Source organism: Brienomyrus brachyistius, chromosome 15 (assembly GCF_023856365.1).
Source record: "Brienomyrus brachyistius isolate T26 chromosome 15, BBRACH_0.4, whole genome shotgun sequence".
Classification (NCBI taxonomy): Eukaryota; Metazoa; Chordata; class Actinopteri; order Osteoglossiformes; family Mormyridae; genus Brienomyrus; species Brienomyrus brachyistius.
The window spans coordinates 13309771-13881456 of NC_064547.1; the positions used below are offsets into that span (position 1 = coordinate 13309771).

General features: G+C 41.4%; 7 protein-coding genes and 2 long non-coding RNA genes across 11 annotated transcripts; 2 read left to right on the plus strand and 7 right to left on the minus strand.

Annotated features, from left to right (window-relative positions):
* Nucleotides 1–4990: 4990 nt before the first annotated feature.
* LOC125709326 (polycystic kidney disease 1 like 1) lies at nt 4991–36281 on the plus strand. The gene is made up of 54 exons (XM_048977640.1): nt 4991–5321; nt 5665–6026; nt 6561–6782; nt 6871–6990; nt 7097–7265; nt 7547–7786; nt 8162–8294; nt 8456–8659; nt 8928–9109; nt 9589–9792; nt 9920–10083; nt 10168–10578; nt 10971–11141; nt 11567–11668; nt 11915–11980; nt 12111–12284; nt 12472–12549; nt 13230–13372; nt 13612–13732; nt 13897–14020; nt 14102–14294; nt 14632–14688; nt 14877–15095; nt 15513–15767; nt 15950–16063; nt 16704–16855; nt 17049–17149; nt 17289–17481; nt 18159–18242; nt 18334–18541; nt 19188–19294; nt 19473–19689; nt 20481–20654; nt 21920–22039; nt 22222–22291; nt 22397–22500; nt 22776–22938; nt 23818–23953; nt 24414–24498; nt 24753–24941; nt 26094–26212; nt 26325–26435; nt 26727–26850; nt 27490–27573; nt 28517–28641; nt 29700–29934; nt 30508–30612; nt 31098–31238; nt 31612–31746; nt 31879–32109; nt 32340–32504; nt 33429–33596; nt 34246–34355; nt 34589–36281. The coding sequence occupies exons 1-54, from the start codon at nt 5074–5076 to the stop codon at nt 34824–34826; spliced, it is 8670 nt and encodes a 2889-aa protein (XP_048833597.1). The 5' UTR covers nt 4991–5073; the 3' UTR covers nt 34827–36281.
* Nucleotides 36282–37629: 1348 nt separating this feature from the next.
* ezh2 (enhancer of zeste 2 polycomb repressive complex 2 subunit) lies at nt 37630–53656 on the plus strand. Of its 3 annotated transcripts, none has more exons than XM_048977166.1 (20): nt 37630–37854; nt 44877–45000; nt 45199–45327; nt 46309–46428; nt 46751–46871; nt 46993–47166; nt 47273–47369; nt 47960–48123; nt 49070–49167; nt 49851–50085; nt 50179–50348; nt 50703–50797; nt 50950–50990; nt 51349–51474; nt 51566–51744; nt 51835–51930; nt 52125–52206; nt 52293–52373; nt 52455–52539; nt 52694–53656. In XM_048977166.1, exons 2-20 carry the CDS (start codon nt 44884–44886, stop codon nt 52752–52754), a joined length of 2271 nt encoding a protein of 756 aa, XP_048833123.1. In that variant the 5' UTR covers nt 37630–37854; nt 44877–44883; the 3' UTR covers nt 52755–53656. The 3 variants fall into 3 exon arrangements, with proteins under 3 accessions (XP_048833123.1, XP_048833122.1, XP_048833124.1); XM_048977165.1 differs by lacking the exon at nt 37630–37854 and adding an exon at nt 39876–40232; XM_048977167.1 differs by lacking the exon at nt 37630–37854 and adding an exon at nt 39876–39922.
* Nucleotides 53657–53882: 226 nt separating this feature from the next.
* cul1b (cullin 1b) lies at nt 53883–70563 on the minus strand. The gene is made up of 21 exons (XM_048977164.1): nt 70346–70563; nt 66489–66666; nt 65305–65472; nt 65146–65196; nt 64673–64763; nt 64285–64448; nt 63876–64038; nt 63664–63794; nt 61620–61727; nt 61400–61506; nt 60561–60609; nt 60278–60409; nt 58996–59113; nt 58499–58575; nt 57751–57882; nt 56743–56835; nt 56522–56569; nt 55481–55563; nt 55293–55398; nt 54825–54938; nt 53883–54617 (listed from the first exon to the last, which is right to left on the minus strand). Exons 1-21 carry the CDS (start codon nt 70483–70485, stop codon nt 54537–54539), a joined length of 2334 nt encoding a protein of 777 aa, XP_048833121.1. The 5' UTR covers nt 70486–70563; the 3' UTR covers nt 53883–54536.
* Nucleotides 70564–82691: 12128 nt separating this feature from the next.
* cntnap2a (contactin associated protein 2a) lies at nt 82692–404738 on the minus strand. The gene is made up of 24 exons (XM_048977149.1): nt 404349–404738; nt 284410–284520; nt 273735–273928; nt 250952–251099; nt 245045–245248; nt 244569–244753; nt 241882–242025; nt 237449–237707; nt 223454–223603; nt 210206–210368; nt 201145–201251; nt 197759–197878; nt 194587–194787; nt 145505–145661; nt 141911–142038; nt 123268–123438; nt 114135–114353; nt 109647–109883; nt 107765–107992; nt 105562–105695; nt 102518–102611; nt 87333–87563; nt 84656–84730; nt 82692–84540 (listed from the first exon to the last, which is right to left on the minus strand). The coding sequence occupies exons 1-24, from the start codon at nt 404434–404436 to the stop codon at nt 84341–84343; spliced, it is 3948 nt and encodes a 1315-aa protein (XP_048833106.1). The 5' UTR covers nt 404437–404738; the 3' UTR covers nt 82692–84340.
* An 812-nt stretch (nt 404739–405550) lies between these two features.
* LOC125709101 (uncharacterized) lies at nt 405551–448897 on the minus strand. The gene is made up of 3 exons (XR_007382612.1): nt 448723–448897; nt 447448–447595; nt 405551–405666 (listed from the first exon to the last, which is right to left on the minus strand). It is a non-coding gene; the product is annotated as an uncharacterized LOC125709101 (long non-coding RNA).
* A 71669-nt stretch (nt 448898–520566) lies between these two features.
* Nucleotides 520567–522336, minus strand: sec61g (SEC61 translocon subunit gamma). Its single transcript, XM_048977180.1, has 4 exons — nt 522185–522336; nt 521537–521650; nt 521348–521450; nt 520567–520709 (listed from the first exon to the last, which is right to left on the minus strand). Exons 2-4 carry the CDS (start codon nt 521628–521630, stop codon nt 520700–520702), a joined length of 207 nt encoding a protein of 68 aa, XP_048833137.1. The 5' UTR covers nt 521631–521650; nt 522185–522336; the 3' UTR covers nt 520567–520699.
* A 1065-nt stretch (nt 522337–523401) lies between these two features.
* Nucleotides 523402–530566, minus strand: zgc:112332 (uncharacterized protein LOC553712 homolog). The gene is made up of 7 exons (XM_048977170.1): nt 530429–530566; nt 529921–530036; nt 528647–528802; nt 528338–528442; nt 527719–527928; nt 527224–527416; nt 523402–526359 (listed from the first exon to the last, which is right to left on the minus strand). Exons 1-7 carry the CDS (start codon nt 530440–530442, stop codon nt 526257–526259), a joined length of 897 nt encoding a protein of 298 aa, XP_048833127.1. The 5' UTR covers nt 530443–530566; the 3' UTR covers nt 523402–526256.
* Nucleotides 530567–548635: 18069 nt separating this feature from the next.
* tnfrsf11a (tumor necrosis factor receptor superfamily, member 11a, NFKB activator) lies at nt 548636–565168 on the minus strand. Its single transcript, XM_048977168.1, has 10 exons — nt 564790–565168; nt 558656–558731; nt 557630–557755; nt 556953–557099; nt 556469–556556; nt 555465–555541; nt 555021–555128; nt 554867–554916; nt 553578–554220; nt 548636–549557 (listed from the first exon to the last, which is right to left on the minus strand). The coding sequence occupies exons 1-10, from the start codon at nt 564862–564864 to the stop codon at nt 549235–549237; spliced, it is 1713 nt and encodes a 570-aa protein (XP_048833125.1). The 5' UTR covers nt 564865–565168; the 3' UTR covers nt 548636–549234.
* A 2409-nt stretch (nt 565169–567577) lies between these two features.
* LOC125709100 (uncharacterized) lies at nt 567578–568513 on the minus strand. The gene is made up of 3 exons (XR_007382611.1): nt 568498–568513; nt 568265–568407; nt 567578–567873 (listed from the first exon to the last, which is right to left on the minus strand). It is a non-coding gene; the product is annotated as an uncharacterized LOC125709100 (long non-coding RNA).
* Between the last annotated feature and the right edge of the window lie 3173 nt (nt 568514–571686).

The window sequence follows — 571686 nt, forward strand, 5'->3', positions numbered from 1 at the left end:
TGTTCCTGAGTGGACATTTAATGAGGCTGGAATGTATCACATAGGTACGTTGTCATAAACAATGTTATGAGTATAAAACAAAGGTGGATTGCTCCCAGAGATGCAAATATTGAATGACAATGAAAACACATGGAGAACTTGAATGTTTTCAACCCCTATATGGAGTAATGCTTAATCTCAATGGCATTCTGTCCTCCAGAGGTCAAGGCCCATAATGAAATATCCATGGACATCGCCAGCATACTTATTACTGCCTTCCCACCCAGACTAGAAGCACTGGAGGTGGAGCTGTTGCAGGAGCCCAAGGCCATACCTTCCTGTGTCCCCTTTCCAGTCCAGGAGACCCAGGTCTTGGGGAGAGTCTTCCTGGGAGACACCTCCACATTCAGAGCCTTTGTAGCCATGGGGGATTGTCTGGACTTCCTGTGGCACTTCAGTGATGATGGGCTTTTCTTGCCAGCAGGGCCTGATTACGTCCCTCAGTCTGACTGCCGGAGCAGCACCATGGTAAGAAAGTAGAGCCGACATACTGCGAATTCTCGATATCTGCAATCGACACTCTGCCAACCCATTTTGTTTTTGTCACGTCCCACAGAGGCACACATTTGGAAATGAAGGGATTCACACAGTTTCTGTGAATGTCTCTAACATCTATAGCTGGGCTCTGAAAATAACTCGCATTGTGAGTATGCATATTAAAAACTGACAGTTAAATATGCAGTTCATATTACTGTGTTATAGCATTCCACCCACCATCCGTCACTTGTCGTTTCATATAAAACCCATTAAAGCAATAGAAAATAATTCTAGTCGTAAGGATGCAGATACCTTCGAGTCCTTGGATTCTATAATCTGTGCCACACTATTTCATTCGCACTAATTAACATCAGCATGGTTGACATTGATGTCTCACCCTGCGTAGGTTGTTGTCCGCCGTTTTCTGTCCAACCTGGTACTGGGAAACCTGAGTAGGTACTCACTGGCCATCACTCAGAATGTGTCCCTGGAGCTGCAGCTTCTTACCACCATGCAACAGGACCTCTCACTCAATGTGACATTTGAGCCTGGTGTCACCCACTGTCACCCGTTGGACGTGAGCTCCTCCTCCATGAGCATCTCCAGCGAGCTACAGCTGCTCCACACCTATGACCCATCTAGCTGTCAGCTGCATGTCCATCTGCAGTATGGCTACAGGACAGTGGGGCTCTTTCCTGTATCTGTTTCTGTCCTCTCCCCCTTTGCTGGGCAGCATGCAACTCTACCTCGCCCTGTAGAGGTATATGAACCCATCGCAAACCTGGGACCAGCTCCATGTTGGCCCTTTGTAATTGCTTCCAAGGTGAGCACCACATTTAGGGTCACCAGCCAAGTTGACCGCACTGGATCTGCTGTGCAGTGGACTGTGTCCAGGGGCAACACTACTCTTCTAAATCAGACCACTGTGGACTGGTTCCTCGTCTTCTCCCTGCTAGATGCTGGTCGATACATTTTGAGCATCAAGGTCTTCAACCCAATAAGCACTGGCTCTTTCAAGATGCCGTTGCTGGTCCAAGATGTAATTTCTGAGCTGATCCTTCTCCCCCTCAGCCCACAATATGTGGAGACTGGCTCCACCATTTTGGCAAAAGCCTCTGTGTCAGCTGGAACGAACATTACTTACCTCTGGAAGTTTGGCGCAAACTCAAGCCTCTCAAAAAGCTCAGAGATAGTCACCCATGTGTTCCACCAAGTGGGTGTGTACACAGTGACCGTGACAGCAGAGAACCATGTCAGCCAAGTTCATAGTGAGCACGTGGTGTTTATTGTTCAAGATCCAGTTGGAGACATTGCTCTGTATGCACCTAGAATCACTACAGTGCAGCAGGGAACTGCAGTATCATTCACTGTCATGGGAGGAACCAACATGACTGTTACTGTATTTGCCAACAACACCCTTGTCTACAAGAGTAACAGATGTGTGGTCGGAGCAGAGGTGGTAGTGGCCTTGTATCTTGAACAGACAGGACCTGCTCGGATTACAGTCGAAGCCAGCAATCTTGTTTCCTACAAAAACACAACGGTTTTTGTGCTGGTAATACCAAGACTGCATACAGTTACAATAGAATGGACACAGACTCCAGTGGTTGGAAAGTCTGTCATTTTGTTTGCTAAGATTAATGGTAAGTTACATGCAAATCTGCAGCATTGCATTGTAATAAGTAACTTCCAGAAGTTGATCGTTCAGGTGCAGAAAGTAAAAATCCAGACCAAGATTTTGTTTCAACCAGGCCGTTGAGCACTCTGTGACTGTGACTCTTTATACTCAACTAGTTGGTTGAAACCAAACCTTGGTCCGGATTTTTACTTTCTTCACCTGAACTATCTACCTCTGGAAATTTCTTAAATGGAATCCTAAATTTAAGGTTGGTAGAATGTGTTGATCCAGGCCAGGGGGCAAGGCTTGTGTGATATTCTCTTATCAAAAGGGGCAAATTTGCCTGTTGGATGGGGGGAGGAGCTGTGATGGGCACAAGGTAGGTGCCTTTCCACCCCCCACCTACTCTTCTGCTGTCTGAAGGCCATTCAAGGAAATGATTGATATATATTTTAAAAATCTGGGGAAACTGCAGCTTTCAACTGCCTACATGTTGAAAACATTGAATCTGTCATGTATGCTGTGGTGCTCTTCAATGCAGTTATGCTCAAAGGAAGTTTCTACTCTGTTGCAGGTAATATCTCATCATGTACAAATTACCGCTACACCTGGCTGTTTCCACAAGGCCACACGGTTCATACTGGCAGTCCAGTTGTGTCACTGAGTTGTGACAAGCCTGGTCCTCACTTGGTCAACGTGACTGTGACAGACCGTGCTTCCTCTTTATCTGCTGGAGTGCTATTGAATATGATGGTGCACAGTGCTGCCCCCTCTCTGGCTCATCTTGCAATTGCAGTTGTAGGGATGCCAGTTCAATTTTCAATCAAGGTAGAAACGGTTGTTCGTCGCGACTCATTAGTCTCCATCACTGTTACAATTTTTCATTTTTTTGTTGTGAATTTTTGTCATATGTTGAAAATGCACATTCTGTATTTTCTCTGTTGCTGTTCAGGTGTATTGTAAAACATATTGCAGTATCCAGAATTTTAATAACGGTTGACAAAACAGTTGGCATGAATTTAAAATGGTAAGTTTGTGATTTTTTTCCAGAATGTTCCTCCTGGTGTCCGGCTGCACGTGGACTTTGGAGATGGCGACAAAACTATCCTGGAAATTAATTTTGAGTATGTAACCGGTGACCCATGCACCATATGAACAAAGCTACCTTGGATATTGTAGATGACACTCCCAGGTTCAGATGAAAGAGACACCCACTGGGTGATAAAGGCCCAACTTAACCTTCTGCTTACATATGTATATATAATGCCGTTGTTGATTTAGCTGTCTCCTGAAGGTTGGAGGGGAGATCTGAGGGTGTCTTTTGAAGATACCATGTAAATGCTGGCAGAGTTAATAAAGAACTCTGTGACCGAGGCCCACTTCTTTGTACTTATTTTATGGTTCCATTATTTTCCTGCAGAAGGTGGGTTTTGAGTGTGTATTACAGAAGTTTAGATCAGGCCCACTGGGGGAAATGCCATTTTTAAGCAGCACTTCTCTAAAAACCAGAAATCTTGCTGCTTTATGCCGTCTTCCTTGGATTTGTCGCTGGATGTGTCGCCACTGCAAATTTTCTCTTTCTGACTTCATGGGTGTGACGTGCGTTTCAGGTTCAGCCATCGATATGAACCGGCTGGCATCTATCACATCCGAGTGACTGCAGACAGCCGTGAAATACTGGCTTCACTTATAGATGTTCAGGAGCCTGTGAAAGATCTTGATCTAGTGGGTCCAGACACCTTTACCTTGCCTGTCAGGTTTGTGCAGCAATTTATTAAGCTGAACAGTGCTCTCCAAAAACATGTAATCTGATTGGTCATCATCCTGTAGGAACAGTTCTCCTTGAGGCCATTTATTTCTGTCCTCATACAGAGTGTCCCCTTACCCTGCATCCTGTCATGAATGGGATGGCCTCTAGCCCTTAGCCCGGTACTCAGTGGTGGTTCTAGATCATTTCAAGTGGGGGGGGGGGGCAGACTGGGGCCAGTTGTTCTGTAAGGGGGGCCAGATGCATTTCACTTTAATGTCCTCTGAGTGTGACTTACACAAGATTGCCAGCATTAAGAAGCAAAAGACAATTTTGAAGAGTTTTTAGACCACATATATAAATGTAAATGATAATAATAGTAATAATAATACATTTATTTCAGACCCTAGTAGCATACGTATTTGGGGGGGGGGGCACAAGGGGGGCATCCATGTTGTCATGGGGGCACTGGCCCCCCTATAAATGTCCCTTCTGAACTTGATAAGCAGCTAGAAGATGGATGGATGGATGGACATTTACTAACCCTGCTGTTAAACTGCAGCCCATCGAACGACTCTCTAATTACCTGGATTGCAAAGGTGTCTCAAGGGTCAAGCTGCCTGTACAGGTGGAGAGCCACCGGTGGGAAGAAGAACGTCTACCTCTTTGGAACGGATCAGGTCTGTATTTTAATTTATTCAGTATCAAGTGTAACAAGATGGCATGAGCTTATTTTGAAATCAAAGTTTTGTACACACCTCAAAGAAACATCTCAAACTAAAACTCAGTAACTTCCAAGAATGAGGAAGTCAAATTCAATTAAATTTTATTTATATATGATGGTCTGGTGTGCGAACCCACTCTCCTCTTTATTCTGTTCCAGTTAACTACAGTGCTGAGTGAGCCCGCTCAGCTCAGGGTTGAGGTGTCTGTGACCAATGAGATTAGTGGACTGACAGCAAACATCTCCACGCATGTCATGTACCCTATTATGAGTGTGTTCCTGAGTGTCACCCCAGCCGTCCTGGGCCAGCTCAGCCATGTGACGTTGAAGGTGGCACCGCAGCATGACTGTGACCTCGCGCTGGATTTTGGAGATGGGACGAAGCTTCAGACCTCCTCGCGCTTGCACCCGCCCCAGACAGACTGCTCCCAAGGCCGGCCCTGTTCCTCCGTCTTCTTCTTCTCCCACATGTATGAAAGTGTGGGCGTGTTTGGCCTTTCTGCCACTGTGTCCAGTGCTCTCGCCGTTGTCATGGAGACAGCGGGGGCAGCTGTGGGAGAACCCACGGGGGGCGTCCAGCTGGTCTTGACCTCGCCTGCTGTGATCCGTCTGTCTGACTTCATCAACGCCTCTGCCTCGGTGCAGATGGGCAGGCTAGTGCTCTTCCAGTGGCAAATCCTTCTCCCAGACCATAGCAGATACCTCCACGAAGATAGGTAAGATACTTCAATGTAATGGCAGTTATCCTTGCTTGCATGGTAGTTTCTTATCATAACTGCGTTAATGCACATAAAATAAGTAATAATTTGCGCTGCTATTACAAGAAATTGCGGCACATATCCCTTTATACAATGAATGTGTACTTGTGTACCAGTTGCACGCACACCTCCTCCCCCTCCTCCTTCTGTAGTTTGCTTGTCTCGTGCCTGTGCCTTTCCTGCAGGCTTACCCAGGTCCCCACTTGTCCAAAGACATTCACGTTGAGTAACTGAGAGACAGCAATTCACCTCAGTGCCTGACAGCCTTGGTCTTTTTCCTTTCTCTCACTTTCGTTCACAGAAACACGACCCACAGCTCTCTGATGTACCGGACCCGAATTCCTGGGACTCACAATGTTTCGGTGCTGATCTCCAATCCAACAAATGACAGCTCAATGCTCAGGGACCTGTCAATTAAGGTGCGAGGTCCAATCGGTGCAGTCCTTTCCCAGCCCCCCCTCGGCACAGACCACGTCACGCTGCACCCTCGACCTGACGGCTCCTATGCCACGCAAGCCCTCCCTTTCAAAGCTTGTACATCTGCTGAGGATGCCAACTTCACCTTTGGTTTTGGAGACGGCTCTTCACCGATGTGGGTTCAGGGACGGGCCAGAAGACTCCAGCTAGGCTCTGTAGCCACTGGCCACCACCGGTTTACCAGAGGTAAGAACTTTGCCTGGTCTAAAGATTCAAACAAGGTCTACACTTTAATTCAGTATTTCAATACCTTCCACGTGATCTATTTTTAGGTACATTTGTAGCTTTCCCTTAAGACAGATGGACCTCTAGAGATGTTAATTCCTGAGGAATCTACAAATGTTGTATGCAGAGTAATTCTGACAGACATCTATAGCATAGACATTCGCAGTCAATTGCAACACCTTCTGCTATGAGGACCTCATCCCCCCCCAGCCTCAATCTGCAAAAAACTATAAAGGCCACCCCTCATTCATTAAAAAATACCATTGTGACTCTGTAACCCCCCCCCCCCCCCCCCCATATTATTTTCCTCATACAGGTAGCTCACACTGTAAAAAAGGTTGATAAGCACAAGGATAGTACATTTATACATATTGACACATTATGTAAATTTGTGTTCTGTAAATAAAACCATCATAACATCAGGTTGGCGAAGTCCATGCTGGATCATAGCAGTGCAGTTTGTGCCAAATACATGATATTTCTTGTCTTTTATAGAAGGCACCTTCTTTATTACAATAACTGCCTCCAACGAGTTCTACAACGCCACCAGTGTGCTACCGTTCCACGTGGAGAAGATGCCGGAAAACCTGCAGCTTATTACAAACTCCACCGTGGTCTACAGGAATGAAGCGGCTTTGTTTAATGCGCGTCTAGCGGCTGGCACAAATGTGAGATACGTTTGGAATATGGGTGATCAGACTACATATGTGGACAAAGGTAAGTTACAGATGGTAAATGCTGTACTGAAGCCTTTTGGCTTGATCATGTGATCCGATGGTGAAAATGGCTTTGCTTGTGTATCAAGGGCCGGTCGTCTCACACCAGTTTCCAGCAGTGGGTGTTTACAATGTCATTGTGTTTGCTCTGAACCGAGTGGGAAGTATGAACGCCAGCACCAGCGTCGCTGTGCTCGACCAGATGCAGCGTACGTACCGGGCCACACTCTGTCACATCTCTCCATTTCACTGCTCATGCCAAAACTGTCCTGCATGCATTCCTTTACCTGCCTCCCCGTTCTGCTCGTGTTTTAGCTGTCAGGATCTACACCGAGAAACAAGCATATTCCACTGAAGCAGAGATCACCTTTCTGGCCGTGACCAAGGATACCGGCCCACTGGAGTTTTTGTGGCATTTTGGGGACAGGTCAACTGTGAGAATGACCTACAGAACTGTCACCAAGAGATACCGCTTCCCAGAAAGGTGTGGCCTCAGTGGAGTGAGAAACTGCTCAACCCCGCTTTGGCTCGATATAATGTATTTAGTTTTAATTCAAAATCTGTTGTTTTGAATGAATCTTTTACATTTGTTATATGTTTGCAAACTGGCCAACGTGCTTCTCTAAAAGAAGTGGAAGATCATTGGAAAATAAAGATTGGAGGTCCAAGCTGATGAATATAGTTCTAAAAGTTTTAAAGCAGTACTTATCTGCCTACTGTGTTCTTTTTTAATGAATAGTAATGATATGAACTTTGACCCTCCAGATACAATGTCACTGTCACTGCATCGAATGGACAGAACTCCGTCACCTCTGGCACCTATCCCATAATAATCCAGAGAAAGATCCGTCCCAACCGGCTGTTGTTCAGCACCTCGGTTCTTGTGAACACCAGCGTGAACTTTGACTGCAGGATCAGTGGAGGAACAAACGTCAGCTATGACTGGACCTTCGGAGATGGTACTTACAAAGTTGGAAACAGCACCGAGCAGCATGTTTTCCACAGGTAGGGTTTGCTATCTGCTCCTTTCTGCACATAATGTTACCTTTTAACAAAGACTTTCGGGGCTCAATAACGGCAAATGGCTCAGCAGGTTAGACTTCTGTGCTTGCGATCAGAAGGTTTTTGACTGGCATCCCATGCTTGACAGAGTAGCCATGTCCCTGCTGTGCCCTTCAGCGAGATCTTTAAGTCAAAAAATGCAGTGTTGGATGGACAACTGATCCTGCATTCAGACCCCAGACTTAGCCATCACCTCTATATATATGTGTATGCCTTTAAAAAGGAGAGAAATACACGATATGTAAAAGAACACATTCGGATGTACCTGTACTTGTAAAAATGACAAGTAAAGTTCCTTTTTATTTTGTTTAACTATAGAACGGGTGAATTCACAGTGGAAGTGAAGATGTCAAATCTGGTCAGCTCTGCCTCCTTGACGCAGCAGATATTTGTGGTCCGTCAGCCCTGCCAGCCTCCTCCAGTAAAAAACATGGGTCCCCTTAAAATTCAGGTATCACTAGCCTCTTTAGCACACGCAGAACACATGGTACCAAGGCATGAACAGAGCTGCTGCTGAGTTTTGAGGTGCTATACTTGAGGTCCAGGGCAGTTGGCTCTGTGAGCTTCAGCTTGTCACATTTGTTTAAGTTCCTTCTTCAACCCCTTGTGCAGGTCCAGCGGCACCAGACCACTAAACTTGGAGTGACCTATGAGTCAGATATAGCTTGCGATATCTCACAGGGCCTCCTGTACAGCTGGGCTTTGTACCAATCCGGCGGGCTGCCTGTGGACCTTCATCCAATCGAGATCCACCGGCAGGGCATTGAGCTGCCTGGCCATTTCCTGAATTATGGCCTTTATAAAGCCATAAGCAAAGTAAGAATGTACTGAGAAATGAACATAGCTTGAGTTCATGTCCAGCTGGCATATCTTTTAATATAGTCTGCCCAATTTTGTATTTTCCTTTGAACGTAAGGGATTAAAGTTTCTTTTAACTACTAGTGTAATTATCGTAATAGTGCAAATGTAACGGAATTCAGCAGTGGTCCAGCCCAGTAGTAATATAACGAAATGTGAAATCGGCAATCCCTCTTCTCTGTTTCACTGTCAGGGCACTAAGTTTTGTTTTTCTTGTGCCATGCAGGTCCAAATTGTTGGCAGTGTCGTTTACAGCAACTACAGCGTCTACGTTGAGGTGATACGCAGCCCTCCTATTAGCATAATCGAGGGAGGTACAAACATCTTCCTCAGCAACCATAATGGTACAATTCTGACCTTGAGCGGACGCAGATCACATGACCCTGATTACCCACTGAACACCCTCAGGTAAGGAAAATGCTTAAAGCCTATGAACATATTACACCATTGTAGGTTTTGGGTGGTCTGACATACACTCTCAAAAATTTGTACCTTTGCTTGTCACTGAGGATATACCCGTGTAATTGAACCTTTTAAGGTACAGAAATGGACTACTGTATGGAACATCCCGAAGGTACAAACAGCATTAATACAATAAGCATTAATACAGTATTAATACAAACACTATCAATGGTACAGAAATGTTCTACAGAGTCCATTTATGTACCTTAAAATGTACAATTACCTAAAGATAAGGGTGCAATTGGCAGACCCTTGAGGGTACAGCCCCAGTGACAAGCAAAGGTACAAATTTTTGCCCTCTTTTTTGAGAGTGTATGTGGACCTTGAGGGCAACGGCAGATGACAAACTTAAGTTTTGGGTTAAACTTGCTGAACTGGCAACGTTATGAAGTTAAAGGTTTTGTGTATTCCAACTTCTTCTGCAGCTACCAGTGGGACTGTAAGCCAGCCACTACCATCGCGAGCCCCTGCTTTGAAGAATATGTTCCTCTGTCTGGTCCTGTGGTCACATTCCCAACTAATCTTCTGAAGTCTAGTTTCGACCAGTTCAAATTCACCCTCACAGTGTGGAGTGGAGAGATGTCGTCCACTTCAGAGCTGTTTGTTACTGTCACGGCTAATCTAAGACGGTGGGAGCTGGCATACTTTCTGCTTGTTTCACGTCTGTGGTCTGAGTATTGATACCATATTTGTTTTTGGTTGCTTGGAGTTTTAGTGTTTTAAGTGTATTTAAGCTGAGACTTGTGTCTTCCACAGGAGAGTACACGTGTACTGTGACCATTGCCAGGGCAGCTTAGTGAATTGGAATGAGCCGTTCTCCATCAAAGCTCAGTGTGAAAACTGCGGCATGTCTCCCCGGGACATCTCCTACACTTGGAAACTTTACCTGGTAAATCCTTCCAGTAAAGTCGTTGTTGAAGGTAAGCATGTAAAGCAGTCAACAGAAGGACAGCTGCAATGCTTATGGCGGTCATGTACCTTACTGAGATCTTGGTTTTCCTTAGTTCCTTTCTGCAGTGCTGTGGATATCAGTGAGCTCTCCAGCTTGACTAAAGGTGGGACTGCATCCCCCTTGATGTTACCTGAAGGTTCCGGTCTCACAACGGCTTCTCACACTCCACTTCCTTCTGCTCTGCTTACCTCACCATCCACCCCATTGGTTTCAAACACTCCTGATGCCACATATTTGGCAAAAAATCTCACGGAGTCTCAGATCCACCCAATCAGCATCACCTCCTCAGACAGCATGGGAGACCCCACAGTCCCTGCTCCTCCCAGCACAGCTGTCCTCCCCCATTCTTCTTCCTCCCCCCTGCCCTTTTCCGAAGGGAATCAGACAGCTGTTGGTCACAGCCAATGGTGGAGAGCCATGGAGGGAAGCTCTGACGACCCATCTCATCCTGAATCCCCATCAGGTAATTGAGCAAATAGCAGCGCTTGTTGCTTAACAGGTAGATCCTTGTGCTAATGACACAAAGGTTGTGGGTTTGAGTCCCTGGAAGTATACACAAATTGCTACCCTTCCCTCTTCTATTAGTCACTTTGGATAAAAGAAATATCAGATAAGTGTGTGAATGTTAACAGAATTATTCTATAATAAAATCAGTTGACTTTTAACTCATCACTAGACAGATCACATAATGATTGTGTGATAATATACAGTACTACTACTATCTGTTATATTTTTTCTTTGAGTTCTCCATTAAATGTATCAGCATTTAGTTGAAAAAATTGTTTCTGATACTGTAATATTTTCATAAACGTTTCTAAGTGGAATTGCTGCTGTCCTTCATTCATCATCCTGTAGATTTTGAATTCTTCCCTCCATCGCCTGGCAACTACAGCATTCCCATACCTCCCGATTACATCCCAGGGTTCCCAGTGTCTGAGGAAGGGAGTGTGGCTTACGATGACCCATTCAGCGGCAGTGACTTTGGCTTCCCTCCTTTCTTTGAAAGTAGCTACCCTAGACAGCCAGGTATCTGAGGACTAGTTACATTTTTTACATGACTTTAATCCTAATAGAAAGAAAAATAAGGTAGATTGTTTGTTTTAAAATCAAGTTGCCATCTTTTAAAGTTTGATATAGGGCAGTGTCCCAACCTAGTCCTCAGAGACCCACAGACAGTCCACATTTTTGCTCCCTCCCAGCTCCCTGCCTAACAGTCCACATTTTGTAAAAACAACGACTGTCTGTGGGCCCCCTAGGACTCCAGGTTTGATAACATGGAAGGTTGAAACTGTTTGTTGAGCCCTGCCTTTTTATTTGCTAAATTTGTATGAGAGCATCATGAGTCAGTCTATATCACATGCTGTGGACGTTGAAACCAGATGACACTTAACTAATATAAGTTAAAAGATCCATGAGTTTGAATACAACTGTTTTTCCTCTTTGTTGTCCAGGACCCCCCCATCCTGATGTTGATACTGATATTGGAGTTAGTGAAACATCTTCAGGAGATGGCAAAACGTCTGTCAGTCAGATGCCAAATTTCAACCGCTCCTGTAATTATTCTTCCAAATCTTAAATTGCTTAATTATTTGCCTTACAGCAGCTGTTGAATACAATACATGGTGTGTAATTATATCTGAGAGAAACAAAAGGCCATCACCACTATTGTACTGGTAGTGGATTGGATATGGTCTCATAACTAGCAGGTTGCTGGTTCAAGTCCCTGTAGGAATGTTTGTGCAAAACAACTGAATGTCTTTCTTTTAAACTTTTGTCATTGTGTTTCCGATACTTTATAGATTATGAAAGTTATTTCAGGAACATTGAGGAGGGTATCTGGGAAAACTATGGGGACCGTCATATAGGTACGTCTAAAGACTTTTGTTTTATACAAGGTCGCTTGCTGCCTGTCCATGTTTAATTTCAAGCTATATTTGCTTTGCAGTTTCAGTTTGAAGGATTCTGATATTGCCTCTGCACAATGAACTGTTTCAGAAATTGGGTCAAGCATTGCCAGCAAGGATAGGGATGTAGTCCTGGAATCCAATGGCCATGAAGGAGACAACTTGATGGACTCCAGAAGATACCCCATTGCAGCTGTAAAGACCCTCTTGGATCTTGAGAGGCAACAGCTTGATTCAGTGGAGTTTGAATCATGCACTTTCACAGGTGATACCCCATGAGCAATTGAGATACGTCCATCACATGACCACATGTTCTTGTAGAAAACTCTCCTGACAGCAGTTAACAATGTTCAATAACAAATATTTAACAGTTTTCACACTGGCTGTATGTATACAGTATGTGTTTCAGTGTGTTTATTCAAATTTTATGTTTTATCTTTTTTCATATCCAGGCATTTCTTCTTCTGTCATCACATTTAAACCTTTTATGTTAAAGGCAAAGAGTCTTTATATGCTGGAGGTATCTGCAAGTAAGTCCTATATGGTGGCATTATCATTGAAATATATAGCAGTGTCAGTTGTGGGAAGGGTTCTGCTAATCCACTAGCTGCTAATTAGTGAAGCTAACTTTTTTGTTAGCGGATTAGCATTTCTGCTAACTTTGACACCCATTAGTGGACCAATTAGCTTCTGCTAAATTTAGTTCTGCTAACTGGAAATCTGCTAACATTTTTATGCAGGTAAAATGAATAAGTTTGCAAACCACACAATCATACATATTTGTTCCTGTCTGTTGTTAGTGTCTGTATCAGGAAGCTTGATTTTTGCTTAACCTGATAACTTGTCAGATTTAAAGTACCATTTTTTCTATAAAAGTAAGAAGTACATTCAAATCTAATTATCTTAAAAAAGTGACATATCCTTTAAAACTGACTCAAGACAGATTTGAATATAGCATTGCCAGTAACAGTGCAGTACTATAACAATAACTGAGTAAATGTACAACTCTGGAATAAATCTACTTACATATAGTTATGAAGTACTTGTGCTTTATTATTTTTGGTTTTTACTGTCTCAATTAACTTTGTGCTCTCAAAGTTCAAGAGGACCAACCATTATCATCGCTGCAAGTTTCTTTTGTCGTTTCACGGCACACATTTGCAGTTGCTTAGTGCATGAGAGTCATCCACTTCTCCGTCTTTTCTTCCAGACTCACGACACAGACCCCTGGGCAAGACACAATTCTTCTTCTCTACCAATGACATCCCCCACGGAATGACATGCCAGGTACAGCCCAGCCGAGGCTATGAGATCCGCACAGAATTCAGCGTCTTCTGTACCTCAGGAAAAGCGGTGAGTGTTCTCATTCCACATCCATTCACTGTGCTTCTGGAATAATTTGCAAAAGGGTTCGCTATAGCAAAGGCCGCAGCCTGCAGGTCATGCAGGATTGCTTAGTGTGCTGTGGTGTGTCAGCAATCACCACTGAATTCTAAATTCTAATTCTAATCTGCTAAATGGGCACTTACCCACCTTTATTGTTTCATGACCTTGCTCTATGGTTGGCTTGATGCCTACCCCCTGCCCTTCAGGATCTCCTTTATAAGTACAGCTACAGTGCTGGCAGATATCCAAAGAGGACTCTCTACCATGGCAAAAACTTCCAGCACTACTTCAACCTTCCACCCGGAGAGCCAGAAAACGACTATAAAGGTAACGAGGCGGAAAATGGTCTTCACATTCATTAGGCAATGAAAAGCCTTTTGATTGCTTATTAAAAGGTAACAAGTCAAGAAACAGCTGTTAAATAACCTTTGGTTTTTTATGCTTTTTGAAAGCCAAAACCATAAAATTTACCACACGTGTGTCTCTCACAGTTACAATATATATCGAAGTATGGAATGAGTTTGGAGCTGCAGCCAGGCCATGCCCAGTGAGCGTTGAAGTTCTACCGAGCTTCCAGAAGAATCTATCGCCTTTCTACCATCCAGACCTGGAACTGTAAGACTCCGCCCAGTTTCTGTAGATTTCACTTGTCAGCCTGGTGGGGTTATCACACATTTTTCTGCTGATCTTTTTTAGCTATTCAGATGGTCTGAGGAACCTCACCAAGTTGACTCGCATGGGCAACGGCATGTTAGTCCGAAACTATGTCGTCTTACTGACTGATGTGCTGAATCGCCTGAGTCAAGGCATGTCATCCAACAGAGAGCTGCAAACCACCATCCGTGGTGCCCTCATATCTGCTATCTGTGAGCTACACATCCAGAACCAGGTACCGATCATACCATTCAAATCAAATGCTCAAACACTTATGGATCTTACAACAAAATTCTAGTTACTGGGTATGTTTTATCATTTTCCATCAAAATATGAAGTTTTTTTTCTGCTCCTACTTTATCTAATGATTAGGATATTGTGATTCATAATTTCAGCCCTGTTGTATAATCCTTCCTGGAAGTTCTCAGGTACTAATTAAATCCTGTATGAGGCACCGAAAGAGTCTGTTATCTGTGACTGACTTTTTGACATTGACTCCTCATGATGTGATAAAACCCATGAATGTTAAAAAAAAATGTGTGTATTACAAATTTTCTCCTGTTGCCTTTCAGGCAGAAATGATAGATAGCATCCACATACTGAAAGATATTCTGAGTGTTGCCAGCCAAGTAAGTCCTTTCTTTACATATGAATGAGCATTATCCAGGAAAAGTACAGCATTACTGTAATTTAATTCTGTTAGTCTTACCACAGGCATATTGAATGTTTAACCGTTGTCCATAGAGAAAGCATACACTAAATGATTTAAGTTTTTAAATAGGTTATTGCTGTTTTCTGTGTGCTTTTGTGACTTGAGGTGACTGTCGAAAATGCCAGACTCGTGATGAGGTTCGTTCAGAGCTTATCGACCCAGTTCTGTGAGCCCGCTATGCCAGTCACGTACCTCCTGGAAGAGGTAGCAGTCCACTCGCTGGTGTCCTTGTTGTCTTGCGTTCTGAAGACCTCTGCTAACTTCTCAGAGGATGCCATCTATTTGACGCTGGATGGCATTCGCACAGCCCGTGACCTGCTGCTGGTGAGAATAGCACACCTGCCCACATGAGGCTTGGAATACGTAGAATCAGCAGTGCATTCTGGATACTCTTGTTATAGCAGATACAAGCCAAAAGTCAAACAGTCGTGTGTGTGTGTGTGTGTGTGTATATGTATATATATATCCGAGAACAGATTTTTTTTCGCTTAAACTCTCCCTACAAATGTTCCTGATCAGTACTGTATTTTCCGTATTGATGGTTTTTATCTCATAGTTTTAAGTTTTATTTGTTACATACATAAATGTACTCCTGTTCAGTGAAATGCTTCATTAATTCTGTTGTGTTGGTTGAGAATCGAACCCCAGTTAACTGTGTGGAAGGCAGCAATGCTAACCACTACCCCACTAACAATTTGCTAAGCCCATTGTCAATTAGTTTGCTTCCTTATCTATTTGTAGAAGTATGTCCTATTCAGCAAAGTGTCACAGCACACGTTAAGCACCAGATGGATGGAGCTGAGGACACAGCGGCATGGAAGGTTCCAGAACACGGTCATTAGCGTCAGACTGACCAAGCTGTACCTTCCCAACACGTTGGATACAGATGTCAATAGGCGTATTGCACTTAGTTCTGACCAAAGCAGGGGTTGTGTCATCAGTCAGCTGATGTTCTTCAACTCGAACCCGTACTTTTGGGGTACAGCTCCTATACAGGTGGGATGCCAAATGTTTTTCTACGATGATTTTAATTTATTTTGCTTCACGGTCCCCACAAGTGGATGAGTCAAAATATATGGCTGGGGTATAATATGGCCTCAGAGTCAGCTCTCATAGTAAGAATTTTGGTCGAATGTGAGGACAGACACCTGCTGGATACAAATGCCGATTTGTTGCAGATAAATGGGGACGTTGTGGATCTGACTTTGTACAACTGCACCACAAGGAGAGAGGTCAAAGTGCGCTCCCTTTCGGCACCAGTCAACATCGAGTTTCAGAAAGCAGACCAAAGAGTACGTCACGTGCCGAGCCGATCTGCCTGGGAAACACAGAACATTTAATGGATCTTTATTGATCCCCATAGAGAAAAAATCCTCTGTTCAGTATCACAGTAAGAATTACAACAAAGTATAACGAAAGAGACAATAAATACATAAAGAGAAATCAGTAACAAACATAAAAGTAAAAAATTAATGAATGAATACACATAGTGCAAAAATGCTGCTAATAGCACATGATTTCTGCAGCTTTATTTAATTTTATTTTAGGAAACGCACCCTCACGCCAAGTGTTTTTTTCCCCTAGCTTTGTTCTATAAAAAAGCAGGTTAAGGATCTATGTTTGCTAACAAAGGGCTGCTAATTTAAAGCCTGGTGACACCCAAGGGTTGCACCCATGAGCGAGCGAGAGAGGCTCATATCCTAGATTCAGAGAGAATATCTAGCTAAAAAAAAGGAGGTCAGGTGCTATAGCTTCGCACAGCAGTCTGCCGAATCACCGAAATACCAAAATAGATACTTTTAGAAATGGCTTATTCAACAAGCTCCACTTCATTTAGAATTTAAGTCTACAATCATTTATCATTCTTGTCGTATGTTGGCCTCCGCAGTCATCAGACATGTCCTAAACCCCCACCACTCCCACCCCCAACAGCAGACCGCTGATTTAGAATTTTCTTTGCAACGCACTCAAATGAACATCCACCAGTTTAACATTACAGCGGAGACCCTGCAGGAGGCAGTAGAGATCACCGTGAAGCTGACCAGGCCAGCTAACCAGACATTTCCAATCCTGCTTCTCCTCAGGTGGGTGAGATTCCTGAAATGGCTTATAAGGCAAAATGCCTAAAATCCTTCTATTTAGAAACTCCTATTTTCATACTTGGATATGGGAAAATTGTCAGCGCATGAAGCTGGGACTCATGAACGGCAAAACAACAGCGGAACCCGGGTCATGTGACCGATATGTGACAGACTGCATTTCTCCTTGTTTGTGCAGGATGCTTGAGAAGCCAACTCCAACCTTATATAAGGTTAAGAAAGTTTTCCACTGGGAAGAAGACACCGTTCACTTTTTCCTGCCACCCTCTAGTCTCAGTGGTTTGTTTCTCTTTTATTTTACAGTATTATGTTTCTTTAATGAAATCTTATTTTTGGAGGTTGAGTAGGCACTTCATGTGGTCTGTATTAATATAACTGCGAGTATTTAATATATGCATCTACATTCATGTTTGTGCAGATCCAGGCAGCGCTTATTTGGCTCTGCTCAATGCAAACTACAACCAGACTCCCAGGAATAAATATATAGCCAGTGCTGTGAACTACTCCCTGAGCATAGGATCTATACAGTGCCTCTCCTGGGATGGAGTCAGGATGTGGAAAAGGGAGGGATGCACTCCTCTACAGGGAGATTCCAGCCGGTTCAATTGCAGGTACCTCTGAACAAACTGGACAGTTGAGGTGAAGAAGGTTTCCAGTGTCAACAAAGGAGGTTAATTTAGGTGCATGTGACTGAGCATCAGACATTAATCATGGCATGGAAAACCTGGCAGTGGACAAGAAGATGTTCAGAAAATATTAACCTCTTTCGAGAAGCTTCCTAGAGCAGTATTTCCCAATCCCATCCTTGGAGACGCACAGACAGTCCACATTTTTGCTCCCTCTCAGTCTGTCTGGCAGGGAGCTCGGAGGGAGCAAAAACATGGACAGACTGTGGGTCCCTGAGGACTGGATTGGGAGACACTGTTCTAGAGGGGGAGCAGGTTTAGTTTTAGTTTGCTCTGTGCATGAGATCAGAACTACTGGAAGGTGATTGTTCTGTGTCCTGTACCAAAGAATATGTTAGTTGTATATTAAGAGAAACTACTTATATAGGTGCATTATACAGTAAAATGCATAAAGCAAATAACTGGGGATAACAGTAAAAACCATGAATAAATAAAGGTAGATAATTTCCGATTATTAAAAAGCTACCAAGAGATTTCTGGCCCAATGACAAACACACTATTAACTATCTTTACAACAAGAACAATTTGAAAGGGTCTTAAATTCACCAAAAATGTGATGCTTTTGTGTTTTACATACCAAATGTGAAATTGTTGCCTTGTAGCTGCAGTCACCTGGCACCGTTTGCCGCCACATACCGCAAGATGCTGAGCCGTCAGGAATTTACCGATGTGGATCAGTTTGTAAGGTGGGTGAAGGCGTCTTTCAAGCTTGGAGCCCAGCATCACTTCATAATGGCATCCCCAGTAACCATGGCGATCCACCCCTGCCTTCTGCAGCCTACCCGATAACCTGACCCTCTGCAGTGTGATGGCTGTCTTGCTGACCACCTACGTTCTGGCAGCAGTCATCTGTAAGTGGGCTGATGTCCACGGTGAGGAGAACCAGGGCCCAGTCCAGCTGCAGGAGAACATTCCATCAGACAAGCAGCTGTATGCTGTGATAGTCGATACTGGCTTCCGATCCAGGCCCGTTATGACAGCTAAGGTTGGTCATCTGAAACGTCAGCCGCAGTCATGCACATTCGGCCTCATAAAATATCTTAAGTGGATAAACAAGCACAGTTGATCCAGTATTCACATAACCTTGAGTCCTATTGGATTAACTAATCTGGGTTCAGAGGTGGAAAATCCAGACCCAGATTTTTGACAAACCACTTCAGTACTCTGTGACTGTGGCTCTTTATAGTCAATTAAAATTGCAAAGTTTTTTTCTATGACAGCAAAAATATTTTAGCGAAACTTTAACCCCCGCGTTACAATATCCGTACAGAATTGAAAGTAAGAACGAGCCTTTTTTTAATATAGCTGACTAGCGATGTAAGAATTGGATGTGCATAACATGCGATGTTTGTATTAATATTGCACATCACCAGACCATGTATACTGCAGCCATTTTCCAAATTCAGTACAAAAAAACCCCACCTCGTGCTGTGAAGTCATTCGGCACCGACGCAAGTTTTTATGCCTGTGCAAAACGAACAACTTGAAGTACCAAAAGTTTGGTACCTGGTGCAGTGGAAAAACACCCTTAATCACATGGCATGTGAACGGCAGGTCACTGTGAAATGATGAGACTGTTAGCCAGTATGAAGATGGCATGATTTGGCTGCATGTATTAACCCACTCCACAGGTTTATGTTGTCCTGCATGGTGAGAATGGCATCTCCCAGACCAGGGAGCTCCACAGCCCTGGAAGGCTCCTGTTCACCCGTAACTCCAGGCACACATTCATATTGAGGTGCTCTATCATCTTGTCCAAACATCTCACTACCGCCTCTTTTTCAACTGTGGTTTAGGCCACTTAGACTTTCTGTGACTGATGGATTTGCTCTAAGAGAGCCGACTTCCCATGTAACTTTGAGCTGTTGCTTGAACTAATGAAGATATATCTCCATGTCAATCCTTGTGTCCCTCAGCATCCCTGAGAGCCTGGGCCCCATCTGGAAGGTCCACTTGTGGCATGACTGCGGGGGCCCCTCCCCCAGTTGGTACGTCAGCCATGTGATCGTGAGGAACCTGCTGGGGGGCGACAGCTGGTTCTTTCCTGGAGAGTGCTGGTTGGCCGTGGATGAGGGCGATGGGCGGGTGGAGAGAGAGCTGAGAGCCCTGATTGGAGGACTGGGATTCAGAAAGGTGGGTGTCGACTGTTTACATGTGAGCATGAAACTGCCCAGCAGCTAGGATGAAGGACAAGAACCTGGAAGCAGAAGTATCCCAGTTGCTGACTCAGGAGGACCCTGTAGTTTTCTCTATGAAACAAACCACTCCAGGAAAACATCCATCTACATCAGTGGCAAGTCTGATCCTAGGCAATGTGTCACCCCAGGCAAGCATCACTGTCAGTGCCCCCCCATCCAGGGCAAAGTGACATTGGCTGGAAAGTCGGCTCCCCCTCAGAATTCGGCACCCTAGGCAGTACGCAGGTGTCGCCTATAGGATTGACCAACTTTGATCAATGCTCACCAATGCTTTCTTCGCTAGCTACTAGTTGGAGGCCAATGAATAGATCCCATAACTTATTAGAAATGTGTCTTTAAACTATTATTTTATTTTTCTTTTTTATTTTGCTAACACACATGTACATACATTAGGGCACTACAAAGAATTTCACTTTCCATGATCTTGCACTATCCAAATTGCATTACTGTTGTCACAGGTCGACAACTTTTACATTGGCTTCTTCTACCCCCCAAATACACTCAGGTTGATATTATCAAATATAATATCAAACACATCGCACCCCAGATTATTTACTTTGCAGAAGCAGCTTTCACAGTAAATAAGGTCAGAGACCCGCTTGATGGATGACAGTATGAACTCACCAGCAGCTGTGGAAACACGACGTAGCTACAGGGAATCCCCCCGCGAATGAGGTACAGCTTCACAGAGAGCCTGAGCGTCACCTGCCCACGTCTGCCTCTCAGCTCCTGTACTGCAAGCTGACAGAGTATCTGGAGGACTTCCACTGCTGGACGTCGGTGTGCAGCCGCCCTCCGCACAGCCTCTTCACCCGCACACAGCGCCTTGCCGTTTGCCTGCTGCTGGCGCTGGGCTACGCCTGCGCCAACGCCGTCCTCGTGTCCCTGCAGAGCGGCCAGGTGGGGCAGGCATGCACCTTTCATTTTCCCTTCTTTACAAACGCCGGAATGCTGCTTTTCGCACACACGCACTCATACACACACACACACATACAGTTGAAAGCGAAGCTTGGAGTCTAAGCACAGGGTCATGACATTTATCCCACACCCCTGGAACATTTTGGGGGGGATTAACGGCTATTGCTCAGGGCCCCAATGGAGGTGTGACTATCCCGCTAAGCCACACAGCGCCCCCTGGGGGATCACCTCTCACTCATTTTCCCACTGTGTTGCTTTTCATTTTCTCTCTGACATTTTGTTCACTTTGGTGCAATATCTGTAAGCTGTGTTGAAGATGCTTTTTATAATGAAGTCATATAGACTTCAACTAGACCCAACTGCTAAATGTAACATTAAATAAGGGCTTTGCAAGGACCATTTCATGCATTTATTAAACTTAAAAACCTTTTGATTATGATTTTGGTATATGTTGGCAAAATACCATTGTCACGGGTGATCGCGGGCAGAGCAGCGACCGTGTGGGCAAGCGGGGAATCAGGAAGCAAGCAGGCAGGATTCGGGGCAAACGGGGATTTATTAACAGGAATCGGGGAAGGAGACATCAGACACTGACTAACATCAATGACGGACAAAGGACTCGGGTAAGACACAGACTGAAATACACAGGACTGATTGAAAATAAGCAGACACAGCTGGGTACAATACGGGAAACACACGTGGGTAAGCAGGGGGCGTGGCACACAGGAGGAGCCGACGAGCAGGGCATGACAACCATAGTAAAGTGTGCCATTTTATCCGGGAGAGATCTCTATGTTATTCTACTGAAATATTGTAATACTCGAAGTAGTGAGTATTATAATGCTCACAGTATTCTCACAAAGAGAATACACAGTCAGTGGCCAGTTTGTCAGGAACACCTGCTCATTAGTGCAAATAGCCTGCTATTCCCAAAAGCTAATCATGTGTCCGCAACTGAATGCATACAGCAGGCAAACAGGATCAAGAGGTTCAGCTACTCTTTGACTACAAATTATTATGGTTGAGACACCTAATCTAAATGATTGTCAGTGTGGTGTGATTGTTCCAGTGGTAGTTCCAGCTTCTTAAACGGCCAACCTCCTTGGATGTGCCTGCAGAGTGGCTTCTGAACAGTTTCTGGAGGCAACAGGCGGCCCTACTCAGTACTAACCAGGTTTACTTGATAAAAGGGCTGCTTAATGCATGTAGGCATATACTGTATGTAATGATACGATTCTGTACCACAGCACAGAGCTGAACTGGGACTCCTCCATACATTTGCTGCATCCCTAACAATGGGAGTGTTCAGTACGCTGATGGTGCTGCCTGTGGGGTTGCTGCTGTCCCTGTTATTCCGTCTCAGTAAGGTTAGTGCATCATACTCATCCATTATATCCATGGCACTAAACATCCTTTTGTTTTGTTGCTGAGAAAACAAGTACTTGTTTTCAAAGAACAAGTACTTTATCGGAACTGTCTTCTAATGTATTCTCCATAATATAGAGCCAAATATGGAAAATTTTGTTGTTGTCTTGTATGTTTTACACAGGAAACAAGCCGCAAGGAGACTTCCGTGGTGAAGCACAAATGTAGACCACTCAGTGTTTACTCGGTGGAAGGTAGTTATTGGTCAATGTATAGTAATAGCTGCGTATACTGATTTTCAATATTTCAACATTGTCACTGGAGTTGGTTACTGTTTTGATGACACCTGCTGTGTTTAGCGCATAGTGATGACCTCCTAGAAGATGCCGGAACTGATGACTCATGTCTGTCCTTGCACCACCATCAGCAGTGTGCACGAGTCATGCAAAGAAATAAATATGCAGTAAGTTAGATATAGTCCAGACTTCAGTGATGTCCAAATGAAGCTTCATGAGCCATTTGCTGTATTTTTGCTGTACTCTCCTCTCTGTTCATAAAAGGGCTCAAAGCATGTTCCATAGTAAACCAAGAGCACCATCTAGTGGGGTAAAAAATACAACTAATGGTTCATGAAGCTTTGTTTGTCCATCACTACCAGACTTAACTTTTAAGCAGTGTTTAATGCTTGCACCCTAAAAGTAAATTACGAAACTAAGCAGCTGGCCTGTTTCTCCGCAGCATGGAGTACAGGATTTCCAGTTGCCTGGCCTGATGCCACTTCCTTGTGGTAAAAAGAGGTCTGAGTTTAGATTTGATCAGAGGAGCCAAAGTGATCACATCAGAATGCTGAAAGATGATGTCAAATGGAGAAGATGTGAAGACCGACCTAAGAGTTCTACAGGTACCTATGAAGACTTGTTTTTATTCCTTGGAGACCTACGTTGCCCATATATAATTTTTCTGGTGATGGCCAAATCAATGCTTGAACCATTGGCTGTATTTTCTGATATTACTAGATGGTGCTCTCTGTACAAACAAGAGCTCAAAGCATGTCCCAAAGTAATCCAAGAGCAGCATCTAGTGTGGTCAGAAAATACATAAAACACAATGGTACACATGCTCTGGCAGTATGTGGGGGGCCCTCTAGTGGCACACAAAGGTATCAGTGTATTACAGTGTCGGTTATAATGGTGGTAAATTGGAAGGGTATGACTGCTATGATAGCTTTATCTGTCACCCCCACTCCCCTTGCCAACCTTTCCACTGGTACATGGGGAGCTTGATATGTTCTTAGATGGTCCTCAAAAGAACCAATGACATGTTGAATATTATATTGGCTAAAGTAGACTAGACTGTATGTGGGGCAGTAAAAAAATGGAAAATGAATGTCAAACTAAAGTGACAGTAAATTTTTTGTTTATTGCAATTCATGTTTATGTGTTGATATAATTGAATAAAAGGGGGGGGGGCATTGTGGTATGGTGGGTAGCATTTTCATTTTATACTTTTAGTTAAAAATGAAAGTGGAAGTAAAATAGGAAACTAAATGATTGATTATAATTTATGTTGTAAAATGTACATTTTACAGTAGTGTGTGTGTGGGTTTCACATGTTCTTCATGTGGTACCCGTATTTCCTCTTGCTGGGCTCCAGAGTAACTGTGATGCTTTATGGAACATTTGGTCGGAGTGTAGGTGGATGATTATTATAATCAATCAAGTGTGCACTGTGTGATGTAAACCGATCGCTTTACCTGAAGCCCCCGCTCATGTTCCCACAGCTTATGTTCTCGGAGAACCAGACTCTGGGGGCAGCAGCATCTCAGTGGCGCCCCCTTGCTGTTACTACCTCGCCTGGGCCTTGTGCTTGTCTCTGTGTTTAGTCTGCATGATTACCACTCTAGCCCTGGGAATAAAGTAAGGAAACATGCTTATTTGTGGTCTTTACTGCTGTTTGGCAGATGTTTTAATCCGATGCAGCCCAGCCTTGCCTTACGTTTCTTGGCTGCCACTTTAACCCAAAGTGATTTCTGCGGTTTCAAATTTACATGCAATTTCTTGGCTGGTACCACTGGTGCCACAAGAGATTTTGGGCCTTATTACAGCATATTGGACCCCCAACCGAGCGCGCTCCAGATTTTGTAGGGGTTGTTCTGACTTCCGCTTCTTTAAGGCTCCCCTGCTGGAACTTATACAAAATATGGCTTAAATATTTTTACCCATTTTCATATCTGAGATTTTTTACTGAAGAAATTTTAATTAAAAACTTTGTCCAGAATACTCATTTATGCCATGACAGGTTGCCATTGTTATGACAGTCACTGTTATTCTGACCAGTTCGCAGTCAGGTGACGCTGTGTTTCACCTCCCCCTCCAGGTTCAGCCCGGAGAACAGCTTCCTGTGGGCCCACGCGCTCTGCTCCTCCGTTCTCGTCTGTGCCTGTGTTCTCCAGCCACTCCTGGTATTTCTGCCATGGCCTCAAATCGAATTACCTTAATTTGTCCAATTTGAATGAAGTACAACAAAACTGCAGCGTTTCCACAAAACTACAGAGTTTTTATGAATAGTATGAATTGCCAGATGACACCAGATGCCTTTCTGTTTACTTTGTGGCTCGTGTTTACAGGATGTAAACTCCAAACGTCTTTCATATTTGTAATTACTCGTCCTGTGATTACAGTAATCTTTATGATAGTTGAACTCTGTTTGCCTTAGATACTCATCAGTGCCGCAGTGGTGGCCTTAAGGTATAGGGGGCGCTGCTTCCCCCACAGCTGCCCTCAAGAGGCCAAGGCAGTGGCAGGGATGCTCCATGGCTGGCACCAGAATGGAGGCATCCCCTCAGATAGCTGCCTGTTTGGCCTCTGTTGTCACCATCAGGATGGAGCTACTCACTTTGACAGGGTAATGTTAACCAGCCCTTCCCCATAGTGTCAGTGATCTTCCATACTTGGGTGGACTTTGAATTAGAGAAGATACCAGCAGGTAAGCGCATTGACTGGAGAAAAGTGTGAAAACTAGCCCCAAACACTTCAAATGCAGCTTTTCATGCCTTAGTCCATTAATGTCCCATTTAAACATTTTTTTTTCATGAAAAGAAAAAGGCTGAAAAAAGAAGAAATATTCTATGTCGTATCATTATTACTTTCAAAAATCACACTGAAAGTCAAGTCAACAGTTTGGCCAAAAATATTGGTCAATTTCTCCCTTAGTTTTCCACAGAAACCTACAAAAATCCTACAATCAATGGTGGACCCCACTCCCTGGGTCAGGAGGGACCCCAACAGACATATCTCAAAAACTACTGCAATTTTTTTGTCTCTATTTGTCATCAATCATTCGGACTTATTAAATCTAACATGGTCTAATGTTCAGTTATTGCTTGCCGGTACCTAATTTGAGTACGGATCCTACACAGTGCTAAATTTGTGCTGGTTCAGAGCAGTCTGTAGTCTGACACCTCAACCTCAACACCCACTATACTTAAAATTAATTTGAGTCAAAACTTTGAAATAAATACAAATTGAACTAAAGAAATGTATATTTATATCATTGATTGTGTTGTATAGTTTTTTTTACATACATCCGCCCAAATTTGTATATTTCACTTATCTGGCTTTTGATCTGAAAGTGAAAAATGGAACCATGCGTGGGCAGAAAAATACAAGTACTTTCTGGACACTGAAATATTGTACTCATCTCATAGGGTATTAAGTAAGTACTACTTACAGTTTGACGTAAGTAACAGATGTTGATAGAAATGTTCATAGGCAATACAAATTGCATTGTGACTCATTTAAGTAATTAATAGCACATTATAGTTGTTAAAGACTTGTTTGTGTGTGAGACGTCCTTCAAAGTCGGTGTGCAGTGGCTTCCCACTTAACGGTGGTCGCAGTAGGTCTCTGTGCTCTTCAGGAGCTCCGGGAGTTCGCTAATTAAGCACCGGTCCTACAGCATGAGCGCCAAGAAGGTTTCCACTAGAAGTGGAAAAAAGTGTCCTGCCTGCAACCGTTTGATTGGTTGTTGCCCTGATCGGGGCCCGTGTGACCCCAGGTGCTGACAGCCCGTCGCAGAGTCCGGCATCTGCGCCTGGCACGGCCACCCACTCCAGCAGAGCTGAGACGCGCGCGGAATCGGATCCGCAAGCAGACGCTCCTCCACAAGGCCTTCAGGTGTCGCCCTACATGTCACTCTGCTCTCGCGATGCATGTCGTCCTTTCTAAACATCACTCCCTTCTGGGTGATTCCCGTGAGCAGAAACTAAAATCATTTTACCATCCACAGGGAGGTTGTGTTGTACGTGGTCACCTTTTCCCTAGCCTTGTTCATGACTTATGGGAAACCTTGTAGCCACCATTACCAGCTAAACCAAGCCGTCAGAACTGCATTCACGAAGTAAGTCAACACACCACTGACTTTCTGGTTAAAATGTAAATGCAGTCAGGTTCAGTTTTATGCCTCAGTCTGCACTGGTGCTCAGTAGGTATGTGTGAAAAGGAGGGTCTGGGGAGCCTGAGCCCCAGCCTGTTTTGCCAAAACTATTTAATGTGAACTGAGTGCCCCCATTTTAAATGTTGGGCACCACCCTCTCACAAAGTCTCTGCACAGCCCTGGTACACAGAAAAGATCAACTGTGGTGTTTTCACTTCTGCGAAAAGAAAAAGATTGTGTGTGTTGAAAATTCAGAAGTGCACGAAACCCCTTTCAAGAAATACGGACACATGAAGACTGGTGGAATTGGAGTATGACAGCCTTATTGGATGGGCTGTACTGGGACACATGGCATAATAACATCTCAACAAAAATACAGGTAAGTACTGCCGTTATTGTCAGGTGTGTTTACATGAATGGACGTGTCCTTTTTTTTTTTGCTTTGTATGTTAATTTATGTTCTATGTATCTTGCTGCTGAATACACTAGAATTTCCCCAAGGATCACTAAAGTAATCTGATCTATATGCAAAAATATGCAATAAAAGTCTTAGGCAGTCAAAGGAAATGTTTAAAGCTATTTATCTGGATTGTAAGTATATATTTGCTCAAAACAAAAAACACAATTTAACATCAGAACATATGCAAATTAAGAATAACCAAAAAATTCCTGATATCTTGTTGGATGGCTAGATTCAGTTCCCAAACCTCACCTCAGGGGCACCTCCTGAATTAAATGTCACCACCAGCTTATTGATTTATATTAAATCGGTCACTGAGGTGTTTGGATGGTTGCTGCACATACGGGGGTGACCTTAGGAGAGGTTTTGAAATGGTTAACACACTTTTTCAGACAATATTGTGAAAATCGTGTACATCATTTTCTGATTGGCTAAGACTTATGCATAGTACTGTAAATGATTATTGGTTCGTTTTGGTTGACCTGTGTGCTGGTGCGGTTTTTGCACATATCTGTGTGGTTTATTCTCCCAGGATTCATGCTGTAATTTGTTTGTCAGGCCGGTGCAGTCTACGGGACGTGCATTCTCATTGGACAGCCGGTCCTTGAAAAAAAGGAGGTCGCAGACCAGTCAGCGTGCAGGGTAAGCTCATGAAAAACCTTGAAAAACCTCTTCTTCTTGCGGTCCTTTTTTACTTGCACAGGCAGCTAAATATCCAGATTCCCTAGCAGTATCATTCACTGCCAACAGATGGCGATAGTGATTCATGAACTCACTGGAAAAGGTACATTTCAATGTTACAGGTAGCAGGGTCAAACCTCCAAGCAATACTTAGAATTACAGTTACGTTTTCATGCCTCACCAAGTTTAAATGACTATGATAAACATTAACACAGATACGAAGGATACAGCTGCACCAGACAACTGCAGATTTCAACTTAATTATTATTTATTGCTGAGATTTCAAACTCAGCCTGATATTTCAAACTGTGGCTAAATGTGGGTGGGTGGGCTGTTTTTGAAGCTTTTAAGTTTATTTAGTTAATAAAATGTGCTCTCTGATTATCGTCCTTGAATTTCGTTGTCATTTTTAATTATCCAAAGTTAAAGAATGGTTTTCATGAGTACTTCCCACCAACAATTAAAGGTTGACACCCCAGAATTAGCCTGAATTACTACCTCCTTGCCTGGACTTCATGGGGAAACACAAGTCAGCAGCATCACAAGAAATCTTTCCTTTATTCAGTGTCTTTGATGTATTGAGTAAAGAGATCCCACATTTAACTGAGATTGTTCTAGTAACATTATTGAATTATTGGTCGGAGCTCATACTGGATTAAAGACCTTTCAATTGTCCTAAGTGCTTTAATTAGAATTTAACCAGACATTAAAAGTCAATGGGACTTCTAAGAAAGTAGACAAAATAATCATTTAAAGCATTTATGATACTCCAGCCAGAAAAGTAGGTTGTTTTTTTTTTGTTAAAATTTACTTGGGAGTTTATGGTGATGATGGCTAAAAGGTACGGGGAACAGAAGAAGGGTGGTCTCTGATCTACTGCCCACAGACATCCATCTCTGCACAGGGCCTGGTTCCTGAGGTCCAGGGCCGGTCAGAGTCTTTCTCCCAGCCTCTCCTCACTCGGAGTGACCAACGATGTGGGAGCAGTAGCAAGGAAGGAGGAAGCCAAGTCACCCTGGGTCGTACGAGGTCAGCCCAACTCTTTACTGACCAGTAAACACTCCACTTACAATAAACTCCACATGCACAATCAATTATGTCCGTGTAACGGTTCATGGAATTGCAGTTCTCAGTAACAAATCACAAGAGTATTGCCACTCTGCAACAAACAGACCAATCAGTTCAGCGAAAATTCACTGTTTTATTACCGTTATGGGAACAAAGAGCCCTGTGAACGATTATAAATGCTGCTAAAAATAGAATTGTTCTACTGTATTTTGTGATGGAGGTCTAAATGACCTTCTAAATTCAACTTCAACAAGTTTTGTGCGTTAGGGTTGTTTATCTCCACCGGAAAGCTTAACTGAAATTTCCTGTGTTTCCATTCTATTCCGGTGGGACATGACGCCATAAATGTGATGTATATCTATGCACGCCGGAGTTTCTCCATCTTTGTATTACAGCATCAATGTCGTCAGATAAATCTGAAAAGAAAAACAAACACAGCCAACTAGCAATTGTGTTCTGAAGGGCAGGAAGAAATCATTTTTAAAGCATTTTTTTTTTCATATGCAATTCCTAATAAGCCTGCTGTTACGTTGGTTGACTCTGAAGGAAATGGCACTTGTACGATTTTGGGCCCCTGTAAAAATTGGAAGATAGGGGATCTACATTAAATAAACCCAGGAACTACTTTAATTCAATTTTTATTTGTTACAGTCACACACTGTGCTGTGTAGTGAAATAATTTTCCATCTGCTTGCTGGATTGTGCTTGAGGAAATAGGCAATACAAAGTTAAAACAGAATAGTATAAAAAGATAAGAATAAAATAACAGAAATGAGAACGATAAAATGACTGCAAACTAGACAAAAATATAGAGCAGTATATTCGTACTCAGAAAAGTTGTGCGATGACAGTGGGTTGGTAAAAGTGAGTAGAAGTGAAATTAGCTACGACACTCCTTGTCCAGAGTGTGAACAGCCTGGGAGTAGAGGATTTCCCTCAATCTCTCAGTTCTGACTTTCAGGTGGCTTTCAGCGTGGCCCTCTGTGGTTAAGCATGTGTGTCGGATGTACATGGTACAGGTCTGCAGTGTCAGGCAGTCTGCAGTCGCTGCGGCCCAGGGACTGGCTGAACCAACGAACGCGAGAGGTGACCATCCGCTTCGCCCTCTTCAGCCCCCCCACTGGACTGTTCACTGGCGTGTCCCTGCGGGCCGAGCAGCCCGTCCCGGGGGTCCTGTTGCCGTCCATGTCTGTTTACTCTGCGCAGGTGCATCGGACCGCTGGTGCCGTTGACTACGCTGTCATGGCGTGTGAGGTGAGCAAAGGACACAAAACATGGCTTAGAAGGAAGTTATTCACACAAGGAGACACCGGTGACCACACTGTTTACTCATTTATCAGATCTAAAAAAAAATAAAAAATAGCACAGTACAAACACACTGCTGTGAAGGAGTCAGCCAATCACAAGACATGAACATAAAGGACTTACAATAAATATACAGATCAATAAATGGTTAAGTAAAAAAATAAATCCAAGCTATGGAATTATGTAATCCCTTCTTTAATATTTACAATACTCAAAAACAGGGAGTTAGCATGTGCTGTATGTGCTGTCTTGCATAGATATCATTGTCATAATTATTATTCTCACTGATAAACATTATTAAAACACATGATGCACTGGAAGGCCTGTTTTTTTGAGTGTGACACTGTGGCAAACTACATTGGCCTGATAAAGCAGGGTTCCCTGATTGTGGTTCTAGAGGGCAGGAATCCTTATTCAGCTGTTTACCAGGTTTAGTAGGTGTGGCACTTCAGAACCGCAATTTGAGAACCCTGCTATACAGGATCTCTCACGTCTCATCGCTTTCTATCCCTTGTTACACAGTTCTTCTTCCTGCTTCTCACGTCCCTTCAGCTGTGCGTCCAAGCATGGGCCAAGATTCAGACAGGGCTTGCGTCGTACTGGAAGGAGGCCTGGAATTGGCTGGAGGTGAGAGGGACCTCTGTAAAGCGATTATCCCAGCAAAATCCCATTTGACATTCATTTTGTTGTGCATTTTTGTCTTATTTTGAATCCAGCTGTCAGATGCAGGTCTTTTATTAAACTGTGTGGCTTAGAAACAAGGCAATTATGTAAGGTGTTGAACAAGGGCGTCATTAGGCCTATTTCAGGGGGGCCTGGCTTAAGTCATAAATAGTTTTCCATCAGCCCCCCCCCACCCCAGAAAAGACTCAGCCCCCCCTATCCATTATATTCCCCTGATGTCAAGCAGTCCATGTTTATGTGGAACCATCTTGTGTGATATATAAATTGCTTCCAAAATATGTTGTTTATACATTAGCTATGGAGAATTTTCTCCTTGAGATTTGTATAAAAGGAAAGACGATTAATCAAGTGTGCCTGTATGTATGTATATAAACTAGAGCTTATTCAGGCACAATGGGAAAAGTAACCAGTATCATGTCTTTACCTAGGTCACCATCATCATCGCCAGTGTTGTTTACTATGCAAACCTCATGTACGGCAGCCTTCTGGCTGCAGAGACTGCAGACCTCCTACAGAGAGAGAACTGCAAGGCTTTTGTGGATCTTACTCTTCTCTCCTCCTGTGAACAGGTATGCATCTTGTATAGCAGAAGAACATGGTGCTATGTCTGCATGAGTTTCCTGATGCCGTCCAGAAACGTGGTTAGATGACTTGGCGTTGCTAAATTGCCAATGCTGTATAACTGCGTGTGTTGAGCTGTGTCCTACGGCAGACTGGCATCCCATGCAGGGCTCCTGCCTGCTTCCTGGGATGGGCTCCAGGTGCTCTACAGGCCTGCAGTAGATTAGAGGATGGATGGACGGGGAGTAGATTATATTCAAAACAATCAAGGCACATGGAGTGAAGTATTTTTACTATATGCATTGAATAGATGGCCAAAAGCGGTTGTTGACGTCATCTATAAAGCTGAATGCTGCTGGCTTTTTTCTGCTCCGTCTTCAGCTGACCAGAAGCCTCCAGGCCGTGATCGTCTTCCTGCTCCTGGTGAAGAGCGTCTCCATGCTGCCTGCCAGCAGAGCGGTGGCCCTGTTCGTGACGACTCTCCGGCTGTCAGCTGGCACCCTCTTCTCCCCTCTGGTGATGAAATACCTCCTTGCTGCCAGGGGCAGCTAAGGCTTTGGGCGTGCCTTACTCTCCTGGGTCGCTGTTATGTTGCGCTCCCGGTCCTGAAGTTTCCATGGCACTAACTTGTCCCTGCCACGCTTGCAGCTGGCCGGAGCCATCCTCATCGCGGCCTTCGGCTGCCTGGGTAACCTGCTCTTGGTTTCCACTTGGGGGTCCTTCACTGCTGTGACTGGCTTCTTTAACACCCCCCTCGGTCACCGCATGGGCATCAGTCTGCCAGATGAGCTGCCCACGTTGGACCCCCCCCATGCTGCTTCCCTCCTGTTCTACCGCAGTACTTTCTTCTGTGTCATGTTCATCGTCTGGATAACGCTGGTAAGGAAAACCAGCACCATGAATCTCCAAGCTTCCGTCGAGCTGAACTATGATCGTACCATCTGCTCTACAACGAAGCTTAATTATTTCTGCTTTCTGATATTATTCAACATATGCTTCATATTTCTGCTCTTTCTGATATTATTCAACACATGCTTTCATGCTGTATTTAGTAAAAGACAACTCAAGTACTTTGTACATGCTTAAAACTTTTTTTATCATTATTAAAGATAATTGGAGTTCTCAGATCCTTTGAAAAGGCTGCAAAGAAGTTCTCCTCAAGAGCAAAAGATGCAATACCCTTTCCTGAGATGGCAGCCTATATTTGGGACAGAGTTCTCATGTTCGCTGGTAGACACAAGCAAAGGAGTAGAGATAACAGCGCCCAGCAGAGGGTAAGCAGTGTTGTATTACACTGACAACTAAACAGAAGTCAACATTTAGTCATTTACTTCTGACTAACCATTTAGAATAATATCCCCATGCTCAATTCACTCAAAGCTGACACGTGAATTTTGGGTCCTTCCTTAGAAGAACAGAACATCTGGCTTAATTTACCTTGCACAAATGCAATATTTAACTCAAGGGTACCTCAATCAAAACAGACAAAGAAGTTTCTCCCACGAAATGTAACCCTAAATTTCAGCATGTGAGTGATGTATCTGACACTTCATGTCCGAAATATAGAATTTCTTAAGCTTCTCCCATATCTATCGAATTTTCAAGGCCTGTACAGGAGTCACCCTGCAGCTGCAGTTAGGATTTGCATAAATTCTCAGAAAATGTCGATTTGTTTGGGATAAACACTCAGGCTACTTTATTAAGTACGCCTGCGCATTAATCCCAATAAGCTACTAAGCAGTGAATCAAGTGGTTGCAACACAATACAAAAAGCAAGCAGACAGGATTGAGGGTTACTGTTACTGTTCAATAAAATGTCAGAATGAAAGTGATTTTGAATGTGTTGAACTTTTGTTGGTGATACACGTGGTGCTTCCAGCATCTGAGTAACAGCCACCCTCTTGGGATTTTCACACACTACAGCAGCTAGAGTTTACAGGGGATGCTGCGATAAACAAAGACGATTTTCAGTTCTGAGGGGTGTAAACACCTTAAGGCGAGAGATCACGGGGAAATGGCCAGACTCATAAAATCTAACAGGAAGACTCTACGTGCAAAAATGTCATGGATCTAACAGAGCTTCCTGCACTTTGTTTGATGCTTGTGTCAAAGTATTTCAGCTGTATTTTCAGGTAGGAAATAGGGGATCCTATGGGCTTCTGGGTAGCTATGTCTAGCAAATTTTTGTTTGTGTTTAGAATTTTCACCTGGAGGAGTTTGAAGACCTGCTGGAGGAGCTGCTACTTCGACTGGATGCCTTCACATGTGACCTGCCACAGGTACAACCCAACAACGAATGGACGTTGGGGGAAAATGAGAGACTTCCCACACCACAGGCTTACTACCCCCACCACCTGGAAAGTGAGGTAGGGAGTGTGGACCTTCTCTTTCCTAGTTTTATACCTTTTATAGCCTTCAGATATTTTCAAAACCTCAATCTATTGATGAATGCGTTCTCTTGCTATTCTTATTTCATATACAGACACTCCTCACTTAACAACAAAGCAAATTGGTTGATAAGCGTGGAGCCACCCCTTACCGATAGTTCAAGCTCACTGTACTTGTAATGCGTTTGTGTCAGGCATCTTTAGATGTTGTTTTAATGTTATCTTTGCACCATTTATAACATTTTTAGTATATTTATAAATGTTTATACGGTAGTGTACTGCATGTTGCAATAAACAGAATAGAGGAAATAAGCTCTAATATACATTACCTATGTTTGCATACTGTAAATACAGGTAATTGGAGATTGCGAATGCTAGTGTAGTGAATACTGAGCAACTGTGGAAGCAATATTGAGACTAAGAAGGGTGATGTGAGATGAGATGCTTGATGATGAGAGGCCGCAATGCCATTTCCACGGCCAAAGTTCTCGTACAGTGTACAATATCGACTGGTCTGAGAGCTGGTCATTTAACAGGTACTTTAAGTGAGGAGTGTATGTATTTCTACAAAGTAAAATTTAACATGAACATGTAGTTTGTATTAACTTTAATAACGGTTTTAATGTAGCATGGACTTTCCAGTAAAGCCTGTCTTTGGGAGATTCCATCCAGATCATCTGTTAGCATAGACAACTGGCTGCTGTCATCCAAAAACGTGCCTGATCCGTACAACCACAGGTACAGTTTCAGCTGCGTTGTGGGATACATTTCATCAGTGTTTTTTGAAGATTAATATGCATTTATAGTAAATGTATGGAATATATATCTCATGAGCTTTTTAATATTAAACTGCAATTAAATGTATGCATTAAATATTTAAAATAACTGTTTCTGGCCTATGACCATTATGTATTAGACTAGGTGAGTAAATGTATTACTTTCGACCATAATAATTTGTTTAATCTATTTAGATCAAAGCTCACTTGCGAGACATTGCAGCCAAGCCAGAAGATGATCCTGACAGGAGACTTTGTTTCTGCTAATGGAGACCCTGCCTGTCCCCAGAATACCTCCCATGTTCTTGGGGACAAGTTGTTCCCAGAGCCAAGTTGCTCCTTCCAGCCACATAAGACAATCCCACCGTTCATCTGGGAATCGGAAACTGTGTGTCACTCAGATGCCTACAAGGAATATCAGTGCAGCTCCTGATGAGAAACCAGACAGGGACCAGGCCGGGAGGAGGGATCCTGGTCCACAGCAGGAAGACTGGCTGTCCTGTATGAATCTCCCTCCCGTGAGCCCGGCAATCAGCACTGGGGGTACAGTACAAACGTGGGGAGGAAGAAAAAACTAAAATCTGGGTCATTTTATTGACCTACAGAACAGTCTTGGCTTATCAGAAGCATTAAGACAGTGCTGGAGAACTTAATTTGATAACTGGTAGTCTGCTCTTCCTAGGGATTGTTACAGTTTACTCCTATTTGTAAAAGCATTCATTGCTATAGTGAGCACATCAAATACATGCAAAGTCAATAAAAGCAGGAAAATTTCCATATTAATTAAATATTTCAAACAATTATTTGACCTTGACAAAAATCTATCACTACGAGCTCTTAAAGTGAGGCTTATTTTATGTTATAATAAAGCCATTATAGACAAAATCTACACAATTTCTAATGGAATCCACAAATTCCAGTGTAAATGAAAGACGGTGGTTCGAGTCTCCGCCTGGGCCACATGTGTGTGGAGTTTGCATGTTCTCCCCATGTCGTCGTGGGGTTTCCTCCGGGTACTCCGGTTTCCCCCCACAGTCCAAAAACATGCTGAGTCTAATTGGAGTTGCTAAATTGCCCGTTGGTGTGCATGTGTGAGTGAATGGTGTGTGAGTGTGCCCTGCGATGGGCTGGCCCCCCATCCTGGGTTGTTTCCTGCCTCGTGCCCATAGCTTCCGGAATAGGCTCCGGACCCCCCATGACCCAGTAGGATAAGTGGTTTGGAAAATGGATGGATGTTTCCATTAATGGTCTGTGCAGAAATTTGAGGTCGTTGAGGATGCTGTTAAATGTATTATATTTTTATATAATTGACATGCAGGCCAAATGACCAGCACAGCAACCTTGAAGAGTTTTACAGTGCCAAGTACCCAAAATATGCAGTCTGCTTGGACTGAGATGAAGTCAGATATCAAGGTAAAATAATTCAATACCACCAAAGAAATTCAAAAACTAAAAGGGATTTGCTTTAGATCAGTGACCATGAATGGGGAAGAAATTCCTGAAAACAAAGATGGTTAGATGGATAGATCTAAAGGCTGATTTATACTGCTGATTTAACAAAGAATTTACGCCGAGCCTCCCAAGGAATATAACTGGAAGCGTCAGGCCACCGCTTCTATGCACATGTGAATCAGTCTTCGTTTTGTGGGTCATATTAAATTAACATGGATGGGCTACATTTGCAGTTTCTTCCGGGTTCGCTGGTTTCCCTCCTCAGTCAAAAAACACACTGAGGTTAACTGGAGTTACCAAAATGGCCATAGATGTGCCTGTGTGAGTGATTGGTGTGTGTGTGTGTGTGACCTGTGAGGGGTTGTTCACTGCCTTGCGCCCGTAGCCTCCGGGATAGGCTTCACCCGTAATCCCCGCCCCCCCCAACGACCCCGAATATTACAAGCGGTTCCGGAAAATGGTTGGTTGACTACATTTGATTAAATTATATTCAGTGTTCCACATAAGTGTTTTTCCGCCCAGTTATTTTGTGAAATTTGTTGGGCAGTAAATCTCTATCTACTTTAGAACTGCTATTGATGATTTAGAATTAAAATAAATTCATAAATAATAAACCATGATTTTATTCTCGAATTACAACTTTGTTCTTCAAAGTTACAACTTTATTGTCGAGGTTTTATGTTGTTATTAATAGTGGCCCGGAAATCCATCGCACGTGGAAGAATAAAATGATCTAAGATATAAATATTCCGAAATGCAATTATCAAAGTGTACAGCTATTTTTTTCACATTTTTTAAGGCCAACTATTCTGTAAAGGTGACAAAGAAACCGATGTTTACGTTCTTCAGCTAATTAAAGGTCAATAATGCAAGAGACACTGCCTAAAGCTGATATTAAATAAACATGATTTCTAAATACCCGCGACCCAGTAGGATAAGCGGTTTGGAAAATGGATGGATGGATGGATGATTTCTAAATACCCGCGACCCAGTAGGATACGCGGTTTGGAAAATGGATGGATGGATGGATGGATTTCTAAATATGTTTGATATAAGGATCGCAATTTATTTGTCACATTGTCCTATTTGATCAAAGCAGGAATTACTAAGAAATGGGAAGATATACTACACATAAATTCACTTTCCCTTCATTTCTTGTAATTCATAATTATCAGGTGATTTAGTAACTATACATTTTAGACGATTTACCTACACTACACCATACAGCTTACGAAAAATATTCACCTTGAATTAATGAATCACACTGCCTGCCACAAACCTTTATTCACACAGGTCGTCAGGAACTGCATTTATTTGAATTAGCGTATATGCAACCTGGACACTGAAATCATAGTAAGCAAAAGGCCGGTCAAAGCCAGTAGTGAACGAGGGGAGAGAAGAAACGAGGATTTCTGTAACTGACTGTAGCAATCAATTGTGAATGCTCACTACCTTCGGACCGACCGAAAACAACATGGCCCGCTGATATATATAACTCCCTTAGATAAACAGCTTGTTCCCTCCATGGGTAGCCAAGTATTATTTGGTATAAAGCTAGAACATTTCAGCACTTACACTCCGACTTACCCGATTATCACCTTTAAAGCAGTTTTATTGTGATAATGTTATTTATTTTTCGTCGCTAATACTAAAGTTAGCGCATTCGCGGAGCGAGATGCATTATGGGAACTGCTCGTGATTTCGCTGTGCCGGTGTTGATAACCAGCGTGGCACTTGACAATAAAACCACAAAAGGACAGTTTGTCGTACTGGCATTTAAAAATGTTTGAAATATAACAAGTATAGGAAGATTTTTTTAATTTTCATAAAAGCAGTCGTCTTTTCCCCCACATAGCATTGGTAGTTGCTAAGATTTCAAACGGTTGGATGGATTAAAAGACTAGTCAAATTGTGTAGTGAGTGGGAAAGGGGAAACAAACAGGGAGTTAAGTTAACTGACTGAGAAATATCAATTGCATAAACCCACTACAATCGGACCAGCCAGAAAAGTAAGCATCATTCATATGTATATATAACCCCATAAGTGTCTTATATTGTTTATTTACGGTGTATAATAATACAATGAAGTAAAACCAACAATATTTTTGTCTTCGTGGGAATTTAAAAAACCTCGGAATTAACAGAGCTTCTCATAACGGTTTTTGGAAAATAATGCTACTATATTTTATATCAAATATGTTTACTAGTGCATGACGGGATATCACAAATACAGCCAATCGCAGGATGTCGATTTAACAATGCAAACATTCTTTTGTCAAACGGTTACAAAAGAAACAGAAACAAAGCAATGATTAGACGAATTCAGTATTTCAATAAATAATCGTTTATTCTGCATACACTAAATTGGGTTATCAAAATAAATCACAGCGTTAAAGCAATTGATTACATAATCAAATGTAATTCGGAACAATATTGTAGGTAATACTTATGAAGATAAAAGTCCAGTACAGCGATCATCGACACAAAGCCTATAATTTAACGTTTTCGTTTATTAATCATAACTTGTAAGTGCAATACTACCAGTTACCACTAAGTGGCTCTAGTTACACATTCGTAACGTTTTTTTAAGAAAATCGAGTACATTTCTAAAGTAATAGTAAAACTTATTTTTTTTCGGAAAATTCAGACGAAATTGCTAATACATTTGGTATTACATAAAATAAACACGGCTGAATCCAGCTTTTTCTTTCTTTATTAAAAAACTGCAATTCTGTCTTCTATTATATTTCCGTAACAAGTATAGTAATAGATTTTTGAAGGTGTTTTCACATTAAACAACGCAAATGATGTACAGTAACACGTAAACATATTATTAAACGAATTCATTAAGTGGGCTTTTTCAACCACGGTAAATTATTTAACAATAAACTATTTTTAAGTACATTAAAACCTAAAATACACATTCCAAGGGGAACATTTGTAATATTAAGAAATATTGGAATTTTATTAGCGTTTTATGGAATCAGGATGTTTATCAGCGGCATTTTTTATGAGCATGATCGGAAGCGGGTTGCAATTTCCGCGTGTATCTACATGTTAATTGCTATTTTAATTATTTTGTGTTTTAGATCGTCGATCATGTCATTTTTAACATTACGTTAAATTCCATATTTATATTTTACCGTGATTTCAAAACTTAAGACGCAAAATGAACGAACAAAAACAGACAGTGAGTACCATATGGCATTTGACATACAGTACGCAGGTTCAAGTCCTAGGGCCCACCTGCTGTTTTCATGGCCAATGCATAGTATTCAAAACCAGCCCGTGACAGCAAGCGTGTACGTAGATTGGACTGTCGGCTATTTTCGTATGTAATGACTTTCATATTTCACTGATAAAGTTAAGATAATAGATTAAGGAATAACAGCCATATTTCATCATGTTTGTCAATGAACCAAGTTGTTCAAAAATCTAAAACTTTGTGAGCTGTATGACAGAGTGAACTATTACATCGTAGCTATTTAACAACCACTTCGATTATATCAGTCGTTTGCGTTTCGAAAACCTGTGGATTAGACAGACACCTTCATTTCAGCAAGGTCACATCGTGACAAGCAAAATTTGATGTATCTCTGACTCAGACTGTACGATATTCACCGTTAACGAAGGACACGGAGTACCTGCTTCTAGTCAAATATTACACATACTGGCGAATTCACATAGCATCGGGTAACTTAGTCATTGCTGCCCTGCATTTACATCAATATCTTACCTGGAATAGGTACTATTCAAATAAACGTGAACAACTAATTCGCGGAAATGGCAAGTAGGCACATTCTCTTACGCCTGTTACTTCTATTATCTAAAGTCACATCAAATAGGAACAAAGACAAAATTCTCCACATGTCTCCACTCCGGGGCGCACAGCGCGCAGTTGCGTATGATTGGATAACTCGGAAACGGACCCAAACCAATTATACATCGTGACACTGAGACACGGGAATTCCGAGCTCTGTGATTGGACGATGTGTTTGGCGCTCGTTAGGGCTGCAGTCTCCCCCCACTAAGTGCAAGGCGGATATTGAGTGAGGAAGAGGGTAGAGAGCGAGTCAAGTGAGTAGTCGGAGCGGAAATGTTCAGCTCGGGTGCCGCTTAAAGCGACACGAACAGCGGCTTAATCTGGAGATTTAGGACTTCTGTGGAAGAAAACACGAAATATATATAATTGTCCGCTCATTTAAAAAGTAGCGGCGATAGTAGAAGCGCCCTTGCGGTGCCATTACCAGTTTGCCGGTATCGCAGTTGAGGGACGCTCGGGACATCGACAGTAGTCTGCCGCCCTCCCCTGCTCGCCCTAAACTGTCGGTTGGGTGTTGGTGCCGCTTTGGTCCAGTTGATGTGGACTGGAGGTTCTCCATCACAGGTAGGGAATTCCGCCTCCTCAGTTGGCGCGTCCCGCTTCTGTTGAAATATTCGAAGTTGTTTCAGTGCGACTTGTTAGCCTGGTCACCTGGAAGGTTAATTGTTAGTTAACACGGATTTACCTGGCAAGATAGCCACCTGTAGGGGGCTGTTTTTTTTTCTTCCTTAAATTCCGTTCACTTTCGTGTAGTTATCCACTGGTGATAATCTGGCTTCAGGAACTGCTACTGACTGACTTGATCTAGTCATCTTTTCGTTTTTAATCGAATGCCGAGACACGTGTTCTGATGGTTTAATATTTCCAACTTTTGTACAACTTAATTGCTCAGTATTTGTCGGGGGCTGTATTTTCGCGGAAATGTTGAAAATTGTCTCAGTGAATTCGTCTCAATTTATAAGAAATTGTAAGTTAAAATTGTGTGGCTGTTACATTGTCGGAATCGGCTCAATTACCCGGTATTTGGCTAGTCATTTTTTTTAATCTTCCGACAGGACTGTGTCTGCAACTGTCACGTCTCTATGCCAGTTAAACGACAGCTCATTTATAAGTTAATTAAGGGGATTAAAAAATAAAGTTAAAATATAGTTTGAATAATGATTTCAGGATTCGGCGGATTAACACGTTTAACATTAAAACGGACCATTCCGCATTATTGACAGTTTTGTTCGATAAAGTTTGTGATTCTGTTCTTGTACTAACCGTACATGTGTACAATATCCTTAACTACATATGCTTGAAGTTGGTAAATTGCAATTTGTACATGAATCAAACTGGAAGTATTTGAAATATCTGCTTTCTATATTTTCCCGTGTATAAATTGAGCCTAAATCGCCATACGTATACGACTACGTATATGACGACATTTGTCATATATGAAAGTCTTTGCCGACTCAATTTGAAGACTTTTTCACTGTATTTTGCAACAACAATACTTTGAATTCCAGTGCATGTTTCTTCGACGACATGGCACCTTTAAGTTTTCTGTTGCTCCGTTTTTGAAGAATTTTCCAGTGAGTTGTAACTGCTTTATTTTATACAATTTATATTTTGCTGAAAATTAACTTTTATGTGTACTCATTAACCGTAAGAACCAACTAATGGAAAATATTTTTGACACATGACAAAAGAACAACTCAAATTGTGTTCAGAATTTCAACCTTGTTGCACTTGCACTCTAAATCACATTTAATATTGTTTTCAAATAAATATTCAATTAGTTTAGGATACGAATGATTTTGGATACATTGTTTGCAGATAATAAAGGAATATTTAAATGTATTTCCTTCATGTCCGAAATGCTTTTTTCATTTTCAAATGGTACGTGTATGCTGAGCCGCTTTGTGGGACATGACTCTGATTAATCCCAGGACATCATCCAAGAACCCAAATATAAAATCTATACTACTAGATAACCAAAACAAATAAGCTGCTAAGTGCTAATTAGATCTGTCAGTATGTGGTATACAATTAAATTTAAAGGCAGTAATCTTTCCAGGGTAGATGCTTCCATTGTATGCTGCAATGAACATTATTTCCAGTAACATGTATTGCTGGTCTTTTAGCTGGCTGCTGGTCTTGAGAGCCATCTTTTCCCTGCTCTTGACATGCTTGCTTAGCTTGCTGAAATCCTGCAGTGGAAAAGCTCATGGCTGTTTCAGAACTTTGGCTTCTTGCAAAAAGTAATTTTTGCAGTGTAATGGGTGGTGATTTTTCTTTGTCTGTTAAAATCTGCTGGAGTTGCTTTGCTCTTTTGATGGTTGTAAACTATTTATATTTAAAGAAGCTTATTTGCAAAAGTCTGCAAAAATCTTTTCAATAATAAAAAGTAGTTTTAATAATTTCTGATTCTCAATATTTACCTCTCCTGCAATCACACTCTGTATTTATTTATTTATTTGTATTTCTGGGCCTCCCACTCCATATTGTGGTTCCATGACCTGCCTGAGAGTAGTTCCGGTATAAAAGCTGTGAAGGAATGTAATGATGCTCATTAAGTAGAAATGTCCTTTGAATTGCTGCAGAGTAATAAGCGTTTCACTGGAAAAGTAAAGATCTGATAACCTGAAGAAGGTCTTCTGCTAGCCAGTCGGATCAGATGCTCCACATTTTGTCCTCTGCATATCACAAGCTGCTAGGTCAGTGTCCTTGTCTGCATGCCATGCAAATATCTTTGCAAGAAACTTCAAAACGGGCAGATTGCATTTCGTAATGATGTTTACACCTCTAGTTTTTTAAAGTGTATTAATGATTATGGCTTCGTCTGCGGTGGCATCTGGCATTAGATTTGTGCAGACAGTTAATTGGTGGGTTTTGCTAGAGATGTGAGTACACATTTTCTGAATACTTTTTCCAGCTGCTCCAAAACACCAGCATTCTTTCATATTCGTGTTAAAGTATGTTGTTTGCAAAATGCACAAATGTATGGCATGGTGCAATGGTTATAACTGTTGCCAGGGTTTAAGTCTCTGTCATGACTCCATGTGTGGAGTTTGCTGGTTCTACCCATGTCATTGTTTGGTTTCCTCCAGGTTCTCTCTTTTTCCCCCCTCACAGTCCAAAAACAGGTTAATTGGAGTTACCAAATTGCCCGTAGGTATGCAGGACCTCCCGCAACCCTGAATAGGACAAGAGATGGGTGAATGGATGGGGTTACAGGAAATAGTGTGTGTGTGTGTGTGTGTGTGTGTGTGTGTGTGTGTGTGTGTGTGTGTGTGTGTGTGTGTGTGTGTGTGTTTAGTACTAATCACACCAAGCCAAGTTGCATCACATGGACTGGTCACCTGACCTAAACCCATTAGAGATGGTTTTGGAGGAGTTTGACCAGAGAGTGAAGGAAATGCGGCCAAAGTGTGCTCAGCATATATGTGGGACCTCCTTCAGGACAGCTGGAAAACCATTCCAGAAGGCTGCCCCATGAAATTGGTTTAGCGGAGACAGTAAGGTCAGCCAGTCCCTAGAGATGCAGTAAAACCTCGTATTGTGAGTATAATTTGTTCCGGAAACGTGCTTGTAATCTAAAGCACTCGTATATCGAAGCAAATTTTCCCATTAGAAATAATGGAAACTCAGATGATTCGTTCCACAACTCATAAATATTCATATAAAAATGATTAATACAAAATATAAAGCAAAAATACATAAAACAAATTAAGCTGCACTTTACCTTTGAAAAGAATCGTGGTTGATGTGAGGGAGATGAGAGAGAAGAGAAGAGCAGGGTTATTTTGTATAATGACATTCACTATAACGGAATCACTGCTATTTGTTGGTTCACTGAAATCTTTTTGTTTTGTTTTTGTGCGACTAACAAGGAACCTATCCAACGACAGCTGCTTTTGCCTTGCGGAAATGTGGACATTGCATTGTTAAACAGATTCATCGCTCGCACTGCTATGCCCTTATTTGGGTGGTGCTTCTCTACTAAATTTTGACTATATGAGAGATGGCACGCTGACTGAAACCAAGCATGGGAAACGATTACCCACAATCCCACAGACAGACAGAGATAGAGAGACAGAGAGAGAGAAGAACCATCGGCTCAGTTGTGATTATGCGACGTTCAGCATATACATAATACTCGTATTGCAAGTCCTTGCTTGTTTATCAAGTTAAAATTTATTTAAAAATTTTTCTCGTCTTTTAAAACACTCGCAAATCAAGTTACTTGCAATCCGAGGTTATACTATATTGTGCATAGGGGTCTTGCTCATAGTGGGATCACTCTGCTGACTGTGGGATCTGAACCTCCAGTCTTCTGAGTTTCATCCCCACAGTGTTGCCCCCCTTAACAAATTTTTATAATGCATTTTACACACACACACACACACACACACACACATATATATATATATATATATATATATATATATATATATATATATATATATATATATATTGATCTTTTATTAAATGCAGAGTTTTTGTGGTCAGGATTTACAAGAATGGCCTTCTTTAGGTCTGCTCAAGTCAATGTTTGTTGTATGTTGACTGAACAGAATCCTGTGATTACTGTTGTGTAGTGTACCTCAAAAGCTCTTGATATTCAATTAGAGCCTACCATCTAATGTTGTGTGTCTTTTTAGAAGGAGACACTTGTGATTTTATCCAAAACATTAATGGACAAACTATCTTAAATATTTAAAAGGAAAAAATGAAAATCCTCTTTGGTATTTTAATTGTACATTGAAGTGCTTATCTTTTGATACATTAAGTAGTGAACTTCTATTGGTTTGGTTTTAAGAAATTTGCCACTACAAATCTCTAGTGTTTGTTGGAAATCTCAAGTGTTTGTCAACTCATTATCATAGAGGTTCCTGTGTGACTTGCAAGTGAGCTAATTGTTTAAAAAGTCCAGGAATTCGTAATACAGTAATAGTAATAATGATTTATGATTGTGGTGAATTATGAATAAATGCATAAAAGCAGTAGAAGTAGCACTTTTTTGTGCCAGCTGTCTTTAATAGCTCTTTAAAATCTCTGGGATTTTATTCTCGTTACTCAAGAGCTTTAAAACAGAAAATCAAGAAAATGCAGCCTCAGATGGTGTTTCTTTGTGCTTGTCTAGTAGTTTCCTGCTTCATCCACAGTCAGTCTTTTGTTTTTCTTTGAGTGCTTTTGTTTTTCATTTACTCCCCCGGCCCGCAGGTTGACCATGGGCTTGACTGGTAAGCGATCAGAGAAAGGCCCCGTGTGCTGGAGAAAGCGAGTCAAGTCTGTGTACATGAGGCTCCGCCAGCTCAAGAGGTTCCGCAGAGCCGATGAGATCAAGGTGGGTCAGCTGGTCAGGTCCCAGAATCTGCTTTTGGATACCTGCTGCCAGTGGGCTTCACTCTAGTCTTTGTTTTACTTACAGTTTTGATATTTTTGCTACTGCTCCTTCCGACTGGGATTTTACTGCCAAATAACGGGTTGAATAAATGTTGACCAGATAGGCTTGACACCCTTTATCCCCCCCATCCCTCTACAGAGCATGTTTAACTCCAATAGGCAGAAGATCCTGCAGCGCACCGATATCCTAAACCAGGAGTGGAAGACACGCCGGATACAGCCAGTGCGCATCATGACGTCCGTGAGCTCCCTCCGTGGGACCAGAGAGGTCAGCACTCGCATTCTCAGGAACCTTGGCATTCCCTGGCCCCGCCCATCAGCCTGGCCAAACCTTAACTAAATGCCAATATAATCATTTCTTATTTAAATATTGATCTTCCTGCTAGAAGGAGTTTTTCCTTGCCACTGTCGCCTCTGGCTTGCTTGGTGGGGTTCTGGCCAGTTAAATGTAAAGTGATTGTCACAAATGACTGTTAAAAGCACTATATAAATAAAATTGAATTGAATTGAATGAAGTAGCATTGATAAGCATTCTTTCACTCACATTTTATGAACTAAGCATATAATGATGATTATTGTCCATCATGTTTATAGCCAAATGGTGTATGACTCTGTTAGGTCTACATGTACTGAAATGCATTTTTTATTGCCATAAACCTGTACCTTTTAAGACTGCTTTTGGAATTTCTACGAACTTCTATGTCAGCTGAAAATACGGTATTAAATGCTCCCTTTGCATTAATATGAAATAGTGGCCCACATGCCTTAATGCCTTAAAGAAATCAAACACTCTAGTGCTTCTTGCTATAGTATTTGCAGGTCTGCAGCATAGTTTTTAACTTGCTGTTTGATCCATGTGCTGTTGGCTACTAAACCAGTTATCTTGTTTATGTGCTTTGGTGAGAACAGTTTGTGGAGTATTGACACCTGTGACCACAATATATGGGCTATTTTCCTGGGAGTCAGAGGATAAGATTCTTTGTGCGAGAAATCTCACACTTTTGCACAGAAAGTTCAGATAAAAAATATATATCTTGCAGAAGTAGGCTTTGACTTTTTGATGTGGAGTCTATTGAGCTTTTAACTCTGATGTAATTGCACGTCGTATTTTATGTGTGTGTTTTATGCTTTGAAAATGTAGTGCTTTCATAATCGCTCGCATGATTGATTACCATTAAGTTCCATGACAATGTTCACGTGCTTCCATATTACAAAATGGTAAAGGCACGTGTTCCCTTTGGGTGTGCAGTGTACCGTGGACAGCGGCTTTTCAGAGTTCTCCAGACAAGTTATACCCCTCAAGACTCTCAATGCAGTGGCGTCCATACCTGTGATGTATTCCTGGTCCCCTCTTCAGCACAATTTCATGGTAACGAGAACAATTGTCTCACGCTTTTCGATATTCCTTTGCATTTGATTTTGCATTAAGAATTGGGTTTATAGTCTGTGACCGAGGTTTGAAGTGTTTTAGTTCTTAGCTTTAGAGAAGTTGAAAACTAAGTCTAGTGTCTTTTAAGTGTATTTAAGGCTTGATTAATCCCTTTCAGAAATTTACTGCAAATTTGTGCTTAAATTATTGCATGTTACAATGGGAAAATGTAAAAACCTGCTCCATTTAGTGATTTATAGAATTATAGCTTTTTATAAATTATTATAGAAAACTCGATGAAGCTGGCAAATGGTTTCTGCAGGTTGAGGACGAGACTGTTTTGCATAACATTCCCTACATGGGGGACGAAGTCCTAGACCAGGATGGCACCTTCATTGAAGAGCTTATTAAAAACTATGATGGCAAAGTCCATGGAGATCGAGGTGAGGATCTCTGACACAATGAGGCATCTTACTGTCACATGACCTTAAAACATCTTAAGCTCTTGGGGGTTGAAATAATACTGTGAATTTTTCCCTCCCTCACCCTTGGTTGGTGGTAAAGAATGTGGTTTCATCAATGATGAGATATTTGTAGAGCTGGTCACTGCTCTCAATCAGCATAGTGACAATGAGGATGAAGAGGAAGACCAGCATGAGTACAAACTGGAGAAGATGGACCTTAGTGAAGGCAAGGATGAGGATGATCCCAGAAAGGGCCAGCTGAACAGCTCGGATGGTATGTCTTTTGCTGCATGTGTAATCTTGATGTTTTTTCAGCTGTTTTCTCAGTTGGAACTTTCAGGCTTCTGTGTCAGCTTTTGTATTTCTCTATTCTTTGACAGGCACTGAATGTTCTAAAAAATTCCCTTCCGATAAGATATTTGAAGCCATCTCTTCCGTGTTTCCAGACAAGGGATCACCAGAGGAACTCAAAGAGAAGTAAATAATTTTGACGGATGGATGTTTTTCGATATTCCATCCATCCATTTTCCAAACCGCTCATCCTACTGGGTCGCGTGGGGTCCGGAGCCTATCCCGGAAGCAATGGGCACGAGGCAGGGAACAACCCAGGATGGGGGACCAGCCAATCGCAGGGCACACTCACACACCATGCGCACCTACAGGCAATTTAGCAACTCCAATTAGCCTCAGCATGTCTTTGGACTGTGGGCGTGAAACCGGAGTACCTGGAGGAAGCCCCACGATGACATGCAAACTCCACACACGTGTCACCCAGGCGGAGACTCGAACCCGGGTCCCAGAGGTGTGAGGCAACAGTGCTAACCACTGCACCACCATGCCGCCCCATTTTTTCAATATTTGATCATTTGCGATTTCTTACCATCAGCTTCCCCATCTGTAAATAGGGCTGTTAATAAGGGTGTGTAACTAATGAGATAGGCATTACAGATTTTGGTGAGCTCATAGTTTACATTTGTTGCTATAGTTTTCTCCTCTGTTTTCAGCTCTACAGTTGGTTACGTGATCAGCATTAGTTGTGACGTTTTGTGTGACGTTTTATCGCACAGGTACAAGGAGCTGACGGAGCAACAGCTTCCTGGGACGCTGCCCCCGGAGTGCACCCCCAACATCGACGGGCCCAACGCCCGCTCTGTACAGCGGGAGGAGAGCCTGCACTCCTTCCACACCCTCTTCTGCCGACGCTGTTTCAAGTACGACTGCTTCTTGCACCGTGAGTCCTGGCCTCGCGTTGCCTCGTGTTCACGTTTACTCATCTGTGACGATCCCTTTTTGTCCAGGCTTACAGGTTCTCTGTGCGTTTACATGCATCGTTATACAGTGAGAGTGGGCATGAACATACAAATGAGCATCGACTTATGTGAAATCTTGCTCCTGACAGTAATATTCAGGCATCATAATCGTGTGCTAGTAACTTGAGGGAATCACAGGTACAGTAATAAACATCACTTAATTTTTTTTCCCGCCATTTGCACAAGTACGAGTACAGGAACACTGGAGTTTAGTTTTTGTATAGCCCATCTTCTCTCCTTTGAGACATACACACATAGGCAGTTGAGAGCAAAGCTTAGGTTTGGAGAACAGGGTCGGGCTGGTTGTCTGGCATCCCCTGGGCATATCAGGCAGGTAAAGGCCTTGCTCAAACCGGCGACCTTCCGATTACAGGCACAAAGGCCTAACCCTCTGAGGCACACAATCTTTACTGACACTCCTTGTAAATGAATATGCAAGGAACAGAAATTTTCAGGCTTGAACTATATCTGCACTTCTGTTGTAATGCATTTAATAGAGCTTTACCAAGAGCGGCAGTTTAAGGAAGCTAGCAGTGGATGTTGTACAGAAGTGAATGGGAGAGTGCCAGAAAAAATTTAGAAGACAGCAATGGAAAGTAAATATACTCCTGTGATGGTGTTGGGGGCACCTCTGGGGTGTAAAGCCAGCTGGCTTTGCAGCCCCACTCCCTCCCTCCCTCCCTCAGCATCTTATCATACCTTATTGAATGTCTTTTTTTACAGGATACTGCTTATTAGTCTTGGACAATGTTATGGTTTTTTCAGAGAAGCTAGTAGCAGTTAGGGAACTGGGGCCAAACACTGAAATGTTGTGGATTGCAGGAAGTCGCAAGCCATCTAAATCACTGCTGCTGCTTGTCTGTCTAGCTTTCCATGCAACTCCAAACACATACAAGTGTAAGAACACAGAGAACTTGACAGACAGCAAACCCTGTGGCCACAACTGCTACATGTACCTCATACAGGTAAGTATTTCATATATGCAGTAATGTGGATATCAAAGGCGTGTTCTAACGTTAGCTTGTACAGACATGTACAGGCAAGATTTCTCTTGTATCACCTATGTAAGCTGGTGGTCAGTGACTTTCTGACAATTAAGGTCATTAGGTTGAATAATTGCTATATGTGTTTCAAAAGTGCTGTCATGGAGGCTTATCAGAACAGCCCCGCCTACAGCTATAAAACATGCAATAGAACTTCAGCAGTTCTTTAATTACTTTCATTTTTCAGATACTCCTAAGAGTGCGGTTTTGGTTTCCTTGTGTGTGTGTGGTATTTTGGCCTGTAAACCGGCTAAAACTTTGAAGATGTGAGTATATTCATGTGCTGATTCTGATAGCGGAGTCCGCAAATAGCTTAGCCATAAATGCCATTGCGGTGTTCACCGTAAAGGAAGAAAGCGGGGGAAAAGGTGAAAATAAGTGTCTTCATAATGGGGACTTAAGGGTTTCTTTAATAGAGACAAGCACACAAGTCGATTGTTGTAGCTTAGCCAGGCACCTAACCCGCAGAAGCGATTTGCAGACTTCACGTGCCTTTGAGTCTGAAAGATGTTATGGCTTCAGAGACTGAAATGGTGCCACGAAAACATAGATAACGAGGAGCGTGAAGCCTGGCTTCCAGCCCCCTGACGCTCGGGCCGTTGCAGGACAGTACGATGCGAGAGTGCCCGGCCAGCCTGGTGCCAGATAGGGCCAAGACGCCGTCCAAGCGTGCAGGGGGGCGCCGGCGGGGCAGGGTTGCCAACAGCAGCAATGGCAGCCGGCCCAGTACCCCCACCGTTAGTGCAGAGACCAAAGACACGGACAGCGACCACGAGGCTGGCAATGGTGACGTCAATGACAAGGACGAGGAGGACAAGGACGAGACCACTAACTCCTCGGGTAAGTGGACCAGCCCGAAGGAGCCAGCTGGTTCCAGCACCATGAAGGAGCAACTTTCTGAGACTGAGTGCCTGTTTCTCCCTGGGGTGCCAGAGGCCAACTCCTGCTTGCAGACTCCCGTGAAGCTGAAGGTGAACTCTGAGCCAGCGGAGCCCAAGGAGTGGAGTGGCGCCGAGGCCTCCCTATTCAGGGTGCTCATCGGCACCTACTACGACAACTTCTGTGCCATCGCCAAGCTCATCGGCTCCAAGACCTGCAGACAGGTGGGCCGCTGGGCAACACAGGCCAGCAGATGGTGCTTTGAAGTCTGCTTCGCGTGGTAGAAGGCCTTTATCCAGCTCAATATTATTATTATTATTATTTTATTTTATTTTTTTTAAAGATATGGTTGCTACCCTCCAACTAATCATAAAAGGTTAACCAGTTTAAAGGGGGCTAATAGTCTTCAGCTTTAAGTTGGGTTATGGGTCATAAACATTTCATGCATGTTGTCTTGCATATTGTGTTATCTTTGTTTTCAATAAAACTCTTCAATGCTTTGTGTTAAGGCTATACAGTGCGTTTAGATCTTCTTTAGCATAAGGTCTTGGGTGCATCTTCCTGCTCATACCTTTCAGGTGTATGAATTCAGGGTCAAAGAGTCCAGTATCATTGCACGTGCTCCCATAGATGATGTGGACACTCCACCCAGGAAGAAGAAAAGAAAACACAGGCAAGACTCATTCTTTCTAATATTGTGGGTCTTTAATTTTTTTTCACTGGGGAGACTGAGAAGCCAGTCACTGTGTTCCAATTAGATTCCATCTGTTTCTTTGAATAAGCACAGTGATGTACATTTCCTCTTTCTTGTATGTGGTGGCGTAGGTTGTGGGCCACGTATTGTAGGAAAATCCAGCTGAAGAAAGGTTTGCAGATTTTTTTTTTAACCCCCAAAATATCTGTTTAATATTTATTTTACTTTGTGCGTGTTGCACAGAACTGGCATTGCTAAAGTGAAACTGCACAGGGGAATGGTAAAAGTAGCTTTGGGGTTTGCAGTAAGACAGCCCACCCTGGGTGAAAAATGCCCCCACACCACCATTGTAATACCCTGTATGTAATATTGGGGATCAGCATAATTTCTTTCAGAAAAATGTAATCATGTTGCTGGGGGAGGGACACTAAAAATCAGGGAATGTGTAATATTGTTGAAATATTCATATATATGTAATATTATTGAGCAGTGTGATTAAACAGACAATCCCCCCCCCCCCCCCCCACAAGATGGTTCCTCAAACCATGTGTATAACTACCAGCCTTGCGACCATCCTCGCCGGCCGTGTGACAGCTCGTGCCCCTGTGTCACTTCGCAGAACTTCTGTGAGAAGTTCTGCCAGTGCAGCTCAGAGTGTGAGTATGCGGCCGGCCTTCCAAGACCCACCCTGAGTAAGGTGTAACCTTAAGGGTATGTCAGCTACTCTGCAATTGCCTGACACCACAGGTCAGAACCGCTTCCCAGGTTGCCGCTGCAAGGCGCAGTGCAACACCAAGCAGTGCCCCTGCTACCTGGCCGTCCGCGAATGCGACCCCGACCTGTGCCTCACCTGCGGTGCTGCTGAGCACTGGGACAGTAAGAATGTCTCCTGCAAGAACTGCAGCATTCAGAGGGGTGCCAAAAAGGTCTGTCTCTAATTTATCATCGGCCTGATTTTGTGTTGAAACACCCTATGGGCTTCTGGGAATTGACATCATTCCACCCCACTCCACCAGCACTTGCTGATGGCCCCGTCTGACGTGGCTGGCTGGGGCATTTTCATCAAGGAACCAGTGCAGAAGAACGAGTTCATCTCTGAGTACTGTGGAGAGGTCAGTTGGTGTCTGTGATTGGAGAGGAGGCTCCCAAAAGCAATTTTCTGGTGACAAGGATAGCACTAGATGCCTTCAAGTACTTACCGGTTCAGTATGTGTGTGATAGTCCTTGAACGCTTGCAGGAGGCAAATGTGTGGCAACATACTTGATTCTGCATTTCCTGACTGTCAAATTTGTGTGGAACATGCAGATAATCTCCCAGGATGAGGCTGACCGCCGAGGAAAGGTGTACGACAAGTATATGTGCAGCTTCTTGTTCAATCTTAACAATGGTAACCGTCCCATTCACATCCCTGCCCATCCCCAGTAGCTACTGGTCTCCTCAGAGTGACACCACGCTCCTTCACTCCCTTTTCAGACTTCGTCGTGGATGCAACGCGGAAAGGCAACAAAATCAGGTTTGCCAATCATTCCGTGAATCCCAACTGCTATGCAAAAGGTAAGGTGATTTATAATTATGAGTGAAGTCAGGGTTAGCACTCCAGTGTTTAACAACAGGAATCCCTCCTCTTTACTGCAGTCATGATGGTCAACGGCGATCACAGAATAGGCATATTTGCCAAGAGAGCCATGCATACTGGCGAGGAGCTGTTCTTTGATTACAGGTAAGCAGAGTTTCTCTAGTGCTTAAAAATAGCAGTGGAATATTAATCTGTAGAATGTTATTGGTGGAGAACAGAATGTGGGGTGTGTGATTTTAATATCAAAGTACGCAAGTACGTAAAGCTGCCTTTCCGATGTCCTTTACTACCCTTTAAGGTACAGTCAAGCCGACGCCCTGAAGTATGTGGGTATCGAGAGAGAGATGGAGATACCCTGAGACCAGCTACCTCCTCCAAAACACCTTTATTCTTCAGGAAGATTTGAAAGTCTCATGCATTCCTTTCATTTTTGATACCAGATTTTAAATACCCACAAGATAACTTGGTGGTTTATAATGGAAAACGTTGGAAACAGTATTCGGTTTAATCTGTTGTTCCTTGTGGTTTGCAGTAATGCAAATAATTCTGAAGTTTGTGTTAGGTGTAGAACATGTTTGACAGCCACTGCTACTGAGATGCATTTTAAATAAAATTGGTATAGATTGCTACTTAACATACCCAAGTGGCAGACTTAACTAAGCAAGGTGCTGGACACTGTTGATCGTCAGGGTGTGATATATTTCATAAGTCAAAGCTAGATTATGTATTGTATTGAGTGCTTAAGCACAATTTGCTGTATCACTTATGCCACAAAGTATTGGGTGTTTGTTGCGTGTGAACTTAACAGGTTTGAATGTCTAACTTCGGAAGAACAAAGGGTAATGGATAAATTCCTACATGAGAATATTTCCTGTCATGCTGAAATTTAGAGCAATCTAGCATTGCACTGGAAAATTAGGACTGCAGGGTAAAATAGTCTATTTGTGTTGCTGTTTGTGTATAAAAGCCAAAGAAATTGAACAAATGTTTAGATCATAATATACAAAACAAATCCCTATTTATTTTTTGTGGTTTATATAAAGTAGCTCTAAATGAAATACTACCTGACTAACCAATGAAATCATGTCAAAGCAACAATCTGCAGTTTCTACACTTGAAGATTTGCTAGAACGTGCTTTTAAGGGTCATGAAACTTTAGATTCTTCCAAATTGAACTATTCACCCGTTACCTCTGATTATATGGTGCTTTAGTTCAATGTTTACATGAAAATGTAATAAAATTGTGCTAAAGGTTTTGCTACTTACATTCCTTATTTCATGTGACATTGTAAAAAGTTGACGATTGTAACAATCCAAAGGAAAATATACCAAATACTCACCAAGATTTAATTACCACTGCTGGCAAAGTACATGTCTGCAGGCTTCATATCTAGGGCGAATGCTGCCATCTGCTGGGTGATCACCATATTCTGGATCAGCTATGCTGCTAGAAAAGTACTTCCAAGAAAATAGACTTTTACAAGGTATACAAGAAACCTTTAATTTTTATTTATCACACTTAAAAAATGAATCACACTATACAAATGATATTCTCGTAGCAGGTGCCGATTACACAGTACTAAGGGCCCATTCCGACACTTACGCTCTCTCAAAGTGCTGCCCGAATTGCATTCATAAATTAGTTTTTAAAATGTATTTTTCAATTACAACCACTGCCAATAGCAGCAGCCTTTTCATATCCGGTTCCGATTTCTTTTGCTTAAATGCAGATAGGCGGTAGCATGCAGCCCCACACTTTTGGGGGATCTTGATTTTGTCATGTTTATTTTGCTAGGTATGGGGCAGGGGGTAGGGGAGGGGGGAGAGCACGTCCATATTTACATGTCGCAACGTGTCTTTCGATCCTGAGCAGTTTGGATGTAAATGCAGGACAGGGGCTAGAAGACAACCCAGCCTCAGTTTTAAAGGGACATCCAAAACTGTAGCTACTCTGCCACCAACAAGTCAACTTGAGAGATCGAGAATGTCACCTTGTCAGTTCCAGGTTCTGCTTGCACATTCCTGACAACATTGACTAAAAGTCAAGAGGAATGACCTTGTAATTTTTCATAGACTCTGAAGAAAAGAATTTAAAAAAAAAATTTTAAAAAGAAAAGTGTAGAGGGGAAACGGGATAACATCTAAGCCAAATAACTGTACGTATCCTTCTCTCCATCGACACGTTCGAGGTACTCCTTCTCTATCAGGATGTCGATGCATTTCTGAAACCACAACCACAAAACTATTACTACAAAACCCAGAGAAATATGGTGACCTGCCATTATCTGTGTAAGTACAGTAAAGCATCACGCCTGAAAGCATTCTCTATTTAGACAGGCTATACAAAACGGATCAGAAGTGCTTTCTTTTCATAATATTACACTGGATTCATCAGCTAGGCTGTGGCTGAATAGGTGAGAGAGACTGACCTTAATGACGGGGACCCTGGGTTTAAAGCGCGAGGACAGCTGGTTCAGGACCTCCGCCAGCAGCTGCTGATGCTTCAGCACCTTTCTCATCTTCATGATTCTGACGATAGCAGCCTGCAAGTGTACGAGCAGACGGCACTCGTGAAGGGGATTGGAAGATGGTGGATGCTTACAGTCAAGTTACATGCACATTTGCAAGCTGTCCACACAGATGCAGAGGCATGAAAGCGAGAAGTGGATCAGTGCAGATTTGCTGCTGCTATGTATGCATGTCTATACTGAATATATAGCAATATCTGATAAATTTGGGAACCTGGTTCTAATAAGTATTCAAACTTTCATATTCAATATATATTTTTCTTAATTTATGTTCTACGTCATCTGCGAATGTATGCACCAATACTGCCAAAACACATTTCTAGTACAGTCAGGTGTATCTAGCTATTAAATTCTGATTTTGATTCTGACCTGTATGAGAAGCTTCCTGTCCTCTTCAATGTTCTTGTGGGTCGTCTCTTGCTCCTGCTTCTGCTCAGTCTTCATGGGCACGTTGATGTTGACTCGCAGCTTCTTACTGCACACAGGAGCAGAAACACCATTCTTGACCTTGTTCGGCAAAAACGCGCATGGACATAAGAAAGTGCAGAACATCTTACTTCTTGTATCCGAGAAACAGTTTTATTAAGGTGTCGGGCTTGAAGTCGACCTCGTCAACGTTGGCATTCTCATCTTCTAGAACCTGAACATCAACATAAAAGTAGTTATACACAACCGTAAGGAAATCCAATGCTTTGTACCAAATCCACAGCATTAGGAATACTACAGAATGATAGCAAACCACAAGGTATTTCCATTGTGGTATTAAAAACGGGTGCTGGGCAGCTGCTCGTTTGTTTCCTGAATAATGTATTATTTTGGTTTTGCTGATACAGCAAGTTAGACACAATGCATGGTGTCCTGGACGCCATCTTGAACGGAGTGGAGACAAGCCAGATGGGCTACACCCTTGGTGTTGAGCTGAGGAACCTGCCTGGAGCCTCCGAAAGCCCTCGAGCACTAGATTTCCAACACAACAATGATCTCCATCTCCATCAATGATCTCCACATACTCAATGTGTTCCATTGTCATCATACTTGAGCAAGTTCCTAAATCAGGGATCTGACAAAACAGCTGTGCGGAATAGCTGGAAGACCCTCAATTAAAGGGGGTACATGAAAGAGGAAAGAATGAGGGGAAATATGGTGAATATTTAACCTGCCTGATACTTTGAGACCTGCTTGGCGTGAGCGGCGTCCTTCCCTCACTAGAATGAACGCATAGGAGGTATAAAGCCCCTTGTTCCTGCCTCCAAGACTCAACACATCGTGGGAGATGAACACATTCTCTGTGCCCTTTAATCACAGAGGTACGACGTACTTCTGTTGTTCCCAGCAAGATAAGCCTGAACTCTACTTTCAACCCAACTTATCAAAGAAACTTTTTTCCGCCCGATTCAATTACCAAAGGAACTCTTAGCTGGTGGAAAAAAAACATCCATCAAATCAATGTCAGCCAGAGGAGGCTCATAATCAATGGATGAGGCTAATTATTAAAAAGAGGCCTTGATGTTTTCATACGTACTGTACAAAAGTACTAGACAAAATGTATATATATATATATATATTCACTTATCTGAAGATAAGTGTAATGCACTTACCAATAATTTTGACTTCAACAAAATCTGCAGAACCTGCACTAATATATCCTGGAAAATGAAAAGAAAAGAAAAAAAAAAGTTTTAAAATGTAGATAAATAATGGCAGTTGTAAAAAAGCATGTTTGGAAACACACCAATGTGAGATAAGGGCATAATCTCCCCTGTCATGGGTTCAGTAACAGCCTGCCCCCCCTGAGGGTGGCCGAGGTACAGGGCCTTACCGTTTTGATCTGCGTGCTGTCAGCCAGCTGCTGCACGGTGTACATGTCCTCTGTGTTGTACTGCAGTAGGATGGCCATCTGGAAAGTGGATGCCTGGATGGGGGATGCACTGCACATCACTAATTTGGCAACCCAGCCCAAGCGGGGTGACAGATAGCCACCAGAGGGCAATGTTCACTCACATCCCCAGCATTCGTCATTTAACACGGACTGTAATCAGTTCCAAAGGATTCCGCCCATATAAACATTCGTCATCTAAGCACCAATCCCAGTGATGGGAGCCAGAGCCTCTGCCAGGCAGCTACGGTACAGCCTGGATGGGATGGCAGGCCATTGCAGGAGCTGCACACATGTAGGCTCACATATACTTATCTTTGTGGGGACTCCCCAATTAATTTCTGTGGCATAATTATGACAACCGTAATCTCTACCCAGCCCTAACCTTAACCATAAGCAACCTTTTTAGTTTTTTGATTGTAGTCACCGATTTTTACAAAATTGAGTTTCCCTTGTGGACACCCAAAAATGGTCAACATAATGTCAAAACAACAGGTTTATAATCACGCTGTTGATCGGTCTCACACACACACACACACACACACACACACACACACACACACACACACACACACACACACACACACACACACACACACACACACACACACACACACACACACACACACACACACACACACACACACACAAAGCTATTTATAAATACCCCAACTTTCATTAGCGGGATAGCAGTAGAAAAATCACGGGATGAAAAATATGCAGACTGCCCATGCATTGAGCAAAGGTGGACTACATTCCTGGGGGGTGTAAAGGAAAATACTACCCAGTGAGCCACTGTGCCACACCCATACAAATATTACAGCACATAAAGCTGGAATCATCTCAAAACTATTGCTGTGCTTAAATGTGATAACCAAAACAAACTGCCATTTGTGAGAAGGCTGCACGCGAGAATTTGTGAAGCTTAGCAGACAGAAGATAAAGGTAGACCTGTAGCGTGTATCGGTTCTTGAAGCAGTTGGTGACCAGCTCCCCTTTGGACAAGTGGTAAAGCCAGGTCAGCTTGCGGCCGCTGTGTCTGCTGGCGTAGAAGGACGTGAATCTTTGGTAACTCCGCTCCAGCTGTGGGGAAACAAAGCGAATGACGTGAAGTCACAAAGTGCCACACCAGCGTGTCCATCCATCCATCCATTTTCCAAACCGCTTATCCTACTGGGTCGCGGGGGGTCCGGAGCCTATCCCGGAAGCAATGGGCACGAGGCCGGGAACAACCCAGGATGGGGGGCCAGCCCATCGCAGGGCACACACACACCATTCACTCACACATACACACCTATGGGGAATTTAGCAACTCCAATTAGCCTGAGCATGTTTTTGGACTGTGGGGGGAAACCGGAGTACCCGGAGGAAACCCCACGACGACATGGGGAGAACATGCAAACTCCACACACATGTAACCCAGGCGGAGACTCGAACCCGGGTCCCAGAGGTGTGAGGCAACAGTGCTAACCACTGCACCACCATGCCGCCCCCACCAGCGTGTCATCCCAGCAAATCCAAGAACACAGCTGACGTAACATGAGCTCAAGGACAACGAGGCAACACTGGTTCAAATACTTGTGTTAGTTAACCAGGCTGTGGCTTTACGGGTGCTTATACTATGTTGGAGTTTCTCCTGGATGACCCAGTAAATAACTAAAGGACGAGGTCATACATAAAAAGAAACGGGGTCTCTTACCTCGGACGGCAGGGCAAATGTGCAGGATTGCTGGAAGGGCCAGGAACCGGAGCTGAGGACCTGGATGCTGAAGTCCACTGCAACACACAGGCCACGTCTGTCACTAAACAGATGGTGGAGAAGCTGGCGTCCACGAAGATGCAGGTTCTACATTACACATGACGTAATGTGTATTCTTCATGTCGGGTTAACGCTCGTTCGGATTGGTTAAACTGGAAAATCATTTCCATGTTTAGGAATGCTACTCCTGACCATCGACCAGCCAGACTTGCTGTACAGGCTGACATCACAGGCTGGTGAATGCGCATCTAAAAGCCTGGCACAGGTGAGGTATCTTCTGCCTGAAGCATGAGCCAATCAGGAGGTATCGCACCTCTCACAAAAATATAACCCACTTTCGGAAGAGGCATGCAGCAGGAAAGTGAGCGAGGCTAATGATCCTGGAGATGTTAATGACCCACGTCAGTATGTCAGGGAGCGGGTGGAGAGGCTCTTACAGTCCAGCGGTTCTGAGTTGGAGAGATGCTTCTTGAACTGCTCGTTGAGGTCTTTGCTCACCCCGATGTCCTGGAACATGCGCTGCAGTTTAGAGGTGTATTCGAAGCCACATGCTTGCTGGAGAGAGACACAGAATGGGGAACAAATTAGTGTAACGTTATTTTCATCCACTATAAAGCAATATTTGAAAATATAAAATAAACCTTATCCAGACAAATTTACTTTACAAATTCAATTTATTTGCTTGTTAACCCCCCATTTTATTGTCCATTTGCTACATTTTCCAGGTGGCTCTGCCCCAAACACACAACTCCCAAACTAATAGTGCGTTCCAATTGCCATCGGAACTCGGTTTCCAAGTACTGAAGCCGGAAATTATGACATGCGCTTTCCCGTTTTCGGAGATCCGAGAAATATCTCGCACAGCAGATCCTGAGTTCAGAATCCAAGATGGCTGCACGCCTTATCAACAGAAAGTTGTCGTTTTATACTGTTTAAGCACTACTTCTCATTTGTGGCTCATTAAATTAGTTGCACACACTATACCGTCTAACTTATCTGAGGATGTGTTGCTACAGAGTTTTATACGTAATGCACCGCGCGTAATGTGTTAACTGATATTGCTAACAATGGCTAATGATTAACTGGGCTAGAACAGATTATTTGTTGGATTCAAGGTAGTTCGGGCTAATTTTAATTGAATGAAGATCAAAGCCATTTAAATCTGACAAATTGTCCGGCTAAGAAAAAAATCTTGCTGTTTGATATGGATTCCTGGTATTGCTAATTGGGTTTCTGACTTCTTGTACTGGAGCGCGTTTAATTTGTATGTGACGTCATTCCAAGTTCCGACCTCCGAGGTAAATGGAACGCAGCATAACTCCATGCAAAAGGCCACACCTTTGCGGACACACACAATGACAGCAACTCGCACCTTCCCAGCCCCAGGGCTACCACCTAACACTCTGGGAGCACAATCCCATTCAAGAAATTCCACCTGTAGGTAGCCTGCTATCAGTAGATGTCACTGTAGAGCAATGAGAAGTAGAGGAATCTCAAGCCATCTCAGTCATCCAGTGAAGGTGACCCAGCCTGGATTTGAGGGCACCCTTCACCACAGAGAAGACTAAACTCAGATCACTGCATGATTCACCTTCGGAGCTCTGCAGCTCTAACTTCCAGTAAAACTCAGAACTGGAAGCTGCTCAGAGACATACAGGAACTGGCCCTAAACCTGCTTCCTGAAGCCAAAAACAGTGGAACGTGAAGAGGAAGCCCAACCTTCAGCTTTGAGATCATGCTGGCCTCCGCGTCGTCACTGGCACTGTTCTGATGGACCAATCGCTTCGCCAGCATCTTAGCGTAGAACTTCTGAAACACATCTTTGTCCTCAATGTACTTGAAGACCACCATCTGGAAGAGGAAGACATTTGTTAAGAGAAAGGATGTAAAAATATTACATAGATGGTAACTAAAGTAAGACCCAGAAGGGATGGATGTCAGAGTCGGCACCAAGCATGAAAATGAAAAGAACATTTATCAGTTACTGAAGGACCACACTTACCACTTGGTTCAGAGTGTCTTCCAGTTCTGCTTCCTCTGGGTTCTTTGAACTGAGTGGGAGACAGATGAAAAACAATAAATAATACCAGCAACCTAGAGTGTCACACCTAAATGAATCCAAACACACACACAACAGCTACTGATACCCAGGACACACACTTAGCCAGCAGTTATAGTCTTAATATAAAACTGGTACATCACACACAGGTACTCTAGTCCAGTTACTGGCTGCATTCTAAGGAAGAACAATAAAAATATTTATGGAAAAGAAAAATGTGTATTACAGGTTGTGCATATAAACTTAGATAACGAAGATTATCCTTCTCTTCAGAGCACTTTTCGGCAAGGTGCTTTCACAAATGTGCAATAAATTAGCATCGGCAATCCAAGTTCCAATGATGAACTAAGCAAATAAAGAGGTCATTAAGGGTCAGAGTCTCAGAAGACAGGGAGTAAATATGAAGGCGCAGAACAGAGTGCTTTGTTCTTCTAGGAGTCACCTGCCATTACACATGTCTTCTATTCCACCACTAGCTCTCCTGATTTAATTAATAAAGGGTTTGATGAGCAGATGACTGGCTTGATTAGGAGATTACTTGAGTCAGTGTGCTGATGGTGGAATATACGGAACGGCTCAGACTCCTAGAGCAGTGTTTCTCAATCCGGTCCTCTGGGACCCACAGTCCCTCCTACCAGTTCCCTCCCAGTCCACATTTCTGGTCTGGGAAGGAACAAAAACTGGGAATCTCTGCGAGTCCCCAAGGGCCAGACTGGGACACATTGTTCTAGAGGATAAGGACTGAGAATAAGAGATTCGTGCAACCAAAGTGGGGTTCGTACCTCTTTTTCAGTAGAGAGTCACAGTATCTGGCCAGGAGCTCTGGTGATTTACTTGAAGATTGAGCCATCTTGGTGATTGCATTGTTGTTGATGAATCGGCCACAAGCCTGTAGAGGGGGAAAAAATTAATTAAAAATGCACCGTGCCTTAGCCAAACTAAGCCTATTCAAACAGAACAGTAATAAGCTATACCACCCAGATTAAATCCTTACAAACTTACCTTGTCTAACGCCGCCACAAAGCCGGCATCGTTGTTGAAGGCCGACATTACTAGTGCATTGTACTTTTTATGTACGTCTAAGATGGTCTGGACGTACATTTTAGGATCCTGCAAAACAAAAAAGGAGTTGAACACATGAGATTGAGTTCCCGGTGACAAGAATAAGTCTTGCTAAAACTGCAAAGGTAAATATCATGGAACCAGTATAGCGGAAGCTTCATGAAAGCTTCAAAAAGTTGCCTGGGAAGAAAAGGAATGATAGTCACAGAAGAAACTAAGTGAGCTGCTACTGGAACCTCAGGCTGCAACAGTCATACTCTAACTGTATGCTGCACTGTGGTCACAGAGGAATGTTATTCCACACCACTGCATATGGATGGTATCACAATAAAGCCCACTTGACTTGACATCAGTGATGTAGAAATATGCCATCCAGGGGACTATATTATAATAAAAATACTGTGTTTACACTCGACATTCAACGAGGTGAGGAAGACTGGAAAGGATCCGGGAGTCCTTCCAAATAACGAAAGAAACAAAAAAAAACAAAACGGTGAGCTGGCACGTCGATGCAGATGGGGAACTCGTGGGCCAGAGAGAAACAATAATCGTTTCTGTCTTCCACAGAACCGGCTAACCCAAACTGACGAGAGGAGGGACCTTCTTGCAGTCTACCTCCAGGAAAATCACATGTGGCCGGGCCCAGTGAGACGGGCCCGTGTGTTATTTTAATTAGGTTTCTGGGAGCAGTCTCGGGAGATGGACCAGCCTGTACAGCCAAGCCTTCATTGAACCAAGGAACTGTGATTACTCGAGAGTAATTAAACCATTGTGCCGAAATCAGCGCAAATGACTAAACAAGAGCGGATCCACGTTCAGCCAGACGTGCCAAATGGAAGCTGGATCATCCCTCATAAAATCTAGCTATTCCATTACCCACGTCAAGGCAGGTTTTGAAGACAAGGGAGCCAGGTAGCACTCATCAATGCCTGTGTTTGGACACCTTCCCTACAATGATCCCCTTTTCACAGAGACTTAGCTCGAGCCAAAACACAGCCCAACACGCTCATCCCTCGCCGAGAATGAATGATTTCTTCTATGCTATTTAAACCAGGGCAGCACCCGAGATGAACTTGGCCTGACGTGAGGGAAACATTTCCATAACACAATACGGCTCAGGGCAAGTGGCCAGGGAGCGGGCCATGGTCACGGCAGAGTGCATTCTTTAAAAGTGCTTGAATGCTTCATTCCTCTGAAGCTGAACTGGAAGGTGATTGAGCTGGTTTTACAAAGCACTATGAATAAAGTGGACCCATAAAGAATGGTCTAACATTAACCAGAACAAATCCATGTCTTGTCTGTGCATGCAGCCCAGGCCCTCAACTGCCCCTAGAAAACCCCTCTCTGACCGCAAAGGACACAACATAAGCCTTACAAAAATCACAAAACCTCACTGATAGAGCAAGAGGGTAAAAAGGCTGGTTATGCAAAACATGCTTTGATCTCTTACACCAATCTGGCCTAATAAAATGAGTAAAATACTATGAATGGGATACGACTTCATTTTCTACATTAAAACACAGTCTCTTCACCATCTGCAATGGCCTTCCAAAGGCAACGGCCAACATCAATCAACTGAAACTGCTGACATCTTAAAAATGGACACTAAAAGGTTAATGTCACAAGAAACTGCAAAGCTTGACTAAAATATGAACCCAGAGAGATCCAGTTGCCAGGCAACACTGGCTAAATATTGCCATTTCTTTTTGAACAAAGTGTGGGGATAAGTACAATCGTTCAAACTCTGTACAACAAAACAGGACTGAGCAGTTCGGTTTAGACTCGTATCAGATCTCAGTTGGGACTTTTCAAAGTCAGAAAGCTTAAAAAGCTGAAATGTTATTAACTTTGTTTTTATAGTGAATATTCCTGTTTAAAATATTTCTAATCACAATGGTGAAAAGTACAGCAGGACAATGCAGCAGATTCTCTGTCAAACACATATGGCTCATCTACTAAATTCCAACTTTCACCACCAACTTACATTGAGAGCAGCTTCTCCACACTTCTCGATGGCAGCCAGCCCCTGGTTGTGGATGTGTGTCTCAAGCAGCTTCTTCAGCTCCCCCAAACCATCCGTGATCCGGGACACAAGGTTATACATCCGGCCCAGATCTGCAGGGATCGCACAAGGGAGCCCATGACGAGACATGTGGGCCAGCCAGTAGCCGTGAGGTCAGAGGGCCCGGCGCTCACCTTCGTTCTTGTCGGCATCCAGCAGGTTCTGGAACTCCGTGTGGAAGATCTCCAGGTGCTTCTCGATTAGCACCTGCTCACACTTGCGTGCCAGCTCGTCCTGCGTGCTCTCATGGAGGTAGACCTGAACTCTTCGCTGTTCTTCCAGAAGCCGTGCCTCTGCCTGAGTAGGAGCCCAAAATTAACATGTTAAGGAAGTTCTCACGCCTAAGCCTCCTTGCTCATGACTCCTTCTGCAAACTCAGATGCATGTGAAATTGCTTCATAGGGCCACCATGACGATGGCCGACAGACTTCCTAAAGAACACCTGGACCTATTTCTTTACCCAACCAACAAGGAGCATTTTGCTACTACCTTAGCATGTCAGCACCTTAAATTGAAACACAAGCAGTGTCATTATCAACTCACCTTTTTCATGTATTCAGTAACAGGATTTTGCTGCAAGAACTCTGTGCTTTCCCTTGTGTAGAAACGCTCTGTGTCTGCCAAGAACTGAGTCTCAAAGTGCTCTTTGTACACAGATAATGTGGGTCCTTTAGCAAAGGCATCATCTTCATTCAGGCCCAGTTCAACTGGAAGAAGTGAAAACATGCGGTCAGTCTTCCCGTTCAAAAATCAATAATGCTTTGTAGCATCCTACTATCAAGAGACCTACCGCTTGCTAACAAACTGAAGCTAATGTCAGGAGGTGGTCATTCTTTCCCCCCTTATCTGTATTAGTGCGTATCCCACAGAACACATTGCAGCGGAGGACGAAAACAGGTCACTATTGGATTCTAATAGTGCGTCCACTTACCGTACGACTGGACAACACCACTGATTAACCTGGTATTGATTGTTTCCCCATTGCGTTCCTTTTCGATCAGCTTCAAAACTGCATTTGTCACCTGCGGGAGAGGAGTCGGGGGCGTGAGATGACGACTGGATGTGGCCGCATGTTCGACAATACCGCTCAGCTGACTACTACTTATCAGCAGAACAACTGAAAAAACTGGCCCTTGGGTACTTAGTTTGTGAACTGGAGTTTCACAGGAGACTCGAACAGCAAGATATGAAAAGCAGCAGTAACTACTGAGGCACTATGTTACTGGTCAGGTTCAAACTGACTGTGGTAAAGAGACCATAAATGTGATAGAGAGAGTAACATAATGGCTAAACACCTGAGATCTTGGACCGTCTACTGCTACCATCAATGACATAATAATGTTACCTTTCTTACACAACACCAAACCAAGCAGGAAACAGTCGCAGTATACAATATATACTCACTTGTTTATTTAAAGGTTTAAACAAGCACTCTCTCCATGTAACCAAGGCCAGCTGGAAAGTGGAGGAGAGAAAAAATATATATATTCAGACGCCAGTAACCATTTATGGTAAAAGGTAGATATACATTTCTTCGGACGGATTGTGACACTGATCTCCTACCGAATAGATTTCGTAAATGCCTTTGCGCCCTTCGTCGCATTCGCGGCGGACCCAGTGTCGATTGAGGTAGGCACAGATACCATTTAACACCTTGCTGGAGAACCGATAGTCCTCCCACTGCTGTGTATAGAACTTCAGCACACTCTCATCCATCAGGTCTTCCCCATCCTTAGAGAGAAAAGTGCACCATTAAACTTGAGAAAGTGACGTCTGCTGATGCAGCGAGAAAGGCGCGAGTAAATGCTTGCTTGTACAAATGGAAGTTGACCTCAGGACTGGCTGACGGATTTCCTCCTACAGTTTTATAGTCCTTGGGGTTCCTGCCACTCATGCCCCTTGGCCAAACTGTAAGCGACAGGCATACTGAGGTGGGCCTCTGCCTGTCAATCACGAGGCACATTCCCTCACTGCCCTCTGCGCAAACATGTTACCCAGTAGTGTTATAAAAGAAGATATCATTAGAGGTCTATATTGAATCAATTCAAAAATATATTTTGCCAAACAGTTCCTTGCCTATTTTTCTTAAAATAGCAAAAATTCATTGTCAAGTGAGCGTCTTCCACTATTTCCATTGCACCAAAAATAAGATGAATGACAAATAAATAAAATGATCATGACCATTTAGAGCATACCCAAAAAATCCAAATTACCAGTTTTATACAGAAATCAAGCAGAGAATTTAAGGGCGAGCTAGACCATTCTTAGGCCAATCTTAAAGTGTGGAAAAAATAAAGATTGCGTTGATTTAAAGTAAAAACACAACAAATCAATACGGCTGTGTTTCACTGAACAACAAAAATGACATCCTGGAAGAACAAGGACAAAAGTACCCGGGATTGGCCATCAGAGAGCAATATCAACACACGGCTCTGGGGCAGTATCAGTCAGAGCATAACTGTCTGACTCCAAAAGTGAGACGTCAGCCAGTGAACTGGAATTCCTTCCACGTTGCACAACTACTGCATGAAAGCATTTCGCAATAAGCTGCGGGTGAGACGCAAGCAAAACACATCCTGTTATAAGGCTCAAATCAGGTTGAGTCAGAAGCATGAGAAAGTTCAAACTGCAGGGCCGAAACACCAAGGACAGAGATGGGGGGCAAAGAGAACCAAAACCACCAGGACATACGACAGGAGCCTGCAGTTACAAGATCTCTGACAAAGCCATTAGGAGGGAGAGATTACCTTGAGAAGGTTTGTCAAGTAGTTCTTCAGGAATTCCTTCAGCCGTTTGTACAGCTCCAGCCCAACGAACTGGGCCCCCCCAGGTGTCGGCGCCTTCTTGGAAGGTTTAGAGGGGGGCACACCGGCTCCCCGGGCCTGGTTGGACTGGTGCACGCTTGTACAGTAGTTATAGACATGTCTAACCCATTGGTTAAGGAAGAAAATGAAAAGCAGAATACTAATCTGGAATTCACGTTTTGGGTACAGCACTCATCTTTTAGCAACCCGAGTCAGTGACCGTTGGCAAGTACAACAGGTAAAAAAAAAATAATAAAAAAATCATTTCCTGAGCAATGCTCACGTGTACGACCAAAAGCCTGACAATGCACACCAGAAAGAGAGGTCTTGGAAGTAGAAAATGCTGTTCAATGTTCACTTCATTTAGGATATAAGATGCCGAGTATGGAAGGCTGAAATTGTATGCAGTGGCTTAACAAGCTGGTAGGTCTTGGTCACTAAATGAGGAGTGGCTGAATATGCCTTATATAAATCACCAAACTGATGTTTAAAGATTGTAGGAATAACAACAACGAACTGGTGGGCAGAGGTAGAATTAGAAGATCTCTCAATATCTATGGAGTTTTTACCTTCGCTATACACACACACCTTTCATACCTATTTAATATTACCACACCAGTGGGGCAGCGCAGCATGGTAAATTTTAGGTGTCCAGGACCTGCAAGTCACTGATACAAGAAGACCAAAAACAAGACAGGAGAGAGGGAAAAAAAATGTCTTCTGAATCAGTGACTTAAGGTCACCTAGTCAGCTCAAAACCAGCTTTACTACCAGTTGCGGTTTTTGAAAACACAGAATGATGCGAGAAAATCCCAGAGACATCTACACAATATTGGCTTGTTTTAACAGAACCACCTGTGTCAGACACACACTCCCCATGAGGGTGATCTTCACAGACCAGTACCACCATAAACAATCCTGAGTGGGCTTCAAAAGCCTGAGACTGAAAGCACTGCCAGCTCAAAGGAAGAATGTGGGAACGCTTCCTGCAGCTGTACGATCCATCTTGTAATTATAAACGAGGCTGCAATTACAACCCCCACATGAAATATAAACCCAGTCCAGGGGCAGAAGTCAGGCGGTGCAATGGACAAAATTACAGTGAGGATAGCCACTGGGAATGCAATCAGACAAAGAGCGCAACAGGCTGGCAAAACAGCGAGGCCTACAAACACAGGCCTAGATTTAAATTAAACACACAATAATGAAACAGCGGTTTGTTTAGCGTCTATATGATGCCGAGTGCGAAATGAATCAGTTTCACTCAGAGGTTCAATTACCCCAAAACAAAACGACTGACATGGGAACCATGAAAAATTTTAGTCAAAATGGCATGTAGGCTGCCTCATAACTCTGAATATCTGAAAAGGTATATTCCCCAATCACAAAGAATTTACATATATTAACAACAAAAAAAATTGATTAAAAGCTGTTCCCAAGAGCATCGGTGACTCCACCGATAACTGGAACATCCGAAGACAACGTGGCACAAAAAGTCGATAGCCAAGTTCAGTCCTTAGAGGTTAGGATCTATGCTGAATGTTAGAGGCCAACTTAAGTCCATATTGAGCAACATTCCACTTCTGACACTATCTGATCTTTGAAACAAGAATCTGGGGTCTTGGTCTTAATACAGTCAAGTTCTATAAACTACCCCATTTGAATGTACTGAATGTTTGCCTCCTGCATTGAATGTAGAAGAAATCCTTGATACTCAAGCTGTCTGATGAAAAGGAGGGAAGAAAACAAAACATTCTGTAACACGCCACTGATGTCCAAACCATTTAGACTATTCAACAAATCCCACTGTATTCACTGGGAAAAGGGACAGCCTGCTGTCTCCATCAAAAACTGCTTCTAGGAAAGCACCCTGAGTTGAAGGCTGTTATGATGTTGTAAACTTACCAGAGGATCAGACTAGAAGGGAAGCGGCAGTGAGGAAAACGCTTCCCAAATACCGAGTCGCAGTGTAAAGGAGGGTACAGTGTCTGCTTTCACCTAGAAATCACGACAGAGGGTTGTGGATAAAGCACTTGTTCATAGATGGAGAGCAACATGCAGTTAGGCTCAGATTCAACATTGGAAAGTGGTAGCACCAGCAAGAGCACACTGTGCTAGCTTTTAAGTAACAAATCAAGTTTCAATCTCATCTGCCGTCAAAGACCGACACGCCACTGATGTTCAAACCATTTAGACCATTCAACAAATCCCACTGTATTCACTGGGAAAAGGGACAGCCTGCTGTCTCCATCACAAACTGCTTCTAGGAAAGCACCCTGAGTTGAAGGCTGTTATGATGTTGTAAATTTACCAGAGGATCAGACTAGAAGTTTCAAAAGAAAATCTGTCAACCGCAGGCTATTAAAACATCGTACATGCAAATCCCAGAAAAGTGCCTTCCATAATACGAACAGAACAATCGATGCATCGTTCTGCAATGAATTCAAACCTATTCTAGACTCACATTGACAACTTATGACCAGATTCAGCTTGATCCAACACAGACATAAAGGTCATAATAGAAATTAGCATGGGAATTCTGCCATCTTCCACAAAGTCCCCTAGTGCAGCGTTTCTCAAACTTATTTGTCCTGGGGCCAGTTATGTCAGGCTTTGGGGCTGCAGGGCCCCGCATAATCGACCGGCCCCAGCCCCGATGATACATATCCGCATAGATAGATAGATAGATAATATTACTATTATTATTATTATACCTGACCTGATCTGACTGAATTTTGATTGGTGCAGAAACGAAGCTCCGCGGACCAGTAGGAATCCCATCACGGGGGATTATGCACAGACATACATCCATAGTTTGAGAAACGTTACCCTAGTGGCTAAAATGCAGCTGTGCTTTGCTAATGCCCTTAAATCCATGCAGGATTCACAATACGCACCTCTCCTCAAAGCTGGGTGCTGCTGCGGCAATGACTCCAACATGCTGTCATTTTTAGATCTATAAACTTCTCGCTAGACTAGTGATTAGCACAGGTTACACATGAATATGTAGCTCAGGGACAAAAGCCACACTGCTCCAGATCGATTAACAACAGATACATGGATGCCATGTGAGTAATGCCAGCACAAATCTCTAAATGCTCTAACAAAATTATTGATTATAATGTGAAGCCAGCATAAGTAAGGAAAGCCGGACATAAGATATTACTCTTTACTCCAACGGGAGCAATGACCCTCAAATCAGCAGTGGGGGGGGGGGGGTTATCACTGACAGTGAATGCCTGGAAAAGCAGGGACCTATTGTAATTCATGTTCACTTTATACCTGCACTGCTGAAAGTTCATAAAACTCAAAACTCTGACAGCTTAAACAATACATCATGCTGTCTTCCGTCTGTGACCTTAAGTGGCATCACTCTGCACCAATGGGGTATACAAGTAAAACGAAGAAGCTGTAATCGGACTGTCCAGTGTATCCATCTGCTCAGCTTCAGAATCAGCTATCAGCCATGAAAAAAAACAACAATTTTATGCAGCTGAGTACCTCAAGAGATTTCCCTAAAATGTGTGTTCACACTTGGCAAAATCTGACAGCCAACAGGCACTTCCTCATTTCATATCAGCCAGCCCTTACATTTTACTACAGATGCATGCGTTTGCTCCATCACAGGTAAAAAAGCTCGCAAAAAACATGTGTCCTCTAAAAACAGACCCTGGTTGTTCTTCAAAGCTGAAGCTAAAAGATGCAAGTAACTAATTCATGACTAGGGAACAGTTGGAGACTTGCACAGGGAATAGCTCACAGACATCAGACCCTCAAACGCACAGCTCTCAACAGGATACGTGTAAAGTTCCATGTATCGTGACTTGGCCATGCTCTGTCTGGTGTACACCTGCTGTATGCCTTTGCGGAGGTCATCCCAGATCTGGTCCAGCCCAATCTGTTTCAGTCCGTGTGGATTTTGGTTCCTGCTGGACGACATTGTCTCTTGGCTGGCGAAAGAACTTCCTTTATATATATATATATATATATATATATCTATATCTATATATATGTATATATATATATATATATATTCCCTTTAAAAAAAAAAAAGGGAAAAAAACAAAAAAACGAAACAAGATAAGAACTACTCCTCCATGAGAGAATTCCAAGGCCAAGATCCAAAAATGGGAAAAAAAAATGACCCGGCTTCCAAATGCCGGTTAGTTCACGTCAGGAGTTCCACCTCTGGCAGCCACTCCGGGACCAACCTCACCAAAAGACCTGGGGAAGAGAGAGAGAGAGAGAGAGAGAAAGAAAATGGGGGGGGGGGACACATATTAGTTTTCGCGTGATTTCCTGACAAAGAGGCCACTACCTTGAATAAACAAACAAAAGTTAAGTTCTGGATTTTTTCGAGGGGCGGAGGCTAGTGGCTTATTTCTTCATTGATGAATGTCCCGGGCATTGCAGGACATACCAAAACTAAGACATCAACGACTCTGGAATGTTGTGATACCAGAGAAACATCTGTATGGAGAACCAAAGCCCTCTGCGGAGATGGTATTTGTGTAAAATACCCACACTGCCTGACACGCACAACTGCACTCTCACACGTGTGTTTATCATGTTGCGGATATGCTGCAGATGAGCACAGAAAGTTGCACCAGATGTTCCTCCAGGCTGCCCAGTTGCATGGTCATTATATACGCTACTGCAGCCTATGGCATTCGGAAAACGCAGGGCAGTCAGCCCTCTGAATCTGCAGGTTCCCCATCCGCGGATTCAACCAAATGTGGAGTAAAAATAGAGGGGAAAAAATCCCAAAGAGCAAACCTTGAACTTGCCAACAAGATAGCACTATGCTGAATCCACACGAATGAAGTGAGAATTTTCTATATTGTCTATGCACAACAATGCTTGCATCAGTTCTGAACATGTATAGTATAATTATTTACATGTCATTTACATTGCAACAGGTATTATCTAGAGATTATTTCAAGTACACAAGAGGCTGTGGGTAGGTTATTTGCAAATATGCCATTTTGGTATGGGGGGTGGGGGGGGGTTTGGCGGATCCTGGATCCAATCCCCCATGGATTCCAAGGAACATCTGTATGTGTGCAATTTTTTACAGAATAGAGTTAGAATGCACAACTTGGACAATAAAACAACATGATCTAAGAAATAAAAGCCTGAATATGTCTGGAGTCAGAAGTGGAAAGTGCAGGTCCAGAAAGTACAAATCTAGACCAAGATTTTGTTTCAACCAACCAGTTCAGTACTCTGTGAAAGGGACTCTTTACACTCAACTGGTTGGCTGAAACAAACTCATGGTCTGGATTTGTACTGGATGTAATGCTTTAATAGGCATTTTTGACTGTTAGCAATACATTGTGGAAAATCGACTGGGGTTTCTCAGACAGACTTGGAACGAATGATGATTTTTCTCCATAAGAAATAAGGGAAACCACTTCCCAATGCTCAAGTCTGTGCCATGTGAACAGTTTCTAGGAACCAGCTACCTTCTGAAAACAATCCCATCAGTCTTTTGTTCCTGTAATTAACTATAAAAAGTAAAAATATCCAACTGGAGAAATACACCAGCGGTTACATTACGTGATAAAAGCCTATATTTTGACGCCAAATGAGAGCATATAGACCAGAAGCAGCGTGATGCATCCACACTGGGTGCTGGTTCATATTTATGAGACCCAGCAGCTGCTCAAACATGAATCTTAGCTTATGCACAGACATACATGCTACAAGGAGACTCATCACTGAAGGATTCATGGTAACTAATCCTTAAATGGATGTGAGCCATATCACTTCTGCCAAAATAAAAACATGCATGTTTAAAGCACCGCTATGGATATTTAGAAATGTATGCATGTTGGACAGATCGATACCAGTCTCATGCCAGACGTACCATCAGACTTAGTGGCTTGGCTGGCTCACCATGTCTCTCCATAATATTGCAGCCAGATAAAACCCAAACAGAAAATGGGCAGACAGAACAAACAGAGCCCCCCCCCCCCCCCCCCCCCCAGCTGCCGGCACAGTGACAGAGCAGACCTGACTAGAGAGAGTGCATCCGAGATCTCTGCCCAGTCCCTGAAATCCAGCACAAGAAACGGTCATTTCGCCCACAAACTCCCCATGCTCATTTGCATGCCCAGGCATGGGGTACTCAGGGTTGATCTGGGTCACACAGCCCCCACTGGGCTAATTGAACTCTCTCCCCTTGGAGGAAGTACTTAGGGAGGCCTAGGGGCTGAGGCGCTTATCCGTATACAGCTGACACTGTGCACTACACCCAGCCAGTACAGCTAACACCTCTTGACCTCCTCCTCTCTTCTCCCAAACCTCCAACTGCATCATCAGTGCCTAAAAAAAAATCATGCTCATTTCTTTTTAGAAATGGTCATTAAATTCCCCTCCTGGAATTTAAATCGTTTACTTTCTGGTGACTTTCCTAAGCACTTCATTTTTATAAGGCTAAATTTAAATCGCCTCTGCGACAAACTGGTATTCCGTCCAGGGTATACCTCGGCCTTATGCCCTGTGCTGCCTGGGATAGGATCCAGGGCATCCAAAACCCTGTCCAGGATAAGCAGTCGGAAGAAGGCTAGCTGGGAACCCATTTCCGACAGAATTACTGCACTCTCTCTGGGTAATGATGCTTGGGTTCTAAGGCTACACTGCAAATAGATACACTCAGTGCAACGGAACTAAAAGTAGCCTGGACACTGCACCCTGAATGGGAAAAGGTAAAACCAACGGGCAGACAAAAAGTGGCTTCACAACAAGAAGACATCCCATAGGGGAAGAACAAAGAGGACACACCTAAGCAGAGTGCTTGATGGTCAGCAGTCACAGTCCACCAGGTGGCCTTAAAATCAGCCGGTATGGAAATCTAACAGCTGTCAACAGTGAGCATTATGAAAAGAATCTCAAAATTCTTCAAAATTGGTGAGTCATAGCTGCACCCTAACCAACTAAAATTAAACCTAGTAAATTTACACATCTATTTACGTAGTCTTTTTTCCAAGCCATATACAAATGAGGTAGATCACAATCATACAGCTATTAAGAAGCCAACTACACAAAGGTGTGAATAAAATGTGTGTATTCCCAGAGTATATGATTTTTCTAAGAAAATCTGGCATGTGAATATGCAAGGTTAAACGCTGACGATTAAGGGCACAAAGCAGCCACATTTCAGTCTCATCTTTTTTTCCCCATTATCAAATTTCTGTGCGTGGTTTAAGAAAAATACTGCAATTATGATAGCTTGTCAAATACTGGGTATCAACAGAAACCCAAAAAATAAAAGAGATAGTCTGTTCATATTCAGCCCCAGCTGTACCTTGATAGATGTAACACTATATTTCTGTAGCACAGGTACCACCTTTCAGCAGGCGCAGGGGGCTCCGACTACGTTACCATGGAAACAGACCTGAGAATAGGTGCGGAATCCAGCGGGTTATCTTTCCTTCCAAAGGAGGCCGCTACCTGATCTAGATAAGACCACAGATTTGTTAGGGCTGGGTGGGGCGATCTCAGAAAAGGATGTGACCGAACAATCATAAGGCACAGATATACAAAGGAAGATGTTCTCTAAATTTAAACAGGTCTTCAGTTTAAAGACCACCAACCAGCTGTCAGATATCAGGACAATGGCAGAGAGAGAGACTGAAGGCCAAGTCCAGATAACGAGTGACACAGATGTCCAGAAAGCCAGGACTTTGGGAAAACAGCAATGTTTCTGGGTAAAATCCAAAGCAATACCCACCAGGTGAACACCCATAAGGCACACAAAACCTGGACTTAGATTTCATGTCCAAAAGGATTCAACAGAATCTCTTTCTAATAAAAAGTTGCATACAACTTCTTAAGCATCACAGTGATACTATACAGTAGCATGTGTAAGACTGAAAGGCAAACGATTACAAGATCCTCTGAAGCATCGATTACAATGAAGAAAGGAGAAAGAAATTGAAAATCTTCCTGGTTCCTTGCAGCAAACTACATTTGTACAGACTGTAACGTCAGAGTGTCATGCAGCTGATGTGACACAGCCAGTAACATGCCATAAGAGTTAATTATAAACACAAGAAAACACCATAGCAAAGTGACTTAAAGCCTACAGGGGAATGAAAAACACACAGGGCCCAACAAGTTCAACCAAAATCAGCAGTTATCAACATCAAATGGAAACAGAAAGGTAACTTTTTTATTTTACCTTAAAAAACAGAAATCATACAGTAACTATTAAGCCAACCTGACAAGTCCTCACTAAACCACTCATGGGAAGCTGCCTAAATCTTATGTCACACCGGCTCATTTCAGAACACGTTAGGTTCAGGTTAGACTGCTTGGCACCCAATCCTGGATTTTTCCGTGCCTAGGGTCCGTAGCTTCTGGGATAGCTTCTGGGGGCACCTACGACCCTGAATACAGCAAGTGGACAGAGAAAAATGTAGGTCCGGAAGAATTTTTAGGATTTATTTTTATTAATAATAAATAATAATGATAAATAAAAACAGACCTTCAGTTATCCAATTCCTATCTGTTTAAACAAAAGCTCCCAAAAGCAAACAACACGTGTTGATGAAAGGATCATCTAATATAACTATGCACTGCTGATACTCATTCATGGGATTATTAGATATGGGAGGAATGATTCAGAAATACAGTCTAATTCGTATTTTTTTTTTACACTGATACCTGCCACCCAACCCCAAAAAAAAAGTTTAAATACATTAAACATAGGAGTTTGCCTGACTTGTGGAACAAAAGCAGACAACCAGGATTTACTTCTCCATGTTTCCTTGAGTGCTCTTTATTTCTAAGACATTTAAAAGCCACACATACACTGTAAATTCTGTAAGACAAAACATTAATTTGCAAGATTTTTAACCACATCAAATGTCAGATAAGATCAAAACTGAATTAAAACACAGACAAATTTGTCACAAGTGTTGTAGGACTTTAAATTTGTCTTACAAAAGAGGAACTGATAAATGTTGTACGCAATTGAGGTACCAGGCAGGGTACAGAACGCAGATACCTCCAAACACCAGACCTGTGTATACCACCTACATATTAAAATAAGTCTCTTTTTCTCTCTTGCTGTATTTAGTCTGACATACACGTAAAAGTTTTCATGATTTCTCATGAAACTTATCTTCCTGCCACCTTTTATGCAACAATCACACCAGCACATTAAACCGATTCATTAATTGAAAAAAAAAAACCCAAGAGGGTGACACAGTAAATAAACATTTAAACCATTCATCGTTTAATCCAGTCCAAATCCATTAATGTGCAGCGGGAATCTGGTAGCAGCCATCGGGCTCTTAGTGATCTTATAGACCGGCGCACAGCCATGGGTGTCGGCGTTCCTGGATCATGGCTGGCGGGGCAGGATCAGCCTGCCTGGTTACCTTAGATCAACGTTTCGGTACCAGGTCGTATGCATTAAAGAAATCAATAACAGCAGCTCAAAATAAGACCAGAGCTACCCTCCACTCATACGTAACGCCTTAAGTAAAGGAACCTGCCTATCGGCCATCTCAACGACGTGAAGCGACGACTGCTGATCGTTCCCCCGACCGACCTCGGCCCCGTAGCTCCAGCACGGCCGTTTCAATCGTCCTTACATGGCCTTCCTTTCTACGCACGCCGGCTGACTCGGGCAGCCAGCGGCCTTCGGGCGGGGGTCGGCCTTGATTTATTATTCCTGCGCCCAGAAATAGAGCACGGTAACGGCTGAAGTAAATATGATATTAAGCGGCAAAACATGCCGGCCCCGGCCGGATAATCGTCCTTCGGAGACAGAAGCAGGCTGGCAGGCCATATTTGTACAGTGACGCGATGGTTATGGCCAGCTCGCGTTATTTTATAAATATTTATTAGTATATTTCGGGGAAACGACGCCGGCGTCGCAGAGCAGAGTCGTGTGGCGCGACAGCCGGCCGCCGTAGTAGTTATACCGGGGAGGCCTCCGGATCCCAAGCAGCCTGGATATGTGGTTATACAGAAAATCACCGCGAACCCGGACAGTTCACACGCCGTCGAAGAGCGACTAGCAAACTAGCTGAAGGCTGAAAGAAGAGTGGCGACGTACGCAGCCCGCTAGCCGGTTAGCTAGCGGCTAGCCGCCCGCGGCTTAGGCGCAAATAAAAGGGCCCTCGGTTCACTCACCATCGTCAAGCTGCTTGCTTTGCCCTTCAGCCTGATCGTGGAAATCGAGAACTCAGAATCGTGTGTAGGCCGTATTTCGCCTCTGGTTCCCTGGCTGCATTAACACTTTGGCTCTAACAGAACAAAATGCTTTTTCTTTCCGTCCCTCGGCCGTGAGCAACGCGCCGTACCCGGTCGCCCCAATCGCAGCTGCGGTGTAGAAAAAAATAATGTCGCCCTAACGGTGTTCAAGGAAAAAATTGTCCCCCGAACACAAGAGCTGAAGACACATAGTTCCGGATATGCAATTCCAGCATGGACCCCAAGTCGTACTTTCTTCACTTCATGAGACATTCACCGCTTACATTTTTGTAATAATGCTTCCTGGAGCTGCATTTGATCAGCCTGCGATGTATTCCACTTCGAGTCTATAGCTCCCAATGGATCCGCATTGACACCCAAGCGTAATCTGACTGTATCCTTGATTTTTGAAAAATGGATTTAGCTGCAACACTACTATTTTTGCTTTAGTAGTCTGCAAAGTATCACAAATCCACGGCATTGCAGCTTACAATATAAAAATAAATTAAAACGTACTAGCTTTCGTCAGCATTGTTTTTAGAGAATACTGGAGAACAGTTTTTTTTTCCTGAATGATAGAAATGCATATGAACATGAATAATAAAATTAAATGCTATCGATTCCCTATACAAACAATATAAAATGTATGGCTTGAGAAATTATACGGTGTATCAGTTGCCCAACTAACTACTTAATTTGTTACTTTTTCTTGTTCCTTACGCATGTACTAGCTAATGATCTCTCTCTCTCTCTCTCTCTCTCTCTCTATATATATATATATATATATATATATATATATATATATATTAAGTATAATGAAATTTATTTTCCAGCATATGTAGTCCTAAGTGTTTCCAAATATGAAATACGACGCCCCGTAAGAAAAAGAAAGGCTTCACGACAGTTTACTAGACGTTGTGAAAATGTATTACTCAGTGATTAATTTCAATGACATTCACACGTGGAAATGAAATATATTTTAATATATTGGCCAATAATATATGCCACATATTTTTGAATGTAAAGCAGAATGTTAAATCAAAATTTGGATGATTCTGTAAGTTAACTAGTTCATACAAGCACAAAAATATGCCATCGTTTCTTTAGTTCTTCAACTATAATGGATTGTTAAACACTATTATGACATTATGGGTCCAAGGATATCACTGAATTCCCAAAAACAACTGTCATAGACTTCACAGCAAAAGGAAGAAAAATATGAGGACACCAAGCGGACACATGAATAAAGATGACGAAACAGGAGGAACAAAAACATCAGAGGGAACAATCGCTACAACTAGCAACGTCATGAGCACAGCGTTTTGTATCCAAGATTCATAAATTCAGCAAAACCACAAAGGTATGGACCATCATCGTATTGAGTAATATAAAGTACTTTAAATAACAGTAAGAAGGGAGACTGGACATTACGCCATATTTACTTGTATATAAGTGAAATTCTAAAAATAAATAAATAAATACGCAATTTCCTAATGAAATCCAGTAACTTTTAAGAAGTGAAGGAAACGTCGGATGCACTTCTGCTTGAGTGCTTACCACATGTATCAAAAACAGGAATACGTATATTTGGATAACTAGTTCAAAATAACCATGCATTACGCACACCCTTATCAGAATAAAGAAATGATAACATTATGCAGAAAAGGAGAATAACACAAAGAGAGCATATTCAAATATGACAAGAAGATATAAGTGTTATGTCGCCATCTTGTGGTTCGGGATACAACTAAAATATTATAGAGAACAAAGAAGAGTTAAATGCGTGTGAACTCATACACTTAATCGTAAATAGCTAAAAACGGCATAAGCACATTAAAGTCATATTAAAAATATTAGAGTAATTTAATACAGGGGATCATGTCAATACACTACATATAATGGACTTCTACTGTATCACAGTCATCGGTCATGATTTTTTTCCTTGGCAGAAAAGGAATTTCAAACTTATACTCCAGGACTATGTTCTGAATACTTTAATCGATATAATATCAGATGAACACCTTTACCGTAAGTAGTGTTTTATTAATTGTGTTTTATTATCTTGTGAAATATGAGCATTCTTGTCTTTGTATTGTAGGCTACACTTTTTCTATTTTATAATTATTCTTGACGAACCGTGATGTGTGCTGTATTAAAAAGAGGTGACAAGTAATTTATGGTAAGGCTCTTTTAATGTTATTACTTAAGACGATACCACGTACATTACATACTTCGGGTAAGGCTCGACAGATTATGTAAGCTCCTTAAGAATATAAAATCAGTTGAAATTACAAACGTCAGTCATATTTTTTCCTCTTTTGATCGTCGACGTTTTCAACAAGTTTCAGCATTTTCCCTGTTTATTTTCTTTCAAAGAACTAAGACATCGGTTAAATATTCCAAGATATTTCATTTAAAAATACGTATAAAGGATTTATAAATTTTCTTCCTAGCTACTTATCCATACTTATATATATATATATATATATATATATATATATATATATATATATATATATATATATATATATATATATATATATATATATATATATATAAACACATACACTTTGTGCAGTTTCTGGGCACGATGTGATGATGTCATGAATACAGTCTATCAAAAATAATGACATAAATTTACTGAAAACATGATTCAGATACGTCTGCCAAGTGTATATTGTACGAAAGTTAAAAAATAATTTCTAAAGATGTATGAGCTCCACAATTATCTGCAGTACAATATGTACAATTTCACATATAGTGCTCATGCTGCCAATAAAAGCAAAAAACAAAATACACAACTGGAATAAAGTCTTAGCACGAAAGTTAGAAAGACAAAACGTGTAGATAATATACTTCACATATTTATTGAAACCCCAACATTATTTATCCTGTTATTCAATTCAGTTCACAGTTTAAGTGTAAGCTGTACTATATCTATCAGGCAAATCCAGTAATTTCATTATTTGAAAGGTTTTCCCTTTTTTCGAACTTTCATATTTACCCTTTCTTGAATATGCTTTTTTACCGTGTTTCCAAAGGATTGTAAGGTACGAGGGACTAAGTCACACGAACTGATCTCTGCTGTTGAAGCGGTTGCAGTAATGTGACGTAGTCGGTCAAACAGCAACGGATGTCGCGCTTTCTCCAGCTGATCGTCGCCATATGGGTAATGGCTGGGATATTCTGTACCCAAGCAACTACGGTGCAAGGCCGTAGTTATCATATATATTGGGGGGACATTGTAACCACATCTGACTATTGGGAGGACGTGTCTCCCCCGATATATATTATAATTACGGCTTGATTACAAACAAACAAGCAAATAATGCATATCATCATAATGTCACAACAATAAATCAAGATAAAGTTATGGGACAGATCACACCCTGAAGCAAGCATATAATGATAAAGTAAAATAAAGAAAAAACACACAGAGAACAAAGGATTCGTCTTTCACGGGTCTTATCCACTTGGAAATCATTCGCCAACATAAACTGGAGGATAGATCATCTGTAAAATATGTCCTTAAAATATATGTACATAGTAAAACAAGATCTCCTACCGGAAATACTATTCTATAAAATAATTATGTATTTTTCGCCTTTTAAAACAAATCTTTTCAACGCTATAATGACGGGCATGTCATAATCAAAAATAATTGCTGCATTCTATAGAGTTCTAGCACTAAACAAATAATTTAAAAACAAACTACAGACGAGAACAAATACCACACTATATAAAATATATAAAAATATGACGTTCGACATAACAATTTTCCGGTAGATTAAAAAAAAGAAAGAAAAAAAACACCCTAAGAAATATCCTCTTATTTAATGCCTAGTGAAAATACATGTGTATTTCTTTAAATAAACATTTAAAAACTGGAAAATTTTGTTTATCTGGACACGGCCAGTTATCAAACCAGTGTTTAAGTTATGTGGGCTGTTTACCTCACCTACTGCTTTTAAACAGATGCATATTTTTTTCGATATGGACAAGTGCGTATAAGAAATGGATGGACGGTTGTAGTTTATCAATCTTGTGTCAAGTACGTACAGACCATACTCGAGTAAAGACAACGGTTGTATTTCGGTTTAGTATATTCTTGAAACCCTTCAAATAATCCAGCTAAGACCTGGTATAGTGAGAAACCTTAAACCTCTTGTAATACTAATTAATACTATTGACAATGCTACTGATAATACTTTCTATAAAACACATGCATATAATTGCATTTTGACCGAGTTGTAACATAAGCTCTCATGATTGCTCTTTAGAAAAACCAAATATACTCAATCGAGATTTTTTGTCAATGTTATTTATTTCTTAATTAAGTGCTTTAGTTGACAGTCGTTATGTCTTATATGTCATGGTCATTCCACATGTGCTTCACAGAAAATAATACCAGTCTAAACATAATTGTTTAATAATTGTTTTCTGTGTTCTGGAATGTGAGTTACACTCCTGTATTTGGGGACAACAGTGACCTGACTAGTATTACGACTGTGGCCTGTAGCTGCAGTTTCAGTCGTCACCCCATTCCTTAGTGGCCTCGAAGCTAAAAGAGAATGCAAATGTAAGTTTAATGAAGGAACACATAGATGACTGATTTCAAAATCCCTTATTCCCCCACTGACAAACTGCAGAAACACAATTATTATCATTCAACAGGGATATGTTTCCTAAGAGCATAGTTGCTAAAAATGGTAACAATTTACTTAGTTGGAATCATGCAACTGAGTGGATCCAACTATGCAAGTTACTAAAGGGAGCTTTTGGGACACACACCCCAGGGTGGTCTGAAAATGTGCTGCTTACGTTTCTGTTTGTGATTAACGTCATATGGCACAGTCACAATGGACACATTTGCTCAGTAAGTGCATAAGAAATGCTCTCGTCCTGATTGCCACCGGAGACCTACAGGACAGGCTAACCGGCAATGACCAGCTGAATGGAACTGGCACTGATTTAAGTAAGTCGTCCGGGATTTCTGAAGCCTTTACTATGGTACCACCTGCAAGGGATCCGCCTGAGCTGGCATAGGTGTGATCCTGCAGTGAGTTCTCTAGTGTCTTAGGAAAGTGCACTTGTGCTGCCTTGAATCAGGGCCGTATTGACGCAGAACTCGTATCCTGTTATGAGATCTTGGTGGAGATTGGCAGGGCTGAGCAGCTGGAGTGACATCCTGAACTGGTCATAACTAAACCATTGGATGGGGGTGGGGATGTACATCAGGGTACCAGGGTACCACATCTGCTGTGGTACCAGGTGGTACTCCTGATGCAGAAGGTCTGTGTGTGGGTGTGTGATATCAAATGGCAGGCATGCCTCTGCCGCCGTGAGAGTTTTACTTACACAGAATTGTTCTGAGGGTAGAACGAAAAATGATTGCTTCAGAAAGATAATCAATCAGATTGTAACGGAGGTGGGGCCAAGTATATGTAGGAGGCGGGACTAAGACATCTGATTGGTTGGACCCACCTCCTCTACAATGTGATTAGTTATCTCCTTGAACCAATCTTATTTCATTCTGTCCTCAGAAAATGCTTTCTGTAAATAAAACACCCATGAGCTGCCTCTACCAGGGCAGAGAAAAGAACAGACACACACAGCTCAGCCAGTGCATTCTAGAAAGAAAAGGGAAGCTGTGCCCCCATTTTACCCATATAAACCTAGGGGGGTTCAGCGCTTGTGGGAGTTTCAGAGAAATAACCAATCATATTGTAAAGGAGGTGAGTGAAAACAATTAGGGGAGACCTCTGATTGGTTGGTCTTGCCTCCTCTAGTTACTTGGATGCACCTTCTGTTCAATCTGATTGGTTATCTCTTTGAACCAATCATTTTTCCTTCTGCCTTCAGATGATTTTGGTTTAGTAAAATTCCCATGCTCGTTGCAGTGTGAATGGCGCATTGTCCACCAAACAAGAACACTAGATGAAAACATTTATTGACTGCTAATGATACGTGCTGCAATAGTCATTTTGCCTTGCTATCCCATGCTACCATGCCCATCCATTGCAATTGACTTGAAAACACATCCACTTTTCAATAGCACAGGTCCATGAGCACTGAGAGCTTTGAGGGTGTTCCCGGGAATGACAGGGAAATATGCGGGTGGGGATGGACCTCCTTACAGGTATGGCATGCAAGACAGGATGGGTTTGTAGTGTCACAGTGATGCTAATTAATATCCACATTTTACTCAAGTTTTGGTAAATTCTGGAACTGGAACTTTGGAATGGCAAATATTTCATGTACCTCTTAGACGGCTAAGTTAATTTAGATGATGGAATAAAATAAAACAATAATGTGAGGCCTCTAAGCTCAATTTCTCTCCAATCTTCACTTGTACAGCGTCTGCTGAGATATATTACACCAGTTTTGTCTACAACATTCTTACTGTCAGAACTTGAGGTTCTGGCCAAATTCAAGGAGATCTAGATTTTCAGGTATGGAGCCACTCGTTTATCCAACAACAAGAGAAATAACTAGGGTGGTAAAATTCATGCAGATGGTCCACAGACACAATGAAACTGAGTATAACGCAAATGTGTAAAGTAAATATAGGCAGACAATACAAAGAAACACTTCTTTGAATAAATAAAAATTGAACTTGTCAAATTCTGATAGATCGGTATCAGAAGGGAGAACATTTCCATTAATAAATGACTCTCACATGTCCTATATAAAACACTGGGCCCTTTTTGTCTTTAACTTCTCTGAACCCCTTATACTTGTATGGTGTTAAACCACAGAAAGGTCTAAGTGGCTGAATTCCAAAGCAGGGTGGATTATGCCAATTAAACCTGCTAGGTACTGAACTTGTCCACTTTCTTGGTTCATGTGTGACTGTGGAACTTGGTACACAGTTTCTCTAGTTGTGTAAACATCGCAAAAAGTCTAAAGAACGACACTTTCACATAAATAAAAAAACATCTTAAAAAACTATTTTTGGCAAATAAAAAGTGCACCATCTATAGGAAAAGGATTTTTCTCCGAAGACAGAATCAGTGATGTTTGCTGGATGAACCTAATGACAGTTCAACACCACCTTGAACCAAGCAACCATATTTACCTTTCAGAACTGACCAGTATCTATACGAATAAAATGTAGTCCTGTATGTGCTATAAATCTCTATTTTCCACATGTATCATTTGCAAAATAAAAATATTCAGCATCTCCCTGCTGGAAAACCTCTTACTGTACTGTTCTCTGTACTGAAAACTCACTCGGAAGCTTCTGGAAGAAAGCAAATGTGCGATGTGTATCTAAGATGCTTAGGTGTGAAATGAATAATAGAGCACTGCAGATCCATCCGGTGGCGACTGGATGTGCTTACAATGTGACACGAATACTGATATGACACCTCAGACTCCCAAACACGCCGTAAAATTAAAGATAGGCCGGCCACAATACAAAGTCGCTCAATAGGGAAAACTCAGCATTCCTCAAATTTTCCGCTCGTCCCAATCTTCAGAAGCTGATTGGAAAGTGTGCAGAGTTTTTGAAGCCCACCCCTGCCCCCCCGGCCTATGTACACGTTCTTCTCTCTCTCTCTCTCTCTCTCTCTCTCATTGTCCTCTTAGATGAACCACTCCTTCTTGCTCTCGTCTATGGTCTCCGTGAAAGTGGGGTCATGGCCCATGATGGCGGCATCGGCGTTGTCCGCGGTCTCTGCCCCCTTCGCCTCATTGGTGTGGTAGGTGCCTTTGTGACGGAACATGTAGCGGATCAGGAACACCAGCGTGCAGAGGATTGTGAAGATCACCACGGCGATGACACCTGCACGGGAGGGAGGATGGAATCAAGTCATTTGTCTTCATCGGACAACGTATCAGATGATATTGCTGTTCAGTCACCAGATAAAACTGGACATTCGATACAGAATTAAACCCACCTCCAATTATTGCAGAATTCCTGTTCACTCCATCGGGAATAACCCGTTCCTCATTGAATGGGAAGTCAGCACCAGCTGAAAAGAAAAACATATTTCTGTTTTTTTTCAAACAATTTTCTCTCAAAAATGATATTCTAAGTCATTCTGAATACCATGTAATTTTCTCACTCAGGAAATTTCAACCAAGCTGTCACCTGACTTACAGCTTCAGACCTGTGAATAGAAAGTCCGCTTTATGTCTCACAGAAGGAGCATATCAGGATGTAATGGTGAGTCACAAACACTGACTTCCTGTCTACAAATCCTCGGCTAGCGTCAGTCCTGTGGTCACATAGATGCCATTGCTTTATAGGTAGTCAAAAGCATTACGGACTAAAATCAACACAGAGCCTGCGCTACACTGAGTTGTGCGATTATCAGAAAACCTGACTGAACAACCTCCGCAGGCTTAACCCATGAAAGAACATAACAAGGCAATTAGTTATTGTGTTCCCTCTATTTATTTTAAGAACCAAGCCTGTCCAGACTGCAGAAATTCACATCTGATTAGCAGCGAAAGAAATCACTGCCAGACGGTCTGTGGGGAGTATGTCATGGGTGGAGTGGGTGGGGGGTGAATCAGAGTGGCATTCTGGGTATTCAGCAATGCAGAGAAAGCGAGGGATGGGCAGTGATGGAGAACCAGGCTTTAATCTCTCTGCCGTCTGACATTCCAAAGCCAACCCAAACCAGAGGGGGGGCTGTGGGGTATGACAGCCCTCTGTGGCTTTTTAGCAGTGTTTGGATGAAACGGAGTGCGGTCGTTCCTTTAACCGTGGCGGGAAAGGAATGCAGCCTTAACAGAGACTTGGGTATCATCCAGACCCTGCTGTGGCTCAGTCACATGAGAGCCACAAGAAATGGGTGTGGCTTTAAAGTATATCTGTCAGCGGAACGCGGCTTACATGGCCAGTCACATGAGAGCCACAAGAAATGGGTGTGGCTTTAAAGTATATCTGTCAGCGGAACGCGGCTTACATGGCCAGTCATATGCCATGTGTTTATTTAAGTGTCACTTGTCACTAGCTGGCTGAACCATGGGGAGGAAAACAGAGCATGTCTGTGCATCACGCCTCCTAATTAAGTATCACAATACTGTAATTACCCTCACGTGCTATGGAAATGTCCAGCGAGAACACATCTGGTGTGAAATGTCATCCTAACACCTCTTGGGCGGAGTATAACCTTCAGGGCTGCAGGGCGACGCTTTTAACATTCGTCTCTTTACGGAAACATGCATCACATCCCACAAGAACTTAAAAATGTCAGCAAGGAGCTACGGGCTGCCCGTGACTAAGGCGAACTGACTTAAGTAGACCTGTGCAAAAAAATATCCAAGATACATCCAGTTTACAGAAACGCTAATGTATGAAGGTGACATTTTGCCATAACATTTGTTGAATGTTATGGTAAATCCGACTTACGTTAAATTTGACTTACGTAATGGTTTGTGGAACAGGTTGCTTATGTCAGTCAAGGACTGCCTGTATATGAAGCAGTGAATGAGCAGGTGTGAGTCTGCACCCGGTCCACTTAGTGCCAGGGCTGCGGGCTCTCCAGGCCAAGAGCAGGAGGAGAACACAAGCGAGCTCTCCAGCACGCTCCCGCCGCCAGCTCTTATGAAGCGCTAACGCTCCCATGGGTAAGATGCTGGCCTTGACCCAAGCTCACAGAGTCAAGCACAGGCCAGGACTGCACTAATCCGCCACACCGACCTGTCACCCACAACCCAGGTGACTGCAGGGCATCCGCTTCATAAATCTTGTGCCAGCAACAGTGCATTCGAAGGCTTGTGGAACACAGAGCGCAAAAAACAAAAAACTTCGCACAAGCAGTAGGAAAAAAACATATAACCACAATCGGACCCCTACAGAAAGAGAGAGAGATTTAGGAACTGTGCTTAGCCATGTTGAATTACGAATGAGTACCTGGGTTCTAACTGCAATGCAAACAGCGCATAACACAATAAAGCTAATAATGTGTTGCTATAAACTGCGACATCAACAGGGAGACAGAAGGCTACAAATCTTCTGTCTTAGGCAAATGCTTCACTGTGCAGCTCATATCGATCAATAGGACTGCAGCAGACTTCTAAGGGGAACATTGCCGGCTAAGCAAAGGAAACTAGGTACTGCAGAGATGCTATTAATAATCCACCCGTCACCGTCATAAGGGCCAGACAAGCTTCAGCCTCACAAATTAAGACAGAAAAAATGATGAACGTATGTTTGATTGATTTAACTCAGTTGAGCGTGTAACAGTCAGAGATGTAGAGTGGTTTGGGTTGGGTAGCATTTTTCAAACAATCAATGACAAGGGACGGTAGCGTGCAGGTCACGCGGTGCACCAAAGCTGTGACATTTGCACAACAAAATGCTTTTCAGACAGCAAAATTACTCTGGATACTCTGAGGTAAAGATACCAGCCCCTACCCACAGTCCACAGCTGAAGATGGAGCTACTATCAGCCCAAATGGCGTTTAGAACAACCAAAATATCCAAATGGCTGAAAAGTGGAATTTCAACACAAACAACAACCTTGTTTATATACCACAACTTGTGCTGTTAGATAATGAATCAGAAAACTCCTACCTGAATGAATGAGAATGAATGAATGAATGAATGAATGAGACTCCTACCTGAGTCCAGGCGCCAGGGGTCTGTGGCGGCAGACATTGGTGGGATGGTGAGAGGGGAGGCCCCGCAGTTAGATTCCACCAGCTTCCCTTGAACGGAGACGGGGGCGGTAATTCGTGACCTCAGGGCAGCTTTCAGGGGGGCAATGTCGTTGAACTGCACCCGTGAAAAACAGCCCACAAAGCCTGGCGTGTTATACCTCTCGATCAGAACGGGGTCGATGTGACCAGTTTCTGCAAGGGGGGAGGGCAAGACAAGCGAGGTAAGCCAAATCGAAAATCCAACAGGGTAGGTCAACTAGCCCAAACACATCGGCTGTCGACCGAACCACGTCTTCGCGATCTGCACCAACGGAATGGACTTGGGTGAAATGAGGAAACTGATGCGACTGGCCTACTGATGTATCACTTACCATGTGGTGCCAATTCATAATCTCTTACCATCAGATTGTCCTCAATTGATCTATACGCATTTCATATTAGTTTTCTGTGGCCCTGCCCCTGACAGGAATCCAATTACACCACCATAAGGGACTGGCTGCTTCATGGGCATATGTAACTTGTGTAGATGTTACCTCAAAAGGTCTAAAGCCCTGGAAAAGGCTCCAACATTAGCATGTGAATGACCTATTGTCTGTTGACAGGAAAACACTTCTGCGCATTGCAAATTGCATCTTGTCTGGCTGTCGTATTATAATCTACTTGAGGGAAAAAGACAAAAGGGGCGCATGAGCTGCATCTCATTTTCAGGCTTTTAGCATATATACTTCTGTTGAAGACAAAATGTGAATAATTATCATTCTCCCTCACAAGCAGACAGGGAGACAGCAAGGACTGCACTGATCTTCCAACCCCTTATCCTGTCCCAGGCAGCATCTGGGATGGGATGGGATGCCAGTCCATTGCAAGGCGCATGCACACACACACACACACACACACACACACACACACACACACACACGCACATGTGGGGTATACCTATCCTTATGGGGCCCACTCATTCACTTCTATGGGAAAAATGCTAATGCTAACTATGACAACCTTAACCTGACAACTATACCCACCCTGCCCTAACCATAACCATAAGTAACCAAGCAAAATACAAGAGTTTTTGCATTTTTAGTTTTTTGATAGCAGTCACTGATTTTTATAAAATAAAGTTTTCCCTTATGGGGACCAGGAAACCGGTCCCCATAAGGGAAAAAAAAACGGATATTTATCATGTTATGGGGACATTGTGTCCCCATAAGGATAGGTATACCCGCTCACACACACACACACTCTCACACACACACACACACACACATTTGTATTCAATCCCAACAATGACGACCTCAACCCCTACCCATCCTTAACCTTAACCATAACTAACCAAACAAAATGCAAGCCTTTTGGCATTTTTTTTGATTGCAGTCATGGATTTATAAAAATGAGTTCCCTCTTGTGAGGACTGAAAAAATGGTTAGAACAATGTCAAAATAACAGGTTTTTATCACAGTGTGGGGACATTTGCACATAACCCCCCCCCCACACACACACACACACACACTTTAGGCTTAACTAGCAGCAGTCTTTGGATTCTACATGCAAACCCTCATGACGCAGTGAGAATTCCATACACACAGAGCCGAGGTACAGGGGGTGCGAGACTACGGCCCCCCCTCCTGCCACCATGCCACCAGTCTAATTCATCATTTCCTTTTTTTGTCTCATCCATTCCTAGTTTCGTATGTGACTTTTCCCCTTTTCCTCCGTTTCCCAGGTCAGACCAGTCCAATAATATTTCTCAGCCTTGTCGACTTGCAGATCAGCAACACCAGCCCATGTACGCATTGCATCTGCACTAGTATTTTCAGTTCTCTCTGCCATTGGTGCCAAATATGATTCATTCACATGAATGAGACAATATATCCTTTTTCCTGATTGATGGGGGGGGGGGTCCCATCAATAGCATTTTTTGAGCTGGGGGGGGGGGAATGCAATGTGTATTGAAATACAAGACAAATCACATATTTTCGTGGATCGATACATGAATGCATTTTATTTTTCAATACAGGGCAGCCCTGTTATAAAACCTTGGCGTTCTGTGGCCCAGCGGGAACATTAGGGGTTGGGAAGCCCTAATATAGAGGATGCTGATTTAATCAGACTTCATTGTCACCCACATGACACCTGTGGTCATACGGGTCACTGAAAACGCTGAATGGGCTTGGCTTGTGGTTGCTCAGTAAGAGATGGATGAGACACATCGATTAAGTTCCCTGGCTGGTGGGCCTCAAAAGAATTCTCTTTGTAGTGTTCCCTGATTGGTGGTTTTCAATTTCAGTTGAGTTCCCTTTATAGCATCGCCCGACTGATCATTCAGTTTCACTGTTGTTCTTTTCAATTACACAATGGTGTATTGCATTTTGTTAAGGCAAAGTCTGTTAACCATGCCAGGTCGACTAGAGAACAGTTCTGGTCAGCTTGTGAGACTGTAGGTTAGAACCAGACCTTTCACTCAAAATTCAACTATAAAACAGGGTTCTGGGTTTCAGGAATAAATGATCCTTCCTTAGTTTCTTATATAAAATTTTCTCACTTGGTTTTAAATAATCACTCCCAATTGGAAACATAAACGAATCCAAGTTTCCAAGATGGCATCCATCACACTCTGGAATCATTACACAATTGCAGTGAAGAGGTTATGTATGAACACCTGAGAAATAAATCAGTGCTCCGGACCTGATTCTCAGCACTGGCACACATTTCCATTCTAAATCAACCCAAGCAATTCATTATAAAACGCTGACCACATGGACAGCAGAGAAACCGCTCCCAGTGCAAAGTGATTGAATCTGCTGTGGTGCACTCTGATATACACCAAGTTTGACACAGCGCTTTCCTTTAATTCTGATATGATTATAATATTTATAAACCCCCCTATAGATACCCCAGTCGTGAAACAACGGGAACCTTTGGTCTGCATTTCTGGTCCTAATTTATGGAGAAGTGCTAATTATTTTTTTTTTACCCTGGGGACTGTTGATTATGCAGAAGTCTGCTGATTCAAAGTGGGGGGGTCCCCGACCCACAAGCCTGTCTGAACTCTAAATTCGCAAATTCTAATCAGAACTGTTGTGGGGGAAAAAAACACATTTTAAACCTTGAGGAAGCCAGCAGCATTCATTTTTAATTTTGCTGGTGTGTGGAATACATTAATTCAGATTAAAACAAATTGGACATCTGGGGTCTTCGTCCATCCCCCCCACAGGTGCAAAACGCTGGCTGATTAATTGTTCGACGGCCCTGATGTATGCACTGGCTGAATGGGGGGACACACTAGAGGGGAGGTGAAGGTGATATAGGGGTGGGTGGAGGTCGTCGGGGGGTTGGGGAGAGATTAAAAGGGGTTACCATGGAAACAAATAGATGCTTATCATGCCGGAGAGTGACAAACCCTCAAGAATGGACAAGTGTGAAAATGAGAACTTCAGGCAAAGCATTAAACTGGCATTTCGCGACTCTTGTGCATGAAGCGTAGCTAGTAGCCTTGTTAGTAACATGGAACCTATTCTGCTGCCATTTAGGCATGCGAAACGAAGCCTGGGTCATGTTTCCGTTTGTCGGGGGACGTCTTCTCTTTTTGTATAACTGCATGATGGTTCTGAATGGTAATGAACACCAGCAACCCTTATAATGGCCGTCAGGCAAGCGGTGGCAAGACTAACGGAGGAACCCTACCGAGCTGCCAGCGGAGACTCTGTCAGGGAGTGACCTGTGCCCCTTTCCCTGTAAGGAATGGCACGTTTGGTCAGCGTCCCCCTGGGGAAGATTGTCATTTCTGACCCCCGGGTAGAACCCTCTGCCGCCTACTTTCTCCCCAGCATCACCGCGCCTACCCGGGGCATGGAGGCAGCCAAGTGGCAGTGCGGGACAGGATTCGGGAAGAGCCAGTGAGAGGCAGAAGGGCAAGCTGAGAGGGCGCGCACAAGTTAACGCCTGGCGCACACTGTTCGCCACGTCTGCGGGCACCACACTGAATCCTGATTGGACGTTAGATGTGCTTTAAAAACCCAGGAGGAGCTATAATCTATTACAAAAGTGAGAGAAGATGTGGAAGCCTTGCACAAATTCCTGCGGCACACACGCTCCCCAGCCCCCCCCCCGCCCCCATTCACACATCCACAAACCCCCTTTACTGCAGAAAACGATGGCTGCCGTTACCTCTCCGTGCGACTCCTCATTCAGCTCCGTTCTCCCCCTCTCTGCCTGCTCTCCTTGTCTTCCCGCGGCTCGTTGACGCTGCCTGATGCGACTGCCCCGTGCCTCCCGTTAGCTCTGCCTCCGCCTGAATGCTCTCCGCCTCAGAATGCAGCGTGCACGTCCGCTACAGCCCCGCCTCCTGGGAAAGCCTGGATCCCGGATGCGGATCGGGAGCGGGCTCACGTCGAGCCAGCCAAACCCCTGCTAGCAGCTCGGTGTAATGCATAGCTATGCGGCCCAAGTGGCTTCCAGCAGAACCAAACAGCCTGAACAAATTTTGTTTTTATCCTGCACTAATACCAAAAATAAAATGCAGATCTTGTCATTCTCAGAAATGTCAGTCATTGATGAACAGTAGCTACACTAAATAGTAAACAGGATATTTGGTGATATTTTTGATTATCCTTCATTATTTATATGATTACTCGCATTAATTCTGCGCTGCCAAGCTCTGGCCTTTCACGGTATAACTCCTGATCCCCGCTGCAGTCAGGCTGATATCATGTGACCACTGGCTTGTTATATGACCTTTAACTGAAAGTAAATCTCCCTTTGTGGCTGCCTAGTCGGGCATTTTAGAACAGGGTGATCGGAGTCATCAAGGCAGGATGACGGGACACGCAGTCACGCTGTGCGGCCCCCACCCTGATGCTGGGGGGCACAGATTCCAGAAGCTTCAGAGTGACCTGTATTTTCATCACAGCTTCTGATCTCTTTAATAAACCCCATGATGCTTATATTTAAATTCTGCATGATTTATTCAACGGGTACGAGTCATGATTCTGAACAATCGCTGTACTCAGAAAACCCTCGTTAATGACGCGTGATTTCTGACCTATCCATTAATGCTGACTGACATTTATGAATATTATAAACGTGATTTTCTTAAACCTGCCTGTATACATGTTCTTCAACACATGCAGGATTATCATTGTGGGGACTTCCCATGGACTCTCACTTTCACAATTCCTAAAAAGAGCTCCACAAATTAGTAAAATATACAAGATTTGCTGACAAAAAAAAAAGAATCGGGCACGTTTAGTTCAGCATTTAAAAAATGGCATTTTGCCAAATAGTCTTCAGTGCTTCCTATCCTTGTTTTTATTCCTGCTTCCCTTCCTATCTTCTTTATTCATTTTGGGAGAAGTATTCCCAATAGATTCGGAAAATGTCACATGCTGCTGTATGACAGCCTGAGGGGAGCCTCATACACTGGATAAGGGGCGGGGCTATGCAAATTAGTCTGGACCACAATGATATCACTCTACAAAGATCAATGGTGGCTCATTTGTCCATCCAATCACATTTAAAGGTGTGCCAGTCACGGGGAAAGGTACCCTAACACACTTATATGTTCAGTAGATCAGTGATGTTATGAGAGCCTAAAGGGGAGCGTCATACACTGGATAAGGGGCGGGGCTATGTAAATTAATCTGGACCACGACACTACGACACAAAGATCGTTGGCAGCTCATTTGTCCATCCAATCACATTTAAAGGTGTGCTAGTCATGGGGAAAGGTATCCTAACATTCTTACATGTTCAGTTGATCAATGATGTTATTTTAAAACACAGTTTATTAATGTATTCTGTAGATGATTTTCAGCTTATTTTATTTGTTGACACACAATATTTACTTAAATTAAGTGCTCCCCATCTGTGCCCGACCTAGTATGAAAAAGCATAAGTATTCACTTTTCATAGTCCCTGTTGAAAACAGTGATCTCAAGGTAAGATTTAAATGACTTTAATTCCGCCGGGATTCCTATGACACCTTAGAGGAAAATCCAGGCGATGAATGCCGACGGTGGAGGAACGGTCAGCTAAATTCCACCCATGATTTAAGACCAGGGGGGTCTGCCGGCCCCAATATAGAGGTGGGAACGGAAGGCTTTCATCGGGCAAGGTGCTCGGATCTTTCAGATGACAGGTGAAGATGAATTGCATGGCAGCTGAACATATGGGAAGCGGCTTCTAAACATTAAAACACATATGTGACCCGTGCTGGCAAAACGAGCTGGAATGAGGAATTTTTCAAAATGGAGTCATTATTATTTTTAGATTTTTAAAACCTTCAAAATGGTGTATGGTTTGTTGGAATCGGACAAAAAATGACCGAGTTGCATCCGTTAGAATTTGTTTACATCAACATGGCTTTATAAAATCGAGTTCTATTGGTTCAGAGTGATGTCATTGGAAATTCTATGCAAATTTTTAGAAAGTAGGCGACCCTCGCTTCACGGTGATACCAAACAATCGGTGGGGGGAGTCCCAGTCATGCCGCGAGTTAGTGGAGAAAAACACAAATTTTTTTCTAAGAAAATTTAAGATAAAGGACTAATTTCTGAAGACAAAGAAAATTGGGATCGATAGATGATGACTTAATGGACTCATTTTTTGGAAAATCTCAATTTCGACGAAAATTTACTTCTTTTTAAACATTTTTGACTCTAGCTCATAATTAGCTTGTGCGAATTCCGACTCATTTTGCCAGCACAGGTCACATATGTGTCTGTGCGACGGAATCTTATTGTAGTGTTAGCAACAGCAAAGGTGAGGACCCTTAAGAGTGGAGAGGTTCTGCATAAATTATAAGTGTTGCTGAATATAGCACGCTTATTTAAGCATTGCCCCTTGCAGTACAATGTCACAGCACTTTATTAACACTGAAATGGGCACCGTTAGTGACAATGTCAATTAATCTGCAGCACAAGGTATTCCTGAGATATCAGAAATATACTCATCATCATCAGTCAGGGTATTACGTTTGCGGTAGACTACACACAGATTTTTTATTGAAAACTTCAGCTATTCAGCCTTTAATTAGGGTGCCGACATGAACAAATCTAGTATTTTTAACACATGACAAATGCAGCTCACTCAGCAGTGTGAAAAGCAGGCCGCGTAAGTGGGGAGCCGGCAGCTTAAATGTTCGCAGAGTACTTTATTATATCGCAGATGATCACAAAGGCCTCACGACCGCCTCGCGGTCTTTGTGGCACGTGCAGATATGACCCACTGTGGAAAATCCACCTGGCTCAGCAGAGACTCTCCCCCTTCTCTTTCCATCAGGTTGCTTTGACACATTTGTATTTATTTTCATATGACAGTTAAATGGATACGTGGGGCACCCTGCAGACCACGGGGAACTGCACAGGCATTTCCTGTTCTTAACCAAGCTGCGTTAGCGGCACGGCTTTGCGAAAGATGCACGGAGTGATAGAGAATGACAGACAGACTCAGCTGGGTGAAATGCATCAGCTCGGTCCAAGAGCGCCGCTGTGCATTGCTGATGTGTCTTTCCTTGGAACGGTGCCTGGTAGATTTTCTTACAGCGAGGTTAAAAGGTGTTCTATATTCTGCTGTACAATTCAAAGATATTTCTCGGTTTACTTTGAAATGGATTTCTTTCCTCTCTGCGGCACACGGTTTCAGATGGATATGGGGGAGACGGCCAGGCTTTGCATGTCTAAGCGCTCGTGCTGTTAAAGATGTGTATCTTGATGCCTTCCAGATGGTGGTCATCTATAGGTTATGTGGTTATCTGCCCTGATCTCTCCCCCAAAATAACAGGTGATACCCACACAGCTGTGCTGGTTTGTCCATCGACAATTTTTTTTTTTGTGCTTCTGTTTAAAATTCTCAGCTTTAGTTAGTTGAAGGTGAAAATCAATTTAAGGAAGACCCAGTGCCTCCGAATTTGAGGCTTTGTTCATGTCTGCTGGCTCTGCTTCTGCGAGGTCACTGCCTTTGTTCACCCCTCACTGCATGCCATGATTTCACTGGATAACAGATACTGAATACTGATATAATTACACAATAGTGCCAATTAATATAATGTGCATAACTAATAGTACCCAACATGTAAATAATTATTGAATTTCATTATTTAATTTTTGGAATTGCTTTCATGTATTAATACATAGTTTCCCTATAACATCATGCAATTACATGTTGTTTCCCTATAAGAGCATAACCATATCCGTCCACACATCCTTCTTCCATAACTACCCATTCAGTAGAGGGCACCGGAAAACTCCAGCTTAACCCTGGAAGCCTAGGGTATGACGTAGAGGAACAAGCTGGACATCTTGGAAACGAATAACATGAGTATGTAAATTGATTCATTGGAAATGATAAAAATGTAGGTTCAGCAAACAGCTTCAGAGCAATAGTGTTAGAGAGACTTCAAAGCTGTGAGGTAGCTGAACTCTGAGAGATTTATTTCTGGAAATGGTGAGACGATACAACAATGGAATCAAACACAAGCCCTGGGCGACCATCTATGCAGCGGGAGCACTGCCAGCGGTGCAGAATGATCTCTGTGTCCTTTACACACTGCAGTACATGACAGGTGTCCTGATTTTCCTAGCATTAGAGGAAATTTACAAATTCAGGCTGGCTGTCCAACCCCGCTCAGGTGACAGTAACGGGGCTCGCTGGTGAGCGCCAAATGCAGATCAGCAGGACCGACATGCCACAGGTCGATTTAATTACCAAGAGTGCTTTCCTGCAATTTACGCAATTCATGCGTTTTACCCACAATCGAACTGTCAGAGCCCCCGCTGCCCTCCCCCATTACCGTTTCATTTGCTCATCAAGCCAAGCTGCCTCTGGTAACCGGTGCTGTGGTGCCAGACCCCAGGACGTTATTCTTAAAATGCTTTAAAATTCCCTTGAATGAAGCCCAGGCGTTATTAAAAAATGATTTTCCAGCACCTGGTAGGCTCTCCCTCGGATGGTACTTATGTTCTCATTTATGGAAACAAGTTGACCTTGGAATTTTCACCCTTATTTGACAGCATCTGGTAGGTGTTGTGCGAGTATGAGAACGTGACCTGCAGTATTAATGGCGATTTGCAGAGCTGGTATTGGGTGAGTGACAGGACAGCCCATTCCTTTTGACTTGGGCTCACTGTGTACTTCTGGGATGACAGTTCCACCTTACCCCCCCCCCCCCCACAGAGGTCTGTGGAGTAACAACACAGTTGTTTCCAAGCTGACAGAAACCCTTAGTTCTCAGGAGAATTTGAGCCTGTTTGCCACTCCTGCTTTCATCTCTGCTACAGAGGCAGGCTGACATCGTGCCCCGGGGTATCATATTTAGGACCAAACGGCTCTTTGGCATGGACGTGGCAAGCTAAAAATGCCAGGAGCGAGCTCCATCCAACCGCTCGTCTTCTCATGGCTCACCTACTCAATCGGTAAGCTGGTCCCTATCGTATTCTAATTTATTCATGTCTCTCATTCGAAATCATCGGTCAACCACGCCAAAAGTACCTGTAAGAAGAACAGTTACGGATTCACAGTTACGAAGAGGCTTAATTTACTGTATTCTAATCCATCTTTTGAAATGCAAATATTGGGAAGCCTGGCTCACTGAATCACTGAAATAGAAAATTACAGACAATCTAAATTAGAGGCACCAATACAATCAACCACATGGAGATACGACCTACGAATGTGTGTTTTTTTCAAGAGAAATTCAGCAGACAAAAAACTTTGGTGGGTCATAAGTGAATCCATCCGCGCATAACAGCCAGGTGGCGACAACAAAGAAACTCGACGCAAGGGTTCTCTCTATTAGCATGGGGAAGGCAGAGCAGGCGATGCCGGTTACGGAGTGGATGCACAATCAGTAGGGCCTGCTCTTCGAGACGATCTTAAACATGTGGGTAACTCGGTGCTCGCCTCCAGTAGTGCTCCTGTCGGCGAGTCACCGAATGTGCTTCTTGTTTCACACTGCTCCAAAGCGCTCCCACTAGTCTTACACCTCTTCTTCTCAAACATGCTTGGCTCCTGCGTTGTCACGAGCTTCCACCCACTGTCAGAATTCCAGTGACATCACTTGTTATTTATGATGGCAATAAGGAGAACTAATCTCGGACTTGTCAGAAACATTGCCAGCGAATATCTGTTACGGATACAGTGCAACTACTATACTGTAAGAGATATAACTGACTAAACGCAGAGATGCGAGACACAAACCCAATGACAGATTGAGCACTGATGAGTCAACCTAAATGAAGCCACTATTCTGTGGGGCATTTTCTAGACAAGAAGATTTATTAATTAGAGTCAAATTAAGGACATTTCTATCCATGTTAATGACTCTTCTGTTTTCCCTTCACTTTCTCTCTCATTTTTCAAATATCTTCTTCTTAAAACGGCTCACTATTGACAGCAATTTTTGATATCATCTTACAGGCAGGCTGGCAACCTCTGCATATTCCGTCACAGACTTCGCCCTCATCTCTATGCATGAATTCATGCTGGATTACTCACAAATTTCATAAACACCAAGCAAACGTCAGCCCCCCGTGCTCAGCGCCTGTAAGGCACTGTTCCCGCTTCTCGCTTATCAAACATGCTTCATTGCCGCTCCTTTATTCCCACACCGCGTGCTGCAGAGGGACAGGCCGCTGCCACAGCCTACAGCAGTGTGTTCCTTCACCATGGTAACGCAAAGTCAAAGGTGCTCATAGGCGCCGCCGTCGCTTAACGGGGAGAAGCGGATCGAAGGTTCTCCCGTCTGTACAGAAACGATCGCTGGGCAAAAGATACCCTGCTGAGGTGGTTAAAGGCTTCGTTGATCATTGTGGAACATCACTGGACTGCATATTCACTACTCTCAGTCACACATTACCTTTGGCTTAAAGATCTAAGCTTTGTTCAACACAAAAACAGCATTTAATGAGAAGATGCCTGTTTTAAAGCTGCCAGAACCTTTGAGAAGTTGCATAATGGCAACACAAATTTAGCAGTGTCTTGACACATGTCATAAAATGAGGCTTAAAAGCTTTCTCTGAGACAGGGGTCTACATTCCTATTTTTATTTTTGTTCAGTAGCGGGTAGCAGACAGACTGTCAGTATTTTCTGATTGACCAAATGCTAAGGTCCATAACACTCTCAGCGTTGCCAGATTGGGTGAATCTGCTGCATCCGTTTCTTTGGGAGTCTGGGCGTCAACTAAGTGTAGAGGTGACCCACAATGTTGAGAGTTTTATGGCATGCCCTAATATCCACACCACCTATGCGCACAACAAGTAAAGGACATATAATATTTTCTTCTATATATTTCTTTTAAAAGTAAGTTTTTTATGCTACCCAAAACAGGCAGCTATTTAATCTGTCGCCCAGAAGAGGTAGCTATTTCATTTCTCATCAGAGAATTTCTCAGCCGACCATATTCTCTGTCATTCATAAATTTGCCTTTGACCTCATTTCTTTCCGGATAAATTTACCATCATTTATGATAAAACCACAGGCTATATGTGATACAGATTCACAGTAGAAATTGAAATTGATTTCATTTTAATCGATGGCCTGCAGATTTTTTTCTGAGCCTTGATTTTAGATAGAAACTGATGATTGAAAAACAAAAGTATACAATCATGTTCGTATTTTATTTCCCTGTCATTAATAAGGAAAGAGATTACATTACTTAACAGCATGGCGGCTTTAAATAATATCCTGGGAAATGACAGGCAGGGAAAGCAAACTTACATTGGTTAACTTATTCAGTAACTGGTAATAAGCAGCATTTATGGTGTGACACTGATGTGACGTCTTGTGCAAGGGAATGCAAATTGGCGGCGATTATTAGCGAATAAAAGGTCTCCTCCTTATCAGTAGTTATTCTGTAAATCACCAGTGATCAGAGAGAAGAAAAAAACTGGGTGAGAGACAAACCATTTCTGACTTCAAAGGCCTTTCCGGTGACAGGCAGGATTATGGTGAAGGGACAGCAGAGGGTGATGAGGAAATTGTCCCAGGCCACTTGTCCATCGTTCAGAAATGAGGTTTAGCAGATTTCGCAGCGGACTGCACCAGGCAGCACTAGCCTAAGTCCGTGTGGCACCCTGGGCCTGCTTCACTGCTGACGCCCCCTGTCCGAGGCAGAGTGAAATCGGCTCGCTAAGTCGCCGCCCCCCCCGGAAGATGACGCCCTAGCTGGCCGCCTAACTGAGACCTGTGGCAGGTCTACAAATCAACTGCTGAAACGCTGTTTAGTTTCAGACAAAGGAAGTGAAGGGAGGCGAGTAACATGCATAAAAAGCCATTAACAATCACAATGAGGACATGACTGTACACACCAATGTACCACAGGAATTGTTTACAGATTTCCCAAATGGGCTGCCATAGCCTCGATGACAAATCCAGGGTCTGGCCAATAACTTCACTCTTTGAGTGACGTCCTCTGGAGCACAGTAGGTGTGAAGGGGCCTGTTTTATTCATGCCACCCTGTTTCCAGACTTTAATCATTAATATGTTACTGCACATACTGATATCCTGAACAAGGGATTCCTTTTTAACTCTGACAGTTATGACTCACTGAGCATCAGGTGACCAAAAAAAAAAAAAACAGGACATAAAACAAAGACTCCTGCTGATGAAAGATCATGAAGGAATGTAGGAGGAAACCTGAGAGATGCCAAGGGCTCCTCCATGCAGTGTGGAGGCAAAGGAGAGCTACTCTTTGGCAGACAGGAAGTGATGTCGTGGCTGGAGTGGGCGTGACTACACAGAATCCATCAACTGTATCACCACAGATCAGCCTCGTAAATGCCATTCTCAGGCTTACACCACCTCGTAAAATTGAACGAATAAAAATCAGTCATATATCTGTCAATCGCTGCATGTGTCTGAAATAAAGGGTGCACCCATTTGCATGTTACCACTTTAGGTTCTGTGGGCCGTCCCAGGCTTCCCAGGATGCAGCTGGAAATGTTGCATGCAAGACCCAGACTGGGAGTCGCTTCTCCAACGTCAAATCTAATGAACTTGAGAGGAGCTAAAATAGCACCTGTTTTCTCTCGGTAATCTCTGGAAAAAAAAAACATTTGTAAAGAACCATCACCTCCCGTTATGAGCTGGAATGGTTACAGGGAAACCACGGCCGCCCCAGTGAAGCTGGTAGCTGCAGCAATGATTCTGTGGCTGTTTTGATTATTGGTCTCAGGACGTGTGGTGAAGGTCATGATTCTAACACTGCATCTCTAATAAATCTCAACGCCACCGACAGTTTGGCGGCTGGCTGGTGCAGTCGCTTAGATCTAGCTCAGCACCACAGATGCCCTGAGCTCCAACCCACACGATGAGGCAAGTTATCAAGCCAATAGACTTTCATCCTCATGGTGGACAGTCACCTTTGCTGCTTTATGACTTTCTTGAGGGGCTGATGGTGACGTGATCTTGCCCAGCTGTGTCTGATTATTTTCGCCCAGTCTTGCCTATTTCAGTCCACGTCTTGCCCTGGTTTTTGTCCGTCATTGATGTTAGTTGATGTTACCTCGCTGTTTCCCTGACCTTCCCTTCAATAAATCCCCGTTTTCCCCGTGTTCCGCCTGCGTGCCTCATCCTTCCTGCCCAGCCTGCTCATCCCCTTAACCTCTGACCCGCACCCCGACATTAACATCATAAAATAACCTCACCAGCTAATCGTTTCACTTGCGTTGCTGCTTATTCAGTGTGAAATATGTGTTCCTCCAGCACATGCTAACGTTTAGAGACCTTTGGTCTGTGTCTTACATTAAAGCGTATTGAGAAGTTGATCATGTGCATATTATTGAAAGAAAGGTGCAAGGTGGGAAATTGTCCCTTCTGAAAAAAGCCCAACACCCTAGACCAGCGATTCCCTATCCGGTCCTCGGGTACCCACAGACAGTCCATGTCTTTGCTCCCTCCTCCCTCCCTAGCAAAACATGTGGACTGTCTGGCAGCGAGCCAAGAAGGAGCAAAAACGTGAACCGTCTGTGAGTCCCCATGAACCGGATTGGGAAACACTGCCATAGACAGTCGGCATGTCCCAGCACCCACTGCCCCCTGAACCACTGGGAATTTCCTCCCATTGACAGCACCCCTGCTGGGAATCCCTCAGGCCATGTGGCAGATGTAGGTTGTGTTCTTTAATCATCTATGTAGCGCTCTGTATTAGTTTTACCTATTTTATTGCTAACAGGCAACATTTATGATAGGTGAAACCTCTTTCATTGCAAAATAAAGATACCATCTCTCATTCACATGCACAGCAGATGATGAGTGTTGATTGAAAACAAAACCACACTTTGGTACATCCAAGTGTGCTCAGCTCAGATTAGTCCAGTTGTTCCACTGTTCAGAGACTGGTGTTATAATGTTAACCCTGAGAAAATCGTTTCTGAACTGCTAGCCACGCAGGAATCATCTGGACAAAATCAGATCAAAGTAATGCAATAAAGCACGGAGGTGAGCTGCTGGTGGACCTCTGACACTCGATCGATACAAAACTAAATACAAGGACACTCAGTCCTTACAAGGATCACTGACAATTCCTTACAGGACTATGCACTGCCATCTTGTTGTTGACGCAATCACAACATAGCACTAATTACTCTCCATGTTGTGAGTGTGAAGACCTGGCTCTTCATGAACACCAACAGACCCACAGACAATGGAGATTAGAGGGTGGATTGGTGTGAGTTTTTTAACCAGGACTCTGGATATATTGTGCAAGTTATCTGAGCAATGTGTAGTGCTACATCATTGATCTCAGGCTCTCCTTTCTCTGAAATACACAGCATTATAAAACTCATTTTACAATGAATATAATTGGTTACAGATGTGTAGGCTGGCAGTAGATTGTTAAATGATTCTGGATAAAGAAATCCAGTTCTTTAATCACTACACCCCCTCCTGCTCATTTGTGCTCATAACAGCTAAACAGATGTCAGCAACACGGCATGTTTCAGCTCCGCACTGCAGATTCTTTGCAACAATAACCAGCCAATAAAACGAACAACACAATTTTCCCATCAAGGAAGCAGAAATTACCCCTACTAAATATTCATCTTTTTACACAGCACACCATGATTTGTTTTAATCAGTATCCGCTAGCTAATGCAATTATCCACCGTGACAGCTGTTGTCAACATCTTAAATAAATAAATAAGGCGCACTCACCGAAAACTTTGCCAAGGAAGAGAGTCTTGGCGAGGTTAAACTGCGTGTCTGACGCGTCAGGGAGGCGGTAGCTGACTGGAGGGTAATGGTCCACCTGTGAGGAAGAGTTCCACATCATCTCCGACCTCCACACATGTGGGGACACACTGTATCTTAGTCTGCTTCCCATCTGGTCAGAACGGAACTGGTCACAGCTGAAGGCTTTATCTGGACCTGGATCCAGATCTTATCTGGATGCGGCACAAGATGATGGTGATACCACAGTGTCATCAGAGTGGAGCATCGCACCAGAAGACCGTCACCTGACCTTGTAGCAGAAACATAACATCATATACACACTCTGTGGCTAGTTTAATCGGTACCCCTGCTTGTTAACACAAACAGCCTGCTCCTCCAAACAGCTACCGTTTGGCTGCATATGAATACAAAGGGCACGAAGATAGAGGCTCCGTTACAGTTTAGCTAAGCATTATAGTGGCTAAGATGTGTGATCCAAGCGATTTTGAGTGTGGTGTGTTTATTGGGGCCTGACGTGGTGGATCCAGCATCTTAGAGAGATTTGCCCTCCCGGGATTTTCATAGAACAGTGTGAGAGAGAATAAACAAAGAGGAAAGGCCGCATGCAGAGTTTATTATAATAGTGGTGTACACAAAAGCTCCTCTCAATAAACAGTGCAAAAACCCTCGAAGTAGTTAGTGGGTAGTAACAGATACTTTACTAGGGGTACCTAATAAAGTGGTCACTGAGTGTATATTATATAAAATGGACATTCAATGGAAGAAATAACTAATAATAGCATTACAAGTAAAAATAAAAAGAATCTGTTTGTAAGGCTGCCCCATACAGAAATAGATGAGTGGATTGGAATGAAACTGACTGACAGAAAGAAGTAATGGCTATCCATCACTCACAGGTCTATAGCACAAAAATTGCGTAACCCTGAAAGGTTAATGTTTCCACATACATGGTACTTTGGTGCCACCTTGTGGCTGTATCGCATTCCTACAATGCAATAAAACAATTTAAATGTTAAACATAAAAAAACGGAGAAAATGGGACTTCATACAGTCATCTGCAAAGCCCTATTTTACAGGAATCATAAATCAGGTGGTAAAAATCCATGGCAAAAGGATGGCAATCGAGAGTAACATTTTTTTAAAACTCATAAATAAAGATTTACTTAATCTGATCAATCACGGATGGGATTTTGGCGAAGCTGGAGTTTCACCATACCAGAATGTAACAGGACAACACGACGACTCTTTCATATCCTGGCAACATTAATGCGCTGAAAAATTCAAGACACGTTACTCATTTCACCAAAGTTTCAAGCAGCAATTTCCTACTACATTTCTAAGCACGGCTGTGTAAGAATCTTCCTCCAGGCCTTCTCACAACCCGGCTACCCACTACCTTGTGATTTCATCACATTTGTCGGTTCCATCTACTACTAATCAGTCCAGTCTGCTCAATTTAATGGCTCCCCTTTGAATCGACTTGGGTACATCACCAGGAGCTGCACCCAGCCTCCACCCTACAACCTGATTCACCCCATCTGCCCCCCCAACCAAAAAGCACTCTCCTGAGTGAAGGAGTGAATTTGATTCCACTGCTCCATCTCCGAGGAACAATACAAGCCAGGTCTGGAGAATAATGTGAGGCGATTAAAGGGCTTTCAGCTTGCTTACCTTCATCCAGGGAGAGAAATTGGCCACCTCACCAATAAAAGCCCTTAACTGCACCCCCAGCCTCCGTTTGGGTATACACCGTGCATGACACCCTCGTGGAAATTAATCAGTCCAGCACAGCAATGAAGTGAGGAAATGCCGAAATGAGTGCTGGACAGAAGCATCAAGAGAAGGCCCATAGAAGAGCATTGTCAGCCAGAGGCTGCATACACAGTAATAATTAACAAGTAATAAACAAAGCAAGTATGGTCTAGAGACATGTCCAGAACAAATGCTGTAAAAGCCTTTTCCAAAAAGAGTGTCCTTTCACCTTCATTCAGTCTGCCTCTGCTTCTTTGTAATGCTGTGTATTTCAGCACCATGAAATGAGTTTTGCGTAGGGGGGGAGGGGGGGGTAGCTAAGAGTTTAATTCAGGTGTGGGGGCATGGATTCAGAATGCACACAGCAAGCGTCACGCTGGTGTGGAAATGGGCTGGGGGGGGGGGGTTATGTTACCTACAGAGGGTCCTCAAAAGATTGCCGTCACGGTTTTAAATCATTGTGCTGCCAGAGTGCCCCCGAGCACATGGCCAGACTATGGATGCTTTCATGTAGGGGGGGGGGCGGGATCAAAGCAGGATCAAAAGGACATGCAGGAGAAGGGATGTTCAGACAGGTGGGCAGGACCCTCGGCATAAAAGCTCAGCTTCACCCAGGCTATTATATAGATCTATTTATCAGACACTTTTGTCCAAAGTGAGGTACAGATACGAAAGGCTTGGAATCAGACAGCAGGGTGAGCCGGCATCAGCACCCCAAGCAGTTTGGGTTAAGGGCCTTTTTTCAAGAGCCATGAATACTCTGTCAGAAACAAAATATGAACCTATGAACCAGACACAGATTCCTAACCCAATGAGTTACGTATATAAGACACAAGGCCTTAGCTTTGCAAAGTGGAGCAAGCAGTAGGCGTATGTGGAAGCCATCGGAATGAAGGAGCAAAGACCCAAGAAGCAGAAGGAAAAGCATGAGACAGGGAGGGCTCTCTAGGTAAGGAGGAACACATACAGAACATTCACATTTATCTTTATGGAATTTGGAAGACGCCCTTAGTCAGAGCCACTTACATGAATGCTTTGAAGTCTGCATCAGTGAATGCTGTATATTCTGATACTGGTTCCATAGAACCCGGGCTAAGAATGCCAGCAGTCTAATACAGAAGAAATGCAAACATCTATATACCCGGCAAGGTGAAAAAAAAACAGAAAGGAATGATGGACAAGCTCTCCTCCAGCACTGAGGCTTTGATGTTTGAAGATGGACCGGCAGTCCCACAGAGCGGCCTCCTGCCACTGTAGGGCGCCCAACCGCTTACCTGCAGCTGGATGCTTCTCCCCACCCTCGAGATGTTGACGGTGTGGGGCTGCCCATTGGCTAGGTTGCGCTGGTCCACATCGATGGTGAACGGCTCCCTCAGGCTGCCCAAGTCGTAACGGATCTCAAGAGTCCCTGTCGGGTAGGGATTGGAGGGGGCAGAATGTCAGTGGACACCCAGGTAACTTGAGCGCAGAATCTCCACTGTGATTGAGATACATTCAGATAGCATATTCTTTTAAAATCCTCAGAAGTTTAGTAGAGTGATGGGGAATCTTGTAAAAGCATTAATTTATTAGCAAATGTTACCTAAGGCGTGTTTGCTTTGCAGACTGATTATTTTTTTTTGGTCCAAAAGTTCTCCGTTACACATAATTGTCAAATAATTGCAACATCTAATGTTGGTTAATTATGCCATCAGTAGTTTTTCTTCCCTATCATCCATATTTGTTTCTGTAGTATTTACTTTTCAAAATATATCTGGTACTCTGTTTCTCCATTACCACCTGTCCAAAGCAGGGTGTTCTCACCCTGGATCCCAGTCCAGCACAGGGCACATATTCACCTTATGGCAGTGGTTCTCAATACTGTTCCTGGCTCCCCCCTTGTATTCATGTATTCATTCCAGCCTGACCTCAATCAGACTCACATTGTCCTTAATAGGATAATAATCCATCCATCCATCCATCCATTGTTCAAACCACTTATCCTACTGGGTCGCTGGGGGTCTGGAGCCTATCCCGGAAACAATGGGCACGAGGCAGGGAACAACCCAGGATGGGGGGCCAGCCCATCGCAGGGCACACTCACACACCAGTCACACCTATGGGCAATTTAGCAACTCCAATTAGCCTCAACATGTTTTTGGACTGTGGGGGGAAACTGGAGTACCCGGAGGAAACCCCATGACGACATGGGGAGAACATGTGACTCAGGCGGAGACTCAAACCAATTCATAATAATGAATTGAAAGCAGTGAGGGTTGCCTTGTGGGAAATTTAGACATGACAGTTCCCCTAAGTCCATACAGAAAGGGGGGCTGCTAATCAATGGCGCGAGACTGCAAATGCAACCCCCTGATTCACTGCGTTATCTGCAATACATCCTTCCATCTTTTATTTCACAACAATGACTACCAAGGTAGCTCACAATACATGAAGTTCCATGTCATGGGAGAAGTCCAATGTAAATGAAAAGCTATTATCCTCAGGAGTAAAAAAAAATATCAATTTGAGGAAAGCAGAAAAAGGTAACTTCATTTCTGAATGATAATGGACGTGTCTTTTATCCGTGAGCAAACCTGAAAAAAAAACTAATTAACATGGAAAAATAACAATTGCAACCTCTGCAAAGCAAATTAACACAGAATTACAAAAGGCACCAAGTGATTCTTGGTGAATAATTTATATTGTCATGACAGCTCTGAAACCATTGTCTGGTTATAACGTTTTTAAGGATAACGTAATAAAGAAATGATTAAATTTCTATATAGTATCCACTAGTGCCAGCCCATAACAGTTTTTCATATACAACAGGGGGCTATAGAAATGATAGAACAGTGTTTCCCAACCTATTTCCTGCCACAGCACACCTTCCATAAGGCAGCATCATGGAGCATCTATAGAATGTAGCAGTACGGATTTTGAATTATTGATATGTTAACCAAATTATTATGTATCGAACGAGCAGTCGCTCAGGGAGTCCCGAATGAGGCACAATACCTGCATCGCGAGGGAACGTCATTTACGGCACTATGGTCATGTGGTTCGATTCCCTGAAGGTGACCTGGCTTGCAGGATCGTCATTGCTGAGGAACCGAGTGGCAGGACAAGGCCAAGGGGATGCCCGTTTAACACCGGGCTGTGGTAGATGGATGGCCATTTCCGGAGGGTGGGACTAAACCATGTGTCTGCTTGGGGGGTCGCAAGTCGGGATGTTGAGGTGTTTCATCGTGTGGTGGGTGCAGCAACGTGCTGCACCACTGCATGCTCCCTAACGTGCGCTGACCAGATCTGACCTGACCTAACCAAACTACCATGCTTATAGCCTCTCTTCTACATGACTAGCTATCTACAAAACTCTGAATTTGTCTCCCCGGTAAGGATTTGGTGGAGAGGAGGGCCACAATTGTCATTTAAACTTTTAAACATAAACAGGCTTCATTTATGGGGCAGGAAGTGCTGAGAAAATCAGCCCCATCTCACCATTGTGACGCAGCACCACAGCCATGTAGTCTTGCATCCTGGAGCTGATGTAGACGAGTATGCTGGGGGCACTGGAAGTGCTGAAGCTGAAGGAGAGATCCTCTCGTGTCCAGTTGGTCTCTGTGGCCATATTCTGAGATAGACCCATCAAGTCCTTGGATGAGGCGGTGGTGTCAGAGTCCAAACTATACTTGATTAGGGTTCCTGCCTCGAAGAAACCACCAATATCTGTAACCAAGGAAACAGTGGAGTGAGAACAGGTTTGACCCCCCCTACTCCCCAATGTTTTTCTGTAGGTCTAAGTGTCAATGTGCACATTAAGAAATCATTTTAGCTCATTGTATGTGTATGGGACCTAAAATGGGATCATTAGACCATTAGATCTAAATTAAATGAGATCATTTTTAAAATTAAACCAAGCAGAAGCACCGTTGTACATCAAGGATTCCAATTCTCCTTAGAAATGGACTCTGTTGGTCCACAGCAAGTCGCTCTTTAATCCTTGTCTCTTGATGAATAAGTGACAGTAGTACATATACTTAGGCCAAGTCAGGCTAACGTGGAACGAAATTAAAATGAAATGAAATAGCCAGCAAAATAAATCAGATGAAAAATTAAAACCTTTTTTTTATGCAGTCAAACAGCTAAATAACTTCAGTATTAATTAGTCCTGGCGTTACATTTGATTTGGTTTGCTGACCAAGTTACACAGACAAAACAAAGGCTTATTTTTCTGGGGGGAAACTGACTGTGAGGGAGCACCGTCACTTACTGAGTTGTACAACATGACAGGGTGACAGAAGGTAGGAGTTATTTACAAGGGTAATTACTCCCGGTGTGTTCGAAGAGGGGTAAAACAGGAGGCTACCAAGCTGGGCTAATGATGAAAAATTGACCTGGGGCCGTGGGGCTGCCAGATGACCTGTGTCATTAATGTTTCTAAAGCTCTGAAACGGGCTGCCATCCCATGCTGGATGCGCCCTGACTCTGGCCCCATGCTATCTAGGATTAGCTCTAGGCTAGCATGACCCTGTACCAGATAATACAGCTCACTCTCAAACATGTCCAATATCGAACATGCTTTCTTCTTACAAATTTGTTTTTAGAGTCTGACTGCACAGTTAATCTGCGTATTATAAGCTGATCAATTTGTTATGGTAGTTGTCTGTGCCTGTGTGTGTGTTTATGTATTTTTTGTGACTACCAAACATCTGTGAATCGTCCTCATCTGCAGGTTCTGCAATGTAACCTTGAAAATTTCCGAGGTCTTACTGTGTGTGTGTGTGTGCGTGTTTATATATATATATATATATGTATGTATATATATGGTGTGTGTCAGTGGCCCAGACTGCTGTGTTTCAAAATCTACTGTTTAAAACAAATACAGCAAGTTTTATCCATCTATCCAGTCACTTATCGATCCATCCCACAATTCCACATTATGTTCAATTTAGAGACACTAATTAAGCTAACCAACGCTAACTAATTAAGCTAACCAGTTTCGGACTTTGGTAGGAAAGTGGAGGCCAGTAGCCTGTACTACGAAGCGGGTTACTGGCTTATCGGGGTAACTTGTCAGATTTAAGGTACCACAGTTTAAATGGACTTCATATTCGTTCACTTACATTTTGCCAAGACTACCTTAAATCCAACAAGTTACTCCGATAAACCAGTACCCCCACTTCACAGTCCAAGCCACAGGAGGAAATCAATATGACAGAGGGGAGAACATGCAAACTCCACACCCGCAGACTGGAGGTGGGATTTGAACCCCCCAGTGGTGGAGGTGTGAGGCACCAGTGTCATCCACTCAAGGAGTCGCTCGGCTACGATACTGTGCGACATCACGATTGAGAATGCCAGCCGTAGGATCACTGCCCACCTTTAGTGCAGAAGGGCCCGTCATAGGCCGTGGAGGTGCAGTCGCACGCATAGCCGTTGTACTTCTCCACACACTTGCCGCCGTTCTGGCAGTAGATCCCGTAGCTGGTGCAGTGGCCAGAGCAGCCGGGCTTCACCCCGGGTGTGACCCTGGCCCTCTCTTCCAGGTCGAGCGTCACTCCGTTCATCTTCAGCGAGCGGATGCAACCGAGGAAGCCGCGCTGACCACCGGCGGCACCTTGGGGATGTTTCAGAGAGCATCAAGCAGAGGACAGAGAGTAAAAACGCAGCACGAGATCTGAAAGTACTGTGAGAAAGTGCAGCACTGCAATACCCTTGAGATACTAAAATATTACTCAATGATATGGAAACATGTAATAGAAACATAGTGCACCTGTAGTAAAGATCTAATACATGTACCTGAGAGCTTAAGCTACACTTAACAGATAGCATCATAATGTAGCCGAATGCTAACAGCCGAAGGCGGCCATACATTTAAAAAGGCAATAATTGTACTGAAGTGAATGTAATTGGACTCCATAACACAGCTCTTGGATCAGATTAAGAGGTGGGAAACTGTAAACGGGGCACTGGATGGGTCAGTAATACAGGATAAGGTAAATAACCATAACCTATATTACTGATGAGAGAGATTACACAGCTCCTTCCACTCAGCCTATACATCAGCTTGAATAGAGTCCCGTTTTGAAATATAGCCCTCTGCTGTGTTCTGTAATTATACCTGTAGAAGCCCTCCAATTTCACGATGATGCGGAGAGCAGTAATATATCTTTGTAACAGACTTTAAACACCCTTACAGTGTTTCAAAGTGCAAATAAAATGCAGAAATGAACATGACAAGGAAGGCGGGGGAAAAATGTCTCACATGCAGGAATAATAAGAAATGCTTCAAGTTTCCATTTATGGATGAGAAGAGGAAAAGAACAACTAATGTTAAATTAAAATGCAGGGTAAAAGCCCGATAGGAGACGCATACTGTATGAGAAGCAGTGTTCTTAGGAACAGCGTTAACATTTTACACTTCAGTTTAGTTTGATCACAGAGTCTGTGCAATGGGCTCCATTGTGTAGCCACTGTGACAATGATCCCTTTGGCTGTTAAACGAAACGAAATCAACTCTGGAGATGGTTTATGTTGCCGGAGACGTGTTTCATTAACGGTAAACAGGACGTTGAAAGCTGTGAAGGGCCTGCCATTAGTGTGGGGATATTCGGCACCCGTGAATGCGAAATGCTGCTAAAAGTAACCCCCCCCCCATAATTCACTGCGCAAAGGTAAAGTGGGTGTGTCCCAGCTAGACTATAGGAGCGGCATTCCCTGACTCAAGGGCGGGAACAGCTGGTGATGATCAGACCATGCCATTCGACAGCGCTTTACTTGTACCCTTCAAAGGACGTGATCTACCAAGGCATATTCCCTGAATTTGGACACAGCTACTGTCTGTCCCATGATTACTATGTTTTAATTCAGTGCTTCCCAATCCGGTACGCAGGGACCCACAGATGGTCCACATTTTTGCTCCCTCCCAGCTTTTGGTAAAAGCATTGACTGTCTATGGGTCCCCACAAGACTAGACTGGGTTTAGACTAGTTAAACAGAAATCTGTGAAAAATACATTAACAAAGTATGTGAAATAACAGAAATGCAAGCCAATAAATATGGGTATAAATCTCAGACAAATTGTTTATAGTGCAAACATTTCAGACTTCATCATTTTGCTCAGTGTGTCCCTGGGTCAACAAGGGAGGGGCATTCATTTTACTTATTTAACCAATCACTGTCTTCATCGAATGACATCACCTCATTTTCAAACTCAAGGCTTCCAGAAATCCAACAAGCAGCTGTTGTGGCTTAGCAGGTTAAGCCTCTGTCCTTGTCTTTTCTTGTTATTAATATTATTATTATCAGAGATGATAGTTGATAACCCGCGACCCAGTAGGATAAGCGGTTTGGAAAATGGATGGATGGATGATAGTTGATAAGTGATAATTCAGGTCCAGAAAGTACAAATCCAGACCAAGATTTTGTTTCAACCAACCAGTTGAGTTCTCTGTGACTGACTCTTTATACTCAACTGGTTGATAAAAACAAAATCTTGGTCTGGATTTGTACTTTCTGGACCTGAACCATCCACTTCTGATTATTAGTATTATCATGAAATAAAGACTCACCCTGACATTGCATTTGCAGGTAAGCACATTCCTATGTTTTTGTCTGTGTTTATCATATCCCTTAACAATAGGCATATACCATAAAACAGTTACTTTACAAAAAATGTAAGCCCTGCTGTTTAACAGAAAACACTGGTTATAATTAATGCAGTGATGTCATACGATCCCGCGACCCAGTAGGATAAGCGGTTTGGAAAATGGATGGATGGATGTCATATGATGATGACTGTGATTGGTTAAAGTGAAACACACGTCCCTTCCTCTCTCAGGGACACATCAAACTCAGTGAAATCAGGACGTGCTAAGCATTTCTACTAAATAGACAAATGTGCTAACAGTTTGAATGTGAATATAAAATAAAACAAAAATAACAGCCTAGCGATAAGGTAACATAAATGACGCTAAAAAACACAACAAATACAAAAATCAAGGACAGAAGAGGAAGGGCTGGACCTAAAAGACTTTATCTCTTACTGTATATGCAAATATGTTTCCCCTCAAGGGGTTAACAAAGAATTCTACACAGAGCACAGGCTTGAGTTTCCCATGTGATCGCTAATGATGTAAAACATTTGCTAGGGATTAGGATCAATAATGTTTCATTTAAAGGCAAATCTCACTGGTCTGGGTTTTACTGGTAATGCTGGCAGTTTCATTCCAGGGATATTGTACGGGGACAAAAGATTAAATTGCATTTTTGTTCTTTTTGAGCTCAGAATCTTCGTCGATGAGACATTTTTGTGTAAATAACAAAATTTTACAAAAAACAGAAAATGGTCATTTTGCATTATATTTTCATGGAACGGTGATCCAATTACTTTTCTATCATACGCTTTGATGTGGCCTGTTTCTACAGTACACATGTTTTGAAAGACGATGAATGATGAAAGGGGATGATATTTCCTCTAGATGTGAAACGTGTCAGTTAAACGTCAGTTAAACTCAGTACCGAATTTAACTTTTTTAATATTCATTCTTTTAAAACAAAGAAATGATACTTTAGACAAAGAAGATAACAAGGATATTTCTACAAAGAGGATTTCACTGAATCTTCCCATTGTTGATGGATTTAAATTAATTTATTTAATATAATGAACTGGTACATGACTCACCTAAATGAAAATGTACAACCATTATTTTAGCTAGATAATTTCTGCACAAGCTAGACGAATTGTTAATACCTTCAAAGTCCCAATGAAATGAACAGTACAGACTCAGACAATTGATCACACATAATACACAGAAATGCTGTGGTTACTGTTATACTGTATCTCATCCTCATTATCTTTGCATGAACATACATAAATATCACCATATTGCATGCTATAGTGCTTATATCTCCCTGTTGAACCAATAAAATATTCGCTGTGAACACAACCTAACAACGCAATTGTTTTTCCCGTTCAAACAGCCTTTAATTTCAGATCTAGGGAGTTTGCCTAATGATAAATAAAGCTACAACCACAATAAATGCTAATTACAATTAATATAAATTGCAGTTGTATTAATTGCAATTGTAATTGCAATTGATATTTATTACTGTGGCAGTAGTCAGTTGATAATGCTTATAATAGTCTTAAACAAGCTTGATTTTCAATATTCAACTTCCACTGATTCACACCTCTGCACTGCCACTGGCAGACAGCAATTATTTTCCAGAGCTCTAACTTTGAGGCAAGGAATGCTGTAGGGTTATGGACCTCCTGGGCCCAGACAGCCACTGGCAGAGATTCCCAAGCCTACTCAGAGCCTACGAGTATCCTGCAGTCAATGAATCTTTCAAGATCTGACTGATGCGCCCCCACTCTCACTGCTGAAATCACACACTTAGTGCCATAAAATTAGTGCTTGCTTCGTTGGATCACGTACAGCATTTTTTATGTTTACTGATTCTCGATTGCTCACATTGCCCACAACGCGCAATTGCCTATCTTTGAGGGCACCAGTGGTCCTAATGCTCGTGAATCAATCAATTTTCGTTCTGCCCTTAGAACACTTTTGTTTAAGTAAAACTCCCATGAGTGTTCTTAGAAGCCTTAAACACAACAATGATTTCAAACAAGCGTTATGGTTATGGAAAAACTTGTTGGTTTTGAAAGAGTCTTCTCAGTGAATCAACCAGTCTCCATCCCTGCACCGATTTGTTTCAGACTGCTTTCAGCCCCAGACCTTGACCTTGTTCGAGAAAACAGATTACACCCAGTGGGTGTAAGTTTATTCTTATTCTGAAAGCTGGCAGTACGGAGCCACATGACTTCTGGTGGCGTGTGTGTGCGCAGTTCTGGGGGCAGACTTACCCACGTAGAGCTGGCTGTAGAGCTCCAAGCGGGTGTGTCCCTGAGGCGGTGCCAGACGCACCTCCCTGTACTGCTGGTCCAGCTGCAACACAGCCTCCTTCACATTGCGCTCGGCGCTGACCCGGTGCCACTGGTCATCATTGAGGGGGGTGGGTGACTGGACATTCAGCTCCACCGGCCCATTGCCCACATCGAAGGAGAAGGACACCATATTATGGGCTGGGGGGGGGGGGGGGGGGGGGAGGGGGGTGGTTGAATAGACAGTTGGCCGTTACTTTGCAAGACTTCTTCAACACGCAGTAAACTATTATACTGTTTATCATGTAATTAACATTATGCAGTCATTTAAGGCTATGTACATCGTGTGCAAATTTGATGTGATTTGCAATTTCAAAAGGCATAATATGGCCGATGTCATTCAAATTATCACTATAATCCCACTTATACCACTGTTTCCCAGTCTGGTCCCAAGGGACCCACAGATGGTCCAAGTTTGTGCTCCCTCCTAGCCCCTTTCCAGACAGTCCACATTTTTGCTCCCTCGCAGCTCTACCCGAGGACTGGATTGGGAAACACTGTATTATACAATAAAGCTGGGATTCACAACCAAGCACGTGCAGCGGGCTGCCTGAGCACCTATCCACTTTGCCCGAACTGTTTCATATGATGTTGTGCCTGTGCCTGAGTTCTTAGTGTCCCTGAACACCTGACCCAGTATGTGCTCAGTATTCCACCAGGCCACTGAACACTGGGGGATTTGAGGAGGACTTGGTTATAATGCAAAATTTATCTACACATTTTATATATTTACAATCTCTCACATTTGTGCCTGAAAATAAACAGAAACAATTAAATGTAATAAATCGGCGGCTGATATAAGACATCTACGCGAGGTCAATTTTAGATCTGCACATCTACGACTACGACCTGTTTGCGATCTTACCACGGTGTTTTTTGCCTAGTACATGTTACCTGGCTTAGACGTCTTGCCAAGTAGCAAACGACTTGAGTATCACATCGTTTAGACATAACTTGTGTACATCGGGCATACATATGTGTGCTATCAGTGTAGTATATAGAGGACAGCCAAAGGGTGTTTCTCAATATGTGTACTTGACCGCATTTGTGTTCTAGTGTGTTCATTTTACGGTATCTTCCATTGCCCAAGAGCGGTGCCAATACTCAAGAACCGAAGTACGGAGGATGATGAACATCCCTGGATGTTGCGCTTACCCTGCCCCAAATATCAAGGATACATTGACTCCATCCTTGCCAAGCAAGACTAATGCTATGACTCATTGTGCCCCAAGGTCGTTCTTGGGAGGCAAGTTAGCAAGACTGGTCTTGCCAAGACCACAAGTATGATCTTTTGCGTTTTTGGCATTGTGAAACACCCCTAGTCCTTACTCTCGTGTTTGTCTGATGGTCTATGTTCACTTGTAATTGACCCACACCTGCCCCTCATCTAGCCTTGTCACTTATGTATACAAGTGCCTGCAATAGGCTTGATCTTTTGTCGGTCATTGTTGTTTGTTTCCTGTTAGTGCTGTGCATTTGCATGATTTGATTAGTTCCTGTCTGTGTTTTAGACCACTCCCTTTGTTTCTGGGTTATTTCTCAGTTCAGTTTATCACAAAATTCCCCATTGTCGCCAAGCCACACTGGGATCAACATTCAGTACAGCCAATCAATCGTGAGGTACAAGGAGTGACTCATTAATCCCATAGTTGTCCCCTTGATAAAGCACCGGCTTTTTTCTGTGCCTATTGTTAAAGCGTGACTGAAAACGGACTATAAGAAGACTATTTTTCATTTTAAAGTAAAAAAAAAAATCACAATCGTCGACAAGGTGTTCATTTATATTAAAATTAGTATATGCTATTGTATGCTATGGGGGCGGCATGGTGGTGCAGTGGTTAGCACTGGTGCCTCACACCTCTGAGACCAGAGTTTAAGTCTCTGCCATGACTCCATATGTGTGGAGTCTGCATGTTCTCCCCACGTCGTCTGGGTACTCCGGTTTCCCCGCACAGTCCAAAAAGACGCTGAGGTTAACTGGAGTTACCAAAATGCCCATAGGTGTGAATGGTGTGTGAATGTGTCCCGTGATGGGTTGGTGTCCCATCCTGGGTTATTCCCTGCCTAGCATCCATAGCCTCCAACATAGGCTCTGGACCCCTGTGACCTTGAATAGGACAAGCAGTTACAGAACATGGATGGATGGATATTATATGTTAAAGTATTTAAGGTGAAATATACATGGCTTAGAAACCCATTCTGTGACAGTTTAATGGCGGTATATAGCCAAGCATCTACTACTTCTAATAATGGAGCTATGTGTTCAACTTTTATTAGGTTTTAAATTAAGGTTAAATCACAGTTAAGATGATAGAGGAATTCCCCCAAGATACGTCAAACAATTGCTTATTGAAACAGTAGGTAGTGTTTGATACTTACTGTAAAATATGGAAAACAGCCGATGCTTAAAAAATGAAATAAAATTAAACAATATTTGCAGTTGTCGTTCACAATGTGGGCTATTAAAATTTCAATATAGCAAGCTGCTAACCGGTAATGAGTCATAGATTTAATATTTACCTTTATCTATGGCGCTGCATTAGACATTTCCCCACGGAGTGGATGTTCACTGCAGGTTAGGGGAATCTGACTTTTAGGAATAAACTGCAAAACTGATATTTGTTTTGCTGCTAGTCTCCCATTGAAAAACTTTTTCTCTAAGCTTGTAATGAACATTCACAGCGTTGCTGACTTTGGTCAGCTGGCTGGCGTGAGATTTTCAATTAGAGACAAGTCTGCACTCACATTTACACCTACAGTATGCACTGTAACAGCTTTGCAAACTACACCAACACTTTTAATGTAGCTAATTTTAGGTTTATAATGAAATAACATAGATTTAATGTATGATTTCTTGCGTGAGAGTCTGAAAACGTGAATATCTCACCAGATGTGTGAGAGTCAAACACAATCATGGCTCTTCTAGCTCAGCGATACAGGTGATGGTATTATATCATGAAGGCCATTCACACACACAGTAGTGACAAAGATATCTGAGGTGGTCCCAGCAGTCACTGTACCACCTGCTCTAACGGATGCAGACTGTAGGAATATTGATTTCAAGGAGGCAGTTGAGGTACAACTGGGGGGTTTGCTTGGGTGTATTCATGGTAATACCGCGCATTTGACAACTGCAGGGTGTTGGTGGTAAAATTTTGCAACTGGGCCTAGAAGGTGCTGGTAAAGTTTGCTGAGCTGGTGAGGGGGGGTAAAACGTCTTGCTGGCTAATTTTACCTCTGCTGCATAGCAACAGATGTCAGAGACCTTGCGTATCATTTGCGGGTTTCAGAGAGCTGCTGCTGGATGACAGCAAGACACTCAGGTCAACGGGTTCCACCTGTGGTCTCCCACTGACCCAGTAGGTACGAAGAATTTTGGGTGGGGTGTAAAAGATGAGTGTTGGCTTCTCGGCCTGCTGATCCTTGTAATTATTTTTGCTTTACCTGACCGCTGTTGCTTACAGTTCTAGTAAATTTTACATAAACCCTTTAAGCTGCGATGCGCATCCTGTGAATACTTCCACGCCCAGGGGCACTCTGGGAAGCCTGAACTAAAAGGTAGGGTTAGATGGTCTGTCTTCAGCATGCGTGAAATGAGCATAGCCCTTCAGTAAATGAGAGGCAGGCCTGCAAATATCAAGTAAATAAATAAAACTCAGAAATACTGCTGGAACCAAATGGCACAGTGAGATTTTCAGTGTCAAAACAACAGGGGAAAAAAACTACATGGAATGATCAGATCAAAGCATTACAATCACAGATCAACGTGTTGTTTAATGAGGAATGTGGCTATTTTTGACCAATGAAAAATAATTTTTTTAGTTTCAAACTGTGAGTTTCAGTTAAGCAAAAGTTTTTACTTTAATCTGTCACCCAACTGAATAACTGCTGTGGTGACGTAGATACAAAAGAAGCATCCATTGCTTGTTATTTCACCATCAGTCCATTCACGGCACTTGTGAGTTCTCAAAATTAGATACGTAGATTAGACAGACAATTAAAATAAAAAGAAACTTCTGATTATTTCCATTATCAACAACATTTTTACATTAGCAATATTTGGTGCTATAAAATATAAATACAGTCAAACCTTGGATTGTGAGTAACTTGGTTTGTGAGTGTTTTGCAAGACGAGCAAAAGTTTTTAAGAAATTTTAACTGCATCACCGAGCGAGATCTTGCAATACGAGATGTTTCTTCTCTCTGTCTCACCGCAGGATTGTGGGTAATCGTTTTAATGTGAAAATTCACTTTGATATACCAGTGCTTTGGATTACGAGCACGTTTCCGGAATGAATTATGCTCGCAATCCGAGGTTTTACTGTATTATAGGTGACTTTCCATGTCTTGGAATTTAATGAGATTTGCGCACCAGTTGCATCCCAGGCTGAAGGAATGAACAGCTGTGTCTGGCACGGTGAGTGACTATGACCCACAGGCGAGTTTATCGCTCACTGAACCGACAGCCGTAAGGAAACTGCAGCTGTCCGTTGGGTTAAAAGGCTAAATAAAGATGATAATGAGGAAATGACTTGCGTGGAGTGGGGGGTTGGGGGACTGGTCGCTGACTGGCGTACCCTCCATGGTAGAGTGAGGCGGGGGGGGGGTTGATTTTGGCATTTTTTCTGAAGAGGTGCAATAGTTTCTGAGTAAGCTGAACGAGAGTAAATGCGTCTGAGCGGACCCACCTGCAAATCGGAATGAGGTGATTTTACTACCTGTGCCAGCAGATGCGTGCTTCAGTCAACCGAGTCAAAGCAACAAATGCAAAACGCAAATGGGAGGCACGTAACGGAAATAATCAGTGGCCTCCCATTAAGGGGACCTAGTGCACGCTGAAGAAACTGGTTACTTATCTGCTACTGAATAACCTGCACCCCGGTATCACTTTTGCAGTAAATAACTGCATGCACGACCGGCCGGGAATATCATCGGTTATGCTAAACGAGGGAACAATAGCTCTCCATAAATCAGAGCACAATTACAATACACATCAGTTATTCATAAAAAACAGAGGTGTTTGTTTTTCTGCGTCGTGAACCAAGATGAATTAGTCGCATGTTGCCTTGTTTTTCTTATGTGTAGGTGAAAACAAAACAGCTCGATTGTCTCACCTAAACACAAGCTGCTTAGGTTATGTAACGTCAAAGGGCCTCCTGACATCCGGGAACCAACTGCACACAAACGCCCATGGAAGTGAGTCTTTGGATGGTGAGGGTGGGTGTTACCCCCTTTGGGGCCCCAAAGGAAGATGGAGATATCTTCACTGCATATACAGCAGGGGGCATGTGTAGGGACACCCTCCCAAACCTGACGAAAGGTATGACAGGTGGACGAGGACAAACTAAAGGTGGCCAACGAGTCAGATCGTTCAACCAAGTTGGTCAAGTCAGCTGAATCTCTTTTCTTTAAATTGACGCGTGAGCAACTAAGCTAATTGACTAGGCTTTCCTTGCTTAAAAAGACTCCTCTTCCAGTCCTTCTGTGAATTTTGTATGCAGTTGACTGATGTACAATGTTCCCGTGAGAAGAGAATGTGTGGACAGGAAAGTCAGATTAAAGTAGTATTGGAAAGCATCCAAGTCTAAAAAAAGCCACTTTAAACACGATTTAATAAATAATTAAAAAAAAAATTAAGCTCACACGTGTCTGAGAACGTGGCATAAATATTTAACACCACCTTGATCTCGCCTTAAAAGACACCTCCCTGGTGAACGGCAGTGAAAGAATCAGAGCGCCCATGTGTGTGGGGGGGGGGGTGCAAAGAGAGTTTGACAGGTGCCCTGCCTCCTGTTACTCCATCATCTGCCAAAAACACCTCAGCGGCGGTGTCCAGCTGCGTGTCACCAAAAGAGGGCGCCAGAGCTATTTCAGTGACTGGGCTGAGAAAAAAGGCAAAGTGAATGAACAAAAGAAATTTGTATTTATTTTCCATGCAGGAGGACTAGTAATCAATAAAAGAGCTTAATTGCACAATAAAAACCCCTTTGACGTTAATTAATGGCATTGTTTTAAATCCTCACAAATAGTACAACTTCTGTAATCTTTCTGTCAGCTAAGACCAATATGTACAAATTTGCCACTAAAACCAAGTGATGTAACAGAAAAGTAAAAGTAATTTAAAATACATAATACAAGTCCGCTTTGAAAATGCACTTTAAGCTGCTGCATGTTTGAGCATCAGCTGACTGGATAAAATGTAACTGTAGACTAAAGACCTCACATAATTCAGAGTATTTCTTAATCAGACCTGTGAACATTCCAGAAACGTGTAAGTATATTACACCATAAACACCACAAATATTTAAACAGGTGAATCAAGCAGAGCACATGTGCAATATTACCTATTTTTATCAATATCTGTTTATTTACTTTCGCAGTGCAATATATACTTTACCGATTGTCGTATTCACCCACCCATTTATTACCATCTCTACGTTAAACTTTTTCATTTTTATACAGAATTTGCTGTACTGTATGTGGTGCTGTGTGTTGTCAGTTTTTGTTATTTTTGTGGTTGTGTACGGAGCAGTTGGAAATCACAAACAATTTCCACCGGGATATTAAAAGATTTATGATACTAATACTACAAATGTCAATGTATTTTGATAATTCTCCAAATAAATAGTGTGGCTAATAATTAAACGTTTAATGGGTAACGTTTTTGCTGTGGCAGATAAACTGGCAACAGGTGAAATTTATCTCTGAGCATCGTCACACCATAAACTCCAACTTAACCTCCCCGGATTTGATTTCACGTGCTAACACCGGGAAGAAGAAGCTGAAACGAACAGAAAAGATTAGGGGGTCCTGTGGAAATTGTTCAAAGATAAAGGGGGGAGGGGCGTCTCCAGAAAGATGGAGAGGCTCAATTTCACAATGTATGCCGGCAGCCGCACGCTCGCCACTGCCCTGAATTCATCCTTAATCTCATAGACGCCTAAGGCCAGCAGGGGATTATTCATCTTTTCAGGAAGGATTTATACAGGAAGTAAATATGTGACTTTAACAAAAGGCTTGAGACTGTGCATGCGAGCGGCACTCGAGGCTCCCGTGCTACTCAACTTCACCGACCTCTGCCCCATGGCTCTGTGCCGCTCGTGGAAAATACATTTTGGCATCAATGTGCCACTCTGCGGCAAGAAGGCACTGTAGCTCGGCGTCTGGGGGAGAATCCGGTCAGAAACACCCCCTTTGATCACCCCATGCTGAACTACTTTAGTGACATACTTCCTAGTGCTAACAGAAAAAAACACTAAAAACTATTAATAAGGGTCTTTTTTTTTTGATCGTACATCACAATCTGTAAAAAAGTAACTTTCGGTCCTCACAAACGTACAAAAAAAAAAGACCTGCTAATGCATAAAAGTCTTCCCAAAAAAGAGGGAAATTCTGTGTGTTCACTTTTACCAAATTTTTTTGCATTTTGATGAGCAGGCTTCCATCAGTTATGAGTATGGAAATACGGCACATCAGTCTTCGGTGTCGGTAGCTGTCACGGCAGTTGCCGGGAAACACGGAACCCCGGGAAGCACAGTGAGCTGGGGTGGCATGGTGAGCGGTGGCTGCACCGCAACAGCGGCATTTGAATCTGGATTTTGCTGGGGGGGATGGAAAACCGCCCCCCCCCGTGCAGGGTCCTAAGCCCACACATAGCCAGCTGTACAGTCAGCAGATGAGTGATGCAGGGAAACTCCATCTCCCATTTTCGGTTCTTGGTGCTAACGGTGTTTGACTAATGGGCCACCGTCGATGGTGGCAGAGAGAATAGCCCACCTGCTTTTCCGCTCCAGTATCCCAACTCATCATTGCTATCAAAACAGGACCCACGTGCTCGAGGGAGTAAAAAGGGCGTGGATACCCTGGCAGATTCGGGGGGGGGGGGGGGGGCAGCACTTAACAAGGACCCTTGAATATGTAAAACTATGTGTAAAAATGGGCGGTGGGGCCCAAGGCAACATTTTGTCAGGGGGCCCAGAAATTCTAGGTACCCCCCAGCACGTTCTTTCTATAGACCAGTCACGGGGCACATAGTAGGCTGTAGAAATAATGAGGTTTTTCTTCTGTGGGATTATGCCCTAATTGAAATCCTGGAAACGTGGATCTGCCCTCAATGTTTGCTGGAGATCTGCGGTGGGAATGGCTAAGGAGGACCTCTAACAGGGAAGGGAAGACGCCTGATGAATGGTGTGGACATACTCTGTGCTCTTTCCCACACCTTGTGCCATATTGGGTGACCCTCTTACATGCGACGCTTATCAGTGGCTCTGGAAGACTGAGAACAAATTGTGCTGGGTAACGGAAAACGGGAACCCCGAGTACCATCCTGCATGTTTTCCTGCATGAGTACTTCTGACGCCAGGCTTTTAAAACCTAGCGACACGATCGCGCAGGCTCTGTGCCATTTAAAAAGAACAGACGGTTGTGTTTTCCACAAAGGGTTTAACAAAAGTATTTTTCTCTCTCTTGGGATTATCCTTTGTGCTGTAAACAGTCTGCGAGAAATCGACTCCGGTGTTCAGGGTGAGGGGAGCTGTGAGAGCGAGATATTTTGACAGCAGCCTCTTTGAATTCTGCAGAGTAGATGATCTGGCAATTTAAAGGTTCATTTATGTTGTCTCTCTTATAATCCTCCCTCCCTCCAAAAAAACAAAAGCTGATTGGAGTAAATAAACATTTATAAGTTATTATAGAGTCTGTTTTCAGTCTATATTTGTTTTCATTGACAATCTGCATTCAGAACAATCAATGCTACAATCCAGTGGAGGGACTTGTAATCACCGCATCAAATGGATGCTAAAATTGTGACAAAGTGCCCAAATGGGAGAACTGTTAACACGTGGCATGCCCCCCCCCATACAGGAGGTGCGTAATTACCCAGTGATTCAATTCAATGAAGTTTATTTATTCAGCAGGCATTTTCATCCAAAGTGACATACAGTTGAGACAGCAGGGTCAAGGAGCAATTGGGTGTTAAGGGTCTTGCTCAGAGAGCAAAGACTGAAATCATTCTGTCAACTCTGGGATGTGAACCAGCAACGTTCTGACTACTTACACTTCAGCTCGAGGCGGATGAAGTCGGTGTTGCCCAGGTTCTCCAAGAAGACACCGTATGGAGCAGAGGTCTTGAAGTAGAATGAGATGTCAGCACTGGTCTCTCCTTGGAAGGTGGAGAAGTGTAGGTAGGAGGATGGAGTGTTGAACGACGCTGCATTCCAGTAACTGCCTGCAAGACAAACACATACCCGTGTGCTATGATTCGTTTGTTTCCCCTATTCCACTATTCCCGCCGCCTTGTTAACACCCACCTGATAAATAGCTAAATAAACCTGACAATAGGAAGTCCGGGCTTTCACATGCATCCAGGGGTGATTCTAGGATTTTTTGCCAAAGTGAGGTGCATAACAGGGACCATAATTCATACAGAGGGGCCAACCTTATCATTAGCCAATGACATGTTTTGAATCAGTGAGTGACAGGTGAAGTGGCACTATTTGGGCCAATCAGCTTTCAGCAATAGCCAGCGCTCCTGTGGCCCTGCACTTGCACATGCTCTTGCACGCCTTAGTAGATTTGCTAAAGACTCCTGTTAAAAAAGCTATTAAACAAAGCAAGTTTAATTCTTCCTCCTGTCTGGTTGAGTTAGTGCCTGTGCCGCATCAGTCTGAGGGAGATGCGCTTTTTGCTTTCTGGGTCTCCTTTCCAGAAGCCTCACTCAGACCTACTCAGACAGACCCCGCCAGATTCATCAGGTTGCTGTCTAGCCTCAATTACAGCTGTCCAGACTGCTACCAGGGCAAAAGGTAAATTATGAATCTGTCTCCGGAGTTCACGTTCCACGAGAAAGCCAGGAGGCAAACAGAAGAAGCCGTGACCCAGGCTTTGGCCATCCTATTAGAAATTGAGTTACATCTGTGCTTCCTGTTGTAAATGAAAAAGGCTTTAAATTAGGTGAGAGGATCGTCAAGCCAAACAACGCAAATGAGGGGAGGAAGGCCAACAACAAGCCGGAAAGGGCAGGGCAAGGACTGACAGGTAATTTGGGCGGCATCTCCTTCTTCATTCTAATAGTCTGGATTCCTGGCTCTCTGCACTGTACTACTGACAAGAGGCACAATCCCCTTTAAATGCTACAGAGAAAATCATGTAAGTATTTTTCCATGCTAAGGAGAACATTCACAAAAGCCACTGAACTGGCCCAAATTCGGATATAATTCTGACTACTGTAAATGAAGCATTTTTCACGTGGTGTTCACAAGGTGAACCTGAAGCGCTTAAAATGAACTAAAGTACTTAAAGCGTATCTTTGTAAGTAGATAAAATATTGAACTAGGATACATAAATCATTCTGAACTTCTAAGCTAATTAGCAACTGAATGCATGTAAAGTGCATCACCAATTAAGGGTAAAAAGGCAACAAAATACTACCACTACTACTATTAATAATAATAATAATAATAATAATAATAATAATAATAATAGTACAATTTGCATAACTTAGTGAGTAACACACAAATGTAGAATATTTCAATGTGCAAAATCTTTTGACTGGCAGTGTATATTTTTGCTGTACACTCGCCTATGGAGTCTGAGTAGTGAAAGGATCTTCCACTTGGATGTGGTACTGGATGATGCTCATATCCACTCACCGATTTGGCATCTTCCAAGAATGCGCGAATATGCTTGAAGGATGATCTAGTGAAGAGCGAAACGTATGGTTCTGTGGAGATTGTAATGATTTTTACAGTTTGGTTAATGGGCGGGTGATGATGTCACTACGATGTCAGGCCTGCATTCTTCGTATCTCCGCCAATCTGTACCGGATCATTTCTCATCGGCCCTCATCTTGGGAATAAGCTGAACCATTAGCTATGGAAACAGGCAATATACAGTAGTATTTTGGCCAGGAGGCAGGTACCCTAAGCATATCAGTGGCGGGCTGAGATCAGTTAGCGGGACTCCTAGGATCGCTACATTGAGTTGGGCTCTCTACCGCTACCTAAACAAGGGTTGCTTTTCAGGAAAATCTGCAGTGATTTGGTTTCCACCTGCAAGGCTGCCACATGGGGTGCTAGACGGATGTATTGCTTCCACAAATTTCAGTCGTGACGAGAGTGATTGCCCACCAAACAGCTACAGAGACACCATCCATATTCCCAGTAGGCCAACTCTCCACAGCGCGGCTTTTACGATTGCTGCATCATTTATATGTGACACTGATTTTACACCACGGAACCAGGTACAACTGCGGGACAAGATTCAAGCCCGGACCTCCAGAAACGTGCATCCAAGGTGGGGGAGATGCTGTCATTGTCATAGTAGAAATTTGGGATGAATGAGCTTTGTCACCACTGTGCCCTAAAATGGGTCTACACAACAAATGAGAACATTTTTCTAGATATACTATCAGGAATACTATCAGGAATACTACCAGGTGTGGCTCCGTGTCATGCAGACGAGACGAGGTGAGATCCTGAAGCCCATGAGGAAGACAGCCTGGCTTATCAAGGAGACCCAGGCACTGCTCCACACTGATTATCTTTCCCACACTGGGGTAGAACTGTGTGCACTGCATCTGGTCACAAACTGTGTACGTTCCCCACTGTGACTCTATTGTGAGCTGATTATGCGGTACCCTTATTTTTGGAGGCAAGCCTCATTTTTTTGGAGGATGAGAATGATATCCCAGTAGGCTTATGTTTTTCCTTTTAAATTAACGAGCTTGGAATGGGATGCAAATTTATAAACAGACCTGAACCAAGTTCATTCGGATGTACATGGTAAGCAAGGAACTGCATGAGGAAACCTGCATAAGTAGCTGAACAACCAGTGATCCTGAAACTTTTTGCTATTGACCAAATTCATTAATCAGAGACATAATTGGAAGGCACTCAGATGAAATAAGGAATACCAGCATAATAAAATAACACCAGTGGCTGGCAGAGCGGATCCACGTTTGGGTCCTTGAACATGATCCGTATCCCAACTTGCTCCAGGGACTCTGACCCTGATCTCTTATCCTCAAAACATCTGCTATATACATAAACAAACATAAAGGTGCCAAGCACTAAAGACTGGTGCTATTCTCCTGATGTTCTGCACACACCAGCATCTCCCGACAGCTTTTCTTAAACAGTAGAACCTAGAAACACAGATATGGTTTTGATACCTGTCTTGAAGAGAGGAATATTACTATGGTTCGAGGTGCAATATGTGTGCACCACGTGACCTATATGAGCGCTCTACAGGAAAACGTAAAAAAAATAATAAAATTTAAGCGTTTGTTACTCTAACATGAAACTGGAAACTGTTGCATCCTCTGTAAGGTATAACCAGAACCACCAGAGGGAGCCAGTAAGCAGCCAGCAGCAGTCATCTGCTTCCAGCTCTAAGCAGACCTGCTGATTATTACCTACTAATTAGGCAGGTGTCTAAGATGTCTAGATTTCACAGGATGCCCTGAGTCATCATAGTCAGTCAAAGGAATGTTAGGCCACAGTGAGCATTTTGTGCAGATTAACGCTGCTAGCTACTCGTAGTGTTTCTCTCTGTTGGATCTTGGACTCTTGTGGACTTATTAAACTGATTTTTTAAATAATTATTATTCTTAATTGAAGGACTCTTTCCACTTAAGGGACTGACCTGGGGTTGTCTGTTTGTATTTACCTTGTGGAGCATTTTGAGCTCTCTATTAAAGTCTGTGAGTTTCTTCAGCACCGTTTCCGCATGTGTGCTCTGAATACCCTTGTTTCAGACACGTGCCCACAGAGTTAAGAAAACAAAAAACAAACTGAAGGCACACAGTGAATTAAAGCCATTCGAGAATAATGAATGAGACTACGAAGCATAACCCCACTGATTTCCTGTCCTTTCAAAGATTGACTGCTCCTGTTAAATAGCAGCAACCAAGCTTCATTAACTGGGGTTAGATTTCTGCATTGGGGCAAGTGGTCCACAAAGATAACTAGCTTGCGATAAAATAGATGCTTGTGCAAATATGTGCAGAAGCCTCACGATATTCCCTCTAATCTGCCTTAGTAAATGGAGTCTGTAAGCTATGTAATTAATTTCAACAGATATCTGCTAAGGATCAAAATGATTAATTCTTAGATAATAGGTAACTTTGTTCACTCTCGTGAGTGCTGTTTTTTTTTTAAACCTTAATTTAAATGCTCATGGGTGGTGTTACTTAAAAAATAAATCATTTAATTAGGAAAAAAACTTACTGGCTTGTTGAATCTGTTATGAAGGATCCTGATGCATCCAAGCGTAAAGCATAAATAATGCACCAGGAGATGCTGAACAAATAGGGCAGATTGTTTTAAATGCTACCTGTCTTTTTATGTAATTAACCAAGGGCTCTTCTGAAAATCCACACATTCACTCAAATATGAAGAAAGTGTAAAAATAACGCTGTTAGCACCCTGTCCATCTGCTAATCAAAAAAAGAAGAAGCACAAACTCATTAACATTATCCTTGTTGATGACATTAATAGAACTTTCACATCTTTCAATGTGAAAGCGAGATGAATCGTAGTACAATACACCTCCAGATACATCTTTCCCCAAATACTGATAAAAGGTGTCAAAGGTCTAAAGTGTCTCTTGTCTTTATCATTAACAGCTGTGAAAATTCACGCACATTTTTGTTTCAGTCTATTTATACATGCAATTTATATGTACAATGTCAGTGGGAAGAAGGCACAGGTAACCTTGCAATTAACATCCATTCTTTCATCTTTAACCCATTTTTCGTGATTAGGGTTACGCAATGCAATTAATGTGGAAAATCGTCTATGGAAACTTTAACATGGCAAGTGTGAAAAGACAGGATACGTGTATGGGCACACACACACACACACACACGCACACACACACACACACACGCACGCACGCACGCACACACACTAGCACACACACACATGCACACACATGCACACACACACACACATGCACACACACACATGCACACACACACACACACATGCACACACACACGCACACACACACACACACATGCACACACACGCACGCACACACACTAGCACACACACACACACACATGCACACACACACACACATGCACACACACACACACATGCACACACGTACAGATGCAAATACGGAGGAACATGAAAGTAATATTTCAAAAAGAGTCCAAAATCCATAATAGCAGGTGTCAGCTATATGTAGCAGGGCCAATTTCACAGACGCCACAAGCTAAGTCTTTTCTCCTGGAATATCAGTCATCTCCACACACCGGAGTGAAAGACTCGGGCCCATGCAGTCACCCCCTCTAAACGCCCTGGGTGTATCACTGTGTAAAATTACATAACTGCCAAGATAACGGAATAAATACATCAAACAAAAATAACCTAATAAATGACATATATAAGCATGAGACGGATGCCAAAAAGAGGAAAAGGTTAATTACTAAGGGATAAATATTAAGGTATAAATACTAAGAGTTAAATATTAAGGGATAAATACTAAGGGTTAAATACTAAGAGATAAGTACTAAGGTATAAATACTAAGGGTTAAATACTAATGGATAAATACTAAGGGTTAAATACTAAGGGATAAATACTAAGGGTTAAATATTAAGGGATAAATACTAATGAACGAAATAGCAAAATCAGCACAAGAGAATCGCACAGTGTCAAATTTATGTGTTTAGGGATATGTCTGACGTTCAGGTCACTAAACCGTAAATCTCCACTAAAGTCAGACCAAAACCACCGAGGTTATGGTAAATCCACAGAGTGGACCAATTCAGACAGTTTCTATACTCATATCTGATTTTAATTTCCAATAATATCTCAGTTCAGCTAAAAGCTGCACCGCAATTGCTGTCCAAGACGTCAACATATCAAGTAATTTCCTACTCTCATAAATACAATGAAATAAAATAAGTCTATCTTTGTCTAATGTTTTTCTCTCTGTAGCATTACTATGTTTCACATATCTCCTTAACGCTGGTAGGAAATAATGATTATTACCACAGAAATGAGGACACAAAATAGCAGTTCAAACACAAAAGTGTTCGCATTGCTTGAATTTTACCATAGATGCTATACCATTAACTATAGTTTCTATTAGTGATAAATAATTCTAGGTCACACAAAGTTTTCTCCCTTTGTCTCCTGTGCTTTTACGGATAACTTGTGTACAAATTAAAAGGTGTTCTAAATTCCTTTTCTGAAAAACAATTTCATTAAATGACCAATACTGTACCCCAGACCAGAAGCGTGAATGACAACATTTACTGATTTTTATAGATGATAATTATCTTTGTGCAGTAATAAATATTAAGGCCAACCACAATAATCAAGAAAACAAATTACTATTATTATCACCCTCATCCATAACAATATTACCTATAATTATTGTTGATTATTCATATAAAACTGGGAAATGCACTTTAGTACAAATAACATGTAATCCAGTATGTTTTTGTCAAAAGATGTCATTGAAATTATGTACAGTACAGTTCTGCCATCTCAAGACGGCTGGTTTATCGCACTTCTGTTGACACTTGAGTACTTCCTCTGAAATGTCTTTCAAAGATGAAAAAATAAAGAAAAAGAAAAAACTATCGCCGCAGAATTCTGAGAAACTGCTGCCATCTTTCTAAAAGGCAGCTTCCCCACCATTTTCAGTTCCCAGCAGGCTGCGAGACAGGTCGTTCCATTAAAATGCTCGCAGATGTGATTCCAGATGCTCTTATGCTTGCTTCTTGAGCACTGGCAAACATAAATACCACTTTCCATTGCCCATCCTAAAAAAAGAAGCTCAAGGTACAAGAAAACCGCTCTTCACTGGCTCTAAAAATGTACTTGTGGCCAAGTCAGATAAACAAACAGTTACATAATTCGCAGTTAGACAGGGAAAGGTGGGGCGACCGTCCAATCAGGGATAGCAGGTCAGGTGACTCCCCTTGTTCGACTCTGGTAAGTTTTCTCCCCATTCCCAGCAAGCACTGTTCATAACAATGCATGCTGTTCTTGTTTGTTCCCCCAAGCTCAGACTTGAGTCTTGATTCTGTTTGACCAAAACAAGTGTCTGAGGAGACAACTTTGTTTGTGTGTGTATGTGTTTGTGTGTGTGTGTGTGTGTGTGTGTTTGCGATTTTCTATGCTTGTTTTTGTCTGTCTCCCAGACTCCCTGAAAAATAAAAAACCCACACAACCCACCATGTTTATCTCTTGAGTTCATAACTGTGCGGGGCTTATGAATCCCCAATAAAGCCTGTTCCCACTCTCATTTGACCATTCCTTAAAAACAAATAAAATTACGGGTGTATTGTTAAACTTATTTTATGGCTAATAAAATAAGCAGAGCTAGATACTGCACCTCAAAAATGTTCCAAGTATGACCCGCAACTCAGATCTTGCCATATTTAGAAACAACTGAACTCAAACCAGAGGGTTTCCATTCTCACTGAACGGGGCACCGGTAGGTATTGGGGTGGCGATCAATTGCCATGGAAACGCAATAGACCACCCAAGCCCAGCACTGAGCCGCCGCTGTGTGTCCTGCCAGCTCACACCATTTATGTTTAGTCTAATGATCAAACCACCGCTCATCACTTCATCACATAATGAGCTCATTGCTTTTTCGTGCTGTTTACTTCTTCCTGGTGTGTCTATCACAAGTAATGCAAGCATTTGTGCATGTCATTTGTGTATATTACGCTAGACAATTAGCTAGGGAAAAAACTAAGGTCATTTTTAAGTAACTTTACAATGTCCATGTACAATTGTGGTACATTGCCACGAACCTACCATAAGTGGAAAATATTGTTAAGTCAAATATGACTATGATATGATACATAAATAGGCAAATGACTACTGTAAATAACTAAATAACAAAAGCTTAAAAATTATTAAATGCATACAAGTTTATTTGATTAAACACGGATAAGAAACACTGTACTATGCATTGTTAGACACTATATGAAATGTTTACGCTCGTGATTGATATAGAAATTGAAACGTGGCTGTGTGGATTCTGCCATCACTCCGCATTAGTAGGAAATATCGTACGGCATATTGCTAGATTTGGAACAGATTAAAATTCAAAGTTTAGTAATGAATGTACATCGTCGTAAAGTCAAAAGTTGAACCATCGTAAAGCGAGGAACATCTGGAAAGGCCCTGCTGGAATTAACAGCTTCCCAAACGACAAATTTTGATAAAGAGATTTTTGAGGAACACCCAAACTTTGACATATATGTACAGTACACACTATATTTCTCAGTAAGGTAGTAGAGATTAATACCCATAAATTAGTTTCCATTATTTCCCAAAGCCAATCCAAAACCAAGGTTACTTACCAAAGCTGGTGTTTCTCTCAATTATGAAGGAGTTATTCTGACATGACCTTAAGTTAAAGCCAAAGGACAAGTCAAATAAATTCCTCAGGAAGGAGATTGAAAAATTCCATTTTCCAGACTTGCATTCAATCAAACACCGCATGTATCCGTTGCATGAGTACATCTTGTTTAAATTTTACCTAGTAGCAGTCTTAAAAATAATGATTGAACTTCAAAATGCACGTTTCTCTTTCCGGGGCCAGCAGATGATGTAGTAATTAAGAATTCTGGTTTAAATCCCGGGAACAGCATTCCAAAAGTATCCAGAATAATACCAGCGATAAGCTAAACGACTTCCCGAAATAAGTATGTAACAAGTGAATGAAATATGTCCAACAGGAATAACTGGACATTTTCATGCCTGGACAATTAGTCTAGATCAGTGTTTCCCAATCCAGTCCTCGGGGACCTACAGTCGGTCCATGTTTTTGCTCCCCCCGAGTTCCCTGGCAGTAAGGGCGTAACTTTGGTTGGAACATTTGGGGTGCTGAGGTCTCCACTCATTACGGGGGAAACATTATTATCGGGGGGGGGGAATGTATTACCTGGGTTTGATTTATTGTAATTCCCACCCATGCCTGGCAGACAGTCCACGAGGGAGGGAGCAAAAACATGGTTTAGGCTATAAGGCAGCATATTTACATTATATTGATGAGTATAGACAATGATTTATTGTGTTATTCTCCCACTGAGGCTTTTGTATATCTCTTTTAACAGGGTGTACTGTGTGACCACTCTGAGCTAAATCACAATACAAGATTAAGCACTTGCTTTGCAGCACTCAGAAAACCAACATAATAATTCTGATCTATGTTACCAGTGTAAATCTGAGATGAAACATTTTAGACATTCCTTACAGAACAAAACCTTCCCAGTGGAGCCAGTCTTTTCTGAACACATGAATTGTCCAAAAGCAGTTATAGCCTTGGCTTGTTGTCGATGACATTCCACTCCAACCGGTAACATTTGTTCATTCACCCTCCTATATCCTCATTTTCTTTGTCCAGAACAAGGTGGGGGGGGGGGGGGTCAACAACTATACCTCATCAAAGTTCAGTGCCTCTAATGTTCCCAAAAAGGTTATTTTAGTTTTCTTTTGTGAGTACAGATTTGATATCTCTTCTATTCATTTTAGTATTAGCTTACTTCATGGTAGGTCACACACTGTTAAAGAAAGTGTCGCTTCTATACCTTAACAGATATATTTCCAGGATTCTGCTCTAAAAAATAAACAGCGCCCCCTTTCCAGATTCAAGATTTTATGTTATGTGCACAGTTAGACTGGCTATACTGGTATGACTTGAAATGACATTAAAATTTGGTTTGATCCTGCAACTGTACAAAAAGAGTATAGAAAAATAAAGGATAAAGTAATTACTGAAGAAAAAAGGAGGGGGTAGTAGTCTAAAAAGGCTAAACAGAATATAAATTGTATTCAAAAGTAATGTTTGAGATGCAAATGGAATTATATATACAATGGGTATTGTTGGTAGTGTGTAAGTGGCCGTATGCACAGACATGGATGTCAACAATGAACAATTATTTGACAAGTTGCACATAGGCAAGAAAATGAATGATGCGGAAAGTTTGTAACTGCACACAACTTTACAAGATACAGAATTTTCCCGAACGCTGCCCTCTGGAAGAGAAAAACGTAAAAATTAAATCTAATGTCATGAATGGTATTGTCACAAGGAGTCCGCTGTGTGGACTGTTGTGAATGCCTTACTGTGCTGGGAGACAGGGCAAGGGGCAGGCTTTAATATGCAAATGAGGAGCAATGAGCTGGTGGGAAATAGGGAGTTCGTGTGGGGGAGCTAAACGTGCGGAAAGCTGCCGCTTTGCTGAGGGCACAAGCTGATGTTTGATGTCTTAGATGTAAAACTTTCAATAAATCCTATGAGCGGAAGGTCTGACGTCTTGAGTTCCTAGTCATGTGGTTCCACCCATTCCTAAGATATTGTATTTTTGTCTGCTATTAAAGAAATAACTATTTTAGCATTCTTTATTTCTGAAGACTTCGTTTAGTTTCTGCTTCGATTAAGAAACCTCTTTTTGAATTGATTTTATTTTTAATTAGTAAGAATAACCTTGGAACCAATATTTTGAATGAAGCAGCGCTGTGCACAGCTGCTGCACCTGTCACAGCAGTGTGATGTATTTTGTTCTGACTAAATTAGACATGCTGACAAGGATTTTCATCTCAGTGTGATGTTAGATGTCTAAACAGATTAAAGTAACCTTGATATCAGGGACTTGATATTAGAGGCACTAACAACTTGCATGACATGTTTCACTATCATTCCTCAGACAAAATGTGTTCATGTTCCCCTCAATTAAATTTTTATGCCAAGAAGCTGCAAGTTCAGCAGTTTCTGTTTCAAGTAATTCTTTGACTTGCTTTTAGGACGCCTTGAAGTAGCTGTCAGATATGCAGGAATATGTACCAACTTGAATTTATTGATGTGCCCTCTGTAGAACAGGGACGTCGTCGACTTTTATGGAGATGGGTGTTCTACAAACAGGAAGCGCACTGAATAATAATCCACCCCCCACCCCCCACCCCACTCCTGGCCAAGAGCAAATACCTGTCCTAGATCACTCAGTGTGCAGCTGTCACCAGCTGGTCCTGATGACAAGCCCCCTACACTCATCACCAAGGCAGAGACTCTGGGTCGACCTCCAGCCTCCCAAAGCTTAACAACGTCATGTATAATGATGTCTAAAAGATTCACACCCCAAGGTCACACCCAGAAAAAAATGACTCCCCTGTTAATCAGACCGCTGCGCCATAAAACAGTCCCTACTTTGCGTATATCTGCGTATTTATTTGTGAAGCAGTCAGTGGCCTATCATGGTGGCTAATCTTTATTTTCCAAAGTGCTGATTTACGGATCAAACAGCATCAATTACGTTCAATCAAATGAAACCAAAGTAACATCCTTGGGAGCAATTTATCTCGTGGCTTACAGTTGCTCTCTAATTAAACTTTGGAAGTTCATAATAACAGAAGAAAATAGACTTGGGACAATTTCAAGTTTGTATCCAACAGAATGCAATGCTATGTTATTATGTGACATTGACTCCCTTTGTGTAACACATCTGAACATTCATCACCTGAATCCCTCAATGAAAAGCTTACTGCAGTGTACAGGAAAATGGCGTCCTAGCAGTGCAGTGCAATTGATCTGAGTGCAGTAACATTAACTGAGATGTTGGTAACTTGGTCGTTCTCCTTGGTTGAACTGACTCAGAAAGTACAGTTAAATGTTAAGTGTAATCCCAATAATAAAAAGCTGTAGGGGCTTTAAATCTGTGTAATATATCTGGGAGTAAATTCGGTGTGTTTCGATTTTATTTGATCACCCGATGCCAATCTGCCTAATCCTTAGTCCCGCCTCCTTATGGGTAATGTTAGGTCAGTTTGAGAAATCGTTCATTCATTTTCCATACTCACTTGTCCAATTCAATTCAATTCAATTCAATTCAATTTATTTTTATATAGCGCCTTTCACAATAGTCGTCCCAAGGCGCTTTACATGGGTGTGTTGTGATACATTCCTACATCATTTACACAGAATAATTCAGAAGCAGGGAGTATGGTAGACAAACAAGAAAGAAAGAAAGAAAGAAAGAAAGAAAGAAAGAGAGCCAGATGACAATGGAGGAGAAGAACCAAAAACTTGCAAATAGGGAGAAAAAAACCTTTGGTGGTCCAGGGTCAACTGGCTGCCCAACCCCCCCACCCCCAAGGCATACTAACATTATGGAAAAGAAAGAACAGGCTTACATTAAAAAAAACAGCATGGAAATGCAGGATTGCAGAGCTTATCCCGGAAACAGCAGGCTCAAGGCAGAGAGTAACTCAAACAAACATACACACCATTCGCACCTATAGACAATCTGGCAACTCCAATTCACCTTAACGTGCTTTCAGGGAATCGAACCCAGGTCTCTAGAGGTGCGAGCTGACCACACTGACCACAGCACAGGAATCAAACCAGACCAGTTTTTAACAGGCCCATTGTTTCCACCAGATGGGAAGGACACATGGAATCGCGGAACGGCAGGAGCATCAGAGAAACCGCCGGCAGTGGTGGGTGTTTGAAAAAGCACAGAATGGATATTTACATTAGCTTGTTCTTCAATCTTCACTATTTCAATTTGCCACTGTGGTACCTGGAGTGTGTGACGGAAAGCTGAGTGCTACTGAATGCTTTATTCCGCACACGGCCGCCGCAAAGTCACGCTCCGCAGATCGTGTTTGCCGTCTGCCGTCTTCATGTCTTATCTGTGCAGACCAGTCCTGCTGACCGTGTCAAAACAGGTAACATTATATTAAAATATCGTACCACGTAAGTCACCCCGGAGATCTTTATAGGTAAAACACACTGTAAAATACCATTTAATAAACACATACTATTTATGCTGCCTTACATGCTTGTAAACAGTGCATAGTGGAAAGGAAAAACAACTGCTACTGAATTTAATCACTCATTTACAGCTAAGATGTAATATAACTAAATGGTTTGCATACCTACATATATTCCATCCATCCATCCATCCATCCATCCATCCATCCATCCATCCATCCATCCATCCATCCATCCATCCAAGCTCCAGGCACTTATCTTGGTCAGGCTTATGGGAATAGACTACACCTGATTAGTAATTGCAAACTGGCTGTGTTCAGTGTGTTTCTCCGTCACCAGAGAGTGCTCTTCAGCCTGTCTGTCCTTTAAACAGGATCAAACATGGCTATTCATCTTTTTCCAACCACTGGCCAGAAAGACCTTTGTGGAAAGTCAAGGGAGAAATTAGGCTGTCATCCGTAATTATGTCATTAATATGACATCTGCGTGATGTAATCCAGAAAATGAATTACATTTCTCTGGGGCCCAAACACCTATAAAATGTTCAAACTGCATTAATAGTCCAAAAAAACAATATACGTTTTTTCGGTGATGGTAAAAGATAAAATATCCTGAAAAGATTAAACACTCTCTGCAGCTTTTAGACTGTTAATGATGCCCAGTAACAGTGTTCGGTTTAGCTTTCCAGTATAAGTCTTTGTCAATTCTGGAATGTTTGTTTCTGTTAGTCTAGGAAATTAACCGGAATAAAGTACATGTGAGGGACCAGCAAGCAGACATAGGGGCACAGAACTGGTTACCTACCCAAACTTTACTTGGATTTACTTGAAAATCCAAAAATCATCAAAATACAAAAGAATATCCTACAAAGGAAAATCCTGAGCCCAATAAAATGAGGTCAACCAAACAGAATGAAACCAAAATTAAAGCATAACATAACCCCACTTACACTGAACATACCTGACCTCCCAAATAACACACTGGGGGAACATACAGTATATACTGGGTGATCAGTCCAGCAACACACACACTACCGTAACATTTACACCTACATGCCAATAAATCCATAACCTCCATAATATACTCAGCCCATCAAATTATACAAACAATTTTATAAAGAAAAACTAAATGAAAAATGTTAACTAAAATATAATAAACAATTATGCCAAAACCCAACTCTCCAACCCCCTACTGTGGGCTCCCGTTGGTACCGCCAATGGGAATTTAAAGGGAACCATGATAATCTAGACTGAAAAAAATGCATGCACAGATTTCAGCTTTTACACTCCTCCAGGTAACTACAACATTGTGTGGCCGTCTCAGGCCATCACAGTACACCATACATAATTACATTAGATGTGTATTTTCTGCAGTTCTTCTTATAAAACCAAACAGAATATGCTGAACGCTAATTTTATACTTTGTGATAACAGCGGGTATGTTTTTTATGAATCATATAGACTGGACAGGTAACAAATTCTTAGGCAAAGATAAGGAGTAAATACCGTTCTGACCTGCTCCCAAAATGAACTGAGATTCCACTCTCTGTTTTTCAAAATAAGGACACTGCAGTTGTGTGGCTATTGCTTGGCTTCTGAAGCAGCAGGCAAAGATAAACGAATAAAAAGCAGCTTGCATTTGCTATTCCATCTGTGGTATCTTCCCTGCAGGCAACACATTCCTCAACAATAAGCACTTTTGGAAGCTGCTACTCGACTGTCTTAAATTACAAAATGTTGTAAATTAATATGTTTTTTTCCCATAAGTTCACCAAAATCTTGCAAATAAAAGTCGCTGGAATACAGATAATGTGCATTTGCAACTCCTGAAGAAGGATAATAGGTTACAATTGAATCAGCATCTGGGAGAGCAAGCAGATGGAGGAGGCATTAACCTATTTTGCCGGCAGGGGGAGACAGAGGGGAGGATGAAATCCTATTATAAGGCAGGAGGCCCACACGGCTCTGACCTGCAACAGCACTAAAGCCGGCCAAATTGATGTCATCAGCCACTACACTTCTTGTCTCTGGAGAATTTTCACGACCCGCCCTTTGAGTAGTAATTTGTTGGGTTTTCCCAAAATTCCTGCCAAGGGAGCAGTTTTTGTAAATGATCAGCTGGGGAAATGATAATTTCTCCTTAACTCCGCTACACACACTTAGGGTCTTCACAGCCAGTTAATAAAGGATTTCATCTGGCAAAATACAACTAGAGAACATAGAAAGTGAGAAAAAGTGTGGGAGAAAAACCTCTTGATATGCAGACTTGTGAAGAAAAGCAACTATTGTAGCTTTCTCCTACAACTTTTACCATCTATTGCTATTTGTTTCTCTATATTCACATTTTATGATTTTTTTATTCCTTGGTGGATTACTTAATCATAGGAAAAATAAGAAATTAATCAATAGCATGAATCTTAAAGCGATGGATCTTAAGCCCCATTGTAGTAACTTGTGGTTTTTTCCACATCAATGGTGTAGTTTTTGGCACAAATCTCTTTGTCGACTTAAATTACAAATATTCAGTTCAGTTATTCCACTAAAGCAGCTCGAATTTCTCTTGCAGAAACTGTGAAAACCATTCCAGTTTTATAAATAGCTATTTGACAAAAAGCTCACCACTAAATCAAGCGACATCACAAAAACGATACACATCGGACAAGATGACAGCCACACCCTTGGCTGCGTCCTCATTTATAATTTCCTCCCTCTGGTAACTTGTAGTACATGCCCGGTATTTTATGTTTCCTTACTGTTTATCGGGATATTTATCTCTATTAATTTACCCTATGGCATCTGTATCGAAGTGCCAAAAAGCATCTGAATCCCTGTGGTTCAATCTGTCTGTCTGTCTGTCTGTAATAATTGATACTTTATTGATCCCTGTGGGGAAATTGTCTTTACGCCTCCTTCAACTTGCTCTTTGTAGAGTAAGCTGTCCATGAAGGGCAGCCACCTGTGGCAGCACCCAGGGAGCTGGGGGTTAAGGGCTTCGCTCAAAGACCCGCAGGCTGAGGCTGGGTTTGAACTGGCGACCTTGTGACTTCTATCTGCCTGTTTTAAATTAATGCAATTATACTCTGGGTATTAGCGCCTTTAAAATATGCAAGAAAAACAACAATAAATAAAGAGGTAATTAAAAAATGGTAATAATTGTTTCTACTTTTCCAGTGCAGATTCTGCCAAATGGGTTTTAAACTGTTCTGTCATGATAATATCTAGCCAAAACAACTTGGAGCTATGGGTTCTAAGAGAAGAGATTATCCCACTAAGCTTCTGAGTTTTAAACCAGCTATTAATACCCTCCATCCCATCCATCCATCCATTTTCCAAACCGCTTATCCTACTGGGTTGCGGGGGGTCCGGAGCCTATCCCGGAAGCAATGGGCACGAGGCAGGGAACAACCCAGGATGGGGGGCCAGCCCATCGCAGGGCACACTCACACACCAGTCACTCACACATGCAAACCTACGGGCAATTTGGCAACTCCAATTAGCCTCAGCATGTTTTTGGACTGTGGGGGGAAACCGGAGTACCCGGAGGAAACCACACGAGGACATGGGGAGAACATGCAAACTCCACACACATGTGACCCAGGTGGAGACTCGAACCTGGGTCCCCTCCATCCCACCTCCTTTGCTTATCATGTTGTAAATGGGGAATGGGGGGCAACCACACCCCAACGGTGAAATCATGTAGCTACGAGCCAATGCCAAAAGCACACAAAACACACAAGTCCTCAGTAAATGTAGCTACTGTATGCTATTTACCATTTTCAATTGTGATGCAAATGTTCACTACAAAACCAGACTTCCACCTTACCCCTTGCCAGCCTTTGCGGGGTTTTGCTTAATTCTGAAACATGCTGATTTAAACTTGAGAAAGAGCAGCTGAGCTAAATTAAAGTGGGAAACAACAATAATATGTGCTAAGTGATGGGTGAACAACAGCTCTAATTTAAAGCAACAAAAGAAACCAGGAGTCACAAAAGAAGGTTTTAAGTCTAATCTTAATTAATCAAAGCACCACTGAAATGGCTCGAGCATGGAGGGTCAACATTACCCCTCTAATACAAACTATCTGCCATAATTTAATTAACTCATTCCAAAGTTTGCCTGTAAATGTCGAGTCACAGCTCTCTGAGCAGGGGCTCCCAGCGTTGCTGTTCCTTTAAGAGTGCACGGGTGCCTTGCATTTGCAGTTCTGCTTCACAGGGTAGCGTTCCGGTGTAAAACGTGATGTACGGCTGAGAGCACTATCAGGCAAAAGGTTGCAACATGCATATCAAGTTAGACTTAAAAGTGAAAATCCTGCTTTATATATCAGATGACTAGGCAAGGGAGTAAAACGCGGCTGTTCAAACATATGTTGCTGTTGCAGTAGATTTACATAAATCCTGTGCTTTACTTACATCATAATATTTTATTCATTTGTACTAATCCAGTTAACCATGTTAGGATGTTTTGCCTATTCTTTGAATATAATTTATCCGGCTGATGGTGTAAGTTTTCCGGTACGGGCTGGGAAATGAAACACCCCATTTCCAGGACATTCCACATCCCCCTGAAGTTCCGGGACTCTCCCACAAATTGCCAGCAGGTCTCTGACACCCGTGAATGATGCACAATCTCCCAGAAATCTGTTGATCTGCTATTCAGTGGTGGTAAAATTAGCCAGCGAGTCATTTTACTGCCACCGCTCTGCCTCACTGTCAGGGTCGGTGCCCGTCCGGCCCTGTCCCATATGCATTTTCCCCATTCGGCCTGCCGCCCCCACTGGCCACCCCGTTGTGTTCCCCTAGTGTGTTTACCTACTACTCAGGCTGTCACGGGCTCAATGGATGGAGTGTGTGGCTCAAAGGGAGATATACCTTCTGCCATGAGTTTGAGGCTGGTCTAAGGCCTCAGCTTTGTTTAATACTATTTTTATTTTATCCCCTGGTGTCTAGTAATGTTAATATGTCTTTGTTTTTGTGTCTGTGTTTTATCGTTACCCTGCCTGGGCCTTATTAAGTTCTGTTTTACTTGTGTTCCTTGATCTCTCCTAGTATTGATAGCCCTCAGTGTTTGTTCTCAATTCCTAGTCTCTAGTGCCTGTTAATTGTAATTTACCCCACATGTGATTTGATGGTTCTCACCTGTCCTGCATTGTGTCTTGTTAGTAGTGTATTTAAGTGCCTGTTCTTGTTCTTTTCCTCCAAGGTTTATTGTGGCTGTTTCCTTGTGTTGTTTATGATCATTAGCTGTAGTTATCCCTGTTAGTTATTGTAGCTTCCATTGTTCCTACCTGCCTTTACTATTTTGTTCCTGGTGTTGCTCCCTGTTTCTGTTTTACCAGTTTCATTTTGACCCCTCATGGTCCCTTTGTTTACTGATTGTCCCTCTGTGTCTTTTTCGTCAATAAAACTCTGTTTTGTGGGAGCTGCAACGTGGATCGCATCTCCCTCATCATGGCCGCCATAACATCCACTCAGCACTCGGCTTGGGTGGTAACCAATTCCATCATACCATTGAAATCAATATGCCTCAACAAAAGGTGTATAAGGTGAGATGTCTGCATTGCTGACATGGTAACGTAAGAATCAGAGACGGCCCTTTAAAGAAAACAAGTTCAAAACTGAAAGAAACTTGCAAACTCAAACAGCAACGACAAAAAGACTTGAAACTGCACCTCGCAAAACCCGTGAAGAGCGGCCATCACCAGCGAAGCCCACCTCACCCTCCAAAGCAGCCTCTGTAATCCATCAGGCTGACCTGTTTATCCCCAATAATCTGTATCCCTCCTTTTAAGGCTAGCTGGCTCCCCTGAGAGGCTCCAGTTTTGGATCATCACAGGAACTCAGCCCCTTGCCATTGCTCTGCGTCCCGCTGGTCACAGCGTAAGCATACATTCAATAGGGTTTTTCTGCCAGCAAACCACAACTTGAGACACAATAAAATATTGAACTCACTGTCTCCTTGACAACGTAAAGGACCAACAGTTAGCTTTGCCTCAGAGCCTGGTCGGTTTGTATCGCCGATGGCCACCTGGTTGACTGGTAAATGCTCTTTATACACCAGGAGTCCAGAATCTTCTCTCCTACAGGAAAATAGGAAAATAATAAACAGACATGATGAACAGATATGACATATCACTATGTAATAATCTGAATTGCAACCTCGGGTTATTTTTAAACAGTACTGGGTAGATCTGACTTCTTTGCTCTACTGTCACTCTTAAAATGTTAAATGTTTCAGCACTTCAAAAAACCCAAGCATGTATCAGACTATGCACCTATGCAACTCCTAAGTCATCTTAAAAATCCACAAAGTGCATCACAAAGTACAGAAATATGGCCTCTGTGTCTGCTCCAATGCGTCAAAGGCCCAAGATCTTATACTACGATTGAAATGCAGATACATTTTTCAACTGACTGTATCTAGCAAGCCAGTGGAATTTCTTAAAACCTTAATTCATCCTTTGTTATGCCTACACATAGGTTATTAAAAACCTTTTGCTTAATCTACCTCCTCACCTGATTTAATACTACTTTAATCAGAACTGTGCATATTGGCCACGCTACAGTTAAAATGTTTCTATGAGTTGCTGAGTTATTAAACTTCAATACAGAAAATACATCATAAATGCATTGTGTCCTGAACACTCTAAATAAACCTTGCTGAGAGTCAGAAGCCTTCCATCTGAAGCTAAGCAGGTTTGGGCCAGGCCAGTGCTTGGATGGGAAACTAGAAAATCTGGGTTGCTGCTGGAAGAGATGTTGGTGTGGCCAACAGGGGAGCCTATACTGGGGTCTGTGTGGATCCCAGTGCACTGATGGGGACACTGGCCAACAAGGGAGCCTATCCTGGGCTCTGTGTGGATCTCAGTGCAGTGATGGGGACACTGGCCAACAGAGGAGCCCACCCTGTGGTCGATGTGAATCAATCCCAGTGCAGACAGGGACACTGTGCTGTCCTTTGGATGCAGACCTTCTGAGGTCACATGGTTCCCCTGCGAAAATACAGGGGTGGTACCCTGATATCCTGGCTAAAATTGCCCACTGTGGCCCTTTTAAATCTGGCCTCCAAATCATCCCCTATATACAATTGGTGAATTCTCTCCCGCCCCTTCACCACCTTGGCTACTGTGTGGTGGGTGTACTGCTGCAAAATGGCTGCCGTCGCATCATCCAGGTGGGGGCTGCACAGTTCCGGTGGTTAAAGCAGCCCCCGTTGGTTTGGTAAAACGCTATATGAATGTTACTTTCATTCTTTCAACTTGCTGATAGCAGGGAGTAAAATAAGAACATTGCAAATGAAAAATCATCTATCAATTTATTTGCTGAATATATCTTCTCGGAATATGGCATTTATAAAACAAGGGTAAGGGGGAAAACAGTGCAGTGTTTGATTTACAAACTATGGACGGAGTAAATTGCTACTTCGCCACCCTAGGAATTGATAGGCTATATAAACAAGGTTTATGCAGAGTGTCCAGGGCACAACACAATTATCATGTATTTTCTGTATTGAGTGAGACAAATAATGTAATATACCCAATTTAACGAGGCAGAAGGCTGTGGACCCAAAACTGCATTTCCATTTAAATGTCAACTTCAGAAAGTTCTTCTTTATGTTCTATCATTTTTTATGCGCAAGTTTCTCCTAGATAAAAAAAAAACTATTTCTGAATAACACGCTAAATTACTGAGAGTTCAAGCTCTCCTTCAAATCAAACCACTTTTTTGTCTCATCCCTGGACACTTGCTAAGAGCAAGTGAGGTGTGTGAGTCCCACAGCAGCAGCGACAAAGTCGTGCCTATATACAGGATTGTCGTGATATTTTGTCGTGAAATTTATAAATTATTTATTAACTGACCAATACTTCACTCAGATTCTAGTGCCTCAGAGTTACAGCATTGCTTAAGCTGGGTCCATGCTATCACAGCTGAATTAATGCAGGACAACAAAAATTAACAGTGTTACACCGAAAACAGATACTTGATTCATATATTTGATTCTAAGATGCAGCAGTCATTTCCGCTGAAAAAAAATCTCAAATACAATGTATTTTTAATGTCCATTTAACAGGTCAGAGCAAGGTTATAAAACAAAAACTCTCAGTGCTTTATATCTATTAAACACAACGTTTGAGCCTGCATGCGCTTTATGGGGAGCACATTTGCACGACGTAAACTTTAATGGAAAACATGACATGAATTTTAATGCGACCGTTAAAACATTTGTCCATCTGCGCTGACAATAAACACTGACCGCCTGAGGGTCAATAATGACATGGATATTCCGGCAGTTCACGCAAACCTCTCCATTGGCCAGAATTACTGAGAACAGAACAAGAATCCAATAAAATCAATCAATAAATTAATTCTCTTAAATGTATTCCTAAAGGATAGTTTAAGAGCTGGTTATTATGCCCATGACTGGCATGCTGAATGGGAAAAAATATCCAGTAACTCAACACTGGTTGCTGTTGACTGGTTATCGTTATCCTGGAATGACAATTCAGTGCCTTTGGCTCAGCCCAGATTTATGAATGTTAAAATACGATGTTTATCCCCTAGACATCATTTCTAGTGAATTGTCAAGACTTGTCATTCTGGAATGTGCTATAGCCCAATACAACACATTACATCTTCTGTCGCAAGCTTCATGTGAGGCCTGATATGTACTTAATGCCCCTATCCTCTTTGTTTTTTTTATTATTTCCTATTTATAAGGACTGCATGTCACTTTGCATTTATTTGAATGAAGAAGAACAATAAATATTTCATCAGGTAAAAAAACTAACAGAAAAAATAACTGAGCAGAGGAATGGAAAAATGATTGTGGTTTGAATCTCCCAGCCAATGGTTTCTTCACACACACTAAGAGGCATTTTCGCAGACTGTCACAGCTGGTTAAAAATGCAGACCTTGGGTAAACTGTTGCGAACTCTTTGTGGGATTCATTTGCCTTTTTACTGGATAGTTTTATTTTGAAGGTAATAAATAAACAGGGACAGAATTCATTGTTCTGGCTCCTCCAGCTATAGTTAGCTATTACGAGCAGGACTTTACTAGCTGTGGTTTGCAGAAGACCCATCATACTTTAACGCATCCGGACATAAAGTTTGACATTGCATTGCGCTGGAGACCTCTGATGGAGGACCTTGAGGGCTTCCCGCTACATCTCCTCCAAGGGCAACAATGCATCGAACTCCAATAAAGCAAGGGGTTCTCGTGCCACTGTGTGCAATGCATCTGCTGAAAAGTGCCATTATCCTGCTTTGGGGTAATAGGACATTTTCGTAAAACTGTCATGCCCGAATGGCTTCCTCAGAAGAAAATCCTCTGTGGCACTTTTCACAAATCAGTCACCCCTGAATGCGCGGCAAAGCCTTTGTAAGTGGACATGTTTTGTTTGCGTGTGGTGAGCTTTGTCATATATCAGCTTGATGACAACGATTCGAGACACTTCCTGCTTGTGGTGTGAACTCCTGGAAGGTGATCTGAGAACAGCAGGTGTGGTTTGTATGTAAGCCTGTCCCTTCAGGGGCAGATACTCACCACTGCTTCTGGTCTGCGTCGCAGTTGCAGAAGTACTTGGGGTCGGTGCAGTTGCGCTCGATCCCGCAGACACACTTCTGGATGCCGGGCCCCGAGCCACCCCAGTAGAAGTGCTTCTCGTTGCCTTTCCCCACCCACCATGTGTATGGCGTCCCCTCTGCAAAACACAGCCCCCGCAGTACCGTCTCAATCCATGTCAACAGGCACTCAATGCCAAGCACTCTGCTCATCTGCCACCTCCTGAACAGACGTGCATACATATCTCCTATGGTGATGATATCAACCGCTACATACAGTACTGTGCGAAAGTCTTAGGCGGTCAAAGAAAATGTTTAAACCTTTTTATCTGGGTAGGAAGTTTGTATTTTCGCCATTAAATGCACGGGTGTTTTGGGTGGTTGCTGCAAATACTGCGGTGACTTCAGGAGGTTTTGAAATGGCCAAGCTGACACGATAATACGCTTATCATAGTTTTAAACCAACATGAAGGTCATTTCAACATCATTTTCTTTGACTATGTAAGACTTTTGCACAGTACTGTAAACAAGACTCACATACAGTAAATATCTATACACATATCTAAATAAACAGTGTTTATTATTAATGCAACCCAAACTAATTTGCATAGTCATTAAGCGAAACATACTTGTGAGGTTGCACGTCCAATTCCTGCAGGGCGACATCTGTTGCACCCAAAACAAGGTATTTAGCAGAAATTACATCTGCTGTGTAAACAGTTTAATCTGTATGAATAAATTCTAAGCAAATAAACAATTGCCAATTATAAAGTCACCAACTTTTGTACTTTCAGTGTCATTGCAAAAGATTAAGCAATATGAAATACATACGAGTCCTACTGCCATAATGAGAACCATAATGTATTATTTATTTAAAATGTGATATTTCTAAAATAAAAAATGGCTGACAGACGCAAAACAATGTGCTATAAATATGAAGTCTGAACCAAAGTGAGGGCTGTATGATTTCTATACAAGACGCAATAATGTCTTGACTTTGTTTGGTAACAGAACAGTATGATGGTTCCTGTGTGATGCAATATTCATACATTAAGCACAGAAAGCAGGTTTCCATATGAATTTAGCCGTATCTCGTCATTTTCAAATAATAATATATCCACCATATCCTTTATACTCTTCCCACTTCAGAAAAAAAATCATATATATATATATATATATATATATATATATATATATATATATATATATATATATATATATATATATATAGACACACACACATACTTTATATAAGGGTTAGACAACCCTGATCCTGGACTGATGGTACCTAGCAGGTTTTCCGACTCCTTTCTTACTCAGGGTTGCCTACTCCTGAAATGTGTGTACAAATATAAAGGATACTTAGGGCAAGAGACACGGGATGGGTTGCCAGTCCTTTACAAGGCAAACACTATTGCATAAAGGCAATTTAGGGACACTCATTCACTTTAGAGTATGTGCTTAGACTATTGGAGGAAACACACACCAGCATAGAAAGGACTTGCAAACTACATGCACAGACCTAAGGGGCGATAACTGGACCCACAACGCTGAAGGCGTAAGGCTACAATGTTATCCACTGAACAGGTCAGTTTCCTTCTTTCCTTTGAGAAAAAGTAGTGAATTTTGGAAGCCCTAAATCCAGCGTTTTACAGTTCATTATAGCTATTCTCTATGAGCTGTGCCATTGTCTCATAGCCACCTATAATCCCCAGGCAAACATAATTACATCTCTCAAGATACACAAAGTTGATCTGCTCATAAGGAAATTTTGCAAATGTACCCTGAAGGGCTTAGCAAAACTGAGGCTGATGGGTATCATCCAGAAGGACAGAGGCTAGGTCTTCAAAGATTTGGGAGCTGGTCTGTTTACAGGTCTGTGGGCTTCTCTGTTCAACTGTGTACCTACAAAACTGTAAAGACAAATATATGGCGTAGCCTTATAACACCCTGAACAGGATGCCAGTCCATCACAGGGCACACAGGCGATTTAGAAACATTAAAGCACCTAAGCACATTTTTGGACTGCAGGAGGAAACCCATGTGAGCATGAGGAGAGCTTCACATGCGGAACAGGGACAGGGGTGGGATTCAAAGCCCCAATCCTCAAACCATGGAGCCATCATCAGGGGTGTTTCTGGGCCCCATTCAAACATTTACTTTGGAGTCTCCCTGTCCCCCTCTCAGACATTTCAAAAACGAAATAAATAGCTAGTGAGTAGAGTCAGAAGATTGCAGATTAGCAAAACAAGCTGCTTCAACATCTCCTAAACAAGAAATGCATTTATTTATTATACAGTGTAGTGACCATTTGTGGCCAACAGGGGCCCTCAGAGGCCCCAAGCAAATTTGTGGTCTGAGTGGCAGTAAACACTGTCGCTGGCCATGGTCCTGCACGCCAGATATATGTACGCTAGTAGCCAAAATTGTGGAAACACTTCCAATTTTTAGAGACTGCAGAACCTTATTCCAGTTACTTATTTAATTGTATATAAACACCACCACCAATATTGTGCAATAATTTTTAAAGTGTAATGACAAAAATGCTAGTTGTTTCCACAATTACTTTAGTGTAGTATGGAAACCTTCTTCTAGTTGTCCAGATATCAGAAACTTCTTGGAGAAAAATGTCATTTTTAATTGTGTTGCTGTTCGTTTTCATATGTTTTTTTGTGTAGATATACTTTTTAAAACTTTTGCAAAGTACTGCATATACATTTTACAGGCTCATCATTTCATGTTTAACACGTATAACTTATCTTAGATTAACACGTGTGCACATATATCCACACACAACACATTCACCCTTGAACAGGATACCATTCTTGGCAAAGAAATTGCCCGCCATTGCCCGAGGCAGACCTTGGGGGACAGCAAAAACATTACTACAAATTTCACTCGGGGACGACCTTACTTGGCCATACAGCAAGAAAAAAGACTCACACGAGATTTACTGGCACTGAGCTGCTGCTGAAGTTATCTGCATCAAGACGATAGCAGGGAACCCGTTACTGGGTGGGCCAATAACGGCGATAGATGGGATATGCCACTTCAAGTCTGAAACATCCTTTATGCGAGCGATTAGAAGAGGCCAAGCCGGCCGACCCAGTGCGCAGCACAGCTGAAATCACAATCATTTTATGGTGGCTCGATACAGGTAGGAAGGAGTGCGGGTGGCGGGCAGTTAGCAAGGCCAACAGGAGCTAGAGGAACTCATGTAACTCTGGTCAAGCACAGTGGGTAACAAACAAGCAAAAAAAAAAAAAAAAAGGCAGTGAATGATATGGAGGGGGCGTAGGGCTGTAAACAGAGTCTGAATATGTCCTGACCGTAGGTAGGTCATTAGCTGGCTGGGGGGAGCCCTATCAGATCGTTAGAGGCTCAGCCAAAGGCTCCTGTGTGCTAGCAAGCCCCCGCAGGGTGAACAGGACATATCCGCCCACCGGCAAGGAAGCAGGAAACGCGGCAGCCGCGCTCCGCGGACTTCAGAAGACGCCACGCATCATTAGGCGGTGCTCTTGCCGCCGACCACGCGTCACCTGCTTACTCCACAGTTAACTCAACGTATAACACACCGATCTACTCCCGGCAAACCCAGGCGCATGCTAAGTAGCTCGAGGGACTTCAGAGAAGAAAGAGCCTCTGTATTTTAAATTATAAACAGATTCCTCTGGGATGCTTGACTTGATCCTCCTTTTGAGATCATTTTAGCGTGAGACAAACATGCCATTGTGCTGCCTGCTAATTTATATTAGTGTCAACAACAAAAAAAACACTATAAATAGAAAATTGAGTTTTCTGCTTAACCTCTTTAGATCTGCTCATAAATTGCCTGTTAGTCATTCAAAGAGAGCAGAACTGAAGCCACCAGACATATTGTATTGCATGCATTTGTTGCATTACAGTCTACTTTCATATTAGTAAGAGAATGAAGTGGTCAAACTAATTACACAAGTATTAATTTCTTCTAAATATAATGGGGGATATGCATACAGAAACTGTTCCGGGATTTAAAGAAATGCTTTTATCTCTTTCACTCTCATTGTTGAGTAAATTTGGTCACACTGTGACCAACATTTGTTTTTATGATTTCTTATTTTTTTATTTTAGATTTAGTAAAATAACAATCTCACTTTGCATATGTCAGCTCTCCCTGGCCAACTGATCCGCTGGGCCCAAACCTTGTTTCCACTCTGTGGAATAGTTTTTCTTTTGAAGTCTCTGTTGTACCATTTCCTTCACACTTTTTATTGCTCTGCTAACCCAGAGAACACATCTTTCAGTATTTATGAAAATTGCCCCACGTGGGTGGAGCAAACGAATGACAGAGCCTAGTGCCATGAACTGTGTGAGGGACAGAGCAGACATGGAGGGAGGGGGTGGCCACGATCTGCTGGGGAAGGAATCACCCTGGGGTGGGGGGTAATCCTCCTGCCACATGTTCAATGGCAGATATTTGGGCTCCATATTTTGGGGCTTGCCTGATGACTTAATTTCCCTGCTTTTTGGAGCTGGAATGGGGCACCAATTGTCAAGCGACCTGCTTCCTGGATTCTGTCCATCTCTGAGGTCTCTCTTGGGGGGGGGGGGGGGGCGACTGGAAGGGGGATGGAGATACAGAGAGAGGGGAGGGCTCATCAGCCGGCCTTAAATTGAGGAGTCAGAGTTTCCTCGACAGATGGATCGCAGTTCCGGTGGAGCTGGGGTGAGGGCCTGGCCGATCGAAACTCATTAACCGGCATTCAAGTCAAGGAGTATCCTTCACTGCCCCCGCTGAACCTCAGTGCCCATTCGAGGGTCCTTTTGAGTCCTTTTAACCAGGTGACCCTTCCCAGTGCACTGAACTTCCCAGTGCATGTGTGACCAGGTAGACTCCCTCAATCTTGGGAAGCAAAGATTCTTCTTTTGAAAATCAAAAAGGATAATACAAAACACTCCCGACAGAAAGGTAGTATTTCTTCCAAATAAGACACATGCAGGGGGACTAAAAAAGTGAGCAGTGGAGAGTCAGAGCAGAACTTGTGACCAGGTCAGCAAGGCACACCCAACACGCCTGCTGACCACACAGTTCAGCAACTTTTAAAACAGTCCTCGCTATAAGGTGTCCCAACGCTTTCCTCAATGAATTCTGCAGGAACGACTCTTGGCAAACCAAAGTCCCGTAACAAGATATGTATTGATCTGCATCCAGGGCAACTTAGTTTGACTTTGCGAACTTCCCTCTGAGGAACTTAAGTGATTTATACGCGAACCATTTAAAACATGCTCCATTTTCTCTCCTTAGCTTGAGAAATTAAATTGGAAGCTCAGTGATGTGCAATGTGGTTGATATGGGATCATTACCCTTCTTTGCCACCTGGATAATAGAGAAATGGACCTCATTATCATGTCTCTATTTCCAACAGCCATTAAAATCTCTTTGGGGATAATACCAAAGGTGGAGATTGCATAGGAAAGGGATCTTTCAAAAAGGTTTTCTGAAATCTATGTTGAACATTCACTGACTAAGAATGCAAAGGTAATCACCATAACTCTGTATTATTATTTTTTTTGTTATTGTTTTACTGCTACTGGCTAAAGTTCATTTGAGGTTCTCAGCTAGAGGTCACATACCTTTCTCATATTGTGCCATGGGAACTCATTTATACTTCGAAACAACAATCAGATGTACAGGAAAGAGACTGGCCTGGTTTTAGTGGTTGCCAGTGATGGAACAGGGATAGGTTTAGCAGAACACAAACTCTTCTGTCTTCCAATACTTATTTGGTAGAGAGTCACAGCGGCGACCAGGAGCCTGCGAGGCATTTTAGAGGCACTTATTCTCCAAGCTGCATATCATCAAAGAAACCCTGCATAACAAGCAAAGAGCTCTCAATGTCCACACCCACGGAGTCTGCGGGTGGGAATTGAACCCACAACCCTGGAGGAGTGAGGGCACCCTGCTACGTCCAACATGATGAGCATATAAAATACAAGTTCTTTTTATGTAAGCAAGAAACAGAAGGACAACATCAGGAGTGGGAGTTGAAAAAAAATATGAATATAAAATGGACTTGTGTGATGGCAACACTTTCACCAGGCTTAGAGACTGTGGTCAGGGCTGCCGGAGGTGAAAAGAGACTCATTTATATCCTTTGGGAAAGAGGGATAGATGAAACTAGTCAACAAAAATAAGCACTACACCTAACCTTCACTTTTGAATTGGCCACGAGACAGAACCCAACCTTCTCAAACTCAAATATGCACCACTTATAAAAAAGAAAGGCATGGGTCTCAGTGGTACATATTTTTACTGCCGGGCGACCTGAAATTCCCCCATCGTGTCATCTGACGTGAATCTCCCCACTTTCTTGGGACTTCAGGTTTTGACATGACCAGGAATCACGACGACCAGCATGCAGAATCATATGTATAAATCCAATGAAAATGCTCATCTCCAAATGGGACTTGGACATGTGCAGGACTGAAAATTAATGCTCGGATGACAGGAATGATGCTACGCTTCTTCTCAAGCCTCCTGGCTACCGTATTATGCTCTGTTTTACCTTCTCTGTGTCATACAAATAGCAGTAAATGACAGACATCTGCCACCTCGGAGATGTCCTTCTGGTGGGACTTCTGATTGCCAGGATATACTTCTCTTCTGTAAAGTTACATACAGAACTGAATGTCATCTACAGTGAGACACTAACGCCTGAAACAATAATCCAATATGAGCAATCTTCAGCTATCCCTATACATGCTGATTTGACGTTAGCATTTCCAAGGACTCTTGAGCGTATTACAATAATCATTTATCCACCCAGCTGTCTGCTGTTGCTCCCTGCTGAGCATCTTCTGAATTTAAATAATAAAAAATCAGGATTAATTAGGCTATCATGAGCTATCGTTTTGAAGAGAAATAATAAATCCTTATTGTGCGGTTTTAAACTGCATCCATATTTCATGTAATTCATAATGGTAATGCTGTCAATGACATGCCATTGTTCATCTATAATAAAGAGCATGCGAAACCATAATTGCATAGATCATTATTTTGGATCATTTCAATCGCTTCCCAGGCCACAGAAGGCTAATATGATTTTTCTGGGAAGTGGAAGCAATTCTGGCAGGCATAAAGAACAGGCCCATTCCTCCATATGCCATTGATGCTCTGCAATGCGTCTTCTGCCACTGGAACAGAACTTAAATAACCATTCATAATTAAAGAGAGCGGGGCAGTTAGCTGGTGGTAAACACATTAGGAAAATACATCACTCCTGGGTGAAGGTGACTTAACAAAGAGTGTCATTCCTGTTGACAGGAAGAACAGGGCCATTGGTTGAGCCTGTCAGACCATACAGTACATCTTGCATTCTCTGATCAAGTTCAATTAACAAATATATTGTTGCATTCCTCGTCTAGGCAATGGAGAAGAATTTAAGCCTTGGACTAATAATAATAATAATCGATACTTTTATTGATCCCCCTAGGGAAATTGTCTTTACGCCTCCCACAACTTCCTCTTTTTTCATAGAGGAAGTTGTCTGCGAAGGGTTGCCACCCGTAGCGGCACCCAGGGAGCTGGGGGTTAAGGGCCTTGCTCAAGGACCCACAGTCTGAGGCTGAACCTGCGACCTTCTGATTACAGGCACACAGGCTTAGCCCACAGAGCCACACGCTGCTCCCCAACATTCTAGGACGTGAACACTGCAGGAACTCTCTGGGAATTCTCAGATAGTTCTTAATTTCTGATGGTACTTTTGAGGTCTAAAATGCTTTATTATTAAATCATAAAAAGCATGGAAATTTGCTGGTGGAAGCAGAAAAGATATATAAAAGGAATCCCTTGTTATATAAGCCTAATTCATTCCATAAAAACTGCTCCTGAAGTGAAAAAATCCCATATCACAGTTTCTATTAAATGTATCACAGCCGCTGTTAATCCAAGTTAAATCCATAAATGACCATTTAGGACTATAGACAACAAAACATATTTAAAATCATTTAATTTCCCTAGTGTTTATACAGACTCTCACGATGCAGACCTCCTCAAAGATTTCACACCACATAAAAAAAATGGCTTTGAAGTGCTCAAAAATTTTGCCCTTATTTGTCATGTGAAACTGGAACGTATTTAAACTGAAATTAATATGCATAATTGTCCCAGGCAAGCAAGCATAACTGACTGAGAATTCAGAGGAGTGTCAGTGGGCACAATAACCCCTAAAAGCCACAAACATCGACAATATCAGAGGCCTAAACATTAGTACTACTCAGTAAACAAAGTCTTAGAAGCAGCAAGACAAGAGGGTGGACTCTGGGCTGGAAGGTTATAGGCTCAAATCCCATGGTAGCTGGAGCAAAAAAATACATCAATATACAACCATAACAGAACTGACAAAGGTTTCAGGACATACACAACAAAGATAATAAAGAATACTAACAACAAGGCTTTATATTGTTCATACAATAGGAGTGTAGCACCGGTGGGATGCATGTTCCAGCATGCCTTGCGCGCAATTGTAAATAGCCCTTGTATTACTGTTGTGTTGTTAGTGGTTGCATTTCCCTGTTGTCGCACGTGTGCTAGCCCGTATCTTGTGTGGACCCTGTCCGATCCTCTGGTGTATTGAACTTGCGGAAATCTTCCACCATGCGTGCACTACAGTCCAGCATCTGACAACCTTGCGTTTCCACTCTATGTATTGGGTTCGGTGCTCATTGGGTGCCTGTCATATTCCTGCTAAGGACTGCTATTAAAGAGCACATTTTCCAGGCGATGCTTGAGTTATATGAGGTACAATATATGGCAAGTTATGAGCCTTTCAATACGACACAATAGATCCTCCACTAATTAAACATTGTTTCTGTACACAAACTGACAAACATCAGCAATCAGATTAATACTGAATTCTGAAATTTGGTCTGGTAAAAATAAAATAAAATTTAAAAACTCAGAGAGAGTATGACTGAAAACTTTTCCATTAATAATTCAGCATGTTTGTATGGTAATAGCGGTGGAGGTTGAGGTCCAAATCCCGACATCTCGCACTGTGGGATGGAAGTCGCCTGTTATCAAAGGAGAAGGGGGGGGTGAGCCAGAACAAGGGCTTCGCAGCAGCTAAACAAATCTTCTGAAGACTGCTACGAAAGCAAAAGCAAGATACATGCAGTTCAGCTATTCTTGCTTAGCTTTCCAAAGTAGGCCTCTGCTAGGAACCAGCTTTGATACTGCACTGGACTTTCCCCAGAGTGGTAATAAAAACCAAGTAAAATACTGCTTTAATATGCAACTGTAAATGTACATGCTGAAGAATGTGTTATACTTCCAGCTGAAAGATAATACATGGGAGATATTTATAAAATTCAAGAAATTTTACTGTGCCTAATAATTTTAAGAAGGAGAGTGTTTTATGTCAATTAAAAGCTTGATAATTGAAGGTTACACGAAGCTGCAATACAGTGGAGGGCTCAACATAGTGGAGGGCTCTGGTTCTACCAAAATTGCAGATATAATCAGACATTGCTTGACATGATTATATTCATGATGAATACGATGGTCTGTCAGTGATGGATCAAAGGATGCTGGGATGTATTATTGCCCTTGATCTCCACTCTCTCAAATGGTGCCATGTGGAGATGGATTAATGCACTAAATAAGCTTCATATTACACAGAATCATAAGTCACAGGAGTGGAGAGGAAACCGACCCCCCCCTCCCCCCCCAATAAGCGGCAGGTAACTGAATTGCCAGGAGGAGCGATGGGGGTCTCCTGCGGCCCCTCAGCTGGGCAGAAAGGTGCTTCTCAGCACAGGTGCTGTGAACACACAACAGAACAGTGAATCTCTGTCCTCGTTCTATATCTTCTCCAAAATAATTACAGCCAGACTTGAATTGCTGATGCCCAGCAATTGCACAAGTTCTGTCGGCTCCTGGTAATATATAAACATTGTTTGTTGACTTTGGCTAACTGGGGGAGCCAGCCAAAGTCAAAGATATGTTGAGTTCAGACAGTCTACAGTTCCCTGTGTTTTCTATCTAGCAAAGTTAACTTCAGCTGGTAGGTGTAACGTAGCTGAATTTTATCTTATAATTGATTCAGTTTAGAAGCTGAAATGGGATTTATCGGTTGTCAATCATAAGCTGTGTGTGTTTCTGAGAGTCTGTTTGTTTCTGTGTGTATTTGCCTGTTGTTCTGAGAATACAAATGACACATTTCACATTCTTATTCAAGTTAGTTCATTTTTTGACCTCGTAGTTCAATCAACTATTGAGCATTTTAGCTAAAGAACCTCATATTTACAATTTTTGTTTAACTGCTTGATATTATGCCCCATTATTATGGTTCACAATTTTAGCCCCATTGTAATGTCTACCAACCATTGGGCTTTTAGTAAAGGGAAAATTGCTATATATATATAATGTCAAATCAGTCTGAAATTGCTATAAACTTAAGGCTGTGTGTTAACTGTGTTACAGCACAAAATAGCATCTCTTAAGTGAAGAGGGTAATGGAGCAGGGTCTCGTTAAATGTGTGGAGATAGCGATGGAAATAGGTTATCTTTGCTGAAGTGTTGCTCTAATGGCCATGGACTCCATTCTATGGTAAGTGATTTTTTACGTCACATACAGCAGTGTTTCCCAATCCGGTCCTTGGGGACCCACAGCCAGTCCACGTTTTTGCTCCCTCCCAGCTCCCTGCCAGACAGTCCACATTTTTGCTCCGTAGCTGGGAGCGAACACAAATGTGGACTGTCTGTGGGTCCCCACGGACCAGATTGGGAAACACTGACACAGAAGATTAAGACATTATTTATATAATAAATAATATAATATATTATCCTCTGCCATTAAAAACATTTCCCCGGACTTCAAACTGAAACCCACATGTCACATTTGGAGAATGACTTCAATGCATTTTCACATGAAGTCATACCTCTCAAGCAAGCTTTGCAGCACAAGGTCATGAATAAACATGGGTACAATTTTTCCCAGTAATAAGTCAGAGTCTTCAAAGTCAGTCCTTCTTGCCTTATGGAAGCATTTCCATCTCCAGCTGGAACGACCCCACGACCTCTGTTTACGATACATAGAATTTTGCCAAATTTCCCATTGACGGCCGCTGGAGGGGCACATGCAGTACACTTCGGTATCCAAGGGGCAACAAGCAACAGGCTGCACAATATGAAAGGACAGGAAGTACCTCACAGCTCTGGGGAATGATTAATCCCAGGGTGCCGTGTGGAATAGCGAATATTTGGAGGTAATTCCAGCAACAGAATGCAATCTGCATTTTTGAATAGCCTTCCAATACTCCAATTTCATTATGCTTTACCCCAGAAAGAAGGCATGTCCTTTCTGCCACTGGAAATGTAATCCTGTCAACAACCTCTGATGATGTGAAGAACTAGTTTCCCCATTGACTGACAGGGTGCCCTCTTCACTGTAACCCTAAATACTTCTCCAGTAGACGTAAAGGACCTAGGTGATGAAATATGGAGCCACAAGGTGTCATGACACCAATGATGAAGTAGGACTGGCTTACTTTTTGGCAGTTTGTTAATCAGTATTTCCTGCCGTAGTTCATTTGAGGACTATGACTGGCGATACTCTCAGAGGGGAGGCCGAATGTGTTCTTTTAGTCTGTTCATTTACTGACCCCACATAAAAGTGTTTACCCAAGAGGGGCATCGCCTTATTATCTTAACAAGAATGGGTGGCATCTAAGACTATCAAATGCAGTAATTGGTTAACTATTACCAAGGCTTTCATGACTCCCCATGTGTTAATAAGTCTTTAAAGTTATCAAGACCTGTTAGCTTCCATTGCCAGCAGGATGCCAGAATATTACACATTTTGTTTACTACGCCCAACGTAAACGCTCCACTAGGATATAACTGAAAATAAAGTATTTGAATTTAAACAAGGGGCAGCATAGTCGACCAGGGGTTAGCACTGTTGCCTCACACCTCTGGGACCCAGGTTCGAGTCTCCGCCTGGGTTACATGTGTGCGGAGTTTGCATGTTCTCCCCATGGCATCGTGGGGTTTCCTCCAGGTACTCTAGTTTCCCCCCATAGTCCAAAGACATGCTGAGGCTAACTGGAGTTACTAAATTGCCCGTAGGAGTGCATGTGTGCCCTGCGATGGGCTGGCCCCCCATCCTGGGTTGTTCCCTGCCTCTGGGATAGGCTCCGGACCCCCCACGACCCAGCAGGATAAGCGGATTGGAAAATGGAAAGATGGATGGAATTTAAACAAATTGATAACGTCACACATCATTTATAATTGAGTCTAAATATAGCATAAGAATAAAATTAAGCCTAAATTTCTAAAATTAGAATTTTTAAAAAGTTTTTTGTAATTTTAACACAAATTATACTAAGTGTAGGATCACACATGCACATATCACAAAGCTTAAATTCCAGGTGGCCTGAGACAAGGCCTACCCTGGTACGAGAAGGCACACATCGACCTAGGCCCCAAAGGGGGGGTTTGTGACCCCACACACATAGATAACCAGGGAGGCCAGCACTCCAACTTTTATTGCCCAAAGCTTTAACAACCTACAGATAGCAGAGTGGATCCCCAGGGACAGGGGCCCCTCGACTTGGCATACAACCCCATCCCCCGACGTCCTGCCTTACATACCACTCACCCAGCACCCCACAGAAAGTTTCTTTTAAGTTTGGCTTTTGTATATCTGTATATGTATTTACTCTTGACTACTAGTCTTAATATACAGATATGTACAGGTTATGTTCGAATGTGTCTTAACTTTTGGAGATTCTTTTTCTTTGTTTGACAAACCTTCTCCCCCCCCTTTTCTTTGCCACATTCCTCGGCAACCCTTATCTGATCTTTGTATTCTACCATGCCTATCTAAGGGTAAGATGTGCTTATGACATGAGAATATGTCATATAATGTCTGTATAAAGGGTAATATCTGTTGAGGTACAACCTAAACCACCTGTACCATATACTGGTGTGAGTAATAGAACATAACATAATAGCATAATATAAGTAATCATTAATTAATCATCACAGATGGTATTTGGTGTGAACCGCTAGGCTGGTACGGCATGTTTGGTATCAAACCGAAGGAAAATCACTCCAGTTTCCAAATCTGGTCAGTGGTTACCACAAAAGTGGACATATCAAAAGTTACACCAGCCTAATGAAAATCACCATTACCAGAGAAGTCAGTCTGGTCATAAATCCCAAAAAGACTGATACCGACCCCCTTCCGAAGCCCGCCAAATGGATGGTCAGCCATTGGTCCAGGACTCAAATTCCTGGTCACTCCTAATCATGAACCTTATGCTATAAAACATGGCACCTCAGAACAAGGAGAAGAAGAAAAGAAAAAGAGAAGAAAACGGAGAAACAAGCAGCGTTCTTAAAGCCCGTCGGTGAAGACCCAAAGAACTGCAACTCAGCCCAAGCTTCACCAGAAGAAAGAACCGGAGGGACTCCACTCCAACAACCGCTGCAAACACCGCGCCTCCCTGAGAGCCATCACCCATCAGCTCATCAGCCACTGCAACCAACTGCAAAGACCTCCCTCTTTCCTGCATCCAAGTAAACCAACTTCCTTTCCTTTCTAACAACCTAAACTGTCCTATTCACCTGCTATATTACTTTAGGTTTATAATCCTTACAAACTGCTTGCTTTGCAGAACAGTTTTTCCCTTTTTAATCATTTTAAATCTGGTCATTGCATTTTCATGATTACATCGTTTGTGTCTATTCCGTTATTCCATGTTTATTGTTTGTTAGGTGTAATGTCTGTCTTATGTTAGTTGTAGGAATAAATGCATGTCTTTTTACACAACTTCAGCCTCCGTCATTGAGTGCTCACAATAGTCCCTGCCTCTGTGCGATCTGGCTACTACGCTCTGAAACCTCTAAACTCGCCTGAAATATCGCGAGACTCTCTCTCATTGGCCGTGAGGGGAGCTTCGCTACCGATCGTTCACATTACCTGGTGACGCAGCTCGCTGGACGAGCCTACTAACCCAGGTTATTAAGCGATACTGGTTATTAATGAATCCCATTTAAGTCTCACATTAACAGATATCGGGGATTCACAATTGAGTTTGGAGGAGCCGACCATTCGGCATAACAATTGGTTAATAATCAGCATTAAATAATAATTAATTAAAAGTTAATTAATTTCAAAACATATTGGTGGAGATATTAAAATTTACCTGAGCTAATAATTCCTACATAATTGGTGGAGAATGCGGGCACAAGGTTTAAACTTATTGTGAGCACACAATTTAAACTTTTTATGACTGAACGTACAGTTGAATAAGCGCTACAGTGAACTGGTTGGAAAAGTTGAGGATTAATCGCACTCAGGGCAATCTGAAGGCATATAAGCGGGAACATACGGGCTTAAAATAGTTATTTTTATTTCTGTTATTAGTAGTTATATTATTTTGTTTTATTTTTGGTTATTTTATTTTAGTTTATTTCGTTAAAACTGCAGTAAACCTTAACCCTATGTCTGACGAGATTCTCAGATATAGCGCGTTGTTTCCAGGATCGATTCGGACGAGTTTCTCCGTTTCCATATATCCTGGCAGAGATCTCTCTATTAGCGAACAGGAATTCTTGTTACGAGGTTCTAACCTGAATTCTGTTGCGCTTGGACTCCCTGAGATAAGACCGATAGCTTAGCTACCTATCAGGATCTTACTCATATGTGTGTGCCTGCTTTAGACAAAGCAAGTTTAACACCACTTTGCGCTGCGAGCCAAGTGTGTGTGTAATTTGGAAATTGGGAGTCTCCAGTTCTTGAGACCCGCCGTGGTTTCAGCGTCATTTGCGACGAGATATAGTGCACTCACTATTTAGATCCGTCGCCGTAACGCGAGCGCTGTCTCGCTCCAGTAATTGTTTTAAGGGGTTAAACTGCGCAAGGCGCAGAAGGCCGCAAGCGGCATGTGCATGCATTAAACGTGTGTGACACTCATTGATCGTCGGCAACCGCCTAGCTATCTCTTTGGTTACGAGTGCAGTCTGCGAACGCCACTCTAACCACTTAGAGATCAGAGCCCTGAAGGCCTGCCTGACGCCGTTTTTTTTTTGGTCACCAGTGACCCTACCCCTTAGGCTCACTTGCCTGGGACCCCCCACAAAGGGAGCAACGCCCCATTGAGCCTCTAGTGGTCAGTCATAGAACTACCACTCCATTTCGAAATTGCGCTTCTAGTGGTCAGGCATAGAATTACCACTCAATTTTGAAATTGCGCTTCTAGTGGCAAGCCATAGCAGTGCCACTCCATTGAAATTGCACCTCTAGTGGTCAGCCATAGTAGGTTAACATCTGAGTTGGGCCTCTGGTGGTCATCTGCGGTAATACCAACACGCATAATTGGACACACAGGTTCTTGCCTGAAAGCCTTAATCAACTTTTTAATTAACTTGATTACAACACATTAACATCTAATTAGGTTATTGCTGCATAACTAATTGATGTTTTCAATTGAATAAGAATCACAACTCATTGGGTTTGATTTCTGTTTTATCTTTTTGATTTATTTTAGGTCTTATTTCACTTTAGGCTTTTATTCACTCCCTCTCCCCCAACAAGGGTACTTGCATAGAAGTTCAACCATTATTAACAACAGTCAACATACACAATCACATCAGAGAGTCGTTTGGTTCTGATCAGTTGAGCTCTTCCTGTGCTAGGTGCCTACCATTCGCTCTCTGTTGGTTGAGCTTGTCTGTGGCTCTGCTGTCACTGCTTACGATCATACAGTTTGTCAGAACCGAAGGGGAGTTCTCAGCAATTGGACGCCCAAAAGCGTGCCAGCCCGGCTGCACCCACTGACTCATTAAGGGCAAGGCTGACAGGTACCTCAGGCGGTCATTACAACTTTTGAGCAGGACCTCGTCTAGGGTGAGTTCGGAGAACGGCCCTAGCTTGGACTCTCACTAGGGTGGGTGATACCTGAAGGCTATTTTGCCAGCCTTGGTCGAGTCAGGTCTCAGGTAGTGCAGCCGATAAGCTGAGCCCCACCTGGGTTGTCTCAGTTGTGCGTACAGAACACCCCCTTCCAAGTTGACATTGCTGGGGATCGGGGGAGTGGGAGCCGGACTCAGGCCTGCTTGGCTGGGATTGAGCTTGTGGGACGTGCCCTGTTCAGGAGGGACACCTGACAGCGTTCAAACCACTCCACCTGCATCACTAGCTTAACACCACAACAATTCGGATAGGGACAAGTAAAGCAGAACCTGCTAGTGGTCCCCCTTCCGGTCAAAGCGGAGTTGTTCAACAGAGCCCAACCCAGGGGTAATCTGATCTGCAACAGCAAGCTAAGTTTGAATGCAGTCTCATTGCTTTTGAAGCTCTTGCTTCCCACTTTCTATTCCCAACTTCTCCTGTCATCTTCTGACACTGTCAGTAGTCACAGACCGACAATTTCCTGGATAAGGTTTTACCTTTTACCCCTGACTAGGGCATCTCTCAAGCCCTAGAGTGACTCACACTGTTCTAACCTGCAACAACTTCTCCCAGGGAGCAATTTTTGTTTGTTTATTTTGTCGTGGGTAACTATTCCCGTGGTTCACTACACCCTTCCAGTTACCCAGTGACAGGCCCCAGTTCTACTTTATTTTATTTTGTTGGTTTTATTTGTTCACCCAGATTTAGGTGTCAGGTCACCCACCTAGACAACCCCCAGTCTGAGTGTAACAGATTTCTGCGGCCACCCTGCAGTTGACCGAGTCACAATGATCCACATGGAAAGCCCCCTCAACCAGTGGAAAGATTTGGGTACCTGGCCTGATGTTGTGACTTCCGACTTCCTGCCCAGTCATGCCGATCTCATACGGTCCAAAGCAGCTGACCAAATTGAGGACGACATCGCTGAACTAATGGCCATGCCACCCACTCAGAAATGCGGGAGTAAAAGGCTAACCAAAGCACTCGGCTCCCTCGCACACAAACTTCTAGCCAGGTTGAAGACAAATGAAGAGGAAACGTCCTGTCTCCAGCAAAGGGTGCAAGCACTCCAACAGCAGGAGAGAGACACCCAACAACTTCTGGCTGAGACACAGCGAGATGCGGCCCAAGCTCAACATCGCATTGAGAACTTCGAGCAAGAACTCCAACAAAGAAGGTCTCCGTCCCATGAGGAAGAGGATACAGAAGAAGGCAAGATTCCTCAAACAAGCAAAAAGCTACAACAGGCCTTGGAAGAGCTCAGAGCTAAAGCTGACCAGCAAGAACAGCAAGCCAGAGCCACCAAAGAGAACCTCGAAGCCAGACTGGACCAGGCCGAAACACTGTTGGACAGAGCCCACACAGAGCTCAAGAACAAGGATGCTCGGATCCAGACCCTGGAAAACCATCTGGCTGAGGCACAGAGATGCCTGCACAAGCTGAATCACCAGTTAATCAGCTCCCAAGAACAGCTCACCGATGCCAGAATGAAACATCGAGCTGACACAGAAGAGATTGACCGGATGAGACAAGAACTAATACAGGCAAATGAGGTAAAGTCAGAATTTGGAGCCTCCTACAATTCAGTGATGCCACCAACTTCCTCTCCGACAGTGCTGTTTCCCCCAAGGCACTCAGACCGCGTTCAAGGGACTTCTCATCGGGACAAGTTACCTCCTTGCCCATCACCGGACCTTGAGGAACCAAGCGCCTGGAAGGTCTCTCTCAAAGAAGGCACCCCAGATGAAACAGGTGTACTGAAGCGAAACCAACACCGGGTTACCACAAAGGAGCTTGATAAAGTAGCTCGGAATATCGACATGTTTACGCCTAACCCCATGGGGGGCCACGACATTCATACCTACCTCCAAGACATTGACTTCCACCTCCAAAGACTGGACAATGTGACCAATGAGGACAGAGTCTACCTCATCAGGATCACATCCAGCCTGGAGGTCCGCAGCTTCCTGGATCGACAGCCCAGTCGAATCAAGGCCAACTCCAAGCTGCTACACGAAGCACTGATTCAAGAGTTTGCTGATCCTGAGTCGGAACAAGGTATCAGTGTCGCCTTGGATGTCAAACAGAGCAGACAAGAGACTCCCCAAGCCTACTACAATCGCCTTCGTCGGGCATATTTTGGGTCCAAAAATGAGGCAGACATGGAAGAAGATGCAACCTTCAAGGCTCTCTTCCTTCGGAATCTCCACCCAACCTTAAATCACTACCTTGGGCTCATGGCTTGTCCCCACACCATGACAAGTCAACAACTACGAGACCTTGCAATCAAGGCATACCACAAACAAAGAGCAGCAGCCGAGAAAGCAACTAAAGCGACGGCAGTGCTAAATCTTGGCATTACAGACTCCAACCTGGCATTGGAAGGTGGCCACCCTCATCCGCAACCACCAATCCATGACCGAGGTTGGACAGCAGCAAGCCACAGTGAGCGTTACCCTGGTCCGCCTCCACAGCAGTTGAAGACCCGGCCAGACCGGTGGGAGGCACAGCGCTCTCTTAACCAAGGGAAACCAAGACCCACAGAGCCTTGGAATAAGCGGGGAGATCGGCTAGGAAGCCAGTTCTCTAATCCAAGCTCTCCACTAAGTTCCCGACGGAATCAACCGCGGAACTGGAAAGACAGGAGGAAAAGTTATGAACCAGACTCGAAGCCTGGACAAACCACGGAGAAAGATGAGTGGGTTCTACTCCAGTTGCTGCGTGATTTCTTTGCTCAGCATCACCTCAAGGGTCAAGAGGACTTTCGGAATAAAGATTCAAAATGACTAGGACTGAAGCACAAAACACGCAGGACCCCACAATCCTCACCAGAACCCAAACCAGACAATGCCCACAGACTCCCTTGGATGTCAGCCCCAAGCGACACTCAACAGCCACCGGCGTTCCCTACCAGAGATACTGGAACAACTGAAGAAGTCCCACCTCAACTAGAAAGAGCTGCCGACTCAGGTCTGGTAAGAGCACCTGATGTTGCCGTCACCAACACAGAGCTCGATCAAGAGGATGAGCCCCCACCAGCACCTGACAACGCTGTCCTAGTTGTGTGCCGTGGCTCAGAAGAGCACCACCCCTACTGTGGTGATGCAGCACCAATTCCTGGCCAGGCCCTTGTGCCACAGCTCCTGGGAGATCTGGTGGAAAGGGGGGTAGCCAAGAAATTCTACCTCTCCATCACCCTGGAAGATGTTCTCACCCTGGAGGCCCTCATCGACACTGCAGCAGACATCACCCTCATGTCAGCCAGTCTTTTCTGCCAAGTGCAGCACCTAGCCGCCCAGAAGAACAAAACCCTCCAGCCGAGGAAATGCTCTTTGGACGTGCAGGCGTATTCACCAGTGGGCACCAGGATGGATCACATGATACCCCTCAATTGGTCCATTGGTCCCATGAATGTAATGCACCCAGTATACATTTCCCAACTTGAGTCCATTCCTCTCCTCATTGGGAAAGATTTGCTGAACCGGTTCGAGCCGATGTTAGACTTCCAACGTCTGAAAATTTGGGCTCAAGTTATAGAACCACTGCCACTGTGGAAACCTGACGCAGCCACACAGGAATGTCAAACCCTGGCTGTATCCTCAAACCTCACTCCACACCATGGAGAGTACCCAGCTGGAGATCAGAATCGTGACACGAGAGACCCATGCCAGCACCATGACTCCTTCCTGTGTAGGCTGGACCCTACCTCAGGATCCTTCAGCCCCAAGATCAGGAAAGGCATATGGCTCCAAGGCATGGAAGTCACAGATGTGGTAATGACCATGGGGATAGAAAAATTCCCGGTGACAAAAGGGACTGTATGTGACATGGAGCTTGTTGACAACCAACACCTGACAATCCATGCTATAACTGCCCAGCCTGACACAGTACAGTCACCCAGCTGCCACTACTATTCTCGGGAGGGACCAGCAGCACCCGGCATTTTGGACACGCCGACGCCAATAGAACCATCGCAACACCACTACGTTGATGAGAATGTCTCTCAAGACATGATCACCATTTATGTAGATGGATGCGCATTCAAACAAAAGGGGACCCTGAAAGCTAGAGCAAGCATTCTGGGGCTCAACGACGACCTCGTCCCACCACAACAGCTCAAGCTCTGTCCTCACACATCGCAGTATGCGAAGCTGGCAACAATCTTAATCGCCCGGGAGGTGGCCTCCGAACATGGAGTAGAGAACCTGCTGATCTGCAAAGACTCCAGCTATACACGTCTCAGCTTCATGTGCTATCTCCCTCACTGGACACAGAATGGCTTCAAGACATCAGGGAACAAGCCAGTCAAACACCATGACCACACGGATGCACTTGCCAAAGCAGGAGCACTGCACGGTGATTCATGGGAGTTTTGTCCCCTCCCACCCACCCACGCTGTCCAGATCGTCACCCGTAGTCACAGCCGAGCATCTGCCCCACCGCCAACGATTTCACTGTTGGAACTTTCCCCTCAGGTTTCCAACTCTGACATCGTCTCCCTCCAGCCCACTGATTCTGTGCTCAGCACGGTCTGCGATCACCTCCGCAACCCCGCTGCGAACTCGATCTCCACAACTGACCAAGAATCCCTTCCTGACCTCCATCACCTGATGACGGCTTTATCCTCTCTTCATCTTGCCGAGGGCGTACCTCTTCATGTCCCTGATGCCCACACTTCACCACGGCTCGTGGTCCCTCAGGCACAAAGGGGGGTCATGCTACTGTACGCCCACGACGCACCCTGTGCAGGCCACCGCAATGCCAAAACACCCTATGAGGCACTTAGTCAAGTAGCCTACTGGCCTAACATGCAACAGGATGTGACGGAATATGTGAAAGGATGTCTGGTCTGCTGCCAATTCCAACCAAAAGAAGGACAACTTTTCCAGTTCAAATCTCCCCAAAACCCCCAAGAGAGAAGAACAAAGAGGAAGGGAAGGAGAGAAGGTCACAGATAGGGTAGACCAATGTGGTGGGCTTGACTACTGATATCTGGGTGATCTTGATGTTTTTGTTTATCTGTTTGTTTGTTTTGATAACTTCTCATTTTCTTTGGTTGTTGTTTTTGGTAAGGACCTGGGGTGGCTCACGCGTGCCCGGGAAATTACTGAAGAGGATCCGGTTTTGCACTTTTCTTGTCACGTTTGTTTCTTTACAATTGTCCTCTGGCTGAGAATTGTTGCCACTATATCTTTTTCCTGTCCCCTTTGCACAAGGGTGCACCACACTCCAAATCAGTCTTGACTCACCCCCTCACTCCTAATCCGGTCCTTATTTTCTATCCCCTTACCACTAGGATGACGCTGCCCTGCTACTAGCGTTACTCAGCCAGGAGGGGTGAGGCCCCAGTCCAAGAGGGCATCCCCTGGGCCTCCGTCAGGCATTGTCTTCCGGGAACAGCCCGGTCTCTTGATTACTAACTGTTGTACCCACATACAGCGAGTATTCGTCTGACGATGTCGACCGAGCCCATTACCTCCATGAGAGACGCCAAACGAGTGGGACAGGTGTCCGATGGACCCAGGATGCCATGCATCATGCTGCCGTGGACACTACCCACATGCTGGAGCAGTTACCCAACGACCGTGAACCAAGCTGAGTCCAATCGACTGCCCGAGAGGTTCCTGGACGCCTTACTGGGAGCTGCGGCACCCTGTTCGACAGAGGGTTCACCACTCCTTGCTGTCCCAGAAGCCAGGGGCCAGCCCTTGCGCCTCCTCCCTGTCCATCCAGTCACTGTACCACCCAGAGTGCCGAACAACGGGAACTTTCATGTGCCTCGTTGCATGTGGATGATCCTGTTTCAACTTCCGTCGCCTGAATGATGGCAATGCCATCATCAGCCGAAAGGGGGGATATGTAGGATCACACATGCACATATCACAAAGCTTAAATTCCAGGTGGCCTGAGACAAGGCCTACCCTGGTACGAGAAGGCACACATCGACCTAGGCCCCAAAGGGGGGGTTTGTGACCCCACACACATAGATAACCAGGGAGGCCAGCACTCCAACTTTTATTGCCCAAAGCTTTAACAACCTACAGATAGCAGAGTGGATCCCCAGGGACAGGGGCCCCTCGACTTGGCATACAACCCCATCCCCCGACGTCCTGCCTTACATACCACTCACCCAGCACCCCACAGAAAGTTTCTTTTAAGTTTGGCTTTTGTATATCTGTATATGTATTTACTCTTGACTACTAGTCTTAATATACAGATATGTACAGGTTATGTTCGAATGTGTCTTAACTTTTGGAGATTCTTTTTCTTTGTTTGACAAACCTTCTCCCCCCCCTTTTCTTTGCCACATTCCTCGGCAACCCTTATCTGATCTTTGTATTCTACCATGCCTATCTAAGGGTAAGATGTGCTTATGACATGAGAATATGTCATATAATGTCTGTATAAAGGGTAATATCTGTTGAGGTACAACCTAAACCACCTGTACCATATACTGGTGTGAGTAATAGAACATAACATAATAGCATAATATAAGTAATCATTAATTAATCATCACAGATGGTATTTGGTGTGAACCGCTAGGCTGGTACGGCATGTTTGGTATCAAACCGAAGGAAAATCACTCCAGTTTCCAAATCTGGTCAGTGGTTACCACAAAAGTGGACATATCAAAAGTTACACCAGCCTAATGAAAATCACCATTACCAGAGAAGTCAGTCTGGTCATAAATCCCAAAAAGACTGATACCGACCCCCTTCCGAAGCCCGCCAAATGGATGGTCAGCCATTGGTCCAGGACTCAAATTCCTGGTCACTCCTAATCATGAACCTTATGCTATAAAACATGGCACCTCAGAACAAGGAGAAGAAGAAAAGAAAAAGAGAAGAAAACGGAGAAACAAGCAGCGTTCTTAAAGCCCGTCGGTGAAGACCCAAAGAACTGCAACTCAGCCCAAGCTTCACCAGAAGAAAGAACCGGAGGGACTCCACTCCAACAACCGCTGCAAACACCGCGCCTCCCTGAGAGCCATCACCCATCAGCTCATCAGCCACTGCAACCAACTGCAAAGACCTCCCTCTTTCCTGCATCCAAGTAAACCAACTTCCTTTCCTTTCTAACAACCTAAACTGTCCTATTCACCTGCTATATTACTTTAGGTTTATAATCCTTACAAACTGCTTGCTTTGCAGAACAGTTTTTCCCTTTTTAATCATTTTAAATCTGGTCATTGCATTTTCATGATTACATCGTTTGTGTCTATTCCGTTATTCCATGTTTATTGTTTGTTAGGTGTAATGTCTGTCTTATGTTAGTTGTAGGAATAAATGCATGTCTTTTTACACAACTTCAGCCTCCGTCATTGAGTGCTCACAATAGTCCCTGCCTCTGTGCGATCTGGCTACTACGCTCTGAAACCTCTAAACTCGCCTGAAATATCGCGAGACTCTCTCTCATTGGCCGTGAGGGGAGCTTCGCTACCGATCGTTCACATTACCTGGTGACGCAGCTCGCTGGACGAGCCTACTAACCCAGGTTATTAAGCGATACTGGTTATTAATGAATCCCATTTAAGTCTCACATTAACAGATATCGGGGATTCACAATTGAGTTTGGAGGAGCCGACCATTCGGCATAACAATTGGTTAATAATCAGCATTAAATAATAATTAATTAAAAGTTAATTAATTTCAAAACATATTGGTGGAGATATTAAAATTTACCTGAGCTAATAATTCCTACATAAGTAAAAGTTAATTACTTAATCTCAATTATGTGAGCAAAATATCAAGTATTTATCAGGCCTACATCTTAAATTCATGAACATGTAGATTTCTCTAATGCAGGTACAGTATAAAAATTTTGGGAAATTTAAGCAAAAACTATCATCCACAAAAATGTCTTCACCTAATTACTTACACTTCATTGAGCACCAGCCTGGCTGCAACCAGCACCATTATTATGATGAAGACAACAAGCTGCTTTGCTAATTACCAGTTATGGCTTATGGGGTGCATGACTTTACCTAGTTAGCCTGTATCGCTATAAGACCAGAGTTGAAGACCCCTGCTATAAGCTAATAAAATAGTATCATTCAATGTTCTGCGAGCCAGTCCTCGGGGACCCACAGACGGTCCATGTTTTTGCCACCTCCCAACTCCCTGCCAGACAGTCCACATATTTGCCTGCCTCAGTAAAAACGTGGACTGTTTGGGGCTCCCTGAAAACCAGCTTGTGAAACATTAATCCCAATAACTAACTAAGCATGTGTTTGACTGCTAAGTAGTTCATTTTAAAGATTCTATGGCCTAAAAATTTCAAAGGAACAAAGTTGTTGACCTGTAGAAATTGTGGGGAGATTGTTTCTTTATTCTCTTTAGCTGCCTAATACCTGGACATAATTATTACACACACAGTTTAGCAATCTGCTGTAACTGCAACCTTAATTTGTCTCTTGAGGGATTTTTTTCTGCCTGCAAACAGGGCTGTTAGTAACTACTGTAAATGCATATGCCTTTATAATGAAGAAAACCAAAGGCCTGCTGTTGGCAGTGGGGAAGGGAGTTTAATTTCTCTATAGAGGTAAAAAAAGAAAGATTTATTAATCATAACACCCATTGTGACAGTCAACTTCTAAAAATTGGCTGAGTACTTTTTTACCTTCCATAAAAAACTTAAAATGGAACCGACCACTAACACTACAATGTTAAAACTCTCTAGTCATAAAAGTAATTCTTGAAGAGTTTATTTGAAATGCATAAAAGCATCACTTTTCTATCTCCCACTATTCATTCAGTTTGTATGCTCTGATCTATCTATCTATCTATCTATCTATCTATCTATCTATCTATCTATCTATCTATCTATCTATCTATCTATCTATCTATCTATGTCATTGCATCAAACTTCATAGCTTGATCTGTCTTCAAAGATCTACTGATTTGTCTTTTTGATCTGTAAAAAACACCACCTCATCATTCACGTCTGCCGCCTGTCATTTTACCTGAGATCCTCCTGGGTGTGATGTTGAAAATGACGAACAGAACCCTAACAGCCTGCCACCTTATTTGTTCAGTCTATTATTCCGCGGCTGCGATTGCTCCAGGCTTTCACAAGCGTATCCTTTCATGACACTGTTTTAATTAGAATTTTCCTCCTTTTCTTCTGCCTCTTAATTGAGGTTTGACTGAATGTATCTTCAGAAGCACACCTTCTCTTTTCAATGATCCCTTTAAAATTTCCCCCGTCTGACTTTCACTTAACTGGAATTCAAGATTAACATGGTGGTTCAGGGCTGGGGCAAAGTCAGGTGACAAGACCACTCGTGTAGTTTACCAGCTCCTCAATTCTAATCATAAAATAAGGTTGGGTTTTCTCTTGTTCTCAGAGGACAATCCCAGACTTGATGCTCGAAACCACAACTATTCATGACCATTACGTGACAAACTTTCTATTTTATTTTGTGGCTTATTTGTTTCCCCCAAACCAAGAGAGCAACCTATTTTATCCTCCCTTTTTTTAAAGACTGCATCACAATGCATTAAATAATTACATTTAAATATTCAGGTTTATACCAATATTCATTTAATTTAATTAAATTTGGCATGCAGCATTGAGAGTTCTCGTCTTCAGAATATTTTAAGATACATCATTTCCGAACTTATAAAATGAAGCACAGAGAGTTTCTTTTAAAGAACTGAGTAGACCATTATCCACCTAACACAAAAAAACATTCCCACCTTCAAAAAATGAATAATTTCAAACTTATAAGTTAAAAGCTTATGAATACAGACGACTTATGCTTCGTCTGAGCTTTGTCACACCAGGGAAATGTTTTGCAGGGATCAAGAGGATCGTGAGGAGTGACAGGTATTCTTTTCTGGGTGGAAAAACAAGCTCCTTCATTTTGGGTGACATGGACTGTCATCCATAGCTATAAGAGACAAGTAGTATTTATGGAGTAGTACTGGCTACCTGAAGTAATCATTTCACAGTGTAGCAGGGCCGGGTAGGAGAGTCAGCTTTGCATGTTCCTGTAATATTATGTTTTCCACCAGTCACGAACCATTATTTATTTCTATTTTCAGAGGAACAGTCCTGGCACACCAAACAAACAAACAAAAACAGAACAAACAAACAAGTTAAACAAAACAAACAAATCAATAAATGAATTAATCAAGCAAAGAACTTATCCATAAATCCATAAATAATATAATACAAAGGTGCCTGGGACATACTCATTTTAATGTAATGAGCATTTCTTTGACAACACAGCAGCTCAGCTGGCCAGGCACTTCATATGGAAGGACCTCGATCCCAATTCTGCTTAACTAAATCGAATCACCCTGAAGCACTAATGCACATACTGCCAATTGTGCCCCAGAGAAGCAAGGTATCTCGGAGGCTGGCGGTGCCATTTCTAAGTGGCGGCCTTGAGAACGTTGTTCTGATCTCAGCTCTCGCTCTTTCTGGGGTTTTCAAGCTCATCCCCCAGGGTTTTTGTTCATCGTCTCACAAGATTCCAAGACACGCGGCTTAGGTGAGACCGTGACTGTAGCTGAATTTCTGCTTATCTATCTGATGCTTCTATGTGTGCTTAACTACACACCTGTGATCACACTAGGGGTGTGGCTACAGGTGGGCGAGGAGTGGACGCCCAAACAGAACGTTTGCCCAAGAGAGACAGACCAAATTTAATAGCTTAGTGACAACTTTTTTCATTAACTTTTACACACACACACAGACACACACACACACACATTGGTCTAGCTATCTAAATGGGGATGTCCATTCATTTCTATGGGAAACCCTAATCCCAGTCACGGCACTCTTAACCCCTACCCAGTCCTAACCTTCACCATAAGGTAACAAACCAAAATACAAGAGTATTGGCACTTTCACGCTTTTGATCGCATTCACAGATTTTTATAAAAATGAGGTTTTAATCCATATGGGGACCATACCCAGATGCCCAACCCTGGATGACCTTTTTTAATACCACTGGGTCATCTATCTTACGCCCAAAGCTCACCAGGATCGATGGTGTATCTGGGTGGGTACGTCACATCACACTGTTTATATCAACTCCAGCTGTCATAAAAATTACACGGGGTGCCGATGGTGCACGGCATCTAATCACGTGGACACATCAGACAAAGTCATAAATCCACACTCAAACAATCAGCCGATCGCTTGAGACATTCGCCACTATTCAATAGCCAGGCTTCGGCCCACGAATTATAGATCAGTTACGCCCCGAAGCCTCGTCGCTTCGGCCTTTCAGTGTGCTAACTGTCGCTAATGCCGTGTCATCATTATTCACTCCAACATATTTGTTCAAGCAATAAATTGCTTTTCAAAGCTGTAATACAATTTTTACAAAATCCATCGGACGAGACGCGCCTCGGCGCGGCGGTAACACTGCACGCATCAGCAGGGGGACTCTTTTGTACAGTAATAACAGCCTTGGCTAATCAAGTCAATGACATTTGTAAACGTTTTAGCTAAAGTAGGCAGGAAACAGGCAATCTGTATGTTATTTTAATTGGGGATAACGCAGATGAAGGTACAGAGTGTTCCAAGAAGAAACCCATCAAAAATATACAGGTAAATGCACTAAGAGCCTCTGTACTAAATCATACGATACGCAGGATAAACGAATATTTCCAATTCTGTTTGCTTAACACTCAAAAAGCATGAATATTAGCCTAACTTGGCACCCAACTCATCAACTTACAAAGTTAATGTTAGCAAGGAATGGAGATAGTATCTGAAGTGAAGTATGGGGGGAAGTTTTAAAAAGTTTTCTTTCATTTTTTGGGGGGGTGGGGGCTCAACATGCTGAAAACAGTGAAGAACTGTTTATATTTGCCTCCACAAAACGTGTAAAAATAGTACATTACATTGAAATGACTTCTAAGGCAATTTACAACTATATGGATTTTTATAGCAGGATATTGTTGTAGAGAACTTCAGATTAGTTACTATAGTCAAGGGTCTGACAGCAGTGCCCTGAGCCCCAGATTTAGGCCTATAGTCTGTGCCTAATGACATGGCCAAAGTCATTTAAAGCCTGCAATAAAATGAGCACAATAGAAACATCTGTAGTTTTTTGTTATTATAAAAACATAATTTATATAACTGGGTTCAACTGAAGACTAAATTTCCAAAATTCACTGAGCTCACAGTTTTTGTGATTAAGACCGGCAATGTCCTAAAGGTTTCTTCATCAAATGTTATAGTTTTGGGAACCAAAACTCATTTATTCTTCATGTAATGAAGAACTCACTAAATACACAGATATTTTCTCAAAGAGATATTCCTGTTGACTGAACGAGTTTCAGAAATTTTCTCTTCCAATTTTCCAAGAGTTATTTTAGCAGAAAATCTCTGGCAAAAAAACAATACTATTCAGTCAGGGGCACACGTCTTACGAGGACAAAACTTCACAAAGCAATGGGATCAAGGCCTACTTTGAAATACAAAATTAATATCTGTACACATAAATATTTCCCTTCTGCAGTAAAACCTGTTTGAAGGAAACTGCACATTAATATGTAAAGCAGCAAAAGAAAAAACACGTTTAGAATGGAATAAGGGTATTCAGGATACATTTTTATATCTGCCATACATGTTCTATCGTCGTCACCAAATGGTTTCACCTGAATGTTGGACTTCAGGATTTGACTGAAAGTCTTTGGACTTTTCACAAGCTCTCCTTAAAATACTTTTTTTAGATACCGACCATAAAACAAATTATAACAAGAGTACCCTTTTATTCAGATGACTAAGGAAAGTCATTTTTTGTAATCAGTCTCCTAATGCTGAGTTAAATTGCATCAGACAGTCGGTTGCTCTGTTTCCAGTAGGTCGGATGGCCTCTGTGTAACCTGAGAGCAGGGAGTGCCCATGCAGCATAACAGGCTGCCATAATGTGAAGAACCACGACAACGACAACAACCACTGACGGCTTGGTACACAGCTGTTTTCTCCGACAAGCTGTAGTACATGCCCCCCCACCACCACAGCCAAAAGACAGTGCTCACGGATGCATCCTAGTGGCCTGTCACACCCCCAGCAATCCCTCTCTCATCTCCCTCTCATTTGTCTTCCTGGGTGGACTGGCGCCAAGCTGGACTGGCTTCGGGGGGGGGGGGGGGGTAACACGTTGCAGTGCTCTGCCACTACCCCTATGCCACACGGGTTTACGATGTTTTCATTAGTTTTTATAGGGGACGAGTCGTGTCCTGAATTGTATTGGGGACATGGGGAAGCAGATGTGCTGCTCGCATTAATGGCCATAGAAATGCTCCGTTCACCTTGCTTACTGCACACATCTGACATGTTTTCGGAGCAACGACTCTTGGAAGGCCTTTCGGAAAGCTGTCAAGTCCTCTTCTGTAGAGAGATAGCACAGACTCTGTGGGGGTGTCTGAAAGCGTATGTAGGGAGGTTTCAACCCGAGTGTGCCTGCACAAGGAGAAAAAAAGGTTAAGTGGCTCGATTCGGAGGCATTAATCATCTCCAGATGGTTTCATCTGTCCAGCTGCTTTCCTTGTGCTTAATGAGTAGCTATAGGCGATAAGACATTTGACGTGCTAATTTGCAGACCTTCCATCAAAAAAAAAAAAAAACAAAAGAAATAAATAGAGAACATGCATCTTTACGCTTTCCAAACACGGCAAATCTGTAGAAGTCTATGGGTAACATACACACATTCCAACCTATTTTAACTGTAGTATGATGCTCTGTAACATGAACCGATGATCAGAATGCATGAAGTCGCATCCACATTTAACCTTCGGCTTTAGACCTTCTGCTGTTTGTCCATATTTTATAAACAATAAAATGACAGGAAAAAAATATTCTACTCCCTATTGTCTCCTCCTGTGTGCCTGCTCGCTCTCAAGCCCTGGGCTCCCTAACAAGGGTAGAGAGCGAGAGCCGGTCCTAGCCCCAGAGGTCAAGCCGCTCCAGTCCGGAGCTTGTTTCCTGTCCCGGCTCTGGGATAATAGCGACGATGAAGAGGAGGAGCTCGTCCTAATTCCGGGCGTTAATCCGCCTACGGAGGATGAGCTGCCACCCCTCGCACTGCACCAGTACTGCCCCAAGGGACTGAGTAATCGGGGCGGTATCCGCGCAGGTGGAGAGGCGATCCCGCGAGTACCCCGCTTCCCAAGGAGGACAGCGACCGTGCCTCCGCTGCCCGACGGGCCAGTCCCTCCTGTCGAGGTACCACCCTCGCCTCAGGAACGGTTGGCGCATAAGTTCTTCGCCCTCCAGGGCTTATTTTGGAGGGTGATCGGGGACCCAGCCATTCCCGAGGGTCCCGCAGCAACGCTCCTCACCGCAAGGCTCCAGAAAGGATTCGAGTCGTTCACCCCCAGGTCGGGACCGGACGAGCTCGAGCACCTCGCGGAGGACCTGCAGGAGCTACTTCGTCTTAGACGAGCTCCTGACCCCTTGCCGACGCCGCCGCTTCCGCCATCCGTACAACCCCCTTCTCTGCAGCCTGCTACTGAGAAGCAGGCACTTCCTCTATCCGCGGACCCGGCTCCCGAGCAGGCGCAACGACCGACGCCTGCGCAGCCGCCTCCGCTGGCAACTACGGCCCTTGAGCCCGGGCCGCCCCCTGCGCTGCCGTCTGCGCAGCCGCCACCGCTTGCGCAGCCACCCGTGCAGCCAGCGCAGCCCCCAGCTGCAGCAGCTCCTGAGGCGCCCCCTCTCCCTGCTGCAGCAGCTCCCGGGCAGGCGCCCCCACTGCAGCAACCTGCAGCTCCCGGGCAGGCGCCCCCACTGCAGCAACCTGCAGCTCCCGGGCAGGCGCCCCCACTGCAGCAACCTGCAGCTCCCGGGCAGGCGCCCCCACTGCAGCAACCTGCAGCTCCCGGGCAGGCGCCCCCACTGCAGCAAGCTCCTGTCCCTGACCGCGCTCCTGTCCCTGACCGCGCTCCTGTCCCTGACCGCGCTCCTGTCCCTGACCGCGTTCCAGTTCCTGACCGCGCTGCAGCTCCCGGGCAGGCGCCCCCACTGCAGCCGCCTGCTGCAGCTCCCGGGCAGGCGCCCCCACTGCAGCCGCCTGCTGCAGCTCCCGGGCAGGCGCCCCCACTGCAGCCAGCTCCCGTTCCTGACCGCGCTCCAGTTCCTGCAGAGGCGCCCCCTCTGCAGCCGCCTGCTGCAGCTCCCGGGCAGGCGCCCCCACTGCAGCCACCTGCTGCAGCTGCCGGGCAGGCGCCCCCACTGCAGCCACCTCCTGTTCCTGACCGCGCTCCTGTTCCTGACCGCGCTCCTGTCCCTGCAGAGGCGCTCCCACTGCAGCCACCTGCTGCAGCTCCCGGGCAGGCGCCCCCACTGCAGTCACCTGCAGCTCCTGTCAGCGCTCCAGTTCCTGACCGCGCTGCAGCAGCTCCCGAGGCGCCCCCTGTGACAGTTTCTCCCTCGCCCCGGCGAACTCGACCCCAACCTGGGGTCATGTCTGTGTCCCGTAAAGGGAGGGGACACAGACGCAGGGCTGGGGTCCCGCCCGCCCTGCCCCCTGGCTCGCCCTGCCTCGCCTGCGCTGGGGCTCGGTTGGCGCCTGCGGGTCCTGGCCCTCCGGGTCGGCTGTCGCCTGCGGGTCCCTCTCCGGTGCCTCGTCGCCCTGCCTCGCTCCCCTCTCCGGGTCCTGGTCGGTCGCCTGGGGGTTCTCCGACGGCGGCTCCTCGGTCGCCTGCGGGGCCCCTACCTCCGGCCCTCCCCCGGACATCGCCGCCTGCTGCGGCTCCCCCCTCCTCCGGGCCTTCGCCGTGGGCCCCTCCTGCTCCCTCGTCCCCTTCCCTGGTGCTCCCTCCTGCTCCCTCCCTGGCCCCTCCGCGGGTCCCTCGCCCTGTCTCCTCTGCCCCTTCTCGGTCCCCTCCGGCTCCGGCCTCCCGGCCGCCTGCGGCCCCTCCGGCTGCCTCCCGTCGCCCGCTGGGGCTCCCCTTTGTTCCCCCGCCTTCTCTCCCTTCTCTCCTGCCCTGGTCCCTCCTTTGTTTGCTCCTCCTCCTGTCTTTCCTCCTTTCTCCGTTCCTCGTTCCTTTGTTCCTCCCGTCTCTGTTCCTTGTGCCCCGGTGTACCCGCCTTGCACTCCTGGCCCCTTTGTTCCGCCCGTTCCTTCTGTGTCTCCCTTCCTGGTTTGCCTGTCTGCCTTCCCGACCCTCTGTCAGGTTTTGTCTTTTGTCTTGTCCCTCGCTCTGTTTTGTACCTCGGTCCTGTTCCCTGTCCTGCGTTAATTCTGTTCTTGTTTTCCAGGTCCTGTCCTGCCTCGTCCCGTCCGTCGCCCCCTTCCTTGGCGCGCCCGGTGTAGCGCGCCTTTGGGGGGGGTTCTGTCATGCCCGGCTCGTCCGCTCCTCCTGTGTGCCACGCCCCCTAATTACCCACGTGTGATTTCCTGATCCTGCCCAGTCGTGTCTTGTTTCCTGCTGTCTGGTTCCGTGTATTTAAGTCCTGGTCTCCCCAGTTTGCTTTGTCTGTCATTAATGTCAGTTGAAGTCAGTCTGCGTCCAGTGTTCCCGGCTCCCCGAAGCCAGAATAAACCCCCGTTTTCCCGTATACTGTTGCCTGCCAGCTCCTTTCCCGCACGATCGCCGCTCTGCTCGCGATCGCTCACCTCGTCCCGTGACACCTATGTTAAACAGGTCTGCAGTGCTGGCAAAAAAGGTCATTTTAATTAATGATCTATAACGGAGAGGGTCAGGTCATCAGAGTTATTCACATTGCTTCTTTCCACCTCTTCCTTATATTACTAAAATTTATAAGATGAAGCGTTCCATTTTTCTTTCACTCTAAATGACTCGGACCACAGTTTTTGCGACAAATACTTTGGAGTTCTGTGTCTCTTTATAATTCTTTTGTCCCTTTTTTAATTATTATTTTGGATCACCTTTCTGTAATTGGGGAACTCACTGACTCCACAACTAAGAACTAAAACCCCACTCCCAAATAAACCGATATTCCCTACACATGCAAATACAAGCAGTGTGATCATGTGATGGACATAAAGTTACTGAAAAGGATTCCTTTATTTTTAATTTTTTTCATGCATCTGTTAATTCCTGACTTTAAAATGAATATATTACAAATAGCAATATATTATTGCCTCTGAGTAAACTATGTGAGAACAAGGTTGCTTGGCATAGTCAATAGCACAAATCAATACAAACATTAGATAGAAACAGAAACACTGCTGGTGGTAGGATGGATGCCTAGAGAACCCAGTAAGGAAAGATTTCCCATTTAAGCTGGTATGAGAATGTTAGCACATGTTGGCCCTATCTCTTACAAACATTAATCCATCTTCCAACCGCTTATCCAAGTCAGAGTTGCTCGGGGATTCAATCCCGGGCAGCACAGGGTGCAAGACAGGGATTACAACCTGGACAGGGTGTCAGTCCATTAGTCCATTGCAGGGCACATACACCTATTAAAGTCTGTAACTTAACTGCAATAATATCATCTTTAAAGTGTTATTTTTTTGCATTTAACATGGCACAAACATGTCATAATGACATAGTTTTCCATGAGCCCGGTTGCCGCCATAGATGGTGGCAGAGAAAAAAGTCAAATGAACTAACATGTTATACTAATAGACACCAATCATCAGTTCAACAGAGACAGTCCAACGGGGACAGTTTCTCTGATCATGGCAAAGAGCCATAAAAAAACAGCCTCCCGAGAAAATGCTACAAGGGGCTACGAGGCCACGCATGTGGCAGCAACATCGTTGCAAACTGGAAACGCTGCAAGCATTGCTAAGCTCCACCAGCGCCAGAATCGCTGGTATCCAAGCTTTCACTGCAAGTGACAAGGAGCGACAAATCGATCGCATGGATATTCTATAATCATATCACGAGCAAGACGCACACGTCATCTTGTCACTCACTGTAACTCTCAAATGTGTAAATGCATTTCCTCGCAGATGGCTTTATGTATGGCAGGTCATCACAGGTGCAAAAACAGCGACCCAAGAAATCTTAGTGTCAGCAAGTACTAGATGCCAACTAGACACGTAATAGTTAAACTAAATGAAAGCTAAGGTGTATTAGTGTGGATAACTGAGTATATTGCTGGTTTGGCATCACCACCTTCATCTCACCATAGGGATTATTTTCACTGAATTGACTACTGCATAAATATATAAATGTTAAATACAGAAATTACAACTATAAATACAAAGATTAAGAAAAAATTTGTATATACCTGTAAACTGGCCAGGCTATGAGTGTCTTTTATATATTATTTTACTGATACCTGGATTTGGTTACAGAGTATATCTAGATACTATGGGACATTTCTGACATATGATAAAATTCCTTCGAGAGTTTCTTCTATATATTAGTAGGCAAAATTAGTTAAAACATCACAACAGCCAGGCTGGCTACTGAGAAGTAAAAGATGCAAATTTTTATACCCCATTTCAGCATACTTAATGTAATTTGTGCAAAAAGTTAGAAATGTTGTGTAATTCAGTAGTATGCTAATGACATTTACACATAAGACAGATTTGAAACAAGCCCCCTCACATATATCCTGGCAACAACTTCCACTGTAAGCATTTTTTTGGAGCAGTATTTGCTCCCAGAAACAAGCAAATGCTCAAATGAAACCTGTACAAACGGCATGATTAAATCATACCCACATACAGCTAGCTGTTTACTGAAGCAGTTCAGGTTAAGTACCCCGCTCAAGGGTACAACAACTGGGATCCTCCTGGGACTGGAACCAGCAACCTTCCTGCATACCTTCGATGATATGCTGCCTGGTGCTAAATGGTCTTCATTGCCCCCCCCCCCCAGTGTTTTCCTGTAGCAATGTGGGCAGTGCTGGTTGGCAGCCAAAAGCTTGTAGTAGCGCAACATTGTAAAAAGTTGTTTTACCATTTTCTTTCTTTCTTGTACAGAAGGATAAACCCAGCCACAGCAGCTATATTCTGTTTCATTTGGCATTGAAAGTTGGTGTGATTCTGGTGAGCACTGCACTTTATACTTCATCAGAGGACCATTAACACACATTTCCATTGGACACGTACAGTACTTGGACTGGACTCTGAATGGCTGCATTCATACTTTCCGTCCATCCATCCATCCATCCATCCATCCATCCATCCATCCATCACTGTAACTGCTTAATCCAAATTGGGATTGTGGGGGGGACCAGAGTCTAACCCAGGAACAATGGGCGCAGGCAGGAACCAACCCTGGGCAGGCGCCAACTACCACAGGGCACACACATTCACATAGTCACATGCACACTCAGACCATTACAGGGCCAACATAGATTCGCCAGTTACTCTACCGCGCGCACTTTTGGACTGTGGGAGGAAACTGGAGCCCCTGGCGGAAACCCACGCGAACACGGCGAGAGCGTGCAAACTCCACACAGAAAGATCCTACGTCTGGCCCGAGGACCGAACCCAGGACCTTCTTGATGCAGCAGCGCTAACCACTGGACGACCGTGCCGCCTGCATTCATCCTAAACGAAAGTAAAACATATAAAACAGAATAGTGTCCAAAGGGAGGGAGGGGTCTGTGAGTATGTATATGACGCATTATTTGGCCGTTAAAACAGAATAACAAAAATTTCCCCTTTTGTTTTACTCACAGCAAGTAAGACACTCTTAGCATCCCTTACATCACAGCAATAAACACGACATTAGAGTCTGAATACAGCAGACAGGGCATTGTACCAAGGGTCAATGACATGGTGGATTCTGGCGGATCAAACGTTTTACTGCAGACATGGCATTTTAAAAAGTAACCCACGTTTTCTTTTTTTCTCATTCAAAACAGGACACAAGGTGAATCCTGCCACGGTTACGTTTGTATGTTTATGGACAGATTTAAAATACCCTGGCGTGTTAAGAAAACATACGGAGCACAGGAAGGGGCCCCGGCAGTATTAAAAAGCACCTATAGGTGGCGCATTGTCTAATACGCTGACATACTGTAAGATGGCAAAGGAGCACTTATGACAGTACCATAGAGGGCTGCACAGGAATGGGGAAAGAGGCAGTACCACAGATATCCGCAGTAATCCGTTGGGATGGAGGAAAAAAAAATTAAAATATTTCCGCGGTAACAGCGGGAATGGAGATGATCTTCATGGTATTCCTGCGTGGACCGTAATAAAATGAATGGTAACACCGCGGTTCTCCGCCTGGGTTACATGTGTGTGGAGTTTGCATGTTCTCCCCATGTCGTCGTGGGGTTTCCTCCGGGTACTCCGGTTTCCTCCCACAGTCCAAAAACATGCTGAGGCTAACTGGAGTTACTAAATAGCCGTAGGTGTGCATGCGTGGGTGAATGGTGTGTGAGTGTGCCCTCTGATGGGCTGGCCCCCCATCCTGGGTTGTTCCCTGCCTCGTGCCTATTGCTTCTGGGATAGGCTCCGGACCCCCCCCGCGACCCAGTAGAATAAACGGTTTGGAAAACCGGATAGATAGAGTGAGGAGAGCCAACTGAGACCGAGCATATGAAACGATTACCCACAATCCCGCAGCGAGAGAGAGAGAAAAACCATCGGTTTAGTTGTGATAGCGTTACCCTAGGCAGACAAAGCGTACACATAATACTCGTATTGTAAGACCTCGCTCGTTTATCAAGTTAAAATTGATTTTAAAAAATTGCTCATCTTGCAAAACACTCGCAAACCAAGTTACTCGCAATCCAAGGTTTTAATGTACATTATGCAGTATTTTGCGCTTCAAAATATCGTAGCAACACATTAACAGACAGTGGTTGGACAGTACTGTGTGTACGACAGACTTAATGAGTCACAAATAAAACATAAGTGATGGCAAAGAATATAAAACTACAACTTTAACTTCTGTGGATAAAGGGCGCAGCCATCATGAATTCTGAGGTGGGTGTTGTGTAGGTCCCGCCGTCTTCACGAGTCGGAATTTGGACTGCAGGGGGCGCTCCCGTTGAAATTAGGAATTCGGAATTTCTGACTTAGGAGTTCAAATGGAACACAGCATTATCCACAAAGTACCAGTATGTATACTGGTTTTTGGGATAACCTTTAGGTCAGCTGTTCAAACAAGGTTGTGAGAACTCTTCAGTCAATCAGCCTTTTAATTACTAATCTAATTAGGAAGTTGCAATGAAAATCCACATAGACAACAGCCCTTTCTGGATAAGAATGTGTACCCCTGGATTAGATGTTTGTGGTGACATATGGGAATGGGGATACATATCAGACCCATGCAGCTCTCTAGGACTGGCTACATCTGCGACTCTCAGATACTCAAATCACTGATTTAACAGATTGACCTTTTGATGCAATTCTAAGAAAATGATGAAATTCTGCACCATGCTAACATATGCCACGTAATGACTTATTTCTCTACGGACAGGAAGGCCCTGAAATGAGTGGTGGGAACAGCCCAGCATGTCACTGGGAGCAGCTTCACTGCCAGCGAGAATATTTATAGGGAAGGTCTGAAGGATCAGGCAGGAACCCCCTCATGGGCTCTTTACCTCCTACCTGGCTGTTTGGGATCCAGGCCAAAGCATGTAGCTTCAGGAACATGCCGCCAGACGTCTAAATTTCCATGTAATCTGATCATTCTACTTCAGCATCGCAAATAGCCTGCACTGCGCTTGTATGCTTTACTGCATTATAATTAAAATTGTACCATAATTTAATCATACTGCTGCTATGGCAAATTCACATAGCCCCATAAGTGTGGGCATGCAAAAATTTCTTTTATTACCCTCAGTGCTTTTATTTACTGTATAGTTATTTTATTGTCTCTTTCGTTTATTGTCTGTCTCCTTTATTTTGTATGGTTTCATTTTTAATTGCATTGTGGCCACCAAAGCAGCATGTTTTGTAAATCTTATACATCTTAAACACTGATTTCACAATAAAGAGCTATGTTTTTATTATCAAATAATGAGCACATTTACTTCGGAAAAGCTGCAGCGGGGTGATGCAGAAATATTAACCCCAAACTAAAAATTCTTTATCTACAGAATTATGCAAAAGTCAGAAGAGTTGGTGATTTAACTGGATTTCACTGCAATTCACTGGCACACATTTTCAATCAAAATTTTGATTACATGGTTGAAATTTAGGACGTTTAAGGGACCTTTAAAACTGGGACGTTTGGGGTTGAAAAAGGCTCAAAATGGAATAAGTGGAAGAACACAAAATTGATTAATTTCACAGATCAAAATAGCACTAATCTATTGCTTGAGTGTTAATAATTAAATGTCAAGGAATGAAGATTTTTGATGAGCAAAATCAAGTCCGAGGCTCACGGAATATAGATTTTATGTACAATCAGAGCATCAAAAACAAAATGTCAACCTTAAACCAAAAAAACTGACAAAAATACACATTAGTTATTCAGGGTTGCCAACTTTGGTCAGCTGGCTGGTGTGAGATCTTAAATTTGAGATCAGTCTACACACACATTTACACGTATGTCACAATTTTATTACCTTGTAAATAGTCTGTAGGGTTTGCAAACTACCCAACACTTTTGATGTAGCTAATTTTCGGTTCATAATGGAATAATGTGGAATTGCCGTAATATTTCTCACATGAACATGAAAGCCTGACACCATGTCTTACACCAGAGGTGTGACAGTTGACAACCCTGGTTTTTATTGCTATTCTTATTTATCCTGGAGAGAGAAAATAACCATTAAAGATGTATTTGTGTGCATAATTGTATATGTATACATTCTGACACACTTTAAAGTAAACTCAGCACTGGTATTTGTTGGCTACAAGGAAAAAGTATAAAGGCTAAATATAATCAACATCATAAACAGTAATGAAGCGAATTCATGTTATAAAAATAACATTAGATGATTAGAGACAAAACACTTCCATTTATATTACTCAAAGCAACGGTTTTCATAACTGGTAGGAAAATAAGAAATCTGTGCTCACCCAGAAACACGGTGAAAATAATACTTGCATAAAATCTAAAGTCAGGGTAACCACTTACTTATAAAGCCAAAACTGTGCAATATTTTTGCTTCAGTAGTTGAATTTGAATTTACTTATTAGGAAATTGGCTATATCTGTTGTGTTTAGGCAATTAATAAATTCACATCAAAGCCACACCATTTTAATTTAGCTCGCCGGTGGTGTTAAATTCTGCCAACATCTGTTGCGCTTAATTACGAAACAAAGCGAGCCAAAAACTGGACGTAACATGGGAATGGGGGACTCGTGTCCATCGGCGGCAGAGCTGTGCCTCATTCGTAGTGCGGTCACACCGAGGTGGGCCTATGCCAGCAGGCACCTACGCGGGCGGCCATGTTGATAATGAAGCAGCTTGTGTTGTCCTAAACCATCTGGAGCGCACAAGGCGGGCGACGGCATGATGCTCTGGCCGCCCAGCGCAATTAACTGGCGCGGCCTCTTGGATAGCATTTCCATGGTATCACAGCTGGATGTGGGGGCAGGGGGGACTCTTCTTGGGCAAGGTCCATTCAGTCATTGGGGCCAAATTTTAATTTGTTGTCAGGAAAATAGGCTCAACGCTTGTCACAGTTCTCCGTTCCACTTTGCCCCGACGACTGAGGCCCCGGCGATGGTGCCAATGCAGGACGACGGGCGGGCTGAGGAAAGGAATACGGCAGAGAAATGGAGCCGGTCCCAGCCGAGCGAGTGAGTGCAGTAAGTGCATTGTGAACCGTGGAATCTTAAAAAGCAAAGATAAGCACCTCAGAGCGGTGAAACGGTATACCCCTGAGGGGTCTCACTCAAGTCGAGGAAAATGATCATCTACGCCGTGACTTATGCATGGGCCCTGGGCTCGACGACCGGATTACAGGGCTCCCATTTTTCAACGCGTCCGTCACACCCTTTTTTCTCACTTCCTGGAGGGCAGCGGACATGTTTATGAATTACCAGACAGCGGGGCCAGTATCCTTGTCAGCCCGAGTCGGGGTGAAATATCTCTACAGAGCAATTTCTGTCACTGGCCTAATTTCCACTCATTTCATCCTCGCCAACCGGCTGTGCCGACTTTTACCGTGCCAACAACTTCCTGAGATACTGTAAAGGCTTGACACATGACACCGTCAATAAAACATACGACAACATTATTGTGGGTAATGATGCATTTTTATATGCAAAAACCAGGCAGCATATTGTGGCATGTAAATGAATCCAGCTCTGAACTTGGGGATGGCTTATTGTAACTGATCATTAACTCAGAAGTTGAACATGAATATTTTACCGCAACAAATAAAAGAGGGAAAAAACACTGGAAAACAGAATATCCATAATCTAAAAATAATTCGACATGGTTTTTTAATAAGGGTAAACCTCTCATGAAATGGTGCAAAACTGCCAGTATTATTAGTTTTTATTTTTATTTTTTGTATAGAAACTCAATTGCAGAATATAACAAAATTCTTTATAAGGACCCAAGACTACTGTGGCATGAACAGACATTTACGAAGTAAAGAAATTAAAAGTTGCTGAAATACCTCATCTCAGCAAAAAAACAACTTAGAAAATTAAATTCTTAGTTATGAAATTGTTACAAAATGAGACCGCACAGTGGAGTGTATTTTACCGGCCATTACAGTAGGTGCATATTTATCTGGTTTTTAAAAACCTTAGACATTTACCTGTTAGCCGTGCACAGCTGCTGAAAGTGAACCAGGAGGTGTACTGTCAAAACAACCGATCATAGAAGTTATGCCGAGGAGGCAAACTAAAAAGTTAGAAGAGCTATTAAGGCCTGTTTTTAGCAGTTTAATAGTCAAAGGCAACCTGGAAAAGATGGGGACATGTTTTTGCATATTGAAATGGTTAAATGTTCCATCGGGAACCACAGTCTTATCATTCATGATATGCTGCATCCACTGATCTAGGAACAGTGCTTTTACCAAGTTCTTGGTCCATCGCTGTGAAGACTAGCTCATGTTACAGTATGAATCTGACTGCTGGTGTAAACTATTTTCAGAGGTGGAGATTTCAGGTCAAGAGTGTCCAAATCCAGACCAAGCAACCAACCAACCAGTTGAGTATAAAGAGTCACAGTCAAAGAGTACTCAACTGGTTGGTTGAAACAAAATACTGGTCTGGATTTGTACGCTCTGGACCTGAAATCTCCACCTCTGGCTATCAGGTTAAACACGTGACCACAGTCTCATCACAGCGTGTGACAGGACCATAAATTGAAATGATGTTTTATATGCCATTTGCACAAGTACACTGGGAAGCTTCTTTTTATCTTCCCCATCCAGCATTGGGGGTGGGGGGGTATTTAAGGGCCCTTGCTCAACAGAGATGGAACTATTCTTCTCCGGAAGGGACTCAAACACATGACCTTCTAATCACAGGCACCGAGGCCTAACCCACTGAGGCACACATCATAAAAATACACACGGCTCTCCTCAAATATATGACAAAATAATACTCACACTATTGCACCAATCCCTTTTCAGTACTGTCATGGTAAAAATTACTCAAAAACAAAAGTAGCTAGAATGACTATATAGCTGCTAAAAAAGTAAAACTATTTGGTATGGAATGACCTAAAGGGAAATGCACCCATTTACTGCAAATGAGATAATATCATAGAGCAATGTCAGGAGATCAGAAATTATGCCTGAAGACAAACGCTTTTTTAGCATCCAGCGCAGGGAACATTTACTTTGCCCCAAGTCAAGCGGAACACGGTAATGGCTTAAAAGCTGAACACATTATTGGGTGGTCAGGAAGCAATTGAGGTCTCTGCAGCAACATGATTATAAACACAATACATTTAATTACTTTCCTTTTTAAAAACCTTCACGTCTCTGCCCCCAATCTGAAGAGTTACTTCAGTAGGCTTTCTGATATTTCATTCTTCAGTTCATAAAAATGTAGATGCAAATGCACTCACAGTGGAATTGCTGTTAAATTAACTAATGAAGAATGGGTTATCGACACGTCAAACAATCAGCTACTGCAGAGATGGTAATAATTTTTGAATCTCTGCAAAAATATCCGTTTTAATGTATTCTTTTTAAGGAGCCTTGCTTTGTGGTGCTCTGATTGGCATGACAGCGTATTTATACAATGCAGTTCATTTTCATTTTTTCATACAAAGTGTTCTGTTGAACACAGTGGCAAGCGTTAAGGTTTACAAGAAAAAGCAGTTAAAATTTAGGAATTATTCCTGAGGCATGATAAAAAAAACTATTCCCGATTTCATAGAGCACATGTTCATTTTATGTTGAAAAAATGTTATTCCTACTGATGCCATATAACCTTTAAACAAGACATGAAACCACTGGACAAGTTTAAAGTTTCGATGCGGCCACCGAATTTACATCACAGCTTCTGCAATGTAACAGCATGTGGTCCTATATTTCACCTCTTTAAAAGCTTCTTCCTAAAGAAAATGCACCCAAAAAGCAGCTCAAGAAAATGTTTTTCATATGAGACTATGATTGGAAGGACAGGGAAAGTAAGAAGTTCTATCAAGCCCAATTTAAAGTCTCAGACAAAAAAACAACAAGCTTACCCTGTATTCTAAAGTCAAGGTCGTTCTCCTGAATCTCTCAAGCTGACATTGTTAACTATGAAAGGATATGTGCTTTCATCAGAAGTCTTAGTAATAATTTCTGGTAACCACCTTCAAGTGAAGTGAGGTCAGTCTGTAAATGTGTATGCCTCAGGTCTGATAATATGAGCAGAAGGCAGCCTTAGACTCACAACATCTACAGAAATCACTAATAATTTGCAATGAGCCATTTGGAAGGTTATTGAAGCCTAGGGATAAGTCGAAAAGCAACAGCTCTCAAAACCCAGTTCCAACAAAAAGGATCATACAGTTTTTCTTGATTGCTTTGGAGCATTTCTCAAATGACAATTAATATTTGCAAAACAACGAGTGTAATCCCCACAGCATAATGTCACTTCTGCACAGCAGAACATCATGTCTCATTGCTTCACATAAATTTCCAAATGTTTTAGTACATATATGCAAATGGTTTTGTACAATTGGCATCATTTGGCACAATTTTCTGTTGCTTTAGTCTTGTTGGTCAAAATAGATTATGTAGTTTCTCATTGTAATAATATACACCCCAAATTATATATGTATGATCGTCGTGTTAGCCACCACATGCAAAACAGTTAACTAAGCTTTCAAAATGATTTAAAAATATATTCCAGAAATCGCAGTGATACGCCATTGTTGTATTTTTGGCTCCCACGGTACCTGATTTTGTTGCTCTTTTGTTGTTCTTCTATTGCCATTTTGCTGTTTTTGTGTTATACAGTGCTGGGTGACTTTTTTGTTTGCTATTGTACTGTGTCTGGAGATCTGAAGAAGCTACATGCATGCAAGTGCTTTCCTCTTGCCAGTAAACTTTATAAACTTTACAAACCTTGCAATGTTGAAACTGGAGTCTTTGACATCAATAAGTATCAGTTCACTAAACAAAAATGATCAGTCAGTGACAATGAGAAAATAGGAAATGACTATAAGTGTAATTCAGAACTATGGACATCAGGAGCGTACTTACAATGATCTACTGACAATCTATCAAAGTTTTGACAATGCTGACTGTACTTTTCATTGTGGTGGCACTGAGTAATTCATCCATCCATCCATTTTCCAAACCGCTCATCCGACTGGGTTGCGGGGGGTCTGGAGCCTATCCTGTAAGCAATGGGCACGAGGCAGGGAACAATCCAGCACACTCACACACCATTTACTCGCACATGCACACCTACGGGCAATTATCAAGTCCAATTAGCCTCAGCATGTTTTTGGACTGTGGGGGGAAACCGGAGTACCCAGAGGAAACCGCACAATGACATGGGGAGAACATGCAAACTCCACACACATGTGACCCAGGCGGAGACTCGAACCCGGGTCCCAGAGCTGTGAGGCAACAGTGCTAACCACTGCACCACCATGCAGCCCCCTGAGAAATTCATTGGTGGAATTATTTGCTTTCATTGTTTTTCATTGTTACAGGCATCTAAACCACTGTGTTATACTATATGCATGACCTGTTTTGAGAAATACAAACCATATAGCCTTGTGATTGTTAAGCATGTTTCATGAAATGTGCCAAAGCAATCGAGAAAAACCGTAAGAGAACATCATAGGACAGGGCGCCACTCAAAAGACCTGCAGGTTCCGGTTTGTGAGGCTGTTGATGCTAGGAAAGCAGCAATGTACTGCTGATCAGTGAAGTGGCGTGATGCAGTCTGACAGCTTCTCCATCACTTGTGTTCTTGACGAATGCCTGCGTGCACATGCAGTGGCAGCCTAAGGAACGCAACACCCAGCATAGGGTGACATACTTCTGCAGTTCCACGATGTTCTCATTTTTTCTCATGTTCTCGTTTTTTTATACGTGTCCATTTGCTTTATACGGTCAACAGGGAACCATTAACAGCACTGCCTTTCATAAAAACAATGAAGGAAGAATGCAATTGGATATTTAATTAAGGCATATCAATTTAAAATGAGTACTCCCAGTGCTGATTGTCTTTACGTCTTGCTCTACAATCAAACCAATGGCTCTCAAAGTAAATGCTTGTATTAACTCTTTGAAACAGTTATAATTATGGCATGTATAGAGACAGTATATGATCAGCAACAGAATGGGCACAAAATTTATTCCGCAGTTCATACAGCCGTGGAAAAAATTCATTTCTCAATGTACGGGTGTGCGTCTGTGAATAATATTAAATTTTCTGCAAACTGCAGCCTGGTTCTTCCCTGTTTCTCATTAATGAAGGGTTTCTGCCTTGCTTTATCGGACTTCAGTCCTGCTTCTATGGGCCTCTTGCAGACTGTCCTAGCTGTGCACTTCACACCTGCACTTAATGCCTCTCTTTCCTTTTGAAGGTCACTTGATGTCATCCTCCGATTCATGATAAATTATCAGCCATCTCTGGCGTTAGACTGTCGGTTCCGCCCTTTACCTGGCTGGTTTCTGGTCATTCCCAGTGTCTCCTGCTTCACCCTGTTCTTGTGTACTGCTGTCTTAGAGACTTTGAACCAGGAACCTGCCTACGGTTCAGCGTAGCCTTCAGCCAGCAGAACCACAATTAAATGAGGATTTTATATGAGGTGTTTATATCAGTACTTACCCAATTATTATAGTTACAATACCTGCTTTGAAAGAGCCATGGATAAATGGCACAATCTACATGGAGTTAACTTCCTACCTTGTGGTTTAAACAGCACAAGGCAGGTATCCATCTGTATTAGCTGTTCCATTGTATTTCTATTCTATCTGTAGTTGAACTCAACAAGTAGAAGGGAGGCATTTCTGGCACTTTCAAGTGGCATCTTTTCTATATCTGAGAACCTAAAGAAGATCTCCCAAGTGTGTTTGAACAATAAGCGAGGCGAAAACACAAAATGCTGCCTTATCCACAAAGAAACGATTCTCTGTAGAAAAAGGAAAAAGCATTCAATTGTTTCCTGAGGGAAATCCGGGGGGCCGCCACATTGACAGTTCCTCGATTGCGGTGGCTCACATTCGCATGTTAAAAAGGACACTTCCAGGAAAGATTATCATATGTCTAAAGTGATTTCATAGCTGCAATAGATGAGGACCGGAGACAAAGGTTTGCCAAATGTCAGTGTTCGGCACAGGCGGTGGAGACTGTCCCTGGAACAACAGGGCACAAAATGAAATCCAAATGGCAGGCATTTATCATCAGCCGCAGAAGAGAGAAAACTGTCTGACCAATAACACACTGCTTTCACCATACTCACATTCATTGCTAAAAGTTGTGCTAAGCTGCTAAACAAATGTGGAGAAAACTTTTGCTTTTACCAAAACCACCAGCTATCTCTCACCCATCCCATTCCATTCATATAGGTAAACCGAGATTGTTAAGATTTTAATACCATTAGGCAAACACTTGTCGAGCAGAGGAGACCAGGGATGATTGATTAAACGAATCTGGTATCTAAAGTATTTACTCTTTAATCTGTGTATTTCTACTGATACAGGTTTCATAGGAATAAGAGTTGTTGTTTAAGGTAACAGCAAAGGATGGGCTTATAGACGATATTTGCTGTTGAAGTGCGTCAAAAATCTGTTCAACAACTGTCCCCTGTACAAAACAATAATTTAAAGAAATACTTCTAGTAATATTTTTTCAACAAGCTTTATTTCTAATAATAAAATCAAAAAGGTTATCTAGACCAGTCCAGTGATGAGCAAAAAATGTAATGATGTGTTCAGTATTAAATAAAGTCCGTTGTTTATAGATAAAAAGCATCAAATTAAGCTGTAATGAGTACCACTTAAACACTACGATATTTCTTGTAACCTTTGTGAGACCTGATACAAACAGACTGCTACTGTACCACTTAGAGCCCACAGAACAACGGACGAGTTGAGGATCTTGACACCGAACATCTCTCACCCCCTGTAGCACTAGCTAATGGGGGTCGAGGAGACAGAGATCTGCAGAGTAAGCAGCAGGTGTGGAGCAGCAGCTCAAGCAGTGGGGGCAGTATCATGAAATTAGAACAATTACAGGGTGAGTCCTCAATTACTGAACTTAATGCACCTTGGATGCAATTTGGATTTAATGCTTCATTTGGCAGTGGAATTCCAAGCCTTGGTGTAATTCGATGAAATCTGACAGTCAATTTATAAAGCATATTTTTGGAATTAGTTTTTTTTCTTGTCCATTGGCATCATGATTGGATTTGCTCACATATATATAAATATTTTTTTTTGCCAAACACTGAACCCTTAATAGGATACCGAGGTTTGGTGTAGGTGTTGCGTATTGGACTAATAACTTTCTGCTTTTTATATAAATACACATCTATAGGAAATACTTATAAATCAACACTTGCACATTAGCAGTCAGAAGCTACAATATTCTTGTTTTAAAACTATTACCAAGTTATGAAAAACAGAATAATTTCTTTAAGATATTTGGGACAAAAATGGAAAACTATATAAAATAAAATCAATTTTATATAAAGGTAATTCCTTTCAAGAAGAAAATCAAAGTCACATGAAAAATACGTTCATAAGGACAAAGACTAAGGACATCATCGTTTATGCAAAGAAGCTCTCAGACTCTCAACTGTCTGTCTAAAGTATTTCACTGATTTGATCGTTATGAAATATTGACATTATGAGGCGTGAATACTAAACATCAGACTACTTTGCTGTCTAATCTTAATGCAGTTTACAAAATTTACGAGGCCAGGAGCGAACGGTGCTCTGATGTACAAATGGGCTCCCAGTTCATGCCGGGAAAATTCCACAGCACTTCCTATGACATGAATAATTACCGGCTTGTACAGAAAGTCAATAAGAAATTCATGCTGACAACATGAGCCAGACGACTCAGGGCAGATAAATCTCATTATTACCTTCCATGCTAACAGCTTTGTCAATAGAGAGCTTTAAATGATTAAAAACCTTAATTTCAAAGACAAATGAATGTCCTCCACCTAAGAATATGAGCATTAGCAAAGTTATGCTCTATAACACAAAAAATAAATAAGATAAAGACCTGACATATTACAAGGAAAAAAAGAGATGGGAAATTAGGCCTTATTTAAGGTTAGATTTCAGCCTATTACAATGAATATTTTAATAGGTCCTGCTAAATGTTTTAGATATGGGCATTTTATATGTTAATATGTGTGTGTCAAGCCCATTTTCTTTTATATGATAATGTGCATTTCAAACCAACTTGGATATTACCTTCAAAGGCAGTCAAAACTAACTCCACATAGTTCCCATTGCAGTTTACTAGTCTGTGAGGTACATGAGTTCAGATGTAATACAACGTATTACTAAACATTCTCTTCAACAGTTGCAGTAGATTTCTTGACAGCTGAATTTACTGGTACTGGATGAAGTGTTTGGGACATTCATCTCGAAAAGAAACGGCAGAAAGTATGACAAATAATCACTGGCAACACAAGGAAAATATGTTCAAAATGCGATATAACGTATAGGAAAGGAATATAAGTCATTTTATTTCAAGCTTAAATTTAAATATAAAAGTTGAGTTTAATTTCCCACAATTCAGTACTGGATATGCTGTTGAAAAATGGAGAGATGTGTAACTTTATTTTTGTCAGCCTAAGCAAATTCTTTCAAACACAGCATAATGGTGCGCTACATTTCAAGCTATTAATAAATCCATATATTTTTATCGAGTATGACAAAGGTGTGTTCTGCAACCCTAAGGAGTGGAGCGGAAACCTAGGATGAGGGTGTAAGGAGAAGCAGAGTTCCTCAGTGGCCCTCCCCCTGAAGAGGGGAGTAATTGGAGAATAGCACGCTACACTGGCCTGCTGTTGGGGGGGGGGGGGGGGGGGGTGTCCAAAGATGAATGCTCCCAGCGAACCAGCCAAACTGAATATGTGCGACTACCGGAGAAGCAAGGAGAAAGACCCATTTGTTTTATAAGGGTCACTGAATGTGTTTCAGAAAAGCCATCCCATAATTTGTCCTCATTAGAGAATGAACCATCATCACGTTGGGGGAAAAAAACCGGCAAAGTCATGTTAATTACATCAAGGGCACCACTATTTAAAACAGAATTCAGTTTCACCACTGGATTACACAGATACGTTGAACCTTCAGGTAGTTGTACAAGCTGTAAAAAGGGCTATACCAAGTACATAGAAATATGGGGATGGGCAAGTCTGTCACACTGACAGAGACAGGGAGGGCAAGGCGTTTTAATGAAAAAACTTTACTGGAGCCAGTTGAATGCTCTGGGGGAATCCAGAAGAGTAAAAACTCAGGGACAGAACAAGAAAAGTAAATAGAGGACAAATTAACCAATGAAACTTACAGTAAAGCGAAATATTTGGACGCACACACATGACACACATGGACGCTCTCTTGGGGGCACAGTGACGCTCAAGTGCCACATGAATGCGTAACGAAAGCACCTGAAGCTACAATGAAATACATGTTTGTAAGCAGAATGCTACAGTAAATACCTGTCTATGTCTATGCGTACTGTGAGTACGTGATGCACAATTTGCTTAAGTAAAATACTCATAAACGGGACTAAAGAGCACATTTGCTCTACAGTGCCACCTCAGCCCTGGCGTCAAAGTACACGGTTTGCACGGTTGACGCGAGGAGTGTAAAAATTCAGGCGCGAAGGCATGCGCACTGTGGCACGTCCTGAGTGTGAACCAGCCCTTACCTGGCGTGTTGAGCAGGCGTGACATGCGGCAGCTGTATCCCACGTGCTGCTCGCAGTATTCAGCGCTGCCGGTAATGGCGGAGACCTGCTCCATGGAGGCACTGTAGTTCAGCTGCAGGACGGTGCGCCTCTCCCGACTCGAGCCCATCACAGACGTCTGCGGGGGCAGACTGTTTGTCACAGTCGTCCACACCTTGTCCTCTGAAGCGAAAAAAAAAAACGGACACATTCAATCAGGCTGGAGAACGACATGATGAGCAAGCACTCATTCGGACCTGTGGGTTTTGTTCAGACGTAAAAATTTACATAAAATATTTACTCTGCGTGCATATATCCACTCTACGTACAATAAAATCCAAAGTGCCTGTACAAAAACTCGAGTAAATGGTTCTGTTCAACAAATTTGAAATTCTGAGTATAAGAATGATCATCTTGAATAACTACAAGTATTTAATATTAAACTTGAATTAAATTTAAATAGCTAGAAATAAATTTCCCAGGAAAGAATATAGCAAGGGGGATATAAAATGGTAAAAAAAAAAAATTCTTGCGACAGATCCTTTTAAACTTCATAAATTGAAGTTAGTCTTTAAAGACGCATGTGACAATGCAGCAAAGAAAAGGGAATAAAAAATGAAAAATTAACTGAGAATAGTTTGGATTTTAATAACTGAAAATAAATTGAATTAGAGTTAACGTCCATACATGCATGTCACTTACTATATTCCCTGGTGTATCAATCCTTAGAATAATAAAAAAAAGGCTTTGGAACATGTCAATCTTAGAGTAAACCGAAGAACAATGTGAAGAAATACATTTATTTTTACTGTACATTCACAGTAATTTAGGAACATAAAATATCAGAATTACTAAAGGTTAAACTGTAAATATTGTTAAGCCCATAGGTACAGAATACGCTTGAAATGCCCATAATACCACTTCATCAAATAAGGCTGAATGGAAATGCTCCTCAAATTCTCAAAGCCAACCAATCACACCAGAACCACGAGACGCAGACTGTAAACTTAGACCCTGTTATAACGATAACTTCATTAAAGACGTTAAAGTTGAGCTAAAATGAATGACTGGACTACCCACCAATAAATGGTCTTGCAGTATATATATATATATATATATATACTAATGAATTATTACATCAAAATTCAAAATGGCATTTGGAGACCAGATTGAGAGACTCCAGAGAAATCTGATTACATTAGGCAATCTACAGCACTCCAGAAAATGAAACGTGGTCAAGGTACAATATATGCAGCCTTAAAATTTAATTTGAAGTGATATCTATGGCACATTAAAAAAAAATAATAATAAAACTCCTAGCAGTCTGAAACAGTAAGCTGACAGCCGGGCATGTCCACTGAAGCCGGGGGGGCCCAGTGTGGGGCATTTTGATTAATAGACTCCGCCAGCCCCAGGTGGTGGTATTCTGTCTGTCTGTCTGTCTATCTCTCTCTGTCTCTTTCTCTTTTCCCTCTCTCTAACACACACCTCTTCCCTCTCTCTCATTCCTTGAGCCAGGAAGAAATTCCTGGGCTTACTATTGTCCATGCCTAAATGTACACACGCTAGTTTTTGTATATTTGATAAAGAATTACAGCCATGCTAATGTAACCTGCCGTGCCTGTTGTGCTGTGTAGGGGACAGCATGGACCGCAAAGAAAACAGGGCTGCAAGCTAACTGAAGACTTAATATCAGAATACAACATAATCTGCGTCATTCATTTATTTAGCATTTTCACAAAAGCAATACAAAATAGTGTCCTGTTTTATTGGATTTAGCTTCAAAAATTACCTAAAAATACTTTTTTCTATGACTCATGAACTGGACAAAACTACTAAGAGATTTTAATATGAGTGAATTTTTAATGCTGTTTGAAGCTGACACGTTCATTTATGTTTTTGCTTAATGAAAACGTTGGTGAGCTGTTGCAGGGCTTTTGAAGCGCCACTAAAAACCTTTTTCTGAAATTATTGATTTGTCTAGAATAAAAGAACACCTAATCCTTTGTTTTAAAGTTCTCTAAGTGTTCTTTGTAAGTGTTCTCTGATACCCAGGTTGATGGGCGTCATGACAACTGATTCAACTCTTAACGCCATGAACAGATTCCATATGGGTCCAGTTTTCATACTTTAAGCATCAGCTGGATATAGTGAGTTGACACCTGCTATAGAAAGCTCAGAAGGTGTCATCAGATATACTCAGTCCTCCCATATTCTCCTGTTACTCTTCATTGCAGATTTATGCTGTAGTGCCTTTGCGGTATTAAGGCAATACAGAAATACAGAAAAAATGGAATTAAACATTTTTATCAATGAAACAGATATAAAAACTAAACTATTCATTTTGTGTCATTATACCCAATCTGCTAAATTTATTTCGATATCAATGATATTATACCATTTTCCTTTCACGTATTGCATAGACTAGCTCTTTTAAAATGACTTTAATAGCTACTTATTTCCATTCAAAAGACCCATTTTGTGTTTTACAGGCTCATTAAAAATAAACTATGCCAAGTGACTTAAAAATATAAGTGTATATTATGCAAAATGATCCTTAATATTATATTAGTGTTATTGTTACTTTATATCCTTATTTATATAGCTCCTTTCTCTACTGCTCTGCTAATTCCCTTGTGTTGCATCTGTTTTTCCTGGTTTTCATGGGAGAAAGGTGGTGATTTTTGTTTTTTTTATACAGTATTTGCTGGTATTTTTGTTTTTGATATTTGTATATAGGAGAACGCTGGAAACATTATCATGATCAGAACACGATTATATGAATTGGATTTTTAACATACGACTTCATTACCCTTTCTGTTCCAGCTGAGGTACTGTCGAGTCACAAAACAAAAACAATCAGTTCTTCAAGGAAACCGCCGAAAAAGAGACACACCTTCCAGCACAGAGCACTGGACTTTGAAGCCCTTCAAATCCGCGACTCCAGTGTCTTTTAGAATTGCTCGGCATCCACCTTGCAACTCACTGTCAGCACGGGCAAAGGAGTCCTGCATGCCCTGTCTTCATTCCCCATCATCCAATATCTCTGCTAGGCCGGCAAACTGCATCTCATGCTTTGCTTCTGCGCTACCACATCTTATGGCACATCCAGTGAAATTCACATGAAGAAGATGCCAAAAAAAAAGTCCTCTACCTGTCATGTTGCAGTTTACTCTGAAGGGACTGAGGGGCCCACTTCCGTCAGGGTCAATCCAGTAGGTGTCTGAAGTCTTACCCAGGTGCTTGTATGCCTCACATGACTGCTCATAGATTGCTGCACAAAACAACAGAAAATATGTCTTATCGATACAGTCCACAGGCAGCCTCCTGCATTTAAGAAGCAGAGTTAGAATTTAGAGATCAGTGGTCATTGCTGACACACCACAGTGCACAACAACAAAATGCATCCTCTGCATTTAATAATTTTATCCCATATGTGACTTTCGTGACGTAGCAGGGGGCAGCTAATTCAGCGCCCGGGGAGCAGTACCTTGCCCAGGGTACCTCAGTGGTGCCTTGCTGGGCAGGGATTTGAACCTGCAATCTTTCAATTACAAGTGCGCTTCCCTAGCCATTAAGCCAACACTGCCCAAAAAAGTTCAGCTACAGAAAGTAAAAATCAAGACGCTTCAATCCAACAATAAAATGCCACTTTTTTCAGTTTAATGTACTGAACTTTCAGCACATTATTTTTCAGTTTACCGACATCATTCCTGTCATCCATCTGAAATCCATACTTTAAAAGATATTGTAGCTACCTCCCATTTAGTTACATATTGCCCAGTACATGAACATATTCTATATTAACATGTCAGATGTAAATAAAGTCCAGCAATATCTTTATTTATAATAGACAGAATGGTCATAAAGGATTTTTTAAGAAGTTAATTGTGCATTTTATAAGGCCTTGCTTATAAAATGTGTTTCACAAAGATACAGCTTTTCATTAACTCCTAAATATCCAAACGCCCTTATTCATCATACCCTCATAAGCATTTAGCTGCTATGCTACGGCAACAGTCTTCTCTACAATGAATCAATTCATCACTTTCCTCCCAGTGATGCTCTTCATCTTGGCCCCTCCCATTCCGTCCTGGATGACCTCACATCCCATATACTGGACCATTCTTGTTTGCTATCTTTTCAACTGGACAATTGAGGTGTTTTCCCTTCCTCGAACACTGAAGTCGCATGTCACTATTTCCCTCGTGACTGTACCTTTTGCTGTCAGTCACAGCAGGATTGTCCAACACCTTACTTTGATTCTGTCACTCCAAACAAGAGAAGGCTTTGGAGCTACGCATCTTGAGAACAGCTCCACACCCACCTCACAAGCTAGACTGCTCAGCGGTGACTAACTGCTAACACACGCCAGGGCTTAGCAATTCTGAATTGCATACACTATTGCATCTTAAACTAGACGTTCACCTCTCAGGGCTGAACCCAAAAAGTTAAATTAATCGTGTACCACGTAACTGTATAACACAATGGTGTCACTAATTGCAACAGTGTCAGACTAATGTTAATGCTCCCTGTGCTGCCTGGCTGATTTACACCATTGTTTCAATAAGTGTTTAACATTTTTCTCACAATAGCCGTGAATGTTGCTCTAAATGAGTCTGGTAAATATGTAAAATGGAAAATGTAAACGAGAAAGCCCCAATTATCCATGATGGACACTAACAATCTCATTATTATAAAATCAGCTTTCAGATTTCCATTTTGAATTTGTGGTTGCTGCGTGGAAAGGCAAAACGTTATTTCTATATAGCTCAATAAATGTTCCAGAGATGAGTGCAGACACGGGCGACCTCTCCAGCACCTGACTGAGGAGCGGACTGGGATGTTCATTTCATCATAAGAATCCGATATCGCATGTCACATTGTCAATTAATGAGAAAAAAAAGCAACTCCTGTTCTGACTCTCACTGCCACAGAAGCAGGGCAAAAAGCTAACAGCTACAAGCTAACCGGGTCTGATGTTCACGTCAAAAGGCTGATTTACTCTGACAAGCTGCGATAAATGAGAAAATAACATCACGCTTAGAATATTTATTGCGCCAGATATTTATTTCAGGCTGCTGCTGAAATAGCTTCAAAAATGAGAGTTTAACTGTTTAAAACTTATAAAAGTTTATGAATTGCATTAGCCCAAAACAGCTCCACTAGTTCAGAGTTCAAACAAGTATGCAAACTGTTGTTCCATTGTGGGGAGGACTGCCTGTGTGTGTGTGTGTGTGTGTGTGTGTGTGTGTGTGCGCAATTTGCATAAAAATACAATATAGCAATCTTAAGACCCTTGCTAAACGGCTTTACCCTAATGGTAGAGCAGCTACAGTACAGTCAACGTCTTCCGTCCGAGAGGCTGGGGTTTGAGTATAGCTATGGGGTATAGCACGTTTGTTAGAAAGCATTCATTCGTGAACAGAGGGAACAATTTCCTTGACATTCAATTATACCATCATTACAGATGTAGGACTGTGTGCACCACTGTCTTGCCTTTTATTGCACTGCTGTTGTCCTGTCCTCCACCCCCCCCCATACCCTAAAAATGTGGCATAAGAATTTCACTGTCTTCTTTCAAACACACAGCAGTAAGACATGATTCCTTTTTGAAACTAAACAAATAAGAACAAAACATCAAATGCTAGGCAGCATCACTTGTCTGTGCTTAATATACATGTATATTTCAATGTAAAACTAAAAGAGGCACTTTGAAACTGAACACATAATACATATATTACAACTCAAACAATACACAACAAATAATTTGCACTTACAAGTGGTTAAATTGACTAGCGTCTAGCGGGATGCTAATATAACATTGTAAATCCCATTGGTGCACTAGCGCGATTAGCACTTCCGTGTTTATATTACCTTTTTCACAGATCGCGAACCACTTAACAGCTTATCAGGTAAGTATTTAAGGTAAGTAATTATACCATTTTAGATGGTAGACATAGCACTTTAGCTTGAACTGTTGGTCTGTTTATTTTTGGCCAGTGATACTTGAGGGAGTTTTTGACTGAAATGGGATTGTTTGGTTTTTCTGGGTTTTCATGTACGATGTATGAAAAATGGGAGCCGTTGTCAGTCAGTACTTTGGCATTTTTGGTCAAAATTTCCAGTGATCTGAAAAGAGTTTGCTCTGTGTTTTCTGCACTCATCTATTGGTCAGTGTAGTAGACTGATGGAAAAATAAACAAGATTTTGAAGTTTAAGCTTATGTATATTGATTCATTCATCAACCAAACTTAAATTTCTTATTCCTCATGTCAAATATCGAAATATGATGAAAATGTGATTAATTTCGATTAATTACAAAGCTTCTAATTAGATTTTTTTTTTAATTGAGTTCCCTAAAAATACAGGCCAAATCCAGACCTTGCTTTGTTGCAACCAACCAGCTGAGAAGTCTGTGACTGTGACTCAACTGTGACTGTGCTCAACTGCTTGGTTGAAACAAAACCTTGGTCTGGATTTGTACTTTCTGGATCCGAACTTTCCACCTCTGTGTACATGTTAAAGCAGTGCCCTTACAGGTATGGCAGGTGGCTCCAAAGTACCCCGTTCCATCACAGCTACAGCTGAAACTGTCCCAGGTCTGCGTACACCTGCCCCCATGCTCACAGTGGTTTGGCATGCACCTGGAAGAAAGGGGGCAGTGTGGAGAAAAGCAACACAACAGAGAATTCAGGCAAGTTCAACTGCGTGATTCCAAACATGTTGATGACCAACACTCAAAGAAATAATAATGCATTTATATTGAATGTGCTTTTTATACAGATTCTTTCTCCAATTCTTCAGAGCAACCTTTGGGATTTGATGTGATAAGAGTTGTTATTTAGATAAAGGGAACTTACACATATTGGTATATGCAACACACTTTACTGCTTGAGTCCAGCCAAGTTAATGATCAACACTCAAAACAATAATAATGTAGTCATATTCAACACGCTTTTTTCTACAGAATTTTTCTACTGTTCTTTGGCTCAACCTTGGAATTTGATGTGATAAGATTTGTTATTCAGATTGTTCTAAAGAAATATTTAAGTACAGTGAACACATTAAAATTCCTTCCATGGGTAACAGATGCTTATGAATTATCAATTCACACGTTCCCAGTTGCTCGGAAGCAACGCGCCAAAAATATCAGTCTGTCTCTGCTCCCTCTGTTCTACTGACTGTGTCACTGTCACCTAAATTGTCACATAGACCGGCAGCAAAGGGAAAGAAGGCTCTGAAGAGACGTGTGGGACCTTGCAAAGGAGCTTCTTGAAGATGGCCAATAGAGGTACTTCGTACTTCATATACAATAAGCAGATAAGTCAGGGAAGGCAATCACAGCTCATTTGCAGATCATTTGACTCTGAACTCAATTCTCTGTTTGATCACGCCTTGTACTACACCAAAGAAATGCTAATGATCTTGTCTGTTTCTTATCCTCTAAACTACCCATCCTTAGAATTTCCCTTTATGGCACATATCTATTAAAGTTCAACTATTTAATACACTGGGGAAAGCAATGATTTCATGCGGTGGAGCTCGTGTTTCAGTTTTAAGTCTATTATTGGCTTGCATCTGTCTGCTGTCTCCACAATTTTTTCATTAATGAACAACAAAACCTGCGTGGTTAGCTATGCAATAAGACGATTCAGTTGTAGATTGCAGATCATGACAAATGTTGTGTAGTAACACGATACACTACAAACAATACATTATAGTCAGATTTTAAGATGATGTATCGTAAAATAATTATGTTAATTTTATCGAAACATTTTACATATAGTATATATTCATTGAAATGTCCATTTATATAGTTAGTTAGGCTCCCTGTTTGCCTGAAGGTATCTGGCATACTGTTCAATATGTCTGGATGATGGAATTCATTACTTGTTACTTGTTCTGCATAAAAAAAGTCTAAGTTGAAAATTATGAGCTGAATTGCGTCCCTGTGGGGTTGGTCATATTAATGGTTTTTAATAAGGTTTTTTATTTCTTTGTTCAAAAACAGACTATTGATTATATTCTGCAAGCAGTACACATAGACAACCTATTTTGGCTAATGCCAAATGCATATTGTTTTGTTGAGACAAATCTAACAACTGCACTGAATGATACTGTTACACTATTAGAGTATTTTGCTGTCTCTCTCTCTGCCAACATTATTGGCACCCACAAAGATAATTTCTTTGACTCGCATTTCTTCCAGCATGTCACAATGTATTACAGTGAAGGAAAACAATTTGTTTTTTTCTTTTCTTATAAAATATTGGATGGAAACAGAAAATGGGACAAAATAGTTTCCAGTATTCAAATGCTGCTGGTATATTAGGGAAAAAGACAAAATTAAATAAGATACCTGACAAGAATGGGAATTTCAGCAAATTAGGAGCAATGCTGTTTAAATGAATATGCGCAAATATTTATAAACAAAGACCCCGATTGCACTGGAGACCCCTATTGGCCTCCGATTCATTCTCCTTCAGTTTGCTTTTGTTATGAACGCTTATGTGCAGGAAACGCACAATATTTCATTGGTGTGCTGGTCAGAGCTGAGTAACAGAAGGCTAGTGATACAAAGCGATACATCCAGATTCAATATTGTTTTTGTTTCCTTTAATAAAAACCACCTCAGTTCTATCCATCCATCTTCCAGCCACTTATCCAGTGTAAGGTTTCGGGAGCCAGGAGCTCATCCCAGGCAGGATAGAGCACAGGGCCGGGGACACCCTGTATGGGACACCACTATCACAGGACACGAACAAACATATTCTATAGATTTACACACAATTTAAAGACACCAGTGAGCCTAAAGCAGTGTTTCCCAATCAGGTCCTCATGGACCCGCAGCCAGTCCATGCTTTCTCTATCTTTCCCAGCAAAAATGTGGACAGTCTGGCAGGGAACTGGGAGGGAGAAAAAACCAGAACCACCTGCAGATCCCCGAGAACCGGATCGGGAAACACTGGTCTAAAGGCATGTCTTTGGACCACAGGAGCACGACACAGGAAGCACAGAAACTCTAGCCACAGAGAACACAGGTAGCACTGGAAGCAGGAGGCAGCAGTGCAACCCACTGAGCCAGTACGTCATCTCTATGAGTTCACGTTTCCACAATTTACCAGTGGATGTCAAAGACAGCCTTCACTTTTTGTGACTTCCCCAGCTGGCCAGGGTTACTTCACTGGCCATCTGTGCCTGACTGGCAGAGTTACTGTACAAATGTTTATCCGGAAAATTCCCCATCCGTCGTGTCTTTAGGTGCAAAGAACATGTTGGTAGGGCCAGATTTTGAGAAAAACATTTGTCAAATATTAACAACTTCATCTGGAGTAGTCACATTCTGGCTTAAATTGATGACATGCTTACGAAGTTAATTATACACAGTGCCAGTCAAAAGTTTGGAAACAAACTTTATTTGTCTTATTCTCTAATAATAAACATATATACACTATAAAACATTATTAAACATAAATAATAATAATAATAATTTTTATTATTTGTTGGGGGAGGGAGGGGCAGCTCAGTGGGGATGTCAGGACGTTGCTGGTTCCATCACTGGCTGCTTTCCCTTAACTACAGTACTGTGTAAAAGTCTTAGGCAGTCCAAAGAAATGTTTAAGCTGTTTATCTGGGTAGCAAGTGTACTTTGGCTTAGAACAAAGAACACAATTTAACATTAGAACATGTGCAAATTAAGAGTAACACAATAAAAACTAGTAATAATTTCTTCCGTTTTCTAAAAAGTTACTGATATCTATTTGGATGGCTAGATGAACACCGCTTCAGTTCCCAAACTTCTCCTCAGGGGCACCTCAGCCGTTCCGTGATTTTGTTAAATTTCACCAACGGCTCAATTAAATAGTTAAATATATTAGTTTAAAAAGTCAGTGACAGATTGACTAGCTGTATGAGGTGTGCTAGTGGCCAAGTCAAAAAATACATGGCTGCACTGGACGGTCGCTGCAAATACTAGGATGATTTTAGCGGAGGTTCTGAAATGGCTACGCTGACACACTTTGACAGGCATAATATCATAGTTTTACACCAACAGGAGGATAATCTAAACATCATTTTCTTTGTCTGCCGTGCAAGACATCTGCACAATACTATATTTGGTCAAACTCTTCCAAAACCACTATACTATCACTCTCCTATGTAGGCAGCTTGGTGTGTCCAAACTTTTGACTGGAATTGTATATGAAATCATACACAGAATTCTGTGTGTTATATACTGTACAGTATGTGACAGTAAAGCTTGGCATCTGAGCACAGGCTCACTTATCCGGCACCCCTAATTCTTTTAGGAGGCTAAGACCCTTGATCAAAGGCCCATAAGACTATATAATCTGAACCAGCAACCTTCTGATCACAGGTACAAAGGACAAACCTACTGAGGCACACTGGAGAAGTGGTCATGATTAAGATATACCACAATATTTCCATTATATCCATAAAGAACCTTAACATACAGCTTAACATATAACTTAATCTTAACATATAACTTGGTCATGTGTTAATATTGCATATGTTGGTGTATTACCAGTATAAAGAGTAATATTCTGTTATGAGCTCTATATGCAGGAAAGGCAGCTGCAACAGATCCACACACCCAGAGAAGCCTCTATTCGGCTGTCAGACAGTGGGGCACTGCAGTACCGGTGCCCTACCGAGACACGGAGGTGCTCGTCACCCCTCCACACAACCAGAGAACGTGTCTGCATCCCCAGTGAATCGGGCACCACGGAGAAGGAGGACACCTCCGACGGAAATGGGGGGGAGCCGACAGGGAACCCCGGCCCGTTCTGTCTCTTCATACTCCCGTCGCATGGATAATCCGGATAATCGAAAGCGACACGCATATAATGCAACTATTAGGAAAAAATAAAAACGCGTTGACGTTAGCTTAAAAGGATTAGACTTGCAGGGGTGACGGCAATGACGACCCACATCTCTGGGGAGGTGACCATTTACATTTACACACATTTACTTTCATTTGGCGAACTGCTTTCGTCCAAAACAGCATACAAGTGAGGCAAATAGCACATCACAAACATGCATGCCGTCGAGGAGTCGACTAGGCCTAAGCGCAGCTGGGCGGAGCTTCCAATGAATGCCCAGGTGTACGTTTAAGCAGCATTTCAGCATGTATTACACAAGCACAACACCGAGAACATGCAGGGAACACAGACGGACAGCAGAGCCCAGCCGACAGAGCCCCCCCACCTGACAGAGCCCCCCCACCTGACAGAGCCCCCCCACCTGACAGAGCCCCTCCAAAGCCATTTAAGGCAAACGCTAAGCTGAGGTTCCTTGTGATTCCACTCAGGTGCTTCCGCACTGCGGGTCCCCCACTGTGTGTGTGTGTGTGTGTGGGGGGGGGGGTGGGATTTAATCATTTACAGGGGTTAAACAAAAACATTTGTTTACATATTGCAGCAGATGGCAAGGCTAGTTTTCGATTACGCGAGCCGTCATATTTATTTATCATAGCCAAGTGAGAAGTGAAATAAAATAAGTGTAGGTGAGAATTGTATATATCAGGGGGGAAACAAATTAGAAGCATAATTATCAAAATAAATCCACACCTCTAAAAAACTGTTTTTTTTTTCGTTTATAAAAAAAAAAACCCAAATGTTAATGTTCTAATACAACACCTAACTGTTATGGTCCAAGTCACGTTTTTTATATTAAACTCATACACTTGATACTTTTATTGAAAGTGACTTACTGTAGAGAGAAGGGACCTTTGCATTATTAGCACAACAATCTGCTTGTTGAGCCACAAGAGCTCTTTTGAATAAGAGACGGAGCTCAGGTCGCATTTATGACCACAATTTTAGCTGATGCCAGGAATAAAAAAATGACACCAGCCTGCTAATAATGCAATCATGTGTAGAAAGGAAGGATAAAATATAAAAATAGAAAAGTTGAAAAATAGATTTATAGTGGCTGGAGTGAAATACAGTGAGAGACACTATGTTTTCCTACTTAACCACTGAAGGTTAAAAAAATGATCTACCCATAAATAACCTGTTGAAGACCTCATGGTAGATATTGTTTTTAATATGCATTCTCTGTGCATAACATACAAAGGAGTAGGTTGTTTAAAAAAATCACATGATCACATAGATAGATAGATAGATACATAGATACACAGATATATATATATATATATATATATATATATATATATATATAAATACTTTATTGATTCCAAAGGACATTTAGTGATCATGTTTTCATTACATCTGCTCTCATTTAAGTTACTGTGAATGGTGCTGAATGTAGATCCTATATTTAGAAGGGCAGCAATCAGCGGTTTAAGCAGTGGCATTTTTATGCAAATTCATTGTATCTTTAATGCTTTACTGTTACTTTACTGCCTGAGCATGCATGCCTAGTTACACTGTAATGGCCTTTCTTACCACAGTATGACTTTTTGAGTAAATTGGACGAGTGACCTCCGACCAGAAGGGCTTGACATAATTCTCATGGCATTTGTAAAATCAGGGATTGCATTCCGAATCAACAGAGGCGGATAGTTCAGGTCCAGAAAGTAAACACTCAGACCAAGATTTAGTTTCAACCAACCAGTTGAGTATAAAGAGTCACAGTGACAGAGTATTAAACTGGTTGGATGATAAAAAAATCTTAGTTTGGATTTTTACTGTCTGGACCTGACCTGTCCACCTCTACGAATCAACCACTTGCATTGGAAAATATGCATTGAATAAAATATCTAAGGATGAATCCAGTTGCACTGACTGCACAGTGTGACTGACAGAAAGAGACAACCGATTTGTAATTGCCAGATCAGAATCATGTGATCACCATTGATAAAATGGCAGAAGTAAGTGAGTGCACAACTACAGTATTTCATCTGCATTTACTGCATGCAGTATGCCCACTCCAACAGAAATAGACCTCCTTTATTCCTGGCCCTGTAGGGCTACAGATTGCGCAACATATGAAGTGTGCAAACCTTTTAACAGATGAGTGCTTTAGCCACAGTATCTGGAGCTAGCGAGCAGCTAAGTAGTTCAATTATATAAATAAGCAGAATAATTAGTTTAATCAAGTACTTAAGTGGTCAGGTAGAATGAAATTCTGTCCCTCCAGGATCAGGATTAAAGATGCCTCAATTAATGTAGCTATAGTGCAGGGTTCTCTGTGCAAAACTGAAATCTAAAATTACCTCCGTCTGACTTGAAGTGTTGGCTGAAGCTGGAAATCTGCAAAGGTTGCAGTGTCATACAAATCTGCATCCTGGATCACAGAATGACTAGCTTCAATTATACTTTCAGTGTAGGTTCAGTTTCAACATTAGTAAAGACAAAATAAACCCCGGACCCTGAAGCACACGGTACTCCCACAAAATAGGCTGGGACATGTATCTACAATTCACACCCAAATCTATGACCTTGGTTTTAATGTGATCCAAACCCTGCAACTGTTCCTCAAGTGTAACTGTAGCAGCTTTTATACAGTTCATAGATGTTTAGAAACGGTATCCTCAAAGTAGAGCCACACTGTGATCCACAAGTTATACTGAGCAGTTGAAGATACTGTACTTGTGCCTATGACATGTTACTGCTATTGGACTTGCACCCTGTCCTGACTCTACCCCAACTTTTGCTCTATAAATTCCACGGCTGAGTTTAGATCACCGGAAAATCACAGGGCAAACAAAATTTTTTTTAAACTAATGGTTAATGGCGTGCACCACGCCGCAAACAAGACTACACTATGCTGAGAAATGAAGGCGCAGCCTGTTTCCGAGTGACCTACAAGACCTAGATACACCCCTACGGGCATCTTAATAACGTTCTGGCGCGATTCTCTCTGCAGCCCTCCTTTCTGCAGAAGAATGACGCCTATAATGTTTCCTCCAGCAAAGATCTCCTGGTCAGCACTTGGGCATGACATATCTCAGAACGGTCGGCGTTTAGGATGAGGACGTCAGTGGGTCACAAGGGACGCCAGTGAAATCTCTCCTGACACCTGGGCATTTTCTTCCAGATTGAGAAGCCAGAAAGAATATAACTGCCAGTCATGAATTTTAAGAACTGCATCCTTTTGTGGCTCCCACATTGTACTATGTGACACGACACAGTAATTTGAATGGCAGCAGGAATGAAGCCTTTCAGGACGAAGTACCTGATTCACACGGAGCTACTTTCTTTTCCACATTATGCATGAAGCTTATCCTAAATCACCAGTCAGTTTAATGAAATTCCCCTTCTTCCGGGGTCATTTTACCCAGTATACATATAGTACCCTACTACAAATGAAAGTAATTATGGTGCGGTCGAAATCTCTGACGCAAAATAATTGAGCTGAAAGACACGTGATTATCCAGCTGAATAAAAGTAGGTTGTTATCCGATTGCTGACACGAGGAAGTCCTTTTCGCACGTTTCTCTTACCTTATTGGGAATTATGTACAAAAGAGCACGTAGCAAATTAGCGACACCAGTGAGCCATGTCCCAGACGTGAAGTGTGCTTATTACCATTCAAGCAAAACTTCAGTAGACATTAAAATATTGTAAAATGTAATTGAACGCAACAGGACAAATTAACCAGTTATTTAATTACTTAAAGCATCCAATTAGGTTTAATTAAATACAAGCTGTTACATGCCCCCTTTCTTGGTTTTTGTCGAGGATGTAATACTTCTGATGGTATAATCACGGGTGAACGAATTTGTTTTGTTCAAACATGATTCTAAGAGCCGCTGTCTTAAAAGATAACAAAGCAGAGAAATTAGTCTGTTTCTTGACCTAGGATTTAATAATAGCTTCATTTTAAAAAAGAAAAGAAAAGAAAAAAAACTGACAGAATAAGGTCTCCATTCAAGCAATTCAAAGAAAACAGGGAAACGAACCCCTTTTGAATTATTTATGAGACAATGGAGACCCGGCAATATTTGCGAACTGTGCCTGCATTCATTATTTGCTGTTTCCCACTCAATTCAGAGCAGAAGGTGCTTGTTTTTGGATTTCTTCTAAATAGTGCAGTTGTTTAGAGCAGCAATTAATCCCAAAGATTTTGTTGAACCAAAAGCCCCAGCACACCAAGAAACCTTTTATTTGTTTTACCCTTTGTGCGTTGTCCATCAAAGCACGGGGTCAGTGACGGACAACACCAAGCGGGCACGTTTGTGTACCTGAGGCATGACAATTAACCTGCCGTTCGTTTTTTTCACGTCCCAAATTATCTTCTGTGGCGTGATTATGTCCCTCAGGGTTGTGGCATTTTGTGTGCTGACACCGAGGAGAATCACTGAATGAAAAGTGACACAAGTTCCAGGGGAGATTCAGCCGTAACTCCTCTGATTCCTTCCCCCCGGCTGTGTGCCCATGCTAAGCCTACTTTGCTCTAGCTCAGGGGTTCCCGAGGGCCAAATTCCATCAGAAACACAAAACCAAGGTCCGGATTCATTTGTATTTTGGTCCAGATGCAGACTGGAGTCTGCCAGCTGGTGGTCGCTGCTCTAGCCGGATGCCCCATACCTGTTATGTGAACTAGCTCTGTCGGCCAAGTTACTCATTTAACCGGATGTCGGGTTTTCTGTGGAGGAGCTCCGTCGTTCTACCTGTCGATGATGGCGCACATGTCCAGGCTGACATTCTCGAATGCTCCCAGCATGCCTTGTTCGACCGCATGCAGGTCGGCCAGCTGGTCATCCACGTGAATCAGCTGCATGCAGCCCTGGAAGGAGCGCTGAGCTGGAGGCGAGCTGGTCCGCTGAAAGTAACCTGCACAGGGAAGGTAAAGAGAAAAGGTAATAGACTGGCAGACAGACAGACAGACAGACAGGTAGGCAGGCAGGCAAACACAGACAGATAGATAGATAGACATACAGACAGGCATAGATAGACAGATCGATAGACAGAGACACACAGATAGACACACAGATAGGCAGACAAATACAGACAGACAGACAGACAGACAGACAGACAGGTAGGCAGGCAGACAAACACAGACAGACAGATAAATAGATAGACATATAGACAGGCACAGACAGACATGTAGATAGACAGAACGACAGAGACAGACAGAGACACAGATAAGCAGACAAACACAGACAGACAGGCACAGACAGACATGTAGATAGATAGAACAACAGAGACAGACAGAGACACAGATAGGCAGACAAACACAGACAGACAGACAGGTAGACAGACAGACAGACAGACACAGACAGACAGACAGACAGACAGATAGATAGATAGATAGATAGATAGATAGATAGATAGATAGATAGATAGATAGATAGATAGATAGATAGATATTTTGCAGATTACATTATGATGTCAACTTTCAGTAGCTATTTGTCATAAAAAGACAAGTGCTTGAAATTTCATTCTGAATGGTTGGTTTTCCATGTAATTTTTAAAATAACATACCGTGTATTTCATAAATGTCACCCATACACGGCAAGCCATGAATTAACTGACCAGCAGCTCTCTAAATTACAAAGCTCCTTAACAGCACAAATTACACTGTTGCTCTAGCAGAATTAAATAGGGTGACCCTGAAGCCAGAGAACTAGGGCCAAAAACACCACCAAGCCGACATAAATCAAATTACAAGCAGTACAATGAGGGTGAATGTGCCTTTATCTGTTTATTGATGTCTTTCTGTCATATTACTTCGTTGCTCTTGTCGTTCTCGTACGGCTTAGTTATTCACATTCCTTACACCTTCTAGCCTGTTTGTATGAGATGGTTCTGGTTCTGGGATGTTTGAAACCAAACAAAGCACACTTTACTGATCATTGACACAAATACATTGGAATGCTTCTCTTTGATGACCCCATCTTTCTCTCCCTAGCACAGGGTTAGCTAACGCGCATTGCCGCTGGGGGATAAGGGCCTCGCTCAAAGGTCCACGGACATGTGCCTGTTCAGCCAAAAGTGGGGCTTAAACCAACAGTCTTCTGATCACAGGCACAGAGGCTTAGCCTGTTTTGCCACTCACCACCCCCTGGTGGCATTAGTAGTTTTTTTTTTTTACCATGTGTCAAATACCGTTGAACTAATTGGACTAGCTATCCGTTCATCTATAAATCAGTTATTTGTACATTCTGTTTCAATGGCAAACTTCTGTACAAATTTGCACACACTTCCCCACCAATCAGGGGGTAAACTGTATCTTCATGCCTGTCTTAATGTCCTGTCTTAAAATGTCATGTCTATATTTATACACCGCAATATTTATATAGTATTTATTACAGTTTTTCATTTGCACTATGACCGAGAAGAACAACAGGTGAAATATCTGAAGCTGACAATAAAAGATACTTTGAGTAACCATTTACTGGTGAGGACATTGGACAGAGATATTTGAAGGAAAACATTCTAAAAGGAATATGAGAATCAGGTCATTAAATCTGCATACTGACAGTGCAAAGCTAAGGGAGTCGACTGAGGAAGAAAAGCCGGAAATCCATACACCTCTACAGTACAAACTGCTTATTTATTCCTGTTGATGTGCTGCATTTTGCTTGACTTGCTTTTACCGGCACAGACAAGCATGCCGAGCAAATCCGTTTCTTGGCCCAAAAGAGGCTCACTTTCCGAACGAGCCTGAGTTTGTGGTGAAGTGACCTCTCTCTCGCTTTTCTTTCACTTCCTTCAGGACGGCTGCTCCAGTGACCCTCACATGAAGTTCCTCATACTTTCACATCACTGGGCCCTTAGGGTGAGGCCGCCTGAGGTCCAGCCTTAGTTGTTTCTCCAGCATTTCCTTTGCCTTTTTATTTGTAAACTTTCTCTTTTGAGTATCTGCATTGTGAATCACCATATCGAGGGACCTGTCTATTCCCTTTGTCTGCTGCCCCCCAGCTCCTCCTTGCTGCTTCCTGGGTGACCATCCACCCAATTCCATCTCCATACCCATTAGTTCTGCTGGATGACTTAACCATCCTTTCTAATTCTCACTCCTGCCAGCCTCCTGCCCTTGCAGACATTTGACATTGCCCCCCCCCTTCCCCATATCATCCTCCAATATAAAACTCTGGCAAATCTGCAGATGCAAACGTAATCCTCCTGCAACTTTGACCGGTGCCACATTGCATCCCACCTCCCCATCTCTCCCACCTTGGTCTCTTTTTCACTGAAACTCCTGTCCACTTCTTTCCTGGTCCTGTGCTGCCTTCCCGTTCACCTGCTGACCACTGTTCTAACTAATGTGCTGAATCAGCTCCAATGCCCCCCTGTCCTCACTATCAACCTCCCTCGGCTAACTCTGGGCTCTGACTCTGAGATTAGAGCAACCTTCCCACACTTTGGCTTCTCAGCAAAATTCATGCCGGCAGAAGTAAGCAGAAATGGCAAAAATCCAAATGGCAAAGCCACTTGGTAGCCTACCAAAAAGCCTCCTTGACACACTTCATTCATTACCCTCTTACAGTTCTTCCAGAGCAGTCCATTGCTAATAACCCATGCAAATTGTTCTGTACTTTCTCCTCCCTAACTTCTTCATCATCCCCACCCACCTCATCTCACACTGCGGGTGATTTTGTCTCGCAAGTCGATAAAAAGTGTCGGCGGCTAACCATTTCCCAACACCTCCCCCATCTCCAGCTGCGGATCGCTCACAGGTCCCACCACCGCTGACCTCTCCACCTTGAGGCTTTCCATCTTCCTCAAGCTCTCGCCTTCTTCAGCTGTTCTCCTGAAGCTGCCAGAGCGCCTTTTGACCCCATAAGCTACAAGATCCTTTTAATGGCACTAAGCAGGCCATTTAGGATTATGATAATAATTTTTAAATGGCAGACATAATAATGAGTTAATCCAGCAATTACAGAGAGGAAACAGAAAATCTGTGTGGGCTGTTGGTAAATGGTAGACTTTAATCGTTCAGATAACCAAATTAACTTGAGGAGATTTAACTGCTAATCCAGAAGACTACTGGTTAATCAATATACTGTGCCAACAAGTGTTAACCAGTTAAATATCTATTAAATTCACACAATTCATTCTTCGCTGCATGTAAATCCTACATCAATATCAGTGAATGTACATTGTAACAGGATGGTTTATGTACTGTTTTGTAGTGAAATACTCTTTATGTATTTTATATTTTTCTCCATATTTGAGTCACTACCTTTATACAGTAAATAAGTTTATTTGGACAAACACACAGCTCAAAGCTGTTACTATGTTATTCTCAAAACACTGCCTGTTGAAACAGCATTTTCAGCAGTGATGCAACTGTAATTCTGTCTAACATAATTCTGATGGGATGTCAGGGAAAAGGAAATTTGTAGTTACCATAGACAATAGCTAGGAGAGGACCAAATGCCTGTAGTTTGATCACAGATCAAAATTTTGTGATCAAAGTCACAGAGAGCAGAATAAAATGTTTCACTTTAAAACGACTGTCTGTTCCCATCTACCCTGCCGTATTCACACAGAATGATTCTGCGTGTATGGCTGTTTGTGCTAAAAAGCAATTTAAGATTCTCTTAACAGAATGATGCTGTGCTTGTGGGGTGGTCTGCAGGTCAGCGAGCTCGGGCTCTTTTTCTGCGATCGGAAGGTCGCTGGTTCAAATTACGTGCTTGGCGGAATACTCACATTGCTGTCGGACCCTGGAGCAAAATACTTAATGCCCCAGCTGCGTCAGAAAAGCCCTGTACTCAGGGTTGTACTCAGACCACAAAGCTTTGCTCTCACCTGTATATATCCCAAAGGAAAACAATATGCAAAAGGAAGCATTCCAATGTACCTGTGTAAATGGCAAAAAAAGCATCATTCAGTTTGCATCGCTGTAAGAAACAGAGCCTAGGATACTGGTCTGGTCTATTTTAAAGGTAGATCTTCTGGTAGGGAATAAGCGCAGGCTAGAGATGGGGCAGACAGTAAGTTATCGTATCAGCTTACCTATGTCACCTGCCAGCGTTTCCCCAGCCAACTGCAATGTGTCAGTGCATTTTGTGTATTTATTTATTTAGCATGGGGGCCTCAATGAAGACATCTCAGATCATGCACCTCACACAGTCTGCCAAGAAATCTCTGGTTGGATGACACACTTCAGCGACACTTAAAGAGTCACCCTGAGTTCACACATATAGTTACACAGCTGGATCAAAGATAAAAGTACCATGTTTGCCCAGGTAATCACTAGAACATTACAGCAGGTAAGTGATTGCGCAAGGGTGATTACTTAAAAACAATATATATGAAATGTAGGGAGCTACACTGTTACTGTCACTAAATATTCAGGTCTACATATATTAGGGTTGTCATTCCTTATCTCTTTTGTTGTCCATCCACCCAACCAACCAACCATCCATCCATCTATACATCCATCCATCCATCCATTTTCTATACCCTCTTATCATATGCAGAGTCGCGTTGGTTTGGTCCAAAGCCGATACTAGAAGCTATGGGCACAAGGCAGGGAATAACACAGGATAGAATGCCACCCAAACACCATGGCTCGTTTGCCTTAGTCCTAAATTATTTTGTCAATATAAATATAGCATTAATACTGGTAGTGGTGAATTTTCAATTTGAGACCAAAATGTTCATCTAAAAGCCTCATTCTGAATCCATCCATCCATCCATTTCCCAAACCGCTTATCCTATTGGGTCGTGGGGGGTCCGGAGCCTATCCCGGAAGCAATGGGCACGAGGCAGGGAACAACCCAGGAGGGGGGGCCAGCCCATCGCAGGGCACACTCACACACCATTCACTCACACATGCACACCTACGGGCAATTTAGCAACTCCAATTAGCCTCAGCATGTTTTTGGACCGTGGGGGGAAACCGGAGTACCCGGAGGAAACCCCACGACGACATGGGGAGAACATGCAAACTCCGCACACATGTGACCCAGGCGGAGACTCAAACCCGGGTCCCAGAGGTGTGAGGCAACAGTGCTAACCACTGCACCACCATGCCGCCCCTGAAACCAAACATATTAACTAATATTACAATATTCAAAATCATGAGGTTCCTTCAAAACAGATATTATCTAGTTTTATTTCAAGTCTTTAGATGTAACCTCAGATTACGAAGCCTTTAATATGGTATCTCTCACAATTCCGAAGTCTGAGCACCATCTGCATCGCATATGCAACAAGCTCGGCGTTACCGAAGTGCGGAAAAGTTCCTTAAGTCGCACCATCTGTGTGGTCGGCCTCGCTGTACCTGGCCACACGTCTGTCTCCATGAGCTCACTGGGGCCAGAAGGAGACATGGTCCCGGCAGAAGCCGGTGTCCCATCGTGTAGTCCGAGGGGAGCCCGTCTGGTGACGAGTGCATCTGCGCGAGGAGCGGCCAAGTACATGTGTAGAGCAAGGCCAGTGCTGGGAGCTACCTGAGGTGTGAGTGACCGATAAAGTGGGAACGAGGAGCACTGAGATTTATGGCTCCAGACCACGCAGTCCCTGAGAAAACTCTTCCCCTCTCTTTTTATCTGTCATCCCCTTTCTGACAGGATTCTCCTCCCTGGCCGTACGGACGCTCACACGCGCAGAGAGAACGGGCTGCCAGATTAATGACTACTTGCTCTTAATGAATAATTAATAAAAAGCTCATTTCAAGCAATTCTCATGGGAATATTCTTCATCTGGTAAAACGTTTATCTACATCAATTGCAAAAGCACAGTTGGCTAAATATTTTTGTATCCTGTTTATTTTGTATTACGGGTTTGGTGGGTTTAACGTTGAACGTCTTCTTTGTAGTGTTTTTACAGGTGAGTTTAAACACGAAATACTTCTACGGATACTGCATACCTGTCCCTTTGGAGGATCAGGCCAGCCGATGACATTTACCATTCAGCTCATTCACTATTCTAAGAGGAATGTGCTCTGGGTCAGGGAGGCAAAAAAAAATAAAAAATCAAGGAATTAAACCGATGAGGAATCACTGTCCCCGCTATTAGCTAAAGGCCTGCTCTCTAACAATGAATGTGGGGGAAACCTGACTAGAAGGCAAAAGGCCCAGTCGTCTGAGCACCACTCTCGGAGCTAAAAAGGCAGTGCTAAGCCTAGCAAGTGTGTGGCAGGGAGGATGTAATGAACATCAAGATTAATGTAGAAGGGGAATGTGTGGCACCAAGGGGTGGGTCAAAAAAAAGTATAGCGCCAAAGTTAATAAGATGCTGGTTTTGAACACGGGGACCCAATTTGCTACCCTGTATGTGTAAACGAGTGTAACGATTCCAGAGAGTTTTCTGTACTTGTGATTTCATCTGCAGGCTACTTCACTCCACCCAAAATTTACGCTTTTCAAAAGGTAATGGAAAAGTTGGAAGATTCATGACCTACTGGTACACACGATACAGGCTAAGAAATGTTTTTATTATTATTATTATTTAGCTAGCCTAAAATATCAAATATTTCTTGCTGTATACCTCTTGCTTCAAGGCAAAAATAAAATCATGGTGCCTTAGCATGAAAAAAAAAACACAGTCTGATATGTAATTATTGATTTTAAATATCTGGGCAAACCAATAAAGATATAATCCTTAATTGCATTTCTGACCCAGTTTTTGGTGGGATGTAATACTGTTTATTCTAAAAACAGGCAACATATAAACACAACATTTACAGACTACAGTGTGGTGGGTCGTGTCTGATAAAAGCACGCAATTCATGTAGAACACCATAAATGACAGTGGGCAGATACAATGACATTTTTGCTTCTGACATGTCCCATTGGTTTAAGTGCCATATGGGACCAAAAAGGACAATTAATTTCTCTTGCTATTTCAGGCCGTAATTGTTGCTATGTTTTCACGACATCAGCAGCATGTATTAGAATGGAATGACACGCCAAGCGACTGAAAAGCTAATGGAAATGTCAACGAAACGCATTACTACCGAGTCCCCAGCCGTCTCACATTTCACACATGTGTTGCTGTTACGTTATTGACTTTCCGGGTAGAAGGACGCTTAGAGATGTGTCACAAATTCAAGGTGAGATTCACAACCAAACCAAGTTCATGCTTCAGCAGGTCACCATAATGCCTCTCCTAAGATTAAATGCAGGTGACAATACTTATGACAACTGAGCCTTATATTATTATAAATTAGCATCCAGATAACAGAGGGTGATATGAACCTATAGCGCGAATCTTAGTACAGAAATGGAACTCCTCCCTCCACACCATATCAAGGAGCTTCTCCTTCACAAAATTACTATTCTTGGCTTACCACATAACCTGCAGAGACTTATCAGTGGGGATATGGCATTATTAACTCACACATGATCAAAGTAGACACTTATTAAGAATAACAGTAGTAGATACCTCGTTGGCATTTTATAATGGATTGATGATAGAGGGGAAAATTGACCTTAGCAGTGAGAATCCTCGATCTTCTGATGTAGCTCTATTACTATGGATGACTGCATATTGTCTGGGCCAAAAACAGCTTGATATCCACTTGACATCCATTGACTATTGTAACAAAGGGTCACATTTATACATTTTCTGTAAAATCCTGTGCATAATTTAACTCCAAACAGAAATATCAGAAATAGCTAAATGTAACCAAAATAATACTCTGCTGCAATTATTCAAGATACTGCAACAACAACAACAACAATAATAATCCATCCATCCATCCATCCATCCATCCATCCATCCATCATCTTCCGCTTAATCCGGGGTCGGGTTATTATTACAATAATAACAATAATAACAATAATAATAATAATAATAATAATAATAATAATAATAAAATGACATAAATGGAAATAAAATAATCTGAAATGGATAACCTGTTAAGTCTGTTTTCATCAATCTTCCCCCTAAGAAAATGCTTTTTTTCTCCATTACACCCACCCCCCCCCCCCCAATTCGTTGCTACTTCCAATTTTGTTGCTATGCAACTGCTTTAATTGAATGGCAGCAAAAAAAAAAAATAATCAAATTCCCTGCCCACTAAGGGTTACATTGTATAATGACACTGTTTATGCCGTTCCCTCTTTTATTTTTAGGTAATTTCACGCTTTGATTTAATTTCAATTGATTTCCATTGAAACATGGACTGGTGGAGTATCTTTGGGCCTCCAACCCCAATAGCAATTAGCATACAATTTGAAGACAAAGAAGTGGGTGGAGATAAACTGCCATGCAGTTGCTATCATATTAGCAGCATGGCTTGTAAATCAGTGTCACGAACCCACTGCTCTCTGTCTCCGTGCACTCATGCGGCAGAAGTGTCGACCAGCGACAGCCAACCAGACCCTAGACAGTACCTGACCCAGAAACTCAGCTCTCTGGTTTGCTCAGTAGGAAATGCTCTCACCTCTGTCAGAGCTGAGAGTCAATAGAAAAAAGGAAAAAAAAGAAACAGTGGCACATCATGACAGCAGGGTATGGAGGAACACCATTTTATGCCCAGCTCGTAAAACTAGCTTCAGCTTGTATCGTTTTTTCAGCATTTCAGCAGCGTGTCATGGGAGTAGTCTTGCAAAAAAAGTGCAGGCAAGGGCTCTTTCATTCAGCTGTCCTTTTTTCTCCTTTGATACTTTTCCTTTTTTGCAGTGTACTGGAGAAACTGCAGTATTACATGACAAAGATATCCCCACTTGCACATGTGAGCTTTTTTCCTTCTCACATAAAGACTTTCTAGGCTTTTTTTAAGCATCATTTTCTCTGATGATGTTCCTTTTATTTACATTCCAGTGATCCCCCCACCTCTGTGTTTTCTTTCCAAGGACTCATGTCTATATCAGTGACTAGGAAGAGCAATACTAATTACAGTCATCCGTTGACTTACGTCCTATCGAATAACATCCGATTGTATTTAAAATCCATAAGAGCCTTAATTAAATTTACAGAGAGACCTCCAAAGCAGACGTAATGGACTTTAGTGGACATATTTTGCCACATGTGTGGTATGCAACAAGAATCAAAACAAACCAATTGGGTTGTCACTATAGAGGTTTAGTTAAATGTGCGTGATATTGTATCTTATGTTATACAGAATATTTGAGCTCTTGCCAATAATTATCGAGATACATCTAGAGTGAATGTCATCCTCATTTCCAAGACGATGGACACCTGCATATAGATATTTGGTCCAGGGCCTTGAGAATAATACAAATATTCTTTCTTATATTTTTAACTAGTATATTTAACTCCTGCGTATCTGTTACATATTTTGAATCAAAGGCGCTTGTGTGAGTTTTACTTACACAAAAAATGTTCTGAGGGCAGAAGTAAGAGTGATTGATTCAGAGCGATAACAAACCAAACTGTAGAGGAAGTAGGTCCAATGAACTACAGCAGGTGGGACCAACCAATCAGATGTCTTGGTCCCACCTCCTCTAGTTTCTTTGACCCACTTCCTCTACAATCTCATTGGTTATTACTCAGAATCAACCATTCTTCCTTCTGCCCTCAGAACATTTTTTGTATAAGTAAAACTCCATTGAACATCAACGGCAGTTCACTCTTATTAACCTCATGCTATTGCTATTGACTAAGCCACACTGAGGCAAACGTCCCATAGATTAACCAAATTAATAATAATGATAATAATAGTAAGAATGTTCTGTTGTATGAGAGACATTCAGTTGCTGAATCCAATGAACAATGAGAATTTATTACCAGCTAACAAAGTGCAGTTTCATCAGCACACATTCATTCAATAAATTCTTATTTCACGGTGCTTCTTATTGCAGTTGTTCACCTGCACAAGATCTCATAAACATATGGAGGGTGGCAGAGTGACATTATTAAAATAATGACTGTTACACGGAGGTAGGATCTGTTTACTCAAGCATCACAGATTCTCTGGAAAAGGAGCCGGAAAAAACACAGAGGGAGTCATTAATCTTCAAAGGCTTACACTACGCCAGACACAAGTACTCTGTCTTACATTATTTTCATCATATAGATTAATGTGTATATATATATATATATATATATATATATATATATATATAAATATATATATATATATATATATAGTAGCAGTAACAGGAGATATTAATCAGGAAATATCAAGCTGTATAAAGATTTTGCACCCATATTGAAAAAAATGAAATAAAAAGAAGTTTAAGTTTGTAGTCAAAGCATTCTTTACGAGCATGTGTGGTTTTATGCTGTAAATGTGTGATCAAAAGTTAGACCTAAGCTGAACCAATGCGACGTGAGATCAAGATGATCAGCAGCTCAGATGATCACTGAGACCAGTCAAGGTTGTAACGAGCCCCGTTTCTTTAGCCGCTAGAGCAACATACTTTGGCCTTAAAGGTGATTTGTCACTTGTCTCTGTGACCATATCTGGCACTTGCCTGGCAGGGGTCCACATCATTACTGGTCCACATCATTACTGGTCCACATCATTACATCAGATGTGCAGTCACCCATGCCTCCGATCAAACTTCTCATCATGCCAAGCTAATCATGCAGGTTCCACCTGGCAGGGACAGCAAGGCTACCTATTTTTTTTCTAACATTCGTAATAAATCAAATTTGGAACCTGAATGCTGTTCATAGCCTGATCTTTCTCCAAAGGTGCATGTAACATTTTATCAAATTAACGTTGTGAGTAAGATGTAGGTTAGCGCTGGGCAATTCAACATGAGAGTCATAACTAATGTGCTTTGAATCTGGTGAATCATCCTGACAAATAATGCCACCTTACCGGAGACTCACTGCTGCCCGTAAAAGTACATTTGAAAGGGGGCGGAAAGCGGCGGTAAACAAATTAGACGGCCCTTCAAGGACCCCTGTACCTGGATATAAGAGTGATGGAAATCCACTGATTGATAATTATGTTTCTGTACAGCCCATCCATCACGGACAAGGAAGCCTTTTTTTGATCTCATTTTCCGCGTGTCAGCTGCCAACGTGCTGTCGTGGCCGTGGATGGGCTGCAGGCCCGGCTGCTCTCTCCTCCCGTCTAGCTCTTTACAAGATGAGTGAGTCTGATAAAGCTATCAGCCACGCTATCCCTCAGAATTAGCAGGCAGGCAGGCCGATTGTGCCGAGCTGCGGCGGTCTATTAGAAGACAGCTTGAAGTGTATTATGGATGCCTCTTAAGCTGGCCTTTCATTCCGTTACGAATAGAATCTTTTTTTTTCTTTTTTTTTAACAGCACTGCTAATGCAGCTGATTTTCAAGAAGCATCTAGAAGGGTTTCTGTTTATTAACATGGCCATATTTACTTCTGAAAATCGATGACGGATGTTGAAACCCTGCAAAAAACCTCTGACCAGTTTGAGACCATCTCTGCTTTTTTATGCTCCCACACATCACTCTGCAGTATATAAACAAAACTCACAGCATCCCTATAGAGATTCTAGTTTACAATATACTCCCATAATTAGAATTTCTCTCAAATCGCAAGGAAATGAGCACACAGTACTGTGCAGAAGTCTTGGGTAAAGAAAAAGTTTAACACCATTTTGTATCTGCTTAGAAAAAAACCCCCACAATTTAACACTAGAATATATGCAAATGAACAGCAGCACATTAAAGCATAACAAGAATTTCTTCTTTTCACCAAAAAGTTACTGACATCTTGTTGGATGACTAGAACATCACTACAGTTTTCAAGCCTCTCCTCAGGGGCACCTCAGCCATTTCATATATCTGTTAAATTTCACACTAACTCAATTAATTAATTAACTTCATTAAGTAAGTTAATGAGGTATTGATTAGCCATATGAGGTGTGGTAGTGGTCGGATCAAAAAATATAGGGGTGTATTGGATGGTTGCTGCAAAGACCGGGGTGATGTTAGGTGACGGTTGAAAATAGCCAAGCTCACACACTTTGACAAACATATTATCATTTTACATCTACATGAAGACTGTTTAAATATATTTCTCTCTGACTACCTAAGACTTTTGCCTGGTATTGTATATACCTGTATACACCTGTATATAAGCAAATGTGCAGAGATTAAGGGATAAAACAATGAGAGGTGCAGCAATATGAAACTACCTGCACACATTAAAGTGGTTTATCCCACTTATACCATAGCAAATGAACAAAAAATTATAATAAAATAATGCCCTGCCCACTAATAGTATTTTTTTCCAGAAGAAAATTATTTGAGTTAGTGTTCAATAATATTCCAATGTGAGGGGGTAAGGGGCGTGAACTGATTGCAGTGTGTTGCCAAACATAACAAACCACCTCAGGGATGAGAACCTGAGTGCAGCCATGTGGTGGCTGATACCTCAGCACCTCACTAATCCGAATGGACCAATGTTTGTTTTTCCCAGTGGCTGGAGTGCCAATCCTGCCATCAACCCCCAAGTAATTCCCTGTAAGTTGGAGGGCCTCCTTACAGGGCTGGATATAGATTAACGTCATACCCAGGACAAAGCAATTGTAGGTTAAGGGCCTTTCTCAAGGGCCTAACGGAGTAGAATCACTCTGGGCATTCACAGGATTTGAACCAGCAACCTTCCAGACCCCTAGCCTCAGTGCCACCACTCTACCCAGTACTCCAATGTGGTCTTATAAATCTCGTCCCTATAAGGATAGAACGATTAGACAGGATACTCACTGAAATCAACAAGTCCAATAAGTTACCATGGAAACCATCAACAAACAGGCTTTATGTTTTGAACACCAAGGAAAATTATGCTGATAAGAAAGACTGCTTACTTATGAGTAAAATGTCACACGGGCTTTTTTATACTGACGTTTAATAAAACACTAAAATGCATTAATATAGAATTGTTAGTAGGCTGTCACAGCTACCTGTGCAGTAACATGAAAATAATTAACACCCAAGTGACATCTCTGGACCAATAAGAAAATACTGTTTACCAAAAGAAATAACGCATGTCTATTCATTGGGAACATTTGGAAGGAATCAGGCGCAGTACAGAGAAACATTACTTAGGTACCTCCAAAGTAGTAGGAGCCTCCCGTCTTGATTTGAATGGGGGTGTTGGTCCTCACCGCTGAAGCCTCGTCACCGTCAATTGTCAACATGGCAAAGTTCTCCTTGGCCAGGAAGCTAACATCATGCCATTGTCCATCATGCAGTCCTGATCCTGCCGGGGAGTAGCAAAGGAAACCTCAGGCAGGATTCAGATTTTTTACAGGAAATGGAAAAAGAAAGAATTGGACATACTGACCAGTGTAGTACAGAATGAAAGCAGAACTGTTTCATTTTTAAATCGGGAGAAATAAAGTAATTTCTGAAAGCAGATGTTCCCGATGCTGCAGGAGTTGCATCATGTGCATGTTGTCCTGCAGCAGTTAACCTTTAGTCCTTTCCTTAAACATGAAATGAATTTCCTCTCTGGGCATTATTACACATGAACCCCTTGTCTAGCGCTATCTGCTTTCAGAAGCAAAAGGCGCAAGGTTTAGATCATAAGCTCTTTCCGGCAGGCCTCCTATCTGCAGCTTTTCATGCAGATTAATTGGTCGCATTACTGCAAAATCAACATTAATCCATTTCTCCCAAAGCACAGCACTCAAGTAGTTATTTCATGAATATGTTGTACAGCAGAAACCATCAAAAGCTCCTGGCTATAACTTTATTATTTATTTTTTGCAGTTTTTTGCTGATTAGCACTTAAGTTGAAAAGGCAGGATGTTACAAGATGACAGTGCAGATTTCACAAATCACCAGGAGCAGAGTATGACACTTCTCACATGGGTAATATAATAGATCAGAGGTAGTGTAGTGCCAATATTAGTATTTCTCATATGCAATGTGAAAATTATTGAAGTTCACTGTGAAAAAATATCCAAAAAAGAAATGATAAGACTCCCCACCTAATCCTTAGTTCTTTATTATTCATGTGACCCTACATTAGTGCTGGGGGGGGGGGGGTACCTTTAGTGTACTTTCAAGGTTTAAGAGAGATTGAAAACTCCTGGCCTAGACACATGCTCAGCTTCGCAAGGTCGTCTGCTGGTTCTGCACAAAGGGGAGTGTCAGTTGTTGCAATGCTCACTTTCACTCTCTGTAAAAGAAGCAGCACTGGCTGTTATTATGATAGTGTTTCTGAACCGCCCCAAGTTCACCTATAGGAACGACAGTTGTACCTTCTGATTCTGTCCTCTCATCCATAACCTTCAGTACAAAATTAAATAACAGGAACGCAAACTGTCATATATACTGTACATACACACACATACCATTTGTCATGTACTACTGGTTTACAAAAGTCATCCATGAGGTATTGTGCTGGATATGTTACTCAGCAGGGTGTCATAGTTTTTCAGAACATGATTTATGTCTTTCCGATCCACAAATGTGTTGAGAGCTTCCGGCATGTCACTTCTAGTCTGAAGTTCTGTTTTGCTGTTATTTCGTTGCTGTTTATTTATTTATTTGATCCATCAATCTATGCATCCACCCATCCATCCATCTATGCATCCATCGCTCCATCTATGTATCCATCCCTCCATCTATGCATCCACCCATCCATCTAAGCATCCGTCCCTCCATCTATGCATTCACCCATCCATCCAAGTCTAATTTAAATTTGTTTCGACTGTCAAATCTGAGTTTTGTTTGGTGCGCATCACAGTCGTCTGCCAATAATCTGTGCAGTTAAACTATTGCTTGGTTAAGTAAACAATGTTTTATTTCCACTTCATACGACACAATAGTGGAAGTTATTACCTCATTGTAGTCTAATTTCTAATTTCCATATTGCAAAACACAAAGTGACTGACAAAATGCTGATTGGACCAGTGCCAAGTATGGTTTCTGATGAATGACAAACATAATTTGGACACATAATAATAATAATAATAATAATAATAATAATAATAATAAGAAGAAGAAGAAGAAGAAGAAGAAGAAGAAGAAGAAGAAGAAGAAGAAGAAGAAGAAGAAGAAGAAGAAGAAGAAGAAGAAGAATTCACTGGTAAATGCAGAATACAAATGAAGAGGTTAACTAGAGAGTAGTTTGTCGGCTATGACTGTGATGCATTTGAACAAGAGAAAACCTGGATGAATGTGCAGGTCAATAACATAAGAGGAGTCCATGAGAAAGTTATGAGTGAGGAAGGGGTCAGACAAACAAGGCAGCTGACCCGGATTTCTCTGTCAGGCCCGTTCACCTTGCACTCACTAGCATACTCCCAAATTCTCAGTGTATAAACAGCCCATGAAGCATGCAGTCATAGGGTCAGTTATTGCTTCTATGATACTCAATATTTAGTATCAAAGGTGACACGGTAGTTAGTCTCACACTTTCAGTGTTGTGGGTTCAATTCAAGCTGATTCCAGCAAGTTCTTCCTGTGTTTGCATGGTTTTCTTCACACAGACCAAAACGATGCAGTTGGGTCAACTCTCGACTTGTCCATAGTTTGTGTATGTGTAGTTAATGACAGGACTAGGCAAACATACTCGGAAACAACGCGTATTAAATACACAGGACTAATCAACAGCAACAGGAAACAGCTGGTAAACATGGGGATTCCACACGGGGTAGATGTGGGGGCGTGGCACATGGGAGGATCGGGGTATGACACTGTCTGTGTGTGTGCCTGTGTGTATTGGTCATTAGTGAGAGCACTTGAATCTCATGGCTAATGGATCCATTATGAAATCATTTTCGATATCCATGCTCAATAAAGTCCAAGCCTAGAAGAAAGGCAAAACATTTCCCATAATCCTTCAGTTTACACAGAGACATGATTAATACACCGTGTGCAGGAGATTCTGTAAGCTGCACTGTGCAATTCATGACCCCTTATTGCCACACTAACACCAACTCCACTCCACTCACAAAGCTGTATTCCACTCCAAAAGGGAAAAATAAAATAAAGATTACACTTTCCTCCTGGAGACCGACATTGTCCCCTTGTCTAGAAAGTGCTTCACAATGATTATCAAAACAGTTCTACCTACGTCAAACTTGTGGGTTTTATTTCCGCAGTTTGTTCCAGGGTGGACTCAGGGGCCCTAGGCAAGGCTTTACTTGGGAGGCCCCCACTTCCAAGAAAACGGGTGATCATTTCATTGGGCCCTAGGCATAGGTAGTGTGCCCCCTGCCTCTCGTTCGGTGTTTTCTGGAATCGGCTCCAAGTTCACTGGATAAGCAGTTATTGAAGATGGATGGATTTGCACACTGATATAGGCCGCTGATTTGGCTCCTTTAAGCCCGGTTTTAAAATTAAACATAAACTTGCTTGTGCTAGTGTGTGTCATTCAACTAAAAATTCATAAAAACCACACCAATTCGTAGTATTTTTCAAAGTTATACAGACACCTGTGTTTAGATTTTCCTTTTAAAGATTTTATTTATTTTTTATAAATATAGTGTTTGGCTCATTTGAAGCCAAGCATAAAAACCAACTTTGGTTTGTTTCATGTCATAAAGTAAACAATAAATCGAATGAAAGTGTATATTGTACATCAAAATTAGAAAAACATAAATTTTTGCATTTAGATTTTCTTTTTATTATGAAGAGTTGTATATTTTGTGCATGTAAAACATTGTACAATTAGCATTTTTCATATTAAAAAAGGCAAGGTGAATCCCCTTTGCACAAAGTAATGGCTTATTTTCATTCGACATCTCAATTTTCCCCAGGTTTCCATGGCCGTGGCGGGTTTCCTACGGTTTAATCATTAGCATTCAGTTCACAACAGCTTCCTTCTTTCACCTTTCTTCTAGTGAATTGCATGAAACATGTTGTGGAAACCCATAAATATTAACAATTCTAAATGTGAAGGGCCTCTGGACATCTTTTCAGGAAGAGCAAAAAGAAAGGCAAAGTTTTGCTGTCCAGTGTCGAACCCCAGGATATACTGTACATTTTTGTATATATATGCATTACCTTTGGAAAGCAGGGGCTGCTCATTTTGACTTGTTATTACGATCCTTTGCAATAAATATACAAAAGATGTTCCATGTTTCAGCCTGTATCATGAAGCCGGATAACTTGTCAGACATAAGATACCCCAGTAAAAATGAACTTTATGTTTGTTCGATTATTCAGCCCAGACTACCTTAAATCTGACAAGTTATCAAGGTAAACAAGAAATCCTTCTTGGCAGAAGCAAAATATGGATAAATGGATGATAACAATAATAACTGGATGAGCTGGAAAGGAAAATGGATGGATGAATGAATGGATGGAGGAATGGATGGATGGATGGATGGATAACCATAACTAAATATTGCACTACAAACATATATAAATCAGAAGTCAGCCTTGATTCAGTACAATTCTACCAGCATTGACTTCAAAGCAAGGCTCTTTTAGCAGTGGGCTGGATGTTAAGGCGCATTCTAGCACTGTCGCCTCCCACCAAAGATCCCACAGCCTGAGGATCGTGATTAAAGGCCACTGGACGTTCAATCAAACGTCACACAAGGAGGTCCTGCAACAAGAGAAATGGCTCCTGCTTCTCTTTGAATTCGTTCCTGCGCGTGGGAGACACTCCACTTGACTTTGAAACTTTCCAATATTCAACAGCATCTTCTGTGAAAAAGGGCAGAGCATTTCAGGAGTTTTTTTTAATGCATCTTCATATTTTCCAAAGGGAATTGTAAACACTATTTTTATGTTACATTTAACTTCCACTATATATTATAGTTATTTGTTTCCTTGGAAAGTGTATGGGAAGGGACAGTGGCTCTGTGAGTTTGTACTGCAGGCTGACATCTCCTGGGTTGGAGATTTAACTCCTGCCGTGGTTGTATGTGTGGGTGTGTTATTGTGTGTGTGGGTGTGTTATTGTGTGTGTGGCGTTTGCATGTTCCTGTCTTCGCTTAGGCTTTCTCCAGGTACTCCACTTTCCATCCACAGTCCAAAAGCATGTAGTTAGGTGAACTGCTGTAGCTAAATTGCCCTAGATAAGTGATTTTGTGAGTGGTGTGTGAGCAGGTGCCCTGTGATGGACTGGCATCCATTCCAAGGTGTCCCCAGCCAGGTGCCCAGGGATAAGCTTTAGGGTCAAAGCAACCCTGTACTAGCTAAGCATTTACGGCAAATGGACGAACAGCCACCCGGTATATAACGATAGGCAGAGCAAAGCACATAACTTGGAATTTCACACAGCGGGAAATTTCAGAAAATCTCGGCTAGATCAAGGGCACAAAAGAAGTTCTACTCCCAAAACGGGAACTAGCAATTTTTTGGTCACAAAGCCAGTTCTTTAAGTAGAATACCTGGAGCTAGCTCACTGCTGTTCAGAAGAATTATCTCCAGTTTGTTCTTTCCACATTCAGTTTATGCGAGTCACTGACTATAAACGGCTGTCTAAAATAAGAAGCAAATCAGGCCGCATGGAACAGATAATTACACAGATCACTCTGAATTCTCTGTACATCAAATCAATTACATGCATATATACGATTAGTACTCTGGAGGTAAACAATAGCAAGGCATTAAGTTCTGTAAATATTAGCAGTCGTGTAAGCAATACTATGGCTTGGAATTATGCTTTAGTCAAAAGGAAAAAAATATTTTCTTTTTAACAAATGAGCATTAAACATGAAAGTCAGTTGTTTTTAAACAACTGCTGGTTAGTGGAAAGCCTTTGAGGCCCAAACCATGCCAACTGGAGTGTTTTATTATTTATGTCGATTTCCAGTGAATATTTTTGAGGGGTTAAATGTAATCGTTTGTTTTTCCCCAGTACAACAAAAATATGGATCAAACACTGAGTACAAATATATACCTTCGTTCAGCACCTTCTTTTATAGCAAATGAAGAATTACAGGAAAATAGGACAAGTACAGCATTATAATCACTTTTTTATTTCTCTGTTATTATAACGCATTTGTGATACAAAATGGTAGCACAGTGGCTCACTGGGTACACTTCTGGCATAGATCCCACCTCTACTTTGATTGTGTGTAGTTAGCATGTCCTCCATGAGTGATGTGGATGTGTGTAGTTAGCATGTCCTCCATGAGTGATGTGGATGTGTGTAGTTAGCGTGTCCTCCCTGGGTGATGTGGATGTGTGTAGTTAGCGTGTCCTCCCTGGGTGATGTGGATAGTTAGCATGTCCTCCCTGAGTGATGTGGATGTGTGCAGTTAGCGTGTCCTCCCTGAGTGACGTGGATAGTTAGCATGTCCTCCCTGAGTGATGTGGATGTGTGTAGTTAGCATGTCCTCACTGAGCTTCCTCTGGCTGTCCATAGACATGTAGTTATGCTAAATGGTGTCAAGAAATTGCCCAAACGGTAAGATTGCACATGTATCCCCTCTAGGGCAGCGACTCCTTACCAATGAGTCACAAATCTGGTTCATGGCAAGTTCTGAAAGGGTCGGGAGGCAAAATTGGAAATGTAAGCATTTTAAAACCAGCAAGCTCCTATGCTGATCCATGATCAGATTTCCCAGCCCCAGTCCTAGAATTAACTTGTATAAACGGGTCATAGGTGTGCAAATGCTTAACGCAAAACTAGTGAACTTTCATCCAATCCAAGAAGCTAACCCACGGATGCTTAATTTAAAATTCACTGGCACATCAAATCATATTTCTGTGATAGACATTGATTGGCGTAAATTGTAGATTCTCAATCATAGCGTTAATTTACACCTATACTTGATATAGGGTCATGACTGAGCTGGCATGGTAGAAAAAATGGGTCGGCGTGCAAAAAAGGTTGAGAACTACTTTTCTAGGGTATAGCCCAGCCTTATGCCCAGTGCTTTCGGGGATAAGCTCCAAGACCATGACTTAATGATTAGAAGATGAGAAATGAATTAATTAATGTCTAGATAATGGCTATAACTATAAATCTTGTCCAATTCTCTTCAGGCCATATAAAACTGACACAGTAATTCATCGATGAAAACTAAAAAAAACAAGAAACAAATTTGCAATTATCATTTCCTTTATCAACTTCTAAACTACCAGCAAACCAAAAGCTAGAACTAAAAATTTATTTTGTTCTTTATTCTGTCCTTCATATTCATGTTTAAATTCCTGGATATATTTCCATCTTGTACTCTTCATACATAATATCATACTACAGAGCTAGAGTAAATTTAACTGACATCAAATTCGTAACGGACCCAAAAACAACATATTCTAGATTACCCTGAAGCTATATTTGAGCCCACACATGTACTTCCAGATATATCATACATCATTTACAGCACTGGATTAATCTTCTTCTACCCAAATTAAATATACATATATATATAGTTTTGTTTGACTCTTCTGCCGGCCCCTGGAGGATGGGCCCCCCCTTTGGGTCTGGTTCCTCCCAAGGTTTCTTCCTCTTAGGGAGTTTTTCCTTGCCACCGTTGCCTTTGGCTTACTCACTGGGGGGTCTTTACGTGGCAGAAATGTAAAGCGCATTGAGACAATGTAATGTTGTGATAATGCGCTATATAAATAAAATTGCATATATATATTCAAAAATATCAATTAAATAAACAAAATACATATATAAAATATATATATAATATACAAAAACCAAATACGAATTTAACTTCTTTCCTTGACTTAAGGGATACAGTGCCCAGAATTGCGTGGTACAATACATTAAATTTTAAGGTAGAAATGTTGTATTATTAACATATTTCACAATGTCATATTGTTAAGGTCTGATTTGAATTTTTTTTAAACTTTAATTTTAGGCAAATACTTTTCGAGATATTGCTGAAAGATTGTGGTGTGTCATTCTAGCCTAAGCTAAGTCTTAATAATTTCATGAAAATTTGGTGAAACAGGCCCTGTCAACCAAATGAATATGGCTATTGAGTTTGAGATTGAGTTTACCATTGTGCACTGGTGCAAATACAGTGCAAAACCATAAATAATGTGAACTGCAAATGTTATGACTTGGTGACGTAGTGTGTATCATAAATGCCTGGTTCAGGTAGACACTACTACGAATCTGAAACCTTGGTACAATTTCTGCTTTTTAAATCAGACCACTGGAGAGTCTTTTCTGGTACGATTTAATTTCATTCAAATTACAAATGTCAAGAGTTCTGCATTAATGAATTAAGACATTTGACACAAGGACACCTAAGTGCATTATTGCGTGTCGATACTTTATAAAATACCCTGAATGTCACTATAGAGAGGGAAATGCAGACCTCAGCAAGTGAGAGATTTAAGTCCACACCACTTTTGTGACAAGGATCGCAGGCAGCCATTTTCCATTTTTACAATGGCAGTTAAATTCTCTGAGGCGAGGGACCTTCTCATCATACCAAACCGCAGCAGAACAGCAGGGTCTGAAATTCACCTGATGACTCAAGAACAATTTATTTACCTGCTATCCCACCACCCTTCAGGCCTCTCTTTGAAAGAATCATTAAAATAAAACACACCTTAGTTTCCACAGCCTTGTTGCTGGAGTCAAATCGTCTGTTCGTTAAAAATATTTTACATAAGAAGCTTTCTTTTCAGTGTTTTTGTTTTAAAGACAAGTTTTTTATTCCGTAAAACGAAATATGGACTGGTCTGTGATCAGACACCCAAGACAAAAGAAGATTTTTTTGCGTTTCTCTTGGAAAAATGTAAAGGAAAAAACAGTGACATTGTGAAGACGACCAGCAGCAAACCAGCCTTTCATGTCTTTGGCCTGCAGGGCCCAGTACCTTTGCTCTGGCTCAGGAAAGGCTTGCGAGGAGCTTAAGAACTTCAGAGAATTAAATACCCATGTGCTAATGTCCCTTGAGAAGACAGAGTAGGCAGATAAGGACCAGCAGCAGAACTGCAGAATCCCTAGAGCAACATTTCTGCTGGTGGTCAGAACATCCATCCGTTTTCTGTAACCACTTGTCATACTCAGGGGTTCTGGAGCCATTTAGTAACCCCAGGTTACCTCAGCATGTTTTTGGAATGCAGGGGGAAATTAGAGTACCAGGAGAAAACCCCATGATGACATACAGTAGGGAGAACACGCCAACACCACACACAGAGATCCATGGCGGAGAGTCAAACCATGGTCCCAGAGGTGTGAGGCAACAGTGCAAAGCACTGCACCACTGTGCTATCTAAAACATAATGGTATAACAAAATTAGATTGATGACTTTTCCTGCAGCTAAAAATCAGGTTCAAAGATAAAACTGACCCATATGTTTAACTTCGGTTCAGAGGAATAGCAAAGATGCTGAGTGGAAGATATAAAGAAGCAAGCTTGCCTAAAGTTATGTGCTGTACACGTTTCATGCCCAGCCGTTTCTCATCTTAAAGAGCAGCTGTGACCTTGTTTAATTGGAATGCTATACTGCATTTTCTGTGCTGGTGAGACGGAAAAAGCATACATAACATCAAGTGAAATGTAGAATTCTTGCAGTTACAACCGACAGAATTTTTAATGTCCCTTGAATGAAAAGCATAGTCACATTTTTTGAAATGCATAACTGGATATGAAAAAGGCACAGTTATTGTGCTTTTCTTTCTTTTTACGTTTCTAACTTTCTAGTCATGACCTCCTTTTCCCTTTTGGAATTGTCTGACATCCTTGTGAAAGGAGTGTGTGTGACATAAAAACTGAGGTTTCCAGTAAATTTTTGAGAAATTAACTGTCACGGTACCTGAAAATTATCTATGCCAGCACAATTAGAGGGGAAAAAAATTATTTTTACTTATAGGAAGGTACACAATGTAAAGGAATGGATTAGGAAAAGGCGTAAAGAGGATATTCCTCTTGTTTGATAATTAAGCAATACTTTTGGTATTTGGGTAATCGTCATACCTGCAACACATGTGGAGACATAATTTAAAACTGGCAAACTAATCCTTCTTTTAAAATGTTTCTTTTTTTTAACATTCAAAAGCTTTTCTTGAGAATTCTGTGAAAATTTTAACAAAAATATTTAACTAGTCTGCAAGAGTCTCTGGTTATTAAGAAATTAGCATTTCTTTTATGAACTGCCAAAACTGCCAACACGCCAGTGATGGGAAACAAAAATAGCTTTGACTAGAAATCCCATCCGAAGGTATTTCATTAACATATGAAAACATAAGTGGAAAATGGGAAAAAAACATGGCTTATGACAGATGAGAAACCTGTTAAAGTGAGGCACAATTAAAAAGAAACGTATATCATGTTTCAGTCTCACTAGCAGTCTATCAATTTCAGTCAAATGTACCATTTCTACTTTATTGCTGCTCATTAATGCTTGCATTTATGAATATTTTATGGAATACATTTTTTTATGGAAGAAAATATGTTTCTTTTTAATATGTGTTATTACCCCAATGTTAAACTTTGCGTGTAATGTGCAACAGTGTAAGAAATAAATAAACAAGCAAACAAATAAATAAACAAACAAACAAACACGGGCCTATTACGAGAAATATCCTTGCCTGCAGTTATGGCATACCTAAACACTTTCGCTTATTATTATGTCGACCAAAAGGACGGTGGAGCACTGCAACTACCTTCGAGGACTAGATATTTGGGACAGAGCAAATAGGACAAGTCAAACTCATACATACTTGATGGGTTTCACAAATTCCTGGAAAACATTAAGCCATTAACCAATTTATAGGGCTCCTTGAAAGAAGAGCAGCCCCACACATTGGAGAGCACCGATCTCTTCAGCATCTGAGGCAGTGTGACTGCAGCCCCATAAAATGCTTTTTGTGTTTCTTTCCAAATGGTAGTTCAAACATTGCCAATTGTGAGATTGCTCTGAGTCACTAAAGTGCCATTGGGATATTTTGGAGGGATATGTATTTGGAGGGGAAAACCACCAGCAATTTTACCTTGCAGCCCATCAACTTGTGTACGTAATTGAACAGGCGACAGCACTGTGACGTAACTAGTGAAGTTCTTACACCTCAAAGCACTGGCGGATTTAGGTATGGGTGACGTGGCCCGGTCACCCAGGGCGGCTGGGGGTAGGACAATAGGAGCCCTTGTAGAAACATTCTGTTGTGACATTTTGTGACATGTCATGTCAATGATATCGCCTTACCGTGGGGGTCAAGTAACCATGTTGGACTGGGCGCCCTGATTGTAGTTTTTGCACTGGGTAGGCTAGCACTCAGAAGTACGAGATGGGGACGTGGGGTGAGGGTGGGTAAATTTCAGCTCGCCCCACTGGAATATATCAAATAGCTCACCTGTAACTGTGTTGCAGACCAATGCAATTTTTTGTTGCCGAGGGGGGATAGTCCAGAGCGCCATACAACCTATGGTCAATACTGCAACCCAATGTCATTTACTTATATCAAACTGTCCTCTAAAGGAGCACAGCGTGAGCACAAATATTACCATTCATATTTTCATTTTATAAAATTTTGAGTTATTATAAAGACACAAAAACTAAAATCATGAAGAGGTGTTTCTTAAACTTTTCTGTTGAGAATGGAACGATTATTACACTGCTTCTTAACCAGTGACTTTAACCGGGAAACATTTATCATATGCCACTGCAAACATATCACTTACACATGATTTGAGTGATTGAGTTCCAGCATGCCAAATTGCCATGGCAACAGATTTTCTGCTTCTAATTATAACAAATTATTCGCTAGCAAGAAAAAGCAGTATGCAATGTGCAACTAACTTAGAATATGACTTTTTAATTACTTGGTGCCTTTTAAACATTAATTCAAGTTTCGTTTCCTGAAACCCTTGAAGTTATTAGATTAACATTTACATTTATATCATTAAGCACCTGAGGTTTTACTGAGGTTAGTTCCCCCAACCACTAGATAACATATTGCCATGCTAACATATCACTAATGTTTTAAGAGGCTACCAAAGGAAATCAGACAGTGCTATAGTTTCATCCTTAGATAAGCTGATACATTTAAGTTAATAAATATGGGACATACTTTACTTGAGGGGACATGTAAAGTAGTAGTACATGCTTACTTAATGCAACAATTTACCAGTAACTAAGTGTTAGTTGCATACTGATCCTACGTTTGTTCATCATTAATCAATTATTACAGTTCATGTTTTCCATTCAGACACTATATTAGTTAAGTAAATGTGAGGGGCCAAAAATTACTTAATTCATTTACTACTCAAGAACAAATCATGAACTAATATGTTTTCCCATGAAATACATGAAGTGTCACGATTGATTAATGATGAATGAACATGTACTTAAACATTTACATTATTCATGTACCTTCAAGTGTTACCTAAATTTGTGAGATTTCTGAGAATTGAAAGAAAATCTCCTTTATTCCCTCTTCTTGGTGGACCAGCTAAGGTTGAGAAATATGGCTGTGTGCCTTTCAGTGGATGGAGCAATAAAATAATGAAAACGTAAAAGGCGAAGGGATATGGCAATTAAACATGAATCCCCTCAGGAGTCACGCTTAAGTACAGACCATTAGGAAATCCAGGCTCATTTGCGACGTGATCACTATACTTACTGGCTTAAAAGCTCATTCAGTGCAAATGGCGTCCCTGCTGCTTAAAGAGATCATGGCACTTTGACGTTCTCACACGTCAGTCGACGAACGAACAGTCATGGGTGCATATCACCTTTGTGTGATCCTTCATGGAACTTAACAGTCCCTGAAAAGCCAGTATAATTCACTGATGTTTATTTAAATTAACATAAGCTTGGAGGGCTTTAAATTATGCGGGTTTTTTAAGTTATTTTTGACTGAATGGGAGTCTGCCTTATTCTCCACGCTTGCCATTCAGAGCCACTTCACTGCAAGTGCAGCCTATGAGAACTGCTTCTGTAACTGAACTGTAGTCGAAGCCTGTGACCACCCCCCCCAACGATGCAGCGTAAGGCCTGACTGCGAATGAAGATGTGATCGCAGCAACAGCGCAGGTCTAAATCCCGCAAAGAGAAGCACTTCAACACTGAAAGGGAGAGAAAATCTGAAAATAAGCAGTCCCTCACATTTAAAATACTGACTGGATCAGTTTCATGCTGATCTATTTATGTGTCAGGAAAAGCAGAAAATCACGACTGTCCACCACACACCCTTTCCGTAGTCTTGTCATATTTTTCTTGCCATACTAGACCAGAAGCCCGTGTACACAACCGAAGAAGCATGGTGGAAGCATTCTACAGCTCCACTGGAACCAATGATCACACGCCGAATTGGGAATGTCCCATTACTTCAAACAAAAAAATCCTACTATGTTTCATATTCAAATTTTATATAGATCTATGTAAAATTTTATGAGATGGTTTCCTTGCAAGTATAAGAATTATAAATGAACCAGGATGGGTGTCTAGATGGACTGGGTGGATGGAATCAAAGGATAAGACCTATTAACTCTCGCATGTGAAATCATTAGCATGCATTACAGCAATTTATAAATCATATCCATCTCTGTCAAAATTCTGGCTTGACATGAGTTACGAACGTGTCATCTTGGTAAGTGTAAGTCATAGCCACAAATGAAATAAAATGACCAGATTATAAAACATAACAAGGTTCTTAACTGGGCAACGAGCATTCATAGTGGTGTGCTAAAATGTATTTTGCCTACCTTTTGGTCTACCTTCCGACATGAATGCCAAGAAGCATCCCACATGGAGGCAAAAGACACCGTCAGCCTGAAGCGTCTTCGTAGATACAGCAGAATAATAGCTTTAAGGATTCACTGTCTCATTATACCTCAGACACTATCAACACCGTCGAGTTCTGGCTCTCCAGCTACATTAACCGCGCTGCCAAATGTATTATCTAAAATAGCTGGTCTTCATTAAGTTAGTCATTTTTGACTACACATTTTAACTTAATTAGCAGTTGCTTTTGTTCAAAGTGACGTACATTTTGAAAAAGCAGAGTTGGTGGACCTTGGCCATGGGCCCTATGGTGAAATCACTCTGCCAACCCAGGGATTGGAACGAGCGACCTTGCAAGCACAGGGACAGCACCCTAACCCACTGAGGCACATAACTCCCCCCTTAAGAAATGTTCCACATCACGTCACTTCAGTTATTTAAGTTAGACAAGCTGTGACAGCAGTATCAGTGTTAGCGAGCACCACCCAGGCCTCACCTGCCGATATATCAATGCGCGTGCTCTTCCCGCTCGTGACGTCGATGCTGACGCTGACTCTGCCCTCTTTCAGGCCCATCTCCACAGCACCGTCGGCCAGTATGCCAAACAGCAGCAGCCCGCTGGGGTTCCAGGTGCGGAACTGGAGGCTGACAGACACCGTGTCATGGCCGCTTCTCCCTGGGAGCTGCAAGTAGCTGGTGGCGTTGAAGAACACCGGTGACGTGTGGGACTCGATGCAGGAGAAGCTCAGGTTACGCTGTGCAAGCCAAGGAGAGAAACGGGGAATGAATCAGAATCAGGTTTATTGGCCAAGTACTGTTCACACACACAGGGAATTTATTTCTAGTTGTCAAAGGCTCTCATATACCACATATAACACAGGGCTGGATCTACCTTTTCAGGAATCTAAGCAAAACTTTCTCTGGCGGCCACCCTACCAAGAAAGCTGTTGATTATTTCACTTCCTCCACAACGCAGGAAATTCTGGAACCCAGGGCAACTCACTACCGCCAGTTATGTTCCTGCCTTAACAGAAATATTCCAATTTGGTGTATATGGTTTTATTTTTATTTTTTTCCATTTAATCATTCTTCTTTATAAATTATATATCTTGGACACTTTACTTAAGGCCATGTTTTTAGTAATGTATGACATTCATAACAAATAATAATGTATTCACAAAGCATTACAAACATGGCTATAAATATTTATCAAAAGGCATAACACTTTATACCCATGTTTTTATATAAATAAAGGTATCTACTGTATAGTGCATTATAGATGAGAGCTTCATAAAGCATTCAAAATGCATAATACACATGGCTATAATGTGGTATCCCTTTTCATAAATTTTCATAGCCATGATTATAATGCTTTATGAATGTATTATAATGTATTATGAATGTGTTTATAAATTACTAAAATCATGGCCTTAAGTAAAGTGTTACCTATACCTTAATATGTAACATTCCTGGGCCATCTTGCACCGATCAGGCCCCATGCAGATGCTAAATTTGCCTGTGATTAGATCTGACTCAGTATGTACAGTACATATACAGTTAAGTCAAGATGCATACAGGTGAGATACAGTTCATCTAATATGTACAATGTGCATGTGTAGTTCATAAATGCAAAACAAGTGTTGGAGTACGTGTTGGTACAAGGAATGCTGGAGGAAATGCAATATGCACAAATTAATACTACACATTATTTATATCAATGTCATAATGGGGGTAACAGTGGCAATGAGGGGTAACAGGTGGGGTATGTGTGGTTAACAGTGTAAGAAAGCTGGGTCAGCTGTCCGTAAGGGTACCGGTAACTGGGTCAAGAATGACAAAGTCATACAATCATTACAGGGCGTTTTGTTTTTACGCACGGACGGCTTTGTGTCTGAAAAACTGACAAATAAGTAAATAAATAGTGCTTATGCTCCAGCAGGCCTGTTCAAAGGGATCTAGGAATTATCTCAACTTTGACATTTTGGGTGGATTTCTGTTTTTCAGTTTCCCCAAGGAAAAAGCCCTTTTTAAGCAACATCAAAAAAAATACTTTTTATAGCCACAGCAAAAATACTCTTTATAAAACAAACAGATTTTTCTGTAAACCTCCATAAATCTGAGACTATAACAGTGTCCTGTTCAACATACAGTACTTATGCACTATATGTATACTTGTTTTTAGCAATTAATGTGTAGCAATACTATAAATATCTAAAATATTTGTTTGTTTGCTGTAACCTCCATCGAGCTGCTTGACACTTTGGGATTTATAGCCTTCTTATAGCTAAAATCGAAATATATTATCAGTACATTTCATTAATATGGATATATAATTTACCGTCATTAATAATCCCAGACAACTTGTAATTACTTTTAATGAGCACATCTTTGTGTTTTCAGATGAGCGCTAATGCCAGTGTTTTTTTAAAAGTTAATCTTCAAAAACAAAGAGGAAATATTTCCAACCACGCCAGTAAGAGCCGAGCAGTAGAACGCTAATCTTTATCAAGACTAATAGCTACAGTCAAGTGCAATAAAGCGGAAGCTTAGATTCTCAGCAATTAATCACATGCATAATATGTTAGGAATTTTAATCAAAGCTGTTGACTCTGTTCATTTTTTATTATGCTGAATCTTCTCCCATGCTGGAAGCTGGCCAGCTCCACATTACGTTTACTCGGCACTGCAGATTACTTGGATTTTCCAGTACACAGTAACAGGAACAGTGGGGATACATCAGCACTTTTTAGATCAAAACATGTTTTCTAACGAAGCACTGCTCTCATCATGTCATGATTCAGCATGTTTGTAGATGACAACCTTCCAAAAAAGCACAAAATGAGCAATGATGTAATTAATCTGACACAATTCTGAGCCCTTTCCCTGCTGTTTTAGTAGTAATGGAGCGAAGTGCACATTGAGAACATATTCAAAGTTCAACTGAAAGTAAATCGAACTGAGTCAATCCTCCCACATAGATTCGATGATCTGTTAAGTCCTTCAAGTGAAATGGGGGTTTTATGAAAGGTCTTTGAGACTAGATGGCACAGTCTGAACATTAAAACCAAGAAAAACATAAGGAGTATTGGGGGGAGGGACGAATGACGTTCTTCCTTTGCATTGAAGAAACAGTAAAGGCACTCAACCAAGTTTTCTCGCTATACTCTGTGTAAGACGATAACGCGTATGCAAGCTGAAACTCCATCACAATACACATATTAAGCCAAAAGGCCCTTTAGTGGTTCACTACAAACACAACTAACAGCACAATTTATGTGTGTGTATTTTCCACATCTCTACAAAACTATGTATCTATGAATTTTTCAATTCAAACAACTGCAATAAATAAGAAAATAATAATTTACCTCTAATAACTCTATATCTTCTGTTGTACTATTTCAAATACATGTACTTTATATATACACCAGTTCAAATGGATCTGTGATCTCTTCTTGGGATAATCTATTGTTCTGGGATAATCTAGTGTACAGTGGGTTACTGTAAAAACCCAGATCAACCAGTGAGAAATGTAACCCAGGTCAGCAGACATATTCCCACCAGAAACAACATGTAATTATATACATAATAGTTTATATATTACCAAATGTCCCTACAATGTGGGGGGGAGGGGGGGGGACTGTTCTAAACCCAACTGTATAAAAATCTGTGAATGCAATCAAAGAATTAAAAATACCAATAGTTGTTTGCATTTTGTTTTGGTTATTTATGGATATGGTTAGGGCTGGGTAGGTTTACGCTTGTCATAGCTGAGATTCAGATTATGCCCACAGAAATGAATGGATGGTCCGCACAAAAATATAGATACTTTGTGTGTGTGTGTATGTGTGTGTTTGTGTGCTCTTTGTGGGAATGGCATCACATCTAGTGTGTTCCCCTGCCTTGTGCCCATGGCTCTCTACTGGATAAGCAGAATATGGATGTATGGATGGATGGACGGACGGACAGACACACAGTACTACTGAAATACAGGAATATACATTCACAAATACTGTGCCCCATATATGGTATTACAATAATGAGACAAATATCTGAAAGACAAATTTGGGATTGGTTGAGAAACACTACCTGCTGCTCCACCGAGAGATCTCTGCAATGTGATTGATTGAATTTGAATGCACTCGTACCTTCATGAATAATAACTCTCATTTGCCTACACAGCAAGCATGTCAAATTGCCAGAAGAGGGAGTCAATTTGTTTTCTCTTGGTACTTAGACGGGCGGCTACTTTGTCAGAGGTAACAGTCTGGTGGTGCCGGCTGTATTCATTTCAAACTTTGCTGTTTGCTAGGCAGTTGATAGCTTTTAAGTTGCTCTTCTTGGAAGTTTTTGCATCCCAGCCTCCATATATCTTACCACCACCGACATCACTCCATTTTCTTTGAACCTGCTAAGCTATTAATTATTGTCCTATGATGATTAATTGACAGCTGCGTAACGTTAAATCATTTACATTACGTCATTTTCAAAGGATGCCGTAAAACTGACGGAGGCCTGAAGGTTCAATTTAGTGCATTTCGGCAAACTTGAACCCATTTTTACAGAGCGGTTGGATTTTATCTTGAAATAAGAGAATAAATAAACAATATAAATGCTCCACGTAAAATGAGGACTTATTTGTAATAAGCTTAATATGCTCCATCATGTGGAAGTAAATGGCTAACAGCTAATGGCTGGATAAGGAAGGGGTCTCACAAAGTCAATGGCTAACAGCTAATGGCTGGATAAGGAAGGGGTCTCACAAAGTGAACTGCTAACAGCTAGATAAGGAAGGGGTCTCACAAAGTGAACAGCTAATGACTAGATAAGGAAGGGGTCTCACAAAGTCAGTATCTAATGGCTGGATAAGGAAGGTGTCTCATAAAGTGAACAGCAACCTGGCTAATGGTTGAATTGAGGAAAGTGTCTCACAAAACTCGAAGTGTCTAGCTTCTTCCTTCTTGCCAAGTCAGTGATGTTATCACCATTGTAGCTAATGCTCTCCATGCAGCCTCGGAAGTTTTTCCTGCTCCCTGTGCTCGGTTTTCCGGAGGATGGCATGCCACCAAAGCTCAGCTGTGAAGACACAAGAAAAACAGTAATGACATCAATGGCCAGAAAGCAATGAAAGAAACCAAAGACCAAGACAGCACCTAACTCTGTTATGAAAGAACAGCAAAATCCAGCCAGCTGATTAGTCTCATTTGTATCAGGAGTGCTGACGATAAATGTAATTACTGTACAAAGTGATTTTATGAAGTAACAATGACAATAGAAGTGGCTTAACCTGTAAGTTGACACCTTTCATGTCATCATGAAATATATCACAAATATCAAAGGATTATTGAAATTATCCAAGACACCTGCTTTTATTTAGAAAGAACATCTATGGATAGTAGAGTTAAGAACAATGACGTCTGTCGTTGCTGTAATTTTAAAACTGCCGATCATAGAACAGTTATAGAAAATAACAAACATAAACAGGAATTTTCAACATAGGAACGATGATGGTTTCCAAGCCATGAAAAAGCAGTTTTTTTCCAAAGTCTCATCCAGGAAGCATAATGACCCCACGTGTGCCCTCAGGCACTGCTGGTGTTTCTGACAGGGACAAAAATGACTCCGGAGCTCTCAATTTCTCTGTCAAAAAGGCTTGAGCAGACAAAAAAAATATTTGTAGGCTTCTTTCTGAATGCAAGCATCATTCACCTGCACTGTACACAGCTTTTGGCTGTATATACACGCTTCGTTTGGTATGCCTTTGTGTATAAAGCATGAGACTCTATAAAAGACCTCCTGTCGCTTCAAGACGGATGCAGTATGTTGAGTTAGAACAAGCCCCAAAAGGTGCATTATTTATTTTGCTGAATTTCCTGTATTTGGCAAATGCAGTTCAGTACTGTTCTACTCTGCTTTGACTATATATGGGAACAGGCTGCATCCTAAGTTGTATACCTCATCGCCTTTTTTTGGTCTCAGAGGATTTTTCGTGAAATACTTGCAAGAGTCTTATTGGTTGGCGGCACATGCAAATGAGTCTCGCGAAACACATTCGCAGCACTATCGCATGCAACTGCACTATTATACGACACTGCCCTAAGTGTGACACTGAGGAACTTGCGAGATTCCACTAAGTCGGATTAAGACATATGGCGAGTTATGGAACAGAACCATTTTATTTGCATCTAATCACACTTGGTAAAACCTACAGACCCCCATGTCATTCAATAATGGTTTAACCCACAAACTTGAGCACTAATCATGGCCCTGCGTTAATCAGCACATTTCACGGATGCTACGAGAGAAAGAGGCTGCGTGAACACAGAGGCTGAAAGTGGTTTCCAGAATAATAAAGAACACAGATAATTGTGGGCCCTCTTCCATGCAAATCCTTCATGGGGTAATGCACCAGAAGAGGCCTTTTTGGCTGTATTAGTCTTAAAACCATTAATAAATCCGGGCAGCGTGACAGCTTGTAGTTCAGAGGCAGTCGTAATCCGCGGGACGCCGCCAGCAGAGCCAATCGAACGCCAAGGCAGGGGGGTGCAATGAAAGTGAGGCTCGGCACTTCTGAGTTATGGCACTGAGTTCGATGCAGTGTATCAGTCTGCTGCCAGCTGCTCACTTTAGCTCTGTGTCCATAGAGTGCATGTGTGTGTGTGTGTGTGTGTGTGTGTGTGTGTGTGTATGGGGGGGGGCATTGCTTCAACATCTATAATTCCACCGGTGGTGATATAATTAGGGAAAAGTCAGTCAAGCCTAGAATGCTAAGCTGTAGCATGTTCTGTTGTTTGGGGCCTTAGCTGCCAAACACCCAAAGCCCATCTGGGACTTAAACATACAGTACATGCTTTCTTGGCTGCTGTGTCTTAATGATCCCTTTCCTGGATCTTCTCACTGGTGTGTGTGTGTTTATATATATATATATATATATATATATATATATATATATATATATAGCAGGCAGCACAGTGCTCTTCATCTAGGTACAGATTAGATCCTTTTGTTGTTTAAAACCAACTAAAAATTATGCGCATGCAAATTGGGACAATCACGGGAATAAGGCTGACTTTTTTGTGTTTTTCTAAACTTCTATCTAATGAGTATATTGTATAAGCACCCTCTTTGCTTTCTGGTGGCGTGGTCGGAATTGACTCCGGAGCTCCAGCGAGAGCAGGAGGGTAATTACTATGTACTCCTAGTTCATTTTCTCCCATGGAAAATGGGGAGGACAGGTAGAATGGAAGTGGAAGGGGGCCGCTGGTACTCTCCGCGGCACTTTATCAACTGACGGGCTGTCATCGGTCAGTTGATAAAAAAGTGCATTTCCACAGAGAGCAAACAGCCCGACCCCCTGCTTAAAATGCAGCACAGATTCAGCAGATAGCCAAACTGCATACCATATTCTATATAAAAGAATAGCAATTTAGTCAGGAGATTATTACTGTATTTATCCGGTTTTACAGGATAACACACATCATGCATGTCCCGCAAATTTTATGGAGTTATTTTTTTAACCTATAGGTTAAAAATTGGGCCTTATAAATTCTTTTTTAAAGTCAGTTCTCGTGCCTGCTGAGTAAATTGCAAGAACTCCTTCAAGGTTTTTTTTCTTTTACCTCGTAGTCCAGGTCAAGGTAGTCAAACTCTCCATTGGTGCGGAAGTGCTGCGTGTGTCGGTCCAGGGTGAAGTTGACGTTCCGTCTGTAGCGTTCGATGACCACCGAGTGCCAGTGGTGGTCATCCAGTAAGCTTCCACTGGTCACTGATGTGTGGCCCAGTATGGAGCCATATTGATTGCTGCCTATGGTTTGCACAATACATAACATTAAATGACATATTTCAGAATGACTTGACGAGCAAGAACTCAAACACTCATTTACAAGGGAGTGGGAGAGATTTGATTTTGGGGGGACAGAACTTAATTTAAATATAGAAGTCTATTTTTGCAGGGGACAAATTAAGCCAAATTAAAAACTGGGGGGTACACCCCCCCCGGCCCCATCCTCTTTGGTTCCCATGCCTCGGCTCATTTACCCGTCATCAATAAAAGACAGTTAACAGACATCTTAATGAAGGCCCGGTGCTGAGCTACCTAGGTTTATCTGTAGAACCAGCCTAGCTTTCTTCAGCTCCAGGGTGATGTAGTCGCCCTGCTGTCCCTCCCCATGCAGGATCACCCCCTCGCTCTCCGAGGTCTTAAACTTCAAGGTGATGACATCCTTCAAGATCTTCATCTTCTTCATTTTAAAACGATACGAGATCACACCCTGGCCGTCGAAGTTTATCACGTCCGCCCCTAGAAATGGAGAGAGGAGATTAGGATTCAGCATTCCTCACGTGTCAGGCTTGTTTAAAGTGAACGACAAGCTGAACGACCGTCTGCGGTGTTCCTCATTGTTAACAGTGGTTCCAGTTGTCATGCATTGCAGCTGGTTTCCTGTGATAAATCACAGTGTAGCGGGAGGTTATTATAGCAAACCCACACCAGTTAACAAAATCGTCTAGATGGTTGCACAATTGAAGACAAATTTTGAGCCCCCCCCCCCCCCCCCCTCGCTTAAGGGATATATCCTTGTGCTTTGAAATGTAAATGATTTCCGAATGGCTTCAGGATTTCTCTTGTGAACCAGCTTTCTGCTCAGACACAAAATAAGTAGGAAATGGTCATTTATATAGGAGTTAGGACCCAGTAACAAGACCTACTGGTCTTTAATGGGAGCGGCTCATATTATAAATATTACGATTCATAAACAGATTTTCCACCAGGAAGCAATACACTGTTAAGCCAAAATGCCTATTATTGCACAGTGTAAGAAATACGCCACACGCTGGTCTACAGCTGCCAACATGCATTTGGTTTTTGGAGCTTTGCTGTGTCTGAGAGCAAATACGTCACAAGGAATTCTTCAGGGCCCCTGACAGCTTACAGAGACAGACACATTGTACCCTGTAGGTATCGCTATGGCATGTGCCTTCACTTAAACCCTAATTGATTTCTGTCTATCTGTTCTTAATTAAAATGTAAATGATCATGTTAATTTCTCAGTGGGGCGAATGACAACTCGCCAACCATTCCCAACCAGCAAAATTAGCTGCTATATTGAGACACATCTGTTTGTCAGAGCGGGGGTATACAGTACAGTACCAGCAATGGATGCGGAATGTTTACAACAAATACTACATTCAGAAGAAAGTTCAAACACAGAGATAAGACAAGACCCAGACAAGACAATGCACAATCACATAAGATAAGGCGAGACAGATTGTTCTATCGATCCTCGAGGTGGCAGCATGGTGGTTCAGTGGGTAGCGCTCTTGTCTCACCCCCTCAGTGGTAGCAGTTTGGTTGATACCACCACCGTTTGTTTATATACTACAGTTTCTCCCCGTGTCACACAGGTTTACTCTGGGTTCCACCTACAGTCCAAAGACATGTGGTTATGTTAACTAGCATCTTTAAATAAGATTATGAGTGTGCATATGCCCTGTGATGAACCTATATCCAATCTATGGTGTACATCAGTTTTGTGCCCTATGTTGCCATTTGATCTGCTCAAGGTCCCCTACGACCCTGACCAAGATGAGGTGTTTCTCAATACAAAGAAGGCAAAGATCGTACTTTGCTCTTGGCAAGAGCGGTTTTGCTAACTTGCCTCCCAAAAACAAACTGGGGATATAAGAAATCATGGGAGTGATCTTGTTCAGCGAGGATGCAACTCATGCATCCTTGATATTTGGGACATCTGGGAATTTTTACCATCCTCTGCTCTTGTATTTGTAGTATTGGAAATAGTCTTCAGCAATGGAACATGACGTAAAAGAACACAAGAACCATGTATGATAGACCCGACAGACCAAATACCCAAGCAGTTAGAAAATGGATGGATGGTTGGACAATAGCATCCAAAAAAAATACAAAAATAAAAAGAATAGATCTAGTACAATGTGAGTGGTACAAGTGAAATAGAAACATTTTTGTAAACATGGAAGATGCCTAATTTAGTGCAGCTGGAACAATGTACTGTTGGGTCAAAGAAAGTTAGGGAGACGGACCTGTGAAGGAAGGTCTTGTACTGGCTTTCTGCTGAGAAGGTAGGTCTCCTTATTCAGATAAGAATATAGCTTGGACACATTTTGCCTCTCCTATGGCTTTTATGAGAGACGTGACTTTCCTCAAAAGTTTGTTCAGCCTAACAGTGTCCTTGAGCACTCATAAAAACTGCAGCAGTTGGCCGCACACATCGAACCACTCGGCACATTCTTGTAGAGTCTTGTAAAGAATTTCTGTCCTGCTGGTAGCCTCAGACTTCCAGGGTTATGGGGTCTATTACTACCATTGAATTTATGTGCGGAGTCGCTTGTTCTCTGCATGTTCATGTCGTTTCCTAGGTATTCTTCTGTCCTCCCACCGTCCAAAAACATGCACTTACATACAGAATGGCCCCCAGCCTTGCCCACTGTGCTTCTTGTGATAGCCTCCAAGCCCATGATCCTGTCCTCAGTAAGTAGTTATGGGAGATGTATATATGCTTTCAAGAAATGGTAGATTCTGTAGAGCAGGTTAACAGATTGGCCTTTGTGATGTAAAATTTCCCAATGTAAAAGACATTAGAGGTACATAAAACTTTTATACATTAATTGCAAGGCTGTGAAAGGGCATGATCTATCAGTTTTTCATTCATTACTAACAAAGTATTAATTAAATAACCAAATTAATTCATTAAATGATCCATTTTGTTTAATTCATAAAAGTTTTTTTCTATCACAAGATTTCCTTCAACCCAGCTAAAACCCTTTTTTGATATCACCACTGAGACTCAGTTTTGGAATTTAAATCTCAAGTGACCATTTTAACAAATGCATTTAGTAATTGCCAGGCTGTAAAAGCTGTGTTATGTATAGAAATTGGTTCAACTTTTGTAAACAGTTGTTGTGACCACAAATGACTGAATGCTACACTGAATGGCTATAGTAGACAATCGTGAGGCATTGATTTTATGACATTCTAATGTAAATGAAGCATATCTTTTAGTAAGTACGATGACCTAATTCTCCAGTCATTATATGATACTTACATATTATTTCTTATACGGTAATGATTTTCATTAAGAGATTAAAAATGTTAAGTTCGTGCCTGACTGTCATGCCCGGCTCGTATGATCCTCGTGTGTGCCACGCCCCCCTTATTATCCACATCTGCAGTCCATGTCTTGCCTGAGTTCATTGTCTGTCATTTATGTTAGATGTTAGTCTACGTCAGATGTTTCCTGATCCCTGTTACTCAAGAATAAATCCCCAGTTTCCCGTAATTCGCCTTCCTGCCATCCTGCTCCTTGCTCGCTCGCCTGCCAGCGCGATCACCTGCGTAACCAGCGATCGCAAGAGCGAACTCTGACACTGACCCTCCTGTCTCCTTCCTAGCGTGACCCTGACGAGCCACGCTTCTTGCTTGTTGCCCCTCGTTAGTCCTAATACTGTATACAAATATCTATTTGTCTTATTATGCCCAGTCTGGTCACTGACGTCGCTCCTCCTGTCTGCCTGTGTCCTTTCTTGTACCAGTCCTCCCGTTCTGACCTGTTGTGGTCCTGTTTGTTTTCTAGTCCTTGTTCTGTTTTGTTCAGTTTTAGTTTCAATAACCCCCCCCCCCTTTGTTCACCCAAATGCCCACCATTTAGTCCTTCGTCCCACGTACCATAACAAAAAAATTGTTTTGTTTTTTATTAGACCATACTGCTGACATGGTGAAGACAATTATTAGGTGACACAGCGATTAAGGTCACAGGATTAAAATCTAAAGCCATTTAACCTTAGTTGCTCCAGTGAAATTATTTAGCTAGATAACTGGACAAAAAAATTATAAATTGTCTAGGATAGATCTGTCAGCTAAAATGCTATGTTGAAATGCATACACAGCCCAGAAACCTCAGCTAATGTGATTATTGTGACATTTTCATATCTTGCCGCATCAGTCAGTCTGCTCTGTTTGCTTCTCAGAAAACAAATGTTCATAATATGACATATTACAGGCATCTCACTCATCATACAAGGTCTCAGAGTACAACAGCAGGTGGGACCCTGTACCGTGGTTGCCCCCCCACCCCTCATTGTCCTTGAGCCAGCTGTCGACCAGCATTCAACACAAATGGATTAATGGAAAGAATGGAAAATGGGCATGCAGTGACTGAGCCAGTGGGCAAGTGGCTTGGACTGCCCAGGGCACCGATTCCATTCCAATCACGCAGCCTGCAGAGAAGCAATTGGCCTGGTAATATGTGACCACGTGTTGGATCCAAGTGATTGTGGCACATTGCGGTTCAGTCCTCTGCCACCCTTGTCCGCCCCCCTCGGGCAACAGTCCTTCAAGCCTAATCCATTTCCCCAGATCAGCAAGGTTAAGAGGCTACATTCATTCCCATTCCGTGCTTCATCTGGAAGCCAAGAGCTACTTATCTTATTATTTGTTTCTTCTCTCTTTCAATGACCATGTACACAATCATTACTTAGGTTTGCTGCATCCTGAGTATTTCCCTTTAGCCATATTGACAAGCTCCTAGAACAGACTCTCTCCCCATCTCTCCCACACACATATATTACATATATATATATGGAAAAAATGCTGCTTTTTATCTATCCTCACACTGTCCATCTCTATCAATGTCAATGATCAACAGAAGGTAATCAAGATGGAAAGTAGAGCAATTCAGCAGTGCCAAAAGGGAAAATCACACGGATGGAGAGATCAGTTAACATAAACTCAATTCAGTGTCATTTGAAAGTGGGAGAGATATGAAGGACGTCTGCATCTGACCTTTCAGACTGAACTCACAGCCACGTGAACACTAAAGCTTGTGATGGTGGGGGCCCACATTCATTCAGTTTTGATTGCCGCAACATTTTTGCATACTCCTTCAAATGGGCAAATAAGCGTTACAAAAATAAAAATAAAGGAACTTAGCTCTAATTTTTTGGAAGGCAATGTCTAAATTTAACTACATCAAAAACACAAGTAGAGGAATTTTATTTTAAAAAATTGTGCAATATTCTGTGCAATTTTTCTGTGCAAAATTTGGCAAATGGAACATACACTCCGTAATTTGGCTAGCAAGTTAGTTTATTTTACACAGAAAATGATATGGTTATCCAAAAATCACTAAAATGAAGATTAGATGTCACTTTCTAAATCTTAATATTATATTATATTACATTTAAATTTGTCATCAAAATCAGTAATCAAGTGACGGTAATATAATAGGCCTTGGTCTCTCATCATTAAAGTAAATGTTTTCCACTTGATTTAACTAATTCTTAGATACAACTGAAAATGATATATGATTGGTGAAGTATACTTTTACATGAAAAATTATTTTAACTCCAGATGCAGCAATAATCGAATCGTTCAATATGGCCATGGCGCGCTTGGAAGTGAAAAGTGTTGAAATACACATTTACCAAGTATCCTCCACTTACTCCTTCAAAATCGCAATGATCTGATGATGAGGGTTACATTGGAAAATTGTGACAAATGCCCCCATTAGATTAAGTTCTGCAACATTAAAATATACATCATGTACATACAACCGGTTGGCTGCTCATGCAACAAATACATTTTATGATTTACCAAGCAATTAAATATGAATTAATGCTGTATCTTACAAAGCCAGATCCTAGTGCATTTCTGAAAAGAAATTATACTTTATTTGCCCTTTGCTCTAGTTTGCATACAGGTACACAGGAGTTTTTCAATTTTTTCGCAACACGCACGAGAAAGATGTTTATGTTTCTCTGGGGGGGGTTAGGGGCCCTGCTCTAGGGCTCAACAGCAATGCGACTGTTCTGCCGGTGGATGGGATTCTAACTAGTGACCTTTCGATCATAGACACAACCCACTGAGCTACACGAAGCAGACAAGGGCTCAGCAGCACATGTTTACATTCAGGAGTAAATACGATTTTAATTTCCAGGGTGTCTGTAAAATAACGCACATTCTCTTACTTACAATAGGGACAGCCATAGATTTCCATCCTCAGCCCAATGCGGCCCTCTCCACTCCAGTCCAAAGGAATAATTCGCAGGTACCGAGCTACGATGGCATGTTGTAAGTCGTGACGGATCACGCTCTCCGTGTTCGAGTTCCCTGCAAATGCCTGCAGAAGGACACAAGATAACACATCATTTCAGCCTAGGCAGCCGACCTCATTTTACCCTCCTGGTTTTTGTCGACCAGGACATTCACAGTCTAAATGCAGGGCTGTCATATCTTCCCATATAAACATACAAGAAGGATAACAGTGAGAAAAGGAAGGAAAAACATACAGGGATATTTTGCATAATGCTGTGCAGCTTTTAATGAGAATGACAACTATTTCACAATATTATACCTCTTTCTACTCTTGTGGTACACCATAAAATGCGGACATCGGTGGAAATTGCATCGTAGTTGTGCCAGCAATGAAAACAATACTATTAAATGCTTTGATGAATTACTTGAAAATGAATTCCAGCGTAGCTTTGGCATCAACAAAACATACATGTGGATAAAGGGGTGACAACTGATCTTATTTTAGGTAAAGACGTGCTACAAACAAACAAAGAAATCAATAAATATAATAAAAATGACAATAACAATCATGAAATTATTGTAAAATTTCTCGTTATTCTTAACAATCAAATGCAAAAGGAATACACTTATAATTACTGGGACCTGCCTTGTAACTATCTATTTTTCATATAAATGTGCGGACACTACGAAGAAGTCCAGCAAACGCATGCTTTCGCTGGCGCCCAGGTCAGCCGGATTAGCTATCTGGATTAAGCAGGAAGATTAAGCAGCTGTCAGCTTCTCAGCCTGTATAACGTGACGGCCTCCTAATATCTTGAAGACACGGAGACCTTCTCATTCAGCAGAGGGTAGCTCCTGTGGTGGGATATAGTGTGAGGGATTAAAGATAAGATGAGAGGCACCATGAGGCCAAAATATTGTGGATTACTGGAACCCCAGCGAGAAAACCACCTTGGAACTGACTTTATCATACATTCCAAGATTTTCCAATAGGAGCAACCATACAGTTTCACATCTGACTATAACAGTTAGTCTATAATAGTGCAGCATGTGAAAGAAAACTTATGGGAAGTAAAAAATTGCTCAACATCGGGTCGTTTTTTTCTATGAATAATATAAACCTTCATTATGAGCAATTGTTATAAAATATGGTTCAGTTGTTCATTCGAAAAAACAGGCATTTTAAAAGCCTCTACTGAATTTTCTATTGGTCACGAAATATCTGGGAATTGCACATCTCTTCCTTCCTTCCTCGTCATTTAAAGAATGCCACACGGCAGCGCACTGGAGATCTGAGACTGCTTCACCCTCAAGAACTTTGTCTCAGCCCAAAAAACTTGAATCATAAATGACTCAAATAGCAGCTAATTCCCATTCCAGCAAAAACACTAAACAGTCAGCAAGTGTGTAATTAGTTGGCCGTTCATGAAGTTTCCTTCGAGAGCTTAGCCGTCTGGAGTGCGGCTTAATCAAACACCCTCACGATTTATGGCACAAAGGCCAAGAAGAGATAACGGTTTTCTTTCATTAACCGCGGTCCTTGGATTCAGGCATTAAGCCAGCTGTAACTATCACAAACGCTACATTTATTGGCGTCCTACAGTATAATTAATGCTTTGGTGTCTACTTTTGTGACAGGGCTCCAGGGACCAAACAAAATTCTCCTACTTTAATGGCTCAGAGATGTCTACAGTGAACCAAAACATGCAATGCGTCCATACATATGCCAGTGAAACTGCAAAAAGGAATCTATAGAAGTGGAATCAATTTGCAATTCAAACATAATACTTCATAGTTTGGTGTTTATCCCCTCTGAGGCTGTTAAACCATAGAGGGCATAAATTATACTTACAAGCAATAATAATGCACAATACACAAAGCTGTCAAGTCAAACAGACCTTTTCTGTTAATTTTGTTTAAATTGCATATATCAATCAATCCATCTTCAAACCATTATCCTGCTCAGGGTCATGGGGAACTGAGTAAATGGCAGACAGACGTGACATTAGAATACAAATTCATTCAGATATGAGATAATTCAACCATAAATATGCCATAAATTATTGCCGTGGAAGCACATATAATTGATGCAGACTAGCTAGTTATAAATTTTATGGTTCAGTCTAGGATTGAGTCAAATGTATGTTGGGAGAAGACAATAGAACGACAAGATGGGTGGCCATTTTGCAGTGACGCATTTGCAGTGAACTAGAACATTCCAACGAAACAAACAAAACACATTTAACTGCAACGCAGACCCTCTGGTCTATACATAGACAAAAAACCAAAACAAATAAGGCACAAAACCCAGGAGCAACATGAGGTGAAAGGGGAAAGGCATTCACAATCCTACAGTCGAATTATAGCGATAACATGGAAGACGTTAAATCATGAAGACGGCAAGGCAATTTAGAGTCAACATATGTGAAGTCATATTGGATGAAAACAGGACAAAGACAGAACCAACGAAGAAGTACAAGCGGGAGGAGGTACAAAGTTGCTGGGTATTGAATGGTGGGGAGTCTTGTTCCTTGATTTTGCTTTTGCATTGATTTTGCAGAACTTTACTTCACCGTCACATATGGTTAAACCGCCTAGCAGAGGTGACCATTTCAGGCCCAGAAAGTAAAAATCCAATCCAGGATTTTGTTTCATCCACCCAGTTGAGTATACAGAGTCACAGAGTACTCAACTGGTTGATTGAAACAAAATCTTGGTCTATATTTTTACTTCCTGGACCTGAAATGTCCGCCTCTGCTACCTAGACCTTTCCCCACCAGTGGCCTTAAAATGAAAAAGATTTTACCATGTGCACCAGAGTGTAAAACGTATATTCATTATTATAAACTACAGCAAGAAAACACAAACTGTCTCAAGTTTTGTTTGGCACCTGAGATGGCTGAGTTCTTCTCCCTCCAGTATCTCTAGAGAAACCATCAATTCGATCCGCCAATCACTGGGCACCAGCGGGGCTGTGGGTGGAGTCCAAGAGAGACTGGCCTTGCATTTAAGAGACAATTATCCTTCAGCTGAGAGCATTTTCTTGCTCCCCAGTCCCTTGGGGCTATTATTGACAGATGAGGCAAGGCTACCGCTTACGCCTTCTAAGCTAGCTGAGCAGCCCATCATAGTTTGGTAGACCGACATGTAAGCTGCCATTTTAGCAACAACGGCATGACATGATACGGCTTTAGAGCTCCACGGGAATGAGACGAGTCCGTAATTACAGGCTGCTGAACTGCAATTATGAACCGATGATATCCAACGAGAAAGATGACACCATATAAGTGATAGAACCGTATACGACAAAGCAAGGCAGCTTCACAAACCGGAATCTGGAAATGTAACCTAAGGAACCTTTCAACTATCAGGCATTAAGTTTCACTAAAACAAAAAAGTGCAGCATTTTTACCGCCTGGACCTTCTACAACCTTAGTAAAAAATCTGCCTTATGGTTCGATGGAGGAGAAGCTCCAGATCACCCAACTTTTCAGGAGCTGGTTTATCAACCACATCACAGAGACTGGCTGCATAAAATGAAACAAAGAAGACTACATACCAGCAGTCACTCTGGGGATAAGAAGCCAAATTTAAATACAATCAAAGAACAGGAAGCATGACTCATACTGACGGCTAACCATCCAACATGCACTGCATCGTAATCTTCAACTTTATTTAACTATACAGATGCATTCAGGGAGATACTTCTTGTATGCTGTTAGTGAGCTAATCTCAATACAACAAAAAAACACAAAAAACACCATGTTCATTAAACAATTTTTTACATATACATTACATATTTAAGTGGAAGTGAAGGAAATGAAAATTACCAGTCTTCAGGGTGGAATTACCATTAATTCATTTCATATATAGTTTTACTCAAAACTATTGCCTTGAACAGAATGCACATGTATTTTAATGCACAAAAATATTGATATATTACATATGAATAACAGGGGCGACATGGTGGTGCAGTGATTAGCACTGTTGCCTCACACCTCTGGGTCCCAGGTTCGAGTCGCCGCCTGGGTCACATGTGTGTGGAGTTTGCATGTTCTCCCCATGTCGTCGTGGGGTTTCCTCTGGGTACTCCGGTTTTCCCCCACAGTCCAAAAACATGCTGAGGCTAATTGGAGTTGCTAAATTGTCCGTAGGAGTGCATGTAAGAGTGAATGGTGTGTGAGTGTGCCCTGCGATGGGCTGGCCCCCCATCCTGGGTTGTTCCCTGCCTTGTGCCCATTGCTTCCAGGATAGGCTCCGGACCCCCCGCGACCCAGTAGGATAAGCGGTTTGGAAAATGGATGGATGGATGGAGGGATATGAATAACAAGGCCAGTCTGGAAAACATTTATGTTGGAACGTGGCTGTATATCTTTATGATGGAGACAAATAATCATATGTAGACCAACATTTGTCAGTAATATTCCTACTCACCACAACAATGCTTATCAACAGTTTTCCTATTTCATATACTTATATTAATACCGATGCAAATTCTCCAAAGTTCCTGAACATGAGATACACATTCTCTGTTAGAACCAACCAAATGATTAATGACAAGGCATTCTCTGAACATTAATTTATGACAGACTAGCTGTTTAAAAATGCATTGTGTCTGGTGAAAAGAAATCAGGCTGGTTTGCAGTGATATTACTTCAGTTTATTTTTATAAAAATCTTTGCGGTGACAGCAAATGAAAGTTAAATGATATCATTTTAAGGCATTTATTCTTTTAGAAAGCCCGCTGACAAGGCTCATTGCCTTCATTATTTTTAAGAAACTGGTTGAGAGAAAATGACCCAAATATTTTATGCGCCGTCATACAATAGTGATACACATTAAAATATATACATTTATGCGAGAAATTTAGAAAATGGGTGATCCGTATTGACCAGTATTGCCCTAGTATTACTACTATAATAATGTAACATGAAATTAAATCTGTTTTGGCTGTAGTCTATCACAATGACCTTTTACTTTAATTAAATGCCACATGTACAGTAAATGCGTAGGCCTGCATGGCTGTTCTCGTCTTCGCTCGCTCACTCACTCGCTGCTAAATGCGCTCGGACCCCATTAATCCAAACCTTCGCTTTCTGCATGTCTCTCTGCCATCTACTTAATCCTTAACCTTTGTTATGTTTTGATCTCTCTCCCATTTTTCAAAGATCCTTCTCCACTCCCACAAATCCAGTAAGGTAGCACCTTCCCCGTCTCATTTTACACAAATACTGCAAACTCAATGCAAGCAGTAACATTTAATCAAGTTCTCCTATTGTTACCAACAAGAACAACACTAGAACACTTAAAGACTGCATTAGGAGAGTGTCCCTCCGAAAGTCCTTTACTGACACTTTTTTTAACGGAGTAATTAAATAATCCATTAATTATGATTGGCAAGACTTTCTTCCTTCAGCTAACAGTCCATAATAATCCAATTGACCTTTTAAAAAAGCAATAAATGTACTATGCTAAATAATTTATTTTGGCAAGAAAATGAGGCAATATTGCTCTTCATTTATTCATTATTAAATCTAAAAATAACTGACTTCAAGACCTCTAACAATTTGCCTTATAAATATAAAAGTTCTGTGGATATTTATTGAAAGTAACTAACTTATCAGGGATGGCACGGTAGTACAGTGGTAAGCATTGCCGCAAAACATCTTTGGGACCTGGTTTAAATCTCCGCCAGGATTTCATTTGTCTGACATGTTCTACCTGTCTCGTCGTGGGGTTTCCTCCAGGTACTCCAGTTTCCCCTCACAGTCCAAAAACATGCTGAGGCTAATTGCAATTACCAAATTGCCCATAGTTGTGCATGTGTAAGTGTGCCGTTTGATTGGTCAGCACCCTTGCCTTGTGCCCAAAGGTGTGCATGTGTGAGTGTGCCATGTCATTGGTCAGCACCCCTGCCTTGTTCCGATTGGTGTGCCTGTGTGAGTATTCCGTGTGATTCGTCGGCACCCCTGCCTTGTACCCATAGGCTCCAGACTCCCCCAGACCTTGAACAGAACAAAGCAGTTTCAGATGATGGATGGATGGAACTTACTTATCTATTCTGAATTAAACGAATTTGGATTTATCTATGTGATTTTGTTTTGGGCTGTAAAATACAAAATCTACTAAGGTATTCATGCAGAGGAACAGGTACAAGGTCCTGGAATGGCCATCTCAGTCCCCAGACCTGAATATTATTGAAAATCTGTGGTGTTATTTAAAGTGGGCTGTCCATGCTCGGAAACCATCAAACCTGACTGAACTGGCGATGTTTTGTAAGGAAGAATCACCCAAAATACCTTCAACCAGAATCCAGACTCTCACTGGAAGCTATAGGAAGCGTTTAGAGGCTGTTGTTTCTGCGGAAGGAGGACCTACTAAATATTAGTGTAATTTTTATGTTGTGGTGCCCAAATTTATGCACCTGCCTAATTTTGTTTAAATAATTATTGCACACTTTCTCTAAATCCTATAACCTTCATTTCACTTCTCAAATATCACTGTGTTTGTCTGCTATATGATATATTTAACTGAAATTGCTGATTCAAACAACCAGTGATTCATAAAGGAAAAGCATGAAAATTATCAGGGGTGCCCAAACTTTTGCATAACACTGTAGCTTTGATCACTGCAATTGACCAGTCCAAAATAAATTTCTATTCTGCTTGAAATTTCCCAAATCACAGACATCTGATCACGACAGATGTGTTCATAATATATGTTGTGTTTCCATGTTGCTTTAACATGCTATTCGGTTTAAATATACATGCAATGAATATTTATCCTGACAAACATACAGTGCAAAATGTAGGATTCCTTTTAGCTGAACATTCAGATATCACAATAGTATATGGTGAAGATATGTGTAATTTGAATTGCCATAATAATCCTCATTCAATAAAAAAAGTTATAATTTGTATATATGTATATCTATTTTCCTTCTCCATGTTTGAAACTGAGCAATCTTATCCTTGAGATCAGACTTTCATGCAAATGTTTTGAGCAAACGTTTATATGGGAACAGTAAGTGCCCACAATACAAAAACATTCTGAGGTCTGCTGAGATGATACAGTGGATCCTCCTGCATTGAAAGCCACTTGTTACATTTTGCTGAAGGACACAGCCTTTTGACTGACTCCATCTCTCTGTCTCTATCAACAGTCTGACCCACACAACTTTACAAAGCACGTTTGCGATACAAAACACAGTTGAATGTCCTTAGAGAAATTTAAAATTAGCCCACCTGCTACCATGCCAATATAGCTGAAAATGAGCTTGTGTTACACCCCTGTACAAAACAACATTATTGATAGCTACCGACAGAAAAGAATTTGATTGGTTGTTCTGACTTCAGGCACCCCGGGCTTAACAGTGACTTTAGTGATATGAGTGATAAATGAATTCTCAGCATGCACACTAATTTACATAAATGACTGTCAAAGATGCAGTTCTTTGTGTGTGCATGCTTTACATGAGCACGACCAAGACACATCAAGAATATTTGCCATTATTTATTTTCACCCCTAATATTTCATGCAATTGCTTGGTGGAGCTTAGATGGTAAAATTCTAGACTTTACTCAAAGCCATCTAACGTTCATCCTGGTATAAAATATTTGAATGGTTCAATTTAAATAGTTTTTACATTTCTTGAGCATTGGGGTTAACACAGACAGGGCTCTCTGAAAGGGGAACAGAGTGTAATGGGGCACATTATCTGATGAGTATATGTATTTTTTATTTTTTTTTTAAAAAGGATTTATTCTCATGTAATACCCGTGGGCTGATAAGCAGATCCATTGATCATTGAATAATGCAAAATTGGCTGGAGGAATTCCATATTACAAGCAAAATGATCGATACAACATCACCGCAGTTCTAATTTATGTTGGATGGGAAGCACCTGGAGAAAAACGCTGGATAAAGATTTTTTGTCTTGTGCCTCTGTTTCAAGCACAACACCCACAAAGATCACAGGTTAAGCAATCAAGTCCTTTTCTCTTTTCTGCATTATTAATACTTGAAAAGGAGATACATCAAAATATATCAAAAATGCACAGAAAACTAAGCAAAAAATCTCGCTTGAAAGAATAAAGAATGAACTCAAACCATTCATTTCCGGTGACATAAGTATTATTATTGTACAAAACAAGAATGCAAACTTTTAGCCCCTCCAGTTAGAAAATACTATTTCTGCATGAAAAGAATGCATTATGGTGATTAGCACTTTCCTCACAGGTTACCTAACGACTGAGTCCTACTTCACAATGGGAGGTGCGGTAATGCACGCCGTTTTCAGCTGCTGCATAAACATTGTTTAAATATTTATATGGTATCCTTGCACTTTGAATGATGTAGGGGTACAATATTCAAATACTTCATGCATTATTTCTGCTTAACAAGGTATGTAGCTTCAAAAGCAGAAAACTTTTCAGAACGCTAATTCCCCACCGTCCGCTTCCCTTTCAACAAAGATGTTACAACAGGACCACAATGCATGGTATGCCCGAAAAAGAGGCGTTCTTACTGTGAAGTTTTGTTTAAAAAGACGCGCCCGGCAACACGGCACTATTTAGAAATGCGTAACAACCTAAGCCGATCAAACGAGGTGCAAAATGAAAGCTTCATTTTTAATATCACTCACAGCATTCTTGGTCTGAGACTGACCCTTTCTTGTTGAATACGAGTTGAGCATGTTGTTTGTGGTGCTAATGCATCCCTAGTTTTACCTTTAATCTTCTGACATTGATGCAGTCACAGATCCTCCCCGCTTCTTTAAATCCCGCTGCTCGATTCCAACTTCACTGCACTTTTCGGTGAACTCTTTCCGCTCGCAAAAGGAGTTCTTAGTAAGTTCCTAGGTGCCGCCTCATTGAAGATGGAGCTTTTAGCTACACAAAGAGTGCAGCTTGTTGTTTACCCATCGTTCTCTCTGCTGATTAAAAACAGTGAAACTACCTGGGAAGCAAAGTTCGCATAAAGCTGTTTTTTTTTTTAATTGGCTATTGCTCAACACATGGAAAACGAGTATAATAGAGCACGGAAAGGGAACGTGGTGGATGGCTTAATTGCTGGTAGCTGACCAATGAACAGATTGATAAATGCACTGTGAATTGGTGTTCAGTCCCTGATGTGTTAGGCTGCTTTGGGAATACACAGGGAAGGTAAACTGGCACTGAACATTGTGGGAGGGTGATGTCCCCCCCTCCACCCTGACATACACTGACATCCAGGGGGGCAGTTAGAAACTCAGGGCCCTCTGACACAACATCACCCCCCTCACACTTTCAATTAAGGGCCACTGTAAAGTTCTGAGCCCCCTGGATCTGCAAAGCCCAGTGACTCCTGCCCAGTGACTTCTACCAAGCTCACTAAACTCTAAGTGCAAATTATTCTGTACTGACTATACGGGGAGGTTCATAAATAAAGAAAATGAATTTTCAACATGTGTACATTAATACAATGGGATCACTTATGGTATGATTTCCCCTCTGTTTTTACAGGTTGGGGTTGTGAGATCTGATTCGGCTGGGGAGCTGGAAGCCACAGCTGCAGGCTTGATTTGGGAGCCTTTTGTGCTTCTCGGTCAGCGAAATCCAGCTGGTGTTAACTGGACTCACTGAGGGTGAGGGGATTTTATGTAGGGTCAGTTCGGGGAATACAGACGCAGTGCTAGACGACCAATACAGGGAGTAAGGAAAAAAAGTCCTGGTTTGTGGCTCTCACACCTTTTTTCCAGCCTTGACCCCAATTTATGTCCAGTGTTGGTCTTTCGGTTTCATAAACATGCTGTATGTAGCTTTTAATTGGATATTATATTTATATATGAGTTCATCTGGTAACCTGGACTCCATCTGTTAAGGTTTAATTCTGGGTCCTTGGGGGGGGGGTCTTTTATTCATTTGCCATCAGCTTGCCTTCCTGTATAAACAGGTTTGATTTGCGCAATAATAAATCTCTCTTTTAACCCCCTCCCTGCAACATCTGCCGTAAAACAGTTCTGCTCGTGCAGTAAACCTCTAGGCCCTGCTGCAATACAGATCACCTGAATGGCTTTTTAGACGCTTTGCTCATGAAACTTTTACCAATACTGAAAAGGAAAGAAGGAAGGGAAAATGGAAAACATATGGATGAAATAAACAAGAAGAATCTGTACTAAAACTATGTTTTCTTTTTCTCAGTTACGTGGTGGAATTTGCATATTCACCGATCAACCATATCATTAAAAACACTGGCAGGTGAAGTGAATAACACAGATTGTTTTCCACTACAAAGTTATCAGTCAACAGGGCCATTTTATATTCAGCAAGTGAACAGTCAGTTCATGAACTTCTTGTTTTGGGAACCGGAAAAATGGGTTAGTGTTAAGATCTGAGGGACTTTGACAAGAGCCAAATTGTCATGACTAGACGACTGGGTCAGAGCGTCTCCCAAACGGCATGTCTTGTAGGGTTTTCCCAGTACACAGTGGTCAATACCGATCAAAAGTGGTCCAAGAAAGCCCAACCGGTGAACCAGCAATGGGGTCATGAGCACCCAAGGCTCACTGATGCATAAGGGGAGCAAAAGCTAGCCTGCCTGGTCTGATTCTACAGGAGACCTACTGGAGCACAAATATCTGAAAAAGTATATCTGAAATGCTGGTGAATCAACAATGAATCATGAATCGGTTAAAAATGTATGTAAATGTATGACGATTTAAAGCAGCTGATGTGGAAGATGAATTGCTACTTTAGCAGTACTTCACGGTACTTTAACAGAAGAACTGGTGTAATATTACATTTGATTTCACGACGTCACTTTGACATCAGATGTCACTGCGTATTCACGTCGACGTCGTGACAAGCACAGACAAGACAAAAACTGTGTGCCAACATTGTAAAAGACTGATAACATACACAAATAGCACAACGAACATGCTTCAGCATGTCCAACGGCACCACAGTGAGCTCAATTCTCTACCGCCAGAGCGGAGATTAAAAGGGCAAACCACACTAAAAAGCTACACATGCAAGCCATAGTTTATTTGATAACTATAGGTATACATACTGTACATGATGTTTATGAATGATTTCTGAATACTTAATGAATACATTATGAAGGTGTACCGAACGTTTTATGAAAGAAATATAAAAGCATCATAAAACTGCAGTTAATGGAAAGCGTTACCGTTTATTTATTTGAAGATTTTTTTTTTTTTTATTAATTTGATTCGGGATTATTTTTAAACAGTATTTTATTCAATTTCAGTTGCACTGTTAAGAAGAGGACACATTTTGCACAGTTTAGAAAGATATTTATTCAAAAACATTCCTTTATTTTTGTGTGCAGCTCACTCTGTTAAAAAATCATGAGAAAATCGTATCTTGAACTCCGAATCGTGAATCGTGAATTGAGTGTATCGTTATATCCCTAGTCAGAACACACAGTGCATCGCAGCTTGGAGCACATGGGGCTGCATAGCCAGAGACCGACCAGAGTATCTATTCTGACCCCTGCCTATAATGGGCATGTTAGCATCAGAACTGGACCATGGAACAAAGGAAGAAGGTGGCCTGGTCTGATGAGTCCCACCTAACTAAACATTGTTGCAGACCAGTACACCAACAGTACACCAACAGGCATACAGCAACAGTATTCCTCAATAACAGTGCCCTCTTTCAGCAGGATAATGCACCCTGCCACATTGGGAAGATTGTACAGGAACACGTTTGAGGAACATGAAAAACAATTCAAGGTGTTGATTTGGTCTCCAAATTCCCCAGATCTCAATCCAATCGAGCATCTGTGGGATGTGCTGGACAAACAAGTCTGATCCATGGAGGCCCTACCTCACACCTTACAGACTTAAAGGATCTGCTGATAACCACAGGACACCTTCAGAGGTTTTGTGGAGTCCATGCCTAGACGGTTCAGAGTTGTTTTGGTGGCACGAGGGGGACGTGCACGATTTTAAGCACGTGGTTTTAATATTATGGCAGACCAGTGTATGAAAATAGGTTTTATGGTGAAAATGTGTTAATATGGTGCTAATTACACCCACCACTAAACTGTTTACCAGAGACTCATATCAAAACTCCTAGAGCTTTCATCAGTATTTTGAATTCAAAAGAAAACAAACCTTTGACTCAAACTCAAAATACATCTCCACACCAACCTGTTAGCATACACACTATTTACAACTTATGAGAATACTATTAAAGGTCCTTTTCACACATGAATTTAAATAAATCGTCTAGCCAGAATAAAAATTACAATAACATCTAGGATTAATTATCTTTTAACAAAAGAACACAAAGAATATTCTCACTTTCAAATGTCAGTTATGATTAATATATTTTTATTCTGCAGTATTGTCTTGTGCCATGTATAAAGCATTGATCCAAAGCTTTTCCCCAGCTGATTAATCAATTGGTTGAGTAATCACTTTAATGAGGGAAACCATCCTTATGAAGTCATTCGTATTCAGTCTTCATGCACACATAAATTATATATTACACATTGTCATTAAAAAATGTTAATCGTTAGGTCCAACTTGTAAGATGATGTCAGTAGTAATTAATAAGAAGTTAATTATGTTTTATATTCAGACAATGTGATTAAAAAAACCTTTTCTCTAACTAGACCAAAGTTCTTGTCAGAAACAAGCTGCTTGTAATTAACAATGATCATTCAAGAACTGTAGAACCTCTAATAAAAAGTCTATTTATATTTAGTCATAGTTCGTTTGACATACTGATTTGGCCAGCTTTTCGGATGTGATGTTCCAGTGACGTCTTGCATAGGTCTTGCACTAATGCCAACTTGCACTTGTTACTGCTAACAAACTGAAAGCTCAGCCTTGCATCACCTGCATCTCAGCTGTCTTTTTGACACCTTTATGCTTGTAATGTGCTGTCTGGTTCACTAGTACCACACTTTGGACAAACGCATCCGGCAAACAAGTTACAGTAAGATCCCGTTACACTTACAGTGGACTCTATTATAACGGAATATCGTCTATAACGGACGAGGTCCGCTGGTCCCGGCTGTGTGCCTTTACGAACATGCAGAAAAAGCATCAGATATAGCGGACTCGCATATAACGGAATTTTGCTTATAACGGACAAACAATTTGGTCCCCAGGGCCACTTTTGTCTGTAGTTTTGTTCGCTATAACGGACATGCAGGTTCCGCCTACAAGGCGCGTGGCGTGCCGGTGATATTCAGTGCAGATACGTACTCAGAATTATTAATAGTCACGCATCTGCTCAGGTAAAGTTGGAATCCTACATGTACAATATAATAATCTGTACCACAAGTGTGTCTGCTGGGGTGTGGCATGAGTACATGGTGTCCTGTAGTTGTGTTCTGAGCATACAGCAACTCTGAATATAACAGACTTTGGATACATATAACGGACTCTTTTGCCAGGTCCCTTGAAGTCTGCTATAACGGGACTTCAAATGTAAAATTATGCCCAGAACATGTTTTAATTTGTTGAAAACAAAACCATTTTCAAATGCACCAATTATTAAAAATATCTAAAAAAAATACATGATACATTCTGCATATAATTGTGTCTTGTTAATTACATTAATAAGTAGCAATTTTAAAACACGATTTAAGCTTAAAGAAAATGACTGAAATAGGAACAATCACTGTGCTCAATTTAATTATGGATCATTAACTGAAAGCTAAAAATAACAAATCAAAAACTTTGGCAATGTTATGGGAACTGAAGGGTATTGCCAAAACTGGGTATTAAAAAACTCACATCACTATTACTGCCTTCTGAATTCTAAACACAACTTTCTTCATATTATTAAAAAAACACCACCAGCCTGAGAGACTGTAGCTTTATTTCCTTTTTTTGTTCACCAGGTTGACAGGAAGCATGCTGCAATAAGAGAACATTAACAAATAACTGTTGCACTTCCAGCATTGAGATGACTTTAGCGGGTCAGAGCAGGGGTTACGCACGCAGGTCACCAGGGGCGCTGAAATTTGCCAGGGCCTCAGGATTTAATGGATTAACTTTAAATCATTAGAGATCCTCAAACATGGCCTGAAGCAGCTGCAGATACTGCAAAACCCGAGGCATTCCAAGCCTGAAGTTTGACTTCTGCCTTAGGGAAATCCTTCTGTTTCCATGAGACAGTGCCGTACTGTACAACTGAATCCCCAAATAATTAACTTACAAACAATGTTGCAGTACAGATGTCAGAAACTATAAAAACTATTTGACTTCAGGCTAGCTATTTACAGAAACTAAATTACTTGTCTTACACTGCCTAAAGCAAGTTTACTACAGGTTATGCAAGAAACATTGCATATTATATATCTTAATGATTAAGACAAATAATTTACATGTAACTCTGCAGAAACAAAGCATGGGCCATCCTTACAGACCCCCGTCATCCAGAGCACTTATTGGTGAAGTGTCACATTTAATATGACAAGAGCATATAATAAGTTAGCCAGCAACCACAGCTTAAAAAGCAACCACAGCAAACATATTACAATAAATGTAATAAATTGCAAACATTCGAAAAACAAATATATTATTGGGGTGGGGGGAGGGGGTAGATTATAAATATTACAAACTCTACAGCACTTTGGGCACAGTTTTCAATGCAGCAGACCCCCACAAGAAGAGGGTAAAAAACGTGTTGCAGAGAAAGGTTGAGCCATATTAATAAAGGGCACGACAGCTCTTTTTTGTCTAGACCCCAAATATAAGATGGCACCAATTTTTCAGGTGAGTCAACACGGTCATTATTCGACTTATTATTGCACTTCTGTACTTGTGCAAATGGCATATAAGGTCTCAAGACAATCCAGCTGATTTTGGGGTTGCACCGTGGCCATACAGATTCAGGATTGGAGGTTTGACTCCCAACCCTAAATGTGTTTAAGAATGCACATGCTCTCCCCTTGCATTCTGATTGGCTCCCCCAGTCCACAGACCAGCTGTTCAGGTGACTCGGTATTGGCCACAGCGTGTGACTGTGTGCCCTGAGGCAGACGGCCGTCAGACTCACAGTGTCATTCTTTGGCTCACTGTGAACCTATAAAATAAATGATAATTGATGCATGTGAGCATTGCATATAATTTACACCAACCTTTTTTTGCATTGGCAGCTTCAAATTTCAAATTAAGCATCACATGAACACATAAATCTTATGCACACTCAAGGTTTACAGTATATGCACGTAATTCCATATTCATCTATTTAGATTATGTGGATAATTATTGTCAGCGGATAAGAATATGGATAATAACTTTCAGAAGTGTGTCATGTACAGGGTGCACCCCAGCGTTGTGCCCTCTGCTGCCTGGGATAGACTCAACCACCCTAACCCCCCCCCCCCCCCCCCCAATTGACTCTGCCCTGAAGAGGTATTCAGACGTTGGATGAATGTGCTTTCTTTCAGTTAACTGGACTTTTACCTGAAAAATTACCAAAAAAAATAAAGAATAAATAAACTTAAAAAAACTCTGGGGAGCTCAACAATTGGAAGAGTGGCACTGAAAAATGCACAAGAAACATCCATGAAATTTACTGTGGATGAGTCACATCACTCAGCCGAAACAGATCTGTGACCATTCCGACCATTACGAGAAAAAAAAAAAAAATACTGACACTATCCCATCAGTCTGTAGTGATAATAAGCACATCAGCAGTGTCTGAAATGGCTCGTTCTGATTTCAGCGAAGTCATACTGTACAGTACGACATCTTGACTGTTAAGTGCATCCCTGTGACGGCCTAGCAGGCTGATACAGTGTGAATCGCGAGTGATGATGTCATACACACTCTGACCCACGCAACAACTGATGACCCACCTCGTCCTCTGAGGTTATATCTGTGCTGTGTTGCTGTGAATTTTTCATATTTAAGCAAAGGTTATGTTTAAGTCATGCCTTCAGTCATTGCATCCTTAAAAAAGAACAAAACTTAATATTTTGTTCAGCACTAGTTAGAATAACTCGGTGACCTGTCAGTTAATGGTGTCCTTTTGCCAATGACCTTTTGAACCAAAACACTGCTAAGAATAAAGAATAAATGACCTTCTTAAAGTAATTTTTATAATGGATGCTCCCTAGCTCGGTGGATACCTATTGCATAATCAGGTAATAGTTACCTACAGGCACTACCTGTAGCACTGACCTGTTCTCCAAGATCACTGCTGTTTGATTGAATTATTCACAGATATGAAGTATATTCCCCTGGATGATACACATTTTTCTTTTTATATTCCGCTGAAACAAAAGATAATTGTCAAGTATGGCTACCATTAAAAGTCAGATCTTTATCCAAAGTATAAAGTATAATCAAAGTTACGATTTAATTATGCAGCTATAAGACAGGGAAAGTCTTTAGAGGACTGAAACAGAGATGATTTCTGAGATTCTACTCCCACATTAAAACTCTTTTTTTTTTGTTACAGTTCATAGTAAATGGAAAAGGAGCCAATAAGATGCAAAACTTCAAGACTAGTGAGGCAGCCTTTCATTTGCATACACAAAAGATGATTTTTTAAATAGCAAAAACTTTGCATATGCCTCATTGGATTTCATAGAATAACAATTATAATTGAAACTATACAATAAACAATGAGAAAACATGGTCATTGGGAAGATTGGAAAAGGTTAACAAAATGTGTAGCCATACATGTCATGGTCACATTTCGCCGATTTTAACTCAAGTTTCGTGTACTTGTTTTACCAGCTGCAACGATTTTATATATACCAGTAACCCTCATTTAAATAATGTGCAAAAAAATAAGCAGTTAAAAAAATTATATTCCTACTTATAGGAATAGTACTTATAGTACTTTTTTGTCCTTCTAGACAAACAGAATGTTAAGGTCTATGGGGCAGGTTTATACTGTCCACCCATTAGTGCTTATTAAACGGAGGGTCCCACAGGGCACACTGATAAGCACAGCATGAAAATATAATGTTTGGTTCACTGTTTATACAGAATGAATAAAAGTCCATGCAATGTGTCGTTCCAAATTGTAGAGGCTTTGACCTCTAATTGATGCACACGTTAAATTCGATATAAGCCGCTAATGTTCCATGGATTAGAATCTATGGCCAAAAGGCTTCAAGTCCAGCTGGATGTTTTAATAAGAAAAAATATTTATAAAGTATCTACTGACTGGGATTTGTGAAGCATAATGACTGGATAGAAGTGTTTATGGGAGACGCTGGCCTTCGGTCAAGGTGTGGACTGCTTCCCTGTTTCCCACCATCACTGCAATGGGAGATCGGCACTGTGCGACGTGCAGAAGAATGACTAGGAGGCATCTGTCCACATCCAAACAATCAGCAGGTTCCTTGTATGAAATATCCTAACTTACTGACAATTAATTAAAATGCCCTGCTGGAATCTGGACGTTTCCTACACCCTTGGTAACACACAAACTTCTGGTAAACTCTTAGTAAGTACAAAAAAAGCTTTTATGTTTCATTAAAGTTCAAAATTTTATATTTCTACTTCTGCTACAGATACATCTGGCATAGGCTTCTAGCCACTTACACTGGATTGAGAGGACTGTCCTACATAAGCAATAAATGGAATTGGATTTAGATTTTGAATGGGGGAAAACCAGAACAAACTCACATGAAATGGTACATGCAATTGATTTCTATATTAGAAATGAATAAATCATTTCCATCCACAATGACATGGATTGTCCTGTGTTTGACATGTTGCTTAATCCAGTGTTCTGCCATTTTTAACTCATCAAAGGCAGAGCCTTTAGGCATCCTTGTATTTATAAATGAACATCAGAGTGAGAATAACATGTAAGTGTGACGCCCGCTCCGTCCGCTCCTCGTGTGTGCCACGCCCCCTAATTACCCACGTGTGATTTCCTGATCGTGCCCAGTCGTGTCTTGTTTCCTGTTGCCTTGTTTCTTGTATTTAAGTTCCTGTTGTGTACTAATCCAGTGTCTGTCATTGATGTTAGTTGGCGTCTTCTGTTCCCTGCCCCGTCTTTCGGAATAAACCCCTTGTTTGCCCTGATTACGGCGTGTTTGCCCGTTTCTGCCTGCTCGCCCGCACGATCGCCGCTCTGCCCGCGATCGAGTGTGACAGAATGACAGACCAACTCAACAAGGCACAGCAGCAGACCGAGAGCCAACGTCTCGGTCTGCTGCAAGAGGTACACTACTGGCTGAACCAGCCCGACGTTCGGGAGGATCCCGTCGCGCTGAACTTAGCCACTGACAGCTGCGATCTCCTGCTGGCGATGTCCCCATCGGAGGGCGGGCATCGTCTAGGAGAGGTGCGCTCCCACCTCAACCAGCTGGTTCAGCGCCTAACAGCGCGGAGGTTGGGGCTGGACGCACGGTGCGTCCCGGAGGTTGTTCCCCAGCCGTCCGTCCTGTCGGACGTGGAACAGCCTCCCGCGGACACCATGACGAAGAGGAAGAAGAAGAAGAAGAAGAAGCACGCGATCGCCCCTGCAATCGTTTTGGGAGCGTGCGCGCTCATCCCCGCTTCTCTCCTAACCGGGGAATTGGAGGACTCCCCGGCTGACCTCGACGTCATCACCGCAGCTAAGCTGCCTGCGCTGGCAGCTTCCCCAGTCCGGGGAGAGCACCCAGCCGCCGCTGAGCTGCTACCGCCCCTCGAGCGGTACTACTTCCGGCCGGAGCGGCTGGCCAACAAGGGGGCCCGCGCGGTGCGGGACGCTATCCCGCGTGTGCCCCGGGCACTTAAAGGGACCACGTCCGTCTTGCCCGCACGGGACCTACCGGTCCCGCCGCCTGCAGCCCCTGCTCAGCCCGAGCAGCCGCCTCCTGTGCCTGCAGCCCCTGCTCAGCCCGAGCAGCCGCCTCCTGTGCCTGCAGCCCCTGCTCAGCCCGAGCAGCCGCCTCCTGTGCCTGCAGCCCCTGCTCAGCCCGAGCAGCAGCCGCCATTGCCGGCGGACCCCGCTCCCGTGCAGCCGCCATTACCGGCGGACCCCGCTCCCGTGCAGCCGCCTGCGCAGCCGCCTTCGCTGCCTGCGCAGCCGCCTGCGCAGCCGCCTTCGCTGCCTGCACAGCCCCCTTCGCCTGCTGCAGCTCCAGGGCAGGCGCCCCCACTGCAGCCGCCTGCTGCAGCTCCCGGGCAGGCGCCCCCACTGCAGCCGCCTGCTGCAGCTCCCGGGCAGGCGCCCCCACTGCAGCCAGCTCCTGTTCCTGACCGTGCTCCTGTTCCTGCAGAGGCGCCCCCTCTGCAGCCGCCTGCTGCAGCTCCCGGGCAGGCGCCCCCACTGCAGCCACCTGCTGCAGCTCCCGGGCAGGCGCCCCCACTGCAGCCAGCTCCTGTTCCTGACCGTGCTCCTGTTCCTGCAGAGGCGCCCCCACTGCAGCTACCTGCTGCAGCTCCCGGGCAGGCGCCCCCACTGCAGCCAGCTCCTGTTCCTGACCGTGCTCCTGTTCCTGACCGTGCTCCTGTTCCTGACCGTGCTCCTGTTCCTGACCGTGCTCCTGTTCCTGCAGAGGCGCCCCCTCTGCAGCCGCCTGCTGCAGCTCCCGGGCAGGCGCCCCCACTGCAGCCGCCTGCTGCAGCTCCCGGGCAGGCGCCCCCACTGCAGCCGCCTGCTGCAGCTCCCGGGCAGGCGCCCCCACTGCAGCCAGCTCCTGTTCCTGACCGCGCTCCTGGTCCTGCAGAGGCGCCCCCTCTGCAGCCGCCTGCTGCAGCTCCCGGGCAGGCGCCCCCTCTGCAGCCGCCTGCTGCAGCTCCCAGGCAGGCGCCCTCACTGCAGCCAGCTCCTGTTCCTGACCGCGCTCCTGTTCCTGCAGAGGCGCCCCCTCTGCAGCCGCCTGCTGCAGCTCCCGGGCAGGTGCCCCCACTGCAGCCGCCTGCTGCAGCTCCCGGGCAGGCGCCCCCTGACCGCGCTGCAGCAGCTCCCGAGGCGCCCCCTCCGCCTGCTGACCCGGCTCCTGTCCCTGGCCCCGCTCCTGTCCCTGGCCCCGCTCCTGTCCCTGGCCCCGCTCCTGTGACTCCTTCACCCTCACCCCGGCGACATCGACCCCGACCGGGGGTCGGTATGTCTGTGTCCCGCAGAGGGAGGGGACACAGACGTCGGACTGGGGTCCCTCCCGCCCGGCCCCCTGGCTCGCCCTCCCTCGCCTGCGCTCTGGCTCGGCTGGCGCCTGCAGGTCCTGGCCCTCCGGGTCGGCTGTCGCCTACGGGTCCCCCTCCGATGCCTCGTCACCCTGCCTCGCTCCCCCCTCCGGTGCCTGGTCGGTCGCCTGCGGGCTCCCCGACGGCGGCTCCTCGGTTGCCTGCGGGGCCCCTACCTCCGGCCCTCCACCGGACGTCGCCGCCTGCTGCGGCTCCCCCCTCCTCCGGGCCTTCGCCGTGGGCCCCTCCTGCTCCCTCGTCCCCTTCCCCGGTGCTCCCTCCTGCTCCCTCCCTGGCCCCTCCGCGGGTCCCTCGCCCTGCCTCCTCGGCCCCTCCGAGGTCCGCTCCGGCCTCCCGGCCGCCTGCGGCCCCTCCGGCTGCCTCCCGTCGCCCGCAGGGGCTCCCTCGGGCTCCCCTTCCTTCCTCCTCCTTCTCTCCCTTCTTTCCTGTCTCTGTCCCGCCTGTCTTTGTTCCTCCTCCTGCCTTTGTCCCGCCGTCCTCTGTTCCTGGTCCCTTTGTTCTGCCCCGCTCTGTTCCTGGTTTCCCGTCGTTCCCTCCCGTCACTCCCGCTCCTATTGTTCCACCTGTTCCCTCGGTTCCTCCCTTCCTGGTCTGTCTGTCGGCTTTTCCTGTCTTGTGTAGTGTCCTGTCCTGGCTCCTGCCTCTTTGTCAGTTTTGCCTGTCTGTCTTGTTCCCTGTTCCCCGTTGATTTTTTTTTGCCCTTGTCTTTCAGGTTCTGGTTTCCCGGTCTCGTCCCGTCCTTCGCCTCCTCCCGGGCGCGCCCGGTGTAGCGCGCCTTTGGGGGGGGGTTCTGTGACGCCCGCTCCGTCCGCTCCTCGTGTGTGCCACGCCCCCTAATTACCCACGTGTGATTTCCTGATCGTGCCCAGTCGTGTCTTGTTTCCTGTTGCCTTGTTTCTTGTATTTAAGTTCCTGTTGTGTACTAATCCAGTGTCTGTCATTGATGTTAGTTGGCGTCTTCTGTTCCCTGCCCCGTCTTTCGGAATAAACCCCTTGTTTGCCCTGATTACGGCGTGTTTGCCCGTTTCTGCCTGCTCGCCCGCACGATCGCCGCTCTGCCCGCGATCGAGTGTGACAGAAAGTTATCATGAAATCGCATTTATCAAAACGTTTGCACATGTGTGCTAAAGAAATCCAGTGGTTTAAAAGATATCTGACAAAATGTGCAAAATGGCCTGGATAAATAGAACTTCAGTGAAGCAAAACATTTCTAAGCTAGTCTTTAGTGTATTTCTCATCACTTTCTAATTAGTAGCTAATTGGATAATTAATGAATACGATGCACTTTTAATCCCACTCAGTGAAGCAGTATCTAAACTAGTCTCGACTCAAAGATGACTGACATACATTTAAACATTCAGAACTAGTACTCAGCCATCAGGCAAGATAAATTCACTTATTCGCCAATAGAAGGTTTGCAGTTGAAGGTGCTGGGATGAACTAGGATTGTTTTGCTGATCAACCAGTCGATTGCAATCGACCAAGTGGCGACCACTGCTCTAAGTGCAAGGGCCAAGAATACTATTTTTTAGTGTGGAAAAGGAACATGCCAGTGTAGTCACGCAATAAAATCTTTAGAGAAACTTGAGGATTAGAGGTGACAACTGTCCCGTATATTACTGTACTAGACGGCCCCACATTGAAAAATACAATGCTGTGTCCTCTTTAGTCTAGACTTTTTATTTAGTCTTTGTGTCCTAACGTGGGACGAGATTATCAGAACCCACAATCGATCCCCTGCACCGGTTGCAAATTCTATCGTTGTGAATCCGAGGGTAGCCTCCCTTATATCTTCAGATTGAAACTGGCAACCCGAGTGTGGATTGATAATTTGATCAACAAAGTCGTGTGTCTCCAGTTAGCCAAACTAGCGAGAAAAACCTGTGAGATTCTGAAAAGGTTGATTGATGTGATTTCATTCTTCGGCTGACAGACGCTGGCATGTGGGGAACGCTATGAGAGTGTAAACTCTAACAAAAAAGGAAATACAGGCAGCTGACAGACATGCTTTCCTGTTACAATGATGTTCTGTTGCACATGTAATGTAGAACAAAACAGTAATTTTGAGCTGTGTAGCCGACTCATATTTTTGATTTTGATTTGATGAAACTTGTATATTTTAATTGTGTCACTCAATTAATTTACTTGTAATCGCAATGCCTGTCAGAAAAATCGCGATTAGATATTATCCCCAAATCGTGCAGCCCTACGACACACCCAGTGTCACGCAAACAACCTACCAAGTGAAATCTTACTTAATCCATGGATGGTGGTGGAAGGAAACGTAGTGGCTACAGGGACAAAAGACAAACTACACAATACCGAGCTGAGGTCGAATTTTTAGCCACGTCATCAGTTGAGAAGATATATGACCCTAATCTAAAAAACATATTAAAAAATGTGCAGACAAACTGGCAGTAATATCGATGAACTGTACTTTTATTAGTTCCACTTTGAAAATCCTCCGAAAGTAATATTACATTGCTACTATTTTGTCTGGTGCTGTTAATCAAATGGGGGTAGAAAAACGGCCACTTAGTTGTGCCCCCCTCCTCCACCCCAATAAAAAGTAGGGTGTGTTTGCCTCACCCAAATGTTTCCGTCTTGGTGGTATGGCTTCCAGTTCCTCCCGGTGTCGCTGTACAGGAGCCTGTATCGCGTCGTCCAATCAGAGCTGCTGTATCTGCCTTGTGTCGCAATGGCCGTCACTTGTTTTCTGCTGCCCAGGTCCACCTGTAGCCACTGGTAATGATCGCTGTCCAAAGGAGACCATCCACCAGCACCTTAACAACAGAGAATGATTTTTAAATAAAACTTTATTTCATCAGAATGTGTTTTTCATACTTGTATATGCCAACTTTCTCTTTTTAAAGGTATACACACCATATAGAGGTGAAAGTGAAGCTTGGGATCTGAACGCAGGGCTAGTCATCAATCTAGGGCTGCTTCAGGCATTTCTGGGCGGTTAAGGACCTTCTTTGCTCAGGGACCCAACAGACGCAGCTATTTTGCTGAGCAAAGGATTCAAACCAGTGGCCTCAACCCACCAAGCTGTGCACCGCCTGACAGAATCGCACACATGTTGAAAATCACCACACATATCGCACTAGTTAGAGTCACTAGTATGAGAACTTTGGACTAACAAGAATTACAGTTTTTATGTTCACCAGTTTACTCCTTAAATCATGCTGTTCTCTTTGGTTATTTAAGAACAAATGATTCTTGATCGTAGAATCTGTGGTCTTATCTGGCACATTCCGATAACAAAAGAAATCAAGCAAAAGAAAAACTGTCATGAAAATTAAACTAACCACGCTCTCAAGCTTTTATGGAATTTCAGCTGCACGTCAATGTCAGGGATTCATCCAAGGACCGTACTGGTGCACTCAGTGCTGTTTGCATTCTCAATCACATTTTCAATCTCAATGACTCACAAGAGACAGTGTCCTCTGTCAGGCATAAGCAGTTATCAGCAGGAAATGTTTTGCCATTATTTTGCCTGAATATGCACTATATCTATAGAGAAGCATAAAAATATTCACTCATAAAAAAAAAAAAGCAACAGACGGTCTTTTCTAAAAATCCTCGACCGCTGCCTGTCTGGCCGTCGATTAAGAGATGGTGCCACACTGCATATTAAAGAAAATTCCCTTTTTTCGTGCCTCATCATTGGCTTTTGTAAATAAGGCACTTAGAAAAGAGCACTGTCGGAATTTCTGATGGCCATCTTACACAGAGCAAGGGAATCGGCATAAAGGGATACGAAAAAACAGGCCAATCCAATGCCTAACTCAATTAAATGGCCATTACTAGCAGGTACCAGATAAACAAGAAATATCATTGAGAAATCAATGATTCTAAATCTAACCTTGAGAAGATCGCGAGGCGGGTAATAGCATCGGCAAGAAGGCCTTACAAGCTCTGTGGTCACTGAATGCTGAACAGAGATAAAACTCAAGAAAAAAAACAATATGCTAGAGGTCATGAAGCGGACTTTCGGAGAAGACGGGGTGAGAACGAGATGCGCAACAAAGCGAAAAAGACAAGAGAGCCAAATGGCATTTAAGCAGATGTTTGCGCGAGATATGCAGAAGAGGAGAAGGGCAGCTGGGAGAAGATCAGGAGGCAGCTGGATGGGCACAAGCAGGTCACTGCAGAAGCTACAGTGCAGCGCAGCTAAATATCATGTGTAATTTAGTGTGCAACCAGATATGCCACAATCTCCCAAGCGGCTGATAAAGACTAGGAGGAAAAAAGGAAAATGTCAATGGCCTTAAACATTTCTTCACCTCTAACATATTGACTCTTTGAGATGTCTTGGCCCCTCTCTACTACTATTAATATACCCCCAAATGTTAGTACTTTAGCACATAAAACACTCTGCTCACATTTGTCTGAACTTTTCAGGACAGCAGGTGTGGTCTGTGCTTAATGCCCAGTTCCAGTGGGGTGTTTTAATCTGTCACACCCTATATTCTCCTCCCACACAAAAAAAATATAAAAATGAAGTCCGAGACAATTTGTAAAGGTCAAGTACTGGAACGGACTGGTCTTCTTTGAAATAATAAAAAAAAATCCTCTCTTTGACTAAGTTTTCATTTTGGTCCCGTATTTTAAAACTTTTCCTATTGCCGTTAGCATGGATGATCAAACTCAATTTTCTCATGGCTATTTTGTATTTCCGCATGTGAAATGACAAGCTTCACCGCAGCCAGATCCCAAGAGCTTAAGTTTAAACCGTTACCTGCACTTTCACAAGCAGCGGGGAATCACTGGCAATTTATAATTCATATCAGACTGGGTAAATTACTTAATGGCAGAGAATACTTTGGTCTAAAATGAGATCACCTTGGAAGTGCTTTGGATGAAATAAAAGACGAGCGCTTCGGAGGGTGATGAAGCCACTGCATAAACACTAATGACTACACCGATGCATTAAGCCATAACAGGTATTTTGCTGTTTCAAAGTGACACGGGCCATTATTTGATTGAATAATTTACAGTAACACATAATGCGTGACTATAAGACAGTGCATTAAGCAGAACGATGTGAAGGCGTAAGGAAGAAGCCTATTAATGATACTTTAAATGAGTCAGCATGATGGCCCGACAGCAATATGTAAATAAATAAACATCTCAACAGGGAATGAGATGGTGAATGCTTTTAAAAATCATGTCAATATGAAATGAATAATGACTAAACCTTATGTAGCATAAATCAGACCTACAGGGTTGAATAAATATGCAGAAATTAGCTAGCATCTCATCCAGGGGATCCTCAGCTATAAACTCTTGGGTTCTTTGCTTGCTAGGTACTTGGATCCTGGATGCACATAGGGGGCACTGTGGGATCCAGTATGTTAGGGTGCTGTGCCCACGACTGGATGGTTGCTGGGTCAGACAACCGGGCTTGACAGAGTGAGAAAGGTCTACCAACTAACTTTGCTTCTTCAAGATGTATGTGTGTTTGAATAAAAGCATATGCTAATTATGTTAAAATTACTTATTTACACAGAAGACCAACTAGGTTAGATAAGACTGTGATATCCGTGGCAGTGGGGTTAATGTAGCTGGAGAGCCAGAACTCGACGGTGTTGATAGTGTCTGAGGTATAATGAGACAGTGAATCCTTAAAGCTATTATTCTGCTGTATCTACGAAGACGCTTCAGGCTGACGGTGTTTATTGCCTTTATGTGGGATGCTTCTTGGCATTCATGTCGGAAGGTAGACCAAAAGGTAGGCAAAATACTCCAGGGACTGTCTGACCCTGCTCTCTCAAAAATGTATGTGGCTTTAGATAAAAGCTACTGCTAAATAAAAAAAAATGTAAATATAGTGGCTGCCAATCATGTGTTTTCTCATGAGTCCATTGAGGTAAAAGAGGGACTTTGTTCACTGGGGTAATTTATTTGCACTTGAGAAAGATAGACAATAAACTGCAGGGATGAGAGCTTCAGCTGTGATTATTATCGAGCTAATCTCACGGCTGTGCTCGTGCCTCTTCCGGCAATCTGGGATGAGCACTTGAACTACCTCTCTGGCTGTATCGGCGCCAAACCTCTCCGGCGTTCCCAGACGGGCGCCAAACCTCTCCGGCGTTCCCTGACGGGCGGCAAACCTCTCCGCCGTTCCCTGACGGGCGCCAAACCTCTCCGCCGTTCCCAGACGGGCGCCAAACCTCTCCGGCGTTCCCTGACGGGCGCCAAACCTCTCCGCCGTTCCCTGACGGGCGCCAAACCTCTCCGGCGTTCCCTGACGGGCACCAAACCTCTCCGCCGTTCCCAGACGGGCGCCAAACCTCTCCGCCGTTCCCTGACGGGCGCCAAACCTCTCCGCCGTTCCCTGACGGGCGCCAAACCTCTCCGCCGTTCCCAGACGGCCGCCAAACCTCTCCGGCGTTCCCTGATGGGCGCCAAACCTCTCCGGCGTTCCCTGACGGGCGCCAAACCTCTCTGCCGTTCCCAGACGGCCGCCAAACCTCTCCGGCGTTCCCAGACGGGCGCCAAACCTCTCCGCCGTTCCCAGACGGGCGCCAAACCTCTCCGGCGTTCCCAGACGGGCGCCAAACCTCTCCGGCATTCCCAGACGGGCACCAAACTCTCTGGCGTTCCCAGATGGGCACCAAACTTCACCGCTGTTCCCACACGGGCGATCACCCTCGCCACCGTTCCCACACGGGCGCCAACCCTCGCTGCTCTTCTCACACTTCTCACACTTGTCAGCCAGGCTTCCGCACATGTTGCGTGGGGCAGACCACTCCCTGCTCCCCCAAGGTCTGAGTATGACCACAGATGTTCCTAATCAGAGGCTCTGCTGCAGGAAAAAGTGGTGGCAGTGGTGGGGGTGTCACTGATGCCCTGATGGAACATTCTAGACTAAACTTTGCTTCTCCAAATGAAGACATTACCTCAACCAAGTACAAATCATGAGGCAGAGAAATTGGGTCTTAATGACCAATTAAGGACTGCAGAAGCCTGGTTTATCCTTACTTGTTTATCATTTCTGTTACCAATAAATCTTGTTACCATTTAGGCTAAGCACTAAAAAGGCAATCAGCATCTATCAGGAAAAAAATCTGCATGCTATATCTATCCTCCATGAAAGATTACACTGGTATACAGTGATTTTGTTGCCAACGATGTCTGAACGGTTTTATATTAAGTGTATGGTGCTGATTAAGAATATGACTTTGGTTTTGCCAGACTGGCTCTAGTTTCTGAGATATTTATTAGATAAATAATTAATGCAGCATGTTTGAAAAGCATTCAGGATTTTCAGACTTTCCTTCAAAGCGTCATCATTCATTTCATTACCTAAGCCACTGTTAAAGAGTCAAAAGTCAGACCGAAAGCTATTGCATTTGTTATCACACACAAGTCGCATTGGGGGAGTGCATTACTTTCACTGATGTCCATTATCTCAAAAACTAGAAAAAATTCAGCAAAAGTAATATGATTTTTGAATTCAGCACCCTCCAAATACCCTAAATCCATTCAAAAAACCTTGGCAACTGAATAAAAAAAAATAAAATAAAAAAATTGTAGACCTGTGTTATTTAATACATGGATGCTGCAAGACTACAGCTTGTAACTGCCTAGATTTTATTTTTTTTCCTTGTTTTTCCAATATCCTTTAGAAATATAATGGACTGCACAGATTAGATTTTGACTAATTACCAGAGTGGTAGACATTTCTGTTGTGTAGATTATGTTTCATTGTAAAATGCAGCACAGCAAATGATACAGAATAAAGTGAAACTCTTCTTCTATAGACCCATGCACATTGTGAGTAAAGAGGAAAAACAACACTGCTGCAAAATTATGGTTTTTAAAATAGTTATATAATGTGAACATTTAAGTCAATCTTGGTCTTATAAGAAAATAAATGTGCAAATAGCTTGTTACATGGTACATGATGCGTTTTATTCCTGATCCATGCATGCATGGCGAAATCATGGAATTAACTTAAACTATCCCAAAAAGAGCCTATAAAGGGTTAAGCTATTTATTTTTTACTTATGAAGATAAGATCTGTCCAATTTCAAGCGGCATGGATAATTGTGTTCATTTAGTATAATATGCAACTTTTTTATTCACTCAAGACAAAGAGATCTGGCAATAAATGTGAAGTTATGTAATTCATGAAATATTCAGCAATATCACTTTCATATAACTGGTTTCGACAGTATCTGCCAGAAGAATCTATGTTTAAGTACTAAAATAATCTATAACCTTACAATTAGAATGACAAAGGGTTGTTTGTTAAATTGCGGAGTGAGAATTAAAAGCCGCCAAACCGCTAATACCCTTTTCAGCCTCTCTCGTTTGGACTGGATTACGTTTTCCAGAACAAATCAAATCAATAACAAAGCACAGTTCTGAGACTAAACATCACACGCCAAAGGCATCAGGAAAATCCATAAAACGCAATTTAGTATTCCAGATATTGCCATTTTAAACTGTCAGTCAGCGGAATACAGATAAATATGAGTCTTGCATATGATTGATTTCATGCCATCTTTTCTGTTCCCAGCAGAAAATCTTAGTAAGAAGATGCATCACTATAGATTCCTATTAGTGCCTGTTCAGTCTGTGAAGATATTTCCATGAGTATGTGTAAAGAGCTAATTGATATATCAGGGGGAAGAAAGCACTGGAGATGGCATATGGAAAGCAGGATTTACTCATTACTCAAAACAGTACCCCGCATGAATGCTCATCAGGCTGCAGAAAACCCGACTATTATATTGACATCATCCATTAAGAGTTGTGGAGCGCTTGACCCCAGGGAGGGTTGGGTAATATACGGTTACCTATGTGGGCTCTCAGCGGTCGGCAGATCGACATACTCAAAGCTTCAAAAATGGCTCTTTATCAGAAAAAGCTTACAAATGTAATTTGAACATAATCCATCCTTCCGTCAACTTATTCTGGGACTGACTATAAAAATAGTTATATGATTGTGTTTTTTTTTATGTAACTCATAATGCTGTGTAAGTGTATATTTGACATCAAAGCAAAACACAACTGACAGAGCAGGGTCAGCAAGTCCCTGGAACAATTGGGAGTTAAGAGTCTAGCTCAGGGGACAAATGGGGACATCATGCCTCTGATTGTGGGATTCGAACCAGCACACTCCCAGTCATAGGCACGGTGCCCTAACTTGCTGAGCTGCACCTAAACAAATGATCATTATTATTTTTTTGAATGCATCGGATTTAATCTTGTGAATAGATTTATATGCAATTCAGATATATAAATGTTATTAACTCGTTTCACATTCGGTGGCTCAGTGTTCAGCGCTGTGGCCTCACACCTTCGCAGTGGGGGTGGGACTCCTGTCCTCGGTTCCGTGTGTGGAGTTTGTATGTTCGGCTCGTGTTCCTGTGGCCTCACACCTTCGCAGTGGGGGTGGGACTGCTGTCCTCGGTTCCGTGTGTGGAGTTTGTATGTTCGGCTCGTGTTCCTGTGGCCTCACACCTTCGCAGTGGGGGTGGGACTGCTGTCCTCGGTTCCGTGTGTGGAGTTTGTATGTTCTGTTCGTGTTCCTGAGGCCTTCATGGTGGGGGTGGCACTCCTGTCCTCGGTTCTGTGTGTTCCGTTTACGTGTTCTGCTCGTGTTCCTGTGGCTATCCTGGTACGACATAAGCATCCCTGCCTTGTGGTTTGTGCTTCCTGGGATAAGATCCAGGGTGACTGTGACCCCGGATTGCATAACCAATTATGGAAAATTGATGGGCAATTAACACTGAAACTGCATGACATTTAGACTTTCCCATGATAGTGAGCCATTGTTTCTCACATTCTGATCCCAAATCATGATTGAACATCCCTTCTGGCGCTGTCATGGGCAGTAGCCTGCCAAAGCTGCTGTCTCACTCACAGCCGACCTCCCCATGACTTTTACACTGTATGACTCCTCTCCCTTCTGTCTGGGGGAGATCTCCGACCAGCCCATGTCATGTACAGAAAAGCACAACATTCTTTTCGCCATTTCCTATCCTTTTTGTCTTTAAACTTATATTATTTATTTTATATTTAGTATTTTCAAGCTCTCTTTTTTTTCAAATCTTGCATGGTAAGAGCTTTCCCTTGGCACACTAGTTTCTCCCGGGAAGAATAGTTTCACTTTGTCTTTTTCTCGTCTTATCTCATCTCATCTTATCTTACGTTTGTGATGTCACAAGATCCTTAATTCCTCATTGGATGAAGCTTTCAGCATTTGCAATCTTCAGTTCAACAAATGGAATGGCAAGGGCAAGAGAGTGGCAGAAACGCTCCCGCTGTGTGTGTGTGTGTGTGGGGGGGGGGGGGGGGGGAGGGGGTTTGCATAGGTCACATTTGGAGACCAAAATGTCCCCAAAGTGCAGTAAAACCTGAAACTTCCTTACTTTTGGGGACACTTCATCAGGCCCCCATTTGGATAACCTCTATTTTATAAAAATCTGTAAATGCGATCAAAGACGTAAACCTGCCAAAAGTCTTGTATTTTGGTTAGTTACTTATAGTTAAGGTTAGGGCTGGGTAGGGGTTAAGGGTGTCCTGATTGGGATTACCGTTTTTCCCATAAAAATGAATGGATGGTCCCCATTTACATGGGAAGACCAACTTGTGTGAGAGTGTGTGTGTGTGTGTGTGTCTGAGTGTGTGTGTTGTCGTGCTCCTGGTGGCAAGGCCGGTATTTTGTCAGGGATGGCAGGACTGGATGCGCACAGGATCAGTGATACGAAGGCCCAAGGGCGACCTATGAGCCTGATGATGACAAAGACCTTCCTGTCGATGGTGAATAACGATGCAGGATAATCCTGAGGGTATTTCCACTGACTCCTTCCACAACACCAATGGCCCTTACCACCGGTATCATACTCTATCACAATTTCTTATAGTAATCCTCCTCCATCCGTTACAGGCATGCGAGAGACTCTACTGATAACTCTGCAGGGACTAATATGCTGTTTACTCTGCTAGTAAACATTTTGTCCACCTAAAAATGCAAGAGTATTTTTGCCTTCTATTTACTTTAAGTATTCAACAATAAAACAAGTACCCCCAGACTAGATCCATCCTGAGATTGTGTTAAGGGGGCAAAGATCGCAGCACCCTTCCCTGGTGCAAAGCCACTGAGCATTTTCTGTAGAGAAACCCCTTTATGACTCTGGTACTGCCACTGACTGCGAGTGCAGCCAGTCCCCCGGGAAATTTAGCTCCCTTCCAGACGACAAACGTGCCCCTGACCGTTTCCCCAGCACTGAGCCGGCACCCGTCTCACTCTGCTTTTCTCCCCAGAGCCTGTGTCTGGATCTGGATGCATGGCCCTGCAGCCAGCGGCTCATTGGCTGCTCTAAGCATGTGACCAAGTCTCAGCTGAGGGTAACCTATAGCCCTTATAGGCAGAATACTCACGGTTGACCCCACGGGTCCCGGAGGGCTCCTAGTCACAATTGGTGCATCGTAAAAACACTAAATCATTAATACTGCAAAATATCTGCGCGTGTGATTTATTGCTGTTTGGCTATATAACCCTTCTAAGGCATTTATTAACAACAAATACTGTGCAATGCATGTGCATCAGACTCAGTTATGACCAAACTAACATATGGCACAATTAATGAGCTAATAACATGGTGCAGGCCAGACAACAGACTGACAGCGACTGAATGTGTCCTCAAAGCATCCGAGTTTCATGCTGTAGGTACCTAGGTTCCAGGCTGTCAGGACTTTCACAGAGAGTGGGCAACAAGGCTCTGGATCACTGCATCCCAGGCCAAAACTGCAGCCATTCCACTAAGGACCTTTTCATTCGCACCACCACATATCTTCCACCTCCATCTACCCTCAAAGAACATCGGCGCAGCCCCAAAGAATAGAAGCCGGCTCCTGTAATATCAGAACGTTTGACTTCTCGCTTTGCGAGACATTCCAGAGCCGTCGGCAGAAAATGAAAAACACGTTCACTGAGACAAAGCCGTCCTGTACTACTAATAGGCTCCCTAATATTCACTTCAAAAAGAAGCAAATATGCCACATAAAACATGACTGAATAGAAAAGATACACTGCAGTTTTCTTATAGGGAAAAAATGTTATCAAAGGCATTGAATCCATCAGAATTTTAACCGGTCATGGATGACTTGACATTGCATCTTGTTGCCAGCTAATTTCATGGCTGATTCAAATATATAATTCCACTTTATATTTCAACTTCGTGGCACTGAGTGAACACAATGACTAGATGTGACATTTCATGTGATAGTAAATGTTCATATAACTAATGACTAGTTCATAGATGGCTATGAATTAAAACAAATAATAATAATAATAATTTAATAGGCATGTTTAATCAGTGATGTGTAGCTTGCCATGTTTGGAATCTGTAGCTATTTGGAAGCTATGGATGTGAGTTCAAATCCCACCACTTTAAGCTAGTCCTGCTATCTGCTCCCACGCTTTCCTCACTTGTACATCACCTAAGGCAAAATCATCTGCTAAAGAAACTTTAATCATTAGTCTACATTCAACTAAAACGTAAACTGTGGCTTCATATCAGGAAGGTAGAGGCAACAGTTACCTAACCACTTTTAAAGAAGTTAATTAAGTAACAGTGAAAGCAATTACACTGGCAGGCTTTTCCCGAGGTAATTGATACAGCAAGAAGTGTTTTGCATTGGAAATGAGCACCAACCTTTTAACCTATTAACCCGCTGCAACAGAATGCAATTCAATTGCGTGCGGATGCGCTACGGCCGAGCACCTGTGAAATTGAAATTTAGGACTGATTTAATGGCTCGGGAGTGATTACTGGAGCGTTGTAATAAAAAATAAGGCATCGCTGTGGCCAGTTAGTTTTATCTCTCACCGTTCACAAGGCACCGAGCCGCAAGGAAAGCCACTGGCCTGCTTGGGGCTCAAAGTTGAGGGCAAGCTGCTGGTCAGCAACAGAGTCGGCTAGCAGTTTGGGGTTCGAGAAGCTGATGTGGAGAACCTCACCCTGGGATGCCAGCTCTCACACATCTGGCGTGACACTCACGCTTTCAGTCTCTCACACTCACGCAAGAAATCTTACGGCAAATCAATATTATTCTATTATAGTCCTAAAATTAGCTATATCAAAAGCATTGGGTAGTTTGCAAACCTTACCGACTATTTACAAGGTAATAAAACTTTTATATACATGCAAATGTATGTGTGTGTGTTTGTTTGTCAGTGCGCGCCGACTGGTCGCAAATTGAAAACGTCACTCCAGCCAGCTGACCGAACTCTGCTTACCCCCTCTCTGGTTCAGTTTGGCGTATCCCGCGGCGTAACCACTGGAGAACACAGAGGAGCTGGAGAAGGCGGCGTGGGGAAGGGGTGTGGCCAGGGCCTCGTCACACTTCTCTGCGATGAAGACAGAAAGGGCACGTAAACATCACCGGCAAAGCAGAAAGGAGGACGGGGCTCAAATAAAGCTCAACTCCACATAATCTTGTAAAACCGATTGTTGGGATGAACGTTTAAGACATACGCTTAAGGCAAGAATGAGTGGGAGTGGATCAGTAATCTATTTTTAAAAGATATTTCCATTTCACAGCATTGAATGTGGCAGGCACATTCAGGCCTTTCATTACATAAAACACCTATTTTAAGACAAAAAAAAACAACATAAATAATTCCACTGACCATCAAAACAGTGCTGTAAATGGTTTTAAATATTTTAAAATAAAAGGCATAAAGTCAATCTCTCCTTTTATTTTCAGAATCCATCATCATATTTTATTTCCTTAATATGACCAGCAAATACACATTAAAAATGAAATCCGGAATTTTTGAAAAGAAAAAAGCAATACAAGAAAATCCTTTCATTTGAAGAGGCTTAACAGACAGGATAACTCTCCCCGATAGCAGTTTGTGTTCCAAATGGAGGAAACAGATTAAGGTTTTGTTGGATCAGTTTCTCATCAAACAAGATACTTAACTGAATTTGCTAAAGTAAATATATTATTATCCATCCATCCATCCATCCACCCTCCCTCCCTCTAAATGCTTATCCAGGTCATGGTCCTATGGGGTTGCTGAGGCCAATCCGACTCAGCATAAGGTTAGAAAATTACAATTTATTCATTTTCAATATCGAACTGTTTTATGCAGAGTTGTGGGGTTTTATGCAAGAGCCTTGCGGATCTTGGAAAAAAGAGGCACAAAACAGGGAATAACACAGGATGGGGCACCCACCCATGGAGGGCACACTCATTCACCAGTCACACACACATTCACACATACGGACAACAGAAAATTCATCTTTGCATGTTTTTGGACTGGGAGGGGAAACAAGAGAAGCTGGAGAGAGTTCCATAAGATCACGGGAAGAACACAGGACAACATGCAAACTCCACACGTGTAGAGGCCTAAACGACAGTCCCAAAGGTCTGAGGTGCCATCCCATTACCATAAACAGATAATAATAATAATAATTATTATTATTATTATCAGCTGTCAAGCCAAGGTCAGCTCCTGTATGACTTTCCTCCAGAACTTCCTGCCTTAGAAAAATGGGTTAACTGTCGGCCATACGTCTCGCTCTGGGCAGACATGTCAGCTGCTGAACAGAAATGGAAAGCAGGCCAGCCAGACGCGCCAAAGTGGTGTCCCTGGTGAGGCTCCTCGTTCCCCTGTCAGGAAAGCGAGCAACCATATGCAGAGAAGCCCCGTTTGCGTATGACCCCCCCCTACCAAGAAACTCATAATAAATCCCAAGGGCATTTAGGCTGCTACGGCTGTTGTTTAGTCATGTTCTTTATTAGTCAGTGCGCTAATAATTATAGCCTAGCAGTCAGGCTACACGTTACTTTTACAGCACACCCATGCTGACAATTCTGCAAAGAATACGGACATAAAAATCTATTTTCTTACCGAAAAATTAAAAAGAAAAAAATACTAAAAACCACGACGCATACATGACATTTTACCTGTTTTGCTGCCCCCCCCCCCCCCCCCTTTTACATCACGTCTTGGACTTTAAATGACTTAGTCATCAGATTCTGAACTAGGCATAACTGTTGTTTGAATGCTATGTGCCATATTTCTGTGATTTTTTTTCATCTAGTGTTGAATTAAAAAAACATATTTATGTTAGCTAATCTAATTAAAAATGCAAAGTTTTGTATTCTTTTAAAATACTTTTAAATTGCAGTACTTTTCCATGGAGTAGTGTAATGATTAAGTATTAAATCTTTATTCAACATCAGGATTATGATGAAATATTAAATATACGGCTTAGGGCGAAAAAGCAGGAGCACATCTTCTGCATTTATGCTACAAATTGCAGTTTATTGTCATCGCTTCCAAGTCTTGGATGCTACGGTAATTGATGGTTGTCCTAATTGCTATGTGTCACGCTGTCCTCCGTTCAGCTTTCTGTAGGGAAACGGGGCAGGCTCTCTCTTCTACATCTCTGCTCAATGTTTTCCCCATCTGTGTTTAAACCATTACCTGACACCCTGTCTGGAAGAACTAGCTGACGCATGCCGGGCAGGCCTTTGGTGTAACTGGTGTGGGGAGGATCCATCACCGTCCCGAGGGCAGAAGCTGGTGGAACGGCCAAATCTCTGGACTTAACCTGAAGGTCACTGGCTCAAGTCCCATCAATCTCACTGCTGCGGTACACGACAGAAAGGCAATGCGCGCTCGAGCAGAATACCCAACTCCATTAAAGAGCAAAAGCTGGATGTCGATTTAGACAGAAGGATGCACTAAATGAAGTGCTCATAAAGAACTACCTGGGAAATTCAAGCACGGTAGATGAGAGGGTATGGAAAGACTCACTCAACGAAGATGCATCCAGGCTGGTTAAAAAAAAGTACAAGTGTACACAAGCCACAGACAAAATAAACAACAGACTTTGTGGCGTTTGGGGAAAATTCTGAGTTGTTCTTAAATCATAAGAAAATGATATAACTAAAATCATCCATCAAATACCTAATTTTGGTCGATGGAGAGACCTCTAACATTATAGTATCATAGATTGAGTGAGAAATTAAAGTAATTGTTATTGTTTTTATTTTTTTTATGATTATTAGGAAAATTCATCATTGCATCTTACGTGCGAACTCAGAGCCATAGGACACGGTAAATACAGTACAAGCACTTGACAGAGGGCAGTTGATATCTTCCCTCAACCTCAAGTGCTCCCATTTATTCTGCTGCTAATCGAAAGCACACTATCTTGAGCGTGTTCCAAAACGGGGAGCCCAAGGATGAATCTGACTAACTGTGAGCATGAGAGGACAGTGGACTCTAGATTTCATTCAGCCAGACTGCCGCTGTGCAACACACTGATTTGCTATCCTGCCTCAAGCCTCCCCATGGTTACGCAAATAATCTAGCATCAAAGGGTACCTATTACTGGTCTGCATACAGAAAATTATATATTTTTAAACATTTCGTCTAAAGCAATAGCAATATTTTAAATGCATGGGTATAAAGAAATCAAATACTTCAAATACATTTAAAAAAAAAAAGCTCAGAATTTGCAGGTTCTCTTTGGTCACCTTCTGAAAAGGCTAGTTTCCTCTCATGGTGCAAACACGCACACGAGTGTGAACTGCTGTGTGTTTCTCAGGGTAGGCTTTGGAACATTATGACCCTCACTCCGCTCAGCTGAAGTGTCTGATACACGCATGTAGCTTCTGGGACACACTGAGCAGCTAAACATTTTGTTCACAGTGTAAATGTACAACCTGGGGGGCTGTATCACAAAGCCGGATTTCTTAACGGCCAGAAAACTTATCGGATTTAAGGTAGCCCAGTAAATGGATTTTATCTTCATCATCTACATTTAGCCCAGACTACCTTTAACCTGATGAGTTTTTTCAACAGAGCCTTAATCTGTTGCCTCCATTTGGAACATAACCTGCTATCAGGGAGAGTTATCCTGTCTATTAAGTCTCTTCAAATGAAAGTTTTCTAAGTAGAAATCCTGCTTCGCGATACAGGCCCCCACTGAGTGTTGAATATATGTTCTCTTTTAAGACAAGGAATCTTGTGTAGTTATTGAAGACAGTGATGGAAATTTAGCTGTGCAATTGTAGTAACAATAGGTGCAAACACAGGAATAATTTCCTTGTGGTGCCCGTGAAGCTAATTATTAGCATCCTAGCAGGTGAACAACTAATTAAGCAAAAAACACTCATCGCCAAGATATGCTAATTGCTCAACAAATACATGCAGCTTTTAAGTACATACGTATTCTAAGCTCACTACACGTAACACAAGGATCCCGAAATCAGTATCATCAGCTGCTGTCGTGAGATTGCTCATCAAGGCTGAGCTCCACTATTTGCCAAAATTGTGGAAACACTTAGATATTCCAGAACTTTATTTAACTGTTTCTCCAGTTACTTATTTAATCACCCAATATATGATATTGGTAAACATTCTCTGATTGTCTATAATCATTACCGTCAATATTCGTGTCGTAAAGCATTATGCCAAAAATGCTAGGTGTTTCCACAATTTTGGCCACTGGTGCACATGTTCAGCTTTATGTGCACATACTCCTGCCTGTAGGTTATACTGGTATACTAACAAATATATGATCACCATTGGCAACTTCCAGTGAATCTGACTTTGTCGCCATCTTCATTATTGCTTGATGCATATCCAGCTTTAGTCAGCTGACCCGTCACAGCTATTAATAGGCCCAATGTGTCACACTGGGCCGTCAGGTTCTTGGCTGGACATCACAGCCGTCACCCACTTATTAGATAAAAGTGTGCAAAGCGATTTTAATTAAGGTCGAGCATCAAATGACATTCACCTGTTCTTTGTGTGACTGCACCATATGTGATATCAAAACTGGTTTTGTCCAGTTCAGTAGACTTTGGTCATAGCAGGTGTTCAGTGCCCCAAAGGAGAGATTTACTGTAAGAAATTTAATGACTGATAAGAAGACATTTCATGGCAGTTTATGGACCATAAAAGTTACACCAAACAATTATTTAGAAACTCCTAATATTTTACACATTTACATATATAAATAAGCAAATAAATATTCAAAGATATGGAGAAAGAGTTTTGAGCACAAGTGGCTTTCACTGCAGACATTTCCATAATTTGCAAAATAATTATTGACTCATTCTATGTTATTTTACTCCATCAACAGCTATTTCAGACAATGACCGAAATGTTTTTAGAGACAGAGTGAGTAGAATGACAAGATCATAGAAGCCTAAAGACCTGGTGCTCACTTGCTTTAAATCTCAGAATACTTTCATGTGCTCTGTAGTGTTTAAGAACCTTTGCCCCTGACACCAGAACATTTAATACTGGAGGATCAATGAGAAAGAGAGGATGTCCTCTTCAATGTGGAACAAAGTACTGAGTGTATTCCATTAATATGCTTACTAATTATCTGCTGCCTGTAGTTTTAGTATAAATATGTTTATTATGCTAAACAATGTGGTGCATAATAATATAGCGTCATGTGCTATAAAGGTGTGACTAGTGTTAATTTTTAATGCAATTAATGACCTATCTTTAATTATAATTAATTAAAAAAACAGCAGTTGTTCATAAATCCCTTTCAGGAGGATATTTATGTTTTACTGCTTTGAAAAAGGTCTGGCTAAGTCTTTGGTAAATAAAATAAAAGTAAATAATTATTACAGGCAAGTAAAATATATGATAATGATATTCACATATTAACATGAGTGTTTTATTTCTTTTAAAATTACTTAAAATTATATAAAACAATAAAATCAAATTTGTGTGGTATTGTTCCCTTTAGCAAAGTTCGCTGTGCCTATTTTCCAAGCTGAGTGCTTGCATGCCTTTGCATCATGCTTATATCAGAGCGTTCACAACTCATTAAAAAACGGATTAAGAAACCTTGAATTAAGGGGATGCTGGACCACCTTGATTTCAGTTTTAAAGTGGTGACAAGCCAGGTGCTTTTTTACATTTTCATGCAACCATGCCTGCGTAAAATTGCCTTAATTGCAGTAGAAATATGAAGATCGTGTACTTCAGCTGAAAGTGCAGGTGTTCTTCCATATAATCCAGGCATAAGCAGAATTACGAAAAAACTTGGAATGAACTTATTCACAACAATTCACTTTTTCATCCATCCATCCATTTTCCAAACCACTTATCCTACTGGGTCGCGGGGGGTCCGGAGCCTATCCCGGAAGCAATGGGCACGAGGCAGGGAACAACCCAGGATGGGGGGCCAACCCATCACAGGGCACACTCACACACCATTCACTCACACACGCACACCTACGGGCAATTTATCAAGTCCAATTAGCCTCAGCATGTTTTTGGACTGGGGGGGGAAACCAGAGTACCTGGAGGAAACCCCACAACGACATGGGGAGAACATGCAAACTCCACACACATGTGACCCTGGCAGAGACTCAAACCCAGAGGTGTGAGGCAACAGTGCTAACCACTGCACCACCATGCCGCCCCCGTTTAATAATACTGGTTGTGATAGGCAGGTTTCAGATACCAGTACCTGAAAAATAAATGGTATTCAAAATGCTACTAACTATTCCATCCATCCATCCATTTTCCAAACCGCTTATCCTATTGGGTCGCGGGGGGTCCGGAGCCTATCCCGGAATCAATGGGCACGAGGCAGGGAACAACCCAGGATGGGGGGCCAGCCCATCGCAGGGCACACTCACACACCATTCACTCACACATGCACACCTACGGGCAATTCAGCAACTCCAATTAGCCTCAGCATGTTTTTGGACTGTGGGGAGAAACCGGAGTACCCGGAGGAAACCCCACGACGACACGGGGAGAACATGCAAACTCCGCACACATGTGACCCAGGCGGAGACTCGAACCCGGGTCCCAGAGGTGTGATGCGACAGTGCTAACCACTGCACCACCATGCCGCCCCCGTTTAATAATACTGGTTGTGATAGGCAGGTTTCAGATACCAGTACCTGAAAAATAAATGGTATTCAAAATGCTACTAACTATTCCCAGTTAAACTATTTGCAATGAAGTTAGCTTAGTGTCCGTTTTATGAGACTCTGAATATCCCCTTTTGAAACTCGCTTGTTATAATTGAGAAAAAAAGTTTAGTTTTTCACAAAATGTCAGTGTGATTGTGACATTTATTTGAAACTACCTCACATTGAGGCCTGACCTCCATCTTCTAAGACCATTCAGATCGCAACAGTCTGTCTTGCTTATTATCCAGAAATTATGTCAAATGCCTTTTCTGTCTCTTTTATTGGTAAAATTATATATAATTTAAATGTCTGAGTGATTTAAAAAAAAAAACAAAAAAAAAACAGAAAATATCTGTATACCTGAACATTGATTAGTATTTATGTATATATTTTTTGGCTTACTGGAGAGATCTGCTCTATGGTCGACAGAATTCAACAAGAAAATACTGCTGCTTTTGAAAGGAAAAAAAAGATGAACATTTTCTTTGGGGGAAGTCATTTCAAACAACAGAATTCCATAAAAGAAAATAAAATGTACATTTATAGTCAATCATGACACTCACAATCAACATGCCTAATAGGACGTAGGAAAAGGGCGAGCTACAGTGCACACATGATGAAGTAATCAACATGGAGCTTCTATTTTGAATAAACACCCTCATATTTAAATTTGACTGGCTAGATAACAAGGTCTAGATGGCCTGGGTTTATTTGTAAGTTTATAACATTTGTTTCCAACATCTCCTTCTTCTAAGACTCAGATGCTAAGATGCTAAGCTAACACGTGGGGCGGCATGGGACACTGCGATTGAAATTGGTTTTTGGTCACTGTACAAACGAGATATATGGAGATTTAATTAAAAGGCAATTCATGGAACGGATAGCCTGAGGCATTGAGTCGAGAAAGACGCGCACTTTTCCTGGCCTTCTCTGCAATGACAAAATAAGATGTCATGTGTCTTTATGTATCCTAATAGCTACCTTTCGGCTAATGAGAAGATTCGAGAACTTTCCCACTCCGGCATCTCATCCGGATATTTGTTCCGATACGTGATGCTGGAGCTTAATATCTTGTGACCTTTTTCTAAAGTGTTTCTATGCCTTCATCTCATCACCCTGAGGCAAATAAGAAAGCTATTTTCCAACCCTGTGGGAAAGTACCCATTGATCTGAAGTACCCCCTGTAGTTCTCTTTCTTTAGAAATACTGGACAGGAATCACAAAGGGAGACTTACAAAAAAAAAAACGGCCCTTATTAATTTTCTTATACTTGAATATTGTGCTCTGAATGTGCCAGCTTGGGCATACAGTAGATATTTAACGAAAGAAATAATATATTGGAGATACATTTCAAAAGAAGATATACAGTATATATAAAGAAAACCTTTGCAATAATAATTTTCTTAAGAATAAATATGCATAAGTATTTATAAATATAACTGGTTAGTACTTTTAATTACATTACTTATTTCTCACAGCCTGGAGTTTCTGCCATTGGGGGGTAGCATGCGAGCCGCTGATAAGCCCGGAACGCTATCTTACACAGAGAGCAGGAAGGTCACTGTAGCTGCCATCTTGTTCTTGTCTGAGCATGTACACAGAATTGCGAAATGGGAGTCACAAAGTGAAAACGATGCATGGAAAGTGGAAGGCCGTTAAAATTCAGAGTATAAAAATTAAAACACGTAGAACATCCAGCCATCCATCCATTCTCCAAACCGCTTATCCTTCTGGGTCGCGGGGGGTCCGGAGCCTATCCCGGAAACAATGGGCACGAGGCAGGGAAGAACCCAGGATGGGGGGCCAGTCCATCACAAGGCACACTCACACACCATTCACTCACAACACATAGCACTTAACTAATAAAACAAAATTACTTATTATTTTCAGACGATTTAAATATAGCTACAATAAAAATAGCTACATTTATACGTGAAGCTGATCTCAGGATGAGGCATGAGACAAGAGGCAACCTGAATGAGATGCCAGTCCATCACAGAGCACATGCAATCCAAGTGGCCACACTTTAAACAAAATTTAAAGATTTAAATTTAAAGATTGGCTGACATAATGTAACTCCACGGAGGTGGTCAGCAGGACTAATTTTGCAGTTGGGTGTGCTAAGGCTATCTGGTGGATACCTCTCGCCAGGAGATCTTCATCTCATACCTCTGGCAGAACTTTTCCTCCTGAAATACTTTTATAGACAGGATTCTAGGCGTAGCCAAGGGGTGGAGGGGGTTCTGGTTCGGTGACCTCAGGATCGCATTTTGCAGATGATGTGGTCCTGTTGGCTTCATCAGGCTGTGACCTGCAGCTTGCACTGGGGTAGTCTGCAGCTGGTTGCAGTTTTCAGCTGAATGTGAAGCAGTGGAGATGATGATCAACACCTCCAGAGTTGCGAGATCGTGGATAGAAAGGGCAGAAATGAGATTCCTCCACAGGGTATCTGGGCTCAGCCTTTGAGAGAGGGTGAGGAGCTCGGACATTCAGGAAGGGCTCAAAGCACAGCCACTGCTCCTCTGCATCGAAAACAGCCAGTTGAGATGGTTCAGGCATCTACCTAGGATGCCTCATGGACACCTCCGCGGGGAGGTATTTCAGGCAAGTCCAACAGGGAAGAGACCCGTAGACAGACCCAGAACACGCTGGAGAGATTATCTCTCTCGGCTGGCCTGGGAACGCCTTGGTATCCCCTGCTGGAGGAGGTGGCTGGTGAGAGGGAGGTCTGGGCATCCCTGCTTAGACTGCTGCCCCCATGACCCGACCCTAGATAAGCAGCAAAAACTGGATGGATGGATGTACAGTATTTATGTTAATTGTAAATAACTGTGTAATTTTTGTAGTGGAATACGTTATTATAAAGCTAAAGAGTTAAAATAAAAATTGGAGATGATTGACCAGGAAAATGCCCCTGAACACTTCCTGCAGGCATTGTTCAGCTTTGCCACACCTCTAATATGATCATTTCCCCCACACTTCAGCTCCAAGTGGCTAGAATATTTCAATGTTCAAAAGGGCTCTTTCAGGCAACTGCTGTGTTCAGGTTCTGCTGAAGGTTTTCAGGGGGACCCAGATTAGGATTCCCCACTGGCCACTCTCAGTTTTATTATGGCATTAACACATTCAAGACTTCTGGTACAAGAAAAGTAACCCCACAGCATTACTGAACTTCCCTTACATTTGAGTGTAGGAGGGAGGTCTATTCTTTGAAGGTTTTGTTTGATTGTTAGTAAACAAAGCACTGATTTGCCTTGCCGTATGCCAAAATCTATCCACAGAACAATCCTCAACAAGATTTGGACTTGTTTAAGTAGGTCTTTGTAAAGTTCAGCCAGACTCTCTTTCAGTCCCAGGGTCCAATATAACAAGGAGGCCAAAGTCTCCAGGGGTGTTTTTTAGACTCTAAAAAATCCACGTTTGTTGATGATGGCATTTCTAGAACCCTCATACAGCTGCTGCCTCTCATTGTTTTCACATAACATGTGGGGCACTAAAGCGTTTGTGTCACTTTAAGACTTACCAAATGCAAATTGTGAACTTGAAGTTCACCCACAACTTCATATAGGTGAGGTGGGGCATACAGACAGGGGCAGACTGGCAGAAAAGCCTGTGAATTTGCCGCTGACCGGGGGATTGGGATTGATCGTTTCCATATCATTTAAGAAAACGTAACAAAATGCACATGGGCTTTTGATGAATCTGACAAAGACTGTACATCACACTATACAGCTCTTTATTTCATAGGTCAACAGCTTTTGAATATTTGTCAATTATCCAGACAGAACAAAAAAGGAAAAAAGGAATTGGGCAAACAGCTGTACTTGAATCCTAAAAGTCATAACACAATCAACACAAAAAGAATTAAACGTAAAACCCATTAACTACTATGCCAAAATTACACTTGAGTAATTATTTCAATAATATCTCAAAAATATTTATGCTGATTGACATTTCTGGTTGAGATTCCTTGAAGAGCTCTGTGTGAGGCAGCCATTTGCTACTGGGCGTACCAACACACAGACCAATGGAGCTGGGTTTTACCCACTGCTGGGCATATCAGACAGGAAGGATCAGGAAAGTTGAGAGCAGCGTAGTCACCCCACTACAGGGAAATGCCACATGGTAATTGCTAGCCGAAGGCTACTGCAAATCTAGAGGGCCACCATGAACAGGGAAAGGTCTGCTCAGGATGCTAAAATATGCATTGTCTTTGCAGCAGCTGCCCCATAAACACTGGTAGGTGATCCCTGTCTTGGGTACGGTATGGTCTCATTACAATCAATAAAAACTTTGAACCCTCCCCTAGTTCACTGCAATAAAATGTGGCAAAACATAAGAAACAGACAAATATGGCGCAGGGGGGTTACTGTGAACATGCTGTAATCTGTGGAAGAACATTAGCTACCTTGATTGCTAATCATTCCTCAGTGTTGAAAGGCTTGCACTGCTGCTCTTAATTCCACAAAGGTCTATGGATTTCTGCAAGCTCACACTGCTTGTTATGTACTCGTCGTAAGCTGAGAAGGTTTGCACTCTCAGGTTCACTCGTGGGAGTTTTGCTTACACAAAAAATGTTCTGAGGGAAGAAGGAAAAATGATTGGTTCAGACAACCAAATTGTAGAGGAGGTGGGTACAAGCAACAACAGGAGGTTGGACCAATCAGTCAGATGTCCCACCTCCTCTAACTCCTTGGACCCACCTGCTCTACAATCTAATTGGTTCAGAGAGATAATCATTTTTCCCTTTGCCTTCAGAACATTTTTGTGTAACAAACTCCCATGAGCCTCAGGTTCTGGTGGGTAAGCCTTCTAATTTTTCCAAAAGCAACTGATTTGAATATCCTGTACACAGGTAAATGAGAGGCCTCTGGCACAACAATGGATCACCATATAGTTTAAATAAGCCAAAAGAGTACTAACAAGCCGTGCAGAACCGGGGTGATAAAAGATACAAACTCCACCCAGAGCGTGAGGGCAGGACTTGAGCATCCAAGCCAGGAGATATCAAGTCAAGTGGGTTTATTGTCATTTCAGCCTATATGCAGTACACAGTGAAATTAAATATTGTTCCTCCAGGACCATGGTGCAACACAAAGAGCAAAAACAGAAACAACACAACAACTGCAGACAGGCAGAACTATACAGAGTGCAAGGAGAGTAAAGAGAGAGAGAGAGAGAGAGATAAACACAAGAGCAACAACACAATATTACAGGACAAGACAACATACGGTGCAGCCAACAAATGCAGTAACAGTGGTAGTTTGAATGAATACAGTATTGACAGATACTGTATTCTAGCAGCAGAAGCGTGCAAAAAATGCAGGATTGAGGTAGACAGCTATAAATAAATAATTGTGCAAGCAATAACAGCAGCAGGACAGAGAATGTGTACTATTACACGAATAAATGGTATATACAGATATATGAGACCAAATAGTTACCCAATGAGCCACTGATGTAGCCAGTGTCTAAAACATCTGTCTTAGGAAAATAACGACACCAGACCGAACCTTTTAAATGTATATTTAAATCAAGCCTCTCAGTGTTAGTGTTAGACAGTGTTAAATGAAGCTTAAGTGGAGTAGTTCACGTGTTAAAAAGGCTCAACTTCTCCTGTGGGCAAACTTCTGAAAATGAACCCAATCAAGAATAACTGAACTCAGTGGGCATTTGACATGTGCAAAATAAGCTGCATGTGTTGGGGCGGGGGCAGCGGGGGGGTGAGATTCCAGAGGCTTCTGATGAATAACATGCTCTGCCTTCTATGACAAAGAAAACAGGCAGTGGATGAATGAGCCTCAATTAAGGCAAAAGATCAGGTTTTAATAAAAGTGAACACAATCTAGTCAGACTTTGCAGTCAACATAATATGCAATAACATGCAATTCAGAGGAAATATAAGCAAAAGAATAAATAATATTAATAAAAAAAATAAATAAATGTACTCAGTACTGTCATCTCACTTCATTGGTATTGAAGGGGAAACATCAAAATATACCAAGTGAGACTGAGAATATGAGAAGTTTCATTGATTTTTGAGACAAAATGAATCTACAACACCTGGATAGGTGTTGGTACACTATGAGAGACCAAGTCAGTCTGAGAAACGCAAGGTTTCATTGATTTGTGAGATAAAAGGGCATCTATAACATTTGGATTGCTGCGGGTTTGCAATTAGACACCAGGATAGTTTTAGAAAATGGAAAGTTCTACTGATTTTTAAAACAAGTTGCATCTCTAACATCTGGATCGGTGTGGGTACATTATGAGAGACCAGGTCATTCTGAGAAATGCAAAGATTCGTTGTTTCATGAGCATCTATAACATCTGGACTGGTGTGGGTTTGCCATCAGACGACAGGCGTGTCACACTCATTTTCTATCTCTATTTGCTGCACCCCCTTCAATTTTTGCAAACCAAATAGATCACCAGCAGGCTATAATATAAATGTTATAATTTATACAAGAATCTACAAAGAATACACCTACTTTGGATAGAAGAGCTATAGTTAAAAATTGCTTTCTAAGGAATTCTGTAGCTGGGGGGGACAATCTTCATGAGCATGTTTAAATTGTCAAATAGAGCCAGAGAAGAATGTAATTACCAAGCAACTTTTATTAGCCCTGCCGTTCCCTACAGACACAACTGATGAACTGGGAGACTGCGTCCATACAGGTTAATAGAAGTTACCTACCACACGTGCTTCCTCTAACATGGGTGCATCTGGCAAGGAATTACTAGTACTTGTGCATCAAACGCCGTTGGCTACCCGAGGCACCTCTACACTGCTCGGTATGCACCGCACTAACCGTCATTACCGCACAACGTATTTGCTGTCCAAGTCCTAATGTCAAATGTGAAATATATTCGAGTGAACTGTACTGAATTCCAAAAATAGGTTTTATATCTAGTGAGAGCTGTTGAAACGTATTATATGCGTATTCTAGTGCAAAGGTTCTACCTGTGACAATGCAGTACATTAATTATTTTAAAAGGATAAGTATTCCATTAAAGACATTTCTTTAAAATAATTAACGTAAAAGATGTTTCATTAAAAAAGACCGGTAATGCGTACTAACAGTGTGAGAGAAAGTCCGAGAGAAGTCTAAATTCTTTAATTATAATATGTTTGAGAGACCAAGGTGATGCGAAGCTGAAAGAGCGAAGAAGGCAGGGCTCCCATCTCACAGCGCCTCCTGTCTGCCACTGACGGTCTGGGAGGGTTCCAGGCATATTGCTTAATGCAGGAGAGGCAGGCAAGATCCAGTTCATGAAGAGACGATTATCACAGGCGATCGACAGTGCCTAGGAGGACCAGCGCACCCAACCTCAGAATAAGGAGTTTATCAACAATGATCTGGGGTTGGCCATCCTGAATTCAATAACCAAATCCGTCAATCATAGTTTCCGGATTTCTCAAAAATTCAGCACACGTACTGTATTGAGTTTCCCAAGCAAAAAGAACTTTTGCACTGCTGGGTCTTCCAAAACATTAAAGATGAATGTGATGTTTTTCCTGTACAATGACACACTGACAGTAAAGTCAGTGATGCTAATTACAGTGAGCTTTTAAAATATCAAAACACATAAAACACCACCAGATGAAATTATGCGCTCATAAACATTTTTCTTGATAACCTGGGGTTAAGGTAGGTTAATACTGGCTTGCCGTTAAGAAAATCATATGCTAACATACGCTAAGCCTAGAGAGTTATGTTCATGTGGGCAGAATAATTCTAAGCTCAACATTTTTGTCCCAAGACCAGACCAAACATATTTAGCCCTCTGTGTTAAGGTTACTAAATGCTTAACATGAGAATAATAGATGTGGGGGAAGTTGCATTTCCTCACACCAGCACATCAGTTTAACAAGAAATTACAACTCTGGTGGTGCAAGACATCAGGGAGGTCTACACAACTCGTACCATCTGCCCAGAAGTGCCACGTTTGAGGGCAAGGCCTCCTTCACAGCTCATAATGGGAATGGAGGGAGCGTTCTGCCTGCATAGTTCCATCAATCACAGGCACAACACTGTGGGACCAGAGGAGTCCCTGCTGGCCTCCTGGGCTTCCCAGGATATAACCCACTGTCACAGCCAGACCATTACAAATGGCCTGGCATCATCAGATGCCCCCAATTACTCTTGCTGAAGCTAGAGTCCAAGCAGTATCTTCTCATCCTCTGTTAGCTTAAATCAGTGTAACCCAACCTGGTCCTCTGGGACCCACAGACAGTTTTTGCTCCCTCCCAGCATCTGGTGTTTATGGGAATTCTACTTACACAAAAATGATCTGAGGGCGTAACGAAAAATTAATTGTTTAGAGAGACAACCAGTCAGATTGTACAGGAGGTGGGTCCAAGCAACTTGAGGCGGTGAGGCCAACCACTCAGATGTCTTGGTCCCGTCTCCTCTAGTTGCTTGGACCCACCTCCTCTACAATTTGACTGGTCATCTCTCTGAACCAATCATTTTTCGCTCTGCTGTCAGAACATTTTGTGTAAGTAAAACTCACACAGGCGCTCCTGGTAGGGAGCTGGTAGGGAACAAAAATGTGGACTGTCTGGCAGGGAGCTGGGAGGGAGCAAAAATGTGGACTGTCTGGCAGGGTGCTGAGAGGGAGCAAAAATGTGGACTGTCTGGCAGGGAGCTGGGAGGGAGCAAAAATGTGGACTGTCTGGCAGGGAGCTGGGAGGGAGCAAAAATGTGGACTGTCTGGCAGGGAGCTGGGAGGGAGCAAAAATGTGGACTGTCTGGCAGGGAGCTGGGAGGGAGCAAAAATGTGGACTGTCTGGCAGGGAGCTGGGAGGGAGCAAAAACGCAGATTGTCTGTGAGGACCTAGTTGGGAAACATTGACTTAAATGCCTCACAGCACCAGTAACATCTCCACCCAAAGTCTAAATTACAAACAATTCATTTAATTTATACTATATGTATCGCAACATCTTTCAGGATACAACTGATATCTTCATAATGTTTGCCAATGGATGGAACGCATCACAAATCAGTCTGAAGTCTGAAAATAAATCAAGGCCAAAGGTCTGAAAGTTTATTTCGGTTTAAGGCCTTTTGTATCTATGGATGATTAAAGGAGTAGAAACTTAAAAGAAAAGGTTGTCATGATTAAAACTTCAGAAAGAGAGCTATGGTCTTGAACACCATGAAAACATAATTAGGCTCTATGATTACCACAGACTAGGTCATTTGAAGAAAAGGTGCATTTCTGTTGGGTAATTACTTCCAGCGCACAAAATGGACACAGAGAGAAAAACTTCCTGAATGAAGAACTTGACATTCTTCATTCAACAAAATTGGATTTGATTGATTTTTTCTGCTATCTTTATTTACATTATAATACTTATAAATTCAACATGAAATACAAACAGGCATCATGGTTCTACTGTGACCCAGATTAATCATCTGCATTTGGACATGTGCCCAGGGGGCACCCATCCTCGTGGGTGATACAAGCAGGGCAATCCTCCGTAAGCCCCCATCTACCCATCCTCATGGGGGATATCAAGCAGGGCAATCCTCTGTAAGCCCCAAACCACCCGTCCTCATGGGGGATACAAGCAGGGCAATCCTCTGTAAGCCCCAAACCACCCGTCCTCATGGGGGATACAAGCAGGGCAATCCTCCGTAAGCCCCCATCTACCCATCTTCATGGGGGATATCAAGCAGGGCAATCCTCTGTAAGCCCCAAACCACCCGTCCTTGTGGGGGATACAAGCAGGGCAACCCTCCGTAAGCCCTAAACCACCCGGCCTCGTGGGGGATACAAGCAGGGCAACCCTCTGTAAGCCCCAAACCACCCGGCCTCATGGGGGATACCAAGCAGGGCAACCCTCCTTAAGCCCTAAACCACCCATCCTCGTGGGGGATACAAGCAGGGCAACCCTCCGTAAGCCCTAAACCACCCGGCCTCGTGGGGGATACAAGCAGGGCAATCCTCCGTAAGCCCCCATCTACCCATCCTCATGGGGGATATCAAGCAGGGCAATCCTCTGTAAGCCCCAATTCACCCGTCCTCATGGGGGATACCAAGCAGGGCAATCCTCTGTAAGCCCCAAATCACCCGTCCTTGTGGGGGATACAAGCAGGGCAACCCTCCGTAAGCCCTAAACCACCCGTCCTCGTGGGGGATACAAGCAGGGCAACCCTCTGTAAGCCCTAAAACACCCGTCGTCGTGGGAGATACAAGCAGGGCAACCCTCCGTAAGCCCTAAACCACCCGGCCTCGTGGGGAATACCAAGCAGGGCAACCCTCCGTAAGCCCTAAAACATCCGTCCTCGTAGGGGATACCAAGCAGGGCAACCCTCCGTAAGCCCCAATCCACCCATCTTCTACCCTCCCTCACCTGGTTTCCATCCATGTATGTCTTTCAACAAGTTAATGTGATTTAATAACTAATATATTTACAGTAATATGATAGTATACTGTTCTTGTAGTGGTTAGCACTGTTGCCTCACACCTCTGGGACCCGGGTTCGAGTCTCCGCCTGGGTTACATGTGTGTGGAGTTTGCATGTTCTCCCCATGTCGTCGTGGGGTTTCCTCCGGGTACTCCGGTTTCCCCCCACAGTCCAAAGACATGCTGAGGCTAATTGGAGTTGCTAAATTAAATTTTATTCAATTGAGTTGTGGGGACCAAAAAAAAATGGTTCACACAACATCGAAATAAGAGGTTTTTGTCTCATTTTGGGGACCGAATGACTACCTGGACCACACATACACACATACACACACACACACACACACACACACACGCGTGCGCACGCGGCTTCAAAGTCTCCCAACATACAACCAAGCCTCTATCTGAGTAGGGGTTTTACTCTTTGCACCTTTCCTCAAAGTCAATTTGGGCAGAGCTTGTGCTATTGTTCAAACAGTATTCTTTTAAAAGAAGGACCAGGAGTTCTTTCAAAGTGGTCAGCGGCCTCCCTGATCTACCACCTTTGTTCCCTTACCCACTTTGATGGGCCAATGTAACCTAGACAATGTCTTGGTGCCGCCACTTGGTTTCCACTTCTGAATGTGGCTCCTGAGAGCATTCCCAGTAACACCTGGAGCTCTTTAAAAACCCACCTTCTGATCAGTGCCTGTCCTGAACTATATTCTTAAGATCTCCTGAAAAAGAAATCCCGATTTTGCCAAGTTGGACATGTCCCTGGGTCAACAAGGGAGAGGCTCGCGTTACACTTCTTTAACCAATCACAGTCTTCGTTATATGACATCACCACACTGGTCCATTTTTTCCTTTTCAAATTCAAGGATTCTAACCATTGAGTGTGTGTGGCCCAGCAGGCTAAACCTCAATGCCTATAATAAGAAGGTAGCTGGCTCAAGCCTCATTGTTATTATGATTATTATTATGATTATTAGTATTATTATTATTATTATCATCATGAAATAAAGATGTGGCCTTACATTGTTCCATGCGGCCTTTACAGGTAGGCATGTTCCTAAGTTCTGAGTCTGTGACATGTCCCTTAACAAAAATCATGCATATTATAATGGATACTTTACAAATCAAATCAAAGTCCTTGTTGGCCATTGCCGAGTTCATTCTTTGCGGAGGCTAATTAGCCTCATATGTAATCCTGTGCTCAGTAAAGTATATCATCTCATCTAATCTCATATTAAATGGTCATGCATGAATGTATTTTTTTTTTTATCTGTTATTGGATAAAGTGTCTATGTATTCAATCTAAGTGTTCTCATTGGTTAATTTACCCCTACCCAAATAAATACTTTTGGATACCAAGTGTAAATTAAGAAAAATAATCTTGTTCAGTAAGCCTTAATGTCTGTAAATGCAACAAATGGTCACATTTTTAAAACAGGGCTTAGACTTTATGTGTTCAGGGAATTAAACTTGTTAATTTTGAGTTACGCTGCTACTGAATGAAACCCTTTCGGAATTCTGTTCAATTTATATTATTCTATCAAACATATAGTCAGATTTAAAAAGAAACAACAAACAGACACTCACAAAGGGAAAGAAGTCACTCTAGGTAATTCATTAGCGCCACGGAATGAAACAGGTTTCCACAAAGGCAGGTGGTGAAAACAAACAGCAGTTCCTTCAAGCACAAACAGCTGTACCCAGCAGGGATGCCGACATACCAGACTATCCAGGGAAACTTAAAGCAGTGAGTGTACATGACCACACTGTTTATTACCACTGTTCAAACTGTTACTGTTTACTTACTGTTACTGTTGGAATTATTTATCTTCTCAAGATATTTTTGTATAGTACTTTTTGGTGTTTAGCATCTCTTTGTTACTTTAATGGATTTGTTTAATCCTCGTTATATTTTTACTGTAGCTGTCATGCCCTGCTTGTCTGATCCTCCTGTGTGCCACACCCCCTTGCTACCTCGTGTGGAATCCCCGTCTTGCCAGCTGTTTCTCGTTGTTGTTAATTAGTCCTGTGTATTTAAGTACTCATTCGAGTATGTTCCCCGAGTCCTGTCATTGACCTTACTGCCTGCTTTTTCGTCGTGTTCAGTGTTACTTCCCTAATAAATACCTCATTCCCTGATCCTGCAACTCCTGCTCCTGTTTTCCCATTCCGTGCCACCCCGAAGTGTGACAGTTACAAAATATTTAAAAAGAAATGCAAAAACTTATACAAGAAATGTCGGAAAGAAATGCATTTTTTTAATCCTCATCTTTATGTTGGTAATTTGACTACATCTTATTCAACAGACATACAATTCTTTTTATTTCCACAGGAGAAAATAAATTGCTAATCCCCTGAATCCAGCAACACATATCACAAAGAATTCCAGAATGTGAACAAAGCATTTCCTTTAAGGTACTTAAGGTAAACTGCCAATTTTCCAAAAAAAGTTTACTGATGACAGAACTTACATAGAAATGAAACACTAAGGGTATATAGAGAAACTTAGCATTGATTTAATTACTAGAATCACTAGAGGCAATTTCAGACTTTTATCAGAACCTATTTCTGATTCAAACTAAGAACAACAATCTGCCTGTGAAGATAAATAACTGAAAATACCACTTTGTCCAAAACTTACATTCCACCCATTTTCATTTTTCATAATTAAACATTATCTGTTATTAATGCTATGCTATATGATGACTAATACCAAAGAGCTAATATTCAACGTCAGTATGTGAACAGTAGGCATGACGGCTTGAACCTGCACCCAAAACACCTACCCACTACCTGTAGTATCATTTTTTCTGGGATACTATACCTGCCCACCACATTTGTGTCGACTGTCAGCAATAACACCTTTGGTTGAACTGTACATGGCCTGGCTAGACACCAAGATCACAGAATGCCCAGGAATGCATGACGTGTGTAGGATATCAGGAATATTCAGCCATATGAAACATTTTTAGAACTTTTGTTTACCAGGATTGCAGACAGGGGCGCTGCTAGAGATTTTGAGCCCAATGAAAGCATATCATATTAGGCCCTCGACCCAGACCAATCCAGTTATCTTTCAAAATTTTTAGGGGTGCCTATCATCCAAGAGCCTTTGGAATCATTCTAACTACCTCCCCCCTCCCTTACGGCGCATCTGACTGCAGATACCAAGGTATGACTTGAATGGTTTGAAGGCTGCGATGTTTGATGGAGATAAATAAATGGTACAGACCAAGTAAAAGCCTGACAAAATTGTCACTGGGATTTAAAAAGTGTATTTGCACCTGCGCGGGGTTCTGGAAGTGAGAGAGACACTAAACAAGACGGACTAATTCTCCTCCACTCTGTTAATCAATATGTTTAATCAAGGACTTTCCAAACTACACTGAGAGCACCTGCCAACAGAGGCAGCGAGGAAAATGGTCTGAATGTTAAATCTGATATGCACTTCTGCCGGAGTTTTCCTCAATAAAATCCTCTGCACAGGAGTGAAAGGGCCAAGGAAAAAGATACATGAATTCATTTATGATTATAACTTTAATGTCTATCAATGTAAAAAAGACAGAATATTACTTTGGAGCAAAGACGTTTTCAGTACGTATTTCTGATACCTACTTCAAAAATCAAAGCACATATTTTTTTAGAAGGTTCCCTGAAGCTACAGAAGTTTAATCACCTATCTAAACCTTTGAAGATATAGAACTTTAAATGTTTCATAATGCAATGCCCCGTTTTGCCATGGCAACAATAAGTTTTTGGCAAATTCAATATTCTTTCAGATCACTTTTTTGTCTCTTTTATTAATAATCCTGTGAATCAAGTGTTTCTAATACTTCATTAGCAACATAATGAATATATTCCAAGAACATCTTTTTTTCATTATATATATACTTTCTAACTACCCATACAAATCCATATCATGTCTAAAACAAATGCAACATTAATCATTAATAGACTTTAATCTTGGTGATTTTTTTTAATTTGCATTCAGAATGCATTGTTGTGTCATGTATATACTTGTGTATCCTGTCATTCCTACATCATTCATAATACTGCATCCATATAGACAGATTGCCTTGCTACTCCTTTACTGCTCTTTTTTCATGCTCCCTTGACTCTGAACTGTGGCACACAGGGGTGATTTTTTAAATGGGGTGAATAAAAGGGGCCATAATTCATACATTAGGCCAGTGGTATTCGGTCCTCGGGACCCACTGCCCTGCTTGTTTTCCAGCTATCCCTGCCCTACACACTGCTGATTACCTGGATCAGGTGTCTTCAGTCAATCAGAAGCTGAAAGACAGCTGGGACTTGTGTGTGGGGCAGGGATAGCTGGAAAACAAGCAGGGCAGTGGGTCCAGAGGACCAAGTTTCAGAACCACTGCATTAGGCCAACGACATGCTTTGAATCAGTAAGTGATGAGGAAGGGGCACTCCAGGACCCTATCAGCTGGAAGCAGTGTCCATGTGGTCCCGCCCCTGGATGTGTCATGCTGTTCCATATTGCTAACCAGACTTGTCACAGTTCACCACTAGGTCTCTGTCCTCTATTGGCTCCCTACCTAGGGTGTATCCTCCCTACTCCCTATGCTCTATTAAAATCTTCCTATGGAGGAATGACTTCCACATCATGAAGTAGACAAGATTTTCAGTTGGTATCTGTGGAACTTTTTGATTTCATCTGGCTTCTGGAAACTTTCCGTAATACATTTTATTTATTCAATGCTACTGCCTATTGCGTGGTAGCCAAGTTTACATTGCTAAGGAATAGATTTTAACTGATTAATTTATATTTAGATACTACATCTAAAAATCAGAATCATTGGATGCCGATTGATGAAAAACTGTCGGAAGATCAAAGAAATTAAAGGCATTTTGATTAACATCAGTGGGATTTTAATTCACACAATTTAATTATAATCATGCATTGCCGTTTTATATAAATTTGCCAAGTATTCTCTAAAAAATTCTAATAAAAAATACAAGTTGACCTTCCACTACCTTTAACTATTTTCCATTCATATTTCTAAATGTATTGCCGCATTTCCAGTAAGTCCCTGCTTGAACAATTCACAATAAAATAAAATTAAATTAAAATTCACAAAGGACTTACACACAGCTAAACTCACCACTTCTTTATCATGACACCGGACCAGAGGCAATTAAAAATTAATCATACTCCGTGAAGTGATAGTACACTAATATGTGGCCTTTGATTGCAGGAAGCCTTGGTTTGATCTATTACAGTTGCCTACGATATGAATGATACACTGGATGGCCCACAGCTCTGGAGAATCCTGATCATGGGGCTTGGCGGTGCTGTCCCAGAGTGCAAATTAGCTGGCCATCTAATGTTTATTAGTTGGAAAACCGCAAGAACTCATTTGTACCACATGAATGAGCTTATAAACTTGTTAACCTGTTCAATGTACTTCGGCTGTACTGACAGGACACAAGCATCATGGTCACTGGTAGATCAGACAAGTACTTCAAGAGAGATTATTTCAGCATGTTCTTTGATGGGTCATTCTAGTTGTATGTGGTTGTGTTTAGTTCCTGTGTTTTTCGCTCTGTTCTGGGGCTCAGTCCTATTCCCTGTGTTACTCAGTTCCCCAGTGTATTCGATTTATGATTTCTTGTTACATTCTTATTTCTCCCATCTTGTTTTGACCCCTTTCGGTCCTTTTATTTTGTGCCTTCCCCGTGGTGTTTGTGTGATTTTGTTAATAAACCCCTTTTGTCACCGAGCTGGATCGTCACCTCTTCTTTCCTGCCGGCACCATGCCACTCCATGACAGCCCTAAGCTTAACCATAAGTAAACAAACAAAATACAAGACTTTTTTTTAGTTTTTTTAATCGCGTTCACAGATCTTCGTGGGGACCTGAAAAATGGTACCCGCAACCTCAAAAAAAAAGGTTTTTATTACATTGTGGGGACATTTGGTCCCCAGAATGTAATATAAACCTAATCTACACAAACATACACAATGTGGGATCAGAACCTGTGTCTGAATGCCACCCCCATTCTATAATGTACATCATTTTGTTGTTTCCCAATGAAGTGAAGATTAAATTATCAGCATTTAAGCTTAAAAGCCATAGAGCCATCAGCTTTTAATTTAATTACTATGCTGGCAATTTATCCTTTTCATAATTAAACTGATGTTAGTATATTCATAACAGATGACATTTTACAACTCATAAATGTAAAGAAACTGTTTATTTCTTGTATCTGAAATTACCCCCCGCTACCCTGAATAGGACAACTGGTTACAGAAAATGGATGGATGGATAAATGTATGGATGGATAAAATTCCTAATATATGTATAGTTGTAAATGGAAGCACTTAAACCCTGCCATTAATAAATAAAACTGGGAACCCTGACTAGGATAAATGAGCGAAAGATGGGTGGTTTGATGGATAAAAAATATTTAAGTGTAGCAAAAATCCAAACAATAGAAGGAACTTTTACTCAAAACATGAATACTGATGATGGCCTAAAGGCAATACCAAAGTTTAACATTTTGTTTTAAAAAATGCATTTATTATCAAAATACACTCTGTGGTATCTTTACTACGAACAAATGCAAAGTGTGCTCCTCCAATCCGTGAACCATGTGGCTGCATCTGAATACATACAGCACACATGGGGTCAAGAGGTTCAATTACTGTTTTGCATTACAATGGAAAAGTGCTTGATCCAAGTCATTTTAAACATGGTGAGGCTATTTGTCCCATATGTGATAGTTCTAGCATCTCAGAAATAACCATCTTGCTGGGATTTTTCACACACAACAGTGTCTAGAGTTCACAGAGAGTGACGGGGTAAACAAAAAAATATCCAACCAGGGGAACCTCTGAGCTGGAGAACATGTTGTTAATGACAGAGGTCAGAGGAGAACTGCCTGACTCGGTAAAGCTAACAAGAAGGGCAGTTCAAAAATATCAGCTCAAAACAATAGTGGTGTGCAGAGACACATCCCTGAATGCACCACACATGTACCCTTCTAGAAGTTTTGGAGGCAAAAGTGGGTCCTGCATACCTGGTACCAAGTACATGTTCCTTATAAAGAAGTCATTGATTGTAGGTATTCTGAACCATAAAATAGCCGTCTTACAATAACAAAAGGTGTCTTTGACAAGTACACTCACCAAGATCTTAACAGAAAAAAAAATCTATACATTTCCTGTCACAGGTAAGTGCTTACACACAGAATAGTCCCGTGGGAGGGCACCTTGGAGCTTGTCTGTTGCAGATCTCTTTCAGAACATGCCAATAAACCACCTTCATTTCCACAACATTGGACATTAAGGCTACCATCCAGAAAGAGTGATCAAACCTGGCCGCAGTTCCTCGGGGAGATGTTCAATAGGAATTGGTTCATTTATTGAAGATCCCTTTGAAAAGAACCTAACGCTGAGGTTCCACCTACTTGGACACTGCTCGGTGTTTCAGCTCCCGTAGTTATCTGTTGCTATCTTTTTTTTTGCCTAACTACAGGTACGTACCAACGGAACAAAGAGCGATACGCACTTCCTTCCATTTTAATCTCTTCCAGGCCTGATTAATGCAGTTTGATCTTTGTAGCATATCAACCAGAGTTAAAATGGTTTAGTCTTAAAAAATATGCACAATAATTATGATGAATTATAAAATAAACCATAAAAATAAAACAAAGTATCACAAATAAAACAGCCAACACTGAAGAACGTCTTTTCTAGTTTCTAAAAAGCAGATATTCACATCAAAAGTCTTAATTATGTATATTTCTCTGACTACTAATTATTCAACAAATAAAATTGTCTAAAAAGTCTTTAAATCTGAGACAGATACAGATGGAAATGTATATTGGTACGGTACGGTGAATCACTGAAAATGAATACTGTTTATTATCTAAATAAACTAACAGCAATGGTCTTTATTTTTAAAATTCCAATACCCTGCCTCCTAGACTGCTTGTTTACCACTTAAATGCATGGTGTATGCATTGCAAGACAATTTGTTTATCGTTTCACTTTGCCGGGAGCACATGCAACTTTTAACAATTTAAGCTGTGCTTGTGGTAAATACAAAAAGATTGATTGATTCTTCAGTTTTTGCCTAGCTTAGAGCAGTTTCCATTCCGAATGTAATTTAGAGAGATAATCATTTTCCCATGATTGGTATACTATCCCTTTAGAAAAGAAATAATACAGATATTACTTTGTTTTATTTCATGCCCTTGGCTGGGAGGTTGTTTAAGATCTTATATAATTACCACACTTCCTGCCCCAGCTAACCTGTGAGAATAACCAATGAGCATGTGGGGTTGACAATGTGTCTTAGAAACCCACAATGTATCGGCATGAGACTTTCCAGTCCAGAAAAGGCAGCCGCAGAGAAATCGATCTGGCTCTGAGCGTGCCTCTGCGGAACGTCCTCCTCCGGCAAAATTCATATTTAGAAGAACAACAGCCTGCTTATGAGCACACCTTGAAGGCACCATTAGCCAGAAAAGCAACTCATTAAAGACGATCGCTAAACATTTTCTACTATATCTTGGAATCATGCCACCTGGGTAGTCTCATGACAGCTGCACTACAATGAGGGAATTTGTATTTACAACATTACGCACACATGTTGCATTGCTGAAGGGGAGAAACCGTATTAAAATTCTCTTCACATTCTTTTAATAATGGGAACATACCCTTGGGGGGCATGGTCCACACGCATATAGAAAGTAAGGGTCAGGTGACTGGGGTTTTGAGGGCTGCTTAGTTACACCTGTTCCTCATAATGCATTGGTACTAGGGGTGCATACTGCAGAAGGGCGTGGCCAGAGGGGCACTGACCCAAACTGAAAGCTGACTGGGCCCAGGAGTGTCCTCTCCCCTGATACTCACCAATGCAAAACATATCATTGGCTACTGCTAATGTTGGCCTCTCAGCGTGAATTATGACCCCTCTTATGCCTACAACCTTAAAAAAAATCACAGAATCACCCCTGACTGGAATATTTCTTTTTTAGCCCAGTAATCTACAGGGAAGTCTCACAGCTACACCCTGAGACCTCAAAGCTTGTGGACATTTTCCTGACCATTCCCACCAAAACAGTAGTATTTTGTCTCTCCAAATCCACCCTCCTTCCCCGCTGGCCCTGGGACAGACCCTAATATGGTTCTGTTTGCCAGCATAACCAGAGGTAATTTCACAGTGGAGTAGCAATTCATGGAGCTGAACTTGATAAAATTCTGAGAATAGGGACTGGTTGGATATCTAAATTTAAAATGGACATAATCACCTTATACATATGCAAATATTAAATACATGTATAGTGCTCTAGATCAAACGTTAGTCCTAATGGAAGATATTTTATAATAAAGACACAATCTGTCGTGATTTTCATCCGTTACCTTTTCAAAATATGTATATTACTATTAATCTTTTGAACAATACATACCATTTCTGTTACTGAGAAATATCATTTTTATGCTATTGCCATTCACCTTCACTAGATGCTTCATTGATGTTAGTCTGTCACAAAGAAATGTGATGGAGAAACTATGGTTGGTGAAAGTCTCCTAGTAAAAAATGTCCCTAGATACCATTTCCAAAGACCTTTTGAATTTGTTTAAATATACCAAAAACTGAAGGCCATACCACTAAGAGCTCTAGGATCCCACAGATACTGTAGCAACCATTCATCTCCTCTGTTCCACTTTGGAAATGTATACCTAACTAAAATCACAACTGAAACCAACACAATAATACTTAAAATCTGGCTGGGTTGTACTTGAGGGTAACAATTTTGAGGTTGTTAAATTTTTTTGGTCTGACTCACGTTTTTTGTTTGTTGAGAGTGGAACGGCTTGAAAGCTTTTCCATTTTCTACTACTAAGCTAAGATAAGAACCAGGGAAAGATATGCATATGACTTAGAAAAATAAATTGTGAATTTGTAGCTCAGAATTTCAAACGCTAAGCAAACATGCATGGAGCAGATTTAATATGCACAATCCAATGAAATTGCCATAAAAAGATGAAGTGACACACGAGTTTGAAGCAGGAACAGAACATGAAATAAGTGTAAAAATAAACATCAGTGAACAGCAAAATCCGAATGAAGAACAGAGATTGTCTTTGAGCTTGTGGGAAGCAAAAATGCACAGAACTCTGGTGCTGCTAAATAAATGAAAAAATGGCAACATCCAATGCAAAGACGCAAGTATGGCAGAGATGCAGTAATGGCATGGATACCCTGGCAGGTTCAGGGAGCGCAACAATTGATAGGGGCCCAGGAGTAAGTAAAACTATGCTTGAAATTTGGCTGGGGGGGTAACTTGTGAAGGATCCCAGAATTTCTAGGTACGCAGTAACTACCTGTGGTATTAAAACTACATGCTCGAGGTAGTACATGAATGCTGGTAAAGCAATGCCTATTAAAGCAAATCACGCCATAGATAAATAATTAAACTGAACAAATATATTTAGTATCAAACCAATGCATATGCCAGCAAGCTACAAACATGCAGAACAATATGAGGCTGGGGAACTTCCATATGAAAATGATCTGATTTATCAATTTGCAATATAGGGTAACTGAATTGTTTCAATTTCAATGTCGTAAAATGAATTATTTTGATGCACGGAAATGTTTCCACTGGTACTTTTTACAGGTCTCCTCTCATGTTGCATTTACGTTTTTATGAGGAGACATGAACGATTATTAATTTCTGGGAGATCGATGAGTCTTTCGGTGCGTTTCAAGTAGGGCAATGGGAAATGTTACTGCTTAAGCTGAGTTTCACAGTAAATGCACTGGGAATCTAATTAAACGAATATGCAGAGATCGTCTGCAGCTCTGGGTGATTCCCTCAGAAGGAAGAAGAGATCATTTTTCTTCATCATTTTTTTGCTGTGACTTTTTATATTAATGAAATAGAACAGGAAAATATCTGTATGTTCTTTGTCCTGCAGAGAGTCCTCTCAAAACTACATCTTGGTGTGGTATAAGAAACATATATTCATATATTTGTTGGTTTTGTTGTACTTGGAAAAACGCACAAATACAGTTCCTATGTCCGTTGTCCTTGCAATTCTTGGTTATAATTTTATATAAAGTAGACCTTTGGAACATTGAAATGTATGCAATATACTTTCTTGAAACTATCCATCCATCCATTTTCCAAACCGCTTATCCTACTGGGTCGCGGGGGGTCCGGAGCCTATCCCGGAAGCAATGGGCACGAGGCAGGAAACAACCCAGGATGGGGGGCCAGCCCATTGCAGGGCACACTCACAAACCAGTCACTCACACATGCACTCCTATGGACAATTTAGTAACTCCAATTAGTCTCAGCATGTTTTTGGACTGTGGGGGGAAACCGGAGTACCTGGAGGAAACCCCATGACGACATGGGGAGAACATGCAAACTCCACACACGTGTGACCCAGGCGGAGACTTGAACCCGGGTCCCAGAGGTTTGAGGCAACAGTGCTAACCACTGCACCACCATGTCGCCCCCTTCTTAAAACTAAACTAAGCATTTTCATCAGAAGCATTTCTATCACATCAACTAAAGTATATTGGCAATTTAATCAAAGCGAATGTTATTGCTTCAGGTACAGTATACATTGGTGGATATCAGACAAGTATGGACAGCAGAAAACTGCAACCTAGCAACATTAAATATATATAGCATCAGTAAATACTTGCACAATTATTACCTTCTTTGGCTTGGTTCCTAAGTTGATGAGATAATGTAATAAACAAAAACTCCTACATATTGGAAGTTTAGTCTGTAAACGTTAAAGTTGCTGCCATTTTTCTTCATATTTTTTTTAATTAAATTATAGCACCTCACAATTTCACAGTGCCCAGGTTGTAGTTGCCATTTTTGTTTTCTTTTCATAAGCAATTCATTAAAGTTATGAGACCTAACATGACCGAGACCAGCGGCAGTGTGATGGACCTCGCATGACCGACACCAGTGGCAGTGTGACGGCAGTCAAGCTGGCCCGTTGCAGCGGAGGAGGGAAAATGGCTGGTAATGACTGTTTGACATCTCTAATGCTCCTCTAAGCCACTCCTACCTCATGCCACTCCGAACCTGGACCTCTAGGGTTACCCATCACATGATCTCAGAGGAAGATTAGTGAATGTCTGACCAGGATTCCATGGAAGAGATATAGAAAACGCCGCATGGGATGCTTGGATGACATTGAGTAACAGGAGTCAGCCACTGCCGTCGGAAAAATGTTTGCCGTTCGTTTTTGACCCAACATCTCAGAAAAAGGCGGCCCCTGTCTTAGCCGCGCCTGTTGGTTTTTAACAGCAGACCTTCAGGAGCTAATTTACAGTTGCTCACATTTATTAACTGGTAAAACTCAGGCAGGAAAACGTATAGCTTTGTTATCAGGTAGAAGACTGAGGAGGAGGATAAAGTATTTCACTCGTCTGCCTGTTGGTAAACAAAAAATTAGGTTGTGATGGAATTACAGAAACAAGGTACATGCTTACATTTTGTTGCATTATTGTTAGGTAATTATTATGATTAAATGACCTAGCACTCTGTACACAGCGCAATAAATATGTCACATATATTCAAAAGATTTTTTATTGTTTTTTGTGTGTTTTTCACTCAGGGGATGCGTATGAAACCTTGAAGATATCCGGGTCATCTATGTATTTCCTAGAAAAACACATGTTCATAAAAGTGAGTGAGAGGAGTTGGTGATACATATTAAACATCATTCCCATTCTGCAGATAAAAAATATTACACATGGCCAGTGAAATGTCTGGTTTTTAACACATTTGCAGCTTGCAGTGTGGCTAATGTCTGTTGCAGTACCAGCTATATCCAAATCAGCTTTGGTTTTATCATTTTAAATCTGAAATCACAGGTGCATTAATGAAGATAGTTTTGTGGAACAATAGTTGGGGTTTTGCTTGTATTACAGCAAGGGTGTCAAACTCCAGTCCTGGAGGTCTTTTCCACCACAAATGATTCAGCTCAAGAGCTGTGTGGTAATTAGCGCAAGGAGGTGCAAGGAGTTGAGTCAGGTGTCTTAAATGAGGGGACACCCAAGACTGTGTAGGGAACCTGTTCTCCAGGACTGTATTACACCCCTGTATTACAGTATCTTTATGAGAACCGTAAATCTAAGTATTTAGCAGATCCCTTGGTGGGGGCAAGATAAGATATTATCAGCTCTTCTATGGATCTGCCTAATCAGGGCGCTATTCATGTTTAAGTGAATTCATTCATATCAATTGACTTCTCTTATGTAACCCCTGAAAACATGAAACCCGCGGCAAAGGAAACCTAAATGTGAACAACAAGGATGACATGAGGAAAATGAAACACATCCAGACTAATGGTGTATATACTGTGTCAAATCTCACAGCCTTTCTAAATGCGTGCTTACAAAGAGGAAACCAAAATGCAGTTAGATTGATGGTTACATCCGATTGTTCTAAAATAACAGCAATCACTACGATATAAGACTTACTGCTTTTACTGACAGTTTTCTTTATTTTTTTAGTGAGAAATTTTCACAGAAGACATGGTTTGGTCTGCAAAATGAACCCCTGTAGGGATACAGGAAAGCATCACTTTCCAACTTGATCTTTGGACATATTGAATGGAGATTTTCAGATGTTGCTTGTTCTGACAGTCAATGATCACAGATCACAGAATCTATCTCTGTCTCAATTATTTCTCATAAACCTCACTGGTCATATTTTTAATGTACAGGATCCTTATAAATTGTTTATTATTAAAGTAGAATATTTAAAATAAATATTATTTCATTATCTTTCTACAGTACAAGAATGTTGGAAGCTTAGATTACACAATTGGATCTTATGGAATATGGAATGGTTACTGAAATTTTGATGTGACATCAAAAATATAACCGTAAAAAGTATTTGTATAAAGTTTTATTCTATTAAATTTACAATTCTTCCAGTATGTCCAGGGCTGAACCATTACAATTCCACAAAGGGCACATCATAAAGGGTTCTAATATTATGTTTTGAATCTATATTTAATAAATTGTGCAGAGCCTATTGTTTTCAATAAAGCATAACTCACTCTAAAGCTGAGCTACTGATATAATACTAAATGTATTTCTGCATCAGAATTCTGCACCGCTGGCAATGGAAAACAGAGGGTAAAGTTCAGGAATTCTGCTGAATTAAAATATATAAAAAAAAGAACGTGATCAGGTTAGCATCACCACTTTAAAGTGGTAAAATAAAGAGAATGATCTGGTTTCATAGCTCCACGAAGGACTGTATTCTTGGTGCAGTGCTTTCCGGGTGGCTTATTCTTATTACATGTTAAGAGCTCGGGCGTGTACGGCAAATCAGAGCTGAGTGTGGTGCGCAGTGCGGCTGAGAGCCCTTCCCTCCGCTCAGAGGATATGAAGGCTCACCGCTTTGTTTGACCCTCAACCTTTCATTTACTCCCATTTATGGGCCCGAATATATTTGAATACATTCAAAAGAATTCCACCCATTGAGAGCCAGTGGTAATATAAAAAAAGAACCATAAACTTATCTGAAAATCCCACAATAATAATAAAAGATTCTGAAGAAAATGAGACAGGTTGGCCGTTCAATAATATTATTCTCATTTTTGGGGAGTCAAACCCCAGCGGCAATGGCTCTTCCTGTAGCGTTGACTTTTCTGTTTGGGAAGCTTCAGAATCTTCAGAAGAAGAGATCAGAATCTAGGTGCTTTATCTGAGTAACACAAGAGGTATCCATCCAAGCACAGGCGCTTGTATTTATATCTTTGTGGGAATTGTCTATTCATTTCTATGGACAAAACTGTAATCTCAACAATGACAACCCTAACCTCTACCAACCATAAATAACCAAACAAAATACAAGACTTTTTACCTCTTTGATTTTAGTCACAGATTTTTATAAAATGGTCCCCACAATGTCTAAATAACAGGTTTTTAATCACATTGTGGTGACAATGCGGTTCCACAATGTAAGGTAACCCTAATCGCTCCTCCCCCATACACACAGACAGACAGGCACAGACACACAGCTTCTCAGCTTATATTCCATTCATTTGTAAGAGGAAAAGACAGGGGACATATGAATTGTTGGGCATTGTCTTGTTAACTCATCACTGTGCCTCGTGGACTGTTTAATTGTGGCCACAGGGGTCCTCTGGAGTTACAGCAGCCACTGATAGGGGTTTAAAAATGGCAACCGGGGAGCATTACGATAATGATGAGCGGCTCTCCATCGAGCCTGAAACTGATACACAGATGAAGTGTGGCAAAAGGTTCCATGCCAACTAGGAATTGTGTCTAAAACTTGTTTATGCCACTTGGGAAACGGTTTTCAGCTCCGCCTGCAGCTCATGTGGGGCTCTGCTCTTCTTAGAACCAAATTTTCTCTCTGGAGATCAAAAATGGGGTTAATGCCCGTGGAGGTTGCTGTAACGGACTCTTCGGGGAGTTGTGGAAATATTTCTTCATTACATCTCAGGTTACAGAATTCCTAAGATAATAATGATTTTGGCAGATGGGGAGCATTTCTCACTGATGACACACCAGAGGTTGCAAATCATAGTGACATGTTGGGTGGCTGCAATGGTTTCTGTCCCATATAAATAAGGTATAAATAGTATGTATGATTAACTGCTCATTTAGCCAGTTATTCCAGGGAAATAGGATAGTACACTAATCAGAGTAAACATGGCCATTCATGGAGACTTTGTCCATAAGTAGAGTCGGCATTTCTTTGTTTTGAGAAGAAAGTGTACAGAAGCTTTTATGTGATTTGTGGCTAATCTAGCAGCTCTCTTAAAATGTTTTAATTGCTGAATGCTTAATTCAGTGGACAATACTGCTGATTTGGTACCAGGAAGACAGGTACAGGTTCATATGTATACTGTATTAGGCAAACTACATCAGAATTTAGTCATGCAAATGGAAATGTAATACAGCGCTTACAGAAAGTCTTGGGACACTTACTTAATTCAGTAAAATATTGTAAATTCATTGGTTTTATAACAAAAATCAGTACTTTACTCATTTGTTTATGAAAAAATATGTATATCACACTGGAACCAAACCAGTGGTATTAAAGAAAAAAAAAAACTACTAATGAACTGAATCCCAAATGATGGTTCTGTTCTGACTAAAAAGTTACTGACAAACAGTCTGATAGGGTGCTTTTTAATGAGTAGCACATTCGCACTTACATAAAGCACCAAACATTTGTATTTATCCCTTTGGGAGCCAATGTCTACGATTGCAAATAATAGCAAAATAGGAAGAACATAACTGAATGAGTCAAAATAAAAAAAGAATGACACTTAAAAAGAAAATGTCTGTGCTGAAGTTATGTGCAGATATGGTAAGCACTGCTTTTGTCAATAGACTATTGCAACATTTTTATAAAATTAAGCAAGCGTCCCCAAAGCTTTCTATGCTCGCTGTATATAAAATTGCGGCGCGATGAACCTTCTGACCCTGTGGTTCGGAGAAGGGCATGATGGGACAGATTAGCTCAGCAACATCATGTTAACAATGTGCCCATGTAATGTACTCAAAGGATCCCGTTAAATTTCATCTTACAATTTTATTACGTGAAAATATGCAGGAAACTGACAACAATGTAAATTCACTGAATTTAATTTAACAATTAAAAATGTAATCGAGCGCTGAAACTGATGACCATAACACCAGTGTCTTTGGATAAAGCACAAACACTAGCAGCAAATACCTGTATTATGCAGCTTTCTTACTTTATTTGTTCCTGAAGTTGGTCTCATTCATGTCATTCATCTGCATTGAACTTTAAATTTCATTACTGTTTTGTTACTGTTATCTTGGAACTCGACGGTACCTGCTAAAACTTGTGTGGGTCAAGATGCGTTCAACTCTACCAATCTGGACTTCAAATAGGTCGCTTGAGAAAAACTCGGAACACGACAAAACAAAAAAGACCGGCTAAAACTTGTATGGATCAAGTCTTGTCTCCAGTCCCAAACATTAACTCCCCCATTCCTCCACCTGCCACTTCCTGTATGCTATCAGTTCAATTCAAAACAGGTAAAGTGCTCATGAACTGTCATATATTTCATGTTTATTGGTTTTTAATATGTACTTTTTATATTGACTGCTAAACATTTTTTATCATTTGTTAGGTAGATAGGTTTAAATTATTCGGGGGTCTGGGGAAATTCGACTTGACCAAACTCGACTAGCCTTCTGGATAAATTCGTATTCAAAGTACCACTGTCTTTAGGTTATGCTATTCCAGTGGACAGTTTTGTAACTAACGAGTGGCACGTAATTAAACATTTATGTATTTTTTTTTGTGACAGTAGGCATATATCAAAACCACTTGGGAACAATTTGAAGATAAATCAATGTTCTAGTATCCAGAGAATTGCTTCCTGTGTTTTGTGTTGTCCTGAACCTCCCACTGTTATCATGATGAATGTGGCATTCAAACAGTCAGGTGAAACTAATCTGGGGGACTGTCAATCACACTAAGAATCACATAGCCGGACTGCCTGCTAGTGTTGCCACTGGCAACTTGAGCCACGTTTCTGCTAACGTGCCCAGCGGGAGTGAAGGTGATCCCTTGTTTCATTCCACTTGCTCTTCCTTCCTCAACGGGCATAAGAAGAGTTTGTCCCGACAGCTGGAATTTTTTAAAACATTTGTCATGCATTTTGTTGCACACGAGGGCATCTGTGCACAGCAGAGAAGTGGGCAAAGGCCATACGGATCATAGAAAGAGGGGCAGGCTGATAGAGTCGCTGACAGTGCCAGCAAGGAGGAGAGACTGAACTTCTGTACTCCAAGGGTGAGGAATGAAGGCAGCTGCCCCGGGGGCTGTAAAGACGACACAGAGAGAAGTACCTACGCCAGCCGATGGAGGAGACAGGAGGAAGGAAGGATATGAAAAGACGACAAGGCCAGAACAGCAACTGCGGCACTGCTGTCAAGCTACGGCGACAGCTGGGAGAAAGAAGAGATTGAGAAATGAAAAATGGAAATGAAAGCGAAGAGACTGGTGCTGAGGTGACTGAGGAAAGGGCACAGGAGACAAGGGAGAGCAGGGAGCGAGGATGCAGCGACCGAGGATGAGGCACTGAAATCCAGACCTGACGGGCGAGGCCAACGGGAACATCACGGCGTGAAGCAGAGAGCAGGCAAGGGGACTCTGAGAAACGGCAGGCAGGGCGGGTGAAGCAGATGTGGGAGGAAATTCATCAGAAACCCGCAAATCCGGCATGGGGCTAACGCGGCACATGTGCTGTCTACGTCCGCCAATTTTCTACAGCCTTCACACAGCACAGCAGGCACTGCTGAGAATCTTTAAAGGTATCCAGCTTGCTTTGGCATCGTTCCGGCTTGGAAGTACGGAACACTGAAATGTGGCCAAAATATTTACAGGTTGTTTGCGGTTTGGCACACAAAATAGTAATGGAAGATGCATAAAAACCAGGCCCTTAAAATTACACTCAGGTATAGCAGAATAGCGGTATTATTCACTTGTACTATAATATAATCAAGCTGAGGCCCATTAAACCACTAATTGAGTAAGTAACAGCAGCCAAATTCATTTAGGAATCCACTCTAAAGTTCGGCATGCATTATATATGTCCTTGTATGCCCAAATGAAACTCATCAATATTAACGAGACAGAAAGGACTTGAGGAACTGAAAAAAGTTCAATCCAGGTGTACGACTCCTGTCACAAGAGTTGAAATCCAACATAATGTGAACGTTTTCTCTTTTATGTAAAATGTATTTATTAAGCAAACACAAAAAAATGTATCCTTTAAATGAGCATGAATGTGGAAAACAAGCAATGGGCTCCTCGGACTCCAAGCTTCACTCTCACCTTATACATGTATATGTGTCTTTCACAGGAGAGTGAGATGGGATGTATGGAAAACTAAAGCATTCTTATGTACCTGTACATGTACGCGGCAAAAGAAAATTACCATCATTATCATCATTAAAATTATCACTATTTAAAAAAAAAAAAAAACTCTCTCTAGGTGTAGATCTGATCTGAGGGAAAAATACATGAAATAGATAAATGACATAAATGAAAAAAGAAAGAAAGAAAGAAAGAAAGAAAGAAATTAGTGGTCACATGAAAGTGTAAACTGCCTCCATCCAATAAAACCCCAAAACCATCTGAAACATGAATATTTCAGAACCCAAGCATTAAACATTCGGGTGTTTTTTCTTATAATCCAATAATATATATATATATGTGGATTTTTAACCCTAACCCTTAACTGAGAGTGCCATCGGAGTTTGCACCCTTACAGAGGCTTTTCTTCTAAACACGCGTTAAAATCCAATTTAATTCTGGACGAGGATTATTTATGTAAGTAATTGATCTAATGAAGCTGCGAGCTGGGAATGTGGTTAATTGGACATAGACATGGGTGGGTGCGGCGGGTATCACAGGGGTCTCACACTCTGAGGACTCCAGTTCGATTCCAGGCTCTCTGTGTGCAGACTGCACAGTCCTTGTGTCTGCATTGATTGCCACTGGGTGAACTGGTGTCTCTAAATAACTTGTCATTCATGAGTACATGCCGTGCAGTGGAGTGGCCTGCCATCCAGAGTGTAGCCTCTGTTTCCTGGGGTAGACTACAGGCTCACCGCAATACTGCACCAGATACGCAGTGGTGGCCTGTACTACGAAGCGGGGCTTAAATCCGACAATTTACCCCGATAAGCCAGTAACCCCGCTTCGTAGTACAGGCCCCAAGTCTCAAGAAAACTTTGGATGGATGGATGGATGGATTTATGTGCACATTTCATCACCTCCAAAAATGATAAGAAGTGCCATTATGACATTACAAACAGGAAAATCCTCATTCTGAGTACAGTATGTTGCAAATCTTACATTGTCTGCATTATTTAATACATTTTGTGGATAATAGGGATTGTAGCAGATATTTATCTGTCTGTCCGTGTATGATTGGCCGGTTAAACCATGAAAGTACGCTACTCAATTTCCCCATCAGGGGTGCCGTAAAGGGGGCGGAGTTAGGAAGATTCCAAGGATCCCTGAGTGACAAGGCCCTAAATAAACAGAAACATAATTGGATTGATCTGGGTTGTGGGCCCAATATGGTACACTTTCACGGGGCCCAAAATCTCTAGATGCACCCATTTTACACATTTTCTTTAACTCGATAATGTCCTAATTATTTAAACCCATTCTTCGTGCAATTTGTCACCAGAAATCTAATGTACCTCCTTTCAGGAAGCAGAATTATACTTTTTTGCTCAAACCGCTTGACCCCTATTACCTGCTTTTCTCCCTATTCCTTTAAAAACATCAGCTCCACTCTAATTCCTCGCTACTGCAATCAAACGTCCTTACCTGTATAAGCTAACAATTTAGATTTCCTCAGGACATGAACACACACAGCACACCGACTCGGCTGCCATAACCTGGATGAGGCACGCTGAACACGTCCTGGGTTTCTGGGGCGATATTCTAACCTACGCGTGCCGATTTACATAATCATTGTTTGTAAATACCCTGCAAAATTAGGGACTGCTGTGCCTGCAAATTAGCCACAGGCATGGGTTAATTTGCAGCTCTCCCAGCAAACACGCTGACTGCGATTTCAGGCCGTCGCAGCCGATCGACGCTGACAGCCCTTTACGTCCCCGTTTACAACCTGCGCGGTGACGTGCCTGAGATCCGACATCTCGCTCCTCTTCTACACTGTGTGGAATTAGCCAGATCGCTAACAATGACAGGTTGCTGTCAGATCACATTTCTCTGACAGAGCTATTTGCTAATGAGTAACAGAGTTGAGATCAGGACTGGCTGCACAAATACAGAATCAAATGTCATCGTTCCAGAAGGGTCAAGCCCCCTACTCTTTGTGACATGTGCCAACAGCCAGTGAAGGGAACAGAACTTGGACAGAAGCCTGTCCTCACCCGCACCCCTCCAAGTCTAACTTCACCAAGTCAGATGTTAATGGGTACTACTTACAGCCAAACTAGAGGCTCTTGGTCAGGATCCACACACTTGTTTCTTTACTGCTGGTGCAGCTTCAATAGAAGCAAAATTATGTGGCCCCTGCATGTCTTTTAAATCTCTCCCAAATCCAAGCCCTGCCTGATTTTCGCGTAGATATACAGACCTGTTTCACTAGGGCAAACCAATCACTACGTTGTAGAAAATGCACTGCTCAGTACCTCTGACTCAGACATCCTTTTGAATACTTGCAGATAGCTTAAAGATGCCTTCAAAACATCTTTGTTTGGAATGTCACAAGTATTTGTATCGTATTTTGCAGCCGAATCTTGTGTCATGCCATCAACTGGCACCCCAGATTTGATCCAGCGCTTATTGTGACTTGCTAGAATTTCTGAGGTCTCGCTTTGCATTTGACATCAAACGGCAGGTGTGTTGCATTCTCCTGTCATCGTCCACATCTGTAGGGTTGCGATGATGCAATAATAAATAGCTTATTTTAATTAATGCGGCACCTAAGCCCTCTTGTGCTCATGCCAAGTCTTTTTCATTCCCACCCCCCCACATCAGAATTCCGTCATGGCATCTATTTGGATAAAATTAAACTGAAGACATTGTCTTAGGTTCACACCTTGAAGTGTCATTGATAAATGTTTCTAAATGTGTGAGTCATTAATTGAGCATCTTCCTGGCAGGTCTGGATTAACGCCAATGTGAAATCAAGGCATTAGGAAAAAATAAAAAACCTTAAAAACACCTCAAGCATCAGTGCCACCTCCCGCTTTTGAGCCAAAGGTAACATTGTTCATCCAGACTTCTTTCGTTTCAATATCTAAACAGAAGCAGATTGTCCCAACCTACAGAGCACAGTATATGATATAGAGATGTCTGTTATATCTGCAGAGCTTCTTTTACGATGGAGAGCATGGATGCTCCAGGAAATTAATCTGAAAAATAAATGGGGCAGTTTTTTGGAGAAATACCAGTTCTCGGGACCAGAAGAGTATTACTGCCATCACACAAAAGAAAGCCAGGAACAAGACACACCTGCTCTTGTAAACCTCAGACAGAGGACGTTTTTCTACAAACAAAAACTGGCATTTTTAGTGTTAATCATAGCAATGTATTGTATTAAAGCATAAGGCAGTAAAGAGCAGAAAGATGGGGCATCCGCACAGATATCAAATTAACATGCAGTTAAAGTTCAATTTAATTAACCAGGATCAGAATTAAAAACTGAACAAAAACTGCAAATGGCCGGTGTTTTCATGGCAGCTAAGATGTGAGTGTTATTTAATTGAAATGCCAGGCAAATAAAAAGCTGGATCTTTTCGACTGCCTCCCAAACTTTTTAAGGGTCCAATTATATTTGCTTTGGGTTCCTCCTGTAAACTCGGCCTGTTAGGTGAGACGCCAGAAAATCAAAGCATCGCTAAACACACGTTCTGCTCCACAGAATTAAGGTGTTAACTCCACTCTGTTGTCTGTGCTTCCGCTGTCTGCTTGGAACTGTTAAGTTGGAAACGAACGACACTTGAAGCTGTATTCAAGAGAGGCGGCTAGGAGATGTGATATTGAATTAAAGAAGGAAAGAAACGCGAGAGAATGACTATAACAGCCTTGAAGCTTTATGGCAGGCTGCCCTTAAAAGGAATTATTCAACATACGTTTTGAATTAATTATTCCTAATGCTTTCTTCTATTATTTCGTGTGCCTGAAAAAACATAAAAGATATTAGAGGAGCCGTACTGCTTGGTGGGAGCGTGTTATATAAAGAGCCTGGGCTTGGGGGCTTGGTAGATTCATTCCCTGACAGCGGAATGCTACAATAAAAAAAAATTAAAAATGCAGCCCAGTGCATCAGACTCAGAGAAAAAATAGAATCATGTGATGCTTAATCTACCCACCTAACTGAAAGGTGGTGCCAACCTGGAAGCACCCACACACATTTGTATTCATATCACTGTGGGGACGTCCCTTCGTTTCTATGGGCAAAACTCTAAGCCCAACAACGACAACCTTAACACCTACTCAGCCATAACCTTCTTAAGTAACCAAACAAAATACAGGACTTTTGGCATTTATTTTTTTGACTGCATTAGCAGATTTTTATTGTGTTAAAATAACAGTTTTTATCACATTGTGGAGACATTTGGTTATTCATAATGTATAAATGACCACTCTCCCTCTCTGTCTCTGATACACACACACACACACCCTTCATATACACAAATAGATACACATTCCTACAGAACCTACCAAATGATAGTCTTATTCTCCATCCCTCCATATGCAGTGTGTGGGTGGGAGTTAATCAAGTACACTCATACTGTTAATTCTCAGTGGTGTGTCGTCCCCAAAAGAATCACAAGGAATTATTTGGAGAATTAAGCACCCCCCCCCCCCCTCGTCCTTTTCCATGGAGCCCACAAAAATGCAGACTCTGTTGAAACGGAGCCGGAAGCGTTATAGGCTACTGCTATCCGTTCTGCCAACGCCACACTAAGACACCTTGTACAACAGCCGGTGCCTGCATGTTTAAACGAAGCGGAGATGGAGAGACAACGGGGAGGGCTGGACACTAAGATGGTCCTCTGCCCCAAAATGCAGAAACACCGCAGACCTTCATTAATGCTGCCCATCATTCAGTTCAGTCCTATGCCTCCATTACAGTGAGTAATAGACATTTTATTTGAGGGCATTGACACTGAACATGAATTCAGATTTCATCTTCATTACCATGCCCCACCCACATATGCCAACATGTCATAGCTGCTCAAGGTTTGGACGTTAAGCATGTAGTAAACGGCTCACACACACGGACGGGTTTGCGGTTTCTGGGACCCCAATTCAGAAACCCTCTTCGGTCCGCACCCCCCAAGAAGATATTTCAAAACGTTGAAATAGTTAGTGAGTGCAAATCATAAGATTGTGGCTAGATAGCTGGTTAGCAGAACATTCATTTATATATATATATTTAGCATGGTGACTGCTGGTAGCCAACAGGGGGTGCTCAAACTTCACGGGCGCCATGCAAATGCATGTTTTGAGTGTTGGCAAACACTTGTGTGTGTTGCCAAGAGAGAAGCTGAAGTGGGTGAGCAGGACAGCGCAGGGCTTCAGTCTCTCCTCTGCTCTTGCCAGGTGAGTAGCCGCAAGCCACAGCTTCCCTCACATCTTCTCACTCCTACCTATGGAGTACTCACACCTGGACAACCTGTCTGCCTTCTCCCATTCTCGGGTGCAATCACTCCCATACTTCAACACCATGACCCCTCGCCACCAAAACCTAACTAACCCACTGGATCACACATTAAATTCCCCCCATCCACCCTAGCATCCCCCACAATCCACAGTCTCCTGTAATAAAAGACATGCATGCATTGTGAATTCAAATGAAAGCGTTCCAGCGCAGGTTTTGACAGAGGACTGCAATTCGGATTAGCGAGCTGTATCAATGCAACGGTCACGAACCTCCTTAAAGGGGTTTTGCATGCATGGAGGGTCTGTATCGTGGTCTCTCTTAAAACGGGGCACCACTACTGCCTCTGTAATGAGGATTAAAATATATGCATGGTTCATTCTTACAGTCTTCATTCTCACAAGCCAATCGTGGGCCCGGCCTACTCTGCTACACCCATGTTACTTCTGTCATCTACTTGTTTGTGTATTTTGAATCTGGGCCAGCAGGAGGCGACGTGTGGCAGAGTGGGCTAATCATCTGTACCTGTGATCAGAGGGTCACCCGGGTGGAGCAAATCTTCGGCAGAATAGTCACATGTGAGGGGGCCTTTAGCAAGACCTTTAACCCCCAGCTCCCTGGGTGCTGCAAGATGGCTGCCCTTTGATATGACCCCCAAGCTTGCTCGCATCTGTATGGAGATCAAGATGGGACAAAGAGGAATTTCCCCACAGGGAGGTTTGCATGTTTTCTCCATGCTTGCAAGTGCTTCCAGTATTACGCAGTTACTGTAAGGTCAGTTAAGGCCAGTCGCCTGCAAGGCATCCAGTCCAAGGAATTCCCAAGTTATGGAAGGATGGGTTTTTCTCAATCGATTCCTCTACTCACGCATTTTTTTGTGGTTGAGTTCATGCTTAGCATAGTGCAGAACCTACTTACATCCGAGGGTCACAAATTTTGCCAACAAGGTCCCAGAGGATGGAAAGTGCTACCAGTCTTCTGTGTCACTTATTATGGCCCAGAGCGAGTCTTCATGGAAAAAGCTAAGACTAAGTATCACGGGGTTCTGTGGCACAGAGAAGGTATACTCCAGGTCACTACAATTCCAAACTGGGATGGATGACAACGTCACTGCTCCCTCTTTTCGGGAATCACAATGATGTGAGACACCTAAATGAAAACATAATCAAATTACAGAATAAAATAAATACAAATCTTCCTGCAGGCCCATTAGAAAATGGTCACCACTACCAGCTAACATATCCGTCACCTGAAGACGCCTTGTGACTTTTATAAGCTCAAAGCCTTTACTGCAACTGTTGCTTTGTATTATTGAAAAAAAAACATATTATTGGTCGCATTTTAAATCTGTCCCTCCTATACCTAATTACAGATAAAGTGTAGCATTTCATTTTATTCTGTTTTTATCTAGTTTGCCTCATTTATTCTGTGAATTTCAATGAATGTGTCATTCTTGATACGCGTCTATTTTTGATATGGCTCATTAACCACTCTGCAAGGGGAAAAAAATAACACGTATATTACCGCATCTTCCCACCCAAAGAGCTAACGATTACTGTCTCTGAAATGACATCATTTCATAACTACAGCACTTACAATATAACACGATATTCTTGACCTTCCAGGTTGAATTTAACAATCGAATTCCGAAACTGTTGTACTTCCGTTTCTATTACCTCCCCTTTAAAAGACATGAAGTATCGGTAATATAGAATAATAATCCCTCTATCCATCCATCCACTCTTACACATCACATATACACTTACATATTTTGCAGATGTTCTTATCCAAAGTGACACACATGTGGGAATGTAGCCAATCCCTACAGAAATTTGGGGAAGGGTCTTGCTCAAAGGCCCAAGAGGGGAATCACTGAGCTCATCCCGGAATCTGCCCACCCATTCGTCTTCCATGATCATTTATTACAGCATCACGGTGAGCCTATCCTAGAAAACGTGGGGCACAAGGTAGAGGACACCCTGGATGGGATGCCAGTGCATGACAGGGCAAAGACACACACACACACACACACACACACACACACACAAAATGGGGAACTTAGAGACAGGTTTGGCTAACCACATGTTTTGCACTGGGAAAAGACACTGTACTGATACGCCCATACAAACATGGAGAGAACATGCAAACTCCAAAACAGAACCAGACGATAATATGACAGTGCCTTTCCTACTTAGTCATCAAATTTCAAGTTTCATTTGAATCTGTATTCGCCTATCTGTGCGAAAGGAACAGTGTAGAGTGAAATCTCTGCTGGCTAGATCAGAAAGTGTGACACACATTTCCTGGCCTTTTAACATTGCATTTTAAAAGAATATGCATTTCACACTGAAATGAGTTGCAGAACATGTTCAGCATCCAGACTAGAGTGTTTGTCAGGAGCGTCACAGCATTCTCTAAGGCCTTCTTCCTACACGTCTGCACCGCCATCAGCAGGGTGCCAGCGCTGCTGAAAGTGTGATGGTAATTAGAAGCTTCAGCTTTTTTAATGTGCTTATTATGGGCAATGTGTCTGCCATAGCTTTTTAAATATGACCCACACTTGTTAAGGGACCTGCTTGGTTTAAATTAGACAATTTGCCATATTTGCCACCGATTTTAGAGTTTTTTTAATCCTCTCCTTGTTGGCTCGCTTTATTTCCTGAACTGCACATTGTATTGGCCGATACACAGTACATGTATTGATCTGTCTTATTGTTAAGTAGTACAGTAAGAGATGTGCAGGAAACAGGTAGGTGGGATGTCTGGCCAGACACTTTCCCAGCAAACAGACCTGATGACAGTAGTTCCCTGCTTCAATAGCTTCACACCAGTTTTCATCCAGGTTACAGCATAGCTTTAGCCTGTTTAATATTAACCCAGCTATTAACACTGCTAATTAAAACAGAGCTTGTGTGTCGGTCAGGTTACTAGGTTACCCGCTGACCTATCAAGCATTCCTGTTCCATAATGCAAATCACACGGTCAACCAGGCTCAAAAATAACCAACTATTCCCTTGAAGTAAGGTTTGGTGATACTGAATTATCGGCAAATAAAATTTCCGATAAGAAAATGAGAAATTTTAATTAACTGTTCACAAGGAATAGTGCTTGAAAAAAACAAATCAGTTTACCACATCACTGAAACAAACACAATTTCAACAAGTCATATCAATGCAATCTTTTAAGAACAGACAACCAAGAAACACACAGCAAGGTTGACTGAGTTTGCAGAACGTGCTACGTGCAACTGATCTGGTAATATCATGAAAGACATAAGCCCTTCCTTAGAGTAAACTTCAAGTGTCGGTGAAGAAAGCGATAGCTCAGAAGGAGATGTTCTGGATAAAAAAAAGGTAAAAAGACTTGGTGGTATGGCAGTACTTTGGCAACTGAAAGTCTGACATGCAGCCAACTGGTGCTGCATATTGTAAACTGTGCCAACTAAAATATGAAATTCTGGAAATTCATTTTCCTACTTGAGCCAGTGCCATTCAGTAGAACATACAGAAATCAAGCCCTTACGGTCACAAAGAAAAGAAAATAAGATTTCCACTTTGAACCTGGAGAAATAGAGTTGGTGCATGTGTACAATAATGATATTCCACTATACCAGCATAGGGTGAATTTCAACAAACACCCATATAACTAATAAATAAGTAATAAGGCATACTATAGTATTTTGAAATCTTGGTGACAAAATTAATGGGGAACCCACCATGTGATAATTTTTTTTTGGAAAGATTTCAAAATGTCGGAATCGTGTTGCTTATGAAAATACCATGAAAATACCATATATATCATTATAACGTACAATCATTAGCATGCCACATACAACGGAGATAGCAGATCTTTGTTTCTATGCCACTTTGTCACTTTAAATAGAGATTTTCATCACTCTATAAAGTTTTTATTATTACTGTGACTTTAAAAATACCTTTTGATGTTTTCACAATAAAGCATTTGCACTTTTTGTTAAACCGTAAATTTTGGCCCAACTAATGGATTAGTTGATCGCTTGATAATTTTATTACTGAATTGTCAAAAGAAATGTTTTTTGCAGCCCAAATTAATATCCTTTTAACATTTTTCCTCCCCAAAAAGCCTTTATGAATAAATTTATCTTCACATAAGTATGCTGTCTACATATATATAGACATTTAACGTGAATAAGAACCATCATTATTTTTTCTGATGGAGTTCACATTTATCATTCCTGGGTAAATGGTTTGGGTCAAAGGTCAGCTACCTGTCATAGGTCATCAACAATGCAGCGGTCTACACTATATTCACACATCTTTATTACCATAGAGAACATTAATTTTAAGTATAATGATTGGCAATTTCCAGATAATTCAGATTCAGTCCACAAATGTCCACAATTCCCTCTTCTTTTGTTGCGGGGCATACAAAAGTGTCACGTTCTCCCTTTATAAGACAGCAGTCTCCAGCCCTCAGCTCCTCAGGAACACCAGACGGGATACTGATTAAGCTGCATTAGCTTAGGAGGAAGCAAAAACATGGTCCATCTGGGGGTCACTGGGGACCCGGTTGGGAAACACAGGCTTATAGTATCTTTGACTGTTCCTTCCGGTAATGAAAGACATTCAAATGCATACATGTACTGAGCAGATATATACTGCCCAATCAAAAATCAAATACATTACTGTGTCATAAATAATACAAATTATATTTCATGATTGACCCAGGACTTTTCACACGACATCCAGACATGAGGAACCGATGACACTCAACGTGGGAAATACAGCTTTGGCCAAACACGTGTTAGGTGAGAAACATCTTCTGCTGGGCATTTAGCTTGGTCAGTCACCCAGCTCTTTCTGAAGGGATCTCAGGCATTGATGGACGTGGATCCTCAGGCAAACCTTCTTTAATCGACACGTTACATCAGTCTGGAAATTGACGTGTGCGTCATGGCGGCTAAAAAGAAACCTGCTCGGTAATCACTTATAGAACTTTTGTGTTGCAGTGCTTAATTACCACTCGCGACTTACCAGCATCTGGCAACCCTACCGCTTCTCTCACTCTCCCTTATTGACGTTGCTCTGTGACACAAATGCCCTGATTGAAGCACCCCTCTACGGACGGATAACACTGTCTTCAAAGCAGATCGCATCTCCTGTCCCTAGTGTCTTTGTTTACATTCACCTTTTTTTGCATTTTCCTCAATAAAGAAACTGATAACAAGGAGCTATCCAATGATCTTTTCCCCTATAAAAACAAATTAAACATCACATATATCATGCCCGGCTCGTCCGCTCCTCGTGTGTGCCACGCCCCCTGATTATCCTCGTGTGCTTCCCCGATCTTGCCCAGCTGTGTCTGATTATTTTCGCCCAGTCCTGTCTATTTCAGTCCGTGTCTTGCCTTAGTTCTTTGTCCGTCATTGATGTTAGTCAATGTCAGTGCTAGTGTTCCGTCCTGCCCTACCCGTACCTTTAATAAATCCCCAGTTTTTCCCATACTTTGCCTGCCTTGCCTGCTTCCTGCTCGCTCGCCTGCCCGTGCGTTCACCCGCTTTCACCAGCGATCCTGACAACATAAATCTACAAAATCAATATCATTTAATCATCCATCATGAAAATCATGCACTCATCACTTAAAAAAATTTGCATATCAGATTTTACATAAACAAAATCAAATCTTTTCCCATACAATTTAAGTAAACATAAGGTACTCCTGGTCCTGTACTGGAACAATATGGAACTTGCAGAAAATCATTTTTACTTATGAGTATATCCCATTTTAGGATGGAATCCAGTATTAAATGAATTTAATAATCCATTTTATATATACAGTGAGGCACTTGATGCTGTTGCCCCCCAGCATATGAGCCATGTTTATATTTATGATGGTACAAAGCAAAGCATCATTCATTCATTTTCTCTATCTGCCTGTTCTATGCAGGGTTGCAGGGATCCGGAGCCTATTCCAGAAAAAAACAGGCCCAAGTCAGGGAATAACCCAGGATGGGGCCCCCCCATTTCAGGGCACACTCACCATTCACACACGCATTTACACCTGCAGACACAATCAGGCAGGTGCAATTTCAAACCTAAAGTCAATGTTCATTAATAAACATCGTTATCATCATCGCTAACCATTCACCATTTATATCAGTTTCATGCCTTTGACCAATAAAGACCACAAGTCATCTGGGAAATCATGTTACTGGATTAATAAAAAGGAACTGCATTTTTGCCTTGGCTTGTTTGAGCTGCAGTGGGTTATCTGCATGTATATTTACTAAAGAGCTTCTAAACACTGACCCTGTTCACACGTTTATTGATCCATCTGGCCAAACATCCCAATTGCATCTGACATGATAAAAAGTCAGTTTGTGCGATGAAACGTGTCCCAGGGAGCTTTTGAAGAACAGATACCCTTCCCCATGTAGTTGAAAGTTGGCCGGGATCAAATGTTAGACATCCAAAGATGACTTTTTTTCAGCCATTGCATTGATTGGTAAAAAGGTCTCTTGCAAGTCAAATCTCATCAGAGAGGCAAGGTCTGACCTTCTATCCCAGTTCAGTAGTTAAACAAATAAAAAAATAAATAAAGACATTGCTCTAGGTTGAAGCAGAGAGAATATGAGAGCTTGCAGGTTTCCAAACTGCAACAGGCATAATCTTACTAAACGATTATTTTTAAGGCAACTGCATCTAAATGCTGCTTCAGTCCTTTGCCGGATTATGGATATCAGATGGATACAAAATGTACTAAAATGTTAGTAATAAGCAAGATGTCCAATACTTTTCAATGATAGGAGAAATAAGGATTTGATACTCACAGTGGGTGGGGTTATCATGGGATGTCCACCACTGAAAGGTCAAACCCCTTGTCATTAATTATATCGGCTCCCATTGGGTTAAAGCTTTCAGTGACTGACAGTGCACAGTAAATCCCACCCACCGCAGTTTGCTGGGTTTTTATCTCCCACAGCAGAACTTTTAGGCATTCTAACCTGGACGGGCCAAAACAAAGACGCCGTCCAGCCATTCTGGTCATACCTGGGGCTTCATCACGTTAAACATGTAGCACTACCCAAATATGGCCCCCAGGGACCCCGAGTCCTGCAGCTTTTAGAGAATATGCCTTAATTAGCGCCTGATTGATACTTGAAATAGCAGATGACGTGGCTCATTAGCAGAAGAATTGCTACAATCAAGTGATTAAGAGATGAAGACCAGCGGTAAATCAGGCATGCTGGGGCCCATGACGACTCTGTACTGCTCACCCAGTATGAGACTTTTTCTTTGAGTATACACAGCGTTTCATATATACACCCCCCCCCCCCCCAGTAAATGGAGCACTTTATTTTATCTCAGACGCTTGACTACCGAGACGGTGCTAGCCTGCAGCGATATGGGCAGCACCGCGCAGTCCAATTCTTGGCGAATCTCTAACCCACGGCCCAGATAGCCTTTTAAGTGTAATGTTTTGCCTCTGAGGGGGAAAAAAAAGCAATACAAAGTAAACTGTACACTATTCAGTGTCCTCAAAATCTGCCTCAGTGTTAAACAGTATCAGTGAAGTTGGTATCAAAACCTTTTAGACTATCATAAGGCACAAGGCGGAGGTACACGCAGAATGGGATGCCAGATCTTCACGGGGCACCTACACAGGCAATGACAGGCACTACAGGCAATTTAGAGACATCAATTAACCTCACTGCATGGCTTTGGACTGTGGGAAATGGTAATAGCTGGCAGAAACCCACACGATACGGGGACAACATGAAAATTGCACAATAAAACTGAGGAGTCAGGATTCTAACACCCAACCCTGGGGCTGTCAGGAATCTGCGCTACCTACTGGCACACCATATATGTTCTATAAATACTTCAGAATAATTAATATAACAGGCTACATTCTTGGATTGTCTTGAGCTAATTTAAAAAAATACTATACCTTAACTGGAATATTTGGAAGCACAATAACTTTGATTTCAGTAAAGAATACAATGCACAAGCAAGGCAAGCCAAAGAGATCAAAGAGATCAAACTGCGATAAGGCAGTGTAAACTTCTGTTGCGTACAACAGTTCAACAGCAGACATTTTATCAGATGATTCCTCTGCCTTCGCTGCAAAGAATGAAGAAATGGCAGCGCGAGGACTGACCTTCCGCTGATATTTACAAACGGGTTTATGAAAAGCGACATATCAAGGAAAAGGCATGACTGAGCCAAAAGGGGTGAGAGACATGAGTGTTCCGGCAGGCCCCGCAGGCTGTAAAATCACTTCTCGGCGAGGTTTCTTACAGCTCAAACAGCATCCCGCCGGCATCTTGAGAGCCAGGCGATTCCCAGCCCCTCTCTTTCCCTGAGACCGTGGCGCTAACAGCCCACCTCACGCAAAGACACATCTCCACTGTTTATCTTACCAGATCTTCAATATGGGCCATCCGCTACCCTCCCCACCCCCGGGATGTGTGGTACCACCAAGCCTTCCGCTTGACATTTACACAACAGGGTGCTCTGGATGCAGATGCCGGCCGGAGTGGCAAAAAAAAATGCAGTTATTGAGAAAAGAGAGACGCCCCAGAGAGCGACATGCATACAGAAATGGCAGCGGTTCGCCAACGCGCACATGTACCACCCCCGTATGGCTTGGTCTTGCGAGCTGAGCATTTCGCTAGTTGAAAACAGGTCAAGAGAATCGCTTTGGCTCAGGTAAACTGACAAAAAAATGAAAAAGAGCCAGAGAAAGCATCACAACACAATCAGAGCTCATTAACGTGGAGCAATGAATCAAAACAAACACCATATATACACCCACACTGACATCGTAAATAGGAAAAACACACTTTATGAAGGGTATTTGGTGCTCAACAATGAAGCAAACAAAATCCATCCATCCATTAACCATTTGTCCCATTCAGGGTCGTGGGGGGTCTGTGGGTGCAAGACAGGGAACAACCCAAGATGAGGCGCCAACCCATCACAAGGCTCACTCATATTGTACATCATTCACTCACAGACCTACGGGGAATTTGGCAAGTCCATTCAGCCTCAGCTTTTTTTTGGGGACTGTGTGGGGGGGGGGGGGGATTGGATCATCCAGTGGAAACCCCACAATGACACAGTGAGAAGAGGCAAACTCCACACACGGAACCCAGATGGAGACTCGAACGTAGGTACAAACAAGATCTTTTAATTGCTTTTAATTAAACAATTGCAAATAAATTCTCTTGGTGAATGCCGTCTAATCCTGGAATAAATAATGTAAAATAATAGCGCATGACATACATTATTTTCCCTCTGGCTGATTTTTTATTATTTTTTTTTAAGTTTCATTTTGGTCGCATCACTCATGATTTGTTGGTTGTTGTAGTATATAAAGGGAGGGTAGGAAAAACACAACGTGTGATCCAATCACACATGCAGTCTTTGGCGGGGGGGGGGGGGGGGGGAGCTATTTTTTCCTCCGTGTTAACGCAACACAAATAAAATAATAATTGGTGTCAGCTCTCTGGTGCAGAAATGGGGATAATTTAGGCCAAGTGTGTCTAATATAAATTGGACTGAATGTGGCCCCAACCATCAGGATGGAGCTGCCAACCTGTCAGCTTGACGGGCATTTCCAAAAGATATTCCTTGAGTTTTTTTTATATAAAATTTTCTTTTGGTTAAAAATGGTAATGTTTAGTGTGAAAAATGTTCAAGGCTGCAGTCAATGATTTTCAGCATGCTTGTGAAACTACCAGTGATGCTCTACGTCTCACAATTGATTATACATTAAATGTATTGTTATTACTGTACATTTTTACCAGGAACAAACTGAGAAGAAAACATATTCTGCGTGAACACGCATGCCTGACTTCGATTTCAAAATGCTTTCAGATTTTGATGCAGGAAAATCAGATGTTATTTCTTAAAAAAACAGTTGATAGGTTTATTGTTCACCAGATAGAAGGTATTCAACCTGGAGAACCTCACAACAGATATCTCATCAGTGACAAGGCCAATAAACTTCTACAAAGAAACAATTAAAAGGAAGTGCTAAGTCAGATTTACTACATTATTCCGTTTTGTGATTTGGTTCCCCTGTACTGTGTAACGTGAAAATGTTCAATACGTTTCAGACAGATACAGCCGTGGAAAAAATGTAGAGACCACAGCACAATTTTTGTGTCACCCATTTCTCAATTTATGGGTATGTGTCTGTTAATAATGTATTTTTTTGCAAACTGCAGCCTGGCTCTTCCCTGTTTCTCATTAATGAAGGGCTTCTTCCTTGCTTTATGGGACTTCAATTCTGCTCCTAGGAGCCTGATACAAACTGTCCTAGCAGTGCACTTCACACCTGCACTTAATGTTCCCCATTCCTTTTGAAGGTCACTTGATATCATCCCACAATTCATGACTATTGGATAAGTTAATGATCATCCCTGGCATTGAAGCAACCTGCTGCTCAGCATACCAGGATTTAAAAATGCAGATTTGTTTAAAAATATAGTTTTCTGCGCCTTTATATAGACATTAACATGTATCTTTTGGAAAAACAACTACGTAGATGAATTGAGAAACTTTGAGAAGTTAGAATAAAAATTTTCCTTAGTGAGAACATACAGGGCAGATAACAGATAAGTTGTTTTTAGGATGAGTATTTCAAAAATGGGACACTTTCAGAAAATGTGCTTTCTGTAAAAATCATCTCAGTGTCTTGAATCCCAACTTGATACTATTCTAAATAGATTAATAAATAAAGCATTACTGTACACATATATACACTGCAAAGTTTACCTCTCCCATTTTCTCAGATGTCCCATTTTCACAATACTCACCCTACCTTGTATGGTTTGCAAACAACCCCAACGCTATCGGTGTAGCCAATTTTAGGTTTACAATGGAACAATATAGATTTGCCGAAAGATTTCACACCACATGAGTGAGAGCTGGCAACCCTGAACATATGAAATGTTCCCAAACACCATTCCTTGCTTAATCTATGTAGTAGGAGCCACAATTACAGCTCAGCACACCCATCCTTACTTGTTTATTTATTTCTGTTCACTTCCTGCAATGAATAACCGCTACGACATGACAATGATGGCTCTTCTACTGTCACAGGTTGACATGTTAAAGCAGAAAATATTGCTGTCACAGAAAACAATAGTCTTGTTATGTTTACCATCAAAAACACGTCAGCCCTTCACACCAGCATTTAAGGCTCCGTCATTATCCCAAGCAAGCAAGCGGCATGCATAAAAAGTGATGAACATGTAAAGCAGCAGACAGTGTATATTTAAGGATGCAGAACCTGTAGGTTCTCTGTACAGGTACTAGAGGAGACCCTATTGCTGTAGCTGTGGAAAAAAAAGAAAACCAATTAGTCTCAATTGCTCCAACTAAACCAATTTATGCCAGCAGTAATTAAACCAGTCAGATGAATTAAAGGAATGTTCTTTTCCCGGCTGAGATCAATCTCCAACCAAATTAAATAAGCAAATCAACAGTAAAAATACCTCCTTTCAAATTACCAAATAGGAACGTTGGGTGAAGTAAATTTTTGGTTCGTATAGCTATGCAACTTTAATATCATGTATTTTTCAAATAAGACACGTACTTGATTATCAGGTTTAACTCCATTCCATATGCCATCTCTTTCATATTTATTAAAGATTAAAGTCTGTCGTCAAAAGTACTTAGCAGAATGACATATTTACTCACGTGCAGATTGTGTTTGGGTGCTAGTTTTAGCAATAATGGATGATTGTCTTTCTTTTTGAAACATTCATGATAATTTAGCGATCCTTTTCAATTCATACTAATTTCGGTGTCAGACAGGGAATCTGAATAGCCTTTTCTATATAGATTTGTTGACTTTCTGTAATAAGGATATTGCACTAGAGATGGCTGGACACTCAGTAAGTAAATATTCAAATTACGATTATATGTTTTACAGTACAGAGCTACCACTGCACTTTATAAATATACATAAAAGAATTTCTGCATACCACAGAGAGGTGTCAAAGCAGGCAGCATCTCTATTCCGTATTAAGGATGGAAAATGTAACATTTTCTGCTCTGCACGGCCCGCTGAACACGTGCCAGGTGATCGCAGGCATCGGGCAAGCGCTAAGGCTATAGTTCAGTGCTCAGGCATATGTTTGTCCTGGCTCTGAACGAAAATGAATGGCTGCCAAAACAGACAGTGAAAAACTCACAGAGAAATCGTAACCAACTTTGACCTTCTTAGATTGCTTTAAGTGGTAACGAGGCATAGTACTCGCCTGCAAAATTTGCATCATTCCCTTTCTTCATGACATCATAATGATCGTAATATACTCCAGGCAACCTAGTTAACCCGTCTAATCAGGCTGCGCTTCACAAAGACATTTACTTGCTTTTTGTCCAATATGATATAGATTTTTTTAAAATCACTTCACAAAACATTACAAAATATCACTAAGTATTTACTAAAGAATCGGTAACTTGCAAGTAAAAACTACATATTACTAAGTACTGTATATTTAGAAATTACGAAGGTTTGCTCCTTAGCTATTAACAAACTGTTACTAATCATTTGATAATATATTACAGTAGTATGCAAAAAGATTCACACAAATCAAATTTAGAAATGTACTTAGAATGAATTTAGAAATCTTTTTTCTTCTGTCTCACAGAATATTTGCAAGTGTAACTTCTTATTGCCGACAGTTTGCCGTTTACCCAGAGATAAAGGTTGTGTTTTTTTATTTTATTTATTTATATATATATATATATATATATCTCGCCTGATATCCAGCCAGGCTGCAAGGGGCACAGTCTGCCAGAGCGACCTCCGAGGGAGGCTGCTGGGTTTCACCACCCATGGGCCTCCCTGGCACCTTCACCGTTACATCAGCCTTGTCTTTATGCAGAGCAATTTCCAGGTAATCAAGCCGCCCCACAGAGATTACTAAATGAGCTCATTTGTCAGTACCAGAGATACGGCCGGGAACTGCGGCCTTGCGCTACCAACCTGCCAGCTGGGTTATGATGCACGTCGTGGTGTTTAACAGTGGCCAAAAAAGTCACCTGAACCTCTGAACATAAAAGCCTACTTAACCATACCTCTATATACTGTATATTTCTTTTTTTTCCCCCATGACTCCCCTGGACACCGAAATGTGCACATGCTCAAGTCCCTCAAGTAAAATGCCATAGTATTTGCATATTCGTTTATAACCTTCACATATCCTTCTGTGTACTTTAAATAATCTCTAGATTACTTATAATAATTAATGCAACATAAATCCTATGGAAATTCTTGTTATTCTGTATTGTTTAGGGAATAATGATGAGAAAAAGGTCTGTAATCATTCAATATAGATGCAACCATCGTAGTAGAAAATATAATTAAGAGAAAATATAGATTAATTCCCTCTCACACACACACAACACTTCATTTGCGAGGATTCAGCATAGTGCTCAGTGCGCGGCAAATCCAAAGTTTTGCTTTTACGCGCTTTCTGGATTTTTTATTGTTTTTTTGAGTATTTTTGATTGGCGCTGATTGAATATGCGGATGCAGAACCTGCCGACGCGGAGTGCCAGCTGTATTCAATTCAGCTGTTTATTCTTGTCATTCTACACATCAACACAAGAAGACTGAGCTAGTAACTCCCTGAGTCGCACAAACAAATACAAAAAGAGGCAAGACAGGTAATACAGAAACATTATGTGCAAAAATAGTCAATGAACATGCGTAAATGTACAAATGTGATGAACAGTATGTGGTTGGAGTTAAACGTTAGAACTTTAGTGCCCAGTTCAGCAGTTCAGCCTAGTTGCCACACAATAAAAGAAAACTGCTTGTCTGACAGCATGGGCTGTGACAATATATAGTCAAATTTCAATTTGTCAAGTGCCTGACTAATTAAGATACTACTGTAGTTATACCTGGAAAGCCATCAAGAAGTATAGTGCCCACATAATGTCACCCCAAAAAACTTTAGATTACTACTGCTATCTTAAAAATTTTTTTAAAAATTATACACGTTACATTAACTGCACCTTCATAATGACTTTATAATATATCCAGAGAAACATTTAGCGCATCTTCATAATGCATTTATAATGGATTCATAGAAGATTCATAAGAAGCATATACTGTAACATCCTAACATACCCTAACACCTTTTTATACATAGCAAACATTATACGATAATAACAAATATTGTATTTGTATAATCATATAATGTATTATTTATGCATCACAAAGCCCTATAAATGCATTAGAGAAGCATTATAAAGGTCCAGTTAAGGTAAAGCATTACCTAAATTTCTATCAGACATAAGAAACTCAATGGTTTTCAAAACAAACATTCTAATTTACTTCCATAAATTATTGCTATGGGGGCGGCATGGTGGTGCAGTGGTTAGCACTGTCGCCTCATACCTCTGGGACGCGGGTTCGAGTCTCCGCCTGGGTCACATGTGTCTGGAGTTTACATGTTCTCCCCATGTCGTCGTGGGGTTTCCTCCAGGTACTCTAAATTGCCCATAGGTGCAAATGGTGTGTGAGTGTGCCCTGTGATGGACTGGCCCCCCATCCTGGGTTATTCTCTGCCTCGTGCCCATTGCTTCCGGGATAGGCTCCAGACCCCCTGCAACCCAGTAGGATAAGCGGTTTGGAAAATGGATGGATGGAAATTATTGCTACATGATTTTTTTTGTTATATGTCTTCACAGTTAATTTAAATGAACTAGATACATTTCTTTTAACCTATTTAGAAGGTAGCAAGATATCCTTCTGTGTTGTCACCTCTGGCAGGTCAACTAACGTGAGAACTAATTGAATTAATGTTTACACTTAATGTTATAATTAATGTCTCAATGCCCTCTGCCTTGATGACCAGGTGGTTAATGCAGATGGCACGTCTGGTGAGTATATATTTTATTCGTAAGCACGACAGAAAGGACGCCTAATCACAAATCTGATGTTCCTAAAGAAAACAGACGCACACAAGAATCTTTAAACAAACTACCAAGGTCAAGATAGGCAGGGTAAACATAAGCAAATGACCCAATAAGCATCAAGCCAATCTGGAGGGTTCTTTCTAGGCTGCCATCGTCTATCAAAGCCAGATGCTGGGATGAGAATTATGTGATGAGACAGAAATCTGTAAAAGGTGACTGATTCTACAAGGAGTCCGAGTAGTAGTGCGAGATACAAGATGTAACTGCAAGTAACAGACAAGAAACAATTCTGGCAAGTTTGCTGTTTGTGAGCTGGTTAACAAAAACCTGTCACGTTGATTTCCCTGGTATAGGTGTACAGAGAGACACTAGGACTTGCATACAAAGGATTTCATGCATGTTGAAAAATATGACCCCAACGCAGAGCCTTTCAGAGTTCTATCAATAGTTAAAAAAGAGATCCGTTACAAAGTATCAAAACTGACCATGCACACTGACCATCCTCAGGCAGTCTATATATATATACACACACACACACACACACACACACACACACACACTTATCAATTTTTTATCATTTAGATGTCAAAGTCAGTCACTAGTTTTTGTTTAAATCTCCCACCGTGGAATGTGTTTGACATATTAAATATCAAACAATTTCAGTAGAAAGTTTGATTTATGAATATTATATGCATACAAAGTAATGGATTATGAATTTCACTAAAGTATGGAAAATGACCTATATGCCCCTTCAACCACCAGCAATGAGAATTTCATTAAAAAGTCATCAATAGAGTTTTTGAACATTGTGTTCAAATTTTTCATACTTAATGATTTGCTTAAGCTCTTTTTGCAGAGGAAAATGCAACAGTGAAAGCACTATTCTGTAACAGATTGCACTGGTTAAGGAAGCTAATTTAAAATTTCAGAAAATGGATTTTGAAAAATGAAAATGAAGTATGTTGTGTGTAACTTCAATATAACCAAAATCCTCAATCAAAACACATTGTAGTGATGTACTCAGCCACCAATCAGTCATTTATTAATTGCTAGTCATCTTAAATGACAAATAAATTGTTAGTAAACAATATCCAAAATTTGTTCTAACTGGAGAGTAAGAGGGAACCTTTAGGCAATCTAACCTGGCCTTTGATAATAATTTAACACTACAAACAATCTCATTATTAATGAGGATATATTTGAACTGTTCAAAATGTCGAAACATCTTAAAATTATCTTTTTTGTATTAGTATACAGAGAACATCAATGCAAGAGTCTCATATATTAAAACTATGCATTAATTTATCCATAAAATTACAGGGCGATTATCTTATAGATACTTAACAAGTGACAGCGCTTCTTAGACAGATGAAAAAGGGTTTTATTTAAACTATGGCTAATGAATGGGATTGCTGCCTGTTTAACAAATGAAACCAAAGGAATATGAACTGCAAAATTGTGAAGCGCCAGTTCATTAAAGGTAACGTTGCGGCATAAACAGATAACCCAAACGTGCGGCGGCGTGGTTACTGTTATTGACGACAGCTTAATTTGCTCAGTCGGGGGCTGTTAAATAGCTCCAAGACTTCCCTTGCTGTGCGCTGAATTTATATTCCGCATTAGCTGCACACTCTGAAGTCCCTGGCTAATTTCCGGAACACAGAGGCTACAATCTCCTATACAGACGCTCCTCTGCTTACGAACTTTTAACTTTCAGACATACGAATGAAGACGTCCAAAATGTGTTCTTTGGGCTCCAGTTTCCGTCATTTTTTTTCTATGCGCCATTTCCGGGTAGTATGACATCTGGCCACTACTCCCGCCGCACAGCAACGTAGCGTCTCTACTCCCAGCATTCTAGCTCTTTGTACTGTACTTGGGCAGGGACGGATTATGGGTTGTGTGGGCCCCTGGGCAAAACGTTCCCGAGGGCCCCCCCCCCACCACCACCACCTCCACCACCACCACAATTCAAGGGCCCTTGGCAGCCAAACGCCCTCCCTATAGGGTCAGGAGCCCTTGTAGGCAGAGGATCAAAGAATGTAGGCCCTCTAAAATAGACAAACGAAAATACATTGTTGATAAGCGTTGCAAATTGTTTTGGGCTAGGGGCCCCACGGGCCCCCTGCACCCCAAGGGCCCCTGGGCAGCGGCCCCGCTGGCCCGGTCCGTAATCCGTCCCTGTCCTTGGGTATACCCTTAAAATGATGTTGAGTAACGACTTACGAACATGTCAAGTTATGAAGGGCCGTTCGGAACGTATCTCATTCGAAAGCAGAGGAGCGTCTGTATTTTGATGATTTGGTCAGTTTTGCAATGGTGTTTCAGCACATTTACTATGTCATGTTAGCCGGCAAATTAAATGACGGGGGGGAGGAGAGAAATGGAAAGGAAAAAAATGCAAGAATAAAGGAGCGACGTAGCCTAAGGCAGAAATACAGAAGCTATAAAATGAAGCTCTTCTAAACAACAGTGGGAAGAAAAGCATGGAGATGCAGCTGAACATGCTGACTCTGGCATAACCCAGAGAGCCAACGCTGGGCGAGCAGACACACCACACACATTGCATAATGACATTTACTAATTAATACTTCAGCATGTTTCTAAAATGGGTATATTGCTTTCAAACGTCACAAGTTAAGCAATACATGACAAAAAACACCAATTAAGCAGTAAGTAAATTATGACTTTTTCTTTAAATTCAGCCACATATTTTCAGGGATTATATTCATTCAGAACTAATTAATGCTTTATTTCATAAAAATTAACTATTTTATGGTTCCTTAATAATACAGATGAGTTTTAAAAGCTACATTTCATGGATGCTTAGGCTTTGATGAAGGAGACATGTAATTTCATAATTAGGATAATCAACATGCAATCATTTTTTTCCATTAAACACATCACAGAAATGTCGTTTGTTTTTGTACCTGTTTTCATTATGCTATTACTCACTTGTTCTTCTTGTATTTGTGACCTTGTTTCTAAACTTATGACAGCCACTGGTTATTTTTCTAGTTCAAACAAACTGGTCCAATATAAAAATGACATAACATTTATGGAGTACCTCTACTTCAGCTCTGTTGGTTAATTATGATTGACTTGGCATCTGTTTGGATTTAAACTCTCCCAGATACTATTCAATATAAGACTAAACAATCTCTCCATGAACACCTATAATAATAAAAATTATTATTATTATCATTGCACAATTATGCATCTTATAATAAAGCGCATACTTGAGTATCTACATACATACATACACATACACACACACACAACAAAACGAAATTAAATTTAAAGGGCTTAATTGAATATGGGTCATCATGGCAGTGCTACTTCCAATCGAGAAACCTCAGAGCTACCACGGCGGCCTTCGGTATATGACGATATCTCATGGATGGATTTACCGCCTCTGAAATGCTGAAAGGATCTCCGGCTTTTCGGGGAACACCTGAGGGGTTACTAGGAGAACGGGCTGTGGGATCAAAGGCCTGCCACAGAACTCACAAGCTTTGAAGCGATGCCAGTTCAGTTCATTTGTAATGTCCATCTGGTTTGTAACACAAGCACAGCTTTACAGTCATCCTATGTTTTATATACTAAAAGCATTTTTAATGGTAGTTGTATTTGTTGATCCCTCAAAATAAAACATTTATGTAAATGTACAACATATCTGTGAAACTTATCTTTATACACAACAGGAATCAATGACATCACTCTGACAGACAAATACTACGGAGATGGGAAAGAATAACAATCAAAGTCAAATGCTACATGAAGATCAAGTTTGCAAAACTCACTCCATCCAGTCTGTAAGTACGATTTCAGTGAATCTATTGAGCTTTGGCAAATTTAACAAAAGTGGGATTAGATAAAGAGTGAATACATTTTGGTTCCCAATACTGTAACATATTTTGAGGAAGCTTGACTCAGCATCAGTGGTAGTCTCATCTCAAAAACAAAAAATGGATTTAGGGAGTTTTGGAAATTTGCCGAAGTTGGGAGGGCAACTAGGGCTACCAAGCTGGGTGGAGGAGCTCAACGGTGCCAGAGAGACAGGCAGGGGTCATGGTCAAAAGTCATATCAGGGAACATCCTGTATACAAGTACGCAAAAGACCACATGAGCAGATGGCAAGACTCAATTTGATTATCACAGTACTGTATGCTTTTGATATGTGGTTGTCAGTAATATTGTGCTGAATAAGCGGTGACTATTGCACAGACGTGAAATATCCTGTGACGCTGCAGAAGCTGCCTGGCCACAGCCTGTCCTGACCTTTAATTAATCTCCGAACCCCTAAGCCTTTTGACGTATATAATGTTAGCATGTCCAGGATGACTGGGCAGCCAGTTGGCCAAGGAAGCTGTTCTCCACCTTAGGAATTTTTTAAACTGTGTTTAATATTGTATAACATTAACCCCTATGATATCGGTCACAGTAGGCCATTTTCGATTTAACTCAGATGTCTGTTACATCTTTGTGCTACAGGAATCCAAGTTAGAAATGCCAACAGGAGAAAACCTACTGGGAATGACAAAACTGTTGTAAGCCAGAATTCTATCTAAATGTGTCTACTTCTTTATATTTACTTTTTTTGCTATAAACTACCACTGACTGTCACAGATTGAGCTTCCCTGCAGGTCTGATACGTTACACATATGGGTTTACTGCAGGATTCATTACACCATTGTACTTGTACAAAAGTAATGCAGCCAGTAATGTAATAACGTATTACAATATGCACAAAAACTTGGAAAATGATGATTCTGAAATGTTATTACGTTACTGATGTCATTACATTAACGACTTTTATTAGATTGAGAATAAAAAGTTTTTTACGTATTGTCTGCTACATATTGATATACTGTACTGCAATGTAGCACGTCTGTTTATTACAAACATGCATTAGACCAGTATTTCCCAAACCAGTCCTCAGGGTACACTGGACGGATCCACATTTTTGTTTCATCCCAGTTCCCAGAACATCTGACCCAAAATAAATACCTTACAGGTGTGCTTGGAACTGGAATAAAACAAAAATGTGGATCCGTCCAGTGTGCTCTGAGGACTAGATTGGGAAACACTGCATTATACGATGCTAATAAACGATACAACCTTTATTTTTTAATTTTAACGATTTGTAACGGCGATCCTTTTATATATAGCTACAAGCTAAATGTTTAGTTGGTCTAATATGATGAAAATCATTTTTTGTTTGTTTGTTTTCCAGCAGCCTTAAAGCAATATCATGGGTGGATCAGAAGCCCAAAGATCCAGTGTCCTGTGTTCAGTACAAAGGCAGCCGCTCTGAAAAAGAAGAGTTCCACTAAATCAAGGGATTATCAACACTGCCTCGAAAATGTGTAAAAATAAAACATCCTTCTCAAAAGGACTGGAGGGTGTGAATAAAAGTAATTTCATATGAAGATGGCCATTAACTCTGTTGGCAGCCTGAGCTCAGAGGCCGAGCAGCATGGCGTGTCCTCCCAGGTGAAAACGCTATATTGCTCGCATCGATTCCACTCGGCCCCGGTGCTGTACCGGTAAGCCCCGTTCCACTGACTCTGCAAGAGCAGCCCTGCAAATGCTGGAGCTTCCTGCTCTAGGGAGTTCATGCCTTTACCTCCACAGCCTCCTCAGCCCTCACCTTGATCCCTGAGCACCTCTACTCCTGCCTTAGTAATGAGTGCATCCCCTTTCCGTCTCACACATGTCAAGTTTCGTAACTTTGTTATGACAGCACCAACACTGTCTGCTTCTACTCCCAAACAAACTGTACTTATTTCATTGTTATTAGTTATTAATGAAGGTTGATCTCATTTCTCTTTCTCATGTTATTCTTAGACCTATGTACTTCTTGTGATACAGACTTGACATAGGGTACGTTTATTATCATTATTATTATTATTATTATTATCATTATTTTTATTGTCCAGTTGAGTCAGTCATTCTTGTGCTGCAATACCAGGAAGATGCCGGTAGCATAAATGGCTTGTTGATGTCACATGACCATAATCATTAGACTGTACTTTCAAAAAGAAAAACATTTTGTGTTTCCTGCTGCGTTTATTTGTTGCTGGTTTTTTCCCCTCACGGTGCAGACCAGTGCAGACTCTAGTTCACAGTAGTATTTTTTCCTTTATAATTCCATGTAGGTTTTTATATAGTTTCTTCTGTTGCCTTGTAATATGTTTCCACTCAGAGTTTAACGTTATACAAATTGAACTCTTGTTACTTCTGTTTGTGATGCAGGTGTTGTTAAGATTCATGAGCTAAGCTGCAACTTAGTGCAAGTGGAAGGCAGCGCACAAAATGAATTCATGAAATTAAAGAATTAGTGGTAAAACACCTTGCCAAAAAAAATACCCATCTAATTGCCTAGGAAACTGAAATATTTTAAAACATGCAATTAAAATTTTAATGAGTTGTTGCATCATTGCTAATCTAGAAATTTTGATGAATTCACCCCCGGCACATAGATAATATACCGATCAGCCTCTGATCTCAGGTCAGGAGGTAAATAAACCCCGTGCCATGCAGGGAAAAAAAAAACAGCAAACATTCACAAAAATATGTCACCCATTTCATCTCTGAGCACCACTTGTGATTCGGTTAATGACGTGTGATCTTGACACTTGGTCCTGCGAGGGCAACATCACTTGATAAAGAACAAGGCATTCAGAGGGGAGAAAAAAATAAGACATCTCCGCAATCATCTGATAATGAATCAACTCCAAGTTTCTCAGAAATGTTTTATTCAATGCGCCCAGTGCAGAGAACATTTGCTATGTTTGATGAATGCAGCTTGGAAAAAAAAAGCAAGTAAGACACTATAATGAAGGCCCATTTCTGGATGAAACCAAGGCACCAGACACGTGTCGCGTCTAAATAGCATTACGGTAATCAAACACACAGGGCAACTAATAAACCACATAATTCAGAAGACAAAAAAGGTCACCATCACACAGTTGTACTAGAGCTCATTATACTTTGTAAGTAAAATCACCAACATGTGGAAACTGCTGGATACGTTTTTGAAAAGGTGGTGCTGGTCACTGAAATCTTTGCTAGCGATTCTTTTGTTTGCCTAGATCAGAATTGAAACATTAGACTTTTAATATCTGTTCTTAAATATTTTTCCTTCTTTTAAATTTTTACTCATCTTTAAATAGACAGACAGACAGAGACAGACAGACAGAGACAGACTGACAGACAGAGACAGACAGACAGAGACAGACAGGGATACTTCACTGATCCAAAAGGAAATTTAGGTATCCAGTAACTTGAGTACAAGCAATTTACAAATAAGTTTAATTTTACTTTTTATATTATGCATTTTATTTCTTATCTCATTTTCTGTACAGCACTTTGAATGACCTTCGTGTGTGAAAATATGCTATACAAATGCACTTCACTTGACTTCAGTTCCTCTGCTTGTTGGTCACAAACACACTTTACCGTTTCCGACCGGGAAATAGATACTGACAAACAGTGCCAGTGGAAGCCCATGTGGAACACCAGGGAAGCTTCACCAGTAGCACAAGTTGGCAGCCCCTAAGAAGATGGCACCCAAAGCTGCCCATGTCCCCTAACGGGTTAACCGACGCTGCTAATGACACTGACTACCAGGCAAGATGAAACGCTTCAATAATGATGGTACAACACCTGCTACTTTCCTAGCATCTGAACTTCACCAGCTCCCTTCATTGACACATGGTCTTCGCCCTTCGTATCCATCATACCTTACCAGTCTCACCTGGCCAGTAAGTAGAAAACCAGATCAGCTACTGCTTCCTAGCGAACAAAACCTGAATTTCCTCTGACGAGAGGCGGCACGTCTTTTCCGCTGCATGGACCTTGGGCTATCAGACGAGAGCCAAGGCGGAGTGCTTCCGTAATTGGCACTACCCAGAGCGCAGAGATAAATGTCAGACAGAATGGAGGGTCACCTAACAAAAAGGTGATAAAATGTACTTCCTCTATGCAGTATCGTCGCTCCAGGCACATGCATTTCTCTGTGAGCCCCAACTCAGATCAAACTTTGTATCTTAATAAAACACCAGACATTACTTCTCAGCAAAAGAGGTTTCAGGCTGTAACGGCTACATTTCAAAGCACCTTTAGAACTTCATACATACACTTTGTGCTTGAATGGCAGCAGCATATACTTGTATAATAAACCAAAAATGCACTGTGCATTCAAAAAAGACAGACAATATTAAAGAAGCTGGTCTGCCCTCTTTAGAAATAAGCGTCACAGAGATCTTCTGTGAGCACACATGTAGGTGGCGAGCTTTGTGTAGACTCTTCACACGTTGAAACCTGGGACGTGTAAACGTCACCCTTCTGCTCCAAACCGGGGCTACAAAGTCCAAGAGTTCTGTCAAAGATGCTTCACTATTCATAAATTCAGAAGGTCGCGGAACGCTGAAAGGTCTGCAAATGAATTAGAGCTGTGCAAGGCATCCTGTATTCGTTGCCTTTTCAGGATCTTCCGGAACCAAGGTCACATGCATTTATTACTCTGAAAAGTAATAAGACACCCTACTCTGGTACTAACAAGTAAGGGATCGAGAAATGCTCGACAATTGCGGCTGAAGCTTTTGTCTCATGCATATTTGACTGGCTCAAAAAAAAAGCTTTTCCTGCCTAAATTTAATGAGGACTAATTACCTCAGAATTACAGGAAGAAATATTATGCAGTTTTCTGCATCTTTATACAGATATTAATGCTAAGCAACTGCAGGACTGCTTAAAGAAGTAAGATTTAATCAATTACTCCTTTATTCACTCATTCATTATTAAACTGTAGATAATGCATTAGTCAATTAAATAATTGATAATTTATTCTACAGTAAAGATGTACGATAAAAAAATGGATGAAGCTGCTCCATTATACCAATCCTACAGACATGTCAACACAAGAGTTTAACTACAATATAAATGTATGACTTTTCTGTAGTTATATGATAATCATCAGTGATGTCCCAAGCCAATATCAGATTAGAATCAGGCATTTTTTAATTCGTCGACTACAACAGTCCCTTCCAAATCCAGAGTTATTTAATTTCCCACGTCTGTTGAATTTGTATCAGATGTGCAGACTGAATGGTTCCATAGCAAGCTACAAGCTATCGCAATGTCTGCCGTGTGAACATTCTTTAAACTGGAAAGTCAAAGCAAACCAACAGCTCCCTGCAGTCTTTGCAATACCATCCTTTCAAGAAGAAGTCAACAAATCTAATTAGGCACTTGGAGAAACATGGTAAGGAAAAATACTGCGAAATCGCGAGGCTTACTAACACTGCATGCACTGTATATGTACGCTACCAGTTAAGTTTTTGCACATGTAGATTTTCTACATTTGCATGTTACTCACCTGACATTTACTAAAAATACAATATTCTTTGCTAACAAATGAATTTACAGTATGTTCACCATGAGTACCATTAACAGCAAGAAAATCATAGTGATATCTTTGATATCTTTGTTACTTCCTCTAGCTGTTATAACAGCAGAAAAAAATTAGGCATTCTTTCTACAAGGGGCATTAAATACTGCTCTGTTTACCTGGGATGAAACATTTAACTAGTGCATTTAAATTTAAAGGACAGCATAGAATGTGACCATGTCATCACCATACAACCAATTAACATCATATCAGACGTGAACTGTTACATAGCCTTTCCATGTTATAAAGGAAACTTGTTTAATGAGACATATTTTTAGTTATAGTTGTTCACTCGACTTTCCAGTTCTTAAGAATAAAAATAGTGATTTGGGGCATCTGTAAAAATCAGCATTCGCTATGGGAAATATTTTCCTCCAAGTATACTAACAGCTGAACATTTCCACAGCAAGTCATACTTTGAACACTATGATCCTAACACCGGCGAAGTTCCTTTGTTTTGAAAAGTAGGTAATGCTGTGTTTTGAAGTTCAGGGTCACGGTCTGTGTAATGGAGAGGGCCAGATATCATACAGGGCTGGCAAGTTCTCGAAAGCCACGGGATTTCGGCGTAGACTTCAAATTATTGTCCGGATTATACCTGAAACAGAAGGTGAACTGAATGACCATCAAGTGATAATTAATCCATCTATCCATTTTCAGTGTGGTGGTGGTGGAGAGAGTGGGGGGCAAATCAAGAGATTAGGTAGAGTGAAGACCTTGCTGTTCTTCAGTTGCCAACTCCTTCCCATTTATCCTGTGAAGACGTGCCAATGCGAACGACGTGTCTAATTCTGCGACAGAATGTTGGCTCCACATAAGCTTATTTGCATGCGTAGTTCATTCATTGATTCGTTTAGCTGACAGGTATCCAAACAAAGAACAAACGTACAAGAGATATACTGTAAGGAAGCCGAACAACTGCTGGACTATTATGTCTGTGTACAGAATTTCGTTTACAGAATGAAGGTGCAGAAGAAAGACTCTGCAGGCTGACAAACTAATGTGAGTCCATGACTTATGGGGGGGAGGATTTTGTTCCTTGTCAGCAGCAAAATAAGGTTTTGAATATTATTGTGGCTGTATCTAAAAGGAGGAACAGCAAAAGATAAAGAGAGGAGAGAAGTGTACGCATCCAAGAAGATCAAACATCCGGTAGTTTGGGATTTTTTTTAAAAGGATCACATGAAAAAAGCATAAAACATGCTGGATGGCCAGCCTGACAGATGAATAATGTAACGCTGTTGTTTCAGAACTCTGCCTTAAATCTGTTACCCTACAGTTAAATTCCAGTGCCCTTAAATGGCATTTAATCTTTAAATACTTTATCTTTCCCTGGGGTCACGCCGAAATGCTCCCACTAGAAATATGATCTCATTTTTGGTAACACTTTCCATGAATGCCATGTCTATAAAAATCTACGAACACATTTCTAATACTTTACAATGCACTCATAACACATTACTGTATAAACATAGATATAAATATTTATAAAAAGGCATAACATTAGAGCCATTATAGCCATGTTTATTATGCATTATAAATACCTTTAAACAACACAAAGCAACCTTAATTCTTATACCGACCATTTTAATGCATGATGATATCTACAGTGCATTACAGGTGAGTGCTTCATAGTAGTTAATGCAATACTATAATTAACACTATAATACCTTATGACTGTACACAGAAGATGCTGCGATGCTTCATTAATTTTTATACTGACCATTATGACGGCACCCAGCCGTTAGTTGATATCGCTGTGAGAAGCAAAAGTATGAGAGATCCAGCTATATAACCGATAAAACGTAAGTCTGTTCTGCATTCTGCGAGGCTCCTCACCAAAGACTTGTTAACACTTGTGGCACACAAGCACAGGTTCTCAGAGTAATTCCCCAGGAAGGTGGTATTTATCGGAAAACGTGGGTATTAGGGACGTTGAAAGAGGGTTAAAAAAGTGCTAAGGGGCTGTGCGGTCCAAAGCATCCAGGCTGATATTTGGCCCCGGCCAGGGCATGGCAAGGGCTCTGGCCAGTCTGGCGGCAGTAGCTAGATTCTCGGCAACTTGCCTCTGAAGAAGCCTCCGCAAACATCAGCCAGCTGGAGGCATTAGCAGGAGCCCGGCGTGGAGGATTAGGAGCGGAGCGGGTGCAGGAATTCCAGCATGTGGCTGCTGTCCGTGGTGCTGATTGGGGCTGACAGCCACATGTCATCTGGCCACAACGTCTGTAAGTTCTGAGTTCAGAAGTCATACGAGGGGGATAAAACCCACCTATCCATCGGAAGATATACTGTGACTTGGGTGGTATTCAGGTAACATGGTATACCACGGTATTTTGGGTATTTTGAAATATTGGCAATTAAATAAGCTTAGTGTGGTGGATTCCCATGATAACATTTGCTGCTTGGTAAAATTTTGCGGCAAGATTTCAAAATACCACAATAGCTTTGCTTTTGAAAATACAAAATACCGTACAAAGCGATGTAACATCTGGAAGATAGACCGAATGAACAATGACGTTCAGATATGCTCGGACCCACCCCATTTTTTAAAGCTTGCCCACATTTTTATCTTTTCAGGAATTACCGAATCCTGAAAGAAATCCGTACACAATTAACATGATTGTAGACTGCTGTTTGTACTTAAACTAAAATAATATGTGAAAACATCCATAATGACATATTTGAGTTTTTGACAGCCTTGCAGAAATAACGTTTCATAGTGCCTACTGTGGTATAGCACAGCACAGAGTTTTACCGAAACGTGCCCCAAAAGAGCATCCCTTCAGTGTACACACTACACTCACACCTGAGTGCAATGCTCAGACAACAGCACCCTTCTGGACGTGGCCTGAGCAAATAAAATTCCATCCGCATTCGTATACTAAGGGGAAAGGATTTAATGAAGTACATACCAGGCATTCAGGTCCCGCATGCTAGCAAGTTATTTACCGACAATAAGAATGGACAAGTCGAACCTAAACTGCCAGATACAATAAATGCTTCACAGGCGGTCCAGTTAATTGTAATGTAATTTAATCTGCTTTAGAAAACAAAACTTTAAGTGCTTTAGACGCCAATCAGGATAACAGCTGAACTCCCACACCCGGCGGTTTTAATTAATGGGGGGGAAGGGGGGGTTGTAAAAGAGTGATTTTTAAAAAGAATTATAATGGCTCTGACACCTTACCATAGGCGGACTTTGATGTTTGCAATTTGAAGGGTAAAAAAAACACACACACACACGCACACACACACGGAGCTTACCCTTACGTGTTAATGCACACGTATCCTGTTATTTTGTCTAGCTACAGAGTAAGACCTAACTTCTTATGAAAAAGAACCAGGCTGCTAGCAGTTATAACCTCACACCTTCAATTTACTGAGCGGTAAGCAATTGCATTCAAACAACCAACCAAATCAAGCTGCTATATCCATGCATAATACCACCAATAAATACCTGACAATTTACCTGATGCAGAATTTCTCTCTTTTCCCAACAGGCACAGACTAGGAGGGGCACTGCCCCCTGCTGGCCACTGCCGGCCCCCCACCACCCCAAACTCTGCCCATGCACCTTACCCCAGCAATTACACGGTAATACCAGTTGAGTACTCTGGGACTGTGACTCTTCATACTGGTTGGTTGAAACGAAACCTTGATTTGGATTTGTACTTTCTGGACCTGAACTTTCCACCTCTCTCTGGAGTAACAAATGACATTAAATATAATCGACAAAACATTAAATAGTGTAATAAATAAATATGACATTAAATATAATCCATAACCACTTAGCTATAACCGGGTACTCTTAGTGACAATAAATGTTATTTCAATATATATGTGAAAACTCATTACTCATTATTAGCATGTCGACTATGCTTAAATAAATTCCTTCACTTGATGGACTACAACCATTTCTAAAGCTAGACAGAGTCTGAAATGCATCTTGCCGCCAGTAGCCACATTTGGTCTCTGAGCTGGTGAAGCACTTTCCCACTCGGCTCTATTGCTCACACCTGCTGACTCCATGAGTATCAGTCATTGCGCCACTTCAGACACGCCCCTCCAGTGTATCACCACATGACTGCCGTATCACGCCCACACAGCTGACCGCCTCGAGGTGGACGGCCATCTCATTCTTCAGCTTCCCAGAAACGAAGAGGTTCATCTTCGAAACATCATCCCCAGGGAGACCCACACTTCTGGCTTTCTGGTGACAGGTCACATGCTTTTAATTTATGAAAAGAAGAGAGCGACCACAAATGAACGTCCTTTGTCATATTTCTCTATCTATGTCCAAAGAGCACCAGAATTATGGTTTTAATCAAGAATATCGATACAGAAGATATAAAGATTGGATTGTTTGTCACTTGAATCAAAATTACACTACATATTACTAGCTTATTGGTTCCCATAGAAGTAAAAATTAAAGGAGAATAAAACAAAGAAGTGAGGAAGGAAGGAAAAATTAGCTTATTAACTTAGAAGTCTGTACAAAACTAGAAAGAGGAACTACAGTAACACCAAATGGTTGTAAATCAACACGAACAAGAATAAAAATATACTTAAAAAAAATTCACTCAAAAAAGTATTTTCTCCAAAATTACTTAAGAAGCCCAATCCATGACTCAAAGTTTACAGCAGAATCCGTGAAATCTGCAGTTTTTTTTCTTCTCGGAAAATTTGGGAAACCTTGGAGCCTTCGGAAAGACAGATTTGTTTTTTTGCTTTATTTTTAAGCTGTACATTCTGTGCCCAGACAAGCGCCAGATACAATTGATTTCCAGCAGCATCTCCGCGCCTCCCAAACACAGAGAGTGAGAAGCATCAAGAGTGATGCCCACCAGTGTATCACGAAAAAACTCCGGCGACTCCACTCTCCTGTTCCCAAACTACCGTCTCCCTGGCAGCAGCATGTGGGCACAAATGACAGCATATTCGATATTTATTGACGAAGCATCATGTGTGACTAGAGCCACACGTCGGCCCACAGCTGTGGTACCACATTGGGAGGAGAGAATTTGCTTCCTTCCATTAAAATGGCACCATGTCATTAGCTACTTACGCAAACCCTTCAGAGGCTAAAGCTAAATGCTGAAGTCTGCTTAGGGTTTGCGTAAATAACTAATCACATGGTGTCATGTTAAGGGAAGGCAGCAAAGTCTGTGAGCTACAAAGTGAAGAGGTAGATATGTATAAGTACATATGTATAAGCCAACAAAAGGGGAAGAGATTAGCCTTTGGGGCGGTAACACTGTGCTAATTATCTGTGTACATCGTGTCCTGTTCTTAAATGCAGCCCCGTTCTTCCTAAGTAATGGTGTGAATTCAATTGAAGCCATATAATTAAACCGCAGTACTAAATGGATTTAAAAAAAGAAAAAAAATGGAAAAAGGTGCTTTTTCAAGGTAAAAGCCTTTAAACCTGTATTTTACTGGAAAGGGTAATGGTAGCAGACAATTGCAGCACATTTTCAGAACTTTTCAAATCTTTTCCTCAAAAGACATTTAAAATTGCCCTGTGGTGCCAAACTCACACATAGGTTTTATGTACATTAACTTGGACGAACTACTGTATAATAATTCTATTTTCTCAAAGTGCTCCAGAAGACTCTTAAGATACTTTAAGAAGAAAACAAGAAAATAAGTACCACCTTCCACTTACAGATTATAAAAGACTCTGTTGCCTCACACCTCTGGGACCCGGGTTCGAGTATCCGCCTGGGTCTCACGTGTGTGGAGTTTGCATGTTCTCCCCATGTCGTCGTGGGGTTTCCTCCGGGTACTCCGGTTTCCCCCCACAGTCCAAAAACATGCTGAGGCTAATTGGAGTTGCTAAATTGTCCATAGGCGTGTATGTGTGAGTGCAAGGTGTGTGAGTGTGCCCTGCAATGGGCTGGCCCCCCATCCTGGGTTGTTCCCTGCCTCGTGCCCATTGCTTCCGGGATAGGCTCCGGACCCCCCGCGACCCAGTAGGATAAGCGGTTTGGAAAATGGATGGATGGATGTCAATTAGCAAAACTGATATGTGAAATGGCAAAAATTCTCCAATTGTGACTCCTAAATTTCTAGTTAAATGGTGTTCAAAACATCCAAAACAACCGCAAATTAGGGGAAAAAAAATAAAACCTTCGATATGAAAATACGAATCTTCAGTAGAAGTTCAACTGTGAGCAGCCAAGGTTTCATTGTCCAAGGAATCAGGAATTTCAAAACCTTTAAATGAACAACTTATTTGGCATCTTTTATCATAGCTATGTGACATTAGCTCCTCTAATACTCTACAATACTAAGTGAACAAATCAACGTTATCGTAATAAGACTTGATTTCTAAGGCATTATGACTGGGATTCAAGTGAACCACTCATAACATTGAGAAACATAGAGAGAGAGGTATCAAACTGCATCTTTAATTCGGTTTTCTAAATGAGCTTTTTCTCAGACCTTCCGGTGGCCTCGGGCAAAGGGGGCAAGATGTGAATGAGTTTCTGTATGATTGACCGTGTTCCAGCCTCTGTCACTCCTTCAGATACGGAGAACCTCCAGGCTGGGCAATCGGGTAAACCCACTTTGGGAACAGCAGGCCGGCAGGTTTGTGGGCAGCAGAAATCTCATACGAATTAAAAATGTACTAGGAATGAATGTTTAGTCAGCTTAATGTTACTGATGATGTATTTATATGTTTATATTGACATCACGGTAAACATATTTGCATTGAATGCTTACAGTATACGATCAGCGAACTGAACACAATGATTGGGGGGTTAATAAAATGCTTTCTGAGTTGATTATGTATAACCTCATGGATAGCGCCCCTGAAGAATATTGAACAGAGTTCCAAAATGAATGTAAAGTGTATGTTATCATTCCAAATCGATTTCCCACATTTCTCCTTATTTAAAAAGATTTCTGGGACAATTAACTAATATTATATGGTATAATAATATAGTCTGCGATGGGTTAGCCCCCCATCCTGGGTTGTTCCCTGCCTCGTGCCCATTGCTTTCGGGATAGGCTCCGGACCCCCCATGACCCAGTAGGATAAGCGGTTTGGAAAATGATTGGATGGATAATAATATAGTATATATATTATTATATAAAATTCTGTTATTAAGAAACAAAGGAAAGGTGTGCAAAGGAATAATAAACATAATAATTAAGATTGTGACTAATCGCTGGGACCAGCCACATATGGCTGATAGACACAGCAGGCAGGACCCTCAGAAATCCACATAACAAGCATCTATTGAGGCGTAGTTAAACATACCTGATTGCTATGGAGACGGGTGCATTTATTTTGTTGTACGGATTCTGACTTATTCAAGGTAGTCATTTACATATTTATGTAGATTTGGAGAATAATGAAATATTAGCTGTCTTTACACCTGGGAGTGGAGAACTCAAGGATATGCATATACACACACACACAGGTTTGTAATTATATCTTTGTGGGGACTTTCCATTAATTTCTATGGGGAAAGCTCTAATACCAACATGAAAACATCAACCCCTACCCAGACCTAACCCTAATCATAAGTAACCAAACAAAACACGAGACTTTTGGCATTTTTAGTTCTTTGATTGCATTCAAAGAACTTTGTGGGGACCTGAAAAATGGTCCCTACAATGTCAAAATAACAGGTTTGTGTGTGTGTGTGTATGTGTGTGTGTGTGTGTGTGTGTCTGTGTGTGTGTGTGGATTATGTTTATATTACCTTGTCAGCACCAAATGAGGTATGGGGAGTGTAGAAAGAGGAGGACGGAGGATCAATCTGTCAGCTGACCGATTCGTAAGATTTTCCATATTAGCATTCAAACTGGAACCAGACACGTCAGCACAATTTAAGCGAGGCCATGTTACCTTCAGTCCCTCACAACTTTGAATCTTGGACTGGTTACGCACAATCTACAATTACTGAGCCCAGAGGACTTTCTCAGTGCGGGTTAGATCAGATACAGGGGAGACATTAAGATATGTCGCTTTAATGTGGATTCTTACGTTACGGTTTGTCTCTCAAGATAAAATCAGTGGATACTACCCAAATTTTAAGAGACACTTTTTATAACTTGTTTACCTTCCATGTTAAAGCCACCCCCGCCCTCCACCCCCATGAAACCCTCTCAGAAAACAAACCTTCTGCTAACAGCACCTCAAGATAATGATCATCGCGCTCTGCGCCACAAATCGTTTGGAGTCTTGGAGTCTTGGACACGCAGCTCCCCAGCATGACCCTCACATTTCAAAGGAATATTGTTTGAGTGCTTGTCCTTCTGCAGCCTTTCGCACGCTAACGAATCAATTTCTCTTGACACCAACATTTAACTGTCATTTCTCAGCTGCATGTTTTTCACGTGTGTGCTTTTTAGAACGAATGAGTCCTAACATTCGTCATGTATTCTTAAAAAAAAAATTACTAACACACACAAGCACACACATTGATATTTCATGCTCTTTCAAATTCTATTCAAACGCTTAGTTCCATATTGAACGTTTATTTTTCTAATTTACTTTAAACCTAAACCTGAAACCTGATGGATAATGAAAATGCTTTTTTGTTTTTGTTGATCTACGATAACTCAGTGGGTAACAGTACTACCTCACACATCTGGGCCTGAGGGTTCAGGTCCTGCTTTTGCTCTGTGTGTGTGTGTGTGTGCGAGAGGGTATACCTTACCTTATGGGGACACAATGTCCCCACAACGTGAATACCCATTTTTTTTTCCTTTATGGGGAACAGTTTCCTGGTCCCCATAAGGAAAATCTCAATTTAATAAAAATCTGTGACTGCAATGAAAAAACTAAAAATGCAAACTCGTGTATTTTGCTTGGTTACTTATGGTTATAGTTAGGGCTGTGGTTATAGTTAGGGTAGGGTTCAAGGTTGTCATAGTTAGCGTTAGCTCTTTTCCCATAGAAATGAATGAGCGTTCTCCATAAAGATATGTTGTGTGTATGTTTGTGTAACAACTCATGCATATATACACTTTTTTTGCCCAATTTCACCACCAGATTCAATGGTAATCAGATTATGTGTTCAGGGAAGTTTTCTGTACACGACTGCCATACTGAGCTTTTATTTTTGTACTTGTGCCCTTCCTGTTACCTATATTGAATCAGGCAATTCTCCTCTGACCTCTCTCATTAAGAAGGCGTTTCCAGCCACTGGAATGTCACTGCCAGTGTGTTTTTGTTCATTGCACTATTATTTGTACACTGTAAACTTAATACCAAGCGGGCTGAAAATCCCAGAAGGATGGCGATTTCTGAGTGGCTGGTACCTTCATGTCAGGCACCAAACAAATCACCACACATCACCGCAACACCACAAATCACATAGATCATGCAATTTTAAGTCTGAGCTGTGCTTGAAAATCTTGACACTTGTCAGTGTGATATATGCATTCAGTTGCAATCACACAATTCATTGTTTGAAGGAGTTGAATGTTTGTGTTAACTGGTAGGTACCCCTAATGAATCGGGCATTTAGTGATTATACACACACACACACGCACACACCTTTCTCATTAATGAAGGGCATCTTCCTTGCTTTGTGGGACTTCAGTCCTGCTTCTTGGAGCCTGATACAAACTCTCCTAGCAGTGCACTTCACACCTGCACTTAATGTTTCCCATTCCATTTGAAGGTCACTTGATGTCATTCTCCGATTCATGAGGCACTGCTGGATAAGTTGATGTTCATCTCTGGCATTAGAAAGTCTCTTCTGTCCTTTATGTGGCTGGTTTCTGGTCATTCCCAGTGTCTCCTGTTTCACCTTATTCTTGTATACTGCTGTCTTAGAAATTTTGAACCAGAAAGCAACTTTCTGCTCAGCGTAGCCTTCTGCCAGTAGAACCAGGATTAAACCAGGATTTAAAAATGAAGATGTGTTTAAAAAATACAGTCGTCTCTTAATATAGGCCTACAGTCGTGGATAAAATTAAGAAAAACTTCCAAAAGTCTACAAGACTAAATTTCAGGGTATTTTTATTATTCATATTTCTTTATAGGCTGTTGACACCTTAGTGGTAAATCTAAAAACAGAAGGAAGTCCACTGTTCCACCACATAAAGGAACAGATTCTAAATTAATTTTGCGGAAGAGTCTAAGACAAAGTGCCTTTCATCCACTCTAGCGAAAGGCCATATTCTGTCTCTAAAGAAACCACAGGGATGATAGCAAAAAAGATAAATAGCTTTCATAGGAGGGTTTAAACATGGAATTCGCTTCTCCCGGCACAGTGTGAAACACTTTGCCCGCAATGTGCACGCAGCCGGGGACGGTGCTACAAAGGGCTTGGCGCCAAGACGGCGAAGCGATCCGCTGCGTTACAAGCCGGGGCAGAGAGAAAAACCCCGAAAAGTCAGGAAAGCGCCGGTTTGGTCTTTGCTAAATGAATAACTACGCCTCGTTGTGGCCGAGCCCTCTCCAAATTCATCAAAAACGCCCGTCTTTCATCCTGGATCTGAACTCAGTTGTGACGGAGCTGGGCGGTGTCATGAGCACATAACTCCATGTCCAGAGCTTGTTACGGAACATCCTTTTAAATGCCTTTGATAAATGCGGTCACCACACATTGAACTGAAGTGATATGAATGACGAAGGTAATAAAACGGTAAGATTGAATACTGATTAGCGGGAGGTGTGGTCAAACACCGCAAGAGACTGCCCTTTGTCTCTGATTTATTGCACATTACTCAGAAAAATTGAACTCATTTCCCTCCGGCCATGCACATAAATTATTATCAAGGTACAAAACAATGGCGGCTTTTTATTATTATTTCAGCTGATGAGTGTAGGCGCTGGTATGGTGCTTTTTATTAAAATCATAAAAATGGATGAACAGACTTTGAAAAAATGCACACAAAATATGTCCTTCCCCATTGAAACGTATTGAAAATGCAACCTGCACTTCAAAGACTAATACGTACGATGTGCTTCAATGTCTTCCCGCTACATTAAGGACTCAACTGAGTGATTCAATATGTTTTAAAAAAAAAAAGTCCAGACATTCTCATTGAAGTGTCTTCAAAGCACAACTCAGCAGCAGCCGGACATGAGCAAATGAGGACTCGCTGCGGTCACGTAACTCGGCTACCTGAGCCTAACTCCCACAGATCCGTTGGCCCAAACATTCCTGCTTCCCACCCCAGACAAACGGCAAACTCCAGTGTCATCAACACCAAGTCTGAGTCCCTGAAGTACGAGGAAGTGTGCAAAGCTTATTAGTCCACTGTCCCTCAGACCCCTGAGCATCGCAGCTCATCAAGTCTTGACAAGCTCCGCTAAGTGCGGCAGCAGTGGAGGACAGGGGGGCGCCTCACACCTCCCGCTGGCTGCTATCTGCCCCCAGCATCTCCCATGTCACTGTCACTCATTCAGATCCAATTGATTACACAAGAAATGGAGAAAAATGAGCCATTTACTCTCTGCTGCGGAGCCGCGGGTGAGTGACGGCGCTGGGGATGAAGCGTGGGGCGTCGGCGCCGATCGATGCCGCGGGTTGGTGCGGCCTGTATCCCTGAAGGCTCTCAGCTAATAGAAAAGTTCACACTGCGCGTCCGGGCCGAGGGCACAGGCAGTTAAAAAGTAGAGACGGACACCGAACAACAGACAAACTCCCATCAAAACTGCGCCATATCCAGCCACCTGTTTTTCTGTTTAGGCTAATTTGCAGAAGATATTGTGAGTACACCGGGCTTTGACAGTATTATCGCAGCAATTTTGGGTATATCTCTGTATTCTGGGTATTTTCTCGCGGGGGACCCAGAACAGAGTTGCTTTAGAAAATACCGTCAAAGATAGGCCTACCGCCTGTACTCGACAATTAATTGAAGTGTCTTTTTTTATGTTTACTATAAAGTGTTTACTATATAAGTATTTGATACTTATAAACTTTTTGAATCGTGATTGAAGGAGAATGAAATAGCTTTTTTATTTTTGTTGATCTATGATGACTCAATGGGTAATGCTGCTGCCTCATACGTCTGGGATGTCTGGATGGTATGACGGTATGAAAAAGCAGATGGGCCTACCGCCCAACCGCACTAGACAAGGAATTCTCGTTCCCATCTTCCAGCATCATGGTCACTGTTACAAGCGCCCGTGAATCCTTTAAGTCCCACAGGCAGCCTCTTAGGGCACCATTTTCTGAGGGGGCGTCGACTTAGCAGTCCAGTTTCACTTTGTCTCGGATGGGGGGCCCTGCCGGTGGAGCCTCTGCCCGGAGCGCCGCATATCTCCGACCGGTACTGCCTCTTACTCTTCCACATTAAGCAGAAGTGCAATAAGCGCTATCAGTCATAACTCCAAGGATCAGCCCGTTCCAGCTGAGCCAATCCCGGGGGTATGAAAGTTTCATCTCAGCCCTAAAGAAATGCCATTTTGAACTTTTATTAGGCCATTAATAAGAAAAAAGAAGGGAGGGGGGCAAGCCTAAGATGTTCACGGTGCCCCGTCTCAAAGCAAGGTTCAAACAGCGGATATCTTATCAACTCTGCTGAGGACAGCAATAAATTATACAGAGGGTTAAGAGAACTTCAAAATTCAAAAATGCCCTCTAGATTAAGCAGTGGACAGGACTTCATCATTTTTACACCATTGAATCTTAATTCCAAAAACTTGTTCTCTTTCCCGGAAGGAAAACACACAGATTAACAGTCTGTACAGGTAGAATCGTAGGTGTTTTCATAAAGAATATGCATTGGTGTTAATTACTATTATTGCTGAGATTTTTATTTTTTTTAATAACCCCCCAAAGGCATCTTGCCTGGATGGAGGAGGTAGGCTAATTGGAGTTGCTAAATTGCCCGTAGGTGTGCGTGTGTGAGTGAATGGTGTGTGAGTGTGCCCTGCGATGGGCTGGCCCCCCATCCAGGGTTGTTCCTTGCCTCGTGCCCATTACTTCCGGGATAGGCTCCGGAACCCCCGTGACCCAGCAGGATAAGCAGTTTGGAAAATGGATGGATGGATGGATGGATGGATGGATGATTTTATGTGAACCGAATCATCTTCAATATTGTTTTTGCCGTACGCGTCATCTGCAAGTTTCAGCAAACTCCAGAATATTCCCGTTAAATTGTTCATGATATAATCGAAACCGTGAATGTCAAGTCGGCGAATGTGAAGGGGTTACTGTACAGTACATCACTTCAGCTACCGTACAACATATAAACAAATATCTGTTCAATACAGCAATCATACCTACTGTTCTCATTTTATTAAGGACTCTCATGTAATAAACCTAAAATCCGTCACTTATATAACTGAACGATATCATTTAAAGTGTAATTTCCTTGGGGCAAAAGTGCTTGTTAAGAACACAGAAGCAAATCATTTTTAAATGCACGTATAGTAATTCAAAAAGATGAAAAACACTGGGTAATTAATCCTTGACTTTGGCAAAGCAACGCTAGTGGCTCCTATGTGTTTTTATAAACAGGAAGCAAAGTGTGATTTTCTGATGAGGAATGGCATCAATCAAACTATGACTGAATTACTAAAATAAAACACATAGAAATAACAATGATAATTAAATGTCGTCAAAAGGACAAGCTGGTATTTCACATTAGTATCTAGGAGAGAGAACTATCACTTATGTTACTCCAAATAAAGTATTACATTTTTTTGCAGACACTTTTGTCCAAAGTGATGTACAAGTGAGGATCGTACATTGTCCCCAGAGAAACTGGGATTAAGAATTTCGCTCAAGGGCCCAAAGATGCCATCACTCGCCATCCAAGGGATTTAAACCAGCTACCTCTTACGATTATGGGAACAGCGTCCTAACCCACCGAGCCAAACACCAACGTACCCCAAGGGTATCTGCATGAGCCGAACAGACATGGTAATAGCTTTGTAATGCATAAACTTTTAAAAATACCCGTACGAAGTACTTATCGTTAAAAAAAAAAAAGAAAGAATATTCAATCCATACCAACATCCCCAGGTTCAGTAACTAAGCTGCATTATTAAGTATTGGGACAGTTTGGAGAGAACCCAGGACACCATAAGGCAACTTTATAGTAAGCAGTGCCAAAAAGCCTACAAAGGCAGCATTCATTTCAAATTAGTGATGGTAATGGCCCCACAAGACTGTAATTTTATCTTTTCTCCAGAGGCATAGCTTGTTAACAATATATTGACATTTGCATTTAGGATTCATAAAGATCACAGGCACCAAAGGTGCTTTTTATTAAAAGCGGGAACGTCATGATGGCGGCCCGAGGCAGGCTGCACCAGCCAGGGACATAATTCTGCCACTTTGCTTCCTTTTTACGATCAAACAAATTTCCATCATCGCCATGGTGACTTCACCAACCCTGAACGATCTATCGGAAATGTTACAAATCATTCATACGGTAAGACAAAAGGGTCTTGATGGGACACAAATAATGTAGTATTATACTATTACTTATGTAATAATTAAACACAAATTAAGTGTTAGTTACAAACTGATCTCGTGTTTGTTCATCATTAATGAATTGTTACACATCTTATCTCAAGCAAGTATTACTTGCTTGTTACTATATCTGGTAAGTATGTAAACCTTTATGAACTACTGAAGGAACTACTGAAGGAAGTACTGTAACAACAAATAATGAATAACACATGCAAAATACTGATCTCATGTTTGTTCACCATTAATGAATTGATCCGTTACTTTATTTAATATATATGTTAATTCTGTAATTCTTAGTGAACTAATGATTGAAGGAACAAGCAAAGAATAACACAAGTGAAATACTGATGTCATACATCAGATGTTTATGCATTATTAATGAATCTTGACATATTTCACCTTAAGGAGCGACTGTATTTGTTCATGATTTGTACTTACAGTAATTTCAGTAGTAATTAAGCTATTGTTGAGTATTTGTGTCCCCTCAAGTGAAGTGTTAAGGAAGTAATGTCGTAGTGTTAAATTCTACCTCTATTTCCAAATGACTTGCACGGATTTTTGCCTGAATGTCCTAGCATCCCATCCAGAGTGCACGTCCCCCCATGCTTAATAACGTACATAAAAGTATTTTACATTCACTTTATAGGTGCCCCGCTACCTAATTACCAAGTAGTTGTACTGGAGAAATAAGAGTATATAGGGAACAATAACACTCTGACATTTTATTTTCGTTTGTAATCAAAGCATAAAGATGACTATCACATTTATATTCTAAGTTATGAATCAAGTTTTTGTAGTCAAACAGAGTCTTAGGAACGGAAAGCAATCAGTAAATTCATGACAGGTACAGATGTATTTCATTTTGTACAAATTTAACATGGTATGGCTGGGCACTACCTGGAGCAGATCTCGCTGGAAAAAATGAAAGCTACACTTTCAAATGAATACACCATAAACAAATCACACGGAAAACCACAAGTTAGAAACCACATTAGTTTGGCACATGATAAATAAATAAACTGACTGCAACAATAAACCCGTCACTTCTGCTTTTTTAAGGAACATATCGGCAATGACTCTTTTTTTTTTTTTTTTCCATAGTCTTTCCCAAAAGCTGCAGAAGTTCTGAATTTACCAGTATGTACCACTGAGTTTACCCTGTGGGCCCCTCAATCATAAATCTTACTCTGTCAGAGCAATGATTACCTTGCATCCACTTACGTGCAAAGAATCCCTGTGCTCCTCTTCTTTTAAAATGAGTTTTTGACCAATATTTATAGCAGTTCTCATGAGGCGCAAAGGGATCCTTCTTTGGGACCAACACTATTTGTCATTTTGGGAATGAGGAGGCTAAATGTAAATGTAGAATGTAATTTCTGAAAATGACTCCAGGACTTGTTAATTTCCTTAACTGTACTAAATTGATGTTAAATGCTTGAGACAATAATAATAATAATAATAATAATAATAATAATAATAATATGAACTATATCTGGTAAGTATTATTACCAGTGTTACCAGTGCGCAGTGTTATTACCTCACTGTGATTTTAAAACAAAAATACTTAAACAGGTATCTGGATAAATCAGGTACATTATCTATTTCTTTCACTTAAAAACACAACATTTTTTGCTTTAGATGTAACAATTTTTATCGGACCCATATGCTGGACACAATGTTACCGGTTGCCCTAATTGACAGCTGGCTCATGGGAAGATCAAGTCATGTGATATTTACAGCTCTGATGTATGTACTTCAAATAGCTGTGAAAGCTGGAAAAAAATAGGGTGGCTGTTTGGAAAAAAAAGCCCACAGTGACAGTGTCCAAAATGGAATAAAAAAGAATGCACTTTATTCACAAATGATGGTTTTCCATCAGCAAAGTGGCTCTTTTTCTCTGTGTCCCCAGGGGAAACGTGGACAAACAGAGTGAACTGGAAAATACAAATGAGAGCAGCTTAAACTGACGCTGCACGTGATTATCTCCTCCGTACCGCCTAAAAGCTCTTAGGTGTTCCATGTTAAAACTGGGTGTTCAGACTGAGTGGGTGGTTCTATATATACATGTCTTCTTTGTTTTAAGTTATTTACAGCTCCAACATGCTAACGAGGTCAGGCCTTCAACAAGCTCAAAGATCTGCCCTGCCTATGAACCTGGGAAAAACGTTCAGCTGAAAAATGTTCAGGCTCGGCACAGAAGTATCAGGAGCGGTAGCGGGTGAAAATGTGAGCACGCCCTTCCAAATACGCAAAGCCGGCAGAGATCTGACACGCTTCAAAACACAAAAAAGGTACAACATTTCACCTTCCACAATGGGCCGCTTAATGGCATAAGTGCTATTAAATACCTGACGTGTTATACAAGAAAGTCTCACAGTAAATCTAACACAAGGAGTGTCCATTCTGCTATATACATACTGCTGTCACTTATCAAGAACTTTCAAAGCAAGAACAGAAAAAGCAAACATGTAAATATGCCATACAGAAACACCACATACATTTTTAAACAGAATAAAGTTGTAGTGAAGACGCTTACATTTATTTATTTTTGCCATTAAATATTCTGCTTTGTTGTATTATAGCATCACTCAGTGCCTCATGCTTTCTTTGTTCTGTAACCTTGAACTGGATATGGGGGTCTTGGAAAAAGGTCATTATAGTACATTTCACTTACAGCATGAGTCAAGCAGAAAAAATAATATGTACAAACAGGCTTACATTATGTGAACAAACTCAATGCACAAAAGTGCCTTTTTGTCTGCACCCTGAAAATCCAGTGCAAAGCCGGATCTCGTTTTTGATCACACTTCAGAAGCCAAAGATAATGTGCCACAATGCAGCTCCCAAAACGGAATTTTCGGAGTAGAACAATCACTTATACTGAAAAACCTCTCATGTAAAATTATTTGCAATCTGTCATGATGGCACAGCACACCATTTTTTCCATCGCTAACCTGTCTCAAGTTGAAAATGATTTACCTTCCTTATCCAGGCCACTGATGCTGACGCCATTTATCAGGACTGTACTTATAAGATCAATCAGAAGTGGAGCTAAATAAAAACTACTGCAAATGTGAAAACTATTTTGAGGTCGTGGATGAATCAGCTGCCCTGCCTCCTTGCATAAACCTCCATACCCAGGGGATTCCGCGATGCAAACCACCGTGCCACTTTGGAAGACCCAAAGAACACAGACTGAGTTGTATTTTACTGCCTGTGTTCCTCCCGTCACTGTGCAGGTATGGAATTGGGGGGGGGGGGGGGGTCACCAGAGAAACCCATGGCATGGAAAATGAGAAGGTGTGGATAGAGGAGGTGTAGGTTTGGGGTGGGGGTCTTATTTACACAGTATGTTAAAGACATCTTCACTGTTGAATATTCACATGAATTAAAAAATAGAAATAATTGACAAATTATGAATTTTTGGCTCTCGTTAGAATGCCTTTATCGGCATTGTACATTTCGAAGTACAATGAAATTTCTTTATTACTGTTCTGCAATTTGATCATGACAATGATATTTGAAAATCGCAAATAGCTACAAATGAAGCTAAGAAGACTCCTGCTCACAGTAACATTTATCCCTCTTCCCAGTCAATACAGAGACCCAAGTTGTGTAATGATCTACTTCCAACCATTAGAACGTACTTAGAATGTAGGATGTCCTTCACATATTCATTAAATAAAAAAATTGGCAAAAAAAAAAAAAATTCTGTTTAAAGTTCATCCTCATGTTTTAGGCATATATACGTGGTATTACTGAGGCCTTAAAGTTTAAAGTGAATGGTTGGGTATCCAGAATGTTAGATCCCAACACAGAGTAAAACTGGGTAAAAGTACATACTTAATTACAGACCTGCGTGGATAGTTCTTCCTTTATAAGGGCAGAGAGGAGACACAGTGTTACATACAGTGACACTTTCCAGCTCGTCTTGAGCGCTTCATTAGAAACATTAAAAGGAGACAATCTCCTCACCCCGGCTGATGAAACCGAACACAAAAGATGAAAGCGGATCCAGAGCTGCCCGCCTCGAGGGAAGCCTCACTTTACTCACAGAGAAGCTGAAGCCATTTCAGAATTAACCCCTTCAGCTTCTTTTCCCGTTTAGCTAGCTTCATCTGCCGGGGCTGAGAGAGACCTCGACAGATGGGATCAGAGGATGCAAACGCATAAACGCCTGAAAAAGGTAAGCCACGGTGGCCCACCATTCAAAACACAGGAAAACGTGACAAAGAACCAAAACGTGCCTGTAGAAACGTCTCGCCCATAGGAGAGCTGCCGACCCAAGCAGCACATGTAGCTTGATGTATTATCTACCTCACCAGTATGTGAACCGCGACTGCCAAAAAGTGAACGCAAATGCAAAATGCAAATGTGAATATACACTGTTTTTTTGGAAAGGATATTGGACAGTGCTACAATGTAACGTACATAGAACGTACTGGCATATTTTTACAAATATTTGAAACGTAGAACTACCTGTAATGCATTTTGTAAATTCTAAAGAACGTGGGTGGTTAAAGTCTCACAGTTCTGGTGGTATTTTATTTTGTTTGTTTGATGGTTTGCTTGTTTATGCATGCATGCCTATTTTAATTTGTGTGCTTATGATAATTTCATTCTTTTTCTTCTTTTAAAATGTCTGTAAAGCACTTTGTGAACCCTGTGGTTACAGCAGAACTATATAATTAAAGATTGATTGACTGATTGATTAAAGACCATTTCATTTGATGTCATAGGTATTTACTCAAAAATGTTTTTATATACACAATGGCGGCTCAGTGTGTAGCACAATTATCTCACACCTCCAGACTTGGGGGATCAACCCCCCCCCCCCCCCCAGGTCTGTCTGCTTGAGTTTTTCTGTTCTCCCTGTGTCACATAGGGTGCCCCCTACAGTATGTCCAGAGATGACCAATTTGGCTAACTGGCAGCGTGTAAGTGCCCTGTGATCTGCTAACATCCCATCCAAGGTTGGACCCCAGCCTTGTGCCTTGTGATGCCTCTAGGTGACTCACCCCCCCCAACCAGGATATATTGTTGGAACATCTATGGACATTCTATGTAAAATTGCATTTTCCAACAAATGTAATAATTGTTTCATTTTCTTGACATTTTCATATGCATCTCACAAATTCAAAATATGTATAATTGAAAAGAAAATGATAGTCTGACAGCAAGTGTAACCCTGATCGAGGGCTGAGGACACGCTGTTCCGCAGCAGGGGCTGAAGGTTGGACGTGCTATTTGTCTTTGAGCTTTAACACAGGCTAGCTGATATTAAGGAGTTCAGCTTGGCACATGCCTGAAACTCACTGTGACTCATCGAGTCAGGAATCCTCCAGACTGCCAACCAACAATGACATTTACGCCTTAATCTCACAGTTCAGACACCCACTGCTGAGTATTTAACGGTTCAGCATAGAGGCCTCAATTAACAGGTATCTCTCTCACACAGTTCTTCCATGAAAGAGCTCATGTTCACTTAAAAAACTGTATTTGTGGCTAATATTTTACCAATTTATGCTAAGTGGCTTTAAAAATACACTTTTGTTTAAAGTTGTGTCACATAATCAGTTTCAACAACACTTCAACAACAAAATTGCCCTTCAATTACTCGGTCAAAAAAGGCAACCCGGCAAACTGTTCCGCTGTTCTTGGAACCTGGTGATTGGAACGTTATTTTCCCACAATGAATTTAGCCTTAAGAATGGCTCTATACATATATTTCTTTTTTTCCCTTAAGTTTTTAAGTGTAGATGAAACATTATTGTAAACCTAATTTATTATGGTACATTTTGTTTATTTTTTAATTTAGGAATTTTTTCTTTATATATTTCCTTATTTTTTTCCCCAGAATGTTCTATTTATTAGTCTGTGCACTTTTAAATTTGCATGTATCTGTTTACTTGTCTGCACTATGTGGGCTGTCTTGCACTTTATGTTTGCTTGTCAGAGCTTTATGCATCTTGCCGCTGTATGTACAAGATGTTTCCCGCTGGAATCAAAAAAAGTTTCTTATCTTACGCGCTCTTGAAGTGCCAGTCGCTTCCTTAAAGCATTTCACAATTGTGGTACTGCAGTGAACAATAACTAAGACTATTGGAAAATCCTGTTACACATGGAATGATATTGCTGGATCTGACAGTGAAAGATCCTTTCATAATATCTGCGGAATCCTAAAGAGGTGATGATGTTGCCAGCATCCACTGCGGGAACATGCTGACAGCCCTTGTAAAGGCCAGAGGCCCTCCAGACAGGCAGGGTACGTGCATCTTTGCGTCAGTAGTGGTGCGATTTAGGGTTTAACCTTGTCAGTCGGAAGGTTCGTTGCTTCCGGGATAGGCTCCGGACCCCCCGCGACCCAGTAGGAAAAAGCGGTTTGGAAAATGGATGGATGGATGGATTTCACACACAGGCCAATTTTTTCAGACCTACGAGGAAGGATAAAATGTCCAAAATAATATAATTTCCTGTTTTTCTTCACGTTTATAATTGGGGGCCACTGGATCGGTCTCCCAGCTGAAACGTGGACTTTGTACAGCTTTAAATCGTATACATGGCTTGACACTTGTCCATTATGTTTAATGCCATGGGTGTTGTTGACTCTAAAATCAATTAACCTCAGCACTATAGCGTATTGCTGGGAAAGTAGTTTGTACCGCCTGAATGGAATCCTCAATGAATCCGCCTTCATCCGCCAACCTCTGGCACATGACTGATAGCCTACCAGAACTCTCCGCCTGTGAGCCTGAACACCATCAGGCTTTCAGAACACATTCCACTTGCACTCATTCTTCCAAGAAACATCCCTGCCGCCAGGCCTAGGTGAAAGGCCAGACATGAGGTCATCCAGGCTAACATTATATAAACAAGCATATTACTCTGAGCCACAGTACTGTGGGAGGTAAATTAATGACATGCGGTTTGTTTTCACTGATGTCCTGTTGCCATGGAGACCGATCACCAGCCCTGTGCCCAGAAGCACCTCGGTTAATGAAAGCCAGCTGGCCCCCGATTGGACAGATTACTGCTTCTGGGATAAGCAGGGCCAGCTGGGTGGATTCTGAGGCAAAGGACTTCAGCAGTATTAGGTGAGTGGGCAGTATTGGGCAATTTACATTCAATAGGCAGAAGTGGAAAGATCAGGTTCTAGAAGTAAAAATCCAGGCCAAGGTTTTGTTTCAACCAACCAGTTGAGTATAAAGAGTCACATTCACAGAGACTCAACTGACTGGTTGAAACAAAATCTGGATCTGCATTCTCTGGACCTGAACTTTCCACCACTGCCAATAGGTCTGTCATGCGCAATATCATATACTGGTCTTCCAGCTTGATATCATTTTAAGTTTACTTTTTTGTTACAAACTCCTTCCGTATCTTAGAACCCTGTAGCCTTATTTCATCTGACCAACCTATGCAGCACCACCCCCAAAAACTCTCACATCTCTCATGGTCCTTTTCGCCGCTCCTTATAAACTAAACCAGTGTTTCTCAACCCAGTCCTTCGGGACCCCTTGACAGTCCTCATTTTTGTTTCATCCCAGCGCTCAGCACATCGGAACCAAACAATCAAGAATTACGAAGACCTACAGTAGCACAGGTGTGTCGGAAGAGAGTAAAAACGCGGACCATGTGAGGGTCCCCGAGGACCAAGATGAGGAGCACCATAATAAATATACTTCTCTTCTTTTTCTCACTAGTGTGGCAAATACATTAACATTAAATAATCCTCTGTCTGCTCTCAAAACTGCACACACAAAGAAAAGGCACATTAAAGGTAGAAGCTTGTTTTGTTGCCCATTACAAAGTCTGCCTTTAAACACGGTCATTTGCTGCAGCTGACCCTTGGGACTCGGCTGGCTCCTGAACCGATGACATGAATTTCCACTGACTGTCTCTGGGGAGACTTCATAGTAACAAAGGCACAGAATTCTAACAATGGGCTGTCAAGTTAGCAATTACATAATAATTGAATAAGGGGATCAAAGATAGGAAAAACACGTTTAAAGGTGTGTTCAGCTGAATAAAAGCAACATTCCTTAAGTGCATATATCAATTTCTCTTAATTAATTTTTAGGTTAAAAAAAAGGACATTTTAATTTTTGCAGATGCTTGCACCCAAAGCAGCATAGATTTTTAAGAGAAAGTAGGGTCAGCCGTCCAGGAGTAATGAGGAATAAGGTTCTTGCTCAAGGACCCAATGGTGAAAACACTCTGCTGACCCCTGGGATTTGAACCAACAACCTTCGAACCATAAACATGGAGTTCTAATCCTGAGCCGCACACAGCAGCCAAAAGCAGTCTGTAATTTCTTCAAGATTCTTTCAAATTCTTCACATATTCTATTGAACTACATATTTCTATTGAACTACAGTTAATGTTCACATAAACAGGAATACACAGATGTAAGTATTTCAGTTAAATAACAAGCCCATCAGATTCCTTTGTAGTTACTAGATGTCGGTCATTTTCATTCACATTGCCCTATATAAGAGAGTCTCTCCGGGTGGCACAGTAACCTCCCCCCTCCAGCATTTTGGACTTGATTCCCTCCCCCGACTCGGTATGGAATTCACGTTCCCTCTCCATATAAAAACACCGGTGCTTCTGAAATGCCCCGAGTGCATGTCAGAGTGACGTGCCCACATGGACTGTGCTGTGCTTCCAGTGACAGCTACACTGTGACGCTGCACAGTATAAATGGTTATGAAGAATCGATGGCTGTCCTAGATAATCTGTCGCTTTTTGCCCATTCATGCAGCAGGATATTATAACTAATGTAACTGAGATTAGATACACATAAGGGTTCATAGCCCTTCCAGTATGGCAATTACCAGCAAATTGTGGTCCTTTTCAAAGGTCAGCACCCTGAGATACTGGACTTCCTGTGGCTGAATACGGTGGACAAAGCCAGTGATGAAAATGCAGGCGGTGCACAGCTGTAGCAATTAAAACAATGGCAGTCGTGGAGTTTGCACAAACAGGCAGAGGGAATTAAACCAGCCAGAGACAAAGAAACAAGCCATCTAACAAGTTCACTTATAAAGGTTACATTTCCATAACAAAGTCTAAACAGAACTCCTCCGGACCCCAGTACACATGACATAACTCTAAAACAGAACTGGAAGGCCCAAATCAGCTACACTTTAAAAGGGATCCTGCATTTCTTTTTGCAAAATAATTTCAGCCAGATATATGCAATATTTTGTTAAACCCAAGAAATCATGTCTTCTTAGTGCCCACTAAGCCTGGGCAGTATTACGATAATACAGTGATTGCAGGGCACCCAAGAGAGAGAATCTCCCCCCCCCCCACACATCTCAGCTCATTACATTTTTTCACCAAGATCTAGTACCACCTGAACAGCTTTGCTTTTAAAAATGCAGTCAACATATCTTATACCGCGGTACGTCTGGGAGGCGTGAAACACCACCAAAACCTAGCATCCACTCCTCTGAAAAAAAGGTAAACATCCACCAATATATATTAGAGTGGGATAAAAAAAGCAGATTTTGTAGACATGGAAGGGTGCAGTTATTAAAAAAAATCTTCTTACATTCTTTCAGATGTAAGGTACGTTTATGAAGCATTTTTACAGAGCAAGAAGTGGCACTGGAGTGGAGTGGCAACATGGAACAGAGCTACTTGCTAGTTCATCCATAGCAAACAGAATATCCTTTTCACTTGTTCACACCCTGAATTAAGATATTTTTGAAGGTAAGCAGTACAGTATTTCTGCTCCTTTAAAAAAATGCTTAGAAAACATACCCTGACAAATGGATGAGGCCCTGGATCCTCTTGTGGGGAATGTGGTGGGGGATGTAATGTCACCGTGCTGTAGGCTCTCATGGTCACACGACACCAGTGTGGCAAACAGAGTGAGACCCTCAACCTAAGTGGGTCCAGTGGTGCGTTACTGGAGGGAGAAGAGGAGGCGCCTGCAAGCAGACGAGGCAGCAGACATCAGTGCCGCTTTGTCAGCGGATGATAAATGGGGCGTTCAGGAATAACTTCTGTTAAAGGCGAGACGTTTCGGGGCCCCGCGGGACAGGAGCAGACAGAGCTACTGTGGGTTAGACACAGAGGGCAAGGTGAGCAAAATGCTATGGGACAAACAGTATAGAGGAGAGGAGAAACCACCCAAGGTCAATGGAAGACCTCATGTATCTTTCAACCAAGTTAATTCAATAAGCTAAACTATACCTTAATGATCTTAATGATCATTCTGTATGATTTAAGGTTTTCTGTCCATCTTTCTTCTTTATCGATTTTGAAAAAAAGACTATTACATATTTACAGAATGATGCAAGATTCAGGATAAGCGTCTGAAAGGAGCCCGTCTCACTATTTATATTGTGTTCTGGAATTTATGGAATGTTTTGATGGAATCTCGCCCGGGGGGTCTCCTGTTGAGAGTAAATAATTGTAGGAAAAACTGAAGTTCCAAGTTCCCAGCATGACAGGACATAGAGATACAAACACACTGGCTGATCGGAATATTTTCTTCTAATCCTACCCGAACTACATCGGCACCTCGAGGCTCCGCGTGCGATCCTTAGATGCAGAATTGGTGAGTGACTTGCATCATTTGGATCAATTTCCATTTATCGTCGCCGCAGCCTTAAGCAGCGTCTTCATCTCCCTCCATTAGTAACAAATCAGAGCTGCCGGTTCCACTTTGCTCCGGGCCGCTGGATCGCAGTGAGAAGCGCCGGTCTGCGCGCGGCCAGGCTGGGTGCGAAAGCTGAAAGCAGATCGGACCGGGATGCACAGCAAGCTGCTCTTACGGGGGTGGTGTGTCACTCCGCAGGTTGTGTCCATGTACAGAAGGTCGTCGGTTCAAATCCTGTGGTTCACAAGGACCTTAAATCTCCATTTGCTACAGGGACCTCGGATGCAAAAATGTAACGTAACTGCAAAAGGAAGGTTTATGGATATTCGCCACTCCACTTTCTTGGAAGTTTGTTTTAGCCACAGAGAAAAAGACCAAATCACAAATAATGACTAATACTCGCTTTGAGGAGCAAGAGAAGCACATGACCTGACGATGGTAGGGACAGGGATTTCATGTTGGGACGATGATGGAGATGGAGGTGAAACAGCAACACTGAGCAGCGTTGAGAAGAGCACTTGTGATGTAATTACCAGGTGGGAAACGAACAAGCAGGACCAGTGAAGTGCTCCAACTGTGGGATGTGGACGCTATATCTGGACGTGTTTATTGGCAGGGAGAATGGAAACGGATTCCTATACACTGCTAGTCAAAAGTTTTATAGGTTTTTTTTTTTTTACTTCTTTTCCAAACTTTTCCATTTATTTCATAAACTGCAGATTTTTATTCTTGCTAAGCAATGGAAAGTTGAGTGAACAACTGTGATTAAAAAATAATACAAGTTTCCCTTATAACATCGAAAAAATATGTAACAGTGCATGTCTGGCATGTCTGACATCCTATTAACTAGTTGCATGGTGATGGCATAGTCAAATTTGAGTCTGTCCTTTAACTTTAAAAGCACTAGTTAAATGTTTCCTCCCAGGTAAACAGAGCAGTATTCCCTTGTAGAAAATAATGCCTTCATTTTGCTCTGCTGTTACAACTGCTAGAGGAGGCTACTTCGATGAATCAGAGATTTAACATTTTCTTGCTAATAAAGGTACTGAAATGGGGAAGATACTGTAAATATATTTGTTAGCAAAGAATATTAAGCATATTTTTAATAAATGTTAAGTGAGTAACATGCAAATGTAGAAAATTTCAGTATGTGCAAAAACTTAAAATACACTGGTAGTGTATTTTACACACACACACACACACACACACACACATATATATATATAACTGAAGGAAGAGAAAAGACTATACAGGTGGTCAGACTTATGGAGATCTTCTACTTATGAATGGTCTGCCATAAATATATATATATACACACACACACACACACACACACACAGACACACACACACACACATATACACACAGAATTCACTAACAAGGGAGAGTAACAAATGAGCCTAGTCCACACCTGACTTACTCTCCTAAGACGGTGAGACACAAGACACCCCCGCCGCCTCGATAAAGTTTATATTGTAAATATTTGTCAAAGTTTATATAATGCCTGTAAAGTTGATGTTATACAAAATTCTCATGCTATTCACTTGCCTGCTTTTAAAGTTCATTGTTACCCTTCATGCCGACAAGAGCGGACATTTAAAAGTTACAGGGCACAAAAAAAAAACCCAGAAAATTTTAAGAAGAGTATAAATGCAACTTACAAAATTCAGTGGCACCTTAATATGAATAAAAGCTGTATTATGGAATTCTCAAGGGCAAAAGTGCTTTAAAAGCCCTGCCTTTTGTTGACCAGCTATTAGCCCATAAATGAAGCAGAATTTGGATCACGGTGAGTTCCTCTGAAAGCACACCGGGTCGCTACAGCATATGCATGTTGCTTAGCAGCAAAGAAGAGGGTTGGGGGGGAGGGGGACTCGACCCACATCACACTTCAGAAAGTGCCCGTTACCTTGGATTTACTGCAGACACAGATCCGCCAGGGAGACTTTCAATTAAAAATACGAATTACTGGGAGATCACAGCTGGAGGTTGGGGTCGGTGACACGTGCCACGTGGAGCACCTTATCGACCTTAGATGACAGCTGACGACCCCTCTATCTCCATATTCATAAATCATTCATTGCCAGCCGGCATGCTGCTCTCTTACGTGCATAAAACAGGCAGGAAGAGAAACAAAAAGACTTTAAATCATTTTTTTTTATCCATCCATCCATTCATCCATCCAACCATCCATCCATCCACTTACTGTACAGTATCTAGTACAGGGTCACAGTGTGGGGATGAGACCTGTCCATGCAGGGACAGACAGAGGGTCACCCTGGGTAGGGATTCAATCCATCACAGGGCACCAAGGTTGGACACTAGGGCCCCAATTTGTAGGGGCTCCGTTTTTTTTTCCAGGTTGTTAATGCAGCAGTTTTTGTTGTGAGTGGGGACCCAAGGATGACTTTAGAATTTAGTAAATTCAGCTCCGCAGGGCACACACACACACACACACACACACACACACACACACACACACACACATACACACAGACTCACACACAGATTCTCATGCTTTAAAAAGGTTATAGATGCCAATTCACCTGTGCGTCCTCATTTACAGGGGGAATCTGGTGTACAACCCAAGTGAACCAGTGGGAGCATGCTAACCCCACACACATATGCACACACACATATGCACATACACACACATACACACACCAATCCTAAAGGCATACTGTAAGGCAACAGCATTACCCACTGAACCACCGTACCTCTCAATTACTACGTTTTCCATAAAATTTCCAAACGCATAAAAAAAAAGATTGCGAAATGAAATAAGGGTAATAAAAAATAAACTGCAGACAACATGGTATGACATATACAGCAATCAGATATTATTGTATGTAAAATAAAAGCAAGATGTAATTAACACCCTGTAAGAGTAAGTTTGTGTTCTCAAGATAATATCTAGCATCATAACTGTAAGCTGGATCACATGCCATCACATTAACTTTTTTTGTGCTAAAGAGTAATCTTCATGTTGGACATTTAGATATTCACTGCATAAGATACAGACTGGTGTGTATATATACTGTATATACGCACACACACATACTGTATATAGTATTTTCATCACCTTAGTAAGTACTTACGCTAATGCCAGCAATATTAGAGGGTAATAAAATGAAAAGGTATCTCCTTTCATGGCTTCATCATCATTTCATGTTTGCAGATTCATTCCCATTCATCATATTCATCAGCGCCTAGTTTTTCCCGAAACACACAACACAAACAGGCCTGTCACTAATTTCCCTCACGCCATTTAGGCTTATAAACTAATTCCCACACCTGAATTACATTTCCCCTTTTCACGCTCTGAATGCGCCGCACTCAATGAGCGTGCTCGCTAAATTGATAAATAATAATGGCGTGGATAACGGCACAAAGCAGAGATTATCGGAAGACAGCTTCTTAAAGAAGCCTGTGGGCAGAGTCCGTGACCTGTCTGTCACCAAGGAGACACAAGAGTTACCGCTTGGAAGATTCCCCGCTACGCCTCTTATCTGGCCATGCATGGGAGTGCTCCCATGCGAAATCCATTTATCACATTTTCCTGCGACAGAGCGTTGCAATTTTTTTTGCTGTTGTTTTTTAGTTATTTAATTGTGTCCTGGCACCAGTCTACCAGTATGGCGAGAGAAGGCTCCAATTGCCGTGGATTAGCAACACAAGAATTCTAGAATGATAAAAGCGCCACTTTCAAATAGCCTCCCCCCCCCCCCCCCCCCCGCCTTTCCCCCGGCTGTTAACAGGAGGCTGGATGCTGACATGAAAGAAAACGACCAGGACACAGATGCTGAAATGCAGGGGAAGGCTCGCAGGCATTTAGTGGAAGACCGGGGCCAAATCGGATCTTCTAAGCTGTGACGAATGGAGAGGGAACAACCAAGAAAAAAAACACATGCTGCGACCTGACAGGGATTTGGTGTCGTACATTAAAAGCGTGGACCTAAAAATGTAAGCATCCACCTAAGGCGGGAGAGCAGAGTGCTTCTGCAGCTGATGAGGAACAGCAACCAAGATTCCAGCGTCGGAGGGCAAAGACACTGGGCCAGAGGCTCAGCCACAGCACAGGCAGCTCATCCCCTTCTAACTGAAGGAAGAGAAAAGACTATACAGGTGGTCAGACTTATGGAGATCTCCAACTTATGAATGGTCTGCCATAAAGCCTATTATATTAAGAATTTGGGTTAAATACAACGGTGCATAATAAGAAACCCACACACTACTTTGTGACACTCGTGAAAACATTGCATGGCTTGAGCAGTTCGTCAGTTCGAAGTCTAGTCCAGCTCATGTAGTAACTTTCTTTTTACTGTATTATTCATAATATTATTCATATGCTGTATTATTTCCCCGACTTACCTACAAATTCAACTTAAAGACAGACCCAGGCAAACGATCCCGTTGCCTATACTGTGTATATTTGTATACTTAAAACACCAGACTGCAGCATGTTCTACACAACTTCCGCCCACTGCGTTTTCACAGGTTTCACGGAGAGGATTCTGAGGTCATCACCTGACCCACGCAGCTCACCAAGGACGAATGAAACACCAGCGTCCCTCACCAAAATGCCACAGTAAGCACTTCCGTATATAAACCATTTGTTTAAACGAAATATTTCACCCTCTGTTCACTGAAGTATTTAACACATCAGAAGCATCATCAACACCATCTGGCTTAAATATATATGTATGTATGAATTTAAATATATTAATGGGTGCAGTTTATTTTCCCTGTCCCACCCACAATGCCAGAGACCACAGACAACGTGCTCCACTCAAGCTGCATCACACGTGTTGCTACGGTTTGGTAACCACGGCGTAGTCCCAGTGTCATGGAGTTTTGTTTACAAGTCCCCCTCCCCGGTGATTCAGCACGTGCGTTTCCCATGAAACGCGAAATGCCAAGAGCGCAGCACCGTGACCTTTCAGTGAGCAGCGTAGTCCCTGGACCACGTCTCTCCTTTTTTATGTTCACATAAAGGGAATTTAAAAAAATAACGCAGCCATTCAAAAATAAAGCAGCTCTGTCTGTTAATAAGGGCCCAGCCTTGCAGGCAAACAGGGCTGCAGAGGGGGACGTTTGAATGGAGTAACTTTCATTCAGTGGGTGCTGCAGAGACCATTCACACGGAATTTTGGATGTTAGCATGGAGACAGAAACCCTTCAGAAAACAACAAGCGAGCACCATTAAGACTGGAAAAAAAAAAAAAAATCAACTCGCACAATCGGAAAGATGCTGGATATGCTTGTTGTGGCCCGAATTTGGGTGCGTACCACTGCACATTTGTATAATAAAAATAAGAGGAGTTCAACAGATCTGTACTCATTCGATTTTTATACACATATAACCACTGACCAAATGGGAGTTCATGGTCATATTGAAGCACATCCCAGAACACATGGTGCACAAAGCAGGGGACACCCAGGACGAGATGCCCGTGCATCATAAGGCACACATCCACACAACGTGGGCAATTTTATATACCGCCGTGTCTTTGGGACATAGGAGTGAATCTTCACCAGCACGGAGGAGAAAGTGCAGCTCCACACGCAGCTCATGGGAGTTTTACTTCCACAAAAATGTTCTGAGGGCAGTAGGAAAAATGACTGGTTATCCATTGAACCATCAGATTGTAGAGGACGTGGGTCCAAGTAACTAGAGAAGGTGGGACCAACCAATCATGTGTCCTGGTCCCGCCACTTCCAGCTGCTTGAACCCACCTCCTCTACAATCTGATTGGTTCTCTCTCTGAACCAATCATTTTCCCTTCAGAACATTTTTATGTAAGTAAAACTCCCACAAGCTTGAACCCACACATATAACTGCAGTAGGTGCAGTTAAGGTCATGTCTCTGTAGCCTGAGAGTCTGTAGTACTCAAGAAGAAGATATTTACCCTGAATATTTCCAATAAAATAACCAGCTGTACAAATGCACAGCAGCAATAAATGTGGAAACACCACCAGGGAGAAGTCTGTACATGCATGCGAGTGTGGGCATGTCTTAATGTACCTTAAGAGCAGTTTGACCCGATCCCTCAGCATTACTGAGTGGCATATCTGCAAAACAAATAAACCATTTACTAAATGCAATGACAGCTGGAACCCTTGCTTGGCATGGACATGAATAATACGATAACAGCTCGGGTAGCTGACTCCGATAAAGCTTTCATTACTTTAAATACAATGTTCACCACGCGTGGGGCTTGACATTCAAGATCCAATCTGTAGAAAAGAAAACATTTATTGTACTCCCAATTACATTAGGCAAAGGTTTAGCTATTTCTTCCATCTTTTTTGAGCTTTTTATTTATCTATCACAAAATAAGCAGCACTTTGTTCTATCTGAAAAGCACTTAAGGGTATCAAACATCCAATGGAACAGCTTCCAGGTTCTAGGTTACAGATAAGAACGTTCTTTCCGGTTTGAACTTCTGAATAAGAATTTGTTTCGCCAGTGATTCCCCTGGTATAATTTATTTTAAAAAAATGCAGCTGAGCTTTTTAGAAACACATAAGCCACGCATATATATATATATATATATATATATATATATATATATATACATACATATTTCCTTTAATGGGTCAATGGTGAGTTCAAAAATGACTCAACGATTGTGTTCTAACGATCTGCAGTGCAGAGATGATTTTATCATCAGCTCTCTCGTAGGTTAGACTGGGTAAGAATTCTTCGTTCTAGGAATGTTCACCGAACCTTACAACTGAGGTATGGAAACATTCAAAGTGTCTAATTTTCCTGATTACACATATGGTAGTCCTACAAAATATTATTTTATTATAAAACAATATTTTTTAATATTTTGCAAAAAGGCAGTTTGGGTAATAAGGTTATCGTACTGTTATTGACAGAACCTTTGTTAAAATGTAAAACATGGAAATAGCATTTCAAAATGTTACAATAAGAATGTTTTCTGCCAACTTTGAGAAGACCTTCCCCCTGTTAGATGGGTGGCAAGTAAGGGCTTGAGATTTACCTTTAAAATTTAGTGTAATGGCAAATTTGCTTTTAGTGCTGGCATGAAGGGTTAAGCAGCGAATAGAAAAGTGAAAAGCACAAGAGACGTCACTGATTACTACTCAGTTTAAAAGGTTGTTTGGTGTTAATTGAATATTCCCTCAAAAGAAAGGAAATGTCAGACACAGAATTACCAAGAAAAGGCAGTCGGTTAAAATTAAAGTTCCTTCCCAAATGGACTCTCCTAACCAAAGATATTTCACAAATAAAAATGAGAGCGAAAAGCAGATAGAAGACAGATGGATTGATGGATGGATTGTGGTATGTTGCTATACACAGGGGCCAACAAATTGCAAGCACAATGGCACTTCTCTGGCTGTCAAAATAATACAGCTGGCTCCAAATCCTAACAAGGAGATCAGAGTCCAGGCCAAAGGATTAAGGGATGGGTCTTCGGGATTAGCAGAGCGACGCTAGGTTTATATTTTATTCATTTACCCGACTTGCTTATCCAGTGCAGCTTAAAGTACAATGACATCCCAGCAAGATTGAGAAGTTCCAGTAAACAGCAGCATGCAAACAATGCAGCTTCATGCCGGTACACGTGATTTCGGTCTTCGGTAAATGCAGTCAATGTTCGGCTTCGTAAACCAGCTCTCGCCCTCCATTAACCTCTTGTTCCTATGGCACGAGTACTTTGATGTGTCTCATTTCATGTGTAATAACGACACCCTAGTACCACCACACTCCTTGGACCTGAGATATACTTTGCTACAAATTCCCTTGACAGCCTGTAAAGCCGTTCATTTGGGGCAGTGTGTGGCTTCAGTGGTTTAGAATTCTGTGGCTGTGATGGGGCCTTTGCTGGTTCAAATCCCATGGTCGGCAGTGTTGTTTCAACGTTGGGCCCTTGAATGAGACCCTTAACCCCCCAACTGTCCAGGGATTGGCTAAGCCTGCTTTTCTCAAGAAAAAAAAAAAAAATTATAAAGTTGCTTTGAATAGAAGTGTCGGCTAAGTAAATGTCAAGGCATTTGCACCCACACTCATTTACATGAAAGATTGCATTGCTCCTCCTGCAATGAGGCGAAATGACATGAAAAATATCTGCAGCTCGGCACTGGAGTTTAGAGAGAAGCACAGGTGATGCTGGCGACGAGTCCATTCAATGGGCAATATCTGGTTCAGGTTCCAGAAAGGTTCTGCTGTAGCTGTTGAAATTGTTACGTTTACAAGTGATCGATTTTGCATGCTAATTTGTACTGGGACCTTAAACAAGTGCTCAGTTCTTCCCTACATTTGCCCGCAGCTGAGGCAGACAGTTGCCCTCAATTCATGATCGGCGGGTGCAGGCCTGTGCACATCTGGATGTGGCTGGGGAGCAGAGTGATGAGAAGGTCGGCCTAATGCCTTCATTGCACGTGCCCCCATTGCCCCCCCCCCCCCCCCCGCTCCCATCAAAAGAAACACGCACTTTTTTAAATCACCGCCGACACTGGGAATCAAAGGGAGGTTCATATAAATGCGACAGCATGTTTCCCGTCTCGAATCTGGCGTTTCAAGTATTGGGGAGGAGAGATGGATGACACGTCGGTAATGGAAACCCGGTGAGGTCTTCTGAAAAGTGCTTTAAGGGACAGCATGGGGAAAAAAAGCCAGCGGAACGCTCCCTCCCCCCCCCCCCCACCAAACCCCACTACAAGCAGAATGATAATACAGCATTAGTGATTTTGTCGCTTGCCGCGAGGTGAGTCGTTACAAAGTGCCTGCATCCTGGTTGCATGATTGCCCACCCATGAACAGAGATGCTGCATGTGTGATTAGAGTGAGCCAAAAGCATCTGACCCCCCCCCCACTGAAAAGCAGGCAGAATACAATGTGCACATTGCGCATATATTGAGCAGCAGTGGCCCTGGAGCAGCACAAAGCCAGATCTCGTTTCCCCCTTGAATGCGCGCTCGAGCCTGGCAGGGAAAGGCCACACGCTGGCAGAATGTTCCACCAGCTGGAAAACATCGAGAAAGTTTGTGTCGATCAAACTAGCAACCGGCAGGCGCGGAGTTTCCGGATCACCCTCGGTCCCTCGGGGTCCTTGCAGTACCACTTAGCCGCAGTACATACAGTTCAGCAGACGGTGCTGCCTTCCCGTGTAGAATCCTGACTCCATACCAGCCCACATGTCACTGGCCTAAAACACTCAACATATATCCACCCGGTGACATTTAAAAGGCAGCAGACACTGATCCCTGAAGGCGCTTTAAAGGTTCCAGATAACAGCATGATAACTTGTGTGGGCCGTCACATGATCATGACTCCCTGTCGCCTGACTCCCTGTCGCTTGTGTAGGTGTAAATTCATATGCCCTGTTACCAGCCTGTAACTGCAAAGTGAGTGGTTAGATTTCTTTTGTACACCAATTTTTATTACTATTTTTCTCTCATGGCAACTTACCCAATACCTGTTACCTTTAAAGGGAAGACATGCCCTTAATCCCCAATAAACATCTCATCCTGTTCATCCTCACTATAGCAGACCAAAGACAACTGCTGGATTACAGTAAATCTGGTATCTATTTACTCATTAATCTATGTAGTTTTCTCATGACCTGTTTCATAAGCATGAGAGATGTTGCTAGGAGTTTTAAGCTAGCAGAATATGGAGGGAAGTGCGTTAAAAGTCCATTCAACACCTGACCCTGTTCAACAATTGTTCTCGGTCTCCACTACTGTCCTTTTGTAGCGAGCGGTAACAGTGGATTTTGATACAGCAGCCATGTGGTGAAACGAGACCTGAATGGCCTTCTCAGGGTGATGAATGAGGCGTCTCGTCACAGGATCAAACCTGAAAGGCGCCAGGGTGAGACACACATTCATGCCGCTTCGGTCACGCAGGATGAGAGCGATGGTGATGCCGGTGACCCTCCGCATGGCTGCTTATTTGCTGTTGCGTCGAGAAAACGTCTCAGGATTGGGGAATTTTTATTTTGCAACGCCGTACTACAATAACAAACAAAAAGCAATACAGGGCTTTTAAGCCAAATAAACTAACGTGGCAGAAAAATCGCCGTACCTATAATATACCTCATTGGGCTCTTGAAGAATTCCTGCTCTACGGCCTTTCGTAAATAGTGAGAAATGCTAAATAAATGCAGTCGCAATTAAATACACTCCAGATTGCACATACCCTTTTTCATTTTACGTAGGTTAGCATGTGCACCGGAGAAGTCAGTGCCGAATTACGTTGATTGTTTTTGCCCGGCTTATCCCAGTAGAGGGCATCTTTGTCCTCACCTGTAAATACTGTAAATACTTCCGTAAATAATCCACTGATAGCTCTGTAAAACTGGGAAAAACTGACCCACAGCTGCGGCTCGATTTTGTGCACTGTGCCAGCTTACGTAGGAATTTAGAAAGCGATTACAATTATAGCAGTTAATTAACAAGGGTACATTAATTAATCATGCATGATGGAAGCACAGTGTGTATCAGAGACTGCGGTGCATTAAACATTTGGAAGCTTTTGCTCTGAAATAGCGGAGTCTGAGATGTTAACAGAGCTGTGAGCGACAATGCAATTGACAGGCATTACCAGTGACTGGTACCAGGTACCTACAGTAGGACTCCAATGGCCACAGTTCACAGGGTGTTGGCTTGAACTGAGGATGAAACAGTCATGACAGCTTTAGGTCAGTGGACCGAGGAACTTTTGAAGAGTGTGTTAAATTTTCTCCCGGAGAAAGAAATGCAGGCCATGACAGACCAACTGTCCACTGCAGCTAACCGCATTTAATGTGATTTAGGGGATAATTAGCAGCGACAATCCTGCAGTTTGTCTTTGTGTGGCTGTGAGCAGAATGTGAAATAATGATTTATATAATTCTCTTTTAATGATCATGTGAATACTGGAGCACAATATGCATGATCGACGGGAATTAAGATGCTTAGTTTGAGAACAATGGAAGGAGTACAAGACAAAGATGGGATGAATTACTCCTGTGAATTTATAAATCCATATAAAAACATCAGAAACAATATCCGAAGTGGAGTACTTGAACATAGTTACTGTGTGAAGATGCTCTAATGGATTAAAAATATGGCATTATCATATAATAACTTTAATAACATCACTGCTATTTGCGCAGCCTCGTTTAAAAACAAAACAAGAGTTAAAGAGGAAAGTGTTGACAAATTGCTGACATATTGACTTGGTATGTTAACATGAGTTTCATAAACTGAAGAGTCATTACTTCAAAATGCATGTTTACCTATGTTGAGATAAGATGCTATTGTGCCTATACAAGTAAATATTGCCATACAATGCTACAATAAAAAGCTAGCGTCTGTCTCTTACAGATTACAAAAACTTGGATTATTTTCCATAATACAGATTTAAAAAAAGCTCAGTATAGATCATTCATTAAATTTGCTTCAATAAATCATATATACAAGACAGAAAGAAAATGTAGCTATGAATACTGTAATTACTGTATGGATGGTGACCTACAGTACAGTAAATGACTAAATAAATGAATGCATTTGTATTAACGATATTTTTTAGTATAGGTATAACACCAGAATTCATTCTCAGCAATGTCTATCTGCCTCACTTGTGCATCACTTGGAACAAATCTGCTCAAATAAAAAATTAAAAATGTAAACCTGACAGGATGATACACAGCAAAATACTGGGAAAATCCCAATTTTCATTTACAAGACAAGTTAAATAAACATTTTAGATCTAATTTAAATATTTCGGGTATTTACTTTCGAATAAATTTGAATCAGGGCCAAAAGGGAAACATTTATATTTGCATTTAACTTCAAAATGTTTTAGTTGCCTAACTGGTGAAGGATTTCTATCGCAATCAAACCGAAATTGAAAGCTAATGACACCATGAGAGAAATATTGTCTTTATTACAGCCTGAGGTTACAGATGAACACTAACGATTTCTTTGAAACCCACACATTGTTTTTTTGCAGTAGGAATGATGCAAGCATTTATTTTTTCTCTATCAGAGACTGTTTTCCATTTTTAAATTAACTTCAAAGTCATTACGTCTCGTAAACAAACAGAAACTCTTTGCGTATATTCTTAATTCATTTCTTTTCTTCTTATACTCATGTCTGCTGTTGAATAAGGCTGCATGTTTAAACGCGGTGTCCCAAATTTCATAGCTACAAAACGACTAGCAGATAAGTCCTCTCACCTGATGTTCTACTGTACCATGACTTCAATAACCGTGTAGAATAATGTTGAATCGAATCACAATAGTAGATTACTCACGGTTGGTCGTTTTAACTATGACACTGTATTATGTAATTACCCACAATGCTACCCAGGCTGAATGGCTCATTGGTGCAATAGATGGATGGATGGATGGATGGATGGATGGATGATTGGAAATTTCTTTTATATTTCTTGTCAAAACACAACTTTTCACATTAGCAATGATCCCCCCCCCCACAATACCCCTATATCAGATTCCATCAGGCAGAACAGAACATCTGCTGCTTTTCCCTAAGGAGCTATACAACAAGGGATTTAAACCTCCATCCCTGAAAACCAGGACCAAGGCACCCGACACAAACACTCTGATGAGCCACTACTCTCATGTAAAGCTATAAGGTGATGCCCTGACCCGCGAAACAAAGCATAGCCTCGAATGGGCAAAAGGGCAAAATTAATATGGCAATTACCATTCCAGCAGACAAGCACGACAATATGATACCATTCACACCAAATCGGACGGCTCCAGCATCAGCGCATGAATCACCATGTTGCCGTCATAGGGAAGAAAGAGCTTTTGCTCCAATGAGATTCATGCAGCAAGTGGACTGAGGGACAAGATGAAAGGATTTAGAAGGACTGCAGAAGAAGATGAGAGTTACACACTGGGACAATTAAAAGACAGGTACAATGGATTGGCAGCTGAAACTACATATTCATAAGCATAAACTACAGTCAGGCACTGAATATTTCACTCCACGAGTGTGACTGTGTACTGGCGCCTTTTTGTCAAATGGATTCTCAAGACATGCATCATGATTAAGGGAGGAGGATGAGGAAGTCAGAAGAATTATGCACAAATGTTTTAAAAAAACTTGTGAAATGATGCTTTATCTGTCACTTGTACAAGCATGAAGACAGGTGCACTGGAATTCCAGTTTACAGGAACGAGGGTGGGGGACGGCCAAATGGGGCACGGCTACACGCGTAGACACACTCATGAGCGCATAGATGTTATGACCGTAACTTCAGCTATACTGTTTTCAGAGACCACATGAAATGACACTTTATTCAAACGGTTTACTTGTGTGTTATAATGACAAATAAAATTTGCCTGATTAGCTACATTAGCTATGACGTCTTTAAGAGTCTTATACAGTCCTATTATATTTCAATAATTAAATGGCTTATCTAAGGTAGCTCTCACTATGTTGGTTTCTTTTAGTCCCGCCTTGAAAGTTAGCCGAGCCAATGGATACCAGTGTGGGGGTGGGGAGACGTGTATAGCTTTACCCCATGTGCAGTCTGGGTGGTCCTGCTAAATCAGTTTCCTGTAGTCCCACCTAGAAAGATAGCCAAGCCAATGAATACAAGTGTGCGTGGGGCTACTCCTGTAGCCCAACACCATGTGCGGCCTCATCCCTTTCCTGAGGCTGCAGCAGCCAGGTTTGTGCCTCTCTGAGTCATGACCTTTCACCCAGGAAATAAATGGAATAAACAAGCCATTTACACATAAGCTTCCACACAACATATCATTCATAACGCCATACACAATGATCCGGAAAAAAAAACTCCTTTTGAGTCCACTAGGACCTTCGAAACCTTACAGCCCTTGACAGGCAGCAATCCTATTTAAAACACTTTTAAATAAACTCCCGCACCTAAGACATAAAGAAACGTCCATCAAAGGGAGGGGAAAAAAAATCTATCCTACATGTTTGAAAGCGCTCAGCAAGACAGGTGTATCACAAAGCTAAAGAAAGAAATGGCAATCAAGTGACTACTATAAGGAGAAACTTTAATACATTATTCATCGTGCTTAATGCAGATCATAGCATTTATTTGGTTACCAAAATCCATAAATTAAACATTTCTATATATTATTTCCTGCCAGGTGCAAACAGTTCCCAGTCAGGAGTTTTGTTACCACCTACCACATTACACATAACCTCTGCATATCACCAAGATGCTTTATTGAAATGAAATTAACCTTTATTTGCCATCTGTACAAGCATGAGTACAGGAACACTGGAATATTTCTTCTCAGATATCCCGTCTTGCTGTCCTTTTAGACTTGCACACAAGGGTGTCGAAAATAGGGGGACGGGCCCCACTATTGATAGATCCCCCTCCCTTCCCGAAAAACAGAGTGCGTCCTTATCTTTTATCCTGAATCTGTGCATTACTGAGGCCAATTCGCTGCGTGTGTAGAACGCAAGGACGAAACATATACAAAGATTGTAGTCCAATACAAGACAAAATTTCATCATCTGCATTTTTTGTGAAACTGTACCCTAAAGAGTGTTAGTCTTATTTTAAATGATAAAGTCTTTATTACCCATCCATCCATCAACTATTTCCTGGAGCAGCTGGACCCATCGCAGGACACACTCACATGCACACCTACAGGCAATTTGGTAACTCCAATTCACCCGAGAACATGCAAACTCCACACCCATGGAACCCTGGCAGAAACTCAAACCCAGGTCCCAGAGAAGTGAGGCGACGGTGCTAACCACTGTAGTGCTGTGCCGCCCCCAAAATCTTTCTTATTTTAAAATTATTTTTAAAAAATTCAAATCTTTCCGAAATGGCATGTGATTATCGCATGTGAGCCCCCTGCAATGTCACGATATACATCACCCCCCCGAATGTTAAACTCCTTTCAACGTCACTGCATACACACACACACACAGACACACAAACAGCTCAGAGTGAAGAATTCATGGCAGACAACCATCAGAAATGATCAGGCATGACTTACTGCTCTAATGAATGTTTAATGTCTTACGGAGCAGCTCCACCGAGTGCAGTTACACCAAAGGCGGAGTTTGCATAAAGCTGCGACCCTCCCCCTGTCACCTCAAGGTTTATAAATCTCAAACGTGACATTTCTGTCACATGGCCATACCTGCGCTTTGGGTCATTTTCACCTGATGAGGTGCCAGCTCTTTCCGCTGAGTGTCTGACGTGCGATGTTAATGCGGGGGGGGGAGCTGCAAAAGCAGGGATCTGCCGACTGTCAGAGCTGCTCTGACCCTGATTAATGCGGCACTGCCTGAACCTTGATCCCCAGAGGAAGCTGAAGCAGAGAGCAAGCAGAACTGCCAGAAAAAGGCAGCGGAAAGGCCGTCCGTTGGGCTGGCACTGAGGCAAGGGGACCAGAGATGGACGCCCATCATTGGCGGATGGTAACGGGGAGCCAGCAGTGTGGGTCAGGTGTCTGAAATGCAGTCGAGTCAGTGCCATAAATCACAGGGAGAGTTGGGTCGCGCTGAAAATTAGACAGTCGCCAGGAGACAGTCAGGCTTGGCCGCACCGTGTCTGGGAAACAAACTGTCCGCCGTGTCATCCATGGCAAATGGAAAGCCATCGTGCATCCACCCATCCGTCTTCCGTAAGCTCTCATTCAGCACAGTCAGTCTGAGCCAGACTGGAGACCATGCCAGGAAGCATTGGGCACGAAGCGCAGGACGGCAGTCCATGGCAGGGCACACGCTCACACGCACAATCGAGCACTACGGGAGATTTAGAAATGGCAGGTCACCTAGCTAAATGCCTTTAGGCTATGGAGGAAGCCGGAGGGTCCAGGGAAAACCTATGTAAGCAGGGGGAGAAGATCCAGAAACTCCAAACACGGCAAGGCAGGAGCAGGAATCGAACCCAACACTGTAGGTGCATTTCCAAACATGCGTTTAACAATCACTCAATCAAATCAATCAATCAAATCCGTAAACAAATATAAATAAATACTGGTGCTCCCCAACTTACAACAGGCTTACGTTCTGATGAAGCCATGGTATGTAGAAAATATCAGATATGAACTTATAAAAGATAGATAAATAAGTAAATAACTGCTGTCACTGAATAAGGAAATGAATAAGTACTGCGACTAATTAAATGACAGTAACTGGGAAGAAAAGAAAGTTGAATACATGAATACATGTTTATTTGGTTAAGTACAAAAAAAAACACACACACACAGTAGGATACCGTATGAGATGTTTACACTCACAATCTCTACAGAGATCAGAAGTGTGGCTGCATGAATGCTCAGCACCCGTAGAAAGTATTGTAGCTAGCCCAGGAACAGGTCAAGACTGCACCAGATCAAAAGTTTGATGACTGTTGCATGTGCATCACTATTTCACCGAAATATCGTATTACGGGAACAGCAAATTTGAAGTTTGATGACTGCCTAATGTGCGTCGATTGTCATGACCTGCTCGTCTGATCCTCCTGTGTGCCACACCTCCTTGTTTACCTCGTGTGGAATCCCGGTGTTCTCAGCTATGTCTAGTTGTTATTAAATTAATTCTGTTATTTAGTGCTTCCGAGTCTTACCCCTGTCTGGTCACTGATGTTTGTTCATGGGTTCTGTCCTGTGAAAACCCCTTTTTCCTCGACTTCACGGTGTCCGTTTCCTCGGACGCAACCCTAACATCGATATTCCACTGAAATATCGAAACTCAAACTATCATAATGCGGGAACAGATCAAAATTTGAAATTTGATGACTACTGGATGTGCATCGCTATTCCACTGAAATATCAAAAGTCAAACCATTGTAACGCGAGTAGCATCTGTAAATAAATCCCAGATTTATTTATTCTTAACTCAAAAACAGCAAGTGGAAATGCTGCAGCAGGCCGAGCTGTGAGCATCAGTCAATGTATATATAGGGAGAAAAATTACCACAATTAGTGGAGATAATTCAGCTGTTCTCCTCGAGGTGTCGCAAGCCCACTGGCACCGCAGATTTTATGCTTCCTTCAGTAGTTATGGATTGTCTGCAAAGACATCATCTGCTTTTCTGCAGAGTCTCAGAGTCTGGCTCGGTTAACCAAGAGGGTCTTGTCTCGGTGTTACAATATTGATCCAGCCAGTGATGTCACTGAAGATTTATTGTGGTCAGACAGCTGACACTTTTCATTACAAACATTACCCTTTATGGAACACAGTACAGGCATATAAGAGCAAATGTATAGAAAGACCTGAAAACTCATCACAATTGAAAAATAATTAACATCATCAATGCCATTATTATACAATTTGAAAAAAAACAGCAAGATGTCCAGCCATCTATACACCAGCTACTTATCCAGTACAGCAGTTTTTCCCATCCCGGTCCTCAGGGACCTGCTGACAGTCCAGGTTTTTGCTCCCTTCCAGCTCCCTGCCATACAGGCCACATTTCTGGGAGCTGGGAGGGAACAAAAACATGGACTGACTGTGGGTCCCAGAGGACAAGACTGGAAAACACTGCAGTATAGAGTCACAGGAGGGCCTAGAGCCTCAGGCTGCAGAAGAGCACAAAGACAAGGGAACACAGGAGATCCTTCCAACCTGCTGCCGCCAAGCAGTACAACACCTCATCCCAATGCCCCAGCCCTACCCTCAGCCATGACACGTCAGGGGACAACCCTTCTCTGCAGTAAGGTAAAAGTAAAAGTTCAGTGCTGTCCTGTTTTCTAACTGCACATATACCACCCAATAACTTATTATTATTATTATTATTATTTTCTTAAAATTAATTTTTTTTGTCAATATACTGCAATATTCTGTTTTCCACGATTTTGTTTACATACTGTGTACTTTTTGATTTGTTTGCACTGTATTTATTGTCTGTGATATATGTACCATGCTGCCATTTGGACAAGAATTTCCGACTGGAATCAATACAGTATCTGATCAAATCTAATCTAAAGTGGTATAATCTAATGTAATCACCGGGGACGGGATTTCAGTCCATTTCATGGCACACAGCCCACACACACACTATCCCAAAGAAAACCTGAACAGTGAAGAAAGAGCATAACATTCCCCCCTCCCCCCCCCACTCCTCCGTCCCCCCAAAGAAACAGACACACATAAGGCTATGGCGGGATCTGAACTCCAACCCTGTAGATGTAAGGCAACCGTTATCTACCCAACCACCATGCCACCCCCAATTAAATGTAAAAAACATTACAGGGTTTCTAATAGTTACCACGAAGGCCCACTGTGCCTGAAGACCTAGCTTGAAAAGACTGCTGGTTCTCCTTTCATAGAACAGCAGACAAGCGTTCCGCAGACCAGCAGGTAATTTTATCCAGCTATGGTAAGGACCTTGCACGCCCTCCGCTCCAGCCGTCCGAATGAGGCTGTCCGTCTGACCCCCTAGGAACCTTTCCACCCCCCATTCGGATTAACGTGTCTCTGTCATCCCCGCCAGGCTGTACTATAGCTGCCCAGCTCTACTCTAAAAATACAAGGTTGAATCCAGCCCTGTCAGGGATAAAACAAAAAAAAAACAGAACAAGGATTTCCATGGTTAAAACTATGTTTAAAATGGTAGAACGCTATTTAGCAGATTTAGCTAGCAGGCTAATAATCAGCTACTGAAGCAACAGATATGAATTAGTAGCATTTTTAAAATGCTTCCCAAAGATAATGACTGCGTTTTGTAACTCCATAGTGCAAAATGCTTTCTGAGAAGAATCTAAAGGGTTTAATCTTACAGGAGTCTTGGTGTTAGGCCTATTTTGTATGTTTAGGCCTGCTAAATAAAAATGCAAGATACTAAATACAGAAATATGTTACCAATTAGCTATTACATTTATGCATTGGCTCAGCGGGTTTAGACACTGTGCCTGCTAACCGAAGGTTACCAGTTCAAATCCTAGGGTCAGCAGAGTCCTTGGGCAAGGTCTTTAACCCCCAGCTGCTCTAGAGATTGCCTACCCTGCACTTTCTCAAAAAAAAGGTGTCAATTTGTATAAAAGCACCTGCTAAATATCATGTAAATGCAAGACCCCCCCCACCCAAAACCGCTCCAGATTCTCCTGTGAAGTAGCCTTTGTAGGGCGGACGGCCCGGACACGCCACAGACGCACCATCTGCAGTGCCGGGAGGTGATCCCTCACCCTCTCCCACTGCTGCTGACTCGGAGCACGGGAGCCCAATCATTACCAGGCACCCAGGGAAGGAGAAAGGGGGTAAAAAAACAGAAGAGGTAAAGTGCAGAGTCAGGGTAAACGTCGGTGAGAGGGGGCCGGCGACTGCAGCGCTGACCGCCAGCATCACTCTCTTTTTCTCTGACCCTGAACGCCCTCATTCACCAGCCAAAACTTCCCATGGCTGGTTTAGCTCCAACAATTCCAGTATAAATCAAGACGCAAAATTCTCCTTTACCACGTCCTTTCCTGTTAAAATGTTCACTTGGCAAAGATGGAAAAGCACTGTAAATCCATCCATCCATCCATCATCCCTGATCACAGAAAAGAAAGGGCACAGGGCAAGTGAATCTACATATTATTAACTCCACAAATAATATTAAATATTAAATATGGCTACAATAGCTATGCGGAGGTGTTCGGCTCAGTGGCTTCGGCCTTTGTGCCTGTGATCAGAAGCTTGCTGGTTCAAGTCCCAGCAGAACAACCATATTTCGGTTGGACCTTTGAGCAAATCCATTAACACCCCAAAAATCTCCTGGGGCGCCAGGTAAATGTCTGACCCTGTGCTCAGAACCCAAGTATTGCTCTAAGCTGCATATATGTGTCCGTGTCTCCCATGATGAGATGGGAATATGCAAAAAGCAGCATTGCGATGTACCTGAATTAGTGCAATTGGCAAATAAAGCACCATTTCACTCAATAAATATTAATCCAATTTCAAGCTGCTATTAGTCACTGTGTCACCATCATGTGATTCGCAATAAGAAAAAGGGTGTAAATTACTCAATATTCATCCAAGAGGCTAAATGTGATTTTGCCTTTTCAAATTTGCCACGAAACGCGACCGCGTGAAAGCCGATTACGTTACACCCTCCTCAGACTTTCCCACAATGAACGCACTTCAGTTAATAAATCATTTTATATGCTTGTCTTGCATGTCTTATGACTACAGTACTACAGGGGGGAAAAAACAATTAGAGAACGTTGGCAGACCACAGCTATGGTACTTAAATCTGAGAAAGGGTGAACTGTACAGACAAATACCTCACTGACCTCATTATAAGGGAGGCTGTCTGGCTGTTGTTCCCCCTCGATGTTGCGTTAGTTATACTTTCTGGCTGTTTTTGTTGCCTTGACCCTCCACCAGACCGGTTAATATAGCCTTTATTTTCTAGAAATATTCCATAAATTATTTAATTACAACAAAGGATTTTCTTCTCAATGTTAAAATTGGCATTGTCAAATCAGAGGGAAGGTCTTCTTTTTAAAAATATATTTAATCTGATTTTGCATTCCCCCATGGTTCCCTTTTTAAATCCTCTCTATGTCACATCTACTCAGACATGGATTAACTGTGAAATACATCCTCAATGTGTTTATGTAGTACGGTTTATGTTTGGCTGGAAGAGTATTAAATTAATATGAGCTGCCACTGGCATATCCACAAAAGGCCAGATATATAATTCAAGCATTAAATAACCATGTTATAACGTGTTAAAAAAAAGACATTCTAGGAAGCACACGAATAAGACTTTGTTTTATTTCATCCGGGTTTCTTCTGATCTTTGCCTGTTAGGTGATGACTTGGGGGACAATCCCATCCTTTGGTGCATGTTCTTGAAGTATCTACGTCAGTGCTTATCCCTTCAGTACACATCTCCGTTCTTAGTGTGTGCTGCCTATATCATGGCTTCACAATATGCACAGTTACTGTACATGATCTGTTTATTATATGCAGGCAACAAACCAAGACACTGAACACGCCGCCCCCTACGCACCACAGTCTTAGGAGATCGTGCAGATAAAAGTATTTAATAATAATCATCGATACTTTATTGATCCCTAGGGGGAAATTGTCTTTACACCTCCCTCAGTTTGCTCTTTGTAGGGTAAGCCGTCCACGAAGGGCAGCCACCCTGGGAGTTAAAGGTGTTGCTCAAGGACCTGCAGATGCGCTGAGGTTGGGATTGAACCAGCGACCTTCCGACTACACGCACGCAGGCTTAGACCACTGTGCCACACACTGCACCTTGGCTTGTTCTGGGACGGTCTGTACATACCACGACTCTCCTGACCCATAAAGACAAACCCACAATACATGGCTGACAACTCAATTACTTTCGTGTTTAATAAATTAGAATGAAGACCTAGTTTGTATTGTTCCCTCCCCAGGCATTTAATATGTGGGTCTCTAAGCTATTTTGTGCTAATTTATTTTTCAAATTAGTTCCATTTTGACATTTCTTCCCCCAGCATTTTTTATATCAGTAAAAGCTTTTCAATTAAATCCCATAAGAAATCTGCGTACAACCTTTATCAATCTATTAAAGAAACAAGTACAGCTGAATATTAAAAGAAACTCAATTATCTGATTTTTTTAATGCCTAACATGCAGTATTTACTAGTTAATGGCATGTTTGTAACACCCACAACTTAAAGTTTTAATCTCTACTTATAGACCAAGTTGGATGACCCATAGTGCATGAATAAAATATTCATCTTCTCCAACAAAGCACACATAAAATACATTAAAAACAGTGGGATCAAGCGGAGCATAACAACATGCAGCCTCGCAACACTAACGCTCTTCAGGCAACACAGAGGTCACCACAAGGGCCTAGTTTGAAAAACGGCGAAGTATACGCATCTACATACACCTCATTACCATTTGTGCTGCATCGACACATTGTTTTGATACTGTACAGAAGTTCAGATGCTACTTTAGCAGTTTAGCAGCAGATCCTGAAGAAAGAGTCTTCCCAAAAGTACATCCGGGTACCTTTCCGAATAGCTCGGATCTCGCTCTCCGTTATCACCTCACACAGCCTCCTCCAAAAAGCATCAACAAATGAATAATTTCTTCCAGCTTCCCAGTGACTCTCCCACACCCAGCTCAGCCCCGCTGCAGTGCCGTCTCTCCCCTTGTGCCCAGGTGGGGGCTCTCCTGTCAGTCTTCCGAACACCACCAAGCAGGGTACCACCATCTTCATGCAAGCTATGAACACCTCTGCACTGGGAACCAGCTCACTCACTCAATAAAGCTGATATCTCAGCTGCGAGATGTTTTGCAACCAACAAATCTAGCAGTATTAATCAAATCTGTAATATCTGTAAAAACATTACATCTATTTAGCAGACACTTTTATCCAACGCGACTCTCAATTGAGAACGCCGGCTCAGCCAAATCCAAAAGCAACTGAGGTTAAGGGCTTTGCCCGAGGTCCCAGCAATGAGATTACTCTGCTGACAACAGGATTTGAACCAATGACCCTCCGATTACAGGCACAACATCCTAACCCATCCCCTGTAGCGATACACCTCTCCCCTCTTTTTCAGTCCATACAACATGAACAGAAAGAGAAGTACCCTTGTCGAAATTTAACAGAAGATTATTGAATTAGGTCTCACATACATCTTTGGTAACCTAACCCATGGAAACCAAAAATAACTGAGGTCCTTACAATAGCTGACCTATAAGGCACCAAAAGAGTCCAGGCAGAACTAATACAGCGATCCGCACTCTCCATCACATGCCAACGAAAAAATCTGGCCATGCTGACAACGAGTGGGACTCCCATATGGTGCTGGCATCCATGCCCATGTGAGAAGACCATAAATAAAACCTTCACAGCATGTATGAGGGGGAAGTTATGTCACATTTTTTTCCCCCTCAAAACCAAATGTACCAATAACATGCGGATTCCCTCGTTATAAGAAAATGAAGTTGGGGATCTGCGGCTGTATACAGGAGAATTACTACACAGAGGGAAGCTTCCATATATTATTTACAATGTGTCGTACCTACTTCAGCACTGGCACACTGCTGGCGATCGATCAGGAAGATATATTGCAGAAACGATTTTGTTGACGACCCACTTGCTACTTTTCATCATCTTCATCATAAGATATGCACAGAAGACGACCCTCCACTTCTTCCCCCGAGCAGCGTTTCCCGAAACACAACACCAAATCCGGGTGTTCAAAGAGTGTGTCAGGCGATTCGAGTGGACAAAGTGCAGTTTAGCGTTCTATAAAAATTACATTAACCTAAGTTATTCCCATAACATTCACGTAGCAATTTTTTTTCATCATAAGTATAATAAGGGAGGGGCAGCACCTGTATGCCTGTGATCAGAGGGTCGCCGGTTTGAACTCAGTTTCAGCACATCTGCAGGTCCTTCAGCAAGGCCCTTGACTCCCAGCTCTCTGGGCACCACTACAGGTGGCAGCCCTTCACAGCCAGCTTACTCTTGCTTACAAAGAGCAAGTTGGGAGGCACAAATTATTATTAATACGCTATGTGGCTCAGCAGGTTACGACTTTGTGACCCTGATCAGGTGGTCACCAGTTCAAATCCCATTGGCTTAGCAAGGCCCTTAACCCCACCTACTCTGATTCTCACCAGTATGTAGCTTTGGGGAAAGTGTCTGCTAAATAAATAAAATAAGGATTGTAGAGTCTGGCAGACAGAAGCATCACAGAGGTGGCAAGAGATGAGGAAGCTCACTTATAGGAGAAAAAAAAACGTCTTTTATTAAGCCCTTAAAAGGACTAACACAAGATCGAAACAACCACTGAATCATACACAATGAAACACAAGAAGGTCTGATGCTGGACTGTAAGGTTCACACACAGTGGAGGATTGGACAAGGTTCACATATGACACAGGCAGGGACACATGCAACAATAGGGAACACAACAAGTATTTACAACTACAGAAACAAGGGGCCATTTGAAACATTCCCAGCATGCTCAACACACTTGCTGGACTCCCCCCTCCCAGAGGTCAACCATCCCAGCGACCACCACAGCCAGTCCTCAATCACATCCTCCAGCAAGTCACCAAGGACTGGTTGCAGCCACCGGTGCTCCCTCTCCGGGGACAGCTTACGCCCTGAGCAGCTAGGGTCCACTGGAGAAGCTGTACTGTTAACAGGTGGGTGGCGGCCAGCAGGCTCTGGCAATGAGCATTCCACCCCCCATGGCCTCAGCCCTTCTTCTTCTGTGGCTTAGTGGGGACCTGTTGCTGACCACCAGGCTGTTTTCGCTGCTGGTCTGCAACTCTGGTGGCCTTGTGCAGCTGCTCCTACTCTGCCAGCTGTTCCCGCAGCTCCTCCAGAGACTCCTGTAGCTGCTGCTAGTCCTGCTTATCTTGCTCCTTTAGCCCTGTTGACTCGCTGTGCTCCTGGGCCAGCTAGGCCTCCAAAGCATGGGACACCACCTCGCGGTCAAGCAACGTCACCTCTGCTGCCTCACTCTGATGCTTCTGCCGGTCGCCCTTGTGTTCCCAACTGGCCAGTTCTTAGCACAGCCACTCCTGAGCCTGCTGGCTCTGCTGCCACTGCTCATTGAGCTTGCGGCGCTCCTGAGCCAGCCGAGCCTCCAGCATGTGGCATGCATCCTTGCGGTGAACAGGCAAAGCCTTTGGGAGCTTCCATCTTCCGCAGTGGCCGACAGCGTCTTAAACGGGGAGCCGGCAGGATGGCAAGAGCGGCTTGAGGGCGTGCTGCACAGGTCCAGGGCTTTCTGGAAGGACAGGGCGACACCTACACCTCTCACTGTGCGGTAGCGAGCCCAGTGTACCCTCTTCCCACAGCAAAAGCAGGTGAGATTCTTGTCCTGAGCCATCCTTACTTCACCGCTGCCTTTCCAGTGCCACTGCTTCAGTATTGCTTGCAGATCCACGAAGCTGAAATGGGGTTCCAAGAAGGAGACTGAGAAGAAGCCTTTCCACTGCCGCTAGCGGGGCTGCTTCTGGCGTTCCATTTCTGACACCAGTGTAGCAAGGCATCAGGGAAGTGGACAACAACAAGGAAGCTCACTTATAGAAGAAAACAATGCTATTAATTAGCCCTTAAAAGGACCAACACAGGCATTAAACATCCACTTAACCACACATAACAGTGAAACACAAGGAGGTCTGATGCTGGACCACACACACACAGCGGGTAATTTATACTACAGCTAAAGACACACGAGGATCAGACAGGTTCACATATGACAGAGACAAGGACACAGGCAACAACATGAAACTACACAAATGAGGGGCCATTTACAACATTCCCAGCATGCTCAGCACACTTACTGGGCTCCACCATGCAGAGCCATCTCATCGGCACTACAGCATGTTCTAATAGACCACAAAGAGGGCAAACAATGGGTTGAGCAATGTGTGATATTAATATTGACATTGTAAATTAAGCACATGCAACCATCTTGTCGAAAGTATCGCAATATTTACTGTATTGAAAATTAGGCTCGGACGGTATTTAATTTTCCATGCCGTTATACCATTCTGACATTATACTGAGGTATATGGTAACGCTATTTTGCAATACTGTCCCACTATAATAACATTTTAGGGGGGGGGGGGGGGGGGGGGGCATATCATTGCTGTTAGACTCGTTCATAGACAGTGTGTTGCTTTTGTGAGATATTTAACTAAAATGAGTCCACAAAGAGAAGAGAGAAAATAACTGGTCACTAAAAGAGACTAGCCTTCCACTACAGTATATAGAAATATTTTGGATTCCATAGGGACAATATTAAGCAGAAACAAGTCACACTAACACCACCAACTTCTCTGACAGACTGTATTGGCAGATAACTTTTATTTGGCTATAGTTTTTGCTGGGAAAATTTTTTACTCCTTTTTTGCTTCACAGATATTGCAATACTTATCACAAAAAAAAAAATCACATTGCAATATTTGAAATTTTTCCAATATCATGCAATCCAACCGTGTGTTATCCAAATTAAACTTCGCTAAGTAACTTTAAAAAGGGTAAAATGTTACAGTAGAAGAGAGACCCATCATATGCAATGATAAAACACTGATATATCGAAAAGTCTAAAAAGTTAAAGGTCTGGTCTTACTCTTGCATTTTCTGTTCACTTACAATGATATACAAAGACAAATGCTGGTATTACAGTTTTCCTATAGATTCTGTTTGCTTTTTGCAACACTGAATACCCAATCTATGCAGGAAGATTAAGTGAATTAATCTTTTAGTTAGTCCACTGGGTGAGAAAAAAAATGTTTGAAGAAACTAGGCATGATATTGCAAATGAAGGTAACAACAATCCTTTGGCAATGTTCACCACAAATTATATTGCAATAATAATTATGATAATAGCAGAGGTAGAAAGTTGTGTGCAGGCATTTTTGGCTGTAAACATTTCAATAAGAATTACACTAACTTGCAGTGTATTGCAGGAGGGGCCTGGATTACAGAAGATTATGCTACATACATAACTGGGTACATAGTCACATATAGTCTGTCAGCGATTACATCATCATAAAAAAATGGCGAGAATTCGATAAATTTCTCTCTCAATTGGTTGTGCTGCATTTATATGTAATGTCACCACAAGAGGAGACCCAGCTCTGAAGATTTAGAGACCTGCCTGTTTTTATCCACGACAAGGGCAAATTCTGTCTGCCGGAGACGTCCCAAATGAATGGGATTGGTGGCGGCATTTTTCCTTGTGAGGGCACATTACAGTAAAATAACTTTGCTTGACACAGGGTGGCTGAGTTAGGACAACGTGTTTTTGCTATTAAATAATCTAATGCAGAAACGCCAGATACGAACCCACACATGGAACGTGGTCATTTCATCCTGATATAGCACAAAGCATCCTTTTCAGCATATCGTTTCACGCTGCTACACGAGACAACCCATTTAATAGCTTACTATTTATTAGAGTTCACATCTGAACACACAGATGAAATTCACTCACGGAAAGCAGTGCTCAGTGGTAGTGGAACACAATTAAAACCTGTTCTGCTGCAAGCCCTTTCCTTGTGTTTTCACAGTCACTTCACCAGCGCCCAGCTCCAGTATCAGCGTTGAAATTTTCATTGGGCTAAAATAACAGTGAGAAGGTCCCCATTCATCATCTCAGTAGGGAGTCCCAGACCTCGATCTGAAGTGGCCAACAGAAAAGCTGTGATACTCCATGAGCTGGGTAGATCGTCCTCCTAAAGCAGCCCTACATAAGTGCTCCTTAAGAGAATAAATACCAAAAGCATGGGGTCTTCAGAAAACAACAAAAATGCGATTCAGTCCTCCTCCTTCAGCAATCCTGGCCTCACAAACCATCATGCCAAGTGACTAGACCAAAGCGATATTTGCGTCAATAAATTTCACTTTGTAAAGTTACACTCCAATATCAGAGTGATTTCAAACAGTGAAAGCTTGAATGGTCTTAGATTGAACAAAACTGCAAAAATTTTTTCCAAATAAAGCAAAAAATGCAAACTTGTTTGCCCGACAGGGAAAGCTCTATTGATTTCCAAGACTCTGATAAAGGCATCTATATGTTAATTTCCCGAAGTTGAATTCCAGTGCTAATTCTGTTCTGCAAAACCAGAACCTTAGTTTTGATACCTAATTATATCATTTTTAGTATTCTAGCATGATTCTGGTACCGGCAGCAATCACCAACTAATGTTTAAGTATTTCAGAGGGTACACAAAAGGGGGCTTCAAATCAGTTCAAATTTACACTTTGAATTCACTTTGTGAGGGACACCCAGTTTCGAGTGAGGGCTAACTTTGCCAAATTAATTAGTACTTCCGCCTTAATGAAAGTTTAAGAGTAACATAGCAGCAATAGCACTACAAGGTGCTGTACAAAAAAACGATTCAGAAATACTTTCAGGAGTTATATCTGTGGGATCACAATTTCCAAAGCGCCGTTTTAGCGTACATACGCCCCCCAATTCATGATTTTCAAAATTATACAAGCTCGCGTATTTACAGTCCGTAATATCCAATTTAATTAAATAAGCAATTTGTTATATTATTCGATAAACCATTGCTTGGTGATTTATGGAGATAATACTTTAAGGGATCGATAATCAGCTCAAGCGGATATCGATGTAATGACATGCACTTTGATCTGACGACTAAACACAAATCCATCTGCTTAAATTACCCTATTACAGAGGGTATCGCTAAGGAATAACGGCTGATTTAACTAATAAAACAACTGAAATGCTTTATGGATATAAATCACCATCTTGCTATATTTTTCATGGGGCTTACCCGCATTCAAATTGGTATGGATTAAAAAATGTCGTTCGTAATAAACGTTTGCATGTTTGCCTTTTTTGAGACTGAAATGCTGATAGCCTGCCGTGTGTACTGTTTAATAACGTGGCGTTTAAAGGTAAATTGCACGCGTGTAAAATTTCAAGTGACATTCGTGTTCAATATTTCTACTAATATTTATGGATCTTAAATAAAAACGAATGCATCAGACTGAAAGTAAAGTTATGTCACTTGCGCAGATGTAGACCTAGGGAGTCTACAAGGAGGATCAAGCGAAGCGTTTTGCCATTGCAATCCAGCGCATCACCGCGCCTCTCACCATTTGGCATCATTTCAGACCACACCGCTTACCGCACGGCGCTTCCAATTAAAGGGAAATTAATTAAATCTAATTAAACACGAAGCACGCCGCACAGCGGTTGTGGGATAGCTGTAGTGTTTGAGCGTCTCCGCTTGAACTCCCTTAATACCCCCTCTGCAAAAGAACCATCGGGTTCTGGGCACTCCATACGCACTAAAAATAATTAAAGATTTATAATTTATCTTTATCCAAAGGTGACTTCGGCTTTTCTGTAATATGTTACAACAGAGATCCGAAGTGGATCCCCGTGTGAAAAGTCCCGCGTGCTTACTGTTAACTTTATAGTATTCAGTTTTACTGCTTGATGTCACAGATAAACTCAATACTCATGTCACAGGCTTCCCGAAATTGCGGCTATTATACGATTCTGTAGTCTCTTAAAATGTTACTTTTAAATAATTTACTTGCATTAAATATAAAAACGCAAATGGCTTAGAAACAGTAACAAACAGCGCGATGTAATGACACAAGTGCACGGCAATACTTTATAAATTTTTAAAAAACTGCATCTGTTTATTAAAACAAAAAATAAATGTATTGTACCGGTGCAGTCCTGGTAGCAAACAGACACCCAACACCTCAAAGATCGGATACAAATACTGGTGCTTGAAAATGCCCCGTCCCTGCAACGGAGTATTGAAGGCAGGAGAGCCGAGGCACGGTCTCCCCGTGTTACTTACGGGATGGCGAGGGCGCTGCATTGGTGCTGCTGATGCGGCTGAAAATCCACAGCAATAGCGTTATCCGGGCTGCACAAAACCACGGCATGTTCACTTTCGCACAGGTGTAAAAAATATACAAAGGGGCAAAAAAAGAGCAGCCAGGATTTTAAAAGGGGACCTTATCGGGCGTCAGTGTTTTCCAAGCTGTCCCTGCACACGGGCAGTCCGAGGCAGAATTGAGTCCCGCTCCGTAGGATATAATTTGAGTAAATAAAGAGCAATGTTTCTTCTCCCCGCCGCCTGATAACCAGCGTTTCTATACAGTAACGCTCAGTACAACTGCTTCTCATATATTAGCCCGAAGCACTCAGCTTTGCCCACCATTATATCAGGGTTTCAGCGGGCATTTACAAGTCATATGGTACCGCCGCGTATCGGACGGGCGGGGTCTAATCACGTTATTTTGACATTCTGAAAACACCGCAAGTCTTTCAGAGGTCGGGGTCCGGGTGCTGAAGTTATCAGTGACAGCGTCCCCCTTGGTCCTCCAGATATTACCCCCCTTTCCCGAATTTGGTAGAACCCACAAAACACCACAACGTTCCCCGTGGAATTCATCTGGAGTCGCACCCGGTGCCTGTGGAGGGCAGGACAGTCCTAGTTACCGTTATATACTTATAAGGTGCATCGTATGTCACATCTTATGCACGGCATGTGCAGCTAAGGGTCATATTGCTGCGTTTTTAATCACATTATAAATGTTATATTTATCATATTTGAGGAAAAGTCTATACTCGTAGGGAAAACATAATATTTAAAAACACAGCTGTCAATAGTGTGCAAATTTAACAGCTTGGCCCTTCAATGTAATTTGGGTTTACGCAACCATTCATGAACGAAGTGCTGCGCTTACTGGTGTCATTTAAACAGTCATAGTTGTTGAATATGAGTCGTATATACATTTTGTGCCGCCTGTATGTTTTGTGCTTAATATCAGTCAGTTGTGAACCATTATAAATAATTACCATAATGTACCCATATTATCCATGAAAGAGAAACAAGAACACTCTTACAATACAATACATTTCATTTTATATAATAGTTTGTATAATTGTTTATGTTTTAAAATGTAAATATTTACAGTACTGCTAATCGCATTTCCGCACACACACTCTGCCGAGACTGTAAATGCAGATCATGTTCAAACTCCCAGTATACTTCCCACAATGCCGACACAGATGTTTAATTAATCATGCAATCTTCTCCACTTGCTTCTGTTGTGGTTCTGGACGCTTCCTCGACAAAGAACTTCATAGAAACACCATCTGCGCAACTCCTGCGGAGAGTACAGAGAATGTGAAATACCTCCTCTTGTTTAAAGCAAAATATTTTGCCACAAGAAACCTGTTAATCTTGTTTAAATGTTCTAGGACTTAAACAGGACATGAAATATAAACCTTAAAACTTATAATAATGGTAACATAACATTAGATATATTTGCATATAAAATGTATAGCAAAAGGCATATTTAAACAAATAAATAATCGCCTGGTATTTCAGTAATTATTGACCTCAGCAAATTTTTGAAAAGCATGTTCATGATGTTGAACTAAAAAAAGGATTATTTTTAATATCACAGATAAACAATCCCTGTAATTGCTTAGACAGCAGTCAAACCAAACACTTTTCTGTCATGTCTGCCGTGGTGATATACAGACCACCACCACAGCGTGGAGCATTACCCGCAGATTTGCAGATGGTAAAAAAAAAGAAAGAAAAAAAAAAAACAATTTTAGTATATTTTAGCCATGAACAGTCCGCTGCTATGACAGTAGGCACACATCACGGATACCTGATTTGTTGCCTGTAGTCTAAGGCTTTCTTACTTTTATCACCACCATCATCATCCTCATCATTATTAATATTATTATTATATTTTGAATATATGATGAAACATTTTGGCAAATATCAAGAAGTAAAGGTTATATTTGCAATTTATATATCTGTATATGTGCCCTTGAGAGGTAAAGTGGGCTATCCCACATTTTTGACCCCTACCCCCTTTTTATTGAATATTTTCAATTGGATAAGTTGCTATTATCTAAGTCATATCTCTGTGCTACCTATGATATATATCAATTGTAAGGTATAGACACACTGATTTAAAAAAAAAAAAAAATTCAACTTTGGAGATAATTTTCTCAAAACTCTGAAAAAGTGGGGATAGCCTACTTTACCTCTCAAGGGCACATGCGCGTATGTAGTACACATGTAGGAGTCTCATATGGTACTGTAGCTAGACATACTTTAAGCTGTACACAGTCTCTTTGTCTTCTGAAAGTTTTCCCAGAAAACATCAGCCAATCCATTAACATGTTTGATAGCAATGATGGTCCCTTTATTCCAACACAAGAGCTTAATTTTCTAATGGCATATTTCAAAATGCTGAGCACCACTTTCAGAACAGTCCTTTTGATAATTGTATTTGGATGTGATTCGATATTGTAATGTATTGAACATTGCAATGTTCCGAACGTGTGTTCTGATCCTGGTGAGTCTTATTTTTAATTAACCTACAACATATTTTTCCAAATACTCTAATCTCTGGTAAACAAACCACTTAATCCTCTGCTATTCATGTAATTAGTATTTTATACACATTTGACATATAAAATCGCAAGTTCATTAGGTAACAACTAAATATTTAATTTGATTTTCAAGTTGTAAGGTAGACTGTAATAAGTTAAATGCTGAAATCATTTGCATTGTAGTCATTTATTTGATTTATGGAAATACATTATTATTGTGTAACTAAAATGGTAAATAAAACCCATCTCTGAAAATCTCCCTGCTGTCATTGGAGATCTGGAATCAACCCCCCCAGCCCAGCCCAGCCCACCCCCCCACACTGCTACCTCTCCCAACCCCGGTGTCCTCTGCAAAACAGGAGCCGTGATAGAGGAGACAGAGAATAGCATCCAAAGCCACAGTATAACTGCTCTAACATAACCTCTATCCAAGCTGCTGGTTGCTTTTTTACCAAGTATGGTTCTATAAGGATCATCCACATTGTGTTGGTGGAGATGGGGATTTCATCTGGAACTGCAGCAGCTCATTGACCTCAGGAGATTTCCAAGACTCTGATAAAGGCATCTGTGTTAGCCCATCACAAAAGTGCATGGCGCCCCCCTGCACTCAGTAAGGGAGGGGTTATCTTACAGCTGGGCCCCTTTCTATGGATCAAACACAGGCAGATCTTCAGGTGCAATAGTCTTCTCAAGAATTAATGCAGGCATCTGCTTAATGCTTCTTTCCAGGACTGAGCTACGTGGATCCTCCTTTGCTGAATTCTTTCAGGATCGTCTGGATGCAGCCGCCTCATACTTTCCAACCCTTCCTCTTTATTGAATGCCCCAGATAAACAGCAATCTGCCATTATCTATCTACCATCAAACTGCTCATCCTGGTCATGGTTTGGGTTCATCCTAATCGCTGATAATGTTTTTAGGAAAAATCTTTGAAACTTATGGCTTTTTAAAATCAATGTTAACAACAATACTTGTAAACAGTGATTATTTATTTCACAGCACTTTAATTTTACTGAAAACATTCATTATAATCATTATACAAATGTTTGGAGCCTAGGACAAACGGGTATAGAAGATCGATGGATAGATTATATAAATGTGAGAACAGGCCCGTGTTAAGATGGCTTTGTTAGATAATTATGGGATTATCTACAGAAATAAAGAAACAGGGTGGGACTGTAATTAGAGTACATGAGATTAGCAGTAGCATGTCCATGAGAACTACATTTTACTTTCATAGAGCAGACAAATAACAATGATACTACGCAAGTGGCACCTGACAATGGTTAGCAGACCAGTAATTAGTGGTTTACTTTATCTTAAGTGACCAGCAGATGTCACTCATGAACGATGCTTTGAGTAGCAAAACAGGTAAATATCTACCAAAACAATCTGTAGAGCTATGCAATTGCTTTGGAAAGTTCCACGTGCTTCAGAAGAAACACATTCACACTGGCGTACCTCTTCACTGTGAACTTAGATGTTTCGCCAGAAATTTGTCATAACAGTGGAGGTTACCTCCCCGTCCCCCTGTCTCATCATGTGCTCAGCTGGTCCCATTTCTCGCTGTCAGGTTAGTTTCACAAATGCCACCTGAGTTTCATTTGGACTGGATTGGCTGAAAATGAATTGGCGTGATAATGAAAAACAGTTTACCTCCAACCAAGTGCAGCTGGTATGTCTGGTACTGACAGTAGACATAAGTAACTCTATTCCACCACTCTGGCGCTCAAGGAAACATCTAATGAACTGAAATTACAGTATGCAGACTTGTCTCTTTTGGAACTATCAACCTAACTTTTCCATTTTAACTTGCATTTGAAAGGCATTAAAACTGGGTTTTCCAGTTCTTCTAATGAGTAAAAAGACAGTTTAACTAAAGCTTATTTATTTTTCCAAGTCATGGTAAGCATGCAGTAGTCAGATTCTAATTACATTTTGATGCAAGTTTACAATGATAGTCTCTGAATTTAACCAATTACATTTAATTATCTTCAAGCATATACTTAACTTTTTCACCATATTTCACAATATGGTAACCAAAGTGAAACATCCCAACACATTTACGCTGTGTTTTTACTGCTATCACATTAGCACAGACATAAAAAATAAAACATCATGCTTTATGGTGGTTTTATTGTCAAGGCGTGGAAAACTGTATTGTCAAGTGAATATGATACGAACTGCAATACTGTCTCGTGAACCTGGACATTAAAATCCCCCCCATGATTCAGACTAGGATAAATATTTGAAAGATGGATGGATCGATGGAGCCAATTTTGCTGCATGTCAGAATGGTCAGGAAATTCCTGGACCCAGGAGGCAAATGTAGAACTGAAACTTCAAAGGGATACCTGTTCAAATCACCTGAAGACTCTCTAACATGGTGGAGTAGCCACTCTCCTATCCGTGAGCTCCTGACTCTATCACAGGCAGTAAAATTAGCTGCCCTCTGAAGGATGCTGATTTCAGTCACATGCATCCACAATCTCATCCTTTTTGGTTGGTTCCCAAAGGTCATTAGCATAATGGGACACAGATTGACCTATAAACCGCAAGCTTCCTCCTAGGACTCTGATTCAGCACCTGATTCAGTACCACGGATCAATGCCGCTCAAGCAAAACCACGGAAGAGGCACCGATCTGTTGACCGGTATCATGCATCAGGTTTCTGTCACTTGCAAATCAAACCTAGTTCTCCTGCAGGGACAGTGTATCCTCTTTCCTTCACAAAGGGCAGTCCATTCTTTTCAGGGAGAGAATCATCAGGGAGGTTTACTGCAGCCAATTCTCATCCCAGCTCAGAAGAGAACCATCCCAACGCACGTACAAATACCTGACCCCATAAGCCCTCAGATACCTACATAAGTCGTTCTGTTGTTTCTTGGCCTGAAGCTACTTTCTTCCTCCTGGATCAGAGATTTCATTATCAAGTGAAGCCTTCTCATCAAAACCTAGGCATTAGCTCTGTAGAATGATGCTGGGGATTGTGTTCCCAGTGGTATTGTAGGTATGCACCTTTTATGCATCATTTATCTGTGTAGAACTGCTTCCAGCCCAGTGCATGTACTTTATTACAGCACCAACTTCAATAGCACTGGCAGAGAATTATATGTTTTTTTCCATAGCATGTAATACTTGAGGAGATGGGATCCAAGAGACTTTGTTTTGGTTATTTTAAATATGCAGCTTATTAGTTTTACATTAATTTATAGTTATGGCTGCCAACTCACATAATTTGAACTGCAAAGAATGTAACTGATGATGTCACATCCTGTCTGAAACCTAGTCAGCTACTTACTTGCCTACAGTGATTGTTCCTTGTGGCCACACCCACCTTAAGATAAGATCAGTGGAGAATCTCCCACACCTGCCCTCAATGCACTTAACCTGCTTCTAGTTAATAGTCAATTTGCAGTCGTCAGGTCTGTTTTAACCTATTTACAGTAATTTTGGTGATATTTATTTGGATTTGTTACTTTAGTCCTAGTTTAGATTTTTTTGAATTCTGGCGTAGCTCTGTGTCTTTGGATCTTGTTTGCCTAGAACCTGATCTTGTTTAATCCTTTGACACTCTCCTTTGTGGTTTCCGTTGAGACTCAATGCTTAAGTCCTACTTCCAGGAACCTCACAGTCAGCAGCCCAAGTGTTGAGCATCCAGAGGAATACCTGCTGAAGAGGCAGAATACCTGGCAATGTGAGTGTGTGGTATAGAGTGTCCTATTTGTTCAGCATTTAAAAAGTTTGGGTTAAAGACTTAAGACTATAAATTATAAATTATGACAATGCAAGTAAATATATTTGACTTAAAATCTGTCAAATTGTCCAATACCAATATCATTTGTATCCATCCAACAATTCAGTGATTCAGAAAATGAAAAGTAGTTCTATTTAATGTATTTTATTTGTTATAAAATTATTGCGGTACCTCATTATTTTATGAATTTTCCAAGTGAACATATTGCTGATTTGGCAGTAAGGCAAAATGATTAAAATGTTAAGAAAAGTCATTTTTAATACTCGGGTTGTACAAAGAGCACATGATGTTCACCTTAGACCATTTTTAGCCATTTTAATAATATGGTAGGAAATTGCTTGGTGGATATTCATACTCATCTGATCAAAGAGGATAAGTTGCCACTCCCATCACAGAGTTCTTAATAACCCTTTAAAGAACTAATATCAAAGGTTGGCTACAACTGAGTGTTGAGTAGAGAGAGCAGAAGTATAATCTGTGAACACAATCTGTTGTCTCCTTTTCATAAACTCCTGTAATAGACAACGGAGGCAAAGCAACAGGACTGGTAAGGCAGGCAATTTCCTGGGGGCCCTGTGCTGGGAGGGGGCCCCACAGGGCAGTCGATTACATTGCACGTCACAACAACAAATTTGCTTTGTGTATTCTGTTTGTCACAAAAGTGAAAATAAAGGACATGTGTTTATTAAATTCATTTTGCTGATGTTATTAATTTAGACTTCATGCTAAAGTAATCATACAAAATTTTACCATGTTGGGGAGGGTGAGTTGGAGGGCCCCCAGAGTCCATTGCATTGCCTCTAGTAGAAAATAAGGCATCTTAAACATAACATGTCCCATAACATATATTTCTAATTGCCAGAGTATAAAGCATAAATTTGCTATTGTGAAACATCTCACTATCAATGGCCATTACATTATTTTGTAGTATTCAAATAACGTATTTAAAAAATAAATAAATAAATAAATACATAAAAAAATATATAAATATATATATATTTTTTTTTTTCATACAGTTATAAACTAAAATGTTTTGGTCAGTTTTGTGTTTGCACATTTGCAGATTTGATGAATAGCTAGAATGACAAATTTTATTACTTAGTGCAAAATACTACTTAGTATAAAGTGCAATGAATAGATCACAGTCTTACACTAATTATATTCTTTTCAGGGTCCAAGAGGTAGTATTTCAATGATACACTAAAGAAAGAACAACCTTTACTCATTTCTAATATAGACACACTTTGGAAATACTAGAGAATTCTTTAATCTTTACATTGCTGGGAGAATGTATCTGTCATTTAAGGTCATTGATCTTGATTTGTTACAAATTTGCTTTTGTTCATCTGTTACGGCGGATACTTATTTTCCACAGTAGTTATGAGTTCAGTAGAAGACCATTTCTGTTTTCAAGATAAAGTCCTTTGCTCAAACTGCTGCGCTTTTGTAATAAACGGGCAATCTAATGTTCATTATAAAAGCTTAGTGCCAGACTTAGAGGTCCATAAATCTATTTATTCAATTAAATACATTTTTATACAGCACTCTTTCCAGTATACTTGTCATAATAACCATTGGCAATTTGAAGCCAACATACAAAAAATATTTGTTTCTCACAGTATTATGCAATTCAGAAATTTGGGGTAGTGAGGTGAGTCCCTGCTTTTTCTCTACAAGGTCAGATCATTTTCAGCATGTTGGGAGGTTACTGAGAGGAAGGCAAACAGAATCTAGGGGGGATTATGACAAATGCAGATAGGGACATAAATAGCAAAGGTAAATAAGCGGAAGTCTGCCGAGAAGTCAGAGAGTGGGTCTTCAGAGAGACACATTGTGTTACATGAAGTCTATGGTGGCAGAATGTGCCGAATTTGCTGATGTATTGGAATTTATACCCTGACAAATTTACCACACGATTAATGGTTTCTGTCTGTGTTTTAGTGTAATAGAATACTGGAAACTCATCTCTTCAGCCACAGAAGCTTGGCATTATTGACTGCCATCTCATTAATGAGACTCTTTGCAATTAACCTGGATGTAGATATTAAGGTATACGGCAGTAAAATGCTCTGGATGCTATGAAAATCTGAATCATATGGTTTTGTTGAGACAGAAACCTGATGTTTTGTGGTGAACCATGTACATTTTTGTGCTGAAATTATTGCTTATAGAGATCATTTGCATAGATTGTCACAATATAATTACCAAAATGGGGTGGCACGATGACGCTGGATTGCCATACACCTCTGGAACCTGGATTTGAGTTTCCACCCTGACTACATGTGAATGTTCTCTCTGTGTCATCTTGAGGTTTTCCTCAAGTCCAAAAACATGCTAAGGTTACCTAGAGTTGGCAGAATGTCCGGAGGTGTGAATGGTGTGTGTGTGTGTGTGTGTGTGTGTGTGTGTGTGTGTGTATAGGTGCACTGTGATGTGTTGGCGCCCCATCCTGGGTTATTCCCTGCCTTGTGCCCATAGGCTCCAGACCTCCGTGACCCTGCATAGGACCCTAGATGGAACTAGCAAAACATCCACAGATTGCAGAGGCAGCATCACCTACATGCTGACTGTACCGTAAAGTGCTTAATACAGAATAATATAATAAGGCATACGCTTAGAAAGATGACTGACTCTGGCGGAGACCACTAACCACCCAAAAACAAGTAAAAAAACACTTGAGACATAGAGTCTAACTACTGCAAATACAAAATTGTTATGTCTGCCAAAAACATGCTAAGTGAAACCAAGTTTATTATTTGGATTTTTAGGAGTTTGTTGGTCACATATCTTCCATACTAGCACAGCCTGGAAGTTCAACAGTGAACAGCTGGTTGAATAATATAAGTAATAAAAAATAAGTTTATCATCTGCGATGCTGACCAAGGACCTCTGCAAGTTTAAGGCAGCAGAGCAGCTGAACCATCCTGAGTGCAGCCACCACTTAAAAACCAGTGAAAAATGCTGGTTCTGAGCAGAATGCCAAAGGTCACCATCTCCGTGACACACAATACTTGTACAATACTTAGAACACTATTGTGTTCTTAAGAATCAAAATGTTAACTAATTTACCTGGAGGTTTTTGATTAATTTCACTGTGGCTTGGCATTATTTAATTCAAAGAAAATGTTAATCTATTGCAGTGCTTCCAAAGTCCATCCTCAGGGGCCACCAGACAGTTCACGTTTTTGGTCCCTCCCAGCTCCCCACTAGACAGTTCACGTTTTTGGTCCCTCCCAGCTCCCCACTAGACAGTTCACGTTTTTGCTCCCTCCCAGCTCCCCACTAGACAGTTCACGTTTTTGCTCCCTCCCAGCTCCTCACCAGACAGTCCATGTTTCTGCTCCCTCCCAGCTCCCTGCCAGAAAGTCCACATTTCTCGCTGAGAGGGAGCAAAAACGTGGACGGTCTGTGGGACCCCGAGGACCAGATTGGGGAACACTGAAGAGTCTAGTAGCACCCTATTATCACAAAGAGGAAAAAGAAAACAATCACCTCGGCAGATGCATACAATCTTATGTGGGTGGAAGTTTAATTAAAGTGTGCCAACAACGGTCCTGATTTTGTGTTTCACAGATGGTGAATGAAAATAAGAACCTTACATCTATGGTCCTCCTCCTCTGAATATAATGCTTCTCGGTGCAGAACACCGAAGAAAAAGGTTATGTTAGTACTTGTATATCAGTTTGTGTGTATGGCATTGAACTCAAATGGTTGTACTTAAAATACATTCACAAAAGAAATTTGGGAGGGGGACTAAATCTATGCCTGTAAGTAACAGAAGAAGTTCATAATTCCTGTTTTAATGTCTGCAAAAAAAAAAGTGAGAAAGTGGAGTTTAGCCGAAGATGTACCAAAGCATCCTTCCATAATGAAACACACAAAGGTTACAGAACATAGCGAACACTGTGAATTCTATAATACTGTACGTATGCTAACTAGCCCCTCACCATTACAGAACTATTCATTAATCGCATCAAATATACAGGTTTCCTTTTGACAGTATGCTGTTCTTTCATTTCGATTTGAGTTTTTTGTAAATACTGTAGCTTATCTAAGCCATTTTGATGTTAAAATATATTGATGTCACTCTTCAATCAGTATTATAATTAATGCGCATTTCTGAATATGAACAGTCATTCGATGACTATATTAAATTATATTTGGTTTTTTGAATGTTTATAAATTGAAACTATACTTAGAAAATTTTAAACATTAGTATAAACTTTAAAAATTGCCATACATACACATCCAATGTCCCTCCAAGGCAAACAGCTTCTATTACATAGTATTAATACTATTCTCACAACCAATAATTTTACCGCTGCATACCTCTACATCTAAATTCAAGAACAAAAAAGTATATATTTCCATATTAATCTTTAAATAACATCCATAAATAAGTTTTGGCAGCTCTTAAAATTATGCAAACATTTAATAATTCTGCTCCACACCATTTGCAGTTATGTTTCCCATCCAAGCAGATTCTGAAACAGCTGCTTTAACATGGACACAGAGACCATTACACGAGAGCATGCATTACCTCGCCATATGGCTGAGAATCCTTCTGTAACTGAAGGCTGAACGATTTTCAAAAAATTGCCTGAATTCACTCTGTTATTTTTCTTGTTTAATGATGTAAATGTTTTAATATATTAAATATATCAAGAATGTTTGAGAGTAAATGAGTAATCTCTGATATTGCCTGTTATCTGATAATGTTGTTTCATTTTGGGTTACTTCATTGGGATATTACTCAATGCAATCACCACTTGCAGACTGAACTATCACTTGCTTATTTTAGCTAACAATGAAACATGTTGACCTAATGCTGATGGATGTATTGCAACAGTCCCACTATTGGCTGCCTGTAGAGAGCTTTGAATCTAAGGTCCAAAAATTACAGTTAGAAAACCTGGTAAAGTGTGACCTGGTAACCTGGTGATACTTTACTTGACGCTCTCATCTATAATGCATTATAGATACTTGTACCTTCATTATGAGTTAAAATGGTCGCTATAGGAATTATGGATGCTTTGTACTGCGTTATGAAGGTATTCATAATGCATAATAAACATGGCTTTAATGTCTATAATCTGTTGTGCCTTTTTATAAATGTTTATGGCCATGTTTATAATGCGTTATGAATGCATTATAGTGTCTTATGAATGTGTTCATAGATTCTTATAGACATGGAATTCATAGAAAGTGTTACCGAAAACCCTATTGCACCTCCAACAAACCAAGGCTTGTTACTGCAGGTTCTGTGATCACTACATTGCTCTTCCTGCCTGCCTTTATGCTAGTATTACATGACAGGCTCAATAACTGCCAGAACAATAGGCTACATATCATGAAATGCACTGGACGTCTTTTACACCTGTAGGGTTCTCAGGTATAATTCTGTCACCAAAACAGCATCTCAACAACCCCAGTCACAACAATACAAAGTCCGTTTAGAAAAGCTTTTAGGATAATAGCCATAATATTGTCTGATTAAAGTGACCTTCAACATGTTGGTAAGCCCATTTCTGGCAAAGAATGTATTAGAAAAAAATTGTGTGATACTATCACTGCATATTAATTTAATATCATTGACAATTGCAAAAAGGATGCCAAATGTGCTGCGATTGCTGTTTATGAAGCTCTTTGTTTTCACAATTAATCACCTATGACAGCTTTGCTGGTTGTATATTTTCACCATCTGGAGGCATCTGTGCTTTCTTCTGAACTTCATGAGAGCCCAGCTTGTTTCTTGCAGTTTCAAAGACAAAGGATGAAATCTCAAATGCTTCAGCAGCTGCATGATTCAGAGACCATTCTGTTGTCTGATCCTTAATAGTTCCTATAATTCAGTGCTTTCACATTCAGAACAATTGTTGTCTATCCAGTTTTTCCACACCATATTCTGTGTATATTGTTGCACATATTTCATCCATCTTCTATACCACTTATTCAATACGGTCTATGAAATGCATTGTTAGAGCATACTTGCAAAATAGAGCAAATACTTGCTGTGTAGCCTGCTATTTTACAATAAACCTTTTTATAAGTAGAAGTAGAAAACAAACACTTTAAAAGAATTATAAAAAGTACGGTATATTAAATACTGTATATAAACCAGTAACATAAGTATTATCATTATCAAATATTATGTACTGTGTATAATTGTATGTGCTGTACTTTTATTGGACTGGAAGCACAATGGTTTTGTTAATACCAGCATTACCACAAACACGTGAGTGATGCGTTGCATTAAACGTCACGATAGCTACAACGTCGCTAGGCCTTAGCATTTTTTTCAGCTCCACTATATTATTATGGGATCATGTTCATATACACGGCACAGCGTTGACCAATATGTCATTATGTGGTACATAACTGTACAGGGTCACAGTATTGCATATATTTTGTATTGTTTATTTATTTATATTACAAATCAATTGGTGTGAAATTGTACTAGAAGAAAATTGTGTTCCCTCTCTTTTGTTCTGCATTTCCTGGGATTGACCCCAGTCTCACCACAGCCCTAGATAAGCAGCAATCTCTAAAAACTGGAAGTGTTTCTACAAATTTGACTACTAATGCACAAGGTAAGTTTTGCATCTTCTTCCATTTCTGACCATGAAATAGGCATTTATATGCATGTGCAACCATGTAATGATGATGTAATGTCACAATTACGCCTCCAGAAGCCGGAATCTACCACTGCTCTGACCAGAAGACAGGTGGCCACCAGCCTCCATCGGCAGCATGGACAGCAGCCACCTGCCAGAAACTCAGCGCCTCAGTTTTGGACCAGCTGTCAAAAGTCACTCCACCCCTAATCCTCCACGCCTGGCTCCTGCTAACACCTCCAACTGGCTGATGTTTGGGAAGGCTCCTTCAAAGGTAGATTGCCAAATGCTTGGCCATTTCCTCCAGGCTGGCCAGAGCCCCTACCATGTCTGCCCGTCTGTGGATGATGCCAAAAGTCGATTGGGTCCAAATTCTGGCCTGAACCTGCTGGGCCATGCATCCCCTTGCCACTCCCCCTATCTCCGTCCACACTAATACTCACACTTTCTAATAAATCCATGTGCAATTTCTATTCAAAATGAGCACAGTGTTTGGTACCTGCACACCAACATTGTCAACAGCCCATTTAATTCAAGCATGTACATATATAAAAACCTATTTATCAAATCAAAAATTAAATCAATTTTATTGTCACATCACTAGAACAAGTGAACTAGAGAGTGAAAGTCTTTGGTCACGAGTTCCTATCAGTGGTGCAGCTCATTAAATAAATGCAAACTGTACGTAAAACAAATGTACAACAGCAAATTATTTTTGGACTCTTGCACTGCCTCCACCCAGTGCCAGTTTTGTGCGCCGTATTACGATTATTATTTAACGTTATTAATGTTTGTAATACGTTATGTCATTATCTTGTACATGAAACTCATGTCTGAGGCTACGCAACTATTCATACGCAGTATAACTGTGTACCTGACAAATAAAACTTCAAAACTTGAAACCATCTTCCTGGGTCGAGATTCTGAACTTGTGCTTCCTTTCCATGTCTGTCCCTGACGACACAGTAAGTGTGTAACCTGCATGTAAAGCATGTAAAACATTTTCTGTAATTGCAGTACTGTACATACTCATTACCATAAGTTGATTGAAACAGTATACTTTTGTAATGTGATCCACAGCTTTCTAGAGGTAAACAGGAGTTCATTGGCATTTCAGCAAAGGGTTGACCCTGAAGGTGTCTCCTTTCTGATAAACTCTAGTATGGAGCTTTCATAAGATTTCCAAGTAACAAAAGAAATATACCAGGTCTCAGCTGTAGGTGAAGGCGGCAAAAAGCCCCTGGGCAGGATTCCTAGATGAAAGGAGTGAGAAGAGATGGCAGAGATATGGACCACAGCAGACAGATGATGATGCTGATGTGGTCACCATTAGCCCTTAGGTGTTTGAGTTAATTTGCCAAATCAGCATATGAAATATGATGCTCGATTCAGTCAATTACACTAACAGGTGTTATGAGGTCCTTAGGACTCTGTACTGGATAAAAAGTAAAGAATGTATGGATGTGCACTAAGGTAACAGAGTTTTGTACTGCTTCTTGGATGCTATGCACAGAATCTGTCTGCCAAAAAGTTCAAAACTGGGTATAAAAATTGCATAAGAATGCAACAAATTATATATCAATTCTCAGGTCTATGGCCTGAGGCAGTTTGCTGTAAGGCACTCATACATGTTATTTAAACACCAGCACACACTAAGCGGGGGGCACTGGAGAAACACATAAATGTGAGAGAATGCACTCCCCGCATTCACACCAGGAACGCATTTTAACCCGCAACAGCAACGGCATGCGGGGTTGCTAAAACATGCAATGAAAAATTTAAGAGACAATTTCACTGCAGTACAATGTGAAGTTTTCACTTTAGCCCTAATAAAATGGAGTTCAGTGTAAGTATGATACAGAGAGGGCGGGATCCTGGGGGTTTGGCATAAATTGGTGTGTCCTGGTTTGTTTTTCTCCAAATGATACAGGCTAGTATGTTATTTCCTAGATAATTTTTTTTAGTATTTGGAATGTCCAGCTTACTCTTTGCTCCCCAAACCTTTGAGATGCTGCGGAAAAGGCCCCCAGTTTGCTGTAAAATCCTCTTTTCATGTGGACTTGTTCAAATTACTGCTTATGCCTTTCGATTTTTGGAGTTTTAATAATGAGTTCATTTTTTAACAAAACAATGTATCCCGATGCATTATGTTGAATCCTTTCACTAATAAATCACCCTGCTTTTTGGTGATTATTTATCTTAGGGCAAAATTATGCATAGTCAAAATACAATATTTCCATTAATGTACAATGTGTATTTTCTATATAAAACCAGTCTATAGAACAGGCTATATTTTTTAAATTACAGAAATTATGTTCATTATCTAAAGTTGCTACATTTTAAACCTGCCTGGGTAAAAAATATTTCAGCTTATTTTTTTATTTTTTTTGCAATAGAGATTGTAACAACATAAATAATGGTCATTTTCTATCCATTGCAAAAAGCACAATTCCTTTTGTGGTGGAAAATGGCAGTCAGATAACTGCCGACTCGCTGCTGAGATAGCAGTACTTCATTATATGTGCCAGATGGAGGAAACGGAGACAAACAGCCTTAATGCCCCTTTGCGGAGACGTGCGACTCGCGGCACTTCTGTCTGTACTGACTACTCTTCCGTAATACCCGGTGGAGCTTCATTACCTTTCTAATGTGAACCTATCAGGAAAGGTGACCATGCAAACCAAGTTAGTCTGAAATCCCATATGGGCTACGGGGATCAATTGGCTTCTCTTAAAAGGGCAGCCAAATAGTTTTATTAGTCTTTCACCTTGAGGGAGAAGCACTGAGTCTGATGTATAATTTCGACGAGCTTTCAGCTTGTCCTGACCTGCTTGTTCAATCCTCCTGTATGCCACGCCCCCTTGTTACCTCGTGTGAAATCCCAGTGATCTCAGCTGTGTCTAGTTTAATTGATTCTAGAATTAAGAGCTTCCAAGTCTGTCTTACCCCTGTCCGGTCATTGACGTTTGTTCATGTGTTTCTGTCCTGCGTTTTGGTGTTTTCCCAAAATAAAACCCCGTTTACCTGACTCATTGTTTCTGATCCTGCTTTCCCCGCCGGAACGTAACACAGTTTCCAAAGCCTCTATTCTTCTTTAGCCTACTAGCTGATTTTTGAAAAGTAGAAGCTGCTGTTTGGTTTTCTCATGGAACTGGTGTGCAGCTCCGGTCAACGGACCGGGCACGGCGTCCTTCGTCAGGTAGTGTGTCTTATGTGGAAGCACTGTATTTATTTCCGCTCCACCCATCCATCCTCCAGCCACTTATCTAGCACAAAGGTATGTGGTGGCTCATTTCTAAGCCAGGCAGTGCAGGACCCAAAAGAACTATGGGCAATTAAGAGAGAGTGAAGTGGCGTCATCCTCATCATTGGACAGGAGGAGGTATCTGTAGTATCTGGCAACAGTTCCTTCCCACAGGCTGTCAGACTTGGAAACACCAGCAACCCCATGCTGCCCACATCTGCTGAACTAACAGAAGGTCCGTTTACATCTGCTGAACTAACAGAAGGTCCGTTTACATCTGCTTCGAAGCTACTTTGCGCATAGACGGTACTTACAATCAATAGCACTGGCAGGACTTTGACACTGGGGGGGGGGGGGGTTCGATGTGTATATATAGGAAATAGCCAAAGGTTTCAAAATTATTTTGAAACAATAAAGATTTCATCATTTAAAATACTAACTGTTTAGTTTCACAACTAAACAGGACTAAAAAACAACAAATGCATGTGATATACTGATTTTGGTCCAATTCAGGGCTATAATCTTTGTTAGGGAGGCCAATATGTTTCATCCTTGCACTCTGCATTCACAGCAAATTGGCCTCAGTTATGAGCAGGTTTATGATCAAAATAAGCAACACGCTTTAATTATTATTTAATCTTTTTTTTTTTTTTTTTTTTTTGGGGGGGGGGGGGTCCTGTCAATATTGAGGGGGGGCATGTTCCCCCTATTTCTGACAACCCTGCTTCCAATCACTAATTTCCCAGTGCTATGTAGTCTGCCTGTCCATTATTTGTCTAATGTGGAATGTTTGCTACATTATGTTAGGTAGTAAATATAGCTAGTATTCTTGCCTCTCTACTGCCCTTAAACTATTGATAATCATACTGGATTTTTTTTTTGCACTGCGTAAATTATTCCTTAACCCTGTTTTGTACAATGTAAATAATTCCATAAATCTGCCTGCAGCACTGTAATATCTGTCCTGTTACACCATGGGTTATTTCATTTCACTGTGCACTGTACATGGCTGGGATGACAATGAGGCTTCAATTGGCTTGACATGAAGCCTCGTGGTATGGGGAGAACATGCAAACCTCACACATGCGGAGCTGGGATGGGATTCAAACCCTTAATCCCTACTTACTTATTTAGTTACACTTCACAGGTACCAAATCCACAAGAGCTGCAAGGTGGGTGAGGAAACTGGTGAGTGGGTTTTTTAAAAAAATAAATAAATAAAAAAAAACCCAATCAAGAGATACCAGGTGAACAGAATATACATTGTAAGTCACCTACGTATGTGCGTCAAATTCCTTCATCAACGATGAAAGGACAATAACGAACAATGATGACAAACTCACGTCGATCACTACAGATGCTGTCCGCTGAATGTCTGCTTGACAGGCTGACATGTGGATTATTGAAGCGGCAGAATGTCATGTCCCTTTTGCCCCAGGCTAAGAGCATCTTCAGCTTGTCCTGAATGCTACACTGGTTTTTGCTCGTGCAAAGGCTTATTGCTGACATGCCTGTACCTGCACTAACTATCTCTCTGAAATAAGTTTCAAATCATAGACATCTGGAACTTGCCTTAGTCGGCATCTTACTGTAGTAGGCGTATAAAACATCCACACAACCTACATTTAATATTCAAAACTTTCGTATTTACGTATTTACTAAGTGTACACTTTTTGTTTTCTAAAAGATTTACTGAGCTAACCAAAGTATATATTCCTCATCTCACACCCTGTAATGGTTTTTTGATTTACTTTAAGCAGGAACAAGTTTGAATATATTCTATATTACTGCATGTATAATTTTTTAAAAGTACACTGCTGCGTATAATACACTGTAAGTTTGATAGAATAACAGGTCTACCAACACTTTGATGGTCTGTTTGTTCTCCTGCACTCTTCAATATTTTTTCTTACCAAAACAGCCCTTAAAATATCATGCAGTTGAGTATGTGGTGGCTCTGAGTCTAGGGATCTGTGGCAGCAATTGGAAGGTTGCTGGTTCAAATCCCGTGAATGCCCAGAGCGATTCTACTCTCTTGGGCCATTGAGCAAGGCCTTTAACCTGCGTATAACATTAAATCTACATCCAGCCCTATAAGGAAGGTCTCCAACTTACAGGGAATAACTTGGGGGGATTGGCACTCCAGCCACTGGAAAAAAAACCTCATACTGGTCCATTTGGACTAGTGTGGTGCTGAGGTGTCACCCACCGCATGGCTGCACTCAGGTTCTCATCCCTGAGGTGGTTTGTCGTGTGGTGGGTGCGGTAATATGCTGTAATCAGTGCCTGCTCCTTCCCCTCCTCGGTATGTTACAGAGTTGTAACCATGTCCTGAATCATGTATCTGCCAGAATAATCCTATCATTGCTGGGACACTGAGTATGACCTTTAACCCCAACTGCTCTAGAGATGCTAAACGCCCGCTGACCCTGATCTCCCACCCTGAAACTTTTACTCATTTGCATACACATTGTGTTTTCCATAGAAAGCAGGATGGAAAAATACCAGAGTTCCCCATGTGAATGAATAACATGCTGCGATTCAATTCTATTTTTATGCTGGCAGGATCTGAAACTGAGGTTTACAGCACATTTGTATTCTCACAGTTAATTTAGTTATATGATTAAAGATAAATGTGCTTTCTTTCTCATGGATAATTAAGTGTTTCACCATGGTTAGCTAAACCAACCAAGAAAGTCATTTTTGCCAGTAGTTGCTGCTATGTTCTGAGAAAAAGTCACTATTACTTATGTTAAAATTTTACCTCTTTGGATAAGAGACAGATCAGCCGACAGTATGCAATAAGATGTGTCAGTTCAAAGAAAGTATCATTAACGAATAAGAGTTTGCGCTAGAAATAAAACAGCATTGGGTATTTCTGCTTCATAGTGACTAAGAACCATTTCCCTCAGAATGAAAGGTCAGTGAGATTCAAACACCAGCAACAAATATCTGGTTTATTACTCTTGCTAATATTTACCGTTCTTGTTTACATTATACAGTTTGCATTTTTATTATTCCATCTAAAGAATGCTTTAAGGTAGGCCTTGTGTTAGATACGGTGGCTGATAAGTGTCAATGCACTGCAAATTCAAAAAACACCAATTCAGAAAGTACCTACAGTACAAATTCCTATTTATACTATTTCAAGGCCTTGAAGCCTATCATATTCAGTCACTCACCAGGTGATGTCAATTAAGTCTATGAGGGTTCAGGGTTCAAGCCATAGAGGGACAATGAAACTGGGACACTGAGTGGTTTGATTTCACCTGTGAATTCTGGGATTCTGAGCAATATCATGATTGAAACTCTCGCGTTGCTTACAAGCAGGAACAAATATTATTGGTCTGTATTAAAAATCCTTAATAGAGCCCTAATTTTTAACTCACAATAAAATGATATAAATGGTATTGTATTATCCCACTGTATATCTATCCATCCATCCACGCATCCATTTTCTGAACCTGTTTGTCCTATTCAGGGTTGTGGGGGGTTCCGGGGCCTATCCCAGAGGCTACAGGTGCAAGGCAGGGAACAACCCAGGGTGGGGCACCAACCCCTCATAGGGCGCATACCCGCACATGTAGGGTATACCTATCCTTATGGGGCCCGCTCATTCACTTAACCTTAACCCCCACCCTGTCCTAACCATAACCATAAGTAACCAATAGCAATCACTGATTTTTATAAAATAGAGTTTTCGCTTATGGGGACCAGGAAACCGATCCCCATAAGGGAAAAAAACAGATATTTATCCCGTTATGGGGACATTGTGTCCCCATAAGGATAGGTATACCCGCTCGCACACACATACGCACATACACACACACACACACAGGCACACCTATGGGCAATTTGACGACTCCAGTATGTTTTTGTGCTGTGGGGGGAGAATGGAGAACCCAGAGGAAACTTCAAATATGGCCCACCCACGTTAATTTGACATGAGCCACAAAATGAAGCCACATTAAGGCTGATTTATTTCTGCATAGAATGTACACCATACGTAGTACACCATAAGTACCGTAAACATTCGATATACCTCCCAGCCCTAACGGTACATCTCGTTTCATTGTATCCTGGAAACTTCTGTAGTGCAGTCACTCACTTCCATCATGCTGTGAGTGAATTTGCAGCATTTTCTGCTTTGCACGTGTTTTCAGAATTTGCAGCATGTTTACACTCACAGTATCAGCCACTGTAGGTAGCATATGTCAGGATTCTCAAATATGGTTGGTGTATTCATTGGCCGTAGCTGGTGATAACAATGAGAAAACAAATGGGTCGGTGAAAGGGCTTGAAGCTGTACCAAGGTGGACTAGAGGGCATTAAAAGCAGGAGTAAGATCAGAACTGCCATAATAAGTGGGATGTAAACGCACAGGATGGCGATCAATAAGAGTCCATGTGACATTCATGCAGCAGACTGTTTCATGGTTACATTCTCATGAAAGTCAGCGATAAGCACAACGTTCAAAGTGAAACCCTATGTACGGCTTACACATAAACGCAAAGTGCTAGCATTGTGAGCGCACAAAGAAAGCATGGATTTTTCCCGCAGGCCCTGAATCTACACACCTGCCTGGAAATGGAGTTTGGTCTGGTATTCTGGACTCGTATTTTGCCCAGTATGCAATGACTGGGTGCTATGAGTGAATTTGAGAATCTGTTCTAACAAATTACCTCATAGATTTTGGTTACTGTCCCTGCTTACACATCCCTACACAGTACAGTATTGTTAATAACTCTTCTGAAAACTGTGCTCAACATAAACTAAAATATAACCAAAAATCAAATGCAGAAATAATTTCTATATGATGCTATTTGCACTATTCTTTAAGATATTGACTAATACTGGTATTTCTGGGGAAAAACTAGGTATTAATTATCGTTTAAAGTGTGATTTTCACTTTTTGCACTTATTAACCGAGGGCCTGGTGAAGCCAAAGGCTGCAGATATACCAGGGGCAACTGGGGATGTTGGGGTGGGGGGCACTTTGTCCCATCACCTAATATAGTGCCCCCGCAGAAGATGGGGTCCTAGGCAGCCACCTCTGCCGCCTAATGGGTTAACTCTGACTGAGGTAACGTGATGTGATCCACAGTAAATTCAGGTTGCCATCCTATCATTCATCACACAGCCTTGTAGTGTGAAATTGGTTATTTTACTTACTTTTGGTGACAAAAAAAGGAAGAAAAAGCTCTCATTGTTTCCTGGTTAATTCATCATTTGGGACGTTTCACAAGAATAATCAACCTGGACTGGTAAAGTTTACATACCTTGTTTGTCAAATTTCATCAGTGCATAACAGACATACAGAATCAAATCTGGCAATGTGCATGTGTTTTTTAATTTGTTTTTTGGAATAATGTCAAGAGCTTGAAGGTGAAACCAGAGGGAGAGGTCATGTGATCAAGCCAATGCCCTGGATTGGAGCAGAAGCTAGTGCTTCTTCTAACTTATGTTGACCATGAGCTAACAGTTGGCTATGACGTAATAAAGCATGTTCATGCTGGGATTCTGTCTAATGACTTCAGCACTATATAATGTGATACCTAGATTATCTGCCATTATTTTCTCTGATTATCATGTAAATACAGAATGATATAGCACCCTCTTCATTCACTCCTTTGAAAACCTATGACTAAAAGGTAAGTCAACTGACCATTGGTGTTGCATGTAATTCAAGTTACATGATCTTCCTTCCCTGTGATGTCAAGAACATAAGAAATTTACAAACAAGAGGAGGCCATTCAGCCCATCAAGCTTGTTTGGGGAGAACATAACTAATAGCTCAGAGTTGTTAAAATTTCATCTAGCTCTGATTTAAAGGAACCCAGGGTATTAGCTTGCACTACACTAACAGGAAGACTATTCCATACTATAACTACATGCTATGTAAAGAAGTGCTTCCCCAGATTCATTTTAAAATGTTCTCCCGCTAATTTTCACTTATGGCCTCGAGTTCTAGTATTTAAACTAATATTAATATAGCCAGGGGTGGCATGGTGGTGCAGTGGTTAGCACTGTTGCCTCACACCTCTGGGACCCGGGTTTGAGTCTCCTCCTGGGTCACTTGTGTGTGGAGTTTGCATGTTCTCCCTGTGTCGTCGTGGGGTTTCCTCCGGGTACTCCGGTTTCCCCCCACAGTCCAAAAACATGCTGAGGCAAATTGGAGTTGCTAAATTGCCCATAGGTGTACGTGTGTGACTGAATGGTGTGTGAATATGCCCTGCGATGGACTGACCCCCCTGGGTAGTTCCCTGCCTCATGCCCATTGCTTCTGGGTTAGGCTCCAGACCCCCCGCGACCCAGTAGGATAAGCGGTTTGGAATATGGATGGATGAACCATTTGGATGAACAGCATCCAGACCTGTTAGAATTTTATACTGTATACCTGGATCATGTCCCCCCTTAGTTTCCTTTGCTTGAGGCTAAACAGATTCAGCTCAACTAACCTCTCCTCATAAGACATTCCTCTAAGACCAGGAATCATTCTTGTAGCCTTTCCAAGGCAGCAATGTCCTTCTTAAAGTATGGTGACCAAACCTGTACAAGGTATTCTAGGTGAGGATTTACCAAGGAATTATATAATCGTAGCATCACCTTCCTTGACTTAAACTCCACACACCTAGAGATGTAAACCAACATCCTATTGGTCTTTTTTATTGTTTCCCCACACTGGCGAGAGTGGGACATGGAAGCATCAACATACAGACCGAGGTCTGTCTCATAATCAGCCACCTTTATTTCATTGGAACCCATAAAATATCTACATTTTATGTTTCTGCTTCCTGCGTGGATTACGTTACATTATCTGTGTTAAATTTCAGCTGCCAGGTATCAGCCCAGTCGCTAATCAAATCAAAATCCCGTTGTAGCCTCCGTGCTGCTACCTGCGACCTTCTGATTACAGGAACACAGGCTTAGCCCACAGGGCCACACACTGCCCCTTGGAATTGGATGTCATAAAATTTAGGGTTAGGGTTAGGTAGGTGTAATGTCAAGTGTCCCAGTACCTTTGTCCATATTGTGTAGTTTTGTTGACATATAGTGTAGTTCTGTTACATAAAGATTCTGTCATATGGTTTGGAATTTTATGATTAACAGCATACTTAAGAACAGCATTTGTTTTTATATTTTGCTAAATGAAAAACAGTTTTAAACATAACAAGTCTTACTAACTGAATTTGTTTTCCAGAAGGCGAAGAGATATGATGTTTGGCTAATACTAGAACGTCAACAGACTTCTTCAACACGCATCTCATTTTGCACATCTTGCAGAATCCAACCAATAATTATATCCAATGACATCTATTGTATAGGAAAGTCATGCTGAATAATTCACAGAATCTTTGTCTTACAAAACGTGGAATGTATTTTCTCAATTTTCTTTTCAAGATAAGGCATAGGTGCCAGTAATGTAAATGAGTTAATTTAATAGCAATAATGGGATTTAATTGGTAGGTATCTCCTTTGACTAATAAGCAAATTAATAACCTTTACCGACTTGAGTATGTCAAGAACAGTACTGCAAAGTACATTGAGGTGGTGCACATATCCTGGAACAGCCTGTCCTAAAGCATGTGTGTGTGTCTGTTTACATACATAGTCATGCTGGCATATCTGAGTGTGTGTGCAGATTAGAGTTTCAGAAAAACAAAGCAACGGAGAATGTAACTGATTAGTGAGATGCCTCATTATAGATATTCAGTACACCCCGGAAAACTAATTTGTTTAAATCTACTGCAAATGACCCAGGGCAGATACTGCATGCTGACATCAGTTATCTTCCATGAATGTGTTACTGGGGTGTCATAGCAGGGTGGCAAGAATGTAGATTAGGTGGCGCTGGACCAGCCAACCACGCAAAAAAGAAAAAAAAAAACATTTTATGTGTCTGTGATTGCAGCACTTCGATGCCTTAGCAACAGCAAAGCTAGCAGCCAAGACATTACGCTTTCTGTCGCCGGGGCACTCAGCAGCTTCATTGGCAATAGATTAATAGGTAGTAGTGATATCTAAAATTACGCAATGATCTATAACACCACAGCTCATATTACCTTAGCATAAGACATACATCTCATATGCATCATATGACAAATTTATTTCAGAGTATCTTTAAAATCCTACTCGTTCAACATACAAAAAAAAATACATGTAGTGAAAACACAAAACATGGATTAAATAGGTATTTCAGAATTTTACACATCCAACCCGTGCAGTAAAATAGATGTTACAGATATTGTGTAATCAAACACACAATTACTTTTTTTATTTATGTGTTAAATTTTTGAAAGTTGTGCCACATGTCCTTAAGCTGAGCACGGCTTATAACTCTATCATGGGAAATGCATGATTGATGCGGAATTCAATTCCAGGAGCGGAGTTAAACCCATCACATATGTGCCACCCCCACCCCCCCATCTTGCATCACATTCCCTCCAACATGAATTGCCTGCCCTCCAGTCGCTCGCAGCCATACATTCATGATCGGGGAGTCTCAATCTCCATAAGAAATTAACTCACAGTACTTTTAATTTGCCAAGCTAGGAAACTCCAACCAATGCGACAGGACGCGAGACATTACAGGAAGCCTTGCTGTTAATCTGCAATGCCCATATACAGATTTCGTGTTGGCAAATCCAAAAACAAATAACGACAAAATAATAAAACCAAAAATTTTTTAATAATTTACTCCAGTTAATATTTTTTATTTTCTTGAATGGGCATGAACTAGTTCTCCAGTGTTCCTTATGCACGTTTTTCAATTTCAAAATGCCTTGCATGCCTCTGTGCAAAATGCTCTCTGCACTTCAAAGCACATAATGGCACAGTGAGAGCATTTCCATTCTCTGGCTTTTTTTCCGTCGGTTCTGCTGCTGATGACACTAGGGGGTGTGTCTCAGTAAGGCCATTTTCAAATAGAAACAAATGTACTTTACTTCACTTCGAATGGTCAAATCTACACAGTGACCGACAGAGGCTAGGCGTAAAAATCGACAAGTTGCACTCGGCCACATCACCCGCAAATGGAGCTTGTTAATGGCTTCTGAGCAGTCGGGAAATTGGTCACTAACATGATCACAAGTGGAAATGGTAAAAACCACGGTTCTGGACGATTAGGAGGCACGCTTCGAATGTTGTATTAGCCTTTAATTAATTTATGGATGCGTAAAAGTCTGACAGGCACTGTACAGAGTGGTCACACTGATGATTTATTGAACACTTCTTCAAAACCATCATCATATCTCTCTTATTTCACGCATTCATTGCTAGGCCAACCAAGCATTGAAACAGCCATTTCCTCTGAGCTCCATCCCCATAAATTATATGCACAGAAGACAGGCACCACAAATAGTAAAATTAGATTTTAATATTTCATTATTTTGCTTTATTTATAGCAGTTGCCTACTTTCTGAAAACCCACCGCCAAGAAAGTGCATTCATCCCTTAAATGGAGCAAAGGACTTTGACTGCAGAGTTTTTTAAAAACGCAATAAAAACACCAAAAAGATCACATAGCTAATAGTCTAATATACTGATTTCACTAATTTGTTACAGCATCAGTATTCTACATCAGTAACATTTTGATAAATTGCTACAGAAATACAAATCAAATCAAAGTACAAATAGTAATAGGCTTGGCTCATCCATTAATTATGCATAATTATGCACATCGATCCAGTGCTAAATGCTGTACAAAGGGGTTAAGTTTTAACTGACAGTTTAAGTTAAGCCACGAGTAGAAAAATTACTGCAACAACATATGATATAATGAAGAATGCAAGGCTTCAAAAGTTCTCATAAATCCTGTTAAAAGCACACTCTAATTGATTTTCTTCTCTTTCACCCTGTTTGAACACCCTGTTTATTTTTTAACCTCCATTTCATACCATAACTATGAACTATGAAGTTTATTGTGACAGATTTGGCAGCTTGCCATGTATTTGAGTACAATTGGCTAAAATTGATTTTACTGAACATCTTGTACCTACAAGATAAAAAGTAACAGGTTTCACCACATTGTGGGGACCAAATGTACCCACAAAATGGTGAATACATACCCCCCCCCCCACACACACACACACACACATATATATATATATATATATATATATATATATATATATATATATAGCCTCCCTGTCCATAGGTGAAATGATATCATAAATGTTACGCTTTCTCAAATATTTTAATAATAGCTTGTTTGATTTTCATAGTGGCAATTGGATAGGAAGTACAAAAGAGTGAAAAAGGTCACGATTTCAATGAAAGTTGAAAGAACAATTCTGAAGCAGAGGAAATCATAAATGTAACAAAGGGCTCCGGCATAAATTCACCCAATGCATTTTCCCACAGGAACACTTGCATCATGCAAGACGAATGGCATTTACATGCACAAGAGGCAAATTCACAAATTCCCTGCTTCTCATTGCATGAGAAGGACATTCGGAATTATTAAAAAAAAAAACAGTGTGATTGGAAGGATGAATGGGAGAGGTGAAGGATAGGTGTTTGCAGCCTACTTTTCCTCCAGCTTGTTAAAAGCTATTGTCTGGCCAATTTGTCACAGTGTCTACAAAGTCGACTCCGGCAAAGCTTGACAGGTAATGGGGGAAGCTAAGTGAAGATGAATGTCCCCCCCCCCCCCCCCCCCCCCGAAAAAAAAAAAAAACGAGCTGTCAGTACCTAATGTGTCATTTAACAAATGATAAACGAGTAAAGCAGGATCACATTGTTAAGCAAAAAGAGCAAATAACAAATTAGGCAGTGTTAAAACAAACATGCACCCCTCTTGCACCTGCCCTGCCCGACATTTAGGGTTGCAACTGATTAAACACTGGTCAAATGGATGTTTATATATGCCTGTAAAGTTGCTGAATCTGATACTTTGGGTACAGCCACATGCCTCATTAACTCACTCATTGGGAGAGATATATAACCTTTTAATCCCAACATTTAAGGGCTTTGCTACACTATAGATGTACATTATAGGCTTGTATCCTATAGACATCTTGGTGACACTTTTTATGAATGCCACCTGTATAAGAATCTATTAAAACATTTATAGCACATTATAATACATTCATAAAGCATTATAAACATGGCTATATATATTTATTAATAAGCATAACACATTATAGCCATTATAGCCATGTGTCACGATCGCTGGGCGAGCAGGGAATTTAGGATCAGGCAACAGGGATCCCGGAACACAGGGTTTATTGAGCAGACAAGGCAAACCACGGCACACGACGTCAATGATGTAACTGGGAATATATACTCTGACATGGACTTACATGGACTTATATACACAGGACTTAATGAAACAACAAGAAACAGCTGATAACATTGGGATTCCACATGTGGTTAATGAGGGGGGTGTGGCAAAAGGAAGGATTGGATGTTTATTATGTGTTTATTATCTATTATGAATGTATTATGAAGCTCTGATCATTAATGCAAACACGACTATAATGTGCCTTTTTATAAATACCTTCACGATGCAGTACAAAGCATCCTTAATTCTTTTACCGATCATTATAATGCATTATGAAGGTATCAATAATGCATTGCAGATGAGAGCCTCAAGTAAAGTGTTACTGACATTTTAAGACAAAACTGTAACTAGGATTTATTATCATTAATATTTTCTACGTATTTAGTGTATGTTCAGTAATGACTAGAGTGTAAGAGGAACCTGAGCACCTGCCACTTTTGCCTGAACAATCAAAAACTGCCCCCTTTCGAGGTTCTAAGTGTACCTCTTCAATGAGCAGTCAGCAATCCGCCAATCGGAAAATCAGCAGTTCTGTGACCTGCATACTGTAGATTAATACAAGACTAAATAAATGTTTGTTTTAAATCTTGAATAAAAATGAATTATACCCCAACCATTATGCTAATATTATGAATCACAAGGCGATTCTTTACATATCAAAGGAAATTGTATGACCTCCACAGAGGTAGCAATATGCGCCAATATCCTCAAGATGTACGGATCTGTCTCAAGGAAACTATGTAGATTAGAATTTATTGGCTTTTTAAATCCTGATAATTTCTCCAGATTTATTTATGAAATGATGCTCCCAAAAAAGTTCATATAGGTGGCAGGGTCGCTCGGGGAGTACTGTTGCATCACATCTCCAGCATGGGGCTTGGATCGAGTCCCTGCTCCGTGCGTGTGTGCAGAGTTTGCATATTCTCTCTGGGTCCCATAGGTTCCCTCAGAGTACAGTAGCTTCCTCCTGTAGTCAAAAGGCATGCAGTCAGGCTAATTGATCTCTACATTGCCCATAGTGTGTGCTTGTGTGCTTGTAATTGCCTGTGTCCCTGCTTTGTGGCCCTGCAGTTCCGGTGAGAGACTCCAGGCCACCACAGCCCTGCACTGAATAATTGGGTAGAAGATGGAAGACTAGATGAACCCAGGTTTTTAAGTGTATTGCCTGTGATACTTGTATTAAAAAACATTATCTTCCATACTGCTTTATGGTTTCAAAAAACTCTCCTTCTCTCTTTTCATACTGTAGAGTAGCTGGTTCACCGGCACTGTATGAAAGTGCCAACCATCAGCGGTTTCACGCAATCCCAGCGGGACCCGCTGTCAGCCACTGGTACGGAGCCCCCATGCCAACAAGAGAAATTTCACATTAGCGCTTAGAAAATAATCATCATTTGATGTGGATTGCAAATTTGCAACGTTTTGCGAACAAACTGAGCAGATTTCCCCGAACAAAATGTTTTAAGCAGAAGGTTCGTCTCTTCATAAGAAAGTATCTGAAGTGAAGAACAGATAATTTATTTTAGACCATCTCTTGCGAGGAAAAGTCCAAGTGACTCTATGTCTCTCTGGAAATGTACCAGTCAAAACAGGGTGCAACGTATATTTGAGATCCAGGTTTATTCCTGGTTCTGTCACATGACCTGTTAGTTGTGAGGAAACTCAGATAATGCAAGAAAGGCCTGCTTTACAGCGAGCGCAAGAAACAGCCACCTTCCTCACCACTTCCATGGCATACAGCAATGTCTGTTGTCAACTAGGATGCTCCGGGGCTGTGAGAAGTACCAAACAAACACTGCTCATTTTCAAGCACATTAGGTTACTAGTTGAGTCATGGACCGTGGAACGGGGGAAGCCCCCTAACCTGTTCCTGGGTCACTTTTGGGACATCATTAACAATACAGTGATAAGCAATTACAAAGAAACTGCCTGCAGATAATTTAATGCAAAACAATACAACTTTAATAATAAAAGCCTGAATTTTATTTGTGTGTATTAACAAAAATTGGAAGATATATATATATATATATATATATATATATATATATATATATATATATATATATATATATATATATATATATATATATTTTAGCTTGCACTACACTAACAGGAAGACTATTCCATACTCTAACTACATGCTATGTAAAGAAGTGCTTCCCCAGATTCATTTTAAAATGTTCTCCCGCTAATTTTCACTTATGGCCTCGAGTTCTAGTATTTAAACTAATATTAACATAGCCAGGGGCGGCATGGTGGTGCAGTGGTTAGCACTGTTGCCTCACACCTCTGGGACCCGGGTTTGAGTCTCTGCCTGGGTCACATGTGTGCGAAGTTTGCATGTTCTCCCCATGTCATCGTGGGGTTTCCTCCGGGTACTCCGGTTTCCCCCCACAGCCCAAAAACATACTGTGCTGAGGCTGATTGGAGTTGCTAAATTGCCCGTAGGAGTGCATATGTGTGTGAATGGTGTGTGAGTGTGCCCTGCGATGGGCTGTTCCCTGCCTCGTGCCCATTGTTTCCAGGATAGGCTCTGGACCCCCCGCGACCCAGTAGGATAAGCGGTTTGGAAAATGTATGTATGTTTGTATGTGTGTGCGTGTTTATATACTGTATATATATATGTGTGTGTGTGTGTGTGTGTGTGTGTGTGTGTAGATGTGCTTTAATCAGTATAATTGGTTGTGATCTGGAACAGATGGCATGGTGTTGACTGTTGTTAGGAACGTTGGTCGGTTTATATACTGTATGCTGATTCTGTATGAAATGATCTAGAAATTATGCCCCCCCCCCTCAGGGAATAGCATTCCGTTATTCATGCAATGATGTCAGCCAGCCTCATACTAAAAAGATGTGCCCGTCTCACAGTACACATGTCATTCCTCTTCTTCCATTTCTGAGTCACAGGAAATAAGGGGGAGACCTATGAGGTCACAATTGGCTATTCCAGAACTGGAGACAACAAGCATGCGATCTTGCCATAGAAGCCAGTTGGCGAAATTGAGTTCTCTGATTGGGCTGTATGTCAACCATCACCTCTAGTTGTGTTCCAGATCAAATTTTCACAAACAATGGAAGCCGACTATTGGTGGTTCTTAGTTGTCTTTGTCTTTCGCTGTTGGCTTGGGGTGTTTCAGGCTTATGACACAAACAGAGGAGACTGAACAATGTAGTCCATACAGTAATAGTCCAATGTAGTGCAGGTCTTGCATACACATAACACGATACAAAATATCTATATTAACAAAGAAAACATTACTAATAATTAAATTTACCACCTAAAGCAGCACTGAAGGTAAAGTTAGACTACTGAGGCTAGCCTCTAAACAAAGAATAAAAATGACAGCTAAAGTGTTATTAATTAAGTCTAGGCTGTCAAGATAAAACTGAATCATAAACCAGATTCAAATAAGAGGTATTTAATTTTACTGAATCAGAGAGAAAATACATCCTACCATTCATCTTCTAACCACTTATCTTGGTCACAGAGAGCCTGGAGCCTATCCCAGGCCTCTAGGTTTATCCTAGACAGTATGTTGGTCCATAAACATACACTCTACAGGCAATTTCTATGCACCAATTACCCTATCGCCATGTGTTTGGGCTGCAGGAGGAAACTCATACAGCAAGCAATGCTACATACACATTTGAGGCAGGATTCAAACCCCAATCTTTTGAGCTGCGAGGCAGCTGTGTTCCCCACTGAGCGACCATTCTGCCCTACATTGTTTTTTTTTTTGTTTTTTTTTTTTAAAAAAAAGATAAATCCTTTATTTAGCATTTGCACAAGTACATCAGAATTCTTTTCTGTGTGTACTCCATCTTGCTCTTCATAGCTTGGAGGTCACAGTGCAGGGTTAGGTGATGCGTAGCATCCCCCAGACCTGAGGGTTCAGGGCGCATGGGCATTTCACTGTTTTGCCAAGACCTAGACTTGAACTGGGGGTCTGCCTGTCAGAGGTGCTGACAGAGACTGAACTCACTGAGCTGCTCACCGTGCCTATAAGCAGAAGCCCAATATTAACCCAGAGAATGTGATATACTCTGTAGCTCATCCATCTCATTCTAGTCACTTCAGAATAGTCTAGTCACTTCTAGTCTAGTCATCTTTCGATGCACTGAAACTACTTCTGTGAGATCAATTGTTAATTTATATATTATAGGTAAAAATAGAAACCTATTACAGTTAGTCTGTATGGTAACACTTTACATTAAGTGCACCTTCATAATGCATTCATTATGCATTCATAGAACATTCAGTGCACATTCATAATGCATTCATAGAACATTCACAAGCAGCATGCAAGTACACCTTAACATCCTAACATCTCTTAACAGCTTTATTAATAACGAACAATACATGATTATATGATTATAATGTTTGTTATTATTATATAATGTTTGTTATTAATGTATATTGCAGCTGTTAAGAGATGTTAGAATGTTAAGATATACATACATGATGTTTATGAATGATTTATGAATACTGAATGAATACATTATGAAGGTGTACTGAACGTTTTATGAAAGAAATATAAAAGCATTGCAGTATGAAGGTGTAGTTAATATGAAGCGTTACCGCCTGTACAAAATAAGGTTCAATATATTGAGGACGAGTTTTTGAAAGATGACAATTAAGTACATAAATGTGAGTTTATAAATGTGATATGGTAGTTTATTGTCCAAAATAAATCTTAGCGTACCTTAAGTTAGTGGAAAGGTGACTGAATATACAACCACCACTACTGATGAACACACACACAAGATTTTTAATGATGTCTGACTTGTTTAACTTACCAAAGCAGATTTTACAACTTGTAATATGTGTGACTTGCAGGTGTCACCTTGTTATGCTCACAGTTTGCACTGAGTCATTTCACTAATGGGAAATCTCCTCCATGAAGCATTTAATTTTCTGGCAACTTTGCAGCATGATAAGGTTTTGCTGTGCAGTATTCTGTCTCGAGAGAGTAAAAAATACTGCCTCTTGCTGGGTTTTGTGATGAGTCTTCCTCTCGTTCCTCTTCTCAAATTAGTGAAGCTGTTGGACTCCGGGAAAGGTACCATTGTTATCACGTTCAAGCAGGATTGCCCTAAGCAAACATCCCCTCAGTTCCAACCTGACTGATTTTTATCTGCTTTTGCCTTTCAGGCCAATTTTTCCAGGATACGTTATTAGTATATTTCGACAGTGGAGTCACATGATCATGAAATGCACTCGCACGATCCACTGGGACTGTCACATTAATTCCTTTTCCCATAAACCATTTCATTGTCACATTTGGGCAACGGGTGAATGAGCACCGTGGGTTAACACTTAGTTAGGGCTCAATGCTTTTTCCAAAAGATATACTGAATATAAAATTCATTTGGGGTGGTTCGGTGGTACAGTGGTTAGCACTGTCACCTCCCACCCTCGAGATCCGGGTCTGAATCTTTGCCAGAGTTCTCTCTGTGCTGTTTTGGGGTTTCTTCTAGGTACTCTGGTTTCCCCCTGCAATCCAAAAAAACGCTGAGGGTCATTGTAGTTACCAAATTTCCCATAGGCGTGTGAATGTACCCTGTGATGGGTTGGTACCCCATCCTAGGTTGTTCCCAGTCTTGCACCCATAGGCTCTGGCCCCCCTGTCACCCTGAATAGGTTAAGCAATTTCAGAAGATGGATGAAATCCATCCATCTTCCATATGCAGGGTAATAGGGGCTCAGAACCTATCCCAGAAGCAATTAACAGAAGGCAGGGAATAACCCAGGACAGGGTGCCAACCAATCGTAAGGCACACAGTCCTTTCTCACCCATGAACAATTTGGAAACTCCAATTTACCATAGCATATTTTTGATCTGTGAAAGGAAACCAGAGGAAACTCCATAACAACATGGGGAGAACATGCAAACTCCAGACGTAGAACCAGGCCGAAGACTCAAACCCTGATCTCCAGGAGAGTGATACTATTGCGTTAACCCAGCACCACTGTGCCGCTCAAAACATGAAATCCCTCACGTACAAACTAAGTTTATTGCAGGCTTGTCTGAGAGACAAAATTAAAAATTTTGTGAAACTAATTAAGTGAAGTTAATTAGAAGAATGGCACAAATGGGACTAAAATTTGCATTATACTATATGAAAGCAGTGCCTTGAATATTTTAAATTACCAAAATTTTGCCCCATTGTTAAAACATGCAACTGGTTAAAATCAAGTATTATAATTAGTAATACTGGAAATATCTGTAGGCTAAAAAAACACAGAACAGCTATTATTCATTTTATGCACTTATTTTTATTCATGAACAGCCATTTTTTATTTAGGGCATCCACATTGATGACTAATTTTAAGCAGTAGTTAATCAATTGATTCCACATTCACAGTAATCTCTTTATTTCAAGGGAAACCCTTTCAGTCAAGATAGAGGGTTAGAAACAGATGTAGTTGCTTAGTGTAGGTGTCTGTCAGGAGTATTTTACCCCTGTGTAATTACCTTTGGGCACACCTCTGTTCACTTTCATATTTGCATTAAGAATCTGCCGAATCTATAATTCTGTTGAGTCCATTTTATGGGAAGGTATGCATTATTTATTTAGCTACCATGCAGAGTAAAAACCAGGAATGCATCACGCCTTAAATACAATTTAGAATAAGCAAGAGTCAACTGTAGAAAGAGGCATAGCTACGTGAGGACAAAAGACTCATGCGAGTGACTCTACGCACTAGCTGCATAAAAGCAACAATGAGGATACCTTTTATCTCCATCTACATTATTAGATAGGAAGAAAAAGTCATGAAGCGCCAAGCAATGAAACAAGAAGATATACTCCAGTAACACAGCTGCTGTTGTTCTGTTGTTCTGCTTACTAAAGGTTCTTAACCCATAACTAAATAGTTCTTTGTGAGTATTGTGAGTAATGATCTGAAGAAATGTGCCGGAAATATTGTCGTTCATGTAAATGTCTTTTTCTTAGGAATTTATTTTATACTCAACAAAGATAGCATAATTTCAGGAGGAAAAAAAACATGTGGTATAATATTCACAGTCCTTCAACAAAAGAATCTGCATTTCACACTGGAGTGTTTGTTGCATAATATTTCTGATATTTGGCATTGCTAGCTAATGAAAGCCGCACTTTGTTGAGTGTTTTAATGAAATGTGATTAAATAAACGAGTGTTTTGTTTCAGAAGAATTTTTAAATAGAAAAATACCCTTAATCACTTCTGGTCTTTTAATTAAAGTAATTACAGATATTAGACATTCTGTATAAAATATAATCAGTTTTGAACCTGATTAACATCCATACTTCAAATCCACAAAAATGGTGAGTGATTTCTAAGCATAGTCTAATAATCACCACACTTATTGAGCTGAAATTAATGTATGTTGCAGCTTTTACAGACTGATTGTACCTAGCATGGTCATTACAGCCATTAAATTAAGGTGGGTGAGTCAGGTGTAAAAATCCTGTATTGTTTCAAATCTTCGGTTTTATCACATACCATTCAATTACATCAGAACAAATGTCTAATGACAGGAACCATGAAGAGAATAAATACCACAAGACATAGAGGGTTAAATAAAAAGTCTATTTTTTCCAAGAATTTATGGAACAAAATGGAAAAGAAAGTCTATTAAATCTCTATCAGAAATGACTGCTATTCTGCCATTGGAATAGGAGATTAATCTTCTTCATTTTTTTATCAAATGTTGGCCTGAATCTGGACTTCTCTAATGTTTTTGGGTACTGAAAGCTGAGCAGATGTGGCTTTGTTGCCACTATGAATTTAACAAAAAATCCCACAAGACTAATCTTAATTTTCCCCTGCCACCTACTTTTTCCTTGGTGTCTGATCTTCTCGCATTGTTCTGGAAGGTCACTGGGTTGTGGAGCGTGCAAGGAGTTCACTGCCGTCAACAGTGTACAGACTTCTTTATGGTCAGAGGCCTTCTGTAATAGGACTTGAGGAACGGTTCTTTGATATGGAGGCAACTCAACGGCAGAGGCACCCGAAAGCAGCTCATGTGAATTATGAACTCCAAGTGCTGCCCCAGCAGATGAATGTGAGCTCGCTCTCCAGTCACAGTTGTTTTACCACCCCGGTTTACAGCTGAAAGAAAAGATGGAAGTCGTGTCGTTTTTAATCCCATGTGTGCGCTCTCAACCAGTTTAGCCGTCATTTATCATGTTATCATATCTCCTAGTTTTTAGTTCAGAATTTTGTGAGCTCTTAAGTTGCTTTCCATTCAGCTGCCTCTACACTTGAAACATTTCATAGATTCATGTTTATCTGTACTGGGATTAATTACAGGATTGGCCCAAAATAAGGCAACCTTGAGTATAAGACAACCCTGCACTTTTTGGCAACTATTTTTAGAAACAAAAAACCTTTTGGAATACCAAGTCTTACTTTTATAAAGAAAAATTATTTGGTTTAACAAGCGCAAGTTAACCAGCGACCGCAGCTTAAAAAGCAACCACAGCAATCGGATTATAATAAGTGTATTACACAGTGAACATTTCAAAAAACAAACATATTATTTGGGGGAATAGATAATGAATATTACAAAGTCCACAACCCTTGAGGGCGTAGAATGTTTTTCATGCAGCATACCCACACGAAGAGGATAAAAAAAGCATTTTGCTGAGAAAGGTTTGACCCATATTAATAAGTGATATGACAGCTCTTTGAAAATGATTTTTCTATCTTTATTGACAACCACTATCAGTTTATTACTAGCAGCGGCACAGCCAGAGAATCCAACAATTTACACGACACTCAGGGATACATGCTAAACACACATTACCAGGACTGCCAGCTCTCACGCATCTGACGTGTCACTCACGCTTTTTGACTCTCAGCCTCACGCAAGAAATCTTATGGCAAATCCATATTACAGCAAGTCAAAACACTCGTTACAAAATATCATATTCGGTGCTATCTATTCCCTTTTTTGTTTAGACCCCGAATATAAGATGAAACCACATGTGTCAGATTTTCGGGTCAATACCGTATATTGTATGTATTTCGTGATTTCATAATATATTATGCATTTCAGATCTTACGATATTCATCACCAGCCAATAGCTTCTTATTACTGTCTGGACTGGTTAAGGCGGATGTGGATCGTTGTGGAGGCGGGCAGTGGAGAAGTGCACATTCCTTGTAATAACTAAACAAACAAATGCGAAAATAAAACCCTGCGCAGCTCCTGCCAATCAGCAAGGGCAACTAAACATCATAGACATGGCTAGAGGTCAATACTTGTCATCCTGTTGAAGAGCTGAAAATTATTATTACAGTTCATATCACCCAAAAGTGACCCTGGACAAGGTGTGACAGACAGGTACGATGCTGTGATGTGAATATCACACTTACCACATCACTTCATTTACCTGCGATTGCTGAAGGAGTTTCAAGATGCATTTGACATCTGTCAGTCTCTAACCATGATAAAATAAAGGAGAAAAAATATATACAAAAAGGATTGAATCAGAATTTGGATTGATTATAAAAATGAACAGAAGCAAAATCACCTCCACTGCTGTCCTTCCAGAAACTAGGTAGGTAATAGAAGAGTTTATTGGTTGATTTAAAGGAACAGTGGCGATCAGTTGTTTATCAATCTCTGCTGTAAATCTGTAAATGATAAATGTGCTGCTATCTAGAAACTGTGGTAATTATGCAGATGAAAAGTTTAAGTGTCAGTTTTCTAAGGCCAAACACAGGGGCAACTTAATCAGTGGTACAATTAGTGGTTTACAAACACCAGGTGGTACTATTGAATTGCAGTATAGTCTATTGATCTAAAAAGGGGGCTAGATACCTTGAAAAATTATATATTTTAATAATATTGTTAAAGCACATAGAAAGCAATTTATGACAAGCCTGGAGCCCATGCAAAGAAGCTTTGGGAACACAAAGGATATTAGTAAAATGCAGGGTGCACACACATACACATACAGTATACACACACACGCATGCGCACATTTGTAAATATAGATTTGTGGGGACTCTCCATTCATTTCTATCGGGAAAACTCTAAGCCCAACATAACGACCTTAACCCGTACCCAACCCTAACCTTAACCATAAATAAACAAACAAAATATGAGACTTTTGCTATTTTTAGTTTTTGATTGCATTCACAGACCTTTGTGGGGATCTGATTAAAAATGGTCCACACAGTGTCAAAACAACAGGTTTTTTTGTCACATTGTGGAGGTCCCCACAATGTAATATAAACCTAATCCACACATAGACACACACACATACAACACAAACATCCATCCATCCATCCATTTTCCAAACCGCTTATACTACTGGGTCGCGGAGGGTCCGGAGCCTATCCCAGAAGCAATGGGCATGAGGCAGGGAACAACCCAGGAGGGGGGGCCAGCCCATCACAGGGCACACTCACATACCATTCACTCACACATGCACACCTATGGGCAATTTAGTAACTCCAGTTAGCCTCAGCATGTCTTTGGACTATGGGGGGAAACTGGAGAACCCGGAGGAAACCCCACGATGACATGGGGAGAACATGCAAACTCCACACACATGTGACCCAGGCAGAGACTCGCACCCGGGTCCCAAAGGTGTGAGGCAATAATGCTAACCACTGCACCACCATGCCGCCCCCAAGACAAACATATGCATTTAACATAGTATTTATTATAGCTGAAATAATTAGAGTTATTTTGCATCACTTTCACAGGAGCAATTGTTTTATTAATGTTTAAGTGATGGTTAGATTTGACAAGGGAACACGACATACTTTCAGAATGACATTTAAATAGTTCTGCACCATTAATCGTGTAACATGTTAGGAGTTGGGTCTCATATTGGAAAACTTGACTGCATATTCCAGAATTTCTTTTGTTGCTAAAAACTGTTTTTACACAATAGAAATATTGATTTTATATCAATATTATATAAAAATATTGATAAATTTATTGCAAAGAGATATACATTGAGGGTGTGGGTGGATCTATTTATGTAAAAGGTACTGATAGTTACTTCAGATGGAATCGCAATCTGGGTAAACAATAATAGGTTAAAGGCTGCCTATTATTCTGTATTACTGACTATATTTAAGTCTCTTTTTTCTTTTCTGTATGCATGTTAATTTTATCATTTTGGCTTAACAGACAGTCTCCCTACCAACCGACACATTTGTCAGCAACATAGACAAAGTTCACATATAAGTTTGTAATTAGTTTTTACTTTGTAATTAGTTCAGTATCAAGCACAGAAATGACTTTCCTTGGTACAGCATGAGCGCCGCTAACAGGCTGCCTCCTGCCAGGAACACATAGCAGTCTACTTAGCAGTCCTGCACTAGCTTTGTGCGCTACGAGACCATTGTTTTGTAACACAAAAGATGAGCTTGATCAGCCATATCAGATTGTACACAGTCTAGCCACTGCTGCAGGAGTCACTAGGAGTGATACAGAGATTGATACAAACTGCTCTGGTAACTGTGCTGTCTAGATCGAAATTACCACTAGGGGCAATTTCCCTCAAAACACAAAATAGTCTAAACAAGAGGAAAAAGGGGGGTTAGAACATTTAGTGGGCCAGTACGAGTCTGGAGTGGTGACCACCAAAACTGTGGGAAGGTGCCCAATATCCAGTTCAGACTGAGCCTATTGTAGCTGTAGCCCTATGGGCAAATCAATCCACGCCCAAATACTAAAGCCTAGCTCAAGTCTTAAACCTATTCAAGCCCAAATCCCAAACCCTAGCTGGAAAGCTAATTACAGCTCCAGAATGAGGTCTAATCATAATCACCTCAATAACCCTTCTGTCTTGGCCTACATGAGGAAGCCAGGGTAGCAGGAGGAAAGCCCATGTGACACAGAGAGACCATGCAAATTGCACACAGTTATTAGATGGAGTTATTAGGTGACACTGCTGTCCACTGCACCACCCCTGGACGGATATGAAAAAAGTGTAAGATATCTAAAAAAATACTGTAACCCACACTAAGCATACTGATAAGTGGTAATACGCCTATATACAGGAATAAGGGATCAAATCATCATATTACTGTGCTGTCTCTAAAAGTAACATAATTCAAGGAAATAAAATAGATTACAATCAATTGTCTGATTAACTTTAATGTAAATTCCCATCGTGACACTTCTAACGTCTTTGTAGGAGAGTGCTGCTGTTGCAGCACAGCCATTGAAATGCAGAAGCAGGTCGTGCCCCTTTGCCTTACTCCCAATGCTCCTTTAGTGACCCTTGCAGTCCAACAAAATGAGAGGAAGTCCTCTATTCACAAATGTCTTATGCATTATGCATAAAATTAATTTCTTAACTATCCTCTTAGAACTTCTTAACAGATTCTATCTTCTTAACTTACATATTCTTCTCATTTTTCATTTCACCAAGTCTCTGTTAGCAAAAAATGTTGCGTAGCAGGACCTCCAGTGCAATTATAGTATAATGCAACATGTGAGCCTCATTTAATTTAAAATAAGTTTAAAAATCATCATAGCCTGAATCGATTTCCTAGTTGTCATATATGCATTATGCATGTTCATATTTAATGAAACACCACAACGCCTGGATTGTCCAACAGCCCAAACACAGAGGAATTCATTTTTTTCCTTCTCTTTGTCCAAGTCTAAAGTCATATTCATGTATTGTCAAATCCATTGTCATATAAGGTCTATATCTATATTTGAGAGTGGATAATGATTACAGGTTTTGAAGAATGATATCTATGCTCTGCCCCACTAATACTGAATGATTTTCTCTCCTGCATAGAGACTGAAGAGGATACAATGTTTAGTCTAAAATCTAATTAATGAATTTTAAGGAATATTACCAGAAACAATATTGCAAACCATATCCATATCTTTCACAAGAGTGTTACACATTATGAAAAACTCCCGATGACCAATGGAATATGAACCAGAGCACAGTTAATTCAATGTTTTGGTCAAAATGTTCACTGTGCTGCAGAAATGATTTACATATATGAAATATGAATAACAAAGCATCACTTTACTTGTTACATATTTCACATGGAATTAACTCTTTCGTATAATAATTTATTGCCATTGTTATCATGTGGTCCTAGCTAATTTCAACAGATTTGACCTCCATTTACTTAGGTAACCAGCTGAAAGCCAAGGGCCCGAAAAGTGATGTTTTCCTCTTTCATTGCAGTTAAGCTAACATTCCATCAAACGGTGCCCTACTTATAACAGTGATGGGCCCAAATAAGGCATGCAGAATCTATGCCAGATTTTCACTTCAAAAGGAAGCTAGTCCCTTGGATAAGTACATATAATTTTGCTTCATTACTTACTCATTTGTATTCCGATTCAATGCCATTGACACACTGTTGTTCCTGTGCTTGCAAGCATCTGCTCTTGCATCTTATAATGAGCTAGTTTACCTCCCTCCCCCACAAAAAAATAGCTACAGGACCATGTGCAATACGAAGTGTTAAGTGTTGAGGCATAGCCGCTGCTCCATCTTGATTTTACTACAAATTATCGCTTAAAACAGTCTTTAATTTTTTTTCAGCCTAGTTTTCAAGGTGGATACCGCCTCTGTAACATGTCTTGCGTGAGCTCACCAAGTTTCTTAATTGCACAACATGGATCTCAGCACAATTTCCTGGAATGTAAAGTTAAGTATAGCATGTGCAAGTTTTCCTGTTCTCTTTGTTACAGCGCTTAAAGGGACACATTGGTGAACAAGAGTTATCATAACAGTTCAGCTGGTTAAACAGATATTCATAAACATGTAAAAAAAATCAGCTGTTACTTTCTCTACACTCATTCTCATTGTACTACCTTAAAATATGATCAGAAGTATGTTAGAGGAATTGGACACGTCGGCCACACCCATTGTTGACACTGGTGTATAATTAAAGCCCACAACTTTACAATCTCCAACAACAACACACTAGCAGCAAATGAGTACCATCATAGGATGCCATCTCTCCACCCGTCGGTTTACCAAATTTCTGCACTGCTAGAGCTGCCCTGTTCAACCGCAAGTTAAGAAATGGTGTAGTAGCAGTATCTGGGCGAAAATTAAGTGGTGAAGTGGTCGACCGCACACAAAGGGTCTCACACAAAGGGACCTGATGACCCGGTATCAATACTGGTGGCAGCAAATATTGGTAACCCCCCCCATACAGACCCACACACACACACACACACACACGCACACACACACTCAACCACGTAATCCCTCCGCACACCACTAGGGGCACGTCCCACATTTAGGATACCTCCGCTTTATTGTGTTTCTGCTCCTAATTGCTTTCTCAGTTGTCTGCATTCTTTAATGGAGCATTCAGTCTCTTTCAGCCATTGTCATTTCTGTTCCTATTCAGTTTCACATTTCTACCCACATAGAGGATGTCCGTAGCTTACATGATTTTTTTGTTTCTTTCTTTGTTTTACTGAGTAATATGACTTTGGTAGCCCAGCTGGCATTTGCCCATCTGACTGGTTTTTACATTTTGCCCTTTTTAGTCTTACATAGCGGTTGACATCCCAGGATCTGTGGGTTGTATGACTTCAAGAGAAATGATCATTGCTCATGCCCCCCGAGTTATTAATATATTTCCCCTGAAGACTCTTCAAACCGCTAGCAATTGCCAAACATTTAGTCACTACCTGCGAGTTCCTTAGCATCTTCTGAAATGCTGCCTTATCTGGTTACCCGTACACTGAGTGACCTTGAAATGTGTATTTGGAGATCTGAGATGACTTTCATATTTAGTCTCTTCAAACCCTTCAGCAGACATCTGAAGCACTCAGCTCACTTTGAAACACGCCAAACTGGCAGTTACCTGCCCCACTGAGGTTTACACTGTAAGGCCATTTCTACTGTAAGGCACTCAATTTATAGCATGGAGTCATAACTACAGTATACACCAATGAGCCAAAACATGATGAGCACCCGATCATGGACGTATGCTGCATGTACAGTATGTTATCTCATAAAAAACAGTACATGTCAAGGTCTGCCCTGGACGGGGAGGCACAATGATAGCAATTGGTCCAGAAAGATGATGCTTGGGATGCCCCCTATGACGAAGTGTATAGAGCATAATTCAGCATAAGACACACTCCTGCAGAGTGTCTGATTTTAGATATAACCTACTGTAGGTGGATACAACAAAGGACTGACTTTGGAATTCTACAGAAGCAGTTCCTGACTCCTGATTTGACTTAGAAAAACTAACCACAACACTTCATGTGGAAATGGCCATAACGTTTTGGCCCATCTGTGAATCTAGGGATGTATTTAGATTTTTTTTAACAAGGGCAGCATATGCACATACTCCAACAAGAATCTTCAGCAGATATAAAAAAACAAAAGATCTACCACCCTTAAGAAAAGACCCTAAAAAAACTATTAGTTTCTTGTCGTGATTTTCAATGCACTAATCACAGTGAACTGTGGTGTTGATTAAATGAAGGCCTGACAAGTTAAAAACAGGAATGTATTCATAATAGTCTTGAAGTAATTGGTTTAACTAGATCGATAAGGTATATGTCAATAATGTACTTTTCAATGTTCATGGAATTAGGTAGATTTCCGTACTGTACAGTAATTGCTCTTCAGAAGTCAGGTGGCACAGTGACCCAGTGGGGAGTTACCTTACATCTCCTGGTGTGCGAGTCTGACTTTCTCCCCACCTCTGATTGGCTTGTTCATGTCCCCTGCGACACACGAGGACCCCGTCCAGTCCGTGCCATTCGCTGCTGACATGGGAAAGGCTCCAGATGCCCCCTCCAGGCTAAACAGCTGGAAAATGGATGGTCATCTGAGACTGAGGTAATAAAATTATGTTTTGCTGAAACACTGTACTCCGTAGGTCAGCAAATGGGGGCCCGTGGCCCGAATCTGGCCTGTCTAGAAAATACGTGGCTGTTTCCCTTTTTAGTTTTCTTTTAAAAAATGCCAGATGGTATCTCACAAAACTGATACAGACATATCACTTAATAATATTACTTATTTTTAAAAATAAATGGTTCTTTAATTAATATATAAACCAAACTTATTTAAAACAAATATACGCATTTCCGTGTGTCTGTAAAACTATACTGGCCTCTTACTGAGCACTGATGAAAAAGCTGGCCTGTGATTGAAACTAATTGCTGAACTCTGCTGTACTCATTTTCCATTTTGTTTAACACATCATTAAAAATTGCTATATATATATATATTAATGAAATACATATTCCAGATAAATAGAGACAATTTTACAGAACAATAAAACACCACTTGACATCCTGTCCGCGTCTTTCCTCTTAATACTGTGAAGTCTTATTTACTCTCAGAATTTGCCTTTTCTGCATTGCATTCAAGAAATACAAAGGCTTCTCTACCTCGCATCAGCAAAATCTTCAGAATTCAGAGGTTTTGACCTCTTTTCCTAGACAAATCCAAAATCGTGATGCTCCCAAAAAATAGCAACCCAGACGCCTTTATCTCATTCAGCAGATTAACCACGCTTCCCTCTTTCTTCAGCACACATACCCTGCATCTCTGTACCTCCCGTCAGACTCACCTTAATGCAATACAATGGTACACGGAAATAAACGCTTTGTAGACAGAAATTCAGCATGGCACTCTAACATGCTCTAAACAGAGAAAATTATTTTTAACTCTGCTTTTACTTTTGCCAAACAAACAAGGATATTGCAAACATAGATTATTTCTATATCATGCAAACCAGTCCATTAAGTCAGTGTACCACTCTTGGCTGGATTACTGCAACTCTTTCCGAAATTGACTGCCTGGCAGCTTGTGCTGTTATACCACTACAAATGATTCAAACCCCACTAGCATGTCTGGTATTAAAGCAGCCACTATGCTCTCATGTTACACTTCTCCTTGTCCATATTCATTGGCTCGCTATAGGCACTCACTTCAGGTTCACATCTTTGCTGCTGATTTTTGGTCATCAAATGGCAGGATCTTGCATTGAGTCACTCATCGAGACGTGTTTCATCTTGCCATCTTCAGCCAAAATAAGACTAATTCTAGATGTTTCCCATGTGTGGGTCCTCAATGGCTGAATGAGCGACTCATCCACATCTAGTTAGCACAGGGCTACTCGTTTCTGCTCCTGGAGATCTATCACCCTGCAAAATTTAGGTGCAGCCCCAATTTAACACACCTGATACATATAATCAGGTCCTTCAGTATGTGTTAACATAGCTGGGGCACATTCAATCTGAAAACGGTGTGCAATGTTTTGTTACAGTTTCTAAAACGACTTTTCCTCAAAACACTGTGAAACGTGCAACAGATTTTGAGGTATGTTTTCTTTCATTTGGTGGGTATGTCAGAGGTGTTACAGTACTCAATGAGCAGCAATGTGTACATGAACCCTGCAGAATTATAAAGGCAACAGTCACAATGGATAATAGCTATAGTTGGAACGTTTACGTAACACGACAGGGTCTTCAATGCACCACTGTTTCCATAACAGTTCCATAACGGGTATTGAACATAGCCCTGGTTCTAATACTGAGATGCTGCTGAAGGGCCTAATTTCTGTGTCAGGTGTGTTAGATTAAGGCTGCACCTAAGCTCAACAGGAAATTAGATCTCTTGGAGAGGGAAGGAACAGCCTTCGATTAGCAGAATCTGTCAGCCTTAAAGAAACACCCTTAGTCTTTTGCCAGAAAACCTCAACTTCCTCAAGCTCCTCTTCCTGGAGTGTTCTTTGGTTATTGTCTCTTGCAAACACTGGATGTTGTTATATTTGTACTCATCAAGTAAGCACCTAGTCCTCATGGTGTTTTGATTTAAATAATTCTTCTGGTATTAGGTTCTTAGAATGTTTAATATAGTGCTTGCTCTACCAATTCTAACTTTCACTTGTCACCTGTTTCTCCTTCACAACTTTATGCTTGTGATATAGTTTCAGCCTCATTCGTATGTCACTTTGGCCAAAAGTGTTAGCTGAATCAATCCATCCACCTTCCAATACTGATCCAAGTTCACCTGGAAATAATCCCAGGCAGTATAGAGCACAAGGTTGTGGTACACTCTGGATGGGTTGCCAGTCCAGAACATATGCACTCACCTACAGAGGTGTCAGTTAGTCCTGAAACTGTTGTGAGGCAACAGAGCTACTGCCTGAGCCACCAGTAGCCACTAAAAAACTCAACTTTAAATGAAAGAAATACTGAGCCAAGTTTAATGAAATGCTGGAGAGTAACAGAAACAAAAGACACCACTCTTTTGGCTTCAGCACAAGAAAAACATAAAGGAAAACGAAAATGTGTTCGTCTTGGAAAGGACTAGCAGCTGTGGGTCTGAGACACAAGGTCTGAGTGTGTGTGTGTTAGAGGCCAAGAGACAAAAGAGAAACCAATTTTATATTAGCAGTAAAAAGGTGCAGGCAAATGAACAGGCTGTAAAATCGAATGTAGCCCTGGTGCATTCATAGCTGCTAACTGTGGCTTAAAGGCAACATGTTACACTTAGCTGTAGCTATAATACAAAAACAGAAATTTCACAAACACACAAGCATACAGCTTTCACCATTTTGCAACCTTGCAGTTGGTTGTTTGATGCTTAAAAACCTGGGGTTGACCTGGTATTTACCATATACTATATATTGGACATTTGTATAAACAAATGTGTGTTTCTGTAAAATCTTTGCTCCTCATTTTATTCTTTTATTTTTTCCTTTTCAGGACAAAACTTCATCATTATTCTATTTAAAACAGACACAATTTAATAAAAAAGTCAAGACTAAGTACAGTTCAGCAGGAATGAGAGCATGAACCAAAAAAGACTAAATGAAAATATGAGTAGGCTTATTTTTACCCTGTTTTTTATACCGATGGAAAATAACGATGAACTCAAATTCGCTATCCGAGGGGACATGTTTACAGCATGAAATATCTGACAAATCTAATGAGGTTTGTAGTTAAATACACATGTAGAGCATGTATTGGTAATGAGTGGTTTTTTAACTGGGCAAAAATGTCAAGCTGAACAAGCATACTCAGTCCCTTGTCAATATCTTTACTGGACAGGAAACGTCAGGAGATGTGAAGAATGGTCAGTCCAGTTAAGATAAAGCAACCAATGTTATCAGTGGACATCCAAGAAGTAGGCCTGTCACAATAACTACTTCAGTTGGACGATATATTGTTCCAGAAAGAATTGCGATAAACTGTATTATTGTCATTTTAAGATTATTTTATGCCACTGACGTAATGATAATAGCATAATAATACAAGTACTGTATACCCTTTTAAAGAGCAATACATTTTTAATTATTAAGAATATTTAGACATTGGAATTGAAATGTCAAAAAATGCAAATATCCTAAACAAAACATAAATAAAACCACACATCCAAAAAATAGATAAAATGTAGTCTCAAGCTCTCTTAATAAAATTTGAATTACATATTAAACATTTGATGCAGGTGTACAAAGATTCTTTCATTCCTTTGCAGGCAATATACTACCAACCCAGCTTTGTGGAGACTCCACTCAGTGACACAAACGCACCTTGATCGTTCATCGGCCAGGGGAAAAGTGATAGGATGTCATAAAGAAGTCAGACCAAAGACTGTATAAAAACACCTTCTCTGCCTTCTGTGATCAGAATGATAATGATTATATGATTCTTCACTAAGGGGTTATAAAGACTCCCAGATGGCTACAAACTAAAATAAAAGGCCTCTGTACTGCAACGTCAAAAACCCTTGTATGTTATTGCATCAGTGTTATCAGAGTATTAATTGTTTTTTTGCTTTGAAATCTAGTTTAGTTTTAGGAGTGGTTTTGTCATGGTTTTCCCTTCCAAGTCAATCAGGAGTCAGGAATCGCTTGCGTAGTAGCACAGAGGTACAAACATGGCTGGGCACCCTGCAGTTACATAATTTTGAGACATTTTCTTATCTGCTATCTTCTAGTTAGTCATGGGCTGATCACAGGATGATCCTGTGCAGTATGTATGGACCAGCCCTGAGCTGAGCTTGCAACACAGAGAGCAGATGAAAGGGTAAAAGCAGCAGAACTGGCCAAAATGTTGCCGGCATTCATTGTTATGTAAAGGCAATTTGCCAGTATCAAGGTCAGAAAAAAATTATCGAGGTTGTGTCCATATATCGTGTGATAAGTCGATAACATAATTATCTTGACAGGACATCCAGGAACTGACAAGCATATCAGACAGTGAACAAGCCTTTAACATATGGACATACCAAGTTTTTCTATAAGGTATTAATTAAATGTGCCACAAATGGGAGGCAACCATATTGCCATCGTCTATTAACTGGAAGGTGTCCCTGATGCCCTGAATCGACATAGAATCCACACATATCCTCATGACCCTGAACTATGTAAGCAGTTGGAAGATGAGGATATACGCGTAGTAGAATAGTCATGCTTTATTCATGCCTGTGGGGAAATTGTCTTTCTGCCTACACCATCTTGCTCTCCGCAGATACATATATAGGTAAGAGCAAACTTCGGGGGTCACAGCACAGGGTCAGCCAGCGTGCAGCGTCCACATTGGCATCAATCTGCCAGCCACGGGATTTGAACCAGTGACCTTCCGACCATCCATACATATGTTATAAGGTAAAGCTAATGTATCTTGCATACATGTGTGAATCCTCAGTTTGCTCTATATCACATAATGATTGTCACTGAGGTCTTTCCTTATCTATCTCGCTCAAGATGCCATACATCTTGTTTGGTGTCACAGCTCTGCTCTATTCACGTCTCTTGAGCCCCTCTTGCCAGCGGCAACCACAACGCGTGGCTGAGAAGCATTTTCCAGTTAAGAGCAATAAAGGCTCCCTTTGAAAGAAATAATTAAAGATGGCAGTTTTTTTCCTTTCTTTCTTGCAGCCTCTTTCGGCAAACACTCTTCCTGCGCACCGCCTGTTACAGAGCTGCCATTACCTTTAACACGCTTCAAACTCACTCATGGGAGTTTTACTTGCGCAAAAATGTTCTGAGGGCAGAAGAAAAAAAATTACTGGTTCAGACAGATAACCAATTGGATTGTAGAGGAGGTGGGTCCAATCAACTAGAGGAGGCGTGGCCAAGACATCTGATTGGTTGGTCCTGCCCCCTCTACTAGCACATGCCTTAATAACCATAACTGTAATCCTTATCTGTCTTGCTCAAGATGCTACACACGAGCACCATTTTATATCAAGGCCCTAAATTATGCCCGCTCTTGCTGGAGCCTCATCTCTGTGGCCTTTCATTTAATTAAAATTACCCTGGTTCACTGCTTACTGAGGGGGAGTCCTGTGAACTGCAGTGTATCAGAAAGAGGCTAACGTGAGTTAGCAGGGCCTGTTTTACTTCATCTCTCGTGTGGTTCGTTCCTCACTGTATTCCACAAGGACCCTACTCACATAAGACGAATAATCATAATCGTAGCAGCTAATTTACATTACACAAGATTTTGTATAATGGGTGATAATGCACAGGTGAGCAAATGGGGATGTTATCAGACTTCGTCTAGCCCTGGGAGACCACGTTCCCTTGATGACTTATCTTACAAGGAACAAGCATTCAGAAATGCAATGTAGCTATAATGACAGACAGAGAGACAGACAGACACTGGGACATGATATGACACATATAAGCTACTTGGAAGATGAAAGACTAATTACTATTGACCTATTTATGAATAAGATCTTGAAAATTCTGAAATTATCATTTAGTTGCAGGCTAGCATAGGCGTTACTCATGGCAGCGGGTGGGACACAACCCACCCAGTATTCAAAAGTGTGCTGATCGTCCTGCCCAATGTTTTCTAGGATTTTGCTTTTAAAAATATTAATCACTCCGTGACCCAGACGGATAAGCGGTTTGGAAAATGGATGGATGGATGGAAATATGAATAAATTTCTCAGGAGAATTTGGTTGTCATCTGACCTACTGACTAAGGGGAACATTTTTTATTTTTGTTTAGCTAATTTCAGTCGTATACGCTTAAACGACTTTATACAGTTAATATTGAAATGAGTGGGTAGCCTATACATACATACAATAGACAAAAATACACACATACAGGATACTGTGAACAGGTGGATTTGACTCAGTCACTTCATGGATCTGTCCTTGTCCCCCAAATATTGAACAGTCTACAGTGACGGCTTTGAATAGCAGATACTTTCATCAAAAGTGATTCACAATTTCCACAGCTAGACGGCCTTTGCTAACTTCCTCAAGGTTACGTCGGCAGGGTACTTCCTGGGCACACACACTGGTAGCTGTCTGGAAAAATAAGTCCATTTCCCTTACTGCCACACTGCCTACTGACCCGGGCAATTATCTACTCAGTTTCCCAAAAAAAAAAGTGGCTGAAATTAATTAGAATTAATTAAAATAGAATGGAAGGAAAGCACCACCTACGCTAGCGAGTAAAACATCAACAAAACAAAAGAGGACTAAAAGGCCTGATATGTTGAAGACATGGGGGAATGGGCAGGAATGTAGGTAACAGAGGCGTCAGAAATGTATGTAATACTGGCCTTAAATATACATAGAATCTTTACTGATATTCAATTAGATATGGCTGAAAGGAAAACCTGAATTCAGTACTAATAGAAAGCAAGACGAGACATTTCACAGGTACAGTATGAGAAATGATATAGAATAGAACCGATAAGAATAGAAACAGCGCTCATAGTAAACTCTATAATCCCACAAGTACTTTTTTGATATAGCAAAGGAAGTTTTTAATTACTACACCAAATAACTAATAGTGAAAAAACAACATATTTTATGTTAGCATTAAGATATTATGAACAGTGCAGTTCAATATATCATAAAAAAAACACGAATATAAAAACTGCCTGGAAAATGCAGTGCATGAGGCAGCGCACATCAATTGCTGTGCGCTACATTCACCGATTTGGGTCGTCAAGGCAACATCATTTGTAAGGACTGTAATATAATGAAGAGGTAAGCAGTAGTAGAGCATCGGAAATTATGGGGAAGGGGCGGTTATTTCACTTGCGAAAATATGAGTGTTCAAGTGGACTATACTGAATGTTTCTAAAGAGAAATAGCTTAAATTGATTGTTAATTGCCTTCATTTTAAAAAGTGGAGATTTTCAGAAGAAAAAGTGCCTCAGCTTGAGGCCCTCAAAGTCATTAAGAACAGTGAACTGTGGGAGTGCAGACTTTCATGCTCTTTAACTGCCCACGTCAATGGGCTTGTGAAGGGGAGAAGAGGGTTCACCTTGTTTTTCTTGTCAGGTCGACATAGTTCGGTGACCCTGTACTGGATAAGTGGCTATAAGATGGATGAATATGTACAGAGTACAATGACATTCCTTCTTACATGCTTCCTGTAGACCTCACTGCCTAATAAATGAAAGACAGTGAATACGGAATGAAACAGGGAACAATAACTACAGTACAACAGCCAGGGGTAAATAACAGCAATAAATAAATTAACAAACGAATGAATGAATGAGGGGCGGCATGGTGGTGCAGCTCTGGGACCCAGGTTCGAGTCTCCGCCTGGGTCACATGTGTGCGGAATTTGCATGTTCTCCCCATGTCGTCATGGGGTTTTCTCCAGGTACTCCCGTTTCCCCCCACAGTCCAAAGACATGCTGAGGCTAATTGGAGTTGCTAAATTGCCCGTAGGTGTGCATGCGTGAGTGAATGGTGTGTGAGTGTGCCCCGCAATGGGCTGGCCCTCCATCCTGGGTTGTTCCCTGCCTCGTGCCCATTGATTCCGGGAAAGGCTCCGGACCCCCCGCGACCCAGTAGGATAATGGATGGAAAATGGATGGGGATGGATGAATGAATGAATGAATCAATCAATCAATCAATGAAAAACAAACAAACAAATAAATGACATGACAATAAACAAACACTTAGCAAGTATATTACCATAGATACATCTGCAGGCAGACTCTGGTGAAGAAAAGTTGAGAGTGTCTATTGTGATGCAGTTTTGGTGCACAGTTAGCATCTGTTGAGATGCCTAATTAGGTAGAAACTGTCAATGAATTCTGTGGTCTGAGAGGAAAAGTAGAGTACTCCCTACCTGAGGGGTTGAATGGTGGGCTATCCTGAATGCCTCGCAACAAGTCATCTTACAAAACAAGCCATTTTTGTTTAAGCACCTAGAGCAGTTTTTCCGAACCCGGTCCTTGGGGATCCTCGGCCCAAGTTTTTGCGAATGTGGACTGTCTGGTAGGGAGCCTGGAGAGAGCAAAAACTTGGACTGTCTGGGGGTCCCCGAGGACCAACCAGGTTGGGAAACACTGACCTAGAGTTATTTTTAAGAACAAATTAAGTTCCTGAATTGAACACAACATGACCCTCTAAATTAGACAGGCAAGCACAGCTGATTAAGAATAAGGCAGGCCAAATATTCTCATACTCCTTTTGGCAGGTTGGCCACCCAACCCTAATTGTCTTCATTAAGAAAGCCTCAGATTCCAGTCTATGAGACTAATTATGAGATTTTTTTCTCTCATTGGGGAATGTGCATGCATAACAAAAGGCCAAAGTAATCACTGAATACGAAACAGCGATTACTGCCAAAGTGCCTCTGAAAAGGTTCATTAATCAGCAACCAGCAAGTACCACTTCAATGGATGTGGCAAGACCATCTCTGTGCATCATCAAGACCCCTGCCAAGAAATTAGTCTGCAGATTTTGGAAAAGCTCTGCTCTGGTGCTTTCTTGTTTTGGTATTACTGGGGATAACACGAGGGTCGGGGTTTGAATCCGGCCTCCTCTCTAAATGTGTACCTGCGTGTGGAGTTTGTATGTTTTCCCTTGGCCATGAGGTCTCCGCCGAAGTCCAAAGATGTGCACTTACATTAATTGGTGTCTCTAAATTGCCCATAGTATGTGTGACCTGTAATGGACTGGCATCTTTTTCACAGTGTACCCTTGCCCTGTGCTGCCTGGCATAGAATTCCCCCCACAATCCTGTCCAAAAAACATTATAATAATAATTAAACTTTATTGATCCCCTTGGAGAAGCTCTCTTCTTGCCTATCCTACATATCTTGCTCTTTATGACACAGGGGTACATATGTAGGTGAGACCAAGCTTGGAAGCCAAGGGCAGCCACCTGTATTGGCACCCATGGAGCTGGGGGTGAAGGGCCCCGCTCAAGGGCCCACAGATTTAACTATTCTGCCGAAGTTGGGCTCAAACCAGTGACCTTACAATCACAGGCTTAATGGGCTGAGTCACACACCATAGCTAAAATAGATGGATAGTAAGACTGTTGAAAAAGGCTGTCAGAAGGATCCCTATTATACCTGAGAAGAAAATAAAATCTATTAATGAATCATGACAGTGTTTAGCAACAGTCTCCTAATGAAGATAAACTCTACTGCTGCAGAATCCATAGTCTAACTGACTAATAAGATTCCTATTATCACTTTAATAAACGTAGCTTTGACTGATGCGTCTTCAAATACAGAATTCCTTGGAGAGGAATTATTTTCTTCAGACTGTGAAATGAAGGAAGCCTGACATCCAAATCATAAAATATTAAGGATCCTATTATGCATAGTCCCTACAGTAGCTATCTGTGTAAAAATGATTAAGAAAGTGTCCGTAACTACTAGATGCTGAGACTAAGACTAATTTTAGAAGAGAACCATGATGCTAAGACTATCCGACTGCACTTACACAAGTACGGGGGTCCACTGTATGAAACCATGTTCCGAAAATAAACTACAAACACCGCATCTTTGCTCCGTGCATTCTTACCGTGTTGTTTCATGTGGGCTACATAAATCCGGACAACACAGTGAATTTTTTTACTTAATTTCTAATCCTGTAATTGAAATTTTAATTGGAATATAGGCTACTACTCACAAAACTGAAGTGAAACAATTGTCACATTGAGAATGGCTGCTCACCCTCATCTTCCAGCCTGCACACATTTATCAAAGCGTCCCAATCATTTTATGAAAATAATTATTAAAGTATGCAAGATGGTCATATGTTAGGCTTATAAACACACTACATATCAATCACTCTTCAGTTTCAAACAGGTGGAATTAAAATCACCGTCTGACAAATAACGTCTCTTTTTCAGGAAAGACCGACTTCTGTTTTATGGCTAATATGCTGATTATAATCTGTTATGATCTGCACTGATGGTGCGTCGCTTTAAATGTTTCTGCCGCGGGGAATTGTGGGATGTCATTATCTCCCTAATGGATGGTCCGGTGTTCCTTATGCTAAATGAGATAGGAAAGGAATCACTGAAGCACCTTTCCTTGGCATTTTACAGAACTGAACAGCTCTTTTTATGGCTGCCACTTACTGCAGACACTTCCTGGTCATTTCACTCAGTTAGGAACCTTCCTAAGCAAAAAAGACCTTTCGACCGCAGTCCGAGTCTTATCACAGCTTTACTGGTGTCTCCTGGCCTCCAAGCCTGAAATGCCCATTTCAACTATTGCTGTTAAATAAAACGGCTTCTATATTTGCGAGAAAGCACTTTATCATTGTTTTGTCAGGTAAGAGGTATCCTCTCCAGGTGGTTCATCAGCACTTGACTGGCACTGTGTATCAGTGTGGGTGCAGTTTCTGTATGGTGAAGTCACCACATCGATGCATCATCTTCTTATGTGGTATACGAGGAGTGGAAACATTAATTCTAGCAGAAAAAGTCATCAAATGGCAAGGATAACCAAGGATAACCAAGGATAACCAACAGCATCATATGATGAGAGGATAAATACTTACATTATTCTGTCTCATCTTTGCAGCTTCTGCTCATGGCCTATTATATTCTATAAGTCACCAAATAATTGGTATCTCGAAGCGTCAGGTGTTAAGGAACCATATTCCACGCGATATCCCATCATGCACTTTAAGACCAACACGGCACCAGAATATTGCTTAGCATTAAAAACAAATTGCTGGTTCCCATTCAGGTTTGCACCTCAATGCAATATGTCCTGCATAATAGGAAGTGCAAAGAACTTTAGGTGGGCTATTGAATTGGGTGGTGAACACTGGCTCATTGTAAAAAGATAACACTAAATCGAAGGCAGCTAACAATAGATGAGGGCTTCACTGAGGGCTTCACACTATGGTGGAAAATGACTTTGTGAGTGTTTATGATTGTGGTTCTCTGCAGCAGCATTTTGATAGTTATTTAAAACTGCAAAAAGCATCATTACGGGAGCTTTTTCATGTACAGCAACAAGGCATTGGTCCATACTGGTTTGTGATAAGATACTATATTTGTCAATACAATAAACGTAGACTTGCGACATTACATCAGTCTATTGCTTTGTATTTCAGGCAGCCATATCTACATTTAAATCAGACTATTAGTACAGACAATCTTGGCCTCCTGCCTGTTCTCTTTTACCTCCTGCTCAAGGCCATCTGGTCCCAAGCTCACAGACTGCTAATGGCAGCCAGTCATCTGGCTTCCAGCACCGTGAAAGGGAAGCCTGATGTGATCGACTCTTCCAGTGATCTGCAAGAATAAAGCCTCCTCCTATGGCGCTGCTTGCAGCGGATGGATCGTCATGTCACCGGTGGTCTCCAAGCTTCATCAATCGCAATGAAGAGCCGGCGGTCTGCTATACATGTACCCAAGTTAAAGATAATGCTGGTGATTATGGAAGTGCCTGTTTTGAGACAGTGACATTTAAATTGTCCCTATATATTAAAAATTTATTGCAAGTTAGTTGATTCCATCTACAACATCCTTATAATTTCATGTTACATTTTATTATTTGATGTTACATTTCTTTGCTTCATTTATGTCTGCAGCAAAAACGCATGCAACGTGTGGCTGGAGGATTATGGGAAAAATACGAAACCAGATTTTTTTCACCCAGAATCAATGTTGCAATTTTCTTTCAAAATTCTTAAGTTGGAATCAGCAATATGTAGAGATGCACAATATAGCATTTAACACCTTTTAGCCTACCGATATTACCGGCCGATACTTAAACTTTATGCAGATGATTGCATTGGACGATCAGCCATTTTCAACAGAAGGGAAAATGTACCTAGAGGAATCCAGCTGATAAATGTAACCGAAGGTGACCTCTGCACCCACCCCGGTTGAGGTAAGGGTTGCAATTCATTAATAGATGTACCCTGAGGTAAAATCCTGAAGGTGCCCCAGAATGCAACCACCAGACTACCATGTCAAAATTTGCTGAAAAGTAAAACATACAACTCATAAAAAGGCAAACAACGTATAGCAAACAACTTTCTCATATTAATGACCTCTTGCTTTTCCATAAAAAGACCTCACCACAGAAGTCCAGTTTCTGATTGATTTAACAATATTTAAGCTGACTTGTTCAAAACAAATTCATCATGCACAAATATTCCAGCTTTCATATTAATCAGCCTGTATAGTGAAAAAAAAACCTAATTATTTAGCAGTAAAACGGGCGCTGAACTGCACAGCATGCTGATTTAACTTTTTCAAATCACCTACAAACTCACACAGAAACTACACTCATATCTGCTTCCAGTGAAGAATTTCAATGACCAAAATTAGCATCTGTCCTTAGCTGTTTGGTTGAAGGCTAGTTGCAAACAACTACACAAGTTCTCTAGCTAGAAGGCTAGAAGTGACAGGTAAAATTCCTGCTGTTTTAGAAATAGCGTTTGCTTACTGCATTTTCAAAGATAAAAGTCAATGCAAAAGTCCCGTCAGAATTCGCCAGGTGAACTGGGTCTTTTTAGAGCTTGGCTGAATCCTGTGATGCAAAGCGCAGCTCAGTACAGGTGTCACGAGTTGCTAACGGGCTGAGACTAATGGTAATTGTTTTCTTTTCTTCACAAGATGAATGATCTTGGTACAAACAAACACGCTGACTTCACAGATGATTTATTACTGAATCTTGATTACCTTCCTGTACCTTTATAATTACCAAGGGCTTACCGAGAGCTGTTTAAAACAATAGCATTATATGGACAGGACGCTTGATAGAAACTGTTAGACAACATTGCTGTTACACAGCGTGCATTTTTTGATACAGGTCACAAATCACTTTTAGTTCACATGACTGCTTTCCTAGATTTGCCAATTTAGCCAATACATATCAGAGATGCCTTCCCTATTATAAAATTCAGCCCGGAAAATTATTTTGTGTAGATGAGGGACGATATATGGTGGCAATAGCTTTCAGTGGCACTTCTGTAAGTCTTTGTCAAGAATACAAAATGGAATCTGTTTACCACTCAATGGATTTTTCCAATCAGAAAACTATGGCGATTTGTATTTTATACTATTTAAATGGGCCAATCAAAAATGTGCAGTGTATGTCCTGCCTCCCCCAAGCTTCCACTCCCCACCATTTTCTCACCAGGTTTTCCCAGTTACCGCTATACACAATTATCATAATTTCATACACATATTATTGCACATATACAATGGGCTCTTCTAGATAAATGTTTTTTGACTGACTGACTGACAGACAGATGCTTGGTATGAAGTGGGTGGATGGATGGATGGATGGATGGATGGCAGACTGATAAATTTGACTGATTGTTTGTTGAACAAGAAAATCAAAATCAAATACAACATCCTGAGAGAACATCACCTTCCTGAGTAGTTTCGGTAAAAGTAAAAAAGGTAAATGAAGGTAAATAAATGAGGTAAATATATTTGTCCGTGCTGAAGTACATGGGACTATTTTCCTTACATTTACACTATGCATTTTTTTCTGAATATATTGTGCAATAGATGGCAGGAAAAATGAACTCTAAATATGAGAAAGATAAAAGAAAAAATTCTGTCAGCTGTGCCCATAGAAAGTTGCGAGTTGACATGCAGAAGTTGCGTACACTTGCTAGTTAGAATGAGAAAGAGGATTCCCTGATCTTCTGCCCTTTTCCGTGGCTTGACGTGACTGGTGGAGGTCTGTTGCCACTAGACATTCTCTCATAATGCATGTGCCATTGTTTAGGGCGAATGCTGGTGAACTCTCTGGAGCGGCTCCAGATACATGGTATTGATTTTGCGGGCAGAGGAGGTGACGGCGGTTATGTAGGGTTTTCATTTTACGCCTTATGTTGCAGGTAGGTTGGTGCTTGTGAGTTTGACTAAATAATATATCACTGGTATCCACCATTGTAGGCAGGATATATCGAAATATATTTTACAGGAGTCAGCTGCAATGCCTTGCAATGCTGCATATTTATTTAGCTTCATTATTGTATCATGAGCTGTCCTTTGCTCATCAGATATATACATTTATACGTATATAGTAATACACACATATACATATGGTAACACACACATACACATGTAGTAATGTCTTTGAGAGTATCTAGTTATTGTTCATTATCCCAATGACTGTCATCATTAATATTTTAACACTCGTATGTGTTCTTACAATTTATTAAATGCCCTAATAACACAAGCCATTGTGAAGAAATAATATTGTAATGCTTAAATGAATCGCTTCTTCTTGGTCTAAAAAAACATTTTAAAACCTCTCCAGTCAATTTAAATTTCAAACAAAGCAGAGTGTTTTAAGCAGGGCGCATGGATTATGAGCAGGGCATTCCTGCCAGATTCAGGAGGAAGGAACTTGGAATACACCATGATGACTATATCAATATAGGCAGAGCAAAACAGGCTGAAATCCACCTATTTTTGGATATAGCTTGAAAAAATAATAAGGCTTTTATGATTTGTGGGATTGTGTCATGGAATTGTACACTCTAGTCTCAGTCAGCCTGCAGGAATTGACACTTAATTCCCTAAGAATCAGAACATACTAGGTCATAAGTGACATTATCTAAGTTTATTCAAAAAGTTTACTTTGTATCTTATTATTGCTACTGTAAGTTTATTATTATAGTACCAGTACTTTCACTATACGATTTATTAAATATTTCATCCTTCCTTCCTTATTGCCATTTCCTCTGATGATTGTTGGGCTCTTTTTTATATTATTATTAATATTATTATTATTTATTATTCGTTTACTCACTGCAAAGGATGCGTCTTTGGGGAATACTGTTAAGCATGTTGTGTAAATTTTGATTAAAGGATTCAATTTTATAATAAATATGAAGCATCACCCTTTGATGTAGCTCCGGCAAACAACTGTGACGATTAAGAGGAATATGTGTATGGGCAAGAGCGCATCAGAAGCCATAAGCTTCCAGTTGGTTTCGTGCAATTAGCGGAGATGTAATTATCATCAAAGACTGGGAGCCATCATGACGGCTCAGTACTGTCGCCTCGCACCTCCAGGGGTGTGTGTTCGAGTTCTGCACATCTCATCCAGGCCTCCTCCAGGTTCTGTGGTTTATTGCTGTAGTCTAAAGACATGCAGGTTGGTAGGCTGGGGTCTCTACGTGTGTGTGTGTGTGTGTGTGTGTGCATTGTGACTACAACATCCTATCCCAGATGTACCCCTTCATTAAGCCCAGTGCTGCCCACCACCCGCCAAAACCATGTCCAGGATATGCACATATTAGATGAATGGATGGACTGTGACCCATTTATTATTATCCATTAAAAGCACCCATTGACATTAAAGTTGTTGGTCAGAAACCGAAAAGAGCCAATTTAAATATGTTGGGACATTCTCATTACACATGTGAAAATCCAATTTTTAGTTTAGTTTAATACAACAACAAAAAAAAAACACCTACGGACTAAATCTGTTTTCAGAGTGTGGTAAAAAAAAAATTGCAATTAATTGTCATTGTTGACAGACCACAATGAAATGTGTCCTCTGCATTTAACCCATATGTGACAATGTGACGTACTGTAGCAGGAGGCAGCTAATTCAGCGCCCGGGGAGCAGTGCTTGGGGGCGGTACCTTGCTCAGGGGACCTCAGTGGTGCTTTGCTGGTCGAGGATTCAAACCCGCAATCTTTCAATTACAAGTGTGTGCCTCTAACCAACAAGCCACCCTTGCCCACATGCTGCTCTTTCTATTAAACCTCTGATTGGATGTTAAAACTGCTGTTCACGTGCGTTCACTTTTTGCGTTCCACATGAGGGATTGTTATGGTGATGGTGTTATTCCCAGGGCTGGCTCTAGTTTTCCTTCGGTAATTGGGAGACACATTCATAGCTAGTAGTAAGTTCTTAGCATAGCTACTTCTGGTGGCTTCAGTTTCATTAATTATTTTCAGATGAGCTTAGCAATTCTGTTGGAGGAATGGGTTGTCATTTCCGTTTAGTTTGCCTCTCATTTACAAATGAACCATCCTGCATCCATGCATTCAGTTTATGCTTTTAAAAAAAATCCATGTCATTAATTCAATACTCAAGAGCCAGTGTTGCATGCAACAGGGTCAGACTCCGGAACAATAGCATTTTATCAAAAGCGACTACCTGATATTAAATATAGCCATAGACTCATATAAGCCTTCATAGTGTTCAAGTGCTACAGAGAATTGACACAGGATTAGAAACTTGTTTATTATTTATTATGGCCCAGGGTACTGTGTCAGGTCCTAGATATATTCTCGCTATGAATTCTGGACTCCTATTGTCATGAGACATAGCAATATTATGGGCCTGAGGCCTACTGTACATATTATTTATTGTGCATGTTTGAATGAAATGATTATTAGCATTAAACCCATTTAGTCTGAGGGGGTATCACATCTTTTCTTTGCTGTCTATACAACTACAGAGTAAACAAGTGCTGTGCTATGTGGGGTAGATATCAAAGATCATAGCCTTGAATACGCTCTACGTAATATGCAGCCATCTGGGTTTTTGAGAACGTAGGTTTTTGAGGGATAAACTGTGATTTCAGTATATAAATATCAAATTCGGAAGGATGTTGTTTGAGTAAATATCCTGTTCATTCATTTTTTTCACATTATACTCTGTAATAGAATCCTGGATGTCTATATAATGTTTGTCTTTACAATTGCATCTCTATTGAAATGTGTCTCTCATCACAAATACTTTCCACTTACCTTTAAAATATCCTATATAAGGTAGCAATGGAGTTATTTAACAAAATGTTATTCCCTTTTCATTATGCCAGAATTTCAGTTCCTCAGAAACAACATTGTCTCTAGTTCTGGTAAACTTAATAAAGCATAATAAAAACTCAAATACTAGGTAACTTCAACTAAGACAAACCCCAATACTGCAGCACCTACTTTCTTATGGAAAGATCCCATGGAAGCTTTAGGTAAGGTCATAAAATATACAATGCATTTTTTATGGCTTTTGGTGCAAATGAAAGACTGAGAAGATACTCTCCAGATGGTGTAGCTGAAGGAACAAGGCTGAAACTCCACCCCCTTTCACATGTAGACTCAGAAGTCTGCTCCCTTAGGCCCTATCTGTTGAAATACTCTGGAATCATAGACACCCATCATCAAAGCAACACACTTTTTGGTAGATCCATTCTCCATGACCGGGTTTACCGCAACCACGCTTCTGTCAGACTGCTTTCTGTGCTAAATGAACAGTGAAAAATAGCAAGAACTGGACAAATGAGTCAGTCACCAGGAGGGTCCCTTACAAATTCCTGTTGTTTGTCAAGATCACTCTAGTCATGCAAGAATTGTTACTAATGACACAAAATTACTCAGCCTGGCTTACTTGTTTGAATGTTTATTAATTACATTAATTAGAAAGTTGCCTACTGTTCAATGAATCTGAAATCTGCACCAATAATACTTTCAGGGTAAGGTCTACCCTATCCTAGGCAAAGCTTTAATCAGGAAGCTCCCCTACTAAAGAAACTGATAATTTCCTTTTCTCCACAAAGCAAGTACTTCAGGGCCCCTAGGCAACTGATTGTTCGACCTATAAGCCGACCCTGAGTACAGTACATTTTCTCTACATTCTGCGTTGTACAGTTTAATGTTGCCATGCAGAGCAAAATATATGTGAAGAGAGGCAGAAATATACTCAACGCCATATATTATAATGGTTAAAGCTACAGTATATATTAGTAACAGTGTTGGACTATTAGTAGAATGCAGTAAAAGGTTCCCAACTCAAGATTTTTGTTTCCAAGAACATACTGGGAACAGTAGTTTTGGATACGGAGCGTTCTCTGGCAATTTGTTTGGCTGTCCTATGTGTCATGTCACGTGCAAGGACAGAGGTGGAAGCAGGTTGGGGAAAACCAAAAGGGGATTTATTAAATGAAACTGCAGACAGGACAAAAAGAAATGGACCACGAGGGGTCAAAACAGGGTAGGGAGGATTGGGGACAGGGCACACTGGGGAGTGTGTGGGCATACACACAGGCAGCAACATCAATGACTGGACTGGGGAGCTCAAGACAGGGAGGCGCTGTATACATCACTAAAGAGGGAGCAGACGAGAGGTAACTGGGGTGATCCACACAAGGGCTGCAACGAGAGGAATTAATTAAACAATTAATATAACCGAGAGAAAGAGGAGGAAGGGATACAGGGAGTGATACTTTGACTTGCCAGGAAAGTTTTTTTTAAGCATAAATATAATGTTAGTTTTTGGTTGCATGCTTTGGTTTATGGAACATTATCTTAACATTTTTAATGTAGGATTTTTTGGATAACTGTTGGACAGCGTTCCTTAGTGGTTGTATTGCAATACTAGAAACCTTTGTAAAACTTTATGACAATATTCCAGTTAGGTTCTCTATATGAAGGAACGTTCATGTAATGTTAGAGTTTTTAGTTCTGAAAATGTCTGGGGAGCGTTCCAATGCATAATAACCTGGAGTAAATGTTTTCTAAATATTACGAGAAGGTTTCTCTAAAACTAACCATATTAGAGTACAATAGGCATTAGTGGACCATTCCATGTTTGCAGGTTTACATGGAACCTAGGAAAGCAGACTGTTTCATTTGCATAATAACTTGGCAAGTGATTCAGCAGTTCTGAAGAGTCCGAGAGTAAGCAGAACCTGGAGATCCTGGGGGGAATATTAAGCACCTGGTCACTGCTGTGTGGAACAGTCTGGCAGCAAGACAGTACCGAGTGATGCACTGCGGATGACGATGTCCTGAAGCTTGCGTTGCTCGCTAGGACACAGAGAGGATTCTGACCTTGATTAGAAGATGGTAGAAGATGGGTGACATGAATTTATCTAAGCAGGCTGAAAACGAGATCGCTCTATCTTGTAGCAGTATAAACGTTTAGCAAGATACATAGAATGCAACTAGAGAGTTGCGTTCAATCTGTTTTTTACTATTGTACTCTTCGTCTGAAAATACAAAATCTAAATGAAAAATGCAGCAGAGAATAGTGGAGAGGGAACAAATTCACATGGTAGCTACCTGACATTGGAAACCAGAAGTGTCTTTAAGATGTAAAGAACAGCACAAGTATTTCAAATATCTACATGAAAGACAGAAACGGTTGATTGATTTTGCACCATCTCCAATGACGGTCACTATATATCCTGTATTTATATTTAATATCTTGTATATCCGTTCAATTTAGCTGTAGCTAAAATTCTTGTCCGTTTTTGACTTTTGATGGTGCAGCATCCCTTATAATTATCTACTGTAGGTGCCACCATTTGACACCGAAGCCATACACATTCAGCTTAATGTCTGCGGACAGCTCACTCCATTTATGCCATAGAGTTCAGTTGTTTACAGTAGCACAGTGTTTCCCAATCTAGTCCCCCGAGGGACCCACAGCCGTTGCACGTTTTTGGGAGCTGAGAGGGAGCAAAAATGTGAACTGTCTGGTAGGGAGCTGGGAGGGAGCAAAAACATGGACCGAATGTGTTCCCGAGGACCGGGTTGATAGCATATTTGAAAAATTTCACTTGTCTTTGACATGGTTGTGAGCTACCAGCAATGCAATGGCAATTAACACGAAGCAGCAAATACAGCAGTGTTCCCAGCACAGAGTCCTGTGGTCTCTATCAGTCCACTAAGTGAAGATCTGATGTATACTCCAAGACCAAACAAATATTCTGTTCTATCCAAGCAAATGTGCTGCTCTATGGCATCAAAAGTGGCACTTAAGTGCAGAAGCACAAGAACAGAAACATTACCACAGTCGGAGAAGCCATCTGTTACTCTGTCAAGAGCCATTTCAATGCTGCGGGGCTGTGTGACCCCCGACTAAAACATATCATAGACAGGCTTGGTTTGTAAAAAGACAGACAGCTTGTGGGAAATACATAGCTCTAAAATGTTATATAAAAGTGCCTGTAAGGTACTATGTAAAATGGGGATATACTGTATTCAGAACATATCTATAAGTTATTGTTGTATCTACAAATATACATAATGGGTTATTATAATTTATAATACTATTGTTAGGGTCAGCACTCGGTCAACCCTGCACTTTGTGTCTCCTCCTTGTTTGGCCAGCAGGTGTCGCTGGCCATCCTGTCCGCCTCCCTGTCACTTGCTCTTCAGACCCATTGTGTCCAATCCCTAATGTGTTTGGCGGCTTCCCCCATCTACTGCATAGCGCAGTGGGCTGAGTGTGGGGCTCACAAACTATTAAACCTCTAGTTGTGGGTTTAAGGCTGCCTCAGGCCAGCCTCACCTGTTTATTAATATTTATTCGTTTTGTTCCCCCGTGTTTCTCGTTTTCCTTTCTGTTTTCCCGGTTATAGGCTGCCCTGCTGTTTTCCTGTTAACGTCTGTTCCTGTTTGTATTATTTGGTTCCGTAAATTATCCTAGTGCAGTAATTCCCAGTCTGGTTAATGTTTCCTAGTTATAGTGTTTGTTATAAATGCCTAGTTCTATGATTATTATTGTAACTCACTCAACCTGCTGCTTGATGCTCTGTCCCGGTTCATTGATTAATCTCTCGTTAATCTGCCCTCAGCCTGTGTCTTCTCTGTGTTTTAGTTAGTCGTTGAGCGCGGCGTGTTCCTGTATCCTGGAAGTAGTCGCACTTTGGTTTGTTTGTGAAATGGTTAGTTTCTTAGTGGATAGTGGATTGTCACCTTCATTCCTGCCTGCACCATGCCCCACTGCCATAGCAACTGTTTTCTTATTGGTCCAGAGATGTCACGTAGGTGTATTTTTTTATTTATTTATTTTTTTGACCACACAGGTAGGTCCAGCAGCCTAATATCAGTTCTATACTAAAGTGAAGCCGGTAGTTTCCTTGGTTCACTGTACTGATATTTGTGCTTTACATGTTATAAAAATCTGTGTGACTTTATTCATTAATAAGCAGTCATTTTTATCAGCATAATTTTCCTTGGGTATCAAAACACAGCCTGTCTGTTGATGGTTTCCATGGTAACTTAATGGACTTGCCCTTTTCAGTGAGTATCCTGACCAGACATTCTATCCGAATAGGGACTATATTTATAAGACCATATTTGAATAATATTGAAGGCTAATTGAAATTTCCTTCTAAAAAAAATACTGTGACTAGTTTATTGCTAATTTTGTCCATTAGCTGTTGTATAAGTAGGAAAAAACAATCAGAATAGCGCCAAAGACTGCCTCGGTTTCTGGACTTCTGACTATATCCAGCCATTTCTCCACCACATTTAGAAGATAGAAGATTCCACTTCATACACTGAGCCAACCACGGATGTGAGCACTCAGTAATCTGCTCAAGGAATTAAATAATTACTTTAAAATATGCTATTTTAAACTTGTACAGTGTTTCATGCTTATGCAAAAGTACATTAATTTTCAAAGCAGAAAATGGTAACACTTGATGCCGTCATCTATAATGCATTAAAATGGTCAGTATAAGAATTAATAAAACATTACAGTATTTTCTATTGACAGCCATAAGGCAATGTAGTGTTGATTATAATACTTCATAAGCTCCAATGAAGCGTTCATCTATAATGCACTACAAATATCGTCAAAATGCATTATACTGCTCAGTATAAGCATTAAGGATGCTTTGTACTGCATTATGAAGGTATCTATGGTGCACTATAGATGAGAGCTTCATAGAGCATTCATAAGGCATAGCATGGCTATAATGTGTTATGCCGTTTTATTAATACTTCTTAATAAAATGGTTATAATTCTTTATGCATGCATTATAATGTGTTATGAATGTGTTCATAAATTCTTAGAAACATGGCCTTCATAGAAATTGTTACCTAAAAACAGGTGGGAGTATGAAAAAGTTGAAGCAGGAAGTTACCAATATTTTGTTACTAGGCTAAAAATGTATTTTTGGGACATGTAATGTTCCCATTGCAGGCTCAGCTTTGAGTGATCCTGCTGGTTGTTGCAAACCATGAATTCTGTAAGATTTAATATTTACGTCGGCTCATAAATGAATTCTTTCTAAAGCCTGTAAAAGGCATAAGCAATCTAATCATGAAGGCTATCAAATGTACAAATATTAATATATGCAAGAAAAAGAATAAAACCACATTTTATATCAACGAACACTGTATAGACAGATTCTCTTGATTGTAAAGCTGTGTATAATTCACAGGAATATCTAGAAATTACACAAAAATGACGGTACAAATGTTCACTTGGTTTCACTTTTTCCTGAAACTTTCACAAAATATTCTAAAACACTTTTCCTAATGCAAAAATAAATGTTTTCATTATCTCCTGTGTAGGTACCTTACTATGAAGGTTTTGTTTCTGAGAAGCTCGTGGCCTGGCATCTCATGCAGACTGTCCACTGCTTTGTACCCTGGGCTGCCTGTGACATGCCCCAGACCCTCCCTGACCCAGTGTCACATGAGTGACTGGAACCCAAGCTTTTAAGTTCAGTAGTTAAAATTTAAATAAAAAACATACAAAATATATTACTTAAATTTCAGAATTTGTGGCAAAAGGGTAATCTCTTAAGAACCTAAGAAATTTACAAACGAGAGGAGGTCATTCGGCCCATCTAACTCATTTGGGGAGGACTTAACTAATAGGTCAGAGTTGTTAAAATCTTTTCTAGCTCTGATATAAAAGGAACCCAAGGTTTTAGCTTGCACTACACTAGCAGGAAGACTATTCCATACTCTAACATGTCATTCCTGTTTCCTTTGCATCACCAATAGTCAGTTGCAAGTAAGACCCAGCCTATTAGGGTTCAGCTTCTACTTTGTTAAAATACCTCATGTCACCCCTAACAGTCATTATGGAGATAATTAACTTTCCATTCTGCTCCTTGACCACATGCCCTGCATGATTTACAGCGGTGACAAGCATTTCACTCAGCTTCCCTCGACGTTAATTAAAATTATAGCAGTAAGGCATTGCTCATCAACAGTTAGCGTTTATGAAAGGCAGCCTGGACGGTGAAGTTCTCGACAGGAAGTGGATGTGGGCCAGGGCTCACGATCTGCCTATTTACAAGGTTATCTGCCACCGCCAGTCTTCGTGGATCAGATGTGCTTCGCAAAGTCATTTTCTCAGATGCCTCCAAGGTAGAGCTACGTATCAGGTGCTTACGTAGAAATTCCTCCGACTGATTGTTTTGCCAATCGGATAAATCCGTATGTCTGATGGTTGAGTATTACATTTTCCAATGTGTGAAATTTGTCCAAAAGTGTTTACTGCTACATAAATGCAAAGTAACAGTTCAACTGTTGTTCAGTTCGGTGCATTAAATCACATTACTGCTTTCTTATGCTATGAAATAAAGTCCCAGTGTGGTCATTCAAATTTTCAGTGTTGATTACAGCCTAATAAATCCTTAGGAGCTGCATTTGAGCTTCAGGTGGTGTGTCCAGTAAGAAGCTAAATGCTGCACATTAAGATTCCACTGGGAAAGGTAATTACAAGCATTTTCAGTTTTTCAATAATTTTTTTTAGCTATACGAGTAAAAGAAAAAAGGCTTAAATGTAACATTCAGCTCTTAAATTCAACTTCTGCCAATTCAAATCTGGCATTAATGTGTCAGTGGAGAAGAAAGAACAAGATAAGCTTGATTTAGATAACACAAACCATTTATCAGAAATGATCTCAAAAAAAAGAAATGCCTGGTCTCAGCTATCAGTCTTGATATCTCAGTATTCACATTTCTGTAAGCACGCTTCACTCCCTCCCAGATTCTACAATCTGACCATATAGTAATTAGCACTCTAACAAGACATTCAGTCCAATAAGTGTCAACTGGGCTTCATTATGTGAAGTGCAGGGGTCTGGTGCTCATCTTCTGCAGAAACTCTGCTTCCTGCCATTTCACAGCTTATTCACTTTTTACTGCGCCTACAGTATGCTGTAGCTAATTTGCCTTGGCTACCATATTCTGAAAATAAGCACAATAGACTTCTAACTAAATTCAATCTTTCTATAAAAAATACTGTTGCTTTCCCCTAAATGTGCATAAAGCAAAAATGTCAGCTAAATCATAATTTGCTGAAAAGAAAAATATCTAAAAATCCAGTAAATAGTGGAAACATTCATTAGGATGCACATGGTAGTCTGGAATTCTAGTGCGTTCACTGCTTCACTGGCAGCGGGTACATTAAGAATGAGAGAAAACAGAGGCTAGTTTTCATGATGCCTAATTAATGCGGATGAAGTGAGTGCATGACCGGGTCACGTGACTTTGCCCAGCTCCAGAACGGCCATAGTTTTCATGGTTAAAATTACATGCAAGTTATTATAAGCCAATAACAGAAATTCCCCTATTTAGGTAGTCATCCATCTTATCAGAAACTGAGCTTTAATTTATTCGGACAGAAATCTTCCTGCAGCTCCTTCCAACCCAAAATCCCATGATAAGGCTAGTTAGATTTGCCTGTCAACCACAGGATCTCCCAGGCATACTTCTGAATCCCAGTTTAGCCCCAGTCTTCCTGGTCTCAGTTTAATTCATCTCTGCCAATCCACCAATCCTCTGCTCTGGAGAAACACAAATGGTTCCTAATGCAAAAAATACGACAGTTGTTTTTTTCCCCTTTGGCGACCTTGCAGACTGCACGTTGTGTTTAACTGAGCTGAACAAAAACTGGCTTGCCTTTCACATCCTCGAGAAATAAGTATGAAGATGCCTCTACTGTCTGCACAGAATGGCAAACCCAAATGTGCAGAATTAATCAAGCAGTCAATCAATATGTAGATGCACGGTTTTAACCACAAGGTTTATAAAGTGCTTTACAGACATTTAAAAGAAATTAAAATAGGCATATACAGAAAAAATATACATAATATTATTCATGAAAATATACATACAGTAAAAGAATAAAAATAACTGAATTGTATATTGTTATATGCATTGTGGAAAAAAATGCATTTTCTGCCTAATTTTGAAAGTACTAAGACACTCCGTGGCTCTTAGTTTTTTGAGAGATTGTTCCGGAGATGGGACCGTAGTATCTTAAAGCTACCTCCACCCTCCTCAGCTACAGTACATTTTAGGAACAATCAGTAAATTTTTCTCAGATGATCAGAGTGGTCTGCCTGGGACACACTTTACAGTCATGTCACTGCGGTAAGATGGAGCCGTGCTGTTAAGGCAGCGGGACATGGTGCAGACAGAAATGAGGGTGACGATCCACTAGCGGCTCACGAGACAACAGGGGTTTATTTAATACAACTAAAAACACACACAAGGGAAAATATATCAAAACAAGCAGACCACAAGGGGTCACAACAAAAATGGGAAAAACAGACATTAACAAACCAAACAAACCATAACTCAACACAGCTAGGGAACAGTGCTGCGGAAACCGAACAAAGCACCATTAGCACAGGCACCAAGTACAATGACTGACTAAAGAACAAAACAAAGGCAAGCACTAAATACACCAATGACTGGATCTAATGAGGATGGACGACAGTTGTTTTTTCCCCTTTGGCAAAAAAACAGACATAATAAGACAATCAACAAAATAAGACAAAATAAGACAATCAACCAATCACCGAAAGCTCAGGACAATGAGAACCAGATGGGCAATTAACCCAGGCACTGGAAAACAGACAAAGCACAGGTAAAATAACTAACGCTAATAAGCACGGAAATAAGAAACCTACAAGACCTAAAACTGAGATAACAAGGACATACTATACTGGAAGACATAAAAAACAAAGTACAACCAAAGCACAAGGAAGACAAACCTAGAACAGGAAAACTCAAAAAGGAAAACAGAAGACATTAGGGAACAAAACAATAAATACAAAATAACAGATGAGACTGGTCTCAACCAGTCTTGAACCCATGACCGCAGACCCCATGGACTGTAAGGCCACACACTCAACCCCTTAAGCTAGGAAACAGGGAAAACACACACGGGTGAAGGACAGAGAGGGGAAAAGGCAGGACGACCAGCAGTGCCTACAGTTCAAAGAGAAAAAGACACCGGAGGAGGGATAAGAGGGTGCTGACCCTGACACATATAAACATTTAAAAATTAACAAAGGCACTTTAAAATTAATCCTAAAAGCCACGGGAAGTACAGGAATTTTAGAGCATGTGTGATGTGATGTGATGTGATTCCTGTTTCTGGTGCGTGTTGATACTCTGGACCCAGTGATTTCTGAAGCTGCAGACTCAAAAACTCAAAAGAGTTTTCAAATATAAATTAGAAAAGTGCATTTCCTGAAAAAATATGACTGTGATTGCTCTGTATCAAAAAGATTACCCTCTTGCTGATTAGTAATTAACAGGGCTATGGGTTGTATATGAGGTTTGCTGGGTTGAGTGGGAATCAACTGAAAAATGAATCAGTGGGAGGAAGTACGTCCCTCCAGGTCAGGGCCTGCAGTACCTCCAACATCTCCGTAGGTCAAGGCCTGCAGCACCTCCAACATCTCCCAGGGTCAAGACCTGCAGCACCTCCACCCTCTCCCTAGGTCAGGGCCTGCAGCACCTCCAACATCTCCGTAGGTCAGGGCCTGCAGCACCTCCAACATCTCCCAGGGTCAAGGCCTGCAGCACCTCCACCCTCTCCCTAGGTCAGGGCCTGCAGCACCTCCAACATCTCTCAGGGTCAAGGCCTGCAGCACCTCCAACATCTCCGTAGGTCAAGGCCTGCAGCACCTCCAACATCTCTCTAGATCATGAGTCATCACATGGGGCCCAAAAAGCGATGAAAAGACTTTATATATTATGTTACTTATGCCAGGCGTAGCTATTTCCATTATACATAATAGGTTTCCATTAAGACTCTAACTTTATTCAGGTTAGCTGGGAAATTTATTTCATTAAGTTACAATATACTGCTTTTATTTCAGACAAATCAACCACTTAAGGTAAATCGTGCTCATCTCCAGCACTATTTAGAGGCTCCAAATGTTGAATGCTGAATTACAGCAGATATATTGATAGTCTAAATAAACTGACAGTTAAATACAAGATTCTTTTGGATAAGGATTCTGCTTTAAGATAATTTTAAGAATAACCGAATGCAAAAAATGGGGATGCTTTATAAAGCTGGTTTGCAGGTAGAGTAGTGGATTAACCTATTGGATTCTTGGTCCATCTGGATCTATATCACAGCTACAAGGGGATGCTTTGATGAAGGAATAGACTGGCCGTGTGATCTCAGGGCTTGGGAACAGAGGCGGTGAGAATGGTGGCTTTTGTTCCTCTCTTTATTGACTTGTCCAGTAGGCAGAACCTGGGTCACCTGTCATCTAGCAGAGATGGATTCTAGCTTCACATGGTCCTGGTGTTGTGACATGCATTGGCATTGCAGGATGAATGCATGAGCATCTGGTTCGAAGCAGGGGGATGGTGCTTAGTGGTCTCCGCAGTTCTGGTCCTCGATTCATCAGACACGGTCACTCTGACAGCCAATATTCATCTTGTGGGCCTTTAAATCACGGAAGCCTGCCTTACACGTTTGTAAAATATTTCTCTTTGGGATAAAAAATGGTAGGAGGGAGGTTGAGGAGGCAGCTAATACTTATCTTTGAGGCCATACCTCAGCTACAAGTATAGTTTTAATAATTCTGATGTGCAAAGCCAAGTATCTGAGAAAAATATGTAGATGTATTCATATTACGGGGAATCGTTTATGTACAGTAAGAGCCATCAAAAGGCTGTACTGTAGATGTAATTACAGTTCATGCAAATGTCTATGCTGTTGTAACTCCCCAAATTGTATCCATAGCTTCATTTTGAAAAGCCACGATACATTGAAAAGTTAGGCGCGAACAATGATGTATCACACCTAATAAGTGTTACACCTAATAGCTGTAATACAAACAATTCATAATTATATTCAAAAAATAAGGAAATTTATCATCCAGAATTGTTAAAAATGCATTTTCAGATTCGACAGCAGTGGTGCGGGTAATTTAATAGCACAGAGAGTGCTTAGGACAGCTGCTTTGTGTTACTCATTTCAAAGTGGATATCAAACTCTCAGACGCTATTTTTCTCCTCAACTGTCCTCAGGAAAATAATAAAAAAAACTCTAATTTTTCCATCTGGAAAAGCCACTTTAACAGACTTTCCGAACCGGAACCCTGCAGAATTTGAAAGATGAAATTATTTCCGGCCCTGATGAGGGAACATGCTGAATACAGATGATCTAGCTTGCAGGTACACACAGCGGCTTTAGCAATGAATGCAGGGGCACAGTCCATGTAAATTCCTGTGGAAGATTGTTCTATATTTCCCCTCAGGTATCATTCTGGAAGCACATAATGTTTTAGAAACCGTTTTTAAGCTGCATTTAATATGGTTGTTCATTACCTTTTAAGCAAATGGAAGTTTAACTTTGCCAGGAACTAAGTCAGTACAGCCCAGCTGTTTAACATGCATCATTTTGTAATCATATTGTATCCAGCATACATTCTACTTTCGGAATTTATTTGTAATTTGTGTCAATTTAATAAGAGGGTGCACAAAAATCGATTTTTTCCCCCACAAGAAATAAATAATCACAAGAAGCCTTTCGGTACTAAAGGTGCAGTAGTTTGGTGATTATTCTTCAAGTAACTTGTTTAAAAAAATACTCCGCATATTTTCAACAGCTGCATTCAACTTGCAGCATTTCTGAGTGCCTCCCCAGATTTCCATACACAATGGGTAGAGAGTTTGGATGTTTTCCTGCCAAAGTTGCACAATCATTCACAGTAGCTGAAAGCATCTTGAACATTGAATGTGTGCTGTGTTGTTCTGGACAATAAGGAACAAGTTCCTCTTTCAGCGCGGTGTCTCTTCATGCTATGGGCTTGTGGAAAATATACTTAAAACTTGTTGCTGGGTGTTTGCACAATGTGGTCATCTTTTTGTGATGTTGCCAGGCAACCTGTTCAGTCTTGGCTGTATAAGGCCTGGTCTTGGATCATACAGCTTCTGAAAGAAGCCACCGTTCTTGTGTTCTGTTCTCCATTATGAAGTAGCAAACTCTGCATTGAACACTTCCGGAATCTAGTCAGATCAAATCCAATGTCCAGGTCGGCTTGCACATCAAATCCACAGATCTTCAGGAGGCAAATCTTTGTTTTCCCAAAACCCCACAAAAACATACACCATTGGAATTACCAGTTACCAAAAACATAATTCCTTAAAGACAACGTTACAAAATGACAACATACTACCATGCAGACAGCACTAATTTTTAAATATATAGTATATAATGCTAAATTAAGGTATAACATATAATCCTCGTACCCATATTGCGCTACTCTTTCCAGGTTTTAATATTTATATTCTAGTCTATTCCCATATCCCCCCCTAATACATATAAAAATAAAACATGAAACTGTGTTGCTAATTGAGCAATATATGCATAATCTACCCACATATTAATTCCTTTAGAGTCAGTCTATAAATTCATGTTTCTTAACTTCTGTCTCAATTTCCTTTAGGTTTTTTCAACCCCAAACTCATATCATCATGAAAATGGAACCACTGAAATTTCAACATTGTTAGTCTTACAATGAAATAAATGACGTTTGGTATCCCTAGATTTTCCGAGACAGACCCACTCTGCTAGTAATAATTCATTTTAGAGGAAGTAAATAAGGGGGTGGCATGGTGGTGCAGTGGTTAGCACTGTTGCCTCACACCTCTGGGACCCGGGTTCGAGTACATAGTACATACATAGGTGTGCATGTGTGACTAAATGGTGTGTGAGTGTGGTCCCCCCATCCTGGGATGTTGCCTGCCTTGTGCTCATTGCTTCCACGATAGGTTCCGGACCCCCCACAACTCAGTAGGATAATGGATTGGGTTTGGAAAATGGATGGATGGATGGATGGATGGAAGAAGTGAATAAATCAGGGAGAAATACCATATACAAATGTTTTTATCTTTAAATAGAACTTATTGTAGTATAGCAGTTATTAAATATAAATAATAATTTACCCATGTTAAACTTCAAATACACATACAAGTTATGTTTTTAAAGAAAATAACTGACTTATAGCAGATTTATAATTTCATACCCCAGCTTTTGTCTTATAAGCATCTCTAAAAATTTTGAAATTGTACTGAATGTGATTTTTTTTGGGCAGTGAATGTAAGTAACGAAGGAATGAAATGAGAAAAACTTGCAGGCAAAATGATTTAGATTTCATGGAAAAGAGGAGTTTAATAAATGTTTGCCTAAGTAAATGTTACGTTGTATCATGACATTGAATCAGCCATGCAGTTTCAGATCAGTTCTGTCTATTATAAATTTCAAATTTCTTTAGCTCAAACTTAGCTAATACTGTAACATCTTATGAAATTTAATTTGGAAACATGTAATTGATGGTGATAGCATCTAATGTATTTTAGGCTAGTGATGTATCTTCGCTGAAAATGTTGCCTTGTAATATAAACCACTCACTTGCGTTTGCTGATATACTGTTATTCTTTTTTGAGAAAATCAACAATGAAAATATTTTATTCATTTTTTCAGTCACTTAATGGTCTGTTTCACACTTTTCCTGCCACACTGGGTTTCACATACTTGGAAACTCTCTTAAGTTACAGACATGGATTGTCTACGATTTGCTATCAATATCAGACATTCCAATACAAAAATCAATACATGAGGAGTCCGGCCACTAAACCAAGCACAGACCTCTGCAGGCTGGGAAAGCGAGCATACCGAAAAGGTTACTGGGTGTGTCATACGGGTTTGTGGGCTTGTCGACAGGAATGCAGTGCAGCGAAGTGGGCGGAACCACACATGTCATTTCCTTTGTGGTTTCTGGAAATATGGCAGGATGTGTAAACAACCTTTGGAAATGTCTTACGCCGTATGACCATATATGAAACAAGCATTTAATTGTAGATATCTATTAATCACAGTGATTGACTAATCTACATGTCTGGTGAATATCTGGATTCTTTCTGAAATAACATTTATTGACCGCATTTTCGGCATGCCTGTTTAATTGCACTTCACCTTTACATTAAACATGTCACGTGGGAGGGAACATGCTTCGGGAAGAATGGTGTTGAGAAAGGTTAGTGGACACCTGTTGACCTTTTCTTGAGCTTGCAGAAGGAGCAGCAGGGGATACGATCCTGCAGAGCAGAAGTGCCTCAGAAAGAGCGGCCTGGTGCCCTTACAGATTACGGCTCAGTTCCAGAAAGATTAGAGAAGTCTTTTGGGAAAGGTCTACATTGATACACGGACCACATTTACCAAAAAAACTAAAATTATGAAGAAAAAAAATCAACAGTATTGTTGATTTCTACAGAAGCCAAGAACGGCCGTAGATTTCCTTATGCAAATCTGAGGGGGGAAAAAAATCAAGTTATAAAATCCTTTAGTAAGACAGAAACTTCTTTTCTAATTAGTCAAAAATTGCTGACATAGTTGAAGGCCACAAATCACTGCTTTCTCTTTCGCTTGCTGTTTGCTGACCTGAAGGTCATTCTTATCTACTGTAATGGACAAACAAGAAACTCAAAATTCCAATTTCTTATTGCAGTTGCCTCACCTGCTGGAAACTGACAGTGCTGTTTTGTTAAAGATAAAGGCATGTCCTTTTAATTAATCCTGCTTTTGCACTATACTGTACGTGTGAGAGGTCCAAGTCAGCAGAATATATAGTTTATTTTTTGTCTACAAGCATGTTGATATTGGCAAAACAAATTCAGATAACCTTTGGTTTGGTTTTTTTTTATCAAGATGCTTAACTAACAATTGCTTGCCTTATCTGTTCTGAAAACTATAAGTTGACAATCTAAAATTCTGAATTCATATCTAGATTTGACCTTGAATCTAAAATATATCAGACAAAGATCAGATCCTTAAGGCATAAGGCAATAAAATAATAAATCTTCTACACTAACCGGAGATAGCAAAAAGCTTACACCGATAAAACAATTACTCCGATGCACTCCTTACATTCTCCGCCAAGAATCCCTAAAAGTTTTTAAGCTAAATACTGCCTATACTTAGCCTAGTTTAGCTATAGGCAAAAAAAGTGTGTGATTGTTTAACAAGTGCTTAGATGAATATTGTCTTTTTAGCTTCAGGCAGTTCCAGATATTTGCTCCACTTCTAAGTGCCATTTGATCTGTTTGACTTATGCAGTCGACCCAGCTGGCTCTGGGCCCAGCTGTGCTCACTTTTTAGCATTAACCATGCTTGTGAGATTGGAATTATTTTCCAATTGGGTAAGGAGAGCCATAGATTTCAGTGAAACGCCTGCCTCTGGCCAGTTCACGATCTTTATTTGGCAGAAGAATAAAAGTGAGAAATGGGGTAAGAAATGATAGTTACAGGGCCCCAGTGAATTAAGTTCATCGATAGCTAGTTGTGTAACTCAAGCAAAGCAGATCTAGGTTTTAAAATGTGATTTTGAGATTCATTCACGTGACACAGAGGCCATCAGAATCAGAATCAAGTTTACTGGCCAAGTGTGTGTGTGGCACACATACGGAATTTGCTTCCGGCAGTTGGTGTCTCTCCAGTACATTACAATACAATAGAACAAAACAGTACAGATTAAATGCAATGTAAAATACAATGTAAAAGATATCTTATTTACAGACAGACAGACAATGTACATAAAGTACAAACAACATACAAGGTGCAAAGTGTGTCGGATGTCTTACATTCAGTTCAGTGGTGTGTTGTGAGTGGAGCAGGGTGTAGCAGTCAGGGAAGCAGGTGTAGGTTGAAGTTAAATCCTTAAAGCACACAGAATGAGTATAATCCTCAGGACCAATGCAGAGGAAGAATATCGGTATAATGTTGGGCAATGCGAGAATGTAAGAAACACTATAATAGCAAAACTAAGTGATGTTTTTAGAAAATGCACGTCACCTTTCGATATAGCTACTACTCCATTCTCCATTTTCATTCTCCACAGGATAAGCAGTTACACTATAGATGGGTGGATGGGTGGAAAATTTATGGATAGTTGGATGAATATTATTATAGAAATATAAGAATATACATATAAAGTCAACTCATGTGAGATGCATCATTCTAGATGTGAAACACAAAAACAAATGACAGACTGCACAGGTACAGGTACAGGCAAAGGGTACAGCCCTGGTATGGTTTTGTACCTCAAGGTACAAACAACATTAATGTACCCCCAATGGTACAAAAATGTTCCTCAGAGTCCATTTCTGTACCTTAAAAGGTTCATTTACATACAGCTAAGGTACAATTGGCAGACCCTTGAGGGTACAGCCCCAGGGACAAGTAATTGTACCATCAAAGGTACCAATTGGAACTTTATTCCTGACAGTGTGTGTAAGGTGGCAATGAACGTTAGTTTAGTGAAACTGCATCTTGCACAATTTTAAGACATTTTTGCTTCCATTGAATGCAGCGTTACAATAAGCTAGTCTGAGGTAATGGATGCATGGACCATCTTTTCTGCATCATTTTTACATTTTCTAGCCGCTGCTATATTCTGCAGATGAAAAACTGACACTTCCAATTTCTAAATGTAACAGTCAATTTCCCTGAACAAAGTAGTAATGGTCTGACCTAATCCAAGAAAGCACCTGTCAGAGACAAAAAAATTGTATGATCTATGGGGTCAAAAATAGCCATAATTTTCTGGTCTTGACAGTAAAAGCACCAAGCTAAAGCTAAACTGAGAAAAAAAATCTATTGCGGTACTTTGTCAAAATGAAATTGAATTTGCTGAGTATAACCAATAGAAATATCAAACAATGCTTTTATAAAAAACATGGCTGTCGGGTTACTATTCCTCAGAAACACAATAAGATCAGTGTCATGCTGTGAATTAAAAAAAAATAATAATAATAAAAGGTAAATCTTTTTTCCTGATCCACTTACTGCACAAACCCAAGAAATGAAAAGCTGACTTTGAATGATGAGATAAGCTCTTAATGAATGACATTAAATATTTGCTTGCTCGTTTGACATTACATAGCGACCTGCGCTTTTTTTCAATAGTAGATGAGTTTCAGCTGAAACTAATTACATGTTTGCTTTTTGTTAGCATTGGAATAAGCAAATAGCCCTGAAAATCAACAACACAAAGCCGAGTCGTGCTTTGATGATCCTGTGATATGAAAAACAAAAATGGAAATGAGTCACTGGATGCATTAAACGTTAGTGTATTTACACGCACGCATATGTAAATCTGCCAGCTTCTGCCACACACATACATAATGAAACGGGACCTTCAAAATTATTTATTATCTGCGAGCCTATGGATCTCCCTTTGCAACAGAACTGAATGGGCACCCAGCACATACATACTATACATGCATACATACATACTTATACACACTCGCATGCATACTATACATGCATACATACATACATACTTATACACACTCGCATGCATGCTATACATACATGCATACATATATACATATACACACTCACATACATACTATACATACATGCATACATACATATACACTCTCACATACACACTATACATGCATACATACAGTACATACATACATGCATACATATACACACATACATAAATACACACATGCATATTATACATGCATACATGCATACATATACACACTCACATACATACTATACATACATACTCACTCACATACACAAACACGCACATACATACTATGCATGCATACATACATATAGACACTCACATACATACTATACATGCATACATACATATAGACACTCACATACATACTATACATGGATACATACATACATACATATACACACTCACATACATAAACATACACATACATTCTCATGGACTCATAATTATGGTATCTGTTTTAACCCACATTAATTCATTTTTGTTACCTCTTATTGTGTCATTTGGTAAATTATTTTGTATCAGTGGCACCTTTCTCATATTAAGTTCTGTGGTTATTGTCCAAAAAGCAAGACTTGCCCAGAAATGACCTCACTTTGTATTTTAACCTAGATAGGACTAAAAGCAACTCAACACAAAATATAGATCTTCAAAGTTACATAGCATTTAATTTTATTCGAACATAATATTCAATGATTGCCTTCAATTACCATTAGCACCAGTTACCATAAATTGGTTTCGTTGGAAAAAGTCAATATTGCATTATGTACTATATTGTCACAGCTCATCTTCGGATGATAAAGCTTATACAACTAGACCTCAGAATTAATCCTTTGAGTCAATACACCAAACAGAATGCTGCATGCTGTTTCAATATGGTCCTGTAGTGGTTTAATTAGAGAATATGGCCTGATTTTATAAGGAAATTGGATTTGGTCTTTCTTGTGGTCTCTCTCTACAGTCATATAGTGCAGAAGTGGATCAGGTTAGCCTCTAGTGGCCAAACTGACTCATAACAATGATCACATGGTTCACTTTGTTACAAAAATCTCAATAGTCATAAATGTAAATCAAATATATCATTAAATGACCCAAAATGGGAAATCAATTATACCGCCATGTAATGTGTGACAATAGCTCAATTTTGTACAGGGAAAAACTGCATCTTTTGAAAACATTTTCTGAATACTGACAATAACTACCAACAGAACGTTATATTATTTATTATACTTGTAATTTTTCAACAGCATATTATTTATACAGGGAATCTCAGAGCTTTGGGCAGGTAACTCCAATGTAAGACACCTGTTTTAGACTATGCAAGTGCAGATTTAATTTTAAGTAATATCAAGCATGATATTACTTGAGTAAAATTGTGTTCGCCGTCATTTATTGACAGATTAAGCTTATATTATACAGGCTCTCATGAAAAAAATACCAAGGTTACAGAAAAATGAGCTATATAATAATGACTGACAAGTTCCAGGATGCAGTAACATTTTTTGAGAATGACTGATATGCTGTTAGTTCCCTTATTAATTTAGTTTTGATGAGGATATAGAAGATTAATGGCAGCATCTTTTCAGCAAACTTTTCATTACTTTACGTTACAGTCCAATAAAACATAAAATGACCATGGGTGATACTGAACTGCTGCTTGACATATATAGCGAGAAATTCAGTACACTGGAAGTATACAGTCTCTCTTGTCACAACCCATATCTCTAAATCTCGAATAATAAGATCACTGTTGAAAAACAGTCCTTTTCATTCAGTCGAAAATTCCCCCCAATTTCATCAGTGGCAATGTTGACTAATTAAAACAGAAGTGAATGCAGTCCAGAATTTTGGACACCTCAGGCCTAAAGACACAATGCAAGGGACACCCAAGAAATTACGTCAACCCGTTTCAGGGCACACACGCAAATATATATTACGAGCAATCTGATGCACCAGTACACTTAACTGTATACTTTTGGACACAGAATAAGGCAGTATTTCCCAACTCGGTCCTCAGGGACATCAAAGAGGTCCACGTTTTTGCATCCTCCTGGCTCTCTGCCAGATAATCCACATTTTTGTGGACTACTGGGAGCTGGGAGGGAGCAAAAACGTGGACTGTCTGGTGGTCCCTGAGGACAGGTGTGGGAAACACTGCACTGGGGGGTGGCACCTAAATGCCCACCAGTGTGAGAACACAGTGCTACCAAGACACCATTATTTGTGCGACAAGCTGCATGTATGAATTTTTAAACCTTAAATGTGAGTCGTAAAAACCTAAACCTGAATATGAACAAATGAACAGCTGTCATTTGCTACGGAGTGGAGAGAGTTTTATACACCATCATTATATAATAAACATTCTCTCGAGATGCATTATTATCCTGAAAGAAAAATACCGAGTGACGTATGGAAGTCTTCAGTTGTGAATGCTTCTGGACTTTCCATTGAACATTATGCTAAGAAAACTCAAGTCCATTTAAATACGTGATTTTTTTTATGTAGTGTGACTGAAAAGATATTTTTTTGCCTAACTTGTTTATCCATCCATCCATTTTCCAAACTGCTTATCCTACTGGGTTGCGGGGGCTCTGGAGCCTATCCCAGAAGCAATGGGCACAAGGCAGGGAACAACCCAGGATGGGGGGCCAGCCCATCACAGGGCACACTCACACACCATTCACTCACACACCATTCACTCTCACACGCACACCTACGGGCAATTTAACAAGTCCAATTAGCCTCAGCATGTTTTTGGACTGTGGGGGGAAACCGGAGTACCCAGAGGAAACCCCACGACGACATGGGGAGAACATGCAAACTCCACACACATGTGACCCAGGTGGAGGCTTGAACCTGGGTCCCAGAGGTGTGAGGCAACAGTGCTAACCACTGCACCCCTATGCCACCCCCCTAACTTGTTTATGTATTATAAAATGTACATGATCGTAGTGAATAGATGGGACAACAGAAAAGACTGAATTTCTGGGTCCCAGATGGTATATTACCAGACACACACACACACACACGTGTTTGTATTCATATCTTTGTGGGGACCGTCCATTAATTTCTATGGGCAAACTCCTAATCCCAGCTATGAACTCCTACCCTGCCCTAACCTTAACCATAAGTAACCAAACATAATTCAAGTGTTTTGGCTATTTTAGTTTTTTGGTTGAAGTTTTGGTTTATAATTTTTATAAAATTGAGTTTTCCCTTGTGGGAACTGGAAAAATTAGTTTTTGATCACACCACATTCATATATAGATGACCACACACACAAAAGTTGGTCTACCTATCTAAATGGGGACCGTCCATTCATTTCTATGGGAAAAACCCTAATCCCAATCACGACGCCCTTAACCCCTACCTAGCCCTAACCTTAATCATAAGTAACCAACCCAAATATAAGATTTTTGGCACTTTTACTTTTTTGATTGCATTCACAGATTGTTTATAAAATTGAGGTCGTCCAAAAAGTGACCTCAAAACATGTCCCCAAAAGTAGGGAAATTTCAGGTTTTACCGCACTCTGGGGACAATTTGGTCCTCAAATATGATCTATGCAAATATGATCTATTCCCCCCCCCCCCCCCCCCCGCCCCACACACACACACAAAGAGGGCAAGTAAACATGTATATAAATTCCTCTGTACCTTCTGCCATCTATTTTTTTCCTTCTATTGCATTGATACAAAACAGTAAATTTACAGGAAGTGGTAGCTGAATTATTTCTATATGGGCCCAATCTCAGCATAGGCCAGAAACAGCACCATCACCTGCCTGCTTTCCGCATTTAGACGCGAATCTTAAAAATTGGACAGTGTAAATTAGGATTTTGCCCTCCTGCTCATTCGACTTCCTCTGCAGGCCCCTGGAGGATGAGCTCGCCCTCTGAGTCGGGTTCCTCCCAAGGTTTCTTCTTTCTAGGGAATTTTTCATTGCCGCTGCCTTCTTCGGCTTGCTCACTTGGGGCTTTCGGCAGGGAAAACGTAAATCCCATGCTTTGAAACAATGTAATGTTGTGAAAATGCGCTAAACAAATAAAATTGAATTGATTAGAAAAAAACATCTTTATCATTAACCAACTATCGTTATCATTTGATTTTGTTCAGTTTAACAGACCGAACTGAGGATCTTTGTACTGTGCAAAAACAAAAATGCACTTGAAGGTAAAACCTTCCCCAAATGCTTTCTTCTATGCCCAGTGTCCCGTTTTTACTTTCTATCAGTTTAACCATTTAAAAAACAGTTAAGAGTCTCTGGCAAGCTAATCAGCTCACCGAGTGTCGAGCCCGCGTTTGCCTGTCATGACGATGAAACATTAGCATTTCAAAAAGGACCCACATCCTAGATCTTGTCGTGTCAGTGCTCGGTCGATGATGCAATCAGCAGCTTTGAAGAATAACGGCACATTACTGGCTCAAGGGAACAATAAATATAAATACAGGGGAGGAAAAAATCAAAGAAGTGAAATGGAATTAATTCCAAAGTAAGCTATAAAAACTATAAAAGGGAAAATGCTGAATTTCTTCCCTGCTTTGTATGTATATTTCATTCAATTTAACACATATACTGTATATATGTGTGTGTACATACAGCGCCCTCCACAATTATTGGCACCTCTTGTAAAGATTTGTAAAAAGGGTTATAAAAAATATTACTTTAGTAAAGTAGCTTTATCTTACAATGAAAAAATTAGAAAAATTCAACCTTTAAAATTATTCAAAAGACAAATCAAAAAGACAAATCCTTCAAGAAATAATTATTTTTAACAAAAACACGTGCCACAATTACTGGCACCCCTGAAAATTATCGTAAACACGATGTAACTGAAGCATGTTTCCCCTTGTACGTACATCTTTGAGTTGATTGGAGTGAATAGGAACCTTCAAGCTGTAATCCATGACTTCCTGAGCATGAACACGAGGTGTCCATCAATATGGGAAAGATAAGAGAACATACAAACCGAATGAGGGAGAAGTGCGCTGACCTTCATACAGTAAGTCAGGGAATGGGTATTGAAAAATGGGGACACGCCTTAAAATGCCTATTTCTACTGTTAGGGCAATAATAAAAAAGTGGACAACAACTGGAGCTGTTACAAATCCACCTGGAAAAGGACCCAAGTTTATTTTTCCCCCACGTACAGTGAGGAGAACTGTAAGAGAGGCAAAAAAAAATCCCAAGGATCACTGTTGGTGAATTACAAGTAAAATTACCACGTCTCCAACAAAACCAGACGCCACCTTTATGCTAACAGATTATTTGGAAGGTATGTCAGGAAAAAAGCTTTTTTTGTCAGTTAACCACAAATGCAAGCACCTGGAGTTCGTGAAACACTACTACAACTTTTGACTGGAACCAAATTCAACGGTCTGATGAAACAAAAGTGGAGCTTTTTGGCAATAAACACAAGGTGGGTTTGGCGTAAAAAGAAGGATGGCTATAATGAAATGAACCTTATCCCAAATGCAAAATATGGTTGAGGTTCTGTGATGTTGTGAGGCTGTTTTTCCTCCAAAGGTCCTGGAAACCTCGTTAGGGTTCATGGTATTATGAACTACATGAAATACCAAGACATTTTAAATCAAAAATTGCCTACCGCTGCCAGGAAATTAAAACTGGACTGTCATTCGATCTTCCAGCCGGACAGTGATACTAAGCACATGTCCAACACAAAAAAGGTGAGCTGACCGCAGAATCAAGCTTCCCATTGAATCCCATTGAAAACCTGTGGGCTGAGCTGAAGAGCAGAGTGCACAAGAGATGGCTTAGGACCCTGGATGATCTGGAGAGATTCTGCAAAGAGGAATGGACTCATATATATATATATATACTCAGATATATATAAATTGCTTCCTGTATGGGACTTCAGTATTGCTTCTAGGAGCCTGATCAATTAAGCAATCAATCAGTTAATTAGGCTTTATTTATATAGCACATTTCCTACAAACTCAATCCAACACAAAGTGCTTTACATAATAAAAAAATTATATCTACCCACCCCTACTGCCACCCTCACCCAAACCATGTAAAACAAGGAGACAAAAGATACGAAAGACGATAGATAAATAAATAAAGACAGATAAACAAAAAAATAGATAAGTAAATAAATAAATGAAGTCACGACAATAAAAACAGGAAGTGATGAAGTGGTATCATGCACCTCGGAGCTTTGCATGAGGAAATGCCAGAGGCGGATTATAACATAGCGAGGAAAATTATGAATGGTGAGTAAATAAAAAGGAAAAGATAAAATTATGATAGATAAATAAATATGATAAAGAAAAATTAAGGAGGAGAAAAGGTACAAGCAATTACAACATAAATGGTGGGATGAAAAGGAGGATAAAAAAATATAGATAGAATATTAGGGATGGAATAGATCCCATTAATAGAGATAAAAAAGAGATTAGATGTTCTGGGATAAAATGAAATAAGTGGGGGTTTAAAGGGAAGATGATTGAAAGTATAAAATAAAATAACATAAAGGAGGACATACCAAGTAATAAAATGGAAAATATATAAGTAGACAAATAAGTAATAAATAAAGTTTGCATAAATAAATGTGTAGACAGATAAATAAATAAAGTTCGGCAAAACAATTGAAACTCAAGCAAAAGCCAGCATAAGTCTGCTTTTAAAAATATTAACATCCTCTGATGCCCTCAGGTCTGTAGGAAGGCTGCTCCGCAAACATGGACCATAGCAGCAAAAGGATGCTTTACTGAGGGTTTTTGTTCGGACATTAGTGCTAACTGAAAGGCCACTGAATGGGTGGGTCCAAGACCATTAACAGCTTTAAGAACAAGTAAAAGAGTCTTGAAATTAATTCTGAAGCAGACCGGTAGCCAGTGCAGAGACATTAAAACTGATGTAATGTGTGCTCTCTTTCCAGTCTTAGTTAATGCAGACTGAGTTTTGAAGTATCTATAGTTGAGATATATTCTTCTTAGGGAGACCAGAAAGTGAAACATTACAGTAGTCAATCCTGCAAGTAATAAAAGCATGAACTAGTGTCTCTGTGTTGGCTGGAGAGAGAAACGGATACACTGTCTCAATGTTCTTAAGATGACAGAACGCACTCTTGGTTATGCTTCTTATGTGAGGTACAAGACTAAGATCTCAGTCTAAGATCACTCCCAGGTTTTTTCATTTTTTGCAAGGGTTAAATGCCAGCGCTTATAGTTTCACAGAGAGTTTCTCTCTGAGTTTCACTACCAATCACCAAGATCTGTGTTTTGTCTTGATTGAACTGAAGAAAGTTCTTGGCCATCCATGACCTGATATCTAAAATGCAGTTAAAAAGGGCATCTATTGATATAAAGTTGTTAGAACATAAGAAATTTACAAACGAGAGGAGGCCATTCGGCTCATCAAGCTCGTTTAGGGAGAACTTAACTAATAGCTAAGAACATAAGAAATATGTCTCCTGTTTATTAACAAAAAGGAACACAAAGGGGTAATCAGAAAAGAAAAGGACCACGAGAGGTCAAAACAAAACAGGAAAACTATGAACTAAACTGAAGGTAACCACAAAGCAATACAACTAGGGAACAGAGCAAAAGTGGGAGCAGGACTTGAAAACAGCTACTAACAAAAGGTAACACCTACAACGACAAACTAAAGAGCTAACAGAATGAGGGCAGGCACTAAAATCTGCACATATAACAAGGCTAACAAGGGGCAGGTGTGGAACATGACCAAAAACAATCAATCAGCAAAGGCATAGTACAGCAAGCAACAGGGTTAGTAAATTACAATTAACAAGCACATAAACTAGGAAATCTTAAACACTAAGGTTAACAACACTAGGAACATAAGTCTAAGCAGAAGAAAATTAAACAAGGCACAAGCATGATAACCCTAAAACAAGGAGACAAGGCAAAACCAAAAACAGGCACAAAAGAAAACAGCAAACCAGTAAATATTAAATAACAGGTTTGCATTCTCTAATGACCCTTGTCAAACAACGTCACCATTTTTCCAGGCAACCCATTCCGGTGACTTTAGCCTAGAAAATGATCAGAGGGGTTCAGCCTCTGAGCCACTCACTCAACCCATTGAGCTACATGGTAACCCAGGGAGCAGGGAAACATACTAGGGGCTGAAGGGCTACAACACAGAGAGAGGGGAAGCAGGATGATCAGCGACACCTACTGGCTAAAAGGGGAAAGCTCGGACAGACACTGACCCTGACTGAACGTTGTATTCATTTGTATTTTTTTATTTTAAAAGAAAAGAATATATTTGTGACTATGCAAAAAGTAGTTTTTTTCCTACCCAATACAATTTGTAGTATTTAACACTCAGGGATTTTACTGGATCCTGAAGTGTTAAATTAACACAGCCAATTTTGCGGTATGACTCAGCTGTACCTAGGGGCAGTTTTACTATGGAAATTTAGCAGATGTAATGTTAGTGGGTGATTTACTTACATTAATTATGCAGAAGCCGCATGCCGCAAATTACTTAATTAGCATGCGAGTGGAGGAAAACCTCTTTTTCCTTGTGGCAATTGTACAAACATGGATATATGGACTAAGCTGTAGCTTTTTATTGTTTCCAAGACACTAACATCCTGTCCGACACTCTGCACCCAATCACAAGATGTGAAGTCAGGCATGATGCTTATCAAGGCTTTTAGTTTGATTTTCAATAAACAGGAACTTTGATGCAGGTATCTCTCTCCCCCCCTCCCAAAAAAATAGAGAAAAGTAACCTTGATACAGGGAGTTTATTTAAGGCTTAGTTTAAGGATTACTTTAGGCTAAGTCCCCAAAGTACAGCATAGTGGGGGTAGCATGAGGGGGGTGTGTGGCTCAGCAGGTAAGGATGATGGTGTGCCTGTGTTCAGAAATGTAAAATGTAAGCACAGAATATTTGGAGGGGGGAGTGACACATGTAGTTAGCACTGTCACCTCATACCTCTGGGACCAGGGTTTGAATCTCTGCCATGGCTCTACACTCCAGTCCCCCCCAGTGCTGAACCATATTGAGGTTAATTGGAGTTACCAAATTGCCCGTAGGTGTGCCTGTGTGAATGAATGGTGTGTGAGTGTGCCCTGTGAGGGATTGGCACCCCATCCTGGGTTGTTCCCTGTCTTACACCCACAAAACAAACCGCTCCTTCTAGGAAAGCTGTGAAGTGGTCTTCCCTACTAGCAGCTGAGTACTTGCAGGCACCTGACCCCCTAAAGTCACGCATGGCTAGCAAGTGAGTAAATATTAGACAAATTTCCTCCCTCCTCTGGTAAAACAAAGATAATTTTTATCTGCCACTAGGGGCTCCCAGTTGTACCTCGAAAATGATACAGCCAGTAGAATTTAATAATGTGTGGTCATCTCACCATAAAAAGATATTGCTCTAATAGCAAAAGCAACATATAACATTCCTAATCCAATCTCTGTAAAAATGATTTTCAGATGGTTCCTCGAGTTCTTGAAGTACTAATCTGTTACCCTAAAGATTCACCTAAGCCTCACTTATATGCTAACCTAATCCTAACAGAACATAGTGGTGTCAGGATTGCGGGTCGCGGACGGGTAGGCGGGCAGGAAGGATGCAGGGAAGGATGAGGCAGGCAGGCAGAAGACAGGGAATGCTGGGGATTTATTAGGGAGACCAGGGAAAGAGCAACGAGGAAACATTTAACATCGACTAACATCAATGACGGACCAAAACCAGGGCAAGACGTGGACTCAAATAGACAAGACTGGGCGAAAATAATCAGACACAGCTGGGTACGATCGGGGAAGCACACGTGGATAATCAGGGGGCGTGGCACACACGAGGAGCGGACGAGCCGGGCGTGACAAGTGGGGGTGCAGTCTTTAGATTGTTTCAACATTTTTACTTATAGACATTAAATATAAAAATGTATAAGGTCCTCAGTATCTAGCATGTTTACAATATTTGTCATGCTTTTATGTTACGAAAGTTGGAAAATACTATTAAAACTTTAAACAAAAATATAGAATCTTATGAATTATTATTGATCATTTAAATAACCACATGAATATCATCGAATAAAGCGAAACTTAAAGCAAAATATTTTAGAATGTTTTACAACATTTAATATTAAAACTTATGTCACTTAAAAATACACAAAGAAATGTAATGTATAAAATGAACATTTATCAGGTGGAAAAAATACAATAATTAATCAAATCCACAAAATCACTCGGGATCAGGAGCTGAAGGATCAGATTCCTCACCCAAATGGTTTTAATAATAAAATCATCAAACTCCAGCAAAACTGAGAATTGTCATCAGACCATTAGGACTAGTATCTAATGTTGCTGGATCAATTAAATTAAAGTCAGTACTTTAAGATACTTGAAGTATTTTAGCTGGCTTGTTAAATGCATTCTAACTGCTTGTCTACAGCAGTATATCATCTTGCATTTGTTTTGGGTTCAGATTAACTGCAGGCTCCAACCATATTTAGCATCCAATTTGAAGAGCTCTTTATTCAATGCAACCAAATCTCTATGTTGGCAAAAGATCAAGTGCCCTTGCAACACAGACAAATCTGTCAGTGGTTCAGTGTATTGTTTTTGAGTGCCTGTACGCTTCTGTTGTGCTTAAAGGTTATTATTATATAGCATGTTTTGAGAATATGCATATTAACATTAATTAGTTAATTGCTTTCTGCATACTTATGAACACTCCTATGAATAGCTAGGAAAAATGTTTTCAAACGGCCATAATGTGTAATTATAACATTATTTTTGGTGAGTGGCTTTAAATTGCTTTAACGTGAAAAAGTTGTTTTATGATCAATTACAGAGGTATGTTGTTTCTAAAAAGAAACTGCACAATAATTGTCTTGGACCATCACAGTAATTAGGTTGCATAAAAGTTCTTCATTGCTAACGAGTATCAGTGATCGCAGTCATTGAACACAAATTCCTGAGACATCATCATATTTGCATTGTTTAAACATTTATTGAAAATGAAAAAGCCTGCAGGGTAATTACTTCAGAAACAGTAAATCAGGCTTAGTCTTTTGTAATGTTTATTTTAAAAAAGAACAACACTTAAACATATCCTCAAACAAATCCACATGCTTTTAATTAACAAGCTGTGCACATATACTATGCACCCAGAGCCTACTATATCCTATACCAGATGTCTCCAACTCCGGTCCTGGAGACCTATTATCCAGTAGGTTTCTTATCCTACCTGGCTGCTTCTGATTAGCCAGATCTGTTCCTGTTTACCTGAGAACAGGTGTGGTTCATCAGAAGCCAGGTGCAGTAGGATGGAAAACCTACTAGATAGTAGCTCGCCGGGACCCGAGTTGGAAACCCCTGGCCTACACTGTTAAATAGTATTATTTATTTATTTATTTATTTATTTTTGCGATTATTCCCAGATTTAATGATGCCAATCTCTCTAATGTCGTAAGTGCTTTTTTGCTTTATAACATAAACAAGAGCCCCTTCTTTGGAATTTGGCAGCTTTTATTTAACCATCAAAGTAACACAATTAACAATATTTTTATGATTTCTGATAGTTTGCAGTGTATGAGAAACCTAATTTGATGCCCTTGTGGGAGCTGAAGGAAAAAATGGCTTTAAAAAATGTATGTGAAACATTTCACACCAGGGCAGAGGTATTACATTAGGAAAAGCTGGGGAAGTCAAATAAAAATTCTACTAGCACATTTGTGCTTCATATTACCAGGGCTATTTCTCCTAAAATGCCATTATTATTGGGCATCGTACTGAAGAAATTTCCAATTATGTAACCCAGGACACAGTATGCATTGCTGTTACATTCAAGTATTTTTACATTTAATTACTAGAGTACACCTGTAAACTTGCATATTTTAACAAACATGCTTAATTTGCCATTTGCACATTGGAATGCTTCTCTTTGCTGACCCCATCTTTCTCTCCCTAGATTGAGGGCCACAGCACAGGGTTAGCTAACGTGCAGCGCTGCTGGGGCTGGAGGGAAAGGGCCTCGCTCAAGCGTCCACAGACAAGAGACTGCTCTGTCAATGCCAGAGCTCAAACCAGTGATCGTCTAATCACAGGCACTGAGACTTAGCCTGCTGAGCCACTCACTGCCCGACTGAAATGCACCGGTGCTTCGATACAAATCCATGGCTGCGTAAGTGAGAAATACCATGGTTTACCACGGTGGGTATTATTTGCACCCATCAGTGCCACTGAGCCACTAAAAGACTGTAAGCCTGGCCCAAATAATTGTTTAGGAAAAATCAAAGAATATACAACGGATGGGTTACAGGGACAGCAAACCCTGTGCTGATACATGGCACTGGTTGTAATGTAAATGTTTTGTAAAGCTATCAGTCAGTACAAAGTATATAAAAGTAAAACTACTGCTTTCTGCCAGCTGAAAGGAAATGGAAGATAAAAAGCATCTATAACATAATAAACAGCAGCAATATCCATATATGTTAGAAATATTATTATTACTGCACTGTCAAATTTAAAATTGTTGTTATTATATACATAATGAAATAATAGCGTTATGTGAAAAGCTTGTACCTGAACTAAAATCCCTTGTCTCCCATGCACTTAAGAAAATAATTACAATAAATGTTTCTTATTGATGACATGTGAGAAGTGAGTAGCCTTTTCTTTTGGTGTCCCTGTTCCTGGTACAGTTGGCTATTCTGTGGATGGAAATGAGTCGCTTCAGTGCCCAAAAATAGACTCGACATTGTATTTTAAGCTTTCGAGGTAATTAAAGGATGTGGCGGCTGGGAGAGGTCGACTTCTCCTTCACTGGCGCTGACAACTGGGGTATCACTCATCTAGAATCATAATGCCACATTTTTACAGAAGGTGCAGCTGTGCTTGTTTGCTGATGTGCACCCTTGTGCAAAGGGTCAATGACAAACCAATTCAAGAATTATAACAGGCAGTAATCACAGAGGAGAATCTCGTTACATTCAAGCATTTTAAGGGTTTATCCAAACTGTCTGTGTTTTTCTCATGTTGCAAATACTCATAATAACATCGTTTTCAAAAAGAATATTGCAGGATTGGCCTGATGTAAGCTCCCAAACAAGCTTAAATGATTATTTAAAAAAATAAAATAGCATATCATTTTTCTAGCCTTAAGTCTTACCAAAAATCAATACATAAATCACCTTGCTTTGTCACAATATAATGCTATAAAATCTTAATAGACACTTAAGTGTACACATTTTGTGCCATTTACTGTTTCAATAATAAATAATGGAACATGACGTTCACAGTACAGGCAACATTTTTATGATTTTAGACAAAAATGAGAAAGTCAAGACTTTGTACTATTCAATAAAGAAGATGACTTGTGCATATGATACATTTTTGAGCCGGAACAGTTTGAATCAAAGATTTTGCCAGTATCTTTAGAAGTCACATTTAAATAGTTTTGGGAAGAAATGTTTACTTGCTTACTCACCTTTCAGTACAAGTGAAGAAATCAGAAACTACTGATTAAAATATTGACGTCATATACGACAAAACTGATCATCATTCGTGTCATTTCATATCATCATCCTAACTGCAACAGAAGTAATTACATGTTATGCAAATGCATGTCTCATACATTGTTGTGGTTATTGGCAAACTTTTACTTTAGACATTTGAAAAAAAGTAATTTAAGAAGTTCCACTCCCCTGCAATAAAATACGATATCTAACCGAAGTTCCCTTCCCAGCAGACTTCACACTGAGATGCAAGGCCTGAACATTTTGTCATCTCCCTAACCATGACAGCTCCTGCAGCCAATGTGGCCAAGATATGTTTTGGGCTGAAACTGAAGAACTAGGGCCTGAAACGCAATTCATTTCTGGAAGACAAACTGCCCTGGTCAATTATTCCCTCCTTCCCTTGGCAGAATGGTGCCAATTTGTCCTGCTACTGGGAGTCTGCCACAGTTAGCAAATGACACGACTCATATTTGTACAAACAGCAATGACCAGACTGCACTTGGAAGAGTATCAGAATGAAATGAAAGACCCCCCCCCTCGATGTATGTTTTGGCAGGAGTAACTCTTTAATGAGAGCTGGAGTGGACATTGTTGTCTCTGTGTTCGCTAATAATCCAAGAGACCAACATGACCAGCACTCAGAACACCTGAAGGTTTATTCCTGTAATGCTAAGTTTAATATTTTGGCTGTTCCTTCTGAATGATTTGAGATGCAACCTAATCAGTCCAGTCTCTTATATTTATGGCCTGATCTGATTGGCTGTGGACTTTTCATGTTGTTACAAATACCATTTACCATGTACAGCATGTATTTCATAACCCACTTAAGACTTAACTTAATGAGTGCTGAAACCGCAAGCATGAAATTTGGAAAGGCTGGTCAGATATGCCCGAGGAAAAGAATTGGTATTAATTTAGATGAAATGACAAAGGAGACTCGGAATTGCCACAGTTGAGAATGCCGGTCGGCGTTTGTGCTCCTGCAAATAATAAGGCACTAGCGTTAGCCATCTTGTTTTCCACGAATGTTCGTGTCCCGTCACATACGACGAGGGTGAAAACTAAGATGGCACTGCACTCTAGTGGGAGGGAGGGACGTCGACACGTTGGGTATGTCCGTTATGGTCACCAGCCTGAAGCTTGTGCAATGCAACAAAGAATCTGAATATTTGTGAGCAATGCTACGGGCGTTAGAAAAACTAGACTGTGTTTTTTGTATGTGATAACTGAGCATCCCAAAAAAAATATGTGGAATTCCAGGAGCATCTCCTCCACACGCGTCATGCTTTCTGCTGGATTCCTGCATGTTTTGCCATCACTGTGCACAACTGCTGAACAAAACACCACAGTAAGTAGGTCAAATTGCCCAAAGTATATTACTGAACTCCAGAATCAGTGCTTATGCTGTACTTAAATGTACATTTTTGCACTTCGATTTGCCTTCATCAGTAGATCCATTGCTCCCCTAATGAGGTCTGACTCATTCTGTCACCAGTTTTTGCAACTTAACACCATGCTAGCATGGGAACAGCTTTTGGAAAGCAAAGGTGTGAAGCTGACATGCTACAGTATAACTGCCCCCGAAGCAGACAAAGAGGACAGCCGAGGGCAATTACTGAAAAATCCCAAAGCTAAAAACAGGCACTTGTAAAGAAGCAGGAAAAAAAGATCATTCAGTACAGACCAGTAATTGGAATAAGTTTTTTTTCTAGACTTTTGGATGATTAAGTAGTGAGGGCTGTCACCAACCCACTTAAGAACGTGTTTTTACCCATTTTCCATTCATTCATTCAATAAAGAGCAATAATTCTATTCATAAATGCATAGTACACCTTGCTGGACAGGGCAATACTGCACATTATACTTAGATTTGATTATTAAATATATACTTGATTTGTATGGTCTGCTTCGGTAACGTGTTATTGATGGGGATGTTGCAAGTAAGATTTCCTGTGTATTGATGTACAAAAGGTAAATAACGAATGTCTTGGTGAATGATCTTGATGAATGAATTTCATAGACCTCATGAATAATGTCTTTTTGGGGACCCATTTCCAGTGCTGTGTGGACATTCCATGCTGTGATTCTCACATGCCTGAACTTCTTCAGGGCTGAAGTGGTGCTTATTTTTTCATTGTATTCCATGCCGTCTATTTATCATCACTATGAACAAGCCAGTTCGCCAGTTTTATTCCACCGACCATTGATTGCAAGGGTAGTGTTTTCTTTGTCTACGCTGTTATTGTTTCAATCAGCCTTATAATGTCCGCTCTTGAAGTCAAGGCTAAAATTTTTTTCAATTCACCATGCCGGCAAAAAGCACATGGCACTTTGTCAATGCTTTTTGTAAAATGTGCCTCCCATCAAATCAGAGTGTGTGCTGTATGTCGATGTGCGTTACTCACTATATATAACAAAGTCCTAACGAATGACACCACCCAGCATGCCTCATTTCTACACAGCAGGACATGACTCCCCCGCCTCTTTGTGCAGTGTGCGTGATTCTCCTCAGGTTGTAATGTCACACATTACTAATCTTTACCGTTGCTTAGTGTTTGTGAATGAGAATGTAATGATGCACACAAGTTCTGCTCAACGTTGACTCAGTCAAAGTGGCTTCCTTTGATCCTGAGACGCACGCAAGCACAGAGCATAATGTCCCCAAACTTTCAAGAGGCACTGCTATGGCAGATGTGATATAAAAAATGCATGTCGCCGTCATATTCAAGGGACCGTCCCTAACGACTCCGATTTCACTCCTGAACCCCGTGTGGCGAAATGGTAACACCCATTGGCCAAGTCACACCGAGGGAAGAACAACAGTCGTCGTTAATTCCGCCATTCTGCTGCAGAAGGAGAGGCGTCCAACTTCCCCGCTAACCTCTAGGTCCTGGCAGGTACCACCTATTCTTCAGCTTTACTCTTTAGTCACACTTTCAGCTGCCCCCCTGCCCATTCCTGTCTGCTCCCTCATTTCTGGCATATTAGCAAAAATACAGCTACATTGTTCCCATAATTTTGAAAAAAAAATGTCTATTATTGCAAAAAACACACATTAGCCAAAAATATACTAGCAATTCCTACTAATGAGCACATGTAGTCGCGAGTTACTGCCTAGGTAAACTCTACATATTCCATCCATCCATTTTCCAAACTTCTTATCTTACTGGGTTGCAGGTGGTCCGGAGCCTATCCCGGAAGCAATGGGCACGAGGCAGGATGGGGGGCCAGCCCATCACAGGGCACACTCGCACACCATTCACTCTCACGTGCACACCTACGGGCAATTTAGCAACTCCAAACCAGTGAATGTCAGCCCATCACAGGGCACACTCGCACACCATTCACGTGCACATTCACACCTATGGGCAATCTAGCAACTCCAATTAGCCTCAGCATGTTTTTGGACTGTGGGGGGAAACCGGAGGAAACCCCACGACGACATGGGGAGAACATGCAAACTCCACACACATGTGACCCAGGCAGAGACTCAAACCCGGGTCCCAGAGGTGTGAGGCGACAGTGCTAACCACTGCACCACCATGCCGCCCCCTATATATATTCCTATTTATCTATTTCTTGTGTAAACTTGAGAAGGAACTTGAGAGCTAGATATATTTCAGCATTTGACCATATTTGTTTTTAGGACAAAGTTTTTTTATGGAACAAACATTATGACTGAATCAAATTGTACAGAATAAATGAGAATAAATGTCATAAAACAACTTTTTTAAGTAATGAAATAAATTTTCTAATCCCTAATGCCACGAGGAAGGTCATATTACACCGTGAGGCAAGAAATGAATATAAAATCTTGTCTTCACATGCCTGCTCACTAATGTTGGATTGAATAAATGAATATAAAGCTTAAGGAAAAATGCATTCTCATTACGTTCTTTTGGCAAACTTTCCAACAGTCATAAAGATTCTTTTGGATGTTTGCAAATGAGCAGAGGCAACAAAGTCAAGTTTCAGATATTTCTAGACACTTTGCGAGATTTCGATAGTGAAATACAACAGTGACTCCCATGAAACCCGCTTACTTATAATTTCACAATCTATGACATGGTATTTATTTACATAATTACACCTGGTGTATAGTTACACATAGTATAATGAGGCAAAAATATGTAGAGACAGGTCCTCCGGATAAGCTATGGATAATTACATGCATAATTAATCAGGCGCATAATTAAGAATTTGCTGGTCTTTGGGAGTTTGAGTGGAATGTGGGGAATATCTCATCACTTGTTGGGGTTTGCATTTGTGATGAGGTGAAAACCGTCAACTTCCTTTTGTAAAACGACATTGTCACATTGGATGATTAAAGGAAAACCCTACTAAAATAACTTAATGAGTGCGGAAGCCGCAAGCGTGAAAATGGGAAGGCTGGTCAGTTTTATTAATTCAGACAAAATGACAAAGCAGACTCAGAATTTCCACATAACAGAGGATGTCCGTCAGTGTTTGAGATCTTCCAAATAGAAACACACTAGCATTAGCAATGTCACATTGGGTGAGTGAAGGAGAAGCATGTCATTCTGAAAGCCTTCATAAGTTTTACCACATAGTTTGAGTGATTTCAATGACGTTTACATAACCAACACTGAAAACAAGCAGAAATTTCCCCAGCGTTTCCTCCCATGTGGGTGCTTAGATTGTTGTGTTATGAAGGTAACTTGTCAAATTTCAGGTAGTCTGGGCTAAATGAAAATGAACGGAGATAAAGTTCATTTAAATTGGGGTCCCTTAAATCAGACAAGTTATCTAGCTAAGGACCAAATCTCGCTTCATGATACAGGCCCCAGATATCAAAATAAAAACACACAAAGCATCTCTTACATGGCTAAATTCTGCCATGGCGACTCATTCCTCTTTTAATTTCATATCCCTGAATACTTATAACCCTGAGTTTGCAAAATACAATCTTTTAGGCAAACCTCAAAATGTGGTCTTCAAGTAATACTAATTGCTTATTCATATATATTTCTATTGTGGCAATATAACTGAGGTTTTGCAACTAATACTCTTATATACTCGTAACACAATACTTTAAGATAGTATGTGTACAGAGATTATACCATCTGCTAGCGACATTGATGATTTAAGAGTATGCAAACAAAGTTTTGCTTTACAATTCATTTCTAAATATGATCTATTCCTGGTGAATGGAAGATGATTATTTAGATAATTAGAAAGTAAGAATAGGCATTATGTATTATGCTGGAGGTACGCATCAGCCTCATGCTGTCTTTCTGCTTCTGCTGGTAAGGGTCATGGTAGCAGCATCCTGTGTCCATCAGAACAGACCTCATTTTCACGGCCACAGGCTCCATCTTATTCTGGGGGTTCCATAGACATTGCCAAGCCAGGGGAAAATATAATCCCTTCAGCCTGATCTGGCTCAGCTCTGGATCCCCCCCCCCTTCAGTGGGACGTGCCCCCAAACACCTCCCTGGAGAGCTGACCAAATAACTTCCATATTAGATGCTTGAACCACCACAGCTGGCTCCTCTCAATCCAAAGGAACAGCAGTTCTATTTCGAAGTGCCCCCGATCTCTAAACTCCTCACCCTGTCACGGAGAGTGAGTTCAGCAACCCTATGGAGAAATCTCATTTCAGCCGCCTGCACTTATATCCCTGTTCCTTCGCTCATTACCCACAGCTCACGGCCATAGGTGAGAACTGAGACGTCAGCTGGCTGGTTAACCGCGAGCCGTGGCTTACAACTTAACCCCCGCATCACTGCCACGGACCTCCAGAGTGCTGGCAAAACTGTCGACAGGAAGACCCACAGTATTATCAGGCCCAGAGTAAGCTTAGTAACACCTACCCCTCGATCCAGGTCTGGGGATGGTGCTTGAGAGATTGTGGGGGTCAGGTGCAGTGCCATTTGGGCATTATTTACATGTATTTAGCAGATGCCTTTATCCAAAAAGACATATAAGCGAGGAAAATAATGCATAAGAAGCACATAGCTGTCAAGGACTCAACTAGGCATAAGTGCAGCTACCCTTAATTTCCAGTCAATGCCCATTTACTAGTCTAAATAGTATCAGAGCAAGAGCTAAATTGTGAATTTCAATCATAGCAATAATCTTAAGGCACTACGCAATCAAATGACACTAAGAGCCATCAATAAGGGCAGTATTAATGCTTTCTGAAAATATAATGGATAATGCAAACTTTTTAATCAAAAAACATGCTATCCTCTTCCAGATATGAGTGTCCGCTCCTTCCGTGTGCCACGCCCCCTCATTAACCCCGTGTGGAATTCCCATGTGATCAGCTGTTTCTTGTTGTAGTCATTAGTCTTATATATTTAAGTCTGCATTAGGTATGTTTTTCCCAGTCTAGTCATTGACGTCAGTTCTTGGTTCTGTCTTTTTTCGTGGATGTATCCGACAATAAGGCCCTCATTTCCGCAACTCCCTGGACTTCTGATCCTCTGTTCCCGCTCCGCCCCCGTTTGGCACGACAATGAGTTTCAGTAGCATTTCCTTCCTTACCCTGTTAATAATGTAAAAACATTACTGTAAAACAAAACCAAATCTGTGCACAAGCTGGCCAAGTGATCCTTACACAGGTCCTTAAAAGTACAGAGTAATGATAATGAGCATAAAAATGTAGACGCTTCCTTTTAATCAGTCTCGTAATCGTGTCAAAGTATTTGAATTCAATCCCTCACTTCGTAAGATTCTTCAAAAAGTACTTGCAAGTCATCAAGCTCCACTTCTCCTGTTTTGTTAGATTCACAGGACAGCGCTCCCGTTACGTATTATAACCAACTGCACGCAAAGACAAAATCAATGCAAACCAAGAATAATCGAAAATGTTTGATTCTATTGTCTCTGTGCCTCAATTAAACTACTAGGAAACACTAATTTCCCTTTGTTCGGTTTCAAATATGTTCCCAATTAAATCCCTTGGATTCGTTAAGTATTAAGCCTTAGAGTCTCCAAAGAGTAAAGTAATCATAAGGGCCTGCTTAGTTTATTCTCCTCAAGATTATCGAAACGGCTATGAGCGCATGTAGGTCATATATGGATTATAATTAGTAATGTATGTCTGTGAATATTTTTGGGGATGGGTGTGGTGGTGGGGGGACAGCAACAGTTACATTTTAATGGTTTAAAGTAAGTTTGTTTTATGTTTGTGTGTGCAGTATGTGTAGAGGGAGAGGGAGCAGAGGCAATGGAACGGTTATTGAGGCTTTATGCTTTGTGCATTTAAATTACAGAACAAGTGAATTTATTTCACACTCTTTTTCTTACTTGTCACACCACGAGGAAGCTCAGGTAAACCTTGCCTGCAAGTGAAATTTTTTGCGGAATTTTAACGTTTTTAGGGAATTAATAAGTGGTAACACTTTACATCAACTGCACCTTCATAATGCATTCATAGAACATCCAGTGTCTCATATCCCTCACATCATATAATATTTGTTATTAATGTATATTAAACCTGTTAAGGTATGTTATACTGTTAAGGTATATTGACATTATGCTTATGAATGTTGTATGAAGGCATTATGAAAATGCAATTAAAGTGTTACTAAATAAATTATATCATATCCTCTTTAAAAATATATTCCTCAAAACACATAGAATCATATGAATAGGGAAAGTCAATGTATTTGGTGCTGAACCTTCAGCCTCTGTTATTTTATTTGAGTTTAATGACATATCAGTCTTTCCTGATCCGGTCCTCAGGGACCCACAGTCGGTCCCTGTTTTTGCTCCCTCCCAGCTCCCTGCTAGACAATACACATTTTCGCTCCTTCCCAGCCAAAAACGTACACCATCTGTGGGTCCTCAGGGACTGCATTGGGAAACACTGCATTATATCTACGAATATACACTGAAGTGGTATCCTTATGTAGCACCAGGTAGTACCCCTTTTGTCTCCATAACCATTTTAAGGGCTGTTGAGGAGCTCTGCCTTTAGAGATACCTCTCCCTGCACACCCTGTTAATTTAGTTAATTTTGTACTTGTAGCCTTCCTGACAGCTTTAACAAGTCTGGTCATTCTCCTCTTATTTCTCTCATTAATAAGGCATTTTCAGCCTGGCCCTGACAATATTTATTGTTCATCACACTGTTAGACACAAAATCTACACAACGCAGTTTGTGAAAATCCCAGGAAGGTACAGATCCACCACGTCTGGCACCGACAATCACACCACATTCAAAATCACTTAAATCACACATCTTAGCCATTCTAGCGCTTAGCCAAACAGCAAAAGAACCACTCGACCCTGTATGTTTGCGACTTGTATTCAGATGCAGACATATAATTCAGTTTTTGGAGAAGCAGGCTGTGTACGTTAACAAGCAGGTGTATCCAATAAACTAGCTACAGAGGGTAACTACGAATAATGTAGCATGAATTATTACACGTTTTGAAAGGGTAAAATGGCTTAAATGGGTTTTTTTCTAACGAAATGTATTTATGAGAGAAGCGAGAACAGGTCATTTCATTTGCTATCTCTTTGGACCATATTTCAGTTTCTGGTTTGAGAGGGGAAATTTTAAACCTCAGCTATTAAAGGACAATTTGGAAAAGCACATGCACATACCTCATGGTTCCTGTCTGATTCTATACACCACCTCCATCCCCTCCTTTAAGCTATTTTGTTCCAAAAAGGCAGGGGGGGGATTTCATTTGGATGACAGCTGGTACAATCCTTCCAGGGATTCTGTGATAAAGTACCATTCATTTGCGACATACTAAAAATTCTAAAACATAACTAATTTGTGAGGGGGGAGGGCATCCATCAAAGGATGCGAGTCAGGTGACCATCCTCCTCCGTCTTGATTAATAGTGCCTGTCTTTTTCTGCATATATTTCTATGGGCGAGTGCTTCGGTTCTGCAGTAAACTTTAGATGGAAAACTGATGTGTACGACCATATTGCAGAATGTTCTGGGCACACCACCTGTCGTGCAGCTTTTTAGTTCTTTAGTTTCCTTTCCCCAGCAAATGGGTAGCTAGTTTTTCTGCTTTTTTAAATCAGAGCCAACAGGGCAAACTGTATTCCTGCACCTGCATCCCTTTTCTTTGTGAGCTCCTGAAAAGCAAAGGCACAGCAGGCCTGCAGTTTGTCACAGACATCTATTCCATTCATCTAGCAAATGCTTTTACCAAAGCGACAATTAAGAAAGCAGGGTCAGTCAGTTCCTGAAACGATGAGGGTTAGGGGTTCGAACCAGCAACCATCCAATCACTGGCTGAGTCATGAGCTGTGAGCCACAGACCACCCTTGTATAAATCCCTTTATCTTTTGTGGTGCCATTTCCCAAGTCACCGGGATTTCTGTAACTGCAAAATCTTTGAAACAGAATCTTTTTCTCATTGTACTATCCCAACAGTGCTACACGTTATAAAATAAAAAAGATGGAAGATAGAGTATAAAATAAAATATATGTACAATGTGGATATACAGTCTGTCATGGCCTGGCCCCCCATCCTGGGTTGTTCACTGCCTCATGCCCATTGCTTCTGGGATAGGCTCCGGACCCCCCGCGGCCCAGTAGGATAAGCGGTTTGGAAGATGGATGGATGGATGGATGGATGGATGGATGGATGGATGAATACGTTATTCATGTGCTGGAAATAGCTAAAGGTCAAGGAAAAAAAACATATTCTTAGTTTAAATAAAAGTTTTTTTGTGGACACCATGAAGAAGATGAAGGACGAATGAAAGAACAAAATGTAATGTTAATTATCATGAAATGTGAATGGTACTGATGCTAAGTACCATCAGTTTCAGTGGAAGAACTTGAGTAATTTGAGGCTGCTATATTGTATGCAATAAAATTCTGGAATTGATCTTAACTTCAGTAAGTAGAATGTACAAAATATGTGCATGCATAAATCAATCAATCTTAGCTAATGACATATGTGTATTACATTAGGGTCAGGGGTAATTTTTAATATTCCAAAAGTAAATAATGTAAAGTTAGATTTAATATAGCCATTGCATTTCGCAAATAATATGCAGACAGACAGACGTTCTGACCTGACTACAGTGTTTTGCTGTTTTTTTTTTCAAAAGTGTATCGACAATAAATTTTATTGCAAATTGTATAAATTTGTATTTTGTGAAAATGTCTTTTAAATTTGCCGGGTTAGATTTTAAATTTTTCATGAAGGCCCCAGTCTCAAACATAAAGACTAAGCACTGTCCTGTGCAATATACTAATTTATGTTGCACACAACTCCGTCCCCCCGCCCAGATCCCCTGTGATAGATGGGTCTTTCAGAAGGTTACAAGTCTTAGCACCTTTATATTTTATATCTTATTCTTATTCTTGTGTATCTTTTTCCTGGTAAAATATACCAGTCACTACAGTTACTTAGTTAATCATCCAATATATGATATTTCTGACATTCTTTGACTGTTTATAAACATTGCTGCCAACTTTTGTGTAGTAATTTTTAAAACGTAATGCGAAAAATGCTAGGTGTTTCCACAATTTTGGCCACTAATGTATGCTTTAAAAACTTAAAAAAACTTAATTCGTTTTAAAAATTGAGGAAAATCATTAAAAACTTACAACATGCATTTGGTATGTTTTACTAAATATAACCTTTTATTGCTTCCATGGCTATTGCTGTAAAGTAATAGTAAATGCAAAGAATAACATTTAACGTATAACATTTAAGGAACTTCACTGCCAAACACATTTATACCGTTTACCATTTTGTGTCCCTGTTCCTTCTCTGTAAAGAGGGTTAGTAGGTATAAGGTCTGGACCAGGGCATACAATTAGCAATAGTCAGATTACACATCTGCGCCCGGAAAATTGACCTTTCTACAGCCGTTTCCTAAAGCCAACAAGCTACATATTATCCCTCAGTTTGCAGAGATCTCTAAAGATTCATTACTTGGCTGTTAGTCGGAGGTCTTATGTGATGAAATTTAAATCGGCTGGTATTAAGGAGTCAGTGATTTGTGTTTACTCAAAAACCTTTACAATCGCCAATTGACAGAACATTCCTCGGAGAGAAGGCAAATAATTCATTAGCTGCTGTTTAATCGAGGTTTTATGACACTGTAGCTTCTGGCAATTTGGATCTGAAGTTATAGGCTTATCCCCTGTAACAGACCTGAAAGCGAATTCATCACAGCGAACCGCTAAAGGCTGTCGAGGGAGAACTACGGAGATGTATCCTTTCTCTCCATATGTAAGACTTGCATAGTAAGAACTTACCCTGTGTGATTTTTTTTAAGGAGCTAAAAGATAAAATGCAGGCAGGCTTGAAGAAACCAATTTGGATTTTACTCAACAAAAACAACAACAGGTCATATTTCATGCCACAGGTTTGTGCTGGACACAGAGGAGGTATGTTTGGAGAAATGGTGTTACCGAGCTCTCGATTATGCCATAAATTAAAGGCCAATGCACTTACAAGCTGTGTAGTCAGGGTACCTCCATGACTGCAAAACAGCACACGCACAACTCAGTACTGTAGGTATGATTAAATAAAATTAATTACAAGCAGGTTTCGGTACAGACACACTTTTAGAGAGAGTGTGCCGCATCATTTGTCTAACTTTGGTGTATTCAATCTGCTCCTACTAACTGATGGTTATTGTCCAGTCAGTCTGCTGGAAAAGTGGGTCTTGAAATGAAGATCTTTGGCCAGCCATGGATTTGGGGGGGGGGGGGGGGCAACATGATTAAATGGAAGTGTTGAGGCCAAGTTTTTGTGTCAGTCTCTCTACAGCTGAATCAATCCCCCACCAAAAGAAAACCGAAAGGTTTTATTTCATGCTCCATTTTCTGCAGCCTTAGCTAGCAAACGGTTATTGCGTGTGCAAAGCTATGTGACTATGTCTGTAACTAAATTAAATTCACACTTACATTTCAGCAGAAACAGTAACAACAGCAAGCTTTCAGTGGCCACAATTTTTGTTAGAACACATGCAATTTGTTTTAAAGCCTTTCTGGATTTTATTCTTACCACTCCCTCCTCCCCCCATTTCTACAACATTATTAAGCAGTAAATAATAGTACCTTATTAAAATCCCACTCTGAAAGCTGTCATTTCTGCTCACCGAATAGCTGTCGTTTTCCCTCTCCTAGCAGTGATGAATAGTGAATTGGTCCAAAAACGTTCTAACGAGAGTAAGTTACTAAATGCATCATTAACATTTCTACCTCAAGCAAGACCCATCGCCTGTAAAACCAACCTGAATTGGTTTTATAGTTTATATTAAGAATTTTGATTCTATCTGAAAGGCTTATCTATAGCAGTAGATTTACAGCTGTGTACAAAAGGTGCATCCTTGGAGAGTACAAAATTCAAGAGGGGCTTGGTATAACAAAATGTCAATTTTTATGCATTTCATTAATTACAATCTTGGAGGGTAGCACAGAATTTTGTTAAGACAGCAGAAGATTCTACTTACATACAATATAAAATATTTATCTCCCAAACATCATTAGGAATGTTGCTATAGTGAACAGAGACATTTTAAACAATCATCGTCAAGCATTTGACCTGTAGTCATACAGCTATAAAATATAATATAATGAACCAAATCAGAATTTGTGAAAAAGGCAGTTTAAGAATGTTGTTTTCAAAAACATTATCTCCAATAAAACATACATTGTGTCTTTTAGTCTTGCTAACGCTTTCAAAATGAAGGCGATCCACAATTTTAATGATAAATTAAACAGGTTCTCTTTAACATATGCAGTGTTAATCACTCTGCCCATTTTCCTTAACCCAGTGTTTCCCAATCTGGCCCTCAGGGACATTTTTGCTCTCTCACAGCCCCTTGCGACTCAAACACTCCACACACCAATGGATTAATTATCACGCTCATCCTTGGCCATCTGTAGAGATGCATATTGCGCATGCAGGGAGTCAGCGATGAATGAAGTAGACCAGGAAATTCAGAAACGGGGCCTTTACTAATCTTTACACCGTATCTGTGAAAATCCGGTATGGGTCATCGTCCAGTGCATCTATTTATGAGCCATACAGAGGCCATAAGGATCTAGAATGTTTTGCTTGATGGTCTCTGGTGGTCAAACTAGATGGATTGTATAGATCCCAGGGGGAAATTCAGGCCATAGAGCAGCAAGAACACATAAACATACATGCACAGTTAAACATACATGTAGTACGGAACAGACAAGGTACAAAGACAGTACACACAGAGCAACCAAGTAAAAGTAATGTAAACAAACTGAACCTTGCGTTTATTTTCGCACAAATAGAATATCTTGATAAATGGAATATGGTGATACTATAGGTGAAAATGAAGAGCAGTTTAATTTCACACAAGGAGCACGAGAGTATTTATAATCAGATAATACCTCTGTTTACAGTTATGGTATTTACCAAGTGGAAAATAATGAAGCATCTGCAAACTGCAAAAATATTTAGAAAGTTTAAACTTGGGTAACAAAAGAACATATACTACCAAGTGCAATGCAGTGCTTCTTGTTTTCATAATTACATTAAAAGAGATATGTTGTTAAGGGAGATATATTTGTGTATCTATTTATTGTTTCTCATTACAGCTTCTAAGCAGCTTCATGATTAGTGTGGGTAGCTCAGGGGATAGCGCTGTGTTTGCATGTTGCGTGTACCACTGTGCTTGCGTGTAGCGCTGTGTTTGCGTGTTGCATATAGCGCTGTGTTTGCATGTAGTGCTGAGTTTGCGCGTAGCGTGTAACGCTGAGTTTGCATGTAGCGTGTAGCGCTGAGTTTGCATGTAGCGTGTAGCGCTGAGTTTGCATGTAGCGTGTAACGCTGAGTTTGCATGTAGCGTGTAGTGCTGAGTTTGCATGTAGCGTGTAGCGCTGAGTTTACATGTAGCGTGTAACGCTGAGTTTGCATGTAGCGTGTAGCGCTGAGTTTACATGTAGCGTGTAACGCTGAGTTTGCAAGTAGCGCGAAGTTTGCATGTTCTCCCCATTCTGGAGACACTAAATTGCCTGTGTCTGTAGATGTGTGCGTGTAAGTTCCCTGCTGCAAACTGCCATACCTCCCCCACCATGTACAGTGCTACCTCCATTAGGCTCCACCCATTCTTGGATTTTACATCTATGTGGGAGAAAAAACAAAGTTGTTGCTTCTTCCATTTCCAAGTAAAGTCGTACCTGCCTGTCCACTCTAAAGCCCCCCCGTCAGGTTTCCCACAGCTTCAGAAAATGTCTTCAGCCCCCCCCCAAGCAAACAGCTTTTCTCCTCCTGAGCTGATCTGAAAACATGCCGTTCCCCGCTACCATATCGAGAGGCACCAATTTCCAAAGTTACGCTGCATCAGGACATCTTCAACCTGACTATGCCTCTTATCTGAAATTCTGGTGATTACCGTGAAGAAAACCATTTTGTCATGCACATTTTATTTGCATACTATAAATAAATGCATAAAGGTAAGGCAGGAGTATCACTCTAATCAACCTCCATCTCACTGCCCATCTCACCTGGCTAAATGTTTTACCCCCCCCGCACACACACACACACACACAATATATATATTAAAACTAATAATTTTAGGTTAATCAGTATTATTATACATCCATCCATTCATCCATCCATCCATCCATTTTCCAAACCGCTTATCCTTCTAGGTTTCGGGGGGTCTGGAGCCAATCCTGGAAGCAATGGGCATAAGGCGGGGAACAACCCAGGATGGGGGGCCAGCCCATCTCAGTATTATTATACATATTCAAATACATATTTCATTTTGTAGAAAAGCATAGGCAATCAAATGTCAGGTCAGGTCTGGGAGCATGCACTGGTGCCGCACACACCACATGACGATACACCTTGATATCACACGGCCCAGTCCCACCCTCTGGACATTGCTGTTTATCTGCCACTGCCAGGTGTTACATGAGCTTCCCCTTGGCCTGGTCCTGCCGCTCGGTTCCTCAGCAATGAGGATGTTGCGAGTTGGATCACCCTCAGGGAATCGAACCACATGACCACAGTGCTGTAACTGACTTTGTGATCTCTCACAATGCAGATCATTTGTTCGACACAAAGTCAAGCCAGTGGTACTAAAGTAGAGACACAGTGCCGATGGAACTCAGTGTTTGTCTCAGGTCACCGGATAGCATCCATGTCTCACAGCCATACAGCAAGACAAAGAGCACCAGGACTCTAAAGACCTGGACCTTCATCCTCTTCCAAAGACATCAGGAGCACCACACACCCCTTTCCAGTCATCTCTAGACACCCCATGCTCTCGTAATCCCACAAGAGAATTAGAATCCCATGACTTTTTTTCAGTTAAATAATGTCAAAATAATGTATTTCATTGTTCATGTTCTAATAGGACTTGGTGAACATTAGCAAGATCTGTCTTGAAGCTGTAAAATTATGAGATCAATATAAAAGCCTACCTGTTTTCAGAGGGGATTGTGTTTACCAGAAGGAACTTATGTCCCCATTGTTTACCTTTGCAGCTATTAAATACATTAAGAATACATTATGTAGGTAATATCTGTTTATTGCCTGTCATTGTTTTAGTGTGTGGGTGCAATAAATGTAATAAAACAACATTAAACTGGCAGCACGATATTAAAAAACTGCTCATATGTACATTATTTTATAGAGAATTTGCAGGGCTGTGCCTGAAATGATCACAACTTGCATGTTTGAATTGTTCAAAATTGCTACTGCGCTGCATTGTATTTCATTGTGCTTTTTATCTGTATGTCCATCTGCAAAGCTCAGTTTTCACAAACTGAATAAACACTCTTTACTGTTTATGCATCGCTAGCCTAACTGGAAACAATTTTCGGTGCCAAAACGCAAATGTTTTAACACAAATATTTTAATGCCAGCCTTTGTTTTAAGATCTGGCAGAATCTTTTTTAAAACAGTTGCACATGAACCGATTTTTATACTTTCACAATGTCAAAAAGGGACTCGATACATGTATTTTTAACTCAAAAACACAACCTGAGACCTTTGTTTGATCTACTCAGATACTTCCCAGCCCTACTCTACATTCCCTAGAGCAGGCCTGGGCAATTATTTTCTCTATTAGCTTCGTCTGGTCAGCCAGGGCTATTTATTCTTATTATGGAAGCTGTAATAGGCTTGTTAGATTTCATTTTCCCACTTTTTTGAAAATACATGCAGGAAGAAAAACCTGTGTAAATTTCATGTTTAGCTTATATGTTATGTGGCAGGGACTGGGACTACAGAACATTTTAGTGGGACTACAGCCACCTTAAAACAGCCCTAAAGACGCCCCTGATTACACACGTAATTTGTGTCAGCCAGCTTTTGCCAGGTTTTGCTCCAGAGTGACGTCCGCACAATGGGTCAGACTGGTTATTCATAATGGGAGCGGTATAATTAGCATGTTAGCGTGCTGTAGCCTGCTGGATCATCGAACACTCTCCCTTTAAAGACTGATTTGAGAGGATGTATGGGCCAAATAACAATAAAGTATGATTTCTCATAACAAGCTCTCTGCAGAAGGCAATCTCCTTACGAAGTATGTTCCTCACACTTTCCAGAGGGTGGTGGAGCAATCAGGGTACAAATTAAAATCAGCTTGAAGTAAAAGTTGTTAATGAGCTGTTGAATGACTGATATATTTCAATCAAGTTATATTTAATAATTCCTGAAATATGAAATATGGCCATGTGGAACCGATTGCACACCACCAGTAACAGAAAGCACAGACAGACACAAAATATTAGCGATATTTGGTTTTTTTCTTACTTCTGACAAACATTATAATGTGGGTCACTTCATAAAACTAAATTGCCTTGAGATAATATACAGCTCAGGAAAAAAATTGAGACCACCTCATATTTTCTAAAAATCTGCATTTTTGAAGCCTGGTTTAATCCTGGTTCTGCTGGCAGAAGGCTACACTGAGCAGCAGGTTGCTTCCAGGTTCAATATTTGTAAGACAGCAGTACACAAGAACAATGTGAAGCAGGAGACACTGGGAACGATCAGAAACCAGCCAGGTAAAGTGCAGAAGTGTCTTTCTAATGCCAGAGATGACAGTCAATTTATCCAACAGTTTGTCATGAATCATAGGATGACATCAAGTGACCTTCAAAAGGAACAGGAAACATTAAGTGCAGATGTGAAGTGCACTGCTAGGACAGTTTGTAACAGGTCTGCTTGTAGAAGCCTGAAGTCCCATAAAGCAAGGAAGAAGCCCTTCATTAATGAGAAACAGGGAAGAGCCTGGCTGGTTTGCAGAAAAATAAACATGTACGCGTATACACATACAAACAAGAGAAACAGAAAATGTTGCTGTGATCTCTTAATTTTTTCCAGAGCTGTACTTGGAAATACAATCACCAGAATACATTATAGGTTGTTTTGTACACTTGCTGTAGAAATTTTGGGTTACTTTTGATAAACAATAAAAATGAGATTTGCAGACTCACAATGCGGCACAGAGTTTCATCATTGGCATTATCGAACCCCTCTGCTCTGAGAAGAATTGCGTTGTCAACTAACAAAACAGCCAGTAAACAAAGTAAGCTATAAAAGCCATTTTTCTCCACTACAGAATACAGCCTTGTTCCATGGTTTCCATTTTCATTTGACAGGCCTGTTGTACAGCATTCACAATTTTGCTGTACAGTTAATTGAATACATCTGGATATTTTAATTCAAGACCTGGGCAAGACAAAGATTCCAAAGGAATGTATTGAATTGAATGCATATTCCACATACTATATTATCAGTAATAATAATTGCCATTCACATGGTAGTATCTTGGTAAATAACAAAGTACTGCTTTCAGTTTATGGAGAGATTCATGCCTTAGTTTGAGGAGAGTGACTGACAGGCAGATTGGTGGTTGCAGTTGAGAGCACTTGAGGTCTGCAGTGGTGAAAAGGAAATTAAGTTGTAAGACTAGACTCACTTTTCCCAGTAGTTCGATGTCCTCGAACTTACCTGTGGTCAGGGGCTGTGGGTAATGACCGAAAGGAGAGATGGCGAGTACAAGACGCTCCAGGGTTCGGGAACATCTAGGGATCTGAAGTCAGTGGCTTTAGAAAAAGGTCTGGTCTGACCTGCTTAGCATGATCCAAAAGGACCCTCACGGTGGAAATGAGATCATTGCTCCCGATCTGTTAGCAATAAGTATTGTTACCGTTTATGTCAAATATAAAGAACAGCACCTCGATTACTCTGTAACTACTGTGACGAGCAGTCATGTGCGAGACAAGCTGACGTGTGAGATTGATATCTTATGTGCACATGAAGAGATTCTACACGGAATAAGGCTTTCTTCATGCACAGAACCTAAAAAGCTATGAACCATGTGGCCACAAAGGGGCGCCCTTTCGTGGTTATTTTAATCCAAATACACAGTACATTACTGTTGGTGTTCATAGCTTTCAGGATTTGCAAATATTTGTTCATATTTAAAATGTATTAATAATTCAAACAGTAGAAATATTTTTCCACTGCCAAACAATTTCCATTAGATAACTGTACACCAATCCTCCAAAAGGTATGTATTGTAAAAATATTATAAAAATGTCTCAAGGTAAGTTCTATAAATACTTCTGTAAAAACTCAAATGCACATTCAAAAAAAAGTCAATATCCTTATTTACAGTCCCACTACTTACAATACTGTAAGAATATGACGTACATCAAAGTTCACTGTGCATCTCCTCCAAGACAACTCCTCCAGACACATGAGAAGGTGCCTTGCAGTTTCTCATGTATTTCCTGGCATTTCCAAGACTGTATCCTGCTGATCATGTTCCTACAAGTCCAGCTCCCACGGCCAGTAAAAACACCGGGTTGCCAAACAATGTCAAAATCAACAAATCCCTGAACAGCCTGACTGGTCCCATCCTTTGAAAAAATGCCCCAAGGCTAGCCTAGAAGGATCTCAACTGCCTTCAGCTTCATTCAAATATTCTGCACCATCCCCAATCTCCTTGCCATCCCCCTAGATCTACACCAGACCTACCAACAACTGGGTATGAACAAAAGTCATGGCTATCAAATAAATACATAAACAAACATACAAACAAATGAAAAACAGACACAGTAGGATGCAAATGCTCATCTAGCAGAGACTATGTCTAGCAGACATTACTGTCTCTATCATGGAGGCCTTCCCTGATGTCATCGTCTGGTCCATCGGAGCTGTGAACTGCTGCAACCCCATTAGCAGCGATGATATCAGAACATAATAATAACAAAGGGAAGATAATCACAAGCACGCAACCTGAACGGCATAGCAAGTAATGCCTACAATACAAAATACTGCTCAGCTCTGGCCAAACAAATTGCCCAATCAGTGCCAATCACTTCATTGTGACCCATCACTGCCATATCAGGTCAAGAAACACAGCCCACTCTCTTCCAATATAGGCATTGTAGATTTAATATGAATTTTAAAAGTCTGGCTGTTTTAACCTGAATCGACCATGTTTGATGCTGACAGTTGTTTGTGGCTTAATTTGCTGCATGCATTGTGGCATAGCTGCATTTGAGACGAACTTCAAAGATCAATAGGCACATTCCAGTTTCTGGGTGACTGAAAACAAGCCTCTGGGCTCTGGGTACTCTGAAAGCTCTCCATTAAGTACAATCTTCTCTGTTAAATTATTTGCTCACCATGCTTAATACAGGTGTAAAAAAAAAACTACTCACTGGATTTTTAAAAATCCCTCCAGAAGTTCCCCCACACAATGTATTTTTGCTTCATTCGGTCATTGATTCTCAAGTTGAGATCAGGGGTCCGTGGATTCAAAAGGTCAATATTGTCTGCAAGGTGTGAGGAAAAATTCATTTGGAGCTCATGCATTTCCTTGTGATCCCCCCCCCCCCCAAGTCCCTGTAGAGTGATTACATTTTTGTAATATTTTTTATGAAACATTTCAATAAAGATCCTCTGCACAGGCATTTGCATATAAAAGCAATTGCAAAGGCCTTTGCAGGAAAGGGGCACACTGGCTTTTTATGCCAGAAAACACTGCACTCTTAAAACTGTTCAGTGAGATGACAACAAGTCAAATGGGACTAAAAGTTATTTCACATTATGTTCACTGTAGCAACAATGCAAGCATGAATCAGCAGATTTCAAACTTCAGTTTCAATTCTATCGCATGGGCCTAAACTTTAAAAAAAACCTTGCAAACAAACACGTAAAATATGTACCTCAACCTTTAAATCGGTCTATTAAAGTGTCATTTAAAGAGTGTCCCTTAAACAGCCAGGCGTTTGTTTTCCTCAGCCTTGAATGACAGTATTATTCTCTGTTAGTAATGACAGGTAAGCGTTTGTGAGATTGCATCCCCGGTCTGATTGCGGTTGCGTCCCTTATGTCTGTCGCTTCGCTTTCACGCCCCGCAGTTGCTCCGGGTCTCTGCCGCACTTGTGCCACTTGTCACCGCCTCGCCTGCTGCGCAAAATAGGTCCGCAATCTCCTGCAGTCATTTGCACAGCCCAGCTGCGTTGCACCAAGCAGACGGCGATACCGCTATCGGAGCCAGCAATGGGACACGTTTGCGTTTCTCTAAATTATGTTCCTATACTGCCTATGCTTGATATATATGGGAACTAAAAAAAAAAATCCTATGAAGTTTGAGAGATGTCCAGTGAAGGTACTGAATAGTTTTATTTACATGAAGCAATTTCATATCTATGGTATAAAAAATCATGTTTTTCCATCTTCAAAGACTGTTTTATCAAACAGACATTGGGATAGCCTACCAGTGGGGAATAACCAGGAATAAGACATAGGCTACGAAAACATTCACTTCTTGCTTTCAGAAGCAATTTACTTTACGTGCAGGTGGGCGTGAATCCCAAGCCCTGTCCTGATATCACAATCTGTGACTAAGACCTAGTCAGCACGACTAGACTTAAAACCATTTTCACTTGCCTCCTTTATTTTACCGTTTCATTCAGTAATTTCTAACCAAGCACTGTTCTGAATGTTAATGACAGTGTTATTTTTTTACAACATACTGGAACATTTAGTAAATCATTTGCTTAAAGGGAAGCCAGGGAATAAACAGAGCCGCGTTTAATGTGCGTTTATATTCATTTTTCTTTGTCTGGTAAGTGAACTGGGTGTCAACGCTCGCGGTGCTGCCTAAAATCTACATAAAATCCATTCTGACTGCCTCCGTGCGCATCCATTATGTCCCGTCTATGTCAAAGCAATCAATCCCTCTCCCAAGCGAGGGAGACCCAACTGAACAGATGGAAAGTTGTCTCAAGGTCGGATTAGTTTCACTTTGTCACCTCTGACTCATAACCTCCCTCTGTGGGCGCCACACTGCCCTACACTGCTGCAGATCCCCAGCACTGACTAAGAGAGTAAAGGGGAGGCACTGTTTGGTCAAAATATTGACATTGGGGTCCCTGTCTACTTGCAAAGCCTTTTCTCAAACCTCAAGGGCCACAAACTCATTTGTTCTGTAAATATCGGGTACTTAAGCCAGCAGCCCCAGGCCTGACAGCACAATTATAACATGCAAACATTGCCACTGCTATCAGTTACCGAGGCCTGCTAATTTGCAGATTTGGTATCGTAGTTCTGGGGAGGGGATTGTTAATGACGAAGTACAAAGAAGTAAAACCTGCAGTGTTAAGCGTGTGTGGATGTGCACAAAGGGGAAGACCAAAATCCTTCATCCCTAGTAGCATATGGGCGTCTTTAGGTCTGATCACTCAGGGATATAGGATATAACTCCGAGTATTTTAGTCCCGATGCCAATCTTTCTGTAAAAAAAAAAAAAGTCAAGCCCCAGGTAAATCTGGAAATGGCGCGTGACGTGGATGTCCAATTGAACCTTTGTGGCAATCATGTGGATTTTGTGTTTGTGTGCATATATTCTCAGTTCACATAATTTTTCCTGCTGTCGTGGTTGTCACCAAAATTCCACATATTTTCCAGTAAAATGCAATATAAATCACCCGTGGGAGACAAACAGTGGCCCGGTCTCAAATTATCCACAGCAGAGAGCACAGTGAGGTACACGGTGATGACCATTAAACTCACATATAGCCTACTAGCAGTCTTCCATTAACAAGCAGGGAAACTGCACGCTTGTTAGAAATAGCACCACGGAGTCATCCCTATCAACTACAAGAGCTACTTACAAAAACCTCATTTGAATAAATCATTGAAATCAGCCTTGCAGAGGCCATTAACTGTTTACAAATGTAGCCACAAGAAATACAAGAATCGTTAAAGCAGGGCTTCCAACTCTCACGCATCTGACGTGACGCTCATGCAAGAAATCTTATGGCATATCTATATTATTCCATTATAAAGTTAAAATTAGCTACATCAATAGCTTTGGGGCAGTTTGCAAGCCCTACAGAATATTTACAAGGTAATAAAACTCTTTCATACATGTAAATGTGTGCAATCAGAGCAGGGATGTAATCTCACTCCAGCCAGCTGACCAAAGTTGGCAGCTGTGTTAAACTGACAGGCAATGTACCATTTTTGCTGCCGTATTGCCCCTATTGGCCAACGTGGCAAATATTATCATATAGATTTAAATGAATCAAGTATATACCAAGTGGCAAGTATTTTTATGTTTTGTTGTATTTAAGCATTATTCATTTAAGTATTAAGTTGTATAAATAACAACATATTGGGTCTAAAATGCTAGAAACCATTTCCCAAGCTCAATTGATACTCAGAGTTTCTCAGAGTCCACTTAAAAAAAAATTTAGAACACCACACTTTTTTATATTTGTGTGAATTTGCAAAAACCATGTAGAACATTACTCATCACAGTGGCCTCCAAATTGATCACACAAGCTCATTTATTCACAATGCCTAAAATGTATTTCTCCACCTAATAAATGAATGTAACCTTATTCCATATTAGGATGTTATTTTCTAAAACTAAGTCTAAGCTTTTAATAACAGATGCACAGGCCTACAGTAAACGTCTAAGTGGCCAACGGGGAACAGGATTTTTGTAGTGACAAATACAGTCACTAGGGGTCATTGTTGACAAAGCTTACGCTGAAGCAAACTCGCACCAACATTTTACACCTTTTAACTGAGGTAAATGCATCTTAAGTGATATTGTGGATCCCAGGCTCCCAATCCTAATCCTTACAGGGTGTTGCTTTCTGTAGTTTTCCAGACCTATTGATGCTAATTTATTGACGTAAGAGTAATTGAAGTTTGGTATTCCTAGTTACTGAGAAGTTACATTTCACTCTCACGGAAACCAAAATACCATGCGTGTCAACTTCTAATAGAGTAAGACAATCTGATATGTTGAGGGTTAAACTATGTCCACATTTTTCTGTATGTTTGTGCAAATCTTGTCACTGAAGTAGCTGGCAGCAGTGCAGTGAGAACTGGATTTCCTGCTTTTTCCTTGCACCCGTACCCACCCGTATTCTAAGTGTTTATCCAGGCCAGGGTTGTGGAGTCCTGCTTTTAAAAACTGTCACCTTCTTACCCAAATAAAAGCAAATATTTGTTGGCAGTTTCAAATGTCTGATATACCTGTACGCTGGACCTGTACCAGGGTCAAAACATTCATTGATAGGTGTGATTATTCAGATATGAAAAAAAAACAATGATTTAGTCTTTAAAGTGCCTTGACGTTGGTTTATATTTATGGAGAGCAGTCAGTTGGCCTTGCACCACAATTTTTTAAAGCTCAATTTTTTATCCATACAGGGTACACATCAGTTGCCAAAAAGCAGTATTTCAAAGGGATTTTTGGGCTCATTTCCAACACATCTAGTTATCATATACAAGCAGTTATTTTGCAAAGTCTCTCATTCTCCTGGGGAAACCAGGGAGGTGGGGCTGTTCCTAGGAGTGTAGATAAAGGAAAAGTGGTTTTGCTTTGAATCTTAGGCGAGCAGCTGTGAAAAACAAACCACCCAACAAAGCAAGCACCTCCCCAAAGTGCAGACTATGAGGAAACTTACCTGATTCATGTTATCAGTCTTCGATGTCAATCCTCCGTTACAAACCATCTTCTCACCAAAACAATTGATATGTCACATATGGGATTCCGGAAGCAACAAGCAGACGCAATGACTAGACTGTTTGGTATCAACTTGCTGCATTTTGGGAGGAAGGAGACTGGTGACCCAACCATCCCAAACACCTCACTGGCACCATCTGACGCAGCTGTTTCACAAGATTCTCTTAATAAAAACTGAGGATCACAACTACACAAGGCTGAGGTGTATTAGTAATAACACTATAAGAAAATATTTATCGGAGAAGCACCTAAACATCTCCAAGTAGGATGAAGGAAAAAAAAAAAGTCTTGGTAAAAATGTAGTGGGTTAAAATTATTCCATGCACTTTGGCTCAGCCGTTCAAATGCATCCAACTAAATGAGTTTCTTAACCTGCAGCCCACCAGAAGCCAACGTGAGATGAAACTGGCATAATTAGCACTCATGGTGTGAGATAATTGTTTGGCTATTTGTTTTTGTCTTTGATAGATCAAATTACTGGTTAAATTGTATAGTTTTTAATTCATGTAAATAATCACATTTTAATGTTAAATATTTGGTTTTGGGTTTATTTCCTGCATGAATTTCAACACTGCAAACCAGAGGGGCTCCCTTATCCGTTAAGGGCCGGCATGTATGCAGGCTTTTGGGGTAACCCTTAGGTCAGCTGTTCAATCCCAGGTGTGAGGACTCTTCAGCAAATCGGCCCTCTAATGAGTAATCTAAATAGGGAGCTGCAGCAGAAACCCACATACACAGTGACCCTTTCCGGATTAGACTGCCTACCTCTGCTGTAGGCAATCACATCTAATTGTGATTGAAAAGTAAGCACATAGGATATAGTGCTAAAAAGCAAAATGTTTCAATTCGTTTATTTACACAGCCAAGTACACATATACAAGCGATGACTAAACCCCAGCCTATCCCAGCTGTCCAGCTTTAATGTGGAGATTCAGCTTCTTGCAGTCACTTCGATTCCTCAGCCACCCCTGGAAGATGGGGGGAAGAAAAAAAACTCATTTAAACAGTGCTGGCACATACTGGAAGCTACTTTATATAAGCCAACAAGTTCACAGCAGGCATTTCTATCTGCCCAAATTGGCAGATTAAGGAAATGCCATTAAATAACACCGGCCAGACAACTTACACTGTTACAAGTCACACAGTGTGATACACCAATATTCTTCGGGGAAAATAAACTTTAAAGCTAGGAAACCGGTGTTGCACAAAAAGCTTTATCACTCTCAACTTTAACTTGCTAGGCCTTACAACTACTGGAAATTGCTTATTTTGTCCCATAATTAAGTCCCTTTTCACATTACAGCTTTATCTGCCCATTGAGGGTACTGTCAGGGCCTCTGAGCAAACCGCCCCATGAAGGATCTGCCATGAAACCAGGGAGGCAAAATTAAAGAAGCAGTGACCATATATGCATAGTATTATAGGAAAAAAATGGAGAACCTAAAATGCAAACAGTGTACACACACACCACTGGAAATAAGCTACAAAACCACATTTACAAACAAATTTAAACAATGCAAGTGAACTTAAATATCTGTATCAGACATCAAAGTACACTCTGGACCAAGAGACAGTAGTAACTAAATGGATGAGGTTCCCAACTTACACAATGATGTTGTTAATGGGAATGTGGATCAGCTTGACAAAGAAGCCAATGAAGCCCATGATGGCAAACCCAATTGCCGTAGCCATGGCGATCTTCTGAAATTCTAAAGAAATTAATAAACAGTGAGTATGAGGAAGACTGCAAGTCAGTATGGGCCAGGGTAGTATTTAACGCATTTAGGAGACGTACCTTTTCTGTCCGGTTTCGTGCATCTCTTCACTAGTCTTATTGAGTCCTTCACAAACTGACGACTGGGTTCTACAAACTGCATTACTTGATCCATGGTGATCGCGAAGGCTTCGGCTATGAAAAAAAAGTCAATCAGAATAAATATCAAATATTAAAAATGAAGATCATGACTAACTACGACTAAATCTTATCCACTTTAAGCAGCGGCCACAGGACTTAATTCGGTCTAATTTCCTGTGCCTCACGCCCAACAACCTCCTCCACCAGCAAACAAATGAAATTGTGCTTAAATTTACGGTATATTGTAAGAAACGACATTTTAGTGTCGTTGATGTGAGCATTTAACTTATACTAAGCCAGCTGACATACACAACCTCCAAAGGTTTGTTTCTTATCCCCTGATCTGTAGTACTCACCTTATGAATCATCGATCCATATTTTTAGTTGCTTCGTTACAAGTAACCCAAATTTTAAATAGTTCTAAATCTCAATTGCCACGTTCTGAGACTACAACCCACAATCGATACTTGGCAAACGGGGATTTACAGGCAAATTTACTGCGCCCGATTAGCGTGCTCCGCAGATCAGCTAACACACCGAGAGATACATCACTACATATTCTTATATACAAAAAGTAAAGTGCCTTACCTCTGTGAATAAATGAGCTTCTTTATAATACGTCGGAAAAACTCTGACCAGCTTGGTAAGCAAACTTTCCTATAATAGAGCCACGTACGTAGCAAGTCGCCTTTTCAACGGAAAGATGACGCTTCCTTACAGTGCGCATGCGCGTCACTCTCTGACACCGGAAGTCCTTTTTGTAACACGTAAGCAGTGGGCTGAGGAAAGCCGCATAGCTCCTCGATCCTGAACTCAGATCAGTTTAGTTCGCTTCAGTGGATTCTGAATTTTAATTTTGAATCATCCATCCATCCATCCATCCATCCATCCATTTCCCAAACCTGCTTCCCCTGTATATGGTTCCGAGAGTCCAGAGCCAATCCCAGAAGATTTAGGCACTCACCCATTACAACTTATTTATTTTTAATTTACAACTTCATTGTTATGAAATATATGAAGGAATTGCATGCACAGTATGACATTGTTGCAGTTAGGATGTCTGAGTTCACTTGAAAATGTTCTAAGGGAATTTTTCTCTTTAACAGGAAAACAAAGGAAAATCAATGGTCTTGCTAATAAATAGTCGCACTGTTATGCCCAGGGGTGCCGTAAGGAGGGGGGAGTTAAGATGTTTCCAAGGGTCCTTAAAAAAATTGGAAAATGACTGGATTGATCTGACCTTTGGGGCCCAATATGATATCCTTTCACGGGGCCCAAAATCTTTAGCAACCCCTGGTTGTGTCATACATTTATCAAGTGATGACATATGCTATGGTGTAGGATATGCAGTTACCTACAGCATGTACATTACATGTATATTCTACATAGAAGCATAATGATGCTGATTACCATGCTGATTTTTAGTACAGGTACCCAGTTTGCCGACAAATATTTCAGACTGGAGTGCATTAGAGAAGTTTGTTTTTCTCAGTTGCTTAAGCACAGTGGTTAAAACAGGACCCACATAATCAAAACAGTTAAGACAACCTGCAAAACCTGTAGCAAAAAAGTAGCAAAACCCACCTTGTACTGTAAATCAAAACGTGCTTCAAAACTGCATTACTCACACAAACAGCACTAACACAGTGTCACATCCAAGCAGTAGGTCAATAATTATAGTGAAAACACTTACAATACTACTCCGTGAGGCCTAGCATAGTGGTTGATTACAGTGCAATATATGTTACTTAACATTATACTGTATGATGAATTAAGCACAAACACAGAAGGATGAAATGCACAATTGCAAACACACATCTTTACTGTAATAATTTTAATGAAGGCAATGCAGTACAAATCGAATACTGTAAGACAGTTACTCATTTTAAGAAACCAAGAAATTATGAACAATAACCCCAATATAATGACTGTTGTACTTTGTTTCATTTCCTTCCTTTCTTCTTGGTCTTCTCCTTAGACTATGTCGTCTTCTTCCCTGTCCTTGCCTACCATATGTTAAGTGACTTGGTGTGTGCTGATTGCTTAAGTGTCAAATTTGCACCGAGTAGTTAATTCATTGCAAAGCTATGCCAATTTGAGACATGACCTGCTGACGACATTTTATAGTGATTCACTTGATGTGACACTTCCATTTGATTTTCGTGTTAGCACGTCTAATGTTTTGAAAAAGGTCTGTAGCATTGGAGATTGATGTGCAGGAACAGTCAAAGTTCTGCATACACCTACTGAAAATCATTTGATTTTCAAGAAGATAAGGAGCCTAAATGCGCCTTGAGGTTATGTCGATGGAGTGCTGCCGCAGATGATCTGGCCACCAGAATCTCCCCACCTAAACCCTATAGAGCTGGTTTGAGATGAGTTGGATCAAACAGTAAGAGCAAGGTTGCCAATTTGTGCCCAGCATTTGAGGAACCTCCTTCAGCAACACTGAAGAAGCGTTCTAGGTGGCTACATCTAGAAGCTGTTTAAAAGAATGCCAAGTGTCAGCAATGCTGTCACTGAAGCAAAAGCAAGCTCTTCTGAAGAGTTTAAAGTTTGAGATGTTGCCCACTTCTAGTCCTTACAATGTATGTATTTGGTCATTACCTCGAGGCCATTCACTGTAAGGCAAGTAACATAGCTAATATAGAGACAAATCCAGTAACAGCAGGTGTGTCCAAACTTTTGATTGACACTGTACACCCAATGAGGAAATCATTGATTGTTGTGCAAAAATATTTGCGATTCTGCTTGTGTCGCGTTTAGAATTGCCTAATTCATTGGCAGTATAATTAGCACATCTAAGCATCTGCGAAAAAATTGTAATACTTAAGATATCCTAGTGCAAGATGTGTACCTTTGACAGGCAGCTAGAGGAAGACACAGACAGCAATATACTAAAATAATCCAATGTCAAGGTAATGTACACAGAAAAGCTTTTCTGCTTTATTTATAAATGGATTTTTTCCATTAGGAAAAAATCCTAATCAGTCATAAACTATCAGTTACCTGAGGTACCCAAATGTGCTAGTTTTAAAAATATATAGGGATGAACATGTAAAATTCTACAGCAATATCTGCAGAATGCGACTTTCCGTAAAAGTTTGGTATATTAATATTTTAAATATATTTAAAATTATACAAAAATATTTAACTCAATGTCCAGATGGACAAAAGCTAATTTCATGCAGCATGTAGGCAGTTTTTTTAGAATATTTATTGTTAAATCCTGGTTCTGCTGGAAGGCTACACTGAGCGGCAGGTTGCTTCCAGATTCAAAATTTCTAAGACAGCAGCACACAAGAACAATGTGAAGCAGGAGACACTGGGAACGATCAAAAACCAGCCAGGTAAAGGGCAGAAGCAACTTTCTAATGCCAGACATGACAGTCAACTTATCCAGCAGTGCCTCATGAATCGGGGGATGACATCAAGTGGCGTTCATACCGAATGGGAAACATTAAGTGCAGGTGTGAAGTGCACTGCTAGAACAGTTTGTATCAGGCTTCTAGTCGCAGAGCTGATGTCACATAAAGCAACTAAGAAGCCCTTCATTACTGAGAAGCAGGGAAGAGCCAGGCTGGAATTTATAAAAAAAAAAAAAAAAAAATCCAAAACTCACCAAGTCCACAGAAATTTTCTGAATAATGTATCTGGTGGATTTTTAGAACACTGAGGTCAAAATTGTTGGCCCTTCCTAGGTGTGCCCTGTAATGAATCATGGTTATTGGAGCTGCTTAAAAAATACTGAGGACTTGACCTCGGTGTCCTCAGTGGTAGGTACAGGCATGCATGGACTGTTTTTTGGAAATTCGCTCTTCAAAATGTGGTGCATCTTATATAAAAATAATAATAATAATAATAATAATAATAATAAAACATGCACACTGCACTGACTGATGAGGACATGAGCACAAAAGAAAGAAAGAAAGAAAAAAAGGTTTTTCCCACTCAGAATGGCAATGGACGATGTAGAGCGTGACCGCTACAATGGGGCCTGTTTAGTGACATGCAGATCAACAAACATGGCTGAATGACTAATTAGGACGAAGCACTGAGCGCACAGTTAACCTTTAGAAGATACACTTGGGAAATGTTAAGAGTTTCTGTTTGTTTCCCAGTCCTGTCATCCCACACATATTGATATTTATTTCTCAACTGCCCTTCAAATACAGGAAAGTTCACATTGAATGGAGGCACCGTTTCACATTCACCATGGAGTTTTTAACATCAAATAATTACAACTGAGTTCTTGCTAAGTAATTTTAAGATGTTATGATTTTAGATTCATTGAAGAGCTAAACACTAGTTGCAGAGCTGATGCAGCCTGTCAAATCAATCTTAAAATGGGCCAATTATGTATGTAATTGTAGAATCAACTTAAAAATTTCCAGCATGTTATTTTAATTGGTTTCCTCTTATGAAGAGGCCAAACAGCAAGCACGTCTTCCAGAGCACTTTACACCAAACTTTTATGGAAAACCGCATTCTGCAAAGGTATCTTCAACGTAATGGCACATATACTCAGATTTTTATAACTAGTTTAATAAGGGATTACCGTTAAGGAATTCAACTATTAATTTTTTTTCAGCTAGTAGTTTTTACCTGTCAGCTGGGTCACAAATAGAAAAACAGGGTAGAGAGAAACGGTCACCATCACTCAGTTCCACGTTATTCCAAGCATTTGGCAGCTAAGTTCCCAGAGCTTCTGCGCCATTTCATCATCTCTGGCAGCATGCGAGCATCTTGCTGGGGCACAGTCACTGTTAACAGAGCAAAGAACGTTGGCACAGTCCTGAAAAATACATTAGAAAGTAGAGATCTCACGCACATACAGTAGTGCGACACTAAGTGAGCGACAGCACAAGAACTAAACCTTACATCAAAATGAGTGAATGCAGTTTTTGAGATGAAGTATGATGTCCTGGATATGCTGCCATGTTCAACTTGACTGTTATTGACACTTAAATCAGTATAATCAGTCTATCCTCTACAGGTAGGTTAGAGAACCCTTTTCCATGGCAGTAGAGGACAGATTTATCCCCAAACATCAGGTGAACAGAGATCCTACCCTAACACTAAAGAGCAGAGGAAGAGCACAGACTAGCACGTTCTGTAAGTGCAAAATGAACAAAGTTTCCTTCCATCTAAGGGTCCCAAAAAGGAAGGGACACATAATTGGCTTGATCTAAATTGTGGGGCCAAAATGGTATGCTCTCCTGGAGCTATGGAGCCTGCAATTTCTAGTGGCATGCCTGCATCCAACCTTTTTTTATACCCCCATGGCCACAGGGGTTTGGAGTCTGTCCTGGAAGCTGTGCAAGGCAGGGAATAACCCAGGATGAGATGCCAGCCCATTGCAGGCCATGCACACACATATATATTCACATATATATGGACAATTTAGCAACGTTTTTGGACTGTGCTGATAAACTAGAGAACCTGGAGGGAACCCCATGGTGACATGGGGAGAACATGCAAACTCCACACACACGGAGCCATGGCAGAGACTCAAACCCTGGGTGCTACAACAGTGCCAACCACTGCACCACTGTGTCACTGGAATGAAGTTTCCAAGTGTTTGAAAGCACAGAACAAACACAAAGAGTCGGCATCTATAGTTGCACCTGTAGTATCCTCCAGTTTTTTCCTCTAGTTCTGGGGCAACAGCACAGTAAATGGAGGTCTGGGCACCCTGCACAGATGTCTTCATGAGGAGCTTGGTCATCTTCACGCCCAGCTGTAGGGGAGAACTGAGGTGCCTCCACAGTTCCGACTGCACCACTCCAGGATGTAGGGCATATGTAGTCACACCAGTGCCTAAGAGCGCAACACTGTCAGCTCATCCAACTGTTAAGTTCTGCAGGCTTTCAATGCCCCATAGTGATGAAGCTGGCAATGATATTCATCTAATATAATCTAAAACAATCTAAAATGACTGTTCAACTCTTCATTGTGCAACAGTCACGTTTCCTGTTGATAAGCTAGTTTCTCTTGCATGAATGTATTTTTATAATTACGGTTAGTCATTTCCATGATTAAATACACTTTCCACCTTTTGAAACAAGGGAGTTACTCCTGTGATTACGCTTGCAGTACAGGCTCTCGATATCTGTACTTACCTTCTAATTTCTTGGCCAGAAGGCGAGTACAGAGGATGTTGGCCAGCTTGCTCTGTCCGTACGCCTCTTTGGAGTTATAGCTCTTCTCATGGTTGATGTCATCCAGTCTGATGGGGCCCCACGTGTGAGCCATCGATGAGACATTGATGATTCTGGCTGGAGCGGACTTTTTTATCAGATCGATCAGAAGGTGGGTAAGCAGGAAGTGACCTGTAGGATTTGGATGGACCAGCCAGTCACATGATTTTTGAATTTACACTGAACGAGCCTTTAACATTTTCCCTATTCCCTTACACTGTTTATCACCCATCAAATGAACTAAAAGACTCATGGAGATATTTACCTTAATCTACAATGAATAAACCCAAGAAAAGCACATTCTTTGGCATGGGTTTCTGCATTATTAAATATTTAAGAATATCTTTGAGATTAACTGAAGGCAGTGACATTTTTTATACTGAAGAAATCTTTTCTTAATTCGGCACAAATGTAAAGAGAATATTGAACATAATTTAATAGATACTGCACTTCAATCCCTCTTATACTGAAATAAATAAGCCAAATGTATAGCCAAATGGGGGTGTGGGGGGTCATTTTGTATTACTTCTATGAACCTTACCCAAGTGGTTAACACCAAACTGCATCTCAAAACCATCTACAGTCTTGGAATACGGACACATCATAATTCCAGCATTGTTGATAAGAATGTCGACCCGTTTCTCTTCTGAAAGATAAAAGGTAAACACAAACTTCTAGATTCTTGGTGAAGAGTTATTTCTCAATGACAAAAATAAATGCTGTTGAAAGGGAATGCCAAGATCTTGAAGATCATAGATTTATCCGTTTGCAGTCAAAAGCAAGGTATTTTGTGTCTAGACAAATCTGTGTTCCTTTTTATAGAAACAGATAAAGAACAAGGCTGACTTACCTTTATTAATTAATTCTGCAAATTCCCTGATAGACTTGGTGTCAGACAGATCCAATTTGCGAAGAACAATATCTTTAGATCCGGAGTCTTGCATAATCTCATCCATAGCTTCCCCTCCTTTCTCCATGTCTCGACAGGCCATGATGATACGAGCACCTGTGATTGGCAGTATGTCACAAACTCACCAGCAACATGAAGACACAGTCGGGGGTTCCCACACTGAAATGAATCACAGCTTAGAACACAAACTTACCTCAAACTCAATGAATGAATTAAAAAAAAAAATAAGTTAATTTTTTTAGCAGCTTTATGAAGTGATAACCCATATTCGACACGGTACAAATGGTCTATGATCTGACACTATTGGTTTGTCATACAGAGGGTGAATTTTACGTCATCTTCCATTGCCGAAGACTAGTTCCAATTCTAAGAACACAGAGTACAGTAAAAATCCTGGGATGCTGGTCTTGCACCGCCCCAAGTATGAAGGATACATCGATTGCATCCTGGCCGAACGAGACCAATTCTATGATTCATTTCACCCCATGTTCATTCTTCGGATGCAAGTTAACAAAACTGGTCTTGTCAAGAAAACAAATACAGTCTTTGCATTATTGGTATTGAGATTCACCCAGATTTTCTGTAATTCTCAAAGATCTCCAATGAAACATTTACATATATGTACAGTAGAAAGACAGACCTTGGTGCTGAAGTTATTTGACAAGCAATTATGTGCTACTTAATGCTTATTCTCTTAGATACAAGAGCTATTTGTGTGTAAAGTACACTGAAGGGGTTCTATATTTATCATAAAGAGATTCAGGGTTAAAAATGTAATACCTGAAATATAATAAATGACAAGGAGCATGCATATTTTTATTTAAAAAATTATAATGCTTAAAATCGATATTAGCAATATATTTATGCAATCAAAAAGAGTAGTATTCCTTAGTCAATTTTAAACTATACACCCTAAGAACAGTCATTTTTTGGCTTTCATAATTCAACAACAGGCTAACGGAACAGAAACATCTCGGATGGGGTGGGGGTGTTCTGGGGGGGGGGGGGGGGGGGGGGTTACCCATTTAATTTGGCTCAACAATGAGAACATTCTGCTTGTTTCTATTCAACATACTGGACCCCATCCAGAATGTGTTGTTCACAAGGAGTCAGTGGAAAAAAACAGAGATAGACAGAAAAACACAGAAAAGATAACTGCAAGCGATCTTGGAGAAGAGAAACGTTACAAACCTACGTATCACTGAAATCCGTACCTCTCTTTGCGAGGTCCCTCGCAGTTTCCTTCCCAATGCCAGTATTGGCCCCTGTTATAATTACGGTTTTGCCATCAAGCCGAGCAGGGGAGGACCAGGGACCACGGCACAGATTCCTGAGAAATTAAAAAGCAATACGTCTCGAAATTAACTATTTTTTATTATAAGTTAATTATAAGTTAACATAAGTTATAGTAAATATACTTGGTGTCCGCGGCTCATATAATACTGGGAGTGTTTATTTCCTCACTGATCCAGAATTAACCCAAGTAAATCAGCCACCACCGCACAATTAGTATATAGCCAAGACCTTACAAAACACCAAAACTAGTCTTCATCGTATAGATAAAATCACACAAAATCAAGTAAACTTCGGGAAAAAATGCTTAAGTTAATGCGAGCGCCTTTCTAGGTCGCCGTTTTACTGCGGTAGGTTGTTTCTCTCGCAGCACGGACCTTCCTACTTGACATATAAGCGGGATTGTCCTGCTTATCGCACGTACTGTACCTTACAGACTGCATGACCTCAGACACAGACGCTCCTAAAGCTGCCCACTCCGGATGATTCAGAGACCCCTCCGGTTCTGACTATTTCATGTTACAGATTAACCTTTCCCTACGAGCCGTCCAATCACAAAATGAGGGCAACTTACTTTTGATTCGCAAATCTGAGGCGTGACCGCATTACGCTGTTCAACATCCTCATTACGGTGTCCCCCGCCTATCGCGGAAAATGCGTTCCAGGCCCATCAGCGATAGGTGAAAATACGCGATTTAGAAAGACCATATAAAAAAACATTTTTGTAATATAGTTCAAGCCTTAAAATACCCCTCCCACACGTTTTAAACACATGTTAACTTATTGAAACACACTTTGTATACACATATGATATGTGGATGTCGGGCTAAGGATATGAGTAACATCATCATCATCATCATCATAATAATAATAATAATAAAATAATAATAATAATAATAATAATATAGTATTGTGTGTGTGCATATATATATATATGGTGGTGCAGTGGTTAGCACTGTTGCCTCACACCTCTGGGACCCGGGTTCGAGTCTCCGCCTGGGTTACATGTATGTGGAGTTTGCATGTTCTCCCCATGTCATCGTGGGGTTTCCTCCGGGTACTCCGGTTTCCCCCCACAGTCCAAAAACATGCTGAGGCTAATTGGAGTTACTAAATTGCCCGTGTGAGTGACTGGTGTGTGAGTGTGCCCTGTGATGGGCTGCCCCCCCCCCCCCAACACACAGGGTTGTTCACTGCCTCATGCCCATAGCTTCTAGGATAGGCTCCCGACTCTCCACAACCCTGAAGGATAAGAGGTTTGGAATATGGATGGATGGATATATTGTCATGCCCTGCTCGTCCAATCCTCTTGTGTGCCACATTAACCTCGTGTGAAATCCCGATGTTACCAGCTGTTTTGTGTAATTTCCATTTAAGTCCGTGTTCAAGTATGTTTCCCAAGTCCTGTCATTGAAGATGGACACATTTCACACTTTTGGTGTTGGGTGATGTCACTTCCTGCTCCTCGGTAGCGTCTGCTGGTTGGCGTTCCAAACTTTTCTTTTCAAAATTTAAATTGCATTTATATTAATTTTTTTTACTCAAATTTCCAATTCGAAGAGACTGACGATCGATTCGACAAACCTTCCGACCAAAAATCTTCAAGCTTATTAAGCTCCTTCAGCCCGTATGCGCGAGGTTTACAGCAACTCATCTTCATAATGGTGATGTTGTGTTTTGTAGCGAGTGCAGAATGTTTAGCCTTAGTTCATCTGTCAGCAATGATGTAAGTGTAAGGCAGTAGAAGCTCTGACAGAGAGAGTTATAGAGCAAGAGTCGCGCCTCCAGACGTTAGCACAGTCGCCAGGTAGCCAGTTAGCTGCAGGTTCACAGTCAGGGAGTCTGGGGGCTTCAACATTAGATTTAGGTAGCATGGCCCAAACTCTGGCATTAGAACCCTTGCAGCAGGGCGAGTGGGTGACGACTCAGTGACATAGTCGGAGAGCACGAGGTTCGGCGAAGGCTACCCCCGAGCACCACTTTCCATCTCAGCGTGTCGAAAAGGTTTTCCCCGCTCAGTGAAACGCCCACTGAGACGCCTGTTAAAAGTGCTCTGGTGATGGACGATTCTATCCTACGACACGTGAAAATAGCTAGACCGATAACGGCACCAGCAGTCGAGGTAAACTGTTTACCGGGAGCCAGAGCGCCGGACATCAGGGCTGACCAGAAATAGACGTAGATAATCCATGATAATTGTCTATGTCGGCGCCAATGATGTCAAGCTCAGACAGTCTGAGGTTACAAAAAGTAATCTTAAAGAGGTCTGTGAATTAGCCAGGACAATGTCCCAGGCAGTAATTATCTCTGCCCCCCTCCCAGCTAGACGTGGCGCTGAGACCTACAACAGGCTTTGGTCACTGAACTGCTGGCTGTCAAGTTGGTGCTTTGAAATTAGCATAGATTTTGTAGATAACTGGTCCACTTTCAAGGGAAAGCCTGGTCTTTTGAGCTGGGACGGTATCCACCCCTCGCGGGAGGGTACTGCTCGTATTTCAATGAACTTAGCAGCTAGCCTTTATGCAGGTACAGGTTTAGGCAGCCATTGACAAACTGGAGCCAAGGCCTGGCCGCAAGCAGAAAGGCTAAACCGACCGCCTGCGAGTTGCCTTGAGTTGTTACCTACAGTAGATACCACAATATTGACATTGTCTCTGTGCCCCGAAACATAAATAGTTCACGTAGACTGCAAAAAGAGTTTTTTTCAAATTTAATTTGTATTGAATTAGAGCAGCTAATGCAGACCACCTGCACCACTAAGTTAAAAATAGGATTACTAAATATTAGATCATTAACTACTAAGGCATTTATTCTAAATGAAATGATTTCGGAGCCTTTTTATAGCTACTCACAGCCTCTTTCCATGCTAGTTCGAACACCACTAGTTTATTTGTCCTAAACATGCTTTGTAACAGAGACATGGATAAAACCTGAATACTTAGCCTTAAATGAGACGACGCCTCCGGAATACAGTTATGAGCACAAACCCCGACTCAATGGTAAAGGGGGAGGCGTTGCAACAATTTATGAAGAATTAAATTTCAATCATTCAAATTATTGTTCCTCAAAATTTCAAGCACCTGTGCAAAATCCACAAGGGGCGTTCAATAATTTATCTACCTGAGTATGAAAGAAAATAGTTTTCAAAAAATTATGGTTTTATTTTTCAATATAGTCCACTGTTAACTCCATACACTTCATCCACTTTTCCTGCAATGACCTTAACCCCTTTGAAGAAGAATCTTCTGTTTGACCTTCAAACCAGGATGTCACAGCTGAGCCAGGTCAGGACTGTAGGGTGGATGGTTCTGCTAGTGGACCCCACATTTTTGGATGGCAGCCTGTGATTGACGTGACATGTGATCCGGTGCATTGTCATGGAGAAGCTGCACACCTGCTGTGAGTTTTCTTTGTCTTTTTCCTTGATTGACTCCCAAAAAGCGATCATTGTGTTGCCATAACTCTCCCCAGTTATGGTTGTCTTATGTGGCAAGAACTCCAGAAGCAAAAGTCCTTCAATATCCCAGAAGACAGTTGCCATGACTTTGCCTGCAGATGTTTCTGCCTTGAACTTTTTTGGGGTGGGGGATGACTTGTGCTTCCACTTCATTGACTCCATTTTGGACTTAGGATCTCTGTTCTCCCAAGTCTCATCTCCACAGTCACCAAATGATGAAAACAATTTACTTGGTCTTCATGGGACAGCACTGGAGCCTTGTGGCCTTCAGACATGGCATCAGCATTTTTGGGGGCCATCTTGCACTGACTTTTGACATGCCCAGCATTTCATGAACTATTTTCCAAACTCTACCTGCTGAGATGCCCATTTCATCAGCTATTCGGGGAACCTTAAATCATCTGTCTAACAAAATTAAATCCTCAACTTTCATGCACATTTCTGTGGAAGTTGTTTCCACTGGCCGTCCAGTGTGAGGGTCATCTGCACTGGACTCTCTACCCCACTGAAACTGCTTGCTCCAAAATGTTACTTTGTAGGATGATGGGGCAGACTCACCATAAACTGCAGTCAAGCGTTCATGGATCTCCTTTGGCTTTTTCCCTACTTTTGTGAGAAACTTTATTCACAGATCATTGCTCCAAATCTAGCATTTTCTTACTTGATTCGTATGAGGACTCTTTGGACATCCTATCTCTTGGAATGTTAGATCCATACCCAGAATAAAGAACGTTACTTTTGGAGGAAGAGCATTTGCTCATAAAGCTCCACAGTTATGGAATAAACTTCCTATAGTGTTTGCAACTCAGAGACAATCTCTGCTTTTAAGTCAAGGCTTAAGACTTACCTCTTTAGTCAGTCTTTTAGATAGTAAAATCCCCTTTCTAATGTGAATGGGAGATCTGGAGTTTCATGGTCATATGAGATTAAAGGTGAAAGGGGGTAGTGGTGCTGTCGTCCTGCCACTCTCACCAGTCACTTAGGCTGTTGACGGTAGTTTGGCTTGACACCAAAACCCCTAGAAACCCTCATGTCTGTGCTTCCTTCCAGGTCTCTCTTTTAGCCAGGCTGCCATAGTTACTCTAGTCCTGCCGGAGGTTAGGTTAGGTGTAGGGCAATAACTCTTCTCCATCTTCTCTTTTCCGAGCTGATACCGAGCCGACTCTACACCGTGTGAACCCGCACCTGGACTCCTGCAGATAACAACATGAAACCAACTGGGACTTTATAACTACATGAACTCTAATGAATGTCAATATAAATGCAGTTTCATGCTCCCCGGTCGCCCAGAGGAGGATGGAGTCCCCTTCCGAGTCTAGGTTCCTCTCAAGGTTTCTTCCTGCTAGAGGGAGTTTTTCCTTGTCACTGTCGCCTCAGACTTGGTTGCTGGGGTTCGGGCTGGTTAAATGTAAACTGCTTTGTGACAATGACTGTTGTTAAAAGCGCTATATAAATAATATTGAATTGAATTGAATTGATTTGAATAAAATTTGGCGACGACGGAAGGTAGATTTTGCGTTATCGTGAAATATCGATTGCATGATCAATTTTCAAGCAACACTAGTCTAGATTAAGTGTGCAGTAATTGTGAGTGAGCGATATACAAGATGTGAAACAGATGTCTTGTCGTGTCGATGACAGTTTTAACATGATTATTCTATCGTAGGATCTTGTGAAGTGTACAATATCTACCATGAAACACAAACGCAGCATTCTGTTATTATTAACTTGTCCCCTGCAGCCAATGAAGTTTAACTGTTAAAATTCTTTTGGAATCATGCTGCCTGATTCATCAGACATGTCTTAAAGTCATGTGGAAAGTTTGGTATCAGTACAAACTTTCTGTAATTTGCTTGGTTGCTTACTTGTATTTCATATCCATCAAGTAATTTTTTTTTTTATCCAAGATTTTTTCTCAGTTTTGACCGTTTATCATTTTTACTTAATTTCCCAAGACGTATAGAGTAGATGCAGAATTTTTCCAGACACAAGCTTCCATGATTAATGTAAACCAGCTGCCTCATTCCCTATATAAACAGCACCTTGTTTAATGATGTCACCGAATAGCAACTGACTTTATATGATGGAACAGACAGCCAGGGAATACCATTTTATTCACGGCTTAGGGGATCAGAGAAATATCACTTTTCACACCAATAATGAATTGTTGAGAGTTGTTAGATATATCAGATTGAAGAAAAAGATCAATATGAAGCAACAGAAAGGACATGTTTATTTGTGTGTTTTTGAACTACAATTCCCATAATGCATCTAGGCATCATCTACAGGCAAGGTAGCGGTTTAGTTCAATAACAGACAAATAAGCTAAGAAATGAATTCATCTGAACTCTGCTTAGCAATAAAAAATATGCAAGTAGGAGTTCATTTACTCAATATAGGGCCTGTTGTTAAACTTCTGTGTACTTTCAGTGTCTTTTTACAGTTGAATTAAATCCCTCGCATTAAAAACTTCTTTCACTGGACAGATAAACTGATCTTAAAGTAACTCTAAAATAAATTTAAACATCAAGCATGAAATATTTTAAAAACAGATATAAAACTAAAAGTATAAAGGCATTACTGTGAAGCTTCATAGAAATGAAAATCGTAATTAAACTTACGATATCTGCAATTTCGTGTTTTTCACTTTGTATACTGCCGCCTTGTGGGAGAATTTGAATACTGCAGCTTGAAAAGAATTAAATGATTTCTTCCCGAAATTGCAATACCTACGTTCGAACACAAGATGGCAGCATAATAATTTTCCCATTTTCATGCTGCCATCTTGTGTTCGAACGTAGGTATTGCAATTTCGGTTTTTTTCCACTTTTTATACTGCCGCCTTGTGGCAGAATTTGAATACTGCAGCTTGAAAACAATTAAATGATTTATTCCCGAAATTGCAATACCCACTTTTTGCCACGAGATGGCAGCAAGAAAATAGAAAAATAATTTTCCCACGGTCTACTAGCAGCTTTGTGTGGTAATTGTTTGTATTAAAAATACATTGGACCAAGTCAAATTATTTTAATGAAGAAATAACATCTAAAAGCTGCTAGTAGACCGTGGGAAAATAATTTTTAACTTTTCTTGCTGCCATCTCGTGGCCAAAAGTAGGTACTGCAGTTTGAAAACAAATGATTTATTCCCGAATTGCAATACCCACTTTTTGCCACGAGATGGCAGCAAGAAAATAGAAAAATAATTTTCCCACGGTCTACTAGCAGCTTTGTGTGGTAATTGTTTGTATTAAAAATACATTGGACCAAGTCAAATTATTTTAATGAAGAAATAACATCTAAAAGCTGCTAGTAGACCGTGGGAAAATAATTTTTAACTTTTCTTGCTGCCATCTCGTGGCCAAAAGTAGGTACTGCAGTTTGAAAACAAATGATTTATTCCCGAAATTGCAATACCCACTTTTGGCCACGAGATGGCAGCAAGAAAAGTTAAAAATTATTTTCCCACGGTCTACTAGCAGCTTTTAGAAGTTATTTCTTCATTAAAATAATTTGACTTGGTCCAATGTATTTTTAATACAAACAATTACCACAAAAAGCTGCTAGTAGACCGTGGGAAAATTATTTTTAACTTTTCTTGCTGCCATCTCGTGGCCAAAAGTGGGTATTGCAATTCGGGAATAAATCATTTGTTTTCAAACTGCAGTACCTACTTTTGGCCACGAGATGGCAGCAAGAAAAGTTAAAAATTATTTTCCCACGGTCTACTAGCAGCTTTTAGATGTTATTTCTTCATTAAAATAATTTGACTTGGTCCAATGTATTTTTAATACAAACAATTACCTCACAAAGCTGCTAGTAGACCGTGGGAAAATTATTTTTCTATTTTCTTGCTGCCATCTCGTGGCAAAAAGTGGGTATTGCAATTCGGGAATAAATCATTTGTTTTCAAACTGCAGTACCTACTTTTGGCCACGAGATGGCAGCAAGAAAAGTTAAAAATTATTTTCCCACGGTCTACTAGCAGCTTTTAGATGTTATTTCTTCATTAAAATAATTTGACTTGGTCCAATGTATTTTTAATACAAACAATTACCACACAAAGCTGCTAGTAGACCGTGGGAAAATTATTTTTCTATTTTCTTGCTGCCATCTCGTGGCAAAAAGTGGGTATTGCAATTTCGGGAATAAATCATTTAATTGTTTTCAAGCTGCAGTATTCAAATTCGGCCACAAGGCGGCAGTATAAAAAGTGGAAAAAAAACCGAAATTGCAATACCTACGTTCGAACACAAGATGGCAGCATGAAAATGGGAAAATTATTATGCTGCCATCTTGTGTTCGAACGTAGGTATTGCAATTTCGGGAAGAAATCATTTAATTCTTTTCAAGCTGCAGTATTCAAATTCTCCCACAAGGCGGCAGTATACAAAGTGAAAAACACGAAATTGCAGATATCGTAAGTTTAATTACGATTTTCATTTCTATGAAGCTTCACAGTAATGCCTTTATACTTTTAGTTTTATATCTGTTTTTAAAATATTTCATGCTTGATGTTTAAATTTATTTTAGAGTTACTTTAAGATCAGTTTATCTGTCCAGTGAAAGAAGTTTTTAATGCGAGGGATTTAATTCAACTGTAAAAAGACACTGAAAGTACACAGAAGTTTAACAACAGGCCCTATATTGAGTAAATGAACTCCTACTTGCATATTTTTTATTGCTAAGCAGAGTTCAGATGAATTCATTTCTTAGCTTATTTGTCTGTTATTGAACTAAACCGCTACCTTGCCTGTAGATGATGCCTAGATGCATTATGGGAATTGTAGTTCAAAAACACACAAATAAACATGTCCTTTCTGTTGCTTCATATTGATCTTTTTCTTCAATCTGATATATCTAACAACTCTCAACAATTCATTATTGGTGTGAAAAGTGATATTTCTCTGATCCCCTAAGCCGTGAATAAAATGGTATTCCCTGGCTGTCTGTTCCATCATATAAAGTCAGTTGCTATTCGGTGACATCATTAAACAAGGTGCTGTTTATATAGGGAATGAGGCAGCTGGTTTACATTAATCATGGAAGCTTGTGTCTGGAAAAATTCTGCATCTACTCTATACGTCTTGGGAAATTAAATAAAAATGATAAACGGTCAAAACTGAGAAAAAATCTTGGATAAAAAAAAAATTACTTGATGGATATGAAATACAAGTAAGCAACCAAGCAAATTACAGAAAGTTTGTACTGATACCAAACTTTCCACATGACTTTAAGACATGTCTGATGAATCAGGCAGCATGATTCCAAAAGAATTTTAACAGTTAAACTTCATTGGCTGCAGGGGACAAGTTAATAATAACAGAATGCTGCGTTTGTGTTTCATGGTAGATATTGTACACTTCACAAGATCCTACGATAGAATAATCATGTTAAAACTGTCATCGACACGACAAGACATCTGTTTCACATCTTGTATATCGCTCACTCACAATTACTGCACACTTAATCTAGACTAGTGTTGCTTGAAAATTGATCATGCAATCGATATTTCACGATAACGCAAAATCTACCTTCCGTCGTCGCCAAATTTTATTCAAATCAATTCAATTCAATTCAATATTATTTATATAGCGCTTTTAACAACAGTCATTGTCACAAAGCAGTTTACATTTAACCAGCCCGAACCCCAGCAACCAAGTCTGAGGCGACAGTGACAAGGAAAAACTCCCTCTAGCAGGAAGAAACCTTGAGAGGAACCTAGACTCGGAAGGGGACTCCATCCTCCTCTGGGCGACCGGGGAGCATGAAACTGCATTTATATTGACATTCATTAGAGTTCATGTAGTTATAAAGTCCCAGTTGGTTTCATGTTGTTATCTGCAGGAGTCCAGGTGCGGGTTCACACGGTGTAGAGTCGGCTCGGTATCAGCTCGGAAAAGAGAAGATGGAGAAGAGTTATTGCCCTACACCTAACCTAACCTCCGGCAGGACTAGAGTAACTATGGCAGCCTGGCTAAAAGAGAGACCTGGAAGGAAGCACAGACATGAGGGTTTCTAGGGGTTTTGGTGTCAAGCCAAACTACCGTCAACAGCCTAAGTGACTGGTGAGAGTGGCAGGACGACAGCACCACTACCCCCTTTCACCTTTAATCTCATATGACCATGAAACTCCAGATCTCCCATTCACCTTAGAAAGGGGATTTTACTATCTAAAAGACTGACTAAAGAGGTAAGTCTTAAGCCTTGACTTAAAAGCAGAGATTGTCTCTGAGTTGCAAACACTATAGGAAGTTTATTCCATAACTGTGGAGCTTTATGAGCAAATGCTCTTCCTCCAAAAGTAACGTTCTTTATTCTGGGTATGGATCTAACATTCCAAGAGATAGGATGTCCAAAGAGTCCTCATACGAATCAAGTAAGAAAATGCTAGATTTGGAGCAATGATCTGTGAATAAAGTTTCTCACAAAAGTAGGGAAAAAGCCAAAGGAGATCCATGAACGCTTGACTGCAGTTTATGGTGAGTCTGCCCCATCATCCTACAAAGTAACATTTTGGAGCAAGCAGTTTCAGTGGGGTAGAGAGTCCAGTGCAGATGACCCTCACACTGGACGGCCAGTGGAAACAACTTCCACAGAAATGTGCATGAAAGTTGAGGATTTAATTTTGTTAGACAGATGATTTAAGGTTCCCCGAATAGCTGGTGAAATGGGCATCTCAGCAGGTAGAGTTTGGAAAATAGTTCATGAAATGCTGGGCATGTCAAAAGTCAGTGCAAGATGGCCCCCAAAAATGCTGATGCCATGTCTGAAGGCCACAAGGCTCCAGTGCTGTCCCATGAAGACCAAGTAAATTGTTTTCATCATTTGGTGACTGTGGAGATGAGACTTGGGAGAACAGAGATCCTAAGTCCAAAATGGAGTCAATGAAGTGGAAGCACAAGTCATCCCCCACCCCAAAAAAGTTCAAGGCAGAAACATCTGCAGGCAAAGTCATGGCAACTGTCTTCTGGGATATTGAAGGACTTTTGCTTCTGGAGTTCTTGCCACATAAGACAACCATAACTGGGGAGAGTTATGGCAACACAATGATCGCTTTTTGGGAGTCAATCAAGGAAAAAGACAAAGAAAACTCACAGCAGGTGTGCAGCTTCTTCATGACAATGCACCGGATCACATGTCACGTCAATCACAGGCTGCCATCCAAAAATGTGGGGTCCACTAGCAGAACCATCCACCCTACAGTCCTGACCTGGCTCAGCTGTGACGTCCTGGTTTGAAGGTCAAACAGAAGATTCTTCTTCAAAGGGGTTAAGGTCATTGCAGGAAAAGTGGATGAAGTGTATGGAGTTAACAGTGGACTATATTGAAAAATAAAACCATAATTTTTTGAAAACTATTTTCTTTCATACTCAGGTAGATAAATTATTGAACGCCCCTCGACGATTTTGCACAGGTGCTTGAAATTTTGAGGAACAATAATTTGAATGATTGAAATTTAATTCTTCATAAATTGTTGCAACGCCTCCCCCTTTACCATTGAGTCGGGGTTTGTGCTCATAACTGTATCCCGGAGGCGTCGTCTCATTTAAGGCTAAGTATTCAGGTTTTACCCATGTCTCTGTTAGACAAAGCATGTTTAGGACAAATAAACTAGTGGTGTTCGAACTAGCATGGAAAGAGGCTGTGAGTAGCTATAAAAAGGCTCCGAAATCATTTCATTTAGAATAAATGCCTTAGTAGTTAATGATCTAATATTTATTAATCCTATTTTTAACTTAGTGGTGCAGGTGGTCTGCATTAGCTGCTCTAATTCAATACAAATTAAATTTGAAAAAAACTCTTTTTGCAGTCTTTTGGTGCTAACCACTGCACCACCAGGCCACTCGCAATTATCCATCATATCCATCATATACTATATTCCACTAGATGTCTCTAGGCGACCAAATAATGGAAGAAAATGAACGCTGATACCGTTTTATTAGGGTGACCATATTTTGGGGGCAGGACACAAGAGAGGCCTCAAAGCAGCGCAAATATGCACACAGAAAGGATTCGGACTGTAGAAAGCAAATGTTAACCTGAAACAAAGTGAAATCCTGGACATTTCTGTCTGAAAGGATATTCGGTGCCATCGTTATGGCTGGAATTAATACCTACATACTCTTAAATATCTGGAAATACTCAACCCTAACCCTGAAACTGACCACCGAACACATACAAAACTTGATTCTGGCTTACAAAGCACGTCTGGCTTTGGGCCTCAGATCAATCTACACCTGAAATAACCCCTCCCAGGAAACACAAAGACATCCTGGACAAAATGCCAACTTACAATGGTTTTGCAGACACTTTTATCCAAAGCAGCATCTATCTGAGAAGGCCGTATCAGCCGGTCAAAAGTTTTGCCACTTAAAGGTTTTGTTCAATGGCTTAATGGTGAAACCACTCTGCTAACCTTGGGATTTTAACCAGCAACCTTCTGATTGTGGGCATAACATCGTAACCCCCTGAACCCCCTTTCCTGTAACTGCAAGGTTTTTAAGAGTCAAACACTCAACCCTGAATCACGCTAATTGCACCACCAGCTTGTTGCCTTCTGTTGACTATGACAATAAAAATGATTCTAATAATAAAATTCCTCCAGAAATACGTATATTTGGTCCAGACCTAAACCCAGCTCCTTCAGAATGAATCTAAGAATCAAAATACTACCTTCTAGAATTCAAAAGGATCAGTTAATTGTCTGACATGACAGAAAGAGGTATATCTTTAAAAGATGTGCAGTTTAATGACAATTGATATTTTATTGATCTCTGTGGGGAGATTCCCTTTATGCCTTCCTCACTCCGTCTCTGTAGGAGTGAGCAAGCTGGCTGTGAAGGGCGACCACCCCCAGGGAGCTGGAGGTTAAGGGTCTGCAGACAAGCCAAGGCCAGGCTTGAACCCACAACCTTCTGAGGGTTACTTATTTTGAGGTCCATATGAATTTTAAGTGAAACTAGACTAAGTTAATGTAGCTAATTATTAAGTCTGTTATAAAACTTCCCATAGCTTAGTGGAAGTAATGGAGTGAGAAAGAATAACAGATGAAGTGTAGGCTAAAGACGGCAAGTTGTGTGTGGCCATGGATCCGGAATGTTCCTGGCTCTCCTTTCTGCTTCCTCATCTCCAGCGGATCCCCAGCAGGTGGCAGCTGGCGAGCCGCAGCTTGCGAGTGGCAAGCTCATCGCTGGCGGCTGTGGAGCTAGTCACGATGGCGCGTTCCTGGCGCGCAGGAAGGCATGCGTTACTGCACCCCGCTTCCTCGCGAGGCGTGATTGCGCCGCAGATGTCCAGTTAGCCTCCCGCAGCTATAAAGTACTCGCTAAAATGCTCCATGCTTTGGGGACAAGCATTTAAAGTTACACGAGGAGGCTGAGGTGTGACGCACACGGAGCTCGACGCGTGTGGTTTGGACGACCTGCTGAGGTCTGCTTGTAGTATCCGACCGGCTCCAGGTTTGGTATGAGGGCACACTAGAGTGTGGTGTCGGCTCCCTCTGCTGGAGACTTGTGGAGGAAGCAGAAAGTTCTCATGATCTGAAGGGCTGTTTTCATATTCATCTTCACATGGGTGCTAACAAGACCAGTATCCACGGCTATAGGGGGGGCCGGCCTCATCTGTATCTGCCACATAAACGGTGACCCCTGATCTGATAAGAGGGTAAGAGACAGGCCCAGTGAAATTTAACATATCTAAATAATAATAATAATAATAGCCTTGCACCTGTAGCCTCTGGATTTGGCTCCGGATCCCCACAATCATAAATAGGATGGATGATAAAATGAATGCTAATATTTTGATTCACTCAAATTAAAATGGTGTAATCCATTCATTTAAGAGACATTTTCATCCAAACTGAGGTACATTCATGAAAATGCAGGGTCAGTCAACAATTGGAACAATGGGGTGGGTTCAGGGTCTTGATAAAGGAGCTGAGAGTGACATCACCAGTGGCTTTCCCATCACAGGCGCGGTGCCGCACGCCACCCTCATTGTGGGGCAAAGTTAACTGGATCTTGCCCATCTTTTGAATAAATAAAATCTTACATGAGTATGATTAAAGTGTAAAGTTTCACATTTTAGTGCTGTGGTGATTCAGCGTGCAGCACGGTGACCTCACACCTCCGCAGTTGCAGATTGGATTCCAGCCTCCGGCTCAGCTTGTGTCCAATTTGCATGTCCTACCCACATCCGAGTGGGTTTCCTCCAGGTAGATGTGTGGCTTATTTTGTATGGTGCTGTAAAGGATGTACACCCTCTCCATTGGTGCCTGGGACTGACTCCAGATTTGTTGCCATCCCTGCTGTTGTAAGAAAACAGACGGATAGGTTTGACAAGGAATATAGTTTCCAGATATGTTTGTGGGTATTTAATTCAAATCATAAGGGTTGGGATAAATAGCTGTTTGCAAAAATAATCTCCATTATTTTAAGCAATAATGTTTTATCTCCAATATTTTTCTGTCTGTTCATTCCTTCTGGAAAAAATTACAGCAACTGTGAATATACTTTCGGTAAACTTTCTTGCTTGTAAAAGTACACCAAAGTAAATAAGAAGTTAAACCCACCTGGAGTTAATTAAAATCCTTTAAAATGTGTTTGTATCTACAGTTAAATACTTTTAAAGCATTTAAATAAAATTTATAGCTTTCTGAAAGAGTTTGCAACCCTGAACATGTACATTTGTTTTGTTTCACCATATGCATACTACGTTTAAAAATCGCCAGCTTTACGGACAGAACAGCCACTCTGTTATGAACATTACGGCCTTTCGAGTGCTTTTAGCTGCTGTTATTAACACTAATAACACATTAGCGCAAACAAAAGGGCTGCATACACCGAAGTAGTTCTTGCTTGTTCACTGGCGTGGGAAAGGCGGTTCTAGTGTCACTGTCTGCAGGCCACGACCACCCCGACTCCTAGAGAATAGAGCATTGAGAATCCACCAACCCAACCACTGATACCCTCTAAGGTGAGTCAGTTTATAATCTGAGGTACGATATGGGGAAATATCCATCGCTATCATGCTCACCCCTTTTGGCTGGGTCCCTCTGGGGTCTGTTTCTTTGCAAGCAGATTGATCAAAATGGAAGGAGGAACAATGGAATATTCAAGACACAAATAATCACAATCCCACGATGCTAATTTATTTGGAAACCTAATGCAATGGAAAACTGATTTAGAATAATGTAAAAGTGTTTGTAAAAATAATAAAACAAAACAACATTAATGATGTTTATAGATACAAACCTAATTCATCATAACTCATTTATGTGACACATCACTTTCTACATCCATCCATTTTCCAAACTGCTTATCCTTCTGGGTCGGGGGGAGTCCGGAGTCTATCCCAGAAGCCATGGGCACGAGGCAGGGAACAACCTAGGATGGGGGGGCCAGCCCATCGCAGGGCACACATGCACTCCTAAGGGCGATTTAGTAATTCCAATTAGCCTCAGCATGTCTTTGGACTGTGGGGGGGAAACTGGAGTACCTGGAGCAAACCCCACAATGACATGGGGAGAACATGCAAACTCCACTCACATGTAAGCCAGGAGGAGACTCGGACCCGGGTGCCAGAGGTGTGAGGCAACAGTGCTAGCCACTGCACCACCATGCCATCCCCACTTTCTATGTGTGATAAATAAAACATTTCATAACTAAAACATTATTACCTGATGGTGCTTATCTCTTCTGGGTACAATCCTTTATTCTTCTACAAACATGATGATATGGCAGATTGTGCACCAAAACTACACCTGTCAGACTGGCTGTTCTGGATGGATCTCCCCATGTCACGGACGTCAGAGACACGCGATCATAGCCATGCTTACTGCATGACAGAGCTCTGCCTGTGAGACTCTGAGCTATGTGGAAGATCCGTCTGTACATGTAATCATATACTTTGGTTAATTGCACATTTTATTTCCCCTATTCCTCCTGGAATGTGTTGCCTGGAGACCCCAAATTATCAAGATATTATGCCTACCCTGCTGCCCTGCAACATATCTACTACCTGTGGCGTCTTTCTGGCCTGCTTGCCCTTCTGCCTGTGACCTCAACCCCGTATGCCCTCCTGCCGTACCACTGTTCCTCCAGCCATCTGAAGCAGCACCAGAACCTGCCTGTCATCACCTGCCTACCCCCCATTTGACACTCAAATGTTAAAATTAGGACAGTGTGAACTGGAACTTTGTAATCTTGCCCATTTGAATCAAGTCTGAAGTCTCCATTGTGGTTCCAGTTTGACATTACTATTTATCAAAAATGTGACCGCCTATTAGTTTTTTGTATTAGTAACTGATGTGACTAAATGGGAATCACCACTTGAAGAGTTCAAAAACTGATTGTCTCATACTTTCTTAGGCTTACTTATATACATTCTCAAAGTAATCGCTATTTCAAATAGCTTTGAAGCAACACAATTTTCTAATGCACTTTTCTAATGTAGATTTTAAAACTAAGACTTTATTCAAAAGAACATTATGATGAAGACATTGCTTGCAGGAAATTTTGGCATAAATTCATGAGTTGGACCGTACGTTTATGCACATATTACTGTTCTAAAAGCATGTCAGACTGGCTCTGCTCAGGAGTCAGACTCCGCCCCCAATTACGTTAAAGTGATTTTATTGGCTAATAAATGACAGCCAGACCCCGTTTGTCATGCTGCTAAATGCCTGTTTATATTAAATCGCGATTTTCAGTTTTACACACCTAAATGAAAACTTCAATTAATGAATAAATGGTCCAAATAATGAATGACTGGCCAGTGATCTTATTGTTTAATCGAATTATTTGTTGGCGTTAAGATTTTACTTAATTAAAACCGTTAAATATATATGCGTGACGGAACTCCGAATAATCTAAGGCGTAACTACATGCGACACGCACAGCACAATGCAGAAGTGCGGGCGCTTTCTAAGCTGTAAGAAAATACGGCTTGATTTGGAAGAGTATGTGAGAAACGAAAAGGTGCTTTTGGGACATATCTGCTAAATGATCAGATTTATGGCAATCTACGCGGATCAATGCAGGACTGGCACTCCAGCCACCGGAAAAAAAATCTCCAACACTGGTGCTTTCGAACTTGTGTGGCGCTGAGGTATCACTCACCTTACGGCTGCACTCAGATCCCCTCCCTAAGGTGGTTCGTTGTGTGGTGGGTGCAGCACAGCTGTCAGCGCATGCTCCTTACCTCTCTGTGCTGATCCGTGTCACTGTACAACAACACAACGTATATATAATTTATGACACAGGTTAAGCAACGCCTATTTCTAAGCGGCGCCTTCAAATGTACAAAAAAACTCGGAATATCCCAGGCTTTGTCAGATCGGGCCCGCAGTTCGTACTTGTGGCAAAACAGAAAGAGCGTATTGTTTGTTGCTATTGCCTGACGTCGCGCTTCCTATGCTCTGTGCACATCCGCATATCCTGATGTGTTAAATGCCTTTATAATTGGTGAGAGTTGTGCGCTCAATTCTTCGCTTGTGTAGAAATGTCAACAGAGTCTTGAAGACTCTTATTGTTCGCGAGTCGGAGTTAAATCAAAGTAAAAAAAATAATAATAATTAGCTGTAAATTGCGTCGGAAGCCAATTTCAGAGCGATTGGAGTCCGAGTCGCAAACTCAAGTCCCCATTTGTATGAAAATACGCTATGCAAATTAAATTGCATTGAATATAATGTGATCATAAGCCCTCTGTACCGACAATATAACTTTACTCGTATGATTAACAAACAAGAAAATAGACTTTTGTTTTAATTACTAATGAAATGCTTAGTTCACTATAGAAAAGTACACTTATAGGCGTATAACTTATTATGTACTTAATTTTAAATATTTTTTCCCCGTTAGCCCACTTCCACGCATAGCTGTACATAATTTCACAGTGCCACTAACCTGTTAGCACCAGGCGTCAATAATTGAATTTATGAAAAATGTCATCGTTACATTTATACTTCACTTACGTAATGTGGCCATTCTCTGTTTGTATTTTCCTACACAAATTTGGCCGGCAAAACCTTAGCATGTATAATAACCAGAATACAGAATATACTGGTTCTCGATGGGTGTAAGACTGGAGTAGCCATCTGGCGTATTGGGCATTTTCCCAATGGGCTGATGGGTTTGTGGGCCGATAAAATTCATCGTGGATTAACCCATATTCTGGGCCGATTTTAATTCCCATTCCAGCCATGATTTAAGACAGACTCTGCACACCTCAAGAGCAACATGTTATTGCACAGATAAATTGATAGATAATTTGATTGCCTTTGTCGGCGTTATATGTGTTTGAGATGTTAACCTTTTAAACTAGACAAGGGTGAGCTTTTTCATAAATACAGAAGTAAAGGGCGTATCACGTCTATCAATCCTTTCATGCAGGTGTTTTGGAATAAGGATCCAGTGGTTGGAAGATCCCCAGCCTGATGAGAGTTACACACGGTTCCACCATGGATGGACTGATGCTTCTTTCTGTTTTTTAGTGAGAAGTACAAAAAACCGGTTTACCCGTAGACGGCCATTTGTAAACGGCAACAGCCACACGCACCGAACTAAAAATAAGCTGTGATCTAGCTACTTCTGTAAATTTCTCAAATCGGCCTTTATGACCATTAACAAGTGCGTAATAAAAATATATAGTACTCATATTGTAGATTTCAAAGAACAGGGCCGTAAATATCTTCCTGATCGACTTCTTACACCGTTCACAGCTGTAAAGTGGTATGTTTTTCCTAACCACCAGAGGGCAAAGTGGCAACGACATTTCACCCATGTGTTGTTTAAAAACTAGTGTAAACTGAGCCAAACAACTACTTGCAAAAACAGTCACCGTTTCTTGTTTTGACAAAACAAATCGTTTTATACGGTGCTTTAGTCGCAACATCTGCGAAATATCCGTTTGCTTGGAAGTGGGGAAAAAAAATCTCCATGATCCAAAGCGTGAAGCCCCATTCCTAAGTGTGGTGAAACTAAATAACTAAGCATATATTCACTGTACACCCCCAACAGCTGGTAGCCATCTGAGGTTTAAATACATTTACAGCTTTGTGTGCAGTTTATGTTGCAGTTTATAACAGACTCAGCAGTACTAAATAAAGTAATTATGCACATTCACACAATCCTAACAGAAAGAAAATCCACAGTGATCAAATAGTGAAGCAGTCAAATAAAACATTAATATTAAATTTTAATTAAACAATTTATTTACAAACCATCTCAGTTCAGTGTGAGTTCATTGGATAAATTTATACTGTTTTTCAAACAGCTTAATTCTGGTAATTGTTCTGCCTTAATATGCTAGACAATGAAACGCACTTATGTAAATGAAATGTTTTTAAAACAGCCCCTAACCAACCATTGCTCCAGTAAAAGACAGATTAACTACTCCTAATTAAATCTCAAACCTAAATCTACCTTTTTAAAGAAGACTTTCAATGGCTGTTGGTACAAACGGCACTGTAAACTGGTCACTGGATGTCTCTCCAAACCAAAGCAAGGCAACATTGACGTTCAGGAGATGGTACCATGCACAATTTCGGCGGGCAATGCGCCTCATCATTAGCTTTTCCAGCATTGCAATAAGTTTAACAATAACAATAAAAATGTGATTTTCTTATTAAAAAAACAAATGCATAGCATTTACATTAATATTTAACAATGTACTCTGGATGCTTTGAGAACTATCTGAAATACAAAATCCAGAGTGAATCCAGAACTCTTCCAGTTGCATTCTAGAATTTCATGCAGTTCCCGGTTCATCGCCCCACACTACAGCATCTTCTGCTGAGACCACTCATTGCGTTCTTCCTGCACAGGCAGATTCCCTGGCATTCCCCCTGTTTGTCGGCCACCGGGCTCACGGGAGGTACGGGACGCCTCCCCCCGTGGGGCCTCCCTGCCTCTGGCCTTGTCGATTACTGGGGAGACCTCCTCAGTCGACTCCTCCTGGACAGGGCTGCCACACGCCTCTTCTCTGGTGTTCTCCTCATCCTGGGAGCCCTGGTTGACGTACACCACGATCACGTCGCCGCTGAAGTTCATCACCTGGCCGTTGGAGATGAATGTTGTGTTGTTGTTGCCGGACACCTGACCTGCCAAAACAATAAGAGCCAAGTTCAATAAAACTTCTTGCCCGAGTTTGAAGACTCTTTTCACTGGAAATATGAACCCATGTTACCATCTAGAACAAATTTATGAATTTAACAAACAGGTTGTTACAAAAGAAATATTTAGCATTTTTGATGAAAAAAAAATTCTAGGCCTCTTTACTCGGTATAAGGACTTTGTATGACAGAAGCCCAAAGATGACCTTGATAGTGAAGTTCAAAGGTATGATACAGTGCTGAATGCCGCAGTTCTGCATAGCGTATCACCGTCAATTTGTCAGGAATTCAAAACGTGGATTTCTGTGAAGCATTAGAATGCTGGAGAGAGACATGCACCGTAACCATTACATGACAGCTACCAGCTCACACTGCATGTTATTTATATCACTTCTGCTTTAGCCATTTCCTCCAGTCCGCTCTCTTTGCACCCCCCCCCACACCCCCCCACACAGACACTCTGCTATCCCAAGAACTAAACTGTGAAAGCGCATGATCCTTTTCGATGAGCAAGGACACACGTGCCACTCACTCATCCGTCTGACCCGCGGTACGTCACATTTCTGAGTGTGCATCGCAAAGACCAGCTACCATCAATTATCAATCAAACCAGAACCCCAAACACCTCATTATATATAGAACCCAAAAGAATCAGTTATAGTTAGATGCAGGACAAAAATTTGAGAAAATAGTATAAATAAATACTGCAACAAATACAATATAGGCAGGGTTATAGGCAAACATAAGGACAAGATTTCACAAGACAAGAGCAAGGCTATTCTAGGATTTGAACCCATAAATGTCTAATGCAGTGGAAAGTGCTAGTTTGACAAGCACAGCTTTTATATATATATATATATATATATATATATATATATATATATATATATATATATATATATAATAAATGGACCAGTAAACATGTGCATAAATATATACAGAAAGATTCCAAACCCTGTGTGACGAGATTTTTAACAACAGAAACATTAATATTGATAAACACAATTAACTAAGGAAAAGACTTCTCTAACACTAATTTATTAGCATTTAAAATCTCACAGGAAACAGCTGCTGTCAACCTTCACAGCCTGCCTGTACTAAAAATTAGGGAACACTTCCTCGAAACAACAAGCTACTAATTACTGCTTTGCTGAAAAAAAGCATTTAGCTCTGTACACAAGCAAATAAAAAATAATAAATAAATAAATAAATAAATAAATAAATAAATAAAACCTCAGATGTTAAAATGAAATATAAGCTACACAATAACATAACATAAAATAACCGGAACCACTTTATGATAAAGCTCCCTTTGGACGCTTGTAAATGGTAGTAACTCATTAATAAAAAGAAAACTGTGTTAAAATTGTTTAAAATGGTCTATTAATAATTTACAAAGTGTTACAACCTAATTAATAACCAGATTATAAACCATTTATAAACTCATTATATGAGTAGCGTTATTGTAAAGTGGCAGCAAGTAACCATATAACGACGTATATCATCTGCAGTGCATTACTAACACACAAAACCAAATGCACATTCTCCTACAGTCAATGAAGTGTGGGCTCTAAGCCTTGGGTTCGAGACCCCTGGATTTCCACAGTGCTGCTGCAGAGGGTTGGGAGAAAAGTAACATGACCAGACATAACAGCAGCATTACCATCCAACCTACGGAGCCCCTCAGGGTTTTAATATTTAGCAGATGCATTTGTCCAAAGTGACGGAACACGAGGAAAGCTTGGGGTCAGTGAGCGGGGACAGCCAGCACCCCTGGAGCAGTTGGGGTTAAGGGCTGTACTCAAGGGCTTAACAGTTTAATGACTATTCTGCCTGTCAGCCATGGGATTTGAGACAACACACCCTTTTGGACTGTGACCGACATCTATCCCACAGAGATACACACCACCTCAGCATCCTTTGGTACTTACATGGTCATACTTTAGTAGTGGGGGGGGGGGGTCTTAGTACCAGAGGTGGAAATTTCAGGTCCAGAAAGCACAAATCCAGACCAAGATTTTGTTTCAACCAACCAGCTGAGTTCTCTGTGACTGTGACTCTTTATGCTCAACTGGTTGGTTGAAAGTAAATCATGGTCTGGATTTTTACTTTCTGGACCTGAAATTGCCACCTTTGCTTAGCACAGCTCTGCTTCAGTGGGGGCTGGGGGCTGGTTTAAGAATAGTTGAAAACGCAAATTTTCATTAGCAAAGTCTAACATTAAAAATGTGTTAAATGCACGATATTGGCATGTAACATTTGTGTGGAAGGAGGCATTTGCTTCTGAGCTTTGAGGACATGCCATCAAAATAAGTGTGCGGGGACTTCAAAGAGCTTAGGAATGAGAATTAGACATTTGAGTCTTGGACGTCACCTCAAGTTTTTGAGTATTTACATGCTATAGTTATTTCTCTATCTTTTGTGGTTTTACCGAGTTGCCCTTGGGATCCAGCTCGTTGGGAAATTACAGAGTGGGACGTCAGCGTGGCAGTTTAACTAGTACTGATGGAATATCATCCCCAAAAAAGGAAAGTGATTTGGGAACACTGGTAAAAGAACTACATCCTTGCATATAGTCTGTCATACAGCACCCCCCAAAAAGTAAACAAGACTATCACTTAAAAATTCCAAATAACAATAATTCAAAATCTAAAAATGATAACCATCCGCACATGTGTCTTTCATTAAGCGATGGTCTGTCTAGGGCAGCAGAACCGTCTCAGACATGAACTTTTCTTAATAACGAAAAATAAGGAAAGAAGAAGAAACTAAATCCTCACAATCTGCCTGCTTTCAAAACTTAACTTCCCTAACCGGGAGACGGAAGAAACTTATGTGTGACATAGGTCAATTTCTGGGCCGATTCCTGTTCCATCAGACTACAGATGATCTGCATTTTCCTGTTGATTGCCGCCCGTCCTACAGACTAAACACACGGTCTGCCTATCCAACTTAACATATACTTTAAAAAATGGTGTTCATGTTTAACACTCTATTAACCAGTCTTCCCTTCTGAGTTAAACGATATCAACAGTTAGATTCAGCTTATTTGGGGAAATTTCTGTGAACATGCTGGCTCAGTGATAGTTTGTCCAGTCAAAGATACCAGGTTGAGGTCCTAATAAATGCAAGTCTGAGAGCTGTTCAGGGGACTGAGGGGGTTAGGGGTCTTAGGGGTCTTAGGGGGAAGCAGTAGGGACCTCATTCGGGTACTGGAGTAGAGACAGGCTGCACTGGAAGGGACTGAGGTGGGGGCTGCTGTATTCTGAGGGCCACGATGGGAACGGAAAATGTAAATAGTTCTATAGGGATGTTCATAAGGTGACAGCGAAGTTTATAAATGAGCTTGTCACATGACTACACCCCCCAGGATATCCACTATCCCCCCCCCCCCCCAATCTTACAGCTACACACCTCAAAGAAAATACAGACCGAAAGAAAATTATTACAACCATCACTCCAATTCATAATCACAAGACGTCACTACTTTCATTTGTAACAATTAACTAGCTAGAAAACATATAACGATAAAAAGTCATCCATTAATGTAGCGGCAGGTTCAGAATTTGGTGAAAAACCCGCTCCTGTTCTGCAGCGATTCTGTCCTCTGTTCTGCTGTCTGTCCTGCTGCAGTTGTACAATCCATCCATCCATTTTCTGAACTTGCTTCTCCTATTCAGGGTCACAGGAGTGTCTGGAGCCTATGATGGAGGCTCTGAGCATAAGCCAGGGACCAACCCAGGCTGGGGCGCCAACCCAGGGTGGGGTGCCAACCCATCGCAGGGCACACTCACACACCAGTCACTCACACACACCATCCACACCTATGGGCAGTTTGGTGACTCTAATTAACCTCAGCATGTCTTTGGACTGTGAGGGAAAACCCTGAGGAAACCCCAAGGCAACACATGGACTCGAATCCTGATCTCAGAGCTGTGAGGCGACAGCGCTAATCACTGTGCTGCTGCCAGTTCAGACATACGCAGTCTAATTACTGTGGTCACTTACCGGAGGTGGTGGGTGTATCTGAGCTGAGACCAGACACTTCCAGGCCAAGCTCTAGTGAGGTCTTCACTGCTGGGACGTTCTTGTTGTCGCCGTCATGAAGAGAGAGGGCCTGGTCGGTGTTTTGGTCCACGGACAGCAAAGGGGCTACAGTGGAGTCTATACTGCAACAGCATGGTTCATTCGGCCTGTCACTCTCGTCCCCTGGGGGCCCGGAGCCGAGGGCCCCCTCATACACCACCTGGGTGTGCCTAGTCGCCTGACTGCCGTAATCCAGGGAGAGGTCACATGATGCATGGTGACACGACTGGCCCGGGCAGAAGTCCTGGTAGGACGGTGGTTCCTGCGTGGGGTCCGCCCCACAAGAGCACACCACAGGGGCCACTGCCTGGCTGCAGTCCTCATTCTCGCCCACCTCCAGGGGGCCTCTCGCAGACAGCATGCAGCTGCAGGAGCTGGAGGATAAAGGTTCTCCCTCGGAAAGCTCACTATGTGCCCCCACCGGCGCCCCCTGGTGGTCTGTGGAGGCTGGCGGCTCCTCACATGTCAGTCTGACACTGGGGCAGGTGTTCGGTGGGCCGTGGGACTCCTCTTCATACAGAAGCGCGTGGTTTTGTGGCCCATGGGATCTCATGTAATGTGCTTCCTTTGCAAAACAAAGGCACAGAGAAAGTGCTTGCAAGAAACTGCAAAACTCAAAATTTATACAGAAATAAGCATTTTTTGTTTCATTTTTTACCCTGCCAGTCTATTTTGTTCAGTGAACAAAGAAAGGAGGAAGCAATATTCTCCACGAACATCTCACATAAATGCTGCTTTATTCTGTAAAATACAGGGGTCACAAAGTGTCAGTCTAGAATCCGGCAGGTTTATAAATAAAGGAATATTTCATACCAACATCTTCAGAGGTGGGTAGATCAGGTCCAGAACATAAAAATCAAGACTAAGATTTTACCCCAAGCAGTTGAGTACTTTGTGACTGTAACTATTTATACTCAAATATGGAACAAGGCATTTTCAATCGCTGCTCAAAACCATGTGAGCCACAGAACACCAACGGAAGACACACCCCCCAAACAGAATGACTACAGAACCCTTTCTTACAAATGCATGTGCGCCAACATGCAAATACACAATAAAAAAACAAACTAAATGGCAGGTCAACAGGCAGACGCATGGCATCCATCCACATGAAGCTGGGGACAGATTCATGCACAAAAGCTACCCAATGTATCTCCAAACGATTCACAATTTACAAACAGACCACGGGAAAGAAGACATGCTTCTCTTACTTGCTGTATTCTGGTACTTTTCATGGTCTGCACGCACGTCCTTAAGTTCTCTGTGAGGAAGGACATTTTGATCCCATTAGAAATAACACGATCCTTGTTTTCGTAGCATAAACATATGACAACATGCATCAGCATTTATGCATCATCAATTTACCTGACAGGGGCTTCAACTTCTCTTTGTAGCAAAACATGGACAGGATGACCAGGCATATCAGAACTAGTGACAATAACACAGCCACTATGACCCACAAAGGGGAAATTCCTGCCCAAAAAGAGAGAGATTCAAGAGATTATTTGAAGGAATTCAGAACAGGATAAAAAATAATAAGGGGCTGATGCAGACCCAATCACTGTGACCAGGATAAGTGGTCAGAAGACAGATTGGTTAAACTATGGTTAGGGTTACCAATTTTCCTGCAAAAAGATAAGAAATACTCTTATTGATTCCAGGAGCTATTCTTTATCTTAGAGGGAAATGAAGGAACCTGTGTACCAAACATCTACCTAGGTACCAGAAACCCAAGCTCCACAACAGACCGTGGAAGTTCCCGGTCCAGTTGGATCTTTGGGAGAGCAGGTTTTCCTGTAGCTCACATACCAGAGATGACATGTCCGCACACGGAGTCTGATTTATCACTGCCGGCCTGTTTCTCAGTCTTTCCAAGCACTTTGCAGCTGAAAAATAGGGAAAAAAGACATGCAGAATTATTATTTCTGAACCTTCTTCTTCCTGTTCCCCAAGTTCCGGGCAAGCATGCACCGCAAATACAGCATGCTGATGGAGAATGCTCTTTCCGAGGGAAGTGCTGCGAGAATTAGTCACGCTACCGCAGTGTGGTGAGTCTGTGGGACCACATTCGTGCGACCCGCAAATAGCATGGCAAAAAAAAACGTGCCGCGGGGCTAAATACTAATAGCATTTGTGCCATTGTTCCCAGTGGGAGAATGAATGATCGTTTAAAAATAAATAAATAAATAAAATAACTTTATGAATGGCCTGGCTTCTCAGGGGTGGCCAAAACATCTTTCCAATTAGCTTAGTTCCATGGTGAGGACCAGATGAATTTAAAAAGGCAGATGGTCTTCAAAAAGTTAAGTTACAAAAAAAAATGAAAATAATTACAGTGTTCTGCAACCATGTATTGAACAGGCAGACTAAAGATGGAAAAATCCTGTTTTTCAAAAAGTTTTTCTTTAGAATAACATACAGAATTTAAAATAATTCATGTATACTACTTCTCAACAGCCTACACGATGTACAGAAGTGTACACAACATATAAAGACAATTTTAATTTCACTACACTGCCCTATGAAGCAGACCACAGTAATCATGCCAGCACTGAAACAGAGAGAAAGGCCTTCGACGTCTTTTGACTGTTCACCCATATGTGCAGGTAGGCAACAGATGCAGTATTAACACAAATATAACATTTCTTAATGCCGAACAGGAAACTTTACATATAAAGCAATCTCATCGGCAGCATTAGTTCCATATTTGGAAAGAAGGTTCCAGTTCCAATCAATTCACAGGCTACTCCTTAATGAGAAAAAAAGTGCCCAAAAATCGTCTGGTAAAGAATAAGGTTAAAATGTGTACTTACTTGGTCCAAGGCTTACAGGGCTCAGTGGATTCACTGCTGGAGAAGAATCCGTGCTGGCATGGTACACACGAACCCCTACCAGTATGCTCTTATAAAAAAAAAAAACACACACACACGTTAAGTATTCAACATCCTTGAGATTTCTCCAACGAAAACTTTTTCATAGGACCAGGCATGCTTTAGCACGTTATTAAGGGGGCACTTATTTAACCGCAAATACTACTTATTTTCTGTAACCATGAGTCATCTACGCAAGAACTTACGAGAAAGGTAGTAAACTAGACTGTTTGCTTAACCACATGGCCTAGGATAATGGGTAACGGATAAGCTGTGAAATTTCAGGCTCTGTAACCTAAGCAGGACCCGAGCGGAAAACCGTTAATGCCGCTAGTGGGGAATGTGATTCCGGAATTCTGCGGCAAAAGAAATACGAGGGCATTGCGGATCCCTGCGTCGTCGTCGAACCCGGACGTGAGTCACTTACTGTCCATGGTGTGTCCATAGCCAGCTGTGCAGTTGCTGATCTTCTCGCAGTACTCGCAGTTGACGATGGCACAGCGCGAACCTGGCTTGCACTGGCAGGGCACTGGCGCAGTGTGGTTCTCCGCAGGGTCAGGGATGAATCCCTTCTCTGCAGCAGAGACAGAGCAGTAAGTGGGGACCTTGTAGCAGACGTTAAGAGACAATGAGAGGGAGAGAGAGGGAAAAAAATGCCACACCGCAAAAAACTGAAGGGTTTGGAAGCAGGTTGAGAAATTCAGTAAATAGACCTATTGTTCATATAATCAGTCCTCTGGAAAAATCATTTTAGCTTTATTTTTAAACTGTACTGCTAGGTTGGGGCTGATGTGCCGCTCACTAGGTTAGGACAGTGAGTGATGGGATTAATGGTCACCAGTTTCAAATCCTAGGATCAGCAAAGTGGTTAGACTGTTGGGCTCCTCAGCAAGGCCCTTAACCCTCAATTGCTTCTGCGTTTGCTAAATAAATGTAAATGTGCCTTTCAAACCCAATTTGGCAATGGGGGAGGGAGCGCTGGCCAATATGAAATGAAATCACAGATGAGAATCACAATAGCATCTGTCAGTATCAGGTTATCAGAAATGCCTTGAGGATATAGATGACACGTGCATTTGCAAATTGTAGACGCAGGCTACTTACCCTTATCGCAAAATTTCTGTGGAAGACATTTCGTCTCATTGTTCCAGTCAGGTTGGTATTCTTTACTGCCACAAGGTCTGCATATTGTCTTTTCTGTGCTGGTGCACAGTGCGAAGGCGTATGTTCCTGTATTGGAGCAGAGGACATTCGGAGCTGTATCACCAAATAAAGGGTGCTTCGCACCATGGGCAAGAAGCGGAAGGCGCATGGGACAGCCGCGTTAATGCGTCATTAATGGTGCAGGGGATCGGCGGACCGTTACTCAAGAAATCAATATCAAAGATAAAAGCTTTTAAATTCATTACCATGAAACTGGTCACATCTACAGTACCGTGTTTCATGTGCTATTTTCTTTCAACGAAATGGTACTCAAAAAAAAAACTAAGAGAACTGGTTTGACTGTTCCACTTGACGTCTTGATCTTAGATCCCTCAGCGTGCGTGGGTGTGGATAAAACCCTTCCCCCTTCCGACATGGTTCCTCATTTACTCCATACAGTGTTACGTTCACAAATTCAGCGTTTTCATTCATGGAAAAACTTGTGCTGGATCACTTTCAAGCACAGAAATATTTGACACAAGACCTTACATTTCTGTACTTCCCCTCTCCAAATTTGTCAAGGGCGTGAATTACACAGGATAAGACTGACCAGACTAATATCAGGCAATATCAGAGACCAATGATGCTTTCAGGAAATGCCTGTCATCTTAGTACAACTCTTAATGGCTTCTATATGATCCATGTCAGTGTTTCTCAACCCGGCCCGCGGGGAACCCCAGACAGTCCACATTTTTGCGCCCAGGTGCTGGGGGATTATTTGGGGGTCACTGGACTGGGTTGAGAAACACTGATCTACATCATTATTAATCCTTTATTAACTGATGTAAGTATTTGGACAGAAAGTTTTTTCAGCGGGTTTTTTGGGTTTGAGATTCAACTCCAAACCCCGACGACCATCCAGTGAAAGTCTGAAAGTACCCATCTCGGTTTTATCATCAAACTCAAAGTAAATCTGCAGCCACTTACCTGGTTTACATTTATCACAGCATCTCTTGTCTTTCAAGTACTGATACTGGGTGCAAGGCGGCCTTGATAATGCAGCCTGGGGAAAAAAAACAAGTAAATTAAGTCAATGTCACATCAAATTCTGTGTACTTTATAACATAGACACTGCTCACTTAACAACAAAGTTCAGTTCCTACGACCAGCTCGTTAAGCAAATTGGTCGATAAGCGAGGAGCCGCCCCATATGTCAAGCACACTGTACTGGTAGTGAGTTTGTGTTAAATCATTTTTAGATGCAGTTTTGTCACCTTCGCACCATTTGTAACATTTTTAGAATATGTATAAATGTTTATACACTAGTGTACTGTGTACTCGAATAAACGGAATAGAGGAAATAAGCTCTGATATACATTACTTAGGTTTGCATACTGTAAATACAGGTAACTGGAGACTGCGAATGCTAGTGTAGTGAATACTGAGTGACTGCGGGAGCGAGACTGAGACTAAGAAGGGTGATGCGAGATGAGATGCTTCATGCTGAGACGCCGCGCAGCTGTTTCCATAACCAAAGTTCTCGTACAGCGTACAATAACAACTGACAGGCGAGCTGGTCTGTACGGTCCTTTAGCATGTAAGCCATTAAGTGAGAAGTATCTTTTTGTAGTCTGTAGTATCTTTTCAAAAACAGTCGCCTCAAAGCACATTTAAGCAATGTAAAACGGTACTTTTTTTCCCCTAAAATGAAAACCAAGCCAACTTCAATGAGCAGGAAATGAGAGCAAACAAAACATGCAAATTAGGTCAGGCCTAAGACCATTCCCGATGTAAACTGCTGCACGCTCCCTACGCTGTCTCTAGGTTGTGTGCATTGTGTGTCGTCTGCGTCTACCTTCATTAACTGAAACACAGTTTATCCATCAATCTGCTGCTGACATGCGTGTTTGTTGTGGGATGTATTTGGGCCAGGAGGGCAGAGCTGGAGGACAGCTAATGAATGTGAAACCGCAGCTGTAAAAATGGCGTGAAGCCGCCCAGAACGGGACCACACTTAAGTGGAGAAAGAATCTGACCCCCCCCCGTAATTCATGCACCTAATTTAATATCAGTGTACATATAATACTATACGACATAGTACTATACTTTATGTTACTGACATTCTATCCTTTGGATATAAGATAGATACTGCTGTGTAAATGTAGATGTCTTTCTGTTACTGTACATGGCCTTATTACAGGACAGAAGGCACACAGGAAAGAAGACCCTGAGAAATTTAGGGAACTCTGCTGTAGCAATAGCATATTTTATAAATAGACAGAACACTGTCCACAAAAACTATAGTCGGTACTTATATTTAGGCGTGTGCTTGTGCTCTGTATGATTACTGACTGTGGGAAACAGTCTTGCTTGCAGGGGGAAAAAAAAACAGCAAAAACTGTCCATCTGTCTATCCTCCACAACCGCTGATTCAGTACAAGATCGTGGCGAGTCTCTTCTCAGGGACACCAGGCTGGGAGACACCCTTTATGGGCTGACAGCCCATCGCAGCATGTAGCGAAGACTAGACGCATCATCATCATCATCCACAATGTACTACATCTCCCACGCTCATATGAAATATGCTGCCAGATTTTCTTTACTGTCCTTTACATAAACCACGTACTTGTACCAAATGCTCAGGTGGACTAAGCTAAAACGGAGGGTGATTTGATGTACCAGTCTTCCAAGGCGTCGAGTCCCACTATGAAGAGCGGTTTCCATAACATCTCACGTATTCATCAATGAGCGTGTGACTATCGGAGAGACATAAAAATTTTACTACGGTTTCTATTCCTTCCTTCTTTCCTGCTCAACAGCTGAGGTCCCTGCGGTTACACCCATCAAAGCAGGCGTCAAAGGATCAAAGGCAACATCATCAAGTGACGCGGAGGCAGGAACTAACAAAAGAGCCACTTGATCACAAAGGGCGGATCCAGAAACGCTACAGAAGCTCATTTCGGTAACATGGTAGATCCATTTTGAAGGACATCACATCTATGGGAATGCAAGGTGACAGCCTATTTTAACACTCTGAGTATAATCCTGGACGGCATTGTGAAATCTTAAAAAGCAGAAATGGCAAAAATTTGAAGAGGACTGAAATGATATCTCCACTGGGTGATTTCCAGTGTCCATCCTGTGACACGTGTCAAACAATATGGGAAAGTAGTTTAAAAGATGCTGACAGGCAATATTCTCATTAAACTGACCAAAAACTCTCTTAAACAAGCACTTACATAAAAGGTACTAATGTACAGCTTCAAACAGTCATAAGTAGCTGAATATGTGTTCTCACGCACCTAGCTGATTAATTTACTGTAAATTGCTGTCTAAATGCCCTGTCTGTCATTGGGGAATAATTTAAACAGATGAGAAACAAAGACCTCAGCAAAGTCCTCAGGGGGGCGAAGCAGACTGGACTCATTAATGCTTGCTTGAAGAAAATAGAATGTAAGTAGTACACAGACAGCTGGGACTGATAGATTTCTGCATAGTGTTGCTGTAGACAAAGGGGGGGCAGTCCTACAGTGTGTTTTAATGTGGTCTAAAAAATAAATAAATAAGCAGTTGGTGGAGCACATCCACGACAGGCCAAAGCCTGCTGTCCTGCAATATGTCACGGAAATCAGGCATCTAATTTTTTTCGGATGTGGTGTCAAGGGAAAATTCCCCCCCCCCCCCCCAAAAAAAAAAATATTTCCTTCTTTAATGCAAACAAGCTTTCCACCAACTCTAGGTTTTCAATATAACATCGTACTGTTCTCCGTCCAACTTAGTCCAAAGGTTCAGACGCAGTCTAGGCCTGTAACATATTCACAGGACTTATGGAGATGCAAAGCCTTGCATGAAAGCCACAGATTTAAATAAATCCCTTTTTTGTGAGATATATAGAGACCAGTGAGCTGTGCCCCATTGGGCTGCACACCGAATACGGCACAGGGGTGGCTTCAGTTAATTGTTAAGTTGTGCCCCCCCAATATCAAACACCCTCCTGCACCATTGGTCCGGCTTGCGACCTTCCAGGAAGGTGCCATTTTTTTGTGAGTTGTGTACTTATAAGTATATATTATACCTTGAGCATTTAACCTATCAAATTTATCATAAGCTAAATGCAGCATCTGGAATTAGTGTACAGCTAATGCCTGCAGTATAGCATAACCACACACACAACTCCAAAATAGGCTGTTTTCAGCTTTTTACATTCGTTTCTTTGGCTGACATTTTTATCCAAAGCAGTGTACAGTTGAGAAAGCAGGGTCGGCCATCTTTGAAGCATTTGGGGTTAAGGGCCTCGACCAAGAACCCAACAGGTAAACCACAGTGCCAACCATGGGATTCGAATTGGTGACCTTCTGGTCATAGGTACAGCACCCTAACCCACAGAGCCATAAAGCATAACATTCTGAAACTTGTTCACCGTCGTCACCATCCAGCAGTGCTGCCATTTGCTCCTCTTGATAGCGTCACTCAAATTGAATGGATGCAATTTCTTATGCAGCGAAACCCTTCAGTTCCCAGGGTCTCGCCAAATAAAGGAAACCAAGAGGAATGCAGAATGTCTCATTGTTTTTGCTGCATCAGAGCGCTGGGACGCAATTATGTGACGTTCTATGTTTTCTTTCACTAAATATACAAAAGCGTGGTTTTGTGACGCCCTAAATAATTACAGGTTAGAGAAATTTGCCGGGCGCAACAAAGGATATATTACAACCAGACCATCCTGTAAAGTCTAATCTTATTTCTTTATGCAATGAAAAAAATGTTATTTTTACGTAGTAAAAATCATAAAATTATTTCGATCATGCCACGCACACGTACATTTTTTTTAAACTTACATTTTACTACCACCATAACAGAACAATTTATAAAGCAAAAAGAAACAAATTACCGTAATTCCGATGTTGTTTTCAAGTGAATTTACTGTTAAGCAACGAGTATTCAACCATGCTGATTTTTTTTTTTACAATGGCCTTAATAATCACGTATTAAAATGCCAAAAGAGAACAAAAAATGACTTGTTACTGCACTTCTTTTTTCTGCCTCTTGGCAGTTTTAAGTCCAGATGCTCAGGCACGACCGACATGAGATCGCGCGTATCATAAAAACCATCTACGAGAGAAGGACCAGTAGCGTTTTTCGAAACCTCGATAGAAGCTGCAAAGTAACTTATCTGCACTATGAATAGCGGGGTGTAAAAACAAACGCGATGGCTTTTACGCCTGGGAAGGGTTAGAGTGTTCCTGGGAAACGAGACCAAAAGAATATTTGCATAACTGCCACAATCTGTCCAACCTTGCCTAACACATCAACTTGAGAGAAGATAATATTTATATATTTTGCACTTCGGCGATTTTTTTTTAACTTTTGACCACTCCTATCATATTGCCCATTATATCTTGGTTGACAAAGAAATCAATTATAAAGCACAGAAGGATTAATTCCAGTTCAGAGATTAAGTATTTATTTATTTAAAAATGCGTTGTTCTTTGGGATTATTGTAACAGGGTGAATATCTGACAAAATAAATTATGAGGCTGATAACTTCGTTACAAGTTTTCTACCAAATTCACTGATCCTCTACACTCATTTTATAGGGTATCAGTAGGCCTGTGTAACAGCCTGTTGTAAGTGTTTTTGATGTAGCCGTATTAGAAAATGACCTGTGGGGCAAACCACCTTCATTCATTCATGCACCCTACCATCAATCCATCTTCCAACCTCTTATTGCGGCTGGGGTCGCAAGGTAAGTCACCTTAGTCTACTGAACAAATCATACCAGTGATGTAATATTGGAGGCAAGTAGTTCACGTTACTAATTAGATATGTTAGATGCAGACGTTTTTGCTGAGCTGTAAACAGATGTCATTAATTTTTAATTAGTACAGTAAAATGATGCTTAAATCTGTAAGTTATAAAAGGATTAGAATTGGTTTATAGCAAAACATATTGTCAAGCATTAAGTTAAACATAAAATACGGATAACAATTTGTTTTTCGACGATCTAAGTGGCCGAAAGTCTCCAGACTTTATTTTGTGCCATTTTGGAATCTAAACCCTTACATTAATATTGATCCCCGTTTGCCGATTTTCATGAGTAGGCCTATAATCCCAATGTGACTAAACCTAAACCAGAGCCCATGTACATAGGGACAAAATACCACGGCTGGTACACACCTATAGTGGGCATCAACAGACATAACATTACAGCGTAATTAAACGCGGCGTGCGCTTGGCAGATAAGACTGCGCTGCGTGTAAGGAGGGGCTGGGAGCCGCACCAGTGGAACACAAATTACATTCACAGGTTATTTTATGTGTATATAGCCTACCTCAGGTATCCGTATTGTACCTCAACTACATTATATAAGTTACAGAAACAGGACATCTAGCCTAAATAAATAACTAGGCCTGCATTTATATAAACTTTCCACAGTGCTCAGGCTCTGCGGCTTTAAGCTGAATTTAAACCCTAAACAATTTTAAACACAAAATATAAAATATTTAGTTAGAGGTGTGTTTAGTGAAGGAAAAGAAAAAGCATTGTAGTTATTCAAACAATGCGGTTAAAACAGCCAAGATAAACACGGACTTACAAAACTCAAGCCAGTGGAGGTCGTCGCTAATCAGACGCCCACCACAAGTTAAAAAACAAAAAAATAAACTGGCGTCCATTTCATTAAGAAATGCAAACAACAGGAGTCATCCGATGTCTTCAATAAACTGTTAAACTCCTGACCACACGTAAAATATCAGATCAGGACCAACAAACAGAGTGTGCAGTAAATGGCTTGACGTTTCCCACAAGGCAATTTAAACTTAAAAGACGTGAAGCAACATCAGATGGGGGCTTTGCGGTTAGAAAGGCTCCTGGATAGCGACCAAGCTCAACGATTTCCAGTTAGTGGAGACACACAAGACGTAAACACTCCCCCCCTCTTTTTTTTGCATAGAAAGATGATAATCAGTATTTCTATAAACATAAATAAAATGCATTTACCGATACTACCACACGCAGAAAAAGTCAATAAAACATATTTTCTAAACATATAAACTAATATGAATGAGAAATGCATCTAAAGGGTACAATTAAACACGATTCATATCTGAAAACCCACCTACCTGTGCATACAGAATAATAACCAAATGCGGGATCCAACCCCGGAATATCCAAACGGTTGTAAAATCCACTCTCATGTCTTCTAAACTGGGGGGGGAAAAAGTCAACTGAAGCTTTAGCGAAGCGAAACTGGGTAGCAGACGAGACTGCTATCGCGTCCTTTGAGGGAAACGTGTGTGTGGTCCCGGGTGCGGCGCTTCTCGCTGGACTTCCGAGGCTGAGTGCGCTCCCCAGGCTGCATGCCCCCGAAGTGCGCTCACCCACGCTCAGCGAGTGAGGAGCGCTTCGGCTCCCCGCACTCAGAAAAACGCGGCGTTCCGGCGGAGGAACCGGGCAGCGTCGCAAACTCCTCCCACACAGACGCCAGCGTCGCTTAGCTGCACAATATTTATTTTATTTCACAGCACATCTGAAAACCCACCGATGGGGTTACGCCTCTAGAGTACCGTTGATACAGATCTTGATGTCAGCATCCTTCAGGGTTTTCTCTGCTTTTGTGTTTTTGCGATCGTCTAGATTTTTAGTGGTTAAGTTCATATACTGCAACGCTAATAGTGGACAAAGCATGAGACTTGAAAAACGTTTGTTTTCCAGGAAATATTTTGATAAATTATCAAATGTTTGTGTGTTTTTTCAATTAAATTATTAATTTCAGTTTGTTTGCGTGTGTTAAAAAGTATGACAATAATTTATATGGAGGACCCTACATCGTAAGACCTTTATAAATAGGTATAGAGTTATCTCTGTGTCCAGACGTCGCTGCCACTCCCGAAACATTCATAGATAAGTCACTGTTGGGTGGCATTGCCGGTTAACAAGGCCCTCATGATGTGTTTTTCCTGAGAAACACATTGCGCTTAAGTGGTGCATTTGTTTATTTGGCATTTAATCCACAAAAAAAGACGGATCAGTGCATTCAGAAGGAAAAGACTAGCGTGTCATCGCTACAGACTATCAGCAAAGCATGGTGACTGACATTCGCTTTAGGCAAATTTACAATTCTTCATGCAATATTAACACCATGACCCCATGATGTCTGCATAAACATGGTGCAGCTGTAGAAATGAAAAATCTCACAGAAAACGATCAAACAAACTGGAACAAAAACAAACTGGAACAAAAGTTACTAGCTGGATAATTCTGATCTGAAGGTCTTTAAATGACATCGTGCCCAAGGTTAAAAAACAGACAAGGCTTTGATTTTAAGTTTTTAAGGGCAATGAGATGTACCAGTACTGAGGTTCTGATGAGATCATGGAGATAACATAAGCCTGTTCCATTGGCAGCTTTGTCTGCTAGTACTATGTACTTCAATACGTGAATGCACTAGTACATATAACCATGTCTTTCTCCAGGAAATAGGCTGATAGTGCTGAAAGAAAACAGCATATCTATGAGATGTTGTAAAGATAGGGAGCAAGACCACAGGTATTATGTTATGGAATAATGTAAGGTTTTTCTTTAAAGTGATGCTGAGGTTCTTGGCATTTATGAATGATGCAAGAGTTGATGTGTTGATCAAGGCGCTCAAGGTGATGAGATACGCAACGTCTCTGTCTTTTGCAGGTAGAGATACAGCTATGAGTGACTTCATAATGAAATAAGTGCTATAATGTTAGATTTGCATAATGTGCTGTTTTTTATACTCAAACTGTATTAGTAACATTCATCCATTCATCTATCCATCCATCTTCCAGCTGTTTTGAAGTACAAGGTTGCAGAAATACCAGCAATTCGTATTGAACAATACTTATCATGGATAAGTCTCCTTGCTTGTGATCGGAAGGTTGCTGGTTCAAGCCCAGACTTGGCAGAATAGTCATGTCTGTGACCCCCCTGCTCTGTGGGGGCTGCTAGGGCTGGCTGCCCTTCACTGCCAAGCTTGGTCTGATTTACAGATGTCATGGAGAGCAAGATGGGTTAGGTGAAAAGAGAATTTTCCACCAGGGATCAATAGTATTATTATTAACTTCTTAATTATGGATAAACATATACATACATGTAATCAGATTCACTGAAACACTGTACTGCAAAAGAAGTATTAAAATAAATGGATGAATAATTTTTATTCAAATAAGGAATGTAATATCAAACTGCCATGCAGGCATCGTTCCTTGATATTAGCTGGGCCCTGTTTGCAATAGCCCTTTTCCTTATTATCATGTTCCTCTGTGCAATAGCCCCTTTCTTTATCACGTTCCTCTGTGCAATAGCCTTTTTCCTTATTATCAAGTTCATCTGTGCAATAGCCCTTATCTTTATTGTCACGTTCCTCTGTGCAATAGTCCCTTTCATTATTATCACGTTCCTCTGTGCAATGGCCCCTTTCCTTATTATCACGTTCCTCTGTGCAATGGCTCCTTTCCTTATTATCAAGTTCCTCTGTGCAATGGCCCTATTCCTTATTATCAAGTTCCTCTGTGCAATGGTCCCTTTCCTTATTATCACGTTCCTCTGTGCATTAGCCCTTTTTCTTATTATCATGTTCCTCTGTGCGGCGTTCTGATTTAAACCACCAGACAATGAGCACCAGATTTACAGTTCTTACGAAGGTACTCTAAACTCTAAACAGTTGATTAAAGAATTTTCTTGAAAAAAAGGGAAGGGTTATTACCCGAGTTTATTAATACAGTTATATATTCAGGGAAAAAAATACTAAATGTGTTTATGAGGGAAATTTGTTGCAGACCTCACAGCATTGCATGGAAAACTTAGAGTGACTCTGTCCCAGCTCAGTTCACCACCCCGCCTACCCCCCCCCCCATCCCCCCATCCTCGCCACCCCTCACACACAGAAACACACACCCACGCACCATCAGCACTCTCCTCACCGCCTAATGGAGGGGCTTGGGGGTAAAAATGTCACATTTTGAATAACCGTCACCTCTAAAGTGTGTGTTCAGCCTTGATCCTCTGGATTTCTTTGCATCTTTTTTCCGATCCTTTTCTCACCGCGCAGCAGGGTCCCACGTAAGCTGATATGCAAATCATGCCCACACGCTCACCACTCCCCCGGTGCAGTAACGTGCTGGCTACCGGCACTCTTTCTGGGATGGGCTGTTCTCTCGCCCTACATCTGCGTCTCCCTGAGAGCAAATGTATACTTTTGAGATAAAGAAATCGGTTTGTCTCTATGCCCCTGTGGTTTAGAGGGACAGTGGCTGCTAGGTGTATGCCATGTCCTGCTCTAATCAGAGATTTTAATTGAAAGACTGAGCATTTCACTGTACATTAATGGAAAATAAAACTGTCTAAATCACAAAATCCAACTGCACTCAAAAATATTTGGAGTCAATAGCATTCACTTAACCTTTTTATTTTTCTTTTCCTGTCCACTGAACTTGCTAGACCCTCCCAAACATTCACACCCTCCCCACCACCACCGAAAAATGAAAAGACAAAAAAATGAGCATCTCTTTTAACTCACGGAGTACCTGCAGAAACTGAGTCAGTGTTGAAATGTCACATTTTACTCACCAGCCTGGAATAGACCTATTACTGTTGTTTTGCCCTTGGTACAGTGGTCATGTTGCATTGGAAGCTGAACAAAACAAGCCGAGAGGATGGAGCTGGGAGTCAGTGAAATATTTTCTGGTAGTTCAGCTGGAACCGGTTTGGATCTGTATAGAAAAAAAGAAATCAGCTAGATGATTTCGCAATACTTTTGTTTTCCAGAGCTTTCCTAAAGTAACTCAAGTGAGCACACTTACATTGCTCAAAGTCTGAAGAATTCTGAAATGTGATGCTTTGTTGGGAATTGAGATATGTTCGAGGGAGTCGTCTGTGCAGCATGCCTGCTGCGTTAACCTTGTCAGAGCTGACAGGGATTTGAAACAGTTCCAAAAATATATATTTTTTATAATATAAAAATATGCATATTTAGTATTTATATCCATTTTTCTAGTGTATGGCATGTTTGTCTTGTCCATAGCTGACATGAATAGCGTTTGATGATTTGGTTACTTTCAGAGGGTTAATAGTCAAACTCTTTGTATTCTACCCTTGTCATAATTAATTAAATTATCCTTATGCAGAATTGCATCCTTATATTTTTCATGCAGTGATGCTCCCGAGCATACCCCCCCCCTTGGATCGTGTGACGCAGTGTCCCGGGAGGGGTTCTGTGGTGGTGGTGCCCTCTGGAGTGATATTTAACCAGAAGCTGCCTCAGCAGAAATGTGCAGCTGTATAAATATAGCAGGAATGGAAGGTCACAAGGGTGGCACGGTGGGTAAAGCTGTTGCCTCACACCCCCAGCGGTGGGGCTTGAGCCTTGCCTGTCCTCTCTGTGTTCCCCAAAACCATGTCCAGAATAAGCAGCTGGAAGATGGATGAATGTAAAAGCCGATATTTATTGGTGGAAATCCAGGGTTCTGGCTGGCTGTGAAGTTCAGAATGAGACCAGCAAGTGGTTATATTAATGATATTCATTCATCCTTCATTATTAATTAACCCGATTAATTAGTCCTATAATTTAAAGCTATACTTATAAATGTAACATCTTAATTAAGCAATTCATGACAAATGGCTAAACTATTCACTGTTTTCTCATTAGTACAGTGATAAGTATCCCTACCTGCTATTCAGGAGGCCAGCCCTTGATTCCCCAACAGGGAAATTGATGGACCTTCTCTTCCACTAGAATTTCATTCTGGAATAAATGAGGATCAATAAACAATTGTGTCTTACTAAAGCAGGGTGTTTATTTTTCTGTAATGTGCAGCAGCTTCCATCAGTTTCTTAATTGGTTAACCATGTATGCTACATTTAGTAATACAAGCTAGCTAGTATTAATTTCCGGCTAAATATTGAGGCCCTTGCTGAGAACCCCCCCTGTAAGAATAGATTAAATATAAACATATAATCTGCTTTTAATTTAAGACATCACATCAAATAATTTCATTTATCACCAAATTACCCCCAAAATAGACAGTAGAGACTCATGTTCCACACTGAATGGTTGATATGCAGTCACATGTTTCTGCAGTACGACTTTTCCCGTTAATGAAATTAAATTTGAAATTGAAATCATTAAAAAATTGTTTTTGCATAAGCCAGAGGGGAATTTTGCCTGGGAAAGAGGGCAATCAAATAAGGAAAAATGCAGTTCATCCATGTTTCGCACTCCTTCTGGTACAGAGATCTCTGCCCACATGGGAGCTACAGATGGATAAACACAGTGACGATCCACACTGGCTGTTCTTATATAGCTATGTTTGCACTTTAACTTACACCAAGCTCTGTACCCGACACTGGCTCTCAAGGGCTACGGTTTATGCAATTCTCACTTTTATTGACGTAGTTATTATGAATATGAATCATCACATGGAAGGCGCAGTGGATCAGTGGGTAGCATCTTGGCCTCGCATCACTGGGGCTGTGGGTCTGAATCTTGCCCCAGGTTTTGTGCATGCATGTCTGGAACTTGCATGTTTGTGTGGGTATACACTGGGCGTTCCAGTTTCCTCCCACATATGGCTCGGTGTCTTTAAATTGCATGTACCCTAACTGGCCTGTCTTAGGTGCCCTGATTCCTGGGATAGACTCTAGGCTAGCTCTAACCCCGGACCCGATTAGCAGTTACACAAGATCTCATTTTGCTTGTTGTGTTAATTAGGTGACACTGGGATCCATTTCACACTCCAGTTGTAGATGCGCAGTTGTTGTTTCGCTGCATTCGCAATTTAGAAAAAACAAACACGCATAGCTCTGGAATAACAAGGCGTTATGCATTTTATTTTTAATGTAACCTCAGCAGCCACCCGTATCCAGAGAAACATAGTTTTATATTGTAGCTTTTTACATACTGAGTTACGTATCCGAGTAATTAAATTCTTTGCAGTAAATTGCTTTTGGCTACAACTGCGGTAACGTTCCTGGTATTTCAACCCTTGGCAGCTTTTTAGAGATAGTTTTTCCATATCTTTTTTTAAACATAAAGGAGTCACTTTGATATACGTGAATAAAGCAATTCCAGTTTGGAACGAACTCTTCTCCATAAAGTAGTTTACAGGATAATTAACAGTATATATATATATATATATATATATATATATATATATATATATATATATATAGACACACATACACACACATACACACGCACATACAAAAAAAACTCAAACTGTCTACATATTCAGGAAATATGTTCATAATTAAGCTTCTGAAGACACGTGCATGCGGACTATTTGTAAGTATCACTGCAAAGCGCGATTTCAGGTTAGTGAGGTGTCGGACAGGAATACTACAGTCATCAACGGGGAACAAGCGGCATGTGGCCACGATGTAGGAGCGCGGAGGCGAGATGAGCCAGATAACCGGCACGGTTCGGCATGAAAACCAGAAAGTTTGCCTTGGCACAAGGGGCGAATTGTGCGCTTTTAGGAAATCATGCCGCCCGCCTCCCTTCGTAAGCGCCGTTAGATTTTTGCGAACTTGAACGTGGCTAAAAAGGGGAAGGAAAGCAGGGCGGAGCCCAAAGCGTTTCTATTAAAAGTCTATTGATCTCTGTTTTGCTGTGGAAGTGGCAATACGCTGGATTCCTAACAGAGGCTACAGAGTCTTGACTGGGCTGTTGTAAAAGGTTTATAAAAATATGGACATGAAAAGGTGGGGGGTTGGGGGGGTAGGTAAAATGTTCCAGAGCTCCAAGCGCTGTTTTCTCTTCATGGGCTTGGATGGCTTCCACACTTCTGAGTCATGGTTCTAAGGGACCCTAATGACTAAGTCCTCCCCTTACTCGTGGCATTTTTTTTCACATACAGAGTGTTCAGCTTGCTTCAGACAGGGAGCCAGAAAGGTTACAACAATAAAAATAACTGTTCTTTTAAGTGGATATTGGACAGAAACTCAGAACTGGCTGTGAAAATGTTGCTTTGGATTTACACGTTAATGATCTA

What these genes read in the sequence shown, in the direction of transcription:
- ezh2 (XM_048977166.1), top strand. Translation starts at nt 44,884, where the DNA reads ATGGGCTTGACTGGTAAGCGATCAGAGAAAGGCCCCGTGTGCTGGAGA. An exon ending in GCAGAGCCGATGAGATCAAG is followed by an intron (nt 45,001 to 45,198) that starts GTGGGTCAGCTG and finishes ATCCCTCTACAG; the next exon opens with AGCATGTTTAACTCCAATAG. An exon ending in GCTCCAAGACCTGCAGACAG is followed by an intron (nt 50,349 to 50,702) that starts GTGGGCCGCTGG and finishes CATACCTTTCAG; the next exon opens with GTGTATGAATTCAGGGTCAA.
- cntnap2a (XM_048977149.1), bottom strand. Translation starts at nt 404,436, where the DNA reads ATGCCGTGGTTTTGTGCAGCCCGGATAACGCTATTGCTGTGGATTTTC. An exon ending in TTTACGTTGTCAAGGAGACA is followed by an intron (nt 123,439 to 141,910) that starts GTGAGTTCAATA and finishes TTTGTCTTGCAG; the next exon opens with GCAGTTACTGGAATGCAGCG. An exon ending in CGGGCCCTTCTGCACTAAAG is followed by an intron (nt 107,993 to 109,646) that starts GTGGGCAGTGAT and finishes CCTTGGTTACAG; the next exon opens with ATATTGGTGGTTTCTTCGAG.
- LOC125709326 (XM_048977640.1), top strand. Translation starts at nt 5,074, where the DNA reads ATGTATGAAAGTGTGGGCGTGTTTGGCCTTTCTGCCACTGTGTCCAGT. An exon ending in GCACCCTCTTCTCCCCTCTG is followed by an intron (nt 31,747 to 31,878) that starts GTGATGAAATAC and finishes CCACGCTTGCAG; the next exon opens with CTGGCCGGAGCCATCCTCAT. An exon ending in TCATCGTCTGGATAACGCTG is followed by an intron (nt 32,110 to 32,339) that starts GTAAGGAAAACC and finishes TCATTATTAAAG; the next exon opens with ATAATTGGAGTTCTCAGATC.
- sec61g (XM_048977180.1), bottom strand. Translation starts at nt 521,630, where the DNA reads ATGGATCAAGTAATGCAGTTTGTAGAACCCAGTCGTCAGTTTGTGAAG. An exon ending in CACGAAACCGGACAGAAAAG is followed by an intron (nt 521,451 to 521,536) that starts GTACGTCTCCTA and finishes TAATTTCTTTAG; the next exon opens with AATTTCAGAAGATCGCCATG.
- zgc:112332 (XM_048977170.1), bottom strand. An exon ending in TCTGGCCAAGAAATTAGAAG is followed by an intron (nt 527,417 to 527,718) that starts GTAAGTACAGAT and finishes TTGCGCTCTTAG; the next exon opens with GCACTGGTGTGACTACATAT. An exon ending in AAAACTGGAGGATACTACAG is followed by an intron (nt 526,360 to 527,223) that starts GTGCAACTATAG and finishes CTCTGTTAACAG; the next exon opens with TGACTGTGCCCCAGCAAGAT.
- tnfrsf11a (XM_048977168.1), bottom strand. Translation starts at nt 564,864, where the DNA reads ATGAGAGTGGATTTTACAACCGTTTGGATATTCCGGGGTTGGATCCCG. An exon ending in CTGTGATAAATGTAAACCAG is followed by an intron (nt 557,756 to 558,655) that starts GTAAGTGGCTGC and finishes GCTCCAATACAG; the next exon opens with GAACATACGCCTTCGCACTG. An exon ending in GTGCGGACATGTCATCTCTG is followed by an intron (nt 555,129 to 555,464) that starts GTATGTGAGCTA and finishes CTTTTTGGGCAG; the next exon opens with GAATTTCCCCTTTGTGGGTC.
- cul1b (XM_048977164.1), bottom strand. Translation starts at nt 70,485, where the DNA reads ATGTCGTCCAGCAGGAACCAAAATCCACACGGACTGAAACAGATTGGG. An exon ending in GACTCTCTACTGAAAAAGAG is followed by an intron (nt 60,610 to 61,399) that starts GTACGAACCCCA and finishes TCTCCCACTCAG; the next exon opens with TTCAAAGAACCCAGAGGAAG. An exon ending in AAGACACTCTGAACCAAGTG is followed by an intron (nt 60,410 to 60,560) that starts GTAAGTGTGGTC and finishes TTCCTCTTCCAG; the next exon opens with ATGGTGGTCTTCAAGTACAT.